This window comes from Moschus berezovskii, chromosome 7 (genome assembly GCF_049115385.1).
Source record: "Moschus berezovskii isolate FMDL1 chromosome 7, NW_MosBer_1.0, whole genome shotgun sequence".
Lineage (NCBI taxonomy): Eukaryota > Metazoa > Chordata > Mammalia > Artiodactyla > Moschidae > Moschus > Moschus berezovskii.
The window spans coordinates 60,307,283-60,883,998 of record NC_142466.1 but is presented as its reverse complement, the minus strand read 5'-3'; the positions used below and the strand labels follow the sequence as shown (position 1 = coordinate 60,883,998).

General features: G+C 38.8%; 2 protein-coding genes across 6 annotated transcripts in view; one reads left to right on the top strand and one right to left on the bottom strand.

Annotated features, from left to right (window-relative positions):
• The window catches only part of GNA14 (G protein subunit alpha 14), a 214,169-nt gene extending 6,318 nt beyond the window's left edge, over positions 1 to 207,851 (top strand). Inside the window, exons 2-7 of the mRNA XM_055426924.2 lie at positions 123,901 to 124,085; positions 195,215 to 195,369; positions 197,892 to 198,020; positions 199,293 to 199,422; positions 202,342 to 202,495; positions 203,630 to 207,851. Coding sequence (XP_055282899.1) covers positions 123,901 to 124,085; positions 195,215 to 195,369; positions 197,892 to 198,020; positions 199,293 to 199,422; positions 202,342 to 202,495; positions 203,630 to 203,820 — 944 coding nt within the window. The 3' untranslated portion in view covers positions 203,821 to 207,851. The remainder of the gene's footprint in view (positions 1 to 123,900; positions 124,086 to 195,214; positions 195,370 to 197,891; positions 198,021 to 199,292; positions 199,423 to 202,341; positions 202,496 to 203,629) is intronic.
• A 13,980-nt stretch (positions 207,852 to 221,831) lies between these two features.
• On the bottom strand, positions 221,832 to 469,463 carry VPS13A (vacuolar protein sorting 13 homolog A). Of its 5 annotated transcripts, XM_055426921.2 has the most exons (72): positions 469,117 to 469,462; positions 446,340 to 446,383; positions 443,657 to 443,699; positions 439,781 to 439,876; positions 439,407 to 439,508; positions 430,782 to 430,891; positions 430,006 to 430,065; positions 427,874 to 427,933; positions 427,588 to 427,668; positions 424,255 to 424,312; positions 420,573 to 420,700; positions 420,287 to 420,393; positions 418,377 to 418,548; positions 417,818 to 417,880; positions 416,230 to 416,359; positions 415,334 to 415,428; positions 414,835 to 414,977; positions 403,596 to 403,785; positions 403,395 to 403,509; positions 400,996 to 401,132; positions 394,419 to 394,551; positions 393,645 to 393,762; positions 380,607 to 380,745; positions 368,420 to 368,501; positions 366,844 to 366,998; positions 366,200 to 366,356; positions 362,041 to 362,120; positions 359,912 to 359,977; positions 359,569 to 359,722; positions 358,432 to 358,548; positions 358,249 to 358,352; positions 348,949 to 349,116; positions 347,197 to 347,501; positions 338,003 to 338,150; positions 335,582 to 335,732; positions 331,311 to 331,438; positions 330,859 to 331,028; positions 330,105 to 330,322; positions 329,067 to 329,299; positions 319,396 to 319,488; positions 318,563 to 318,919; positions 315,734 to 315,835; positions 314,290 to 314,448; positions 313,869 to 314,124; positions 311,420 to 311,580; positions 306,252 to 306,355; positions 303,395 to 303,677; positions 301,074 to 301,469; positions 300,560 to 300,664; positions 300,296 to 300,442; positions 289,997 to 290,125; positions 289,470 to 289,603; positions 282,825 to 282,954; positions 275,856 to 276,088; positions 271,584 to 271,737; positions 270,882 to 271,028; positions 270,606 to 270,687; positions 269,671 to 269,740; positions 268,715 to 268,820; positions 266,235 to 266,348; positions 264,780 to 264,925; positions 263,353 to 263,434; positions 261,705 to 261,818; positions 260,273 to 260,348; positions 260,022 to 260,185; positions 259,671 to 259,716; positions 259,446 to 259,569; positions 253,506 to 253,620; positions 235,300 to 235,385; positions 231,097 to 231,220; positions 225,113 to 225,187; positions 221,832 to 223,230 (listed from the first exon to the last, which is right to left on the bottom strand). In XM_055426921.2, exons 1-72 carry the CDS (start codon positions 469,214 to 469,216, stop codon positions 223,180 to 223,182), a joined length of 9,525 nt encoding a protein of 3,174 aa, XP_055282896.2. In that variant the 5' UTR covers positions 469,217 to 469,462; the 3' UTR covers positions 221,832 to 223,179. The 5 variants fall into 5 exon arrangements, 2 of the variants coding, with proteins under 2 accessions (XP_055282896.2, XP_088694072.1); XR_016037846.1 differs by lacking the exons at positions 221,832 to 223,230; positions 225,113 to 225,187 and adding an exon at positions 245,875 to 253,312 and having other exon boundaries at positions 231,194 to 231,220; XM_088837946.1 differs by lacking the exons at positions 263,353 to 263,434; positions 264,780 to 264,925.
• Positions 469,464 to 576,716: the final 107,253 nt, after the last annotated feature.

Genomic DNA, 576,716 nt, shown 5'->3' with positions numbered 1-576,716 from the left:
CATCTGATTTTGCCCATGGATTCAATCCCTGGGTCGGGAAGATCCCCTGGAGGAGAGCATGGCAACCCTCTCCAGTATTTTTTCCTGAAGAATCCCATGGACAGAGGAGCCAGGTGGAGTACAATCCATGGGGTCATACAGGGTCAGAGACGACTGAAGAAGCAACTTAGCGTGCACACATATGCACAGGGAGCTTGGGGAGAGGTAGGATGGTGTAGTGGAACAGAACATGCTCTCTGGAGCCAGCCTTTGTGAGTTTGAAATCTAGGTGATCTAGTGGTTAAGACCATGCTTCTAATACAGGGGTTGCAGGTTCAATCCTTCTTCAGGGAACTAAGCTCTCACATGCTGTGCAATGAAGTAAAAAAGTACAAAATAATAATAATAAAAAACAGTAAAATCTAGGCAATAAATAGCCCCCATTGTGCTGCCAACCCTCTCTCTGAGCTCAGTTACAACTGTGTAACTGGGCTCAGTTACAAGGTCACTGATAGAAGCAGCATGTTTTTTCCAGAAGGGCATGCAGATAGGACAGTCTGCCATGGAATCTCCACTGGTGTCCCTTCTCAGAGAACATGGACCTGACATGCTGTCATAATGTAGCATCGTGAAGTGAGTAGCATGTTAAGGCTCTGGAAACCTGAGGGGTTGTTTTGTTTCATTGTTGTTTTGATGGAGGTAGCCTTTGAGTAGTAAACATATGACTGTGAGCAAGACATTCCCTTTTGAACCCCAGGATCCTCACCTGTAAAACGAAAGTTTCGGATCTGCTGCTGCTGCTAAGTTGCTTTGGTCGTGTCCGACACAGTGCAACCCCATAAATGGCAGCCCACCAGGCTCCCCTGTCCCTGGGATTCTACAGGCAAGAACACTGGAGTGGGTTGCCACGTCCTTCTCCAGTGCATAAAATTGAAAGTGAAGTTGCTCAGTCGTGTCCGACTCTTCATGACCCCATGGACTGCAGCACACCAGGGTTCCCTGTCATTCACCATCTCTTGGAATTTGCTCAAATTCATGTCCATTGAATCAGTGATGCCATCCAACCATCTCATCCTCTGTCATCGCCTTCTCCTGCCTTCAATCTTTCCCAGCTCATTAGAAATTTCTAATGAGTCGGCTGTTCGCATCAGATCGCCAAAGTACTTTAGCTTCAGCATCAGTCCCTCCAATGAACATTCATGGTAGATTTCCTTTAGAATTGACTGGTTTGATCTCCTTGCTGTCCAAGGGACTCTCTGAGGTCTTTCCAATTCTGGCATCAGATGGTTTATACCAATGGTTTTCAAAGTGTGCTCCCAGGACCAGCAGTATCAGCACCTCTGGGAACTTGTAGGAAATGTAAACTCGCAGTCCTCTGCATGGCCTTCTGAATCAAATTCTAGAGTAAGACCAGCAAGCTGTATGTTAATAGGATCTCCTGGTGATCCTGATACACATGAGGTTGGAGAACGTGTCTTATAACCTTGGCCTTGACCTCAGGATGTACCAGCCTCTGATTGCCACCCTGGGCTCTAAAGCAGGTACCTTCTCTTTCAGTGGATATCTGGGAGGCCCCTGGGATCAGCCTGCCTAGGGGATGCTCTATTTTTTTGATGTTGAAGTAGTCTCTCTCACCAGCTTGATGAAGGGTCTTCAGAATGTGAACTGGGTGATCTGTGGAACTCTTTAGGCTTTGTCCCCAGGAGTCAGGTTGCTGGGCAAAGAGGAGAAGCAGGCATGCATGTACCTACATCTTACCTTGGCAAGAGTCCTTACAGAAGCAACAATGTGTGCATTTGCATGAGCCCTTGAACTTTGATGTAGACCTCCTACAGTTGTGCTCCTATAAATTATAATGGTTAAATGGCCAATTATCATTAAGTAATTATCTTTCTATTATGGACTAAGTGGTGCAGGGAAAGCGTATTTTAGTACAAGCCACCAAATATCAGTCTGCTCTTTGAAAACCTCTATGGAACATTGGGGGCTTCTCTGGTGGTTCAGATGGTAAAGTGCCTGGAATGTGGGAGACCTGGGTTTGATCCCTGGGCTGGGAAGATCCCATGGAGAAGGGAATGGCAACCCACTCCAGTACCTTTGCCTGGAAAATCCCACGGACAGAGGAGCCTGGTAGGCTACAGTCCACGGGGTCGCAAAGAGTTGGACACAACTGATATGGATAAAGGAAAATGGAACATTGGCTGTATATTCCTGGTTGTCAAGTTTTTTTGTTTTTTTTTCCTCCCCAAGTAACTGATACATTCTGGTATTTTGTACTTGGTCGTAAATGAGAGAAAAAGAGAACATTTATGTTCTATTATTTTGTCTGAAAGGTATCTTTTGTTAGTTGTCCATGACCCAAAGAGGAACTATGCCACTACTTTCTCGAACCTGCCATGAATGACACCTTCATTTTGACATTTTGTGTAGCTCATCTCCAGAATGTTTTTCTGTTGCTCAGCTACTATGTAACTGGGAAATATGAGCTAATTGTATTCCTAAACAAAATCAGATAAATGAAGGTGATAAATCATTTATAGAATCATCATCTAATGTACCTCGTAGTCTAAATCCTGGTTGTCTAAGTCAGTGCCACTCAAAAAGCAGTCATGGGTCCTAGGCCAGTGTGCGTGTAAGACAAATACAGAAATCAGGAATAAGCATCTAGAAACTCTTGTAGCAATTTAACATTGATGTAGTGTCTGGGGATATTTTTATTGTATTTCATTGATGTAATAGTCTGCAGCTGAATGGGAAAAATTTTAAAACTGGTCCCTTATCACAGAGTTTGAGAAACAAGAGTGCAGACTCTTAAGGATGGGATAGAAAAGGACCAGAGGAGTGACTAGATTCAGCAGATGTCACAGGATTTGGTGATCAGTAGCTATCTGACAGTAAGCCACAGTGAGGAGGCCAGTCTCTTAGTTGCCAGCCAATTCTTATATTTAGTCACTCCTGAGTCTTCATGTTGAACTTCATTTCTAAGGTAACATCAGTTCTAAGAGGTTCTATTGATTTGAAAGCAGATTTGCATTTACTGCATTGTAAACATCAATGCAAAGGCCTCTTGACCTTAAAAATGTTAATTTGTGTGGCAGCATGCTGGAGAAGACTCTTGAGAGTCCCTTGTACTGCAGGGAGATCCAACCAGTCCATTCTAAAGGAGATCAATCCTGGGTGTTCATTGGAAGGACTGATGCTAAAGCTGTAACTCCAATACTTTGGCCACCTCATGCGACGAGTTGACTCACTGGAAAAGACTCTGATGCTGGGAAGGATTGGGGGCAGGAGAAGACGGGGACGACAGAGAATGAGATGGCTGGATGGCATCACCGACTCGATGGACATGAGTCTGAGTGAACTCCGGGAGTTGGTGATGGACAGGGAGGCCTGGCGTGCTGTGATTCATGGGGTCGTGGAGAGTCGGACACGACTGAGCGACTGAACTGAACTGAACTGAACTGAAATCTCAGAATCAAGAATATAAGACTGTTTCTTTTTTCCTCTAGTAGTACAAATTTAAAATAAAGCAAAACTGTTCCAATTATTGGCAAATAATTCAATTTCATAAAACTAGTTTAAGTGCTGAAATTAGATTGGAAAAGATGCCTCTGTTTTATTTCCATCAGCCCACTGAGTTCAAGTAATCTTATTCTGTGAAACTCTGAAAAGGGTTGCTTCCTGGGTTAGTGGGACTGTTATGTATATAAAGGGCAAGAAACAAATAAGAGCAACCACCTGTGAGAGCACTAATGTATGCTACTGTTTGCTCCAGTGTGGATGGGCCACATCCAGGTGGTTGGTGGCGTCTAGGAAGAGCTTTACATGAGGCTGTGAAATCCATGATGGCTTTGTTCACCACTGAACCCACAAAGCTGAGCACAGAGCCTAGCTAAAACAGAGGTTGAATAAATATATCTCTCTCTCTCTCTGTAGTGGATTCCATGAAATACCAGATGAGTAGTGTGAATTCTTACAGGAGCTGGAGGTCTCTGTTGTTTGGGGTGTCACAGAAACATTCATGGAAGAAAGACTGGCCTGGTTTGGGCCTTGAAGGGTGAAAGTCATTCAGTCGTGTCTGACTCTTTCCAACCCCTTGGACTATACAGTCCCTGGAATTCTCCAGGCCAGAATACTGGAGTGGGTAGCTGTTCCCTTCTCCAGGGGCTCTTCCCAACCCAGTAATCGAACTGGAGTGTTTAAAGAATTTATCAAGTGAAAATGTTATTTAAACGTTTAAACAATTTACCAAGTGAGAATGTTAAAAATATTCTAGTATCTTCATCTAAAAAGCAACTTAAAAGGTGATATGAGACATATTTCCCAACTCCTTTCTTAACATATCCAAAATAGAACACATTGAACCAAATTGAAGGGTGTTCTCTTTTTCTCTCCCTGATTGATGCATTTCTACTAACAGATGGTACCCCTGACCACCCGGTGCTCAAACCAGAATCCAGGGAGTCTTTGTTGGTCTTTCTCTTTTTTTTCCTTTTGTTATTGAAGTATAATTGCTTTACAATGTTTTTAGTTTCTGCTGTACAATGGAGTGAATTACCTATATGTATACATATATCCTCTCCCTCTTGAAACCTCCCTTACAACCCCACCCTACCCCTCTAAGTCATCACAGAGCACTAAGCTGAACTTCCTGTGCTGTATAGCAGGTTCTCAGTAACTGTCTGTTTTATACATGGTAGGGTATATATGTCAATTCTACTCTCAGAGTTGGTGATGGACAGGGAGGCCTGGTGTGCTGCGGTTCATGGGGTCGCAAAGAGTTGGACACGACTGAGCAACTGAACTGAACCATGTCTATACGTCAGTTCTGTGTTTGTCTCCTGATCTTCTACTACACGTAACACTAGAAATAAAAGAATGATAATAAAACATTTATACATCCAGTCACCATTCTAGGCACTTGAACAATCTCATTTCTTTCTTGCTGTGCTTGGAGGTACAGTTAACTATTGTCCACCCATTTGTACAGATGAGAAAACTGAGGCTCCAAAACCAGGTTCACCAGCTAGCTTAGAGCCAGGGTTTGAAGCCAGATAGTCTGACTCCAGAGTTCTGGTTCTTAATCACATTTCTGTTTCTGTTTCCCGGAGCCAACATCTCACCAAAATCTTCTTCAGGAGGCCAAATCTCTCTGTTTGCACTTTTTGCCATCCTATTTGCCCTAACTCTTGTCTGGATTACTTCATCCTCTACTGCTCTTTGGCCCTGAGTTCACTCACCACATTGCAGCCAGAGTGGCTTTTTAAATGTGAATTGGAAGAATTGATGCTTTTGAACTGTGGTGTTGGAGAAGACTCTTGAGAGTGCCTTGGACTACAAGGAGATCCAGCCAGTCCATCCTAAAGGAGAACAGTCCTGGGTGTTTATTGGAAGGACTAATGTTGAAGCTGAAACTCCAATACTTTGGCCACCTAATGCGAAGAGCTGACTCATTTGAAAAGACCCTGATGCCGGGAAAGATTGAGGGCAGGAGGAGAAGGGGATGACAGAGGATGAGATGGTTGGATGGCATCACCGACTCAATGGACATGAGTTTGGGTAGACTCCGGGAGTTGGTGATGGACAGGGAGGCCTGGTGTGCCACAGTCCATGGGGTCGCAAAGAGTCGGACACAACTGAGCGACTGGACTGAACTGAACTTTCCTGCTCAAAACCTCTCTCTGTTTTCCCTTTGCCTTCGGATGCAAATATAAAATCTGTGCATGGCCCGTGAGACCCTCTATCCAGTCCCTGCCACCTCTCTGCCATTATTCCCTTCGATCACTCGCTTCTGTCCATATACATGCTTCCTTTTTGTATGTCTGCACACAGCAATTGTCTGCTTCCAACATGTGTCCTTACTAGTCTTTTAGCTACTCATTTCAGAATGCATCTTAAACATCCCTTCCTCCTGGAAACCTTCACTGACTCCCTGATCCAAAATAAGTACCCCAAGAATATTCTCCCATAGCCCATTCTACATTTTTTTCTTAATTTATTTTTTTAATTGAAGGTAACTGCTCCACAATATTGTCAACACAATATTGTGCCATACATCAACAGGAATCAGCCATAGGTATAGTCTACATTTCTTTTTAAAAATAGTTGTCATAGTGGCTTGAAACTCTCTTTCTGATGTTTTATTTACTCTCCATCTCCCCCTCTAGACTCTATATTTGTTGAGCAAAGGTACTATTAGAACCAGTGAATCCTGAAAATCTTGTATAGTGCTTGGATGTTCCAGAAACATTTGCTGAATGAACAAATGTACTGCCATTTAGCATCAATATTATTACTTAAAAGAAAGAATATTTTACCTACAAATAGTGGGAAGGGATTATTCTTAATAGAGAATACTTTAAATTGGATAAATATGCATTTATAACAAATTCATATTTGTTCATATTAAACTTTCCCATTTGGACTAAAGAAAACTTTATTACATACTGACATTGGAATATGGGCTGATGTTCTGGAATCAGTGATGTATTGCATGTGTCCTATTTGTTTTCTAAGTTTTCACATTTTCTTATGCACAAAAGTGAATATTCTTGAGTGTTTAAAAAATTTTTTTTAGCTTAGAAAGTGGCATATTTGTAGCAAAGACTGCTATCAGTCTTTTAAATATCTTTCCTCCTTCTGTAATAAGGTAATCTCTTGACACATGACATGGAGATAAAGACTATATTTCTCAGTTTACCTGCTGCTAGGTGTGGTCATTTGATTAAGTTTATAGCCCATGGGATGGAAACTGTAGTTATATAGGTGATTTCTGAGTTGTGACCTTGAAAAGAAAGGAGGCTTTCCTTCCTTCTAGAGAAGAATGCTGATTTGGTGGTAGCAGTTAGAGCAACCATCTTTTACCATGAGATGGAAGTTGGGTGTTGAGGATGAAAAGGCAACAAGGTAGAAGAGGCCTGTATTCCTGATACTGTGAAGGTGCCATACTAGCTCTGAGCTAGGAATGATGGCACCCTTTTTCAGCTAAACTGGTATCCTGGCTAATAAAATATTATGCAATCTGTTTTGCACTCAGCTTTTAAATTCCTAATATCTTGGAGTTCTTTCCCAATCACATGCAATTCTAAGGTAAAAAAACCAGAATGTAATATGTTTGGGGCAACCGTACTCCTGTGTGTATGCTGTCGTGTCTGACTCTTTGAGACCCCATGGACTATAGCCTGACAGGCTCTTCTGTCCATGGGATTTTTCTGGCAAGAATACTGGAACGGGTCACCATTTCCTCCCCAGGGGATCTTCCCAACCCAGGAATCAAACCTGAGTTTCTGGTGTCTTCTGCATTGCAGGCAGATTCTTTACCACTGCCCTGCCTGGGAAACCCTATGTTTGTGGAGGAGGTATCTATTATCCCACATGATGGGATCTTGGCTGGCTAGAGGTCAATACCATATCTGGGTCTCTCATTCTCCCGACATTCTGGTGACTATGTGACATTCTTGTACCCTGCAGTTTTCTTTTCAGGTATTTGAAAGGGTCTTTTATGCAAGCAAATAAACATTTGAAGCTACTTGTTTTACTTGATATTGAATTTGTTGAAGTTGAGAAATGTAAAACCCTAGTTGTCCTAAACCTTTAACATTCATTTCAACTTTTAAATATGTATGCCATGACTTTCACTTAGTTCTTAATGATTAGCTTTTAATTTACTACTAAGTTAACTCTACTTATTAATTCAGTGAAATTTCCCTTAGACAGTTAAAAACCTATTTACACATTTAAAAAGCCTGAATATCCTCAAATATATCAACCCCCTGACAAAGCTGGAAAGAAAAAGCTAAGCATTTAAGTGTCTCCAGTGATCTCATAAACGTAAAGTTATATATTATGTTAATCTTGTTCTTTTAAACAGTCAAAGCTGTCTCTAAAGGTAATAAAAAATCCTGTTCCTAAGTGTAATCAAATCAAATAATCATTTATACTATTAGCTCCTATAAATTAATCACAGTTCTAATACTCAGATTACTTTACACCAGATTAAATACTTTAAACAATAACAGCATCAAAAAAACCCTTAGGGCTGCTCATGATTACTATACCTATTCTTAAATTTAACTTGAGTTTTATTACTATATATTTGATTCATTTCTTATTCCTTCACCTTTTGTGGGTTCCAAAGTTCGATGCAATCAAGAGGAGAAGATTTACAATCTCAGTATGAATGTTAGGATAATTTTTCAAGCCCGAAAATTTTGTTGAAAGCCTCACTTATTTCTTCCAATTTTTATCATTCAAAAAAAACTCCGTTTAATCAGCTCATTTTAACTGCATTTTGTATCCACTCCCACCTGCATGGACAACTAGTTTCTTCACTACCTAATTTGTGAAGAAATTGTACAGTTTATAAACTCTTCTAGCTGTCTTGTGACCATTATTTCTGATTCTTTTACTGTCACTGAACCTTAAGAAAAACTTAGGTCTCAGATTCAAGAGATGAGCTATGAGGTTGTTCCTTTTTTAATTTATTTTTAATTGAAGAGTAATTGCTTTACAATATTGTGGTATTTTCTGCCATATATCAACATGAATTAGCCATAGGTATACATAGGTCTCCACCCTCTTAAACCTACCTTCCACCTCCCACCACATCCCACCCCTTTAGGCTTTTACAGAGCTATGGTTTGAGTTCCCTGAGTCATACTGCAAATTTCCGTTGGGTATCTATTTAATAAGCCACTCCAGTACTCTTGCCTAGAAAATCCCATGGACGGAGGAGCCTGGTAGGCTGCAGTCCATGGGGTCGCTATGAGACGGACATGACTGAGCGACTTCACTTTGCCTTTTCTCTTTCACACATTGGAGAAGGAAATGGCAACCCACTCCAGTGTTCTTGCCTGGAGAATCTCAGGTACGGGGGAGCCTGATGGGCTGCCATCTATGGGGTCACACAGAGTCGGACACAACTGAAGTGACTTAGCAGCAGCAGCAGTGTGTATATTCGGAGAAGGCAATGGCACCCCACTCCAGTACTCTTGCCTGGAAAATCCCACGGATGGAGGAGCCTGGTAGGCTGCAATCCATGGGGTTGCTAAGAGTCGGACACGACTGAGTGACTTCACTTTCACTTTTCACTTTCATGCATTGGAGAAGGAAATGGCAACCCACTCCAGTGTTCTTGCCTGGAGAATCCCAGGGACGGTGGAGCCTGGTGGGCTTCCTTCCGTCTATGGGGTCGCAGAGAGTCGGACACGACTGAAGCGACTTAACAGCAGCAGCAGCAGTGTGTATATGTCCATGTTACTTTCTCCATTTGCCCCAGTCTCTCCTTCCTACCCAACCCCCATGTCTATAATTCTGTTCTTTGTGTCTCCGTTGCTGCCCTACAAATAGGTTCATCAGTACCATCTATCTAGATTCCATATATATGTGTTAGTATACAGTATTGTTTTTCTCTTTCTGACTTCATGTTTTAACAGGCTCTGCTGCTGCTGCTGCTGCTAAGTTGCTTCAGTCGTGTCCGACTCTGTGCGACCCTAGATGGCAGCCCACCAGGCTCCCCTGTCCCTGGGATTCTCCAGGCAAGAACACTGGAGTGGGTTGCCATTGCCTTCTCCAGTGCATGAAAGGAAAAGTGAAAGTGAAGTCGCTCAGTCGTGTCCGATTCTTAGCGACACCATGGACTGCAGCCCACCAGGCTCCTCCGCCCATGGGATTCTCCAGGCAAGAGTACTGAAGTGGGGTGCCATTGCCTTCTCCGTTAACAGGCTCTAGGTTCATTCATATGAGGTTGTTTCTTAAAGCTTGTCTGGTATGGTAGAAACAAGTACAATATTGTAAAGCAATTATCCTCCAATTAAAAATAAATACATTTTTCAAAAAAGCTTGTCTACATTCTGCTTTTGTTATTCTGTGTTTGAACATATCAGTTTAATATTTATATGTTTCTTCCCTTTCAACAGAAACATTGTTATTTAAGAATGAAAGAACAAGATGAAATGGAATAAATTAAATATAAAGCCCTTGTCACAAACCATCAGTCAATTCAGTCAAGTCGCTCAGTCGTGATCGACTCTTGGCGACTCCATGAATCACAGCACGCCAGGTCTCCCTGTCCATCACCAACCCCGGAGTTCACTCAAACTCATGTCCATCGAGCTGGTGATGCCATCCAGCCATCTCATTCTCCTCCTTCTCTCATTCTCATCTCACCCTTCTCCTCCTGCCCCCAATCCTTCCCAGCATCAGAGTCTTTTCCAGTGAGTCAACTCTTCGCATGAGGTGGCCAAAGTATTGGAGTTTCAGCTTTAGCATCAGTCCTTCCAATGAACACCCAGGATTGATCTCCTTTAGAATGGACTGGTTGGATCTCCTTGCATTCCAAGGGACCATAAGCCTATCCAAATTCCACCAGCTGTAAGCCTTCAAAGCAAGTGTTTTGAGTCTAAATGCTGCTTCTGTATTCTAAAATGTCTAGAAGTTGACCGAATCACCCCTTTCAGGTCTTCTCTCTGCCTTTGTTTTTGTTATTGTGGAACTGCAGACTGTCTACAAGGAAACTGGTGGAACTTTGCATGAGGAAACTGGTGGAACTTTCCCTGACCATTTTCAAATTACTGTTCATTTAGGGTAATGAAGTCTTTCTGCCTTCCCTAATAAGTTAATTTGTGTCTCTATTCAAGGATAGACAGGTGGAAGAAAAGAGGAGATGGCTTTGGTTTATTTGACATAAATTCATCAGGATAAGACTGGACACTAAAGGAAGTGTCTATCAATTAGGTACGGCCTTGATGAAGCCAATTTATGTGTACACATATACACACTACCACAACTGCCACCAGATAATTTGCACTTGCAAGGCATTTTGAATTTGCCTTTAGAAGAATTAATTCTGTCTGCAATGTAGCTGTTCAGTTCAGTTCAGTCGCTCAGTCATGACCGACTCTCCGGGACCCCATGAAGCACAGCACACCAGGCCTCCCTGTCCATCACCAACTCCTGGAGTTCACTCAAACTCAAGTCCATCGAGTCAGTGATGCCATCCAGCTATCTCATTCTCTGCCGTCCCCTTCTCCTCCCGCCTCCAATCCTTCCCAGCATCAGAGTCTTTTCCAGTGAGTTAACTCATCGCATGCAAACCAGGAAATGGCCAGAAAATTTATTATCCAACAAAATATGTTTATTTGTTTAAAGTGTTTATTTTGAGCATCTAAAATTTCTGTTTAAAGTCATCTTCTTTTTAAGGAGAATCATGTTGGCCAAAGCAGAAAGTTTTTTTTGTTTTTATGATTCAAAAAACTCAAAGAATACCTTAATTTATATTATGCTATCTGATAAAGCAGTGATCAGTAATATTATTTCTGATTTGTATGTTTTCCAGAATTCTAAACATTCCCTACTTCATTTGATACATTGCCTGTTTAATGAATTGCTATTGCTAAGTCACTTCAGTCGTGTCCAACTCTGTGTGACCCCATAGACGGCAGCCCACCAGGCTCCGCCGTCCCTGGGATTCTCCAGGCAAGAACACTGGAGTGGGTTGCCATGTCCTTCTCCAATGTGTGAAAGTGAAAAGGGAAAGTGAGGTCGCTCAGTCATGTCTGATTTGTAGCGACCCCATGGACTGCAGCCTACCAGGCTCCTCCGTCCGTGGGTGTTTCCAGGCAAGAGGACTGGAGTGGGCTGCCATTGCCTTCTCTGGTTTAATGAATTACTTTTCCCTTTAATACTTTTAAACTTTCAACTACTGAAAAAGCTGGATGTTGTCTATATGCTTGTGATGAATTGCCAGGAATCTTTGGTGTAGGTCCAAGAATGGTTTCTATTTTGCAGTGTGACCTTGGGAAAGTCAGAAAGGCATAGAAGCTCCTTGGTGGTAAAAGGAAGAGGCTGGATTCATCAGTCCCTAAAAATCCTTCCAGCTCTGAGTTTCCGTGGTAACTCTTCAGCCGCAGTGGAAGTGTTACCGTGACCACTCGGGGCAGAAACTGACCCTGAGTGTGTATGTGTGTGTGTATTTAGTGCCTGCCCCCAGCATAACTGAGGAAATAGTACCTGGTTGCTGTTTTTCTGGGTAACGTGGCAGAAATAGAATTCTTCATATTCCTTTGTTCTCTGTGTTTGAATTTTCAAGTAACATGAGACTTTACATGTGCGATAATCTCAGGATATCAGAACAGGTTTTTCAGGGACAGAAATGTTTTGAATTGGTAATTTAAGTGGAACTTCTGTTTGTAGAAATAGCTATTGACATAAAAATGATTCCTGAGGGCAGGGTAGGTACAATGGGTGAAAGGAGTCCAAAGGTATAAACTTCTAGACATTAAATAAGTCATGGGTGTGTAATGTACAAAAATAAATGGTAAGTAAATAAAATGACTTCTGGGACTTTCCTGGTGGTCCATAGGTTAAGAATCTACCTTCCAATGCAGGGGATGCAGGTTCAATCCCTGGTTGGGAAACTAAGAACACACTAAGCTCAGGCTGAAACTGGAGGGCCCATGCTGCAACTACTGAGCTACAACAAAGGCACAACATAGCCAAAATTAAAAAAAATAAAATGACTCCTGCACTAGCCCTATTTGTCATTAGTCAAAGACTTTCTAGCTTTTAATTTACTATAAAGTATATGAACATAAAAAGCAGAGACATTACTTTGTCAAAAAGGTCTGTCTAGTCAAAGCTGTGTTTTTTCCAGTAGTCATGTATGGATGTGAGAGCTGGACTATAAAGAAAGCTGAGCACCGAGGAACTGATGCTTTTGAACTGTTGTGTTGGAGAACATCCTTGAGAGTCCCTTGGACTGCAGGGAGATCCAACCAGTCTATCCTAAAGGAAATCAGTCCTAAATATTCATTGGAAGGACTGATGCTAAAGCTGAAACTCCAATACTTTGGCCACCTGATGTGAAAAACTGACTCATTGGGAAAGACCCTGATGCTGGGAAAGATTGAAGGCAGGAGGAGAAGGGGATGACAGAGGATGTCATCACTGACTCAATGGACATGAGTTTGAGTAAACTCTGGGAGTTGGCGATGGACAGGGAGGCCTGTCATGCTGCGGTCCATGGGGTCACAAAGAGTTGGACACGACTGAGCAACTGAACTGAACTGACTGATAAGTACATTTAGGGCTTCCCAGGTGGCACTAGTGGTAAAGAACCCACCTGCTAATGCAGGAGACATAAGAGATGTGGGTTTGATCCCTGGGTTGGGAAGATCCCCTGGAGGAGGAAATAGTAACCCACTCCAGTATTCTTGCCTGGAGTCCATAGGGTTGAAAAGAGTCAGACATGACTGAAGTGACTTAGCATGCACACATATGAACATTTTATAATAATAATGGGAGTAAACTCATATAACACTGCTTATATATCAGAAATGATTCTAAGGGTTTTATATCTATGAGTTCATTTGATCCTTCCAAGTTATTGAAGTAAGCAATATACTTTTTTTCCATTTTACTGATGAGGAAACTGAGGGTAAAAATGATTAAATGAGTTTCCCAAAGTTACTTATTACTAGATGTGAAACTGGGATTTGATTGAGCAGGTAGTTTGATTCAGGGATTCCTTACTTTTCTTATGAGCTCTTCTCTCCTGCCCCTGGTAAAGAATCACTGTAGGGCATCATGACTGGGCAGTGGAAAGTAGTTGGAGTGGAGGCAGCAGTCTGGCACATGCTTCTGGGTCTTCCATTACAGTGCAGAGGCAACTTTGGGCAGGTCATCTAATCTCATCAGTGGTCTCTAATGGAATACAATGTGAATTGCATATGTGAGCCACACACCTAATTTACAGTTTTCAAGTAGTCACATTTTTTTAAAACGTAAAACAAGTGAAGTTAATTTTAATAATATATTTTGTTAAATCCAATATGCCAAAATATAATCATTTAACATGTAATCAATAAAATGTATCAATAAGATATATTCTTTTCTTCATATTAAATCTTTGAAACCCGGTGTATATTTTACACTTACAGCACATCTCAATTCAGAGCATCCATATTTTAAGTGTTCAGTACCCCTCTGTGGCTGGTGATTGCCACGCTGGACAGAATAGCTCTGAATCCTTGGAAACTCCTGTAAAGTGAGACCATGGTGATGGATACTCACTAAAACCACTGCTCTGAAATTGTATGAATCTATGATGAGAAACACCTGTACTGCTTAAGTGACTTACTGTGAGATGACCTATCTTCCCTGCTTAAGTAGCATGGAGAATACCTTCTAAGATAAGGAATTTTTTTCACTGTTGAATTCTGAAGACTCACAAAGGCAACGTAATGTCAAGGTACCGTGTACATACCAAAGAAGGATTTTCAGAAAGTAATTGTACTTTAGTAGGTAAAATAATAATAATAAAACTCAATTGTTTCCCCACAAAAATTTGGAAGTTTGCTGTTGACCAGCTCTTGTTCCAGGTCTCTGGGATTGAGAAGAGAACCTGACTCAAAGCCTCTGCCCTCTTGGTGCTTACACTTTAGTGTGACAATAAATAGATGTGTACGAGATTAGGCAAGAACCATGAAGAAGCAGACTAAGGGATTAGAGAACGGAGTCCTGGGGGATCAGTGAGTCTAGTGTTGATAGAAAGACTTGTGTGAGGAGATGACTTTTGAGGGGAGATCACGTGGAGAGATGGGACAGTCTGCATGAAAACCTAGAGAACAGGGACCAGGGAATGACAGAGTTGTCTAGACTGGGGAGAGCCTAAGGTGGAAATGGGCTCAGTTAGTTTGAGGAAGAGCTGAAGGTGTTGAACTGAGCAGCAGAAAGGTGACAGGAACCATGACCGGGAAGGAAAAGTTTCAATTTAAATGTTCCAGGAGGCCAAGGGAGAGCAGTGACTAGCAGAGAGAGGTGATTTGATTGTTTTTTATAAAAGAAAACTCAGATAATAGGACAGATAATGACTGTATTTGGTAAGAGTGGAAGCAGGACCAATCAGGGTGGTATGGAATTATTGAGGTGATCTGTCATGGTGACTTGATTGACATTGGGATGATGGGGGTTCCTGGGTCTTTTGGCTTGAGCCACCATGCCAGTGGCAATGCCATTTACTGAGATAACTGAGGGTAAGGTGAAGACAGATTGGGCAGCAGGGAGAAGGGAGCAGGGAATCAATAGTTTTGGTTTTAGACATTTTCAGATTGATGTCTAAATGAATGTAGAAGTTAAGATTAAAATTGAAGCTAGAGAGATTTATCCAGTTTGGATGAATTGGATAAATCTTAGATGTTTGGAGAGAGCACTTTTCTATGACGCAAACAGCTGGCAGTACATTGCTTCATCTGGGAACTGGGTAATTTTTTCCCTAGGATATGGATGAAGCCTTTATGATGCATAGCTCTGGATAATGATACACGTGACAAAGCCGAGGATCATGACTTAGCTGGAGGAGTAGTTCCCTTTATTGGTACAGAGTTTTGGTTCTGTGCTTGGGAAAGAGCTGTAACCAGCACTAGTAATCAGATGGTAAGCAGGCACACTGGTACACGGTGTTTGATATTGAAATATTCCTATACCAACTGGTAAATAACCATTATCCTGAGTGCCCCTCCTCTTGATGTTGTTAACCTAGCCATCAGGGCCTCACCTCTGGAATATTCCACATCTCTCTCTACTTGGCAACTAGTAAGTAATGCCTCACACAGTGATAAGCTTCCTTGGCCCCATTCCAGCCACTAGAATGGACCAGAATCTGTTCTGATTCGTCAGCACCCATGCCACACCATTAGCATTGTTAAATATTTTGAGGTTAACTGGTTATACCCCTGGGTAGGCCATGACCAAGTCACGTGAAGTAAGGAAGAGTCACCTTCATGGATCAATCACTTGCAAATAATCCAGAATGGTGATGTCCTTGTTCTCTTGCATGAATTATGTTTCCATTCTACATTAGCATTCTGAGAGTATGGCACAACACATTTTATGGTAGCTAGTGTCTGGGTTGACAAGGACTTGACACACATCCCAGCACAAATACTACAGATGGCTTTCCCTGTCTTACAGTGTGAGCAAGCACTGTGAGATTCCAGACAGACCCTTCATTCCTTTACTTCACATTTATACCATAAATCAAACTTAATCTTGGCTCCAAGACTAAGACAAGAAATATCTGAGTTACTACAATGAATCCAGTCCCATCAGTTCATGGCTAATAGTTGGGGAAAAAGTGGAAACAGTGACAGATTTTGTTTTCTTGGGCTCCAAAATCACTGCAGACGATGACTGGAGCCATGAAATGAAAAGTCGCTTGCTCCTTGGAAGGAAAGCTATGACAAACGTAGACAGCATGTTAAAAGGCAGAGTCACTTTGCTGACAAAGGTTCATTTAGTCAAAGCTATGGTTTTCCCAGTAGTCATGTTTGGATGTGAGAGTTGGACCATAAAGAAGACTGAGCGCCCAAGAATTAATGCTTTCAAACTGTGGTGCTGAGAAGACTCTTGAGAGTTGCTTGGACAGCTAGGAGATCCAACCAGTCAATCCTAAAGGAAATCAACCCTGAACTTTCATTGGAAGGGTTGATGCTAAAGCTGAAACTCCAATACTTTGGCCACCTAATGCAAGGAGCCAATTCATTGGAAAAGACCCTGGTGCTGGGAAAGATTGAGGGCAGGAGGAGAAAGTGGTGACAGAGGATGAGATGGTTGGATGGAATCATTGACACAATGGACATGGGTTTGAGCAAACTCCAGGAGATGGTGAAGGTCAGGGAAGCCTGGTATGATGCAGTCCATGGGGTCTCAAAGAGTCAGACACAACTTAGCAACTGAACAACAAGAAATACAATGAAAAAAGAAAAGATCATGTTGTCTCCTTTTGACTCCACCTTATCTTTTATACTTTAAGCTCTCTCTGTTAAAAATGAAAACAAGAGCAAAAGAACTAGTGATTCTGTTGCATTTTGAGGGCTTGCATGCAAAATGAAGCCTTAGACTTGATAAAATTCTTTACTCATAATTTAAATATATATACACAGATATAATGGTATATGTATATATATAATATGCAGTAATATAATTTTACATACTTTCCAACCACCAACACTGAGTTTGGGGATGTTTTGAGTACAGACTGTGTATGATGATAAACTGGTTGGTGAAGGGAGTTGGGTACAGGGAGAGTGTGGACACAGATCCTCCTTGATCATCCTGCTCGGCCGGAGGATCTTGTCTCCTTAAAGAGGGGACACAGATATGGAGTGATAGAGCTGGATGAAGCACATCCTGGGGACTTGGTGATGGAAGAGCTGGAAGTTGCTTGCTGAGGCCTGGGCTTGGGAAAGTTTGCCTGGGGGTAGGAGAACTGATCAGCACCTTGCCATGCTGATGGTCCTTAACTAAGGAGACAAAGAGAGAAGGCATTTACTGTATTCTAGAGGCTTTGACTGTGTGGATCACAATAAACTGTGGAAAATTCTGAAAGAGATGGAGATACCAGACCACCTGACCTGCCTCTTGAGAAACCTGTATGCAGGTCAGGAAGCAACAGTCAGAACTGTACATGGAACAACAGACTGGTTTCAAATAGGAAAAGGAGTACATCAAGGCTATATATTGTCACCTTGCTTATTTAACTTATATGCAGAGTATATCATGAGGAACGCTGGGCTGGAAGAAGCACAAGCTGGAATCAAGATTGCCGGGAGAAATATCAATAACCTCAGATATGCAGATGACACCACCCTTATGGCAGAAAGTGAAGAGGAACTCAAAAGCCTCTTGATGAAAGTGAAAGAGGAGAGTGAAAAGGTTGGCTTGAAGCTCAACATTCAGAAAACAAAGATCATGGCATCTGGTCCCATCACTTCATGGGAAATAGATGGGAAAACAGTGGAAACAGTGTCAGACTTTATTTTTTTGGGCTCCAAAATCACTGCAGATGCTGATTGCAGCCATGAAATTAAAAGACGCTTACTCCTTGGAAGGAAAGTTATGACCAACCTTGATAGTATATTAAAAAGCAGAGACATTACTTTGCCAACCAAGGTCCGTCTAGTCAAGGCAATGGTTTTTCCCGTGGTCATGTATGGATGTGAGAGTTGGACTGTGAAGAAAGCTGATCACCGAAGAATTGATGCTTTCGAACTGTGGTGTTGGAGAAGACTCTTGAGAGTCCCTTGTACTGCAAGGAGATCCAACCAGTCCATTCTAAAGGAGATCGATCCTGGGTGTTCATTGGAAGGACTGATGCTAAAGCTGAAACTGCAATACTTTGGCCACCTCATGCGATGAGTTGACTCACTGGAAAAGACTCTGATGCTGGGAAAGGTTGGGGGTGGGAGGAGAAGGGGACAACAGAGAATGAGATGGCTGGATGGCATCACCGACCCTGTGGACATGAGTTTGAGTGAACTCTGGGAGTTGGTGATGGACAGGGAGGCCTGGCAGGCTGTGATTCATGGGGTCGGGGAAAGTCGGACACGACTGAGCGACTGAACTGAACTGAACTGAGACCATAAATAAATAGTCGTTAAGACTGATTTCCCTTTAATGGCTTAAAAACCTTTCTCTCCAGACATACCAGTTAACTTGGGATAATTTCTGAGTAGCCCTGGGAGAATTTGTTCTCTAAAATTTGATGGTTAGTTTGGAGCCTCATGGACTCAAGTGGTCGTCATGTTTCTTACTGGGTCAAGGTTTGATGATGGTGCTTCTGTCACATTTGTTTCAGCCACAGATCCATTTGCCTTTATTGTACAGGCATTAGGGAATTTTCTCTGTGCTAAAAGCTGTGGGTAGAGAGAAAAGTAAGATTGACAAATATAAGTGGATTTTCAGTTAAATTAGACTTTTAACCCCCCTGGTCTTCCCAAGTTTATAACCATTTAGGAGGCAAGCTGGCTTCCACTGCTTTAAATGCTTTTGGCATTTACAGTAAATTATAATTATGGGAGTATTTGCAATCTACCACCGCCAGCTCTTTCTTTGAGGACAAAACTCTTTTTCACTAGGTCAACCAGTAACTCTCCCTGGCATACCGAGAGAATGCTAAAGAAGCGAGGCAGGAGAGGTTGAAGGATAACATAACCGAAGCGGGGAAGACGATAGAGAGAGGCCATGGACTGTAAGGCAGGGGATTTTTGAGGGGGGTAGGTTTCAGATTAGGAGAATTTCAGAGAATGTTTTCTGCGTGGAAGATGTTCAGAGGAACAATGATGAGAGAACGTTTTGAGGATACATTTTGAAAAATAATAGTATACCTCCCCTTTGGCATTTTATAAAGATTGAAAAAGAATTGGAAAATAAAATGGGTGTTTGTTGCCTCATGGTATTTATTTGAATGTGACACAATGTCAAAACCGAGCTGCATGGGGCCCCAGGATTTATTGAGGAAATACAGTGCAAACACAAGTACGTGGACCTCTGACCCAGATGTGCCAAGAACTGAAGGAAGCAGAGTTGTTTGGCTGACCCCTGGTGACAGAGACAATGAGATGGATGGAACATCTGTCCAGTTTTGATCATTGGAATGTGAGTGGATGTGATGTACACCATTTCCATGTATTAATTGGGACATTAGGAGATAATTTCTTTAAGTCATTAAAGGGAAATCCATCTTAAGGGAGATTTATGTACAGTCTTCTCTCTTTTTCCCCTTAGGTGATTATAACCTATTTGGCACCTTTAAATCTGGCCCATAATAAACCTCCCATTTCCCAATCCTCTTTATTTCCTATAGTCATCTTTGAAGCCATTAGTTGGAGAGCATATGGTTACACGACCTGAGTTACCACTTAGAAGAAAGCTGCCTAACCGTGAATACATACATTAGATTTTATGAGTAAAAAATTTCATTGTGTCAAGTCATTGAGATTATGGGACTTCTTTTTGTTACTACAGCAGAGCCTAGCCTACTCTGACTAATACACTCTTATTTCCAAGCAAGAAGTCCAGCAGTAACCCCTCTGCTCCTCTCACTGATTAACCACACTGCTAGCTGCTGTTTCTTTCCTCACACTGTGAGAGAAACAGCTGCTAATCCTAGTGAATATATTCCTCTCATATTCAATATGTTTTACAACAGGATTATAATAACGATGTTGCTTTGGCAACAAGAAAGGAGATAAAGTATGGGGGACAGTTTACTGGCAAATCATCAGCACCTACCAAATTCTGGTAGAATTTTCCTGAAGCCAGTTCTGGTTCTATAGGTTTCACTAATGAATGAGTGAGTCTTTGTCTTGTTTTGCCCTGTGACTTCATATTTGTTTGCATTTTAGATCTTGATATTTGCTTTTTAGTTTTATTATTACCCATTTTGCCTGGTTTCAGCTTCAAAAAGCATGAGTGTTCTCAAGAAGGTGTTTGCCAGATACAGAGAGTGTTTGGAACTACCTGCCCTCCCAGGTTAGTTGGAATGATGTCTGAAACAGGATCTTGGAGAATCTTTCCCATGGTTGTCTCACTTTGACTACGTGCCAGCCTTTGGCTTTTTGAATAAGCATGATCTTATTTTTTCTTTCTTGTCAGAGGCAAAATGGTAGGCTGTGGAAGCATTTAGTTTTTGATGTCTATATTTCAAGTGTCACTTACTGTCTAATGAATGCTTTAGTGACTCAAAGAGTAAGAATCTGCCCCAATACAGGAGACTCAGGTTTGATCCCTGGCTCAGGAATATCCCCTGGAGAAGGAAATGGCACCCCGCTCCAGTATTCTTGCCTGGATCCATAATTAGTAACTTAAATTTTTAAACTCTATTTACTTTCTTATTTGTAATATATATATATATATATATTATATGTATAGCATAGCAGAAAACTAAGATCATGGCATCCGGTCCCATCATTTCATGGCAAATAGATGGGGAAAGAAACAGTGGCTGATTTTATTTTTGGGGGCTCCAAAATCACTGCAGATGGTGACTGCAGCCATGAAATTAAAAGGCGCTTACTTCTTGGAAGGAAAGTTACAACCAACCTAGACAGCATATTAAAAAGCAGAGACATTACTTTGTCAACCAAGGTCCGTCTAGACAAGTCTATGGTTTTCCCAGTAGTCATGTATGGATGTGAGAGTTGGACTATAAAGAAAGCTGAGCACAGAAGAATTAATGCTTTTGAACTGTGTGTTGGTGAAGACTCTTGAGAGTCCCTTGGACTGCAAGGAGATCCAACCAGTCCATCCTAAAGGAGATCAGTCCTGGGCATTCATTGGAGGGACTGATGTTGAAGCTGAAACTCCAGTACTTTGGACACCTTATGCGAAGAGCTGACTCATTTGAAAAGATCCTGATGCTGGGAAAGATTGAGGGCAGGAGGAAAAGGGGACGACAGAGGATGAGATGGTTGGATGACATCAGCAACTTGATCGACATGGGTTTGGGTAAACTCCGGGAGTTGGTGATGGACAGGGAGGCCTGGCGTGCTGCGGTTCATGGGGTCACAAAGAGTCGGACACAACTGAGCGACTGAACTGAACTGAATAGCATAGCTTCTGGTTTATTATGTCCATTAAATAAAACTCTTGTTGATATTATTATCAGCGAGAATATTATCTGTTGTTTCCTCTCTAGTGTTTTTTTCTTTCCTTTTTTTTTTTTTAATAGATATGAGGTGATACCTCATTGTGGTTTGTTTATTTATTTACTTGGCTAAGTTGGGTCTTAGTTGAGGTACGTGGGATGTTTGTTGCATCATGTGGATCTTTTGTTGCAGCTCGTGGGCTCTCTAGTTATGGTGTATGTGCTTAGTTGTTCCTTGGCATGTGGGATCTTGGTTCCCATACCAGGGATCGAACCCAGGTCCCCTACATTGCAAGGCAGAGTCTTAGCCACTGGACCACCAGGGACGTCCCTCTAGTTTTTTCTTATGTTGATGTTTTCTAAGTTGTAGCATTCCTTCCTGGAGAAGGAAATGGCAACCCACTCCAGTGTTCTTGCCTGGAGAATCCCAGGGAAGGGGGAGCCTGGTGGGCTTCCGTCTATGGGGTCACACAGAGTCGGACACGACTGAAGTGACTTAGCAGCAACTTAGCAGCATTGATCATAGATCTTTGTACTTTTCATTTTGAGGGCAGCTGAAGTTTAGAAACTTCCAGATTATGGGAGTATTCCAAGTAGATCTGTGTCCATAATGGCAGCTCAGTGTAGAAATCTAAAGGATAAATGCTGTTTGGATTACCCCAAATAGTCTTTTCCATTTTTAACTTCAGCAGCAGGCTGTGGTGGGTACAAGTTACTCAGATCCACCAGTAGCAGAAAAATGACTTATAATTTTCATTGCCTTGGCTTTGCATCCTTCTTCGTTTTCTCTGAATATCACATGTATAAGAAAAGGACTGATTAAAAAATTAAAAAAAAAAAAAGGACTGGAAAGGGGGCAGTACAAAGGATGACCATTGAAACTGAGGAAAATTCGTTGTCTGAAATCTGTTTTCCACCTCTGTGGTCACTGTTGGGAGGTAATTCCTCAGGGATGTCTCCTGTGTCTGCATGTCTTGAAAGAAAGGCACCACTGTCCTTTCCTTGGATTTTCTTTTCAAGGGTGTTGGTATAACAGTCTTGGAAGACGGTATCATTCTCCCAAGGGAGAATGCCTGTTCACTGCTTACTCTAAACAACTCACGATTCCTAAACTCAGAGTTCCTCTCCTGCAGTAAAACCACAGAGCTTTCTGATATCCATCTGGAGCCATCCTTGACATTGGACAGGAGAACTGATACAAATATGCTGGTTTGAGTTTCCCTGGTGATTTGGACAGTAAAGAATCTGCCTGTAAGGCAAGAGACCCAGGTTTGATGCCTGGGTTGGGAAGATCCCCTGGAAAGGGAATGGCTACCCTCTCCAGGATTCTTGACTGGAGCATCCCATGGGCAGGGGAGCCTGGTGGGCTACAGTCCACAGGGTCACAAAGAGACAACACTGAGCGACTAAGCATGTCTTGCTTCTCTCAATGCTCGTTGTGATAAAGGCCTTTGTCTCTGAAACTGGAGTTCTGTGCCTCCTGACAGCATCTGTGAAAACTGCGGAAGGCTAACTTGTTAGCCTGCAAGTCGGGTAAAATCCTAGACTCTTCTTAGTTCTTGACAGTCACTACTGTAGTCCCAGTCTTCTAGGGGCCTTAAAACCACTTTAGAATAAGACAGAGTAAGACAAATGTAACTGGATCTAATCCCTGAGTCATGCTATTCATTCTGAGTGTGTCTTTAATTCACTTACTTCTTCTTCTTCTACTACTCTTTTTTTCCTCCTAGTTGTGCATTATAATTTAACATGGGCAAAATCATCCTTAAAGGATGAAGAAGGAGAAAAAGCTTAAGGAGTGAAACCAGAATCCTTTTTTACACAAGTGAGAAGGGGAAGATGGGTAGCATCAGATGTGAATACCCTCTGTCCCTTTCAAGCAAGAGTCTAATCTTAACGTCTCACAAATACTTTCAATAGATGATTATTGCTTTTGTTTGGTCTGTAATATATAACAGAATTATGTATAAGTAGTTTATTTGATTGCCTGCACTTAATCAAACTTATGCAAGTATTGGCACTAATGAATAAATGATTTTTTAAAATTTAAGTTTGTGAATGTAGAGAAGCATATTATAGACTTAATGGTTGTGTTTTTCCCCACCCTGTTCATATGTTGAACCCATAATCCCCAATGAGATGGCATTTGGAGATGGGCCTTTGGGAGGTTAAATAGGGATGAGGTCATGAGAATGGGCCCCTGGTCCAATGAGATTAGTACCCTTATAGAGCTTTTGAACTGTGGTGCTGGAGAAGACTCTTGAGAGTCCCTTGGACTGCAAGGAGATCCAACCAGTCCATCCTAAAGGAGATCAGTCCTGGGTGTTCACTGGAAGGACTGATGCTAAAGCTGAAGCTCCAATACTTTGGCCACCTCATATGACGAGTTGACTCACTGGAAAAGACTTTGATGCTGGGAGGGATTGGGGGCAGGAGGAGAAGGGGATGACAGAGAATGAGATGGCTGGATGGCATCACCGACTCGATGGACATGAGATTGAGTGAACTCCGGGAGTTGGTGATGGGCAGGGAGGCCTGGCGTGCTGTGATTCATGGGGTCGCAGAGAGTCAGACACGACTGAGTGACTGAACTGAACTGAGAAGTGAACTGAACTGAAATGAGAGACACTGGAGAGCTTGGTCTCTGTCTGTTGGTCTTTTTCTCTCCCCCTTGGGAGCACACCATGAGAAGACAGCCATCTACAAAGTAGAAAGAGGGCTCTTGCCAGCCATATGGACCAGCACCTTGATCTTGGACTTGCTAGCCTTCGGAATCATGAGAAGTAAATTTAACCCAGTTGTTTAAGCCACCAAACCTGTAGTAATTTGTTATGGCAGCTCTGAGAACTGAGTATAGATCAGGAAGCAGGCATTGAAGAGACATTACCCAGTCAGAAAAGTTTGTGAGGGTCTGTGGAGTTGATCTCCCTGGGAAACCTTCTGGTTTTCACAGCCATTCTTTATACTCTGTTCAAGTGTGTGAGGCTCAGGTGATGTTGATCTGCATAAGATATGTCTGAACAAGTTTGGCCTACTGTGCCCCCCTCAAGAACATTCACTAAGACATTTCAATTCCCATGCCTCAGATAGTGGCTCTATCAAGTCAGTTTCCCAGCTCATTGATTTATAGTGGTTTCTGTTTTCAGGCTTCATCAGCGATCACTTATTATTCTGATTTCTTACTATGCCTTCCCAGCATGTCACTTGATATCTCTGTCTTTATGAGCCAGTGATTAATTTGAAATTCTCTTATTATACTGCCCTGGTAACCTTTCCTTTTTTTTATTATCATAGACAGTTGCAGCTTGAAAGAATTTCAGATCATCCCATGAAAATCCATTATTTTCTAGATAAGGAAAGTAAATTGTTTTAGCTTGAGCTGCTATAACAAAACACCATAGGCTGGGTGGCTTAAATAACAACATTTATTTCTTTACTTCTGGAGGCTGGGAAGTCCAAGATCATGGTTGAATTCTGGTTAGAACCCTGTTCCTGGATGGTAGAAGGCTGTCTTCTTGCTATATCCTCACATAGGAGAGAGAGGACATTCTCGTATCTCTTCTAAGAAGGGCACTAATCCTATCATGAAGGCTTCCCTAAAGGCTCAAGTGGTAAAGAATCCCCCAAGAGATGTGGATTTGATCCTTGGGTCAGGAATATCCCCTGGAGAAGGAAATGGCAACCCACTCCAGTATTCTTGCCTGGCAAAACCCATGGACAGAGGAGCCTGGGGGCTATAGTCCATAAGGTCACAAAGAGCACACAAGCATGCAGTCTCATCATGGGGGCTTCACAATTATGGCCTCATCTAAACCTAATTACTTATCAAATATTTCCACCTCCTGTAACTGTCACATTGGGGATTAGAGATTCAACATATGACACATAGGGAGACACAGACATTCAATCTAAAACAGAAGGCTTAGGGAAGTTGAAGATTTTGAACCATACAGCATTTTTCCTTTTGTAGCATCTACTCAGAAAATGACTCCCCCATGAACTCTAACTAATTAAGCCCTTTATAGCCCATCTGATGGCGGCATTCATGCAGAAATTCTCTTTTGAGCTTTGCTAAGACACAGTGGGTATGCTAATATGTAGGAGACATGGTATCCGAAGCCAGAGATCTCAGCTTTGATATTCATTATACTTGTTTTAATGATAATGGCCATCCACCTCCTGAAAAGAGGGGAGCTATGCATATTAATGAAGAAGGAATTCAAGAGGTTGAGATTCTGATTTTGTATCATCACAGGATAATATTCATTAACTAGTTGTTCCAAAAATAACAACCAACGTAATGGGTTCATAGGGAGAAATGTTGCTTGACTCCAAAGAAATTTGTACACACTTGGACTAGAAAGATTTAGTAAGAATGATGTGGGTTTTTTGTTTTTTAACCCTGATAACAGGAAAATTACTTTCTTATAATAAATATTTTGGTTTGAGATAGCCTTTTTTTCCTTTTTAGGAAACAGTAGCTTTTAATTGCTGGTAATTTATCCAGATCAATTATAATGCCTTCTCCTGGGTCAAGGCCTTAAAAAAAAGAGAAAGATTTTCTTCCTTTCTGGAATATAATGAAGCATCTACAAAGTTTCTGTTTCATTTCACAGGCTGCCCACCTAAGAATCTAGTTCATCTTGCTCTGGCAAACATTTCCTGAATCACTTCATTGTTAGAATGGCTCCTGCTACCCTGTCCCCCACCCCCTACTGCAACCCCATTAACAGGAAAGGGAGATATCGCTCAACAGAGTGTATTAAACTTATCAAGACGTGCTCTTTGCTAATTGACAGTCTTCTATCTAGTTTTGTTTTGGAATGGAAAAATAATGCTGCTTATAATAGGATTTTAGGACTTGGAAGGAATTTAGAAATCTTAGTCGTTCAACTTTGATTTCAAGCTGAGGTTACTGGGACCAAGAGGAGAATTTTGCTAATTAGTAAAGAATCAGAACTAGAACCAAGGGTCCTTGGCTCCCATCTCAATGTGGTTTCTGACTCAAGATACTGGCCTGCTTTCTCTTTGGCTGGGTCTTTGTCAGCTGTATTTCATCCTCATCTGTGAGAAGTGACAAACGAAAGAGCAACTCTCCGTGGCAGACTTCATGCAAGGATTCTTTTTTTGAGCCTTCCAAGCAATGAAAGAATGTATGAGACTTGTCACCAGAAAACAGGAATCTTGGCCTCTTGAAAAATTTCCACATTTATTGAGCATTTATTTCTTTGTGCCAAACACAGGTCCCATGGTCAAAATGGCATTCACTTAACAGCCAGTGACTATCATGGGCATTAAGCATTCTTGCTTAGTTCTTCTTAGGAAAAAAAAACTGAAGCAAAGAAAATGATGATAGTGACTCTTGTCAGTGGGGAAAATGATAGAGACTTTATGTGCCTTCAAATGCAGAGATCTGGTGCATGAAAGGAGAGAGAAACAGGAGGGAGTCTGAAGGTACTTTCTGGATTCATCTTGCGCTCTGAGTTAGCCCAAGTAAGTGAAAGTTCTCTGAGGTTTCTTATCTCTTTTTCCATCACCTTTTCACCTTACCCATGTATTTTTGCTTCATGTCATTCTACTTCCTTGGTAAGAACTGTAGGACTTCCAAGTGGTTAAGGATGAGTGAGAACCAGAAGGGCTTTATCTTGTCATGTTTTCAGACAGTATCTGGAAATGCAGACTTGTCAGGTTGATCAGCTGGTTCTGTTGCCCACATGACCAGATTCACTTTAGTGGCAGTCTGTAAGGAATAGCATTCACCCTGACTTCTACCTGTCTCTGTGACTTTGGACCTCTACTTAGGACTTTACCAAAGTGAGAACAGCTCAAACTCTGCCATTTTTATAGGATTTCAGGAACATCTGTTTCCACCAGATATTTGCTTTCTTTTAAATACAGACCACAGGACTGTCTTTCTTTGGGACCTTGTCATATTTCAGTTTTGGACATAAGCAGAACAGAGCATCTCAAATTTTTTACCCAAGTGTCCTTAGCTGCAGAGGAGAATGAAGGGCAATTGGGCACTTGGGCACTTGGGCCTAAGCTCAGGGTATCTCAGAAGGAAATACTTCTAAAGTTTTATATTCACAAAAATGAATAGAGATTTTACATTAAGCTCTCAAACATTTATTCCCTGATTAAAAAATAGCATTTCAGAGAATTCCCTGGTAGTCCAGTGGTTAGGACTTGGCACTTTCACTGCCATGGCCTGGGTTTAATCCCTGGTCAGGTAACTAACAAACCAGAAAACAAAAAAACAAAAAATTTTTTTTCAGATTAATTGCATTGAGTGTTAGCGACTTTCTAGACATTTCATCTGTGACTTTGTGAACCCAGCACACTGCTGACTGCCCTTGGGTTTCTCGTCCCCAATTTAAGAAGCACAGACCCAGGCTGGTACTCGAGTTCTTCTGTTTTCCCAGGACAGTGGGAAGCTGGGGTCATTCCCGATAACACAGGTGGGTGTGGTTTGAGGGGCTGCATCAGTGGCTCATCAGACCAAACCATGTCACACCCACCCACTCTCCATTTTCTATACTCCTAAGCTGTCGCAGCCATTTGTCCAGGAGGAGGGGCATTGCTTCTGTAACAGTAAGAAGTGATGCCTAATTTTAAATGTCACCATTCATGGAAGAATATAAGTGGGCCCTCAAAGCAGATAAGTGTGAGCCTGCCAACTGTGAGAAGAACTTCATGAGGCAGTCTTTGACAGCCACAGGTTTGTCAGGAGCCTAGCGTGACCAGATGTTTGCCCTGCTTTAATGAAGGTAATATAATCCAGGTCAGCTAACTAACAAATATAATATAATCCAGGACAAGCAAATATAATCCAGGACACATAGGGCATTTATGAGTTGGGTGGCAGGTGAAATGATGTTCAAGACTTGTTACATAATTTGAAGGTGCAAAGTGAAAACGTCGAGTTACTTGTGCAAAAACGATGAATAATGTAAAGATGGCAACAGCAGAGCTTTAAACTAAGCCCAGGGCTCCTCCAAGTGGGAAGCACTGGGCAAATCACACAGTTCACATGTCATGTAACTGGCCCTGATAAAGTTTCTTCAGTTGGAAAAGTTCTGAATATGGCTAGAAAGTAAAGGAAGAGATCATAAATACGAAAGTTACAAGAGAATAAAAGGGAATAAGAATGACACAGGAGCAGTTTTCTTGTAGGTGGAGTGCCAAAAGGAGGTGGTCCTGACTCAGAGGAGAATGATGCAGGCTGAGAATGGAAACAGAGATCCAGCATCAGGGTTATAACCTGGTCTCTCCCAGGGATTAGCGGTAAGCACTGATGGGTAACATCCTAGTGGACAGAGTAGCACCTCCACAAAGCACAGAATTGGCTGGTTAATTAATTATAAGGTTCCTTTTCACACCTTTCGTTGAAACTCAGTGGAAGTTGTGTTTGCTTTGAGGTCAGAGAACTGTGAGTGAGCTTTGACTTTGTTCTGTCCACCTTGGGGGAAAAAACTCAGTCTATAATATGGAGAGATTGAGGGAATTGTCATGGATGGTGATTTCCATGTCTTAAACGATAGAAACTTAAGCATCAGTGAACTCTAAAGGCTGTGAGCACAATTCAGGCCCTAGGACAGAGAATAAGTAAGTGCAGTGCTCATTTAATCAGGCATTAAAGGAATGAGAGGCCAAGTTCAGTTCAGTTCAGTCGCTCAGTCGTGTCCGACTCTTTGCGACTCCATGAATCACAGCACGCCAGGCCTCCCTGTCCATCACCAACTCCCGGAGTTCACCCATACTCATGTCCATTGAGTAGGTGATGCCATCCAGCCATCTCATTCTCTGTCGTTCCCGTCTACTCCCGCCCCCAATCCCTCCCAGCATCAGTCTTTTCCAGTGAGTCAACTCGATGCATGAGGTGGCCAAAGTATTGGAGCTTCAGTTTTAGCATCAGTCCTTCCAATGAACACCCAGGATGATCTCCTCTAGAATGGACTTGTTGGATCTCCTTGCAGTCCAAGGGACTCTCAAGAGTCTTCTCCAGCACCACAGTTCAAAAGCATCAATTCTTCGGCGATCAGCTTTCTTCACAGTCCAACTCTCACATCCATATATGACCACGGGAAAAACCATAGCCTTGACTAGACGGACCTTTGTTGGCAAAGTAATGTCTCTGCTTTTTAATATACTATCTAGGTTGGTCATAACTTTCCTTCCAAGGAGTAAGCGTCTTTTAATTTCATGGCTACAATCAGCATCTGCAGTGATTTTGGAGTCCCAAAAAATAAAGTCTGACACTGCTTCCACTGTTTCCACATCTATCTGCATGAAGTGATGGGACCAGATGCCATGATCTTAGTTTTCTGAATGTTGAGCTTCAAGCCAACCTTTTCACTGTCCTCTTTCACTTTCATCAAAAGGCTTTTGAGTTCCTCTTCACTTTCTGCCATAAGGGTGGTATCATCTGCATATCTCAGGTTATTGATATTTCTCCCGGCAATCTTGATTCCAGCTTGTGCTTCTTCCAGCCCAGCGTTCCTCATGATGTACTCTGCATAGAAGTTAAATAAGCAGGGTGACAATATACAACCTTGAGGCACTCCTTTTCCTATTTGGAAACAGTCTGTTGTTCCATGTCCAGTTCTGACTGTTGCTTCCTGACCTGCATACAGGTTTCTCAAGAGGCAGGTCAGGTGGTCTGGTATTCCCATCTCTTTCAGAATGTTCCACAGTTTATTGTGATCCACACAGTCAAAGGCTTTGACATAGTCGATGAAGCAGAAATAGATGTTTTTCTGAAACTCTCTTGCTTTCTGCATGATCCAGCAGATGTTGGCAATTTGATCTCTGGTGCCTCTGCCTTTTCTAAAACCTGCTTGAACATCTGGAAGTTCACGGTTCACATATTACTGAAGCCTATCTTGGAGAATTTTGAGCATGACTTTAGTAGCTAAATATGAGCAGGCAGAAAAGTATATTTGTGAGGACAATGAGGAGCAATGGTGACTACGGCAAACCAGAGAGTGTGGGGACCATTGAAAGATGCTGAGAATCAAATACTTCTAAAACCCAGTGGGGACTGAGCAGAATCCTCCCAGAGGTTAGGTTTAATTGCTTGGCCATCAGTTTACAAGCCCTGATGAATGAGTCGTTGAGAAAAAGAAGACCCTACAGTAGTTCAGAAAAGCACTGAATCAGTATCTTTTAAGCAGGAGGTAGGCACAGGGCTTCTATTGGGTGTATATAGAGCTGCTTTTTAGCGTTGACTTTGTTCAGTGTCCCTAAGAACGCTGTAGGCTATTTTCATGGTCTGCTAGGGTTTAATACTAGTCAGGAAGTTCTTTTATTGCTTTAGACAAACTCACTTCATTTTCATCCTGTTTCCTCTTTGTGTAGAGCTACCTTCTTCTAAGGTTGACATATCTTTCTACATAGAAAGACATATTTTTCTACTTTTGTTACAAGAATATGTGGTGTTTTCCCCATTTGAAAATATTGGAAATGCTAATTTTTAAAATATAGTGTGTGGGGCCAGAGAGTTTCATTCCATCAGAATAAATGACGGTTCTGTCTGTCAACAGAGATGTTGCTGATTGATTAATTTTGAGTAAAAATGATTCTTCCTTTGAGTTCTCTTTTTGCCAAAGATCTCTAGATCTTTGCATCATTCATACTCTGCTTTTCACACTCTGGTTCCTCATCTTGCTCTCTGGACTCCTTTTGCCTCTCACGAGGAATTGCCTGAATATGTTTTACCAGCTCTCAGTGTTAGGTGACAGGTATTACAGAGTTTTTACTTGGCAGACTGGGAAGGAGATACTAGAGGCCATGAGTTTCTAGTTGTGTCAAGGAGAACCCTTATACATTCCTATGTACTCCAGGCATTAGTAAAAGGAGAAATCAATTGCTCTCAAACTTTTCTAAGAATCAGTTCAGTTCTGTTGCTCAGTCGTATCTGACTCGTTGCGACCCCATGGACTGCAGCATGCCAGGCTTCCCTGTCCATCAGCAACTCTTCTTGGAGCTTGCTCAAACTCATCTCCATTGAGTCAGTGATGCCATCCAACCATCTTATCCTCTGTTGTCTCCTTCTCCTCCTGCCTTCAGTCTTTCCCCCAGCATCAGGGTCTTTTCCAATGAGTCAGTTTTTTGCATCAGGTGGCCAAAGTATTGGAGCTTTAGCTTCAGCATCACTCCTTCCGACTGATTTCCTTTAGGATGGACTGGTTGGATCTCCTTGCAGTCCAAGGGACTCTCAAGAATGTTCTCCAACACCACAGTTCAAAAGCAACAATTCTTTGGCACTCAGCTTTCTTTATAGTCCAACTCTCACATCCATACATGACTACTGGAAAAGCCATAGCTTTGACTAGATGGACCTTTGTTGGCTAAGTAATGTCTCCGCTTTTTAATATGCTGTCTAGGTTGATCATAACTTTTCTTCTAAGAAGCAAGCATCTTTTAATTTCATGGCTGCAGTCATCATCTGCAGTGATTTTGGAGCCCCCCAAAATAATCTCTGTCACTGTTTCCATTGTTTCCCCATCTATTTGCTATGAAGTGATGGTACCAGATGCCATGATCTTAGTTTTCTGAATCTTGAGTTTTAAGCCAGCTTTTTCTCTCTCCTCTTTTACTTTCATCAAGAGGCTCTTGAGTTCCTCTTCACTTTTTGCCATAAGGGTGGTGTTATCTGCAAATCTCAGGTTATTGATATTTTTCCCGACAATCATGATTTCTACGAATAAAAAGGTTTAAATAGTCAATTTTATTGACAAAAACTCTTGGTAAGAATGCTTGAGCTCTTGGTGTCAGGACAGAGAGCTGACCATTGTTAATTTTTACTGGTTTAAATTTTGAAGATGAAAGGGGACATGCTCTCACTTTCCTCTCTTCTTTCTCTCTATTAGGGAAATACAGAGTTTCGACCTCATAGTCAAATCTGGGCCTCCAATACTATTTTTTAACTAAGGAATTGAAAAACTCTCCATACAAGGGCATTCAGACCATTTATAGCTGGATCTTAAATAAAACAGGAAGAGGTGTTGTTATATTTCTTTTAAAATTGAGATACTTCATGATGTAAATGCATACTGAGATATTTCGATGTAAATGCAGACTGTACTCATCACTCTGTTTTGCTAAATTTTTTCATTTGCTTTATTTCTGTCATCAGCCCCCATGTCCCGGTAAAGGGACACCCATAACTTTAAACTTTCATGTTACTCAATGTGACAGAAGATGATGGTAAGAAAGGAATGTTTCACAGGAGAAATGCCTCAGATTGAAGGAACCTTAGTGACTGCCAGCAGCCAGTAGTCCACACACAAACACATCCTACCTGACTGTTATAGGAAATAGATCACAATAGACCAGGGCAACTGCCTTGGGGTTGGCAGAGCCTCTGTTCTCAGGGCTGGGCTTATCTCAGTGATAAAACTGTTGGTGTTTGTCCCCACTCTCCTCTGTTTTCTTCATGGCAATCAAATTGTGTTAATTGACAGAGCTGCAGTTGGCTCTGTAGTGCCTTTGTGGGCATTAGGAACGTTACCTCTCAGAGCAAAACCGTCCAGATTCAGCCTGCTCATCACCCTTTGTGTGGAGTGTGAGCTGCCCACAGTCCCTTCCAAGGATGCTCAGTATCACAGCATCCTTGGGGCATCTAGCCTCTTCCCCACTTAAGATTTCTCTGTTGTATGGCTTTCTCTTCCAGGCCTTCATTTTCCTGAGTGACCCAATTACACAATGAATAAATTCACCCTAAGATGTTAACTCCTCCTACTCCCAATCCCTCCCAGCATCAGAATCTTTTCCATTGAGTCAACTCTTCACATCAGGTGGCCAAAGTATGAGAGTTTCAGCTTCAGCATCAGTCCTTCCAATGAACACCTAGGACTGATCTCCTTTAGAATGGACTGGTTGGATCTCCTTGCAGTCCAAGGGACTCTCAAGAGTCTTCTCCAGCATCACAGTTCAAAAGCATCAATTCTTCAGTGCTCAGCTTTCTTTATAGTCCAACTCTCACATCCATACATGACCACTGGAAAAACCATAGCCTTGACTAGACGGACCTTTGTTAGCAAAATAATGTCTCTGCTTTTTAATATGCTATCTAGGTTGGTCATAACTTTCCTTCCAAGGAGTAAGCATCTTTTAATTTCATGGCTGCAATCAGTCGCAAAGAGTCGGACACGACTGAGCGACTGAACTGAACTGAATTGAAGATGTTAACGGCAGTGGTTGTTCCAGGTGTGCAGTTATATTGCCAAGGCTGTTTTTCATTGTCCAGAATATTGTTTCCTGGCTTGACATCTGCTAAAATTCCTATTCATTTTGCAAGACTTAACTCTAATATTAATTACTCTGTAAAAAATATCGTGAGACTCAGCCGAGTTAGGTATTTCCTTTTCTGAATGCTTGTAGTACTTGCTGTGCTCATCTGTTTTCATATTTCTTATATTGCTTAATAAGTATTTTTCCTGTCAGTCTCTCCTAATGGGAGAATTCCATTGAGATCAGAGGCAGTGTTACTTATTTTTATATCCCTGGCTCATGGTTCATTACATAGAGGTAAATAGGTGCTCAACAAATAAACACGAGTCATGGTGTTGAATGAACTGATCAGTCAGACTTAGTGCCCACCACAGCGCTTTTGGCTTCCATAGGGGCCTTCTGGAGACTACTTGTTAAAGCAGTCTACTTGATCAAAGCATGGGCAGCCCCGAGGACAGAACCCTCTTGGCTGTTTGCCTGGATCACAGTTGGTGTTTTGCATTCCATTTGTGGTTGGATCAGGAATTAGTAAGAACTCTATAAAGAGGAATTTTATCCCTGTTCCTTGCTTTTTAGATTCCTTGAGCCTCAGAAGCAATGGGAACCTCCAAATACATGTCAGGAAATTTTTTGGTTTTCTGGATTTGAGACACATTTACCACTTACATTTGCTTAGTGTCTTTTTGAGGAGGAAGCACGTCTGTAAGGTAACATACATTGACATTGGGAAGCTAAATCGATGAAGTGATGAACACTTCTCTCTTCAGAAATCACCTCAGTCTTTGGTGACCAAAAAAGTCTTAATGGAAGTAGATTTTTGAGCCAGATCTTGAATGATAAGTATGGTTTCTGTTTGTTCATTCAACTGAGAAATACTTATCTGATGTGCTCCATTCTGTCCTAGGGTGTGAAGGCACAAAAATGACTCAGTCAGGAGTATGCTTGTATTAGGTCCAAACTTTTGAAGTGGTTCAGCCCCTATAAGTCATATAGTTCTTTGCCCAGCCTTATGAAATATTGCCAAATTAATAAAAGATAGTTGACTAAATGGGCTCAGTAATGTATCAGGCAGGTATTTCACTACAAACAAAAGGAAAGAGGTTCCACATGTTCAAAGTTTTTTTTTTTTTTAAATAGCATTGAAACGTGTATATTACCATATGTGAAATAGATCGCCAGTCCAGGTTCAATGCATGAGACAGGGGACTCAGGGCCGGTGCACTGGGATGACCCTGCAGGATGGGATGGGGAGGGAGGTGAGAGGGGAGCTCAATATGGGGGACACATATACACCCATGGCTGATTCATGTCAATGTATGGCAAAAACCACCACAATATTGTAAAATAATTAGCCTTCAATTAAAATCAATTAATTTAAAAAGAAATTTGTTGGAGGAAGTTATATCTCATCTTTCTGTATATGTGGAAAAGGTTCTACCAAGAAGGGCACTGAGGCAGGAACACCAGGCGAGACCAATATTTTAAAAACTTACTGAAAAAGATGTCACAGAAACAATCTTAAATTGAGGCAGAGGCTGTTCATCCATGACTGGATATGATGTTGTGGGTTTTGTTTTCAAAGTCAGTTTTGCCTTTGAAGTTATTCTGTGCCCACTTCAATGCCACTTAGAGCCGGTTCTGCTAAATGTGTCCATCAGTTTTCCAGAGAAGGTCAGGCTGTTGGTACAAATGCAACATCTTAGAAGGCACCTAAATGTGGGCAAAATGTCAGCTTTGATGGTGCTGTTCTCGTGGGTTGAATTAGGCTGTCAGGAATGCTGTTTGAAGTGCTGCCAGTAGCTATTAAATCAGCCTTCAGCAAATTCAACCAGGATTGAAATTCAAGACTTGCTTCAATATAATAAAATGGCTGGACTTCCTTTTTCTCCCTTTTGGAGTATTTTGGAATTATCTTAATCTCATTCCTATTTCTTCCCCTGATACTACCACCTGAAATGTGTCCTAAGGAGCCTTTGATCTCCTGTAGTCACCGTGTGTCACACGGCAGTATCAGAACCACTCATTGTAGGATGCTGGGGGTGTGGTGTGGGGAGGAGGCATAGAAAAAAGCAAGAACATTGGTTAAAAGGGAACCTTTTTGATACCTCGGTCAGGGCTTTATTACTAATCCTCAGTAAAATCAGTCAACAAATATCAGTTCTGCAGTACCATGGGATTTGCACCAAGTCCCTTTCTTTATTTCCAGAGAAATAAAAAAATTAATGTAAAACAGTCATCCTCCCAAGGTTGTTAACTTCAACTTGCTGAACCATAGCTTAATTTCTTAAGAAAATGATATCTTTGTATTGATCCCACCATTTACATTTATTCTTGGTGCAGTGAATAACATGTTTGGTAACATGGTTTATAGAGGATGAGCTAAGGCACACTGGCTTTCATGTCATCGCACAGAGGCACATGAAGTGGCTCTGAATTATTCTGTTCAGAAGCATCTGTGGTGCTAGACTTTTTCATGCAGTGCACAGAGTGATGTGCTCATAGCCCCTGGCCCACAACAGAGATAACAGCTCCCTCTCTGAAGGTCTGCCCGAGCCCCGATCTGCTGTTTCCATTCTCCCTGTCCTGGGAAGCAAAGCCCTGTGCTTGAACCATCTTCCAAAGGACTCATATCTTGTCTTTGTTTAAAAAAAAAAAAATCACTCAGGCCGTGAAGAGGTGCTTGTCTTTTGAAAACACCCCTAAAAGCCTTGAGTGCGTCTTTCCTATCTGTCTCTTGTCAAAATGGTTGCAATTTGAATTTCACCACAGTGAAATTCATTTCCTGTCCATGGTGCTGTCCAGATTGACTTTATCACACTCACATGCTTGTCAAGTGATAGTGCGGGTTAGTTGAGAGCAGCAGGAAGTGGAAAGGAAATGAGAGGCGTGGTGTTTTCCAATCTCACAATCAGCATTTGCTTTGGGAACAACAGTTGGCAAGGGAGTCTCATAGGATGGCTCGATAAGAGCAGGGACCTTGATGACCAATCACACTGCTGTGTCTTCCTAACTGTGAAGTCTCAGGCTCAGAGAAGTGAAATAGCCACTGGTTTCATCTTCTGCAAGGAGTGTGTATGTGTGTGTGTGTTGCACTCAGCACAGAGCATATGGAATGCCCTTGATAAATGGTAGTTATGTTAACATGAGCTAAGAGCTAAGAAGAGTTGCTGAAGGCATTTGTCACTCTGTGCTCATGAGCAATGATGACCCATTTTGGGTAGGGAAGGCACAGTCCCATCTGTAAGTCATTCATTTCACTCCTTAAATCCTTGGTGAGCTAAGCCAAAGCATAAATCTAGAGGTTAATTTAACAAATGTTCATCAGGCTTCAGCTGTATACATGCCAAGTGGTGTGGGGAATGCAAATATAGAAGATGTGACAACAGTAGCCACCAGTCTAATGGGGGCATGACACATGGCAAGCAGCTAAATCACAGGGCATTTCTGGTGCCAGGTGATGGAGGTAAAGTGTTGTGGTTTGGAAGTAGTCAGAGATTTCTTGCAAAAGGTGACATTTGAGCTGGGCATTGAAGAGTGGGAGAAATCCTGGGGACAGGTATTTCAGACAGAGGCTTTGTTTATCCCCCAAACTTACACATAAATTGCTGGTCACTTATTTCTGTTCCCAAGGGCCAGCAGTAATCTTTCTTTTTTATTTTTTAAAATATAAAACATTAGTATCTTCTTGCTTTAAAAAAAAAAAAAACAAAGCAGAGCTGTTTGCAATGGGCATGGACTTTGCAGGCTGCTGTTCTCCCCCACATGTAGAGAAGATAATTGTGGTTGAATAAACTTGGCCAGGCCAAGGTCAAGCCCAGTGTCCTCCATTCTAAGAAAGGACTGTTAGTTACGAATTCATTTGTAACTCAGTAGAGGGTTTCTCATGGTAGTTGATAAGTCCTTCAGTTGCTTTCGCTTATTGCAGAAACCAGCCAAGGTCTTGTGGTTTTAAAGTGAGTGCAGGACGCTTTTCAAGGTGGAAAGGCTAGGGAAGAAGTGTTTTTACCAAGATCGACTGTAGCTTTAGAGCTTGATGTCATCTCAGCTTGGGTTCTTCAGAATCCAGGGGTTCTACCGGTAGACACTTGAAACTTTGGGTGTAGGATGTGATTTGATTTGTTCTTAGTTGTTAACCTGTTTAGTGCCAGTTGGAGACCAGAGCCATAGGATGGTCTATGGAAACATACCTTTTCCTTCCTTCCAGCCAAGGTAGAAAGGGCTGGAAACGGTGGTGATCTTCTGAAACTCGGACCCTGCAGGGTGGACAGGATGTCCTCCTGGAACTAGAAAAACTGAGTATCTGGAAGAACATTAGCCTAGATTCAAGGAATAGGCCTACCCAGTCTCTAAACTCAGAGTTCTTATCTTCTAACCCATTTGAGGATCCAACATGATGCTGCTGGATTATTTCCTTATTCCTATAACTGTTTACAATTTAGTCTGTACAGTGATGAAGTCTCACCCCCATCCACTCACCCCCTTATTAGAAGACTCTAGCAAATGAGGCCTTGCTTGTGAGTGGACTTTTCAGATTCTGATGTTTTTAGGCAAAAAGCACGCAGTTCTTGGAAGTACTTTGTAAATGGTGAACAGCTGTAGAATAAAAGCATTATCAGACCATTTCATTTGCTCACTAGGAGAGAAGAGTTTTCAAAAAAGACTTTTAAGCAAGCTTTAAAAAACTATGTACACATTTGACCTGAATTTGATTTTTCTTTTGTCTTTTCTCTGCATTGCCAGTGTGTAGTTGAAATGCACAGTTGAAAAGGAGAATCTGTAGAAAAGAGTGATTGCGATTCTTTGCAGGATGTGTTGTGACAACCCTGATGAGAGCTTTAGATGGTGAAGACTAACATGATGCCTTCAGCTCAAACACACACACACAAAATAATATTAGGGGATGGATTCAAGCACTCATTGCTCTACCCCTGCAGGTCTTCAAATCATTTCAACCTTCAGCAGTTAGGAGCTGCTAAGGGAGGATATTGGCTCATGCCAAGTGTGGTTTCAGCTTCCACCTCTGTAACTGGAGTCAATAGTCCTGCCTTGACCTCATGGATTTGTGTGATTCTACACAAATAATATCTCTGAGAATACACAGAATAAAGTGCTAGCTGGATACAGAATTAAAACACATCTGCTATTGAAGAGTTTAAGGAATATCTTCCTGCAAATGAATCTAGGACAAAATTTGAAACTGGAAGTGTGAATCTCTGTCCTTTCCCGGTGGACCCACCCTCCCCCACCACTTTTGCCATCTTCCCTACTCCAGCTCTCTGATAATTTTTCCTAGCAGGAATAATTGATAACTGAAACTTAGCCCATCCCAGGAAGAAAAGTGTGCTTGACTTGTTTGATGTGGACTTTCCCAGGATTAACTACTTGATTTTAAAAATTTTATTGAAGTATAGTTGATTTACAATGTTGTATTAATTTTTGCAGTATAGTAAAGTGATTCAGTTATATATATATATTCTTTCCCATTATAGTTTTTCATAGGATATTGAATAGAGTTCCCTGTGCTATACAGTAGGACCTTGTTGTTTGATTTTTGTTAAAGTTATTAATCAAATATCTGCTTATAATTTCTGATGCTAAGCCAGGCACAGTCCAGGCATGAGTTCTGTCATGGTGGGGCTTGTACTTCAGGAAGGGCAATGAAGTAAACATATAAAGCGTTATACTACAATATTCTGTGGTGTTACTGTTATGGCAGTGACATGCCTTAACAAACACAGCTTATGGGAGTTGAAAAAAATAAAAGTATTTATGATACAGTAGAATCAAGGAAGAATTTATGAAGGGCTTAGGATGGGTAAAACTTAGATCAGGAATTGCAAACTCAAATGCTTTTGGAATTCCAAGCTGATAAGATAATTAGTAAATCAGGCTGCTGTAATACCATAGGGAGTTGGGGTATAACACTATAGGGAGTGGTGGTGACTGGGCTAAATTGGAAAAAGTTTGTGTCTCTCCTAAAATGTTGGTACTACTCAAGCCAACTCAGTGCTTTCCACCTGATAATCCTGGCCCCAAGTAGTCAGATCTTACATTTTATGAGAATGTAGAAATCTACTCAGGTAAAATCTTCTAATTTTTGACAACTGATAAAAACAAGCTAAGATTCCATGCCAGTAAATTTGTGCATGCACACAGACAGATACATTTAAATTTGGGGGGGATGAATTGAAGCACTCCAGGCAGAGAGAGTGAAGTGTTGTAGCTGAACAAGAAACTCAGGTGGTTCATATGAAACTCGAATATTGAATGGAAGGAGTTCAGTTCAGTTCAGTCGCTCAGTCATGTCCGACTCTCCGCGACCCCATGAATCACAGCACGCCAGGCCTCCCTGTCCATCACCAACTCCCGGAGTTCAGTCAAACTCATGTCCATAGAGTCGGTGATGCCATCCAGCCATCTCATTTTCTGTTGTCCCCTTCTCCTCCCGCCCCCAACCTTTCCCAGCATCAGAGTCTTTTCCAGTGAGTCAACTCGTCGCATGAGGTGGCCAAAGTATTGCAGTTTCAGTTTTAGCATCAGTCCGTCCAATGAACACCCAGGATTGATCTCCTCTAGAATGGACTGGTTGGATCTCCTTGCAGTCCAAGGGACTCTCAAGAGTCTTCTCCAGCACCACAGTTCAAAAGCATCAATTCTTCGGCGATCAGCCTTCTTCATAGTCCAACTCTCACATCCATACATGACCACGGGAAAAACAGTAGCCTTGACTAGACGGACCTTGGTTGGCAAAGTAATGTCTCTGCTTTTTAATATGCTATCTAGGTTGGTCATAACTTTCCTTCCAAGGAGTAAGCATCTTTTAATTTCCTGGCTGCAATCAGCATCTGCAGTGATTTTGGAGCCCCAAAAAATAAAGTCTGACAGTGTTTCCACTGTTTTTCCATCTATTTCCCATGAAGTGATGGGACCAGATGCTATGATCTTTGTTTTCTGAATGTTGAGCTTCAAGCCAACCTTTTCACTCTCCTCTTTCACTTTCATCAAGAGGCTTTTGAGTTCCTCTTCCCTTTCTGCCATAAGGGTGGTGTCATCTGCATATCTCAGGTTATTGATATTTCTCCCAGCAATCTTGATTCCAGCTTGTGCTTCTTCCAGCCCAGCGTTCCTCATGATGTACTCTGCATAGAAGTTAAATAAGCAGGGTGACAATATACAACCTTGATGTACTCCTTTTCCTATTTGGAACCAGTCTGTTGTTCCATGTACAGTTCTGACTGTTGCTTCCTGACCTGCATACAGGTTTCTCAAGAGGCAGGTCAGGTGCTCTGGGATTCCCATCTCTTTCAGAATGTTCCACAGTTTATTGTGATCCACACAGTCAAAGGCTTTGGCATAGTCAATGAAGCAGAAATAGATGTTTTTCTGGAACTCTCTTGCTTTCTGCATGATCCAGCAGATGTTGGCAATTTGATCTCTGGTGCCTCTGCCTTTTCTAAAACCTGCTTGAACATCTGGGAGTTCACAGTTCACATATTACTGAAGCCTGGCTTGGAGAATTTTGAGCATGTCTTTACTAGCGTATGAGATGAGTGCAATTGTGCAGTAGTTTGAGCATTCTTTGGCATTGCCTTTCTTTGGGATTGGAATGAAGACTGATCTTTTCCAGTCCTGAGACCACTGCTGAGTTTTCCAAATTTGCTGGCATATTGAGTGCAGCACTTTCACAGCATACTCTTTCAAGATTTGAAATAGCTCAACTGGAATTCCATCACCTCCACTAGCTTTATTCGTAGTGATACTTCTAAGGCCCACTTGACTTCACATTCCAAGATGTCTGGCTCTAGGTCAGTGATCACATTATCATGACTATCTTGGTCGTGAAGATCTTTTTTGTACAGTTCTTCTGTATATTCTTGCCACCTCTTCTTAATATCTTCTGCTTCTGTTAGGTCCATACCATTTCTGTCCTTTATTGAGCCCATCTTTGCATGAAATGTTCCCTTGGAATCTCTAATTTTCTTGAAGAGATCTCTTGGTTTTCTTATTCTGTTGTTTTCCTCTATTTCTTTGCATTGATCACTGAGAAAGCCTTTCTTATCTCTCCTTGCTATTCTTTGGAACTCTGCATTCAGATGCTTATATCTTTCCTTTTCTCCTTTGCTTTTCATTTCTCTTCTTTTCACAGCTATTTGTAAGGCCTCCTCAGACAGCCATTTGGCTTTTTTGCATTTCTTTTCCATGGGGATGGTCTTGGTCCCTGTCTCCTGTACAATGTCACGAACCTCCGTCCATGGTTCATCAGGCACTCTCTCTATCAGATCTAGTCCCTTAAATCTATTTCTCACTTCCACTGTATAATCATGAGGGATTTGATTTAGGTCATATCTGAATGGTCTAGTGGTTTTCCCTACTTTCTTCAATTTCAGTCTGAATTTGGCAATAAGGAGTTCATGATCTGAGCCACAGTCAGCTCCTGGTCTTGTTTTTGCTAACTGTATAGAGCTTCTCCATCTTTGGCTGCAAAGAATATAATCAATCTGATTTCGGTGTTGACCATCTGGTGATGTCCATGTGTAGAGTCTTCTCTTGTGTTGTTGGAAGAGGGTGTTTGCTATGACCAGTGCGTTCTCTTGACAAAACTCTATTGGCCTTTGCCCTGCTTCATTCCGTGCTCTAAGGCCAAATTTGCCTGTTACTCCAGGTGTTTCTTGACTTCCTACTTTTGCATTCCAGTCCCCTATAATGAAAAGGACATCTTCTTTGGGTGTTAGTTCTAAAAGGTCTTGTAGGTCTTCATAGAACCGTTCAACTTCAGCTTCTTCAGCGTTACTGGTTGGGGCATAGGCCTGGATTACTGTAATATTGAATGGTTTGCCTTGGAAATGAACAGAAATCATTCTGTCGTTTTTAAGACTGCATCCAAGTACTGCATTTTGGACTCTTTTGTTGACCATGATGGCTACTCCATTTCTTCTAAGGGATTCCTGCCCACAGTAGTAAATATAATGGTCATCTGAGTTAAATTCACCTATTCCAGTCCATTTTAGTTCACTGATTCCTAGAATGTCTATGTTCACTCTTGCCATCTCCTGTTTGACCACTTCCAATTTGCCTTGATTCATGGACCTAACATTCCAGGTTCCTATGCAATATTGCTCTTTACAGCACTGGACCTTGCTTCTATCACTGGTCACATCCACAACTGGGTATTGGTTTTGCTTTTTCTACATCCCTTCATTCCTTCTGGAGTTACTTCTCCACTGATCTCCAGTAGCATACTGGGCACCTACCGACCTGGGGAATTCCTCTTTCAGTATCCTATCATTTTGCCCTTTGATCCTGTTCATGGGGTTCTCAAGGCAAGTATACTGAAGTGGTTTGCCATTCCCTTCTCCAGTGGACCACATTCGGCTGTGGTCCATGTGATCAGATCAGCTAGTTTCCTGTGATTATGATTTCTGTTTGTCTGCCCTCTGATGCCCCCTCGCAATACCTACTGTCTTATTTGGGTTTCTCTTACCTTGGGCATGGGACATGTCTTCACAGCTGCTCCAAGAAAGCACAGCCGCTCCACCTTACCTTGGACAAGGGGTATCTCCTCAAGGCCGCGCCCCTGACCTTGAACGTGAAGTAGCTCCTCTTGGCCCTCCTGCACCTGTGCAGCCACCGCCTATTGGACATGGGGTAGCTCCTCTCGTCCGCTGGCCCTGGCCTCAGGCATGGGGTAGCTCCTTGAGTGGAAGGAGTACTTTGTGGCAAATCTGCTTGAAAAGTATGTCAGAAACCTTACATGTCACATAGGAAATTTGAACCTTATCCTCTCAGAATGGGGAGCCAATGAAGTTCCTTGAGCAAGGGAAAAGAATGACCAGATACTAGAATAATCTGATCCACTACAGAGAAGCTAGGCACTGTCCTACTGTATTATATACCACTGGCCACATGTTTTCTACAAATTATGCCATCTCACCCTAAGAAGCTAAGATAGAGGTAGATACTGTTAGTTATGTCCACTTAACTAATGAGCAAATGGAGGCCTACAGGAATCCCCCAAGGTCATATAGCTAGGGAAGAGGAGGGGATCAGGATTTGAATCCAAGGATGTTTGATTGTTAAGCCTAGATAACTAGACTCTATGGTGTACCCAGACTTAGAGAGAGGGAAGGAGAGGTCTAATGTTTCCTTTAGTCGGGTAACTTTGTCTTCCTGTCGCTTCACCAGATAATCAAAGATCTGAGCAGAAGGATGGAGCAGCCAGTAATCAGTTCACCCAGAAAGGTTGAAAGTGTTAGGAAGCAGTTTGCCATAGGAGGGAGAGCTCTGGCTACAGTAAGAGCATAGTCAGTACAGTTCTCCTTAGAAACAGTAGGTGATCATCGTCCTGAAAGAGCATTATGTTTCTGTAGCATCTGCCTTCCTGGAGGGTGAGGCCTGTCTTCGAGGGCATGTTGACATTGTCATTCATTGTCCATCACTATATATGAGATGACTGACTTTACTGATTCCTGCTGGGCTGTGACCCACATTTCCTGTTTCATGAGAAATGTGGAATCTCTCACCCCAGAGCTGGGTTTGGCATGTCGTCTACTTTCCTAACCTGTGACAGCAGTGATTTCAAAAATCACTCCAAAGAATCTGTCCGCATTGCGGAAGACCCGGGTTCCATCCCTGGGTTGGGAAGAACCCCTGGAGAAGGGAATGGCAACCCACTCCAGTATTCTGGAGAACTCCGTGGACAGAGGAGCCTGGTGGGCTGCAGTCCACAGCGCTACAAAGAGTCAGACACAACTGAAGTGACTAACACTTTCACTTTCACCACGTTCCTGACCTGTCACAAGAGTGATTTCAAAAATGACTATATTCAAAAATATACTTAAGGTGTACAATATATCATTCTTACTTATTCGGATACTTGGCTTTGTAGTTTTCTAATCGGGAAAGTAAGTAAGATGAAGTTTAAGATCCACTAAGTTCTGTAATTTCTTAGTTCTTTGAAAATGAGCTGATTTGGAGAGTGTCTATACTGATAAGTAAAATTCTTCATAAGTTTATGCATAATTTCAATTTTTAAAATGTGCGTGACCCAGGAGTTCCATTTGCTTGACCCCATAAGTTCTTTTAAAAGGTGACGTCTCTCACCTCATGCTATGCTACATCTGCCCATCATTCTGACAGAAAACCAATGCACGCATTTGGAATAAGTCTCAGGAGACCTGTGGGATAGCTGGAAAGAACACATGAAATCAAGCTGTCATGAAACACGTGGGACATCTGGTCGACACGCCATTTCTCCAGCAGAGAAGCAGAGAGGAGGGACAGTTTCAGGCTCATAGAAAACATGAAATTGCTCTCACCATTTGTGTCTTTAGATCATTTGGATTTTTGTTGAAGGTTTTTCCTCAACAGTATGCACACAGCGTTTTCTTCAGTGCAAAGCCTAAACTCAGACACTTTCTTTTACAGGGAGAAATCACTTAGTAATTAGCTGCAAGGGTAAGAAAATAATGGGGAATTTGAGTTTAAACTTGACATCGTACTACTTTCCTTATTCTTTAGCATTCATTTTCTAATCATTTTGGAGGAGAATGGCATGATAATACTCTTACTCAGTGTTTTATTGACCATAAAAGACATAAGTTGCAAAACATTATCATTTCAGGATATTAAGTTCTTGGTATTGATGGTAGTAACTCTGATGGCTACAGTAGAAATCATAGAGATTCTGCCTTTGTGGGCAACTCCAACCATTAATGTTGCTTTGGGTAAGCTAGTTCTGTTTAAGTGTGTACTGCCTAAAGGCTATAACTCAAGCAGAGAGGGAAAAGGCAATAGCCAGCCACCCTCAGTGCTTTCTCCACCCTGGTCAAATGAACATCCCCCTCCCATTTCAACAAACACATACCCATGAAGGTAGAGCTGACTCATGCTATAGCTTTTGAGAATGATACACAAAGAATGTCTGAACCCCAAGATGATAGATATACAGAACAAAGAGTGTTCTTTTCTCTTCCAGGAACCTTGGCTTCCTAATAAAGACCCAGCTCACTTGGCTTTGCGTGCATAAAATTTCTAGGTCAAAGTTGAATGAATTGACAGTACTAAGAGTTTGTTTAAGGCAGAGGCTGTCAAATAGCTTTGCTCTCAAAAGACTCAGGGAAATAAAGTGGCCTGGCCTGTCAGAAAGTTAGATTGTCCCCACAGTGGATTATTTGCACACCAAGCCAGCAGGGCATGCAGGAAATGTAGCTGTGAAAACTAACACCAGGTTTCATTAAACTCACCCTAAAGGTTACTGAACATAGAGTCCCAGGGCATCCAAAGGTTCTGTGATTCCAAACTTGATACTTTCAATTATATTGCAGTCTGTATGAAAGTAGGGGGAAAAAAAATGAAGATGCCTTTGAAGGCAGCCTCCAATAACTCTTTTTTGGCTCTGCTGCCATTTTACTTTTCTTGGCATGCAAACCCCCACTGTATTCCTGGGCACTTTGAGGCAGTGGCTGAGGGGAGACTGAAGCCAATTTGAAGAGCTGACCATGACTCTGACAATTCAGAGCAGCACAGTAAGCACTCATTACACACGTGTGGAATGGAGGAAGCTGTTCATTCTGTCTGGGGACAGCAGGGGACTTCCTGGCGCTGAGGAGATCTCTGATACAGATTCAGGCTTGACAATAGGAGGGTGTTACCCCGCAAGGAAGGGTTGTGGCTAACTTTCATGCTGGAGGTGCGAAACAGTGCTCTCAATTTGATTTTTATATTTTAATACATTTTCCCGACTCTGTGCAGTCTTACCCTTCTTTCTGTGGCCTCTGATTCAATGCTTTAGTTAAACTTTCTGTATTTTACTCTCATCCTTTTATTAATTCAGCCATCAGACATTCATTAAGTGTCTATTTGTCTGACCTCTTTGTTCCCAGGGAAAGAACTGTACCAGATATGCAATTCTTACATATTTCCTTAGTTATTCACCCCTCATGGCCAAGACATCCAACTCCTGCAGGCTACTGATACTTTTATGTTCCCTATTCATTCAAAATGCAATGCTGAAACATAGAGAGCAGTTCACTGCTTGAGGTTCTGTGGTTACAAGCAACAGACCTCCACGAACTTAAGTAAGAAAAGGAATTCATTGAAGGGGCAGTGGGATGCGATAGATAGAATAATGGCCTCCCAAAGTTGTTCATATCCTACTTCCTAAAGCCTGTCAGTGTATTACCTAATATGGCAGAAGGGATTTTGCAGGTGGATTAAGGATCCTGAAATGAAGAGAATAGCCTGGATTATTCAGATGGGTCCAGTGTAATTGTGGGGACCTTACAGAGGGAGGCAGCAAGGTCAGAGTCAGAGAAGGAGATGTGATGACAGAAGCCGAGGTCAGAGGGATGTCATTGCCAGAAAGAGGCCATAAGTCAAGAATGCAGTAACTCTAGAAGCTGGCAAAAGCAGGTATGAGTTGTTCTCTAGAGCCTCCAGAAGAAAGGCAGACTTGGCAACCTTTTGATTATAGAACTTCTGACCTCTAGAATTGTGAGAATATACATTTGTGTGTGCATGTGTGTTTATTGAGGTGAACTTTACATATATAAAATTAACCACTTAAAAATGATCAGTAACATGTAGTACATTTTCCAAGTTGTACAACCCCTAATTTATCTAGTTCCAAAACCTTTTCATTACCCCTAAAGGAAACCTTGTACCTATTCAGGAGATGCTTCTCATACTCCTGTTCTCCCTTTTCCCCTGGTAACCACCAATCTGTGTTCTGCTGTATGGATTAATCTATTCTGGGTATTCCACATGAATGGGATTATATATATGGATTAATCTATTCTGGGTATTCCACATAAATGGGATTATATAATATGTGGCCTTTTGTATCTTGCTTCTTTCACTTACCAGAATGCTTTTGAGGTTCATCCATGTTACAGCGCATCTCACCTTCATCTTTTGTGCCTGAATAAGATTCCATTGGGTGAATGTACCACAGTTTGTTTATCCATTCGTCTACTGATGAAGATTTGGGCTGTCTTGCCCTTTGGGCTATCCTGACTAGTGCTGCTATACACATGCATGCACACATCTATACTTGAGTATCTGTTTTCAAGTCTTTTGGATGTAATCTAGGATTGAAATTGCTGGATTGTGTGATAACTCTGTTTCACTTTTAACAGCCAAACTGTTTAGCAAGTGAATCACTCTATAGTGCCATCAGCAGTCTCCAAAGGTTCCAGTTTCTCTACATCCTTCTCAATACTTACTCTTTCATTTGTCCTCTTTAAAAATTTAGCTATCTTAATGGGAATGAATGGTATCTTACTGTGGTTTTTGGAATTGCATTTACCAGTGACTAATGCTATTGAGCATGTTGACCATTTGTGGTCATGTGCTTGTTGACCATTTGTATATCTTATTTGGAGAAATGTCTTGAAGTCCTTTGCCCATTTTTTGTTTGTTTTTATTCTCAACCTTTTATTTTTAAACTTTTTATTTTGTATTGGAGCATAGCCGATTAACAATGTTGTGGTGATTTCAGGTCAACAGAGAAGGAACTCAGCCATATATATACATGTATCCATTTACCCCCAATTCCCCCCTCCCATCCACTTTTGCCTAATTTTTAACTGGACTTTTAGTTTCCCCAAGTTGTGGGAAATCTGGGTCATAGGAATTAATGGACAGTCCATTTGAGACATTTCTTTTACAATGTATGTATTCACATTTCCTTCAGTTCTTATGTCCCTGATTTAAGAGGGAAGAGTGGCTGGTATAGCCTGAGGAATGTTCAGTGCCTAGGTCAGAAGAGAGCAGACTTCCTTGATGTCTAGTACCACTAAGACTGCATGTAAAAAAATAGAAGTGCTATTACCAGAAGAAAGGCAGATAGGCACTGGAAAGGCAAAAGCAAAAGGGACCCACATGGGCAGGCAAGTAGGTAATAGTTCAGGAAAGGAAGCAAACAAAACATAATGTGATAGAGACTTAAAAGCTCTGATAGCTCAAGAGATAAATCTGTAATTATAAGATAAGGAAGACATAGCAGAAGACAAGCACCACTTTTTTAAAAAAGGGGGCTTAGTGGATAGGCATCACAGGCTCCATCGTTATTGCCCTGGAGGAAAAGGTGATGATAGTATTTGTTCTGCACTGGTCATGCCCCACTTCAGATGAGGAACTCCATCTTCTGCTCACCACCTTGAGGGTCATACAGGCAAAATAGAACGTGTTCAAAGGTGAGAGGCCAGGAGGCTGGATTCATGCCATTAGAGTAATGGTTAGAGGGACTGGCATGTTTACCTGAGTAAGTAAAGATTCTAGGCAAGAAGATGTAAATTGGGATAAATGAATTCAAAATGGGGAGGATCAAGACCAAGATACAAGTAGTTGAAGGAAATAGAAATCTATTTCTCACTTACATCACAATTCTGTTAGGTCTGTGATAGAAGAGCTGAGTTTCGCTTCTTGGGTCATATGTCTCCAAATTCCTTCAGACCTTTGCCTCCACATGGAGTTAGGGAAGGGGAGAAAAGAACGTCTGTGTGTGTGTATGTGTTCTTGGACCACGGCAGGCAGTTGTGGGCTAAAACTCGTTCATGTGGATACACCTGCTTCAAGGAATGCTGGGAAATGTAGTCTTAGTCAGAAAGAAATGGTGACACAGACATTAGTGGGCATGATCACTTTCTCAGGGCTGCACAGAGTGGGCCCACTACTCTGGGAAAGCCAGATACGTTAGTTATTGACCCCCTAGTAGGAAAAAGTAGGAAGCAAGTAAGAATGCCTGCCTTTGCTCTTTTGTTCTCATTAGCTTGGCCTCTTCATCACCTTCTCTTGTCATTTCTTTCTCTTTTCCTTCACCTTCACTGGTTTTAATTTTGTGTTGACTCTGACTTTATGACTTATGAAACTTGCTCTCTTTTTCCTGCCTCTCTGTGATTTTTATTAATTATGAATAATTTTATTAATGAATTATGACTATTTATAACATACACAGTGGGTAGAGAAAATTAGTATCTCATGGTCCAAACGTGCCTTGAAATCTTGGCAAGTTCAGGTGTGTGTGTCTGTACGTGTGTCTGTGTGCATGTGTGTATGCATGCACATCTGTTTAAACGTTGTATAGTATCCAGTAAAATTTGAGATATATTTTTTCCTTGAAATATCATAAAATCTGACCACTCCAGGTCTGCATGCCCATAAGAATAGCAAGAATAGGAGGTATGCATTCTCCATGCTGCCGATCTCTATTAATCCCTTTTGCTTCTTAATGCTGAGACCTAAAGTCAGTTTTCACTTAACACATTTGTACTGTGTGTGTGTGCTTTTTTAAAAACACTCTTCTCTTTTTATGATCTTGTGATCCCTTCCTGGCTGTTGTGGGCACTTGAGTTTGGGATCACTGTCTTTTCCTATAGCTACTTCATCTGAAACATCAGTTAGAGTGGAGGGTGGGGGGATTGCAGCACTAGAGACAAGATAGGATGAGGGTGGGATTGGCCAAAGGTTGCCAGGATGTTTATTCCATGTGCAGTGGAGCCCAGCTGATAGTATATAGAGCAGTGGTCTCCAAACATTGATTGTGTACCTCATCAGAAAAATAATATTTGCATATGTACGCTTCAAATTAGGAGTTATTACTTAAAAATTATATACTCCTGTTATTTCCAGATGCAGTATACTCTCAAGGTCATAATTAAGACTATAAGTCCATATTCCAAATAATTTTCATTATAATTTTCAATTTCTGGGCCAACTTTTTGGTTGGCAGATGTACATTCTTAATGGCATCTCTAATTAGCAGTTTCTTGGCATTATTTAAGCCTCGTACATTTTGTGACGGTTAGTTCAATTGAACTAGATAATGCATTCCATAAACTCTGTGACATACACATCTCAGCATATGGCAGTGAGCTGAATGGGAATGAAAAAGTTGGTTCACCTCTGTCAACCCTTCCTGATTTGCACAATTTTATTTCCACTCTTTTCTTAGGAATTCCTTCATTCATCCTGATGGGAAGCCATCTGAGAGATGTAGATACTTGTATGTGTTTAGATTTTGAAATTTTAGATAAAATTAACATAAATAGAGTTTTTAGAAACATTAATTAATGGAACAAACAAGGATCTGTGTGTGTGGTGGGCAGGGGTATCTCAGAGGGCAGGAGACATGTAGAGCATAATAGGATCTCATTGTACCCTTATAAACACTTGACACAGTAGTTAGTATATTCAGCCTTTGCCCATACCCACACTCAGATGTGGGTCAGTTGACTATACTTCCCCAGACAGTCTGTAGACTCAGTGCAATCCCTATCAAATTACCAATGGTATTTTTTCACAAAACTAGAACAAATTATTTTAAAATGGTATGGAAACACAGATGTCCCTGAATAGCCGAAACAATTTTGAGAAAGAAGAATGGAGCTGGAGGTATCCCACTCTCTGACTTCAGACTGTACTACAAAGCTGCAGCCATAGTGTGGTACTGGTACAAAACAGAGACAAAGATCAACGGAATGGGATAGAAAGACCAGAAATAAACCCGTACACCTATAATCAATTAACCGATGACAAAGGAGGCAAGTATTTACAATGGAGAAAAGACAGTCTCTTCAATAAGTGGTGCTGGGAAAACTGGACAACTGCATCTGAAAGAAAGAAGTTAGAACATTTTTAAATATCATGTACAAAAATAAACTCAAAACTGTAAATGTTAAACTGGGTACTATAAAATATTTAGAAGAAAGCATAAGCAGAACACTTTTTTTTTTGGAACACTCTGACGTAAATCACAGCAATATCTTTTTGAATCCATCTCCTAGTGTAATGGGTGTAAAAACAGAAATAAACAAATAGGACCTAATCAAACTTAAGTTTTTGCATAGCAAAAGCATAACAAAACAAAAAGCCTACAGAATAGGAGAAAATTTTTGTTAATGGTGCTACTGAGAAGGGATTAATCTCCTAAAATACAAACAACTAATGCAGCTCAATATTAAAATTAAAAAAACCCAAATCACAAAATAGGCAAAGACCTAAATAGCCATTTCTGCAAAGAATATGTACAGATAATCAAAAGGCACATAGAAAGATGCGTAACATCACTAGAAATGTAATCAAGACTATAATGAGGTATCACCACCCACTGGTTAGAATGACCATTATCAAAATGTGTACAGACAGTAAATACTGGAAAGGATGTGGAGAAATGGAAACCATCTTACACTGTTGATAGGAATGTAAATTGGTACAGCCACAATGGAGAACAGTATGGAGGTTCCATCAAAAACTAAAAATAGAGCTAGCATATGATCCTACATTCTCTCTCCTGGACATGTATCTGGAGAAAACCATACTTCAGAAAGATACATGTGAGAACAAGATGGAGGAGGAGTAGATGGATGTGTAGTACTTCTCTCTCCATGGATACATCAGGATACACCTTCAGACACAGAAGAGCGTGCAGAACACTAGCTGAGAGCAGACAGGAGTATCTGATCAGTGGAAAAGAATATATAGAACCACGCAGAACTCGGTAGGACGAAGGCACTAGGTCAGAAAAAATAGGAGTGTTAGCAGGACTGGACCTGTCCTCGGAGGGTGGGAGAACTGAAGCAGGGGTCCAATCCCCATATTGGGGCAATTGTCTGAGTCAGAGGAGAAATGTTTAAGGCTGAGAGTTAAACAGCTGATCTGTGGCAGCCTAAATGGAATGAGGTCCCCTGGAAGGTGCAGCGGCTGGGTGCTGGAGTTTAGGGGTTGTGGTGCAATCCCAAGGCAAGGGCTGCTGTTGACTGCAGAGAGGTGGATCTGGGAGATGTGAGAGAGGAGATTGTGGTGGGAAATGCCTATGGAGGAAAGCCAGGCAGCCATGGAAGCAAGGCGATACTGTTGAGTCACACGTAGTGGGTGGAGCCATCACCATAGCCTCTCTCTCCCCACACACCAGCATCAGCAGCTGAACAACAGAGAGGCTGGCCCATCAAATGCCCGATGCACTGAACTACAGAGCGGGACTCCACCCAGAGTACTCCTTTAAGTGACTGATGCAGGGAACTACAGAGTAGGACCCCACCCAGGGTGCACCTTTAAATGCCTGATGTGCCAATCTACAGAGTAGGACCCCAGCCAGGGGGGCCCCTTTAAGTGCCTGACACACCAAACAACAGACAAGGACCCCAGGCAAGGGAGCCCTCTAAGTGACTGAATGGGCCAAGCTACAGAGAAAGACTGGCCAAAGAGGCCTTCTGATTGCCAGCTAGAAGAGGCTCAAAAAAAGACTCTGATCGGGCCATAAATCCTGTGGGGGAGGCAGTCTTTGTTCCTGCACACTTGGCGCCTCCAGAGTCCCTGCAAGCCAAGCAGCTGCACCACCTTCATGCTCAACTCTCACTAGGGCAGAGCTACAACAGGCAAAATGAGTCTTGCGTCTATGCACACAGGGTTGCTTCGGTCGGGTCCAATTCTTTGTGACCCTGTAGACTGTGCCCTGCTAGGCTTTTCTGTCAGGGGGATTCTCCAGGCAAGAATACTGGAGTGTATTGGCCAATACTGGTTGCCATACCCTGCTAGAGCACTAAATTTCCTGCTGCCCTAGCTGCCAACTCCCCTGAGTACCTGGTGCTGCCAGAACCCCTGTGACCCAAGCAGCTGCACCACCTCCACACTTGGCCTTCACAGGGGCAAACCAAGTTCTCCAGGGCAGCCCAAGGAGCAAACCCCAGTGAATGACCCACATGTAGAGGTGGAAATAAAACCACAGTTGAAACCCAGGGGCAGTGTGGCTAAGGAAGAAGACCCAAAGCCTTCCTGCCAGCTGTACAAGCTGCAGATTAAATCCACATGATCAACTAGGCAGACTCTGTGTCTATGGAATATATAAAAGGTCATTGAGAGCTCCCACAAAAGAAAATACACTAGTTCTGATAGCTGTGGACATTGGAGGCAAGAACACACAGGAGTAGGACCAGAGTAGAATCTGAGCTGCCCCTACAACAGGTCCAGGGATCAGCATGGTGTTGGAGGGCATCCTAGGGAGATGAGGTGGACTGTGACTTGCAGCAAGGGAAAGGACTCTGACAGCAGTGACTCAAGAAAAATATTAGTTATTCTTATGTTTTGACTTGTTCTATAGATTCTTTTGGAGTTTTTTCTTTGTTTTTCCCCTGTGTTGTAGTTGATTTTATTGGCACTATGAAATCTAATTAAGCTTTTGAGATTTTTTTTTCTCAGTCACATTTTTTATTGTTGTTATAAACCTCTGCCTGTACATTGGGCTTTTGCAGTTCTGTGGAGTTTCCCTTTTTCTTTTCTTTTCTCTTTTTTAAATTTTATTTTTTTAAACCTATTATTACTTTTCTACATTTATTCCTTTGTTTGCTTTTGCTACTGTTCTTTTCCCCTTGCATTTAATCTTTAATGTATATAAATCTTCTTTATCTACCTCTATTTAACTTTGCATATGTATTTTTTCTTTTCTTTCTTTCCTTTCCTCTCAACATTTTGTTCATTTTATTTTCATTGGTTTATTCCCCAATTGACACCGTGCTTTAGTTTTGTTTTCCAGTTTGTGCTTTAGTTAGTTTTCTTCTGTTAGATATAATTTTGGTTTCCTTTGTTCACCAGGTCAGTTTATTGTACTTTATTTTTGTTGGACTGATTTGATTTTGCTTATGCGTGTGTATGTAAATATTTAGTCACACTTTTTATTGTTGTTGTAAACCTCTGCCTCTACACTGTGCTTTTGCAATTCTGTAGAGTTTTCCTTTTTTTCCCTTTTTTCTTCCATTTTTTTTCTCATTTTTATAATTTTAATTTTTTTAAACCTATTATATGTTTTCTTCATTTATTCCTTTGTTTGCCTTTCCTACTGTTCTTTTCCCCTTGCAGTTAAATCTTCAGTGTTATGAATCATCTTCATCTATCTCTGTTTAACTTTACATTTTCTATTTATTTTCTTTCTTTACTTTCCTCTCAACATATTTGTTAGTTTTGTTTTCATTGCTTTATTCTCCATTTGGCACCTTGCTCTAGTTTTGTTTACAAGTTTGTGCTGTAGTTAGTTTTGTTTTATCTGGTAAATATAATTTTTGATTTCCTTTGATCACCAGGTCAATCTACTATATTTTTGTTGCACTGTTTGGACTTTGCTCAAGGGTATATATGTGTGTATTCCATTATTTTAATTATTATTTGCCTGATTTTATAACTGCCATTTGTCTGGGGTTCATCTTTGGCTTCTCATTTTTGGATGTGTGACTTAATCTCAGTTAATGCCATAACAGACCATTTGTGGAATCTTCATTCCTAACTGGAGTTCAAGCCCTGAGCCTTTGGTGTGTGAGCACTGACTCCAAGACCCCAGACTATCAGAGAACTAACCCTGCTGCTGCTGCTGCTAAGTCACTTCAGTCATGTCCTACTCTGTGTGACCCCATAGACAGCAGCCCACCAGGCTCCCCTCTCCCTGGAGAGTATCAAATAGTGAAAACTCACAGAAAGGAAACTACTTGACTATACGACCCAGCATTACCCAACCACCAGTAGCACCCTGTTCAGGATGCCTCATCTGAACAATAAACAAAACAAAAATACAAACACAATCATCAGCAGACAGGAATACCTCCTCACTCAGCCTTGCCCATCAGAGGAAAAACAAGTAACTCGGCACAACTCTCACCCTATGTGACCCTTACACAAACCACTGGACAAACCTTAGGAGAGCAGAAACCAAAAGGAAGAAAGAATTCAACTGTGAACTCTGGGAAAAGGAGACCTCAAACATAATAAGTTAAAAAAAAAAAAGAAAAGAAAAGGCAGATAAGTACTACACAAATGAAGGATCAAACTAGAAACACAGAAGTCCAAATAAATGAAGAGGAAATAGGCAAACTACCTGAAAAAGAATTCAGAATAATGATAGTGAAGATGATCAAAAGCCTTGAAAACAAAATTGAGAAAATGCAAGAATCAATTAATAAAGACGTAGAAGAATTAAAGAATAAACATGTACAGACAAACAACACAATTACTGAAATTAAAAGTACACCAGAAGGAATTAATAGCAGAATATCTGGAGCAGAAGAACAAATCAGTGAGCTGGAAGATAAAATGGTGGAAGTATCTTCTGAAGGGCAGAATAAAGTAAAAAGAATGAAAAGAACTGAGGATAGTCTCAGAGACCTCTGGGACCATGTCAAACACACCAACATTTGAATTATAGGGGTCCCAGAAGAAGAAGAGGAAAAAAAAGGGTATGAGAAAATTTTTGAAGAGAATATAGTTGAAAATTCCCCCAACATGGAAAAGAAAATAGACAATCAAGTCCAAGAGGTGCAAAGAGTCCCATACAGGATAAACCCAAGGAGAAACACTCCAAGACACATACTAATCAAACTAACAAAGACTAAACACAAAGAAAGAATATTAAAAGCAGCAAGGGAGAAGCAATAAGTAACATACAAGGGAAACCCCATATGCTTAACAGCTGATCTTTCAGCAGAAACTCTGCAGGCCAGAAGGGAATGGCAGGATATATTTAAAGTACTGAAAGGGAAAAATCTACAACCAAGATTACCCAGCAAGGATCTCATTCAAAATTGATGGAGAAATAAAAAGCTTTTCAGATAAGCAAAAGTTAACAGAATTCAGTACCACCAAACCAGCTTTACAACAAATATTAAAGGGACTTAAATAGTCAAGAAATAGAAGAGAAAAAAAAAAAAAAAGATCTACAAAATCAACCCCAAACAATTAAGAGAATGGCAATAGGAACATATATGTCAATAATTACTCTAAATGTAAATGGATTAAATGCTCCAATGAAAAGACACAGACTGGCAGAATGGATACAAAAGAAGACCATATATATTCTATCTACAGGAAACCCACTTCAGACCTACAGACACATTTAGATTTCAAGTGAGAGGATGGAAAAATGTATTCCATGCAAATGGGAAGCAAAAGAAAGCTGGAGTAGCAATCCTCATATCAGGCAAAATAGACCTTAAAATAAAGAAGATTATAAGACTTAAGGAAGGACACTACATAATCATCAAGGGACCAATCCAAGAGGAAGACATAACAATTGTAAATATCTATTCACCCAACATGGAGAAGGCAATGACAACCCACCCCAGTACTCTTGCCTGGAAAATTCCATGGATGGAGGAGCCTGGTAGGCTGCAGTCCATGGGGTCACTAAGAGTTGGACACGGCTGAACCACTTCACTTTCACTTTTTACTTTCATGCATTGGAGAAGGAAATGGCAACCCACTCCAGTGTTCTTGCCTGGAGAATCCCAGGGGCGGGGGAGCCTGGTGGGCTGCCGTCTATGGGGTCGCACAGAGTCGGACACAACTGAAGCGAGTTGGCAGCAGAAGCATTCACCCAACATAGGAGCACCTCAATACATAAGACAAATACGACATAAAAAGAGAAATTGACAGTAACAGAATAATAGTAGGGGACTTGAACACCCCATTCACACCAATGGACAGATCATCAAAACAGAAAATCAATAAGGAAACACAAGTCTTAAATGATACATAGGGTGAGATGGATCTCATTGATATCTTCGGGACATTCCATCCAAATATAGAAGAATACACCTTCTTCTCAAGTGCACATGGAACATTCTTCAGGATAGACCACATCTTGGGTCACAAATCCAACCTCAGTAAATTTAAGAAAATTGAAATCATATCAAGCATCTTCTCTGACCACAATGCTATGAGACTGATATCAATTACAAGAAAAAAACTGTAAGGAACGCAAACACATGGAGATGAAACAACATGTTTCTAAATAACCAACAGGTTACTGAAGAAATCAGAAGGGAAATGAAAAAATTTCTAGAAACAAATGACAATGAAAACACGATAACTCAACACCTATGGGATGCAGCAAAAGCAGTTCCAAGAGGGAAGTTTAAAGCAATACAATCCAACCTCAAGAAACAAGAAAAACATTGAATAGATAACCTAACTTTACACCTAAAACAACTGGAAAATGAAGAACAAGAAAACCCCGAAATTAGTAGAAGGAAAAAAATCATAAAGATATGAGCAGAAATAAATGAAAAATAAATGAAACAATAGTAAAGATTAATAAAACTAAAAGCTGGTTCTTTGAGAAGATAAACAAAATTGACAAACCCTTAGCCAGACTCATCAAGAAAAAAAGAAGAATCAAATCAACATAATTAGAAATGAAAAAGGAGAGGTTACAACAGACAATGCAGAAATACAAAGGATTACAAGAGAGTATTATGAATTATATAGCAATAAAATGGATAACCTGGAAGAAATGGACAGATTCTTAGAAAAGTTCAATCTTCCAAGACTGAACCAAGAAGAAATAGAAAATTATGAATAACCCTATTACAAGCACTGAAATTGAAGCTGTGATCAAAAATCTCCAAAAAACAAAAGGCCAGGACTAGATGGCTTCACAGGAGAATTCTATCAAACACTGAGAGAAGAGCTAATGCCTGTCCTTCTAAAATTCTCAAAAAATTGCAGAGGAAGGAACACTTCCAAACTCATTCTATGAAGCTACCATTATCCTGATAACAAGACCAGACAAAGACAACACGAAAAAGAAAACTACAGGCCAATATCACTGATGAACATAGATGCAAAAATCCTCAACAAAATTCTAGTGAACAGAATTCAGCAACACATCAAAAAGCTCATACACCATGATCAAGTTGGGTTTATTCCAGGAATGCAAGGATTCTCCCATTTACGTAAATCAATCAATATGCTATACCATATTAACAAATTGAAACATAAAATCTATATGATCATCTCAATAAATGCAGAAAAAGTCTTTGACAAAATTCAGCACCCATTTATGATTAAAACTATTCAAAAAATGGGCATAGAAGGAACCTACCTCAACATAGTAAAGGCCATATATGATAAGCCTACATAAACATTATTCTCAGTGGTGAAAAACTGAAAACATTCCCCCTAAGATCAGCAACAAGACAAGGGTATCCACTTTCACCACAATTATTCAACATAGTTCTGGAAGTCCTAGCTAAAACAATCAGAGAAGAAAAAGAAATAAAATGTATCCAGATCAGAAAAAAAAGAAGTAAAGCTCTCACTGTTTGCAGGTGACACGAGACTGTACATAGCAAACCCTAGAGATAGTATCAAAAAATTACTAGAGCTAATCAGTGAATTTAGCAAAATTGTAGGATACAAAATCAATACACAGAAATCACTTGCATTTCTATATACTAATGATGAAAAATCAGAAAGATATTAAGGAATCAATCCCATTCACCACTGCAACACAAAGAATTAAATATCTAGGAATAAACTTACCTAAGGAGACAAAAGAACTGTACACAGAAAATTGTGAGACACTAATGAAAGAAATCAAAGATGACATCAACAGATGGAGAGCTATACTATACTACCAAATTCAATCTACAGATTCAATGCAATCCCTATCAAATTACCAATGGCATTTTTTTCACAGAACTAGAACAAAAGATTTCACAATTCATATGGAAACACAAAAGACCCTGAATAGCCAAAGAAGTCTTGAGAAAGAAAAATGGAGCTGGAGGAATCAACCATTCTGACTTCAGATTATACTACAAAGCTACAGCCATTGAGACAGTATTGTCCTGGCACAAAGACAGAAATGTAGACCAACGGAACAAGATAGAAAGCCCAGAAATAAACCTATGCACCTATGGGTACCTTATTTTTGACAAAGGAGGCAAGAATATACAATGGGGCAAAGATAGCCTCTTCAATCAATGGTTCTGGGAAAACTGGACAGCTACATGTAAAAGAATGAAATTAGAACACTTCCTAACACCATACACAAAGATAAACTCAAAATCTATTAAAGATCTAAATGTAAGACTATAAACCTATATAGCTATAAAACTCTTTTTTTTTTAGCTATAAAACTCTTAAGAGGAAAACATAGGCAGAGCACTCAATGACATAAATGAAAGCAAGATCCTCTATGACCCTCCTCCTAGAATAATGAAAATAAAAACAAAAGTAAACAAATGGGACCTGATTAAACTTAAAAGCTTTGCATAGCAAAGGAAACTATAAGCACGGTGAAAAGACAACCCTCAGAATGGGAGAAAATAATAGCAAATGAAACAACTGACAAAGGATTAATTTCCAAAATATACAAACAGCTCATACAACTCAATTCCAGAAAAACAAACAACCCAATCAAAAAGTGGGAAAAAGACCTAAACAGACATTTCTCCAAAGAAGACATACAGATGGCTAATGAACACATGAAAAGATGCTCAACATCACTCATTATTAGAGAAATGCAAATCAAAATCACAATGAGATATCACCTCACACCGTTCAGAATGGTCATCATCAAAAAGTCCAAAAACAATAATTTCTGGAGAGGGTGTGGAGAAAAAGGAATGCTCTTGCACTGTTGGTGGGAATGTAAATGGATGCAGACACTATGGAAGATGGTATGGAGATTCCTTAAAAAACTAGGAATAAAACTACCATATGACCCAACAACCCCATTCCTAGGCATATACTCAGAGGAAACCAAAATTGAAAAAGACGCATGTATCCCATTGTTCCTTGCAGCAACATTTACAATAGCTAGAACATGGAAGCAACCTAGATACTCATTGACATATGAATGGATAAAGAATTTGTGGTACATATACACAATGGAATATTACTCAGCCATAAAGAGGAACACATTTGAGTCAGTTCTGATGAAGTGGATGAACCTAGAACCTATTATACAGAGTGAAGTGAGTCAGAAAGAAAAAGATAAATATCATATTCTAACACATATGTATGGAATCCAGAAAATGGTACTGAAAAATTTATTTACAGGGCAACAATGGAGAAACAGGCATAGTGAACAGACTTATGGACATGGGGAGAGGGAAGGAGAGGGTAAGATGAATGGAAGAGTAACATGGAAACTTACTTTCAGTTCAGTTCAGTTCAGTCGCTCAGTCGTGTCCGACTCTCCGCGACCCCATGAATCACAGCACGCCAGGCCTCCCTGTCCATCACCAACTCCCGGAGTTCACTCAAACTCATGTCCACAGAGTCGGTGATGCCATCCAGCCATCTCATTCTCGGTCGTCCCCTTCTCCTCCCGCCCCCAACCTTTCCCAGCATCAGAGTCTTTTCCAGTGAGTCAACTTGTCACATGAGGTGGCCAAAGTATTGCAGTTTCAGCTTTAGCATCAGTCCTTCCAATGAACACCCAGGATTGATCTCCTTTAGAATGGACTGGTTGGATCTCCTTGCAGTTCAAGGGACCCTCAAGAGTCTTCTCCAACACCACAGTTCAAAAGCATCAATTCTTCGGCAATCAGCTTTCTTCACAGTCCATCTGTCACATCCATACCTGACCACGGGAAAAACCATAGCCTTGACTAGACGGACCTTGGTTGGCAAAGTAATGTCTCTGCTTTTTAGTATACTATCAAGGTTGGTCATAACTTTCCTTCCAAGGAGTAAGTGTCTTTTAATTTCATGGCTGCAATCAGCATCTGCAGTGATTTTGGAGCCCCCAAAAATAAAGTCTGACACTGTTTCCACTGTTTTTCCATCTATTTCCCATGAAGTGATGGGACCAGATGCCATGATCTTTGTTTTCTGAATGTTGAGCTTCAAGCCAACCATTCACTCTCCTCTTTCACTTTCATCAAGAGGCTTTTGAGTTCCTCTTCACTTTCTGCCATAAGGGTAGTATCATCTGCATATCTGAGGTTATTGATATTTCTCCCAGCAATCTTGATTCCAGCTTGTGCTACCATATGTAAAATAGACAGCCAACAGGAATTTGCTATATGTCTCAGGAAACTCAAACAGGGCCTCTGTATCGATCTAGATGGGTGGGATTGGGTGGTAGATGGGAGGGAGGTTCAAATGGGAGGGGATATTTGTCCCTGTGACTGATTCATGTTGAGGTTTGACAGAAAACAACAAAATTCTATAAAGCAATTAACCTTCAATAAAAAAATAATAAAAAAAGAAAGATACATGCACCCTAATTTTCATTGCAGCACTGTTTACAATAGCCAAGATGTGGAAACAACCTAGATGTCCATCAACAGATGAATGGATAAAGATGTGGTATATATATATATATATATATTGGGATATTACTCAGCCATAAAAAAGAATTAAATAATGCCATTTGCAGCAAAGTGGATGGACCTATAAATTGTTGTACTAAGTCATAAAGACAAATCCCATATGCTATCACTTATATGTGGAATCTAAAAAATGATACAAATGAACTTATTTGCAAAAAAAATAGACTCACAGTTATAGAAAAAAAACTTAGGTTTATCCAAGGGGAGAGGTAGGGGTAGAAAAGGATAAATTAGCAATCTGAGAGTACCATATACCCATGCCTATGTATAATGTAGATAAACAACAAGAATCTACTGTACAGTGCAGGGGCCTATACTCAATATTTTGTAATAACCTATATGGGGAAAGAATCTGAAAAGAATGGATATATGTATGACTGAATCACTGTGCTGTACGCCTGAAATCCATACAACATTGTAAATCAACTATATTCCAATTAAAATTTTTTTAAACTGAAAAAGTGGGTTGGTTGGAGCCACATAGAACGAATTTGAAAAGATTTTTAAAAATCTTCACCTCCTCAGCCAAAATGAAGATAAAACAAAAATAATTAAAATCCCAAACAGAAGTTTACTGGAATTTCATGAACTTACAGAGAAAGCATTTGTTTTGGAATCTGAAGTCAGAGGAGTCCAAATCCCTCAAATGGGCTGTTGTTTTTGTTGTTGCCAAAGCTTCCACATTTCCCAGCTGCCTGCGATTTATCTGCCTTCTTCACTGAAAGACTAATGACCTCAGGATTACATTTAATGCTTTCTTGTCTCCCTTGATTGTTTTCTTTCTTCCCATCCTCCAAACTTGAACTCTTTAAGGCCTTGCCTCCTTTTCCTGAGCAGATTAAAAAAAAAAGGCTTTGCTGTCTCTTACAATGTTTGGGAATTAGGCCTATTGGAGATGTGGTAAAGCTCTTGCTTATCCCAGGACACCTAGCCCAGTGGGGAAGTCTCTGCATCCATCTATGTGCATTGTGACCAGAACACATTTCAGATGCCAGCACTGCAGAAAGCAGTGAAGAGCCTTTGACATAATTGAGTGGAGGTGTGAAAACCCAGCCCTACCAGCCAGACCAGGTTTCTATCCATACAATCTGTAGTTTTGAGCACCTCTGAAAATTCTCAATATCCTGAGAATGCAATCATAATCAAGACCAGGCCTCTGACCTTATGGAGGTCAGCTTCTATAGCAAATAAGATATTCAGACAGATACTTAAGCCACCACATATATCTTATTTTGTTGTTCTTGTTTAGTTGCTAAGTCACATCCCAACTCTTGTGACCTCATGGACTGTAGCCTGCCAAGCTTCTCTGTCTGTGGGATTTCTCAGGCAAAAGTACCGGAGTGGGTTGCCATTTTCTTCTCCAGGCGATCTTCCTGACCCAGGGATTGAACCCACGTCTCCTGCGTTGGCAGGTGGATTCTTTACCACTGAGCCACCAGGGGAGCCCATAGATACCTTATACAACCACTGAAATACATAGGAGGTGTCACATGATAAGAGGGAAGTGAAGGATTAGATTTTATGGTGAAGAGGATTGTGTTTGAGAAGTTGAATATTTGTCAGGTGGACAAGGGAAAAGAAAAAGACATTTGGATAGATACAACAGCTTACACAGCGTAGATGTGCAAATTGGCTTGGAATGTTGGCTGACTACAAGGCCAAGGGGATAGATAGGATTGCAGGAGAATCAGGTGGACAGAAACTGAGGACCCTGGATTTTATCCTGATGGACAGTGTTTCCTAAACCAGAGTCTATATGCCTGGAATGCAAAGTGGTGGAGGAGAGAGAAATCCATGAGCTGAGGGGGAAAGATTGGTTCAGTTGTAGAACGCAGTGATGAAGGTGAGAATATTAGTGGATGAGTGACTGACCACAGTGCAACACAGAGGGCCTGCTGAGATTGTGAACTGTAATTTTAATAGTAGCACACATCTCAGATATACTGTAGCTGCTTTGGGGCTTTCATGTGCAAAGTAGGATTAATTCACGGTTGGGGACTTCCCTGGCAGTCCAGTGGTCAGGACTCCAGTGCTTCCACTGCAGGGGGCACGGTTTTGATCACTATGAATGATGATCTCACATGCTGCATGACCCTCCGACCCCCCAAAAAAACAACAGGTTGGAGGAACACTGAAAGGTAAAAGTAAAATGCTTGTGAAAAGGCGTTAAAATGGTAGGACATGTGATCCAGACTGTGTAGGAAAGAAAATGAAGCCAGGAGGGAAAATAATTTGAGGAACACTGAGGGTCTCAAGGAACCCATGGTAGAGATGGGCTGCAAAGAGCCAAGTTGATCTGAAACTGTGGTCAGAGAGTACGGTGAAGAATTTCTGATTTCACAAGTGTAAGGTTCCAGTTGGGGTCCTAGATTTTTCCTGCACCTCTAATCTTGGCCTGTCCCCCCTGCTGAATTTATTTAAGATGGCAGAAGAGACCCATCAACAGATGAAATTGGGTTCTAGGAGAGTATAACAAGTGTCCACAGGAGTGTGGAGTCAAGGGGTTCAGGAACCCTGGGGCCTTAGGATTGGGTCAAACTGTGGGAAGAGAGCCTCCTGTTACTTGAGATTAGACTTCGGTGACCTGCCTTATCCATCAGGCATTTGTATCCTAAAAGGGAGAATCTCATTGGGTTGATTTTGTCACCGAAACCAAAATCTTTTGCACCAGTTCTCTGAAAGTGGACCTTCTTTGTGTTTTGCCAATGTGTCATTGACTATGACTAGGATCTAGGTGCAGGGCAATTCTTTGTGGCAGAAAACGCTTTACAGCAGTTAGTATGCATCGGCCCATTGTGTCATGTTATTCACAACCACCTCATGAAGTAGGTACTATTATTAACTTTGTTGTTTTTTCTCTTTGAGATACTGATTTTATTTTCTTTGAAAATATATCCAGAAATGGAATTGCTGTATCATATGGTAGTTCTGAACCCACTCCAGTACTCTTCAAAGAATCCCATGGACAGAGGAGCCTAGTGGGCTACAGTCCATAGGGTCACGAAGAGTCGAACACGGCTGAAGCGACTTAGCATGCACACATGCATGGTAGGTCTATTTTCAGTTTTTTGAGGAACTTCTGATATATTTTCCATAAAAATTATACCAGTTTACATTCCACCAACAGTGCACAAGGGCTCTCTAGTACCTTCATTTCAAACAGGAGGAAACGGAGGTACAGAGAGGTTAAATAACTTGCCTGTGTGCAGATAGCCTGGAAATGGCAGTGCCGGCTTATCTGGCCATGGAGTCCGGGTGCTCATCTTCTCTACGTGACTGCATCTGAAAAGAAATGATTCCAAGCTTGTTTCTTCAAAGGTGACAGCAGGCTTCATGGTTTCCTCCTACAGCCTGTCACAGCCTAGCACATAACCAAGGTTTCTTGTGATCCCTGTAATATGGGTCCTTCTCCTCCCTCTTCACTCCAGCCAAGTCTATGAAAACTGCAGGTGGATCTCCAGTACTTGTCTGGGGGTGATGTAATTTATCATTCAAACTGAGATAGTCTGAGAGTGAATGTGGATGCTGTTCATAGCTTTGCTAACCCCACAGGCACAAATGAAGACTGTCTGGGGCAAAGCACCTTGTATGGTCACTCTAGTGATATATTATAAATTACATGAGAATTGGAAGGAGCTGTAAGTGGACCCATGATATTTCAGATCTGCCAGAGGGAGACAGAAACTTTCCAAACCCAAATTCTGAAAGATCTGGTTCATAATAGGTGCTTAATAGATGGGGTTTCATTATATCCCAAAGAGATGTATGGAGGACAGAAGTATTGGGTTGGCCAAAAAGTTCATTCAGGTTGGTACTTTTTGGCCAACCCAGTACATAGCCAGGTGTAAGGAAGGGGCAGAGCTGGGAAGTGCCAAGAAGCCACTCCTAGCAGTAACTTCTGTCCAAGCTTTTTGCAGTTGAATAAACTAATGCTTGCTGTTAAACTGAAATTACTCAGCAGACCCAAAGGAAACTTATTAAACCTCGTTTTTGCCTCTGTCTGAGACTGTCATTAAAATATCTGTACCTGGGGAAGAACTTGGGGTCCATTCAGCATGTCCTACTGTAGAAAGGCTAAAGGAGGAGTAATAGGTCTTTGAAAAGCCCAAGACTAGGGACTGCAGTCATCAAGATTGCCTTTGAATTTGCAAAGCTAACTGCTTTACAAAACTGGGGAAACTTGATTATTGGGAAATTGAAAGAACATGGCCCAAGGGTTTCCCAGGTGGCACAGTGGTAAAGAACCCATCTACCAATGCAGGAGACACAAGAGATGCAGGTTTGATCTCTGGATTGAGAGGATCCCCTGGAGGAGGAAATGGCAACTCACTCCAGTATTCTTGGCTGGAAAATCCATGGACAGAGGAGCCTGTCAGGCTATAGTCCATGGGGTCGCATAGAATCAGACGCCTTTGAGCATACATACATACATGCCCCAAGGTCACTGAGCAGACAGAAAACAAGCAGCTTGTCTCTGACTCTAAGCCTTTCTTCTTCTCTGTTATTGGAGGAGGGCAGGGCTTGGGACACCCCTTTTCCTAGAGCGTCTAGTCCCAGTGGTACTGGGGTTTGGGGGAACAGTTGCAATACGTGAGAGAGGGCAAGTTGTTGTAGGCGCAAGGTATTCTCACCTGAAGACAGTAGCTTCACCTGCTCTGCTCCTTTGCACTCAGCTATACCCAGCCTTCGGAGAAGGCAATGGCACCCCACTCCAGTACTCTTGCCTGGAAAATCCCATGGACGGAGGAGCCTGGAAGGCTGCAGTCAATGGGGTCGCTGAGGGTCGGACACAACTGAACGACTTCACTTTCACTTTCATGCATTGGAGAAGGAAATGGCAACCCACTCCAGTGTTCTTGCCTGAAGAATCCCAGGGACGGGGGAGCCCTGGCGGGCTGCCATCTGTGGGGTCGCACAGAGTTGGACACGACTGAAGTGACTAAGCAGCAGCAGCAGTACCCAGCCTTAGAGGAAAGATCCCTCATTTTTGCAGGGTGCCAGAGGGCCAGCCACATAGTTTGGTATTCCAACTTTACAGGAGCAGCAGAGGATGAGAATAATGACAAGATTTTAGTGATCCTAAAATCTGTTAGACAGCCTGTCCCATCTCCCAGCCTCCCAGGGCTGGATGCCCCAAGAACAGGACAGAAGAGTGACCTGGCAGTTATCTTAGGCATCATAACCAGTGCCACCTTATAGTCTGAGATAAGGGCCACAGTGTTCTCTAGGCCCAAGAGGCTTTTCTTGAGATGAGAATTAATTTGGAAAGATTTATTATTATGAAAGCAATGAATTTCAGGTTTTACTAGAGTATTTTAGGTGAGTCCATAGTCTCTGCCCCTCTCAACTAACTGGTTCATTCCCTTTTCTGGTAATGAATCCTCTTTGTGTTTAAAGCCTATTTCTTTTTAAAAAATCTTTTTATTTTGTATTGGGGTATAGCCAATTAACAATGTTGTAATAGTTTCAGGTGAACAGCCAGGAGACTGAGCCATACATATACATGTATCCATTCTCCTCCAACTCCACTCCCATCCAAGCTGCCACATAACATTGAGCAGAGTTCCATGTGTTATATACAGTAGGAAGCTTACTTCTTTATAAGGACAAAATATGTGCAGAAATAAGGCACTTAAGTATTTCAACTAAACTACGATATGGGAAACATTAAATGAGGGCAAGGTTTTAAGTGAGATAAGTGTTGGAAAACAGTCATTACTGTTCAGACTGAGAATCCAGATGTAATTGCCTAGAAATATTTTTTTCACTCCTGTTCAATTTAAGAAAGTTTGTCTTTTAAGGTAGCTAATCTATAATTTAAGATTGTAGCAACTTGTGACCAGACTTGTTCTTTTCATGTTATAGATTAATGTTTTTTCACCATTATACTTATTCCAACAGCTGAGTCATATAGGAAACACAATGTAGAACAAGTTCTAAACAAGTTTTTCAAATGATATAAAACTGTCATTGGCCCTAGACGTAATACAGTTTACTGGAATTATGTGAGAGACCAGAGGCACTGAGTCACTGATGCAGAACAGCCCCAAAGGTCCTCATATAAAAGTGAGGCAAGACTTCTTCTTGTTGCCATCATCATTCATCGTTTCACTCCATCACCCTTATTCTTCTGTTTGTGAGTTCTGATGATGAGTGTCTTCACATTAAAGTGATGGGAACGCTTAATGGTGAGAAAGAAGTATTTATGATTTCTTTGTTTACTTCCATAAAAAGTATGACTCCTTGGAGAAAAGAGTTTGAGATCATTTTATGGGAAAAACAAATTTACTACAGAGCTGTGTAAGCAGCTGAGCCAGACACTGGGGTACTGGGATTTATTGGAACATGAGGAAGTTATGAGTTTACCATTAAAATCAGCCCCCTGGAGCTCTGATTTCTGGTGTGACCAGAAATTTCAAAGAACCTCCTTCAAAATCTTTTTCTGTCTTCCTGCTTCTGGATTCTACAGAGCCCTTTTTGAAGGTGGTCAGTAAATAAGTTCCCAGAGTGTTCAGTCTATATATAGGAAATATCAGTAGTTTAAAGAGACTATGCTCAAATGACTAATTGTGTTGATGGTAACTAACTCTCTCCTGAGAGCCCTTTTGGCAAAGAAAAGTCTTATCTGACTTATGACAGCCTTGGAGTGGGGAAGGGCACTATTGGAATACAGTTGGACTTGACTTTCTTTAAAAACACTTTGATTTGAATCCACTAAAGCCTTGTGGCTACCAGACCCATTCATTAAATGTCTGAATAGATGGAGGATAAGCTGTGTTCAAGGTCTGAGAACTGTACTCTGTTTTAATGCTATGCTAACCAAATGGGCAAAGCTCTGAACGTTCATTTAGGGAGAATGGGATGTATCTGATATTCTTTCTTTGAAGTGCAGAGTGTTTAAGATGAAGAGTATTTGCTACATACTTTTTTCCCCAAAGAGGTAAATTCAGGTGTTCAAATTATGAGTTCTTGAGTGATTTAAACTTAAGGGATATTTCCCCCTCATTAACTCTTCAAACAGCCCATGGATCATATTAGCAAGTGCCTTGGTGTCTAGCTTAAAGCTCTTAGTTTCCAATTGTTTAGAGGGCTGGGAATGTAATTGCTTCAAAGGAAACTCCTGTGTGATTTATTAGGTTTCATGCATGCACACACTACTGCCTTATGGGAAACATTAGCATTTAGCAAAGAAGAGGAATATGTTTCTGAGCTGTTTGCTGATAAAGTGGCATTCAGATGTTTGGCATTTTCAGATCAGGCTCATATTTTCATAATGTCATTCACTCTGGAAAACGTTTTCTCTGTTTGAGAGAACAGTCATATATTAGGGAAGGTTTAAAGGTTTCATCCAATCCTTTTCTTACTGAGTTGTTATTGGATAGAATCATGGATCATATGGCATCTCCATAGAAGTTTAAAGGGATAAGTGTAGGTTTTTAGATCATGGAGATTATAAGAAATTGCTGACTGGGCAATTCAGCTGTGGCCATTATATAAGGAATGTGGATGGAATGGTGGGAAACATTAACCTCTAGGCTATGTCTAATTATTGGAGTTATAACACCACATTAACTCCTTTTTAAAATAAAGCTCACAAATGCATCAGTTAGAAATCTTCAGTGGTAGTATCATTAAATAGTATTAATAGAATAAGGTAAATGTTATCCTGTGAAAATAAACTGTTTCTCCAGTTATTTCACTTTGATCTTCTTAAGCAGAAAAATAAAAATGATAAATATTTATGCTTTTGAATTTTAGATGGAAAGTAAAGTATCTTATATTTTTTAAATTCTGGTAATTTGAACATTAAAACATATTCAGGACACTATTATAGCTAACAAATAAAAATATGTTGGTTTTCCAAGAGCACCAGTCATAATTATTTTGGTCTTCACTCTATCTGATCGCTGAGAAAATAGCAAAGCATCTTCTTTCTTTCAAGATCTCTCTCCCTTAATAAGTCATAATGTAGAACTGAAAATACACAGCAGTAGTTCTGTGCTTAGAAGAACTTTTATGTTTCTCAATTTAAAAATATGCAAGGAGGTTCAAGAGGGAGGGGACATATGTATACCTATGGCTGATTCATGTGGATGTATGGTAGGAACCAACAAAATATTATAAAGTAATTATTCTCCAATTAAAAATAAATAAATTAAAAAAGAGAAATATGCAGTAATAGATTTTGTTTCATCATGTTTAAAATAAATGCTCGTTATTAGCAATTAAAAATTCCTTGCAGTGGCATTTCAGCACCACGGATAGCACCACCTGGTGCTGTCCCCCGCCTCCCCCAATTTTAGTCAGTCCACCTCTGACAATGGTCTTTAGGTATAACCGTGTTGCTATAAGGGCTTCCCTGGTGGCTCAGTGGCAAAGAATCTGCCTGCCAAAGCAGGAGACGCAAGAGACATGGGTTTGATCCCTGGTTCAGGAAGATCCCCAGGAGGAGGAAGTGGCAACCCACTGTAGTATTCTTGCCCAGAGAATTCCATGGACAGAGGAGGCTGGCAGGCTACAGTCTCTGGGATTGCAAAGCATCAGACACAACTAAGTGACTAAACAAGTGTTGCCAATAATAGTACTTATACTATTGGTGTTACATTAAAATTACCTGAAGAATATCCCAGTTTCCAGCCCCTACCACTCTGACCAATTAAACCAGATTATCTAGGGTGGGTTCTGAGCTTTAATTTAACTTCTTAAAACTTTCTAGCATTAAAACCAATCAGTTCAAACAAAAGCCCAGGTCCAGACGGCTTCACAGCTGAATTCTACCAAAAATTTAGAGAAGAGCTAACACCTATTCTACTCAAACTCTTCCAGAAAATAGCTGAGGAAGGGAAACTTCCAAACTCATTCTATGAGGCCACCATCACCCTAATCCCAAAACCTGGTAAAGACCCCACAAAAAAAGAAAACTATAGGCCAATATCACTGATGAACATAGATGCAAAAATCCTTAACAAAATTCTAGCAATCAGAATCCAACAACACATTAAGAAGATCATACATCATGACCAAGTGGGCTTTATCCCAGGAATGCAAGGATTCTTCAATATCCGCAAATCAATCAACGTAATACACCACATTAACAAACTGAAAAATAAAAATCATATGATTATCTCAATAGATGCAGAGAAAGCCTTCGACAAAATTCAACATCCATTTTTGATAAAAACCCTCCAGAAGGATATAAAATCAACACACAGAAATCCCTTGCATTCCTATACACTAATAATGAGAAAATAGAAAGAGAAATTAAGGAAACTATTCCATTCACTGTTGCAACGAAAACAATTAAATACTTAGGAATATATCTACCTAAGGAAACAAAAGACTTGTACATAGAAAACTATAAAACACTAGTGAAAGTAATCAAAGAGGACACGAATAGATGGAGAAATATACCGTGTTCGTGGATTGGAAGAATAAATATTGTAAAAATGAGTATACTACCCAAAGTAATTTATACATTCAATGCAATCCCTATCAAGCTACCAACAATATTTTTCACAGAACTAGAACAAATAATCTCACAATTTGTATGGAAATACAAAAAACCTCGAATAGCCAAAGCAATTTTGAGGAAGAAGAATGGAACTGGGGGAATTAACCTGCCGGACTTCAGGCTCTATTACAAAGCCACAGTCATCAAGACAGTATGGTACTGGCATAAAGACAGAAATATAGATCAATGGAACAAAATAGAAAGCCCAGAGATAAACCCACGCTCCTATGGACACCTTATCTTCGACAAAGGAGGCAAAAATATAAAATGGAGAAAAGACAGTCTCTTTAACAAGTGGTGCTGGGAAAACTGGTCAGCCACTTGTAAAAGAATGAAACTAGAACACTTCCTAACACCATACACCAAAATAAACTCAAAATGGATTAAAGATCTAAATGTAAGACCAGAAACTATAAAACTCCTAGAGGAGAACGTAGGCAAAACACTCTCCGACATAAATCACAGCAGGATCCTCCAAGACCCACCTCCCAGAATATTGGAAATAAAAGCAAAAATAAACAAATGGGACCTAATTAAAATCAAAAGCTTCTGCACAGCAAAGGAAACTCTAAGCAAGGTGAAAAGACAGCCTTCAGAATGGGAGAAAATAATAGCAAATGAAGCAACTGATAAAGGATTAATCTCCAAATTATACAAGCAGCTCCTGCAGCTTAATTCCAGAAAACTAAGTGACCCAATCCAAAAATGGGCCAAAGAACTAAACAGACATTTCTCCAAAGAAGACATAAAGATGGCTAACAAACACATGAAAAAATGCTCAACATCCCTCATCATCAGAGAAATGCAAATCAAAACCACAATGAGATACCATTTCACACCAGTCAGAATGGCTGCTATCCAAAAGTCTACATGCAGTAAATGCTGAAGAGGGTGTGGAGAGAAGGGAACCCTCTTACACTGTTGGTGGGAATGCAAATTAGTACAGCCACTATGGAGAACAGTGTGGAGATTCCTCAGAAAACTGGAAATAGAACTGCCATATGATCCAGCGATCGCACTCCTGGGCATACACACCAAGGAAACCAGAATTGAAAGAGACACATGTACTCCAATGTTCATTGCAGCACTGTTTATAATAGCCAGGACATGGAAGCAACCTAGATGTCCATCTGCAGATGAATGGATAAGAAAGCTTTGGTACATATACACAATGGAGTATTTCTCAGCCATCAAAAAGAATGCATTTGAATCAGTTTTAATGAGGTGGATGAAATTGGAGCCAATTATACAGAGTGAAGTAAGCCAGAAAGAAGAACATCAATACTGTATATTAACGCATATATATGGAATTTAGAAAAATGGTAACCTGAACCCTGTATAAGAGACTGCAAAAGAGACATAGGCATTTAGAACAGTCTTTGGGACTCTGTGGGAGAGGGTGAAGGTGGAATGATTGGGGAGAATGGAATTGTAGCATGTATATTATCATAAGTGACCAGTCCAGGTTCGACGCATAAATTTTCCTCTGTTCATTTCTTTGCATTTGTGCTTTTTTAATAAAAATACTTATAACTGTAAAAAAAAATAAAATAAAAAATTTATAGTCATTTCAAAAAAAAAAAAAAAACCAATCAGTTCAGTTCAGTTCAATTCAGTCGCTCAGTCGTGTCCGACTCTTTGTGACCCTGCCAGGCCTCCCTGTCCATCACCAACTCCCGGAGTTCACCCAAACTCATGTCCATCGAGTTGGTGATGCCATCCAGCCATCTCATTCTCTGTCGTTCCCGTCTACTCCCGCCCCCAATCCCTCCTAGCATCAGACTCTTTTCCAGTGAGTCAACTCGTCACATGAGGTGGCCAAAGTATTGCAGTTTCAGCTTTAGCATCACTCCTTCCAATGAACACCCAGGATTGATCTCCTCTAAAATGGACTTGTTGGATCTCCTTGCAGTCCAAGGGACTCTCAAGAGTCTTCTCCAGCACCACAGTTCAAAAGCATCAATTCTTCAGCGATCAGCTTTCTTCACAGTCCAATTTTCACATCCATACATGACCACTGGAAAAACCATAGCCTTGACTAGACGGACTTTGGTTGGCAAAGTAATGTCTCTGCTTTTTAATATACTATCTAGGTTGGTCATAACCTTCCTTCCAAGGAGTAAGCGTCTTTTAATTTCATGGCTGCAATCAGCATCCACAGTGATTTTGGAGCCCAAAAAAATAAAGTCTGACACTATTTCCACTGTTTCCCCGTCTATTTCCCATGAAGTGATGGGACCAGATGCCATCTTCGTTTTCTGAATGTTGAGCTTCAAGCCAACCTTTTCACTGTCCTCTTTCACTTTCATCAAGAGGTCTTTGAGTTCCTCTTCACTTTCTGCTGTAAGGGTGGTATCATCTGAATATCTGAGGTTATTGATATTTCTCCCGGCAATCTTGATTCCAGCTTGTGCTTCTTCCAGCCCAGCGTTCCTCATGATGTACTCTGCATAGAAGTTAAATAAGCAGGGTGACAATATACAGCCTTGACGTACTCCTTTTCCTATTTGGAACCAGTCTGTTGTTCCATGTCCAGTTCTGACTGTTGCTTCCTGACCTGCATACAGGTTTCTCAAGAGGCAGGTCAGGTGGTCTGGTATTCCCATCTCTTTCAGAATGTTCCACAGTTTATTGTGATCCACACAGTCAAAGGCTTTGGCATAGTCAATGAAGCAGAAATAGATGTTTTTCTGGAACTCTCTTGGTTTCTCCGTGATCCAGCAGATGTTGGCTATTTGATCTCTGGTGCCTCTGCCTTTTCTAAAACCTGCTCGAACATCTGGAAGTTCACGGTTCACATATTGCTGAAGCCTGGCTTGGAGAATTTTGAGCATGACTTTACTAGCATGTGAGATGAGTGCAATTGTGCGGTAGTTTGAGCATTCTTTGGCAATGCCTTTCTTTGGGATTGGCATTGAATGAAGACTGACCTTTTCCAGTCCTGTGGCCACTGCTGAGTTTTCCAAATTTGCTGGCATATTGAGTGCAGCACTTTCACAGCATCATCTTTCAGGATTTGAAATAGCTCAATTGGAATTCCATCACCTCCACTAGCTTTATTCGTAGTGATGCTCTCTAAGGCCCATTTGACTTCACATTCCAAGATGTCTGGTTCCAGGTGAGTGATCACGCCATTGTGATTATCTTCATCGTGACGATCTTTTTTGTATAGTTCTTCTGTGTATTCTTGCCATCTCTTCTTAATATCTTCTGCTTCTGTTAGGTCCATACCATTTCTGTCCTTTATCGAGCCCATCTTTGCATGAAATGTTCCCTTGATATCTCTAATTTTCTTGAAAAGATCTCTTGTTTTTTCCTATTCTGTTGTTTTCCTCTATTTCTTTGCATTGATTGCTAAGGAAGGCTTTCTTATCTCTCCTTGCTATTCTTTGGAACTCTGCATTCAGATGCTTATATCTTTCCTCTTCTCCTTTGCTTTTTGCTTCTCTTCTTTTCACAGCTATTTGTAAGGCCTCCTCAGACAGCCATTTTGCTAGAGTGCCTGATGAACTGTGGACGGAGGTTCGTGACATTGTACAGGAGACAGGGACCAAGACCATCCCCATGGAAAAGAAATGCAAAAAAGCAAAATGGCTGTCTGAGGAGGCCTTAAAACCAATAGCGAGTGATAATTTCTAGGAGATGGGGTGGCTTTCTTCTAAAATGGATTTTTAAACTTAATGGTCTCTTAGAATTACACAGGTAACTAAAAAAGTATTACCTGGGCTTGTCTCTAAACATTGTAATTCAAGTAGCCTGAGTTGGGGCACAGACATCATTAGTTTTAAAAAAAATCATCTAGGTGATCCTAAGTAGAAAGGGTTGATCAACAGTACTCTTTTTTTTAATTTATTTATTTTTAATTGAAGGATAGTTGCTTTACAGTATTGTATTTGTTTCTATCAAATAACAGTACTCTTAAGTATGACCTAGATTCAGTTTTTTTCATATGGAAAGTTTAGGCAAATTTGATATTTCAATAGGAGCCATACATTCTAGAAGGAAGCAATGTCTAGTTTTCATGATATTGGACTTAAAGTTGAGAAACTTGGATTTTAGCCAGATTTGAAATCAAATGTGACTCCAGCAGCTACTTTCTGTACCTTGCCTGGACCAAAACTCCAAGCCTAAATGTTGAGTAACAGCATGAAGTGTGAAATCCTTATGTTCCCATCTATTCAAATTAAAAGAAAAAAAAACACTATATACAATATATGGATTCCAGATTGTGTAAATGTTGTTTCTTCCATTATTCTTAGCAGTACTGCTCCTGTGTACTTTAACTGTCTGTGTGCATGGGTGCATGCTCAGTTGTATCTGATTCTTTGCGACCCTATAGACTGTAACCTGCCAGGCTCCTTTGTCTATGGGATTATCCAGGCAAGAATACTGGAGTGGGTTGTCATTTCCAACTCCAGGGGATCTTCCTAACAGGGATCAAACCCATGTCTCCTGCATTTCAGATGGGTTCTTTACTGCTTGAGCAGGGCCTCTTCATTTTGCTTGAAATTACCAAGCAGGTTCTTTAGTTCAGGAATATGGCATGTAAAGTCGTGATTTCTCTCAATCTTGCTTTGCCTTTATCCTTACACTGTAAATACCCATAAAGTCAAGCATATTCTTTTGTTGCGGAGAATAGTTTTACACCAAACCTGTGTTTATATTCATGGCCACCTTGCTCCCCTGTGTTTCCTGCAGGTCCACTGTTTTGCTAGGCAGATTGTGTGTTGCATTGCCTTCCTCCCTGAGCTGAAACCAGTAGTATGTCAACACCCAATGTTCCCCCACCTCTGATCTAGTGACCATAGAGAAGCAGGCAGAGGTTTAAATATACGGTGACGCCTAGAGGATACAACGGAGAAGGCAGTGGCAAGCCACTCCAGTCCTCTTGCCTAGAAAATCCCATGGATGGAGGAGCCTCGTAGTCTGCAGTCCGTGGGGTCGCTGAGGGTTGGACACGACTGAGCGACTTCACTTTCACACATTGGAGAAGGAAATGGCAACCCACTCCAGTGTTCTTGCCTGGAGAATCCCAGGGACAGGGGAGCCTGGTGGGCTTCCGTCTATGGGGTCACACAGAGTCGGACACGACTGAAGTGACTTAGCAGCAGCAGCAGCAGCAGAGGATACAAGGAGTCCAGTTGTTTTTGGCCACTGACTGTCTTTGAACTTTGCTGGTTCTCCACCTGACATCAAGCATATGAGTCTCTTAGAGGTTTTGATGAAAGATCTTTCTCATTCTACTGCTTATCCCTTTACCTTCCCTCCTCCCCATTTCGCTCCCTCACAGAGCCTACAGGTGCCCTGGGAAGTGGAGCCAGCTTACTTACATTCAACCCCTTGAATGTAAGTTGATTCAATCTCAGTGGAAGCTGAAACCTAGATCTTCACTATCAATTCTACATCTCCAACATTCTTTATACAGAAAGGTTTAACCTAGATTATTCTCTCGAAGTTTTCAAGGTTTGAGGAAAGTAATTTTCAAGCAGGGTATTAAAGTAACCTATAAACTAATTTTAGCTGAAATAACTCACTAAGTATTCATTTAACACTAACAGTGTGTTAATAGTAGGCTTATTATTCATGGCTTCTACCTGCAGTTCCTAATCACTTATAGACCTGTGCTTGTCTCCCTGCAATATTATCTCCACAAAACTACCAATGGAACATTTAGTAAATTATTGCTATAGCTCATTAAATTATGACCCCAAAACATTCAGAAGCATCCTGTGTTCACCCTTCTATTCGGATCTGGCTTGACCTCATTTTTAAAATGTGCAGAGTCCCCAGGAGACACACAGGCAGCAGGTTTTTACAAGGTTTGCGAGGCATAGAATGCCTTTTAGGCTAATTGACTGCTTTAAAATATTTAATGTCTTTGATAGACTTCATTACCTTGGCTAATTCAAACCAATTTGATTTTTTTATTTGTAGCTAGTTAATTTCAGTTTTTAATTACAGATTGTGACTCTAATGTAAATATTTTTTAAAACCTTGGGTCCCAGGCCACAGATCAGTTTATTGAATATTGAAGCAAAGCTGCTGCTTGTAAGGTATCTTTTGGAATGTACTTGAAATGACTATCTCATTACATAGTCTATAGAATTAAGAATATATGTTTGTTTTCATTTCATGAAAGAAAGAGAGGAGGAGGAAAGCGAGAAATGTCTGAAAGTTAAGACTGATCCAAGATAGGAGGAAGATGAAAGATTTATCTGAATTTTTAAAATATATTTCCCAGTCTAAGTACTTTTACAGACACATTTTATAATCCCTTCTCTCTCCAAGTTAAGTCTCTTCTGCTTTTGTGTGTGTGTGTGTGTGTCTGTGTGTGAAACACTTGTTGTCACTATCACTATTATTTTTTCAATCACTTGCTGGCCAAAAAATCACTCACTGCCATTGAAAACCAACTGTAGTTTTCCAAATGGCTTGATTTTGCTTCTTAACCTGAGGAGTTTTCACAAACTTTCCAGTTTGTACTGCTTAGGGCTTTCACCAAGTCCTCTGATCTCAGCCACCTCTTTGAATTGCTCCTCAGTGTTCTGCTAGGATACCAACATTCCCACAGTGTAAATACACCCCAAGTGAAGACAGATTCTCCTTAATATGACACCCTAGCATCAAAGTCAAGGGTTTCTGACTTTCTTCAGCCCATCTGTGACCTTCTTCCAGCTCCTGAAAAAAAGGACCAATGACTATTTTCTTGGTTTGTCTATTAACAGAGGCCTCAAACTCATTGAATTCAAATTCTCTGGACAAAGGTTTAGTTTCAGGTTGAGTAAACTGCATTCTACTCTTTTCATATTCTCATCCTCCAGAAACTAGCATGTTGGAGGAATACCAGAATGACTGAATGAATGATGGAATTGAAAAGTGAAAGGATTGAAGGAAATCAGTTGCTATATTTTAATATTTCTATGTCTTTTCCCACTTGTGTGTTGACATAATGCTTACCATTTACCCAAATGACTGCACTGTTGGGGTTACATATAAATGGCAAAATGAGCATTTTTTCTCATTTGACTATTAACTGCTTGTAACATGTAAGCAGCACAGACTGACCTTTGCCCTATGCTGTATTTTGGGGCCTGTGTGTGCCTAGTCTCCCAGTCTTTCCCTCTAGTTTTGTTTTGCTTTTCTGCATATCCAATCTGAATTCTTAGCAAGACTTCACTTCTTCAACATTCTGTGGGTACTTTTTTGCACTCAGTTTGGGAAACCCTGGGTCACCTCGGTGTTTGGGCCACTCCTGAGATGGTGTTTATGGGAGAGTCCAGTGGCAGCCACTCACCACTATTTCTGGTCTCAATCCAACAGCATCAAACCTTCTTGCATGCCCTTAGCCGCTGTGCCCACCGCTCCAGAATGACTCCGTGGCCTGAATGAGCACCGCTTGGAGCCTCGGGTGGACATGAGCACCCTTTACCTTTTCCAAGACCCCATCCGTGCTCTCGGCCCTCCTCTCACCCTGCTCCTTCAGTGATGCTGCTTCTTGCCTTGGTCTTCAGACTCACTCCCCTGTCTGACTGATTTTCTCTAAATGGTTCTCGTTGCCGAAAAGAAATTCCTTTGATCTGTTTATGTCTTCAAGTGACCAACAGCCTGTTCTCCAGTTCACGTCTAAGGATTCAGAGAACTTCATGTTTGCTAAACACCACTTTTTTTCTGTTCAGCCACCATGCTGATCCTGCTCTCTTTGAGGCCTGTATGACAAAGACAAAGTTTATGCGTGCTCAGTCATGTCTGACTCTTTCCGACCCCATGGACTGTAGCCCGCCAGGCTCCTCTGTCCATGAAGTTTTCCAGGCAAGAATACTGGAGTGGGTTGCCGTTTCCTCCTCCAGGGGATCTTCCCAACCCAGGGATCGAACCCGTATCTCCTGCGTCTCTTGCACTGGCAAACCGATTCTTTACCACTGCTCCACCTGGGCCAAATCCCCATCTCCTCTTGGTCTGTTTTCACTCCTGCTCAGCATTTGACATCACTGTCTCCTGTCCTTCTTGACACTCTTGACTTAAACTATCTCCCAGTTTTCCTGTACTCTTTCTTTACAAGATCCTACATTGGCTCCTTATCTTTTAAAAAAATATTTATTTATTTGACTGTGCTGGGTTTTAGTTGTGGCATGCAAATTCTTAGTTACAGCATGTGGGATCTAGTTCCCTGACTAGGAATTGAACCTGGGCCCCCTGCCTTGGGGGCACATGTTACATGATCCTACTCTGAAGTGTTCAGGATAGGCAAATCTCTAAAAATAGAGGTGGGTTAGTGGTTGCCTGAGCTGGCATGATGTGGGCCTGCGGAATCTCTGCTAATGGGTACAAGATTTCCTTTTGGGAGGGTGGAAATGTTCTAAGATGATATTATGTGAAATCAAGTATTATTGCACAGCTTGACACATACACAAAACCACTGAATTGTACACAATGAATGGATAAACTTTATGGTATGTAGAATATGTCTCAAAGTGACTAAAAATTGAGGGAGGCATTATTTTAGAATTAAGAGCATGCATATTTACTTGTCTACATTAAAGGCATAACTTCTGTTATCTATCCCTTACCATTCTCTATGCTCCCTGGGAGCAGGGACCATGTCCATCTTATTCATAGCCATTTCACAGGACCTGACATAGTAGCTGCTCAGGAAACCTGTTGGGTGGGACAATTCTGGCCCTTCCAGCCCAGGAGAGAAGCAGCTAAAACCCAGCCACATCTGGCAATGTATCTATTTGCCAGTTGTGCCGTCTTAGATACCAAAGTACCAGTGACCTCAATGCCACTGTGCCAACCTCTTAGCCCCTCATGTTAGTTACTACCTCACTGCCAAGATCAAGATAAGAGCACACCTGAGATGTTGTTAATATTATAGCACAAGTACATTCAAGCCACCTTCTATGGGGAAGAAACATTTCTTCTATCCCATTTAAAAAACAAAAACAATAAACAGGCAAAAGAGATACTAGAGCCTGGATATTCAGCCTACAATGCATCTGGAGGACTTCCCTTTTGGTCCAGCGGTTAAGACTACGAGCTCCCAGTGCTGAGGGCAAAAGTATGATCCCTGGTAGGGGAACTAAGATTCCATATGCTTGAGGTGTGGCAAAAAAAACAACAAAGCAAATAAAAAAAGAATGCATCTGGAGCAGTAGCTCTTTATGAAATCAGAGTGGGCATGTGGGACTTAGGTTTCTCATCAAGACTTGGCTGAATAGGAGGCCCTTGCTGCCTGGTCATTGATGAATTTGTTTGATGTGACATTCAACCAGAAACTATCAAGTAGGAGAGGGTTCTGCTGATCTCAGAAGTGATGGGACATTCTGTTTACAAATAGAATCCCATGAAGGTTTTCTGAAGAGTCATTCTGATTTCTAAATTGTATCTTTGCTGTCTCCACTGGGCCAGCCAAAGAGGGTCTGCTGGGCACAGCCCTATTTGCTCTGAGCAGGCTGCAAAGAAAGAGCAGCAAGAGAACAAGGGAGGGCCCCCTGACAGATCCCCGGAGACTTTACAGTGTCTACTCACCTCCTGTACCCCCAGTGCTGCCTGAGGCTCTACTTACCTCCCACCAGCCTATCCAGTACTCCCAGTTTGGCCAGGTGCTCATTTGTGTTTCTCAATCAGTATTTTACTCTAATCAGTGTGCTTTTTTTTTTTAATAAAATTTTTACAAAGTCTTAAAACCTACGGGATATGGAAAACATTATCCACTGAGGCTTTAAATGTAGTAGACGTTACATAAAAAGGAAAAGCAATGAGTATACAAGTATACAGCCAGTTGAAGAAGTTAGCAAGATAAACAGAATAATCACAAAGAAAAGAAAGCACTTAATACATACCAGGTATTAATGCAATAAAAATAAATAAAATTGAGAGGCTCAACAGAGTCAAAGCTGCCTTACAAAGCTTCTCTAAAAAGGGAAACGTCAAGTAATAATCAACAAGGAAAATCTTGCAAATAAACAATATTCAAAATGGGAATTATTCATAGAAGCATTAAGAATATAAATAATAGAAACAACTTTATGCCTATACAGTCGAAGATTAGTTGTCTCATATACAGGGTTATCGCTACCATCTTTCTGAATTCCACATATATGCATTAGTATACTGTATTCGTGTTTTTCTTTCTGGCTTACTTCACTCTGTATAATGGGCTCCAGTTTCATCCACCTCATTAGAACTGACTCAAATGTATTCTTTTTAATTGGAGTAATGTTTTTTTTAATCCAGATAATTATTTTTCTCCATCTTGAATTTTTTAAAATTGACACATAGAGGATTTACTGTATCTGTTAGTTTCAGATACACAGCACAATGATTCAGTTATACATATGTATGTGTTTATACGTATATATTCTTTTTCAGATTCTTTTCTCTGATAGGTTATTACAAAATCTTGATTATAATTCCCTGTGCTATACAGTAGGTCTTTGTCGGGTATCTATTTTATATGTGATAGTATGTATTCCATCTTGCATTCTTTAATCACATGTTTGAGTTAGGTTAGCTATGCTGAGACCTGGGCTAGAAGCTGTGAACGGGGTGATAAACAATAAAGATGAGTCTCTTTCCTCTAGGAGTTTCCAGTGCAGTCTTTATTCTTTCTCCTCTTCCTCCCCTTCATTTTTTTCTCTTATTATCTGTTATCTTTCAGGCCCCAAATAGGAAAGTCAATAAATATCAATTTATACCAAGACATGGTAAAGTCTTGCTGGCCCCAGTTTGAATACTTTACCCAGAAAACTACCCCCCACCAAAAAACATACCTTTTAAAACCTGTGGAGAGAAATGGTGGCAAGTCAGAACAAATTATAATTGTTTCTAGTACTCGTCTCATTTTGCATGCTCTCATCCTGAGAATGAATTCATGATTCAAATTCACTCCAGGAAGAAAGTTAAAATTAGTTCTTTACGAGGAGTTCATAACAGAGGAAGCTTAAAAGAGTCACAATTCTCCTAAAAAACTTTATGTGGAGTACATTTGTCATGCAGAGAACTTGGAACAGGAACCATGTTTGCTACAGAGTGCATTTTTTAAATACCGAAATTGAAAATAGGAGAAGGTTAATAATCCTGCTTTCTAAAAAAGATTAGTAAAACGTAAGTATGGGGACAATGCATTTCCTCTGGATTTGCAGAAGAGATTGAGATCTGTAACATATTTCTACATGCTGCTTTGTCAAAATCATCTCTAGCTAATAAATATATGGTACATTTGAGAACAAATGCCTGGTCATGGAGCATGACTTGTATTATCAGTTACCATACATGGAGGTCATCCTATGGGTGACATTTGCTGGAGAAAGAAATGGCAACCCTCTCCAGTATTCTTGCCTGGAGAATTCCGTGGTCAGAGGAGCCTGGTGGGCTACAGTCCATGGGGTTGCCAAGAGTCAGATACAACTGAGTGACTAACACTGCTTGGAAAACAGTGCCCTGGGGTTCTGGGGATGGGTGTAAGATAAATACAAATAATTCTTAAAACACTGGCCAAGTATTTTAGACTTGCAGTTCACTCTCCCAAGATTCAAATTTTAGCCGTAGTTGAATGTGGAGAGATACTAGTTAGTTGTTTGATTTAGTTACAAATTAACTGTGCCAGGACCCCAAATGAATTGTGTTCTGAGAGCAAAGAACACAGTTTTTAAAAGGATGGGAATAGGATAAACCTCCAAATATTACTTATAACTCTGGGACTTAGAATTGTATTGTCATTCCTGTTGATGATAGTAAGAACTCAGAATATTGAGTGGACACTTTGAAGCCTTTTGAGCTTTTCTTGGCTAGGTTTATTTGTCCATTAATGATTAATTTGAGTATTTTCATGCACTTCTGTTGAGGTATGCTGACTGGCATCACCACTCTGGAGGGCAGTTTTGTCCTGTTCATAAATGTTTTAAAAGCACAGGCAATTTTTTTACTTCAGGTCTACCTTTGAGAAACACTCCCACATGTGGACAATGATTTGTGCATAACTTGGTTTTTCAGCCTTAGCACTATTGATATTTTGGCCAGATGATTCTTTATTGTGGGGGCTGTGTGCATCATAGAATGTTTAGGGGCATCCCTCTACCCATTAGATCCCAGTGCTACGCCCAGTTGTGACAACCAAAACTGTGTCTAGACATTTCCTGATGTCACCTGGGGGGCAAAATTACTCCTTATTGAGAACCATGGATGGGACACTTCCTTTGTAATTTCAAATGAACTGCAAATATCCTAAATACCCATATTTTAAAACAGAGCCATTCAATAGAAATATGATAGGAACCATATAAGTAGTGTGATGTTTTTTAATCACTGCATTGACAGAAATAAAAGTCAACAGGTGAAATTGATTTTAATGCCATATTTTATTTGATCCAATACATCCACCATGTTATCCTTTCAATGTAATTAAGATAAAAAAATTATTAATGATATATGTATATTTTTTCTTAGTATTAATAGTAAGTATTCAAAATCTGGCATGTATTTTATGACACATCTCAGCTCATGCCAGCCTGATTCAAGTATTTGAGCTAGTGGCTACCATATTGGATGGCACAGATTTAGAGGAATGGCTTCTAAAAGTAACTGTGGCATATTCCTACTGTGTACCAGTTACAAATAATGAGACAGAGAAGTACTCAATGGAAAAAGCTCAAAGGCATGTTGTTAAGTGAAAACAGAGCAGCAGAATAATACATGTGCTATGACATATGTTAAAAAATTATTTTGAAAAATGAAATGTACATGTATTTTCATATATATGTATATTCACCAATATATCTGTGAAAATACATATATATGCAAATAAATAGAAAATTTCTAGAAGCGCTCCCATCATTGAGAGAGGACTGGAGGTGAGGGGAGAAGTGGAGATGGCCAAGGCAGAATTAAATGTCACATGTTAACTTGTTAAGAAAGGAGAAATGTATTTATGTACGCGTGCGTGTGCATGCTAAGTTGCTTCAGTCGTGTCCAACTCTTTGTGACCCTACGGACAGTAGCCCGCCAGGCTCCTCTGTCCATGGGATTGTCTAGGCAAGAATAGTGAAGTGGCTTGTCATGCCCTCCTCCAAGGGATCTTCCCCACACAGGAGTCGAACTGAAGTCTCTGTCATCTCCTGTATTGGCAGGCTGGTTCTTTAGCACTAGTGCCACCTGGGAAGCCCATATTTATGTATAACTTGTGTAACTTGTACGTGCTTTAAAAAGTGAGCTCATTAGATTCTGATAGCCTCTGGATATTGCTAGTCTTCAACCTGGGCTGTACCTTAGACTCATGGGAGCGGGACTTTCCAAAAATATCCTGCCTGGACCCCACTTTGGACCAATTAAATCAAAATCCCTCAAGGTGCTTTCTGTCTTAAACACTTCAGATGATTCTAAAGTGTGGTCAGGATTGAGAACCACTTCTTCAGAGGAAGAGGTGGAAGGTGTGTTCTTCAAATGACTATCTGTGGATATTTCTTAAGAAAAGAATTTGATAAGAATCTGATGGAAGTTACCTTGAGACACATTCTCTGATGAGAATTTTTTGTTGTTGAATAAGGGCACATTCATATTTTAAAGATAAACACGTCAAATGAGCTGAGGAATGGGTTTGATATTGTTTTGTGAAAATCGAAGTTTTTGACAAGATTCTTCCCAATCCATGGCCATCCAACTTCAAGTAAAGTCTGCCTGCTGCTGCTGCTGCTAAGTCACTTCAGTCGTGTCCGACTCTGTGCAACCCCATAGACAGCAGCCCACCAGGCTCCCCTGTCCCTGGGATTCTCCAGGCAAGAACACTGGAGTGGGTTGCCATTTCCTTCTCCAATGTGTGAAAGTGAAAAGTGAAAGTGAAGTCACTCAGTCATGTCTGACTCGTAGCAACCCCATGGACTGCAGCCTACCAGGCTCCTCCGTCTATGGGATTTTCTAGGCAAGAGTACTGGAGTGGTTTGCCATTGCCTTCTCCGAAAAGCAATGCTAGTCTTTCTTTAAAGCAAGTCTATATGAACTCTATCAAACTAACATACATAGAGACATGACTCAAAGTTGCACTCCATAGAAAATTGTCCAATAGGTGGTTCACAAAAGAAAGGATCATGTAGACTTAAAAAATTATTTACTTAGATTCTGAGCTCATCGTCACCATTTGAAAACATGAGATTAACCATCCTTGGCATTTAGAAAGCACCGCTTCAGTTAGACTGATAGGAAAAATCTCGTTAACATTTTTTTCCCTATTGCTTGTTCTGCTTGAATGCATGACAATTACAATGTCAGTGCCATCCAAGGTGAAGCCTGTGTAATTTCATTTGACAACATAAGCGCTTCTGAGAGTCAGGCATATTTTACAATTGATCCAGGGTCAATATTGGTTTGGGATGCAGTTCTCATATATTTATCCATCTTTGGCTTCCTCTGCATTTTTAGAAATGAAACAAATCAGTGTTTGGTAAGACTTACAGCCAATATCTATCTGTTCCAGGGCTTTGAAAATACCCAGAAATCACTTGATTTACTGAATGCTCCATTCATTTGTCCTGTGGTTTAAAGGAGTACACTCTTGTCACCATGGAAACAGACTCACATCCTAAGGAAACTGATTCAGTACCTCCCTCCTAATGATAGTATTGAATACAGCATGAGCTTTCAGGAGAACAAGGGTCTACATCAGATTCTATAGTTGAGATGATGACATCCCCTTGATCCACGAATCTCTTCCTTCCTTGGGTTTAGTCCCTAGGTTTACATTTGCGGAACAGTGGTATATGGTGAGAATCGATACTTTAATCCATTGCCACTGAGCTATTGCATTTGTGTGAACAATACAAATGCCCAGTTGGTTGACTGAATTTGTTCATCATTTGAGAACAGGTACCCGTGTCTCTTCCCAGATACCTAGAAATCTGGTATAGGGCTCTAACTCTGGGGTTGGAATCTACTAGTTAAAACCTTTAGGAGGTTCCATGATCTGAAAATGGTTGATTCAGGGAAAAGATTACTTAAAGTGAGCCTAGTTAGAATGAGTCCCAGTATTTCATATTAAATGCTGGGAGTGAGGTGGCTTAACTGGAGTTTCATTTTAAAAAATAAAACAAAAATTATAAAGTTATTTGAAATTATAGTTTTAAAAATTAGGTTTTAGTATCAAGAATGGTTGTAAATATAGTTTGAATCAAGCATGAAACAAGTATGGCATTTTAAAAAATATTTGTATGTACAATACACTGTGATAAGCATGTGTAGATTTTGATGCCACCTCCCAACTCACCACCTACCCAATAGACACAAGTATGTTATTTTTTGTAAAATTTCCAGCAGAATTTGGTAGCTAATAGGTGTGTTCTGGCATGTGGGACTTTTGCCACATGCTAAAAGACTCTGATGCCAGGAAAGGTTGGGGGCAGGAGGAGAAGGGGACGACCAAGAATGAGATGGCTGGATGGCATCACCGACTCTGTGGACATGAGTGAACTCCAGGAGTTGGTGATGGACAGAGAGGCCTGGCGTGCTGTGATTCATGGGGTCGTGGAGAGTCAGACACGACTGAGCGACTGAAGTGAACTGAACTGAATATATGTCAACTGCAAATTGGCACTTACCAAGAGCATTGTCAAAGACTGAACAACAAAGCGTTTGCCATCTGACTCTAAGGAGATTGAACCCCATGTTGCTATAGCTGTTGACCATCAGCAGCCCCTGAGGGAGTTCAGGGTGGAGTGAAGTACTCTGTGCTCCACGAAGTCTGGTGGGACAGGTCTTTAGATATTTGGATGTTTTTAGGAACAGATGACCATTATATCTACTACTGTGGGCAAGAATCCCTTAGAAGAAATGGAGTAGCCATCTTAGTAAACAAGAGTCTGAAATGCAGTACTTGGATGCAATCTCAAAAATGACAGAATGATCTCTGTTCGTTTCCAAGGCAAACCATTCACTATCACAGTAATCCAAGTCTATGCCCCGACCAGTAATGCTGAAGAAGCCAAAATTGAACAGTTCTATGAAGACTTACAAGATCGTCTAGAACTAACTCTCAAAAAAGATGTCCTTTTCATTATGGGAGACTGGAATGCAAAAGTAGGAAGTCAAGAGATGCCTGGAGCAACAGGCAAATTTGGCCTTGGAGTATGGAATGGAGCAGGGCAAAGGCTAATAGAGTTTTGCCAGAGAACACACTGGTCACAGCAAACACCCTCTTCCAACAACACGAGAGAAGACTCTACAAATGGACATCACCAGATAGTCAATACCAAAATCAGATTGACTATATTCCTTGCAGCCAAAGATGGAGAAGCTCTATACAGTCAGCAAAAACAAGACCAGGAGCTGACTGTGGTGCAGATCATGAACTCCCTATTGCAAAATTCAGACCGAAATTGAATAAAGTAGCGAAAACTACTAGACCATTCAGGTACGACCTAAATCAAATTTGTCACAATGGAAGTGACAAATAGATTCAAGGTATTAGATCTGATAGAATGCCTGAAGAACTATAGACAGAGATTCATGACATTGTACAAGAGGCAATGATCAAGACCATCCCCAAGAAAAAGAAACGGAAAAAGGCAAAATGGTTGTCTGACGAGGCCTTACAAATAGCTGAGAAAAGAAGAGAAGCTAAAGGCGAAGGAGAAAAGGAAGATTATACCCATTTGAATGCAGAGTTCCAAAGATAAGCAAGGAGAGAAAAGAAAGCCTTCCTCAGTGATCAGTGCAAAGAAACAGAGGAAAACGATAGAATGGGAAAGACTAGAGATCTCTTCAAGAAAATTAGAGCTACCAAGGGAACATTTCGTGCAAAGATGGGCTCAATAAAGGACAGAAATGGTATGGACCTAACAGAAGCAGAAGATATTAAGAAGAGGCAGCAAGAATATACAGAAGAACTATACAAAAAAGATCTTCATGATCCAGATAACCATAATGGTGTGATCACTCACCTAGAGCCAGACATCCTGGAATGTGAAGTCAAGTGGGCCTTAGGAAGCATCACTATGAACAAAGCTAGTGGAGGTGATGGAATTCCAGTTGAGCTATTTCAAATCCTAAAAGATGATGCTGTGAAAGTGCTGCACTCAATATGCCAGCAAATTTGGAAAACTCAGCAGTGGCCACAGGACTGGAAAATGTCAGTTTTCATTCCAATCCCAAAGAAACGCAATCCCAAAGAATGTTCAAACTACCACACAATTGCACTCATCTCACATGCTAGTAAAGTCATGCTCAAAATTCTCCAAGCCAGGCTTCAACAGTACATGAACTGTGAACTTCCAGATGTTCAAGCTGGATTTAGAAAAGGCAGAAGAACCAGAGATCAAGTTGCCAACATCCATTGGATCATCAAAAAAGCATAAGAGTTCCAGAAAAACATCTACTTCTGTTTTATTGACTATCCAAAGCCTTTGACTGTGTGGATCACAGAAAAATGGAAAATTCTTAAAGAGATGGGAATACCAGACCATCTGACCTGCCTCCTGAGAAATCTGTCAAGAAGCAACAGTTAGAACTGGACATGGAACAACAGACTGGTTCCAAATAGGGAAAGGAGTCCGTCAAGGCTGAATATTGTTACCCTGCTTATTTAACTTGTATGCAGAGTACATTGTGCAAAATGCCAGGCTGGAATCAAGATTACTGGGAGAAATATCAATAACCTCAGATGTGCACGTGAAATCACCCTTACGGCCGAAAGTGAGGAAGAATTAAAGACCCTCTTGATGAAAGTGAAAGAGGAGAGTGAAAAAGCTGGCTTAAAGCTCGACATTCAGAAAACTAAGATCATGGCACCCGGTCCCATCACTTCATGGCAAATAGGTGGGAAAACAATGGAAACAGTGAGAGAGTTTATTTCCTTGGTCTCCAAAATCACTGCAGATGGTGACTGCAGCCACGAAATTAAAAAACACTTGCTCCTTGGAAGAAAAGCTATGACCAACCTAGACAACATATTAAAAAGCAGAGACATTACTTTTCCAACAAAGGTACATCTAGTCAAAGCTATGGTTTTTCCAGTAGTCATGTATGGATGTGAGAATTGTACTATAAAGAAAGCTGAGCACTGAAGAATTGATGCTTTTGAATTGTGGTGTTGGAGAAAACTCTAGGGAGTCCCTTGGACTGCAAGGAGATCCAGCCAGTCCATCCTAAAGGAAATCAGTCCTGAATATTTGGACTGATGCTGAAGCTCTAATACCTTGGCTACCTGATGTGAAGAACTGACTCACTTGAAAAGACCCAGATGCTGGGAAAGATTGAAGGCAGGAGGAGAAGGGGATGACAGAGGATGCGATGGTTGGATGGCTTCACTGACTCGATGGACATGAGTTTGAGTAAGCTCCGGGAGCTGTTGATGGATGGGGAAGCCTGGTGTGCTTCTGTCCATAGGGTCACAATGAGTCGGACATGCCTGAGCGACTGAACTGAACTGAGGAACAGATTTTATGACCTCAATCCTTGCATCTCCTCATATCTAGAGAAGCACTAAATCCCTTCATGGTGATATCAGATCCTCACGACTAACAAAAAAGTCTTTTTTAACATCAGTGCTTCATGGTATTGCACTCTACCTTCCCCATAACCTTATATATTTGAATTCATAGTGTTAGCCTATAATTTTACTCTTTTTACAACTGCTTAAGTTTTCTAACAAAGTCTTATAGGCAGCCATTCCAGATACAGACTCATAGGACATTGGAGGGAATCATTTCTAAATATATGTATATATAGAGAAGTCAGGTGGTTGAAAATTTGATTGTGGCTTAAAAACTTCCTAGTTCATCAGGCTTTGAAATCCTCCTAAGAAAGTCAGTAATACACCGTTGAGTTTATTCTAAAGTGAAAGATGAAACAATGTCGAAGGGGAGAGATTTCCTAAGAAAGAAAAGCTGTTTGTAAGGCTCTATTTGACTGGTAGAAACTAGGCAATAGGAAAATAAGATACAGATTTGATGTTTGAGCCTGGTAGGCTGCAGTCCATGGGGTCACGAAGTCGGACACGACTGAGCAACTTCAATTTCACTTTTCACTTTCATGCATTGGAGAAGGAAATGGCAACCCACTCCAGTGTTCTTGCCTGGAGAATCCCAGGGACGGTGGAGACTGGTGGGCTGCCGTCTATGGGTTCGCACAGAGTTGGACATGACTGAAGCGACTTAGCAGCAACAGTATAATAATAAGCTAGCTAGCTGGAGGACAGTGGAATCACTTCTTAGCTTCCTGGGTTTTGTGCTAAGCATTGACTTAAGGGATAGAAAATATTATTAAACACTTTTAAAAAATTGAAGTACAGTTGATTTGCATTATATTTGTTGATTTGATTTGATTTGCATTACATTTGTTGATTTGATTACATTAGTTTTAGGTGTATAGCATAATGACTCACTTTTATAAAGATATGGAACGCTTCATTAATTTCATGTTATCCTGCTAATCTCTGTGTGAACCAATTTTAGTATTTATATGTGTGCTGCCAAAGTGAGCACCGCAGTTTTTTTACTGTGAAATGTACTTAATGACTGAGTTGTACATCTTAAAATGGCTAAGATATATACAAGATGTATATGTATATATCTTAGCCATTTTAAGATGTACAACTCAGTCATTAAGTACATTTACAAAATGGGTGACCGTCACCACTATCATTTACAGAACTTTTCCATCATCTCAAAGAGAAAATCTGTACCCATTAAACAATAACTCTCCATTCCTCTTGCCCCAGCCCCTGGAAACCTTTATTCTATGGATATATTCTTTTTCTATGAATTTACTCTTCTAGCAAGGTACTTCATGTAAGTGGAATCACGTATTTTCCCTTTTTGTGGCTGATCTATTTCACTTGGCATAATGTTTTTAAAGTTCATCTGTGTTGTAGCATGTGTTGGAGTAGCCTTCCTTTTTACAGCTCAATAATATTCCACTGTATGTATATACCATATTTTGTTTATCCTTTTTTCTGTTGATGGATAAACAGTTGTTAAGCTGTGAAATATTGGCATCACTTGCTTGCCTTGTAATAGTGGTTTTTCTAATTCACCCTCACCCTTCTTCCTCTTTAAAAGATTGCTTATCCTCTGTTTGACCTCTGCAGAGGGATTTCTACAGCCCAGTGAACAAGTTTGCTCAACTAGTCTGGGACGGCATTATGATCCCACAGATTGGGACGGCTGAGACCAGGTGCGATCAGCTTAACCAAGCCCCATCCTTATTGTCTGGCGCTGCATGGAGGTGCCTTTGGAGGCCTACAGGGAATGATACCATATATTTTAAAGAGTGCAAGGTGACACTTGTGAACCTTGTTTAAATCTCCATGTAAAAACTCTGAAAAAGAACTCTGATCTAAGTTTGTATTTGTGAAAGCTCTGGGAGGGAAGACTAAACATTTGAGAATTATTATTCTGGCTGAGGGAGCTCTCTGGAGTAATATGGATTGAGACTCAGAGGAATTTGTGGAGAAGAGCCAAGAATCCCGAGAGACGATATTTCCTCTGGTTCATGTGAAAGTGGTAAGAGCCGCAGACTTTAAATCAGGCTCAGAGAGAAGAGAAAGAACAAAGGCAGGCAGCACTGGAGGAGACGCAGGTACTCAGCCCCATCTGCTCAGCTCACCAATGGTGCTTCCTAGGGGAGATACAGCATGGGCTTAGATGCTGGGAAGTTGCTGCTTTAGAATGCAGAGGAAAACGAAGGTAGTGAGTGTCTGAATTCTGTTTCTTATAGACTTCTTCTGCCTTTCAGTAGAAGGCAGGCCTCAGACTCCATCCCCACAGCAGCCTTTTATGGGAGGAGTGGCAAGCAGTGCATCTGGGTGTAAGGTCTCCCCATCTGCGCCGAGAGGACAACACTTCTGGTTTCTACCCCTCCCTGTACACACTTTCTAGACATGATTTTGATGTCATTAGGTTTAGACATCCTGTCTCAGTTCAGTTCAGTTCAGTCGCTCAGTCATGTCCGACTCTTTGCAACCCCATGAATCACAGCACACCAGGCCTCCCTGTCCATCACCAACTCCCTGTCTGGGAACCCGAAAAACCCCTTCCCTGGAAGACCTGCTTAGCTGTGTCACATGAAATGTCTGAGCAGCTGGGCACGGAGTTGAAGTCTGTTACTCAAAATTGGAAATGCTTTAAAATAATGATTTTTGAAAATATATCTACATTTCCTTATTTTTATTTTGCAACAGTTATAAAAATAATAATCAAAGCTGTGGTATAATAAAGACCCCCTCTCTTCCATCTAAATTCAATAATTGTAAACATTTTGTGATAAATTTCTACCCATCTATATTTATATCTATCTTTTCTGTTTTGCTGAGCCATTTGAAATTTAATTGCAGACATCATAGCATGACAACTCTAATGCCTTTTAGTTAAGAACATTTTTATATAGAAACAAAACACCATTATCACACCTGAGTATTAATCACACTTCCTGTTATGGACTATCCAGTTTAGATTGATATTCTTAACTTTCTTAATAAAAAAAAATTAGCTTTGTAACAGAAACCTCAGAGACTGGAATACTGAGACAGATTTCAGAGGTTGGAGAATTATAAAAGGAGGAATGAAATGGTGCCATGTGGAAAATATGAGACTTGGAGGGGGAGTCCTGGGTTGCGATTCTAGATTATTATATGGCCCCAGGAAAGTCATTTAGCTTTTTGAGTTCATTGGCAAGTTGGGGGGGAGTGTTGGTAAAATAATCCCTAAAGTCCCTTCTGATTCTCTCCTCAAAAATGTGATTATAAACTGCTAATGTAAAGATATGCAAATGATATCCTGGGTTTTTTTAGAAAGTGTTTTTTTCCTCTCTTATTCTTCATCAGGGATTGTCTAGTGTTGAAAATGAAAGGTAACTTACCCTTTTCTCTCATGAAATAGTGATCTATTAGCCACTGTACCCCTTGTTCTACTGGAGGAAGAACAGTTTTAAACTTAGCTGACTTCTTTGTACCATTTATCCAGCCCTGTTCTTGTTTTTCTATTGTATTTTTGTTACTCGTTGAAAAGACAGTTTTATCCCCTGCCAAAAAGGCTCCCTATTGTGGGCCATTCATATTCCCTGCTAGCCAATATTTTGTTCTTAATGAAACATTGTTTGAGTAATTATGGAGTGAGAGTGCTCAGCAAAATGTCTGTACTTGGCCCTGGTACATGAAATACTGGGAAGGCCACAATGGTCTTCTCAAACTTGACTGATTTTATTGATACACATCGTGTTCTGGTTATTTTCCTAGTGGGCCAGAATGATTATACTCTTGGGTATAATAAGTCTGGGAGTTGTGGCTGACTGTGGTAACTCACATAGTCCCACTGAATCAGTTGCTTCTTTTTCTATGTATCTGTCATCCTTTTTTCTCTCTCCCTTCTCCATTCTTTCTTATTCACTTGGTTTGTTCATCTATACTTTTATCATGTGCCTCCTTGGCCTCAGGCACAGGGCAGTTTATTTCTACATTGACTGTGACGCATGTCAAAATGAAGGGCTGTGAAAGGGTCATGACCTTGAAAACCCTACTTGTGTCCCATAATGAGAAAGGAAAGGGACCCATGGACTGTGTGTGTGTAGTGTATTAGTTAAATGGCAATTTCTAAGTAAGCTTCTGATTTGAGAAACCTGGGACTGGTTAGGAGAGAGAAGTGGGGGAGCTTAGAGCATACGGTGGTGACCAGCCTCAGCTGTGAGGAGGAGGAAGGCTGGTTCTCTCAGATTTGCCAACGCAAATGGAGATGTGTTGTCATGCTTTGGTCATGGCCTGGAACAATCCAGTTTTATGATGAGTCCAGTTTCTTCCTTTCTAAAACCTTGGTCCATTAGGTTAAGAAACTAATAATAAAAATAAAACCTTCCCCAAATGTGGTGCTTGGAATTGGATTGCTTTTATCAATGTCATCTGTAAGCTCTGTCATGGCCTCTCCTTTTCCTTCATGATTCTGTCCCCTTCCGCACCATAGCATCTATCTGGATGGATCCACCAAGGTTCTTTGAATCCATTCTCCATATATGCCATAGCTATGCAACCATGAAGTACATTTTGTGTTTACTGAAAAATGAATGTTGAAATAAATGGTATGCAAGACTCATTTGGCAACCCGCTTTATTGATGTATTTATCTTTTACTAGGCACTGCTTTATTAAATCCATCTATGTGGTTATGCTCTAGATTCCACTAGAGTGGAAGGAGAAGCACTCCTTTTCATTGCTATGAAACATTTCATCCAACAGAAACACATTTCTTTGGACATGTGGGCAGTTTTCAGTTCTTTACGTTAAGAAACAATCCTGTAGTGGTACTTGTGGTCATGTGCATGTGAAACTTTGCTACTTTTTATCCCCAACTCTTGTTTTGAAAATTTTCAAACCTGTAGGAAAGCTGAAAGAGCATTCAATACTCACCAGCCTTTTTGAAAACCAAGTATTTAATTTTGTTAACATGTTTTCAGCCTTCTTCCTTTCACCCCTATACCAGTCCTTTTGGGCTGCTAGAACAGCATACCACAGACTGGGTGACTTATGAACAACAAAAATTTACTTCTCAAAGTTCTGGAGGCTGGGAGGTCCAAGATCAAGGTGCCAGCAGATTCTGTATCTGGTGAAGACCCGCTTCCTGGTTCATGTGTGTGTGTGTGTTAGTTGCTTAGTCGTGTCCAATTCTTTGCAACACCATGGACTGTAGCCCACCAGGCCTCTCTGTCCATGGGATTCTCCAGGCAAGAACACTGGAGTGGGTTGCCATTTCCTTCTCTAAAAAGAACTATAGAAAGAAAGAAAGTGAAGTCGCTCAGTTGTGTCCGAATCTTTGCGACCCCATGGACTGCAGCCCACCACGCTCCTCATAGGTTACCATTTTTTCACCGTATCCTCGCTTGGCAGAAGTGGAAAGTGTTGGTCTCTGCAGTCTCTTTTATAAGGGCACCAATCCCGTGTGATATTGGTGGGAACTCTCATGACCTAAGCACTTCCTAAAACCTTACCTCATACCATCACCCTGGGGATTAAGTTTTAAGAATTTTGGGGGGACACAAACATTCCGTCCGTTCTTGCTACCTTTCTCTCTAGATAGATACAAACATATATATATATCCACACACACACATATATATGTGTGTTTATTTTTTTAACTGATTCTTTTAGTTTTAGACCTCACTCCTAAATATTCCTGTCACTGATCTCCTAGTAACAAGGTCATTCTCTTATACAACCATAATACAGTGATCATGCCTAAGAAAATTAAACCATTGCATAGTATCATAGGGTACCAATTGAGAATATACATGTTTTTATTTTAAAAAAATACTGCCAAAATCTCTCCAAAGCATCTGTACCGATTTATTGTTCCCAGCAGCAATGCGTGAAAACTTCCCCACAGGTTCACTGACACTTTATTATCTCACTTTAAGTTTTGCTAGTTAGATGGATAGAAAAGTATCATCTTTTACATTTGCATTTTAGAAAAAAATCATCTATAAAACATGTAAATCAAGTATAAGATTTTATTTTTAATTGTCAAAATAGAAATGAGATCCCAGTTTGGCTTCTAGCACAGGGTAATAAGCTCCATGTCTGTGAGCAATTTAGATCAGGATTCTTATATTTTTTCTGAAAATTTAGGGGAAAAATATATAATGTAGCTCAATTCTTCATTTATAAACATAGACCTTTCAGCCAAAAATTTTGTCAGAGAACATTTTGACACAATTATCTTGGGGATCTGAAGTTTTTTCAGTGATGTATTAATAGTATCACTGTAAAATTCATATAAATCGTTAACTTTAATATTAGAATAGCCTACAGGATATGAAGCCCTCATACTGAGAATAGTGAGGAAGCAGAACAGATTGTGTTCCTGCTCTCTGTGACAGTATAACGGATGCTAAAACTTTAAAAAAAAATTTTTTTTTATTTGAACTTTGTTAAACATGGACCAGATGTGGATAGAATTTTGTTTATTTTTTTAATAAATAAATAATAATAAAACCAAACACTGTATCTCTGCTACCCAGTGATTGGCAGCTGATGATGATAATTCCAACTTAGAAGTATGTGTGTGTGTGTGTATGAACCATAAGAAGAATCTGGATCACTTTCACCTCAAAGTAACACTGACACTCATTGAATGTTTGCTAAGGATTCAGCTCTGGCCTCAGTGCTTGTAATATGTCATCTCCATTTTCCAGAGTCAGTCACTGAGGTTCAAGGTTAGGCAGCAGGTGAATGGCAGACCTTGAATTTGAGTACCGGGAGTCCTCTTCACCTTTAATGTACTCTCTGCCAGTTTTATGTGTTATTTTTTCTCATTTACTATACTAGAAACATCACTTCATGTCAGTAAGTATCCATCTACATTGATTTTCTTAGCTATATAATATTTCTATTGTATAGATTCACCATGGCTAATTGATTGCATCACCTACCGCTTTGAATTTTTCTTTCCTGTTGTGTTTAATGCTGTGATCACTGTCCCATTGTAGTTATATTTGGCTACCTGTCCCACAATTTCTTCTGAAATCCTAGAATTGGAGTTTCTGGATGACATGATGTCACATTTTGAATGACGTTGATCCACATTACTGTGTTGCTTCATGTTGCTGCGCAGGTACTGCAGGAATAGATTGAAGGAGGTGTCTTTTTTCTTATATTCCCATTAACACTGGAGTTTTTTCAAATTTGCCCCTCTAATATACAGAATACAGTGTCTCATGGTTTTCATTTGTACTCTCTCATTACAGGGAGGCCAAACATTTTTCATGTGCCTGCTTGTATTTTCTCTTCTTGAATTGCCTTTTTTGTTTTTTCCTTGTTTTCTCTTCTATTGATGTTGTCTTTTAAAAATTAATTTGCATAAATGAAGAATGAAGAATGTAAACTTCAATTTCAGTGAAGAATATAAATTCTTTGTTATGTTAGAACAGTTTTTGCCTAGCAAAGCCTTTGATTTTTCATGTTTTTTAATGGTGTATTTTATATTTTGTTTATATTTTAAAAATCTGAATTTTGCTAATGCAATATTGGACAAATGTCCAGCTTTAGTTTCTTGACATACTGATTATTTAAATATTTGCATATAAATCTTTAGCTCATCTGAGATTACTTTTGATATGCCACACAGACATGATTTTCCCCCCTAATGCCACTTGTGAAAACGGTAGTAGTGCCTAGCACACAGTGTCTCCATAAACAGTGCTAGCCTCCCCCTCTCCCAGTCTCTTGCATAGTCTTAGAGCTTCAGAGGAAGGAGTTTGCCATATCCAAGAGCTGAGTTGGGGCAGGGGAAATAAGAGGAAGACTGATAATTGGGATTTTACCATTTCGTCAACAATAACTATTTATGATGCTCTTCTGAGTGATGTCTGAGAATTGTTACTTTCCACTAAGCTAGTTTGGGATCTTGATAGGCATTTTTTCTTGGGATATGTTTTTCAAGAAGGTGACATCATCACTAGGTAAATGGGAGTTGGTCCTTACCTGGATTTTCAGAGTGATATAGCAACCTTTAGAAAACCCTGATAGAGTTACTACCTATGCTTTTCCCCTGTTAGCCTGCATTACGGTGATTCATTTTCATTGTCTGGCAGTGTTCCCATTGCTTGATGCTAGATGGAAACTAAATTAGATTCTCATTTTTATAGGCATGGTGGTGCTTAACCAGACTAATTTAATTTGGTTACAAGCACCTGAAATGTCTGAAGTATTGATGCTAGATGGAAACTAAATTAGATTCTCATTTTTATAGGCATGGTGGTGCTTAACCAGACTAATTTAATTTGGTTACAAGCACCTGAAATGTCTGAAGTATTAAAAGAAAATCTAAGGTAAAATAATCATGATTTTAAAATTAGCTCTTGTTTCTCTAATGTATCAAGGCTAAATAGAACTATAGTGGTAGATCATCTGGAGATGATCCAGAGATGACTCCTGCCCTCTTACTGGGTGAATTGGATTTTTGGTAGCATTTCTTTTATTGTATCAGAGAGTCATCATTCTTTGTCAGATCATCTTGGAATTCGTAAAGGAGCAGCAAGTAATTATTATAACTAGTGTTGTTGTTGTTGAGTTGCTAAGTTGTATCTGACTCTCTGTGACCCCACGGAATGCAGCATGCCGGGTTCCTCTGTCCTCTACTGTTTCCCAGAGTTTGCTGAATTTCATGTCCTTTGAGTCGGTGATGCTATCTATCTCATCCTCTGCCAGCCCCTTCACCTTTTGCCTTCAATCTTTCCCAGCATCAGGGTCTTTTCCAATGAGTCTGCTTTTCACATCACATGGCCAAAGTACTGTAGCTTCAGCTTCAGCAAGTCTTTCCAATGAATACTCAGGGTTGTATCCTTTAGAATTGACTCATTTGATCTCCTTGCAGTCCAAGGGACTCTCAGAAGTCTTCTCCAACACTACAATTTGAAGGCATCATTCTTTGCACTCAGCCTTCTTTATGGTCCAGTTCTTACATTTGTACAGAGTTCAGTTCAGTTCAGTCACTCAGTCGTGTCTGACTCTTTGCGACCCCATGAATCACAGCACGCCAGGCCTCCCTGTCCATCACCAACTCCCAGAGTTCACTCAAACTCATGTCCGTCGAGATGGTGATGCCATTCAGCCATCTCATTCTCTGTTGTCCCCATCTCCTCCCGCCCCCAATCCCTCCCAGCATCAGAGTCTTTTCCAGTGAGTCAACTCGTCGCATGAGGTGGTCAAAGTATTGGAGTTTTAGTTTTAGCATCAGACCTTCCAGTGAATACCCAGGATTGATCTCCTCTAGAATGGACTGGTTGGATCTCCTTGCAGTCCAAGGGACTCTCAAGAGTCTTCTCCAGCACCACAGTTCAAAAGCATCAATTCTTCGGCCATCAGCTTTCTTCACAGTCCAACTCTTACATCCATACATGACCATGGGAAAAACCATAGCCTTGACTAGACGGACCTTGGTTGGCAAAGTAATGTCTCTGCTTTTTAATATACTATCTAGGTTGGTCATAACTTTCCTTCCAAGGAGTAAGCGTCTTTTAATTTCATGGCTGCAATCAGCATCCACAGTGATTTTGGAGCCCCCAAAAATAAAGTCTGACACTGCTTCCACTGTTTACCCATCTATTTGCCATGAAGTGATGGGACCAGATGCCATGATCTTTGTTCTCTGAATGTTGAGCTTCAAGCCAACCTTTTCACTCTCCTCTTTCACTTTCCTCAATAGGCTTTTGAGTTCCTCTTCCCTTTCTGCCATAAGGGTGGTATCATCTGAATATCTGAGGTTATTGATATTTCTCCCAGCAATCTTGATTCCAGCTTGTGCTTCTTCCAGCCCAGCGTTCCTCATGATGTACTCTGAATATAAATTAAATAAGCAGGGTGACAATGTACAACCTTGATGTACTCCTTTTCCTATTTGGAACCAGTCTGTTGTTCCATGTCCAGTTCTAACTGTTGCTTCCTGACCTGCATACAGGTTTCTCAAGAGGCAGGTCAGGTGCTCTGGGATTCCCATCTCTTTCAGAATGTTCCACAGTTTATTGTGATCCACACAGTCAAAGGCTTTGGCATAGTCAATGAAGCAGAAATAGATGTTTTTCTGGAACTCTCTTGCTTTCTCCATGATCCAGCGGATGTTGGCAATTTGATCTCTGGTTCCTCTGCCTTTTCTAAAACCTGTTTGAACATCTGGAAGTTCACGGTTCACATATTGCTGAAGTCAGCCTTGGAGAATTTTGAGCATGATTTTACTAGTGTGTGAGATGAGTGCAATTGTGCGGTAGTTTGAGCATTCTTTGGCATTGCCTTTCTTTGGGATTGGAATGAAGACTGACCTTTTCCAGGCCTGTGGCCACTGCTGTTTTCCAAAATGCTGGCATATTGAGTGCAACACTTTCATAACATCATCTTTCAGGATTTGAAATAGCTCAACTGGAATTCCATCACCTCCACTAGCTTTGTTCGTAGCGATGCTCTCTAAGGCCCACTTGACTTCACATTCCAAGATGTCTGGCTCCAGGTGAGTGATCATGCCATTGTGATTATCTTGGTCATGAAGATCTTTTTTGTACAGTTTTTCTGTGTATTCTTGCCACCTCTTCTTAATATATTCTTATTCTGTTAGGTCCATACCATTTCTGGCCTTTATCGAGCCTATCTTTGCATGAAAAGTTCCCTTGATATCTCTAAATTTCTTGAAGAGATCTCTTCTTTTTCCTATTCTGTTGTTTTCCTCTGTTTCTTTGCATTGATCACTGAGGAAAGCTTTCTTATCTCTCCTAGCTATTCTTTGGAACTCTGCATTCAGATGCTTATATCTTTCCTTTTCTCCTTTGCTTTTCGCTTCTCTTCTTTTCACAGCTATTTGTAAGTCCTCCTCAGACAGCCATTTTCCTTTTTTGCATTTCTTTTCCATGGGGATGGAATCATTCTAGGAATCAGCAAACTAAAATGAACTGGAATGGGTGAATTTAACTCAGATGACCATTATATCTACTACTCTGGGCAGGAATCCCTTAGAAGAAATGGAGTAGCCATCATGATCAACAAAAGAGTCCAAAATTCAGTACTTGGATGCAATCTCAAAAATGACAGAATGATCTCTGTTTGTTTCCAAGGCAAACCATTCAATATTACAGTAATCCAAGCCTATGCCCCAACCAGTAATGCTGAAGAAGCCAAAGTTGAACGGTTCTATGAAGACCTACAAGACCTTTTAGAACTAACACCCAAAAAAGATGTCCTTTTCATTATAGGGGACTGGAATGCAAAAGTAGGGTGTCAAGAAAGACCTGGAGTAACAGGCAAAGTTGGCCTTGGAGCACAAAATGAAGCAGGGCAAAGGCTAATAGAGTTTTGCCAAGAGAATGTACTGGTCATAGCAAACACCCTCTTCCAACAACACAAGAGAAGACTCTACACATGGACATCACCAGATGGTCAACACCGAAATCAGATTGATTATATTCTTTGCAGTCAGTGATGGAGAAGCTCTATACAGTTAGCAAAAACAAGACCAGGAGCTGACTGTGGCTCAGATCATGAACTCTTTATTGCCAAATTCAGACTGAAATTGAAGAAAGTAGGGAAAACCACTAGACCATTCAGATATGACCTAAATGAAATCCCTTGTACAGAATAGGCCATAACAAAAAAGATAACCTAATTCACCAGTTAATGTAACTTGTATCATAACTCCGAGTACAAGACTGTTAGATTTCAACTCTAGTTAGGAAGATTCATCAACAAATTCTGCTGTATGCCAAAACCCAACATTTGATGATTCTAAAATTGCTCAGAGCATCTTTTCTCACATTATTTTCATTTCTGAATCTTTTTCTCAGATTTGCTCATTTCCCAATCTCTCAAAAGCCTCCACAGTTCCTTCACTTTTCATCACTAAACACCCCCCCCATAAAAATAAACTAAAAAAGGCAAACACATAAATAACCTCCTAGAATTTGGATATTATAGATTCTTTCTATTTTATATAAGAGCTTTTTGGGAATAGTTGACTGCCTGAATATCTTTGTATTAAGGCTATGTTGTAAATATCGTCATTCTAAAATTGCTGTACATATTTTGTATCAAATATGCCAAGAAAATGAAAATAATTGTCTTTTAACAAAAATAAAGAACATGTCACCAAACCCTTTTTCTTATTATTTTTTTGTTCACTAAAGATGCTTCTCAGATCTGGTATGAGAATAATCCTTTAATGCCTTTTAAAAAAAAACTATATTTCCTCCTGAGGGGCTGGAATTGACCAGACTTTAGGAGCAGGGTAGGTCCCATGAAGGAAGGCTGCAGCTTCAGTTTGGGGACAGCACTTCAGAATCTGATAGTCTAGTGATTTGGGGTCACTTGGAAAGGTGAATGGGTAAACCATGTGTATACGACTATGCTGCTGCTGCTGCTAAGTCACTGATTATGAGGAGATCCTAATTGATCTGATCTTTTGACTAATCCTAAGCCTGCCACAGATGTACTTAATGAGGGAAGAGGGCAGGCTGGGGTGGGGAAAAAGTGAGCTTATGCCAATTGATGGTTAACTGGATGTCCCAACCAGGATAAAGAAATTTAAAGATCCTGCGTATCTGCAGGACAGAATTTGGATTGTAAAAACTTAGTAGATTAATAGAAATTGTATCCTCCAGAAACCCAAGAAGATTCAGAATTTGAAAAAGAATGAGGAAGGGAGAGGAAGAAATGAACAGCTAGAAGGATGCACATCAAACTATGCAAAAACATGAGACAAGGATTCCTGATTTGGTTGGTTGTTTGTGCAGGCACAAAATTCCTGCAAAAAGTATAATGAAAATTCTTAGCTAATCTGCCAGAGGTTGAAATTTTTGCTCTTCATTCTTTCATGGAAAAACATTCATATGTATATGTTCAAAAGAGGGCAGGAGCAGGGGAGACAAAACAGACTATTTGGAAATATACACTATTTTCATCAAGAAAATCAGAATTGAATTTTAATTTTTATAGAGGATTCAGAGCAGGAATTAGACCCACAATATTCTAAATAGAGAAAATTTCACATCTGATCTTGTGATCTAATGTAACTAAAATTTCAGTGTATAAGCATGAGTGTGAAAGTGACCCTTTCAATATGCACACTGTAGCTTATAACTCATCTTGTTTCTCCTGTGGACAGCCTGACCCTGGCAAAAGTCCTGCCAAGGCCACCTCATTTCCATCTCCCATTAGATTGTTTGGATTTCAAAGTGTAGATAATGGTTACATTATAGGAGAAGATACAAAGTGTGATGTGATGGCTACTTTGAAGATACTTTAAGTGCACTTTTAATTAGTTTTGTCAAATTGACTTCATGCTGCACTGCCTAACTTGAATGCATTTTATGATAATGCCCACGTTTGGATGATGATTATTTAAGGGTAGATATTGATTTAAATGTGATCACATGACATCATTCCCAATTGTCCTGGGAAATATGACTGGTCCAGAAACACTGGTTGACTCAGAAAAATCTTAGCATACTGAGCAAATAACAACCATTCTTATATGCTTTTGAAGTTTTCTTCAGTTTTTAAAAGCTCTAGGTGAAAACAAATACTCTTTCTTCTAGTCTGCCATCCTTTCAGCAAACAACAGGAAGTCAGATGTTTCTGTACTGGGTAGATACATACCAAAATATATCCAGGCTGGGAGAGTATATACTGGTAAAATGGAGAAATAAGAGTATTTTGCCATTGATATTTAATCTTTCAATGCTATGTGTGTGTCGAGCCAGGGAGGCACTTAACATTTTTAGGGCCCTGTTGTTTAGTTGCTCAGTTGTATCTGACTCTTTGCAAACCCATGGATGGTAGCCTGTCAGGCACCTCTATCCATGGAATTCTCCAGGCAAGAATCCTGGAGTGGACTGCCTTTCGCTTTCTCCAGGGGATCTTCCTGACCCAGGGATAGAACCTGAGTATTGACAGGCAGATTCTTTACCACTGAGCCACTGGGAGGCGCTTTAGGGCCCTGGCAGGAGTATAAATGGAAGACCCTGGCTGGTGTCCCTTGTTACCACCACCTCCCAAGCACAGTGCAAAGGCCTCTGCATGCACTCAGGCCAGCACATCCAGGCTTTGTCCACACCCCCTCTCAGACACCTGTCTCTTGGCAGGCCCAGGGATGTGCAAACCCATGTCATATTCACCCTCAAGAGGATGGATTGGAAAAGGGCCTATGTTGTGAAATTTCAGGATAGTAATTGCCTTGAGCGTGGCTTTGAAGCTGGAGAGAGGACACGGACTAGAAGTGGATATGTGTCCTTGACCCTGGGGCCTCATGGCGCTGTTGGATGAGGAGAGATGGAAGAGAGCCAGAACTAGGCTTTCTGCCGGGGGAAGCTCTTTCATCCCACTCTAAAGGTGGCAGTGTGTCGAGCTCTGGAACATGAGAATAATTGCAGGAGGCTGTTTTGCTGGCCCCTTTCGTTTCTAGCCAGCATGCATCTGAATGTCTGTTCTGTGCAGATTGTGAGGCCGGGTTTTGTGGGAGGATACGAAATACAAAGCTATTTTTAATTGAGTTGTGGGGGAGATAAAAGCCAAACTGAGAATAATTACAAAACAACTGGTTAATGAGGGAGAAGGGTTAGCCCCTAACTGTTGAGGAAGGGAATTTGGGGTGAAATAGAGTAAAGTGATGTGACTGATTTTTATTACCAACCTGCTTTCTTGAACTCTTTAATCAATAGAAATTGATAGGAGGAATTCAGGCAGAATTCAGGCAATGCTTTATTGGGAGGGGGAGCAAAAACAAACAACAGATTTCCTCGCGGCTGGAGGGTGTGCAAGCTGATGCTTTAAATGGGGTGAGGGTTGGGGTGGATCCATGGATCAGGTGGAGGGTGACTTTGGTGGTCTGCTCACCCCTGGCAGGGTTCATGTGCAGTACCCTGCTTTTGCTCCCAGCACCTCAGAAATGGCAGTTGGGTTTTTTCTGTATCTTATTGTTTATAATTTGCCCCAACTGCCCTCGCATGATTATTTTAGTTCCTTATAGCTTCTTGGTATCCTGTTGCTGAAAGAGACTTTATCTAGGAGACTTTGTCTGGTACAGCATTCCAGGTCCCAGGTCCTGGCCTGTCTGTTTCAGGAACATAGGGTTTAAGGGTCATGGAGATCAGAGCTGGCAACTTGTGTTTCCAGAGCTCCCACAGGTATCATAAATGTGGGACTGGACCAGACTCTAGGCAGTGAGGACTAGGGAGAAACCATGGGTGTGTCTGCATTTAACTAGTGAATGTGTGCCCCAGCAAAAGACGTTCAGATTGAAAAAAAAACAATGTGCTGACCAAACAAAATAGGTATGAGATCCCTAAGCTTTTGGGGTTGTTGCTGATGATGTTAAAGTGATGTTGCCAAATTGAGGCAAAAGCTTACTTGCTCACCCACATTTAGGCTTAATAAAGTAACTTGAATTATGGAAGATGCTTCACGTAGAAAATAAGTGTGAGGGGAAAAGCTATAAAGTGAAAATTCTTTCAGTTCAGTTCAGTTGCTCAGTCATGTCCGACTCTTTGCGACCCCATGAGCTGCAGCACGCCAGGCCTCCCTGTCCATCACCAACTCACAGAGTTTACCCAAACTCATGTCCATTGAGTCGGTGATGCCATTCAACCATCTCATCCTCTGTCGTCCCCTTCTCCTCCTGCCCTCAATCTTTCCCGGCATCAGGGTCTTTTCAAATGAGTCAGCTCTTCTCATTAGGTGGCCCAAGTATTGGAGTTTCAGCTTCAGCATCAGTCTCTCCAATGAACACCCAGGACTGATCTCCTTTAGGATGAACTGGTTGGATCTCCTTGCAGTCCAAGGGACTCTCAAGAGTCTTCTCCAACACCACAGTTCAAAAGCATCAATTTTTCTGCACTTAGCTTTCTTTATAGTCCACCTCTCACATCCATACATGACCACTGGAAAAACCATAGCCTTGACTAGACGGACCTTTGTTGACAAAGTAATGTCTCTGCTTTTTAATATGCTGTCTGGGTTGGTCATAACTTTCCTTCCAAGGAGTAAGCATCTTTTTATTTCATGGCTGCAATCACCATCTGCAGTGATTTTGGAACCCAAAAAAATAGTCTCTCACTGTTGCCATTGTTTTCCCATCTATTTGCCAATAAGTGGTGGGACCAGATGCCATGATCTTAGTTTTCTGAATGTTGAGCTTTAAACCAACCTTTTCACTCTCCTCTTTCACTTTCATCAAGAGGCTCTTTAGTTGGTCTCCACTTTCTGCCATAAGGGTGGTGTCATCTGCATATCTGAGGTTATTGATATTTCTCCCGGCAATCTTGATTCCAGCTTGTGCTTCATCCAGCCTAGCGTTTCTCATGATGTACTCTGCATGGAAGGTAAATAAGCAGGGTGACAATTTACAGCCTTGACGGACTCCTTTCCCTATTTGGAACCAGTCTGTTGTTCCATGTCCAGTTCTAACTGTTGCTTTCTGACCTGCATACAGGTTTCTCAAGAAGCAGGTCAGATGGTCTGGTATTCCCATCTCATTCTTTAGTGTCCTGCAAACAGTTCAAATGATGGTTAAGACAAGTAGAATGAAGGGCCCTTTCCTCTTTCATACTGGAAGTATTAAAAATTTGCTGTTTGGAAAACATAGAGGAATCCCCAACTGTCTTTTCATTTCTGTAAAATCCTATGAATAATTATTATATCAAGTTTTTATGAGTGTGAGCCTGTGATCACCTTTCCCAAACAGGCACTGCACAGGGTTAATTGGAGTGCCCATTAGAGTGCCCCTAGTTCGTGATGAATTTGGAACCTATGAATGTGAGCTTATTTGGAAGTAGGGTCTTTGCAGATGTAATCAAGTCAAGATATGGTCATCCTGGATTAGGGTGGGCCCCGAATCCATTCTGACTGGTGTGCTTATAAGGAGAGTTAAATTTGGACACATATGCACACGAATGATGGCCATGTGAGGACAAAGGCAGATTGGAGTTATGGTGCTCCAAACCAAGTAGCATCGAGGATTGTCAGCCACCACCAGAAGCTAGGAGAGAAGCTAGGAACAGGTTCTCTTTCAGAGCATCTCTGAGAGAATAAAGGTCTCTTGTTTTAAGTTTGTGGCATTTTGTTCTAGCAGCCTAGAAAATGAATATAGGCACCACTTCTAACTTCCTAGTTGTTATTAGAAACTCTACCGAGTTCCTGGTCTCAATGTTGATAATTCCTGCTTCTGACCTTGTCTTACAAATGCATTCAGTCTTCCAAACTATTACATTTCCTTCTTCCTCTCCTTCCACAGTTAGCATGCTTATTACTTATCATCACAATTAATATTTGAATTCCGCTTTCTGGAATTAAAGCAGTTTTAATTTTGACAACAAATGATGACGGGGATGGTATTGTTACTGAACACAGGTTCTTGTGCCCAATGCACACTGAGGCCAAACAAACCAAAATGTCACAGTTCAGAGTAGAGAAGGGTTTATTGCAGGGCCATATAAGGAGACAGGTGGCTCATGCCCCAAAAGCCTTGAACTCCTCAAAGTGATTTTAAAGACAAGGTGAGGGAAGGATGTGGTTTGTTGTTGCAAACTTCTTAGTGTTGGAATCCTTTGTTTTTGCATCTGTCCACGAAAGTCAGGTCACCATGTTCCTGCAAACTTCCAATAAGACAAATGCAATTTTCTGGTCAGCAGGTTTTATGTATTTATTTTTGGCTGTTGTTGCACATGGCTTTCTCTAGTTGCAGTGAGTTGGGGCTACACTCTAGTTTTGGTGCTCAGGCTTCTCATTGCAGTGGCTTCTTTTGTTGCAGAGCATGGGCTCTAGGGTTTGTGGGCTTCAGTAGTTGTGGCACCCAGGCTTAGTTGCTCCAAGGCGTGTGGGATCTTCCCAGACCAGGGATCACACCTGTGTCCCCTGCAGTGACAGGCAGATTCTTAACTACTGGACCATCTTTATCTCTATGTGTGTGTTTACATGGGTGCTCAGTTATGACTGACTCTTTATGACCCCATGGACTGTCACCTCTGTCCTGCCAGGTTCCTCTGTCCATGGAATTTTCCAGCAAGAATATTGGAGTGGGTTGCCATTTCCTTCTCTGGGGGATCTTTCCAACCCAGGGATTGAACACATGTCTCTTGTATCTCCTGCACTGGCATGTGGGTTCTTTACCATCTGAGCCACCACAGAAGTCCCATCTCTGTATGAATGAACTCTTAAAGGTCAGAGCCCTGAGACTAGGCTATCTTGTATTCAGGCTACGGGCAACACTCTTTCACAAAAGGTGCAGAGCCAGCATGACTAAGCACAGGAAAAGCAATAGATCTAATGCGGTGTCAGATTTGTTCATCCCTATTACAGTATTATTCTACCCACTTAATTGATGAGGAAACTGAGGTTCAGAGAGTTTAAGTAATTCATCCAAAGTCAAACAGCTTTCTAGCATATGAAAAATTTCAGAATTCAGCAAAAATGGGCCCTTTACTCCAAGAAAAAATACTGAATCCCAAATGGAGTGCTTGTCTTTAATTATTTTTCCATACTGCCTTCTCCATCATTCCAAAGAAAAGACAAAAAAGAAACAAAAGAAAAAACAATAAAGAATTTATCTGTATCATTGGGGTAAAATGAAAATAATCAAGTCATTCTCCTTTGCTTCCCCACACCTTGGAAGATTAACCCTTAATTATCCCAGCAAAGGCATCTCAGTGTTGATGGAACAAAAAAGAGAGAGCTTATTTGCCTCTTTTTTTTTTTTCTTGTAACAACAGAATTTCTTTTATATATTTAATTACAGCCTTAGATGAAACATCAAATTGGCTTTTGGTGGGAAGGTTTTTTTTACCCCATAAGTAGGTCACTAGAGATATAATTTGGAGAAGAAAATGGCAACCCACTCCAGTGTTCTTGCCTGGAGAATCCCAAGGATGGGGGAGCCTGATGGGCTGCCGTCTATGGGTCGCACAGAGTCAGACACAACTGATGCGACTTAGCAGCAGCAGCAGTAGCAGAGATATAATTAACACAAATAATAGCTATTATATACAGATTTCTTTTAGTTGAAGTGACCTCTTTTGCATATACTTTCCCACTGTCTATAAGAAAGCAGCTACTTGGATTGTGTCGTTCAGATGGTTTTATAGCAAAGTGAAAAAGTGCATCCTTCCCATAGGAGAAACATGTTACTAACTCCCACAATTGTCTTACTGAAAAACTGTTTTTTTTTTGTTAAGGTGGAAGTTTATGAAAAGAAAAAACTGGTGCATTATTGATTTTCTTCTTTTAGGCTATATGTTTAAGCAGGAAATTAGTGCTGTAATGCCAGATGAGGCTGTAAAGTCTCTCCCAACCCCAATATGCAAAGTTATACTGAGGTGACTGTATACTTCATTATCCAAATGAAGTGACTGTATACTTCATTATACTTCAAACTAGGGCACTTTTGAGAATGAGAAAGGATATTATTAATAAGTACCTCAGGACAACTGGTATAAACTAGAGCTGGTCTTAAACAATCAGAGGATGTGGTCATCCTCAAGTTATTATATATACAGAATGGAAAAACAATGAGGCCCTACTGCAGAGCACAGGGAACTATGTTCGATATTCTGATGGAAAAGAATGTTAAAGAAGAGAGTATACATATATATATATATGTATGTATGTATGTATTTGTATACCTGAATCACTTTGCTGTACAGAAGAAATTAATATGTTATAAACCAACTATATTTCATGAAAAAAAAATAGTCATCTTGGTTGTTTTAACCCACACTGGAGAAAGGAGTTCAGCCTGTTTTTGCAAACATCTCCCCTGAAATAGATCTCAATGAGTCAGGCTAGAGATTATTATCATTCAGGAATCATTAGGTTGTCCCTTGGAAATTATATATGCATATATATATATATGTAACTTTTTTGGATATTAGTAAGACATTGAAAAATTCTTGACCAAATGTTTTGGTTTCGGTCATCCTGGAGCTCATGGTTCTGGGTGGACTGAGGCTCAAATGGCTCTTGGGTGGGAGGGAAAGAAATGAGGGAGTTGGACTTCTCCACTGGGTTGAAACTCACACCCTAGAGTCAGTGCCCAGCCCAAGCACTCAGTATATGCTGAATAAATAATGATTGGAATGACTCTAAGCACTTCCTGAATTGGACTGTGATCACAAACTGGTTTGTTGTTTTGGAAATTGAGAGGAGAATTAAAGCAGGAGTAATATTTCATTTACATTTGAGGAAGGCCCTTAGGAAAGAGTCCAGGGTTTTGTGGTGATTAGATGAGGAATGCTAAGGAAAGTGGTATTAGGGAGTTCTTCAAATATTCAGACGTATAGTGAGCACTACTCTAAGGCTTCCCTGGTGGCTCAGATGGTAAGCTGTCTGCCTGCAATGTGGGAATCTGGGTTCAATCCCTGGATCGGGAAGATCCCCTGGAGAAGGAAATGGCAACCCACTCCAGTATTCTTGCCTGTAAAATCCCATGGACAGAGGAGCCTTGTAGGTTATAGTCCGTGGGGTCGCAAAGAGTCAGACACTACTGAGCGACCTCATATGGTTTCATGGTTCATGGTTCCATACTCTAGGGCAGGGATTGTCCAAACTGCTAGGGTTCAAAGGTAGAGAAGAGAGTTAGTTCCTAATCTAAGGAAAATCACAGACTAATAATAGGAAGACAAATAAATGTCATTACAAGACAATAATAATGATATGTAAAGATCTGGTAGGAATAGGAAGAAGAAAATGAGTCTTCCTACTTGGAATGCAGGGGGATTCACGGTAAAAGTGATAGTGGTACAGTGTGATGAGCTGGACAAGTTGGCCCAGGAGCCAGCAGGCCTCCTGGGTTAAAGAAAGGAAGGGGGAAAAGGACATAGGCTGAGTTTTATGTGGTTGATACAACATTTCCAATGTCCTCCTACTACCTAACCCATGTGTTCTTGAACTGGATCTTTCAAAGGTCAGTTCACATATTTTGATCACAGTGGTGTTGAAAGACACCATGTACCTATTTGGATATCTATAGTAGTCTCTCTCTGAAAATACTGTAAAAATTTAACCCCTTTCCCATATTAGCTAAAGAATCACACACTGTGGCCATAACTTTATCCATAGAGGATGTATTCTAAGACCCCCCAGTAGAGACCTGAACCCACACAATATTAACAGTACTGAATTCTACAAATACTGTATTTTTTCATACATATATGTATCTATGATCAAGTTTATAAGTTAGACCCAATAAGAGATTAACAATGAAACTAATAATAAAATAGAACAATTCTAACAATATGCTATAATGCAAGTTATGCGAATATGGTCTTCCTTTGAAAATATTGTATAAATTAATGCCTTTTCTATCTTAGCTAAGGATTTACACATTGTGGCCATAACTTTTGCAGTTTGAAGTATAGCAGCAAAACTAGCATGGATTTCTTTTTCCTTCTTCACAACTTCACGGATAGAGGATTAATTCTTAACATAGATCTTAGCCACCTCAGCATACAATTTTTTTCCTTTCCTGATTAAGTCAAGAATTTTTACCTTTTCTTTTAAAGAAAGCACATTATGGCTTCTCTTTGGCATATTTAAGTTGCCAGCATTGTTACTCTTGCGTATTGGGTCTATTATTAAGTAAAATGAAGGTGACTTGATCACGAGCACTGTGATAACTGGACATTCAATCTGATAAACACATAGCTGCTGAGTGACTAATGGATGGGATATGTTGGATAAAGGAATGACTCACATCCCAGGCAGGACAGAGCAAGACAGTGCAAGTTTTCATCACACTGCTCAGAAGGGTGTGCATTTTAAAACTGAAGAATTATTTATGTCTGGAATTTTCTATTTGGTATTTTCAGACCATGGTTGACCACAGGTAGCTGAAACTGCACAAATTCACATCGTGAATGAGTGGAGCGGACTATTGTACTTAAATCTGAATAAAACTCATTTCATGTTCTGCCAGAATGGTGAGCAGGACTTCAAGAGAGCGATTGTTTAAACATCCAAAGTGGACGATAATGCATTGTACTTTGAAAGACCTGCAGTTGGGGATTCTCTATGCTTTTATTCTTAACCTGAACCTGCACTTAATTACACTAGTATCTACTTTTGTTTCAGTAGAGTTTAATTTATTTTCATCTAAATTTATCTTTGGGGTGGAGGAGGGTGGATAGAAGAGTCGGTCAGGTACTCTAGTTACTGCTGTTTCAGCAAAATGCTTTGGTGTTTGGAAATGGACACCTTGTCTCCTTGCCTGCTCTTATTGAGGCCTGAGGATTTTAAGTCCATCCTTTCTTCTTGTCAGTTCTCTTTTTAGAGCTTCTTTCTTTTCCTTTAAGTAATGTTTGTCTTTGCTATATTCTTTCTCCAATTATTTTTCAACATGATCAAACATCAAGCTTTTCTTAATAGATAATCCATAACTTATGTAGGAACAGGTTTCTGACTTTAGATTCATCTCTGTTGACTATTCTGGGTTTATATGACTCCTCATATCCTTTCAGAGATTGAGAATCTGAAGTCTTATCAGTGCCCTGGTGGTGTTATTTCTTAGTAAACATTTCTGTAAGAATAGAGGAAATGGCAATTTTCAGGAAGAGCCATGAACTGGAAGAATCTAAAATCATTTATGAAAATGCTCACAATTTGTCTTTTTAAAAAGAAACAATTTTGAGTCATAATCATAGGCTAGAAAGTGATCTCCTAACTGTCCTTATGAGTGAAATGAGTTGTACTTCTAATAAGATCGCAAATATTTTAGCTTTAAGCCACAAAGATTATCTGAATAGTTTTCTCCGTGTCCTTTGTGTAGTTTATTCATTTTTAGGGAAAAGTAATTTATGTCCTGGGCATTTTCCAAAATAGAGTTTTGCCATTAACAAGCATTTGATTCTTAGGATTCTGTATATTTTATTACTTTTCCAAAATCTTATACAGATGAACTATTAATACAGAATGAGCAAAATTGTGTAACTCTTTGTGGAAGTGACAAAGATCTCTGAATCATGTTGACTGCACACAAGAGACGCGTGTCAATTAAAGACAGCTGTTTCCTGATGTAAAGCAGTTAATGCTAAACTGAATATTTCTACTGATTTTTTTATGAGTACCACATTTAGAACAAATTATAGAAATTTGGCTGTATAGGTAAATAGCTCAAATTAATTTAGAGCAAAAAGTAGCCTTCTTGCATTTGAACTTTTAAATGCACTTGTGGCAAATATGAGAAGTATATTATTTTTGATACTTCAAATTGGCAAAACATCTATTCAAAAATTCTTTGTGATTGAAAATTGTTAGCATGAACTTTTGGCTTTGCTTCGTGTAAGAACTACTCAGAAATCAAGTTTGGACTTGAAAATACCATCTTGATCAAAATGAGGCCCAAAAAGAGAAAGTGGTAGGAAATAAATACTTAGCATTGCTGTTTTTCTTGGTTAGGCAATAAAAATGATTTTGTAGATTAATGAAACAAAAGAACTATGAAATATGAGACAGCATCTTGAAATCTGCTCCATTGTTTTAATTGGTTTTTAAAAGAGTCTCAAACTGTGTATGGAGCCTCATCACTTAAGTTCTTTCAGCTTTTCTGTTTCAAAAGCCTTGTACTTACCTCGTATGCTGAGAGAACAGCCATGAACCCTGTCTCCAGTTGTTTCCAATTCTGTGTTGCCTAGGACACTGCCACTTCTTCTTTCATGGTGAAAATAGCACCATTTTCTTTAGAAGAGCATAGCTGGGGAAGGTGACATGATTGTGACAATGATAAGGGGTTGGGGAGAAGCAGGCAGGACTGATTTAAATAAGTGAATCTTTATGGCACCTTAAAAATGTTTCCTCTCTGGAAACTGAAAAACAGAGCTCCTGCGGAGATGTTTTATTCATGTAGAAATGAGATTGGAACTTGATATGGAAACCCATCAGCTAAACTGAATATGATGTAAAATCTCAAGTATTCCAGCCCCAGGCAGATTACATTAAAAGAGGTTCCCCTTAGAGACCTGGAGAAGGGCTTCCCAATCACTCCATGAACTGGGAACATCAGAACCCCTGGAGCTCTGTTTAAAATGCATATTGCCAGGCTCCTGAAAGGGCCAGTCAGAGTTGAACTGAGGAGGAGCCCAAGAATTTGCATTTTTGTTATGTATCTCTCCTTCCATTGGATTGCACTTGGTTAAATGTCTTAGGTTGTTTGAGCTGCTATAAAATACTTGAGACTGGGTAGTTATTGTCCGATAAAATGTGTTTCTCACAGCATGAATCTAGAAGTTAGAGATGAGGGTGCCATCAAGGCTGGGTTGCAGACATCTCCTGGTGGCCTCACGTGGTGGAAGGAGCAAAGGAGTTCTCTGGGCTCTTTTATAATATAAGGGCATGAATGTTGCTCATGAGGGCTCCATTCGTGACTTAATCACCTTCAAAGGCCCTCCCAAAGAGGTGGTAAACTATTTGGGCATAAGGTTTTCAACATACGAATTTTGGGGGGAGGTGGGGCACAAACATTTTGACCATAGCAGTGGGAGAATCATTTGGAATTTTCCCCAGCATTAGCCAGATTCTCTCATATATCAGTATCTTTAGAATAACAAGTACCACAACTGTAGCACTCACAGGGGCAGAAATGCCCAGCACATGGCATAGCTGCTGCCCAAGGTCAGTGTAATAGGGTCCAAGAAGAGTGCCCCCAATTCCAGATGTTCTCCTCTGGACCACCTTCCTTGCTACGGAGAATCACTCCTGCTTAAAGATTCCAAAAGGAATTTTCTTAAACTGTGTGCCCTATTACCAGGAAACCCAGTATACAACTTGAGTTGCCCTGTGTGGCTGGCCCCGGGTCCCGAGAGTCCTCATCAGAAAGGGCAAATGGCAGCTTGCCTGCCCCCATGTGAAGATGCTTTGTTACTCAGCAGACTTGTCCAATTAGTCCTGAGTCTTCTCTTGGCAAGACAAACCCTCTTCCTATTGTTTTCCCAAACCATGATCATCCTGGTTGTCTTAGTCAATAAATACCCACGCGCGAGTATTTATTAGGCTCCTATATGTGCTCTATTTTAGGATCCAAAGACGCCAGAGAACAAGAGAAATAAGGCCCTGTTCACACAGAGCCAAGCTGCCAGTCACATCAGAATGTCCGTATCTCTTTTGCTTGCTGGTCTCATAGATCATTTACGCCAGTGTCTAGAATTGTGCCCCATTTCTGTTCTGTTTATGCATCAGTACATCATCTTCTGTAAAACTGAGCTAAAACTCAGCGACTTCTCCCAGATGGTTTCAGAAGACATCACAGACTATGGGAGATAGCTGTGTCTATCTGGGAAGCTTTATCAGCTCCTCGATTTGACTCTCCAGTAGGTGGTCTGGACTAAAGATTGTAGTTAAACTTGAGAACAATTGGCTTTCTGTTTAGGTGTCCTTGGTCTATCACTTGGAAAAGGGTTTATTTTGCTTTGGCCACTGTTCTCTCCTGGGTCCTAAAAAGAAACTTTTTTTTTCTCCATGAGCCTTTCTGAGTGTTATGCTGAAACTTGAACCTCATATTGCTTTCTCAAATCGCAGAAAGAATTTAAAATTTTAGCACTAAGACATTTTTCTGGCTCCCTTTTAGTTACATGAGTTTCAACCCTCAGTTTTTTTGTATGTGGGTGAGGTTCCTGGGTAGAATATCAGAAGCCCCTTGAGAGAAAGAGGGGGAAAGCTCCTTTCAAGATAAACAGTAAAGGGGTACATTTCACATAAAGAGGACAATAATTCATGGGTATCATTTTCCAAAATGAAGTACCCAGATCACTGGGGGTAGACCAGATGTTTGTAGCTAGAATCTCACTAAAGTCTTACTATAGTGTATTTAATTTGATTACTCCTGGATAATGATACTGATTTTTCACTCATAACAATCATGTTTCCTTACATAATAAATTTATTTAAATAAAAATTTTTAATATTATATAATCATACAAATGGTCCATGGATATGATAAAAATAGCAAGGTAGGTACATAAATAATGGAGTTTGGGGAAACACTGGGTAAATGAATGCCAGGAACAAGCATCCTGGAGGAAAGCTCCCAGTCATACAGAAGGCAAGCCCCTCAACCAAGGATGCAGGAAGCCTGTGGAGGTGGGCTTTCGCTTAAATAGAATAGTTATCCATGTGTGCCAACCATGCTGGCATATTTGTGTGGATTAACAACTTACTGAGCATCTACTCTGAAAAAGGAAATAACTCACATTTAAGGCTAGGGCATGGCTTCCCTGGTGACTCAGTGGTAGAGGATCTGTCTGCCAAGGCAGGAGACATGGGCTTGGTCCCTGGTTCAGGAAGACCCTACCTGCCACAGAGCAGCTCAGCCTGTGCACCACAGCTGTTGAGCCAGTGCTCTGGAGTCTGGGCACTGCAACTACCGAAGACCCTGTGCACAGAATGTGGGGTCTTCCCGGATGCAACAAGAGGAGCCACCACAATAGGAAGCCTACACACTGCAACTATTGAGGAGCCCCACTCACTGCAATTAGAGAAAAGCCCACGCAGCAACAAAGGCTCAGCACAGCCAAAAATAAATAAATAAAATTCTTTTTTAAAAAGGTACTGGGGGTGGCCGAGGATCTCGGCAGAGCGTTACAGTGAGAGACTCAGGAGAGGATGAGAAACCTTAAGTGAGGAGCAGGCTGGTCTCCTGCCCTGAGGTTACCAGGCACAAAAGCAGGGAACCCTCTGAGGAGTCTCTGTTACCAGCCAGACCACCTTACCCAAAAGTTACCTGCTGATTTAATTGCAGATCACATTTGCAGTAGGATGATAATAAGTAAGAACCTCAAACTAGCAGGCTGTCAATGATAATAAAAGTTTTGAAGTACTTATAACACATAGCTGGTTTTTTCCTCCCAAGTATGAAAACAGTGAAGGAAAAGCTTAAGTGGAAGAGAAGAGATGTTTCCCTTATTGGTATTTGGAAGAGAATCTAGAGATAGAATTGTAATTTTATTCCCTTCCCTGCTCTGTGTTTTCTCAGCATTGGGTCTTGGAATGAAAGTCCTTCTGGACTGTGCTCTCCTCCCCCTCACCCCCTTGTCAATCTAGTTATATCTCTTGGTCACCTGATACCAGAGTTTGCCTTAAAACCAAAGGCTTCAGCTTCCCTGTGAATCAAAATGTTGTTCCCTGCTTGAGGTCTCTGGTTCTCCTGCTATCTGCAGAGGCTGTGGAGAAGTGCCCACCAGCACGTCAATTTTGTGCAGGAGTCAGCGAGAACATTCTTACAAAGAGATGAGAAACAAGCAGAGTGGACTTGGGCTACTGGCCCCAACCACACATTCCAGTACACAGTTAGGTGTGATGTCAAAGCTAAGGCCCTATTCTTCCAATCACCAATAATTTTCATTCTAAAAATCACATCCTTTAGATTTTTCTTTTATGCAAAGTAAATGAACAGTTGTGCTCAATGTCTCAGTGTTGAGTTTCTGTTTGGAAGTGATGATATAAAACGAAGACCTATATATATGCTGCCTGCAAGAGACTCACTTCAGATAGAGCCACATACACAATGGGAGTGAGGGGATCGAAAAAGGCATTCCATGCAAATGGAAATCAAAAGAAAGTCAGTGTGACAATACTTATATCAGACAAAATAGGCTTTAAAATAAAGACTGTTACATAATGATCAAGGGATCAATCCAAAAAGAAGATACAGTGGTTGTAAATGTGTAATACCCAACATAGGAGAACCTCAATATGTAAGGCAAATATTAACAGACATAAAAGGAGAAATTGACAATAACACAATAATAATAGGGGTCTTTTAACACTCCACGTACATCGATGGAGAGGTCATCCAGACAAAAACTCAGTTCAGATCCTTAGCTTGAGTTAACTGGTGCCTGTGGTCCTGGTCATGGCTATCATTGCAGAGGATGACTTACCTCTCACGTGTCCATGCCCACCTCAGCCCCAAGCTGCTGTTGGGGCCATCTCATTTAGAGCAGAACTCTGAAGAATTAAAGATAAAGTCCCAAGTGTTGGAATATCTGAACCAGGTGAAGACAGTACTCAAGCTGATAGGAGGGTGTAACTTGGCCATTTATTTTGGGAAACATGCAGGGTAAAACTAGCACATGATGTTATTATGGGAAGTGCATGTATCAACAGAGACCTAGAAGTAGACCCAAGACTCAGCAATCACTTCCAACCTGAGTCACCTTGAACAGACTTTTACCTTGGACAAAGATTAAATAAACTAATCTTTTTGATGTTCAGTTTCCCTTCTGGAAAAAGAAGATACTAACTGGGTCATGGAACAACTGACTGGTTGCAAATAGGAAAAGAAGTATGTCAAGGCTGTATATTGTCACCCTACTTATTTAACTTATATGCAGAGTCAGTTCAGTTCAGTCGCTCAGTCGTGTCCGACTCTCCACGACCCCATGAATCAGCACGCCAGGCTTCCCTGTCCATCACCAACTCCCGGAGTTCACTCAAACTCATGTCCACAGAGTCGGTGATGCCATCCAGTCATCTCATTCTCGGTCGTCCCCTTCTCCTCCCGCCCCCAACCTTTCCCAGCATCAGAGTCTTTTCCGGTGAGTCAACTCGTCGCATGAGGTGGCCAAAATATTGCAGTTTCAGCTTTAGCATCAGTCCTTCCAATGAACACCCAGGATTGATCTCCTTTAGAATGGACTGGTTGGGTCTCCTTGCAGTCCAGGGGACTCTCAAGAGTCTTCTCCAGCACCACAGTTCAAAAGCATCGATTCTTCGGTGATCAGCTTTCTTCACAGTCCAACTCTCACATCCATACATGACCACTGGAAAAACCATAGCCTTGACTAGACGGACCTTGGTTGGCAAAGTAATGTCTCTGCTTTTTAATATACTATCTAGGTTGGTCATAACTTTCCTTCCAAGGAGTAAGCGTCTTTTAATTTCATGGCTGCAATCAGCATCTGCAGTGATTTTGGAGCCCCCAAAAATAAAGTCTGACACAGTTTCCACTGTTTTTCCATCTATTTGCCATGAAGTGATGGGACCAGATGCCATGATCTTTGTTCTCTGAATGTTGAGCTTCAAGCCAACCTTTTCACTCTCCTCTTTCACTTTCCTCAAGAGGCTTTTGAGTTCCTCTTCACTTTCTGCCATAAGGGTAGTATCATCTGCATATCTGAGGTTATTGATATTTCTCCCGGCAGTCTTGATTCCAGCTTGTGCTTCTTCCAGCCCAGCGTTCCTCATGATGTACTCTGCATATAAGTTAAATAAGCAAGGTGACAATATACAACCTTGACGTACTCCTTTTCCTATTTGGAACCAGTCTGTTGTTCCATGTACAGTTCTGACTGTTGCTTCCTGACCTGCATACAGGTTTCTTTGCCTTTAACCTATCCCTTTTTGCCCCATGTTTGTTTTTTAATTCTTCAAGTAATCTCAATGTAGAATTGAAGACTAATTTAAAATATTGGTATTGATCAAATAAAGTATACCATCTTTTTATTAATCTTTAAAATAATTTTTAACCTTTTCTTTTCAAAATGTCCTGTGTCCAGAAGCAAGATCAATGACTTTTTAAAAAATGTTTCTGTTTCTGGGGCTGGTGACAGGTTTGGCTTTAACCTCTTATAACTGAATGGCCTTTATAACTTAAATTTCTCTACCTTGGTGTAGGACTTTGGGGTAAGTCGAGTGATTTTTCTGACCTAAGAGTGCCCAAATCACAGCTTGCTATGTGAGAGTTTACATAATTTCTCTGTTCATGTCAGCTTTGTGGTGTGTAGAACATGGAAGTATTAATCTTTGCTTGGGGTAAAGTAGCACTGGACCTGGGGTCAACCTTGCCAGGGTGGAGTAGAAGCAAGCATGGCAGCATCATAGATGGGCGAGATGCAGGGACTCCTAGATTCTGCAAGAGTGGAATCCTAATCTGATCCAGGACTTTCAACCAAGCTCTGACAGTGCAGGGTCTTCCCTCAGGTCCTCAGTTATCATATGGGGCCTTGACAGCCAAGACGTGTCATGAAGCTGGTCTCATTACAATTGTACTTAGTTCATATCTCAACTTTCTGCAGTTGTCCATAATATAAGAACTGTGGAGGACTTCTCATGTTTGTTCTATCTATTTAACCATATTTTAAGAGCTGACTATATAGCGGGCACAATGATCGCTGTACCCAAATGAGTGACTCCCAAGCCCTACCCTTGGGAGTAGGGTAGGTCTCTTATTACAGATAAGAGACCTATCTGCAAACAAGCAGTTAAAGGATGTGCCCCACTGGGGTGTCCACAGACACTTTGAGAGTTTATACAGGGCAGGAGTAACTCTTGAGGGGATGAAGTGGAAGACAGTTCCTTCAGAGGGGTGGGAAGATCCCCTGAAGAAGGAAACAGCTACCCACTCCAGTGTTCTGGCCTGGAGAATTCCATGGACTTGTATAGTCCATGGGGTCACAAAGAGTCAAACACAACTGAGCGACTTTCACCTTCCGAGGCTGAGGCATTGACAATCTGGTTTCTAGGTACAGTTCTGAATTTGCATCAGCTTTGCCCTGTTGGGTGACTCACAGCCAGTTTCCTCATCTCTGATGTGAGAAGACAGTACCCACCTTTGCCACCTCTGGCAGTGGAAGTGAAGCAATAAGCATTTTACTTCACTGTTTGTTAAGACTGCTCTAGAGGACACACACCTGTCAGGAGTCTCTTCCTTGGGCCCCAGCAGCAGCGTGTGCCTGCAGGACAGTGGATCTGCCTGGGCTTAGGGTTCAGTGTGTGGCTTTGAACTTCACATTTATCCTCATTAGACCTAAGTCTGTGACCCTGACGTTCTTTTCTGACAGTAAGCTTTGTCCTTAGAATCTGATTGGGTAAATCCCGTCTCTCTCTCTTGCTGATCCTGTGCACTTGCAAGAGTTATTAAACAGAATGAACCCCAGGTTTCTCATCTGTATAGTAGAGATGATGATGATAATTCATACATTGTAGGATGGTTGTGAAGATCAAAGGACAGAGTGTGTGCAAAGTACCGGGCACATCGAGACTCTAATAGTCACCATTGTGGGGACTAGGGGAGTGACCAGAGAGGGTCATAGAGGATCAGGATAAAGCTCCTGCTTGGCCACTTTCATAGTTGTTCCTGCCATGGTTGACGTCACTGCTACCCACATAGCACCCTGGGTGGTTGAGAAAGGATGAGCCATCTATTTTCCTATTTGTAGATAGTGCAGGTGGCCAAGACTGTGTGAATTCCTTATCACTATCATGTATTCAAAAATATTAGAATATAATTCAGGCTTTCAAAAGGAAGGAAATGCTATCTCAAGAATGAACTTTGAGGGTGTTATGTTGTACATGTGTGCATGTTCAGTTGTGTCCAACTCTTTGCGACCCCATGGACTGTAGACTGCCTGGCTCCTCTGTCCATGGGATTTTCCAGGCAAGAATATTGTAGTGGGTTGCCATTTCCTCCTCCAGGGGAGCTTCCTGACCCAGGGGTCAAACCTGCATCTCCTGCATTGGAGGCAGATTTTTAACTGCTGAGCCATCAGGGAAGTTCCACTGAGGGTATTCTAAGTGAAATAAGCCAGTCACCAAGAGACAAATGCTGTGTGATCCATCCCACTTATATGAGGTACCCAGAGTAGTTAAACTCCTAGACACAGAAAGTAATGAAGTGGCTGCCATGGGCTAAGGGAAGACGGGGAAGAGGCGGGGGAATTGTTTAATGGGTATGAGTTTCAGTTCTGCAGGATGAAATGAGTTCTGGAGATTGGTTGCATAATAGTGTGAATATGCTTAACACTTCCAAATTGCATACCTACAAATAGCGAAGATAGTAAATTTTGCTATGTGTATTTTCAGTTCAGTTCAGTTCAGTCGCTCAGTTGTGACCGACTCTTTGCAAAGCTTATAAAGCATGTGCCAAGTGTACAGCATTATTCCTGGCCCAAGGGGAAAGTGAAAGTGAAAGTTGCTCAGTCGTTTCCTGGCCCAAGGGGAAACAAAGTGATAAAAACAAACATGGCCCCTGTCTCCCCTTATGAAACTTACAGGCTAGTAGGGGAGACATGTCAAAGGAAGAATGACATTAATGGGCAAAAGTGCAGCTGGAACAGGTGCTCCAATGAGAAGTTCATGGTCCCTTGAGAACCTAGCGTACAGGGACTTGACTGCAACAGGGAAGTCTGGCCAAGAGCAAAGATGAGCAAGATGAAGGAAGACCATCCTAGGAATGTGCAAAGCATGAACCAAAGCTACCTCAAGGAGGCCAGTGTGGCTGGAGCACAGAGGGTGGAGAAAATGTGTTGGGAACGGAGGCTGGTGAACACGGAGGGGCCAGACCCACAGCCTCGCTGGCTACAGTAAGGAGTTTGGTCTTTCTTCCTGAGCCACAGGGACCCCATTGAGGGTCTTGAGCTGAGGATGGGGAGACAGAAAAGCAGGTTTGTGCTTTGAAAAGATCAATCCGAAAGAACATTTTTTTTTCCTTACAAGGAAAGATCTTATCAAATACTCAGTTGTGTCAGTCATCCACATGGAAATATTGAACGAGTCCCCTAGATATTTCTCCGGGGCCTGATATTTAGAAGACCCTGACAAGAATACAGATGAAGACCCACATCCCATAAGTCTAAATAGTTATAGGCTGTGATCAAGCTAAGAAACCATTATTAATATGTTGAATCCTCTTACCATGACAAACATACCTTTATAACTCAAATGTCAAAAGAAATACAAACAAGTATGGTTTTTAATATGACTAATAAGTTAACAAAGTATCAAAGATGATTGAATTTAACTGTAACTACACTGTCTGGATATTCTGTTGGATTAATGAAATGTGAATGAGTAATAAAATATTTTAAAATTAATCAGTCATTTTCTATTTTATAATTTTTGGCTTTTATTGTAAAATCATTAATTATATTATTTTAATTAAGATTTTCATATAACTCATGTTATTTTACTAGAAATGCTGAATTAAATGACTTTGTAACAGGTATATTGAATATATATTGTATATATTGCAATTCATCCATGTGAAATATCCAACTTTTCTTGAGTCATTTTAGTTCTCAGATCATTTTTCATTAATTCCAGTTTGAAGAGACTATGCCCTATTAAGGTCATAGAGATGGCTGGATGGCATCACCGACTCGATGGACATGAGTTTGAGTGAACTCTGGGAGTTGGTGGTGGACAGGGAGGCCTGGAGTGCTGTGATTCATGGGGTTGCAAAGAGGTGGACACGACTGAGTGACTGAACTGAATTGTTAAAAAGAAACTCCTTCTTTAAAGCAATACTTGAATTTGAAAATGAACCATAAATACATTATGTTCCAAACATGGTGATAAGATCTCATAGATAAATTATCACAAAAACTATTAGAAAGTATTTTAATTCCATCACTCAAGTCTACCACTTATATTACAACTTTGTCTGTCTGTCCAAGCAATATCTCAGTCTAATATTAATGTAAAACCCCAGCATCATGTTTCATACAGGCTGTCTGGGCATCTATACATATTTAATGGCAATAGGAATGGTTTGATGTTGTAAAATGCTCCTTGGTTGCCATGTACAAGTGTCATGAGTTTGGAGGGCCTCCTGAACAGCAAATGGAAAATGAGGAGGGGGAGGAATATAGACATTTGGTACAACTGGGGAAGGTGCTTTATTGTACAAGGATCCATTGTACTCATGTGTCTGAAAGAAAGGAATTGGCAAGTCAGCCTTTTCTCCTGTCCAGGTGTTTCTGCTCCTCAGACCCTCCCTCCCCTCTGAAGCAGCACCCCAGCCCTGCCATGGCTGGCATTAGCAGTAGGAAAACCCTTAAATGTTTAGGGCTTTCAGGTGCAGTGGCTAATTGTTTCAAGGTCTTAGGGCAAGGGATGTGGGGGAGCAATTCCCTGGGGCCTAAAGAGTGTTAGTCGCAAGAGCTGATGCTTAAGATTACTCCAAGTGACATGGACACTTATGTGTCCTTAAAAAATTGTGTGTGTGTGTGTGTGTGTGTGTGTGATATTTGTGGCCCTCTAAAGCACAGGCCCTGGGGTTTAGGATGGCACTACCCTGCAGCGTAAACTGCAAAAGTACTCAGCAGTCCCTTTCCAAGTCCCCATGTTAATTTACTAATCCTGATATTGACCAACACTGCCACACAGTCCTTTTTTCTCTCTCCATTCCTTTTAAAGACTGCTGACTGCATTTTTCACTTGATTTGTCTTATTAGGAACTGGTGAAAGTGGCAAAAGCACCTTTATCAAGCAGATGAGAATCATCCATGGGTCTGGTTACAGCGACGAAGACAGAAAGGGGTTCACGAAGCTGGTTTACCAAAATATATTCACTGCCATGCAAGCCATGATCAGAGCCATGGACACCCTGAGGATACAGTATGTGTGTGAGCAGAATAAGGTAACGTGCTTAAGAGGGTTGGAGCCATTTGTGAATGCCATGCTCTCCTCCTCTGGTTAAACTCTGTCTCTGAACTGAAAGATTTACTGAGTGCTTACATCAGAAGCCAGAAGAAGCTCTTGAGTTCAGACTCTGGGGTAGAGCTCCTCCACAGGAGTGTGATGAATTTAGGCACAGTGTTACGGTCTTATTTCTGTAGAAGCTCTGGCACAGTGGTGGTGTGGTGCTGCCTGGTGTGCAGTCATTTCAGTGCCATTTTTGGGGGGTGCTGAGAAAAGGAGATCCAACCAGTCCATTCTAAAGGAGATCAATCCTGGGTGTTCATTGGAAGGACTGATGCTAAAGCTGAAACTGCAATATTTTGGCCACCTCATGCGACGAGTTGACTCACTGGAAAAGACTCTGATGCTGGGAAAGGTTGGGGGCAGGAGGAGAAGGGGACGACAGAGAATGAGATGGCTGGATGGCATCACCGACTCTTGGGACATGAGTTTGAGTGAACTCCGGGAGTTGGTGATGGACAGGGAGGCCTGGCGTGCTGTGATTCATGGGGTCGCAGAGAGTCGGACACGACTGAGCGACTGAACTGAACTGAACTGAGAAAAGGAAAACATATATTTACATTTCCTCTTTCGGCTAAGATACCTGGCTACTTTCTTGCTTTGAGCAATGGTGGTCTTGGGTTTACAATGGACAACTTTTTAAGAATTCCTAGTCTTAGGAAATATCTTCACAAATGTCCTGCTGAGTACTCAGAGAATTCAGTGGGTTTTGTTTGTTTCTTTTGGAAGCTAGTCCTTCTTAGGAGCTAACTGATAATTTAGGAAGAGTAATGCTTGTGTCTCAACTAGCAAGGGGCTCTCCCAAAGTAATGGTGTCAAGTTGCCATTTGCTTTCCTCTCCCTGTGGGTTATTTAAAATCCGTATTTGTTTGAGACAATGGGAGAATAATGAGACAGGAAGGTGGGAGAAGGAGACAATATTTTCTCGGGTGTATAGGAATGTAAATCCATGGGAAAATACTATGAGCTCATTAAGAATCTAGATGAAAGAATTTCTTTAAAATAATTCATAGCAAGTTATAACATGACATGACGATAAAGAGAAAAATTCCAAGGTGAGTCCCTTGTGAATTGATTAGAAAGAATTTAGCTGCTCAAAAGCTGGAATAGTGGCTTAAATATGGACCTCAGGAACTGCTTGATCATGAGCCTGTGGCATTTGTTTTGATGTGTCTTATACAGAGTTTCAAAGCAGTAAGTCTAATTTTTTTTATCGCTCAGTGACTGCATTACACAGGAAAACTCATCATGCACCAAATTTCAGACATACCTTTATAGTGTGACTACAGCTTTGTGTCTTTACTACCATTTCCTTGCAGTCTTGAGGAAATGAAGGAATGTATAATATCTCACCCACAGCCTAAGCCTTCAACAACGTTATGTTGAAAAGTGTGTGTGTGTGCATGTGCGACAGGTGGGGGTGGTGGTAGTGGTGGAAATTAACCGGTAGAATATCTGGTGCCAGGTAATATGAGAGGTGTGTCATGAACCATTGGGAAATTCTACAAGTAACTGTGATTCCTTCACAAGTTGACTTTGAGTATGTGCATTATATCTTTTTGGGTTCTTTTTATAAGCATATTTTAATTTTTTTGAATTTTCATTATATCTATTTGAATGTGTGCAATTTTTTAAAAAAATCACCCTGTACAAGCTATTTTAAAAATTAGGTCATCTGTGGAAATTTAAGATTATTTCAGAGAAGAGAGAGGTCAGGAACATCCTCGTGGTGATGTTAGTTAATCTACTTTCCTCTTTGGTAAAAAGGCATTTTGTTTCCCAGTCATAGTGGGGTGACTGGGGAAAGCTTGGAATTTAGGAATGGGTTTGTAAACAGGCCTGTTGGGAAGAGAAGACTCAAGTATGAGTCAGTTCTGCTTACATTGGCAATGTGTGTTTGTAAAAACCCAATCATATTTAGGAATCAAGGTCTCTGGATTTTTGTTTTGTTTTCCCTCAAGGTCTTCTAGAGATACTCTGAGTTTGTGTCTCAAATAGAAAGGTTTTACAGGGCTTGACACTCCACCACTTTCTTCTGTTCTCTTGATCTGAATTCTTTTTCACAAGGCCGTGTCCTCTTGCCCAATCATCTGCATTAGTTTCCTCCAGCTGCCGTAACAAAGCACCTCAAACTGGGTGGCTTGAGACAGAGTTCTTCCTTCCCAGTTCTGGAGGCTTGAAGTCTGAAACCGAGGACCTGGCTCCGGCTGGAGTCTCCGTTCCATGCGTCTCGCCTGGCTTGTGGGGGTTGCTGGCACTCCATGGTGTCCTTTGGCTTGTAGGTGCCTCCATTGAGTCCCTGCCTCTGTCTTCACGTAGAGTTCTCCCCCTGTGTCTCTGTGCTCACAGGGCGTTCCCCACTGTGTGTCCATTTCTCCCTCTTCCCATAAGGATGGCAGTCATTGGATTAGAGCTCATCCTAATTCAATGTGACCTCATCATAGCTTGATATATCTTCATATACTCTATTTCTCAATAAAGTTACTTTCTGAGATTTGGGGTTTGCATGGATTTCAAAGCAACAGTATTCAACCCAGTATAGTCCGACCTCTGCCTGCTCCCATGAATGTCATGTCCATTAGCAAAATACTTTCACTCCATTCTAATATCCCCCAAAAATTTAACCCTAAAAACAGCATCAACTCTAAGCCTCAAATCTGATCTAATATCAATTCAGAAGGCCTCCAGTCTCATCATTTAAATCCTCTATATCAGGTATGGTGAGACTCTGGATGTGGTTCATCCTAGAGCAGAATTCTTCAAACACACCTGTGAAACTAGGAAGTGAATTAATTATACCTTTGTCCTCTCCTCACTTGCTATCTCTGGCTCCATTCTCAATGCCTTCTCTCTACTTCAAGTACCTGCATTCATGTTTCATCAACTTCCCCTCATCTCTCAAACATATGCCAGGGGTGAACCACATGTTGAAATGGCTTTAAGAGATGCTTCCCCCGTGGGCTCAGATGGTAAAGAATCCACCTTCAATGCAGGAGACCTGTGTTTGATTCCTGGGTCGGGAAGATTCCCTGGAGAAGGGGATGGCTATCCACTCCAGACTGTTGCCTGGAGAATCCCATGGACAAAGGAACCTGAAAGGCTACACAGTCCATGAGGTCTCAAAGAGTTAGACATGGCTGAGCAACCAACAAGGAGAGGCAAAATGTTGAGTAGAAAAAAAAATCACTGGATTGGTCCTACAAATCTGGGCTCTGTTCATAGCTCCCTTGTAGGTCTCAGATGGGAGTCTATAAACTTTTTCCATAAAGGGCCAGAGAGGAAATACTTTCAGCTTTGAAGGCTATACAGTCTCTGCTGCAACTGTTCAACTCTGCTGTTGTACAAAACCAGGCATGAGTGATGCATAAAAATGAGTGAGGCTTACTTATAAACTCTGTTTGCAAAATGTGAAAACTATTCTTAACTCAGGGGCCAAACAAAAACAGGCCAGGAGTGGACGGAGTCCATGGACTAGAGTTGCTGACTCAGTCTTAGGGGAAGCTGTGGAACCTCTTCCACATGGAAATTTTGATCAATTTCTTCTGTGTTATTTTCTGAATGATTTCCTCCTGATCACAAATGTGAAACTATAACCAAGTACCCTTCTTAGGTCATAAAATGATCAAATGATTAATGCTCCAGGGGTTTAAGTAATTAATTAAGAAACATGATCTATTTTCTTTACAAAGTATTGCTTCATTTAAAACAATTGACTAGTTAAGATGAGTATGAACAAAACTAATTAACTTTTCTTTTCAGTCCTTCTCTCACTTCTTGTTGCTGAATATTTATTTCTATTTGATTTTTTCACAGCTAGAAACACTTTCTTAAAATATGTAGAGGAGGATTAAGAGCACTTTTAGAGGGTTTTATTTTAAATGTTAGCAGGATTATGGCTCAGCCAGTTTGTTGAAAATCTTTGCTTGTTACTTGACAGGCTGCTTTTGAGAGGAAATTTATCAGAAATTCAGTGTAGCATTTGGTTTTTAACCAAAATGTTTACTCAATTAAGATTTAGCCTTGAAGATTATTTTCTTATACATTGCCTGCCTTTTTTTTCTAAAGAAATGATTCATATGTATTTGCTCACTCTGTTGATAAGCCTCAATTTTTATGAATGTCTCTTAAGAGTGTCATGAGCACATATTAGAATTTATGACTTCTTGAATAAATATTACAGAGGCGTTTACTCAGTGTCAGAACTCCTAACATTGAATTAGCTTATATTTTATGTTGCCTGGTGATGATTTCATAGAAAAGCTTCTTCTTTTTTTTTTTTTTAACTCTTTGTAGTGTCTCCAATTTGAGAAATTCTTATTCTAGGCCTGTAGTATGGTGAAAGAAATCTTATCTCCTTTTAAGGTTCTGCAGAATCTGCTTGGATGATTTAGATAAGAATTTTCCAAGGGCAAAGGACAGCCCTGCCTGACTTTTCAAAAATGCTTGGTTTTAAGAACAAGGGCTACAGATTCTTTTGGTAGCTGACCCCAACTTATTCCCTGCCCTCCCACTTACAGGAGCTCTTCACCACACTGGGGTCACATCATCTGTGCATGTAACTTGTTTTTATTCATTTGATAAGTTATGTCTGACTCTTTGCAACCCCATGGGCAGCACACCAGCCTTTGCTGTCCTTCACCATCTCCTGGAGTTTGCTCAAACTCATGTCCATTGACTCAGTGATATCATCCAACCATCTCAACCTCTGTTGCCCCCTGCTTCTGCCTTCAATCTTTCCCGGCATCAGGGTCTTTACATACATTTACCTGCAAGGGCTCATCATAAAAACAAAAACAGAGTCTTTAAAAAGGAGAGTTAATAATTGAACAGTGAGAGGAGTATTTTGCCTGCCATTTGCCTCAAGTACTTAATTTGGAATTTAGTGTTTCTAGAAGCGTGAAGTCTGAAATTCCCTTCATAAAGCATCTTTGTCTTCTACCAGAAGCTTGTGCTGAATTCCAGCTCACACTTGAGGCAGGGGACTTGGGCCCTCCAGCCAACCACAGCTCTTGAAAGGTTGAATTTGGGGGTTAAATTGACTCACAGTTCAGTTCAGTTCAGTCGCTCAGTCGTGTCCGACTCTTTGCGACCCCATGAATCACAGCACGCCAGGCCTCCCTCTGCTAATTTTGTTTCAGGTTTTTCAAGTTCTGCATTTAGGTAAGCAGACCTCTTTGTTGTCAGTTTCCTGTAGTGTCTTGAGTTTCAGGCCTTTGGAACAGGATGCCCCCTCTCCTGACTGCTAAGTATATCAGGAACAAGCGAAACAATGGCCCTCAGCCCTGGCTGCACATTGGCATCTCCTGGAAGGCTTTTCTGTTGCTGCCCAAGGTACCACCCACCAGAGAGCTGGAGCTAAGTAGTCTCGGCATGCAGCCAGAGCTTTTGGATTGATTTTTAGAAACCTCCCAGGTGATTCTTGTTAGGCAGTCAAGTTTGAGAACCACTGATACTCTATATGTATCTTATCACTATCCGGAGGCATTCAATTTGGATTCTACTTTCTTATCTGTCTTTCTGTAGAGGAAAGGGAGACTTCTGGTAATCTCTTCCATGGGCTGACCTAATTAATCTCCATCCAAAGGTAAATTGTGTAGCCAGCATTGAGGATGTTTGTTTAGTTCAGCAGTACGAGGGGGCTTCGGTGAGATGAGGTAATGGTAAACTTGACAGCATCTGCAGGTCACATTTTTGAATTCAGGGCAGACTCTGTGTTTGTTTCCTTTGAGTCTTGCATGAGCCTAGCCCAGCATCGTGCTGAGAGCTTCCAGGGGTGGGTGGGAGTCAGGGGAGAAGGAGGAGCTGCATCTTGTTCTCTGGAAGTCACGTTACGGGGCCTTCTCACCCTCCTTTTCCTATTGTTGCTACATGGAAGTTATTTCTTTTTATTCAGAAAAGACTCAGAGATGCAGGTTAAGTTGATAACATATGCAATATACAGATATTTTTTAAAATAAATATACCTTGCAATTTTGTTTTGTAAATAGAGACATTTTATGAGGAAGTTAATATATATTATATATAATATATAGGTTATATATAAGTGTATACTATATATACATATTATATAATACAAGTTATATATTTTCACTCCTCATTAATAGATATTTTTATTTATTGAGATGGCAGTTCACTTGGTATATAAAACTTAAACACCAAATATCCAACTTCACGTTTAAGCAATGACGTCTGATATTTATGGGGTAGGATTGCAGGAGATGTTTTCTAACGCCAAAAGGAGCTCCGATCATGTCTCATATCTGTGTATGTCTGACTCTTCCAGCTTAACTTTTCTCAGAAACCAAGGCTGAATTTCCAGAAGGGTCTATTATAGACACATGTGAGGAAATCGAGCACAGGTTAAAATGGTCAACTTACATGGCTCTTTATAGAAAAGTTTCTCAGAGCTTGATGTGTATTGCTGCTGCTGCTAAGTCACTTCAGTCGTGTCCGACTCTGTGTGACCCCATAGACGGAAGCCCACCAGGCTCCCCCGTCCCTGGGATTCTCCAGGCAAGAACACTGGAGTGGGTTGCCATTTCCTTCTCCAATGTGTGAAAGTGAAAAGTGAAAGTGAAGTCACTCAGTAGTGTCCGACCCTCAGTGACCCCACGGACTGCAGCCTACCAGGCTCCTCCATCCATGGGATTTTCTAGGCAATACTACTGGAGTGACTTGCCATTGCCTTCCCCTGATGTGTATTAAGACCCCTCATTTTCTAATTTTTATAACGTCTGTTTAAATATACTTTTCAGTCCCACTTCCTTATCCAGTTTGAAAAGTCAGAGTCTGCATGAGTCTCTTGGGAATAGGGAGGCCAATATTCAGACTTCGGCTGTAGCTCAGGGTCACTGGTTCTCTGGCACATGTTAAACCCAGGCTCTTTCTTCCCATGTCTTATTGGATATTAAAAATGGCGTGGTGCATTTTTCTCCTTACTAAGAACTTGGAATTCTAGCCAGTGTCACAACAAGAACAAATCCTCCACCAAAATCCTGTGCTGGAGTTTTTCCATTTATCCCAATAGTTCTCTGATTAATCAATGTTGACATTAGTGTGAAAATTGCTTAATCTGCTTGAAATATAATAAGTTGGAAAATGAGAAAGAACAGGAAAAAAATGAGAAAACTGATTTTCTCCTTAATCATTATCACAAGTAAATCTGACCACCCACTGTCCATTGGGAGATGAAGAAGTTTTGAGGTCAGTGATGAGTAATGAGATAGACTGGACCATTGAAATGTTAATTTCTTCCCTGACCTCAAGGCTAGGTATGAACCTACCACATGCAAATAAATGCTTTTAAAAATCTAGTGAAAAGGGAAAATCTCACAAAGTTACAGTCCAGGAACTAGTGTGACCATCAGGCTATTTGAACACCTATCCATCCATCTAATATATGTGAAACATTTTCTTTGCATCTTTTAAATTGCACCCAACTTTGTTGCTATCTTAATATACAAAGGGGAACATGTGAAACTCACAATTCAAAACTCCTTGACAAAAGTTAGAATCATCATTGGTGATGCTAGTAAAATTCTTTTTTTAAAAAAATCTTATTGCAGTATAGTTGATTTACTGTGATGTGTTTTGCTGCTATACAGCAAAGTAACTCAGTTACACAAATACGTACTTTTTCATATTCTTTTCCATTATGATTTATCACAGGATATTGAATGTAGTTCCCTGTGCTATACAGTAGGACCTCGTTGTTTGTCCATGAAAATTATTATATCCAAAGTCCTTCACAATTTGCTTTCTCTTCACGGCAGAGCCACGCTCATTTTCTGATGGTAGAGAGGTAACAGATGTGTTGAACTGCTATCTTCTCAGCCCTGCCTTTTCTCATCACCCAGTTTCTTCACTGTGAATGAATGCCATAAACACGTGCCAAAGGGTAAATTAACCCTCAGGTTTGTTTTGGAGTCCTGCCGAGAGAATCATCTGTTCACCTGGTTTTATTGAATTCAGAGGTAGATTTTTATTAACTGGTTAATAAACTCTGCAATATTATCCTAGGCAAACCATTCTAGAAAGCATCCTCTATAAAAAGCTTTTTTTTTTTTTTTTAGGGACTTCCCTGGTGCTCCAGTGGCTGGGACTCTGTGCTCCCAACGCAGGGGGCCCAGGTTTGGTCCTTGGTTGGGGAACTGATTCCCAGGTTCTTCAAGTAAAGATCCTGCATGCCACAACCAAGACTTCTGTGTAGCCAAATAATTTTTTCTTTTTTTAAAAAGCTTTAAAAAAAATTAAGACAGGGACTCAAATGGGACACAGTAACTAATCAATAGAAACAAATTGTTAAAAGGTTTGTGTATATGTATCTGTGTGCATGAATGTGTGTGTAGGTGTGAGTGAGTGGGCATATTTACCAATAAACTTACCTTCTGAACTGAACAGAGTTAAAAGCATATTCATTGGAAGCCAAAACAGTTGGCTTTTTTTTCTTCCTACTGACACATCCTTTTGGAAACTCAAATGTTTCCAGGGAGCTTTGAGACATTGCACCTTATGTCATTCACCTTGATTTCCTTTTTCTTTAGGGGCGGGAAGAGAAGGGGACAACAGAGAATGAGATGGCTGGATGGCATCACCAACTCTGTGGACATGAGTTTGAGTGAACTCCAGGAGTTGGTGATGGACAGGAAGGCCTGGCGTGCTGTGATTCATGGGGTCGCAAAGAGTCGGACACGACTGAGCGACTGAACTGAACTGATAGTTGATTCACAGTGTTGTGTTTCAGGTGTACAGCAAGGTGATTCAGTTATACATATGCACATATCCGTTCTTTTTCAGATTCTTTTCCCATGTAGATTATTATAGAGCACTGAGTGGTGTTCCCTAGTTCCTTGTTGACTATTTTGTATGTAGTAGTGTGTATATGTTTCCCAAACCCTTAATTTATCCCTCCCTACCCCTTTGATAATCGTAAGTTTGTTTTCTTAGTCTCAGTCTGTTTCTGATTTGTAAATATGTTCATTTGTATTTTTTTTTTTTTAGATTCCACATATAAGTGATACTGTGTGACCCTTGTCTTTCTCTATCTTCACTGACAATCTCTAGGTCCAGCCATGTTGCTGCAAATGACATTATTTTGTTCTTTTTTTATAGTTGAGTAATATTCCATAGTATATATGTACCACATCTTTATCCATTCCTGCATTGATGCATATTTAGGTTGCTTCCATGTCCTGGCTGTTGTAAATCATGCTGCAGTGAACACTGGGGTCCATGTAACTTTTCATAGTACGGTTTTCTATGGGTATATGCCTAGGAGTCGGATTGCTGGGTCATATAGCAGTTCTATTTTTAGTTCTTTAAGGAGCCTCCATACTATTCTCCATAATGGCTGTACCAATTTATATTCCTACCAACAGGGTAGGTGGGTTCCCTTTTCTCATACCCTCTCTAGCATTTACTGTTTGTAGACTTTTTTGATGATGGCCATTCTAACTTGTGTGAGATGATACCTCATTATAGTTTTGATCTGCATTTCTCTAATAAATAGTAATGTTGAGCATTTTTTCATGTGCTTTTTGACCATCTGTATATCTTCTTTGGAGAAATGTCTATTAAGAACTTCTGCCCAATTTTGATTTTTTTATTTTTTTGCTTTTGATTAACATGAGCCATTTGTGTATTTTGGAGATTAATCCCTTGTTGCAAATATTTTCTCCCATTCTGTGCATAGTCTTTTCATTTTGTTTATGGTTTCCTTTGCTGTACAACAACTTTTAAGTTTAACTAAGTCCCATTTGTTTATTTTTGTTTTTATTTTCATTATTCCAGGAGGTGGATCCAAAAAGATATTGCTGGTGACTTATGTCAGAGTGTTCTGCTTGAGAGTTTTATAGTATCTAGCCTTACATTTAGATCTTTAATCAATTTTTAATTTATTTTTGTATATGGCGTTGGAGCATGTTCTAATTTCATCTTTTTTACATGTAGCTGTTGAATTTTCTCAGCACCACTTATTAAAGAAACTGTCTTTTCTCCATTGTATGTTCTTGCCTCCTTTGTTGTAGATTAATTGACCATAGGGGTGTGGGTTTATTTCTGGACTTTCTACTGACCTTGATTTCTGACACCTAAAACTTTGCCAGGTTTAATTAAATATGATCTAAAGTAATGTAAAATAGGTTTCACATTGTTACCATTGCTTTGTATCTTCCCTAAATTTTAAAACATTCTGGCATTTTATACATATCTGTAATTAGCTGTAAAGATATAGGCATATTTGTTTCAGTTGGCCATTTATGGATTTGGTTAGAAAATTATTTGTTTTTGTGTGTGTGTGTGTATAAAGAATAGAAAGCTGATTAGTTTTTCTAGATTCTCTTTATTTAAAAAACGCATCTAATCTAGTCTTTTATTCATTTAAATAGTTACAGTGGAGCTAGTTGCAAAGAGTTTGAAATCAGTAGGAATAACTTGGTATTTTAGGTGCCTCGAAACTCTGCCTTCCATTTATTCTGAGAGCTCAAGTGGTTGAATGCTGCCATTTGTGGGAGACCATCATGATTGACCAATGGTCACCAGTTCTCCCCAAGACTCCAAACTCTCCAGCTGCTATTGTCTCTCTGCTTTGTGTTGACATGGAATATCTTTCCTGGTGAGCTGTGTGGAGGCTTCACTTTGGGGGTTAATCATCATTTATCATTATTATCATGATGCATGATCACTCTTCTGTGGATTAGTCCATTTGTAGAGCCCGAGAGTGTCAGGAATTTCCCCAAACAAGAAAGTCTTTCTCTGCAAGTTCAAGTTAGTTCTTGGCACACTAGAATGAGCCCATGACTGACCGAAAGTTGAATTTGCCCCTGCCTCTCACTTCCATCCTCAGTGGCCTTGGACAGGCCACCAAGTCTGTGTGCTTCCTTCCTTAACTGAACACTCTGTTGGTTCCCTGTGATATTCCAAAACTTAGACATGTCAGTAACCTACCTTCAGAAGCAAAAAGTTGCATTCTGCTGTGTCCTAAAAACATTACTTTTCTCACCAAGATTTTATTTTTTGTTATTTTATCTTCAGTTCAGTTCAGTTGCTCAGTTGTGTCTGACTCTTTGCGACCCCATGAATCACAGCACGCCAGGCCTCCCTGTCCATCACCAACTCCCGGAGTTCACTCAAACTCATGTCCATCGAGTCGGTGACGCCATCCAGCCATCTCATTCTCTGTGGTCCCCTTCTCCTCCCGCCCCCAATCTCTCCCAGCATCAGAGTCTTTTCCAGTGAGTCAACTCTTCGCATGAGGTGACCAAAGTATTGGAGTTTCAGCTTTAGCATCAGTCCCTCCACTGAACACCCAGGACTGATCTCCTCTAGAATGGACTGGTTGGATCTCCTTGAAGTCCAAGGGACTCTCAAGAGTCTTCTCCAACACCACAGTTCAAAAGCATCAATTCTTCGGCGATCAGCTTTCTTCTCAGTCCAACTCTCACATCCATACATTACCACTGGAAAAACCATAGCCTTGACTAGACCGACCTTGGTTGGCAAAGTAATGTCTCTGCTTTTTAATATGCTGTCTAGGTTGGTCATAACTTTCCTTCCAAGGAGTAAGCGTCTTTTAATTTCATGGCTGCAGTCAGCATCCGCAGTGATTTTGGAGCCCCCCAAAATAAAGTCTGACACTGTTTCCTCTGTTTCCCCATCTATTTCCCATGAAGTGATGGGACCAGATGCCATGATCTTAGTTTTCTGAATGTTGAGCCTCAAGCCAACTTTTTCACTCTCCTCTTTCACTTTCATCAAGAGACTTTTTATTTCCTCTTCACTTTCTGCCATAAGGGTGGTGTCATCTGCATATCTGAGGTTGTTGATATTTCTCCCAGCAATCTTGATTCCAGTTTGTGCTTCTTCCAGCCCAGTGTTCTAATTAATAAGACATTATACCAGGTATTAATATAATGTTCTATATAGCGTGTCAGCATAAGTTATTTTATTTCAGGAGTTCTAGGAGTTCTTTTCAGATATAGTATCTGCATCGCCTGCATCTACTCTCACATTTCACCATGAGAACAAGCATCTGTGGATGAGAATGTCCCTTACAGAAGTCTTGGGTCACAATGATAGAAAGATGAGGCAGGATTCTTGCAGTGTCTTTCAAGTTGCTTGATTTCCTTAAAAATTTTAAATGACAAGGTTAAAGGATTGGAGAAGAATCTTGGTTAGCATATTGTCTACTGAAAAAAATAACCACAACATGAGAGTTATGAGTTAAATTTTATTTGGGGCAAAATGAAGACTATAGTCCTGGAGACAGCATTTCAGATAGCTCTGAGGAACTGCTCCAAAGAGGCAGGGTGGAAGGTCAGCATATATGTGATTTTGATGAAGGGGAAGTACATGCAATCAGGCACATACCTTTTTTCAGAAGGTTGCTGCTAGTCACGAGGAGCCGATGTCACCATGAAGGATGTTAGTGCTTTTCTAGATATGAAGAGATGCAAGAATTGGGCTCAACATCTTCTTCTGAAAGTATCTAACTATCTAAAGACCTGTTCTGACAGTTTTTCCCAGAGCACAGAGTGCCTCATTCCTCTTCTCTGCCCTGAACCCGGTTCAGGGGATGTTGAAGATCAGCTACATGAGCTCATGATTTAATTCTTGTGGAGGGAGATAGTAAGTGCCAATTTGTAGTTGGCAAAATGATGCGATTTCTGTTGATTTCTTCACTCCCTCCCTCAAAGAGAAGTGTCCGGGTTGGACCAGAAAGTTGGTGGCTCTGGCTGTCCACATCTGATTCTAAACCAGGTGGTGGGCTTTGTTTCAAGAGAAACCAGGAACTTGTCCTTTTGATTACACTCTCCATTGTCTTATCCACTAGGGACAAGTCATCACCACTGTAGTTAGAGTTGTTCATTTTTATTTTTCCCATTTGGCCAGAGATGACCCTTCTCACTATCAGTAAAGGTGATCAACCACTCCTAACCCCATTGCAAAGTCCATTCGATTTGGGTATGAAAGTCTGCTTATGCTAGTTTTGCATCCCTGCTTCCAGATGGGTAGTATTTCTGCCACTAGAGGTTAACGTGAATGGCCGATGATGCCTAATACTCATTGCCGAGGAAACTTAGAGATTGAGACCCAACCCATATCAATAGTAGGCACTTGCTGTGTCTTTGTTCTATGCATTAAGTGAATGTACAAGCTAAAAGTGCTTGATGAAAAGCTGGGCCCAGAGGGCGATAAAACGGACAGCTAGCCTAGAATCCTAGGGCTTCCGGAGTCTAACGTTGGCTGGGAAGATCTCCCAGTGGCCCCCATCTCCTCAGTGACTGTCCGTGGCTCTTGCAGGAACACCTGCCCCATGCCTCTGTCAGTGGTTCTCTTTCCAGTAATGAGAGCATTACAGCGCTCTCTCTCCTGGCTGCTGTATCATCTCTGTTTCCTTCAGCTCTCAAACAAAGGTGGTGCCCCCCAAAAATATGCCTTTTAAATTCCAGGTGGACAGCATTAGAAATCTCCAGTTGTTACATCATAGTTTTGGCATTAAAAACAAAATATAATCATCCAAATAGGCCTATTTTTTTTTTTTTTACAAGCATCCTAGCTTTAGCATCAACATCTCGACTGCTACCCTCTCTCTCCTTCAGCTCTGGACACAGTGACCTCCTGTCTCTTGACCCCAGGAGTCCTGATGCTCCTTCAAGTCCAAAACTTTGCACATGCTCTTCTTCACTCTTCCCTCCTCTCTTTGCCTAGCCAAGTCTTTCTTGGTCTCCACTAGACATGAAGGCCAAGAACATGTGTGCATCCACATACCTTTGCAACTCCAGCACTGACATACATGCAGGCCAGTTTGCTAAAAAGCTATTCACTAAAGAACCAATTTCTGGGGCAAAGAAATCTGATTTTTAGGATCCCACAGAGTAGTTTTGTTTTGTTTTTTTTAACAAGCATCCTGGCTTTGGCATCACCATCTCAACTGCTACCCTCTCTTTTCTTCAGCTCTGAACAAAGTGACCTCCTATCTTTTGGACCAGGTGATCTTAGGGTGACATTCTGGCCTCTCCTGAGCTTGTCTCTGCAAGCCTTCCAGCCTCATCTGCTCTCCCTGGTGGATCATGTCTTCCAGCACATCCCACGCCTCTCTGTTTGCTCATCTTCTCCATCCATTGGAGCATCCTGACACCCGTTCACTCTGCACTCATAAATAGCTAACTTCATTTATTTGTCTTGAGTAAGGTATCCGATATAGTAGCAAACTTTCTTTGATACCTTCCTCTCCCATCTTCCCTGGGATGAGGTATTCTTTCTAATACACCCATAGCAGGTTGTATTAACAAAGTACATTGTAATTATTTATGCATCTCTCCCACTTCAATCTAGGAGATCTTTGAGAGTGGAAATCATATTCTGTTTATCTCTACATCCCTTTGGGCTCAATAATTATTAGCAAAGTGACATTAAGACCTTGTGTGAAGTTGTCATGAACCCCACATTTCCTGAGAGCTTTGTCCATGGGGTGAAATCCACAATCTCAGAGGATGACTGAGCTGTTCTTTAAATGATGTTTTTTTTTTATTCCCTTTGGAATTGTGATAATGGGCAAAAAGGAACAGTCTATAAGACCATATTTTTCTTTTTCTAAGAAATATTAAACAATTGGAAATATTGCTTCTGAGTTTCAGGATAGTTCAAAAAGCCTTGCAGAGTCATGGGGCTCCAAATCCCTTGCAGAAAGCTTGGGATAGAGCATATTCAGCCCTTGGGATGTGTTTAGTGAACTACAAAAGTACTCTAACTGCGAGAGTTGGGTCAGTGGTGATGATTCTTCAAGCTGAATTACCAGGCAATGGTTCTGGAATCACGTGGGGCTAAAAAAAAAAAAATGGTGCCATAGGAAGAATGGCTTTCTGATGACCTTGAGAGAGATTCAATAAATGACCCTCTTCAACAACCAAATTCTAAAGTAATCAAGAAATAAGACAAAGAATTAAGGTGATCAGTTCATTATTGCTAAAGCTAAGAGTAGAGAAGGTGGCTCATAACTAAGGCATCTGACCTTTCTAATACCGAATCCAGAATGTGATAGACTGACCCATAGGGTCATCATTAGCTCTGGGAAACCCAGGCTTTACCCACAGGGGCAGGCCTCCAATAGCACAGAAGAGAGGAAGGAGCAGAGGGCAGGACCGCCCTTCAGCTGACATGCCCCACCTAGGGAGAGTGGTTGTCACCTGTGTCATAGCATGTGTCAGAGGCCCTCTCTTCCTGTACTTAGCTGCCTCAGGGAGAGAACTGTATATACTTCTGGGCATTAAAATGAGTGTGAATCTGTGCTGTGCTTTATTGAAGATCTTCCGTGGTGACTCTGTGGTAAAGAATCTGTCTGCAATCCAGGAGTCACAGGTTCTATCCCTGGGTTGGGAAGATCCTGGAGGAGGGCATGACATCCCACTCCAGTATTCTTGCCTAGAGAATCCCATGGATAGAAGAGCCTGGCAGACTATAGTTCATGGGGTCGCTAAGAGTCGGACTGACTAAGCAACTAAGCACGCATCATTTTATCTTAAGCAATTCTTCAGTGCGGGTGCTTGCAGTTGCCCACACTTTAGAGATATACAAACTGAGGTTTATGGAGGTTGAATGACATCCCCAAGATCACACAGGTTTTGAGTGTCAGAACTGAAGCTTAACCCAAGCAACTTCCCAGGCAGAACTGTTAACCCCTACGCTTTGAACTTCTCTATGGTCATATAAGGCCATGTGCAGTGGAGGTCCTGGGTCGTCATTTACAGTTAATTATGAAAGCAGTAAACGATGTGAAAGGAGGAGTCTCTGTTTTGAAATCTCTGTTCCTGGCTGCTCTCATTAGTTCCTTTTCCCCTGACAGGAGTCCAACCAGCTCACACAACTGTCAATGCTGTCTCAATCAGTATTTACACAAAAGGGTCATGCAATTAAAAAAAAAAAAGCCAGAAATATCAGAATGTTAGTACATCTGTTGGATGAAGTTTAAGGATTGTGAGCTCTCTGTTAAGTGGATTTGAGATGGCTGCCTGGAGAATACATTTTTTTCTTTCCCTAGATGAGACAAGTAAACAAGCCAGAAATGATTTCAAATTTGTTTTGCAAATTGGAACAATCAAAACATAACAGTGACCTTCGAACCAATGCCAGAGAGTTAGGAAAGATCAAATAAAATCTGAAGAATATATTCTGATAGTGGCATAAGTGGGGTTCCTTTTGGCTTTGACATTCTGCCTGGATTGCATCTCAAGTGCAGAGTTATGTGTAAACCCATTTCACCCCGATCTATTCAGACCTCTAGACCTGCTCATGAGCACAGTTTAATTCAACTGGAAGAATCACAGGAGGAGTAAGAAGAGGGCTGTGAACATGATCTCTTTCTGCGTGCTAAGCTGCTTCAGTCATGTCTGACTCTTTGCATTCCTACGGACTGTAGCCCACCGGGCTCCTCTGTCCATGGAATTCTCCAGGCAAGAATATTGAAGTGGGCTGCCATGCCCTCCTCCAGGGGATTTTCTCGACTGAGAGATCAAACCCACATCTCCTGTGGCTTCTGCATTGCAGGTAGATTCTTTACCACTGAGCTACCAGGGAAACCCATGATCTCGCTCATCTCCCCCAAAACACACATACTTGCTGCACCTCCAAGCTCTCTGTCTCAGTGAAGAGCAGTCCCTGCCTCCCAGTACCTTAGTGAGCTGGCATAGGGCACCGTACAGAGAACATGGATCTTCTGTTTTTTGTCCAACTTTATGGACCCTTTGACACGGTTGGGGTCTAAAAGTAAGGGAGCAAAGCAGGAATTGAAATTGTGTCCAGCTAATTAGCTGGATAATTTGGACAAGTTAGTGGTCCACTCTAAGCTTGCTTCCTTAAAGGAGGGACTGGACTGATGGATCTTTAAATTTTTGAACTGTAGAGGCATGAAGGATCCATTTTAGAACTAAAGAATAGCACAGTGAGGACATTCTAGGATTTCATAAGGTTATGATCAGCTTGGGAAAATTCTTTTAACTTCTAATTCTTTTCTGCTTTAAAAAAATGAACTTTTTTTTTTCTTTTTGAAACAAGAAAATGTCTGGTGCCCTGCAGTCTTAGAGCTTGAGTTTCAACTCCCATAATATGGAGATAGTTTGGTGCCTTCCTGACTTTGGCTGGTTCTGAGACCTTCTTCCCTGGCCCCCAAAGGTTGGGCTGCTTCATCACTTATCACATAATATTTGAATCCAAGGGCTGGACTCCGTCGTCACTTATCACATAATCTTTGAATCTTAGAGCATCTCCAGACAAGATGTCTGCTCATTCTCTCCCTTTTCTCTCTGTGGACACTTTTCAACTTTTGTACTTAACTTCTGTCTGCTCTGGGAGCTACCTCCTAATTATATCCTAGGAGCCTGATATAGAGAAGGCCAAAGAAAACATTGCTTCTCTGTCTCCCTGGCTGTCCCAGGGGCATCTTGGAGGCTGCTCCTTAGTGAGATGCCCAGAGGCCATTGACTGGAAATCAAACTTAAATGTGTGACAAGGACTCATCTGAGAGCAGTGTGTTTTGGCATAAGGACTGAAGGATATTCTTACTGTGCTCAGGCTCATCTGTTTAAAGGTGATTAAACATTCTTGACTAATATTGAAATAAAATACTTATTTCATCAGTTCTGGTGAAGCAAAAGCCCTAAAGTGTCAACCCAATGAGAATATATTCAAAGGGAGATTCATCCTGAATCCCACTCAGAAGTATGATTATAGAGTCAGATTTTCAGAGCAGGAAAGAACCCTCAAGTATCCTCTAGGTCAACTCAAGATCTTTCTATTTGGTTTAGGTAATTGAAGTCTAAAGAGATTAAAAGCTGTGCCTAAGGCAAGTGAGGACTGGGAAGAATCCCATAGGGTTCTGTTTCGTGTCAATCTAGTAGGGATCTAAACATGAGGCTTCGAGTGAGATTCTGAGGTTTGAAACATCACCTTGTCCGTTGTGAAGGTCATAAATTGAAGAGGCATCTATAAAGTACTGTCTCTTTATTTTTCAATTCATGCTTTATATAGATTGGGGCATTATTTTTTTTGTGTGCTTTTCAAGTAACTGTTCCTCTCAATTTTTTTAAAGAAAAATTTGACAACTGGAAAAAATGTTGAAAGAATAGCACAATGAACACTTATGTGCCCACTGTTAGTTGTTGGTATCTTGTGATTCTCTCCCTTCCTTCCTGTCCCTCTCTGTACTTTTTGCTCATGTGTGTGTACACACACACACACACACACTCTATGTAAGGAAAAGTCAGCTGTAGGCATTGTGATGTCACCCTTAAGTACTCCAACCAGTGTCTGCTCAGAGCCAGAGCATTCTCCCACAGAACCTCAATCATTTTAGCATACCCAGGGAAGTTCACTTTGTAGCTTTAATATTATACAGTAAGAAATTCATATCCAGATGTCTGCATATGCCCCCAATATGCCCTTTATAGCCTCTATTTTTTAATTGAGGAAAGAATCAGGAATTGCATTTAGCAGTCATCCTTTTTCTCCTTTAAATTACAATATCTCCCATCTTCTAATTTATGTCTCAAGTGATATTGACAGTTTACAGAGTTTTGGCCAATTACCTTATTGAATGTCCTGCAATCGGGATTTATATTTTTGTTTTCTCATTAGATTTAAATATTTGGGCAGGAAAAAAATGTAGAGGAAACCCCATATACCACAGGTAGGAGTGTAAAAGATGCAGTCACTTTGAAAGAGAGTCAGGCAGCTCCTCAAAAAGTTAAAAGAGAGTTCCATATGACCCAGCAACTCCTCTCTTAGGTATATACCCAACAGAATTGAAAACATAGCTTCACACGAAAACCTGTAAATATGTGTTCATGGCAGCACTATTTGTAATAGAAAAAAAGGGGAGACAACACAAATGGATAATAAAAGGCGGCATATCCACACAATGGAATATCGTTTGGTAATAAGAAGGAATGAGGGACTGATGCATGCTACAACAAGCATGAAAACATTATGCTATATGAGAGAAGCCAGTCACAAGATGTCGTATTTTGTAGAATTCAATTCATATGAAATTTCCAGAATAGGCAATTCCAAAGAGAGAGAGAGGAGATTTGTGGTTATCCAGGGCTGGGGGAATTGGAGGGAAATGGAAAGTGACTGCTAAGGAGTATATGGTTTCTTTTGGAGGTAGTTAAAATATTCTAAAAATTGTAGTGATGGATGCACAATTCTGCAAATGTAACTAAAAGTTGCTATTGAATTGTGCACTTTAAGTTGTATGTGATATGTGTATGGTATGTGAATTGTATCTAAACAAAATTGCTACTAGAAAATAAAGAATACTATGTGGTGATGTGTCCTCCCCATTAGGCACTTTCAGTTCAGTTCAGTTCAGTTCAGTTGCTCAGTCGTGTCCGACTCTCCGCAACCCCATGAATCACAGCACACCAGGCCTCCCTATCCATCACCAACTCCCGGAATACACTCAAACTCATGTTCACAGAGTCGGTGATGCCATCCAGCCATCTCATTCTCTGTCGTCCCCTTCTCCTCCCGCCCCCAACCTTTGCCAGCATCAGAGTCTTTTCCAGTGAGTCAACTTGTCACATGAGGTGGCCAAAGTATTGCAATTTCAGCTTTAGCATCAGTCCTTCCAATGAACACCCAGGATTGATCTCCTTTAGAATGGACTGGTTGGATCTCCTTGCAGTATAAGGGACTCTCAACAGTCTTCTCCAACACCACAGTTCAAAAGCATCGATTCTTCGGCGATCAGCTTTCTTCCAGTCCAACTCTCACATCCATACATGACCACGGGAAAAACCATTGCCTTGACTAGACAGACCTTGGTTGGCAAAGTAATGTCTCTGCTTTTTAATATACTATCAAGGTTTGTCATAACTTTCCTTCCAAGGAGTAAGCGTCTTTTAATTTCATGGCTGCAATCAGCATCTGCATTGATTTTGGAGCCCAAAAAAATAAAGTCTGACACTGTCTCCACTGTTTTTCCATCTATCTCCCATGAAGTGATGGGACCAGATGCCATGATCTTTGTTTTCTGAATGTTGAGCTTCAAGCCAACCTTTTCACTCTCCTCTTTCACTTTCATCAAGAGGTTTTTGAGTTCCTCTTCACTTTCTGCCATAAGGGTAGTGTCATCTGCATATCTGAGGTTATTGATATTTCTCCCGGCAATCTTGATTCCAGCTTGTGCTTCTTCCAGCCCAGCGTTCCTCATGATGTACTCTGCATATAAGTTAAATAAGCAAGGTGACAATATACAACCTTGACGTACTCCTTTTCCTATTTGGAACCAGTCTGTTGTTCCATGTACAGTTCTGACTGTTGCTTCCTGACCTGCATACAGGTTTCTCAAGAGGCAGGTCAGGTGGTCTGGGATTCCCATCTCTTTCAGAATGCTCCACAGTTTATTAGGCACTTTAAGAGCTGCTTAATCCCAATTTGTCCTGCTATTGTTGATGCTAAGCTTTGATCTCTTGGGTAGCATGGTTCTTGTCAGATCTCACCATTGTGAAGGTGTCTCTCACCTTGAGATTAATAAGTAATCTGAAGGGTGACACTTAACCACTGTGTGGACATCCTGTTCTCCACCTATTAGTATCCACTGGTGATCCTTGCAAGTAAGATCAATTTCACAGATGAATACAAAATGATGATTTTTAGTGGTCATATTTCTTCCATTTATTAACTGGTAGCTTTCAGTAGAGAAAATATGCTTCTCCCTCTTCAGTTTAGTTCAGTCACTCAGTTACGTCCGACACTTTGCGATCCCATGGACTGTGGCATGCCAGACTTCCCTGTCCATCACCAGCTCCTGGAGCTTGCTTATGTCCATTGAGTCAGTGATGCCATCCACTGTTAAGCAGAATTATCATATGACCCAGCAGTTCCACATCTGAGTGTATCCCCAGAAGAACTGGAAGCAGAGACATATTACTTGTGTGTTCATGCCAGGATCATTCACTGCAGCCAAAAGGTGGGAATAACACAAATGTCCATCTACAGATGAGTGGATCAAAAAAAGGTGATATATATGTTCAGTGGATATCATGCCATCTTAAAAAGGAACAGAATTCTGATACTTGCTACAGCATAGGTGAATGTGGAACATGTTACACTGAGTAAAATAAACTGACACGAAAATAGTGTTTGATTCCCCTTATATAAGGTACATGGGGTGATCAAATGCATAGACACAGAAAGTAGAATGGTATTTGCCAGGGCTGGGGGGAGGTAGGAATGAGGAGTTATTGTTTAATAGATACAGAGTTTTGGTTTTAAAAGGTGAGAAAATTCTGGTGGTGGATGATGGCTGCACAACAAGGTGAATGTATTTGATTCTGCTGAACTGTACACTTAAAAAGTGAAGATGGCAAATTTACTGTTTATGCATATTTTATCACAAAATCCCCTCATTAGATTCTGGTTACTCTTTTTTGTTTCGATATATTATCATTATTACTCTTTCTGATACTGGAAATTGGCCACCAGGAAGCTCTTCAAGCTACTCCTATTCCCTCTTGGACACAGCCATCTTTCCCTGATTCCAGTCACAGGGGGATTGTAGTCAGAAACCAAGATTGGGATGCTAGTGAGCTCATCATTTAGTCATCATCTGCTTCTCACACTTTGAGTAGATAGAGCTAGGAAAACAAACACACACTCACGTATATGCACACATACCTAGTATGCACACACATGCAAATATATTTAGACGTATTCTTCATTAGTCTCCGATTTAAATATAATACCACATTTCCCCCACCTCACCTCAGTTCATATTTATCCCCCTTCTTCCATAGTAACAACTCTGATTCCCAAGAATACCTACATATTTACTAATTTGCTCTATCCTTCAGTGAGCAAAAGAGTTTCAGATTTATCATACTAACACCACAAATCATTTTAAACACTAAAGAATAAAATTCACATGTTCAGATTACTAGCAGTGCTAAAAGTATTTTCTGGACCTGTTTTCCTTTCTTCTTTACTGAGCGGAGAGGGTGAGATTAAGGTCATGGTAGTATTTGTGTTATTCAGTCACTAAATTGTGTCCAACTCTTTGCGACCCCATGGACTGCTCCTCTGTCCTCCACTATTTCCCAGAGTTCGCTCGAATTCATGTCCATGGAGTTGGTGATGATAGAGATTAAAAAGAGAAAGGAAGGGGAGAGTGGGAGGGATGAGGAGAGAGAAAGAGAATGAGAGAGCGCTTCAGCATTTAAAATTTTCACATGAAAAACCCCACTAAATAAAAGTGAGGTATAGCAGAAGTAAGAATTGGGAGGAGAGGAGCCAATTGATTTTTTTTTAATTTTTTTTAAAGAATCTGGTTTGCTGACTTTTGGAGTAAATGCTTTGTATGTTTACTTAGACAAGAAATAGTACAGAAGGTTAGACTCAGTGAACATAGAAAGACAGATGTTTTTTATGAATTCCGATAAGATTTTTATCCTGTGTGGGGAGTTCAGTTGCTGCATTTGGCTTTGATGGTGACATTTTCTCAGATGTGGCATTTGATCCGGCAGACATGCTCTACATGGTTGTTCTTGAAACGAGGAATTGATTTATTTTTCAAAGGTTCTCCTGCCTTTGGAAGAGAACCAAATCTCTCTTTCAAGTTGGGGAAAGAACTTCCTTTGGAGATCTAACCTCTTTCTCACCCCAGCAAGCCATTGGCCTTTTGTGTACAAGTTGGGTAAGCATACTTAAACATGAGATTTTTTTTCTTCCTTACTGAATGCTCAAACGAGCAGTTTTTCCTGCTATTGGAGTATTCTGAGTTCTAAGAGAGATGGTGAGATGGTAGTGGAGAAACTCTGAAACAGGCATCCTAAGACCTATCTTGGTCACAGGTAATCAGTCTTCTCAGGAGCTTTTTCCTCTGTAAATATTCCTGGCACTTGGCCTTCACAAGAGAGTTCTGTGTGGTCCTGACAAGGTTGCCTTGCAGGCTGAAGGCCTACAGGAAGCAGGTTCCCTGTGAAAGCAGGCCTCATGAAATAACGCTCTGGTTTGTATAGTCTCAAGTGTGTGATCAAATATTTAAAGCCTTTAAAAAATGACAGTGTTTATAAGGGCCCTTGCAAAGAATTTCTGATGGAAGACAGTGAAAAGATTTGTTTCCATTACTCATAGCTTCAGTCTGCTGTGATGGGAGTTGTTTAAATTTTCAGTTCTTAGATGGAAACTTAACAAAAGTGGGTGATGAAAGTTGTCAGAATGGGTAATTTGGGGCCAGGATGAGTAGAGAGGTGACAGCGTTCTCCCTGTAGGCAACTTTGTGTGCAAGCCATCCATTGCTTCTCCCCTGGAATCCGTGTGTTCTGGCCTGTGTAAGGATGTAAATGTCTTTGTGTGCTCAGTCAAGTTAGATATTTGTTATATTCCACAAAACATTTTTAGAAATCAGTGCAAGCACATATTAATAGTTCATGTCCGGAGGAGTGGGGAAATGAGGAGGGATATTAGCATTATGTATTTCCTGAAGTCAATTTTCACTTAGCAATTTCCTCTGTATTTCTATGGGAAGTTCAGGTGAAGCTTTTGAAATCATTGCACAGAAATGGTTTACTCAGCATGAAAGCGTTTACTGGGTGCCTCTTATCCAGCTTCCTTACCTTTTACAGCTTTATCTCTCCCTAAAACTCCTTGAGGGTCAACCCATGAGGACTGGTATTCATCACACCCCACTGGAAACAGTTGGTTAACTCATGAAGACTGGCATTCAAAACAGGTCCTCCCATGTTTGTGCATTAAATGCACTACGATGTGTAAAATGAATGGCTCTTGGGAACCTGCAGTACAGCACAGGGAGCTCAGCTCAGTGCTCTGTGGCGACCTAGAGGGATGCGATAGGGGCGGTGAGAAGGAGGTGTAAGGGGGAGGGGATATATGTATACTTACAGCTGATTCACTCCATTGTACAGCAGAAACTAACATAATATTGTCAAGCAATTGTAATCCAATTTTTTTAAAAAGAAAGAAATGGAGTCTTCTGCTTCCAGAAAATTGGAGTAGACATACTTTTCCCTGTTCGTCCTGTTAAGTACAAATGAAAGGCCTGAATGTTATATATAAAACAAACATAAGAAGACTCTGAAAGGTAGAGCAAAGAAGGAAGACTGGCAGAGACCTCAGGACCCCGGGAGGAACACAGTGCAGAGTTCCCTGAGTTTCTGTATTATATCATATATTCCAGACTTGGCTCTGAAGATGCCAATAACTTTGCAATACAACAAGCACAGATGAAAAGTCATCCAGCAAGGCTACTCTTTCTAGCTGCGAGACCAGGAAAAGGCAGCCTAGCAAGACAGAAAACTTCTAAGCAATAACCACTCTACTCCAGCCAAATACCACAAAAAAACTGGTTCATCCCACTCATGCCAGCAAAATGTCAGAAGGGAACCGAGACATCTACTGTCACCAGGCTCTAACAACATGCCCCAACCCCTCTGCTGGAACAGTGTCAGATAGAGCTAGAACTTACTCCCCCTAGGGAGGTAATGAGGGGCCCTGCCTCTCTCACTGGGCTGATGTCATATCAGGCCAAGTGAAGGTTCAGGACTTTTATCATGGCCCACCAGTGTTTTCAGGGTAGCTAAGATTTATTTTAACCAGATGCGGCAAGACACGAAGATTCAGAAATGACTCGTGAAGGGAGAAGTTGATCATGACAGTTCTCTCGAAACAGGAGGCACAACACACCACTCAGGGCCACATAGGGAATCACCGGGGTGTGTCAGATGCAGAAGGAGCAGGAGAAAATTTGACAAGACTCTTTATTGTGGTTTCCATGCCAAAGAATGGATGAGATGGGGTACATAGACCTAAGATTGGCCCGTTTGAATAATTGCAGCAAGCTCTGTACTGTCGGGCTTTCCTGGTGGCTCAAACAGTAAAGAATCTGCCTGCAATGCAGAAGACCCAAGTTCGATCCCTGGATCAAGAAAATCCCCTGGAGAAGGGAATGGCAACCCACTCCAGTATTCTTACTTGGAGAATTCCATGGACAGAGGAGCCTGATGGACTATAGTCCATGAGATTGCAAAGTCAGACATGACTGAGTGATTAACACTTTCACTGGACTTAAGGGGTTGTCCTGAGTTACCTAATACCTGGTTCTGTGGTATTTAGGTCAGAGGAACAGAGTCCCAACATACTAGAGCCTGATATAGGAGGTAGTTGTAGGTTTGGACTCTGAATTGGTTGGTTTGTATATGAAAGGTGCTCTCACAGAGAAGTCATTTATTTTCTCTAGGGATTGCCTAGCTGTGGATGGGCCATTCCTCCTGGGTCAGCAAGGCTCCTGATGTGAAAGCTTCATAAAATGAAAGGCATGGTTAATACAAAGAGTAACAAGTTCACCCATCCCAGTGGTGGTGTTGGTGGTGATCACACGGGGATCAGCGATGAGGCTCTCCTACCTCTCCCAGCAGAGAAATGTCCATAGAGGTCGGGAAGGAGCCAGGATTCCCATCCTTACCATGCATTGTCAAGCAGTCCTGGCCTCCTCCACTACTGGAGCAGGGTAAACCAGTTAAAACAGAATTCAGAGTCTCAAAATATAATAGCCAAAATGTTCAGATTAATTGAAAATCATTCATCGTGCCAAGTACTTGGAAGATCTCAGATTGAATGAAGAAGATAATACATGTCAACACCAAGGTGGCTGAGATGTTAGTATTATAATGATAAGATTTAAAGCAGCCAAGGTCAAAATACGTGAGCAATTATGAACATGCTAGAAAGACTCAACAACAAAAATAAAGATATGAAGAAGAAGCAAATGGAAATTAAAACTACAGAATACGATAACCAAAACAAAATACTCAGTGATGAGCTTAATAGCAACATGGATGAGATAGAGGAAGAAGCCATGAACTGGAAGATAGTCTAATGGAAATTACATATAATCTGAATAGCAGAAAGAAAGTAGACTTTAACATCATGTTAAAAGAATGAAAACATAACCTAAAAACAGAGAGAAAATATTTTCAAACCCTATATCCAATAAAAGACTGAAACTCGACTATATATATTAAAAAAACTCTCAAAACTCAGCACTAAAAAAAAGCAATCCAATAGAAAATAGACAAAAGACATAAGGAGACATTTCACTGAATAAGATATGTAGGTGACAAACCCATGAGATGATGTTCAACATCATTAGCCATCAGGGAAAAGCAAATTAAAATCACAATGAGCTGTCTCATCAGAATGGTTAAAATAAAAAGTAGTGAAAACACCAAATGCTGGGGGAAGGGTGGAGAAACTGGGTCATTCATACACTGCTGATGGGAAGGTAAAATGGTACAGCCACCCCAGCGAAGAGTTTGGCAGTTAGCTTAAACAAATTAGTATGACCATATGACCTGGGAATTGCACTCCTGGACATTTATCCCAGAGAAATGAAAACTGTGTTCACACAGAAGCCTACACACAAATGTTCATAGCCACTGTATTTGTAGTAGCTCCAAACTGGAAACAACCCAGATGCTTTTCTCAAAGGTGGATGGTTAAACTCTGGTGCCTCTATACCATGGAATGCTACTCTGGGATAAATAAGAAGGAACTGTTGCTAGGCCGGGTGAATAAAGCCAATCCTAAAAGGTTACATGCTATATGATTCTGCTTGTGTAATATTCTTGAAATAATATACTTACAGAAAAAGAAAAAAGATTAGTAGTCATCAGAATAGAATGGAGCCAGATGAAAGCTGTGGCTATGAAAGAACAACATGTGGGATCTTTATGATAATTGGAGATGTTCTATATCTTGACTGTTTAGTGTTGAGACCTCCCTGTATTGTTTTATTTATAACCACATGTGAATCTACAATTATATCAACATAAAAAGTTTGAATATATGAATAGTAATACTCTGATGCTAGGAAAGTTTGGGGGCGGGAGGAGAAGGGGACGACCAAGAATGAGATGGCTGGATGGCATCACCGACTCTGTGGACATGAGTTTGAGTGAACTCCAGGAGTTGGTGATGGACAGGGAGGCCTGGCGTGCTGTGATTCATGGGGTCGCGGAGAGTCGGACACGACTGAGCGACTGAACTGAACTGAACTGAATATACTCTTCCTCTCAGTGTAGGTTTACTCCCCAAAATTCATCCTAAAGGAATAATCAGAGATTGGCACAAAGAGCCTATATCCTAAATATTTAATAAGAGAAAGACTAAATTATGACACATCCATGGGTTAGATACTTTGTAGTTGGCAAGAATCATATTCCAGAATGTTCATTTTATTTTCCTTATTCTTATTTTTTTAACGCACATAAATGTTATCTAGCTCTTTTTGTACACATGTCTTGCTTTCTGTCTCTGTCACTCAGTTGTGTCCAATGCTTTTGCAACGCCATGGACTATAGCCCGCTAGGCTCCTCTGTCCTTGGGGTTTCCCAGGCAAGAATACTGGTATGGGTTGCCATTTCCTCCTCCAAGGGATCTTTCTGACCCAGGTTTCAAATGCATGTCTCCCACACGCAGGCAAATTCTTTATTGCTGAGCCATCAGGGAAGCCTGTTTCTTGCTTTATGGTAAAAACATTCAAAATTTTTCAGTCTACTTAATAACATAAGATTTACACAGTCTAAATGGAAAAAAAAAACACAATATTCAGTTCTCTGCAGTGCAGTCATGAATTTGTTTGAAAAAGTTATGCATAAATTATAAAATACTAAAGGAGATTTACCAAGATGTTGACAGTGGACATCTCTGGTGGTAGTGATGTTTTTATATTTCTTTAATTATTCTTCTGGAATTAATAATTCAAGAATTTACAGTGAACTTTTTATAATAATGATAAATAGAATGAGCTTTTGAAATCAGGGAACAATACAAATGTTATTTAACAGAGCAGTGGTCTGCTGATGGTGCTTGAAAGTGTCAAGGCTAATAACTTGGAGGTAAGCACATGGCTAAGTTACTTAACCTTTCCTTAATACCATCTTATATTTCCCATATGTTTGTGGAATTCCCCACATAGTAGCATTTTTCTTATTACTCTTTCAAATCTAGAATATTCATGGCAAATAGATGGGGAAACAGTGGAAACAGTGGCTGATTTTATTTTTCTGGGCTCCAAAATCACTGCAGATGGTGATTGCAATCATGAAATAAAAAGATGCTTACTCCTTAGAAGGAAAGTTATGTCAACCTAGACAGCATATTAAAAAGCAGAGATATTACTTTGCCAACAAAGGTCTGTCTAGTCAAGGCTATGGTTTTTCCAGTGGCCATGTATGGATGTGAGAGTTGGACTATAAAGAAAGCTGAGAAAACAGAAAGAGAAATTAAGGAAACAATTCCATTCACCATTGCAATGAAAAAATAAAATACTTAGGAATATATCTACCTAGAGAAATGAAAGACCTATATATAGAAAACTATAAAACACTGGTGAAAGAAATCAAAGAGGACACAAATAGATGGAGAAATATACTGTGTTCATGGATCAGAAGAATCAATATAGTGGAAATGAGTATACTATCCAAAGCAATCTATAGATTCAATGCAACCTCTATCAAGCTACCAACGGTATTTTTCACAGAACTAGAACAAATAATTTCACAATTTGTATGGATTTTTGTACAATTTCACAATTGTACAAAAAACCTCAAATAGCCAAAGCAATCTTGAGAAAGAAGAATGGAACTGGAGGAAGCAACCTGCCTGACTTCAGGCTCTACTACAAAGCCACAGTCATCAAGACAGTATGGTACTGGCACAAAGATAGAAAGCCCAGAGATAAATCCACACACCTATGGACACCTTATCTTCGACAAAGGAGGCAAGAATATTCAATGGAGAAAAGATAATCTCTTTAACAAGTGATGCTGGGAAAACTGGTCAACCACTTGTAAAAGAATGAAACTAGAACACTTTCTAACACCATACACAAGAATAAACTGAAAATGGATTAAAGCTCTAAATGTAAGACCAGAAACTATGAAACTCCTAGAGGAAAACATAGGCAAAACATTCTCTGACATAAATCACAGCAGGATCCTCTATGACCCACTTCCCAGAATATTGGAAATAAAAACAAAAATAAACAAATGGGACCTAATTAAAATCAAAAGCTTTTGCACAAGGGAAACTATAAGCAAGGTGAAAAGACAGCCTTCAGAATGGGAGAAAATAATAGCAAACGAAGCAACTGACAAAGAATTAATCTCAAAAATATGCAAGCAACTCCTGCAGCTCAATTCCAGAAAAATAAGCAACCCAATAAAAAAATGGGCCAAAGAACCAAACAGACATTTCTCCAAAGAAGACATACAGATGGCTAACAAACACATGAAAAGATGCTCAACATCACTCATTATTCAGTTCAGTTCAGTTCAGTTCAGTTCAGTCGCTCAGTCGTGTCCGACTCTCCGCGACCCCATGAATCACAGCACGCCATGCCTCCCTGTCCATCACCAACTCCCGGAGTACACTCAAACTCATGTCCACAGAGTCGGTGATGCCATCCAGCCATCTCATTCTCCGTCAAATGCAAATCAAAACCACAATGAGGTACCATTTCACACCAGTCAGAATGGCTGCTATCCAAAAGTCTACAGGCAATAAATGCTGGAGAGGGTGTGGAGAAAAGGGAACCCTCTTACACTGTTGGTGGGAATGCAAACTAGTCCAGCCACTATGGAGAACAGTGTGGAGATTCCTCAAAAAACTGGAAATAGAACTGCCATACGACCCAGCAATCCCACTTCTGGGCATACACACCAAGGAAACCAGAATTGAAAGAGACACGTGTACCCCAAGGTTCATCACAGCACTGTTTACAATAGCCAGGACATGGAAGCAACCTAGATGTCCATCGGTAGATGAATGGATAAGAGAGTTTTGGTACATATACACAATGGAGTATTACTCAGCCATTAAAAGGAATACATTTGAATCAGTTCTAATGAGGTGGATGAAACTGGAGCCTATTATACAGGGTGAAGTAAGCCAGAAAGAAAAATACCAACACAGTATACTAACACATATATATGGAATTTAGAAAGATGGTAACGATAACCCTGTATGCGAGACAGCAGATGAGACACAGGTGTATAGAACAGTCTTTTGGACTCTGTGGGAGAGGGTGAGGGTGGGATGGTTTTGGAGAATGGCATTGAAACATGTATATTATCATATGTGAAATGAATCGCCAGTCCAGGTTCGATGTATAATGCAGGGGTGCTCGGGGCTGGTGCACTGGGATGACCCAGAAGGATGGGATGGGGAGGGAGGTGGGAGGGGTTCAGGATGGGGAACACATGTATACCCATGGCGGATTCATGTGAATGTATGGCAAAACCGATACAATAATGTAATTAGCCTCCAATTAAAATAAATAAAATTTTAAAATAAATAAATAAAAGATGAAAGAAAAAAAAAAGCTGAGTGCCAAAGAATTGATGCTTTTGAACTGTGGTGTTGGAGAGGACTCTTGAGAGTCCCTTGGACTGCAAGGAGATCCAACCAGTCCATCCTAAAGGAGATCAGTCCTGGGTGTTCATTGGAAGGACTGATGTTGAAGCTGAAACTCCAATACTTTGTCCACCTGATGCTAAGAGCTGACTCATTTGAAAAGACCCTGATGCTGGGAAAGATTGAGGGAAGGAGTGGAAGGGGATGACAGAGGATAAGATGGTTGGATGGCATCACCAACTCAAAGGACATGGGTTTGGGTGGACTCTGGGAGTTGGTGATGGACAGGGAGGCCTGGCGTGCTGTGGTTCATGGAGTTGCAAAGAGTCAGACACGACTGAGTGACTGAACTGAAATGAATCTAGAATATGCTTGACATTTGCCCTCTCACTTCAGGCCAAGGTGCCAGAACATCCTGCTCATGTAATCCCTCCCAGCTGTAAACATTTCTCTACCAGTTTCTGGGTTCTTGTATGTCTTATCCAGTGTCCTGGACACTTGTATTCCAGGAAGTTTGAGAGAATGGGGATGAGGGTGGAGGTGAAGGAGTCAAAGGACTGATCCACTCATGGCCGGTGGTCTGTCCTTCAACATGTGATCCTAGGAGGTAAACCATTGAAAGCCAGGAGGACTAGACAAGCCCATCAGTGCCTCTGGCATTGGTCACTACGCTGGGGCAAAGCCAAGCTTGTGCCACCTCAGTCTGGGGAGATCCAGGGCTTTGAGACCAATATCAAGACTCACTGACACTATGGCATTCCCTCAGAGCCACGAACTAGTAATCTCAACCATTGTATTATAGACATAGAAAACAAACATGTTTATAAAAGGGAAAGGGGAGAGGGATAAATTAGGAGTATAAAATTAACAGATATATATTACTGTGTGTAAAACAGATAACCAAAAAGAATTTACTGTATCGTACCAGGAACTATATTCAATATCTTATAATAATCTATAATGAAAAAGAATCTGAAAATATAGAATCTGCATATATATACACATACATATACACACACACACATATATACATCTGAATGGGCTTCCCAGGTGACGCTAGTGGTCACCTGCCAGTGCAGGAAACATATGAGATGCAGGTTCGATCCCTGGGTTGGGAAGATCTCCTGGAGAAGGACATGGCAACCCATTTCAGTATTCTTGCCTGGAGAATCACATGGTCAGAGGACCCTGGTGGGCTACAGTGGTCCATGGGATCTCAAAGGGTCAGATGTGACAAGCAACTTTGCATGCACACATATTCTGAATCATTTTGTTGTATACCTAAAACTAACACAATATTGCTAATCAATTATAGTTCAGTTTTTAAAAATACAGAGACACCATTTCATACCCAAAAAAAAAAACCCAAAATGAAAAAGCACAATACATAGTTGTGAAATATACAGCAGGGATTCTACTGTACAAGGTGTCAAGTGTGTCACGCAGTCATGTCCGACTCTGTACAAGGTGCCAAGGAAGCACACCAAAGGTACACAGACTCAGCCCCTGGAGGCGTGCAGCTTGGGCATATGGTGTATTTGTTTTAAAGGTAAATAAATGGGCTCAGAAAGGCTGTGTCCTGCTCATGGTCACATTGCTAGGGGCAGGATTTCTGACTGTTGGTCTAGTGTGGTCTTTCTCTCCTTAGAGGTGTGATTTCTGAGTGTCTATGTCAGGCCCCAGTTAGCTTCTGGACGAGCAAGGAGCCAAAGGGCACATCAGATCCAGGTCTTTTTCCCCTCAACCTCTTAGGTTTTAAGCCTCGCATGATCTTCTGGAAAGAGTTGGAGTTTGAGACAAAGGCAGGGTGCTTGAGCCTTCAAGCCAGCCTCATTCAGTGGGATCCTGGGTGGAGAACTCTTCTAACGTTCATGTGAAAGAATAAAGAGTCCATGAAAGGCATCTGTCTTGGAGGGGAAATAAGAAGCAGAGGATACAAAATCCAAATTAGAGAAATGAGTGTTCTATCTCTGGAGAGAAAGAGAAGAATACAAAGCAGAGGGCTACCTAGGAAACTTCTATGTGCTATTAAGACCAAGCAAATACCAAAAAATGTTATGATTTGACAAAGCAGGAAAGCAGATACAATAACATTTGTTATATACTCTTTGTACCTTTCTGTTTGCTTGAAATATTCCATTAAAAACACAAAGCATACCATGATTGGGGCATAAAATGGGGATAAATCCCAACCCACAGTAAGCACTTTACTGATTTTCAATAACCTTGACCTTTCCTGAACAGATTGATTGTCTCTCTAAGGTCTGGTTCAAATGTCACTTCCTCCATGAAAACAGCTCTGATTCCGCTCCGTGGCTGAAAGAATGTGCCCAGGAACCTGCCATACAAATTAGTGCGTCTTTTTTGGGCAGATCCAGGTCACACCTCTGCTACTGCGCTGTCTGCTCTGTGCTCCCGCAGCATTGCTTAGAGGGTTCTCCGTCCGTTTGCTAAATGGAAAAACAAGCCTCCGATGCCAGAGGTGGAAGCCAGTTGTTCGGTAGTTTTAGCTTCGGTAGTTTTATTTCCTTGAATGGATCACTGCAGCTGAATGTTTGTCACTATCAAAAGTGAAATCATGGAAGGAAAATGGACCCAGGCACACCCTCCCAGCACCAGCAGTGAGGTCACAGGAACTCATGTGGTTTTTAGTGTTGTTGATCCCTCTCCCAGGTGAGACCCCTTACCCTTGTCTCAGCCACTCCTATTCTGGGGCTGCTTGGGAACATCTCAGGAGTTTGTAGATCTTAAATAATTGTGGATCTGAGCTCTAAATAAGCAGGGCATTCTGGGACAAAGCTCTTCTTGAAGGGACATACTAAAAAGTAGTTAAAGAACCTGTGAGGACTTGACTCATACCTGTGGCTTTAGATAAAGCAATCAAGGGGAAAGTATCCCAGCCATTGTTCTTACTTTGACCATGCAGGCAGATGACATAAGTTTCCAAAAGTCAACTGTTTCAAAAAGAGTATTTTTCCACTATCATGATGTGAAATGTCATTGTTTGCCAAAGGAAGGAAAAACAGTAAATTCCTTCCTTATTTATTCATCTTCAGAGGGTACAATCAAAGATTCCAACAGCAGTGTAGATATGCCACAACCCCGTCCCCAGCATTTGCCAATGCAGAAGGTGTCATGGACATCACTCCTGATTGCCTTGGGTCCAGTTGTGTAGAGCAAGTCCAAGGTCATTTGGTATCATAAACTTTCTCCATCCCTTCCATGAAACATTATCCTCCCTGGGGAGAAAGCTGACTAATTAAGAAATATGATTTATCATTGTTTAGTGGAACAAGCAGCCTTTCTTTTGTATTCAGCTAAGTTATCTCAGAACAACTTGTTTTTAAAGAAATAGAGCATTAAATATAGTTGAAATCCCTTGTGTATACTTTCTCCTTCCCGTTTGCTTCTTTTTCCCAAACTGTGACCTGTAGTGGATTTCTCATAGCTTCTAAAGATATGGAGCATCCTGGTTTCTTATTTGCTATGAAATATCCTAAGTTGGTAGCAAATTGTAGAGAATAAAGCAGATACCTTTGTGCCCACTTTGTCAAAACCTGTTGGCCATATTTGCTACATCATCAAGGAAAGTAGTATTAGCTGCTTTAACAAAAGAGTCCCAACTCTTAGTGACTGAACACCACAGAAGTTTATGTCTTATTTATACAATATTCATGTACTCTGTCAGGCAACTTTCCAGCAAGAGGTGACTTAGGATCCAGACTACATTCTTACGTGCTTCTGCCATCTTTAACATGCTATCTCCAATCGCTGTGGCACAGGGGCTAACTAATTAAGAAGTTTCCTCCTGACAACTCTGTACTATGTCAGGTGACAAGAATTTGCTCTTGAATAATTAGTTGTTACTGCCACATTTCAGTGTTTTGGAGGGGGGAAGGAGTTGTTTTTTTTTAACTTCTCTAAGGCAGCCTCAGAGAAGACAATGGCAAGCCACTCCAGTACTCTTGCCTAGAAAATCCCATGGATGGAGGAGCCTGGTAGGCTGCAGTCTGTGGGGTCGCTAAGGGTTGGACACGACTGAGCGAATTCACTTTGACTTTTCACTTTCATGCCTTGGAGAAGGAAATGGCAGCCCACTCTAGTGTTGTTGCCTGGAGAATCCGAGGGACGGGGGAGCCTGGTGGGCTTCCGTTTATGGGGTCACACAGAGTCGGACACGACTGAAGTGACTTAGCAGCAGCAGCAGCAGCAAGGCAGCCTATTCACTGTGTAGCAACCCAAGGACCTTAGAAAGTTCTTCTTTGATCTCAGTTGAGTCTCTGTTGAGTCCAAGCCCCATTTCTTTGTGTGTGAACTTCCCTATTCTGTGTGTGAACTGTTCTTCTGATGTTGTTCATGTGAAAGGCAAGGATGAGCCAGCTGCTGTGCTGAGCTCTGTGGCCACCAGAGGTGAAGAGTAGGTTTCCTACTCTCCAAGAGACTCCCTCCTTTTACTAGAGATGGCAATGCTGGTTTTCAATATTCTTGTTTTCTTTTGCGATTTGAAAGTACTGAAACAGATATTTTGGTTGGTATAATTTAGCCATTTCAGTATGTTAGAAAATCTAAAATCGAAATCATTTCCCCAGTAAGTTGGATGCTACATGTAGGATCAGATTATTTCATTTCTAAAGCATTTTGACCACATCTCTCCCCTGCTTAAACCCTTCCAAGCTATACTACTGTTTGAATTCCTATTTCCCAAATTACTTCTAGGGTGTGAAGCACCTGTTTCTTTGCCATGTGTGTTTCTACCAAACCAGTGTAATTCTCAAAGACTCAAGCTAGAGGGCTCCACTTGGGCCTGCTCCTGCAAGGATTTAAAGAGGCAGAAGGATCATGCCCACCTAGAGCCTGTACCCTGCTTCTAGATCATCTCTGGGTACCCAGTTCCCTAGAGTCTCCTATCCAGCATGCTGAGTGGCTTCCAGGGCCCCATGTGGGTCTCTTCTCCAGGTGCCTCTAGGGGACAGGGAAGCCATGTGATCCTAGGCCATGGAAGTTGTGTAGGGACCTGAGAGAGCATGTTATGTCCCCTTTAACTTTATACCCCAAATTCTCTTATATCAGCCTGATCCTGCCCTGGGGAGGGTGCTAGGGGAAAAATGAGGAAGAGGGCTGGGAGTCAGAGAAAGAGGTGGGAAGAGAGGAAAATGAGTTCCCATATTCAATTCTCAGCCCTGTCATTGGACTCAGACTATTCACTACCCCCAAGGCCAGGATCCTCCACTCTGTCCCCTCTTTTACTGAAGATTCAGAGCTACTGCTCGGATCTGAGATTCAGCCCCAGAACATGTTTGAGATTATGCAAATAAATACTTAAGTATGGCTATTTTCATTTGCTTTAGTGTTGCAAGAACTGTCATCAACGTAATAAGCCTTTTCAAATTCTGAGTATAGTGACCAAAATTTTCTTAATAAGAGCATTATGTTTCTGCTTCTCTTTATAAAAACCAAGCTGACTATAGGTACGGGTGATTATCAGGTGAGCGAATTCCCTTGTAAAGCTTCACTGAAGAGGAGGCTTTATAGCAGTGCTTCATCATCCAGGTCAAACCCTTTTCTCATTTTGTTTTTTCATGATTATAATTTGACTTTCCATCACTACAGTGATGGCAAGCAAAGCAGATAAATTGTCTCACTCTTGCTTCTGGGCTGTCATCAACACAGACAACTCTCAGGCAAATGGCACTCCTCCCTTTTTGAAGAACTGAAACACTTCTCAAACGTGGGTGTGCTTCAGAATCACCTGGAACACTTATTATATAGATGGCTGGATCCTACCTTCAGAGGTTTGGATTCCAGAGATTGGGGTTGGGCAGAAGGATTTGGTTTTCTGACAAGTTCTCAGATGACGCAGATGCTGCTAGTACAGAGCATACCTTGAAAACTACAGGTATCCCTCAGAGACACTGCTGGTTTGGTTCTAGACCATTGCAGTACAGTGGATATCACAATAAAGTGAGTCATATAAATTTTGGGGTTTCCCAGTGCATATAAAAGTTATTTTTGCACTGTACTCTTAAGTGTGCAATAGTATCATGTCTAAAAGACATACCTTAATATAAGAATCGGAGAAGGCAACGGCAAGCCACTCCTAGAAAATCCCATGGATGGAGGAGCCTGGTAGGCTGCAGTCCGTGGGGTCGCTAAGGGTCGGACACGACTGAGCGAATTCACTTTCACACATTGGAGAAGGAAATGGCAACCCACTCCAGTGTTCTTGCCTGGAGAATCCCAGAGACGGGGGAGCCTGGTGGGCTTCCATCTATGGAGTCACACAGAGTCGGACACGACTGAAGTGACTTAGCAGCAGCAATATAAGAATATTTTCTTTCCAAAAAATGCTAACCATCATCTGATCCTTTAGTCATCTTTTTTTGCTGGTGGAGGGTGTTGCCTGATGTTGATAGCTGCTGACTAATCAGGGTGGTGTTTGCTGAAGGTTGGGGTGGCTGTGACCATTTTTTTTTATTTATTTGGCTGCTGTGAGTCTTAGTTGCAGTATCCAACTTATCTTTCCTTCAAGTACTTTTTCTTTCCTTCACAACGTGGCCAAGTGTTTGGTGTAAAAGGTCCTGCACTTGGCCTGTCTCAGCTTTTGACCTGCCTTCCTCACTGAGCTTCATCATTTCTAGCTTTTAATTTGAAGTGAGAGATGTGTAACTCTTTCACTTGCACACTTGATGGCCATTGTAGTGTTATTAATTGGCCTAATTTTTATATCGTTGTGTCTCAGGGAATAGAAGGGCCTGAGGAAAGGAAAAGAGATGGTGGAACGGCTGATCCATGGAGCAGTGAGAACACACACAGCCCCTGTCAGTTAAGTTTGCTGTTCAATGTGGGTGCAGTTTGTGGCACCCCAAAGAGTTACAATAGTAACATCAAGTTGGATCACTGATCACAGATCAATATAACAAATATAATGATAGTGAAAAGTTTGAAATATTGCAAGAATTACCAGAATGTTCCACCGAGACACAACGTAAGCAAATAGTCGGAAAAATGGCAGCAATGGGCTTGGTTGTTACAGAATTGCCATAAACCATCAATTTATTTAAAATGCATTGTCTGTGAGACACAGTAAGGCAGAACTGATAAAGGAGGTGTGCCTATAGTGGGACGAGGAACTGTTGACTCTCGCCTTATTTAATTAACTAAAAGTGAATTGGTCCATTTTATTAAAAAAGTTTCTTTTATTGAAGTATAGTTGCTGTATGATATTATAGTAGTCTTGCCTGGAGAATTCCATGGGCAGAGGAGCCTGGCAGGCTATAGTCCACGGGGTTGCAAAGAATTGGACATAACTGAGCAACTAACACACACACACACATTATAGAAGTTACAGGTGTACAATATAGTGATTCACAGTTTTTAAAGGTTATATTCCATTTATAGTTATTATAAAATACTGGCCATATTCCCTGTGTTATGCAGTTTATCTTTGTAGCTTATTTTATAGCTAATAGTTTGTACCTTTTAAGTCCCTAACCCTATATTACCCTTTCCCTCTCCCCACTGGTAACCACTAGTTTGTTCTATATATCTGTAAGTCTGCTTCTTTTTGTTATATTCACTAGTGTGTTATACTTTTTAAGATTCCACATATAAGTGATATCATACAGTATTTGTCTCTCTTCATCTGACTTGTTTCACTTAGTATGATAATCTCTAGGTCCATCCATCTTCTACAAATAGCATTATTTCATTCTCTTTTATAGCTGAGTAATATTCCATTGGATATATAGGCACTACATCCTCTCTTTTTTGAGATTATTTTTTTAATTAATTAATTTATTTTAATTGGAGGCTAATTACAATATTGTGACACCACATCCTCTTTATGCATTCATCTGTTGATGGAAATTAGGTTGCTTCCGTATCTGGTTTTTATAAATAGTGCTGCTATGAACATTGGGGTGCCAATGCCTTGAATTTAGATCTGAACAGCTGAAAGGAGGAGGAACATGCGTAAGCAGCTAAGGTATCTTCACCATTAAGCAGCCTTAGTTATTACTTCAAATATCTTTCCTATGGTCCTGAATTCCAGATGTCTGTATTTTCTCTCTTCTAGCTCTTCTTTCTAAATTACTGTTTAAAAATTTTACACCTTTATTGAGATATATTATACATACTAAAAAAGTCACCATCTAAATTGTACATTTTAGTGTATGATTAAATGTTTTTTAGAAATTTTTTGTCTCCCATAAAAGAAGCCATATGCCCATCAAACTTCCCTTGTGGCTCATCTGGTAAAGAATCCACCTGCAATGAGGGAGACCTTGGTTCGATCCCTGAGTTGGGAAGATCTTCTGGAGAAGGGAAAGGCTCCCACTCCAATATTCCGGCCTGGAGAATTCCATGGACTGTATCGTCCGTGGGGTCACAAAGAATCAGACATGACTGAGTGACTTTCACTTCACTCCCTGCTCTGCCCCTTGCCTTTCCTCTCATCACTGCCCAGTCCTAGACAACAGCTAACCTACTTTTTCTTTTCATAGATTTGCCTATTGGGACATTTCACATAGATAGAATCATACAGTATGTGACCTTTGATGACTAGCTTCATTCACTTAGCATAATGCTTTCAAGATTCATTCATGTTTCTGTTGTATGGATGTATAACATTTTGTTTATGAATTTTTCAACTGAAGGATATTTGAGTTGTTTCTACTTTTTGGCTGTTATGGAAAATGCTGCAGTGAACATTCATCAGCAGGTTTTTTGTGGACATATCTTATATGGTGTATATACCTGGAGCCCCCTGAACATAGCTTTGGGGTTTTTTACGCAATACTGTGTGTACATGTCTGTCTCCCTCTAAAGGCTGGGAACTCTCTGCAGAGCAAAGAGTTTCTTTTTATCTTTATAACATCAGCATCTAGTCATCTGGTTGGTATTCAATAAATGTTTGAAAACATGAAAACAAAATATAGGAATGCCTTATAATTCTAAAAAGGAAACTGATGAGTGAAACAACTAATCAAGCCAGGATTGCCTCTGAGCAATATTGCCTCTTGCCTATAAGACTCCTGAGAAAGAAAAATTGTCCAAAACAGGTCTGCACTAGAACTTTCTGCATGATGTAATTCTCAGCCTCCTTCTGGGAAGTAATTTGCATTCCTGATTAAATGCTTGAACAATTCTCTGATACTCTTAAATGATTAAGAATTGGGAAGTTAGCGTTTGTCCACCCAACTGACTGACTAATAATCTTTGATGATACTATTTTTTTTCTTACTGTCAATCTTTTCAGAGTGTTTGAAATAAAACTTTAAGACATGCTTGTAAATAATTTGGGAAGTTCTTTCTAAAAACACAGTTTGTCTTAAGACTGTCTCTGAGCCCTCTCACTTTTATAACAACTTACATGTGAATGCAGTATCTTATTTATTGTCTCTCTTCACTCCATCTTTCCTTCCCAGCCATCCCAAGCCTAGAAAAAGGCTGAGTCTAGGACGGTGGATGGTGGTACCATGTGACTAAAGTGGGACATGGACAGATGGCTAGTATGAGGGTGGGAGTCTCATGCAATTATACACAGCAAGAGAGGAAAGGGGAGCTAATGCATCCTCAAAGGAGTGAAGACCAGTAGATGACCAGGGCACAGACCTTGTGAACTTGCTAAGAGGCTTGGATTCCATACATGTACCAATGGATTAAATTAACACTAACCAGGATCTTCTGAAACTCAGAAAAAAATATACTGCATGTGATTGAAGTTTTAAAAAGAAGAGTATTCCTATCAATCAGGATAGGCTAGGATGTGGTGAGCAGCAAACAGTTCCTAAATCTCAGTGGCTTAGAATATCCACAATTTATTTATTTATTTATTTTTGCTTATATCACGCGTCCAAGCAGCGGGGTGAAGGCTTTGCTTCACATGGTCCTCATGCAGGACCAGGATAACAGAAGCTTCCCCATCTTATGATGCCATTGCTCCAAGCTGTGTTACAGCAGAAGAGAGAAAATAAAGAAACAGAGCAGCAATTAATCAATTAACTCCAAGCAAATGATTCTTTTTGGAAGTGACAAAAGTCTCACATGTCATTGGCCAAAGATTGCAAGGTCACACCCAACTTCAAGGAGGGCAGGAAAAGATAATCATTCCATATTCCTGGAAAGAGAAAAGTACTTGAAATATTTCTGAAGACTGGGACTGTCTACCCTAATAGCTAACATGGAACAAAGACAGAATAGCCACTTCGGACCGTGGAGGATGTGCTAGATGGTGGTGAAAAAGAGAACTCAGTTAATGTCTGTATGTCTGAATACAAGAGATGATATCAGACCTTGAGGATGGTGGTGTGAGGACCTTGGTAGACCTTTCCTCCAACAAAACCATTGAATTGGTGAAAATTGTAACAGCTATTTAAAGTCTATGGAAATTGTCCCCAAAGCATCCAGCAAATACAGAAACTTTTTTTTTTTTTTTTTTCAAGAAAATAGCAACTATTGAGAGTTGGTAGCACTGGAACCATGGCCTGTTCTCACACCTCTTCTTGCTCCATGTGATGAAACTCCGTCCCAAGAGAGTGTGGCTGAGAAGATGCAAGACGCAGCCCCTGGTCTCCCTGCTGCCCATCCTGCATCCCCAGCTCCTAGCCCAGGTTGGTGGTTTTGCTCTAGGAAGGTCAGACTGACTGTATCCTCTCCAGTCCTGTATGTGGAGGTGCTATCTCTGGCAAGCATGAATGAGAGGTCTGGGCTCCCTTTCCCCACTCAGCTCTTACTCATGTGGCAGGGGCTCTGTCCCAGGAATAAAAGGCTGAAGACACTGGTCCCTCAACCATCCCCTCCCAGGCCTGCTTGTAGGGTGGACTTTCCATGTCAGATGGGCCAAGAAAAGAAGACCAAAGATTATCAGTTCCCAAGTAGAGCAGAGGTTTTGCTCCAGGAGAAGCCAATCATTGTCCCTGCCCCTTAACTCTGGTACAGGGTTCTATCCCAAAGGAGAGGCAGGATGTGAAAATAACATTTCCTCCAAAGAGGACAGTCGTCACTTGGAATAGAGCACAGAGAAATTCATGCCAAAGGTCATTGCCAGAAACGATGGAAGTCTTGGTGGTAAGCAGTTACAGAGATGCTGATAGCTCAGTGATATTAGAACAGTAAGCAAAGTGGCAGGTTGAAAAGAGACAGCCATCTAAGAAAAACCCTCCTGAGATTATACCACCCCAAGGGGTCTAGAGGGCTTCTGTGATAACTCAGTTAGTAAAGAATCCACCTGCAATTAGGAGACCATAGTTCAATGCCTAGATTAAGAAGATCCACTGGAGAAGGCAAAGGCTACCCACTTCAGTATTCTTGGGCTTCCCTGGTGGCTCAGCTGGTAAAGAATCTGCCTGCAATGCAGGAGACCAGGGTTCAATCCCTGGGTTGGGAAGATTCCCTGGAGCAGGGAAAGCCTACCCACTCCAGTATTCTGGCCTGGAGAAGTCCGTGGACTGTATAGTCCATGGGGTCGCAAAGAGCTGGACATGATTGAGCGATTTTCACTGCAGTTTCAAGGGGTCTGGAAGGCTATTGTGCATGCATTGTACTCAAAGGAAAAAAACTGTCAACCTAAAAACTACCATCCAGAAATGATGGCAATCCTCAACATTGTTGGTGGGAATTAAAAAACTGGAGCAGTTGCTTTGGAAAACAGTTTGACAATTCCTCAAAAAGTTAAACTCCAAGGTCTTTACACAAGAGTAATGAAGGCACAGGCCACACAGAACATTGTACATGAATGCTAATAGCAACATTATCCATAAATAGCCAGAAAGTGTACAAAATCCAAATGTCCATCAAATGTTAAGAGGATCTATGTGATATATTCATACAATGGAGTAGTGTGGGGCAATAAAAAGAGATGACATCCTGAAGCATGCTACAACGTGGATGAATCTTGAAAACACCACGCTAAGTGAAAGAAGTCAGTCACAAAGACCACGTATTGTATGATTCCACTTATATAAAATTTCCAGAATAGACAAATCCATGGAGACAGAGAGTATATTGTTGGTCACCTAGCTTGGGAAATTCTGGAGGGAATGGAGAATGAGTGTGTATTAGTTTCCTATGGCTAGTGTAACAAAAAAATTCTGATGAACTGGATGGTTTAAAAGAAGAGAAATTTATTCTCTCACAGTTCTGGAGGCTAGAAGTCCAACGTCAGGGTGTTGGTAGGGCCGTGTTTTTCTCCACAGACTCTAGAAGAAGATCCTTCTTTGTCTTTTCTGTCTCTGGTGGCCCCAGGCACTCCTTCACTGTGGCTGCGAAGCGCCAGTTTCTGTCCCCATCGTATGTGTCTGGGTCTGACATCCCATGTGTATCTCAGTCTCCAAATTCCCCTCTTTTTTTTTTTTATTTTACAATATTATATTGGTTGGTTTTGCCATACATTGACATGAATCCGCCCCAGGTGTACATGAGTTCCCCTTCCTGAACCCCGCTCCCACCTCCCTCCTCCCTTTATCCTCCCTCTGGGTCATCCCCACACACCAGCCCCAAGCATCCTGTAACATGCATCGACCCTGAACTGGTGATTCGTTTCACATATGACAACATACATGTTTCAATGCCATTCTCCAAAATCATCCCACCCTCACCATCTCCCACAGAGTCCCAAAGACTGATCTATACATCTGTGTCTCTTTTGCTGTCTCGTATACAGGGTTATCATTTGCATCTTTCTAAATTCCATATATATGCGTTAGTAGACTGTATTGGTGTTTTTCTTTCTGGCTTACTTCACTCTGTATAATAGGCTCCAGTTTCACCCACCTCATTAGAACTGATTCAAATGCATTCTTTTTAATGGCTGAGTAATACTCCATTGTGTATATGTACCAAAGCTTTCTTATCCATTCGTCTGCAGATGGACATCTAGGTTGCTTCCATGTCCTGGCTATTATAAACAGTGCTGCAATGAATATTGGAGTACATATGTCTCTTTCAATTCTGGTTTCCTCGGTGTGTATGCCCAGGAGTGCGATTGCTGGATCATATGGAAGTTCTATTTTCAGTTTTCTGAGGAATCTCCACACTGTTCTCCATAGTGGCTGTACTAGTTTGCATTCCCATCAACAGTGTAAGAGGGTTCCCTTCTCTCCACACCCTCTCCAGCATTTATTGCATGTAGACTTTTGGATAGCAGCCATTCTGACTGATGTGAAATGGTACCTCATTGTGGTTTTGATTTGCATTTCTCTGATTATGAGGGATGTTGAGTATTTTTTCATGTGTTTGTTAGCCATCTTTATGTCTTCTTTGGAGAAATGTCTGTTTAGTTCTTTGGCCCATTTTTTGATTGGGTCATTTATTTTTCTGGAATTGAGCTGCAGGGGCTGCTTGTAAATTTTGGAGATTAATCCTTTATCAGTTGCTTCATTTGCTATTATTTTCTCCCATTATGAAGGCTGTCTTTTCACCTTACTTATAGTTTCCTTTGCTGTGCAGAAGCTTTTGATTTTAATTAGGTCCCATTTGTTTATTTTTGCTTTTATTTCCAATATTCTGGGAGGTGGGTCTTGGAGGATCCTGCTGTGATTTATGTTGGAGAGTGTTTTGCCTACGTTCTCCTCTAGGAGTTTTATAGTTTCTGGGTTTACATTTAGCTCTCTAATCCATTTTGAGTTTATTTTGGTGTATGGTGTTAGGAAGTGTTCTAATTTCATTCTTTTACAAATGGCTGACCAGTTTTCCCAGCACCACTTGTTAAAGAGACTGTCTTTTCTCCATTTTATATTCTTACCTCCTATGTCAAAGATAGGGTGTCCATAGGTGCATGGATTTATCTCTGGGCTATTTTGTTCCATTGATCTATATTTCTGTCTTTATGCCAGTACCATACCGTCTTGATGACTGTGGCTTTGTAGTAGAGCCTGAAGTCCGGCAGGTTAATTCCCCCAGTTCCATTCTTCTTCCTCAAGATTGCTTTGGCTATTCGAGTTTTTTTGTATTTCCATACAAATTGTGAGATTATTTTGTTCTAGTTCTGTGAAAAATATCGTTGGTAGCTTGATAGGGATTGCATTGAATGTATAAATTACTTTGGGTAGTATACTCATTTTTACAATATTTATTCTTCCAATCCATGAACACGGTATATTTCTCCATCTATTAGTGTCCTCTTTGATTACTTTCAGTAGTGTTTTATAGTTTTCTATGTACAAGTCTTTTGTTTCCTTAGGTAGATATATTCCTAAGTATTTAATTCTTTTTGTTGCAACAGTGAATGGAATAGTTTCCTTAATTTCTCTTTGTATTTTCTCATTATTAGTGTATAGGAATGCAAGGGATTTCTGTGTGTTGATTTTATATCCTGCAACTTTACTGTAATCATTGATTAGTTTCTGGAGAAGGCAATGGCAAGCCACTCCAGTACTCTTGCCTAGAAAATCCCATGGATGGAGCAGCCTAGTAGGCTGCAGTCCGTGGGGTCGCTAGGGGTCGGACACGACTGAGCAACTTCACTTTCCCTTTTCACTTTCACACATTGGAGAAGGAAATGGCAACCCACTCCAGTGTTCTTGCTTGGAGAATCCCAGGGATGGGGGAGCCTGGTGGGCTTCCACCTATGGGGTCTCACAGAGTCCGACACGACTGAAGTGACTTAGCAGCAGCAGTAGCAGCAGCAGTAGTTTTCTGGTAGAGTCTTTAGGGTTTTCTGTGTAGAGGATCATGTCATCAGTGAACAGTGAAAGTTTTACTTCTTCTTTTCCAATTTGTATTCCTTTTATGTCTTTTTCTGCTCTGATTGCTGTAGCCAAAACTTCTAGAACTATGTTGAATAGTAGTGGTGAGAGTGGGCACCCTTGTCTTGTTCCTGACTTTAGGGGAAATGCTTTCAGTTTTTCACCATTGAGGATAATGTTTGCTGTGGGTTTGTCATATATAGCTTTTATTATGTTGAGGTATGTCCCTTCTATTCCCACTTTCTGGAGGGTTTTTATCATAAATGGATGTTGAATTTTGTCAAAGGCTTTCTCTGCATCTATTGAGATAATCATATGATTTTTATTTTTCAGTTTGTTAATGTGGTGTATTACACTGATTTGCGGATATTGAAGAATCCTTGCATTCCTGGGATAAAGCCCACTTGGTCATGATGTATGATCTTCTTAATGTGTTGTTGGATTCTGATTGCTAGAATTTTGTTAAGGATTTTTGCATCTATGTTCATCAGTGATATTGGCCTATAGTTTTCTTTTTTTGTGGGGTCTTTACCAGGTTTGGGGATTAGGGTGATGGTGGCCTCATAGAATGAGTTTGGAAGTTTCCCTTCCTCAGCAATTTTCTGGAAGAGTTTGAGTAGAGTAGGTGTTAGCTCTTCTCTAAATTTTTGGTAGAATTCAGCTGTGAAGCTGTCTGTACCTGGGCTTTTGTTTGCTGGAAGATTTCTGATTATAGCCTCTAGTTCCGTGCTTGTGATGGGTCTGTTCAGATTTTCTATTTCTTCCTGGTTCAGTTTTGGAAAGTTGTACTTTTCTAGGAATTTGTCCATTTCTTCCAGGTTATTCATTTTATTGCCTTATAATTCCTGATAGTATTCTCTAATAATCCTTTGTATTTCTGTGTTGTCAGTTGTGATCTCTCCATTTTCATTTCTAATTTTATTGATTTGGTTCTTCTCCCTTTGTTTCTTGATGAGTCTGGCTAGTGGTTTGTCAATTTTATTTACCTTCTCAAAGAACCAGCTTTTGGCTTTGTTGATTTTTGCTATGGTCTCTTTTGTTTCTTTTGCATTTATCTCTGCCCTAATTTTTATGATTTCTTTCCTTCTACTGACCTTGGGGTTCTTCATTTCTTCCTTTTCTAGTTGCTTTAGATGTAGAGTTAGGTTATTTAGTTGACTTTTCTCTTTTTTCTTGAGGTGTGCCTGTATTGCTATGAACTTCCCCCTTAGCACTGCTTTTACAGTGTCCCAGAGGTTTGGGGTTGTTGTGTTTTCATTTTCATTCATTTCTATGCATATTTTGATTTCTCTTTTGATTTCTTCTATAATTTGTTCATTATTCAGCAGCGTGTTGTTCAACCTCCATATGTTGGCATTTTTAATAGTTTTTCTCCGGTAATTGAGATGTAATCTTACTGCATTGTGGTCAGAAAAGATGCTTGGAATGATTTCAACTTTTTTGAATTTACCAAGGATAGATTTATGGCCCAGGATGTGATCTATCCTGGAAAAAGTTCCGTATGCACTTGAGAAAAAGGTGAAATTCATTGTTTTGGGGTGAAATGTCCTATAGAGATCTATTAGGTCTAACTGGTCTATTGTATCATTTAAAGTTTGTGTTTCCTTGTTAATTTTCTGTTTAGTTGATCTATCCATAGATGTAAGTGGGGTATTAAAATCTACTATTATTGCATTGTTGTTAATTTCCCCTATCATACTTGTTAGTAATTGTCTTACATATTTTGGTGCTCCTATGTTGGGTGCATAAATATTTATAATTGTTATATCTTCTTCTTGGATCGATCCTTTGATCATTATGTAGTTTCCTTCTTTGTCTCTTTTCACAGCCTTTGTTTTAAAGTCTATTTTATCTGATATGAGTATTGCTACTCCTGCTTTCTTTTGGTCTCTATTTGCATGGAATATCTTTTTCCAGCCCTTCACTTTCAGTCTGTATGTGTCCATCGTTTTGAGGTGGGTCTCTTGTAGACAACATATATGGGAGTCTTGTTTTTGTATCCATTCAGCCAGCCTTTGTCTTTTGGTTGGGGCATTCAACCCATTTACGTTTAAGATAATTATTGATAAGTATGATCCTGTAGCCATTTTCTTTATTGCTTTGGGTTCGAGTTTATACACCCTTTCTGTGTTTCCTGTCTAGAGAAGATCCTTTAGCATTTGTTGGAGAGCTGGTTTGGTGATGCTGAATTCTCTCAGCTTTTGCTTGTCTGTAAAGCTTTTGATTTCTCCTTCATATTTGAATGAGATCCTTGCTGGGTACAGTAATCTGGGCTGTAGGTTGTTTTCTTTCATCACTTTAAGTATGTCTTGCCATTCCCTCCTGGCCTGAAGAGTTTCTGTTGAAAGATCAGCTGTTATCCTTATGGGAATCCCCTTGTGTGTTATTTGCTGCTTTTCCCTTGCTGCTTTTCCCTTGCTGCTTTTAATATTTGTTCTTTGTGTTTGATCTTTGTTAATTTGATTAATATGTGTCTTGGAGTATTTTGCATTGGGTTTATCCTGTTGGGGACTCTCTGGGTTTCTTGGACTTGGGTGATTATTTCTTTCCCCATTTTAGGGAAGTTTTCAACTATTATCTCCTCAAGTATTCTCTCATGGTTTTTCTTTTTGTCTTCTTCTTCTGGGACTCCTATGATTCGAGTGTTGTAGCATTTAACATTGTCCCAGAGGTCTCTAATATTGTCCTCATTTCTTTTAATTCATTTTTCTTTTTTCCTCTCTATTTCATTTATTTCTACAATTCTATCTTCTTGCTCGCTTATCCTGTCTTCTGCCTCTGTTATTCTACTGTTTGTTCCCTCCAGCGTGTTTCTGATCTCCTATATTGCATTATTCATTGTATATTGACTCTTTTTTATTTCCTCTAAGTCCTTATTAAACCTTTCTTCCATCTTCTCAATCCTTTTCTCCAGGTTATTTATCTGTAACTCCATTTTGTTTTCAAGATTTTGAATCATTTTCACCATCAAAATTCGAAATTCTTTATCAGGTTCAGTTCAGTTCAGTCGCTCAGTCGTGTCTGACTCTCTGCGACCCCATGAATCCCAGCATGCCAGGCCTCCCTGTCCATCACCAACTCCCAGAGTTCACTCAAACTCATGTGCACAGAGTCGGTGATGCCATCCATCCATCTCATTCTCGGTCGTCCCCTTCTCCTCCCGCCCCCAACCTTTCCCAGCATCAGAGTCTTTTCCAGTGAGTCAGCTCGTCGCATGAGGTGGCCAAAGTATTGCAGTTTCAGCTCTAGCATCAGTCCTTCCAATGAATACCCAGGATTGATCTCCTTTAGAATGGACTGGTTGGATCTCCTTATGATTATACAGTGGAAGTGAGAAATAGATTTAAGGGACTAGATCTGATAGAGAGAGTGCCTGATGAACCATGGACGGAGGTTCGTGACATAGTACAGGAGACAGGGACCAAGACCATCCCCATGGAAAAGAAATGCAAAAAAGCAAAATGGCTGTCTGAGGAGACCTTACAAATAGCTGTGAAAAGAAGAGAAGTGAAAAGCAAAGGAGAAAAGGAAAGATATAAGCATCTGAATGCAGAGTTCCAAAGAATAGCAAGGAGAGATAAGAAAGCCTTCCTCAGGGATCAATGCAAAGAAATAGAGGAAAATAACAGAATAGGAAAAACAAAGGATCTTTGTCAGGTAGATTCCCTATATCTTCCTCTTTTGTTTGTGTTGGTGGGCATTTATCTTGTTCCTTTACTTGCTGGGTATTTCTCTGCCTCTTCATCTTGCTTATATTGCTTTGCTTGGGGTGGCCTTTCCCTCTTCTGGCAGTTTGTGGAGTTCTCTTTATTATGTAGTTTCCTCGCTGTGTGTGGGGTTGGATGGGTGACTTGTCAAGGTTCCCTGGTTAGGGAAGCTTGTGTCCGTGTTCTGGTGGGTGGAGCTGGATTTCTTCTCTCTGGAGTGCAATGAAGTGTCCAGTAATGAGTTATGAGATGTCAGTGGGTTTGGAGTGACTTTGGGCAGCCTGTATATTGAAGCTCAGGGCTGTTTTCCTGTGTTGCTGGAGAATTTGCGTGGTATATCTTGTTCTGGAACTTGTTGACCCTTGGGTGGTGCTTGGTTTCAGTGTAGGTATGGAGACGTTTGATGAGCTCCTATCGATTAATGTTCCCTGCAGTCAGGAGTTCTCTGGTATTCTCAGGATTTGGGCTTAAGCCTCTTGCCTCTGGTCTTTGGTCTTATTCTTGGAGTAGTCTCTAGACGTCTCTATCTGTCATTTCCAAGGTGGTTCCCTCTGTTTTAGCTTCTGTTTGCTGGTCTCTTCAGTGTCTAATTTCCGCCCTGACACTAGGGTGCGGGTGGACACTTTTTAAAGGCTCAGTTGTTCAGTCCTGTTCTGGGAAGGGAGGAACGCTGCAGACAAATATCTCTGGTGACTGTGGGGAGTGCTCACAGCGTCTCGGCCACACTGGGTTTGCCCCCGCTCACAGCACGTGTGCTGTCCCAGTCTACACTGCACAGGCTCTAGGTTGCTCTGCCAGGAACTGTCCAAGGCCAGCGCTGGGTTGTATGCACTTCCCAGGTCTGAGCGGCTCAAGTTCAGGTTCTCGGGTACTCCACAAAGGTGCAGACTTGGTTGGGCCTGCGTTTTGTGCCTTCCCCGAAGGCAAGAAGTCTTGATTAGCAAAAAAGCCTGCCTGCAGTTTGTATCGGATGCCTTTCTGGGGCCGCAGTTGCCCCCTCCAGTTCTGGCTGACCTCCCTGCCTGTCTTGGCAGGGGATGGGGGATGAGCCGACCACAGCCTGCTCGCTCTGCTCAGCCCTTTGTTCTGTGAGCGGGGCTGGCGGAGTCTTAGGTTAGGGCTTTCCGCCTTTTCGTGGGGAAGTTATCCCAGTCCGCTTTGCTATCCCCTGTTAGATCTCTCAGATTGTTCTCGCGGCATTCAAGCCCAGTCCTCTCTCTAAGCAGTTCAGCCGGCTCCTCCCTTCCCAGCCCCCGTTTGCTAATGGCGTATGCAGGCGTCTGCTCTGCTTCTCCACTGGGAGTTACCGTTTGGTGGGTAATCTGTGGGTTTTAATTATTTCTTTCTTTTTCCTCCCAGTTATGTGGCCCTCTGAGGTTCCAAGGCTCACCACAGATTCGCCAGTGAGAGTGTTTCCTGGTGTTTGAAAACTTCTCTCTTTTTAAAGCCTCCTTTCCCGGGACGGAGCTCCGCCCTTACTTCTTTTGTCTCTCTTTTTATCTTTTATGTTTTTTCCTACCTCCTTTTGAAGACAATGGGCTGCTTTTCTGGGTGCCTGATGTCCTCTGCCAACATTCAGAAGTTGTTTTGTGGACTTTACTCCGCGTTCAAATGTTCTTTTGATGAATTTGTGAGGGAGAGAGTGGTCTCGCCGTCCTATTCCTCTGCCATCTTGTTCCTTCCCCTCCTCCTAATCATATTTATTAGGGCCCACCCTAATGGTCCCATCTTAACTTGATTATATCTATAGACATAACCAAATAAGGTCACATTCACATGTTACTAGGGGTTAATACTTCAACATATCTTTTGGGGAATGTCGGGTTTCTTTTTAAAGGTGATAAAAATGTTCTAAAATTGGTTATGACAATGGTTGCACAGCTCCTTGACTATTCAAAAAACCCTCAATTGCACATTTTCAGTGGATGAATTGTATGGCATGTGAATTATATCTGGTTAAAATTTTTTTTTAAATGAAAGAGATGGACTTTCCTGACTGTCCAGTGGTTAAGACTGTACACTTCCAATGCAGGGGGGCACAGGTTCAATCCCTAGTCAGGGAACTAAGATCCCACATGGTGCAATGCAGCGGGAGACATTCCCAGATTTCAAAAGGAAAAACAAAGCGAAACAGAGAATTCATGATTAGCAGGCCTTCTTTAATAGAAATACTAAAGGAGGTTCTTTCAGCTGGAAAGGTAGGGGCACCAGTAATTCAAATCCACAGGGAAAAGAAGAGTTTCAGTAAAGGTAATTGTGTAGGTAATGAGAAAAGACAATATAATTACACATTTCTTTTTCTTTCTTCTTTTTGCTGATATAAAGAGAGGAACCTGCATATGTGCTTTCACTCATATGAAGCCAGAACGACTCCAGCGTTTGTCCTGAATTTTAGCTGTTTACTTAGACTGGTTCTGTCCAGCTTCCAAGATGCTCCCAGCTCCTGAGACGTCCTGGCGTTGCTCAGGGCTCATGGGATTTCGGCCTGTTGAATCGGACATTATTCTGCCAGCACCCCTCCTGAAATGGAAACCAAATAATCATTTCTGAGACATTTCTAGTTGCTTTTGGTATCTGTGGGGCTTCCCTGATGACCTGGGGTCGCAAAGAGTCAGACACAACTGAGCCCGGCACACCCACATCCATCCTTGATGTTGGTGGGAAAACTACAAATGTTCTTTGCTGAAGGAAAAAAATTAAGCTTATCTAAAAGCTAATCACACTTTCTAAATGACAGAAATATTTGACTGGAGTTAAAAACTAAAGGTTAAGGATAAAGGTCCGTTTTCGGAGATTTAATCCCTTGGCCGTGGCCCTGCCCTCTGTTGCATGGAGAGATTCTCTAAAGCAAAGGTCAGCCTCTGTCTGGAAAGTGACCAGTCTGCACATAATTCAGCCTCTTCTTTTCTTTTTTAAATGGCATCAATGGATTCTACACTGTTTTCATTAGCCTGGCTCTTGGGTATCTGGAGAGGAGAGTTATTGGCATCATCCAAATTGGCAGCAGTTGTTCTGGATATTCTGTTGGGGTGTCTGATTATGATGAGGATCCAGGGTATTTTTTCATCCAGAGAACAAGTGAGGCTATGCATTGGCCTGGGAGTTTTTTGAGTCTCATGTTCTACCACCATTTGCTCTAAAATCTAAAAGAAGGCAAATACAATTCTATCCTGAAATGGTTTGTATTAGCAGCAGAGGATCAAGGACTTGGCTTTCCAAACCATGCTCTCTTACCTGTGCTTCCATCTCCAAGCTGTTTAATGTGCCTGAGTTGCTGCTACTGGAGGGCCTTGGGGTGGAGGTGAGGCTGAAGTCACGATTAACTTACCTCACGAGGGAACTCCATTCAGTTCAGTTCAGTCACTCAGTCATATCAGACTCATTGTGACCCCATGGACTGCAGCACTCCAGGCTTCCCTGTCCATTACCAACTCCCAGAGCTTGCTCAAACTCATTTCCATCAAGTCGGTAATGCCATCCAACCATCTCATCCTCTGTTGTCCCCTCCATTGACCCTCCCCAACAGGAGAAGCCGTCTCCTGAGAGGCCATCAGAGTCCAGTGCGGATGCCCAAGGACAGCAGGGCTGGAGGAAGAATTTGGTGTCTGGGGATCTGTGGATCCTGGTGGAAGTTTGAAGCTACTCATGCTCTCTGAGCCCTAAAAGGCTAACAGGGGCTGCAGAAAGGGTGAACTGAGTCTTTCCTGGCCAAATGTAGAGACCTCTAGAGAGATTCCATTTCATTATTCCAAGAGGGAGCTGATGATAAGAACCATACTACCGGGGAACACCACCATCACTGGCAGTCTAGTCACTAGACTTGGGCACAGGGGCTTGCAGAGAAGAACTATTGAGCTGGCTGAGCCCCGGGCCAGGGGAAGAGCCAGCAGTCAGGAATCAAGGACTTGGCAGGGTTGCTCCTTCTGGCCTCTCTGAGGGAGAACCCGTCCCCATGTCTCCTCCCAGCTTCCTGCTGGTCCTTGGCTGGTAGATTTACCAGGCAATCCAGCTCCTTCATCCCTGCATCTTGGTGTGTCCTTCTCTGTCTCTTACAAGGGCCTCTAACTGGATTTAGGGCCTCCACTAATCCAGTGTGATCTTATCTTGATTCTTAATTACATCTCCAGAGGCACTACTTCCAAATAAAGTCAAATTCTGAGGTAGACATAAATTTGGTGGGGATACTATTCAACTCACTAGGTGGGGAAGAGCTTTCTGGTGGGTTTGTAGGGAGGGAAACCAAAGCAGAGAGGAAAATGAACTTGTTCAGGAGGAGTGCCAGGAGCACTCCTGACACAGAGACGTGGGTGCTACAGAGGACTCCCCACATGGCTCCAGTGGCCTCCCAGGATCACAGGTGGCCCATGGGCAGGTCACCTCGGCTCTGGCCACTGTGTGGAGGGGGAACAGGGCACAGGATGGAAAGGCCTGGCAGAGGGCATTGTGAGATGCCAGGAGGATAAAGAGGCACTTTGTGGGCCCTATGGGTTGCGAGAAATCTTCGTACCTGTAAGTCGAGGGAGTTTGGGGTTGAATAAGGATACATTTTTATACTTGGCAACTGAGAAGCTGATTTGACATTTGGAAGAAAAGCAAATGAAAATTGCTGAGGGATCAGGCATTGCTAGTATTTCATTAAGAGCAGGAAAAATCACGGCCCAGCCTCTCCTGCAAGGTGGAATGATAGGGGTGGGGAGCGCTCAGGAAAGGGTTTGCGGATGGAACCTTGGAGATGGGGGCTGAGAGAAGTGAGAGTTCCTCAGGCCAGAGATGGTGCACAGGGAGGGAGCGCCTGGGGACACATCCAGGAGGCAGAAAAGGCCGGGGTTTGTGCGCGGGTGCAGGAAAGAGCATATGGAGGCAAATAGGTGGTGAGGCGAGGCAGGCAGAATTCAGGCCATCCTGAAGTAAGGGCTCTTAGTCCTTGCTTTCTCTTTTCTAAAATTGTGGTGAAATATACTAGCATGAAATGTACCTCTGTAACCTCCTCCAAGTGCACAGTTCAGGGCATTATGTCCATTGTTGGGCATGTTCCTTCCTATCACTTGTGAGGGGTGGAGGGCAGTGGTGGGGACATAAGTACTGACTGTTGGCAGCAGAAGGATCCTGTGAGGAGCCTGCCTGGGGTCTTGGGTGAGGGGATGAAAAAGTTGATCCTCCCCAGCTTGTTCTACGATAAGTGGACTTTCCAGAACACGGGAAAGCAGGGCAGAGACACCATTCAGAAGCAAATGGGTACTGAGTTCTACTTTTTCCCCTAAAGGAAGTAGCCTTGCTAATGCCACATTTGCTTCAAAAACCAGGGAGAAGCCCTGAAATTGATAAACAGTCTACATACAGAAGCATCCGAATTTCTTTAGTGTCTTTACTACAGTAAAATACTACAGTAAATTGAAAAGGTACTCGAGCACAAGTTCTTCCCAAATACATGAGCATGCTTAGATGAAAAGAGTATTTTTGTGTGTCTGAAAAGCAACTTCACTAGCTGTCCCGTTTTCATTTGATAATCATATTCTGATGAAACTTTGATATCTGGGCTAATTAAATCCAGATGTAGGACAACCATCTGCAGTTGTGGAGGGTTTCCACCAGTCCATGACCCATCAGAAGCACTGCAGACTGGTACACACTGGTCAGCCCATCTCTAGCCCCTGACTCTGCAATGTCACAAATGCCACCAAGATGAAGCACTTATGGCTTCCAAATACCCCTCAGGCCACATGGAGTTCCTGGGAGACCCCTCTTCTCCCTTCAGAGCTGTCCATGTGGATCTGATTTCACCTACAGAAATGGGTAGTAGCCGAGGGAGGACAGTATGTGCCAGCCTGGTGCCCCCAGAGGCAGTCACCCTATCCCCACAGCCCTGTCTAGAGAGAGCTGAGGACATACTCTCTGAGGATTGCAGGGTCAGGGTGCTAGAAGAGGCTCCTCAGAGTCATGGATAAGGGATTCCTCAGGAAATCTGGGGTGGCCGGCTCTTCTTAATGCTGCTCCCAGGCAGAAATGCTTGTGGGTTTTCACTGCAAAAGGAAAACAACCGAATATGCATCCAGGATTAAAACCACCATTTCAAAAGCGCATCATTAAAATAAGCTGTGACCCAAATATTTGCTGTGGTGTGTTTAAGAGTTTTTCAAAAGAATGGAAAAAGTGAAACAACGAAAAAGTAAAAAAGGAAAGAAAGAAAGGAAAAAACACCCCAGAGCAAGGAATGTTTTTGGATGACTCTCTGGGAGTTGTGTGGCAGGGTTTTTGTTTTTTGTGTGTGTTTTTTCAGAAATGTAAGTTCAGTGTGGAGGGAGGACCATTGCAGAACTAGATGCAGGGCATCACTGGAGCATGGTTTTGACAGTTCACAGGGTGGAGTGTCTATGGCCCAGATAGATGTGCGTGTGAAATGAAAGGTGCACCCGTGGGAAACATGGTGTTAAATTCAGTGCAGGGACTGGGACAACCTCACACAGCTCCTTGGATGCCATGGGAACTGGCTGTGCTCTTGGGCGCTTTTTCACACACTGGTAGGGCCTTGCCTGTCAGCTGCCCAGAGCTGGCTATTAGAGCATCGAGGAAGTCACATGGACAGCTTGGAACATGGACAGTTGGCCTCAGTCCTATTGCCACTCGTTTGCTTACAGCTAATGAAGACAACTTAACCTCTCTTGTCAATTTTTGTACACTTCAAAGGACATACCAATAAAATTTGAATTTATAGAGCCCTGTCCTCCAAGTGGTTAATATTCTACTGACCTGGAAAGTATCAACAAGGATGTGCCTTCTATTAAACTCTAACTCTCAAACCCTCTCTCTCCTATTCACTAAACTGTCCTATCAGAGTGAGAGTGTCTGGGTCTATTCCATATATCGTAACTATACAATATAGAGAGAGACTATAGACTATCTATAGATAGACTCCAAGGTAAAAATCCGACCGCATGATTTACTGAAACTTGATGATTATAAAAAGCAGAGATATTACTTCGCCAACAAAGGTCCGTCTAGTCAAGGCTATGGTTTTTCCAGTGGTCATGTATGGATGTGAGAGTTGGACTGTGAAGAAAGCTGATCGCCGAAGAATTGATGCTTTTGAACTGTGGTGCTGGAGAAGACTCTTGATAGTCCCTTGGACTGCAAGGAGATCCAACCAGTCCATTCTAAAGGAGATCAATCCTGGGTGTTCATTGGAAGGACTGATGCTAAAGCTGAAACTGCAATACTTTGGCCACCTCATGAGATGAGTTGACTCACTGGAAAAGACTCTGATGCTGGGAAGGATTGGGGGCGGGAGGAGAAGGGGACGACCGAGAATGAGATGGCTGTATGGCATCACCGACTCGATGGAGATGAGTTTGAGTGAACTCCGGGAGTTGGTGATGGACAGGGAGGCCTGGCGTGCTGTGATTCATGGGGTCGCAAAGAGTCGGACACCACTGAGCGACTGAACTGAACTGAACTGATGATTATAAAGCAAGCACCGAGTCTACTGTCAGCAGATGCAATCAGAGAAGCTGTCACTAGGTGGCGCCTTGGGTCATAGTGGAGTGAACCATGTCGCCAGATTCCCTACTCATTGCTGTCTTTGAGTTTTGATAAGCATGGAGACTAATCAGTGAAGCTTATTTTTTTCTAAAACATCACATTGATACTGATTTTTATATAAGCCACCAACGACAGTCTATCTGATTGCATTTCATTTTTCTTGTAAAAATGATATACTTTAGAGGAAAGGTTATGTGGACTGGAGCCACATAACCTTATGTTGTGGTCTTCAGAATGCACATTTCTAATTCTGGTTTCCCATATTCTGTATTAAGAAGAACACATTTATTCTCAGTTGCATGGTAAATACCTGAAAGTCTTATGTGTGGAAACAGTCACGTCATGCTGGAGGCTTGGTGTTATATAGTGTTACAGTTGTTTGCAGCTCACTGTGGAAGAAGCTTACTTATTTACAAGTTCCTCTTTTATCTCTGAAGGCCCTTTTCTTCCTTTTTTTTGAGAAGGGCTTGCCTATTGAATGCTGTATATTCCAAAACACTTCATTTTACCTTGGAGAAGAGCAGTTGACAGGCAGGGGGTGAGGGAAATAATTCTGGCTCTCCTAGTACCTAGGGTAATCCTGTCTAGTCTGGAGGGTTTCAGGCAACCACTACCCCGACTCCTTCCTCCCTTTAAAATGTAAATGTTGTGCATCAGTTGAGCATGGTGGTTGACTGTATAGACTTTGGGGCCAGGCACCCTGCACACAGGTATCTTGGACTTGAATGGCTATTCTACCATCTCTTCTAAGCTTTGGTGTTTATTTATTAAATCAGGATATTCTAAGTATCAAATTTCATGTTTATTGTAATGATCAAATGAGATAATATTGATATAAGGTGGTCACATAATGGCTCAGTTTATACTAGTCTTGATGTTATTTTGTAAGTTCATTTGTATTTATGCCCTATTTCCTTATGTAACACAGGGGAAACTCCTGATAAGAATATATATCTTAAAAAAAAAACTTGACACCAGAAAAAGTTTAAGATCAAAGAGTGAGACTGGGGGAAAATCAGAACACAGGTGTTTCAGGACATGAGTCCTCATCAACTTCTACTGAGTTACTTAGACTTTGCCACATATTTATCTCTGAGCTTCCTGTTAGCTGAAGTGAAAAATGAATCAAGTTCACATATATGATTCCCATGGACCACAAGGCAAAACCTACCATTCCCTCAAGGAATCTTGATTGTTCTTGGCTCTTTTTAAAATTATTGATATAGTTGATTTTCAGTGTTGTTAGTTTCTGATATAGAGTAAGGTGAGATACATAGACATACATGTTCTTTTTCAGGTTCTTTTCCCTGATTGGTTATTATAAAATATCTGAATAGAGTTCCGTATGCTATACAGTAGGACTTTATTGTTTATCTATGTTCTTGGTTCTTAATTCAAGATATCTGAATATAGTTCCTTATGCTATACAGTAGGACTTTGTTGTTTATGTTCTTGGTTCTTAATTCAAAAAATATGTCTTAATACCTATATATCATAGGTACTCCTTTATTATAAGCTAAGGGAAAAGTAAACAGCAGTTGTGCTCCCCAGAACTGTGAATAAGCCCATGTGGTAGGCAGAATTCTAAGATGGGCCCCAAGATTCACACCCCTGGTGTGCTCACCTTCATAATCCCCTCCCCTTGAGTGTGGGCAGGACCATGATAGATGTCGCCCCCGTGATTATGTCCTATGGCCGGTGAAGTCCTTAATGAGCTGACTTTTTAAAGGTTTTATTTGTGGCTGTGCTGGGTCATTGTTGCTGGGAGGACTTTTCTGTAGCTGCAGCAAGAAGTGGCTACTCTCTGGTTGTGGTGCATAGGCTCCTCACTGTGGTGGCTTCTCATTGCAGAGCACAGGCTCGAGGTGCGTGAGCCTCAGTAGTTGCGGCCCGTGGGCTCCGCAGTTGGGGCTTACAAGCTCTAGCGCACAGGATCAGTGGTTGTGGCACACAAGCTTAGTTGCTCCCGAGCATGTGGGATCTTCCCGACTCAGGGATAAAACCCATGTCTCCTGCATTGGCAGGCAAATTCTTTACCACTGTAAAGAATTCCTTCCTTCCCCCTAATGAGTTTAAGTTAATCAAAGGGAAGATTGCCCTCAAATCAGCCTATTGGAAGTCCTAGAAGCAGGGAGATTGTCCTGCTGGCCTTGAAGAAGTGGCTGCCATGCCATGAGAGGGCCACATCGCTGGGACCTGAGGCAGCCCCTAAGGAGTTGAGAGTGACTTTCAGGGGGCAGCCATCAAGAAAACTAGGACCTCACTTCTGTCATCACAATGAACTGAATTTTGCCAACAACTTAACTTGGATGGGCATCCTGAGCTCCAGATGACCACACAGTCCAGCAAATACGTTATTTCAGTCTTATGAGACCCTAAGCAGAAAACTCAGTCACCCTATGCCTGGGTCCTGGTCCATAGAAACTGCGAGATAGTAATAAGAGATTGTTTTCAGCTGCTAAGTGTGTGGCAGTTTTTCATGCAGCAGTGGGAAACTAATTCAGATAATATGGTTGAAGTCTACATAGCCTTTAGATAGATTCAGAAATAAAGCCTAGAACATCTAGGGTTACTTCTAAGCTGAATTTAATATAATATTAATAGAGGGAGATGTTACAAGATGTGCCATGAAAAAAAGTCTTCTTCTGAAGACCCTAACTGTTCACATCAGAGAGAAGGCTGGTGGGACAGGGTCAGGTTCTTGGGTTGTGAGCAACAGGACTGAGCTGGCCTGTGTGTGCCCAAGAGAGTTATGGAAAGCTATAGTAGAGGTCATGGAATCAAAGAGAAAGCTGAAAAAACAGTCTCAGAATGAGCAGAAACCCAGAAACTCCTGGGCTCTCACTACCAAGAAAATCCTTGATGAGCCTCTTGCTCCCCAGATAAAAGAATTTAATCTGTTCCTTTCCTCTGTGTCCACTGTGATCATATAACTTCTGCTCAAGGTTGACAGTCTGTGCCAAATGTGAGTGGCCTGACACTGAGCCACCTCTCTAGGACCCCTGAATTAGCAGACCTGCCGGGACCCGCAGGATAGCTCTCCCTGACCCAGGACCATTGTAGCCAGGAGGAAGACTGGAAGACAGACCATCTGAAAGCTAAGGGGACTCACAAAGTAGGCTTGAACTTGTAGATAGGGGGTAGAACCTGAGCTCTTCTCCCTTTCAACTAAGTATTAGAGGAAAGAGGAAGTCACTCTTACAAGAAATGGTAAGGAATTCGGAGCCTCTAAACTGCAGAGCTGCGGAAGAGTGGGCTGAGCAGGTGGAGCAGGAATTGGGTGGCATCTCTGAGCTGGTAGGGAGCTGCGCGGGGCAACCTGTCTTGTGCAAACCAAGGTTGTGAACAGTTGGATGCTCTGGGTGAGGGATGGAGAAGCTGAGCTTTGTGCCTGAGCAACTGAGTATGGATGTTGAACCATGAAGACATAACCCTTGGAGATGAGCAGAAATTGTGGAAGAGCTTCTGACTTTCACAGGCAATGGAATCTGCCGGGGGCTGAGCTAGTAAGACCCTATGAGAAAATGGCTGCTGCTTCAGCTGTGTTAGTTTGGCATGTTGTATATCCTAAATTTCTTTGGAATTCGTAATAGGCAGACCCCTTAAAGAGCCTGTGCTTTGTTTAGGCATCTTTCAGTTCAGTTCAGTTCAGTTCAGTCGCTCAGTTGTGTCCGACTCTCCGCGACCCCATGAATCACAGCACGCCAGGCCTCCCTATCCATCACCAACTCCCGGAGTTCACTCAAACTCATGTCCACAGAGTCGGTGATGCCATCCAGCCATCTCATTCTCCGTCGTCCCCTTCTCCTCCCATCCCCAACCTTTCCCAGCATCAGAGTCTTTTCCAGTGAGTCAACTCGTCGCATGAGGTGGCCAAAGTATTGCAGTTTCAGCTTTAGCATCATTACTTAATGTTATTAAATTTGTTGTGGTTCTGTTTGTTGCTGCAGGCTTTTCACTGCTGATGTTCAGTAAGTTGTCACTAAATGCTGCATTTGTGGAGTCGTGCTGTGGTTTCAGGGATTTTTCCCCTAGCATGCATATATCCATTCTCATGTTAAATGTTCTCGTGAAACATTCCAGTGATCAAATGTTTACGAATTGAGTGTGCACAGTTACACAATTTCAGGCACTGTTGTATCCTGTTAATGCACACTGTTCCTTGATTTAATATATTCTGCCAATATTGACTAACGGTAATGATTTTCATGCAGCATTCATTTATTCATTCCAGCAATATAGGTGTGCCAGCCAGTGCTTTGAGCACTTGGGGTACATTGATGAGAAAAAAAGACCAAGATCCCTGCCCCCTTGGGATTCATGTGATACCCACACGTGTGCAAATGTGCATTCGCGCGCGCACATACACACGCACATACTCTTAACTTCTCAGAAGTCCTGCAGTTTAAAAAAAAAAAAAGTGGGTGACTGTTTCAGACCTTGTCCTAAACTTAATTGGACAAACTTTTTTGTGTGTATTCATTTTGTAGAGTCATGGTCTGTATAATATAGCCCTCTGAAAAATCCTTTACAATGGTATAGCCAGACAGTGTGTACTTCAGAAAAAAATATCCATAAATATCATTTGTTTCAACATTTAGTGAGAGTCAGACAGCAGGGAGATTACCGATAAATCCTCCACCAGGTTCTGGAGTGCAGATCTTCTTTGCTGCTGCTTAAAGTCGTATCTGTATGCCTCCATGTCCAGTGAGCAGGTGACTATGGCCAATACTGAGGTCCCATCTAGAAGCTTCCCTGGTGGCTCAGATGGTAAAGAATTTGCCTGTAGTGTGGGGGATCCAGATTTAATCCCTGGGTCAGGAAGATCCCCTTGAGGAGGAATTGACAACCCACCCCAGTAATCTTGCCTGGAGAACCCCAGGGACAGAGGAGTCCGGTGGGTTCCAGTCCATGGGGTTGCAAAGAGTCAGACACGACTGAGCGACTAGGTGATGAGGCCCTGTCTGAGACTTGCTTGACTAGCTGTCAATCCCTCACCCACTGGTAGGACAGGGATATTTTCAAGGAATTCTTGATCAAACGGTGTTGTGCTGGTCTCTCAGGTCAGGAACTATTGATTTATATCCACCTTCTGAGGGACCCAGTGTGACATCTAGCATGTAGTAAGGACACAATCCACTCAGTTGACCTTAAGGGACCACATCCAGTCCTTTAACAAGTATCTACCACCTCGATGTGCTCAGCTGATTTCTCGGTTGGGAGTTTTGGGCAAGAAATACGGAACTTGGTTAAGTGTCTGTATTACTGTGTGATGCTTGAGGATAAGGTACTTTGCATTAACCCCAATAATGTTCCTTATTCCCCCAGTTAATGCAGAGAATCTCATGCCATTGCTTGGAAGGGTAGCTGAGTAGCTTTGGACCATGTTGGCACAATTGACCCGAGATGGAATAACCTGAGGTCTGGAGCTAACAGGATTACTGATGAATGTGTGATCAGGGAGGGAAAATAGTCTGGGCTGATACCATCTTTTGGAGGTACCTGTTTGTGATCTTGTGTTTGGGGGTGGGGTCTGAATCACTCTGAGGGACACAGAAGGGATTTCGAGAATTATGCCTGGGCCTAAGATGGCTTGGAAAGAGAGCGACGCCCAGATACAGCTCTGGCTCCACGTCAGGGGAGAGTTTCATTCCTTAATGCTTGTTCTTCAGCTTAGTCTTGGACGTACCTGCCTGGCTGGTGTTACTGAACTAACTGTTGAATCTAGCATTTCCTTCCCTTTGCCTTTGAATAGAAAACCTGTTTTACATGAGTAGGAGGGAGGATCTATTTTGGAGCTGCCTTAAAGAGATCTCCCCCTCCTCCGATGGCGTCTCTTGAATGTCAGCAGTGCCCCAGGAAGAATATGGGGACCTGTACCTACTCCAGGGCCAGCCTGCTTGTCTTGAATTTCTGGGTCTCTGGAAACGTCTGGTCCAGGTCCTAGGCTGGTGGACACAGCATAGACTTAAAAAAACAACAACAAAGAATGTAATATGGCACCTTGGGAAACAGGGACAGAATAAAATCTATTTTATTGTCTGCTTAAGGAAGTAAAGAAGGAAAAAAAGAAATGGGAACATTCTCTAAATATTGTGAAAAGGAGTCTGTATCAGAAGCAATTCCAGCTTTTCCCACTGGGTGGTGTTTCTGTTTAATTTTATTGATGCTTCCAGTCTCAGGGCAGGTTCGCAATCCAAATTAGTTCTGGGCATTGCCCTTGGAAAATTTTGAAGTCTTGGGGGAATTTACTTAGGTGGAATTATCTTGCTTTTTTATACTAATTTACAAACCCATCAGAAAGCTCTTCCCCACCTAGTGAGTTGAATAGTATCCCCACCAAAGTTATGTCTACCTCAGAATTTGACTTTATTTGGAAGTAGTGCCTCTGTAGATATAATTAAGAATCAAGATAAGATCACACTGGATTAGTGAAGGCTCTAAATCCAGTTAGAGGACCTTGTAAGAGACAGAGGACGACACACCAAGATGCAGGGACGAAGGGGCCGGATTGCCTGATAAATCTACCAGCCAAGGACCAGCTGGAAGGAGTGCTGGGAAGTGTCATGATAGCTTCACCAGGTTGACAGTATAGGGCCAAAGCTTCGATGTCTTAGCTGCATTATTTAGCACTCATCGTAGCTTTGGATGTTTGTGCCAGAGTAATTTATGGCAGGACTCTTTGAAAAGAACCTTTTAAGTTAAACCCACTGAAGTTTAGACTGACATGAAGAGATAAAGGAACTTGCTTGGCCTTTCATGCAAACAGTTTGTGGCTAGTGAATTCTGTTATTTTTGTTGGAGAGAAGATAAGGAGAAAGAGGGCAAAGGTTGGAGAAGAAATAAAGGTTTCTTTTAATCTTGAATTGGGTTAAAAAAACTTACTTTCCATTCTGAGTGTGATGGAAGACTGCCTTTCTACAGGAGAATCTAGGCAGCGTTAGCCCTGTGGTTAAATATTCAGATGCCTGCACCTTGAGTGGGGGTGGACAGCAATGGCTAATGCAAAAGTGCATTCTTGTTGAAGCTGAGTTGCTAAAGAAACTGGAATTGGAAATTGATCAAAAGAAGCTAGAAAACCAATTTTTAAAATATGTAATCTCAAATAAATGGCCATTTTGGTAAATATTCTAGGTGTGCTTAAGAAAAATCTATCTTCTATAGTTGTTTTAAATATAGAGCTCTACATACATCCATGGGGCTTCCCAGGTGGCTCAATGGTAAAGAACCCATCTGCCAGTGCTGGAGATGCAGGAAATGCAGGTTTGATCCCTGGGTGGGGAAGAGCCCCTGTAGGAGGACATAGCAAATCACTTCAGTATTCTTGCCTGGAGAATTACATGGACAGAGGAGCCTGGCAGGTAGCAGAGTCAGACACAACTTAGTGACTAAGCAACATGTGTCCATAAAGTCAAATTGCTGATCATGACATTTGAACTGTATATATCTTTACTGAATTTTTGTTTATTCTATCAATTACTGAGAGATGTGTTTCAATTTCCTGTAAGATGAAAATTTGTCTGTTTCACCATTTAGATCTAAGAGATTCTGTTCCTATACATTTTAAGCCTATACCATTAGTTGCCTAGAACTTTAGTACCATTCTATCTTTCTGAATCTTTTCGTCATTTGAAATATCTCTATCTCCAGTTATAATGTAAAAGTCTTCCCCCAGCTTTATTGAGGTCTAATTGACAAGTAGACCTTAAAGTCCATTTTCACGATAATAGATTCCTCCTTCTTGTGGGTTGGAGGAATGTATCTTTGCATCTTTTTACTTGTCGCCTCTTTTTGAAGTTATCTTCTTATGCTTGATTATTTTTATGAGTGTGCTCGACACTCATGAAAAAATAAACTGAGGGTGAGGAAGATGTTCTCTTCAAAAGGAAATCTCCTTTTCTTCTGTCAGGTGTCTGGAGACACTCAGTTTCTGAGATCGTGGTGATTCCAAGCTGAGTTGAAACTCCCTAAGAGCTACCCCTTGGATCCCAACCCAGAGCCAGAGGGCTTCTAAGGGCCTTTTGCTCTTGCTAAACCCTTCGATCCCAGCCACCCTAGTCCTGTAATGTTGAAAAGGGAGCTGCTCAACCTCACAACTGCTCCTTCAAGAGCAAGCTGAGCCCCAGGGAGGAAGGTTTCCTAAATGCTGTTTCAACTCCTTGGATGCCATTCTTCCCTACATTCTGGCCCAGCAGCGACTTATTCATTAGCTTCCTGGTATTTTCAAGCATACTTTTGAAAATATTTTGTCCACCATTTCTAGCTGTCCTTAGTGGAAGAGTTGATCCGTATTTCCCAGTCTTCGTTTATCAGAGCAGAAGTTGTTTTTTATAGAAAAAAAAATTCCTTTCTCTAGCATAATTCACCAGCATTTTCTTTAGTATGAACTTTCTGAAATGCTTTCAAAGCTGATCATTATGGAACACTGAAATTTTTATTTCATAATTTTTGTTTAATAGAACATATAGTTCTGGATCTTGATGTGAGATGTTAAAACAGGAGGGGTGATTTTGTCAGTCAGAAATACTGTTACAGGGAACTTTGATTTTTAATTTTAAATGAGATTAAAATATCTCATTTGGTTTTAGAAAGCTTTTGAGGTTCATAGGCACTACAAATGACAGTAGGCTCTTGAAATATCATGCAATTAGGCTTTTATTATCTAAACTTGTGTTAATGAATACAGATTTCAGTGAAAACACATAAGTATCTGATGAAAGAACAGGAACTCTGGTGTCCTGACGAAGGAGGGGACAATCTTCCCTAGTGAGTGAGCAGGCTCGGGGTCCTGCAGTGCCGGGTGATTAATGGTACAGGGGCTCCCCCTGCGAGGACCTGGTGGAGAATGGGGCTGCCCACTGGGCCCTGGATTCCAGCCGGAGGGGCTTGCTGGACTCGACAGGGGCTGTCACCTGGGCAGCCAGCCATCCTTGTGTGAAGTCAGCAAGGCACCACTTCATAACCAGCTCCTTCCACTGGGAATATGTGAGTGAAATACACATGTAGGACAGCTTTTTTCAGTGTTCTTCTTTCTTCAGAGCTGTGAAAATGGTGGTTTTATTTGAGAAAGGAAAAGAGGAAAAGTCAGATATGAACTCAGTGTTTGAGAAACTGGTCATGTTTCTGTATCTGCTGAATTTGCTCCAATAATATTTATTCTTTTGTGATTTTTCTTTTCAAAGAAATGTATGAGTTAGGCAATTTCAAATCAATGTCTTCCCCTAGCTTAGGGCTTTTGCATGAACTACAGACCCACGTTATTTTTTGGGGCTCCAAAATCACTGCGGATGCTGATTGCAGCCATGAAATTAAAAGACGCTTACTCCTTGGAAGGAATGTTATGACCAACCTGGATAGTGTATTAAAAAGCAGAGACATTACTCTGCCAACAAAGGTCTGTCTAGTCAAGGCTATGGTTTTTCCAGTGGTCATGTATGGATGTGAGAGTTGGACTGTGAAGAAAGCTGAGCACCAAAGAATTGATGCTTTTGAACTGTGGTGCTGGAGAAGACTCTTGAGAGTTCCTTGGACTGCAAGGAGATCCAACCAGTCCATTCTAAAGGAGATCAATCCTGGGTGCTCATTGGAAGGACTGATGCTAAAGCTGAAACTCCAATACTTTGGCCACCTCATGCGACGAGTTGACTCACTGGAAAAGACTCTGATGCTGGGAAGGATTGGGGGCGGGAGGAGAAGAGGATGACAGAGAATGAGATGGCTGGATGGCATCACCGACTCGATGGACATGAGTTTGAGTGAACTGGTGTTGGTGATGGATAGGGAGGCCTAGCGTGCTGTGATTCATGGGGTCGCAAAGAGTCGGACACGACTGAGCAACTGGACTGAACTGAACTGACAGACCCACTTTATTTATCTGCTTCCTAGTTTCTTCACTTAGATACCAGCCAGCTCAGACTCAGCCTGTCTCCCACCCAAATCCTAACATTTCCCTAAATCTGACTCTCTGAGAACATTTCTTCCCTCTTTCCAGAAAGTCCAAACACATGGCACAAAACCTTCCCAATTATATAGGGGCTCCCTGATCTAGATGTTGTGCACTGCAGAGGTGGTTTTAACAGGAATGTAAAAATGCTCACACTCTGTATATAACACTATTTAGCCAAGTCAGAGGGAAATCTGCTCCAAACTTCAGTTAAAAAAAATTTAATTATTTTAATTGGAGGCGAATTACTTCACAATATCGTAGTAGTTTTTGCCATACCTTGACATGAATCAGCCATGGGTGTACATGTGTCCCTCATCCTGAACCCCCCTCCCTCCCCATCCCATCCCTCAGGGTCATCCTAGTGCACCAGCCCTGAGCGCCCTCTCTCATGCACTGAACCTGGAATGGCGATCTATTTCACATATGGTAATACACGTTTCAATGTTATTCTCTCAAATCATCCCACCCTCGCCTTCTCCCACAGAGTCCTGAAGTCTGTTCTTCACATCTGTGTCTCTTTTGCTGTCTTGCATATAGAGTCATCATTACCATCTTTCTAAATTCCATATATATGCATTAATATACTGTATTGGTGTTTTTCTTTCAGGCTTACTTCACTCTGCATAATAGGCTCCAGTTTCATCCACCTCGTTAGAACTGATTCGAATGCATTCTTTTTTATGGCTGAGTAATATTCCATTGTGTATATGTACCAAAACTCTCTTATCCACTCATCTACCGATGGACATCTAGGTTGCTTCCATGTCCTGGCTATTGTAAACAGTGCTGTGATGAACACTGGGGTACATGTGTCTCTTTCAATTCTGGTTTCCTCGGTGTGTATGCCCAGCAGTGGGATTGCTGGGTCATATGGCAGTTCCAGTTCCAGATTTTTAAGGAATCTCCACACTGTTCTCCATAGTGGCTGTACTAGTTTGCATTCCCACCAACAGTGTAAAAGTGTTCCTTTTTCTCCACACTCTCTCCAGCATTTATTGTTTATAGACTTGGATAGCAGCCATTCTGACTGGCGTGAAATGGTACCTCATTGTGGTTTTGATTTGCATTTCTCTAATAATGAGTGATGTTGAGCATCTTTTCATGTGTTTGTTAGCCATCTGTATGTCTTTTTTGGAGAAATGTCTGTTTAGTTCTTTGGCCCATTTTTTTACTGGGTTGCTTATTTTTCTGGAATTGAGCTGCAGGAGTTGCTTGCATATTTTTGAGATTAATTCTTTGTCAGTTGCTTCATTTGCTATTATTTTCTCCCATTCTGAAGGCTTTCTTTTCACCTTGCTTATAGTTTCCCTTGTTGTGCAAAAGCTTTTAATTTTAATTAGGTCCCATTTGTTTATTTTTGTTTTTATTTCCAATATTCTGGGAAGTGGGTCATAGAGGATCCTGCTGTGATTTATGTCAGAGAGTGTTTTGCCTATGTTTTCCTCTAGGAGTTTTATAGTTTCTGGTCTTACGTTCAGAGCTTTAATCCATTTTGAGTTTATTTTTGTGTATGGTGTTAGAAAGTGTTCTAGTTTCATTCTTTTACAAGTGGTTGACCAGTTTTCCCAGCACCACTTGTTAAAGAGACTGTCTTTTCTTCATTTTATATTCTTGCCTCTTTTGTCAAAGATAAGGTGTCCAAAGGTGCGTGGAATTATCTCTGGGCTTTCTCTTTTGTTCCATTGATCTATGTTTCTGTCTTTGTGCCACCAAAACTTCACTTTTTTAAAAAAACAAACATTGTTAATGTGCATAAGTCATTCATCTGATATCTTGATAGAATTTATTTAAAGACCAGGGCACCCTTTTTCTCATTCCTCTCTGCCCTTTATATTTTCCCCTGGAACATTCTCTGGAGCTTGGCTGTGCCACTCCACCAGTCATCTTCATGATGATTTGTGACTAAAGAACACATCCTTGTCAGAGCATTCTTTTTTTTGGCTGCACCATGCAGCTTGCAGGATCTTAGTGCCCCAACCCTGCCCCTCAACCAAGGATTGAACCTGGGCCCTGGCAGTGGAAGTGCAGAGTCCTAACCACTAGGGAAATCTCCCCTTGTCAGGTCATTCTTGATCAGAGGGACAACTTCTTTGACTACAGTCTTTCCAGGTAAATGGAGACTAAAGAGATAGCTGACTAAATGCAATACATGAGTCTAGATTGGGCCAATGAAGGACATTTATGGGACAGCTGCCAAACTTTGGTTAAGGTCTGAGGATTAGACTACAATATTGTTTCACTGTTAATTTCCTGATGTTGATCATTATATATGATTATACAGTGTGATTATGTATGTTTGGTTTTAGGAAACTACACTGAAGTCTTTAGAGATAAACAGGCACTGAGGCTGCAGTTTTCTTTCAGATATTTCCAGGAAAAAGCATATGTGTGAGTTACGTGTGCAAGTGTGGGTATATGTATGGACACATGTGGAAGGAGTGACAATAAATGATAAGGTTAAGTAGGAGACTATGAATGTTTGGGCAGTCTTGAAAGGCAGAGAAGACCTTGTTCTACCGTGTTTCCCACCTTTTTCCAAGTCTTAAATAGGAAGTTTAAAAAAAATGATCCAGACAGGTAGAGCTAACCAGGAGGAGACAAAGATGGACAGGAAAACCTCTGAACATAGAGTCCATAGAGTCCTGGGTGGCTAAGTCTAGTTAGTTTTAAAGTCCCAATTGTTGGGTTTCTAAGGAGCCTCTATTATCTTCTTTTAAGCAAGATGTCCCCCAAATCTCCTCCCTTGGCTAAAAAAACAATATGTCTTTCTCACCAGGCTGAATTCCCTTGGTTACCTGAAATCCCAGGTTAATATCTTTCCCTAAATTCCTCCTGTCCCAGAGCTTATATAGAAGGCTGCATTCCTCTGTGATAATTTACTGGGAGCCACTTTTTATCTACTGGAAGAGCCAAACACTGGCGTAGGCAAATGGGGGATCCTGGGAAGCTCCACCATCTGCATCTTCCAGTGGAGACCATCTGCTCCTCCGTGGGAGGTGGGTGAGTGGCGAGTGGAGGGAAGAAGTGGGAGAAGGCCGTCTGCTTCATACGGACACTGTCTGTGGCCTCCATTCATCGTTCTCTCTGGTTGAGAACAGGGCATGTGACACAAAATGTGCCAGCAGGCAGAACTAGAACTCTTGGTTTAGGGGCTGTCACTGTGTTCTGTTTTGGCAGACAAGAAATATTTATTAGGCATGTATTGCAATAATAAGGCTAGTTCTGCTTACTTTTGGGTGATACTTTATAAATCCGGTTCCCATGAAAATCACTGGCTCCTCTTACAAATGATGATGCTGAGGCAGGAAACCTATTGGATTCCTTAAATCCCACTGAACTACTTAGAGGTCAGGGTCTTGATTTTCAGCCCAGGTTCTTTCTGCTCACCCATCCTGCATAGACCTTGTTTGAGACTCTACAGAGGGGATCCTCTACCTGCCTGAGGATACCACAGTCTGGGAGAAGATTATATTCACTCCTGATGGATGGAGGGCAAAGCCATGTTGATTTAATCATGGTTCTGGGTTTTTCCAAGTCAAGTGAATCTATAAGTTCTTCTTTTCCTCTAGCCTTCTGTTGGGCTTCCTGATAAAAAAAATGCAAGAAAAGAGTGACTTTTCAAGGGATGTAGTATATACTTAAAGAGACCACAGCTGCCAAAGGATGTTCTGCTGACTCCCAGCTGCCAGTGAATTGCCCGCTCTGCATGATTTAATTGCCCTGAAATCCAGTGAAGAGGGCGGGCTCATATCTCCCAAAACAGGACTCTCATTTGCTGCAACTTGAAGCCAAGGATGGGATGCTGAGTCTCTCAGGCCAAAGCAGGGATGTACTGTGGATGCAGGTCAATCTTACCACTTTAATTTGCTAAGGTTTGGAAAAATTTCTGGCCTCTTGCTTGCCTTCTGTTGATCAGATGAGATGATACATGCAGAGCCCTGGGTACACAGTGAGTGTAATAAGTGATAACTGCTGTAGTAACAGTAATTACAGCAATAATGATATTAACACTTACTGTAATAATAAAGTAATAGTATTCGAGCAGTCAGTGGCATGGGGTCAGGGGTACAGGAGGTGTGGTCCACCCAGTAGCAAAGAGTTTTATTAGTGATGCATGATAATAAAAAGCATGAGAACTCTCTGTACTTTCCTCTCAGTTTTGCTGTGAACTTAAAACTACTCTAAAAAATAAGGTCAATTAAAACATCTTTAAAAAATAAAGGAAAGAGAAAGCAGACTCATGATTAATGGCTGGGACGTGATTTTTCAGTTCTCTGAAGATGACGACACACTCCCTTCTTTCCTGCACTGGTGTGTACCCTCTCACCCTACCCTTGGTATGCCACTAACAATACTGTTGTTTTTAAATTGTTCTATGGGCTGTGCAAATATTCAAACGAGTTGCATGCTAATGAGGAAGTAATGTTGGTTAGTACAGTGATGATCAATCATTCCAGTGTTTCTCCATGCAGTTGGGTGTTGAATGCTGGTGACACTGACCCCCAGGTACTGCTGGGACCAAAGGCCACAGGTCTGGGGCTCTTTGTGGCTCTCTCCACTGAGCTAAGCAGCTACATCATCTCCACCCAGTGGGGCTGCAACTGAGTGACTTGGCTGTGAGGAGCTCTTCTGGAGGGCACCCACCATACCCCGGCACCTAGGGGACATCTTCCCTGATCCACAGACAAGGGCAAGTCTTGTCCCTACGTCACCAACATGATGGTTTCCTTTCCTTTGCCTAATGAAAGGCTCTTTTCCCTCTGAGCAGGAAAATGCCCAGCTAATCAGAGAAGTGGAGGTAGACAAGGTGTCCACGCTCTCCAGGGACCAGGTGGAGGCCATCAAGCAGCTGTGGCAGGATCCTGGAATCCAGGAGTGCTACGATCGGAGGCGGGAGTACCAGCTGTCAGACTCTGCCAAATAGTGAGTACAGAGCCCCGGGCTGTGGCCACACTTCAAAGGAGCTTCTTACCAGGCAGAAATGCAGGCACTCAGCAGCAACAGCCTCCCTCTGCTTTTTGATGCCTCACTCCCCACCTCCTAAATTCGGTCCCCCTAAGGAGTCCCCCAGATGGCTCTCCTTGCCCATTCCTACCTTTCCTCATCTAGTTATAAGCCTCTGTCCTTTTCACTGAGAGGCTAAGTCAATTGTGGGCTTTCCTTGGTGGGACTGATCTCATTTGGGATGCTGAAGTTGGATGATTTAAACCAGGACTACACCTGCTTCTGGTTTCTCCTTTCCCCTCTCCATATCCCTCTGCCTTCTGGTTTCCTGACCGGCAAACAGCAGGTCCAATTGCCCAAAAATCAAGAGTTTAGACCCAGCAGCGCAGTATACCCGTCAGTGGCTGATCTGGTGCTGCCCTCAAGTGGACAAGATAGTCACGGACGCGAGCTCAGTTTGGGAGTTCTTTGTTCATTAACTCCTTGTGAAGGAGCAATCAGTAATCTATTAGGGTAAAAAGAAATAGATCGTTCTGCATGCAAACTATCCCACAGAGATCACAGAATTTAAGAATTCCCCAAGACAGTGCCTCTGCCCAGATCACTGGGCAAATAGCTGAATCATGGTCCTTCTTTGAAGGGTGAGGATTCCTGATTCTGCAGCTCAGCTCCTTCCCTTGCTCTGGGTCACTTCCACCCTCTGAGGGCCCTGGAGTTCTTTCCCTAGACCCATCCCCTTCCCTTTAGGTGCTGCCATCACCCTCCAAAGTGGTGTGGGTGATTCACCCTTCTTGACAAGCCAGGGGGCAGGAAAGGAAACCAGAATCTTACCTCCTTAATTTCACTGGCCTTCCTCTGGTGTTTGTCCCAGGCTGAGTGCTGAATGACATGAATCCAGGTTAGCACCACCCATCTGATTACTGGAACATGTAGGTACAACACAGCAGCAAAGCAGGAAAAGGAACTAAAAGCAACCCCAGTAAGCTGTTAGATCAGCACATAAGACAGCAGGGTAGAGAGAAGCGCAGAGTCCCCAGCAGGAGGGCAGACAGCCTTTGACAGCTGGGAGCCAGGGCATCCCTGAGTCCTCTGGTCTAGCCTGTGTCACTGGCTTCTGGGAAGGCCCTGGGGAATGGCTGGGGCTCTTGATATAGACCAGCTTGGAAAAGACCCACTGGGCCTGCTGTAGAATTCAGTCTGGCCCTGACACCTGGGGCAAGTGCACTGAGAAGAGTTGAAGAGAGTGACTAGGGTGGTGGGCAGGGCTGTACAGAGAAAAGGGAGCTCATAAAGGGAACTGGTGAGACACCAGACGCTTCCGTGGTCCAGATCAGTGGTAATCATCTGCTCTGCTGCCACTGTCTGCTTCTTTGGAGAGGTTTTCACTTCACAAAAATTTGATGTGTCTGCTCTGTGCCAGGCACTGAGGAAAGGGCTATAGGTACAATTGGTGCTTTCTGCCCTGAAGGAACACACACTCTGGTGGGATGACACACAGATTCACTCAGTCATGTCCGACTCTCTGCGACCTCACAGACTGTAGCCCAGTAGGCTCCTCTGTCACGGATTTTCCAGGCAAGAATACTGGAGTAGGCTGCCATTCCCTTCTTCAGGGGATCTTCCCGACCTAGGGATTGAACCTGGGTCTCCTGCATTGCAGGCAGTCTGTTTACCATCTGAGCCACCAAGGAAGCCTGACAGGCATAAATTAAAGCACCAGAAGTCCATGGTGATAAGCCCTGGGGCTGTATGGGGGTGTGGCCACAGAAGGCTGTTCAGCCCTGGCACACCTACGTGAGCTCTGCCTGTGTGCGGGGTGCGGGAGAAGGTGGGGCCACCTCCATGTGCAGGGGGCTCCAAGTCATCAGCACTGTCACTGGCCAGGCCTCAGTTATTTACTCAAAAGTGCCTTTTTCAAAGGCCTTAACATTAAAATCTTGTTTTACCACAGAAAAAGAGACTTGGTTTAAGCCTGGGCTGTAATATATGGCCCAAAATAATCCAAGCCAAGTTTTGGGTTATTTTAGGAGATGTGAAATTTCCCAATGTAACAAGGAACTTTTTGAGAGGACTTCCCATTGGCCTGATTTATGCTTTTATATTTTCCTTAACTCATTCTTTGAGCAAAGTAAAGTGTCCAAGCACAGCATCTACATTCTACAATGTTCTTGGAGGAGGGCCTGTGAGAGGAGAAGAGAACAGATGAAATGTCAGAGAGCCAGGTGCTGTCTCTTGCCCCTGTGGCCTGGCTGGCTCCCTCCCCAGCAGAGTGATGGAGCTGGGAACCAGGAGGAAAGACCAGAGCTGCAGACTTGAGTCTCAGCAGGATCACCAAAGCCTCTGATCCATACTCTCTCCACACAGTTTTAGGAGGGCTGGAGGGTTGCTTCTCAGGAAAGTCACTGATGAATCCATGAATCTGAGTGGGGGTGGCTAGGAGTTGGGGTGACTTTCTGGCTGGGGCACTTTCCCCTTCTCAGCATCTTGCTCTCTAATATCAGTTACCTGACGGACATTGACCGGATTGCCATGCCATCGTTCGTGCCAACACAGCAGGATGTGCTTCGTGTCCGAGTGCCCACCACTGGCATCATTGAGTATCCGTTTGACCTGGAAAACATCATCTTTCGGTAAGTCTGTCTCCTTGACATGGTCCATTAAGAATCTGTCTCTCCAGGCTTGGAAGTCCCCAAATGAATTCTTCAATGTGTTATTGCTAAAAGGGCTTATTATGTCTTAGGGCAATAATAGCTTTTGCGATCACAGGGTATTAGAATTGTGGTTGGTCTCAAGTTGTACAGTGAATACAAACACACCTTTCTATCCCCCTTAGAGAAGAGATTCCCTACTGATGTCTGGAATGCTTCTCGTGTGTAACACACACAGATGTATATTTCTGTAAACCACAGACTGGTGATACTGGGGTCTTTTCCCTGAAGTTGAATATTTCTCTTCCCTTCTATTCTTAGCTCCAAGATTTATCATTGCAAATTTCAAAGCACTTTTATATCCATTCGTTCCCTTGTTCCTCCTAATACTTGTTACACATGGTTGTCTGGAGAGAGCACAAGTACAGTCTTGCCCTGTCCACCCCTGCATCTCGGTGCTGCTGGACTGCTGTCAAGTCAGGGGAGCCCTCTGGTCTAGCCCCCTGTTACTTGGCATCTCTGTGAGCACATGCCCTGTGCCTGTGTGCCCATGAATTTATCTAAACCTTTTCAGAATCAATCTCTGTTTAACCCTTCCAAAACCTCTAGATGGGCCCAGCACATCACACTTGAAGTGTATCCTTTGCTACCTGAGAGAGGTCCCCATACTCATTTCTCTAAACTGCCCAAGCCCTGGAACATTTCAGCTTGTGACTGATCCTTGGGCTATGACACCCTGAACTTGTCCCAAAGACACAGGTTAAGGCTTTGGGTCTCCACATCAGACAGAGGGCACTTGCAGGTCTTTCTAGGGAAGGGGTAGCATTCAGCTAATGCACAAAGAATCTCTGGATTAATGGGGGGGGGCAGGAAACAAGAGGTGGAGAGTAGTCCAGAAGCCTGCCTGCCTTTCTGCCCTTTTGTGTCTGGTACCCTGGCACCCTGGGTTGGTTTGGGCACCACCCAAGTGATGCCTGAACTTCTGCCTGGACTACTGCAGCAGCTCCCTAACCAGGACCCTCAAGCAGGCTCCATCTGAGTGACCTCTGCATGCGTCTTCAGTAACTTCACTTACATTCTGTTGCCTCCTCTGCTAGGAAACATCCAGTGGTTCCTCATTGCCTAAAGCAGCGGTGCTCAAGCATTTTAATCTGAGGATCCCTTTTTTTTCTTAACGATTATTGAGGACCCTAAACAGTGCTGATTTCCATGTGCTTTCCCCCAAGACAGTCCTATGTTTATTCTATTGAACAGGATGGTGGATGTTGGTGGCCAGCGATCTGAAAGACGGAAATGGATTCACTGCTTTGAGAGTGTCACCTCCATTATTTTTTTGGTTGCTCTGAGTGAATATGACCAGGTCCTGGCTGAGTGTGACAATGAGGTATGCTGGGTGGGGAGTCTTGTTAGCTGTGGAAAACAGAAACCTATTTCTGCAGTTTGTAAGAAGCCAGCCCACTCTGGCGTTAGACCCTATCCCTTAGGTTAAGTCGCCTCACTCCTGGAAGTGTAGCCTGTGGGCCGGCAGTCCTAGCATCACCTGGGTGCTTGTTAGGAATACACACCTTCGAATCACCCCTGGCTAAATAAAGCAGGATCCTCAAGAAGATCCCAGGTAATCTGAGAATCACTGGCATAGAATCCTGACTCTCACACTTGGATGGACACTGAAATTCCCAGGGGACCTTAAAGAACAACTATGTGTGGCCTGACCTTGGATATCTAGTCTTCATGAAGAGTGGAGCCACTCAAAAACATGGGTCTCGGCCTTGGCTGCATAGTGAGAGGTGTTTTTTTTTTTTCTTTTCTTTAAAAACATCTTTAGGACCCTATTGTTGAGATTCTTATTTCCTGGTTTAGAGTTGGGGGTTACCTTCACTAAGCCCCCCGGGGATGTGCATATACAACCAAAGTTGAACAACACTATTTCTAATAGACTTACCTGAGGACAGGCTTCCCAACCTCCATTGTGCTCTCAAATTAGGTCCTGAGCTAAGCTGGCTGTGGGTAGTGGTACCAGATGCTTGGAGCTGTCTGGGGGCAGCATCTGACCTTCACTTCCCCTGGAAGGGACTTGCTCAGGGCAGCTGCCTCTGATCCACCCAGTCAGGCAGAGCTGCCATGGCACTGGCTGGTTAAATTCCATTAACTGGATCTGCCAGGAAAATGAAGAGAACCACCCCGGCCCCTTCTTTGTGAGGTTAGGGCTATTTTCTGTGTGATAATCACCATCTTTTCCCCTACCTTTTGCACCAGACCTCTTGACCTTTTAGAAATACCTCTTGCCTGTAGGGAATGAAAGGAAATCAATAAAGAATTCTGTCCAGGATTAGGCAATAATTATGAACAAATTCTATCTTGTATTTCTTGAAAGCAGACTTTTCTCTGAGGAGCACAGTTACATTAGCTAATTAGTGGTGGATTAGCCCATTTACTAGTGTCATTGTGCAAAGAAGAATAGAAATCTTGGCTGCCACCCAGCTCTCCCAGTGGAGAGATTTTTTTTTTTAAAGCAAAGGCATTGAGTTATCAATATGAAAAATTAGCTCCAAATCTGTCTCAGGAATTACTTAGAACATTTCTCAGGGAAGATTAGTCAGGTGCACCAGGGACGAGTACCTTAGCCTGATGTGCTTAAATATTACTTTTTCCTCTCTGAAAAATCCTAGGTATCTGGGGGGAAATGAAGTGGTTGCCACTCCAGACTTTTCTATCCTGGTTGAAGATATGTCTTGCATCCACTCACTATGGTATATAGGAATTTTTTCTTTCATATGTTGTAGTTCCTTGGAGCTCATTATTGATAAGATCATAATTAATGCTAAAGAAGCTTTAAAAACAAGTGAGAGTTCAGAACTGATCCCCAAAAATGTACTGAGGAGAATGGGCCCAGGCATTGGGAGTCATAGGAACAGAAATTTAGGGAGTATCCTCTGTTGCCGGAGGGCTGTGTCTAAAGGTAGGAAGGAAGGAAAGGGTTTCTTTCTTCTTAGAAATAACTGGGAGAGGGCAGAATGCTAGATTATTGTCACCAGAGAAGATTTACACATGCCCTATTTACTTTCATTTAATATTTTCTTGCCAGTGTCTAATGTTCAGAAATTATTGCTGACTGTCTACATAGCTTCCACTGGATTGTGCTATTGTACAGTCCTGGGAAAGCACTTACATCTTTTTAAACAGTATGCTCACCCATAAAATGGAGACCCGTTCCCTTGGAGAGCATCGGCTGTGCTACATGCCTGTCAAACATGGTGCAGGGCAGCTACTCAGTAATAGTTCTCGTCTCCTCCAGCATCTCGTCTCCTCCAGCGTCCCTGAGGGCGGTGGCCCTGCCAGAAAAGCCTTCCTTCCTCTCACTGTCACTGGACTCCTGATGCCCAGTCTGGAAGCCCACACCCAGTGAAAGGGCATCTCAGGTCTGCAGTTATGAAGGATCCCTCGACTTGGTAATCCCAGTAGTTATACACAGAAAACTTGTGTCAACTCTGGGTTTCAACCTTCCTTTTCCAAGTTACACAAAAGCCCTTCTTATATCCTTATGTGTTTGGGTGCCAGAGAAGAATTTGCGTGAGAGGAGTTCCAGAAAAGGGTGATTAATGGGAGGGTGAGGATGAGGGAAATAGAAGCAGGGACCACCTGCCACTCCCTCCCCAGCCTGAGCAAGGCCAGAGACCTGAAGACAACAGCTGGGTAAGAGGACAGATGGATGGAAGCAGTGATTCGGCATGCTGTTCCCAAAGCATTGTTTTTCTTCCTTCAGTTCAGTCGCTCAGTCGTGTCCGACTCTTTGCGACCCCATGAATCACAGCACGCCAGGCCTCCCTGTCCATCACCAACTCCCGGAGTTCACTCAAACTCATGTCCATTGAGTCGGTGATGCCATCCAGCCATCTCATCCTCTGTCGACCCCATCTCCTCCTACCCCCAATCCCTCCTAGCATCAGAGTCTTTTCCAGGGAGTCAATTCGTCACATGAGGTGGCCAAAATATTGGAGTTTCAGCTTTAGCATAAGTCCTTCCAATGAACACCCAGGATTAATCTCCTTTAGAATGGACTGGTTGGATCTCCTTGCAGTCCAAGGGACTCTCAAGAGTCTTCTCCAGCCCACAGTTCAAAAGCATCAATTCTTTGGCGATCAGCTTTCTTCACAGTCCAACTGTCACATCCATACATGACCACGGGAAAAACCATAGCCTTGACTAGACGGACCTTGGTTGGCAAAGTAATGTCTCTGCTTTTTAATATGCTATCTAGGCTGGTCATAACTAGTTAATCCTAAATCTCTTGTTTTTCATTTAGAACCGCATGGAAGAGAGTAAAGCCTTATTTAAAACTATCATCACCTACCCCTGGTTTCTGAACTCATCAGTGATTCTGTTCTTAAACAAGAAGGATCTTTTGGAAGAGAAAATCATGTACTCTCATCTAATTAGCTATTTTCCAGAATACACTGGTAAGTAAGTGTCCATCCTGTGGCCCTGACCTCCCTGGTACCAGTTCAGAGTTCTCAGCATAGCTTATCTGGGCCTCCTTGATCTGCCTCTAATGGACTTTCCTACCCTCCCTTCACTTCTGAATGGAAGCTCCAGTCAAATCAGCGTGTTTTCACCTCAGTCCCTCTGCACACGTCTCTCCTACTGCCTCGGATGTACTGCCAACTCCCTTGCTAATTCTGCTTTGTTCTCTGAGACCCAAATCAGGCACCTCCTCCTTTGGGACAGCCTTCTGATCCTCACCCCACCTCCTTCCACAGTAGGTGCACCCCCTCAGGCTCCCTTGGGGGCCTGGGCTTGCCTTGCTCTCTCTGCCTTCAGCTGTCTTATCCCAGCAGACCCTGATGGCAGAGACTGTGCCTGACTCATCTCTGCACTTCTAGTGCTGAAATGTGGCAGCCCCTTCACCAGACAGGGTGCACACAGAAGTTATCTTTATGACCTCTTAAGCGACTGAACTGAACTGAAGGTAGAGAGAGGGTTTAGACCCTGTCGCTAATTAATTCTGGTGCAGAAACATTACCAAATTTGATACTGATATTTAGACAAGTGGTGTTTAAACATTCTCCTTTTTCTTTTTATTAACCACGTTGACAATGTAGCATACAGCTCTCAAGCTTCACAATCAGACTTGGGAGCTTAGCCCCATATTGTCTCTTTTCCCTCCTCTACCTCTACTTCACTTACGAACTACCTCTTCAGGGACTTCCCTGGTCTCCATTGTCTAAGACTGTGCTCACAGTGGAGGGGGAGCTAGATCCCGCATGCTGCAGCTAAGACCTGGGTGCAGCCAAATAAATCAGTATATTTTTAAAGACTAATTACCTCTTCAAAAATGGTCCAAATCAGAAAATTAAATTAGGTCACTATTTTTCAGTAAATCTCCTTCAAGTATGATTTTTAGATACCAATGGACATTTAAAATACCCTTCTGCAAATTCATAATAAAACAATGCCCCAAGTAAAAAAGTCTCTAGGAATAAGATGGCTCAAAGGATTCCCAATAAGAACAAGAGTACACTGAATATGACTTTTGAGAGGACCTGGTGGTGAGTTGGTATCTTTCTTTTTGATTCTTACTGCCCTCATGACAGGACCAAAGCAAGATGTCAAAGCTGCCAGAGACTTTATCCTGAAGCTTTATCAAGATCAGAATCCTGACAAAGAGAAAGTCATCTATTCCCACTTCACATGTGCTACAGACACAGAGAATATACGCTTTGTGTTTGCTGCTGTGAAAGACACAATTCTACAACTAAACCTGAGGGAATTCAACCTGGTTTAAAAGCTGCTATGCACCCCTCACCCGGGCCAGAAAACCAGATTTATTTGCAAGTGCTCTGACATCACCCAGCTCAGCCCACTTGGTGGCGCCAAGTCCATCATGCAGCCACGGGGACAAGGATGGGTGATGGAGCTTGTAAGATGTTTGAATTCAGCAAAACTTTTTCAAAGTCTTGCTTTTACATTTCTTTTCTTAACTTTAAGCTGTAAGATTTTTGTATAATTTTTGAATTTGCTATTCTACAGAAGTCTAAAAAGCCACTGTGATTTACGGTTTTTTTTTTTTAATTGGAAGTGTGTGTGCTAATAGCCATTAGAAAAATCACATAACAGAGGAACCTGTCAATTTATAGATTCTGCTTTGAGACCTCTAGTATTATTAGATGGGTAACCTTTATTTTAAATTAAATATTGTAATTGTTTTTTTCTCTTCATGCTGAAGTATTCAACATGCAACCAAAGATTTTCTTTTAAAGTTTGTTCTTCGTGTTAACTTTCTAAGTCAAATTAATGATTGTATCAGTACCTCTAATTTAGTTTTGCCACAATTTGATTACTATGGGCTCTAGATAGTATTATGTTGTATTGGTGAAGTGTGTGGTGAAAACTTACACACATAGATATATATTCCAATGTAGATGACCAGGCCTTATAAACTTATGAAACGGCTAAAAGTCCAAATTGTTTAACGAATGTACTGTAACCTCTGCCAGAGTTCTGATGGCTACCACAGATTTGCTGTTTGAACCATGTATGTTGTGCCGTTCTGAGGAAGCTAAGAATATACCATTTTGCCATTAGCACTGGATTATGTTTCTTTGAGCTCATGGTTGACTGACAGTTCTGCTCCTAAAAAGAAAAATGCTGTGACTTTAATATCTCAGAAACTTCCTAAATGTCCCTACAGGGGAGGAAAAATAATTTTCCTTCCACCCTTCTAGGTTCTTGGCTGAGACCTCACCCCTCTAATAATAAAATAATGTAAGTCTAACACCATGTATCCTCCTGCACACATGGGAGCTATCCTGGAAAACTGAGTTTAACTCTCCTAAAATGACTCAAGCCATCACCTTAAATACTTTCTTCAGCTGAAGATGCAAAAAAGATGGAGGAGAAGGAAAGGTCACTTATAGGAGGTTCATAGGTAAAGCACAATAAAAAAGGGTAAGGTTGTTTAGCTGAATTAAGATGGGCACCTTCTACGTTGATAGTTTGTCATTTAGAATCACCCTTCTAGGAACAGAGAAGGAGACACATTTAAAATGGATAGTTCCTTAAAATAAATGTATATTTCCCTTACAAAAGGGTAACTTCTACTAGATTTTCAGAGCTTTTCCAGTGTCTCTTGTTTCTTAAAAACAATCACCAAAAGCACATGAAAAGATGCTCAACATCACTAATTAGTAGAGAAATGCAAATCAGAACTACAATGAGGTACTTCTTCACACGGGTCAGAAGGGCTATCATCAAAAAATCTACAAACAATAAATGCTGGAGAGGGTGTAGAGAAAAGGGAGCCCTCAAACACTGTTGGTGGGAATGTAAATTAGTGCAGCTACTATGGAGAACAGAACAGAGGTTCCTCAGAAAACTAAAAACAGAACTACCATAAGATCCAGCAACCCTACTCCTGAGCATATATCCAGAGAAAACCATAATTTGAAGATAATATGCACCCCAATGTTCACAGCAGCACCATTTACAATAGCCAAGACACAGAAGCAACCTAAATGTCCATCAACAGATGAATGGATGAAGAAGATGTGGCACACATATACAACGGAATAACACTGCTACAGAAATGAACAAAACAGTGCCACTTGCAGCAGCATAGATCGACCTAGAGATTATCACACTGAGTGAAGTCAGAGAAGGACAAATGTATGTTATCACTTATATGTGGAATTTAAAAATTGGTATCAGTTCAGTTCATGTATGTTATCACTTATATGTGGAATTTAAAAATGTATCAGTTCAGTCGCTCAGTTGTGTCCGACTCTTTGCGACCCCATGAATCACAGCATGCCAGGCCTCCCTGTCCATCACCAACTCCCGGAGTTAACTCAAACTCATGTCCATCAAGTTGGTGATGCCATCCAGCCATCTCATTCTCTGTTGTCCCCGTCTCCTCCCGCCCCCAATCCTTCCTAGCATCAGAGTCTTTTCCAGTGAGTCAACTCATCGCATGAGGTGGCCAAAGTATTGCAGTTTCAGCTTTAGCATAAGTCCTTCCAATGAACACCCAGGATTGATCTCCTTTGGAATGGACTGGTTGGATCTCCTTGCAGTCCAAGGGACTCTCAAGAGTCTTCTCCAGCACCACACAGTTCAAAAGCATCAATTCTTCAGCGATCAGCTTTCTTCACAGTCCAACTCTCACATCCATACATGACCATGGGAAAAACCATAGCCTTGACTAGACAGAACAGAAATAGAATCATAGATTTCTAGATGTTAGAGCTAAAGCATCTTCCAAGTTTGAATGCCTCTGATGTCCTCAAATGTTCACGTAAACTTCCTGAGTTGCCCACAGAGCACCAGGCACAGATGATCTAAACATGAGCCATTTGGGCTGTTTCTCTGAAGTTTATAGCAATCCACTTAACATTCAGTTTGCAGGACTTTGGGAAATAGTTTTGTATTTGTAGAAAACAAACTTATGGTTACCAAGGAGCAGGGGATGAATTGAGAGATTGGGATTGACACATACACTATATATAAAATAGATAGCTAATAAGAACCTACCATATAGCACAGGGAACTCTACTCAATACTCTGTAATGACCTATATGGGAAAAGAACTTTAAATAACTTTTAAAAATCAGCTCTAAGTAATTCTTATACTAAAGAGGTATATATTTGGGTCACATATTCTGTTCCCCTTCAGTCCTGTCTTTAAAAGTTCAGTGAAGTTTTATAGTCCAGAAACTAAGTTGACAGACTATTAAATTTCATTGAACCAACCTCTTAGTCTTGAGAGTAGGTCAGTTCAGTTGAATAGCTGTCTCATTTCAGGAGCTAATGTTGCAGGTGCGGTCCCGAAGTTAGCCTTACATGGTGTGAACAACTAGGTACTTATTAACAAGCATGTCTATGGAAACAAAAGAAAAACAAGTTAGTGGTTGGGGCAAATTATAAACTCAGCCTGAGTCCTGAAGGCCGCCGATCAGATTTCTAGATGTTGGAGCTGAAGCATCTTCCAAGTTTGAATGCCTCTGATGTCATCAGATGTTCAGGTAAACTTCCTGAGTGGCCCACAGAGCACCAGGCACAAAGATGATCTAAACATGAACCATTTGGGATGTTTCTCTGAAGTTTATATCAATCCACTTAACATTCAGTTTGTAGGACTTTGGGAAATACTTTTGTAAAAGCAAACAATAACTTTCATAAATGATGAGCCTTTGTCAGTTGGCAAAGAAACATGGTTATTTCTATGACATACATTTTAAGAAAACTAGAATTACAAATGATGATGATATTAATATATAAGGCCATAACAGATTTCTTACCAGGCTTCCCAGGTGGTGCTAGTGGTAAAGAATCTACCTGCCAATGCAGGAGATAAGAGACTTAGGTTTGATCCTTGGGTTGCGAAGAGCCTCTGGAGGAGGAAATGGCACCCCACTCTAGTATCTTGCAGGGGGAATCCCATGGACAGAGGAGCCTGGCAGGCTACAGTCCATTCGGTTGCAAAGTCTTGGACACAACTGAGCATCTAAGCACATTAGATTTCTAGGAATGTCGTAACAATTTGATTCCAAGTCAGAAGAGTGGAAGAAAATTGGAAACAGTTTGAAGAGATGTAGCCAGATTATTTGAGGAAAGTAGAATAATTCAGGATCCCATCTAATTTATAGGTAAAAAAGGAAACAGAAAATTAATAGGACTACAACCTTATGCCCATAAGAGTATGTTATTTACTGAAGTATCATTTTTCTGTCTACAATTACTCCCTTTTTGCCAAGGAGAAGATTTCCATTCCAACTAAGAAGGAAATAAAAAGATTCCTATGTCCTGGAGATTTAGGGTTTGGTGCAATTTGTCTTTGTAAAGTCTGTATAAAGCATTCAATACAGAGGCCTATGAATGCACTCCTTGAGTGTACAATCCAACTTTGAACAACTTTTGCTTCTCTCAACCCCTGAACACTGACCTCCAGCTGATCCATTTCTTGATCATCTCCAGGACAGCTTGGGAGAAATTCTGGTCGTTTCCTTGGGGTGCAGCTAGGAGGTCTATCTACTAGGGGGCTGTCTGGCTTGTCTGATAACTGCAGTATAGTTATAGATGAGAATACCTTTGAACATCCGATCAAGGTCCTGTGGGACCTCCTTGGTAGTCTAGCAGTTAAGACTCTGCTCACAATGTAGAGGGTCTGGGTTTGACCACTGGTCAGGGAACTAGACCCCACACATCACCACAAAGATCCCACATGCAGCAACTAAGACCTGGCAAAGCCAAATAAGAAAATTTAAAAAAAATTTTTTTTTAATTTTTTTATTTTTAAAAAGGTCCTTGTGAGTGAGGTTGTGAATGGCCACTGATCCTAACTCTTTTCTAAATCTGGTAGGAACTTCTGAAAGTATAGGCAAAAGGGGCTTTGTAACTTTATCTTGTTAAAGAGTTAAAGGTCAGTGTTCAGGGGTTGATAGAAGCAAAAGTTGTTCAAAGTTGGACTGTACACTCAAGGAGTGCATTCAGAGGCCTCTGTACTGAATGCTTTATACAGACTTTACAGACAAATTGCACTAAACCCTAGACTGATGGCTCAGATGGTAAAGAATCTGTCTGCAATGTGAGTAAACCTGGGTTTGATCCCTGGGTTGGGAAGATCCCCTGGAGGAAGGCATGGCAACCCACTCCAGTGTTCCTGCCCAGAGAATCCCTATAGACAGAGGTGACTGGCAGGCTACAGTCCATGGGGTCGCAAAGAATTGGACACAACTGAGCATCGAAGCACAAAGGCTAGACATGCTATTCCTTTGTGTCCTCTTTTCAACTTGATATTCCCATAGGTACCAATAAGACAATTCTTTAGAGTAAGAGCTCTCTAAAATTTTTTTCAAATACAAAAGTTTTTCCAGTTTGAAAGATCCATCATCTGGCCATTGATGAGTAGGATCTTCAATGGTATTATATTAATCTCAATAGCAAATCAATAAACCTTTTTATGGCTTAACTGTGGGTGCAAGAGATGTGCCCTCAGGGGATGCAAAAGATCATAAGATCTAGAAAGTTCACTCCCAGAGTTAGCCCTAAGAAATTAAAGACCCTCTTTGTCACAGGGAAGAATGATGTACTGAAAACCACTCTCAGGTTTTTTCTATGAGGACATGAAATATCTCTAGTCACAAATCTGCTAATCTGTAATACCAGGCAGACACTAGTGGAATGGGACTTTTCCACTACTAACAAGACAACAAAGGTTGACATGCAAACAAAGGTTGGCCCCTTATGGACTGGGGCCTCTTCAGACAAATTCTCCTGAGGGCTGGCACAGTGGGAATGCTACCTGTCACTATGTGTTTCAAATCTCCATCCTACTGTGTGGCTGCCAGGTACAAGTTGATACTAACATCTTCCAGCTGGTGATGACTAAAGATAGTTTTCCTACCAGTCAAAAAGCCAAGCTCTCAAGATAAAGAACAAGATGAAAGAAAAACCTTGACTACGGCTCTCCTCCTTATGAAAAATTACACAAAAGACAGACAATGTAAGTCAGTGACCATCTCTGGAAGGGAAATGGGTCAACAGAAAACAACAGTACTTATAACAAAATCTCTACCAGAGTTTTTATACTCAAAGAACTAATGCACATGAATATTTTCTTCTGTAAATCTAAATTTGGAAAGGAAAGAAGAAGGTGCAAGTTCCTCTTCCTCTCTCAACTGAGCCTTATAGACAGAGATCTGAGAGAGCTTACTTCCGTAAGAATTCTTACTCTGCTGGCTTCTGCCAGTTTTCCAGGTTCCCATCTTCAGGCTCTGAAGGAAGTACAGTGTTTCAGCAGGTCCCATCATGGATCACCAAACTGTCAAGTGAGGAAGAAAGATTACCCCCTTACCATTCTAGGTTCTTAGTTGAGACCCCATCCCTATAATAAAAGAGGTTAACAGGAGAAAAACAAATAGAAAACAAATAACATATATACCTGATATTTACACGTGAGACACCCTGGAAAAATGAGTAACTCCCTCAATGGCCCAAGCCATCACCTTAAATACCTTTTTCAGCTAAAGACACCAGAAGAATGTTGGGAGAAGGCTAGTTAAAGTTAGTTACCAGGAAAAACACAGTAAACGGGGTAAGGTTGTTATGCAGATTTTAACTGGGTATCTTCTTCATTGATGAGTTTCTTGTGATTTAGAGTCATCTTTCTCTTTCTGGTACAGATTAGGAGACACACCCTTACAAATAAAATTTATCTCATAAATGTAAATGTCTCCTGCAAATGAGTAATTTCTACTAGATTTTTAGAGCTTTTCTTGAAAATAACCTGCTCAGAATAATCCCTCTGCTAAAGAGGCATATTTGGGGATGGCGTATTCTGCTCCCCTTCATCCTCCTTTTTGAGGCATTAAGCTTTAAAAGCTAACCTTCATTCAAGAAATGAAGGCAAACGCAACAGTTTTTGTGAAGCCTGACAATGACACCAAAATTTAATCTGGAACAGTAACATTCCAGGAATAGCCAAGGCCATTTTGCATAAGAGAACAAAGACTGGGAGACACGGGAGCAGGGGCCGATTGCTGCCCATGCTGCCCAGCAAGTGTGCATGCTGCCACCACCATGAAGAAACCCAGGAGCAGGTGGAGGCGCTGCCCTGCTGGTGCAGGGGCCACTGGGGGACACGGGAGCAGGGGCCGATTGCTGCCCATTCTGCCCTGCAAGTGTGCATGCTGCCACCACCACTAAGAAGCCCAGGAGCAGGTGGAGGCACTGCCCCGCTGCCCCAGGGGTGCAGGGGCTGACTGCTGCCCCTACCCTGCCAGGAGTGTGCCTAGGCCACTGCACACCCCATAGCCCCATACCCCATATCCACTGGGAAGGTGACCCACAAACTGGAAAATAATTATACAGCAGAGCTTCTCCCACAGGAGTGAGAGCTCGAGCCCCACATCAACTTTTCCAGTCTGAGGATCTGACTTCAGGAGTAGGAGCCCCCAGAGCACTGAGTTTTGTTTTGCAGGTCAGTAATGCCAAAGAATGCTCAAACTACCGCACAATTGCACTCATCTCACACGCTAGTAAAGTCATGCTCAAAATTCTCCAAGCCAGGCTTCAGCAGTATGTAAACCGTGAACTCCCAGATATTCAAGCAGGTTTTAGAAAAGGCAGAGGCACCAGAGATCAAATTGCCAACATCCACTGGATCATGGAGAAAGCAAGAGAGTTCCAGAAAAACATCTATTTCTGCTTCATTGACTATGCCAAAGCCTTTGACTGTGTGGATCATAATAAACTGTGGAACATTCTGAAAGAGATGGGAATCCCAGACCACCTGACCTGCCTCTTGAGAAACCTGTATGCAGGTCAGGAAGCAACAGTCAGAACTGTACATGGAACAACAGACTGGTTCCAAATAGGAAAAGGTGTACGTCAAGGTTGTATATTGTCACCTTGCTTATTTAACTTATATGCAGAGTACATCATGAGGAATGCTGGGCTGGAAGAAGCACAAGCTGGAATCAAGATTGCCGGGAGAAATATCAATAACCTCAGATATGCAGATGACACTACCCTTATGGCAGAAAGTGAAGAGGAACTCAAAAGCCTCTTGATGAAAGTGAAAGAGGAGAGTGAAAAGGTTGGCTTGAAGCTCAACATTCAGAAAACGAAGATCATGGCATCTGGTCCCATCACTTCATGGGAAATAGATGGAAAAACAGTGGAAACAGTGTCAGACTTTATTTTTGGGGCTCCAAAATCACTGCAGATGCCGATTGCAGCCATGAAATTAAAAGATGCTTACTCCTTGGAAGGAAAGTTATGACCAACCTTGATAGTATATTAAAAAGCAGAGACATGACTTTGCCAACCAAGGTCCGTCTAGTCAAGGCAATGGTTTTTCCCGTGGTCATGTATGGATGTGAGAGTTGGACTGTGAAGAAAGCTGATCGCCGAAGAATCGATGCTTTTGAACTGTGGTGTTGGAGAAGACTCTTGAGAGTCCCTTATACTGCAAGGAGATCCAACCAGTCCGTTCTAAAGGAGATCAATCCTGGATTTCATTGGAGGGACTGATGCTAAAGCTGAAACTGCAATACTTTGGCCACCTCATGCGACGAGTTGACTCACTGGAAAAGACTCTGATGCTGGGAAAGGCTGGGGGCAGGAGGAGAAGGGGACGACGGAGAATGAGATGGCTGGATGGCATCACCGACTCTGTGGACATGAGTTTGAGTGTACTCCGGGAGTTGGTGATGGACAGGGAGGCCTGGCGTGCTGTGATTCATGGGGTCGCGGAGAGTCGGACACGACTGAGCGACTGAACTGAAGACCTCCTAGTGTGCAGGAACTCCACAGGACTGGGGGCAACAGAGACTCCACTCTTAAAGGGTGCACACAAGATTTCACATGCACTGGGACCCAGCACAAAGCAGTGACTCCACAGAAGCCTGGGCTAGAATTACTTGTGGGTACTGAAGGGTCTCCTGGGGTTTTGGGGGTCAACTGTGGCTCACTATGTGGGCAAGGACACTGGGGGTGAAGGCCCAGGGAATATACTGATCAATGTGAGCTCTCCCAGAGGTAGTCATTTTGGCACCAAGACCTGGCGCCACCCAAGAGCCTGAAAGCTCCAGTGCCGGGATGCCTCAAGCCAGACTACCTGCAATGGGGGAGAACACAGCTCCAGTCATCAGCAGACAGGCTGTTACAGTTGTACAGAGCTCACAGCCACCTCTAAACACACCCCTTGACATGGTTCTGCCCCCTAAACGGACAGGACATAGCTCTATCCACCAGGGGGCAGGCACCAGTCCCTCCCACCAGGAAGCCTGCACTAGCCCCTGGACCAACCTCACCCACAAGGAGATAGAAGACACCTGAAGCAAGAGGAACCGTGATCCTGCTGCTTGAGGAAAGGAAACCACAAACACAGAAAGTTACACAAAATGAAAGGGCAGAGAAGTATGTTCTAGATGAAGGAACGAGATAAAGAACCAGAAGATCAAGGCCATCTAAATGAATAACAACTTAGAGTAACGATAGGACAGATGACACGAGATCACAGAAAAAGAGTGGAGGCACAGACCAAGATGACATGAGAAATGTTTGACAAAGAGCTAGGAGACTCATAGAACAAATAAACAGAGCTGAACAGTAACTGAAATATGAAAATATACCAGCAGGAACCAAGAGCAGAATAACTTAAGCAGAAGAAAGGATAAGTCAGTTGGCACATGAAATGGTGGCAATAGCTGAGGAGAATAAAGAGAACAGAATGAGAAGAAGTGAGGACAGGCGGAGAGACATCTGGGACAAAATTAACCACATCAACGGTAGGATTATAGGGGTTCCAGAAGAAGAAGAGAAAGAGAAAGTGTCTATGACATAAATCACAGCAAGATATTTTTTGATCCACTTCCTAGAGTAATGAAAATAAAAACAAAAATAAATAAATGGGACCTAATTAAACTGAAAAGCTTTTTGCATAGCAAAGGAAACCATAAAATGAAAAGACAATCCACAGAATGGCAGAAAATATTTGTAAATGAAGTGACCGACAAGGGATTAATCTCCAAAATTATAAAGAGCTCATGCAGTTCAACAACAAAAAAATGAACAACCCTATCAAAAAATGGGCAGAAGACCTAAGTAGATATTTCTCGAAGGAAGACATACAGATGGCCAGAAAGCACATGAAAAGATGTTCAACATCACTAATTACTAGAGAAATGCAAATCAAAGCTACAGTGAGGTACTACCTCATATCAGTCAGCCTGGCCATCATCAAAAATGTATAAATGATAAACGCTGGAGAGGGTGTGGAGAAAAGGGAAGTCTCCTACACTTTTGGCGGGAATGTAAATTGGTACAATCATTATGGAGAATGTTATGGAGGTTCCTTAAAAAACTAAAAATAGGACTATCATATGACCCAGCAATCATACTCCTAGGCATATACCCATAGAAAACCATACTTTGAAAAGATACATGCATCCCAATGTTAACTGAAGCATTCTTTACAGTAGCTAGGACATAGAAGCAAACTAAATGTCCATGAAAAGATGAATGAATAAAGATGCAGTACCTACAAACAATGGAACTACCATAGGATCCACCAATGTAATTCCTGGGCATATATCCAGGGAAAACCATAATTGAAAAGATACATGCACCCCAATGTTCACAGCAGCATAGTTTACAATAGCCAAGACATCTAAGCAATCTAAATGTCCATCACAAAGGAATGGGTAAAGAAGATGTGGTACTTACAGACAATGGAATATTACTAAGCCAAAAAAAGAATGAAACAATGCAATTTGCATGAACAGAGACGAACCTAAAGATTATAATACTAAGTGAAGTCAGACAGAGAAAGACAAATATCCTACCGTATCACTTACATGTGGAATCTAAAAAAAAAAAAAAAAAGAAAAGATACAAATGAACTTCTTTACAAAACAGAAATCGACTCCCAGTCTTCGAAAACAAACTTCTGGCTACGAAAGGGTAAATGTGGAGGGTAGAAATAAATTAGGAGTTTAGGAAGAACATATACACACTATTATATATAAAACAGATAATCAACAAAGACCAACTATATAGCACAGGGAATGCTACTCGATATTCTATAATAACCTATACTGAAAAAGAATCTAAAATAGAATGGACATATGTATAACTGACTTCTTTAGCTGTATACCTGAAACATAGCACTGTAAATCAACTATACTTCAATATAAAATAAAAATTATTTCTATGCCACCTTTATAGTTCTGGTTTCTCATTTCTTAATTAGTAAATTAAGAAACCATTCTTAATTAATCTTTAAAACTTTGAACAGAGTTACAGATTTTACCATTTGTTATAAACTGGTATATATAATTTAACCAGAACCAAAAGAAAATTAGTATTGTGTGAATTCTGAAGCACTTTCAACATGTAGACTTTCTTGAATTTTACACATTCATAAGTAAACGGTCTGTATCTCGTGCCTTTGTTGGTTTTCTGTGAACTGTAGTTTCTGGGAAGTGTGCAGCTCTCATTCCTGTAATTCTTGTAATCCAGTCATTCATGTGCCTCCTTCATGACGATTCAGTACGGCTGTGGTGCTGTTATCCCTCTGATAGGAACTCTAACTCGGTGTAAAGCCCCTAAGGTCTGTTACTTATTTTTATTTTATATTGTACTATATTTTATTTACAGTGTTGTGTTTGTTTCAGGTGTACAGCAAAGTGATACAGTCATATATATATATATATATGAATTAACAAAAGCAGTTCCCGTCTTTTGATGGGGTGCTCATGGTTTATAACATAAATGGCATTATTTTGAGAGAGGGATAACTTAGGTATGGCATTGGGTTTTTTTTCTTTCTGCAGCTTGAGGCAGTTGTAAAATAACTTAATGAAGCTTTTTACAACTGTGTATTCTATAGTATTTTTTCATTTGGTGAAATTTTAACTGTTAATGTTTTTGGTATTGTGCTTTGTACCATTTATTAAATTAAAAAAATAAAATAAAAATTAAAAAACATTGCATTACTACGTTGCATACATGAAACTCATAATATGTAAGTCAAGTATTAATCAAGTATATTTGAATACAAAATAAAAATTAATCAATAAACAATAAAATACCTAAAGAAAAAACATACCCCCAAAGAATGGAGAAGTCGCTCTCAAGGATATCTAGAAATGAAACAAACAAAAAGCAAAACAACCTGAGGTGGGAGTTGGGCACCATGCTCTAAAGGTCAGGAACCGCTTCTGATCATCCAATTAACATGTGAAATAGGCTCAAGAGAATCAGTTACCAGGGCAATTTAAACAATGAGGAATTTTGTTTTTAAGCACTTTCTAGCAATGGCACCCCACTCCAGTACTCTTGCCTGGAAAATCCCATGGATGGAGGAGCCTGGTAGGCTGCAGTCCATGGGGTCGCGAAGAGTCGGACACGACTGAGTGACTTCACTTTCACTTTTCCCTTTCATGCACTGGAGAAGGAAATGGCAACCCACTCCAGTATTCTTGCCTGGAGAATCCCAGGGACACGGGAGCCTGGTGGGCTGCCGTCCGTGGGGTCGCACAGAGTCGGACACGACTGAAGTGACTTAACTTAGCAGCAGCAGCAGCACTCGGTTATTCTTTGGCTGAGAAAGCACATAAGAAAATGGCTTGGAGTCACTTTGAGTATCAGTTGCTGCTGCTGCTGCTGCTAAGTCACTTCAGTCGTGTCCGACTCTGTGTGACCCCACAGACGGAAGCGCACCAGGCTCCCCCGTCCCTGGGATTCTCCAGGCAAGAACACTGGAGTGGGTTGCCATTTCCTTCTCCATGAGTATCAGTAACAAATCATAAAAAGGCTGCCACTTCATATTAGAAGCGAATTACTTATTTCTGTCAATATTAATTCTGCAAGTAGGAAATTCTCTCTCTTAGCCCTCCTTTCAAAATATAATCATTACTTACCTTGGAAATGAGCCGTCTGAAGTTTTCTGAGGCTGGGAGGCACAGTCTTGGTGCTTACGAAATCAGGTAGGTATTACCACTCAAGCTCTTAGTCAGCAGTGATCATGCTGGGCTGGAAAGCTGTCAGTTTTGACTGCAAAACCAGGACCTTGGGCAATCTGTTAGTTTTCCAGATTTATTTAGGACCCAGAGAGGGCAGAGTTTGGATAGGTGAGAGAGGACTTAATGATAATGTTTCTAGTTCTATCCAGTAACTAAAAAACCGAGGCAGACTGAAGATCAGAAATCTTTATTTTACTCAATTTATTTGAAAGAGGTACACAGAGTTAAACCAGGCAGTCATGTGACCAAGCAATTCAATTCTACCAATAGCAAGAAATCATTATTTAGAAAAAAGTCACTGGTGAGCATGGCAAACCAATTTTCAGGAGGAAAAAGACTAAGTTCAATTTCAAGAACCTCACTGTAATTTTTGTGTTTATAAATTAATTATCTCATCAGAACACACAAAAGCAAGGCAGGGACTGTAAAACAGGCAATTGGGTCAGACATAAGTACAAGGAAATATTGCACTGAATCAGAAATAGACATTTAAAATACTATCAGCATCAAGAACCAAAATTTTAGTCATATTTTCACTAAAGAATAAGCATTCCAAAGAAGTAAAGACTATTTGGTCAATACAAACATTAGTAAGGAAATATTTTTCAAGTGCACATTCCCTGAAAAATTCAATTTTATATGTAAAATACATATTCACATACAGAGGACTATTTTAAAAAGTCTTAACAATCTGACCTTGCAACAAGTCCCAGCTACAATTTCTAAGTCTGTGAGTGCAGTTATACCTACAATGAGAACATTTCAATGTAGTCTACATTTTTACTTGAATGTTCTTCAGCTTGCAATTTGGAAACTTTTGGGTAGCCAATGGAATGCTAGTGGTATGACTGCATAAGAAGAAATGTTGGATTTTTCCGACATGATCTCTTAAGTATACTTCTGACGACTGGATTTTTTATTATAGCACTCTCACAGGGTTTCCTGTCACAAGGACTTAAAGAGAAGGAACCCATTATTAAAGGTATCAAAGCAACGGTAACTGAATGTGAATAGTGCTCAGTGACAGGGATTTTCAGGGTGACAGACATCACAGCAGGTGCTACACTGTAATACAAATGACTTTGTGTAAAGTGATAAAAACTTAAAAAATATATGAGTATCAACCTGTAAAATCTGAAGTTTCATATCTTACATGGCTCACTGGGTAACCAAAATTATCAATTTTTTTGAAAATGCCATAATAGTTTTAAAAAACAACTAATCTGTAATTCTAAAGTGAAAGATTTTTTTTAAAAAAGTGACATGGAACAATTTATTTTACAAAACAAGAAATAAAGTACAAAACGGTTTCAATTAAAGAAACATGACGGTTTGCAAAAGAGTAGGATCCAGTGTCTTCTCAGTCCTTGTGCTGGCCTTTTAGGATAGCCCTGGAACAAATACTACTTTACACCAACTAGGGTGGACAGAAACAAAGCAGGAGAAAAGGTCTGCACTGATAGCTGTTTGGGGCAATGATCAAAGATAGCGATTATAAGAATCCTAAAAATTTTAACCAAGTGCTAGCTTGATTAGGTATAGTACTATCAGTAAAGTATAATTTCAAAAGCATATTTCAAAGGATTGGGCAGGAGGGCTGATGGTTCTCATTTAGAGTATGCAAAAGAGCAATCAGTGATACTGGGTAGCACCAAAGAAAACCAGATTCAACAAATTTTGCATTGAATCTTGCAAAAAGAATTAAGTTATCTGTATTTTCTACTTGAATCCTACATAAATTAGGAAATTCAATTATTTTCAGCTAAAAAGTGTTGGCATTTGTCTGGCACTCTCCAGAGAATAAGTATTTTGGCCCTAAAAGACTGTGACCTATGAATCAGCTCCCCATTTGCCTTTGTCCGTTTGGTGACTCAGCAGGTAGATGGAGCAAAGTCAATATCCTTAAAAGGAGAACATCTGTGCCCAACCCTAGTAAAATGCTTAGTGGGAGAGAGGAGGAAATACATTAAATTAAAGGATATTCGGTGATCTTTTTGGGGAGCTGTTTGTGGATCTAAATTTTCTATGCTTTTTCTAGACCACTGATACTTGGTGGGACACATTACACAGGTATCTGATATATACCAGAAAAGGGAAACATTTCCAAAATAAGAGCTGTCCTATCTTCTCACTCAAAAGACAGTGCTCACAACCTAAAGACTCCCTGAGTTGTGGGTCTGCTGCGCCCTCCCCAAGGTAAAGGAAGGCTTGGCACAATCCAGACTGTTTCAACAATCACTGAATGCTACGTGCCTCCTACAGCAGTGGCTTTCAGGTTCCTCCTCCCCAAACTGTAATTCACAACAAGAAATTACATTTTGTGACCCAGCATACACAGTATATAGATTATTTAACTAAAACAATATTTAACCTTGTTACCTGCAAAGCTCTTTTCTTTTCTATTCCATTAAGAAAATATGCTGGTCTTGAAATGATTGTATGGCTCACTAATGGGTTAAGACCTACAGTTTGAAAAACACAGTCCTTGAGGATTTTAGCTGACCTTGAGAGAAGGTAAAAGCAATGGCCCTGGAATCCCAACAGCTTTCTCTGACCTATGGTGGCTGGGGCATGAATATGTCCATTTCCAAACAGCTACTTCTACCTTTAGTGTATTCGGCAAACACTTTCAGTTCCTACAGGCAAACTAACCCAGTACCTTGTGGCAATCTTTTTAATACTGGGGCCTGAAAAGTACCAATGAAAACTGGTCAGTGATGATTGAATAAATAAGGTTCATAAAATTCAGCACTAAGTAGCATCTTTACTTTTTACCAGACAATAACAGGATACTACTTCACAGGATATTTCTAAGAGATGAGTTAGGTACGTGTATATTCACTGGGACGGTATTATTACCACTGCTTTTGGAAAAAATGATGAAGATAATTATGACAGAATTGACAAATAAGTTTCAGAAAATCTTCTTTGGAGGCCACAGGATAGTTTTGGGACTGATTAGAATTATGGAGGAGAGAGGGACAGGGAAGGACTGCCACAGTTAATCATGATTATTTCAGTTCAGTTCAGTCACACAGTCGTGTCTGATTCTTTGTGACACCATGACTCACAGCACGCCAGGCCTCCCTGTCCATCACCAACTCCCGGAGTTCACTCAAACTCACCTCCATCGAGTCGTGATGCCATCCAGCCACCTCATTCTCTGTCATCCCCTTCTCCTCCCACCCCCAATCCTTCCCAGCATGAGTCTTTTCCAGTGAGTCAACTCGTCGCATGAGGTGGCCAAAGTATTGGAGTTTCACCTTTAGCATCAGTCCTTCCAGTGAACACCCAGGATTGATCTCCTTTAGAATGGACTGGTTGGATCTCCTTGCAGTCCAAGGGACTCTCAAGAGTCTTCTCCAGCACCACAGTTCAAAGCATCAATTCTTCGGCGATCAGCTTTCTTCACAGTCCAACTCTCACATCCATACATGACCACTGGAAAAATCATAGCCTTGACTAGACGGACCTTTGTTGGCAAAGTAATGTCTCTGCTTTTTAATATACTATCTAGGTTGGTCATAACTTTCCTTCCAAGGAGTAAGCGTCTTTTGATTTCATGGCTGCAATCAGCATCCTCAGTGATTTTGGAGCCCCCCCAAATAAAGTCTGACACTGTTTCCACTGTTTCCCCATCTATTTCCCAGGAAGTAATGGGACCAGATGCCATGATTATTTAGGGACCAGAAAATAATGCAGTTGTACTGAAGTGAGCCTGGGAAAAATTCCAAGGTCTTGCTATCACCAGGGAAGGAGCAGCCAATATACATACTGTGGTTGGGAAGCCACTGCAGAAGCACAGATGCTCTTTGGTTCACAGTTCAGTTCAGTTCAGTTCAGTTGCTCAGTCGTGTCCGACTCTCCGCGACCCCATGAATCACAGCACGCCAGGCCTCCCTGTCCATCACCAACTCCCGAAGTTCACTCAAACTCATGTCCACACAGTCAGTGATGCCATCCAGCCATCTCATTCTCAGTCATCCCCTTTTCCTCCCGCCCCCAACCTTTCCCAGCATCAGAGTCTTTTCCAGTGAGTCAACTCGTCGCATGAGGTGGCCAAAGTATTGGAGTTTCAGCTTTAGCATCAGTCCTTCCAATGAACACCCAGGATTGATCTGGATTTTGTAAATGTGAAGAAATTTCAAGCTTCTTTTTGTATCATAAATCAAAGTTGCTATGTTTAGTGATTATAGTTTTCTGGAGAAGAGTTGGCTAGGACCAGACACTCTGCCTTCAGCTTCACACATAATCACAGATCAGGATACATGAAGGGTATAGGGAAACAGCTAACACATAATAGAAAGTGATAAAGGACAGAATACTCAGGACCCCTTTCCACAGCAACTACCATACAACGAAGACAAGTTTAAAGTTCTCAAGCTGAGAACCACTAAACATAGTTAAATATAATTCAAGGTAGGTTACTTTTTAAATACCCTAAGATTATGGACTCTGTAATATTCAAGAAAAAAGACTACAGAATCAAACATATAACTGTAAATTGTAAAATGTTACGCTAAAAAGATGGACTCTTTATCTAGTGATTTACTTATTTTCTTTGTTTTAGATGAAAAAAAGCTTCTAAGACAACTGATAAAACTATTGCTCTTGAAACTGTGGGTCTTTCTATTCCAGAGACAGGAACAGATCGGAGGTGTTGATGGACAGATGACTGATGGGAGGAGAAAGCATAAGAAAAGATATTTCTAGGTTCTCATTGGCATGGGAACAGGAAAAACGGGCACACTGGCTTTGCATGTGTACTAGTGACAAGAGCCACTCTGGCTGGCCTCCAGAGGATACCAGAAGGATTTCTCTCCTTACGCTATTAAGACTTTTCCCCTTTACCATGGGATACCCAAAGAGTGATGGATCTCTATTCTTTCTGAGAATAAAACCATGAAACTGTAGTAGGTAATGAGGCACTTGGCTAATGACACTGACTAGAACTCCAATAAAGCAACATTTCAGATGAGGACAATCTGATAAAAGATTTCTGACTACCTCTATTCTTAGGTTTAATTCTAATGTATGCAAAATTGGCAGAGTTCAGCAAAAGACAAAAAGTATATGTTACTTTGAACAAAGGCCATCAAGGGAACATGCACTATCATGAGATTCGAAACTTGTCATCTTGTGATTAAATTTATGTTCAGCAAAGAAAAAAAAAATCCTGAAGGAACTATTATTAATAAACAATGTGCTTTTATAATCATAGGAAAATCAGTAGTATTTGGTAGCAAGATTTGGTCAGGAAGAAATACAATTATAGTCTGGCATGCTGTTTATTTTAGCTTTTACAACAAATCAAGGGTTCAAGGAATATGAGAATTTCACAACCATTAACTTCTTATACAGTCTCCAGTTCTAAAAAACAGTTTATAGTAATTTGGTGGCATGTACAACATGCATCAAATACTCTGTTATTCAATAAATAAGACACTGCATTGTTCTCTTCATGGTTTACAATCATGTATTTATCTTCTTTCACTTGAAAACTCTCATTAATATAAAGGTACAAGGATCTTGGGTGAAAACCAAGGGAAAAAACCCCCATGATATTTTTACTAATTTGCTGCCCATGGTTTTTGTTTGGATGAGCTATACACTTAGAAAGAGTGATTCTTATTTGAATAAGACAAAGCAAACAAGAAATTCTCAATTTATTGCCAACAGGTTACTAGGTTAGATTTTAGGGTACATATTTATCCTACATTTGTACAGAGAGGGGCTATCTGTTCTGAAGCATAACTTGTATTAAGACAGCAAAATTTTATTTCATACTACCAGTGAATAGGAAGCTGGCATTGTTAAGGCCTCAGGAATTCTCCTTTAAGGTCAGCAATCTATTAAATCTATTAAAAATATAACCTTGGTAAACCAAGTAGATCTCAAGATGCTGGCTTTAGGAAGTATTTCTAAGGCTTTAAAGTTTTGAGAGGACTTTCCCTGTTCAGGTATGACACTCATTTCTTCAAGCCTTTCTTAAGATGAGGCTTGAAGGGGTATTTGTCAATTTGTATCATATAAAATAAAAAAGATTATTTTTCATAGTCATGCTATGTACTTCAAATAGTATTTTAAATCTACTCTTTATTTAAAAAAATAAGGAAAATCATACTAAAATATTTATCTGTAAAATGAACTTCATGTTTCTGAAGAAACTACCACCAAAGTTATCTTGATAGCACTAAGGCAATGTCTGATTTCATCATCTACTTATCATTCATTCAGGGAGTTTGACGTAAGCATGATAGAACTTTAAAATGTGAACTAGGAATATTCAATTTAGCTCCATTAAATTTAGGCTAAATATGGGCAATTTCTCCACCATACAGAGAATCACCTGGAGCAAATACTTAACATTCATAAAAGAAATACTTCTTTTATAAAGTAATCAGAATTTAACCGGATGCATGATTCAAGTTAGAAAACCAAATGGATCCCCAGAGAGTTGAAATAGTTGAATCATGAAGCTGTTTTACTTGATTCTGAATTTTTTTAAAAAGTACTTGAAATTACTTCTGTACTACACTTCCCAAACAGGTTTTGGAAGGTACAAGGTAGAAACTGCAATGACTTATTGTTGTACATTCTTCAGGCAGTGGTCTCTGTCAGAGGTTCGGGGAAGGTTCTCTCGCTTCTTCTAGCTTTCTGAGGATCCACTGTTGTGGGGAAATGAAGCAACATTTACTTAACTTCAGTGAACTTGCAATGACAAAATGTAATGAGTGAAAATCTAAAAGTTATCTTCCAGTTTAGTCAGGAGTATACTGATATAGCCAAGAACTAAATTCACTATGTAGGAGAGATCATTCATTCACTTAAATAGTCCAGGTGACTCAGAACAATGGTACTGGGTTTGATTTAACAGCAGTAGTAATACTATTCTCTAAGGTCTTTGGACTTAGATGTTCATCTTCAGAACAAGAAAAGTAAAATTAACCATTCTGAGAGAGAAGGGTAATTTGACAGCTGGATTGAATAACTTTGGAATAGTGTAAAACTCATCCATGCAGAATTCCTTCCAACCTATGCCAATTCTGTATCACAAACCTTCATCTTTCTATATATTGGGTTATGACTGAGTAGGAATAATACATATAATTCTACCATAAGTAGTAGCATAGCAACATTCTTGAGCATATTAATAGGTGCTTTCATGATGTATTTTTCTATTTTCAAAGGATCTGAAGTTTCAAAATGCAAATGAAATGAAATGGGAAACTTTCTGCTGATAAAGTCTATTATCATTTGGCCTATATAACAAATAAAAGCCGTGGAGTCAGTGATAACTAGGGTTATCCCATTATGAAAATCTTAAGCAGATACATTTGTGCTTTTTTATTTAATAAGAACCTAGTGGCAACAGCTCTAAGATAAATAGAGAAAGAGAACTAGGCTCAGTAGCTTTTTCTGGATGTTTATGGCTAAGCAGGGAGATTAAAAAGAACTTTCTGAGATAAATAATATGGTGATAGAGATTAAATGGAAAACTTATGAGAAACTGAAGGTAATGTCCCCTTCAGCAACATGAAGAAGATGGCCTGCAAGTCATATTATCATCATGCTTTAAACTGTCTCCCTGTTCCAGGCAACATGCATTCTGAGGCTCTAGTCACTTTATCATTCTTTCTTCATAACTTGTCCCCTTTTCAGTTTTCTATTGTTAGTATGTCAATGTTACCTTATATCACAATGTCTACATAGAAAATGGTACAGCACTTGCTAAATGATACAAGGCACACATGTATGGGTGAGAGAGGTTCCTGCTTTGACCTCCAGGTGTGAGAAGTAAACTGGTAAATAGTCATAACCAGCCAGGACCAACACAGAGGCGTGAGGCTCAGGGATTCAGCAAAGAAGCCATGTGTTCTTATTTGTAAGTTTCACAACACAGTGAGTACAATTCAGTGTCAGGAATAGCATCTAAGTTGTGACCAATGAGGTAGATAATCAATTCAGTCTTCTTTTTCTTGACAGTGCATATATTTTTAATTGCCATAATCCCTAAAGTATGTAGAGTGCTTTTCAATTCACATAATTCACATTTTGAGAAAACTGAGGTTAACTGTCTTCCCCAAGGTCCTACAGTCAAGAAGGAACTGAACCAGTATTTAAAACTCAGATTTTCTGACTACAGGCATGGCTCTTCTTCCCTTGTGCCAGGCTACAGTAATTAAAGAAAAAAAAATCATTACAGCTACACAGTAGAGAAATAAAGTGTGATGCTATACTTTCACTGCTAGAGCTGGCAGATGAGCATTAGAATTAATTTCGTTTGTTGGCTTTGTTTTTTTGGCAAAGTATTACAGTTTAGATTTAAAATAAGAGAGTAATTTGATTTCAAAAACAAGTAGGTGTGTGAATTCAATCTAATGAAAAAAAAATTGGGGGGAAATATTACATATATTAAAATCATCAAAACACAACATAAAATTGAAAAACTAACAACTTATCTGCCTTAAAGACTAATATCAATACAATTTACACGGCTTTGAAATGAGAAGCTGCTATGTGTTTAAGTAAAAGATTGACTATATTTACCCTTGCATCCTCTGGGGTTCTGAAGTTAACTATTTTTCCAAACTCTTTGGCATGGAATACAGACTTCACCCGTTCCTATAAACAGAGTAAGTACTTCATTAAAATGGAAATCTAGTTGCAGAAATACAAATAAAGAAATGTCATTAAAAAAAAAGCCAAGAATGAGAAATGAAGAAGAATCAAATACAAACAAACAAAAAGAGACTAAATTCTAACCCATCCATTATCACTAAACTTAAGACAAAAAATTTTAGGTGAGATTTCAATTGCTTTATAAAGCCATAAAAGGTTGGCGCAGAGGATAGGAAGGAGATAAATCTAGAAGTAGTGCCACTGTTTTCCCTCCCTCAGATAGTTCTTGATTTCTGGCCATGGACTCCTGATAATCAGCTGAAAAATAATGTACACATGTGTGTGAATACATATACACGTGGTGTATAAGTATGTGCATGTATGTTTGTGTTTCTGTAACTTCTGACATTTTAAAACCAATGCAATTCTTTTTATTTAAAGAATGCAATAAAAATGTATGTTCAGAATCAAAGAAATCACGGTGGGTGTTATATGACTGTCCTCCAATTTTTTTTTCACTCTTTTAGTATTCTGTTCAGTACTTGTGGGAGAAGAACTGTTGGATGGTGGTGGATGTTAAGTATTAGAGGGACAAATAGAAAGAATGGGATTATTAAGAAGAGAGAGGGGTGGTGATTATGTCTGTTAACCATGGCTAAGGACATAGAAGAAGCAGTATATTACAGGTCTAACAATTTCTATAAGTAATTAGACTAAACAGGCATATACAGACTACAGAAGAAATCAGACTCTTCTATTAAAAAAAAAAGAATGATTGCTTATATGAGGTCTCAGGGAAAGGTGGAAGAGGAAGAAATCAAGGAGATAAGAAGTTTATCCTTGTAGATAAAAAAAAAAAAAGCCGAAAAACGTAATACGGGCTAAAGCAGAGCCTAGTAGCTACTCAGGTCAGTTGCTCAATCGTGTCCGACTCTTTGCAACCCCATGAACTTCAGCATGCTAGGCCTCCCTGTCCATTACCAACTCTGGAGTTTACCCAAACTCATGTCCATTGAGTCAGTGATGCCTCCCAACCATCATCCTGTCAGATCTCCTTCTCCTTCTGCCTTCAATCTTTCCCAACATCAGGGTCTTTTCAAATTAGTCAGTTCTTCGCATCAGGTGACCAAAGTATTGGAGTTTCAGCTTCAACATCAGTCCTTCCAATGAATGTTCAGGACTGATTTCCTTTAGGATAGACTGGATGGATCTCCTTGCAGTCCAAGGCACTCTGAAAAGTCTTCTCCAACACCACAGTTCAAAAACCATCAATTCTTCGGTGCTCAGCTTTCTTTACAGTCCAACTCTCACATCCATACATGACTACTGGGAAAACCAGACTTGACTAGACGGATCTTTGTTGGCAAAGTAATGTCTCTGCTTTTTAATAAGCTGTCTAGGTTGGTCATAACTTTTCATCCAAGGAGTAAGCGTCTTTTAATTTCATGGCTGCAGTCACCATCTGCAGTGATTTTGGAGCCCAAAAAGTAAATTCCGTCACTGTTTCCACTGTTTCCCCATCTATTTGCCATGAAGTGATGGGACCAGACACCATGATCTTAGTTTTCTGAATGGTGAGTTTTAACCAACTTTTTCACTCTTTTTCACTTTCATCAAGTCTCTTTAGTTCTTCTTCGCTTTCTGCCATAAGGGTGGTTATCTGCATATCTGAGGTTATTGATATTTCTCCCCGCAATCTTGATTCCAGCTTGTGCTTCCTCCAGCCCAGCGTTTCTCATGATGTACTCTGCATATAAGTTAAATAAGCAGGGTGACAAATTCCAGCATTGATTACTCCTTTCTCAATTTGGAACCAGTTTGTTTTCCATGTTCAGTTCTACCTGTTGCTTCTTGACCTGCATATAGATTTCTCAGGAAGCAGGTCAGGTGGTCTGGTATTCCCATCTCTTTCAGAATTTTTCACACTTTGTTCTGATCCACACAGTCAAAGGCTTTGGCATAGTCAATAAAGCAGAAACAGATATTTTTCTGGAACTCTCTTGCCTTTTCCATGATCCAGCGGATGTTGGCAATTTGATCTCTGGTTCCTCTGCCTTTTCTATAACCAGCTTGAACGTCTGGAAGTTCACGGTTCACGTACTGTTGAAGCCTAGGTTGGAGAATTTTGAGCATTACTTTGCTAGTGTGTGAGATAAGTGCAACTGTGTGGCAGTTTGCACATTCTTTGGCATTGCCTCTCTTTGGGATTAGAATGAAAACTGACCTTTTCCAGTCCTGTGGCCACTGCTGAGTTTTCCAAATGAGTGCAGCACTTTCACAGCATCATCCTTTAGGATTTGAAACAGCTCAAGTGGAATGCCATCATCTCCACTAGCGTTGTTCGTAGTGATGCTTCCTAAGGCCCACTTGACTTCACATTCCAGGATGTCTGGCTCTAGGTGAGCGATCACACCACCGTGATTATCTGAGTCGTAAAGATCTTTTTTGTACAGTTCCTCTGCGCATTCTCACCACCTCTTCTTAATATCTTCTGCTTCTGTAAGGTCCATACCATTTCTGTCCTTTATCGAGCCCATCTTTGCATGAAAAGTTCCCTTGGTATCTCTAATTTTCTTATCTGTAGTCTTTCCCATTCTACTGTTTTCCTCTATTTCTTTGCACTGATCACTGAGGAAGACTTTCTTATCTCTCCTTGCTATTCTTTGGAACTCTGCATTCAAATGGGTATATCTTTTTCTCCTTTACCTTTAGTTTCTCTTCTTTTTGTAGCTGTATGTAAGGCCTCCTCAGACAACCATTTTGCCTTTTTGCATTTCTTTTTCTTGGGGATGGTCTTGATCCCTGCCTCCTGTACAATGTCAGAAACCTCTGTCCATAGTTCTTCAGGCACTCTGTCCATCAGGTCTAATCCCTTGAATCTATCTGTCACTTCCACTGTATAGTCATAAGGGATTTGATTTAGTTCATACCTGAATGGTCTAGTGATTTTCCCTACTTTCTTCAATTTAAGTCTGAATTTCGCAGTAAGGAGTTCATAATCTGAGCCACAGTCAGCTCCTGGTCTTGTTTTTGCTAACTGTATAGAGCTTCTCCATCTTTGGCTGCAAAGAATATAATCAATCTGATTTCATTATTGACCAGCTGGTGATGTCCATGTGTAGAGTGTTCTCTTGTGTTGTTGGAAGAGGATGTTTGCTATGACCAGTGTGTTTTCTTGGCAAAACTCTTTTAGCCCTGCTTCATTCTGTACTCCAAGGCCAAATTTGCCCATTACTGCAGGTATTTCTTGACTTCCTACTTTTGCATTCCAGTCCCCTATAATGAAAAGGACATCTTTTTTTGGTGTCAGTTCTAGATGATCTTGTAGGTCTTCATAGAACTGTTCAACTTCAGCTTCTTCAGCATGACTGGTCTGGGCATACACTTGGATTACTATGATATTGATTGGTTTGTCTTGGAGACAAACAGAGATCATTCTGTCATTTTTGAGATTGCATCCAAGTACTGCATTTCAAACTCTTCTGTTGACTCTGAGGACTACTCCATTTCTTCTAAGGGATTCTTGCTCACAGTAGTAGATATGATGGTCATCTAAGTTAAATTCACCCATTCTAGTCCATCTCAGTTCCCTGATTCCTAAAATGTCGATGTTCACCCTTGCCATCTCATGTTTGACCACTTCCAATTTGCCTTGATTCGTGGACCTAACTTTCCAGGTTCCTATGCAATATTGCTCTTTACAGCATCAGACTTTACTTCCATCACCAGTCACATCCATAACTGGGTGTTGTTTTTGCTTCAGCTTCATCTCTTCATTCTTTCTGGAATTAGTTCTCCACTGATCTCCAGTAGCATACTGGGCTCCTACTGACCTGGGGCTACTCAATATTTCATAAGTGGCCACAGGGTCTTTCATTTTCTGAGTGAATCAGAGAAATTCTCAGTGGGTACACCATGTATGGATGTGAGAGTTGGACTGTGAAGAAAGTTGATCGCTGAAGAATTGATGCTTTTGAACTATGGTGCTGGAGAAGACTCTTGAGAGTCCCTTGGAATGCAGGGAGATCCAACCAGTCCATTCTAAAGGAGATCAATCCTGGGTGTTCATTGGAAGGACTTATGCTAAAGCTGAAACTCCAATACTTTGGCCACCTCACGTGAAGAGTGGACTCACCGGAAAAGACTCTGATGCTGGGAAGGATTGGGGGCAGGAGGAGACGGGGACGACAGAGAATCAGATGGCTGGATGGCATCACCGACTCGATGGACATGAGTTTGAGTGAACTCCGGGAGTTGGTGATGGACAGGGAGGCCTGGCGTGCTGTGATTCATGGGGTCGCAAAGTCGGTCACGACTGAGTGATTGAACTGAACTGAAACTGGACGAAGATGCTCAGAAACTAACATCCAGTCTACTTAAGAGCTGCCCCATGTCTCTGAAATGAATGGTAAGATTGAACTAATGGTCTTCACTAGTTACGCATAGGACCTAGGCACAGTTCTGTTCTGTAGGCTAGCCTAGAAGAAATCTGTTGTTTCTGCTTGTGTCAAATGCCTCTTCTTCCAGTAACAATTTCTTGAATCACCCCTGGGTAACTACTTCTCACCATCTCTTACTGCCAAAACTTCATATAGAGCTGACCTTTCCTTCTTGGTAGCACCATACTGATCCCGTGACGCTCCCCTGGCTAACAGGCTAACATGATTGGTTTAGGAATAAGCAAGTGATCAGAGGTGGCCCAGTGAGACCACTGAGAAGCTTTCATTGTGCTGAGCTAGTAGGATATGAGCCTGGAACTTCTCCTGGTCACAGTGTCACCAAAGGATAGACTGCTTGAGAATGAAGCCCACAATGAAGAAAGTAGAACCTAGAGATGGGGGCAGGAACAATGGACAGAATGAAGGAGGAGAGGAAGGGGAGAGAATAAATACTAATGATGTCATTAGAGCATAATCAAGCCACAAGATATAGACTTGAACTTCTAAGTTATATGAACTAATTAAAACCCTCAAAACCAAACCAAACAAAAATAACAATGAACAAAACTAACTTGGCCTGAATCACATATTTCTGGATTAACATAGCCACTGCCAAAGTGGCCCTCCACATGGGTATCTAGTAAATACCTTGGAGTCAAATATATTATCTTATATTTCTCTGTATCACCTATAGTACTGAGAGTAGTCAATACAACTTACAATGGATATTGAGACTCTTGATGATTTACCAAATGACTAGCAATTTTCTGTATTTTACATCAACATCCAAATACCAGGTACTGCACTAGCTGCTACAAATCAAGAGAAATGGTCTCTGCATTCAAGAAGATTACAATTGAATTAGGAAGATAGTATCTATAAAAAGATAGAAGAACTATTGATAACAGGCTGTTAAGAGTGATAACTTCTCAAGTGTCCTTTAGTGAGCATTTCAGGGAAAAATACTCTCTAGGCAACTGCCAGGGATTCTGAGGTATACAAATATCTCACTTTAGTGCCTTGGATAGCAACAAGGCATGTTCAGTTCTGTTGCTGCTGCTGCTGCTAAGTCACTTCAGTCGTGTCCGACTCTGTGCAACCCCACAGACGGCAGCCCACCAGGCTCCCCCGTCCCTGGGATTCTCCAGGCAAGAACACTGGAGTGGGTTGCCATTTCTTCCTCCAATGTGTGAAAGTGAAAAGTGAAAGTGAGGTCGCTCAGTCGTTTCCGACTGAGTGACCCCATGAACTGCAGCCTACCTTACTGAGTATGAAATGAGGGCCCACAAATGTTGTCAATGTGAGAGAACAAAAGTGCATTTCTTCTTGGCCTAAGTAAGACAGCAGGTGCAAAGAAAAACCATACGAAGATAAAGCAACATCTATAAAAGAGGTAGAAACATTACAGAGGTCAAGTCTGTTTTAATGTGCTATTTTCAGCACCAAATGTTAAAAAACTTCTATTCAACATACCTTTGCTTCAATGCGCAGTCTTCTCTCATGAACAATGAATGGCTCTTTGGTAAACTCATCAAAACTATACTGCCACTCACAAGTAAGCTGTCCAAATGTTCCTTTTGTTACAAACAATACACCACTCAAAAAGAGAAAAAAGAATCCACTTTAAAAACTGAAGGATTTACATCCAATAATATAATAAAGCAGTATACACGTTTTTTGCAAGGGCATGTAGAACATTCACTAAGAGATACCACATTCGAGGTCATAAAAGACTATAATGAATTTATAAGGGAATTTATAAGGGAACTGAAATAAAACAAAATATGTTCTCAGTATGTTTAATGAAATTAAACTAGAAAACAAGTAACAGAAATAAGGATCCTACCAAATGTTTACTTAACAGAATACTTCTAAAAAAAAAATGGGTCAAAGAATCTCAAAGGAAATTAGAAAATAACTGAACTAAATGAGAATGAAAGCATGAAATCTGTAGCAATGTTTAGCAGGAAATGAATAGCATGACATACTTATATTAGAGAAAATAAAGTACTTATAAAGTGAAATATATTAGAACTTTTTTAAGAAATAGGAAAAAGTTAAGAGAAACAGTTATCAAGCAACATTTTGGAGAACTTCCATGGAATTAGTGCTTCAGAAAAAAAATGCTTTTGTTGCTAAGGCTCCATAAAACATATTTACCAAACTTTATCAGAAGAAGATTTTTAAAAGTAATTCTTGTTCTCCCCCAATTATTTTGAGGAAAGAAATCAAGAGATGCAAATAATTCTGTTTATAATAATTCTATTTAATTCTTCCTTCAAAGGCCTTTCTTCCCCAAGTCGTCTTTCTGGCTGAAACATCAATTGTAGGTACAATCAGAGGTTTCTTTAAGTGGCATATACTTTTAAGTTAAGGGACTGAATTAAAGAAACAGCTGATACATGGCTAGAATGGAAAAAAAAAAAGACAGCTAATCAAGATTTCTTTCTTTCATCTCCGTCTCTGTTTCTGACCCCTTCTTTCACCAATTGGATTATAGAGACTGTTGGAATAGACCCACTGGTCCTCCAGAATATCTACAACCATGTGAAAAACCAAAACTAAGCTAATTTTATTGCAGATACTTAGTATTTCCTCTCCCAATTCAAAGATCCTTTATGTTCAAGTGCAAAACTTGGAAAGAAATACACCCTAAGTATAAATATCATTTTTCAATCAACTAACTCATTACACTTACTGTCAAGGTTTATATGACCACATTTAAAGAGGTCCTTGGAAGGAAAGTTATGACCAACCTAGATAGCATATTAAAAAGCAGAGACATTACTTTGCCAACAAAGGTCCGTCTAGTCAAGGCTATGGTTTTTCCCGTGGTCATGTGTGGTTGTGACAGGTGGACTGTGAAGAAAGCTGATCACCGAAGAATTGATGCTTTTGAACTGTGGTGCTGGAGAAGACTCTTGAGAGTCCCTTGGACTGCAAGGAGATCCAACCAGTCCATTCTAAAGGAGATCAATCCTGGGTGTTCATTGGAAGGACTGATGCTAAAGCTGAAACTCCAATACTTTGGCCACCTCATGCGAAGAGTTGACTCATTGGGAAAGACTGATGCTAGGAGGGATTGGGGGTTGGGGAGACGGGGAAGACAGAGAATGAGATGGCTGGATGGCATCACCGACTCGATGGACATGAGTTTGAGTGAACTTCGGGAGTTGGTGATGGACAGGGAGGCCTGGTGTCCTGTGATTCATGGGGTCACAAAGAGTCACACACGACTGAGCGACTGAACTGAAACTGAACTGAAAGAGGTCCACTATGTTGAGAAGAAATTTATTTCTAAAATGTTGCAAGATGTGGAAATAATAAACTTAGCAAATGACTCCTGTTTAACTCTGATGAGTCACCCTTCCCTTAGTCAATGGGGAGAAGGGTTAATAAAACATGATTGAATGCTGCTATGAACAAAAATGACTGAAGCACTGGTCTTCAAAAGTTCAGCAACAATTTAGGTGTACATTATAGTACATATTTCTAAATGAATACTAGGCAGTCATTTACAAACTAAGAAAGATCCCCATATGCTGACATGGAATTCTCTTTAAGATATAGGCCTTAAGTAAAGAATTAAAGTACAGAATGGTGTTAAAATAGATTCCCATTTACATTAAAATATGTATGTGTCAGTTCAGTTCAGTCGCTCAGTCGTGTCCGACTCTTTGTGACCCCATGAATCACAGCACACCAGGCCTCCCTGTCCATCACCAACTCCCGGAGTTCACTCAAACTCGTGTCCATCGAGTCGGTGATGCCATCCAGCCATCTCATTCTCTGTCGTCCCCATCTCCTCCCACCCACACAAAAAACTACAATAAGGGTATATGGTCCCATCATTTCATGGCAAATAGAAGGGGAAATAGTGGAAGCAGTGGCAGATTTTATTTTGGGGAGCTCCAGAATTACTGCACATGGTGACAGCAGAAATTAAAAGATGCTTGCTCCTTGGAATGAAAGCTATGACAAACCTAGACAGCATATTAAAAAGCAGAGACATCACTGTGCCAACAAAAGTCAATATAGTCAAAGCTGTGGTCATGGACGGATTTGAGAGTTGGACCATAAGAAAGGCTGAGCACCGAAAACTTGATGCTTTCAGATTGTGGTGCTGGAGAAGACTTTTGAGAGTCCCTTGGACAGCAAGGAGATCAAACCAGTCAATCTTAAAGGAAATCAATCCTAAACATTCACTAGAAGAATTGATGCTGAAACTAAAGCTCCAAACTTTTGGCTAATGCAAAGAGCTGACTCACTGGAAAAGATTCTGATGCTGGGAAAGATGGAAGGCAAAAGGAAAAGGAGGTGGCAGGGGATGAGATGGTTAGATAGCATCACCAACTCAATGGACATGAATTTGGGCAAACTCTGGGAGATAGTGAAGGACAGAGGAGCCTGGGGTGCTGCAGTCCATGGGGTCACAAAGAATCAAACATGGCTTAGCAACTGAACAACAGCCACAACATGCCTATACAGGCAGACATATGTTTTTAGAGGCAGATTTTTGCTTGCACAGGCATAGAATATTTCAAGGACACAAAACAAACAAAAGTTGCCTCTAGGAAAAGAGGGACTAGTATATCTGAGATGGAAAGAATACTGGCTCTCATATCTATACCTTCTAAATACTGTGAGTTTTCTACTTTATGTTACTCTTTAAACAAGAAAATTAAGATAGTGCTATAAATATGGGGCTCAGAAATTATTAGGATTAAAAACGTTAAAAATGATTGCTAAGTTCAATAATCAAGTTGAACCAACAAGATGCTTATATAAATTCACCCTTTTGGCAGTGAACAAACCCACATCAGTCAGTAGGCCACTCCTTTCTATTTAGTTGTATTTCTCCTCCTCAGCTACATTTTCACTCCCTACAACCTAGAAATCCACCTTAAAACTGCTCTTGCATATTCTTTCCCCAGGTTTCATAATATCAACAACAACTCCTGTGAACACTTGCTGTTCCGAAGCTATGCCACTGTATACTTTTATGTTTCCCTCTACTATCTACAGGCCAATGCGAAGATCTGGCTGTAGAAACTAATCTGTCTCCAATGGTACACCTATCTATGTGAGTGAGTCTCTATATATTTTAATGATCAGATACCACCAGATTACTGACTTCTGGGGTAACTGAAATTGTACACTTTTTCAGAGAGGTGACAGGAATGGTATTGCCCACCCTTTAGAGCATAGTTTTAATGGGAATTTCTGTATCCACTTAATTGGTTGAAACAAATACTAAAGTACTTAAAGTTATGCTTGTGCATGGTTATGCATTTATTTGTATACATGTACAGTTTTAGGCACAAAGGCTTGCAGAGCAAGAGAATCACAGTTAAAGTGAGGTGTTAGTCGCGTCTGACTCTTTGCGACTCTATGGACAGTAGCTCACCAGGCTCTTCTGTCCATGAGGTTCTCCAGGCAAGGGTAATGGAGTGGTTTGCCATTCCCTTCTCCAGGTGATTTTCCTTATCCAGGGATCGAAACCAGGTCTCTTACATTACAGGCGGATTTTTTAACTGTATGAGCCACCAGGGAAGCCCCATAGTTACTATGAATCAGTGTTAAATATGTGGAATAAGATGTGAATAACAACTGCTTCACTTCATGAGTGATTGTCAGTTAACCTGTTATCAAATTATACTAGAGAAAGGAGGTTACCTTTTGGTAATCATTAACATGTCTGTCTTATTGATCATGACATGGGTAAAATATTTGTATTTTGCAAATCTTCCATTTTCCATGACCTAAAAAAGAAATGTGAGAGAATGAGGAAATTGAAAATATCCTATTCTAATGCAAATAATGCTTTACTGATCCTCTAAAAAAAACCCTTCTCAAGGGGCCAAATTCATTAACACACTTACACAGTAAACATACTGTCAGAAGTTGAATATTCACAAAATTATTGCTGCTCCTTCTTAAAAAGCGCCTTTTTGTACTACTTTATTCAAGATTACTCAACATCAGCTATACTAGTGTTTAATGCTAGTTTTAGAAGATATTGTTATTTTACAAAGTTTAAGTGAAAAGACCCTGATGCTGGGAAAGATTGAGAGCAGGAGGAGAAGGGGACGACAGAGGATGAGATGGTTGGATGGCATCACCGACTCAATGGACACGAGTTTGGGTAAACTCCGGGAGTTGGTGATGGACAGGGAGGCCTGGCGTGCTGTGGTTCATGGGGTTGCAAAGAGTCGGACACAACTGAGGGACTGAACTGAAGTGAAACCTATTGAAGTTAGTATTAAGCAATCACATTCATTCTGTCTTGGAAAACAGATTAGTATTTGATCATATCTGTACAAAACCACATGTAAACACTAATATATATTTAAACATATGTATCATATAAACTACTACTAGCTCCCACTTTGCCTCTTCCCTATAATTGTCGTATCTGCCTTACAAACATGCTTTTTTTGTGCCAATCTCACAATCCATTCAAAATGAGGAATCAAATTATTTCTGGAAAGACAGGAAACCCCAGAACAAGCCCACAGAATAGACTTTCTCTTTTAAGACTGCTGAAACACTGTCTGTATATGACGTGATCAACAGTTCTTTGTCTCACAAAATATAAAGTTAACTACATAAACAAAGTAGACTTAATATTCTCAATATAATGTGCTCAGAAAATGGAATTACTCTGGCTATTTAAAATGTATATCAGGCTAGACTATTATTTATTAAAGGCAAGCAATGTAACTTTGACTAAGATTCCTTAAAAATTTAGACAAAAATGTTAGATCTCTTGAAGAAATTCCAAAAGAGGATATAAAGATTCTAGAAAACTGTATTCCATAAGGCTATATCAAAAAGCTAAAATTATTTAATTTAGAAGAAAGATAACAAGTGACTTCATAGTAAGGTTGCTTTAGAAGGCTGATACAATAGACTTATTAAAGAAGTTTAAAAAAAAGCAGCATAAAACATACAAATTAACTGCATGGAAGCATTTTCTAACTTCAAAGATCATAATATTGAGGAAAAGAGTAACTTTACTATTTACTGTAGTGGGTAGGGCCATTTAAACTTCAATTCCTCGAGTTACAAATGAAAAAGAGACATAACCGCAGATTCAGAAAAATTAATAAAAATTATTAAGATATAAATTATGCAAATAAATTTGCAAAACTAGTGGTAAAGTGGGTCATGTTTTAAGAAATTATAAATTATTTAAAAAAAAAGAAGCATCAAATATTGGAGAGGAAGAGTAGAAATTACTTGCAGTATCTGGAAAATCCGAATACAAAATCCAGTTAACTTTACTTTAAAACACAGTAATCAATTTGAAAAATGGAAGGAAAACAAACCTGCTTACAAAGGTAATAAAAAGATAAATGTTTATACATTAAGTTTAATAAATAACACGCAGAATTTGTATGATAAAACCTGTAACACTCTATTGAGGGGAATAATAGAAAATTTGAAAGTGGAAATCCACGTCTTATTCTTAGATATAAAAATTCATTATAATAAAGATTTTACTCTTTTATCCTATTTTTATACATGAACTCTTAATGTGATTCCAGGATGGTATTTGTTCATTTGTTTTGAGGAGGGGAAAAGGTGATTTGACAAAATTATAATAAGATTTATCTGAAAATAAGTGATAATATAAACTATGAAAGGAGAGTAAGAACTACTCTAGCTGACATTAACACAATTTATAAAGTTGCAGGCGTGAAACAGTCTGGTGCTAGTGGAAGTTCTATAGAGACATATCAACAGAAAGCATACAGATTCCAGAAACTGACCAAAATGAACAGGATTTTATAAAATCCTATGTATTCAAACATAGCTATTTATAAAATCAAGATATTTCAAATAACTGGGCAAAAACATGCATTTCCAAATAAATGATTTTTCAAGCAACTTGCTGGCTAAAGCTAGATCTCAGTTTCTCTCTTTCCTCCAAATTAATTCCACATGTATCACTAACTACACAAAATGAAATTACAAAAGTACTAGAATAAAATAACACTTTTATGATTTTACAGTAAAGGTCTAAGTGTAAAACACAAAGTCCATAAGAACTGTTAAGTATGTGGAAATTAAACACCAATGAATAGTAAAACAGTAAGCAAATAGAAATAAAATAAAAATCAAAGGATAAATTAGGAAAATATCTGTTAATACAGTGATAAAGAACTATTATCATAACACACAGAATTTGAGTAATGTGAATAAACCAATGGAAGAAAAAGGAGTCAGTCTATAGGAAAATGTGTAAGGATATGACCAGGTAGTTCAACAAAACACAAAATCTGACAATAAACATGAGAAAATGTTTAACCTAACTCAAAATCAAGAAAATTCAAGTCAAATAAACGTATCCTTTGAGTCAGAAATTCCACTGCTATGATTTATCTTATGCAAAACCATGCCAAGAAATATATATAGGAATCTTCATGGTAATGTTGTGTTAAATGCAAAAAACCTAAATGTTCAAAAACAGGAGACTGTTTAAATAAATTATAGTATAACATACAACAGGACACTATACAATCATGAAAAAGAAATAATCCTGCTTACAAGGGTAATAAAAAGTAGATGAGTGTGTACTGATACTGAAAATTGGGCAAGATATACTATCTTCAGAAATTAAACACCAATGAATAGTAAAACAGTAAGCAAAATAAAAATCAAAGGATAAAGAAATTAAGAAGGATAAGAAATTAAGTTACTGAGAATGAATGAGGGGAGTAGCAACACATACATTTGTATAAGTGCTAGTCGCTCAGTCATGCCCGACTCTTTGCGACGCCATGGACTGCAGCCCACCAGGCTCCTCTGTCCATGAGATTTTCCAGGCAAGGATACTGGAGTGGGTTGCCATTTCAAATAATTTCCGGAAGGGTTGGTGGTAACACATCAAATCTGTTCACAGCATTTTTCTCTGGGCTTAGGAAGGATAATGATGGGGATGGAGGTACAAGGGAAGCTTTTATTTATAACTTTACAAGCTTTGTTTCAGTTTTATGGTATTGGAAGAAAAATAAGCTTGCAAGTATTTATTTTCTTTTGTTCTATATGGCTAAGTTTTAAAATACAGACTACAAATGTTTATTTCCTCAAGAACAGCACTACTAAAAGAAGCTAAGAGTCTATAAATCCCATTAATAGATTACAATTTTCAAATAACTTAAAATCTAATGGTTCAATTCTAAGTAGCTTTTATTTCAATATTAGGTTTGGGTATTTCAACTTAATTTCTTTTCATCACCTTTCACTTTTCAGTCCCAATCTGGTCTGTACATTTAAGTAATTAAACCACTTTCAACAGTCACAATAAAATCTGATAAAAAGAAACCTAATAAAAAGTAATTCATGCAATGCTTTCTGGAGTTCATAAAAAATCTCAAATGCAAAATCTGAAACATGAGTGGTCAAACAAACTGCTTTGAAACATATAATGAATGTATTTGAATAAACATCAAAGATAACTCAATATGCACCAAAATTTTAGTGGTCAGTCTCCATTAAAACATGTAACTATGGAAGAACAACAGGATTAGTAAGCAGAAGTGACAACTTTGGAACTAAATCCCATAGATGGATAGGAGAGAATGTGATAGCTAATCATCTTTCATCATGCTGTAAAGAATCTACAAATGTCATGCTTTTGGTCACAACTTCCTGATAAAATTATTTGACTCTGTAAACTCATTACATATGAACCTTCATACTTTTCTAAACATCATTTGTATTATTTTGAAAATCTGGAATTTCAGACCTGAAGGAATATTATTGTTCATCCAAACTAATCTCTTCCTCTTACACATGAAGAAACCAAAGGTCATTTAAGTGTCCTTCCTATCCAATCCTCATGACAACTCTGTGTTATTAGGTTAAGATTACAGTTAACTGACTTGCTTGGGGTCACTTGGTCAGTACTTCAGACATGTAAGTTATGAAAGTGGGCTCAGAAAAAGCTGTTTCTTTATTCCTAATTTCAATGCTTTTCACTACACCATGTGACATGTTTCCGTGACCTCAAAAATGTCTTCAATATCCCTGGATACTGGCTGTTGCCATGGATGGCTGCTAAAGCAGCTCAGACTGGCTTAACTTTTTTTAGGTTAACAGGGTTCCAACAGTATAATATTAATACCCTATCTTCTTCTACTCTAAATAGATGTTAGGTATGAATGTTTTTCCTAAAATAATTTGTGATATCCTTTAAAATAAGTGAATAATTAGTAATACCAGGACTAGGAATCACACGTAGTCTTCGCATCAAGACCAAAGCTTGGCAGAAATATCAATGAGTTTGTCTGAGGTTTCAGGTACAACTGCCAGTACTTTAGAAATGTTCGTTTCATCTATATGCTATAGTGTTAAAAGAAAAGCATTTTTTGCCTTACTCATTAATAGAATGTATAAATTATCCATCATTTAAGAATTTTCTTAACGCAATAAACAGAAATACTAAGGAAACTGCATTTGTTGTATATAATTGTCAGAACCTACAGGTAACAATTAAAATGTACGGTTATTGGTAAGGGTTCCTTTTATAATAGAAAAGATGAGTATGTAAACCTTAGTTTGCCAGATATAAAAAAATCCAAACCAAATTGATTATACATTCAGTTCAGTTCAGTAGCTCAGACATGTCCGACTCTCCGCGACCCCATGAATCACAGCACGCCAGGCCTCCCTGTCCATCACCAACTCCCAGAGCTCACGCAAACTCATGTCCACAGAGTCGGTGATGCCATCCAGCCATCTCATTCTCTGTCGTCCCCTTCTCCTCCCGCCCCCAACCTTTCCCAGCATCAGAGTCTTTTCCAGTGAGTCAACTCATCGCATGAGGTAGCCAAAGTATTGCAGTTTCAGCTTTAGCATCAGTCCTTCCAATGAACACCCAGGATTGATCTCCTTTAGAATGGACTGGTTGGATCTCCTGGCAGTACAAGGGACTCTCAAGAGTCTTCTCCAGCACCACAGTTCAAAAGCATCAATATATTAGAAACACACAAAAAGTAGGAACTGGATAGACAGTTATATCAGTTCCTCTCTACTAATATCCATATTTCCTGCCAGACAAGTTCCAGTACTTTAGAAAAAGAACATACCTAGTAATACAGAAAACACAGCTAACACTTTCAAACCATCCAAATGCTATGAAGTAACAGAGTTCTACAACAAAAACATTTCTGAAAGAACAAACCAAAATATAAAAAGGCAGATAGGAACAACTCATTAACATGGAAGGCTTTAAATCCCAAATACAAAGTGATAATATTCAGTATAAATATATTTAAGAAAATTAGGTAAAGATAGGAATACAGTTAAGCAAAAAGCAAAACCAAAATCTGATTACTATCTGACTTTAAGAAGAGGAGTTTCATAGAGGTATATATTAAGATACACATAATACATATATTAAGGTAGCTCATATATTATATAGCTCATATATTATATAATATATACATATATTACATATATTAAGATAGCTCAGCTGGTAAAGAATCTGCCTGCAACGCAGGAGACCCCGGTTGGATTCCTGGGTTGGGAAGATCCGCTGGAGAAGGGACAGGCTACCCATTTCAGTATTCTTGAGATTCCCTCGTGGCTCCGCTGGTAGAGAATTCGCCTGCAATGTGGGAGACCTGGGTTCGGTCCCTGGGTTGGGAAGATCCTCTGGAGAAGGGAAAGGGAAAATACCCACTCCAGTATTCTGGCCTAGAGAATTCCATGGACTCTACAGTCCGTGGGGTCACAAAGAGTCAGACACGACTGAGCAACTTTCACTTCACATAACTGATAAAAGGAAAATGAAATTTATCAAGATGAAAAAAAGATAAAATGCTACTGAGCAAGAAAATCTACTGGATAACCAATAAATGGTTTTACAGATTGCCTAATTTGGTTAGGAGATAATAGGGGGGAAAGTGAAAGATTTATGAACAGATTGTATTAAAAAAATTAAGTTTACTTTAAAAATGACAAAATTCAGGGAAGCAAACATAAAATTAAAATGTTAAATGCTACCATTTCTCAATTATTTAAGAAGTAAATTAAGTATATGCTCAAGTAGATCTTGAACAAGTAGATGATTTGTTCATCTACTTCATCATCTACTGAGAAAGTCAGCAAGTATAACTTCCTTAGAGTAATATGATAAAACATTGGGATAAAAAGGATTTATCAATTCACTTCAAGTGTAAGAGACATGAGGGCTACGCCCAGGAAGAACAAAGTATTCAACTAAGCTTCAAGGGCAAATATAGTAGACACTCATTACCTGAAAGCTCAGTGATGTCTTACATACATACATATATATATACAGAATAGAATAAACACAAGTGAAGAGATATTTAGCTTATTGTGTGAGGCAAATTTTTTTTAACTAAATCTCACTGACTGTGTCATAAATCTGAAGAGGATTAGGGTTTGTTTAATCCCCACCCCCAATATCTTTCTCTCCTACCATGCAAACAAGGTATTTTGACTGTCAGCCAAAGTATCAGTTCAGTTCAGTTCAGTCGCTCAGTCGTATCCGACTCTTTGCAATCCCGTGAATCGCAGCACACCAGGCCTCCATGTCCATCACTGACTCCCCGAGTTCACTCAAATTCATGTCCATCAAGTCGGTGATGCCATCCAGCCATCTCATCCTCTGTTGTCCCTGTCTCCTCCTGCCCTCAATCCCTCCCAGCATCAGAGTCTTTTCCAATGAGTCAACTCATCTCATGAGGTGGCCAAAGTATTGGAGTTTCACCTTTAGCATCAGTCCTTCCAATGAACACCCAGGACTGATCTCCTTTAGAATGGACTGGTTGGATCTCCTTGCAGTCCAAGGGACTCTCAAGAGTCTTCTCCAGCACCACAGTTCAAACACATCAATTCTTCGGCGATCAGCTTTCTTCACAGTCCAACTCTCACATCCATACATGACCACTGGAAAAACCATAGCCTTGACTAGACAGACTTTTGTTGGTAATGTCTCTGCTGTTTAATAAGCTATCTAGGTTGGTCATAACTTTCCTTCCAAGGAGTAAGCGTCTTTTAATTTCATGGCTGCAATCAGCATCCACAATGTTTTGGAGCCCCCCAAAATAAAGTCTGACACTGTTTCCACTGTTTCCCCACCTATTTCGCATGAAGTGATGGGACCAGATGCCATGATCTTAGTTTTCTGAATGTTGAGCTTTAAGCCAACTTTTTCCCTCTCCTCTTTCACTTTCATCAAGAGGCTTTTTACTTCCTTTTCACTTTCTGCCATAAGGGTGATGTCATCTGCATATCTGAGGTTATTGATATTTCTCCCAGCAATCTTGATTCCAGCCTGTGCTTCTTCCAGCCCAGCATTTCTCATGATGTACTCTGCATGGGAGTTAAATAAGCAGGGTGACAATATACAGCCTTGACGTACTCCTTTTCCTATTTGGAACCAGTCTGTTGTTCCATGTCCAGTTCTAACTGTTGCTTCCTGACCTGCATATAGGTTTCTCAAAAGGCAGGTCAGGTGGTCTGGTATTCCCATCTCTTTCAGAATGTTCCACAGTTTATTGTGACCCACACAGTCAAAGGCTTTGGCATAGTCAGTAAAGCAGAAATAGATGTTTTCCTGGAACTCTCTTGCTTTTTCCATGATCCAGCAGATGTTGGAAATTTGATCTCTGGTTTCTCTGCCTTTTCTAAAACCAGCTTGAACATCTGGAAGTTCACGATTCACATATTGCTGGAGCCTGGCTTGGAGAATTTTGAGCATTACTTTATTAGCATGTGAGGTGAGTGCAATTGTGCGGCAGTCTGAGCAATCTTTGGCATTGCCTTTAAACCACGCTAACACCTTAACACAGCTGAGCATAACACTTGACATAAAATCAAATAGAAGAAAGTATTATCTTAAGAAATGTGAACTGCTACCTACTGGTTCAACTAAAACAGTCTGGAGAAAGGACAGAAATAGCTCATGATTATGTGCACTGACAACAGAAGACTATTAATCAATAGACCTAATGCAATCTAGAATTAGAGCCAGACAAAGTGGCTTAGTGTAAGTACATAGATACAAAAGTTTTTCTAATGTATTTCCAGCAGAACCTCTACTGAACAACATTTATTGACTCATGACACTATATAAACATTTACTGACCCATGACACTATATGAACTTGAAAACAGTATCATTTCTTTCAAAATATTAAAATAATCAGGTCAGTCCAAATTACTGAGGTTTTGTTTCTATACAGTTAATGTGTGGAAATTGTCCCAACATTCTAACTATTCTATTAACCTTAAAAGAAAAAAAGGGCAAAATTCAATGATAATTTTGACCAAGAGGAGACAAATGAGGAATAATGATGACCAAGAACTAGCATAAAATTATTATTCTTCTGGAATAATGAAAATATAACAATGAGGTCCCATTAGACACTGTACTAATAATCATATATAAGACCTAACTTTTAATCCTAGCAATACCATCATGGTATTATGTACCAAGGTACTGTTAGTACAATGATCTCCTTTTTATAGTCTAGAATATAAGATCAGACTAGAATAAAAGAATATAAAGCTAGTAAAAACAAAAAGCTGGTATTGAACTCAGGTTTACATGGCTCCAGAATCCAGGCATTGAGCCATACTGTATTACTGTACCTCCAAGTATTTTTACTGTGAAAATGAGTTCACACAGAAGAACTACATGTATTCCAGTAGATGCAGTGGGATCCCATTTTAACAGTTCATTGAAATATGGACTCAGATAGTCCACAAGCTGTGTCATGCCTCTTGTAATGCTTCAATTTCAAATAATACCCAGGGATAATTATCTATTTGGAAGATAATAAGACTAAGAAACAACTAACTCAGATTCAAAGTGCACAAAATGTCTAAATACATATTTTCTACATTGCATCCTGTAGGATTTTTTCCAGTGGTAAATTTTCACTGGGTTACAGTTCACCAGAATCATCCTCAGAAGTAACTAGGATATCAATTTCATTTGAATTTACAACTAAAGACTCAGCTGACAAAAAACCATGTGTGGTGCTTCCTTTCATGGATGACATTAAATTTTGTCTTTAGATGAATGAAAGCAGCCTCCAATCTAATTTCCCATGAAGATGAATTATTTTATTTGGCAGGGGAACAGCTTTTCTTTCATAGGATATTTGGCTAATAAAAAAGACTTTTCATAATTTATGCTAAAGTCTTTTAACAATATTACTGTTAAGAGCACACACTAAAAACAAATACAGATGAACTTTTACTAAGCTTAATATATGATGAGAATTATATGCTGTTGAAAGTAACCAGGGGACATTGTAAGGTAGAACTCTTATAATCAGTAGAGAAATCATGGGTTGAGTCTCAGGTTACAATTTAGCATCTTTAACTAAACAAAGAGTAACCACTAGGGCTTAATGTAGAAATTTAACTCTATTTGCATATCCTTGGTAAGCAAAAATAAGACTCAAGTTGAACCTATTTAATCATAACACTTCTATTTCTTTTAAAGTTAAGTGTGCTACATTTCCTATTTTAATAACATCTATCCTTCCTTAATATATTTATAAATTTATGGGATGAGTGCTTTAGTACAGGTCACTTCAGCAAGCTGAGCTTTTTTCCTAATTTGTGAAGACTGGATGATCATGTGCGTTAAACAGCTTTGCAAACTGTCAAGCCCGCACAAATACAAATTGCTACTGATTAGTTATTTTTTTTAATTTATGGGATGAAATGATGACAAACTTTTAAAAATGATTTAGTAATCAAATTAGCCTCATTTCAATTGCTGGATTAAAAAATAATTTAAAAATTCATTGTACACTGGAATGAGGAAACTGGAACCTCCCCTCAGTGAAACCATCACCTCCAGAAAAAGATGTAATTTCAAAGTCCTATTCACACAATATTTTTATGTAACTCTGGAATATTCAAAGTGGGGTGAGTGACTCCACTAGCCCAAAATAAGTTAGTGGGGTTCACTACTAAATGTTCAAAAGTATAAGCTTTCAAAAATGATGTGTCAAAAGACTCTCCAAGAGAGTTCTGATCAACTAATAAATGAACTATGAGGACTGTATCCAAATGGACAGGTTATCGTCTTTTCAGGGGATCTGCCTTATCTGAGATGCTAACTTTAATTTGCCTTGAGGACAGAATTTGGCTCTCTTCAGTTTTCTCATCCCACTCAGAAGACTCTGGAGAGGAAGAGTTAAAAATGAAGAGTAAGATCCAATGGTCCTTTATCTCCTAGTTCTTGTCCACTTACTCAAAATTTCAGATGAAGTCAGGAAGAGTGTTCAGCACTACTCTGGTGATCTGACTGCCTATGATAAGCCCTTTTTTCCAAATCAGTTGTAATTCTCCTCCCGAAGTATAGGGAAAGACCACATCAGCTGAAGGCAGTTATCTTCCAATTGCTATTAAGGCAGTGTTTGAAGCTAGTTCTAAACATCTGTAATTTCTGAAAGAAAAGAAATATACAACAAACAAAAACAGCCTCCCTTCTACAACAACTTGTATAATGGCAACTATGATATCTTTGTAAGAGATAAAAGAGATTCAAAGACAACATAGAACAAATTTTTAAATGTCTGAAATGGTTGAAAATTAGTTAACTCCATGGGACAACACAGCTGTCAATATTCATACACGATGAAAATCATAAGGATCATACATACATGTAAACACATAATTGAATTTTCAGAGAAGAAGATTTATTTAAGGGATAAATTTTTTTTTAAAGGCAGAGTCAAAAGGTAAAAATATGTTCAATCAAAAAGAAAAAGCTTCCAAAAAAACAACAAAAAATACAAAATAATCTATGAGATTATCAATAAACAAAAAGAAAAATCTTCTACATCAGCTATAAAAATATAGAAAAGTTCTGCTGGCTATAATGTATTGTAGAAATAAAGACCAGGTTTCCTACATTGGGGACTGAATGAATCACTTTTTTAATCTTTAGAAATTAAAAATAATTATTAAAAAAGTGATTCAATTTATAAAAATTTACAATAAAATAAAATATATAACAGAAATTTATATACTTGAATCAAAATTAATAAAATTTAAAAGTGAAATACACTATAATACTGGGGAGATAGGGTAATTTTTTCTTTTCTATTTCTATTTTTCTTTACTGAGCATATATACTTTAACAATGAAGAAAATAATCCAGGTTTTGAAAAATTTCACATCTTCTAAAAAATACTGAAATTGTAGATTGAGAACCACTGTAAATCAAGTGATTCACAAAAGGGATTCACCTTTTTCCAAGGAGTGTGAGTCTCTATAAATTCTTTTAATTCAAAGAAACTCCAAGTTCTACTGAATACATTAGAAAAATCTTCGGAGACATAATATAAATAACAAGTTATTCATAAATGATAACTTATAGTAGAAAACCATAAGATTCTCAATTAAGAATTATATATACTATCCTGATTATCTGCTGATAAAAACACAATGACTATATTATAAATGCTCAAATAATTAAGGCTCTCTAAGATCCAGAGAAATAGTATAATGCACATTTAGTAGGTATCTGTTACCATTTCACTGTACAGAGTATGTATATGCAATGAAGAGGGCTACAATAAAAACCAGTTTTACAAAATTATTAAACATTTAAAGCTGATATTTGGAGGTACACTATTCCTATATATTGGTTGATATGAAATAAACTGTTAAATTTATCATACTGATTGAGAGATAAGTATAGACATGAAAATAGTTTATCACATTAAGACAGACCAAGCCATAAATGCCTACATATGACCATTATAAATTATTCTAATTAGCTACCCCATCATGGTCTCTGTTACTTGAAATAATGTATTTCATTCTTCTTTGACTCAGGACTTTCTGTAATGTTTCATATAGCATGCTTTGTACTCATTGCACTTCATACATCTGAATATTCATCCACTGAAATGAAAGATTAAATTAATCACCTATACATTTTAATTGATCTCCATTTATTTCAAAGGTGTAGGGATAGAATAACAGATAAAACTTTTCACATTCCATTCTTTTTACATATCCATCATAATTATTATTTGACCTAAATGAACAATCTGTGTATCTTGTTTAGACCCTACATGATCTTTAATATTTTGGACTTTTATAATAAACTATTAATATGCAATGAAACCTGTAAAACAAAAAGCTGAGGCTTGAAGGTAAAGTAGAAAAGTAATCAACAACAGTTGGGATGGTTGTTTCTGGTCCTCCTCCCATCACTACAGGAGAGTATAATACAAAATTTCACCATAGGATTTAAATCAAACTACTAGAGCAGCTATTACAGCAGTCATCATTTGATAGTGTACATGACTTTGGGACATAAAATACAGCAACTCATATTTCATGTTGAACTTTGATGTCCTAGTCACAGATCTAACATGGCTCCATCTATAAATTTTCATAATGTGACCTTAAAGTCAACACTCAACACTGCACAATGATATATGTGTTTTGAACAATTTCAGAAGGTAAATTTATAAAATTCTGATCATTTTAAAAACAGGAGCAAACTGAAAATTTCAACTTCCTTTTTAATAAGGAATATTCAAAGTCAGTAACATTATTCTGGACCTCATTTGTTATATCTATACCAATGTGAAAACTAAATAATTTCATTTACAGGTTCTTATAATCAGATTATTTGTCCACGGTAATAGGCATTCACAAATTCAGGATTTTTATAAATTTTTCTTCATGTCAGTTTTCACTATGCTATTCAAATGTCAAGTAGACACAAAGGAAATAGAGAATGAATGATTATTCCCTTCAGGAAGAAGACAGAAGAACCCTCCATCTCCTTTTCTATACATAAGCAATGACTGCACAGAAATTTAGAATATAAATAAAGTTAAAGGATATGGAAAGTTATGGTATTACATAGCCAATCTTTCAAACTCAGCTTTCTCACTAGACTTTATTAGATGGAAACTCTCAGTTTTAAAGTTCTAATTAATTATAAAGCCACTAATAAACAAAATAACTGTTCATTTTATTTAAAATCCCAAAACTGAACTCATTTTTCTATATATTTGATGAGGAATAAGAAGATGTTTTTGTCAAAGTCCTATATCTACATCAAGAAACCATACAGCAATCCTGAGTCTTGAGTATTTCCTCAAATAAAAGTAACAACAAATATATTTTTAAAACTAGAAAAATAATTAATACCTGTCAGCAGAGAAGTTTGAAAAGATTATCTCACTGGGGCAAAAAAACAGAAAGAACAAGGGCAATTATACTCTTAAAAGAATATATGTCACTTCCAAGGGCTAAAACCTTAAGGATGAATCCCTAAGGCCACATGAACAAAGTTTACAAGTTATTTTAAAATATTATTTTAAATCTCTTTCCTATTCAGGAAATCGTAAATAAATGTAATTCTACCTCCAGTTTTCATTAATATGGTAAAGGCACTGCTGAAATATCCAGAACTTTTTCCAGATAAATTCTTATGGACCTTAATGAAATCTGTACCACAGAATTAAGTGTCACAGACCAATCAAAGGAAATTCAGTTGTAAATGTTTTGCAAATAAGCAGTTTAGCATTTTCCCCCTTAGAAAGGCTTCATGTTTAGCAAAGCTGCGATATAAGAAGTCAACGAAGAAATTACCAGACCCTTCCTTCCTCAAGCACACACTATACATAACACAGACTCTGTTTCAGCTTCCAGGAGAAGTAGCGGGCTTTGATTTTGACCAAGGGTAAGAGAGCAGTGGATGCTGACAAATACAAACTGTCTGTGATTCCAGTAGTGACCACTTTAATGGTCAGTGTTCTAATTTATTTACTTATTCTAAAAGATAAGAATATAATATTTTGAGGAAAACAGTAAGTAAATTCTTTGACAGTCACATATTTCTTAGTCCTAACAAACATAACCTTGATTTCTACTTAATTTGAATCAATGCCAGGCAGGTAGAATTTCAAGAGCTAAATTTTTAGCTTCTTTTTTGGGTAACCTCAATATTAAAAATCTGAAATAGTCATTTTCTAAGAAATAAGAAATAGGGAATAATAATTTATAGAGATAAAATCTTGATAAACCTAAGAATCAGAAGAGACTCAATTAATTATTGGCTGAATAAACCAAAAGCTGAACAATTATGGCAATTATCTACTACAATCTGATATAAGTTTATTATAAGCAAAATGCTTAACATAAGTTAAGGTAAATGTTCCTCTGTTGATCCAAATGTAGAGCGGTCATAAGGGATTATACATCATACTATTAACAGTCATTAACTGAGGTACATTAAGTACTCAGCTATTTAATGAGTATTAAAAACTAGGAAGCATTATAATAATGTGCTACTTTCTAGACAGAAAGATATACAATGAGAGTACATAAAAAGATGTGCTTTTTAAGTACATCTGGTATAACAGAAAAATAGAACAAAAATTTTCATCTAGATTGATATTAAAAAGAAAGCCTTCGGCACACAAAACATAAAACAGATTTCCTTATAGATCTTTCAGGAACATAGATTATGACATTTTCCCAATATTACCCAAAAGAAATACATATATCTATACTTACTATAAAAATTCTTCTAATGTCCTGAATTAATTCATAACATTTTACAATAAGGATATAGCACATGGATATGTAAGTTAAAATATACTGACTGTAAAACCAACTTTTTTCACTGTTTCACAAAAACTATACATAATAAAATGAAATTATAAGGAGAACCAAAGAATATATTTTTCACTCTCAGACTATAAATTATTTCACTGTATAACCTTTTAAACAAATCATGAATGTTTCTTATAATAGTAGTTAAACCTATTAGATTATGGAATAGAACAACAAATTTGTATTGCTTCAAGTTACAGAAGTTTATTATTATTAAAAGAAATTTGACAAAATACTTCTGAAATGCTGAATAAGTATAAATTATTGGCCAGCTACTATTCTTTTCTTTTTTTCAAAACTCAATGACATTATAATACAGCCCAGAAAATCTACAGAGAACATAAAAAAACAGCATTTCGCTAACAAATAAGCAGATAATTTAAAATGAAACTAATGAATATTTTAAAAAATTGTCTAACTTTAAATCTTAAAGACAAACTGTTACTGCAAAGCTATAAAATACATAAAAGCAAATGCTGTATATATGGCATGCCCTACTTTGGCCGTAAAATACATTTTTTTGTGCTTAATGCAGTAATTTTTGTTTTTTAAAACAGAAAAACATTTTAAAAGGAAAAAGTACTTTTATCTCCCTAAAAATGGACATATAGGCATTATGGTAGTAATCATACAAAACATGTTAATGAAACATTCCAAATAAAATGACAACATATAGATTTTAACATTTCAGAGTCTAATCATCATCATCATCATCACTACTTCTACTGTGAGTCACAATCCACTCCCTGTAGACCTGAATTTTCTGTAAGCATGGCAAAGAAAAGAAGAAGCACAAAGGTTAGTTAAGTATGGAAAACTCCTTGGAAAACATGTACAATTATGAAATGTTCAAGAAGTCAATAATTTTGAAGACTTCAGCTCTAAGTGGGGTAGTAATTATGGATATTATATTTCATAATCTAATAGAATTAACTAAACTCCACTGGCTGGCACATTTAATGTATAAAATAACCTGATGATATCAGTAAATTGTTCCATGACTGTGTTAGAATTATTTTCTTTCTCTAGTAGGCAACCTTTAATAGACTACGAGGAAGCACTATAATAATGTGTCCCTTTCTAGACAGAAAGGTTATATAGAGTGTATCTCATATTTTGTTATCAAACATAGGCACATATAATTTAGTAAACACAGAGCACCCTTTTAGAAAGTTAGAAAATAAAAGGACAAACATCTGAAAGTACTAAATATTTTCTAAGGGCATTATTATTGAATCACTTAGGTTAAATTGAGGTAGATGAGATTTGAAATACTGATTATGTGTCACCTACTTCTTTGCAACAGTACTGGTATTTATATATTTTAGTGTTTGCTAACTGAACTGAACTGAATAGTAAAGTTTTAGTTCAAAAAATTACCGTTACCACTAAAGCAACAACCCACTTCTTACACCTGTGAGGGAATAATGCCAAACACAAACATCCTAAGACATCTGGTGAATTTCTATAGGTATTCAGACTAATATAGTGCTTATTGCACTTGCTGAAAAATAAGTAATGGCTGATAAGGATTGCAAATTTTTAGCATTTAAACATCATTTAAACAGCTCTTTCAGCAATTAATTCTAAGACTGCACCTCTGAAAATAATACGCATGTTTAAAAATACAGTCAACAGTCATAGCCTTAAATCTCAAACTTTAAAGTTTTCAAAAACAACCAATGGAAAAAGTGTAGGACAAATTTACTTGTTACTGAAATCAAGAAATCAACCATGAGAAACTTTTGGTATCTCATGGCTTCCTTGTCATCTGTTCTCTAATAATGAGGGTGTATGTCTAAACTCTCTTCACCACTCTAAATTCTCTTCACTGAATATTAACTATTCAGTATAATAAAATGAATTAATAATATGTTAATTATGTTCTAATAAAGGAAGGCAAGTACTGAGTAGGTATGTATGTTTCAATTGTATAACTATGGGGGATTTCTACAACATTTCCAAGGAATGATATACTGTCCTTATAGAGTCTGTCAACATGCTATTTAGAACACGATCTCTCAGTAGATTGCCAATTTTATCCCAACATGCAAGTATTTTGATGCTTTAAAAACATTTTAACACAATGTAAAACCACATAACTAAATGTCATATATTAACACAATGCTTATAGTTTATGGAAGTACATTTAATGCATAATTATATACTGGGCATGTAGTGGGTAAAATATTAAAATCTGAAATCTTTACCCTGATCACTTTAAATGTAACAATATTTAAAATATCAAGGCTATAGAGGAAAGACCATATCTCCCCACAATTTATTACTGTGAATATTTTCAAGTCTGTACAACAGAATGACTCCTTGTTTTAAAATAAATCATTTAATTTAGCATTCTACATCTAAACCACAGAAATGACTTTAAATTGGTATATCCTCTTATGAATGTTACCTACAGCATAATCCAGATTTTTAAAAGTCCAATTTACAAAGTAAAAGCGATATAAACAGACAAAATATTCCACCTTCAAACTTACTATTGCTCTAAAAGCTAACTTTCCTTACTAAAAGATGCTGGTTTTCATGTGAATTGTTTATTAATTTCACAGGGTTTTAAACAGACCATACAAACACAGAGCAGGAAGAAGAGTCATGGCCATTTAAGCAACTTCAAAAGAAAAGAAGAACCCAAGAATTCACGATAGCAGTAGTCATGATTTTTTTCCTTATATTGTCTAACTGGACAGGAGGATTGTATCTGGAATATTAGTGGTTTGAAGGAAGTACCCTAAACAGAAATGGTCTAACTGGGTAAATAAGCACCATCAACTATGAAGGAACATAAGGCACAATGGCTTTCAACAAATCTAGCAAATCCAGTACAGAACTAAGAATATCCTATAAAAAGATCAGATCTGCTAAAAATTCTATACAAAATGTTACCAATATAAAAGCTTTTCTTTGCATTCAAAATACTGAAACAGCTGTATGTAGTTTGTAAATTTTAAGACTAAAATCTATTGTTGGCTTTCACTTGCAAAGTCATGCATTAACTGTTTTCATATCAAACTTTTTGATGCCTGTAAAAAAGAAAAAAAAATCTTATAGTAAACAAATGCACATTTAAAACCTAAGTAAATGTAAGAAACTTTAAATGAAATTAAGCAGAACATATAAAAGCCCAAATACCCTAATACACATTTAAAGCAATATATAGCTACCTAAAAAAAACCTGATGACTAAATTAATTTTAATTAATAGACTTTCACCCACCTGTAACATTTGATTTCCAGTACCATCCCTCAACCTGTAAGGTCTGATAACCCCATCTTCATTAAAAAACCTAGGGGGTCGCAGACTCTCCACTTCATCAGAAGTCTCTGTAGCTCTAGAGGGAAAATGTATAACTTGACTTTAAAAATTACTCAAAAACTCCTACTAAACTTTAAAATGTAACTATTAATACTAAAAAAGATCTTTTTGACAAAATAAGACCTTACTTCTCCGTTTTAAAACCTATCTGACACAAATAGTGTACATTTTCTAGAAAAATGTAGAACTGTAAAGAAGTTTTTTTATAGATTCTCTTGGATTTTCTTTGTAGACAAGAATCAGAGAATCAGTGTATTTTTACTGCTTTTTCTCTTCCGATTTAAGACTTTTAATTTCTTTTGCTTTTCCTATTTCCTACTATACTGCATTATTAGCTCCTCCAACACAATGCTAAAGATGGCATTAAAGCACCCTTCTCTTGTTCCTAACCTTTAAAAAGAAAGCTTCTAAGAATTCTTCATGAAGTATAGATATCAGCAACTTTTTTTTTTTTTTAAGGCACTTCCTGTGAAGCCAAGTAAGTTAATTTCTACTTTTAGTTTGCTAACAGTTTGTTTTTGGTCATTGTTACTGAAATCTTGAATGAGCAATGGATTTTAAATAGGGCATTTCCCCCTGGTCATTGCTGTAATTCTATGGTTTATCTCCTTCAATCTATTCATGTTTTAAGTCACATTACATGATTTTCTAATGTTCAAATACCTTCACATTCCTTTCTGAGGCTTGATATGTACTGTTTGAAACATATATACACATTGCTGAATTTGCTAATATGTTAACATTTTTGACTGTATGGACCTACATGAGACTGACTCACTTATTTTATCATTCATGCATTCAACAAATATTCACCCATTCAATAAATATCAAAAGCATGTAATGTATCCATAGTATAAACATATACATATGGATCAATTCTCCAGGTAAAAGCAAAAATCGGCAGAATGGATAAAAAATGTGATCCAATTATATGCTGCCCATAAGAGGCTCATTTTAGAGTCAAAGATACAGATAAATTGAAAGTAAAAGGATGGAAGAACATATGCAATGTAAATAATAACCACAAAAGAGCTGAAATGGCTCTACTAAATCAGAAACAATTAGACTTAAAAAAATTCCTGTTAGATACAAAGAAGGACATTTTATTTAGAACTAATTTTTATTAGAATATAGTTGATTTACACTGTTGTGTTAGTTTCAGGTGTACAGCAAAGTGAATCAGTTACACATACATGTATATCATTCTTTTTTAGATTCTGTTCCCATATAGGCCATTACAGAGTACTGAGTAGAGTTCTCTGCGCTATAAGGTAGGTCCTTACTATTATCTATTTTATATATAATAGTGTGTATATGTCAAACCCTATCTCCCAATTTATCCCTCCCTTCCCTACTCCTTGGCTTTCTCGGTATCTCAGATGGTAAAGAGTCCACCTGTAAAGCAGGAGACCCGGGCTTGATTTCTGGGTTGGGAAGATCCTCTGGAGAAGGGATAGGCTACCCATTCCAGCATTCATGGGCTTCCCTGGTGGCTCAGATGGTGAAGAATCTGCCTGCATTGCAGGAGACCTGGTTTCAACCGGTGGATTGGGAAGATCCCCTGGAGAAGGGAACGGCTACCCACTCCAGTATTCTGGCCTGGAGAATTCCATGGACTGTATACAGTACATGGGGTCGCAAAGAGTTGGACACAACTGAGTGACTTTCATTTTCACGTTCCCTTACCCCTGGTAACCAGTTTGTTTTCTACATTTGTAACTATTTATGCTTTGTAGATAAGTTCATTCGTACCATTTTTGTAGATTCCACACGTAAGCAATATCATATATTTGTCTTTGACTTACTTCACTGACTCTGACAATCTCTAGATTCATCCATATCACCGCAAATGGCATTATTTTATTCTTTTTTATGGCTAGTAATATTCTATTGTATATCTGTACCACATCTTCTTTATTCATTCATCTGTTGATGGACATTTAGATTGCTTCCATATCCTGGCTATTGTAAACAGTGCTGCAGTGAACACTTGGGGGGCATGTATCTTTTGGAATTATGGTTTTCTCCAGATATAAATGCCCTTGAGTGGGACTGCTATATCATATGCTAGCTCTATTTTTAGAACTCCCATATTGTTCTCCATAGTGGTTGTACTAATTTACATTGTCACCAACTTGTAGGAAGGTTCACTTTTCTCCACACCCTCTCCAGCATTTATTGTCTGTAGATTTTATTGATGATGGCCATTCTGACTGGTTGTAGTTCTGATCTGCATTTCTCTAGCATTAATAATCAGTGATACTGGGCATCTTTTCATGTGCCTTTTTAGCCATCTGTATGTCTTCTTTAGAGAAATGTCTGTTTAGGTCTTTCACACTTTTTTTGATTGGGTTATTTGTTTCTTTGCTATTGATCTGCATGAGTTGCCTGTATATTTTGGAGATTAATCCACTGTCAGTTCTCATTCCAATCCCAAAGAAAGGCAATGCCAAAGAATGTTCAAACTATTGCACAACTGCATTCATTTCACACGCTAGCAAAGCAGTGTTCAAAATTCTCCAAGCTAGGCTTCAAATAAGCAGGATGACAATATACAACCTCGACATACTCCTTTCCCAATCTGGAATCAGTATGTTGTTCCATGTCCATCCAGTTCTAAGTATTGCTTCTTGACCTGCATACAGATTTCTCAGGAGACAGGTCAGGTGGTCTGGTATTCCCATCTCTTCTAGAATTTTCCACAGTTTGTTGTGATCCACACAGTCAAAGCAGAAGTAGAGTACATCATGAGAAATCCTGGACTGGATGAAGCACAAACTGGAATCAAGATTGCTGGGAGAAATATCAATAACCTCAGATATGGAGATGACACCACCCTTATGGCAGAAAGCGAAGAGGAACTTCACTCAACTGTTGTCAGCTGCTTTGTTTGCAAATATTTTTGCCCACTCTCAGGGTGGTCTTTTTGTTTTGTTTATGGTTTCCATTGCTGTGCAAACACTTTTAAGTTTAATTAGGTCCCATTTGTTTACTTTTGTTTTTATTTTTATCTTCATTACTCTAGGAGGTGGATCAAAAAAGATCTTGCTGCGAATTATGTCAGTATTCTGCCTATGTTTTCCTCTAAGAGTTTTACAGTATCTGGACTCCAGTTTAGTTCAGTTGCTCAGTCGTGTCCGACTCTTTGCGACCCCATGGACTGCACCACACCAGTCCTCTCTGTCCATCACCAACTCCCAGAGTTTACTCAAACTCATGTCCGTTGAATCGGGGATGCCATCCAACCATCTCCCCTATTGTGTCTCCTTCTCCTCCGCGTTCAAATCCTTCCCAGCATCAGGGTCTTTTCAAACAAGTCAGTTCTTTGCATTAGGTAGACAAAGTATTGGATTTTCAGCTTCATCAGTCCTTCCAATGAATATTCAGGACTGATTCCTTTAGGATGGACTGATTGGATCTTCTTGCAGTCCAAGGGACTCTCAAGAGTCTTCTCCAACACCAAGCTCAAAAGCATCAATTCTTCAGCGCTCAGCTTTATGGTCCAACTCTCACATTCATACATGACTACTGGAAAAACCATAGCCTTGACTAGATGGACCTTTGTTGACAAAGTAATATCTCTGCTTTTCAATATGCTGTCTAGGTTGGTCATAACTTTCCTTCCAAGGAGTAAGCGTCTTTTAATTTCATGGCTGCAGTTACCATCTGCAGTGATTTTGGAGCCCAGAAAAATAAAGTCAGCCACTGTGAAGTGATGGGACCAGATGCTATGGTCTTAGTTTTCTGAATGTTGAGCTTTAAGCCAACTTTTTCACCCTCCTCTTCCACTTTCATCAAGAGGCTCTTTAGTTCTTCACTTTCTGTCATACGGGTGGTGTCATCTACATTATCTGAGGTTATTGAGATTTCTCCCGGCAATCTTGATTCCAGCTTGTGCTTCATTCAGCCCAGTGTTTCTCATGATGTTAAGTTAAATAAGTTAAATTTGTAAGTTTATAAACTGCATATGTTAAATAAGCAGGGTGACAATATACAGCCTTGACGTACTCCTCTTCCTATAGTATAGTATCTGGTCTTACATTTAGGTATTTAACACATTCTGAGTTTATTTTTATGTATGATGTTAGGAAGTGTCCTAATTGTATTCATTTACATGCAGCTGTTCAGTTTTTCTGGCACCACTCATGGAGAAGACTGTCTTTTCTCCATTGTATATTCTTGATTTCTTTATCAGAGATAGGGTGACCATAGGTGCATGGGTTTATCTAGGGATTTTTTATCCTGTTCCTTTGATCTGTATCTCTGTTTTTGTTCTAGTACTATCCTGTTTTGATTACTGTAGCTTTGTAGTATAGTCTGAAGTCAGGGATCCCAATTCCACCTGTTCTGTTTTTCTTGCTCAGGATTGCCTTGGCTATTCATGGTCTTCTGCACTTCCACACAAATTGTAAATTTTTTCTGGTCTAATTCTGTGAAAAATGCCATTAGTTTCATAGGGATTTCACTGACTCTGAAGATTGCCTTGAGCAGTACAAGTTATTTTGACAACACTGATTTTTCCAATCCAAGAACTTGGTATATCTTTCCATCTCTTTGTGTGGTCTTTGATTTCTTTCATCAGTGTCTTATAGTTTTCAAAGTACAGGTCTTTTGCTTCCTTCAGTTCAGTTCAGTCGCTCAAGTCGTGTCCGACTCTTTGAGACCCCATGAATCACAGCACGCCAGGCCTCCTGTCCATCATCCTAGATATTTTATTCTTTTTGATGTAATGGTAAATGGGACTATTCTCTTCATTTCTCTTTCTGATCTTTTGTTGTTAGTGTATATGAAAGCAAGAGATGTCTGTGTACTAATTTTATAGCCTGCAATATTACCAAATTCACTGATGAGCTCCAGCAGTTTTCTGATAGCATCTTTAGGATTTTCCATGTATAGTACCATGTCATCTGCAAACAGTGACAGTCTACTTCTTTTCCAATTTGGATTCCTTTTATTTCTTTTTCTTCTCCAGCTGCCATGGAGAATTCCTTAATTTTATTAACTTTTGAGTTTAACTGATGACTATGATTCAGTAATTATGTTTGTGAAACCAAAGTTACAGGCAGAAGAAACTGAGGCTTTTTTCTAATCTTAACTTTAAACTAAAACAGTAAACACTGCATCATGGGAATAGTATGAAATAGCGACTTAAAAGGAGCAGCTCATTTAATGACAAGGATTATTCCTATAGAACAGGAAGTGAGAGATAATACAAAAGAAAAAAGATCAGGGAGATAGTCACCCACCAACTTTGTAAGTTAGGTTTCTAAGTTAAATTCACTAGCATGAATTTAATCAACTGTTTCATATGTTACAAACTTCTAGAATAGAGGCAGCAATAATGTAACTACTAAATTTTAGCCTTATAATAAATTTAATTTGGAGGAAAAAAGAACATGTTTTAAAAATATTTGTACAAGTGAAAAGAAACAGAAAAGATGTAATAGTTCACAGCAAATGAAATCATAAAGGAAGGTATGACCACAAGCTGAGTTTGAATGAGGAATATAAAAAGTCATTCTTTATTTCTCAGAAAAGGAATTAGAGTATTACATTTGCTAATTTTATAACTAATGTATAGAATTACATTATTGTAAACTATTTCAATCAAAGTAAGGAAAAAGCTCAATTTGCCAAACCTTTCCTCCCAAGGCTGTTGGGAATGAATGATGAATAAAGCAGAACTGAAGCTGAAATGATGCAATGCAAAAAAGTATCAAAAGTAGTTGGGAAGATCATATGCAACTTGCTGTTATTATTGGGTTCATAGTTAAGTGCCTTGGGTCAAACAGATTTACCTCATTTCTCTTGGTTGAAGCATTTTACATCAGGAGAATTTACCTTCTTATTCCCTGAAATGTACTGCTAGCCATGTCTATGATGCCTCCAGTTGGCCTTGTCACTGCTCCAACTAAACCTTTCCCAACACCTTTAAAGAAACCAGTTGCTCCTTCTTTCTGAGCTCCTGGAAAGAAAAAAGACAGAGTTTTTGACAACTGGATTAAGAATGAAAATGGAATCAATTCATGAAATATATATATCACCCAAAAGAATTATTATACTTACCTTTGATTGGTTTTGTAACAATTCCTGTTATGCCACTTACAAAACCCTAGAGGAAAAGCACAAATGAAAATTTACAATAATTTGACATGATACTTTGAAGAACCAAGTCCGGCTTACAAAAGAAATATAGAATTCTGCTTTCTAGATACCACAAGAATTAATGTTTTTCCTACATATTTTATTTAAACAGAGAATTTTGAAGGCTACTGACATATTTTATATATTACAACCCACTGTTCCTCTAACATTCAAATAATATTTGAGTGAATGCAAGTTTTCTACTTCCTTTCTCATGGAATGTGGCTTTAAAAGATATTCCTCAAATGTTCACAACTATGGGAAATTTCTTACAGAAACTAAGCCTTTTCCTCCACGAGTGATGCCTTCTCTAAGACCAGCTGGTTGCTTATTCATGGCTTCTCTCCTCTTCTGTTGGTAGTCTTCATCCATAGTCATAGCTGCCACCCCTTTAGCCATAGCACTGGTTATTTTGGAGGCAGCACCAGCTAGCCCACCTGGAAAAATTATAACACCTTTAGTAAAAACCAAACATATCCTTACTTTATAGCGTAATGGTCCTTGGTGGGCATTCTGTTTCTTACCAACAGCTCCACCAACTAGTGCTTTCAGTCCTAGTGCCATTCCTTCCACAAACTCTTCAGGACCCTGGATGGCTCCCTAAAGTGTCAAAAAATAACAACAGTAAATAAAGTTATTGTTACTTTTAAAGGTAAAATTTTTTTAAATATACAAGGAAGGTAGCAGTGACAAAAAGAATAAAGATGTCCCAGAGAAAGTGATATCAGAAGAAAACTTCACATTAACAGAATTCTCAGATACTTCATGACTTTCGAAGTATAAAGGATAAAGTGCTGGAAGTTGATCCAAACTTAGAAAGGAATATGACTATTCACCAAAGTGTACCAAAGGTGCTTACACGGATTATAAGCTATATATGAGAAGGTAACCACAAACTGCTTTTGAAAAATTTTTAGAAAAAGAAATAAAAACACTTTAATTCTTATTATTTCTAATGTTTTAGATTACAGTGTACAAAATAAATATCAAATGTATTTTATTTTTAATTATCCTCTATGTTTAAAAGTCAAAGTGGGAGAGTTTTGAATGTTTTGACAGGAATTTTTAAGGGACATAGACCAAACATAATTTCTGCCACTGAATATCAAGATTGCTTCACACACTGTCAGCTTACATGGTTATTTTTACTGTCCCACACCACTGTGGAAAGCAAGATTGCATGTCCATGGGAATCTTGATTCTACTATAGTATAAACTTTATCCACTTTTAATATTCCAACATATCACTTAAAATTTGGTATTTCTTAGTAAAGTCTTAAGTTTTGAAGGAAAAGGTAAACATTTCTTCCAAGATTTTGCAAAACCTCTTACCATTGCTTCAAAATAATGTCCTTTTGTTGTTTCCAAAAATCTATTTACACCTACAACTCAAGTTAACAACTGGGGTGCATTAATCTCACTATTTTTAATTGAAGTATAGTTCATTTACAATGTTGCGTTGGTTACAGTATACACTAAAGTGATTCAGTTATACATACTTGTGTGTGTGTGTATATACTTCTTCATACTCTTCCCATTATGGTTTTTTACAGGATATTGAATATAGTTCCCTGTGATATATACAGGAGGACCTTGTTGATCATCTCTTTTATATACAGCAACTTGTATCTGCTAATGGAATGAACTATTTATTCAAAAGGATTAGTGTGATATATTGGTTTCCTTGATAGCTCAGTTGGTAAGGAATCTGCCTGCAATGCAGGAGATCCCGGTTCAATTCCTGGGTTGGGAAGATCCACTGGAGAAGGGATAGGCTACCCACTCCAGTATTCTTGGGATTCCCTTGTGTCTCAACTGGTAAAGAATCCACCTGCAATGTGGGAGACCTGGGTTCAATTCCTGGGTTGGGAAGATCCCCTGGAGAAGGGAAAGGTTACCCACTCCAGTATTCTGGCCTGGAGAATCCCATATATTGTACAAGATTAACTATGTTACCTGGTAAGGTTCATAAAAAAATGCTTCTACACCTTCAGAAAATTCTCTTATCAAGCCAAAGGGATTTCCCAAAACATCAAGTCCAAGAATGAGTACATACATCTGTTTAATGGCCTAAAAATGAAATACAAACATTAGTCAAATCAGATAATCAGAGTTAATATTTTTTTCCTTACATTTAGTACACATATCTATTTTTTTTTCAGGCTAACATTCTCATCAGCAATTTCAAACTATACATATCACCTTATTCATCACCAGTCTTAGTTTAAAAAAGCAATTTTGTATTAGAATATGAGAAATAATATGACCTATTTACATAGTTTTAGAATATTCAAAATACTTTCACTTTTACAACTATGTGTGACAGTTGCTATAGACTACAGAAGCACACAGGTCAAATGATGCTGAGTCATATAAACAGTAAAACTGAGATCCAAACTCAGATTTATTTATTTTTTAATTTATTTAATTGGAGGCTAATTACTTTACAGTATTGTAGCGGTTTCTGCCATACACTGACATGAATCAGCCACAGGTGTACATCTGTCCCCCTGTCCCAAACCCCCCTCCCTCCTCATCCCATCCCCCGGGTTGTCCCAGTTTACTGGCTTTGAATGCCCTGTTTCATGCATCAAACCTGAACTGGCAATGTATTTCCCGTATGATAATATACATGTTTCAATACTGTTCTCTCAAATCATCCCACCCTCACCTTCTCCCATAGAGTCCAAAAGTCTGTTCTTTACATCTGTGTCTCTTTTGCTGTCTTGCATAAGGGTCATGGTTACCATCTTTCTAAATTTCATATATATGCATTAATATACTGTATTGGTGTTTTTCTTTCTGACTTACTTCACTCTGTATAATAGATGCCAGTTTCATCCACCTCATTAGAACTGACTCAAATGTGTTCCTTTTTATAGCTGAGTAATAGTCCATTGTGTATATGTACCACAACTTTCTTATCCATTCATCTGCCAATGGACATCTAAGTTGCTTCCATATCCAAGCTACTGTAAACAGTGCTGCAATGAACACTGGGGTTCAGTTCTGGTTTTCTTGGTGTGTATGCCCAGCAGTGGGATTACTGAATCATATGGCAGTTCTATTTCCAGTTTTTTAAGGAATCTCCACACTGTTCTCCATAGTGTAAACCCAGATTTCTTAAATCATGCTCAGTGATCTGTCCACCATACAACAGTTATCCTAATGCTCTGTAAGTTATACCATAAAATATAGGACTCCTTAGAGATGGATAAAAATCCAATAAATAATATATCTAGCTTGACTAAACAACTTAATCACATTAAAAATATCCTGTGTTCAGTTACTTACTGATAAATAGTTCCTTTTGACCTATTTTTTTTTAAGTAAGTGAGGTGAGTTACTCAGTTAATTATTATTTAAAGATTTATATCTAGTTCACACTGATCCAGGAAGATTTCTGTCGAAGACTAAAAGTAAAGGTAACAATCTGAAATGGTAGTTGGGCTTAATTTCTTTCCACAACCCTGAGGAGAAAAACCAAGTTCTAAAATTTTGAAAATGGCTATTCACTTACTTGCCAAATCTAAATTATATATTACATATGTGGTTTCACTATTTTATATCAGTCTGTCCCTTTGTAAAATAATCTCAGACAAACCTGCTTTGAATAGTGTCTTATTACTTCAGACTGTAATTCAGCTGTTGTATGGAACTGATAGTTGAGTTCAAAAAATGCTAGCCTAAAAAAAACAACAAAAAACACATAAAAATGCATGTGGGTCTCACTCATGAACATGAACTGCATTTCTCAATCTGTCCTACTAAGGCCTACACAGAAAATGCTTGATTCACTGAGATTAATAGAATTTGCTCAAGAATGGCCAGGATTCAATTGCTGCAGGTTTTCCCTGATTAGCTGACAGCTGAAGAATCACCCTAAGTTTGTGTGTGTGTGCTCCGTCATGTCTGACTCTTTGCAACTCCATGGACTATGGCCTGCCAGACCCCTCTGTCCACGGGATTTTTCTGGCAAGAATACTAACAGGTTGCCATTTCCTCCTCCAGAGGATCTTCCCAACCCAGGGATCAAACCCACGTCTCCTCCCTGGGCAGAGGGATCTTTATCACTGAGTCACATAGGAGCCCTCACCATCATTTTATTTAACCTGTTCACAGCATATATCTGGATCCACTAGTTGGGAAATTTTATGCTAAGGCTACAGTCCATGGGGTCACAAAGAGTCAGATATAACTGACTGACTGACACTTCCTTTCTTTCATGCTAAGGATAGGACAGCAGCAAGATTAGAAATCTCATCCAATTTTTCATGTCTGCAAACCGATGTTTTCTAATTTGACTATTTCCTAACTTTTATCTAGATTTACAGTTACCTCTTTGGACTCACTGATTCTTACTACTATTCTTAATAACAGTTCTAGGTGCTATCTGCAAAAGTCATTCTCATCTATAGACTCCACTCAGACTCTGAGTCTCGGTCAGATACTCCCAATAGCTTACATTATGATTCATATTAAAGTACAAATTCTTGACTGTACCATTTAAACAGATTCCTTCATTTCTGCTATTATGGTATTCATTTTTTCCTAGTCACATATGCTTTAAAGAGTCTTGATACCATAGGCCTTAAAATAACATCTTTAAAAGCACAACACATCACACATTTGAGTATACACATCTTCTTAGGGATCCTTGCCTAAGTAAAAAAGACATTATATAACACACAGACTTACACGGCCTCTTTCCTTTTTTCTTTTTTTGACCCTGCCATGTGGTGTATGGAATCTCTGGACCAGGATTCAAACCCTCTCCCCCTACAGTAGGAGCTTGGAGTTTTAACCACTGGACCACCAGGGAAGTCTCTGTCTCTCTGTATTAAGGAAATTATTTAATAATTACTCTGCTATTTAATAGTTAAGGGTTATCAGGCAATATGTTAAATTATATTTAGCCTATGATCTGCAATGTAATTTACACTTACACTTACACTTTTTCACTTACAAAATTTTATTGTAAATATAAAAACGGACTTTTTGTCAATTTATAGATTTGAATTATAAACATACTTAAAAACTACATCTTGTACATCTGTGAGAGTGGCACCAATACTCTTCAGCAAAAGATTTAAAGAATGAACTGCCATCAGTCCTCCATGCTGTTCTGAATCTTTCGCTTCTTCACCACCTGAACTCAGTGAAACACTTAAATGCAACTAAAGAGATAAAGAGATAAATATTTAAAGCACTTTCTTCATAATAACTTAAAACTCAATCTCATTGTAAAATTACTGTACCATACATAAGATTTCAAATAACCTAGATATTAATTTTGATATAATTAATAAGTGGAATGCTAAAGGAATTTAAAATCTAAACAGCCCTTTAAAAGTTTTAAATCCAACAATGTATGTTATTTATAGCTCAAACCAATTCTTTTGGTAAACCTAGGAAAATATTAATCTTTATAAATTTTTAATAACAATCTAGAAGTTGAAGTTGTTGAAAATAAATATCTCCAAAATTTCTCCAAGTTGAATGTTTCAACTATTAGAATTAAGTTATCGTGGTGAAAGAAAGTGAAGTAGCTCAGTCGTGTCCAACTCTTTGTGACCCCATGGGCTGTAGCCTACCAGGCTCCTCTGTCCATGGAATTTTCCAGGCAAGAGTACTGGAGTGGGTTACCATTTCCTTCCCCAGGGGGTCTTCCCAAACCCGGGTCTTCTGGCCTAGGGATTGAACCCCAGTTTCCTGCATTGCAGGCGGATTCTTTACTCTTTCAGCTACAGGGAAGATCACCATGGTGTACGCAGTTATACAGCAATTTTCTTCAGATATTATGCAACTCATAGAAATTTTACGTTAAGAACTTACTTTCAGTTCCATTCAATCTTCAGTTTTTAAATCAAGGTTATTTTGTAAAATTATTTGAAACTTTAATATCATATATAAAAGTTTGAAAAGTATCAGTCAACACTTTAATAGTAAATGAACATGTTAGGTCAAATGTAAACATATACACACATACTATAGGCGGCTTCCACATGATAAAAGAGTATAAAAATAAAAATTAAAAGTGTCATTCCTTTCTAACTTATATTTGAATGGTGAAGTTGCAGAATTTATATACTACTAAAGAACAAAATTGAAATGCTATATTCCCCTAAACTGATCAAATCAATTTGCTATTAACTAGATTACCAAGGTGGAGAAGGCAATGGCAAGCCACTCCAGTACTCTTGCCTAGAAAATCCCATGGATGGAGGAGCTTGGTAGGCTGCAGTCTGTGGGGTCGCTAAGGGTCAGACACGACTGAGCGACTTCACTTTCACTTTTCACTTTCACACATTGGAGAAGGAAATGGCAACCCACTCCAGTGTTCTTGCCTGGAGAATCCCAGGGACGGGGGAGCCTGGTGGGCTTCTGTCTATGGGGTCACACAGAGTCGGACACGACTGAAGTGACGCAGCAGCAGCAGCAGCAGATTACCAAGGATAATAAAAATGACTTTTATTTTCCCCCTACCTTGATAGGAGATATATGAAAGTATTCATAGAGGCTGACTTGTGATGAGTCTACTAACGAGACTATTTTATACTCTTCTTGGAAAGCTTCTATGTCTTTATGAAAAAGCTCAACCTATAAAGGAACATACAATATTAAAAAATTAAGGAATATATCTGTATAAGTATTAAGCCAATATATTTACAATGGAAATACCAAAAATGAGATTATGTTCACAATACTATAAAAGAATAAAATACTCAAATTTAGCAAAAAGAAGTATAAAACATACTCAAATGATAAAAACTCTCTTGAAAGAAAATGAAGATCTACATAAATGGAAAACATTCCATGTTCAAGGTTTGGAAGACTTAATACTGTTAAGATGGTACCTCTTCCAAGTTGATCTGTACATCCAATGTAATCACTATCAGAACCCTACATGACTTCTCTGAAGAAGGCAAGCTGATTCTAAAATTCATATGGAACTGCAAAAGGATTCAAAATAGCCAAAACAATCTTGAAAAAGAACTAAATACCAATTATCATACTTCTCAATTTGAAAATTTACTGATGTTAGACTCTTAATTATACCATATACAAAAATTAATATGAATGAAACGCCTAATTTTAAGAACTTAAGAGTTTAAAACACTTAGAACACAGGGCTAAATCTTTTAACTTTGGATTTGGCAAAGGAGTCTTAGAAATGATACCAAATACATGAGCAACAAAAGAAAAAATATTTTGGACTTCAGCAACATCAAAAGCCTCTGTGCTTCAAAAGACAAATAGAAAGTAAAACACAACATAAAGAATTAGAGAAAATATTTGCAAATTATATATCAGACATGGATGGGGCTTGCACTCAAAATACATAAAGAACTTTTACAATTCAATTAAAAAACCAACTCATTAAATAACAGGCAAAAAATTTGAACAGACATTTCTCCATAGCAGATATGTAAGTAGTCAATTAACAAATCAAAAGATATTCAACATCATTACTCATTAGATAAATGCAAATCAAAACCATAGTGATATAAACTACTTTACAACTACTAGGATAGCTTGAATTAAAAGGACAGACAATAACAAGTAAGTATTAGGGAGATCTGTTGAAATCAGAATCTTCATATATTCTGCTGAAGAGTATAAAATGATGCAGTAACTATGGACAACTGTTTAGAAGTCTTGAAATTATTAAACAGAGCTACCAACTTCCTAGCAATTTCACTCCTAGATAAATACCCAGGAGAACTGAAAACATATGTCCACATAAAAACTTGTACAAAAATACTTATAGAAGCATTATTCATAATAGCCAAATTGTACAAACAACCCTAATGTCTACTAACTGATGAATGGATAAACAAAATATGGCGTATCTATACAGCAGAATATTACTTGGCCATAAAAAGGAATCTGATACATGCTACAACATGGATGAACCTCGAAACATTATGCTAAATCAAAGGAAACACATCAAATACACTATACAGAGTACAATTCCATTTATACTAAATATCTATAATAAGAAAATCCATAGACAGAAAGTACATTAGTGTTTGCATAAGGCTAAGGCAGTTTTCTTTTGGAGGTGAAGAATCATTGGTGATGATTGCATAATTCTGAATATACTAAAAAATACTAAACTACACAATTTAATTGGGTAAAATGTATAGTATGTGAACTATAGCTCGATGAACTGTTATTACAAGGAAAAAAGGTATAATTTCCTTGTCTTTATCTGCGTACAATTGATCCTTGAACAACAGAGATTTGAAGTGCAAGGATCTACTTATACATGTTCCCTCCCCCAACCCCATACTAAATACTACAGTACTATACAATCCTCAGCTGTGTGACTCCTTGGATGCAGACCCTTGGATATGGAGGAACTATGTATGCAGAGGGCCAAATATACGTTATACACAGATTTTCAACTGAGAACAGGGTTGGTGCCCATCACCCCCACATTGTTCAAAGGTAAACTGTAGTTTGTTTTATCTTCAAAATTCTTTATAAAAGAATAGCTGAAAAAGAAAACATCTCTTATCCACCTAACAATTGTAATTTTATCATCTTTCTGTCAGTTACAAAGAACATATTATATTTATTTTCCTTATCCCTTTTCTCATCAAGTATCTTGGTCATATCCAAATTTCTAAACTATCAATCAACACAAAAGTAACACAGGAAAATAAAATAGGAAGAAATAAGTGACGTAAACATGACTGATTATCCTCTTCCTCTTTTACTGGCTTAAAACTTTTCCTCCTACTTGCTACCTCATCTTCAAAAGGTTAGCTGTCTTGCTTCCAACTTCTATAATTTGAGTATGTGATTTCCACCAACGTAGAGCCGTGGTAGCAGAATAAATTTTTTTTAATTTTTAAAAACATGTTAATACATTTAAGAATGTATAATGCTATCATTGTTTTCTAAAGTCCCCCCCTTTCCCTAATTCTTCCAATCAGTGCTACTCTTTTAAGTCTCACCTCTGTTTTTTCAGTTACTTCAGCTGGTGTCATAAGTTCTGATACAGCATAGACAAATCCAAGATCTAACCTGAGATCCATTTCTTGGATCAACACTTTGAAATACCTATAATAGGAAGGTAAAACATTTTAAGGTAAAACACAAAAATTTTCGATTAACTGAATTAACAAAATTATAAAAGAAAAAATATAAGACAACTATTAAAACATTGACACTTAGGACTTTCTATGTGAATGAATTAAAAACATAATGGCAACACTGTTTATAATAGAAACAAACTCAAAATGTGAAAATGCCTACAAAGAGAAAGTTGATAAGTAAACTGGCACAAAGGAACACAAGGAAACATTACATACAAGTGATAATAAATAAACTCTAGCTATATACAACAAAATAAATTAATTTTAGTAAAAATTTGAATAAAAAAAAGCAAGCCCAAGGAATACATTTACAGTTTGAAAAAAATTTAATTAGCAAAACTGTTGGCAAAGTAAGAAGCATAATGTTTAGCTACAAATAATAAACCAGTATTTTTAAAAGGGAATAAAAACAGTATTTATCTTGGTGATAGGGTGGAGGAAACAAGAAATATGGGAGCGATACATAGATGGATGCTTCTGTCAATGTTCTGTTTTGAAATGGGTGGTGACTGAATTTGAATATACTATTTTCTTTCTTGTTTATAAAACAGTATGCAGTAATGATAGACAACAGAGAAAACAAATAAAAAAGAAAGTAATAAAACACATAATTTAGAAATGACTATTATTAATATCTATGTGCCTTCTGACTTCTCAAGATTATGAAATAATTGTTTTCTATGACCTTTCTAATTTAACGTTTTACACTTAAATTTTTGACTCATACAATTTATTTAAGAGTACAATTAACTCACATATTTAAACAAAACACTGTGTTTTAAATGCACACAAAATAAACATATTAAGACACTTACTTAATACGTGATATCTGTGAATGTCCTGCAGATCTCATGACAATACTGACATCTGTAAAGGGCTTTGGTGCTGTAAAGGTTAACAAATATGATTAATCTAATGATGCTTTAAAGAAAAGATAAGCATTTTCTTGTAATTTAATACACATCACAATGGACACTGAAATTATGTATTAAATCATGAGTATGAATTAAAATTACTGATATTTGTAAGATCTACCACAATCTTAATTTCAGACTGCAGGATTTTTTTTTTTAGTTATTTGTATTTAATTTTAGGTTAACTGAAACTTTAAATTAGTGATTTTAAACCAGAAGTATACATTAGAATCATCAGGACAACTTTGTGAAAACAGACTTCATGGTCTTATCCCTTTATTCAAAGGTTCTGCTGCTGCTGCTAAGTCACTTCAGTCGTGTCCGACTCTGTGTGACCCCACAGACAGCAGCCCATCAGGCTCCCCCGTCCCTGAGATTCTCCAGGCAAGAACACTGGAGTGGGTTGCCATTTCCTTCTCCAATGTGTGAAAGTGAAAAGGGAAAGTGAAGTTGCTCAGTCATGTCTGACTCATAGCGACCCCATGGACTGCAGTCTACCAGGCTCCTCCATCCATGGGATTTTCTAGGCAAGAGTACTGGAGTGGCTTGCCATTGCCTTATTCAAAGGTTCTAGTGGCTTTTAAATTAGGAATTTACAAATTTTTAATCTTTTAAAGAAATTAATATCTCTAAAAATTATATATACATTTCTAGTCAATCTTTTATTCAGTATTTACTCAGTTTTATTGAAGTTAGTTGAGTACTTCCTGGTCTTTTTTCAAGCCATTGAATTTTCCAATGATCCTATAGAAACTAAACTTGAGAATGGTTTCACTTCATACTTTTATAGTAAAATAAATCAAATAGCTAATACCAATCTAAAAATAGAAACAAACCTGAATCCAAGGTGACCGACTTGGGTGGTTTAATGGGATAAAACACAAATGGAAATACAGCACCTTGTATTTGATTTTGGATCTAAAAAACAAAAACAAACAGGTCAGTATATTAATATGCTAATTATAGAATCTGACTAGAATAACAAAATTTAAGAAGTAGAAGGCATCAAACATTCTAATCCAACAAACTACAGACAAAAGAGACTATAGGAATACATTTATTGTATTTCCATATTTCTTTAGAATATGCTCTGAATATCTTTTTAAACTTACCTGTATTCTGTAAATTTGAATTCTAAACGATGACTGATGTGCAGATGTGCTATATTCTACTTTTAATGCTGGCAGATAATTTCTTCTTATAGCTATTACATGTGGCTGCAGAATTTTCATGTTAGTACCAGCAGGTGTGAAGCGAACCTGAAAAATATGCCCACCCCCACAACAAAAAAAACCCCATAGAATTTCTCTTTATTAATTGACTAAAGTCAGAAATTTGTACCAAAAAACTTTTATGGTAATATTAATTTAAATAGTAGGCTAAATATTTGATAAGATTTTGATTGAGATCTTTATATCCCATATACATGCAACTCACAAATATTCATATAATAGTCATAAAATATTCATATACCCCTGGGAACTTGATTTTATCACTTTTTATATAACTTCTATATAACTAAATTTTTTTACTTTATTTCTTTAACTTTTACTTGACTAAAACTTATCAAAAAATAAAGCAATATAAGAAAAATAACTTTATAAATAAAGCAAAACAACTTAGATCATCAGCACTTAAAAAAGTCTGAATCTTAATACAGAGAACTATTCCTTTAAAATATTCTATATAAAGTACATAGAATAAGATTCATTGTTTTGTAAGCAAACCTGTCTTTCCTTAAAAACGAACTTGTGTTTCATTTAACTACAACATGATAGAAATTAAAACTTTATATCAGTACTTAAAAATATTACCAGAATGTTAGTGTCCAACTCAATAACCTTATCTTCTGACAGTGAAGATTCAGTATAGTCCTTAAATTCCTTCTCTAACTTCTCAGTGTGCTTCACACTCATTGGCTTCCATCTTGCCTTCTTTCTGGGCTTTGTCTCCCAAACCACGTCAGAACTTACATGTGAAAGCAAAAATCATGGTACTAATTTATAAACAGTTTCATTTTAACTGGTTTATTACATGAATTACAAAACCATCAGTGAATTTTTGCAATATCTCTAGTTGTAAGCAAGCACATTATAAGTTTATTAACATGAATTCATTCAACCACTACTTATTAAACTCTTATTCAGGCACTATTTTAGGTGGCAGCAATATTATTAGGGAACGTTTCTGCCATTTTGTAACCTTCTTTTACCTGAGGACAGACAGACACTAAACAGTAAATTAGCATATTTTAATATATTAGGAGATAAAAATGGCTTTTGAAAGAAGAAAAAGCAGATAGGTTAAGGAGGATCTGGAGTATTAGGATATGCAAAGTAGTGGGGGGTGCAGTATCAAAACAGAATGGTCAATGGAGGTGTCATTAAGAAGGTGAGATTTCAACAGCCTTAAAGAGATGGGGGAGTTATAACATTTCAGGTAGAGAGACAAGCTAGAGCAGAGACTACAAAGCAGAGCATGCCATAGCACAGGAAGAGCAAGGGGGCTTGGCATGCTTGGAATACATTAAGAGCAGAAGATGAAGTAAGACAGATAATGAGAGGCAAAACAATATAAAGCCTTGAGGATATGGTAAAGACCGAGTTTTATTCTGGGATGAGAACCCATTGAATGACTATGAGAAGATAATCAGCAATATGATCTGACTTAAGGTTTAAGAATAAACTGTGTGATGGGATGGGAAGCAAGGAAATAAAAATAAAGGATGAGGACTAGAACAGGAAGACTAGTTAGGAATGTAATGCAGTAAGCCAGAAGAAAAATGGTGACGGTTCTGCCTAAGATGGCAAGACTGAAGCATTCCAAAGTGGTCAGATTTTATGTGTGTTTTGAAGCAAGATCCAAAACAATATTTTCAGATGGATTAGATAAGGGTAAGATAAATCAAAGATGATTCCAAAGATTTTGACCTGGGCAACTAGAAGAATGTAGTTGTCATTAACTCCAGTGGGAGAGCAGGTTTTGATAGAAAGAGGAAGGAGTTTGGTTTTATATACTATAAAGCTTAAGAAGTCTCTCAGATACCTAAGCAGAGATTTTATGTAAGTAGCTGGACAGACAAGTCTGGAGCTCAGACGAAAAATCTAGCTGAAGATACACTTCAAGAAGTTTTCTGCATATATATGGTATTTGAAATCATAAAACTGAAATAGAGAAGAGAAGCAGACTCAGTTCTGAGAGCCTCAAGATACCCAATATCAAGCAGCTGAGAAAATGACAAGGCACCAAGAAGTGAGACTAAGAATGCAGGAACAGAAAGAAAAACCAAGGCGGTGAGTTATCCTGGAAGTAAAGTCAAAGAAACCGGGTCAAGGAAGGATCTGTGTAGAATGTTCCGTTCAGTTCCGTCGCTCAGTCGTGTCCAACTCTATGCGACCCTGTGGACTGTAGCCTACCAGGCTTCTCCATCCATGGGATTCTCCAGGCAAGAATACTGGAGTGGGTTACCGTTTACTTCTCCAGGGGATCTTCCCGACCCAGGGATCGAACCCGGGTCTCCCGCATTGGAGACAGACGCTTTAACCTCTGAGCCACCAGGGAAGCCCTATGTTAGAATGTTATAAACTTAAGCAACATGAAGAATGGTAATTGTACAATGCCCCTGGCAAAACAGGTCTCTGGTGATCTTATCAAGACCAGCTTTATGGTACACTGAAAGCAAAAGCCTGTTCGGAACAGTTAAAGAAAAAATGGGTAAAAAAAAGAACTGGAGAGAGTGAAAATATTTTTTGAAATAGATAACACTTCTAATGAGTTCAGCTATAAAGTAAAGCAAAGAAATGTGCAGTAGGTAGCAGGGAAAGTAGGTTCAAGAGAATTTTTTTTAGTTGAAAGATATTAAACTTATTGGGACAATTCAATAGGGAGCCAAAAATTATTGAAGTAGGACAGAGAAAGAAGAGGATTGCTGGGTCAGTGTCTCAAGAGGCAAGAGTGAATGAAATATAGTGCAAAAGAAGAAAAATATGTTTAAATAGGAGCACATACAATATTTCTATGATAAGTGGGAAGTGTGTTGCTGTAATATATACATAAAAAATACTGGTGCATAGGAAGCTGAGAGGTTGGGAGTGGGTCTTTGGAAGTTCCTTTTTGACTGCGTCAGTTTACTTGGTGAAATAAGACTCAAGGCACTGAGCTGAGAGAGAATGGGGATTTAAAAAGAGCCAAAATATGAAATGGGCTTCCCTTGTGGCTCACCTGGTAAAGAATCCCCCTGCAATGCGGGAGACCTGGGTTAGATCCCTGAGTTGGAAAGATCCCCTGAAGAAGGGAAAGGCTACCAACTCCATTATTCTGGCCTGGAGAATTCCATGAACTGTATAGTCCATGGGGTCGCAAAGAGTCTGGCTCAGTGAGAAAGAATCTCCTTGCCAATGCTGGAGACTTTAAGACGTGGGTACAATCCCTGGGTTGGGAAGATCCCTGGGGAGGAAATGGCAACCCACTGCAGTATTCTTGCCTGGAAAATTCCATGGATAGAGGAACCTGGCAAGCTACAGTCCATTGGGTCTCAAGGAGTCTGACAGGACACAAGCATGCAAAGTGTGAAATAGTAATCTAGGAGAGAGAGTGCATGGAACAAATCTAATTTACTGAAAAACCACTGAAAGACTTAAACAAAGAATTTAAAAATCTATCCACATTATAGGGACTTCCCTGGTGGTCCAGTAGTTAAGACTCCATGCTTTCACTGCAGGGGATGCAGGTTTGATCTTTGGTCAGGTAATTAAGATCCTGCATGCCATGCCACATAACAGAAAAAACAGACACAAAGGTGGAAGAGGCTCCTGAACAGCTTCCAGTTTCCATACCTCAAAAAAAAAATCTATCCACATTCTAAAATCACTTCACTCATTCTGTTTAAGTATGTAAATTATTTAATCTTACTCATTCTAAAATTTATGTTCTCTTAATAAACAGAAACCATGTATCAATTCCACTTGTATTTACATCATTTAGCATAGGAGACAGCACATTAGGTTTCACAGGCTTAAAATCTGTTGTCTATTTGACCTTTCTATTTCAGTAATATTTTTTTAAGAACAATAAAAATTTCTAAGAAAATAGTTTTAACATGCTTATTTATTGATTTGGCTGCACTGCTTGGCACACAGGTTCTTAGTTCTCTGACCAGGGATTGAATCTGTGCCCCTGCAATGGAAGAGCTGAATACTAACCACTAGACTGCCCAGGAATTTCCTTTAATATGCCTTTTTAAATGGCATAGCTACTATTCAAGAAGTCAGGGACATTTCTAAACAAATTTACATAGAAAAATGAATTCAAATCTGTATCATAAACCTTTAATTTATATATCTGAGAGCTTAATTCAAGGGATTAAAACTACATTATCCCTGTTATACAAACTGGAATCTAGCAACACTGTCAAATTAGGCAGTAATATAAAAATACTAAGTTCAAATAGTTACGAACAGAAACATTAAGTGCATAAAGGAAAGAAAAGAGTTTTACTGGTGATGATTTATGTGGGAAATGGTAAGTACAATATTACCTTACTAGATCTTAAAGTACCAAGATCAAAGTAGAAAGTGGTTAGAAAGTAAGATGTATAGTGTGGGGAATACAGTCAATAATAACGAATAATTTCTGTATGGTCACAGATGGTAATTAGACTTATTGTGATCACTGTAATAAACAGAAATACTGAGTCACTATGTTATGTACCAGGAACTAACACAGTGTAGCAGATCAAATGCACTTCAAAATAAACAAAATCATAGAAAAAGGTGGTAAAAAACAATTAAATATTTCCTTGTGACATGTTAAAGAAAGAAAATATACTTTTAATAAGTTGAATAATTATAATTTTCAGACAGTTGGGAAAATAACATGATGAGAGATTTATAAATCTGATTTTTGGTATATCTTTATCTTGAAAGGCAATAAAAGTATCAAAGCACTTTTAAATTAGCATTACCTTAGATTAGTATCATTGAATAATCAAAACAAAATTTAAACTAATTCATTTTAGACTTTACAATCACCATTCTTAATGATTAAGAACTTACACTTAAATGTATCTAAATTCTAATACATCTAACCTTGTAATGCCAATATAGGCTACTTCTTGCTTTGTATAATTATTGACAAGAGAAATTCCAACATCTTGTAACGCCAACACAATTTCTTGCTCTGCTAACTCTGCTTTCTCACTTTCATATGTCACTTGAAATACTCTTGGATCTTCAGTAAATAAAATAATGCGTTGCAAGCCTTCAAAAAATGAAACTAAATAAATGGTCTTTTTTCCCAAATTTATAGGTGTCATCATATCCTGAAAAAAAATCATCAAAAAAATTAGAGTTTGGTCCCAACCAACATGAAATCTACATTCCACAGTTGAAAAATGAGAATAGTAATGGTACTTACTTCATAAGAATAAAATAAATTAACAATTGTGTAACATTTGGAAATTTACATAATTCAAATTAGTTAATGAAAGTTTCTGCCATAATCATTATGAAGTCAGGAAGACAGGCAAACTTTTAATATCATAGTAAAATCTAATTAGTCTTCCTTTGTAGGCTAATTAGGAACACAGAATTATCTTCTCTGCTTTATTATAAGACTAATCAATGTGTTATGCATTAAAAGTTGTTTAGTCAGAAACTTCTATTCCTTTTCAGAGCTGAACTAAATAAGATAAAAGAATATTTGACACCCCAGTTGCATGCTCCACAAAGCACAAATACTACAGGGTTAATACTACAGAAAGACTTTATATATAAGCATTGTGCTGATATCAGGATCTTCAGTTTAAAAAAATTAACTTCTAATAGTTAACCGTCAGCCATTAATTCCTAGTTAAGTGAACATTCTGATTAAACAAGGTATTAAAATATACAGTACACATTCATGTTATAATCCACTAAAATTAAAAATAAGTTACTATATCATGTTACTTATAACACTCTCTAAAATATAATACATAATACTAAAACTACATTAAGATGTAAATAAGCTAATTTCCAAGTAATTCTGAAATATTTCTAATATGTTATAGTGGATTACAGGTTTATCTTTGCAAACTTCAACTATCATTGTGATATAAATATGTAAAAGTACTTATTGAAGCTGAGGCTCCAATACTTTGGCCACCTGAAGCAAAGAGCTGACTCATTTGAAAAGACCCAGATGCTGGGAAAGACTGAAGGCAGGAGGAGAAGGGGATGACAGACGATGAGATGGTTGGATGGCATCACCAACTCAATGGACATGAGTTTGAGTAAACTCCAGGAGTTGGTGATGGACAGGGAGGCCTGGTGTGCTGCAATCCATGGGGTCGCAAAGAGTCGGACACTACTGAGCTACTGAACTGCACTGAACTGATGCAAAATTACTAATTGACAGGTTAAATAGTTTATTAATTTTATTTTTTATATTAAAATGAATTAAAAAAATAAATCTAATAATCATGAATTAAAAAAAATAAAGTTAGGTTAATCATGGGCAACCCTCTCAAATACATTTAAACAACACTGGAATTCACAAGAGCAACACTGGAAAGACAATGGAAAAATACAATCAATATTCTAAAAGAAAACAACTCAGAACCCAGAATTCCTTACTCAGCAGAAGTATTCCTCAGTGAAGAAAAGTACAAGAAATAAAAATGCATGAAGACAAATGAAAACTACTAAATATCACCATCAACAGAAATTCACTCAAGCAAATTCTACAGGAGGAATTAAATACCAGCAAGAGTAAAGTGATCCAAGATGAACGTACGAAGTAAGAAAGGAATGTTATGCAAATAAAATGTGAGAGAAAATATTTTACAAAATTCAATATTCAGGAATAATAAAAAATTTTGGCAAAGACTACATAAGAAGTTCTTTAGCCTCTTATCAAACTTCCCAAACACACACCAAACTTCAGCAAAGATCACACTTAAAGGTAAATGCTGATGTCATATAACTTGAGACCAAAAATAAGGCAAAAATATATGTAAACATCAGTTTTATTAAACAGGACATAGAGATGCAAGCCAGTCCAGTAAGGCAAAAAGAAATAAAAAATGAAAGGACTGAAAAGGAGAAAACAAAACTCTCATTATATTTAAGTGTCATGATCGTACATGTTGAAAAATAAAAAACAAATAATATTAATAAGAGAATTCAGTCAATTTTCTGGATTAAAAAAATCAATACACAAAATGCCATTACATTCCCATATGCTAACAAGCTTGATTTTAAAAAGATATCATGGGTTTCTGTTCTGGCAACTGATGACTAGGTGGTCTGAGACAAACCTTGCTAACAGCAAAAAGTTGGACAACATCTAAAAAGGAAAAATATGTGTCTGAAAAGACAGAAAAGCTTCCAAGATAGCATGAATTAATGGCTCCAAGATCTGAGAGAGAAAGCAAGGCAATAAAAGTGAACTTTGTGGGACTTCCCTGGTGGTCCAATGGCTAAGACTGTTCCCAATGCAGGGGGCTCAAGCTGGATCCAGGGTCTGGGAACTAGATCCCACATGCCGGAACTAAGAGTTCACAGGCCATAACTAAAGATCCCTCATGCCACAACTAAGATTCAGTGTATAGTCAAATAAATAAATAAAACCAAGAAACAAAACAAAAAAAAGTAACAGAAAAGACAAAGTGGTCTTTGTATTCAGAGTTCACAACTGTCAATTCAAAAAGTAGAAGCAAATACTGAGAAGTTAGGGAACATCATACGGAGTCTCAAATTATCTTTAAAATTTTTCATATACTATGTTCAGCACAGAGTCAAAAATAACATGCAAAAAGAATGGATTTCAGTGAAAACCAAGAAAAGAGAAAATTTTTAAATATCCGGAAGAAATCTAGGTATTGGAATTGTCAGACAGTCTTTAAAGGAGTTATGATCAGAACATTCAAGAAATTATGTGATAGAGAATTCTGGAACAAAAACTTTTATAATAGAAACCTTAGAACTGATATTTCAATAACTAAAATTAAGAACTCAACAGATGATTTTAAGAGGAGATTAGACACAGTAAAAGAAGTACTGTGAAAAGTCAGAAGGAAATATTCATACTGAAGGAAGGAGAGAAAAGGATTAAACAACACATAAAAGTCATAAGAGACATCATAGAACACGTCTCTTAGAACAACACATAAAAGTCGTAAGAGACATGATGAAAAGTCTAACATTTATGCAAAGGTGAATTCCTAAGAGGAAGAGGAAAGAGGTGCCGAACCTGAAATTTGATATCCTGCAGAAATACTTCACTAAAAACAGAGCAAAATAAAGACATTTTCGGACAAATGAAACTAATCAGCTATAGACTCTGATAAGCAGAATGCTGTCTGCCATATCAGTAAACAAAGGATGTCACAGTCAACAACAAGTACAGTCGCAATCTGGGATGAGCTGGTGAGCCCCACGGAACTCAGAATATAAAAACACAGGATACTAGTCCCAAATAGCTGAGGTGAATATCAAAAGAATGAGTTCAGTGAGCCCAGACTCTTGTACCTTCCCATACACAGAAAAGTGCAAAATGCCTTAACTTGACTTATCTGCTTTTATTAAATTAACAATAATCTTTTGATGTTCAGACTACCTGTCCTTTGTTACAATACTCCTATATATCTTGGCTCCCTCAACTCCGCCTTGCCTCTTTAGAGTAATTATCTCAGGGATACTTTAGATGCTGCCTCCTGGGGTTGAAGTCGTAAAAATTCCTGCCGAATAAAACATAACTCTCAACACTTTTAGGTTGTGAATAATATTTTAGTCAACAACTCTTGCCTGGAAAATCCCATGGACAGAGGAGAGCCTGGCGGGCTACAGTCCACGAGGTCTCAGAAGAGTCAGACACAACTTAGCGACTAAACAACAATAATCTTCCAGTTCAGTTCAGTTCAGTTCAGTCGCTCAGTCATGTCCGACTCTCCGCGACCCCATGAATCACAGCATGCCAGGCCTCTCCGTCCATCACCAACTCCCGGAGTTCACTCAAACTCATGTCCACAGAGTCGGTGATGCCATCCAGCCATCTCATTCTCAGTCGTCCCCTTCTCCTCCCGCCCCCAACCTTTCCCAGCATCAGAGTCTTTTCCAGTGAGTCAACTCCAGTTAGGCAGTTGCAAACTGTGGCCTTTGATAGTTTTGTAAGTCTCAATATTTAAGCCTAAAAAGATACTGGTGGGCACTGCAACATTATATATTAATAAGAATCAACTTAACAAAAAGACAACAATTTCCCTGGTGGCTTGGCTCAGAAGTTAAAGCGTCTGCCTCCAATGCGGGAGACCCGGGTTCGATCCCTGGGTCGGGAAGATCCCCTGGAGAAGGAAACGGTAACCCACTCCAGTATTCTTGCCTGGAGAATCCCATGGACGGAGAAGCCTGGTAGGCTACAGTCCACAGGTCACAAAGAGTCGGACACGACTGAGCGACTGAACGGAACAGAACGGAATGGAATCACATAGTTGCAAGGAGATCCAACTAGTCCATCCTAAAGGAAATCAGTCCTAAATGTTCATTGGAAGGACTGATGTTGAAGCTGAAACTCCAATACTTTGGCCACCTGATGCAAAGAGCTGACTCATTTGAAAAGACCCTGATGCTGGGAAAGATTGAAGGCAGGAGGAGAAGGGGACGACACAGGATGAGATGGCTGGATGGCATCACCGACTCCATGGACATGAGTTTGGGTAAACTCCGTAAGTTGGTGATGGACAGGGAGGACTGGTGTGTTGCAATCCATGGGGTTGCAAAGAGGCGGACACGACTGAGCGACTAAACTGAACTGAATCACACAGTTTCAAAATATAAGAGCCCAAATTAAGAAAACCAAAAAGATATGCATAGATCCATGATTTCAAATACCATTCTCACAGCAACAAAACAAGCACAAACAAAAAACTTAATAAGATAGAAGATCTACACAACTCAACAAAACTTGAACAAACTGACATATATAGAACATTGTAACCAACTGCAGAATATGTATTTTTTCAAATACAAATAAAATATTTACAAAAATTGATTACAAGCCCACAAAGTCGATTTCAATAAATTTCCATGAACTGAATCAGAGTATGTTCTCTGGTCACAGTGGAATTAACTTAGAAATAAATAAACACAACAAGAAAATACTTTTGAAAAGTGATAACCTAAGTAACCATAAAGTCAAACATAAAAATAAATCACAATGAAATTCAGAAAATATTTTGAACTAAAAAATAATATAAGCCACATTTGTGAGACAGAATTACTACTGTTTTTGTAAGATGTTTGTGACTTCAAATAAAAAGCGAAGAAAATCTAAAAAGCAATGACCTAGATATCTGCTGTGAACTCATTTGTGCTGCTCCCCTCCCCCCATTCATATGTTACAGTCTCAGCCTCCAATATGACTATATGGTAATGACATCATGGTTAAATGACATCATGGGGGAGGGGAAGGGTGTAAATAGGGCTCTGATTCACTACTATTCCTTTCCTTATAAGAAATACCAGAGAGCTCACTCCCTCTCTCTTCACCCTGTGAAGACATAGCAAGAAGGCTGTCATCTGCAAGCCAGGAAGCATCCTCATAAAATTCACCAGAATTTGACTATGCTGGTATTCTGATCTCAGGCTTCCCACCTCCAGTACCACTAGAAATGAATCTCCACTGTTTAAGGCATCCAGGCTAAGGTATTTTGTTATAGCATCCTGAGCAGATTAATATAATTATCTATCTCAAGAGTTTAAAAGAAAATTACCAAATTCAAACAGAAGGGGAAAGAAGATAATATAGATTAGCCAAAAATATGTGAAAATGAAAACAAATGTATAAAAGAGATCATCAAAAGGGCAAACTGATGGTTTTCTAACAGACAAAACTAAACTGAAACTAAATAAACGAATAAAAACTCAGCAAAACTTAGGGAAAAAAGGAATGAAGGCACAAATATTCTACACTAGAAAGGAACAAAAAGAAGAATCATCACTATAAATCTTAAAAAGATAAAAATATGGATATTATAAAAACATTTATATCAATATATTAGAAAACTGAGATGAAACAAATGCATTCTTAGAAAAACTCTTATCAAAGCCACACAAATAAAAGTAGAAAACTGAACTGCCCTATCAATAAAAAGTAGCATTCATAATTTAAAAACCTTACAAAGACTACTGCAGGTAAGATGACTAGGCTTCACTTGTGAACTCTATAGCAAACATTCCAAACATTCTACAAATCATACCAGTCTAACATGAACTCTTTCAGAAAACAGAAAAACTGTAGATAATTCCCAACATGTATTAGAAGTCAGGATGACCTTAATATTGAAATCTGGAAGATTATTACAAGATAAGACAGTGACAGGCCAACTTCTTTCATTAATACAAGCAAAAGTCTTGAACAAAACATTAGGAAGTCAATTCCAAAAATACAAGAAGGGCCTAATATTTGAAAAAACAACCAAATAAGACAAAGCCCCAAAAGCATATAATCATCTCAAAAAACATAAAAATTAATAAACATTCAGTACTCATTCATTTACTCATTTGATAAGAAATAATAACTAGTGGCAAGAAAAAAGACACTGGAATAGGGAACAAATTAAGATAAATTTTGAAGGATCAATAAAACTTTAATAAAACAATTTCTGAAAGTCATTTAATATGTTACTGGAGAATATTTATACCTAACTTTATTATTATAATAAACAACAGTCTGCCATTCAGAGATAAATCCGTATGTTAACAGATTCTTAAATGTCCTTCACAGAAGCAACACTGACTTAGATGACCTTTAATGCAATAATATATGTGTATCTGTTTATAAATTGAATGCTGAAAGTATCTAAGTTTACCCTTTATAACATAATAGAAGCAAATAAGAAGTTAGAAAAAATAAGACTGCTTCCAGTTTTAAACATTTTTGGTTAAGTTAAAGCTTGAATATTGCTTTAAAAATCTTCAGCAGTGTTTAAGAAGTGTAAACACAAAAAGGTCTCAAAACTAGTAAGGCTGAAAAAAAATAAAATCCTGCTAAGAACACCATAATAACCCAGTACATACATCCTTTTGTGTTACTTCACCGTGGCTTTTTCCACATTTCCACTTCAGCTTTCTAGAGCCCACTGGATCAGCCCATGTATAAAATACTGCTTTTCCAGGAGGGAGGGAATCTTCTATTTCACTGAGGGAACTGACATAAATAGGAAAAAGACACAGTAAATTAAGTGCAAGTATACAAATATACCAAGAATCTAAAATAATACTTCATTAAGTCCATTAATGAAGTTTATTAATTATCATAAACTTAATTTATGATAGTTCTGAGTAAAGTAGACCGAAATTTTTCCTTATACAATAAAAAGTGGTTTTCTGAGAAAATAAGCAGAATATTTCAAGGGAAATGTGTGCCCCAGTTAGGAAATAAATATCTTAGGTTGGGTTTCCCTGGTGGCTCAGAGGTAAAGAATCCACCTGCCAATGCAGGAGACATGGATCCCTGTTCGGCATCTTCCGACCCCAGATGCCACAGAGCTATGACTACTGAGCCTGTGCTCCGGAGCCAGGAAACCACAACCACTGAGTCCTTGCACCCAGGGACTGCGAACCCTGGAGTCTACGCTCCACGAGAAGAGAAGCCACCGCAATGAGACGCGCAGCACTTCAGGGAGGAGCAGTTCAAGCTCGCTGCAACTAGTGGAAGACTGCACAAAGCAACAGAGACCTGCTGCTGCTGCTAAGTCGCTTCAGTCGTGTCCGACTCTGTGCGAACCCACAGACGGCAGCCCACCAGGCTCCCCCTTCCCTGGGATTCTCCAGGTAAGAACACTGGAGTGGGTTGCCATTTCCTTCTCCAATGTGTGAAAGTGAAAAGTGAAAGTGAAGTCGATCAGTCGTGTCCGACCCTTAGCGGCCCCATGGACCTAGCACTGTCAAAAATTAATTTAAAAAATATTTCCAGGTTTCTGAAACTACTCTGTCAACTTTAAATACTAATTAATTATGAAAGAAAATTATTTCAATTACTTTACCTTATCTATACCAAATCTAAGAGAATTTAACTAGTAATACTTTCCTAAGAATCGATTTTACTGTGTCAAAATTCAGTTCAATTATTTTTAAAAACCATAAGACACAGGATATAAATCTAAGAAACTCAAATCAACTCACAAAACAATTTGCCAAAAGAAAATGGAGAAGTTACAAACCAAAAAAATAATACAATATAACTTTTCTGAGCTGGAAAAGCTGACTCTGCAGATTAGGCTTCATTGGGTAACAGACTAAATGAATGGAAACAATATCATCCAACACAGAATGTAGGACTTTGGAAAATATCAAATTTTAAGAAAATAGAGGGAAACCTGCCTATCCCTAAACTTGACCTAGGGAAATCACAGTTACCCTTAGAAATAAAAATAAAGACTTTTCACTCTGTTCTGTAATACTGAATGCCAGAAAACAAAGCAGCAATGCCTACACAAATTTGAGGCAAGAGTTATGACTTAAAATTTTATGGCAAATTGTTAATTTCCAAAAGTAAGATGTTTTGAAATAAGTAATAGCATAACATATTACCACAAACCCTTACTTTTTCCAACCAAGCCAGAGAGGAGTCAAAATACAATTTTAAGAACTGTGGTACAAAAACATTAAACAAAACCAGTCAAAAAATTAACTCGTTAATACTGTGAAAGTTGCTCAGTCATGTCCGATTCTTCGCGACACCACGGACTATAGAGTCCATTGAGGACTTCTCCATGGAGAATACTGGAGTGGGTAGCCTTTCCTGTCTCCAGGGGATCATCCCAATCCAGGGATTGAACACAGGTCTTCTGCAGGCAGAATCTTAACCAGCTGAGCCACCAGGGAAATCCAAGAATACTGGAGTGGGTAGCCTATCCCTTCTCCAGCAGATCTTCCCAACCCAGGACTCGAACTAGGGTCTCCTAATTGCAGGTGGATTCCTTACCAGCTGAGCTACCAGGGAAATCCAATTATAAATCAATCCAAATATCTTCAATAACATAGATTTGAAAAATTAATCATATATTACTCTGGCTATAAAATCCCAAATTATATTCATAAGAAACTGAATTTGGACATCTAGTGATATTATATGTAGGACAGAGTATTAAACAGCAGAGATATCACTTTGCTGACAGAGGTTCATATAATCAAAAATATGGTTTTTCTGGTAGTCATGTATGGATGTGAGAGCTGGACCGTAAAGAAGGCTGAGCCCTAAAGAACTGATGCTTTTGAACTGTAGTGCCAGAGAAGACTCTTGAGAGTCCCTTGGACAGCAAGGAGAGCAAACCAGTCAATCCTAAAAGAAATCAACTCTGAATATTCATTGGAAGGACTGATGCTGAAACTGAAGCTCCAATACTTTGGCCACCTGCTGCAAAGAGTCGACCCATTGGAAAAGACCTTAATGCTGGGAAAGATTGAGGGAAGGAGGAAAAGGGGGTGACAGAGGATGAGATGGCTGGATGCCATCATCGACTCAATGGACATAACTCTGAGTAAACTCTGGGAGATAGTGAAGGACAGGAAAGCCTGGTGTACCACAGTCAGTCCATAGAGTCGCAAAGAGTTGGACGTGACTGAGAGACTCAACAACAGCAACAAAAACCACACTAGCAACAACAAAAAAGCCAAGGGAAGGGAAGGCAGAGGAAACAAAAGTTCTATATCCCTTACTTTTCTATCAAAGAACAGCAAATGTAACAGTGTTGTTCAGATAAATTAGGTTGAATATATTTACAAATGCTTTAAGTCTATTTCATTCACTGCAGAACATTCTTTAGGAAAAAATTAATCTCAAATTGACCTCAGGAAATTCAAAGAAAATTAAAAGCAACCAGAATCCTCAGAATATTAACTATGTACAAGTAGTAACTTCACATGAAAATGACAATACAATGTGACAAACACTTTTGTGTGCAAAGATGCAATGGAAAACTGGGTATACAGACTAAGGAGGTGACGGAAGGGACTGCATGAAAATGAAGCTTTTCCAGCAGAAAGGAGCAACTGGAATGGTAATAACACATGAAAGAGCCCAGAGCATTCAGGAAACAAACACTTCACTTGGACTGAAGTACAGGATAAGAGACAACAGAAAGAGAAGTGTTTAAAAAAGTAGTATACAAACATTTTAAAAGAATGGAAAATCACTAAAGAACTTTAAACAAGAAAGACACGATTACATTAGTATTTTTTTAAAAATTTCATTCTTTTGGCTATTTTATGTGTGTGCGCGCGCATGCGCACGTGTTCATTCATGCAGTCATGTCTGACTCTTTGCAACCCTATGGACCGCAGCCCCCAAGTCTATCCACGGAATTTTCTAAGCAAGAATACTGGACAGGGTTGTCATTTCCTACTCCAGGGGATATTCTGGACCCAGGGATTGAACCCATATCTCTTGCACTGGCAGGCAGATTCTTTACCACTGAGCCACCTGGGACGCCTCTATTTAGTATTTTTAGAAACCTACCTCTGGAGGATTTACTAGAGATAAGACTAGAGAATCAGACTTAAAATCCACTCAAGAAATAAATGTTGGAGAGAGCAGCTATCTGAAAAGATAGCAGAGAGTAGACAAGAAGGAAAATTTTTTAAAAAAAATCAGAGTTTAACTGGATGGCATGGTGAGGCAGGAGAAATCCAGAATCACAAGGGTGGATGACAGTGTCATTCACTGAGATAAGGATATAGAGGAGAAAGAGATTTTGCAGTATAAATGATGAGGTCAGCTTTGAATCACGGTAGCTTCTTATGTCGGAGAAGGCAATGGCAAGCCACTCCAGTACTCTTGCCTAGAAAATCCCGTGGATGGAGCAGCCTGGTAGGCTGCAGTCCGTGGGGTCGCTAAGGGTCGGACACGACTGAGCGACTTTACTTTCACTTTTCACTTTCACACATTGGAGAAGGAAATGGCAACCCACTCCAGTGTTCTTGCCTGGAGAATCCCAGGGACGGGGGAGCCTGGTGGGCTTCCGTCTATGGGGTCACACAGAGTCGGACACGACTGAAGTGACTTAGCAGCAGCAGCAGCAGCAGCAGCTTCTTATGTAATACACTATTTAGGAAAAGGTGGTAGCATGAAACTCAACAGAAGGCTACACTGGAGTAAAGATTTGGGGATCTGGATTCAATCCTCTTTTAAACCAAAATTCCATGTTCTCAGTTTAAGAAGTTCTTCAAATACCTGGGCTTCTCGTGGCTCAGCTAGTAAAGAATCCACCTGGGTTTAATCCCTGGGTTGGGAAGATCCCCTGGAGAAGGGAAGAGCTTCCCACTCCGGTATTCTGGCCTGGAGAATTCCATGGACTGTATAGTCCATGGGGTTGCAAAGAGTCAGACACGACTGAGCGACTTTAACCTCACTTCACTTCTTCAAATAATTATAAATCTAAATCCCATGTTCATTCTTTCACATTGTTAATTTTATAAACTCCCTTTACGACTAATTGTGCAGTTTCAGAATTTCTACACAGGATCACATTTTAGTTTCTCTTACATCCCTTACTTTGATAATTATAACAATGCAGGAGATAAAATTTTAAAACATTTCATATCTGAACTGGACTATAAATAAGAGTACAAAGTCAAGTCCAAAGAAAGGACTGATAAAGTCTCTTGTTCAGCATTAGCCAGGCTCAACCAGATGTCAGAGAATTAAGCTATGATATCCTACATTATCCACAGTATATGAAGAATCAACTTAGCTCCTATGTATCTTAGAATGTTACCAGTTATGTAATATATTTGAGAGAACTGAGAAAACAGTCACTCAAATCATTTTCTGGAGGTCTTAATTTTGTGAAAATTTCTTTGAGAAAGGCTAGCTGAGGTAAATGAACTGAAGGGTAAATAAATGAAAGCCATTTCTACTTTCTTTTGCCAGTTTTAATCAACCAATTTACTATTTTTATAATATGGATAATCATAAAAAACAGGCTCTCCTCTCTCTCAACATATTCCACAAATGAGAGAACTGATGGGCAAGGAGGAGTTCTAGGTATATGCTAGATCAACCTGGGATTCTCATTCATCAACACCTATTTTATTTTAGTCAATGATTAGAATTGTACAGTGAGCAGTGGGAAAAAAAAAGCAGAAATGCACTGATAAACATGGGTCCACTGGTAAGTGACATAAAAGCAAACTAAAAAAGTAGACAAAATAAATTCAAGACAACCTGGGACCCATAAACAGAGGTAAAGGTTACGTAAACTGTAGTGGAACTAGGAGGATATGATATCACATTATATTGAAACAAATGATGTTATGAGTAATCCTGAAATACATATATAAATATGGTCTTTAGCAAAGCTTAAAAACGTAGTGGTCCTTTCCCATATGCCTCAGCAAGAAAAATGTTATCTATTGTTTGAAAACAAATCTGAAGAATCAATATTTACATTATGTTCAATAAATATAAAAAATTTCAAAACTAGATAAAATGCTAATGATAAACTCTGATAATTTCCTCACCAGATTCTGCACTGATCAAGCTTTTGCCATAGTTGCTTCAGTTCTTCTTTTTTTTGAAGTTTTTAAAAGTAAATTATATCACTAATCATCAAGGAAATGTAAACCAAAACTACAACGAGATATCATCCCACACTATCAGAACGGTTATCATCAAAAAGATAAGAAAAAAAAGAAACGTTGGTGAGGATCTGGGGAAAAAGGTATTGTGTATTGTTGACGGTAATGTAAACTGGTGCAGCCACTATAGAAAACAGTATGGAGGCTTGTCAAAAAACTAAAAACAGAACATGTGATCCAGCAACTGGATATCTATTCAAAGGAAATGAAAACACTAATCCAAAACAAATACACGTACTTATCGCAGTATTACATATAATCACCAAGACATGGAAACAACCTAAGTGTCCACTGATGAATGAATGAATAAAAATGAGGTATGTATATAAATATATATATATACACACACATATAATATTTCATACTATATATATAGAATTAAATAGTATTCAGCCATAGAAAAGAAGGAAATCTTGCCATTTGAAACAACATGGATGGACTTTAATGGCATTATGCTAAGTGAAATAAGCCAGTGAGAGAAAGACAAATACCATATTATCTCAGTTAAATGTGGAATCTAAAAAAGCAAGAAAAAAAGAAAACCACCAAAAGAACCAAACACATAGAGAATAGATTGGTAGAAGCTACAGGCAGGGACAGATGAAATGAGTAACGGGGGTCAAAAGGTACTGATTTACATTTCTAAAATTAGTCATGGGGATGTGAGGTACAACATGACTACAGTTAATAATACTCTAATATGCAAAAGTTGCTAAGAGAGTAAATCTTAAAGTTCTCATCACAAGAAAAAAAAACTCGATATACAGTGACGAATGTTAACTAGACTTATTGTTGTGATGATTTTACAATATATATACAAACATTTAATCATTTAGGTTGGACAACTGAAATTCATGTTTTATGTCAATTATGTTAAAACTTTTAAAAAAGTAAATTACAGATATCAAGTCAGTTTTAAACCTATATATTTCAGTATACATTTTTTTAACGAGGACATTGTTTTACATGGCCATAATGCCATTATTGGTTTTTATACTCCTAAGAAATTAACAAAAAGTCAAAGTTTTATCACCGAGACTCTGCGAAAATCAGAGGATACTGTATCTGTAATAATCCTCTTACCTTTGCTTATACTGAACAATGTCATTCTTGGTGTGATTTATTAACAGAAATGTAGCGGCTCCATCACGATAATCTGAAAATGTAATAACTGTAGAATGCTCAGCCAAATTAACTTCTGCTATAATACCTCCAAGCTAGAAAAAAGGAAAAGAAAATATTCTCTAACGTGATCATTTCCAAAGAACATTAACCAGTAACATTTAATAATAAAACTATTATTAAAACTATAGCTAATATTTTTTTTTATGATTTAGAAAGTAATTCAGGATTTTATACTGCATGTCTGAAAAACCATGACTCTCAGTTATCATAGATAGATGGGTCAAATTCAAGATGTGGTTTATTCCAGGCACTGTAACTTTCTATGCAACAATTAAATTTGTATGTCTCCTGTGTTCTTTTAGAACATTTTCCCTTTGCAAAGAGAAATGTTTGTTCATATTTGGTAAAACAAAGAAAAGTCACTATTAAAAAATTAGTAAGTATATATTAGCTTCTCTAATCACACACACAAAAAAATCACTTACCTCATTGTCTAGACGCAGTAAAATACAACTTTCTTGCTTATTAAAATGTATCTTTTGGGGAGGGCTTTCACTTCTTTCAACTTGAATAAGAAGTTTATTAGAAGCATCCTCAGGCCAAAAGGGGACACACTAAAACACATATTACACATACTTATTTTTAAAAAAACGATTTCACCATGAAGACCTTTATCATTTTAATAAACCCATCAGAGTAGATTTAAAATAGTTTTAAATAAACCTCTGTCAACACTACTCTGGTTACTGTATTGCTTAGCTATAAACTGTTGATTTTGAAATGGGGCGCCACTTGTGGGCACTTTGAACACAAACAGTAATGGGTAGTAAGTTGAAGAGCTAAAATAATTAAGAGTGCTGTGAAGAGATGTTAATGTGGTCCAGAGCTAGAGTTGGACTGAAAAGTAAGTAACTGAGCCAAAGTGATCAGTTTAAAATAGGGGAATGTTCTATTATGAAAAAATCACAATTGGGTTGTGGGTACCAGTAATTTAAGCAGTAGTCAAAGTACACACAAATGTTGAGTCAGGACAAATACTAAATCCAGTCTTGGAAGTCAAATAAGGATAAAACAAAAACAAAAATCAAGAGAAGTATCTAAAATCTTAAAGTTCAGAGTAGAAAACAGGCTCAGAATCCTAAGAAACAACCTGGATATCAGTGATCTGGAAGCCAAACTAACAGAATAGGAGGAGTTAATGCACCTACAGGGCTTCCCTGGTGGCTCAGAGGTTAAAGCGTCTGCCTCCAATGCGGGAGACCTGGGTTCGATCCCTGGGTTGGGAAGATCCCCTGGAGAAGGAAACGGTAACCCACTCCAGTATTCTTGCCTGGAGAATCCCATGGACGGAGAAGCCTGGTAGGCTACAGTCCATGGGGTCGCAAAGAGTCGGACACGACTGAGCGACGGAATGGATGGATGGATGGAATGCACCTACAAAGAAGACAACAGGAGCTGGAAACAAAAGAGCTAAAAGAACAGGAAATGGAGAACCAGCCTTGTCTGTAAACTATTTATGTAAATCAAGTCTTAGTGTGATAGGCTCTGACCATAATTCAATGAGACCTATGAGATCCTCACCTTACGACCTAAGGGCAATGTAGCAGAATCTTGATGTTAGTGCCAAGTGCCTTAGCTTGTTAAAGTCAGTTTTATTCAGTCATAAAAAGTAATTAATGGAACTAGACATGGGACACGGTTAAGGCTGTAAGAGGCTGAGAAAGTTCCCATTCAGGACTTTTTGCAACACTTATCTGGGAAAGTCATCTGGGAAACTTACCTGGGAAACTCAAAACAGTAACAATACTAAGCCAAGAATATTTCCCAGGAGGAACTAACAAGACTAAAAATTATGTGCTCTTTGAAAACCCCCAAGCCTTGCTATTTCCTGGTAGTTCAGTTCAGTCGCTCGGTTGTGTCCGACTCTTTGCGACCCCATGAATCACAGCACACCAGGCCTCCCTGTCCATCACCAACTCCCGTAGTTCACTCAAACTCATGTCCATCAAGTCAGTGATGCCATACAGCCATCTCATTCTCTGTCGTCCCCTGCTCCTCCTGCCCCCAATCCCTCCCAGCATCAGAGTCTTTTCCAGTGAGTCCACTCTTCGCATGAGGTGGCCAAAGTATTGGAGTTTCAGCTTTAGCATTGGTCCTTCCAATGAACACCCAGGACTCATCTCCTTTAGAATGGACTGGTTGGATCTCCCTGCAGTCCAAGGGAGTTTCAAGAGTCTTCTCCAACACCACAGTTCTAAAGCATCAATTCTTCAGCGCTCGGCTTTCTTCACAGTCCAACTCTCACATCCATACATGACCACGGGAAAAACCATAGCCTTGACTGGACGGACCTTGGTTGGCAAAGTAATGTCTCTGCTTTTTAATGTGTCATATAGGTTGGTCATAACTTTACTTCCAAGGAGTAAGCGTCTTTTAATTTCATGGCTGTAATAAGCATCTGCAGTGATTTCGGAGCCCCCAAAAACACAGTCTGACACTGTCTCCACTGTTTTTCCATCTATTTCCCATGAAGTGATGGGACCAGATGCCATGATCTTAGACTTGGCTTTAAAATGTATGTTTTATGTTTAGTAATATATGCTATACCTTTTGAAAGAGTTTTGTGCTCAACCTCCTGAGACTAGAGAAAGTACCAAAGTACTTGTCTTTTGCAGTGGAAAAAATATATAAGATTAACAAATCAGCATAGCTAATAACCATAATCTGCACGTTAAGGTTGACTACTGTAAGTCAAAGTTAAAATGCGAAGATTTTAAACTAGCAACAGAAATTTATCTTAAGAAAAGTTGAAATTGACAAAACAGAAAGTAAAGTAAAAAATAATAAGCTGCTATGTGTTTGTAGCTGCAATTACTGTAAACAGAAACTATCAGAAGATAGATGCTATAGATTAGGTTTTTAAAAAAAGAAGAGCTAATAACCTTATCTGCAACTAATGTATAAATCAAGACATAAAACTACTGTAAATGAAAGTATGGAAAAGATATACCTAAAAAATACATAAAGTAAAACAGCTGGAATTATAATCTTAGCATCTGGATATATGGAGAGTTCTATGTGGTGCTAGTGGTAAAGAACTTGCCTGCCAAGGCAGGAGATGTAAGAGACACACAGGTTTGATCCCTGGGTCAGGAAGATCCCCTGGAGGAGGGCATGGCAACCCACTCCAGTATTCTTGCCTGGAGAATCCCATACACAAAGGAGCCTCGCAGGCTACAGTCCATAGGTTTGCAAAGAATTGGACATGACTGATTCAAATACCTTAGCATGTACAACATCCAACAAACTAAGAATCCATGGACTCAAATGAGCACACATGGAACATTTGCCAAAAAATTCACATATTCATTCAACAAATATTTGCTTAGAGCCCACTGTGTTTAATCACTGTTTAAACCCTCCAACAGCTCTCTCCATTTTATTCAGATCAAAAGTTAAAATCCTTGTAATGGACAGAGAAGGAGATGGCTGGATGGCATCACTGACTCTATGGACATGAGTTTGAGTGAATTCTGGGAGCTGGTGATGGACAGGGAGGCCTGGCGTGCTGTGATTCATGGGGTCGCAGAGAGTCGAACACGACTGAGTGACTGAACTGAACTGAACTGATGGGTCTCAAAGTTCTACAGAATTACTTTTTATCATTGGTAAGTCTTGTTTTCTTCTACTTTTCCCCCTCCAATAATACTGGCCTCTTTTGCTATCCGCATGCCAAATATTCTTACTTTAGATCATCGACCCTGGGCAATCCTTTGTCTTTCATGCTATTTCCCCAGATATCCACATTGTTGAGGGGTCCAGCAATTTATTTTCTTTATTTTCATGGGCTCCAAAATCACTGCAGATGCTGACTGCAGCCATGAAATTAAAAAACACTTGCTCCTTGGAAGAAAAGTTAAGACAAACCTAGATAGCATATTAAAAGGAAGAGACATTACTTTGCCAACAAAGGTCCACAGTCAAGTCTATGGTTTTTCCAGTAGTCATGTACGGATGTGAGAGTTGGACTATAAAGAAAGCCGAGCACCAAAGAATTGATGCTTTTGAATTGTGGTGCTGGAGAAGACCCTTGAGAGTCCCCTGGACTGCCAAGGAAATCAAACTAGTCTATCCTAAAGGCAATCAGTAGTGAATATTCATTGGAAGGACTGATGCTGAAGCTGAAGCTCGAATACTCTGGCCACCTGATCTGAAAACCTGACTCATTGGAAAAGATGCTGATGCTGGAAAAGACTGAAGGCAGGAAGACAGAGGGACGACAGAGGATGAGATGGCTGAATGGCATCACCAACTTGATGGACATGAGTTTGACCAAGCTCCGGGAGCTGGTGATAGACAGGGAAGCTGGCGTGCTGCAGTCCATGGGGTCACAGAATTGGACATGACGAAGCATATTATCAGATCTGATCTGATCACACAGACCACAGTCTTGTCTAACTCAATGAAATTAAGCCATGCCGTGTGGGGCCACCCAAGACGGGTGGGTCATGGTGGAGAGGTTTGACAGAATGTGGTCCACTGAAGGGAATGGCAAACCACTTCAGTATACTTGTCTTGAGAACACCATGAACAGTATGAAAAGGCAAAATGATAGGATACTGAATGAGGAATTCCCCAGGTCGGTAGGTGCCCAGTATGCTTTCTGGAGAAATAACTCCAGAAAGAATGAAGAGATGGAGCCAAAGCAAAAACAATACCCAGTTGTGGATGTGACTGGTGATAGAAGCAAGGTCCGGCGCTATAAAGAGCAATATTGCATAGGAACCTGGAATGTTAGGTCCATGAATCAAGGCAAATTGGAAGTGGTCAAACAGGAGATGACAAGAGTGAATGTAGACATTCTAGGAATCAGTGAACTAAAATGGACTGGAATGGGTGAATTTAACTCAGGTGACCATTATATCTACTACTGTGGGCAGGAATCCCTTAGAAGAAATGGAGTAGCCATCATGGTCAACAAAAGAGTCCAAAATGCAGTACTTAGATGCAATGTCAAAAATGACAGAATGATCTCCGTTCATTTCCAAGGCAAACCATTCAATATTACAGTAATCCAAGCCTATGCCCCAACCAGTAACGCTGAAGAAGCCGAAGTTGAACAGTTCTATGAAGACCTAGAAGACGTTTTAGAACTAACACCCAAAAAAGATGTCCTTTTCATTGTAGGGGACTGGAATGCAAAAGTAGGAAGTCAAGGAACACTGGAGTAACAGGCAAATTTGGCCTTGGAGCACGGAATGAAGCAGGGCAAAGGCTAACAGAGTTTTGCCAAGAGAATGCACTGGTCATAGCAAACACCCTCTTCCAATAACACAAGAGAAGACTCTACACATGGACATCACCAGATGGTCAACACCGAAATCAGACTGATTATATTCTTTGCAGTCAGTGATGGAGAAGCTCTATACACTCAGCAAAAACAAGAACAGGAGCTGACTGTGGCTCAGATCACAAACTCCTTGTTGCCGTATTCAGACTGAAATTGAAGAAAGTAGGGAAAACCACTAGACCATTCAGATATGACCTAAATCAAATCCCTTATGATTATACAGTGGAAGTGAGAAATAGATTTAAGGGACTAGATCTGATAGATAGAGTGCCTGATGAACTATGGACGGATTTCGTGACATTGTACAGGAGACAGGGACCAAGACCATCCCCATGGAAAAGAAATGCAAAAAAGCAAAATGGTTGTCAGAGGAGGCCTTACAAATAGCAGTGAAAAGAAGAGAAGTGAAAAGCAAAGGAGAAAAGGAAAGATATAAGCATCTGAATGCTGAGTTCCAAAGAATAGCAAGGAGAGATAAGAAAGCCTTCCTCAGTGATCAATGCAAAGAAATAGAGGAAAACAATAGAGTAGGAAAGACAAGAGATCTCTTCAAGAAAATTAGAGTTTCCAAGGGAACAATTTCATGCAAAGATGGGCTCGATAAAGGACAGAAATGGTAGGGACCTAACAGAAGCAGAAGAAATTAAGAAGAGGTGGCAAGAATACACAGAAGAACTGTACAAAAAAGATCTTCACGACCAAGATAATCATGATGGTGTGATCACTCACCTAGAGCCAGACATCTTGGAATGTGAAGTCAAGTGGGCCTTAGAAAGCATCACTACGAAGAAAGCTAGTGGAGGTGATGGAATTCCAGTTGAGCTTTTTCAAATCCTGAAAGATGATGCTGTAAAAGTGCTGCACTCAATATGCCAGCAAATTTGGAAACCTCAGCAGTGGCCACAGGACTGGGAAAGGTCAGTCTTCATTCCAATCCCAAAGTAGGCAATGGCAACGAATGCTCAAACTACCACACAATTGCACTCATCTCACACACTAGTAAAGTCATGCTCAAAATTCTCCAAGCCAGGCTTCAGCAATACATGAACCATTAACTTCCAGATGTTCAAGCTGGTTATAGAAAAGGCAGAGGAACCAGAGTTGAAATTGCCAACATCCGCTGGATCATGGAGAAAGCAAGAGAGTTCCAGAAAAACATCTATTTCTGCTTCACTGACTATGCCAAACCCTTTGACTGTGTGGATCACAACAAACTGTGGAAAATTCTGAAAGAGATGGGAATACCAGACCACCTGACCTGTCTCTTGAGAAACCTGTATGCAGGTCAGGAAGCAAAAGTTAGAACTGGACATGGAACAACAGACTGGTTCCAAACAGGAAAAAGAGTACGTCAAGGTTGTATATTGTCACCCTGCCTATTTAACTTATATGCAGAGTACATCATGAGGAACGCTGGGCTGGAATCAAGATTGCTGGGAGATATATGAGTAACCTCAGATATGCAGCTGACACCACCCTTATCACAGAAAGTGAAGAGGAACTAAAGAGCCTCTTGATGAAAGTGAAAGAGGAAAGTGAAAAAGTTGGCTTGAAGCTCAACATTCAGAAAACTAAGATCATGGCAACTAGTCCCATCACTTCACGGGAAATAGATGGAGAAACTGTAGAAACAGTGTCAGACTGTATTTTTTTGGGCTCCAAAATCACTGTGGATGCTGACTGCAGCCATGAAATTAAAAGACGCTTACTCCGAGAAAGGAAAGTTATGAGCAACCTAGATGGCATATTAAAAAGCAGAGACATTACTTTGCCAACAAAGGTCCGTCTAGTCAAGGCTATGGTTTTTCCCATGGTCATGTATGGATGTGAGAGTTGAACTGTGAAGAAAGTTGACTGCCGAAGAATTGATGCTTTAGAACTGTGGTGCTGGAGAAGACTCTTGAGAGTCCTTTGGACTGCAAGGAGATTCAACTAGTCCATTCTAAAGGAGATCAGTCCTGGGTGTTCACTGGAAGGACTGATGCCAAAGCTGAAACTCCAATACTTTGGCCACCTCATGGGAAGAGTTGACTCACTGGAAAAGACTCTGATGCTAGGAGGGATTGGGGGCGGGAGGAGAAGGGGACGATAGAGAATGAGATGGCTGGATAGCATCACCGACTCGATGGACATGAGTTTGAATGACCTCTGAGAGTTGATGATGGACAGGGAGGCCTGGCGTGCTGCGATTCATGGGTCACAAAGAGTCGGACACAACTCAGCGACTGAACTGAACTGAACTGACTGAAATGAACTGAGGGGTCCAGCTCCTGGTTAAAAATCTATATGCAACTTGTCAGGTCATACTAGTGGCATTATAAAGGCTTTATCTTTATTTGACAGGTTTCACAGGGCAAAGCAGCCCTCCCCACACCAGACTAGGTGCATGGCCAGAATGCAGTGCATTTCATTCTCAAGAATTCAACCCCATTTCTATTCATGCCCTTACAAGTACCTGCATTCCTACTATGGGCACCTGTATTCACAGGCCTCTTTATCAGGGCTTTTGGCAGAGGCCTTCGTCAGGAAATTCTGCAAGATCTCTATTAAGGAAAGAGGGGAATACGATGATATTTTCTTCTCTATTCTGACTTGGTACTCAGTACTATTCCACTCCTAGCCCCATTCCTTTGTTTTCTCCCATCTCCTAGTTCCATAAAACAGTACAGCTTTTTGTTCAGGGCTCCCCTGACAATGACACTACCCTCATTGATCCACCTCACCCCTAACCAACTGTTGTTTGTTTCATAGGAAAAAGAGTACAAAAGGAGTTGGTGCGTTTTTCACTGTAGCCTCTTAAAGTCCTGACTATCACTTTTACTTTGACTTGTTGTCTTAATCAGCTTAAAGCTCAACATTCAGAAAACTAAGATCATGGCATCCAGTCCCATCACTTCGTGGCAAATAGATGGGGAAACAGTGGAAAAAGTGGCTGACTTTATTTTTTTGTGCTCCAAAATCACTGCAGATGGTGACTGCAGCCATGAAATTAAGACACTTACTCCTTGGAAGGAAAGTTATGACCAACCTAGATGGCATATTAAAAAGCAGAGACATTACTTTGTCAACCAAGGTCTGTCTAGTCAAGGCTATGGTTTTTCCAGTAGTCATGTATGGATGTGAGAGTTGGACTATAAAGAAAGCCGAGCGCTGAAGAATTGATGCTTTTGAAATGTGGTGTTGGAGAAGACTCTTGAGAGTCCCCTGGATTGCAAGGAGATCCAACCAGTTTATACTAAAGGAGATCAGTCCTGGGTATTCATTGGAAGGACTAATGTTGAAAGTGAAACTCCAATACTTTGGCCCCCTGATGGGGAAAGCTGACTCATTTGAAAAGACCCTGATGCTGGGAAAGATTGAGGGCAGGAGGAGAAGGGGACAACAGAGGATGAAGATGGTTGGATGGCATCACCGACTCAATGGACATGGGTTTGGGTAGACTCTGGCAGTTGGTGATGGACAGGGGGGCCTGGCAAGCTGCGGTTCATGGGGTCACAAAGAGTCGGGACAAACTGAGCGACTGAACTGAACTGAATCACTTATTTCTGTATCTGGCAGCTGAGCTTCCAGCTCAGCTGCATGCTTGACAAGCGTACCTCTCACATTTTCTTCAGTATGTGTGTGCTCAGTCATGGCTGACTCTTTGAGACGCCATGGACTATAGCCTGCCAGACTCCTCTGTCCACGGAATTTTCCTCTCAAGAATACTGGAGTGGGTTGTCATTTCCTACTCCAAGGGATCTTTCCAACCCAAGGATCGAATCTGCATCTTTTACGTCTCCTTCATTGGCAGACAGATTCTTTACCACTGTGCCACCTGGGAAGCCCTGGACATTGTTTCCACATCTGTTCAAATGTGACTTCAACAAGTCTTTTCTTTGACCACATAATGTAAAATTACAGCCCACTCCTTGCACATTAGAACTCAAAATACCTCTTAGCCTGCCTTGTTTCCTTTTTCTCTATTAGACTTGTTACCTTTAAATATACGATGTATTTTACTAATTGACTATGGCATTATCAATTTAATGGTTCCTGCAAGTTCCCATTGAAATGTAAACTATACAGGACAGGGACTTGTGGTTTTGTTAAAATATGGCACGTAAAGAGTACACAATAAATATGTGCTATAAAAATGAATGAACAGGTAAACATGAAAAAATATACAACTTCTAAAAATGAGAAATATAATTATTCAAATAAAAAACTCAGTTGAAGGTACAAATAGCCTACATACACAAACACTGTATGATATATACAGTAAAAGTGTAAATTATGAGAACTATATATGCAGAATTTATCCAAAATAAGGGAAAAAGTTATACAGATAGAAAATGTAAAAAAAATAATAATAAGATATATGGAAGAGAGAATATAAAGGTCTAGAATAAATTTGATTAAAGATCCAGAAGGAAGAAAATAGGAGTATTTAAGAATGGCAGTATGTAAAAACATAATCACTGCAAATTTTACAGAAGGTATGAAATAATCTATAGATCTAGAAATAACGTATCTCAAGCACGATATATAAAAAGAACCCACATGCAGACAAATAGCTTTAAGACTGCAGAACAAAGACAAAGAGAACTCCACAAAAGCAGGAGAGAAAAAGATAACTTCCAAAGAAATGACAGAATCACAGCAGAATTTTCAACAAAAATGGAACCCAGAATATAGTAAATGGTACAACATGGTGAAAAAAACAGGAATTATCAATAAAAATTATCATAAAGGAAAGATGATGATTAAAACTTTTATGGATAAACAAAAACTGATGGTATTTACTACCAACCAACTCAAAAGGAAATGCTAAAGGATATAACTCAAGAATAATGAATGATTATATAGAGGATAGCTTCAAAACAAAACAGCATAATAAATAAAAATAGCAAATACTTCTCTTATAATCATAACATACTTAGAACAAAATATCTTCAGAAGTAAAATATTCTATTAACTTCAGGCAGTCTTTCAGAAAGCTCTTATCCACACACCTAACAACTACAGATAGAGCAGAATCAAAACTTCATTTCTAAGACACTACTGTCTTTTTTAAGTAATTAGTTTAATCTACTCGATAAAGGCATTTCTAAAATATTCCTGAAGAGAATAAATTTACCAATTTATCTTCATCAATTTGCTGCATTGATACTTTATCTTGTCTTCTACTGCTACATTTAACCCTATGTAGTTAGTGTCAACTTCTTTTACAAAGCAATGCATTCCTAGATGACAATATTCAGGCTTAAATAATTAAATAAAACATTTATTTGGTTTATTCTGGTACAAATAAATACTCAAAATGTTCCTGAAAGTGAAACAAAATTGGGAGGTGGGGGTGGACAGATAAAACACTACACAGTGATTTCAGGTATCCAACTTCAAGAAAAAACAAAAATCAAAAGAGGTATATTTTTGAAATTCATTTACCCACCTGCTCCAAATCAAGAGTGAGCCATTTATCATTTCCTTCTTCAGCCACTGATATATGATATTTGCTTTTGTTTTTAATCAAAAAAAAGGGGGTAAATGTGACAATTCTGGTAATGTTAAAACTGCTAAGGTCTATAGTGACACCAACCTATGGGGGAAAAAGTAACATTTCAAAAATTATTCCATTATCATAACATTCTTATAAAAATTAAGTACTTAACAGAGCTTAAATAAAAGTTTCCAGATAAGTATAGAATGAACTCACTTGATATTCCATTTTTGGGCCTTTACATTTAACAGCTCCATGACTACCAACTGTATCAATTGAAAATTGATCTGACAATTCACTATCAGTTACCATAAGCTGAACCTAGAAAAAAATACTTCAAATATATTAGTATTTAGGTACCTTTAAAAATCCCTATCTCAGTTGATATATTTTTTTTCTTTTTAGCCAAACTAATGCTATATTCTGGAGAAGGGAATGGCAATCCACTCCAGTATTCTTGCTGGAGAATCCCATGGAGAGAGGAACCTGGCGTGCCACAGTCCATGGGGTCGCAAAGAGTAGGAAACAACTGAGCAACTAACACTCCTACTACTACTGTTATATTATTAATACACTAAAGCTTTTCTAATACTAAATTCCAATATTTCTAACCTCAAATATTTCACAAATGTTATTTCTACCTGTTTCATAATATTTTATTTTTCAAAACAAACTAAAAAGGAGTGATAAGTAGCTAAAGAATGAAAGTTTAAAAAAAAACTTCACATACCTTATTGTTATTGAAAAAGTGCTTTGGCTGAAATGAAAAGAGAACTGGCTTTTTATAATTAGGTGGATGCTTTCGATGAATTCCATCTGCTTTATACTGTAACATTCGACCAGTTTTATTAACCATCCAATAAGGACTATGAAATGCCATAACAGTCTGGCCAGTATTATAAGTCACATGGACAGCAATATCTAAATCAGTCTTTTCTATTTCTGTAACACAAGTAAAACTGATGAAACTAATATCTTGTTGATTAGGTTTTATATGATATTCACTTTTCCAATCATGATTAAGATAGTCAAGTAATTTTAAATGTAGCCTGGCTTTATCCAACTGTACAGTACAAAGCTGGGCTGAACAGCCTTCATGGAGAGTAAAAACTCTATGTTCAATCCCCTATAATAAAAAAAAAAAATACAGTCAATTTTTAATGCTTCAGAATAACATGCTAAAATATTCTACTTAATGATTTTGAATGCTATACAAAATGCTTTCGAAATACCTGTCAGAAAAAGTCAAAAGACTTATGTTCAAGTTCTAACTCTGTAAATGTGTAAACTTCTATAAATCATTTGAGTTACTGTATTTGTAAAAAGGTCTAAATGAGCTACTTCAAAGGACTATTGTGAAAATAAAATTAAATAATATAATGAGAAATTCTGCTGGCAATAATGAAGACTATAAAACACTATAATCAGTAAAAATAAATCTATTAATACTAGTGATTTTAGTTGTGAAAAGTATAAAATAATGAAAACTGTATGTAATCCAAAATAAGCAATCCCTACCAACTCCCATTCTTGATTTTTAACAAACTCTCATAACCCATTTCCAATAAGTGTTTATATTGCATCTGACATAACTCTCAAAACTGTTCATTTCTCTCCATCCACACCTGCATCACCTTAGTTCATGTCACTGTAACTCCTCCTTTTAAAAGTCTCCTAACTGCTCTTAACTCCTATAAGCCCTTCTCCATACCACAGGTAAACTCTCTTTCTAAAAATTGATCATCTCTTTTGAAAACTCACAACAGAATGTTATCCCTAAAAGCTAAAAGTTCTATTAAAAAGTTAAACGTTTCACCTGTTTTTCTAGCATCTCTAATCTGGCCTGCTGTTATAACACAGGAACCTCTTCATCTTAAGACTTTAAATTACTTAAAGCAAAATCAATGTAAGCTTATCAATACCTGATATGTTCCACAAAACAGAATAGTGGTGCTGGTGGTGCTAGAGAGGTTAACCAGTAGAAACCACATGCCTGTCAGGCACTGTGTTAAGTCCTTTACTACATTATTTAATTTGATTTCCCCCATATCCCAGTCATGAAAGTTTTATTACCATCACTCTTTTATAAGATAGGACAAATGATTTAGAAAGATAATATAACTCATCTAAAGACCCAGGGCTAGTAAGCAATAGAGCTAAGATTCAATCTCAAATCTATATGATAGTAAAGAGTTAATTCTTAGCCACTATCTTAATTGCCAACTATATAGAAAATAGATATTCTTAATCCACAGATTTGCTAACTCCCTCACTTCGAAAAAAAAATTTGACAGAAAAGTATAAACACATAGTAAATTCCTATCATTAATAACAGATTCCAACAAAACAAATAATAGATTACAATGAAGAACTACTTTCTTACATATGACAAGCAATGGTAAATGGAATATTTACTTAAAATCCTAAGATGGAGAGATTCCTATTATAGCAACAGGAAGGAATCAGATGTAATCTCTTAAAACAAAGAGTATTTAAAAGGAAAAGCATTTTTATAGACATAAATTCCTTTTAGAAACCTAAAGGTATGAGAATAATATAATGTAGTAGGTTTTAAGTCTAGTACTATTATTTTCATACTAATTCTCATACTTGTTTGAAAAGTTAGTATCCATCTTTCAAAAATATGTAAAATATACATGCATGGAAAAGACTGAAAAATATGTTTTAGAACTGAAATGATATTTTCATCAGAAGTGCTACCTTCAGATAATGTGATTACAGACAATCTAACTATCTCTATTTTCCGAAATTTTCTACAGGAGTATCTAGTACTTTCATACATGATTTTTTAAATGGCATATCATAGTTGTACATATAAATTATATCTAATTTAGTAACCATATTTCTAAGGTAAATCAATGGAAAAAATTTTTTAATCTTCTTTTATATAACATCATTGAAACATTTTCATTTGAATAAAATCTGTCTGTTCACCAGTTCTAAAAAAAACACTGCTTTATTACTCATAATTTTAAATAACTAAAGCTACAAAATCAAAGACAAAACGGCATTAAAAAAAAACCAGGATACCTCTATATAATAAGCAATTTTGTAAGGAAGAAGATTTCGGAGTAGAATAGGTGGCCACAAATGTATTATGTATGGTAAGTCCCAACGATCTTCTGAATACACCGACATATATGTCAAATTATCTTTTTCTGGGACTATATTAATGATGAATGGCTTCTTGGAAGGGTTTATAGGTCTACATTGCTTCTTGAAAGAAGTACCATCTTGTTTTATCATTTCTTCAAAGTCAATTCCTTCACACATTTGATAGTCTGCATCTTCTGGCTTCAGAGAAAGTAGTGATCTACATAAAAGATTAAACAATATGCTAGAAAATGCTTTAAAAGAAAACATAAATTATTTGATTGCAGCTTTAGAACAGTGAAGTTATCTTTCTCCATACTACTGTAATAAATTTTTATATTTTCACATTCTTAACTTTCTGTAAAGTAAAGAAGTTATTTGGTTTTCAAAAGGAGAGTATTTTTCTTACAAACCTGGTGTCTTAAAAGTATGTTTACAAGCTCATAACTGGTTTCCTGCAGAAAATACATTATCATACAGGTCATATATGCAACACACACACCTACAGATGTGACTTACACACTTAAAGAAGTTGGCTTTCCTGGATATGTGGTCCCAAGTACATACCATGACTGAGTTCATGAACCAAAAATATATTTCTATCGAAAAATTAATCACCAGCTTTTCAAGCTTAATCAAATGAAGGCTTTCAATAGATGCTTAACTTAACTGAGCAGGAGTAAGAAATGGCAACCCACTCCAATATACTTGCCTGGAGAATCCCATAGACAGAGGAGCCTGGCGGGCTACAAACCATGGAGTTGCAAAGAGTTGGACACGACTAAGCAACTAACACTTTAACTTTATAGAAATGTTGGACAGCATTGCAGAAGTTATTGCAGTGACTGCAAGAAGACAGTGATAATAAGTACTGGATGTCATATATGATCGATGGCTTCCTTGGTGGCTCAGAGAGTAAACTGTCTGCCTGCAGTGTGGGAGACCTTGGTTCAATCCCTGGGTTGGAAATATCCACTGGAGAAGGAAATGGCAACCCATTCCAGTACTCTTGCCTGGAGAATCCCATGAACGGAGAAGCCTGGTACGCTACAGTCAATGGGGTCGCAAAGAGTTGGACACAACTGAGCGACTTCACTTCACTTATGATTAAATCTTATACTTAAATATCACATTCTTGGTTTACATTGCAACTGTACTTGGGTTTAATAATTTTTTTAAGTCTAAAGTGTGTCTAAGTATAAACACTTAAATGTTTTTATACTTGTAAAACTATAATTAGTGTGACTGTGACACTACCCCTTACTGTGTGACAACTGTCAATACTATCTCTAGCTATCATTATTTTCTTAAGCTCCATCCCCCAAATTTTACATATCTAATACATATTCTGTAATGATGTCTGATGGTGCCTTAAATTTGCTAGACTGAATTAAGAACCCTCCACATTCACCTCTCTTTTTTTTTTCAAGAACTTTCAGCTACTGGCACCCTGGACTGTAGAACAATATTAAACTGTTTTACCACCACCTCCTCCTTAGACCCATAGAGTTACCTGTCAAATCAGCTACAGATTTAGCCTTTTTTACTTCTACATTCTCTGTATTTTTTTTCACTCTTACTTCTAACACTTAAAAATAAAAGCTTAATTGTCTGTACATTAAACTAATGCCCATATACTCACATCCAGTTTATCAAGACATTTATTGGACCCATTATCTACCAATGAGAAGGCAAAACTGAAAATGCACAAGTTAGTCAGCCTTTCATCTTAAAGCGATAACAGTCACATGGGAAATGTAATGTTAAAAGATAACTACTGGTTATAACTATAGGTACCAAAAAACAAAAAAATTGTACACTGCAGACTGAGCATATGAAACTACAGTTAACTCTTCCTAGACTGGCCGCGGAGTATTTTGCAGAGGTGACATTGTTCCTCAAAAACTTTCTTTCTGAAGGACAGAGCTGAATTAGAGAAACATGCAAAGTTAAAGGAAAAGTTTAAGAACTAAAGAGAAAACATGAGAGACAGATAATCAACAAGAGGTTTTGAGTGAGAAGAACTGAATACTGAGGGACAATTGAATGTGGATATTTGACTGCATGAGGGTCATATATAGTGTTCAAGAATGAACTGTCTAGCTCTATTTACATTACAATTCTATCAATGAGCAATTAATAGATAAATAGGCAGATAAAAGCTTCGCAGGTGGCTCAGCAATAAAGAATCCGCCTGCCAAGCAGGAGATGTGGGTTTGATCCCCAGGTCAGGAAAATCTCCTGGAGAAGGAAATGGCAACCCATTCCAGCATTTTTGTCTGGAAAATTCCATGGACAGAGAAGCCCGGAGGGTTGCAGTCTATGGGGCTGCAAAGAGTTGGACATGATTTAGCAACTGAGCATGAGCATGTAGATAAAAAGACAAAATATTTCACATTTTCTAAAGAAATTTCTAAAAAATTATAAAACACCTGAAAAGCAAACATCACTTTATAATAGTATAATAAAATCTGAAGGCACCAATCATGTTCAGTTATAAATTTGTTAAAAATCGTTAAGTATACGTGACTATGACTCTGATAGATATATTGCAAGCATGTAATTTGTATTTACTAGGAAAAGTAAAGATAATTTATACGTTATGCACATTAAGTTAAATATTATTACTTTAAAAATTTTAAGAGTGCCAAAATTTAAATAAATTAAGAGATATTAACAAGATACATTTGATCACAGTTTGATAACTTAAGGATAGGTATCACTACCAAATCATAAACTAAAATGTGTATAAGAGACCAGAGGGCAAACAAAAAGATAAAGAAAACAAAATCACCGGTAAGATGCTAATGGTATGTTAAATTCACTTCCAGGTGAAGCTGTTCCCAATAATATGTCTCCTCCATAAACAGAAAGTGGTATTGAAAAGTGATTTCTAATCTGGGAAAGAAAAAATAACATTTAGTATCATTAATCTAAGACTCTAAAGACATATACAAAGTATTCTATCTAAATATCCCAAAAAAGGAATTATCAGGCAATATTTATTCTCCTCATATAAATTAGAAAAACAATTCAAACATGAAAATATCCATGCTAAAAAATAAAAAGGAAAGTTTCTATAGTTTTAGAGAAAAGGAATTTCAAAAACAAAACTTTAAAAAATCCTAGAAAAAAATAAGATGACATCTTAACCATGATTCAGGAATAACTTTTCCTTTAGACAAACACAGTAGAAAAAATTAATAAGAAAAATATGACATCAAAGTTTTAGATGCCTATATGAGAAAAGTGCAACAAAGCCACTGTCTGACAAATGTCTACCTTTTTACATCACTGTTGTATGCTACTCATTGAATGAAAAAGTATGTAAAGAGTATCTCATCCAATGAGTTGGATACAACAGTGATGTAAATGATTAACATTATTTTGATTAATACACATTATCAGATAAAATTCTACTTGTATTTGTCTTTGGGACAGATAAAAACACAATGGTTAGTAACACTATTTTCTTATATTATTTCTATATCGTACTAAAATCTATTTTAAAAATCATATCAAAATATAAAATATGCTGAGTGCAAATTAAGAATTGATAAAAAAAAATTAACTACATTATATTTTATTTCTAGATAAGCTGCTTACTTATTTGAAAGAAGCGAAATATATTTTCATTTCTATCAAAGTACCTATAATAAATTAAACATTAATATTTTACTATTTAATAAAATTAAAAAGTAATCAACTATAGTGATAGCAGTCTAACAGTCATCTTTTAATACAGTTCATAGTAAGTGAAAGGCTTCCCTGATGAATCAGATGGTAAAGAGTCTGCTTGCAATGCAGGAAACACCGATTCAATCCCTGGGTCAGGAAGATTCCCTGGAGGAGGAAATGGCAACCCACTGCAGTATTCTTGCCTGGGATATCCCATGAACAGAGGAGCCTCGTGGGCTACAGTCCATGAGGTTGCAGAGTCAGACAGGAGTGAGCAACTTAACATCAAACTGGCAAATGTTACCAGAGATTGAAACGTGATGTATGAGTAAGTTTCATGCCTAACATCTTCAAACTGTACATATATATATCAAAATTAAAATGTTCATATATCGGGGCTTCACTGGTGGCTAAGACAGTAGAGAATCCGCTTGCAGTGCAGGAGACCCAGGTTCGATCCCCAGGTCAGGAAGATCCCCTGGAGGAGGAAATGGCAACCCACTCCAGTATCCTTGCCTGGAGAATCCCATGGACACAGCAGCCCACTGGGTCACAGCTCATGGGGTCACAAAGAGTCAGACATGATTGAGCGACATACTAACATTATGTATTATTGTAAATCAAATATAAGAGAAAGAATCTCTGTTTTCAGCCCCGATGGAACAATATAGGCCAGATATAACCTCCCAATATACTAGTAAACAAACAAAACACAGGGGGTTAAAAAATACACATGAAGTAATCGTTTTTAAACAGTGGACAAAGAGTACAGGAAAGAAAGACCGGGGCTGGGGGAAGGGAGGAAGGAAGAAAAAGAAGGAAAGGAAGAGAAAAATCCTACTAAGATAAGCCCTAAGACTGTCTCCCCATCCTGTCACCCCATCTTACTGTCTTTACTAGGTGGAAAGAGTTCTAGATTATTGTGCAGAGAAGAAATCAAACAGAGCCCAGTCTGAGTTGAAGAGAGAGATATAAGAATGTGGGAAAGCCAATAAGGCTTAATCTAACAGCACATTATATGAGAGAGGAGACAGCTGCATGGAGATGTGAGAGCTGTAGAGAAGGAACTCCTGAGACTTTAAGAGTTCAGAGATATCTGGCATATGCCCATGAGTCGGACACGACTGAGCGACTGAACTGAACTGACACTAAGTAAGGCTCAGTAAAGATCCATTTGAAAGGGGGAGGCAGAACAATCTCTGCTGTTCATGCACAATACCTTTTCTCACCAACCAAAGTGGTTAAATCTTGTTTAGTACAAAGGGTATTCGTTCTATCCTTCAGCATGGCAAAATTAGCCCTAGACTACAGACTGCTTGAGCCTCACCTAAAAAGTTTTTAAACAAGCATTGGGAGGATCACTTTCCAACTCACATAACTGTATTGAAGAATTAAGTTCAAGAATACATAAAGGAATACAAAGACAGCTAAAGAACCTGACAAAGTAGAATTCACAATTTTAAGCATCCAGTAAAAAAATTATTAGATGCACAAAAATTAAAAAATAACCCATAAAAATAGAAATTAATAAAATGAAAAATAAAAAATGATACTCATGATCAAATTAGTAGACAGGAATATTAAAACACTTATATAACTATACTTGATATATTCAAAAGTTAGGGGAAAGATTGAAGATATATAAAAAGACATGGAAATTGTAAATAAAAATGCAAATTAAACTTCTAGACATAAAAATACATTGGATGAGATTAAGACAAATGAGACATTGAAAAGAAATGTAAACTTAAAAGACTTAACATTAAAACAGAAACATGGGGGTGGGGGAAAGCTGAAAGAAAAAATGAACAGAGCATTAGAGTATAAGTTTAAACACTCTAGTATCAGTATAAACCTACTATGGACCATGAAGAAGAGAAGGGGAAGACAGAAATAAAACTTTTGAATAAACAATGGCAAAATTTTTTTCTCAAGTTGATGAAGACCATAAATCCATAAATTCAAGTACAAAAAAATATGAAACAAACTCGACTAAGATTCATCACATCCAAATTGCTTCAAACCAGTAATAAAGGGAAAAAAATCTTACAATTATATAAAAATAAAATCACACATTTCATAAAAGAGCAGAGAGCACACTCTGGTCAGAAATAATGTAATATAGTTGACAGTGGAATGACATTCTATGGAAAAAATAACTTTCCATCTACATTACTACAACTAGTGAAAATAAATTTAAAACACAAAAGTGAAGTCAAAGCAAAAGTAATTCATTGTCAAATTTCATGAAACAACACATAATCACTAGAAGAGCTCACTCAAAGAGTGACAGATAATATGAATAGCCCTTAAAGTGAAATTGTGGTTTAAGAAAAACACTACCAGAAAACTCTAAACCAATACACCTCAAGAATATAAAAATTCTAAACATGAATTTAGCAAATCAATCAAATAGTACTTCATGAAGGTTAATACTTCATGAGCAAATGAGATTTATCCTGGGAATGCAGGGTTGATTTAACATTAACGGTCAATCACTATCTAATACAGTAATTAAAAAACAATCAATGGTAATTAATTGTATTAACAATTTTTTAAAAAGATCCTTTCAATAGTAACATGGAAATTTACAATACCATATGTAAAATAGAAAGCCAATGGGAATTTGCTGTATGACTCAGGGAACTCAAACAGGGGCTCTGTGACACTCTAGAAGGGTGGGGTGGGATGGGAGATGGGAGGGAGGTTTGAGAGGGAGGGGACATGGGTATACCTATGGCTGATTCTGTTGATGTATGACAGAAAACCACAAAATTCTGTAAAGCAATTATCCTTCAATTAAGAAAATAAATAATGTGCCAATTTTTTTTAAATCCTCTCAGTAAAGACAGAAAATCATCTGACAAAATCCAACATTTATTTTTGATAAAAACCCTCAGTAAATGAGGATCATGAACAAAAAAAAGCTACAACTCAAAACACACTCAACGGTGAAAGATCAAATACTTTCCCCCTAAGACTGGGAATAAGACAAAAACATTCACTTTCACAATTTCTATTCAAATTGTATTGGAGAGTCTATCTAGTACAATAAACTAAACAAAATAAAATAAGACAATAAACACCCAGATTGGAAAGGAAGAAGGAAAAATGTTTTTATCTGCAGGCATCGCAACTATCTATACATCTAGAAAAATCTACTAGAAAAAAATTATCCAGTAAGGCTGCATAATACTAGTTAATACAAAAACCAAATGTACTTATACTAGCAAGAAAAAAAGTCAAAAATTAATACTCAAAATGCTAGTTTCATAAACGTTTCTAAATAAAAACTGAAAACTCAAGTCTAAAATTTAAATGGAAATGACTTAGGTTAGCCAAAACAACTTTGAACAAGAACAAAGTGGGATAACTTGTACTACCTGATTTCAAGACTGAGGATAAAGTAGTTATCAAGACAGAATGGTACTGACATAAATAGATCAAAGAAGCAGATTAGAGACCTTACACAAAAAGATATGGTCAATTTATTTCTGACAAAAGTATCAAGGTAACTTAATGGAAAAAGGATAACCTTGGTCAGAAGGAATAGCCCAGTGAAAAAAATGAACCTCAACACTTACCTCGTATCATATACAAAAATTCATTAAAAACGGTATGTGGTATATACATAGAACAGATTACTACTCAACAACATGTAACTGTGTGCAACATTAAAACTTGAAAACTGATACATACAAAATTTTCCTCAGTGACAGAGGTCAGACTCCATTCTGTATTTCATTCATTTATATAAAATTCTATATTGCATAACTAATGTACCACAAGTACACGTTAAGTAGATGCATGGGAATGGGGAAAAAGAGGATGAGGAAACTTTTCGGGTGATAAGCATGTTTATTACTTGCATTGTGATGACGGTTTCATAACTGTATTTTTTGTCAAAATTCATCAGCTTTAAATATATGCAGTTTATTGTACATCAATTTTACCTCAATAAAGGTATACAAAATTTCTGAAATTAAAAGAATACATACCACAAAGACCTAAAACAAAATACTGATGCATTTGTTTTTACAAAATAATATTCAAAAAACACTTACAAAATATTCTTATAAAAATTATGAGATGTATATTCAACAAAATTCTTCAAATATAACAAATGCTCATATCAGACTAGTATAATTACTGATAATGATTATTTTTTAGCTGTATTTCTATTACAATTTGCATACTTTTGGTGGTAATTTACTTTAGTTTTTTTCTTAAATAGCACAAAAATATGCAAAATATGACCTCACAAATAAGTGAATCATTCCGTACCTGCACTGGAGAGCGAATTGTTACCTTCTTACTTCCTTCCACTCCATCAATTTGACAAACAATTGATCTTTCAACTCCAGACTCTCTGTGTCTTACAGTGTACAGTCGTCGTCCCACTTTTGTTAAAGGGATTTTATCAGCAGTAGAGTGGTTAGCAGGTGCTAAATTAAGTGTACATGTTTAAAATTGATCATAAATCATCATATATTAATTTTAGGTAGACATTTTAAGCCAGAAACATCAGATGATTCCTTAAATTTTTAAACATTATCACTGAAAATTATACAAAGGGATGTTTTAAGATTCCACCAGACATTTCTACATTCACTGAAACCCTTCAAAGCGTTTTAACAAAAAAAGTTTTTAATTGCAAAAAACTCATCCAAAAGTTAAACCTAAGGCAACAATATAATCTTTTAAAAATAACTGACTGATGAGAGAAATTGCTAGAAAATACAAGAACACTGATCTTTGGTTTGTTATCACAATAAAACAGGCAGTCACCGGCAATTACCAAATAGCTGCAGCTTTTCAGTTTTTAATTTTTCCAACAGGTTGTGACACTTTGTCATATATAAGATTTCATTACAATTTTATGTAGCCTTACCTAACAGAGGAGAAGGCAATGGCAAGCCACTCCAGTACTCTTGCCTAGAAAATCCCATGGATGGAGGAGCCTGGTAGGCTGCAGTCCATGGGGTCGCTACGAGTCAGACATGACTGAGCGACTTCACTTTCCCTTTTCACTTTCACACACTGGAGAAGGAAATGGCAACCCACTCCAGTGTTCTTGCCTGGAGAATCCCAGGGACGGGGGAGCCTGATGGGCTGCCGTCTATGGGGTCACACAGAGTCGGACACGACTGAAGTGACTTAGCAGTAGCACCTAATATATACATATATTGTATTGGGGGTAAATTATCTATTTTGTAAGTTAATATTTATGTATAGATTCATCTCCCCTAGAAAAGAAAGTGGCAACCCATTCCAGTATTCTTGCCTGGAAAATCCCATGGACAGAGGAGACTGGCAGGCTACAGTCAGCCATGAGGTTACAAAGACTAAGCAACTAACGTGTCTGCCTCCCCTACTATCCCATAAAAATGTTAGTTTAAAAGCAAACAGAGGTACAATTGATGAGAACAATTCACAGACAACGTTGGGAAAACATGTGAAACCTAGCCACTGTTAAGAATCGGTTACTGACTAGGAAAAAGCACTAGTTATCTATTTTAGCACTCCTCCTTCATGCCTAAGTAACTTTTCTAATGTCCCTCCTTCCAGAACTGCTTAATTGTCAAAATGTCATAAAGTGCTGTGAGTGAAAAGTTGGGACTAGACTCTTGAGAGTCCCTTGGACTGCAAGGAGATCCAACCAGTCCATTCTAAAGGAGATCAATCCTGGGTATTCATTGGAAGGACTGATGCTAAAGCTGAAATTCCAATACTTTGGCCACCTCATGCAACGAGTTGACTCACTGGAAAAGACTCTGATGCTGGGAAGGATTGGGGGTGGGAGGAGAAGGGGACGACAGAGAATGAGATGGCTGGATGGCATCACCGACTCAATGGACATGAGTTTGAGTGAACTCCGGGTGTTGGTGATGGACAGGGAGGCCTGGCGTGCTGTGATTCATGGGGTCGCAGAGAGTCGGACACGGCTGAGCGACTGAACTGAACTGAACTGAATATTTAACTTCACAACGAGTTTTGTTGTTCACTCGCTTAGTCATGTCCGACTCTGTGACTCCATGGACATGGAGCATGCAGCTTCTCTGTCCTTTACTATCTCCCGGAGTTTGCTTAAATTCATGTCCATTGAGTCGATAATGCCATACAACCATCTCATCCTCTATCGCTCCCTTCTCCTCCCAAGAGAAGAATCAGTACATACTATAATGTAAATACATTGAAGAACACAATGAGTACATACTACGATAATTTTAAAATGTATTTACTTTTACTTTTTACCTCTCTTCTGAGAAACATAAAGAATAAAGAAAAAAAAAAACCCTCTACCTCAATAGGCAGAAGATAAAAACCATTCACAAACCCCAAAACCATTATCTCGTGCCGTTGGCTGAATTTAAACCTTATTCTGAATTCATTCAGTTGCAAAACTGTTGGAATTTTACTGAGTTATACCAAAAGTGGTTAAAACAACCACTGATAGTTATTGTCTATAAATGCTGACTGAAGATGAGATCTAATCATTTACTTCTCCAAAGGAGTAAATTATTATGCTCTAAATAAAGCAGTGGATAAAGCCAGAATTTGAAATACAGCAATACAGTGACAATAGCAACCAATGCCCTGCAAAGGAAATAATAAAATTTGCAACATATTAGGAAGGAAATAAAAAACCTGTGAGATACCAGGAGTAAGTTAAGTGGGATATAAAATATAATTTAAAAGAAAATAAAGCCCCAGGATGGTAATTATCACTTACTAAGAAGAATGAAGAAGTGCTTGCTGCTTAGGCTGGTCATTGCATTGAAATGATCATTGTCTTTAGTTCGCATATAATCCATACTTAAACTCTCCTCATTTTTCAATACATATGATTTTGCCATAGGTATGTTGAGTACACTAAAAGATTCACTTGGTGAAACAGAAATACTAAGTCCAAGAGAATTTAAAATCATAAAAGGTGCCAGATCCCTTATGAAGGCAGCTGAAGATCCAGTGGCAGCTTCTGTAAATGCCTAACAAGGAAGAGTCATCATAAATACAAGAAAATGTAGAAAACTAAATGACAAGCAGAACACTAACAGACATATGACAAACAACTAAGTTAACAAAACTTTTTTAACCAAAGGGTTAACTCAGACTAGTACTCCAAAATTAAAGTTTCAAGTAACTTTTCTTACCTCAGCTAAATTATTTAACATTATAAGGCCACATTTAGATAATGTAATGTTTAGCTGGTCTTTCGAATAGAAAGTGATAGCAGTTTTATATTCTGGTACTCTGTAATTTTCTTCTTCAGTACCTGACTCAACAATGGCCTTTTTGGCTTTCTTTTTCATCTAAAATAACATATAAATTATAGAAATATGAGAAAAATTTGTTTCAAGGAGCATGGCATAACTCATTTTACAAAGGAAAAACAAACATCAGACAAATTTCAACCACAGCATTAGAGAAAGCAATACATTTTATTAGTTCCACTGCCTTACTGGAATTACTGGGACATCACCCAACTAATGCCGCCTGGACAGAAGCAATACTGGAAGAAAAGTTCTTCTCCTCCTCAGTTACACTAAAATGGCAGACGTAATTTAGAAAGGGAAAATAAAACCCTAATAAGTAAACGCATGTAGCATCTGAATGAAAATCAGAAGCACATACATCATAGCATGTGGAAATTTAGGGCAAGAAAAGTTAGCCTACTGGTGTTATAAATGCTAAATATAAAGAACAGAAACCCAGGGACTTAAAAAGTCCAACAATAGTTGCAGAACAGTGCCACTAGGACCTAGGCTCCTGTGAATCAAACTACCTACCTCTTTTTAGATTCACAAGTCTACTACCTGTGAGTATTCTGACCTAACAACCACCATAGAAATTCCTTTATCCAAATCCTTTATCTGAAACGAGCACAATCAAATGTACTGGTCTAATACAAAAAGCTGGAAATGCCAAGCTAGTCACCTTTACTGTTCCTTTAACTGGCTTTAAGCCACTGAAAATTTGTCCATTATTTGACAGTATCATTATTAGGGAGGAGATATGCTAATAAATCCTACAATCTCTTGCTTCAGAAGCACAATTTCATCCATCTAAAGGTACTGATTTATATGATTACATACATTCACACTATATTTGAAGTAAATAATAATGTGTTTTGTTTTATATACACACCCTTTAGATATCAAGGAAAACTTGGGATAGACAACAACCTACAAGAAAATGCTAGAAATGTTTTAAGATGATAGTTTAAGTGGGGACTATGGAGCCACTATTGCATTCCACCTCTTCAAATTTAAAGGTATTATTATTTTATGGAAGTCCTTTAACTTCCACAGCTTTAGTTCTATCACATACTAAAATGAAGTTTAAAACGACCTTCTTCAGAAGTTTAAGGTTTAAAGCAAAAGTAGATTATTTAAGACAGTGTCTAGTACAAAATAAATGTTACACAATACTTATATTAGAAGCCCATGAGGCAACAGTCTTGGGTTTGAAAATTACATTCAGAGGTCAAACAAAGGTTCATAATGAAATATCTAAACTCTGTTGTGATTAAAATTAAAGTGTGTGTGATGTGGACATCCTCAATATTTGAAAAAAATTTCCAGATATCAAAAATACCTTGATTCCAAGATTCCATGGTCTAAAATCCTCAGTCTGATCAATTTCTAATGGTTCAAGCAAAGGCTCCCACACACCAAACATTTCATTGTAATAATGCACCTAGAAAGAAATTTTAATTTTTTAAATAAAACATTCTGGTATTTTCTAAAATCATCTTCCATGTTGTTCCCCACACCATTCCTTTTGGCTGAGCTATTTCTTCTGTATGAAAACCATTGACATGCCATTAGTTTCCTATACATTCTTTCTCAATGATTTCCTCATCTGGCTAACTTCATGATCTACTCTTCACAATTTATTCCAGAAAAAATTCTCTTTTAGGTATCTTTCCTTGATTTCCAGGCTGGGTTTAACAGTGAAAACTGTGTTCATCTATCAAACATTACTGGAATTTTAAAAACGTGTTCTGTCTACCTCTACTAACTTTTAAAAAGCCTTTGAAGTGAAGGCAAGTAACATATAATTCAATAAGTATGTAAGTATTTGAATTCTCTGAACTTCTTGGACATCTTAGATCAAATTTTCTGCAAAATATAGATAATTCTAGCTAAAACTTGGAAACTTGAAACCTAGTCTGTCAGTTCCACCTCTATTAGTTTATAACTCTATCATCACAAATATTATAGTGGATTATAAATTTTCATACTTATTGACTAAAGTAAAATACTTTAAAGCAAAGTATCCCTGGGAAGATCCTATGTAGAAAAATTCTGATGCATAATATAGGTTGGCTCGAAGTAAGTATCTTCCATATAACTAAAGGACTCTCACAAAAATGTGAAACACCTTGGTGGAGTCTAACCAGAGTATGAAGATCTGCATTATATAAATGTATAAAGCATATTCTTTTAATTTTTTTCTGTCACTATTTCCAAAGAGAAAATAAATACTCTATTATCACTTTAAGGAAAAAATGATACTCAATTTTTAAAATTAAGAATTCTACATCTACTCAACAGTCTATGGTATATACCTAAAAGAAGCAATAGATATTAAGAGGAGGTGGCAAGAATACACAGAAGAACTGTACAAAATACATCTTCACAACCCACGTAATCACGATGGTGTGATCAGTCACCTACAGCCAGACATCCTAGAATGTGAAGTCAAGTGGGCCTTAGGAAGTATCACTATGAACAAAGCTAGTGAAGATGATGGAAGTCCAGTTGAGCTATTTCAAATCCTAAAAGATGATGCTGTGAAAGTGCTGCACTCAATATGGCAGCAAATTTGGAAAACTCAGCAGTAGCCACAGGACTGGAAAAGGTCAGTCTTCATTCCAATCCCAAAGAAAGGAAATGTTAAAGAATTCTCAAACTACCGCACAATTATACTCATCTCACACGCTGGTAAAATGCTCAGAATTCTCCAAATCAGGCTTCAGTAATATGTAAACCATGAACTTCCAGATGTTCAAGTTGGTTTTAGAAAAGACAGAGGAACCAGAGATCAAATTGCCAACATCTGCTGGATCATCGAAAAAGCAAGAGAGTTCCAGAAAAACATCTACTTCTGCTTTATTGACTATGCCAAAGCCTTTGACTGTGTGGATCACAATGAACTGTGTAAAATTCTGAATGAGATGGGACTACCAGACTACCTGACCTGCCTCTTGAGAAACCTGTATGCAGGTCAGGAAGCAACAGTTAGAACTGGACATGGAACAACAGACTGGCTCCATATAGGAAAAGGAGTACGTCAAGGCTGTATATTGTCACCCTGCTTACTTAATTTATATGCAGAGTACATCATGAGAAATGCCAGGCAGGATGAAGCACAAGTTGGAATAGAGATTGCCAGGAGAATCATAACCTCAGATATTCAGATGACACCACCCTTATGGCAGAAAGTGAAGAACTACTAAAGAGCCTCTTGATGAAAGCGAAAGAGAAGAGTGAAAAAGTCAGCCTGAAGCTCAACATTCAGAAAACTAAGATCATGGCATCTGGTCCCATCACTTCATGGGAAATAGATGAGTGGCTGACTATTTTCTTGGGCTCCAAAGTCACTGCAGATGATGAGTACAGCCATGAAATTAAAAGATGCTTGTTCCTTGGAAGGAAAGTTATGACCAACCTAGACAGCATATTAAAAAGCAGAGACATTGCTTTGCCAACAAAGGTTCATCTAGTCAAAGCTATGGCTTTTCCAGTAGTCATGTATGGATGTGAGAGCTGGACTATAAAGAAGGCTGAGCACCGAAGAATTGATGCTAGAATTGAAGAACTGAAGACTCTTGAGAGTCCCTTCAACTGCACGGAGATCTAACCAGTCCATCCTAAAGGAGATCAGTCCTGAGTGTTCATTGTAAAGACTGATGCTGAAGCTGATAAACTCCAATACTTTGGCCACCTGATGTGGAGAGCTGAATCACTTGAAAAGACCCTGATGGTGGGAAAGATCGAGGGCAGGAGGAGAAGGGGATGACAGAGGATGAGATGGCTGTATGGCATCAGTGACTCAATGGAGATGAGTTTGAGTAGACTCTGGGAGTTGGTAATGGACAGGGAGGTCTGGCGTGCTGTGGTCCATGGGGTCATGAAGAGTCAGACATGACTGAGTAAACTGAACAACAGTCTATTAATCAACTTAAGATGAATGAAATCAGTCGAAATACAAACTTAATATGGATATGTACTCTAAAAGTAACGTACACATAAAAACAACTATATCAAGGGCATAAATATGTACATTTTTTTCCAAAAGTTTGGGAATCAACATCGTATTTATGATAAACTTAATTTAAATGTTTAAATGAGATTTCCAAAATAGTTCATATGTAGCAGTATTTCTTACATAATCTGGAAAAATACTATATATGCTTACTTCTAGCTCAAGCTGACAGTGAAGATTTATTAAGGAACTCCAGTTTTTGCCTTCCCCTGAGAAACGTGATTTTGCCAAAAGCATAGGTACTGTTCGATGACCAATTCCAGCCTCAAGAACTAGAAAAACAGAATCAATGTTCACTTTTATTATCTCTCCTTTGGGTACCAATTCAGGTGTGGGAGCTGTTTTTACAGCTTCATTTGGTTCTTCAAGAAACCACATATTTAAATCTTTTGTATCCTTCTTTTCCCATAAATGTGCTGTAGAAGAAGCAGTTTCTTTTGGGATGGTTTCCTTGGCAGTATAAAGTGCTGAAGTTATGGTAATCACAGTATTAATGATAACTGGTGAAACCTAAGGAGAAAAATTCAAAATAATAAAAAAACTATAAAAATCACTTTCCAAACTACACACTTCAAAGAACATGAAGTTTATTTGCTGAAGGATCAAGAGGAATTAATACTGAAGTAACATTACTACCAAGAAACAGATACAATTTGCTGCCTACAAAATTTTTCTTTATTATCATAGCTAATTTCAATAGTTAAAATATTTACAAGTTGATATTAAACTGACCAATTTCAATTATACATACTATAAGGAAGCTACCTACAGAAGCAGTCAACTGCCAATAATAAAATACATGAAAACATTCATTATAAAATGTAAATTAAGTATCATTTTTAAATTATGTGTCAAAAATATTTTTAATCAGCTTCCTTTTGCTTATTTAATAATTAAAATTGTTGCTATAACTGCTTATTTCTAAGTTTTATTGTTTTTTTCAAAAAGGCACTAAAGATCTGAATGACTGAACCATTATAACTTACCTTCAGTGTCAGGGATTTTACTGATAATTCAAGTACCTGTGGATTTGTACTTATCTGAGTAGCTTGATAGAACAAGTCACAGGGTTGCAAAACCTATAAGAGAAAAATCAATACTATTAAATTAACACATTCTTTAAAATACTTTTACTTAAAGACTTGTCCAACAGTAGATAACTATGCTAAATAAACAAGTTAGTAAAAATAATCTACTTCAAAAACAAGAGAATCAATAAAACATTCCTTATCCTCTAGTTCATTATTTACAATAAACAGAAAGTACTTATCTTAGCAACACTACTGATAAAGTAAAAGAATTTCTTAAATATATGAAAATTTCACAAAACTTGTATTCTGTTTTTTATTTTATAGCAGTCCCTTGGTATCCCTTTGGGACTGGTTCCAGGACACACACATGTCCCCTACCTGCTTCCTCCCCCCTCCATGGCAGATACTAAAATCCAAGAATGCTCAAGTCCTTTGTAAATTGATAAAATGGCACATTATTCAACAACAATGAAACAGAAAGCACAATTTAAAAAATGGCAAGAGAAGTTGAATAGATTTTTTTTCCAAAGAAGACAGAAGGCCTACAAGCACATGAAAAGATGTTCAAAGATTTATCAGGGAAATGCAAATCAAAACCAAAATAAAATAGCACGTCATATCTGTTGTAATGGCTATTATCAAAAAGGCAAGAACTAAGAATTGGAAAGAATGTGAAGGAAAGGGAATCCTCATTCACTAGATGTGGGATTTGTGTAGTTACTGTGGAAAAATAGTATGGAGAGTCCTGAAAAAATTAAGAATAGCTATCATATGATTCACTTATTTCACTTCTGGGTATTTATCCAAATAATACAAAAGCACTAATTCAAAATGATAAATGTCACCCACTATGTTCATTGCAGCACTAACTACAATAGCCAAGATATGAAAACAACCCAGAGTGCCTATCAACAGATGAAAAGATAATGAAAATGTGAAGTGTTTCTATATGTTTGTATGATAAGGGCATACTGCTGCTGCTGCTGCTAAGTCGCTTCAGTCGTGTCCGACTCTGTGCGACCCCATAGACGGCAGCCCACCAGGCTCCCCCGTCCCTGGGATTCTCCAGGCAAGAACACTGGAGTGGGTTGCCATTTCTTTCTCCAATGCATGAAAGTGAAAAGTGAAAGTGAAGTCGCTCAGTCATGTCCAACTCTTCGCGACCCCATGGACTGCAGCCCACCAGGCTCTTCCATCCATGGGATTTTCCAGGCAAGAGTAATGGAGTGGGGTGCCACTGCCTTCTCCGAAGGGCATACTACTCGGGCATAAAAAGGTGAAACCTTGCTATCCGCAACAATATGGATGGACCTTGAGGGTATGATGGCCCTAAGAGAAATGAGTCAGATGGAGAAAGACAAATACTGCATGATTTCACTTACACATGTAATATAAAAAAAAAAAAAAGAAATGAACACGTCAAACAACCATGTAGATACAGGTAACAGATTGGAAGTTATACAGGGTAAGGAGTGGGGAACAAAATGGGGTCAAGGGGGTCAACTGTATGGTTACTGGTAAAAACTAAATTTTTGGTGGTATACATACTGTTGTGTATGTAGAAGTAGAAAAATAATACTGTACCCATGAAACTTATATAATGTTATAAGTCAACATTATCTCAAGGAAAAAAAGACCAAGTACAGTCAGTCCTCTGTATCCACAGGTTCTGTATTTGTGGATTCAACCAGATTGAGTTACTAAAATAAAAGTTTTATCATGGTATTTTTTTCCATTATAAAAGTATATAAAAAAAGTTAATCTATATAGGACAAATTACAAAAGAAGAAAAACTTATAAATACATTAGACTTGCTAAATAATTCTTAATATAAGTGCAAATCAATTGAGTCTTCCCTAACTATAGTAAGCAAAACTCTGTCCTGCAGCCCCCAGTGACTCACACTCCTCCTAAATGCAACATATGTTCACCTCCTAAGGATATTGATAGTACCTCCCATTATTATAGCATGAAGTCCAAAATCATGAGAGAGTTAATTCTTATGTAGATTGATAAGGAGAAAGGGGTCCAGGGCTCTCAAGGAAGAGAAAGGGGCACATGTTTTTGGTTTTTTTTTTTAACATTGCTTTGTCTTAGTCACATAAGACATTTTTTCTTAAACTCTTGAGTTGTTAGGACATTTAAGACTAACTTTCTTTAAGCCCAGAGCTAATAATTACACAACAAAACAACTCATCTTGCTCAAGGGTATGTTTTTCCTTAAGTTCTGTACTAATGACTATATAACAACAATGTATCTTGCCTGAGGACAGGTTTCTCCTTCTTAACAAGAAACTTCTGACTAATCTTGTTATCTAAAGATGTTGTAGAAGTGGATTTGGTAAAATCTTTCTATTGTTACTTCTAATCTTGTTAATTTAAAATATATGTTGTGTCTCTGGGTCTGATAAGTATACAGGCATTAACAAGACTTGCATAAGAAATCTGTATACAGGTCAAGAAGCAACAGTTAGAATTGGACATGGAATAACAGAAGGGTTCCAAATCAGGAAAGGAGTATGTGAAGGCTGCATACTGTCACCCTGCTTATTTAACTTATATGCAGAGTACATCCTGTGAAATGCTAGGCTGGATTGCCAGGAGAAATATCAATAACATCAGATATGCAGATGACACCACCCTTATGGCAGAAAGTGAAGAGGAACTAAAGAGCCTCTTGATGAAAGTGAAAGAGGAGGGTGAAAAAGTTGGCTTAAAACTCAACATTCAGAAAACTAAGATCATGGCATCTGCTCCCATCACTTCATGGCAAATAGATGGGGAAACAGTGACAGACTTTATTTTGGAGGGGCTCCAAAGTCACTGCAGATGGTGACTGCAGCCATGAAATTAAAAGACACTTCCTCCTTGGAAGAAAAGCGATGACCAACCTAGACAGCATGTTAAAGAGCAGAGACATTACTTTGCCAACAAAGGTCTGTCTAGTCAAGGCTATGGTTTTTCCAGTGGTCATGTATGGATGTTAAGAGTTGGACCATAAAGAAAGCTGAGTTCTGAAGAATTGATGCTTTCGAACTGTGGTATTGCAGAACACTCTGAAGAAACCCTTGGACTGCAAGGAGATCCAACCAGTCTATCCTAAAGGAAATCAGTCCTGAATATTCATTGGAAGGAACTGATGCTGAAGCTAAAACTTCAATACTTTGACTGCCTGATGTGAGGAATGGACTCATTGGAAAAGATCCTGATGCTGGGCAAGATAGAAGGCCAGAGGAGAAGGGAATGACAGATGATGAGATGATTGGATGGCATCACTGACTTGATGGACATGAGTTTAAGCAACTCCCAGAGATCAAATTGCCAACATCCGCTGGATCATGGAGAAAGCAAGAGAGTTCCAGAAAAACGTCTACTTCTGCTGTATTGACTATGCCAAAGCCTTTGACTGTGTGGATCACAATAAACTGTGGAAAATTCTGAAAGAGATGGGAATACCGACCACCTGACCTGCCTCTTGAGAAACCTGTATGCAGGTCAGGAAGCAACAGTTAGAACTGGACATGGAACAACAGACTGGTTCCAAATAGGAAAAGGAGTACGTCAAGGCTGTATATTGTCACCCTGCTTGTTTAACTTATACGCAGAGTACATCATGAGAAACACTGGGTGGGAAGCACAAACTGGAATCAAGATTGCCAGGAGATATATCAATAACCTCAGATATGCAGATGACACCACCCTTATGGCAGAAAGTGAAGAAGAACTAAAAAGCCTCTTGATGAAAGTGAAAGAGGAGAGTGAAAATGTTGGTTTAAAGCTCAACATTCAAAAAACTAAGATCATGGCGTCTGGTCCCTTTACTTCATGGCAAATAGGTGGGGAAACAGTGGAAACAGTGGCTTTCTTTACTTTTCCGGGCTCCAAAATCACTGCAGATGAGTACAGTCATGAAATTAAAAGATGTTTGCTCCTTGGAAGGAAAGCTATGACCAACGTAGACAGCATATTAAAAAGCAGAGACATTACTTTGCCAACAAAGGTCCATCTAGTCAAGGCTATGGTTTTTCCAGTGGTCATGTATGGATGTTAAGAGTTGGACTATAAAGAAAGCTGAGTTCTGAAGAATTGATGATTTTGAACTGTGGTGTTGGAGAAGACTCTTGAGAGTCCCTTGGACTGCAAGGAGATCCAACCAGTCCATCCTAAAGGAAATCAGTCCTGGGGGGACTGGAGGGGCTGATGCTGAAGTTGAAACTCCAATACACTGGCCACCTGATGCGGAGAGCTGACTCATTTGAAAAGACCTTGATGCTGGGAAAGATTGAGGGCAGGAAGAGAAGGGGACAGCAGAGGATGAGATGGCTGGATGGCATCACCGACTCGATGGACATGAGTTTGAGTGAACTCCAGGAGTTGGTGACGGACAGGGAGGCCTGGCGTGCTGCGGTTCATGGGGTCGCAAAGAGTCATACACAACTGAGTGAGTGAACTGAACATACAATTCAACATCATATTTGTTTTTTTACCAAACGCTTCAATTATAAATGGGCAGCAGAACTGAACAGACATTTTTCCATAGAGGACATGCAGATGACCAACAGGCACATGAAATGATGTTCAACATTGCTAATCATTAGAGAGATGCAAATCATAACCACAATTAGCTATCACCTCATACCTGTCAGAATGGCTATCATCAAAAAAACAAATGCTGGCAAGTGTGTAGAGAAAAGGGAACCCACTGTTAAAGTAGTCTTTACTGTCAGGATGAAGATAGGATAGACAAATGACAGATTAGTAAATAAAACATGAGTTCTGCAGCAAAAAAAAAAAAACAAAAAAAAACCTTCCATGAATAATAATAGCTTTGGTTGTTAAAGCTACTTACATATGGAACCACCAAATGGTTAACACACTAAGGATTGCCAAGAAGACCAATACCTGGTATACAGAAGTTTTTTAGTATTAAAACTACTAAAATAACTTCCAAGTAGTAAGCTCAAAAGAAAGTAAGCTGTGACAATAGTGTTTATCCTGAGAAAGACAACAGTCACTTTACGTATGTCTACAGTGGATAATGGTTAAAAAAAGAGAGAGCCAGAACCACGTGAGAAAATGTGAGCAATGTTCTTTCAAGAGAGCAAAAATCAAAGACTCCAACATGGGCTATCCAAGAAATTTACTCCATTGCTGGAGCTTCAAGTTTTCACAATTCAATTCAGTAGGATATGTCAACTGTTATGAAGCAGTGACTACAAAGTGTTTCCTATTCTTTTTCTCAATGGGTTTTTAAACTTTGAGTTTTCAGTCCTTGCACCACTGTTAAACTAGTGATTGTGTATAGTGGTGAAGTGTGCATCTGTTGAAAATTGGTAACTTGTCTATTAGTTAATATTGCCAAACCGAAAGAAGTCATATGCAGACACAATAAAGCAAATTATCATCTAGGAGGAGGAACAAAATGGTGGAGGAGTAGATGGACATGGAGTATATCTCTCTCCATGGATACATCAGGAATACACCTTCAGACACCGAAGTGCATGCAGAACACCAGCTAAGAGTGAATAGGAGTACCCGATCAGTGGAAAAGAATATAGAACTACCCAAAACTCAGTAGGACAAAGGAACTAGGGGGAAAAACAGGAGTGTTCATAGGACTGGACCTGCCCTTGGCAGGTAGGTGAACTGAAGCAAGGGTCCGATCCCCACATTGGGGCAACTGTCTGAGTCAGAGGAGAAACATGTAAGGCTGAGAGTGAAACAGCTGATCCGTGACAGCTTAAATGGAATGAGAATCAGACAGTCCTTGCTGCAGTCAAACAGACTCTGGACAGGGACACAGGTCCCATGGAAGGCGTAGCAGCTGGGAGCTGGAGTTTAGAGACTGTGGAGCAATTCCAGTGTGAGGGCTGCTGCTGTCGACTGTGGAGAGATGGATCTAGGAGATGCGAGGGAGGAAACTGTGATGGGAAATGCCTGTAGAGGAAAGCCAGGCAGCCATGGAAGCAAGGTGATACTACTGAGTCACACATGGGGGGTAGCCATCACCATAGTCTCTATCTCCCCACACGCCAGCATCAGCACCTGAACAGTAGAAAGGCTGGCCCATCAAACACCTGACACGCTGCACTATAGAGTAGGACCCCACCCAGGGTGCCCCTTTAAGTGCCTGAAATGCCAATCTATGGGTAAGACCCCAGCCAAGAGGGCCCCTCTATGTGCCTGAAGCGCTTATCAACAGAGAAGGATCCCAGGCAAGGGAGCCCTGTAAGTGCCTGAACAAGCGGAGCTATGGGGAAAAACTGGCCAAAGAGGCCTTTTGATTGCCAGCTACAAGAGGCTCGAAAAAAGACTGATAGGGCCTTAACTCCTGTGGCGGAGGCAGTCCATGTCCCTGCACACTTGGCGCTGCCCAGGATCCCCACAAGCCAAGTAGCTGTGCCACCTTCTTGCTCAACTCTGGGGCAGAGCTGCCACAGGCAAAAAAATCTTGCATCTATGCACGCAGGGTTGCTTCAGTTGTGTCCAGCTCTTTGCAAACCTGTAGACTGTGGCCTGCCAGGCATCTGTCAAGGGGGTTCTCTAGGCAAGAATACTGGAGCATATTGGCCGATACTGGTTGCCATATCCTTCTAGAGCACTATATTTCCTGCTGCCCTAGCCGCCAACTCCCCTGAGTACCTGGGGCTGCCAGAACCCTTGAGACCTAAACAGCTGCACCCCCACATCTGGCCCTCACAGAGGCAAATCCAAGTCCTCCGGGGCAGCCCCAGGAGCAAACCCCAGTGGACAACCCATATGCAGAGATGGAAATAAAACCATAATCGAAATCCAGGGGCAGTGTGGCTAAGGAAGAAGACTGCAAAACCTTCCCACTAGTTATACAAGATGCAGATTAAATCCACACGATCAACTAGGCAGACTCTGTGTCTATGGAATACATAAAAGGACAGAGCTCCCACAAAAGGAAACACACTGGTTCGGACAGCTGTGGACATTGGAGGGAAGAAAACACAGGAGTAGGACCAGATTAGAATCTGAGTTGCCCCCACAGCAGGTCCGGAGATCAGCACAGTGTTGGCAGGCATAAAAGGGAGGTGAGGTGGACTGAGACCTCCAGCAAGGGAAAGGACTCTGACAGCAGTGGCTCAAGAAAAATATTTATTATTCTTATGGTTTGACTTGTCCTGTAGATTCCTTTGGATTTTTTTTTTTTTTTTGCCCTTCTGCTATAGTTGTCAATTTTTTGGCTCTATGAAATTTAATTAAGTTTTTGAATTTTTTTTTCTCCTCAGTCACATTTTTTATTGTTGTTATAAACCTCTGCCTCTACATTGAGCTTTTGCAGTTCTGGGGAATTTTCCTTTTTCTAATTTTAACTTTTTAAACCTATTATTATTTTTTTATACATTTATTCCTTTGTTTGCTTTTCATACTGTTCCTTTCCCCTTCCAGATAATCTTCAATGTATATAAGTCTTCTTCATCTACCTGTATTTAACTTTGCATATCTATTCTTTCTTTTCTTTCCTCTCAAACATTTGTTGTTTATTTTCATAGCTTTATTCCCCAACTTGCATCTTCCTTTAGTTTCGTTTTCCAGTTTCTGCTTTAGTTAGTTTTGTTCTTAACTGGTAGATATAACTCTTGATTTCCTTTGTTCACTGGGTCAAACTATTGTACTTTATTTTTGTTGGACTATTTTGATTTTGCTTATGGGTGTATATGCATATGTGTATATTCAGTCACATTTCTTATTGTTGTTTTAAACCTCTGACCATGTTGGGATTTTGCAGTTCTGTTTTCCTTTTTTCTTTCTTCTTCCTTTATGTCTTTCTTTTTTTTCTTTGCTCTTTTTTATAATTTTAATTTTTTAACCTATCATTTTTTTCTCTACATTTGTTTGCCTTTCCTACTGTTCTTTTCCCCTTGCAGTTAATCTTTAATGTATATAAATCTTCTTCATCTGCCTGTATTTAACTTTGCATATCTATTCTTTTGTTCCTTTCCTCTCAATATATGTGTTAGTTTTCTTTTCATTGCTTTATTGCATACTTGGCACGTTGCTTTAGTTTTTTAGTTTTGTTCTTAACAGGTAAATATAATTTTTGATTGATTTCCTTTGTTTGCCGGGTCAATCACTGTATTTTATTTTTGCTGGACTGTTTTGACTTTGCTTATGGGTGTATATGTATATTGCATCACTTATTATTAGAAAAATGAAAATCAAAACTACAATGAGGGATCACCTCACATGGGTCAGAACGGCCATCATCAAAAAGTCTACAAACAATAAATGCTGGAGAGGGAGTGGAGAAAACAGAATGCTCTTGCACTGTTGGTGGGAATGTAAAGGGATACAGTCACTATGGAAGACGGTATGGAGATTCCTTAAAAAACTAGGAATAAAATCACTGTGTGACCCAGCAATCCCACTCCTAGGCACATACCTGAGGAAACCAAAACTGAAAAAGGCACATGTATCCCACTGCTCATTGCAGCACTATTTACAATAGCTAGAACATGGAAGCAACCTAGATGTCTATCGACAGATGAAAGGATAAAGAAGGTGTGGTACATTTTCATAAGTGTTTATAAGAGTACTAGGAGTCAGATAGTTAACTGGAAAAGATGTCTTTGAAGAAAAAATTTTGGATCAGTTATGAAAAGGAAGAAGGCCAAGAGGATGCTAGAAAACAAAATACAAAGGTGAAGTATGTCAAAGCATTTGACTGGTGGTTCAAATAAGCCGTATGGAGAAAAGCAAGTAACATCTCAGAAAAACAGGTCTAGATGGGAGAAAAAATTAAAAATAATAAAAATGAAACAACACAACAAACAATTGGTAGAAAGTCTTAGCCGCCTAAAAGCAGTGTGGAATTGACATGGAAAGAAAATCAGAGTAAAGTCTTCACTGACAAGTATTTAGATAAAACAAAATTCTCAGTGTGACTGTTTCCATAAATACACAAAACAATGAGGAACAAATGGAAAAAATGAAAAGAGAGTTTAAAAGCTGATGCTAAGTCACTTCAGTCGTGTCCAACTCTGTGCGACCCCATAGACAGCAGCCCACCAGGCTCCCCCATCCTTGGGATTCTCCAGGCAAGAATACTGGAGTGGGTTGCTATTTCCTTCTCCAATGCATGAAAGTGAAAAGTGAAAGTGAAGTCGCTTAGTTGTGCCCGACTCTTAGCGACCCCATGGACTGCACCCTACCAGGCTCCTCCCATGGGATTTTCCAGGCAAGAGTACTGGAGTGGGTTGCCATTGCCTTCTCCATGAAAGTGAAGTTGCTTAGTCATGTCCGACTCTTTGCAACCCCATGGACTGTAGCCTACCAGGCTCCTCCATGCATGGAATTTTCCAGGCAAGAGTACTGGAGTGGGGTGCCATTGCCTTCTCCAGGCTATCTTCCCAACCCGGGGATTGAACTCGGGTCTCGTCTGCCGCATTGCAGGCAGACACTTTACTGTCTGAGCCACCAGGAAATTCTCTATTTAAAAGCTGGTGCTGGTGCAATAATAATCTAAATTAGACTCTCCAAGACGAAAGAAAAGTACTGTATAGAATAAGGTTGGAGAATAAGTAGCCACTATCCTAAAGTGATACATGCTAAACATAAAACAATTTACAATTAAGCTGACAAGTAAATAGAAAACTCACAGTAGTGATTTTTCCTTTTCTCTTGACTGGAAGAAATGGGCATGCTCTCACTTGGAGATCTTTAATGGCAGCAGTCATTGTATCATTTTCAAAGTCACCTAGCCAATATATTTCACACTGTGTTGTAATGACTAAGGCAGGAGCATCATTTCTTGTCATATCAGCAACAAACACAATTTCAGGGTTTTTAATAGTGATATTCATTTCCCACTTTTCTGATTGCTGTTTAGGTACTAAAATAAAAACACAGATAATGTCTTAAAATAGCTATAAATATTTGTTATATTATGAAAAATTATTTATAGGAAAATGATACTTCCATTTGAAGTAAAAAACAAAATAAAAATACTCAGATCCCAAAAGAATTTACTGCAACTCTCCTAGTGTAAGATTTAAAGAACTCATAACCATTAGAATATTTTAAAATGTGAGGGGAAATCTCTACTATTTAATGGCAGAGCTAAAAATAAACCTAGTTTCTAACTCTTAGCTTGACACTCTTTCTACTATACTACAAGGAATGAAATATATAAAAGATAACAGAAAACTGTAAATGTAACAGGAATAAAAGAACTTTAGGGACTTCTCTGCGGTGTCCAGCAGGTAAGACTCCGCACTTTCACTGCAGGGAGCATGAGTTCAATCCCTGATTGAGTGGCCTGGCCAGAAAGCAAAAACAAACATATAAATAAAAGACAAGTTTAAGTTAAAATACTATCTTTAATTATGAAAAGGAGTCACTGTTTCATTATTGTTTCCTTCCAAGAAAATCTTTCAAATTATTGTCTTCAAAGAAGTACAATTACTTATTTTAACATGGGTCTCATAATTTTTGAACCCAGTATCTACTTATGCCTTAAAAAACACAGCAACTGTCTATCTTATCTGAAAACACATTTAAATTTTCCTCTTACCTCTGAAAAATAAAGATTTCTAACTTATTGATCCACTTAACCTCATCATCTAGAAGGATAATCAAGCTAAGTGTTATTATAGCACTTCAGTAACAGATATGAAATATTTTAGCCAATAACTAACCTTCTTCTTTAGCAGACCATGTTTGAACACTGGTTTCTACAGCAGTGCCTGTAGCGTAGGCCTCAAGAAAGACATTTGCAACTGTCAGCAGAAACTCCACACTTGCACAAATATACATTTCTTGAAGGACTATATCAGCCACCCAACCATCTCGGATTCTCCTATACCTTACATCCATCATGTCCTTTTTGTCAAACCCAACTGTAAGTCCTATCATTCTGAAAAACACAATCACAGTTTCTATGAGTATCTTGCACATAATCAAACAAACATACCAATAAAACTCAAAGGTCTCTCATTGCTTTCACTGACAGCAAGCCAATGTTCTGAAGTCATTTCTCTTAGTAAGATAAGAGAAATAATAAACTTACAGACTTCAGGAGCACAACTGTTTCATAATAGAGGAAGTATATCCTTAATAAATTATCAAAATTTTGAATCTCAGCATATTTTTCCACAAATTTTCATATATTACCCATTATAATTGTATGGATTCATAATTCAGATAATAGAGATTAATTTTAAATGAATTTAATTAGTGATTATTTCTATTTAACCATTTTTTTCTATTCAACCATTCAGCAAGAACAGCACATAAACAGGGCATTTAAAATGTTGACTGAGAACTATGGAATCAACTGCATTAAAGCTTTGAAGATTTCAGGATATACCCGGAAAATGCACATGCAACTGTGAGAGTAATTTCTGTAAAATATATCAACCACTGCTCAATAAAAATTTAAAACACTATTACCTAGGAGTTGCCTTCTTGATATGGGGCCTTTTGTCATCTAAAATACAGTTTTTTAGTGAGAAGGAAGAAAATGTTGAATCATCTGTATACATTTTTAAAGTGCTTATAATATTCTCCAACTTAAATTCAGCAAGTTTTAGAGAAGGATCACGAATATCTGTAAAGGAAGTCTGAGGGAAAAGAAATCAATACAAATTTTACACAAAAATACAAATTTAAAACATATTTTAAGATATGAAATACCACATTCTCTATCTCCAAGAGCTCATAATGAAAGGCATATATTAACTTTAAAATATCATTTTTCATATCAAAGGCTATATGTAAGAAAACTCATTTTAAAAGGCAAACAGATAAATATTAACGTGAAAAGTGTAACAATTTTTCTTAAAGGAACAGATACAACAAAACACAGGCAACAACAAAAATATAGTTTTTATTCTTCAACTTACCTGTTTAGGACCTGGGCTATACAGTACCATGGTGAGATAATCGGTTCTGAAACTCATATTTAGTGTTGTCTTAACTTGAGAAGCATGTGATTGTACTTCTACCACAGCAGCTGTCACTACAGTTGTTCCTTGGAAAAATTAGTTAGTGGATAACAGAAAAAGGTCAGGAATGGTAGAACTCATTAAAATAGAACTGAAGTAGATTTAACATAATTATTAAATAAATGGGTATAGTATAATATTTTTCAAAAAATTCAGATGTTGAACTCACTTAACTCCAGGGTTAGCATTCTTTACATAATAATCTGGGAGTATAAATTAAACTCCTGGTTTACTTTTAATAAACTCTTGGTTTAATTTTTGTAAAATGAGAATAAAAGAACTAACCTCTAGGTCTGTTTTGGCGATTCAAGAAAATAGCAATTGTAAAATGCATACCAGAGTACCTGGCATAAGTGTTTTGTATTTAAATTTTACTTCAAAAAAAAAAACTAAAACCAAACAAGATGCTTTAGATAACATTTTTAAAATGTTCCACTAACCAAAAGGATCCAAAATTCAATCTTTTCTATGTTTTATATTTTGGGGCAAGCTCTTATATACACATGGTACATATTAAATGGATTCTGTAGACCTATTAATCCTTTTCTTGGCTGTATTGCTCTGTCAATGATTACTAGTTGAATAGGAATGTGATTGTGGACATTCTTGCTTTGTTCCTATTTTAGGTGGAAAACTTTCCACTTTACCATTAAATATGCCTTTTAGATATTTCTAGTTTTTAATCACAAATAGGTGACTTTTATCAAATGCTTTTTCTGCATCTATTCAGGTGATATAATTTTTTCTCCTTTTTCTATTAATTTGATGTTACCTTAATTGAGGTTTAAACTAACTCTGCATTTCAGGATAAGTCTAAGTCAAGATGACATATCCTATATGCTTACTGCTGGATTTACTAAGCTATGCTGTTAAGAATTTTTATTCCTGTGTACATTAGGGATATTAGGTGCAATATTCTTTCCTCAAAGTTGTTTTTTGTTTTTTATTTGGGGTTTTGGTATCAGGCTAATGCTTGCTTTATAAAATGACTAAGGAAGTGTTCCCTCCTCCTCTATTTTCCAAAAGGTTTGCTTAACACTAGTATCTTATTTAAATGTTTAACAAAATTCACCACTGAAATTCAATTCTTTTAATAGATGCAGAACTACTTATCTTATTTCTATTTCATCCTATGTCAGTTTTGGTAACGTTTTCAAAAAATTTGTGCAGTTCATGTAAGTTGTAGAGTTTATTATCACAAAATTATTTATACATAATAATTTCTACACAGTAGAAAGTAAAAATGCCTTTCTCAGCATGATTGACTACATAGAAAACCCTAAGAAGTCTCCAACAAATTACCAGAATTAAGAAATCAATTCAGCATTTTTAACAAGATACAGGGTTACTATGCAAATATCAACTATATCAGTAACAACTGAGAAATATACTTTTAAAAATATTTGCTGCTGCTGCTGGTGCTGCTAAGTCGCTTCAGTCGTGTCTGACTCTGTGCGACCCCATAGACGGCAGCCCACCAGGCTCCCTTGTCCCTGGGATTCTCCAGGCAAGAACACTGGAGTGGGTTGCCATTTCCTTCTCCAATGCATGAAAGTGAAAAGTGAAAGTGAAGTCACTCAGTTGTGTCCAACTCTTCGTGACCCCATGGACTGCAGCCCACCAGGCTCCTCCGTCCATGGGATTTTCCAGGCAAGAGTACTGGAGTGGGGTGCCATTGCCTTCTCCAGTAGCATCAAAAAACATACTTAGGAAGAAGTTCAACAAAATTATGCAAGACTGCTACACTGAAAAATCTCAGTATTAAGACTGAAAAATCTCAGTATTTTAAATGAAGAGACTAATGTGTGCTCAATCACTCAGTAATATCCGACTCTTTTTGACTCTCTGGATTGTAGCCTGCCAGGCTTTTCTCTGTCTATGGAATTTCCCAGGCAAGAGTAACTGGAATGGGTTGCCATTTCCTTCTCTAGGGGATCTTCCAGACACAGGGATCAAATCCACATCTCCTGCACTGCAGGTGGATTCTTTACCTGGTAGGCATCATGGAAGCCCCAATAGCTTATTATTTTACTTCCTCTGTTGCTGCAACACAACACATGCATCTTTCAAGAAAAAAAAAAAAAAAAACCAGTATTTCTTCACACATTCTAAAAATGGCTCAAAATCATGCAAAACTTAGTTCACCTCACTTCTGCACCAAAATATACTGTATATATTTCTCCCTTCTTTGGCACAGAAAACATGTCTTCCTCTCCCATATTAATGTGGCACAGTTAACGCCTCATTCTACATGTTACATAGAATTTATGTCATTTTTCTTAAGACATTTGTCCTTTTTTTCTTAAAGCATTCTAAATTACTTTTTAATGAAAACCAAGTACTTTCTAGCCCAGGAACAGATAATTTGGGGATTCCTTTTTAATGCTCTCTGTATCTGAATCCCATGTTTTCCCCTTTCCTGGATTCCTTATTTGCTTTGCTAGAATATATTTTCAGACTACCAGTATACCTCAAGTTTGGTTCCAGACTACTGCAATAAAATGAATACTACAACAAAGCAAGTAATACAAACTGGTTTTCCAGTGAATATAAAATGTTATGCTTATACTATATTATAGTCATAATAATGCAATACCATTATGTTTTTAAAATATATATATCTTAACTGAAAACTAATTTTGTTAGAAAAATGGCACCCAGATAGACTTTCTTGACTTAGGGTTGAGACAAACCTTAAATTTGTAAAAAATGCAATGTCTGAGAAAAACAATAAAAATGAGGTGCAATAACATGAGCTGTACCTGAATGGGTATAAAGAAAGTAAACTCTGAGTTACTGGAAATACAAAAATTGTTTTCACATTTGGATGATGGTTTGACCATATATGGAATCCTAACTTTAAAATTATTTTCTTCAGAAATATATTTTCCAATATTACCCCACTGTCTTTTATCCTCCATTAATCCCATCCCATCCAGTTTCATTCATGATGAATCTAATTCCAGTCACTTTTTTTCTAAGCCCTAACAGGCAGCCTGGTATTCTTCAATATTACTTCTGTTGTTCTGACATTTCATGAAAATACGTTTGCATGGAGAGTATTCAATCAGCTTGAAACTGGGTAGATTCTTTATATCCAATAATTTGTTTCAATATTTACTTAGTTCTATAGAGTTTTCATCTAGGAACTCTTTCTTATCTTAGGAAGACAGAAGGTAGTGATGGAAGGATTCAATTCTTATACTCCTAGAAATCTGTTTTTATGAATTAGTTAATTTTCTGTTCACATTCTCTTTTGTTTCTTCAATTATTTTTGTTTCATTCAAGAAACACTATTCTGTTTATCTTGCTTGTTCCTATACTTGGGTTCTTCATGATTTTCTTTATATCTGACCATTAATGTTTAACTATAAAGTACTGGATTGGTTATTCTAGCCAGTAAGAATCATGATTCCTAAAATCTTATAAATAAATGTAAGGTTGTTTCTTTGCTGGGATTCTGACTGGAAAAGCTGTGCAATATGTCAGGCCTTGGCAAGTGGGGATCTTGTAAAATAGTGGATTTCAGTTTGAGGTAGGGAGACTTGGGGTTCCCCCAAAATGCCAGAATGAGGAGAATTTATTCCAGTGAAGCAAAATCATCTAGTAGTTCTAATTAACCCAATCTCTTTATGTGCTGGTATTGAACTTAGACCCTAGTTAGGTTTCTAGTAATAAATTAAATCCAACATTGGATGCAGCCTTCAACTAAGTTACAATTCCCTCTGCTCTATTTTATCAATGTATCTTCTGAATATTTGCTGGAGTCCATCACTAATGATCATCCTCTTTTGAGACTGCTAATATTTTGATACTTCTAATATTAATATGAAATATTCCATCGGAACATATGTTTCACTAGGAACAAGGGAGAAGAGAAAGGATGAGGAGAAAAACTGAAAACTGAAAAAAAGGAACTTACAGGGCAGTTAGGATAACAAGAAAAAAATACATACTAAGGAATTTTGTCACAAGAATTAGAAATTTGATTCAAAGAAAAAAAATCAACAGAATGACTAATAACAGATAAATCAGAACTACTTGAGTAAGATTAGCTAAAGAGAAAAGGTTTATAAATCTTATTTTACCCAAACGTAAAATTAGGGAGAATGAAAGGAAGGACAGATGGAAAGGAGGAGGAGGAGGACGAATTTAAGGTTAAGACATACCTGCTGAATGGTGTGAAGCAGTGGCAGCACCACTAGTAGTAACACTGGACTGATCTTTCGTTACTTCATGTGAAGCACTATCACCTTCATACCATATGTTGCCATATAATGTTTTAAAAATGGTTGTTATATCTTCTTGACTAAGAATGAACTGTTAAAAAAATAAGATTTGACCATTTCAACATTACTACCTCATGTAGTGAAAAACTTTTATACAAGAAAAACTGTTTCATTTCAAACCCCTGCAAAACCAACTTTTAACACATTAGATAATTCTATTAACTGAATGTTTCATTTTCTAAATGACCATGTATTCTTTAGTACCCTGTGAAATTAAATGCCAGTATCAATACCAGAAGCTATGAATGATAAACTTTGTTACGAATGCAGCAATTAGCCTAAGAGTTTTAAGCCTTCAAAATGAACTTTCATTTTTAAGTATCCATGTAGCTACTCTGTATTTTTTTTGGTTAGTAAGCCCCTCAATTGACAAATATGGAATAATGAAAAATAATAAATTCAGAACACTTCCTAACACCATACACAAAAATAAATTCAATATGGATTAAAGACTTAAATATAAGACCAGAAACTATAAAGCTTTTAGAGGAAAACACAGGCAGTACACACTTCAGCATACATAACAGCAAGATTCTCTTTGTCCCACCTCCTACAGTAATGGAAATAAAACAAAAATAAACAAATGGGACTTAAATAAGCTTAAAGGCTTTTGCACAGCAAAGGAAATAATAATCAAGATTAAAAGATAACCCTCAAAATGGGAGAAAATAATTGCAAACAAAACTGACAAAAGATTAATCTCCAGAATATACAAGCAGTTCACACAGGTCAACATCCGGAAAACAAACAACCCAATCAAAAAATGGGTAGATGAACTAAACAGACATTTCTCCATAGAAGACATTCAAATGGCTAATAATCATATGGAAAGATGCTCAACATCACTCATTATTAGAGATATGCAAGTCAAAACTACAATGAGATATCACCTCACACCAGTCAGAATGGCCATCATCGAAAAAATCTACAAACAATAAATGTTTGACAGGGTGTGGAGAAAAGGGAACCCTCTTGCACTGCTGGTGGGAATGTAAATTGATACAGCCACTATGGAGAACAGTATGGAGATTCCTTAAAAAACCAGGAATAGAACTATCTCATAAGCCAACAATCCCACTACTGGGGATACACCCTGAGAAAACCATAATTGAAAGAGACACATACACCCCAATGCTTGCTGCAGCACTGTTTACCATAGCTAAGACATGGAAGCAACCTAGACGTCCATCAACAGATAAATGGATAAAGAAGTTGTGGTACATATACACATAGGAATATTACTCAGCCATAAAAAGAACACATTTGAGTTAGTCCTAATTAGGTAGATGAACCTAGAGCCTGTTATTCAGAGTGAAGTAAGTCAGAAAGAGAAAAACAAATATCACATATTAATGCATATATATGGAATCTATAAAGATGGTGCTAATGATCCTATGTGCAGGGCAGCAGTTGAGATGCAGAGATAGAGAACAAACTTGTGGACACATTAGGGGAAGAAGAGAGTGTGATGAACTGAGAGAGTAGCATGGAAACATATAAATTACCATATGTAAAACAGACAGCCGGTGGAAATTTGCTGTATGATTCAGGGAGCTCAAATCAGATGCTCTGTAACTAGAGGGGTGAGATGGGGTGAGAGGGAAGTCCAAGAGGAGGGGACATATGTATGCCTATGGCTGATTCATGCTGATGTATGGCAGAGACTAATACAATTCTGTAAAGCAATTATCCTGCAATTAAATTTTTTAAAAATAATACATTTTTAAAATTGAAAATATTTTATAATATGTTATACATGAATTATTTTACCTGAACCTCACAAAAGTTCTAGGTACAAAGAGTATAATCTTGATATTATAAGAAGCTGAGACTTAAATGATTAAGTATCATGCTTAAGTACACTTAAAGCAACACACTAACTCAAAACTATGCTTTGCGAATTCAACATTAAACCACTAGCGTAAGACCTGTCTTGAAAGCTGTGACAGTTAATTTTATGTCAACTTGACTGGGTTATAGTATGTACAGATTGAGTGAAATATTATTCTAGGTGTTATATATACATATGGTATTGCAGACCATCTACAAATGCTCAGCTCCCTTCTGGGGTGGCAGATCCACTAGAACAAAATTGACTCGTCTCCATTTAAAAATGAAAAAAAATATTTTTCTGAAAAAAGAAAAGATCAACATTCAATGCATTCTAGGTTATACACATGAGCTACTATCTCTTTTCTGACCAAGGTACTTTTACATAACTTGTACATACAAAACAACTTATGTCCCCAAACAATAACTTTTAACCAACAAAAGATACATCAATAAGGATTCAAACGTTACCTCCATGGGCTTTAGCTGAGCATTTACATTGAAACAAGGAACTTCCTGGAACCACTCCCACGATAAATTTCGCTCAACCATCACCTCAAGATTTAATGGCAATAATAGATCCAGTACTTCCTGGTATGCATCATTAATATATTGAGTCCTATGAGTAGAAATAAAATTGTTTTGAATAAATTTCATACAGTATCAGAAAAAATCAATCATTTTACATATAATAGAAATCAATAATTTTGTGTGTGTGCAGAGGAAAATAGAATCAAATAGTCTTTCCATGTAAAATGAGAGATGTTCCACGTCCCCAGAAACCTAGGTAACTTTTCTCTGAGCTGAACTTCTCTGTGTTGAAGAAAAATAAAACTTTTAAACAGGATTTTTGTAGTATATTAAAAAGTGCCTCTTGAGAAACCTGGATACAGGTCAGGAAGCAACAGTTATAACTGGACATGGAACAACAGACTGGTTCCAAATAGGAAAAGGAGTATGTCAAGGCTGTATATTGTCACCCTGCTTGTTTAACTTATATGCAGAGTACATTGTGAGAAATGCTCGGCTGGAGGAAGCACAAGTTGGAATCAAGACTGCCGGAAGAAATATCAATAACCTCAGATATGCAGATGACACCACCCTTATGGCAGAAAGTGAAGAAGAAGTAAAGAGCCTCTTGATGAAAGTGAAAGAGGAGAGTGAAAGAGTTCGCTTAAAGCTCAACATTCAGAAAACTAAGATCATGGCATCCAGTCCCATCACTTAATGGTAAATAGATGAGGAAACAGTGGAAACAGTGGCTGACTTTATTTTTCTGGGCTCCAAAATCACTGCAGATGCTGACTGCAGCCATGAAATTAAAAGACGCTTACTCCTTGGAAGGAATGTTATGACCAACATAGACATCATATTAAAAAGCAACAAAGGTCCATCTAGTCAAGGCAATGGTTTTTCCAGTGGTCATGTATGAATGGAGAGTTGGACTATAAAGGAAGCTGGGTGCCAAAAAATTGATGCTTTTGAACTATGGTGTTGGAGAAGACTCTTGAGAGTCCCTTGGACTGCAAGGAGATCCAACCAGTCCATCCTAAAGGAGATCAGTCCTGGGTGTTCATTGGAGGGACTGATGTTGAAGCTGAAACCCCAATACTTTGGACACCTGATGTGGAGAGCTGACTCATTTGAAAAGACCTTGATGCTGGGAAAGATTGAGGGCAGGAGGAGACGGGGACGACAGAGGATGAGATGGTTGGGTGGCATCACCGACACAATGGACATGGGTTTGGGTGGACTCCGGGAGTTGGTGATGGACAGGTAGGGCTGGCGTGCTGCGGTTCATAGCAACGCAGAGTCGCTGAGCAACTGAACCTTTCCTGTGTAATACCACAAGTATCCTGAGTTTTACTACCACTTTATATATTTATTATTTTAAACTTTTTATTTTGTATTGGTGTACAGCTGATTAACAAACAATGTTGTGACAGTTTCAGGTGAACAGAGAAGGAACCCAGCCATACATACACACGCATCCATTCTCCCATCCAGGCTGCCAACCAACACTGAGTGGAGTTCCATGTGCAGTATAGTAGATCTTTGCTGGTTATCCACTTCAAACATAGTGTATACGTGTCAATCCCAAACTCCCCAGGTATCCCTTTCCCCATCCCTCTCCCCTGCAACCATAAACTCATTCTCTAAGTCTATGAGTTTCTTGCTATTTTGTAAGTAAGTCCATTTGTATTTTTTATTTTTAGGTTCCACATTTAAGGGATGTCATGCGATATTTCTCCTTATTTGTCTTTCTTCCCTCAGTATGACAATCTCTAGGTCTATCCATGTTGCTGCAAATGGCATTATTACTTTTTAATGACTGTTCTACCACTCTTTAACATACATTTAATAGGTCACTGTCTGTCTGTAGTTTCAAATAGAATGATTCATGAGGGTAGGGACTATATCTTATTCTTTGATGTACTGTCAGTACCTGGCTCAGATGATAACAATATGACATGTACTCTTTAATTATTTGCTAAATTCAAGAAAGTGAATCAATATATAAATTTATAAACAACATATGAGAGTATCTATCTCCCTGCACCCAGATTGAGAATTACTGATTATTAAGATCTGTCAAATTTAATAGGCAAACAATACTATTTCACTGTATTAATTTTCATTCCCTTGATTACTAATGAAGTTGAACATTTCTATTAGCTAGGTACCAGCTATTATTGTTCCTAAAAAGAATCACTTAGTCTTGTTCTTTACTAATCTTTCAAATTATATTTTTCTTCCTGTCTTAAAATATCTAATGATTTTCATTGTTTATTAAAGATGTTGCTAATTATCCTATATGCTAGCATTTGGTTTTTGTAATTAATATTCAGAAACTTATATTGTGAACAGTCAAAGCCAACTGATATTCTTCCCTTATCATTTTCCTTCTGTTTATAGTGCTTGAAAAATTTATCAAGTTTTTCTCTACCATATAACTGGTACTTATGTGTTATTTGTGTTTAGTTTTTTAAGATCATTATTGAGATAATTCATACATTATGAACATGTGATTCACTCAATTTCAGTTTTTATGCTCTGGGGACATTTTAAACAGCAAAATTACCAAGGAAAATACCCTAGATGTAAAAAAAAAAGGGGGGGGACACACAAAAAGAACATGTGTCTACAGCAGAAGAGCTTACATAAGAAGGCAGGGTATTCTTCTTTAACACCTCAGCTGGGAACACAGGCCTTGGGAGACTCAAACGTCTTACAGCTAGCTCTGTGCAATCCCAAAAATGACTGTGAAAGTGACATGAATGTTGATTTTGGGGTTACATCTAAGTTTCAGCAAGCAGAAACACTCACAAATATGGAATGTGTGAATAACAAGCTTCACTGTTATATATGAATAATGGCGATATACACACATGCACCCACACAGTCAGCTGGTGAGTTTTATACTATTTCATTATCTTAATTATTGTAGTGTTATAATATATTTTAGTAGTATTTAATGAAATTTAATATTTCAGTAGTGGAAACAGTGTCAGACTTTATTTTTTGGGCTCCAAAATCACTGCGGATGCTGACTGCAGCCATGAAATTAAAAGACACTTACTCCTCGGAAGGAAAGTTATGACCAACCTAGATAGTATATTAAAAGCAGAGACGTTACTTTGCCAACAAAGGTCCATCTAGTCAAGGCTATGGTTTTTTCAGTGGTCAAGTATGGATGTGAGAGTTGGACTATGAAGAAAGCTGATCGCCAAAGAATTGATGCTTTTGAACTGTGGTACTGGAGAAGGCTCTTGAGAGTCCCTTGGACTGCAAGGAGATCCAACCAGTCCATTCTTAAGGAGATCAATCCTAGGTGTTCATTTGAAGGTCTGATGCTAAAGCTGAAACTGCAATACTTTGGCCACCTCATGCGACAAGTTGACTCACTGGAAAAGAGTCTGATGCTGGGAAGGATTGCGGGCGGGAGGAAAAGGGGACGACAGAGAATGAGATGGCTGGATGGCATCACCGACTCGATGGACATGAGTTTGAGTGAACTCCAGGAGTTGGTGATGGACAGGGAGGCCTGGCGTGCTGTGATTCATGGGGTCGCAGAGAGTCGGTCACGACTGAGCGACTGAAATGAACTGAACTAAGGTTGTTATGCCCTATCTCAATTCTTTCTTTTGAAAAATCTTTGCTACATCCTGCCCCTTATTTATATTTCCAGAAAAACTTTACAATAATTCTGAAAGACTTTAAAAGAACTGCTGTTGTGATTTATTGAGTGCATTAAATATACAAAATTAATTATAAGAAACTGACACCTTTATAATACTAGATATAGGAAAATAGTCTCTCTACAATTACTTATGATTTCTTACTGGCCCTCAGTTAAATTTTACAATTTTCCTTATAGAAGTATTATATACATATATCTTTTAAAAATTTTATATTACAATTAACATCTTTGCAATAAAGTTATTTCAGGGAAAATGGTTTACTCTATAAACAAGTAATTCTATTTTGAGGAATTCATCTGAAGGAAACGTATTACCCTAAAGAAATGATCTGAAAATCATGTAAGTATTGATAAAGAAATCAATCAGCATTATAATGCTATTTAAAACAATAAAAATGAATCAACTTAAGTTTTTAACAACAGGAAAATAGATTTTTTAAAAAATTATAGATTAAAATATTTAGAAAAATAATGCACTCAAAATGGGGCTTCCCATGCAGCTCAGTGGTAAAGAATCTACCTGCCAATGTAGCAGATTCAGGAGATGTGGGTTCAATCCCTGGGTTGGGAAGATCCCCTGAAGAAGGAAACGGTAACCTAAGCCAGTTTTCTTGCCTGAATAATTTCATGGACAGAGGAGCTTGGCGGGCTACAGCCCAGAGGGTCGCGAAGAGTCAGATACAACTGAAGTAACTTAGTATGCACACACAATTTATTCACCCCTTGTAAAAACTGCTCACTATGATACTTCATGTTTCTAGCACAGTGCCTGGGATATACTACATGCTTAATAAATACCCAAATATTCAACTGATGGAAATTTATCCTTCCATTTAAGATAAAATAATATGAACTAGATTTACCCTCCTGCCTGAAAGAATTCCTCCCTGTCCCCCTGCAACAAAGACACACATACAAAATACATTAACAATTGATTTTCAAGACATCAGGCAATGGGCAGTGATTACTGAGAAACAAGAAAAAAACAAGATGAATCCCATGACTACCCCAACTTCAACTGTTTTGAGATAATTTAAAGGTCATTAAAAAGCAAGGGAGTGGATAATCCAAGAAATAACCAATAAAAGTCCATGAGTTAAGAAAAGAGCTGAGAATCCAGGAAATCAAGGCAGGTAGAGATCATATGGCAAAATGCCATAGAGGTCAGGGCTACAGAGAAGAACCCCAAAATTTCAGCACTAAATGCATATACAAGAAAAGAAATGTTCAAATCAGTCATCTGAATCACCATCTACAGAAAATTAGAACATGAGAAAAATTAAAATCAAAGGAAGCAGAAAGAATAATAAATATCAAAGCAGGTATAAATGAAAGAGAAAACAGAAGAGAGATATCCAAAAGCTGGTGCTTTAAAAGCAATAAAACTGATTGTTCAAGAATGGATAACCAGGGAATGGCCAAGATGGAGAACAGAAGGATTGGAAGATCACCTCCTCTTAGTGGCACACCAAACTTACAACTATTTACAGAGCAGCTCTCAATGAGAATGACCTGAAGACTAGCAGAAAATCTCTTCAAAACTAAAGATATAAAAAGGATCAAGACAGGTAGAAGGAAGGTAGACACAGTGCAGTAAAGAACCATACCCCCAGGCAGGCCACAAATGGAAGAAGGATCATTATAATTGGGAAGTTCTCCCCAAGGAACTAGGGGTACCACCCTCCTCATCAGGCTGCCCAATCTAGAGTCCCCAGAATGAGTGGCTTTGAAGACCAGTGGGGCATACTTTTGGGAGAGTCAGACAGCAGTTGCAAACAGACTCGACTCTTAAAGGGCACTGACTCTCACATGATCTAAGATCTAGGGAAGAAGCAGTAACTTAAAAAGAGCCTGGGTGAGATCAACTTGCTATCAGAGAGGCTTCCAGAGAAGCAGGAATCTTCTGGGACTCACACTGGGGACAGAGACACTGACAGAAGCCATTTTTGGACCCTTATTCAAACACAAGGACAATGCTCTAGGAAGCACCATTTTGGAATCCTCTCTCTAGCTCATAACACTGGGACCTGGCCTAACTCACCAGTTAGTAGGTACCAGTCCTGGGACATCCCACATCAAGCAGCTAGCTGAATGTGGGCACAGCTCCATCTACCCACAGCAGGCCAACTCCTATAGGATCCCCTGAGCTCCTAGCTGGCCCAGGAATCAGCTCTGCCACCAGTGGCCCAACACTAACTCTGGAACCCTTGAGCTCTTCAACCATCCAAATAACTGACCTTGACCCTCCCAACTCTGGAACACCCCAAACACGCAGCCAGCTTTATCAGGAACTAGCCCTGCTCAGCAATTCCACTCCTGAGTATTTATCCAAACAAACAGTAATCTGAAAGATATACATACCCCAAATATCAATAACCTCAGATATGCAGATGACACCACCCTTATGGCAGAAAGTGAAGAGGAACTAAAAAGCATCTTGATGAAAGTGAAAGAGGAGAGTGATAAAGGTTGGCTTGAAGCTCAACATTCAGAAAACAAAGATCATGGCATCTGGTCCCATCACTTCATGGGGAATAGATGGGGAAACAGTGGAAACAGTGTCAGCCTTTATTTTTCTAGGCTCCAAAATCACTGTGGATGCTGACTGCAGCCATGAAATTAAAAGACACTTACTCCTTGGAAGGAAAGTTATGACCAACCTAGATAGTATATTAAAAAGCACAGACATTACTCTGCCAACAAAGGTCTGTCTAGTCAAGGCTATGGTTTTTCCAGTGGTCATGTATGGATGTGAGAGTTGGACTGTGAAGAAAGCTGATCGCCGAAGAACTGATGCTTTTGAACTGTGGTGCTGGAGAAGACTCTTGAGTGTCCCTTGGACTGCAAGGAGATCCAACCAGTCCTTCCTCAAGGAGATCAGTCCTGGGTGTTCATTTGAAGGTCTGATGCTAAAGCTGAAACTCCAATACTTTGGCCACCTCATGCAAAGAGCTGACTCACTGGAAAAGACTCTGATGCTGGGAGGGATTGGGGGTGGGAGGAGAAGGGGACGACAGAGAATGAGATGGCTGGATGGCATCACCGACTCGACGGACATGAATTTGAGTGAACTCTGGGAGTTGGTGATGGACAGGGAGGCCTGGCGTGCTGTGATTCATGGGGTTGCAAAGAGTCGGACACGAGCGACTGAACTGAACTGAATTGAAGTTCAGTGCATTATTTTACAACAGTTAAGAAATGGGAACAATCTAAATGTTCATCAGTAGGTAAATGGATAGAGAAGATGTGGGGGGTGTGTGTGTATATACACACACATGCACACAACGAAATATTACTCAACTATTATAAAAGGAATGAAATCTTGTCATTTGTGACAACATGGTGTCCAAGAGGATAGTAAATCAGACAGAGAAACAAATACCACATGATTTCACTTACATATAGAATTTAAAGAACAAAAGAAATGAACAAACATAACAAAAAAGCGTCACTGATATAGAGAACAAATGTGCTTGCTAGAGAGGAGAGATGGGGGAGGAGAGAAATAAGTGGAGGAGACTAAGAGGTACAAACTTTCAGTTACAAAATAAATGCATCATGGGTATAGTGTGGAGAATATAGTTAATAATTATGTAATATTTTTGTATGGTCACAGATGTTAACTAGAGATGTAACATGGTTATCTTTCTGAAATATACAGAAATACTGAATCACTATGTTGTGTAACAGAGACTAACAGTTCTGTAGGTCAGTTATACTTCAAAACAAACTCATAAAAAAAGGAGTTAAGATATGTGGTTACCAGAAGCAAGGGATAGGAGGAGGGCAATCTGCATGAAGGTAGTCAGAAGGCACCAACTACCAGTTGTAAGATACATAAGTACTACAGATATAATGTACAATATGATAAATTAACACTGTTGTATGTTACATAGGGAAACTGTTAACAGCATAAATCCTAAGCACTCTCATCACAAGAAAAAATATTTTCTATTCCTTTAATTTTGTCTCTATATAAGATATTTACTAAACCTATGTTGTAATCATTTCATAATGTATGTAAGTCAAATCATTATGCTGCATACCTTAAACTTATACACTGCTATATATCAATAAAACTAGAAGAGAAAGAATAATGGATACATTTATCCCACAGGGAAAAAAAAAAGAGCAATAAAACTGATAAACCTCTAGCCAGAATGATTAATAAAAAGTATAAATTATAAATATCAAGAATAAGGGAGATAATATCAATATAGGTATTAATCAATACGAATATTATCAGCTTTATGTCATAAAACTCTAAAATGTAGATGAAAGACATGTTTCTTGAAAATATTAACAATCACTCATAAAATAATCAATTCATATAGCACCAAGCTTACTAAAGAAATGGAAACTGTAGTTACATATCTTCCACAAGCAAATCCCAGCCCCAGTGGCTTCACTGGTGAATTTCACTAAATATTTCAGGAAGAATATAACTGTACTATATAACTATCACAAGTGTATATACATCAAACTTGTCAAACTGTATACTTTTAAAAATACTCAATTTATTATATACTAATTATATCTCAAGTAAGGCTATTTTTAAAATGTTCAGTTGATGGAAAGTGGCAGGAGGGACACAGACATGCCAGGAGCCAAAGAGAAGCAGCAAAAATAAAAGGAAAACAATAAATAGAATGAGATTAAAGGAAAAGAGCAAGTGAGAGGTTTAAACAGAAATGAATCCCAGTTGTAAAAGGAACAGGGTATTAAATCTAGACTGTGTGATTAGAAATAGCACAGTAGAAGTTTTGGAAATATCTGGATATTCACTTAATTCCCCTAATTACTAATCCTATGCAGAGTGAATATATAAGACTGTACTCTACCCAGTGTGGGTATGTGTGTGTGTGTGTGTGTTTAATTAGCATATCAGAACCACAGCACAAAGCTGATAGAGTACTTTGGGCATGCTGTATTTCCAGAAAGAATGAATATATTAGAAATTCTCCTATTTCTTCCATAACCTTCTAATTTATGAAGAACTGCCAATAAGTACAAATATACTTCCTCAGGTAACAAATTTTACAGCATGTCTAATTATCTAATATTTTCTAGGTATTTATTTATTTAATCACTAAATTTTTATTTTTTATTGAAATATAATTGATTTACAACGCTTACTTTCTGGTGTACAACAATGTGAATCAGCCATAAGTAGACATCTACCCCCATCTTCCTTGAGTCTCCCTCTTCCCCCCATTTCACCCCTCTAGGTCATTACAGAGCGCCGAGCTGAGCTTCCTGTGTTTTCTAGGTTTTTAAAAACTAGAAGACAATAATTGATTTTACCAAAAAATATTTGAGGAAGGGAAAAAACCCCACAAAATTAAGTATAGTTATAATAAAATTAAATTCCATTCTAAAAATAAAACTCAAGATACTAAAGCCTTCAATAGAAAAAATTAGAAAAAGACTGCATTCTACATAAATATACTTGTGAAAAGCTTACCTGTATAGTCGCATTTCACTCAGCTTTATCGTTATCAAATCAATAATGGGTGGGGGGTTGGTCTGACTCTTTGTTATTACATGGAATGTATTTTTCATTGTAATTAGTCCAAAATCAGCGACAAAAACATTTTCAGAAACTGGAGACTGTGGGATAACCACAACAGGGGCTTTGATGTTAACATCCAATGCCATTCTAGAACTCCTTTGTGCCAGTTCTTTTACACCAGTAGCAGCCATTCCTGCTGCCTGAACAGTTGCCTCAGCTAAGGCTTGTTTACCTGCTTGAAAATTATCTATAAAAGCCTATAAAGAAAACAGAATTATATTCTTAAGGCTACCATTAATGAAAGAAATGATTAAATGTATCACTATTTATGATTTTACCTCCATAAGAAAAACTTTCTCTTGGTATAACTAAGCAACATTTATTCAAAGTCTGTCTACATTAAACCTTAATCTTCTTCAATAGAAGCTGGGAAACAAAAAGATACAGATACAGAAACACAGTAAAACAATAAAAACCTAGTCCCTGGACCAAAGCAGCGTGGGGGTCTTGCAATGTTTCACTGGTATCTATTTCTCTTTTTATCTCACTTTCCTACCGGCTAAACAATAGTGTTGTATATTTCCCTATAAAACCTCAATGCACAGAGAGCTTATTTATATTTGCAAGGTAAAACAGTGATAAAAATATTTGTCAAGAAAACTGCATGATAACCTCAGTTTAAAAGATCACAAGACAACAACATTATTTATTTTCAGAATCAAGAGCTGACTCTGAAAAGACCTTGATGCTGGGACAGATTGAGGGCAGGAGGAGAAGGGGACGACAGAGGATGAGATGGTTGGATGGTATCACCTACACAACTGACATGGGTTTGGGTGGACTCCAGGAGTTGGTGATGGACAGGGAGGCCTGGCGTGCTGCGGTTCATGGGATTGCAAAGAGTCGGACACGACTGAGATACTGAACTGACTGACTGAACTAACTGATTATCTAGTTTACACCACAATTTAGTTAAAGGAATGAAAAGTGAAGTCAGAGACAGGCATGACACTCACAGGAAAAAATATCTGCTGTCAGCAAAAGAAAAACTATGAAAGGCAGAAATAGAGTTTATATACTTTAGGGAAATGTCACAGGGATTAAATCTAAATCCCACAAAGTGAAAGTCACTCAGTTGTGTCTGACTCTTTGTGACCCCATGGACTACACAGCCCATGGAATTCTCCAGGCCAGAATACTGGAGTGGGTGTAGCCTTTCCCTTCTCTAGAGGATCTTCCCAACCCAGGGATCGAACCCAGGTCTCCTGCATTGCAGGCAGATTCTTTACCAGCTAAGCCACAAGGGAATATTCATAGAATGCAATAGAAAATGTAATTTTCTTAATGATTATCTGAAACCAAACCGGACTTAAATTGTATATTTAGCATTTTTAGTAAGAGCTGAAAGGTAAAACACGAATTATGTATAAAGAATTAAATTAATATACATAACATATATAAAATGTACATATACTTAACGTCTATAAAATATATATTTCATTAACTAGAACATTCCCATGTGAAAAATGACACTATATAAATGATACTATATACATTTCAGTCACGATAAACAGTACCCGGAATATTTTCTAAAAACCAGGGGGAAATAATCAAGCAAGGAATTCCTTATCTATGCTTGAGAAACAGCAAACACTTTCCAACTAGTAGGCAAAAATAAATTAAAAAATCAATTAACATACTTACCAATATAGTATACAGAAATTTTTTGACGAGAACTACTTCAATGCAACCAACAGTTAAATTAACTTGCATATCAACTACATTCATATCTGTGTATGCAGAACCAGCAGTTGCACCCATATAAGAAACCATTTTGAAGCTGAAAACTTCTTTTCCGGTAATATAAACAGCCTTAAAGAGAGAAAATTTCAATCATCAAAATCCACTTTGGATAGAATGTCTTCAGTGCAAAAATAAAAACAAAACATACACACATATTTGGAAAATCTTCAAACAGTCAAGCCAAGTATAAATAAGACAACAATTCTAACATCCTTACTAGAATCTACACAAGATTATTCAAAACAGAAGTGGCAGTTCCCTTTTGGGATGAAATCACTTTGGTAGGTTTGGCACAAGATTTTTTTAGTGGGAAAAACAGAAAAAAAAATTATCAGAATACACCTTTTCATTTAGTGAGTATACTTTTGTACTGAGAACTGCCATATAAATGTATTTTTCATTCACTGTCAAAACTTATAATCTATTTTCTTGATCTGAGGTATGTGAATAGATTTTCCAGATCCTTCAAAGGAGTCTTCTCCTATCACAAAACTCTGTTCCTTATTAGTTTGTTGAGTCATCTCAACTGCCAAATAAGAATTACCTACAGCAGTATGACGTCTCAAGCTCCACAATACACTAAAAATGGTTGGAGATGTTAGCAGATGTGGAACGACAGATATATTTTGAAAGACTAACAGAGTGCTCACTAACTTAATTGTTAACTACTTTATAGTTTTCTTGACCCTCCTAAGTGCTAGAAATAGGGCAGAGGGCTGAAGAACCATAAGTAAACAAATTCCAACCATGAAACAAAAAAACCTCAGGAATCAGAGATAGTTGACTGAAGGTTGAGCAGTAAGATGAGACTCTCCTGAAGTCTATAGGTATTCTGCTTCTGCCTAGGAGACAGAATGCTGAAGAGAGGTCACTGCAAACCTTAAGAATGAGAAAAACAAGAACAGACAAACTATAAAATTTTTAACTTTTCTTAAAGAAAGAAAGAGAAGTCACTCAGTTGTGTCCAACTCTTTGCGACCCCAGGGACTGTAGCCCACCAGGCTCCTCCGTCCGTGGAATCTCCCAGGCAAGAATCCTGGAGTGGGTTGCCATTTCCTTCTCCAGGAGATCTTCCCAACCTAGGGACTGAACCTGGGTCTCCTGCATTGTAGGCTGACGCTTTACCATCTGAGCCACCAGGGAAGCCTCTTAACTTTTCTTAAAACCATTAGAAATCTGAGGCTACAAGCCAACAAAGCAGCCTGAAATCTAAAGAAAAAATAAGGTACCTTCAAGAAAGACAAAATCTTAAGCACCAGCTTACCTAGGACAAGGGCCAGGAGAAAAGAGATGCCATATACCATATACATTAGGTAAGAAGAAATGAGATAAAATGGTAAAGGTTGACTATGAACGAATAATGGGAGACACAGAATCCCTGGGAGCCACAGACACAGAGGAGCTCACACTCAGTTGTAAGCATTTCATTGTGCACTTTATGTTGGGAGTTCCTGAGTGACAGGGTCACAGTGGAATACTAGAGGAAGATTTCATTGCTACAATCCTCAAAGAAAAGAGAAGCCTCCACCCTAGAAAAGGCCCAAAGTACCATCAGGATTATTGCCTCAAACAGAAGCCTTAAGAAATAATGGGAAAGGCAGTAACCTTGTTCCCCTCAGCTCTCCATTAACATGATTTAACTCCCCATGCTAACACATTAGCAGAAAAAGAAGGCACACACACTTTCAGACATAAATACTGTTCACTTCCATCTCTATTACCCTATACGTGAAGTCCAACAGTCAATCATTAGCTACAAAACACCCCAAAAAGAAAGAAAAAAAAAAGAATGACAAAGCAATCAACAGAATCATACTTGCCTATAACATAGATGTTGAAACATTCAGCCAATGGATTTTTAATTATTATCATTAATAAGGCAAGTGCTTTGAGAGGAAAATATGAATAAACAGACTAAAGAATTGTGAGCCGAGAAATGGAAAACAGAAAAAAAGGTAAATATTAAAGATTAAAAAACAGGGTAGCAGATGAAGAATACTTTCAGTGGGTTTATCACTATATTCAATGGAGCCAAGGACACAATGAGTGAACTTAAAAACAGGTCAACAGAAATTATACAAATGAAACATAATGAGAAAAGAATGGGAAAGAACTGAGGATCTAAAGGTCATGGGATGATCTCTAACAAGAATCTAAAAGTAATTTTTGGAACCCAAGAGGATGGATAAGGACGAGATGGAGAAGGAAAGGGAGGTGAGGGAGGAGGGAGATGGAGGTAGGAAGAACTACCTGAAAAGACATAAAAAATATTGAGAGAGAGATCCAAAAAGCTCAGAAAACTTCAAACAGGACAAATATGAAAATATACTCACATATATATATATAGACACACTATACACAAATCTAGAAAGGCAGTCAGATAAAGACAAGAAATGTACACCTAGCAAAAGTATCACTCAGATAATGAAGGTGAAATAAAAGTGCTTTTTTCCCCAGTTCTGAGCCCTCCTTCCTGTCAGAAGATGAGATAAATCATAACTAGCAGAGGTGCATTGTAAGAAATCATTAACTTCTTCAGGTAGAAATAACAGAATTTTGAAGCTACATGAAAAAATTAATTCCAGAATGGTTAGAATAAAGATAAGGTGTATGTCTTGTAAAAAATTAATTTCTCTAAAAGAAAACTAAACCTAAATCAGTACACATACATTGCAAACTTTCAGCATATACAAAAGTAAAACATATTACAATAACACTGTGAAAGGCAACAAAAGTAGGAACTGACAGTCGAGTGTTGCTAGGATACACTACATAAGCAGTAAAATACTATCAGAACGTAGACTATAATATCCCTAATACTATTAAATTAATCAATGAAAAGCAGAATAACTTCCATAAGTCACATGAGTGACTTGTGACTACCCCGCTTGAGTCCAACAGAAGAGAAGAAATTTTCGTAAAACAGTGTTTAGTGCAGAGATTGTGGCCTAGGAGACAACAGGCATAGATAAGGGGTAAATAAAAAGATCATACTAAAAGATGGGTATTTTAAGTAAAAACCTGTATTTTGTAACATAAGGTCCCCTCATTCTTCATCCAACTGGTTCCTTGAACTTACACTATCAGGCCTATACTTACAGTACTTTTCTAAAAGGAAAATGACAGGCCCGAGAGAAAAAGAAAACAAACAAACAAAAAACTCTACAGATACTCAAGTTTTGAGGCTATAAAATCACTGCATTACTGCCTACAATCTGTCATGATGTTCACCTGTCCAAAGTCCTGCCTACACAAAGCTTCCAAACAGCTCTGAATATTTAGGCAAAATTACCAAGTCCTTCTAAGAGAAAGAAAGTGAAACTGTCATCAGGATCAGCAATTTGACTGAACATTCACACTAGGCCAGAAGATACAGAATAACATGCTTAAAATCATCTAGAAAAGAAAATGCAAGCTAAAGAATCAAAATCCAGTCACAGTACTCTGCAAATATAAATATAATGCAACATATAAATGTTCATGGAGTATCATTCTTACAACTATGAGCCCTGTCTAAGAAATCTACTGGGGAATAAACTTATGAGTAGCCAAAATTTTGGAGATGTCAGCAGAAAGACTGGCGAAGACTCCCATTTAATAAAGAAATTTTTTTGAATATTCTGAATCAGAGTATTACCATTTTGCAAGCCCTTAAGAAATGATGGTTTTTAACATTACAAAGACAGCCAGAAACTATGTGACATCATTTGAAGATACTCAACACAATCTATGAAGTATTCTTGTCTTCTCCACCCCCCACAAAACAAACAAAACAAACTCCCTGAATCTCACTGAATGAAATTTAACTTATCAATTTTATTTTCTTGGGCTCCAAAATTAATGCAGATGGTGATTGCATGAAAATACGCTTGCTCCTTGGAAGACAAGCAATGACCAACCTAGACAGAGTATTAAAAAGCAGAGACATCACACTGCTGACAAAAGTCCATACAGTCAAGGCCATGGTTTTTCCAGTGGTCACGTATGGATGTGAGAGTTGGACCATAACGAAGGCTGAGCACCGAAGAATTAATGCTCTAGAACTGCGGTGCTGGAGAAGACTACTGAGAGTCCCTTGGACAGCAAGGAGATCAAACCAGTCAATCCTAAAGGAAATCAAGCCTGAATATTTATTGGAAGGACTGATGCTCCAATACTCTGGCCACCTGAAGCAAAGAGCCAACTCATTGGAAAAGATGCCAATGCTGGGATTGAAGGTGGAGGGGAAGGGGATGACAGAGGATGAGATGCTTGAATAGTATCATCAACTAAATGGACACAAGTATGAGAAAACTCCAGGCAGGGAAGCCTGGCATGCTGCAGTCCATGGAATCACACAGGATTGAACATGACTTAGCAAATGAACAATAACTGTACACAGTAAGAAAAGGATATTTATTTAAATAAATGATGCTAGGAAAAAAGAAGCCAATGTTAAAAAAAGTGAAACTGGATTCCAGCCTCAATCATACTTAAAAAAAAGTCAATTTCAAGTAGGATGAAAGATGTAAGTGAAAGGCAAAATCATATAACTTTTAGAAGGTAACGTAGGGGAATATCTTTATGAATTCAGAGAACCAACTGATTTAGAAAACGTAAAACTCTCAAACCAAAAAGAAGAATAAAATTCAACTTCATTAAAATTAACAACTTTTGTTTCTCAAAAGACATCATAACCAAACTGGGAATAACTATTTGAAACAAAAATAAACTAAGCAAGGAATAATACAGAACATGTTAAATGATTTCCTACAAATCAATGAGGAAAAAAATTAACATTCCTTCCCCCAAAATTGGTAAATCAAATCAGGGATCAGCAAACTACCAACAGCAGGATTAGGTAAGAATGATTTTCGTATCTTTAAGTAGTTAAAAATAATCTAAATAATAGTAATATTTTGTGAAACATGCAAGTTATATGAAATTTTCATTTTATTATCCCTAAAATAAAATTTTATTGGAACACAGTCAAATCATTCATTTACACATTACCTATGGCTACTCTCACATTACAATGGCAGAGCTAAATAGTTTTAACAAAAATTGCATGGCCCACAAAACCTAAAAGACTTACAATCTGGCTATTTACAAAAAAAGTTTGCTGACATTTAACAGACATTTCATAGAAAAGCAAGCATAAATAGTCTATAAATATATGAAAAATATGCAACTTCACAACTCGTAAGAAAAATACAAACTGAAAACACCATATTATATACTCCAGATCTTCAAAAAACTTAACACAACAATCTCGAGCACTGGCATTGAAATAAAATACCAGATCTCTATTCCACTGCTCCTGGCAGTACATGACTCTCTGGAAATGCTAACGTGAGATATGTCCAAGAATATACCAGAAAACATGTACAAGACTAGTTACAGAAACAATGCTCATAAAACAAAAGAAGAGAAACAAAATATCAATAGAACAATGAATAGATAATGATACAGACACAAATCAAAGTTAACAAAAAAGGAAAGGAAAATGGGGGTAGGACAAGAAGATACAAGTTAGAAACTTCATTTCATAGCTTTTTTTAAGTTGGATTTTTAACCTTAAATATGCATTAAAAATAAAATTATAGGGGGAAAAAGGTACAAGTCTTGGGTTAGAGTATCAGTTCCATTTCTAACTACCTGTATGTCTTTTAGTACACTCATCAATTTACATTAGCTTTACTTGCTAAATAGGATAAATAAAATGGACAATATGCTTTTCCTCAGTGCTCTAATAACATAATTTTTCTTTCAAATAAAAGCAATGGAAGCAAATCAAACCATGGCTTCTAAAAAGTTTCTTGTTCTTTATACCTATGAGCCATGCACCTGTGATGTTTGGGGGATGCTTGCTATTCCATACTAACAAATAACAATAAGAAATGTAAGGAATAAGAATTTTTATTTAACATATAAATCAGGTCATCTCATCCGTATTATTTGCTAATAAGCTGATATATCTATTTTCTTTTCTCCTGTCATATTCCAAACTTTGACTTAATGACTCAACAAGTACCTCAGCCTTTTCTAATCCTACTGTTTGATATTCTCTTCACTCTTTTATATATACCACCTTATCGAGATGCTTTTGATCAAAAGTAACCAGTACAACTCCACAACAGTGTCTAATCTGAGAGCCTTACTCTCTTGCACTCAGTAACAAAGGACCTGTCTTTCAATCACTAGACACACAGTTCAAAGGACTCCTAACATTAAAATGCTATCTTAGTAAGCATCCATGAAAATGAACTTTGAAAATCTCATTATTCAATCTGATTTCATAACCTCTGGTCTGAAATCTAAAATGCATAACAAAGTTCACAGTATTTCAAACTAAGATCATGGCATCTGGTCCCATCACTTCATAGGAAATAGATGGAGAAACAGTGGAAAGTGTGTCAGTCTTTATTTTTTTGGGCTCCAAAATCACTGTGGATGCTGACTGCAGCCATGAAATTAAAAGACGCTTACTCCCTGGAAGGAAAGTTATGACCAACGTAGACAGCATATTAAAAAACAGAGACATTACTTTGCCAACCAAGGTCCGTCTAGTCAAGGCTATGGTTTTTCCAGTGGTCATGTTTGGACATGAGAGTTGGACTGTGAAGAAAGCTGAGCGCCGAAGAATTGATGCTCTCGAACTGTGGTGTTGGAGAAGACTCTTGAGAGTCCCTTGGACTGCAAGGAGATCCAACTAGTCCATTCTAAAGGAGATCAGTCCTGGGTGTTCATTGGAAGGACTGATGCTAAAGCTGAAACTCCAATACTTTGGCCACCTCATGTGACGAGTTGAATCATTGGAAAAGACTCTGATGCTGGGAGGGATTGGGGGCAGGAGGAGAAGGGGATGACAGAGAATGAGATGGTTGGATGGCACCACCAACTCGATGGAAGTGAGTTTGAGTGAACTCTGGGAGTTGGTGGTGGACAGGGAGGCCTGGCGTGCTGTGATTCACGGGGTTGCAAAGAGTCGGACACGACTGCGCAACTGAACTAAACTGAAATGAATAAGTAAAAAGGGCACTTGCTACTCTCCAACCTACCCCCAACAATCCCCAACACTCCAGGAGTATTACTAGTACTAATTTCATTTATGAGATACTTAATCCTCATTTTACAAATAAAGAGTCTGAGATTAGGCCACACAACTACTGAAGAGCAAGGCTAAAATAAGAACCCAATTATGCCTAATTTCAAAACCTATGGACCCAATAAGACACACCATTAAAATCCAACAGCTCTTTAATTTACACCTATGACTAATCTTACAAATAGCTGTGAAAAGAAGGGAAGCGAAAAGCAAAGGGGAAAAGGAAAGATATATCCATGCAGAGTTCCAAAGAATAGCAAGGAGAGATAAGAAAGCCTTCCTCAGCGATCAATGAAGAGAAATAGAGGAAAACAATAGAATGGAAAAGACTAGAGATCTCTTCAAGAAAATTAAGAGATACCAAAGGAACATTTCATGCAAAGATGGGCTCAATAAAGGACAGAAATGGTATGGACCTAACAGAAGCAGAAGATATTAAGAAGAGGAGGCAAGAATACACAGAAAAACTGTACAAAAAAGATTTTCACAACCCAGATAATCACGATGGTGTGATCACTCACCTAGAGCCAGACATCCTAGAATGTGAAGTCAAGTGGGCCTTAGGAAGCATCACTGCGAACAAACCTAGTGGAGGTGATGGAATTCCAGTTGAACTATTTCAAATCCTGAAAGATGATGCTGTGAAACTGCTGCACTAAATATGCCAGCAAATTTGGTAGCCTCAGCAGTGGCCACAGGACTGGAAAAGGTCAGTTTTCATTCCAATCCCAAAGAAGGCAATTCCAAAGAATGCTCAAACTACCATACATTTGCACTCATCTCACACGCTAGTAAAGTGATGCTTAAAATTCTCCAAGCCAGGCTTCAGCAATATGTGAACTGTGAACTTCCAGATGTTCAAGCTGGTTTCAGAAAAGGCAGAGGAACCAGAGATCAAATTGCCAACATTCACTGGATCATCAAAAAAGCAACAGAGTTCCAGAAAAACATCTATTTCTGCTTGATTGACTATGACAAAGCCTTTTACTATGTGGATCACAATAAACTGTAGAGAATTCTTAAAGAGACGGGAATACCAGACCACCTGACCTACCTCTTGGGAAATCTGTATGCAGGTCAGGAAGCAACAGTTAGAATTGGACATGGAAAAACAGACTGCTTCCATATAGGAAAAGGAGTATATCAAGGCTGTATATTGTCACCCTGCTTATTTAACTTATGTGCAGAATACATCATGAGAAACGCTGGGCTGGATGAAGCACAAGCTGGAATCAAGATTGCTGGGAGAAATAACCTCAGATATGCAGATGACACCACCCTTATGGCAGAAAGTGAAGAAGAATTAAAGAGCCTCTTGATGAAAGTGAAAGAGGAGAGTTAAAAAGTTGGCTTAAAGCTCAAAATTCAGAAAACTAAGATCATGGCATCCGGTTCCATCACTTCATGGTAAATAGATGGGGAAACAGTAGAAAGAGTGTCTGACTCTTATTTTTCTGGGCTCTCAAATCACTGCAGATGGTGACTACAGCCATGAAATTAAAAGATGCTTACTCCTTGGAAGGAAAGTTATGACCAACCTAGGCAACATATTAAAAAGCAAAGACATTACTTAGTCAATAAGGGTCCGTCTAGTCAAGGCTGTGGTTTTTTCCATGGTCATGTATGGATGTGAGAGTTGGACTATAAAGAAAGCTGAGAGCCGAAGAATTGATGCTTTTGAACTATAGTGTTGGAGAAGACTCTTGAGAGTCTCTTGGACTGCAAGGAGATCCAACCAGTCCATCCTAAAGGAGATTAGTCCTGAGTGTTCATTGGAAGGACCGATGTTGAACCTGAAACTCCAATACTTTGGCCACCTGATGCGGAGAGCTGACTCATTTGAAAAGACCCTGATGCTGGGAAAGATTGAGGGCAGGAGGAGAAGGGGACGACAGAGGATGAGACGGTTGGATGGCAACACTGACACAATGGACATGGGTTTGGGTGGACTCCGAGAGTTGGTGATGGACAGGGAGGCCTTGTGTGTGTGCTGCAGTTCATGGAGTCACAAAAAGTCAGACATGACTGAGCGACTGAACTGAACTGAACTGATGACTAATCTTAAAAAAGAGAACTATGTTTAATAATGTTAATTAACAGAAACAATTTCATACCTTTTTGTATACAGCTGTTATGTCAGAATCCAGGACAATTATATTCCTTAGCTTTGCATTTGTTTCAGTCACTGATGGCCTCATAATGATTTCACAATCAAGCCCTAAGGGGAAAAAAGAATCATTCAATTCCTTTTCCTTCATTTAGTAATTCTGAACTCACTTTTTATCAAATCTTGTTACCTTCTATTTTAATTTCTGAAATGTTACGTTTCTGATCTTGAATAAAGATCTGTAAACACGATAATTCTGCTAAAATCTGCAAGGTAATAGTATCTTCATTCTTGGATGATTTTAAAGCTGCAAAAAGAAACTCATATTGTAAAACATAAGATAAAAATTTTAGTAGTTATCTTACTACACTCATAAAGTAACTGAAAGCACAACAATAATGTGAATACTAGAGGAACATCTGATTTGCAAACTGAAAGCAAGCAATAATATGTTACCTACTAAGTTATGAATTCTAGAAAAATAATCAAATCCAATGAAACCAAAGCCAAACAAATGCAGACAAAAAGACAAAACAAAATAGTTCTAGATAAGAATAACATTTGAAACTAAGTCGTACCTGTAAAATCAATCTTTGGCAATTTACTGATAACAAGGTGATACTTGTTATTATCCAAATTATAACTTTTGACTGCTTAAAAATAGCACTTGGTTTAAAAATATACACTCATATTATTGAAATTTTGTTAGTCCTATGTTTCTAATCTAAAATAATATTTTGTTGTTCAGTCATTTCCGACTCTGAGACCCCATCAACTGTAGCACGCCAGGTTTCCCTTTCCTTCACCATCTCCTGGAATTTGTGCAAACTAATGTCCTTTCAGTTGGTGATGCCATCCAATCATCTCATCCTCTGTCAACCCCTTCTCCTCCTTGCTTCAATCTTTCCCAGAATCAGGGTTTTAAATTCATGAACTCTAACTACATTAAATTTATAATTTTCAGATGGCGCTAGTGGTCAAGAAGCCACCTGCCAATGCAGGAGATGGAAGAGATGCAGATTTGATCCCTGGGTCAGGAAGATTCCCTGGAGAAGGGCATGGCAACCCACTCCAGTATTCTTGCCTGGAGAATCCCATGGACAGAGTCAACTAAAATGAATGACAAGATAAATAAAAGCTACTTTCTTCAGCAATAATCACTTTACTAATATTTTTTTAAATTAACTTGGTACATAATGAATCTTTCCAGATAATAATCTAGGCAACAGAATTCTGAAGTCAATATCAAAAGTTAATAATAAGCCAAGAACCAAAATTTATTGATCTATTTGGTAAAAATTTGAAGTTGAATTTTAAAGAAACATACGTATTTTTTTAATAACCTCCCCTTTGTCTTCAGTCTCCAGAACATGCACCGGGGCTGGTTTCTCCTCCAAATATGGAAGGATATTATTAAAATAATTTATTGTATTCAGAAGTGCTTCAGTATGTAAATGAATATCCAAAGAGGAAAAATTCACCTAAAGAACAAAACTGATTTTAGTAACACAACAAATATTTGTTTGCCTGTTCTTCATGGTATAAAGGATGCAATTTATAATAGTCAATTTTTATCCTCAAGGATCTTACAGTTCCATTTAAAATTTTTATAATACATTTGCTTAGAAATACAGAATCTAACTAAAAAATAAATTATTATTCACTTATACCTTTATCAGTTGCACAACACTGTTATAAGCATTCTTCAATATTGTTGCAGGTAAATTATTTTCAACCTACCCAAAGTGAGAAATACAAATCTGTTAGATTATCACAGGAACACAATTGCACATACAATTACACAATGGTTCTAATACACATTTTTATAATTTTTTGAGCTACATATGTACATATAATTACTTAAACAACTGCTTCACCAGAATAAAAGAAACTTGGTAAGTATAGAGCAAGTATTCTATAAATGCTACATACTATCTTGCTACCAAGAGTAGAAATTTAGATAAAAAAGATACGGTACATACATATAATGAAATATTCATCATAAAAAAAGAACAAATTTGAGTCAGCTCTAGTGAGGTGGATGAACCTAGAGCCTGTTATACAGAGTGAAGTCAGAAAGAAAAAAACAAATATCATATATTAATGCATATATATGGAATCTAGAAAAATGAAATTGATGAATCTATCTGCAGGGAAGGAATGGACATGCAGATATAGAGAATGGACTTGCAGACACAGTCGAGGAAGGAAAGAGTGGGACAAATAGAGAAAGGAGAATCCCAGGGACGGGGGAGCCTGGTGGGCTTCCGTCTATGGGGTCACACAGAGTCAGACACGACTGAAGTGACTTAGCAGCAGCAGCAGCAGCAGCATAGACATATATACACTACCATGTACAAAACAGACAGCTGGTGCAAAGCTGCTGTAGAACACAGGGAGCCCAGCCAGGCATTCTGTGAAGACTGAAAGAGGTGGGGTGGGGAGGCGAGGGAGGCTCAAGAGGGAGGTGATAAATGTACAATTATGGCTGGTTTGTGGTGTTGTATGACAGAAACCATCACAACATTGTAAAGCAATTTTCTTCCAACTAAAAAGTAAATTTAAAAAAAGAAAAAAAAAATCCCACCAAAAAAAAAGAGTGGAAATTTAGATATTATCACACGTAGAGGACAATCATTTAATCATCCACAACTTTGTAAGGTCCTTCCCAAATCTTCCTGAATGCTAAAATTTTGACAGAATAGTCCACCAGGTATCAAATATTCTGTGTTATATTTAGATCTGAAACATTTTTATATTGATAATATAAAAGTTGTTTAATTCATAAACAACATAAACACTAAAAACTGCAACAATAATAGTAAAAAATGGTCTTAAAAGTTATATAATGCTTATTGAACATTATTCTTACTATAAAGTACTATAATTATTAAAATAATGTGGCACTTATGTAAAAACAGGTCAACAAAAACAAAGGCAAAATCATATGTAGATATCAGTACACATAAATATTTAATAAATGATGAATTGGTTATCACAAGTCAACAGAAAAGGAATGGAGCCACTGACAGCAGGAAAATTAGGTAACTTCAGACTATTGTGGGAAATCAAGTGAAAGCTCCATCTTTTATAGTATACCACAATAAATTTCATCAAGATTAAAAATTCTGTAGATTCCCTGATGGGGGGAAACAGTCAAACTGCAGGTCATTTCTACTTAGAAAGTGGGATGCTTATTGTCCTGCTACATTAGTGAAGTGAAAGTGAAGTGAAAGTCACACAGTTGTGTCCGACTCTTTGTGACCCCATGGACTGTCCATGGAATTCTCCAGGCCAGAATACTGGAGTGGGTAGCCTTTCCCTTCTCCAGGGGATCTTCCCAACCTGGTAAGATCGAACCCAGGTCTCCTGCATTGCAGGCAGATTCTTTACCAGCTAAGCCACAAGGTTATCTAATAGAGGATGACAAAATAAAACATCTTAAAGTTTTAGGAGTTATAGTGATCACATAAGGATGGAGATTAAACTGAATATTTCTGAACTTATAAAACTTGATTGAAATATCTCAGCAGTACGCTTACCATGGTTGCATGCGAGGTAAGTTCCTTCAGTCATGTCCGACTCTTTGCAACCCTATGTACTGTAGCCCACCAGGCTCCTCTGTCCTCAGGATTCTCCAGGCAAGAATACTGGAGTGGGTTGCCATGCCCTCCTCCAGGGGATCTTCCTTACTCACGGATCAAACCCACATCTCTTAAGTCTCCGGCACTGGCAGGCAGGTTCTTTACCACTAGCACCACTTGCTTACCATAGCAAGTATATAAATCAAACTACTTACCTTCACATATTCCAGTATTAAGAGATCTTCCATTGTGTTATCCAGTGTTGTAATCAAATAAACTGGTTTCTTGTTTTCATCTAAAAGTAATTTCTCAAATTATTCTTTCATAGAAAAACTAATAGGAAATAAATGTGGGAAATATTAACAATTATAGAATTGGAAAAGAAGTATTGCCTGTATCAGTTCTGAACTCTGATCTCTGTATTACTCAAATCAGGTGGTCTTTCTTCCTTCATTTTAAACTCTACAAATGTAATTTCATCTCATGATTCCCTTTTCTTATGCCACACTGCAAAACATTTTATCTTACCTTTCTAAACTTAGATAGGAAGTTAAGTAAGAAAAAGTAGCAATCAGATAGAGAAAACAATGTTTATGAGGAACAGTGAAAGGACATGAAGCAATTCTGGTCCTGAATCACAGAAATAGTCAGAATCTCTAAAAACAACTGTATACAAAAAACATCAGATAGTCGATGAAAAATAAGCTGTTCTGTGTATTAGTTTAGATTAAAATAAGCTTGAGTACCATATTATCAGTCTTTACAATAAAATTATACTGTTGCTTCTGCTTAAAATCTAAGAAAATAATCAAGGAAACTGCTGAAGAAGAGTATTTTGTGTCAAGTCTTTATAACTATCATTAGCAAATTTACTTATACCTTTGAAATCAGTAACGAGATACTGGAAGATAGAAGTACAAACCAGTCATACTACTCTTGAGGGAAAAAATACAGTGTATTTCCACAGAACCCTCCAGATTTGTTTATTAGTACTTAAACTGGCCTTCTACTGTAGCTGCTAATCATATTTCAATCTTTAAAAAAGTCCCCACTTTTTCACACATTCATTCATTCATTGAACAACTATTTACTGATCATTTGTGTAAGAAATATCATATTAGCTTCTTCCTACTCTTTCTAAGAAAACATAAGCAAATGTGTTACACAAATAGGTGAACTGTTAGTTGTATATCCTGTATTATGTATGCAAGGGTTTTCTTACCCTTTGCTCTTAGGGAAACAAAAAATTATAAAAAGCAAATATTAACAACTTCTGTAATACTTCTGGACTACTGCAAAGCACTATCAAGTTGGCTCACTTTTCTTTCCAACTGTCAGAGCAAACTTTCTTGATGTAAAAAGCATAATAAGGCAGAATTCTGTTTCTTGCATGTATGATAATTTCTTCAGGAAGAGATAATCATAACACAATTCACCACATACAAGTTCTGAAGGGCCACAGAACAAGTGTAGAGTATGGAACTAAAAATGACCAAGTTTTCAGGTCACAATACTGAATCTGCTTCCCAACATACAGAGATCACCTTTAAGCCAGGGCTCACAGAAACGAAGTTTCTTTTGTCTGAGAATGAGTTCCCAGAGACGATGACATTCTCAAATCCTTGACATGTATATAAGCATATTCCTCACTTTTCTTATTCCCACAGAGAGTTCAGCTTAAGTTTTTAACTCCCTTATTTTAGTATCTCAATTCACCGCGGGGCCGGAGGCAGTGGGGGGGGGACTCCTAAATGAGTTCAAAGGATTTCACAGGATAGCTTCCATTTAAAACTAAAATAACTTATAAAAACATAAAAAAAAAAAACAATCAAAAGGGAATTTCCTGGCAGTCCAGCGGTTAGGACTCAACATTTTCACTACAAGGGCCCAGGTTTGATCCCTGGTCAGGGAACTAACATCCTAAAAGCCACAAAGCCAAGCCAACCTCCCCCCAACAAAAAAATTTTTTAACTTTAAAAATTAAAAAACACACCAATTTCCAACATGAATCAAAAAAAAAAAAATAAGACCCAAGTATATATTGTCTGCTAAAAACCCACTTTAAATACAAAGGTACATATAGTTTGAAAGTAAACAGATGTTGAAAAACACATGCTAACACTAAGAAGAAAGCAAGGATAGCTGTGTTAATTTTCAGACAGAGCAGAGTTCAAGCAAGCAAAAGTTGTAAGGGATAAAGAAAGGCATTAAATAATGATAAAGCAGTCAATTTTCCATGAGAACATAACAATCCTTAAGGTGTACTTATTTTACAATAGAAAGGAAAAAATGATCATAATGCCAAGAAAAACAGATGAACCCACTACCTTATTAGAACACTTCATACTCTTATATCAGAAATGAAAAAAAATATATATATATATATCAGTAAGGACACAATTGAGCTCAGTAACACCATCAAATAACTGGGGGTAACAGATGTCTAGAGCCTACTTCATCCAACAAGACCATAATATTCACTCTTCTTAAGCTCACATGGAATATTCACCAAGATCAACCACATTCTGAGCCACAGAACACACCTTAGCAACTTTTAAAAACAGAAATCATACAATGTCTGCCTTCAGACCACAGAAGAATAAAAACAGAAATCAGTAACGGAAAACTAGTTGGAAAATTCCAAAATATTTGGAAAATAAACAACACATTTCTAAGTAACACATGACTCAAAAAATAAATCTTGAAGGAAGAGTTAAAAACACTTGGAATTAAATGAAATGTCCATGTTCTAATTCCCCCAAAACTGAGAATATGTTATCTCATATGGTAAATGTAACATTACAGAGGTGATTAAGGGGAAATGATCTTTGATTGTCCAGATGCACCCGAGTGGAGAGAGTGGAAGAGTGGAAGAAAAGGTTAGCAAGATTACAACATAAGAAGGATCTAACACCTTATAATGGTTCTGGAATACAAAAAATTATTTGCAAGCATTCAGAGGCCTGTAGGAGGAGCTAAGCCCAATCTACACCTTATAAGCAGTAAGAAAATACACTCAAATTGGATAAAACTGATGTCCTGCCAACACCTGAATGAAGAAGAAAACAGATCTTCCCCTACAGTCTCCAAAACAGAAGTCCTGTTAACAGCTTGACTTTTGCCTGTTGAGACTTCTTGTCAGACATCTCAGTTACACAAATTTAATAAATTTTTGGTAAACTGTTGTAATATCAATAGAAAACTATTTCAGTATTTTAGTATTTATTAACTAGATTTAAAATTAAACCATTTTTCTTAATGAGAGTAGTTATCTTCATATCCCTCTAGCCTACCCCTTAGATCAAAGTATAATATGAAAGTTGAAGACTAACTCATAATATTTCTTTGATAATATCGAATATAAGGACTAAATATCTAGAGAATTTATATCTAGAAGCTAATCAAATAGTAAAATTAATTTTTTAAATTAAACTCAGATACGCAGATGACACCACCCTTATGGTAGAAAGCGAAGAAGAACTAAAGAGCCTCTTAATGAAAGTGAAAGAGGAGAGTGAAAAAGTTGGCTTGAAGCTCAACATTCAGAAAACTAAGATCATGGCATCCGGTCCTATCACTTCATGGCAAACAGATGGGAAACAGAGACAGACTTTGTTTTGGGGGGCTCCAAAATCACTGCAGATGGTGACTGCAGCCATGAAATTAAAAGACACTTACTCCTTGGAAGGAAAGTTATGACCAACCTAGACAGCATATTAAAAGCAGAGACATTACTTTGCCAACAAAGGTCTCTCTAGTCAAAGCTATGGTTTTTCCAGTAGTCATGTATGAATGTGAGAGTTGGACTATAAAGAAAGCTGAGCGCTGAAGAATTGATGGTTTTGAACTGTGGTGTTGGAGAAGACTCTTGACAGTCCCTTCGATTGCAATGAGATCCAACCAGTCCATCCTATAGAAAATCAGTCCTGAATACTCATTGGAAGGACTGATGTTGAAGCTGAAACTCCAATACTTTGGCCACCTGATGCAAAAAACTGACTCATTTGAAGAAACCCTGATACTGGGAAAGACTGAAGGCGGGAGGAGAAGGGGACGACAAACGATAAGATGGTTGGATGGCATCACCGACTCAATAGACATGCTGCTGCTGCTGCTAAGTCACTTCAGTCGTGTCCGACTCTGTGTGACCCCATAGATGGAAGCCCACCAGGCTCCCCTGTCCCTGGGATTCTCCAGGCAAGAACACTGGAGTGGGTTGCCATTTCCTTCTCCAACAATAGACATGAGACTGAGTAAATTCCAAGAGTTGGCGATGGACAGGGAGGCCTGGTGTGCTGCAGTCCATGGGGCTGCAAGGAGTTGGATGCGACTGAGCAACTGAACTGAATTATTTTTAAAAACAGAAATACTTACCAAAATAATCTGGACATTTTAAGCAGACCTCTTTCAAAAAGGCATTTGCTTTCAAATCAAATGTTCTAAGCTCAATATCTGTGCCCAATCCTAAGACATTGATTTCTACCACAGGTAGTTCACAATCTCCAACAAGGTGACAGAACTGAATCAAAACCTAGAAAAGAAAGAAAAAAGAAACAACTATCTAACACATACACACAAAAATTTATGCAGATGGTGGCCATATATGGATATGTGAGGTATACATATGGTATTAATGATATATATTTAAATTTAGGAGAGATCTTATAAAATACATGCACTAGGCAAATTATTTTCAATAAATATATGCTGAATAGCAATAATACACGTAAACTCTTAATTCTTTTTTTTTTAAAGTGAAAGAGGACTTATTTAAACTTTCCACAGGCAGAATTTGGTCCCTCTCAGAAGGTGACAGGAAATTAATCTTCAAAGGGGAAGGAGAATCACAAAGTAACATCTGGATTGAGCTTAAATAGGATTAAAACAACATTTGCAACAACAACAACAACAACTAATGTCTATTAGTAATAAGACTATATAAATAATCTGTGAATAGCAGAAATGACCAAAATTTAAATAAGCGGTATTAATTTTACCGTGGTACATATAATGCATACCTCTGGCACTTCAAATCTTATTTTATACTCAATCATATTTTTAAAACAATCTGGTTTCTGAAGCTTTTTCTGTTGAGGACTTTTAATTCTAGATGGAAATTGAAGAGGCTCTTCCAATGGACTACATGGTGCATCAAAAAACTCCTCATCTGAATCTAAATACCACAGAACATTTTTCAAGTCAATAAACTATAGGACTGATTTAATAATAAAATTTTAATAATTTATCTGAAATAATTATGAACACTACAACACTACTTCAAAAAACTGAGGGCAACATCAAAATAAAAAGAAAAGAATATATAAAATAAATAAATTCTTAATGACAAAATGTATGGAAAATTACAAAATGCAATCTTTAGCTTAATGAACGGCATCTTTAAAATCAACAGTCTAAAACCTGCCAAAGAAAATTTTATAGCAAATGCCAAAGCCAATTACTACCTACATGATGAATACTCAAAGAAACATACTAATATGCTCACTCTATCTGGAGAGCAAAACCAAAATTAATTACAAACTTTGAAACATTAAAAGCAGGGGGCAGGCCCTGGAGTTTAAACAGAGAAACTAAGATTAAGCACTATTTCACATATGTACAACTATATAACCATATATATATGATAAAAAAAATTTAAAACATACTTTAAAGGGACCAAAATCCAGTCAAACTATTAAAAGAAGGTGTAAGAGAAACTAAAACCATCTAATTATATCCCTAAAAATATAAAATTGAATTTTAGGATAGATGATCTCACAAACATTTCCTTCCCCTTCCCACCAAGCCTGGTCACTACAGAGAAAGGTAAACATTCTCTAGAAAACTGAGGACCAACATGGCAATTTCTGTTATTTAACATTAAGCAATTTTTAAACTCTTAAAAATAGTAAAATACACTTATTTTTCTTTCCAATGTGGCCAAAAAAACCCTGTATTTCATAATAAAATATTTACAAGTCTTCATAGGTGAATGTAGATATTAAGGCTTGATTATTTTACTTTAATAACAAAAAAGAAAATGTAAAAAGTTTTTTAAAAATTACTATAATGAAGATCTCCAAAAGCTAAGTAACAGATTATAAATTAGACACAAACTTTCATGGGTTCTCTTAGATCACAACAGGACAGAGAAGATTAAAACTTACTAGTGGTCCTTGTTACTATGGGATTCAATTGTTTTTCGAAGCTTATTTTTAATTAAAGGAAAATTTCTTTACAATATTATGTTGGCCTCTGCCACACATCAACATGAGTCAGCCATAGGTATACATGTGTCCCCTTCCTCTTTAACCTCCCTCCCACCCTTTCCACCCATCTACATTGTTACACAGCCCCAGTTTGAGTTCCCTGAGTCATATGGCAAATTCCTTTTGATTACCTATTTCACACATGGTAGTGCATATACTTCCATGTTACTCTCTCCAGAAAATCCCACTGCAAAAGGAATTTAAGTAAAATTTTCTCGATAACATGCATATCTACTACTGCCTGAAATTTTTTATGCGGTCTCCAAATGAAAATTATTTTTAAATCAATTTATAACAAGGAAAATTTCCTAAAGTAGTTTCATTTTACCATCTTCTACACATGGAATTTCCAAAAGAGGAAATTTCTTCTGTGACATCTGTGATGTTCCCAGAGAAGTGGATCTTTGAACCTGGAAGAAAAGTTAATTCAATCTCAACTGGCACACAGACTTTTATTGTAAGTTCTATGACAACTGTGACAACACACACACACACACCTAAATCTGAATTAACTGGAAAAATTCCAGTATGAACTAGAAAATTTGTAAATGTAAATTTAAAGAAGTGTTTTTACAATTTAAGGCTAAATATAAATTTCACAACTGTTATAATCATTTCCTTGTTGACAGACTGTGTGTAGGAAGAAATCTTAGATATATCTTAACATCTTACTAAGTAAAGGAAGCACCTCTATGGCATCCACAGGAAACAACCAAAGTCTCAAAATTTAAAGCCTCTGTAGTTAGAGAGCTTGTACTTTTATTTTTAATTTTTTAAAGATATTTTAGTAAATTACTTTTCTACTGTCCTGAGCCAAGTAGAGCATACAAAAAAAAAGTAATTCATTTGAAAATGATAATAATAAAAGATACCCCTGAATCTTCCATCCAGGCCAAAAACCAAAATAGTACTAGATTTACCCAGAAGCATCTTATGTGCTACATTCTTGATTACCTTCCCAAAAATTGATCTATTTTACTTGTTTTTAACCTTCTATGACTGACTTTATAAGTAAAATATTATTTAACCTGTTTCTTTCTAAACTCAGAAAGAGGCAATAATATTGCACACATTTTCCTGTGATACTGTTTCAATAAAATATTCTTTAAATTTTATCCATACTGATACTTTACTCATTCTTACTGCTTATACATTGATGAACATAAACCACTAGTTATTTGTCCATTACAATGTTGGTAAATATTTGTACTGTTCAGAGATTTTTGCTTTTACTCACATTACCAGTATAAGCATCCTTTAACACACAGACTCAAATGCAAGATTTTCTATCATGTATGTATCAGAGTGGAATTTTATATATTCACTTTAGTAAGTACTATCAATATGTTTTCACAAGTGTTTATAAGACATTATATGATGTCATCAGTAGATCTGTATGGCTCCACTTCTTCATTACCATTTAGCATTCTTAGACATAATCTTACTGGCATTTTCACTCTAGTTTTAATTAGAATTTCACAAATATAGTTACACAGATCATAGGTTCATGGATTGTGTTTCTGATTCTCGGAATCCTATTCATTTGGCGGAAACATTTTTACTGAAATATAATCTACTGCATATGCATATGTAATTTAAGTATAAAAACTAAATTTCAAAAAGAAAACACACCCATGCACCCAAAATTCCAATCCAGGAACAGAATATTACCAGCAACTCAGAAGTTGCCCTCAGGGTCCTCAATTATCAGGCATACCTCCAAAAAGTAACAACTATGCTGCCCCCAATTTCAATATTTAATGTTTTGAAGATTTTTACACTACATTCATTAAAGAAGATTTTGTTTTATGAGGTGAATAATAAAACTGAACACCTTTCTTGTCTGTTTGCTCATTTCTTATTGGATTCCTGGTCTCCTTACAAATTTTGGATAGTCTTGCCCTTGTGGCTCAGATGGTAAAGAGTCTGCCTGCAATGTAGGAGACCCAGGTTCAATCCCTGGGTTGGGAAGATCCCCTGCAGAAGGGAACGGCAACCCACTCCAGTATGCTTGCCTGGAGAATCCCATGGACAGAGGAACCTACGGGGCTACAGTCCATAGCATTGCAAAGAGTTGGATTCGACTTAGTGACTAACAGCTTTTCTAAGTTGTATGGGTTGCCAATATTTTTCCCAGTTGGATGGACCGCCTTTTTTCATTATTAACAGTATCATTCAAAAGGCAGAAAATTTTAATATCTATGAAGTATAATTTACTTTTTTTCTCCTGTATTTGTACCTATTTATCCTGCTGCTAAGTCACTTCAGTCGTGTCTGACTCTGTGTGACCCCATAGACGGAAGCCCACCAGGCTCCCCCAGCCCTGGGATTCTCCAGGCAAGAACACTGGAGTGGGTTGCCATTTCCTTCTCCAATGTGTGAGAGTGAAAAGGGAAAGTGAAGTCGCTCAGTCGTGTCCGACCCTTAGCGACCCCACGGACTGCAGCCTACCAGGCTCCTCCATCCATGGGATTTTCTAGGCAATAGTACTGGAGTGTCTTGCCATTGCCTTCTCCGCTATTTATCCTAAGACGCTATTATCCACCACAAGAACTCAAAGATTTTCTCTGTTTTTGAAGGTTTTCAAACTTTACACCTTTGGGCATTTACAGTTAAGTCTCTGTTCCATTGCAGGTTAAATTCCATGTATGGTATATGTTACAGGCTGATGTTCACTTTTTCCCCACATTGAAATCTAATTATTTTAGAACAATTGTTGAAAAGACTAGCTTACATAGTTGCACTGGAAACTTTGTAAGAAATAAAATATATAAATTAACCATATTGTGAATTTATTTCTGAATTCTATTCTACTTTAGTTATCTTTATGTCCATTCTTACGCTGAAACAACACTTTCCTGAATAAAGAAGCTATAAAATAAGCCTTGAAATCAAATATTAGAAACCCACCAACATTATTCTTATCCAAATTTTTTGGCCAACATATGTTCATGTATTTCCATACATGTATTATAATAAACTTGCTAACTTACAAAAGAAAAATCTGGTATTTAGATTGGGACTGCGAGAAATCTATAGGGTTTTGAGAGAACTGTCATTTTAAGAGGGTCAGTCCTCCAACTCTTAACTATATCATTCCACTTACTCAGGCCATGATCAGTTTTTTACAGAAATGCCCTGTAGTTTTAGATTCACAGGTTTTATATTCCTTTGCTACACTTTTCCTATTTAATTTTTTAATGCTATTACAAAAGGAATATTTTTCTTAATTTTATTTTTAGAAACAACTTACTATTTACATTGATGACATAGATTGCAACCATGACAAATTTGCTATTGCTAGTTGTATTTTTCTACAGTCCTTAGAACTTTTTGCATAAATGATCATATCATCAGGAAACAATTTTACTTTTCCCTTTCCATTCTGTCATTACTTCTCTTAAGTTACTGCAGAAGCTAGAATCTTCAGTATGAATTTGAATAGAAGTAGTAAGAAAAGCCATCATTCCTGCCCTATTCTGGATATTATAGGGAAGCATTCAGTCTTTTTCAAATTAAACATTATATTAGTTTCCTAAATTGATGGGGTGCCCTTATATTCTCAGTTTGATATCATGAATGGCTGTTGGATCTTATCAATGCTTTTTCCTTGTCTACTGAAATAATCATACTCTTTTTATCCTTTATTCAATAAAGTATACTTAACACTGATCAGCGAACTATTTTTGCTTTCATGGGATAAATGCTTTCCTGGGTGTTTTAGAGTATCATAGTGTCTAATCTTTTTAAAATATCATACTATTTGACTGTAATATTTGCTAAGTATTAATATTTTAAAATCTATGTTAATGAATATATAGATCTGTTCAGTTCAGTTCAGTCGCTCAGTCGTGTCCGACTCTCCATGACCACATGAATCACAGCACGCCAGGCCTCCCTGTCCATCACCAACTCCCGGAGCACACTCAAACTCTTGTCCACAGAGTCAGTGATGCCATCCAGCCATCTCATTCTCGGTCGTCCCCTTCTCCTCCCACCCCCAACCTTTCCCAGCATCAGAGTCTTTTCCAGTGAAAAGACTCATTGCATGAGGTGGCCAAATTATTGCAGTTTCAGCTTCAGCATCAGTCCCTCCAATGAACACCCAGGATCGATCTCCCTTAGAATGGACTGGTTGGATCTCCTTGAGGTACAAGGGACTCTCAAGAGTCTTCTCCAACACCACAGTTCAAAAGCATCAATTCTTCGGCGATCAGCTTTCTTCACAGTCCAACTCTCACATCCATACATGACCACGGGAAAAACCATAGCCTTGACTAGACGGACTTTTCCTCTATCTAGTTACAACAGCAGGAGAATAGATGCAAAGAAACAAAGTGTGGCCTATGCACAGAGGAAAATAGCAGACATAGTTCAAGCAAAGGCATCGGATTTACTGGGGGGGGGGGGCGGCGGGGACTTTAAATTGTCTAAAATGTTTTCAGAGAGCTAAAAAGAGCCATTGAGAAAGAGATAAAGGAAACCAGATAAATGTTACAACAAATGGAGAGTATCACTGAAGAGATAGAAATTATAAAAAGAAACCGAACAAGTTCCAGACCTGAAAAGTACAATAACTGAAAGAAAAAATGCATTAGAGAATTTCAAAAGCAGAGTTGAGCTGGCAGTAAACATGTACACGTCAGTCAAAATTTTTATAAAAAAGAAAAGAAACAAAGGATAAAGAAAAATGAACACAACCTAAGGGGCCTGTGAGATACCATAATGTAAGGTGATGTACGCATTATGGGAACACCAGCAAGAAACAAGACGAAGAGAGGGCAAGAAAGCATATCTGAAAAAATAATTACCAAAAATGTGCCCAAATATGACGAAAAACTGGGACAGAGGAGCCTGGCAGGGTACAGTTCATGGAGCCGTGAAGAATTGGACACAACTGGGCAACTGAGAAAAGCACATACATGAACCTAAAAAATCTAAGTTTAATAACTAAAAGTAACATATATTCAAATACATCCACTCCAAAACATTATCATCGAACAGTTGAAAGACAAAGTAAGAAACTTGCAAGCAATAAGAGAAGTGAGCTGCCCGTGTTAAGACTCTCAATAAATTACTAACAGCTAATTTCTTACCAGAAACCATGAAGGTCAAAAGGTAATGGAAAATCATATTTGACACCAAGGATTATGTGTCTGGCAAAACTATCCTTCAAAATGAGAGAGAAATTAAGATATTTCCACACAAACAACATAAGGAGTGTATCATCACTATACTTGCCCAATAAATCCTTGCCAGAGCCCTTTAGGTAAGAAAAAGAATACTACATAGTAACTCAACGCTATATAAAGAAGAAGAAATCTCCAGTACATATAATTACATGGGTAAATAAATAAGGAGATGTTGTATTCTTAGTTCAGAGTCACTTTTTTTATGTACTATACACTTAAAAGAAAACCATAAGAATAATTATAACGACACTACTGAATACACAATGTATAATATGGAACTTGTGATACCACCACAGGGAGTACACAGCTGTACAAGAGTTTCTGGCTGCTTTGCAGTTAAATTGGTATTAATTCAAAACACAGTTTTATAAATTCAGAATGTTAAATGTAATTGACATAGTAGAAGAAAACAGCACCTACTCCAGTATTCTTGCCTGGGAAATACCATGGGCAGAGGAATTATACAATCCACAGAGTCAAAAAGAGTCAGAGACGTGACTAAACAACAATACACAAAATATAAAACAAAAAATAGATAAAAACAAGAAACAAATAGAAATTGGAAGAAAAAGTTTCCTAACCAGTAATGACTTTAATGCTTAATATTTTACTTATGTATTTGGTATCTGTACAGATGTCTCTGTCCTCATCTTTATCTCTGTATTCTTACTGAACTGCAAAATTCCTAAAGGATAAGACTTGTATCTGTTTAACTCAATTTGTACACTACAGGCAGAGCACAAGCATTAAATGAACATCTGACATAGTTCAATAATGACAAACACAAGAGAAAATCAAATATAAGTCAACAAGAGACATCAGAAAAAGGCAGATGAAAATACAAAATTCCTTATTTTAGGATCGTGCTATATATAACTTATAAAATCTTCCTGAAGTTTATATATGAGATTATATTTGTTTCATTACTTAAAACTGGAGAATTTCAATTAGTCACAGGAATAAAATACAAAGTAAAAGTAACAAATATTTTGGACTCTTGCACTAAAAAAATAATGATCAGTGAGGACAAACAAGAAGTGAAGAGGAATGAAACAGATTTACATTTCACTACACTGATTTTCTCTTCATGTTAAAAAAAAAAGGCAAATACATTACCTTTTAGTCTTATTTGGATCAACTGGAAATGGGCAGTGAACTAAAAAACCATTAAAAAAGCTCATTAAAACAAAAGGCGCAGAAGAACAATAACCAAACCACACTTGCACAGTTACTTCTAACATGGAAGCATCAGGGGGTAAAAAAAGCACAAACACCACATCCTAATCCTCCTCAGTTCAGGGAGACAAGAAATGGCAGGGAAAAACATCTTACCCAATTAATCCAGAAACCTGTAAATCTCCATAACACTTTTGGAAAGATTAACAGGGACATGAGTTTGAGCAAGCTCCGGAAGTTGGTGATGGACACGGAAGCCTGGCGTTCTGCAGTCCATGGGGTTGCAAAAAGTGAGACACAACTGAGTGACTGAACGGAACTGAACAAATTTGGTCCAGGTGGTGGTGGTGGTTCAGTTGCTAAGTTATGTCCAACTCTTTTGACCCTATGGACTACAGTCCACTGAGCTCCCCTCTGTCCACAGAATTTCCCAAGCAAGAATACTGGAGCAGGTTGCCATTTCTTTCTTCAAGCAATGGCTTTAAATATCAATGGATGGAACCATCGAATCAAAAGGAACAAATTGACAAAACAGATGAAAGAAAATTGGATCCAAACTATATGCTGTCTGCTGCTGCTGCTGCTAAGTCACTTCAGTCGTGTCCGACTCTGTGTGACCCCACAGACGGAAGCCCACCAGGCTCCCCCGTCCCTGGGATTCTCCAGGCAAGAACACATATGCTGTCTACTTTGTGGTTATTCAGTCACTCATTGTGCCTGACTTTGTCATCCCATGGACATGGACTGCAGTATGCCAGGATTCCATGTCCCTCACCATCTCCTGTCACCATGCTGTCTACTAGAGATTCCTTTTAGATCCAAATACACAGACAGACAGAAAAGTGAAAGGACTGAAAAAAAGAGACTCTATGAAAACAGTAATCACAACAGAGGTGGTAATTTCTATCAAAAGACTTTAAAAACTGTAACAAAAGACATAAAGGCCATCATATATAATCAAAGGAATAATTCATTAGGAATATATAATAATTAGAAACATAAAGACACCAAAAAAGTCACCAAATATGCAAACAAAACAATGACAAAACAGGAGAAACAGGAAGTTCCACAGTAATAGTTGGAGACTTCAATAAGCTCACTTTCAGTAAAGAATAGAAAAACTAGTCAGAGGATCAATAAGTAAATAAAGAACTTGAACAATGCTATACACCAACTAGACATAACAGACATACACAGAACAAACCAGCCAACAGCAGAATATACATTCTTCCCAAGTACATGCAAAACATTTTCCAGGGTTGATCATGTGGCAGACCACAAAACAAGCGTCAAAAGAATTTTTTAAGAGTGAAATCATATAAAGTATCTTCTCCAACCACAATGAAATCAAGCTAGAAATCACTAACACAAGGGAAAGTGGAAATATACAAATACACATAAATTGAAGAAAACTTAAAAAAAACCAATGGATCAAAGAACAAATTGCAAGAAAATTTACAAATATTTTGAGATGAAGGACAATGAAACTACATCGTATGAGATACCTTGACATCAGTACTTGGAAGGAAATTTACTGCTATAAAAGCATACATTAAAATAAAAGATTTCAAAATCAATAACCTCACTTTATACTTCAAACAAGTAAAAAATGGACCAACCTAAACAAAAAGCTGGCAAAGGTAGAAACATATATATAGTAGAAATATTAGAGCAGAGATAAAATAAACAGTGAATAGAAAAACAAAAGAATTAACAAAACCAAAAGCTGGTTCTTGACAAAGCCAACAAAAATGACAAACCTTCAGCTAGACTGAGACAAAAAGAAAAGACATAACTAAAATCAGAAATCTAATTGAAGTCACTGCAGCGAATCTTCCAGAAATAAAAAAAAAGATTAAAAAGCTGAAGGCCCACAGATCGGATAACCTAGATTCAATAGACAAATTCCTACAAAAACACAAATTACTTTAACTGACTCAAGAACAAACAGAAAAACTCTGAACAGGCTTGTAAGAAGAAAAGATATTGAATCAGTACCCAAAATTCTACCAAGAAAGAAAAGTAAGAAGGCTTCAATAAAGAAGTTTACCACCATTTAATGAATTAAAACCTTCCTTTTCAAATTCTTATTAAATAAATGGAAGAAAACATTCCCAACCTAATCTCTTAGGCCTAATAACAGACTCAAGCAAATATACCACACACAAAAAATTATAGACTAATGTAACTTACTGTACGATAATTTGAACATTCTTTCGCATTGCTTTTCTTTGGAACTGGAATGAAAACACCTTTTCCAGTCCTGTGGCCACTGTTGAGTTGTCCAAATTTGCTGGCATACTGAGTGCAGCACTTTAACAGCATCATCTTGTAGGCTCTGAAATAGTTCAGCTGGAATTCCATCACCTTCACTAGCAGTTCACAGTAATGCTTCCTAAGGCCCACTAGACTCCACACTCCAGGATGCTTGGCTCTAAATGGGTGACTATACCATCATGGTTATCCAGGTCATTAAGACCTTTTTTGTACAGTTCTTATGTGTATTCTTGCCACCTCTTAATATCTTCTGCTTCTGTTTATGTTTCTGTCCTTTATTGTGCCTATCTATGCATGAAATGTTTCCTTGGTTATCCCCAATTTTCTTGAAGAGATCTCTAGTGTTTTCCACTCTATTATTTTCCTCTATTTCTTTGCATTGTTTACTTAAGAAGGTTTTTTTTATCTCTGTTATTCTCTGGAATTCTGCATTCAGTTGGGTGTATCTTTCCTTTTCTCCTTTGCCTTTTGCTTCTCTTCTTTTCTCAGCTATTTTTAAGGCCCCTTCAGACAACCACTTTGCCTTCTTGCATTTGTTTTTCTTGGGGATAGCGTTGGTCAACACCTCCTGTACAATATTATGAATCTCTGACTATAGTTCTTCAGGCACTGTGTCTACCAGATCTAGTCACTTGAATCTATTCATCACCTCCACTGTATAATCACAAGGGATTTGATTGAGGTCATACCTGAATGTCTGAGTGGTTTTCCCTACTTTCTTCAATTTTAGTCTGAATTTTCAACAAGAGCTCAAGATCTGAGCCACAGTCAGCTCCAGGCTTTGTTTTTGCTGTCTAGAGCTTCTCCATCTTCAGCTGCAAAGAATATAATCAATCTAATTTCAGTATTGACCATCTGATGATGTCCAAATGTGGAGTTATCTTTTGTATCGCTGGAAGAGAGTGTTTGCTATGACCAGTGTGTTCTCTTAGCAAAAGTGTTAGTCTTTGCCCTGATTCATTTGGTATTCCAAGACCAAACTTACCAGTTACTCCAGGTATCTCTTGACTTTCTACTTTTGCATTCCAGTCCCTTATGATGAAAAGAACACCTGTTTTTAGTCTTAGTTCTAGGAGGTCTTATAGTTTTGGTAGAATCAATCAACTTCAGCTTCTTTGGCATTACTGGTTAGGGTATAGACTTAGATTACTGTGATGTTGAATGGTTTGCCTTGGAAACGAACCGAGATCATTCTGTCATTTTTGAGACTGCACCCAAGTACTACATTTCAGATTCTTTTGCTGATTATGAGCGCTACTCCATTCCTTCTAAGGAATTCTTGCTCACAGTAGCAGATATAATGGTCATCTGAATTAAATTCACCCATTACAGTTCACTGAATCCTAAAATGTCAACATTCACTCTTGGCATCTTCTATTTGATCAAATCCATATTACCTTGATTTATGGACCTAACATTCCAGGTTTCTATGCAATACTTTTCTTTATAGCATTGGACTTTACTTTCACCACTAGACACATCCACAACTGGGCACTGTTTAAACTTTGGTTCAGCCTCTTCATTCTTTCTGGAGCTATTTCTCTGCTCTTTCTCAGTAGCATATTGGACAACTACCAGCGTGGGGGGGTCTCATCTTTCAGTATCATACCTTTTTGCCTTTTCAAACTGTTCATGGGGTTCCCAAGGCAAGAATACTTTAGTGGCTTGCCATTCTCTTCTCCAGGAGACCACATTTAATCAGGCCATGACTAGGAGGGACATGCTCTTCAGCCGCTCCAGGTCAGTTTTCATTCCAATCCCAAATAAAGGCAATGACAAAGAATATTCAAACTACCACACAACCACACTCATTTCACATGCTAGCAAGGTAATGCTCAAAATACTTCAAGCTAGGCAACAGCAGTATGTGAACCAAGAACTTTCAGAGGTAAACCTGGATCCAGAAAAGGCAGAGGACCCAGAGATAAAATGGCCAACATCCAGTGAATCACCGAAACAGCAAGAGAATTAAAATAAAAGTCTATTTCTGCTGCATTGATTATGCTAAAGCCTTTGACTGTGTGGATCACAACAAACTGTGGAAAATTCTTCAAGAGATGGGAATACCAGACCACCTTACCTGCCTCCTGAGAAACCTGTATGCAGGACAAGAAGCAACAGTGAGAACCAGACATGAAACAACAGACTCTTTCAAAACTGGGAAAGGAGTACGTCAAGGCTGTATATTGTCACCCTGCTTATTTAACTTACATGTAAGTACATCATCCAAAATGCTGGGCTGGATGATTCACAAGGTTAAATCAAGATTTCCAGGAGAACTATCAACAACCTCAAATATGCATGATACCACTTCAATGGCAGAAAGCAAAGAGGAACTAAAGAGCCTTCTGATGAATGAAAGAGAGTGAAACAGTTGGCTTAAAACTCAACATTTAAAAAACAAAGATCATGACATCACTCCCATTACTTCAGGGCAAACAAATGGGAAAAAAGTAGAAACAGTGAGATTTCTCCTTTGGCTCCAAAATATCTGCAGAAGGTGACTGCAGTCACGAAATTAAAAGAAGCTTGCTCTTTGGAAGAAACGCTATGACAAACCTAGACAGCATATTAAAAAGCAGAGGCATCACTTTACTGACAAAGGTCCATATAGTCAAAGCTATGATTTTTCCAGCAGTCATGTACAGATATGAAAGTTGGACCATAAAGAAGGCTGAGTGCCAAAGAGTTGATGCTTTTGAACTGTGGTACTGGAGAAGCCTCTTCAGAGTCTCATGGACTGCAAGGAGATCAAACCAGTCAATTTTAAAGGAAATCAACCTTGAACATCACTGGAAGGACCGATGCTGAAACTGAAGTTTCAATACTTTGGCCACCTGATGTAAAGTGCCGATTCACTGGAAAAGACCCTGATGCTGGGAAAGACTGAGGGCAAAAGAAGATGGGGCAACAGAGGATGAGATGGTTGGATGACATCACTGACTCAATGGATGTGAGTTTGAGCTAAGGTACAGGAACCAGAGATCAAATTGCCAACATACGCTGGATCATAGAAGAGGCAAGGGAATTCCAAAACAAACAGCTACTTCTGCTTCACTGACTACACTAAAACTGTCACATTTGTTTATACTCAAGACTAATGAGAACAGAGAAACAACATTTAACGCTGGTGGGACTAAACATTGGTAATCAAAAAGCAAATTTGGCAAAATTCATTAAAATATAAAATTCACATATTTTACTCAACAATATCACTTCCAGAAATGTATCCAATGGATAAAAAATAATACTCAAATATGTATAAGAAAGTTCAAAGCAGTGATATTTTTTATAACTAAAAATATAACAATATAAAAGCCCACCAAAAGAGAATTACATTAGGCAAAGGATGGTACACTCACAAAATTTAACACTGTACCACCATTACAAAAAAAGGCATATCTGTATATGCTGAATAGGTAAATATCTCTAAGGTACGTAACATATGCTAATAATGGTAAAAAAAAAAAAAAAGACAGATTTAAAACAGGAAGTATAATGATCCCATTTAAGTAAATTTTAAGAACATTATAATATAAACACATACATATGTATACATACAGAGAGACATGCATATTTGTACATGTGTGTATTAGCAAAAGCTATAAACATTTTCAAAACACTAGAGAAGCAGTAGTTAACCACTAAGGAAAGGGAATAGCGACTGGAAAAGTGAAGAAAGGAAGACATCATTTCATACTTTTGTTTACTACTTGCATCTTTAACTATTTTATCATTTTCTCTTTCAAAATGTAATTTTAAAAAGTCTATTACAGATGAATTGCTTCACTCCAAATTTCTGTGGTTACACATACTCTTTGGGAAATCTGTTTTTAAATTCTGCTTTCATTAATTTTGAAAATACATTACCTGATATGATTTGACAGGCACATTTACTTCAGTTGCAGGTGGGGGTTTTGGAATGCTTTCAATCAGTTCCAAAATCCCTTGCAGTTTTTTATCTGAGATTCGTAAAGAAACTAATGGTAAGTTTCCATAAATCTTGAATCTGTTTCAAAAAGACAGAAATCACTATTTAAAAAAATGACTATTCATCTTACATTATCTAAGAATAATCAAAAGTGATATTAAGTACTAAAATTTATCTACACAGTCCTTGGGACAAATTATTTCACAATCTAAGAATTCCCATCATTTTTCCTTACTGACCAATCTCATCAGCTGAATTAACAACATTATATTTAAAAGGCTTATTTTCTATTGTTATTATGTTTACTATCCTTCTATTATTTTGTCAATGCCAGTTGACAATTACTACTTATGAAGTGTTTATTACCAACAAGCATTAAGGAACGCAGTTGATATGTAATACAATAAATAATTCTCACAATCTATGAGGCAGAAATGTATTTCTGCTCCCTGTTTCTTATAAGTTCCCATATGTACATGGTTCCTAGCAGGAATTTAGGTTTGGCAAGTACAAATAACTTGTCCAAGAGATTATATATTTAAAACCAGGTTTAAAAGTCAGATCTGAATGAAAAATCATAATCATATAGAGAAATATGTAACAAAATCCAACACCCATTCATGATAAGAACTCTCAGTAAATTAGAATTAAGAAATATCTTGGAAAAACCTACAACCAACATCATCCTTAACAGTGAGAAACTCAACATTTTCCCAACAAGAGTGGGTACAAAACAAAGATGTCCCTCTCACCATTCCTTTTCAACATCACACTAGAAGTCATGCCAATGCAGTAAGCCAAGAAAAGAAAATTTAAAAGTATACAGATCGGTACAAAGCACAATGCCATAAACATTAACAGTTAAAATAGCAACAAATGAAAAAAATACTATAGAATACACAGTTGCAAAAAGCTACATTAAGTCATTTTACAACTGCCTCAAGCTGCAAAAAGAAAAAAAAACCCAATGCCTTACCTAAGTTATCCCTCTCTCAAAATAATGCCATTTATATTATAAACCACGAACTCCCCATCAAAAGACGGGAACTGCTTTTGTTAATTCATATATACATATATATATATATGACTGTATCACTTTGCTACACACTTGAAACAAACACAACACTATAAATAAAATATAGTACAATATAAAATAAAAATAAGTAACAGACCTTTGGGGCTTTACACTGAGTTAGAGTTCCTATCAGAGGGATAACAGCACCACAGCCACGCTGAATCCTCATAAAGGAGGCACACGAATGACTGGGTTACAAGAGTTACAGATATGAGAGCTGCTCACTTCCCAGAAACTACAGCTCACAGAAAACCAACAAAGGCACGAGATACAGACCATTCACTTATGAATGTGTAAAACTCAAAAAAGTCCACATCACTCCTACAACATGTCAAAAGTGCCTCAGAATTCACACAATACCAACTTTCTCATGGTTCTGGTTAAATTACATATACCAGTTTATAAGAAATTTTAAAATTAAAAAAAAATTCTTTTTAATTAAAAAAATAATAATATACATATAAGGAATGTTTGTTTTGGTTTTGCATTGCTCTGGTAGGTACTGGCAAAATACTGAGAGAATGGAAATATCAACTCTTGATTCCTGATGGTGAAAGAATGGTGGGCAATGGAATCTATTTCACTGAAGAATAATAGATAATGAAGATAAAGGTTACATTACAATTTGGCAGAAACTTTATTTTAAAAATTTTAATAAAGTACCTTATTTTTATTCAATATATAAAAAAAAGCCTCCCTCATTATCCTTAGATGAGACTTTCCACATTCATAAATATTCAGTGAGCACCTCCTCTGAGCAAAGACATCATTCAAACTTCTCACCAGCTGTGTCAGAGGTTCTCTAAGCTCTCCCAAAAAAAATAAAATAAAATAAAAGTATACAGATCGGTAAAGACATAAAACTGTCTTTGTCAACAGACAACATGATCATCTATGTAAATTATCTATAAAAAATTTCCTGAAACTAATAAGCTAATACAGCATAGTTGTACGATATAAGATTAATATAGAATAGTGAACTGCTTCCCTGTATACCAAAGGACAAGTATAATATGAAATTAAAAATATAAGAACATTTATATTAGCATCCAAAGAAAGTAATACTTGGGCATAAATCTAACAAAATAAATGCAAAATTCATAGGAGGAAAACTGTAAAATTCTGATAATAAACAACTAAATAAATGAAGAGATATTCCACATTCAAGGGTAGGAAAATTCAGTACTATCAGTTCAGTTCAGTTCAGTTCAGTCGCTCAGTCGTGTCCGACTCTCCACGACCCCATGAATCAGAGCACGCCAGGCCTCCCTGTCCATCACCAACTCCCGGAGTTCACTCAGACTCATGTCCATCAAGTCGGTGATGCCATCCAGCCATCTCATTCTCCGTCGTCCCCTTCTCCTCCCGCCCCCAACCTTTCCCAGCATCAGAGTCTTTTCCAGTGAGTCAACTCGTCACATGAGGTGGCCAAAGTATTGGAGTTTCAACTTCAGCATCAGTCCTTCCAATGAACACCCAGGACTGATCTCCTTTAGAATGGACTGGTTGGATCTCCTTGCAGTACAAGGGACTCTCAACAGTCTTCTCCAGCACCACAATTCAAAAGCATCAATTCTTCGGTGCTCAGCTTTCTTCACAGTCCAACTCTCACATCCATACATGACCATGGGAAAAACCATAGCCTTGACTAGACGGACCTTGGTTGGCAATACTATCAAGATGTCAGTTAATCCCCAACTGATCTATAGATTCAATGCAATCACAATCAATATTCTATGAAGTTATTTAATGGATATGGACAAATTGATTTTAAAATTTATATGGAGGGGCAAAAGACCCAGAACATATTAATCAACATAATACTGAAGAAGAGCAATGTTGGAGGATTGACATTCCCTGATTCAAGACTTACTCTAAAGCTACAGTAACCAAGACACTGCTACTGTCAAAAGAATAGATAAACAGATCGATGGAACAGAATGCAGAGTGCAAAACAGACCTCCACAAAGACAGTCTGAATCTCTGACAAATGAGCAAAGACAAATAATGGAGCAAAGACATTCTCTTCAACAAATGGTGCTGAATAAATGAATATTGACATGCAAAAACATTAATTTAGACATGGGATTTATACCTTTCACAAAAGCCAACTGAAAGTGGACCACAGACCTAAATTTAAAACCCAATACTATAAAGCTCCACAAAGATAAATCAAAGCAAATTTAGATGACCTTTTCAGATACTTTTTAGATGATCACTTGATAGATACAATGCAAAGGCACAATGGATGAAAGAACTAATTGATAAACTGGATTTGATTAAAATTTAAAAACTTCTGGAACTTCCCTGACAATCCAGTGGTTCTACTGCAGGGAGCAAAGGTTTGATCCCTGTTTGGGGAACTAAGATCCCGTATGCCACAGCCAAAACAAAGAGTAATGAATTAAAAAAAATTTTAAAGCTTCTGCTCTACAAAAGACAATTCCAAGAGAATTATAAGACAAGCTACCAAGTGGGAGAAAATATTTGCAAAAGAGAGATCTCATAAAGGATTACTATCCAAAAAGTTCAAGAATTTTATAATACTCAATAAGAAGGCAATCTAGTTGAAAAATGGGCCAAAGATCTTAACAGACATCTCATCAAAGAAGACATACGACAGCAAATAAGCAAAGATGTTTCACATTATATACTATCAGAGAAATAGAAATCAAAATAAGAATACTGAGATACTACTACACACCTACTATAACAACCAAAATCAGGAATACTGACAACACTAAATAATGGCAAGGACGTGGAGCAGCAGGAACTCACAATCACTGCTGACAGCAATGCAAAAGGGTATAGCCACTTAGAAGACAGTCTGAAAGGTTTTTATAGAACTAAAGATAGTCTTACCATATGACCCAGCAATTTTGCTCCTTGATATTTACCCCAAAGGAATTTAAAGTTATGTCCCCATAAATCCTATGGGGATTTATCCATAAATCCATGGATGTCTATAACAGCTTTGCCCATAGATTTATATGAATCAAGTTTATCCACAAAAAATTTGTATTTCAATTTTACAGCTAAACTTGGAAGCAACCAAGATGTCCTGCAGAAGGTAATGGATAAACCATCTGTGATACATCAGATAATGGAATATTATTCAGCATTAAAAAACTGAGCTATCAAGTCATGAAATGATAGGGAGGAACCTCAAATGCATATTACTAAGTGAAAGATGCCAACCTGAAAAGTCTTTCTCCTCTATAATTCCATCTATATGACATTCTGGAAAAGACAAAACTATGGATACAGTAAAAAGATCAGTGCTTGCGAGGGCTTGTGTGATAGCGGAGGGATAAAACAGAATATTTTAAAAGCAGTGAAAATACTTTATAAGATAAAGTCTATATGATACCATAATGATGGATATATGTCACAGATTTGTCCAAACCCATTCAATGTACAAAATCAAGAGTGAAATATAATGTAAACTACAGACTTCGGGTAATTATCATGTGTCAATGTAAGTCTGATCTGTTAATGTAAATCTAACAAGTGTGCCACTTGGTGAGGGATGTTGTTAATGGGGAAGGCTATGCATGGATGGCTCAGTTGGTAAAGAATCTGCCTGCAATGCAGGAGAACCTGGTTTGATTCCTAGATAGGGAAGATCCACTGGAGAAGGGATAGGCTTCCCACTCCAATAGTCTTAGGCTTCCCCGGTGGTTGAGCTGGTGAAGAATCCACCTGCAATGCAGGAGATGCTGGTTTGATTCCTGAGTTGGGATGATACCCTGGAGAAGGGAACAGCTGCCCACTCCAGTATTCTGGCCAAGAGAATTCCATGGACTAGTCTATGGGGTCGCAAAGAATCGGACACGACTGAGCACTTTCCATTTTCATGCGTGGGTGGATGCAAGGGGTATAAGGACAATCTCTGGAGCTTCCTATCAATTTTTCTGTGACTCTGAAACTGCTGCAATATGAAGAAAGTCTTTAAAAAGAATATATTAAAAACAGACTGATGTCAAAGAATAAATTTTCATTCACAATTTTTATCCCTGCATATTTTAAAACTTACTTTTCAGTCATACACAATGACTGATAAAAATATATCTGAATTCCTTGAGAAAATTATAGCTTTCATTTATCTCTAATAGCCTAAGTATTTTTAACTAATCCCATACATCCTAATTTAACAGGTACACATTATGGATACATCTCATTAATGTACCTAAATTTATTTTCAATTTCTTTTAGTAAGGCAGCTGAACAACGTGAAGATGACAGGTGCAAAAATACTGCCCACCAAATAATAAGAGGATTTCCTTTCATTTTCCTTAAACTTTTTAAGTTCAAACTTCAAAGAAAGTTCCCTGATACTTGTAGAGTTCTAGGATTTTATGTAATGTCATATCTACTTTATACTGCCCACATTACAAAACTAAAATCAAATGCTTCTTAGATTTCATTTTTCTAAATCATTATAGTTTCTGCCTGTGATTATTTTAGGCACATATCTCTGGTCCTAACTTATAGCCATTTTAGTATCATAAAGATACGAGTACAAAGGGCTTTCCTGGAGGATTTTCCCTTTTGTTGGTTATGTAATGCACTGAACCAGAGTTTGGCAAAATATGGCCATGGATTAATCCAGCATGCTGCTTATTTTTGTAAATATTCTGGAATACAACTATACATATTCATTCTGTGCTATTTACAGCTGCTTTCATGCTAAAACACCAGAGCTGAGTACTTGCGACATACGATACAACTTCAAGCTTAAAATATTTAACTATCTGGCTCTTAAAAGAAACAGTCTACTTACTGTCACACTGAATTAATCTTTCACATACTCTTGATTCCATTATCTATATAAAGACATTTTAATCAGCTGCTTTAATTCCTGCTATGCTATACATATCCCCTACATTACCGGACATAAATTCTCCCTAATCATATATTTATAGAGAAATCTAAAGCAACAAACATTAGCCATTTCTTCTGTCAGTAATATCATCTTTTTTGGTACCCTGTAACTTTCAAGATTCTAGCACACTTAAGTAAAATGCTGGAAAAAAACTTTATTCATAATCATGTTTACAACAGGAAATCACATACATCTTTGACTTTTCTCATGTACTGACAAACTTTAAAAGAAATATCAGACAATAGTAAATAGGCAGGAGAACATCTGGAAAGGAACCCAAAGAATGTAAGCCTCGCATCTAAAATTAACCTAAACCTAATGCTTGATTATACAAAACAGCAAAATGTATAGAATGGTCTTCTTTCCTTCTTTCTCAAACCAAATCCTGGTATTCCTCTACTTCAAGACTCTCAGAGTCCCAGTTTGAAATTTTCACTTAAGGAAGTATAAGAGAACGAAGGTTAGTAAACTGTACAATGTTTAATAGAGAATTGAATCATTATAATTTGAAAGGAAAAAAAAAAGTACACAGGTTTCTTTTAAGTCTCTTCCCTTCACATGGCCACAATAGTAAAACAGTATGAAAAAGGTCCATAACATAGCATATACAAAAGAGACCAAGCTATCACTACTTCCTACTATCCCTTCCACCCATACTTCAGGCACAAAACCTTGACCACTACTACATGAGCATTCTCTTATTGCCTCTCTAGTAACAATTCCCCTTAGACTGTCTACTGTCTGGTAGTTGTTAGATGTGTCTTTATTTAAATTTTTAAGTAGATCTGTAGCTGAGGTTTGAATGTTTGCAAGGGAGAAAAATTACTGGTGGAAAGAAAAGGTGAAAGGGTTAGCTAGTTATAGTCTAAAACTATTTAGAACTAATCAGCTAAATAGTCCAGTCTAACTCAACAGATAAAATCAACTATTACTATGATTTTTCATTTTAACTCCACCTTTTATTTCCTACAGGATTTAAAAGACAAATGCATGAAAATAATCATAAATCTATGATAATGGGTACAAAATACACAATAAGAATATAATTTCTGACATCAGTGACAAAATGGAGGGGGTTGAGCAGTAAATAGTAGTTTTTGTATGTAATTAAATTAAGCTGATGTCATTTTTTAAAAGACTGTCAGCTTTACAATGTTACAGGTAGTCTCTATGAAAATAATTAATAAGAAATTATCTATAGAAGATGCATATCTGGAAAACAGAAGGGCATCAAAACATGTCAAAACAAGAAAATCAACTAAACACAAACAAAGGCCAAAAGGGAGGGAAAAAAGGGACAAAAAAGCTGTAAGACACACAGAAAGTAACAAAATGACAAAATTAAACTATTTATCAGTATTTATTTTAAACACAATGGTTTAAACTTCACAAAGATATAAACTGACAGAATGGATTTTTAAAAAAAAAACAGATCAAACTATATGCTTTCTGCAACAGACTTACTTTAGATCTAAGGACACAAACAGTTTGAAAGTGAAAGATATTCCATGCCAATAATACCCAGAAGAAAGCAGAAATGGCTATAATAATATCACTCAAACCAGACTGGTAGGTCAAAACCTGTAATTACACAAAAGACACCATACAATAAAAGCTAACTTCATCAAGAATATATAATAACTAGAAATGTATACATACCAAATATCAGAACTCAAAAATACATGAAATATTGATAGAACTGAGGAAAAAATTCACTCTACAGTAACATAAGACTTCAAAACCTACCCCACTTTCAATAACTGACAGAAGAGCCAGAGGAAAAATCAATAAAGAAATAGAGGATGAAAACAATACTATCAACAAACAAAAACAGAATACTCCTCCATTAACAGCAGAATTCACATTGTTCATACATGTACACAGAACATTTTCCAGGACAGACCAAATTTTAGGTCATAAAACAGGAGTCAAAATTTTTTTAAAGACTGAAATCATAGAAATGTGATTTGAAAAGATGCTTTCTATGATTTCAGTCTTTAAAAAAATTTTGACTCCTGTTTTATGACCTAAAATTTGGTCTGTCCTGGAAAATGTTCTGTGTACATGTATGAACAATCTGAATTCTGCTGTTAATGGAGGAGTATTCTGTTTTTGTTTGTTGATAGTATTGTTTTCATCCTCTATTTCTTTATTGATTTTTCCTCTGGCTCTTCTGTCAGTTATTGAAAGTGGGGTAGGTTTTGAAGTCTTATGTTAACCGTGAACTCCCAGATGTTCAAGCAGGTTTTAGAAAAGGCAGAGGCACCAGAGATCAAATTGCCAACATCCGCTGGATAATGGAGAAATCAAGAGAGTTTCAGAAAAACATCTATTTCTGCTTTATTGACTATGCCAAAGCCTTTGACTGTGTCGATCACAATAAACTGTGGAACATTCTGAAAGAGATGGGAATCCCAGACCACCTGACCTGCCTCTTGAGAAACCTGTATGCAGGTCAGGAAGCAACTGTTAGAACTGGACATGGAACAACAGACTGGTTCCAAATAGGAAAAGGTGTACGTCAAGGTTGTATATTGTCACCTTGCTTATTTAACTTATATGCAGAGTACATCATGAGGAATGCTGGGCTGGAAGAAGCACAAGCTGGAATCAAGATTGCCGGGAGAAATATCAATAACCTCAGATATGCAGATGACACTACCCTTATGGCAGAAAGTGAAGAGGAACTCAAAAGCCTCTTGATGAAAGTGAAAGAGGAGAGTGAAAAGGTTGGCTTGAAGTTCAACATTCAGAAAACAAAGATCATGGCATCTGGTCCCATCACTTCATGGGAAATAGATGGAAAAACAGTGGAAACAGTGTCAGACTTTGTTTTTTTGGGCTCCAAAATCACTGCAGATGCTGATTGCAGCCATGAAATTAAAAGACGCTTGCTCCTTGGAAGGAAAGTTATGACCAACCTTGATAATATATTAAAAAGCAGAGACATTACTTTGCCAACCAAGGTCCGTCTAGTCAAGGCAATGGTTTTTCCCGTGGTCATGTATGGATGTAAGAGTTGGACTGTGAAGAAGGCTGATCGCCGAAGAATCGATGCTTTTGAACTGTGGTGTTGGAGAAGACTCTTGAGAGTCCCTTATACTGCAAGGAGATCCAACCAGTCCATTCTAGAGGAGATCAATCCTGGATGTTCATTGGAGGGACTGATGCTAAAGCTGAAACTCCAATACTTTGGCCACCTCATGCGACGAGTTGACTCACTGGAAAAGACTCTGATGCTGGGAAAGGTTGGGGGCGGGAGGAGAAGGGGACGACGGAGAATGAGATGGCTGGATGGCATCACCGACTCTGTGGACATGAGTTTGAGTGAACTCCGGGAGTTGGTGATGGACAGGGAGGCCTGGCGTGCTGTGATTCATGGGGTCGCGGAGAGTCGGACACGACTGAGCGACTGAACTGAACTGAACTGAACACATCTACTGTTAAACAATGAGTCGAAGAAGTCACAAGGAAAACAAATATATTGAGACAACTGAAAATCAAGATACAACACACCAAAATTTGTAGCATAAAGCAATAACTATACTGAGGGAAATTTATAGCTGTAAACATTTATACTGAAAAAGAAAGATCTCAAATCAACAACCCAACTTTATATCTTAAAGAACTAAAAAAGGAGTGAACTAACCCGAAAGTTAGCTGAAGTAAAGAAATACAGATCAGAGAGAAATAGAGAATTGAAAAATAATTGAGAAAATCAACAAGAGTTGGTTCTTCAAAAAGATGAAAAGATGATCAAAACTAAAGAATCTTTAGTAAGATTAAAGAGAGAAGATTCAACTAAAATCAGAAATGAAAGTGGGGACATCACTACCAATTCTACCAAAATAAGAGGGATTTTATGCCAACAAACTGGATATCCTATTGTGAACAAATTCCTAGAAACACAGACCGATCAACACTGGGGTTTTGAAGAAATAGAAAATCTAGATAAGACCAACATCGGATGACTCACGCTTCCTAATTTCATTATTACAAAGCTGCAGTAATCAAAACAGTGTGTTACTGGCATAAAGAGAGACACAGAGACCAAAGGAACAGAACAGAAAGCCCAGAAATAAACCCTCACATATATGGGCAAATGATTTTCAACAGGGGTTATCAAGACTATTCAACAGGGAAAGAACAGTCTTTTCAACAAATGGTGCTGAAAAACTACATACCCACATGCAAAAGAATAAAACTGATTCATTACCTTATACCATATCCAAAAATTAACTCAAAAAGATTTCCTAAGAGTTAAAGTACAAAATTCTTTGAAAAAAATATATTGGAAAAACTTCAGGACACTGGATTTGCTAATTTCTCATTTGACACAAAAAGAACAAGCAACAAATATAAATTAAACTTAATCATACTTGAAAGCTTTACTGCATCAAAGGACATATCAAAAGATTATAAGAGAACACAGAAACAAAAGAAAATATTTGCAAATCATTTATCTAACAGGGAGTTAATACCCCAGAAAGTATTAAGTACAAAACAAAACAAATTTGCTGAAACTTGACAACAAAAAACACAAATAACGTAATTAAAAGGTGTGAGGTAGTGTGGTGGTAAAGAATCCACCTGCTAATGCAGGAAATGCAGGTTTGATCCCTGGGTCGGGAAGATCCCCTGGAGAAAATGGTAACCCACTCTAGTATTTTTGCCTGGAAAATTCCACGGAGAGGGGAGTCTGGTGGGCTATAATCCACTGGGTTTCAAAGAGATGGACACAACTTACGTGACAGAGCACACACAAAGGACTTGAATTGAATGTAATGCTCAAAGTCCTTCAAGCTAGGCTTCAACTGCATGTGGACTGAGAACTTCCAGAGGTACAAACTGGATTTAGAAAAGGCAGAGAAAGCAGAGATCAAATTTCCAACAACCACTGGATCATAGAAAAAGCAAGAGAATCCCAGAAAAACATCTGCTTCATTGACGATGCCAAAGCCTTTGACTGCGTGTATCACGATAAACTGTGAAAAATTCTGAAAGAGATGGGAATACCAGATCACCTTACCTGCTTCCAAAGAAACCTGTATGCAAGGCAAGAAGCAATAGTTACAACTAGACATAGAACAACAGATGGTCTCAAAATTGGGAAAGGAGTATGTCAAGGCTGTATATTGTCACCCTGCTTAATTAACTTATATGCAGAGTATATCATGGGAAATGCCAGGCTAGATGAATCACAAGCTGGAATCAAGATTTCTAGGAGAAATATCAATAACTTCAGATATGCAGATGACACCATCTTAAACTAAAAGAGCCTCTTTGCAGAAAGCAAAGAGAAACTAAAGAGCCTCTTGATGAAACTGAAAGAGGAGAGTGAAAAAGCTGGCTTAACACTCAACATTCAAAAAACTAAGATTATGGCATCCAGTCCCATAGCTTCATGGCAAATAGATAGTGAAAAAATGGAAACAGTGGAGGATTTTACTTTCTTCGTCTCCAAAATCACTGTGGACAGTTGATTGCAGCCATGGAATTAAACGATGCTTGCTCCTTGAAGAAAAGCAGTGACAATCTAGACAGCATATTAAAAGGTAGAGGCATCACTTTGCTGACAAACGTCCATATAATCAAAGTTATGGTTTTCCATTAGTCATGTACAGATGTGAAAGTTGGACCATAAAGAAGACTGAGTGCCAAAGAACTGATGCTTTCGAACTGTGGTGTTGGAGAATATTTAGAGTCCCTTGGACAGAAAGGAGACCAAATCAGTCAATCCTAAAGGAAATTAACCCTGATATTTACTGGATGGACGCATGCTGAAGCTCCAATATTTTGGCCAACTGATACAAAGAGTTGACTCATTGGAAAAGACCCTAATGCTGGGAAATATCAAAGGCAAAAGAAGAAAGAGGTGACAAAGATGAGAAGTTTGGATGGCAACATCAACTGAATGGACATGAGTTTGAGCGAACTACCAGAGATAGTAAAGGACAGGGAAGCCTGGTATGCTACAGTCCACAGGGTCACAAAGAGCTCGGTATGAGTTAGCAAATGAACAACAAAAAGACTTGAATAGACATTTTTCTAAAGAAACAAGTAAACTACCAGAAGAACGTGAAAATAAGTTCAACATCACTTATCATTAGGAAAATGCAATTCAAAACTATAATTAAATACTACTCACGCCTGTTAGAATCGTTATTATTTTTTAAAAAAATAAGAAAATAACAAGTGTTGGTGAAGGGGTAGAAAAGTTGGAAACTCTGCACATTGCTGATGGGATTATAAAATAGTGCAGTAGCTACAGCAAACAGTAGGGGAGCTTTCTTCAAAAAATTAAAAATAGAATAATCCAAGATTCTACTTCTGGATACCTACCCCAGAAATTTAAAGCAGGGACGCCAATAGATATCTGTACACCAATGTCCACAGCAACATTATTATAATAATCAAACGTCCATCAACATATAAATGGATAAACAATACACAACATATATGTGCAATGAAATTAAGCTTCAAGAACAAATGAAATTCTCATGTATATGTATGGCTGAGTCCCTTTGCTAGTCACCTGAAACTATCAAACACTATTAACTGGGTATACTCCAATACAAAATAAAAAGTTAAAAAAGAAAATGAAATTCTGATGTATACTACAACATGGGTCAACAAGGAGACATTATGCTATGTGAAATAAACCAAGCACAAAAGGAGAAATATTGTATGATTCCACTTACACAAAATACCTAGAGTAGTCAAATTCATAGAGAAATAACACGAAATGATGACTGCCATGGACTTCCGGGAGGAAAAAATGGAGCATTATTATTTAACGGGTACAATTCCAGTTTGTGAAACTGATAAACTTCTAGAGATGGATGGTGGTGTGGTCAGGAAAAAGTGTGTATGGACTTATTAAAAGCACAGATTTATACACTTAAAATGGTAAATTTTATGTTATATATATTGTACTACAAAAAAAAAATCAACCAAACATGGTATTTCTTAGCTACATAAGAAAATTTACAAACACATGAAACAGATAATACATACTTGGGCATACTTATATCCATGAAAACCATGGCCTTAGAGAGCTCCACATTGAAGTGCATAGGTACCAAGATATGCTGTGCAGACACATTGAGTTTTCGTGCTTCTTTCCAATTATCACCTAATTACAGAAAACAGTACATGCTTAAAGAAAGCAAACTCAAAAACGCGCTGAACCTAAAATTACCATTACTACTTTATTCAATGCATGATATGAGGAAATCTTCCTACATCTAGGTAATCTCAATGCCGTATTCTCAAGTATACATAATCAGCAGGTAAATTCTTTTCCCTCTTCATTTTTCTTCTTCTGCTTCAGACTATATTTTAAGACGAAAGTTAAAGTGTTAGTCACTCAGTCGTGTCCGACTCTTTGTGACCCCACGGACTGTAGCCTGCCAGGCTCCTCTGTCCATGAAATTCTCCAGGCAAAAATACTGGAGTGGGTTGCCATTGCCTTCTGCAGGGGATCTTCCTGACCCAGAGATTGAACCCGATTCCTTAACTGTCTGAGCCACCAGGGAAGGACCAGATAGTAGTAGTGCCCAAATTCCCTACTTCTCACAACAAAAAATGTCTCCAGACATTGACAATGTCTCTTGAATAGTAAAATTTCTCCTACTTGAGATACCACTCCGGGGAAAAATCTATCACTTCTAAATAAAAAAATATAAAACGTCTAACACATTTTGTACCAAAGTCTTCAGAGAAACTGTCTAAAATCCTAATTAATCACTTCAGCAAAACAAATCAACAAATAATGCCTTGTGTACTTACCAACTCTGCTGAAAAGCAGCTGTATGCTTGTAAGCTGAATATCAAAGGAATCATAAGCTCTATGCATTATCTCTTCACGATTGGCTCCACCTTGTTTTAAATCTGGTAATTCTGAACGAATTTTACTTGTCACCTTGAAGTTAAGTTTAACAGTTTAAACTATGCAAATTACTTCAAATGAAAATATAAAGTTTTTATTTTTTAGACTATACTATAAAAACTTAACAGGAAAAGATAAAACTCACAAGTTGACATATATTGTAAGAAATTTAAAAACACCTTTATCCATGACATATATAATGAGAAGGCAAGGCATAAAGTAAGTTTTTACATAAGAAGTTGTATTTTCTAATCATTTATATTAAAAAGGGAGAACAAAGCCAGTCTGGTAAATAATAAACCTAAATTTTTTTAATCTGCTAAAAAGATTTTCTTTAAAAAAAATATTAAGACACAAATACATCTTATAAAATATTTCCTTGGCATAATAACATATTTAGATAACTTTATAATGTTAAGTGAGAGTCCAGGATTAAATATTAGTATACCTGATACCTGCATCAAAAAAGCAAGAAAGTTCCAGAAAAACAGCTACTTCTGCTTTATTGACTATGGCAAAGCATTTGACTAGGTGGATCACAACAAACTGTGGAAAATTCTGAAAGAGATGGGTACACCAGACCACCTAACCTGTTCCCTGAGAAATCTGTATGCAGGTCAGGAAGCAACAGTTAGAACTGGACATGGAACAACAGACTGGTTCCAAATAGGGAAAGGAGCGGGACAAGGCTGTATACTGTCGCCCAGCTTATTTAAATTATATGCAGAGTATATCATTGAGAAACGCTGCTGGATGAAGCACAAGCTGGAATCAAGATTGCCAGGAGAATATCAATAACCTCATATATGCAGATAACACGACCTTTATGGCACAAAGCAAAGAAAAATTAAAGAGCCTTTTGATGAAAGTGAAAGAGGAGTGTGAAAAAGTTGGCTTAAAGCTCAACATGCAGAAAACTAAGATCATGGCATCCGGTCCCGTCACTTCATGGGAAATAGATGGGGTAACAGTGGAAACAGTGGCTGACTTTATCTTTTTGGGCTCCAAAATCACTGTGGATGATGACTGCAGCCATGAAACTAAAAGATGCTTGCTCCCCGAAAGAAAAGTTATGGCCAACCTAGTTCACTTCAGTTCAATTGCTCACTCATGTACAACTCTTTGCGACCCCATGAACCACATACGCCAGACCTCCCTGTCCATCACCAACTCACAGGGTCCACCCAAACCCATGGCCATTGAGTCGGTGATGCCATCCAACCATCTCATCCTCTGTCATCCCCTTCTAGCCTTCCCTCAATCTCTCCCAGCATCAGGGTCTTTTCCAGTAAGTCAGCACTTCGCATCAGGTGGCCAAAGTATTGGAGTTTCAGCTTCATCATCAGTCCCTCCAATGAACACCCAGGACTGATCTCCTTTAGGATGGACTGTTTGGATCTCCTTGCAGTCCAAGGGACTCTCAAGAGTCTTCTCCAGTACCACAGTTCAAAAGCATCAATTCTTCAGTACTCAGCTTTCTTTATAGACCAACTCTCACATTCATACATGATTACTGGAAAAACCATAGCCTTGACTAGACGGACCTTTGTTGGCAAATTACTATCTGCTTTTTAATACGCTATCTAGGTTGGTCATAACTTTCCTTCCAAGGAGTAAGCATCTTTTAATTACATGGCTGCAATCACCACCTGCAGTGATTTTGGAGTCCAGAAAAATAAAGTCTGACACTGTTTCCCCATCTACTTGACATGAGGTGATGGGACTGGATGCCATGAAGTTAGTTTCCTGAATGTTGAGATTTAAGCCAACTTTTTCACTCTCCTCTTTCATCAAGAGGGTCTTAGTTCTTCTTCACTTTCTGCCATAAGGGTGGTGTCATCTGCATATCTGAGGTTATTAATATTTCTCCCGGCAATCTTGATTCCAGTTTCTGCTTCATCCAGCGCAGCATTTCTCATGATGTACTCTGCATATAAGTTAAACAAGCAGGATGACAATATACAGCCTTGATGTACTCCTTTTCCAATTTGGAACCAGTCCATTGTTCCATGTCCAGTTCTAAAGGTTGCTTCCTGACCTGCATATAGATTTCTCAAAAGGCAGGTCAGGTGGTCTGGTATTCCCATCTCTTTCAGAATTTTCCAGTTTATTGTGATCCACACAAAGCCTTTGGCAATCGTCAATCAAGCAGAAATAGATGTTTTTCTGGAAATCTCTTGCTTTTTCGAGGATCCAGTGAATGCTGGCAATTTGATCTCTGGTTCCTCTGCCTTTTCTAAAACCTGCTTGAACATCTGGAAGTTCATGGTTCACATATTGTTGAAGCCTGCCTTGGAGAATTTTAAGCATCACTTTACTAGCGTGGGAGATGAGTGCAACTGTGCAGTAGCTTGAGCATTCTCTGGCATTGCCTTTCTTTGGGATTGGAATGAAAACTGACCTTTCTCAGTCCTGTAGCCACTGCTGAGGTTTCCAAATTTGCTGGCATATTGAGTGCAGCACTTTCACAGCATCATCTTTCAGGATTTGAGATAGTTCAACTGGAATTCCATCACCTCCACTAGCTTTGTTCGTAATCATGCTTCGAAGGCCCACTTGACCTCACATTCCAAGATGCCTGGCTCTAGGTGAGTGATCACACCATCATGATTATCTTGGTCGTGAAGATCTTTTTTGTGTAGTTCTTCTGTGTATTTTTGCCACCTCTTCTTAATATCTTCTGCTTCTGTTAGGTCCATACCATTTCTGTCCTTTATCGAGCCCATCTTTGCATGAAATGTTCCTTTGGTATCTCTAGTTTTCTTGAAGAGATCTCTAGTCTTTCCCATTCTATTGTTTTCCTCTATTTCTTTGCATTGATCGCTGAGGAAGGCTTTCTTATCTCTCCTTGCTATTCTTTGGAACTCTGCATTCAAATGGGTATATCTTTCCTTTTCCCCTTTGCTTTTTGCTTCCCTTCCTTTCACAGCTATTTGTAAGGCCTCCTCAGACAGCCATTTTGCCTTTTTGAATTTCTTTTTCTTGGGGATGGTCTTGATCCCTGTCTCCTGTACAAAGTCACGAACCTCCATCCATAGTTCATCAGGCACTCTATCCAGCAGATCTAGTCCCTTAAATCTATTTCTCAGTTCCACTGTATAGTCATAGGGATTTGATTTAGGTCATACCAGAATGGTCTAATGGTTTCCTCCACTTTCTTCAATTTCAGTCTGAATTTGGCAGTAAGGAGTTTATGATCTGCATCACATTCAGCTCCTGGTCTTGTTTTTGCTGACTGTATTGAGTTTCTTAATCTTTGGCTGCAAAGAATATAATCAATCTGATTTCGATGTTGACCATCTAGTGATGTCCATGTGTAGAGTCTTCTGTTGTTGGAAGAGGGTGTTTGCTATGACCAGTGCGTTCTTTTGGTAGAACTCTATTAGCCTTAGCCGTGCTTCATTCTGCACTCCAAGGCCCAATTTGCCTATTACTCCCGGTGTTTCTTGACTTCCTTCATTTGCATTCCAGTCCCCTATAATGAAAAGGACATCTTTTTTGGGTGTTAGTTCTAGAAGGTCTTGTAGGTCTTCATAGAACTTTTCAACTTCAGCTTCTTCAGCATTACTGGTCGGGGCATAGACTTGGACTACCATGATATTGAATGGTTTGCCTTGGAAACGGACAGAGATCATTCTGTCGTTTTTGAGATTGCATCCTTGTACTGCATTTCAGACTCTTTTGCAGCAGTGAAGAGATACCCCACATCCAAGGTAAGAGAAAAAGAAGAGGTAGGCACTGAGAGAGGGCATCAAAGGGCAGACACACTGAAACCACAATCACAGACAACTAGCCGATCTGATCACACGGACCACAGCCTTGTCTAAGTCAAAATTGACTGTTTGAAAGTAACAAATCTTAGGCAAAAGGTTATGCAAATTGCCCAAGGTCATAAAACTAAAGATATACCATTACTTTTGACCACTATACCTTTCCACTCACAATGGCATAATCACTCACCTGGAGCCAGACATCTTGGAATGTGAAGTCAAGTGGGCCTTAGAAAGCATCACTACGAGCAAAGCTAGTGGAGGTGATGGAATTCCAATTGAGCTATTTCAAATCCTGAAAGATGATGCTGTGAAAGTGCTGCACTCAATATGCCAGCAAATTTGGAAAACTCAGCAGTGGCCACAGGACTGGAAAAGGTCAGTCTTCATTACAATCTCAAAGAAAGGCAATGCCAAAGAATGCTCAAACTACCACACAATTGCACTCATCTCACACACGAGTAAAGTCATGCTCAAAATTCTCCAAGCCAGGTTTCAGCAATATGTGAACCATGAAATTGCAGATGTTCAAGCAGGTTTTAGAATAGGCAGAGGCACCAGAGATCAAATTGCCAACATCTGCTGGATCATGGAGAAAGCAAAAGAGTTCCAGAAAAACATCTATTTCTGCTTCATTGACTATGCCAAAGCCTTTGACTGTGTGGATCACAATAAACTGTGGAACATTCTGAAAGAGATGGGAATACCAGACCACCTGACCTGCCTCTTGAGAAACCTGTATGCAGGTCAGGAAGCAACTGTTAGAACTGGACATGGAACAACAGACTGTTTCCAAATAGGAAAAGGAGTACGTCAAGGTTATATTTTGTCACCCTGTTTATTTAACTTATAAGCAGAGTACATCATGAGAAATGCTGGGCTGGAAGAAGCACAAGCTGGAATCAGGATTGCCGGGAGAAATATCAATAACCTCAGATGTGCAGATGACACCACCCTTATGGCAGAAAGTGAAGAGGAACTCAAAGGCCTCTTGATGAAAGTGAAAGAGGAGAGTGAAAAGGTTGGCTTGAAGCTCAACATTCAGAAAACAAAGATCATGGCATCTGGTCCCATCACTTCATGGGAAATAGATGGGGAAACAGTGGAAACAGTGTCAGACTTTATTTTTTTTGGCTCCAAAATCACTGCAGATGCTGACTGCAGCCATGAAATTAAAAGACGCTTACTCCTTGGAAGGAAAATTATGACCAACCTAGATAGCATATTAATAAGCAGAGACATTACTTTGACAACAAAGGTTCGTCTAGTCAAAGCTATGGTTTTTCCCGTGGTCGTGTATGGATGTGGGAGTTGCACTGTGAAGAAAGCTGATCGCCGAAGAATTGATGCTTTTGAACTGTGGTGTTGGAGAAGACTCTTGAGAGTCCCTTGGACTGCAAGGAGATTCAACTAGTCCATTCTAAAGGAGATCAATCCTGGGTGTTCATTGGAAGGACTGATGCTAAAGCTGAAACTCCAATACTTTGGCCACCTCATGCAATGAGTTGACTCACCGGAAAAGACTCTGATGCTGGGAGGGATTGTGGGTGGGAGGAGACAGGGACGACAGAGAATGAGATGGCTGGATGGTATCACCGACTCGATGGACGTGAGTTTGAGTGATCTCTGGGAGTTGGTGATAGACAGGGAGGCCTGGCGTGCTGTGATTCATGGGGTCACAAAGAGTCGGACACGACTGAGCGACTGAACTGAACTGAACTGATACCTTTCCACTGGCCATTTCCACTATACCACATTGCCCATGAACCAAACCCATAAACAAGTTCAAATATGATTTATTAGCTGTATAAAATTTTATTAAAAATGTAAATCCAGCAGTGTCTACATAATTACTAACCAAGGAGTAAAAAAATACATAAAGGAGAATGTCAATATCAAGGAAAGACACATATTTATTAGGTAGCCAGAAAAAGCATTCCATATCTATCCCTCTTGGGTCTTAAACTTTTAGCTAGTCCTCTATATTTAATGATATGGAGTACTCCTTTCCAACTGAGCTTCCTATGATGATAAAAATGCTCTCCACCTGTTTTAATACAGTAGCCACAAGCCATTTGTGACTATTAAATGCTGGAATGTGGCTAAAGTATAACTAAGGAATTGAATTTTAAAAAACTTTAATCAATTTAAATAAATACAAGTGAGTACCATATTGAACAGCATAGAACCAGAAACACAGAAAAAAGTATTTTCTATTCAAAACTGATGGAAAAAACATACATAACTGAACAAGAAGGGAAATGAAAGACCATTTCTCAATTATAGGATTATTTAATAGAAATACTAAAAAGTCAATATTTAAAAGTATATACAAAAAATTTCAGAAGGATGAAAATACATTTGATGACTTCTAGAACTTCCTCCTACTCTATACATTTTAATTGATCAAGTAATAAATTTAAATTGAAAAGTAAATAAATTCCTCAAGCATTACTCAAATTTTACAAATATAATTCTCAGCTTCACCTCTGACCTTCAGCATTCAATCGGTCATTTTCGTATAAGAAATGTAGAAAACTACCTAATTAAATGAAACCACTTTATTTGTTACAAAGGGAGGCCTTCTCAAATCTTAGTTTCTGCTACTAGCTAAAAATTAATTTACCAAATCAAACATCTATAAACCAAAACACATCTTAAACAAATATCATAAATGACATATAAAATACTTAATAGTAGTATATACCTTTAGATGTCCAAGATCTAAAAGAAGGAGATTTGACGTAGGGCTAAAGATACCATCTTGTGGGATAATGATATATGAAGCATTCAAGTTAATTTTGAGATCAAGAACTTTCTGTGTTTCAATAATATATACCAGACCTGCAGAAAATTTAAATCTTTACAATGAATAATGTTCACAAATTACTCAAGAAACAAAGAATCACTAAACACATGAATTAGTAACACAATTTTAAAATAATGTGAAGTTAGTATTAATTTTAAAATAAACTTGAGCAAGATGTTTTCAATATAAAGTCAATGTGTATGCTCCTCATTAAATAATACCCAAGTATAAAACTGTAATACTTCAAAAAGGAATTTTTGATCCATAAACTCAATTGGGTAAAACTTGGAAGGCATGCATCTAAAAAAATTAAGTTCTATGAAATAGTTATTCATATCTGTGATATTAGAATCTCCATAATTCTCCCCAATTTGTGAAATTAACACAGCTATGTCTGCCATACCGAACAATGAACTCAACCTTTACATTACTTGAGACAATGAAAAATTTTCGATTACTAAATCATCTTCAATAAAACCATATGTAAACCAAAATAAGCAACCAGAGCTTTCTATGAAAACAGATGAATCTATCCCAATGATTTTAACTAAAATAACATTTTCAACTTATATTAAGACATTTAACTGGAGTTTAATTCCTGGTAACATCAATAAGTAGGTAGCCAAACTTTTTCTTCCACTTAAAGCAATAAAAATTGTGGGAGCAAAACAAACAGCAATGAAAATGAAACTTACTAAAAACATTAAGAGGCAAGACAGTAAGCATCTATCAAGTGGAAAATCAAACTGAAAGAGTTAGCCAACAGATTTCAAAGGGAACCAAAAAAATTTCATCCTGAGACAATATTCTGTACTTGGTATACTTTGGAACTCCTTTCCATAGTCTCACAGAGCATTGGGAACAGATGACAAAAAAAAAACAGAATCCAGCAGGAGTTCTCATAAATCTAGGATCTAAAAGATACATACTAAAATTAAGAGTAACACAGAAGTTAAATCTCCCTCTCCCTAAAACCTACCCAAAAGAGAATCCAAAGAATGTGTCTGAGAAAAACTTGGTGCTGCAGAAGACTTCAGAGAGTCCCATGGACAGCAAGGAGATCAAACTAGTCAATCCTAAAGGAAATCAACCCTGAATATTCATTGGAAGGACTGATGCTAAAGTTGAACCTCCAATACTTTGGCCACCTGACAGAAAGAGCCAGATGATTGGAAAGGACCATGATGGTGGAAAATATTGAGGGCAGAAGGAGAAGAGGGTGAAGAGAGAATGTTTAAGTTTCAAATGGTACAAGGGTGAGAGTTGAGGAAACAATGCTGTAATTTATCCAAAGGCAGGCAAAAAACAGTCAAGAAACAGAAAAGACTGAATATCACAGTTTGAAAAACACCTCATATATGTTGTTGAAATGACACATCTAGAACTAGAGGGGCAAAGAAGGTAGAAGAATAAAAAAGCATGTAGCAGACAAATTACAACCGAAAGAAACCTAGAATATCTATACTAAAATCAGAACAAAAAGAATATTGAAAAATTAAAGCATTACTAAAAATATTGAAAATTTCATACAGATAAAAGATTTGGTTCACAGGAAAAAATTATCTCTATATGTACCTAATTAGCAACAAAATCTATGAAGCAGAAAATTACAGATCCACATGAAATATACAAATCTACATTGACAGTGAGGTGCTTTTCATGTACTTCTCTAAATAACTGTTAGAATATGGTAAAAAGGGGGAAAAATCTACTAAGGATACAGAAGACACGAAGTACATACTTTTTAAACATATATGGAACATTTTAAAAATTGCCATATGTTGAGCCAGAAAGCAAGTCTCAACAAATTACAAACCATTAAAAACCAGAGATCATCTCTATAGTCATCTATATTTTCTTAAAAATGAATCTCTACTTTAAAATTGTTCCCAAAGAAATCTCCTAGCCCAAAGACTGAAAAAAGAAATGAGACCCAATCTTATACAAACTCTCCAAGATAATAAAAAAGGGTGGAACTTCTAGGTTCTGAGACCAATAGACTAAAATCTGCAAGTCATTACAAGAAAGGAAAAAAAAAGGCTAGTTTCTGTCATAAACAGAATTTCAAAAATCCTAACAAAATTTTGCAATTAACATGAATGTGGTTCAAAGGTCAGACCTTTCTAAGTGTAAGACATAATTATCATTATATTTGAATTAAATATATAAAAGTACCAGACTAAGACTCAATTTAAACTGTATCTAGTCTAGAAATATAAACTCAAAGAATACTAAAATCAGTATAACATGACTCAAACTTTAGTAAATGATAAACCAACAATAATACTGGCATTTACCTGTTGCTGTCTTATCACGAAATTCTTCAAGTTTTGTCAAAGTTACTGAAGTCAGCTGTGCTAGATTTACCTCTTTTGGAGGTCTGAAGAATTCTACTATACTATTCACTGTTCTCTGTTAAAATAAGTATCAATAACATGAGGACAAACTCAAGGCAAACAGAAATATATTAAAACTTAGGAATTGCAAAAAATGCTTACTGCATCATATAACATTTCTAAAGGTTCAGCTTCTATGATACACCTCTGAGCAACAGTTTCATCTAAAGGATTTATCTCAAACATAATTTTCAAGAGTGATGCACCATCATCTAATGAAGACAGGAGGCGGGGTTTTGTTGAGTTATCTGGTAAGCCAGTAACATGAAATGAATCTATTTTGGTTTCAAATCTGCATGAAAAAAAGGCAGGAAAAAAATTAGCAATCAATATAATCTTAAAGTATTTTTCAAGTTAAAAATAGTAAAATAAAAAAATTTCACTCTGCATTTCTTGCTACTCTGTTCCATGCACAACAAAGAAAATACACAGGTATTTGATCTAAACTGACAGAGATTATTTCACAAAGAATTCTATTAACATTTTGATTTCTAGATTAAGAAGTTTTGAAGGGTTTGGGGTTTCCGGTTCCCTATGAAAGCAGTTTTAAGCTACCACTCCATACTAACAAGTAAAAAGCTAAAGAACTGAAATACCAAAAACTCTTCTTGGATATGTAAGAGGGGAGGACACAGGGTAAACTGCTGCCCCTAAGACTGGAGAGACAGACAGTCACGACTTACCAGAGCAGAGACCTGCAAAAGGAAGACACTATGGACACCAGAACCAAGGCTGGAAAACCTAAACTGTAATTGATGAATTGCTGCAAGGAGATCCAACCAGTCCATTCTAAAGGAGATCAACCCTGGATGTTCATTGGAGGGACTGATGCTAAAGCTGAAACTGCAATACTTTGGCCACCTCATGCGACGAGTTGACTCACTGGAAAAGACTCTGATGCTGGGAAAGGTTGGGGGCGGGAGGAGAAGGGGACGACGGAGAATGAGATGGCTGGATGGCATCACCGACTCTGTGGACATGAGTTTGAGTGTACTCCGGGAGTTGGTGATGGACAGGGAGGCCTGGCGTGCTGTGATTCATGGGGTCGCGGAGAGTCAGACACGACTGAGCAACTGAACTGAACTGAGAGATGTTAGTGTAGGTAACTGAGAGTTAAAAACTCTAGAGAGAATCAGCCATGGGGAGGCCCCAAATAATTTGATATATACCTCCAGGAATTTGACCAAGTTCTAACAGTAAAAGCCAGAGAAATATCTCCTCCTCAGGCGAGGAGTGGTCAAACAGGAGATGACTGAACACTGACATTTTAGGAACCAGTCAACTAAAATAGACCAAAATGACAGAATTTAATTCAGATGACCATTATATCAACTACTGTGGGCAAGAATCCCTTAGAAGGAATGCAGTAGCCCTCAAAGTCAACCAGAGTCTGAAAGGCAGTACTTGGATACTATCTCAAAAACAAAAGAATGATCTTGGTTTGTTTCCAAAACAAACCATTCAATATCACAGTAATCCAAGTCTATGCCCCAACCACTAATACTGAAGAAAGTGAATTTGAATGGTTCTATCAAGACCTGCAAGATCTTCTAGAACTAACAGGGCAAAAAGATGTCCCTTTCATCACAGACGAATGGAATGCAAAAGGAGGAAGTCAAGAGATACCTGAAGTAACAAGCAAGTTCGACCATGGAGTACAAAATGAAGCAGGGCAAAGGCTAATAGACTTTTGCAAAGAGAACGCACTGGTCAAAGAAAACATTCTTTACCAACAAAGCAAGAGATGACTCTACACATGGACATTACCAGATGGTCAATTTCAAACTCAGGTTGATTAGACTGTTTGCAGCTGAAGATGCAGAAGCTCTTTCAGTTCAGTTGTTGCTCAGTAGTGTCCGACTCTGCAACCCCATGAATCACAGCACGCCACGCCTCCCTGTCCATCACCAACTCCCGGAGTTCACTCAAACTCACGTCCATCGAGTCGGTGATACCATCCAGCCATCTCATTCTCTGTCGTCCCCTTCTCCTCCCGCTCCCAACCTTTCCCAGCATCAGAGTCTTTTCCAGTGAGTCAACTCATCGCATGAGGTGGCCAAAGTATTGCAGTTTCAGCTTTAGCATCAGTCCTTCCAATGAACACCCAGGATTGATCTCCTTTAGAATGGACTGGTGGGATCTCCTTGCAGTCCAAGGGACTCTCAAGAGTCTTCTCCAACACCACAGTTCAAAAGCATCCATTCTTCAGCGATCAGCTTTCTTCACAATGCAACTCTCACATCCATACATGACCAATGGAAAAACCATAGCCTTGACTAGATGGACCTTTGTTGCAAGGAGAGATGACAAACCTAGACAGTGTATTAAAAAGCAGGGACATCACTTTTTCAACAAAGGTCCATATAGACAAAGTTATGGTTTTGTCAGTAGTCATGCAGAGATGTGAGTGTTCAACCATAATGAAGGCTGGGTGCCAAAGAACAGATGTTTTGGAATTGTGGTGCTGGATTCTTGAGAGTCCCATGGACAGCAAGGAGATCAAACCAGTCAATCCTAAAGAAAATCAACCCTTAATATTCTTTGGAAGGACTGATGCTGAAGTTGCAGCTCCAATATTTTGACCACCTGATGTGAGGAGCCGACTCACTATAAAGACCCTGATACTGGAAAGACTGAGGGCAGGAGAGGAGGCGACAGAGGATGAGGTAGTTAGATGGCATCACCGACTAAATGACATGAGTGTGAGCAAACTCTGAAATAGAGTAGGATAGGCATGCTGCAGTTCATGGGATCACAAAGAGTTGGACACAACTTAGTGACTGAACAACAAACAGCAATGTTAAGAGGAAGAAAAAACAGCAATGTACACAGGAAGAAAAATTATTTGAAAACAACACATCTGATAAGGACCTATTGTCTGAAACACACAAAGAACATATAAAACTCCGTAAGAACAAAATGTACACAATTTAAAAAATGGACTAAAAGAACTTAACAGACACTCACCACATAAGATTGACAAAAAAAAAAAGTTTATGAAAAGATGTTCTACATCATGTCATTTGCAGAAACACACATTCATATAATACTGACATACCACTACATACTTATTACAACAGTCAAAACCTGGCATATGACAACACCAAGTAAGAACAAAGATACAGGTGGAGCAATAGGAACAATCATATGATGCTCTTAGGAATTCAAAATGGTATAGTAACTGTGGAAAAAGTTTGGTGGTTCCTTACACAACTAAGCATATTGTTACCACGTAGGTGTGTGTGTTAAGTTGCTTTAGTCGTGTCCGATGCCTTGCAATGCTAGGACTGTAGCCCGTGAGGGTCCTCTGTCCATGGGATTCTCCAGGCAAGAATACTGGAATAAATTGCCAGGCCCTCCTCCAGGGACTCTCCCTAACTCAGGGATTGAACCAGGGTCTCCTGCACTGGCAGGCAGGTTCTTTACCACTAGTAGCACCTGGGGAGCACATTGTTACCAAGTAAACCAGTAATCAGCTCCTTCTTGTTTACCCAAAGGAGATGAAAATTTATGTTCATATAAAACCGTTTACTCCTTGGAAGGAAAGTTATGACCAACCTAGACAGCATATTAAAAAGCAGAGACATTTGCCTACAAAGGTCCGTCTAGTCAAGGCTATGGTTTTTCCAGTGGTCATGTATGGATGTGAGAGTTGGACTGTGAAGAAAGCTGATTGCTGAAGAATTGATGCTTTTGAACTGTGGTGCTGGAGAAGACTCTTGAGAGTCCCTTGGACTGCAAGGAGATCCAACCAGTCCATTCTAAAGGAGATCAATCCTGGGTGTTCATTGGAAGGACAGATGCTAAAGCTGAAACTCCAATACTTTGGCCACCTCATGCAATGAGTTGACTCACCGGAAAAGACTGATACTGGGAGGGATTGGGGGCAGGAGGAGAAGAGGACGACAGAGAATGAGGTGGCTGGATGGCATCACCGACTCGATGGACATGAGTTTGAGTGAACTCCGGGAGTTGGTGATGGACAGGGAGGCCTGGCGTGCTGTGATTCATGGGGTCACAAAGAGTCGGACACGACTGAGCGACTGAACTGAACTGAAAACCTGTACACAGCTGTTTCAGTTCAGTTCAGTTCAGTCACTCAGTTGTGTCCAACTCTTTGCGGCCCCATGAATCACAGCTGTTTATAGCACTTTTATTCATACTGTCAAAATGTAGATGCAACCAAGATGTCCTTCACTAGGTGAATGGATGAACTGGGGTACATCCAAACAATAAAAACAATGGGTTATCAACTCATGAAGACATACAGGAAGCGTAAATGCATATCACTAAGTGAAAGAAACCAATACGAAGAGACTACACACGGTATTTCAGCTATTGGACATTCTACAAAGGGCAAAACTATAAACAGTAAAACTGTGGTTGCGGGGGTGGTAAGGAATAAATACATAAAACAGGATTTTGAAAACAGTGAAAATACTGTGTGTGATACTATAATAATGGACAATTGTCATTCCGTATTTGTTCGTACCACATAATATAAAACAAGAGTGAATCATGATGTAAATTATAGACTTTGGGTAACTATGTCAGCGTATGTTCAGTTTTAGTAAAAATGTACCATTCTGCTAAGTGGAGTTGATATGAGGGTATTTATGAGTAGGAACAAGATTTATTTGAGAAATGTCTACACCTCCCTCTCAATTTTCTTGTAAACCTCAAACTGCTCTAAAATAATAAAGACTTCAAAAAAAAATTAATGTACGAGTATTGTCACTGAAAGTGGCAGGAAACGGTGCTCAAATAATCAAGTTTCCCCACTGAAATAAGCATTAACCTAGCAAAAACTCCTAAAATCAACTTTTTTGCAAGTCTGGAATTTAATTTAAAAAAAACAACTTAGAGCAACCAGGGAAAAGTTAAGCAAAAGACAGCTGAATTTCAGAAAGGCAGCCCTTTGGCATTTCCACTTAACTGTCCATCATCCCCATTCCCTAGCAAAGCAGTAACTATAGGGACAGTGGGCCATATTCCTGGTGTTTCCCGCTGGAGCCAGGGGACTAACAAAAGCTGCTATGTTATGAATGTCTGGGGCCTCAAAATTCATTTGCTGAAATTCTAATGCCTAATGTGATGCTATTTAGACGTAGGGCCTTTGGGTGGTGATTAGGTCATTAGGGCAGAGCCCTCATGAACGGGATTACTGGTCTTCAAAAGAGGCACTGAAGGCTCCAGGAGAGATGATAAGCCGCTGCTGCTGCTGCCCTCATGGACTCCAGGAGCAATCTTGAGCTGCCACTGCCACCCTTGCAGGTTCCAGGAGTGGTCACGAGCGACCTCCAGTGCCATTGCGGGCTCTGGAGGCATGCACGAGCTGCCACTGACACCAAGAGCCCCAGGAAGGGGCACCAGCCACTGCATCTACACATCACCTATCAAGATAACAGCCAGCACACGCTGAGAATAGAGGCAGCAGACATCCATGTTAAAAACAGCCCTTGCACCAAATATATTATTAATCCCACACAAGCAACACAAGAATGCCCCCACATATAAAAAGCCCTCACAGAACAGAGTAGACAGTTGTTTTTCCTAACTTTACATAGTAAGAGAAATATAAGTAAAATGAAGAAGCAGAAGAATGACTCCCAGTAAAAAGATCAAGAGAATTCCCCTGAAAGAACAATGACACAGATCTCTTCAGTCTAATAGACACCAAGTTTGAAAGATAAAATTAAATATAAAATAAGATAAAAATACTTAAGTAATTAAGAGAGGCTATTAATAGAAATGCAGAGTGCTATAAAAACAAAATAAAAACTATAAAGGGGGAGGCAAGAAAAAGTAGAAAACTCATTTACTGAGATGGAAAGCGAGCTAAAGGCAATGTACAGCAAAATGAATAATTCATAAGAATAAGCAATCTGGCAGATAGAATAACGTAAATCACCCAATCAGAACACCAGGTGAAAGCCAAATAAAAAAATTTAAAACAATATAAGAGACCTATGGGATAATATACAATCTACACATAATAGGGTTTTCAGAAGGGGAAGAAAGAGACAAAGGGATTGAACAAGTATTTGAAGAAATTATTGAGCTGAAAACTCTCCAAACATAAAGAAGAAAACAGAAATCCAGGTACAGGAAGCACAGAGTCCCAAACAAGATACACCCAAACAGAAGTATACCAAAACATATTATAATAAAAATGGCAAAAGTTAAAGACAGGATTGTAAAAGTAGCAAGAGAAAAACAAAAAGTTAACTGCAAGGGAATCCCCATAAAACTATCAGCTGATTTTTCTACAGAAATGTTGCTGGACAGAAGGGAATGGCAAGATATATCCAAAATCCCAAAAGGGAAAAATATGCAACCTAGAATACTCTGACCAGCAAGGTTAGAATAGGAGAGAAAAAAAAATTTCTCAGATAAGCAAAAAACAAACAGATACAGAGATACTAAACCCACCTTGAAAGAAACATGGAAAATCTTTTCTAAATAAGAATGTAGGGGAAAGAAAAAATCACAACTATAAAGCAAATCACTTAAATAAGCTAGTACAAAAAAAAAATAAGCTAGTACATTTTTTATGTAAAAAAAAAAAACAATTTCATGAAAACAATGATAACCCCAATGGAACAGTAAAAGGATAAAGATTTAAAAAAAAAAAAGGACATCAAAAACAGAAAATGTGGGGAAGAGCAAGAAAAGGTAGATTCTTTTTTTTTCTTTAGAATGTGTTTTAACCAAGCAGTTAACATACTTGAAAAACAAGGCAATCTCAAATCAAATGTACACAACAGACTGACTAAAACCAAAAATAAGAAAATATAAACATAAAAGGAAATCATCAAACCACAAAAGAGAAAAATGGGAGGATTCCCTGGTGGTCAAATGGTTAGAACTGTGCGCTCTCCAGTACTGCCAAGGACTGGGGTTTGATCTGTGGTGAGGGAACTAAGATCCCATAAGTCACGTGGTGTGACCAAAAGAAGAAGAAATATAGCATCAACCAGAAACAAGGTTTCAGTTCAGTTCAGTTGCTCAATCCTGTCCGATTCTTTATGACCCCATGAACTGCAGTGTGCCAGGCCTCCCTGTCCATCACCAACTACCAGAGTCCACCCAAACCCATGTCCATTGAGTCAGTGATGCCATCCAACCGTCTCATCCTCTGTTGTCCCATTCTCCTTCTGCCCTCAATCTTTCCCAGCATCAGGGTCTTTTCTAATGAGTCAGCTCTTTGCATCAGGTGGCCAAAGCATTGGAGTTTCAGCTTCAACATCAGTCCTTCCAATGAACACCCAGGACTGATCTCCATTAGGATGGACTGGTTGGATCTCCTTGCTGTCCAAGGAACTCTCAAGAGTCTCCTCCAATACCACAGTTCAAAAGCATCAATTTTTCGGCTCTCAGCTTTCTTTATAGTCCAACTTTCAAATTCATACATGATTACTGGAAAAACCATAGCCTTGACTAGATGGACCTTTGTTGACAAAGTAATGTCTCTGCTTTTTAATATGCTGTCTAGGTTGGTCATAACATTCCTTCCAAGGAGTAAGTATCTTTTAATTTCATGGCTGCAGTCACCATCTGCAGTGATTGTGGAGCCCAGAAAAATAGTCAGCCACTGTTTCCCATGTATTTGCCATGAAGTGATGGGACCGGATGCCATGATCTTAGTTTTCTGAATGTTGAGCTTTAAGCCAACTTTTTCACTCTCCTCTTTCACTTTCATCAAGAGGTTCTTTAGTTCTTCTTCACTTTCTGCTATAAGGGTGGTGTCATCTGCATATCTGAGGTTATTGATCTTTCTCCCGGCAATCTTCCGGCTTCTGCTTCCTCCAGCCCAGCATTTCTCATGATGTACTCTGCATATAAGTTAATTAAGCAGGGTGACAATATACAGCCTTGACATACTCCTTTTCCTATTTGGAACCAGTCTGTTGTTCCATGTCCAGTTCTAACTGTTTCCTGACCTGCATACAGGTTTCTCAAGAGGCTGGTCAGATGGTATGGTATTCCCATCTCTTTCAGAATTTTCCACAGTTTATTGTGATCCACACAGTATGACATAAATACATGTCTATCAATAATTACTTTAAACGTCAATGGCCTAAGTGCTCCAACAAAAGAGTGACAGAGTGAATAAAACAGCCTACTATATGCTACCTACAAGAGACCCACCTTAGGGCAAAAGACCCACACAGATCAAAAGTGAAAGGACGGAAAAGATATTCCATGCAAATGAAAATGACAAGAAAGTGGGGGGGTTACAAGTATTTTGTCTAATACTTCTATTAGACAAAATAAACTTTAAAACAAATGCTGTGGCATTTATGTAAATTATAAAAGGATCAATATAAGATGATTTTACACTCATGAACATACATGCACCTAATACAGAAGCACCCAAACACATAAATACTAACAGACATAAAGGGAGAAACTGATGGGAATACAGTAATAGTAGGAGATTTTAACACCCCACTCACATTAATGAAAAGATCTTTGAGACAGGAAATCAATAAGGCAACAGAGATCCTAAATGACAAAATAGAACAGTTAGATTTTTAACTGATATTTTCAGGACTTTACATCCAAAGACACACTTTTTTCAAGTGCATGTGGAAGACTCTCTAGGACTGACCACACACTAGGGTACAAAATAAGACTCAACAAATGTAAGAGTAAAGAAATTATCTCAAGTAATTATTCTGACCACAAGGAAAAAAAGGAGCATCTTTGGCAAGTGGTATTGGGAAAGTTGGACAGTGGCATGTACATCAATGAAGTCAGAACATACTCTCACACCAAGCACAAAAATAAACTTAAAGTGACTTAAAGACTTAAACATAAGATATGACTCCATAAAAGTCCCAGAAGATATATAGGCAAAGCATTCTGTTATATAAAACATACCAATGTTTCCTTAAGTCAGTCTCCCAAGGCAATACAAATGAAAGTAAAATACACAAATGGGACCTCATCGAGCTTAGAAGCTTTTGTACAGCAAAGGAACCCAGAAAGAACAAGAAGATAATGAGGACTGGGAGAAAACATTTGCAAAGATGTGAATGACAAGGGCTTAATTTCCAAACTATACAACAGCTCATATAACTCAATAATAATAAGAGCATAAAAATCCAATAAAAAAATGGGCAGAAGATCTAAATAGACATTTCTCTAAAAACAGACATACAGATGAGCAACAGCACGTGAACCAATGCCTAAAAACACTAACTATTAGAGAAACACAAATCAAAACTACAATAAGGTACCACCTCACACTGGTCAGAGTGGCCATCACTGAAAATCTACAAATAACAAATGCTGAAAAGTATGTGGAGAAAACAGAGTCCTCCTACAGTGTTGGTTGGAATGCCTATTGGTACAGTCACTATGGAAAACAATATGGAGATTCCTCAAAAAACTAAAAGTGGAGTTGCCATATAATTCTGCAATCCCACTCCTGGCATCATCCAGAAAAAGCAAGATACACATACCTCAATGTTCAATACAACACTACTTAAATAGCCAAGACATGGAAACTACCTATAAAACAGATGACTGGATAAAGAAGATGTGGTACATATATATAATGGAATACGATGGAATACTATTTAGACATAAAAAACAGACAATGTCATATGCCATATGTCAACATGGATGGACCTAAACACTATCATGTTAAATGAGGTAATTCAGGAAAAGACAAGTACCATATGATATCACGTATGTGGAATCTAAAATATGACACAAATGAACTTGTCTACGAAACAGAAATAGAGTCAAACTTGTGGTTGTTGAGGGGGTGGGGTGGATTGGGAGTTTAGGATTAGTAGATGCAAAGGATTACATAGAGAATGGATAAAAAAAGAGGGCCCTACTGTATGGCACAGGTAACTATATATAGTGTACTATGATAAACCACAGTAGAAAAGAATATGAAAAAGAATATATATATATATGTATAGCTGAGTCACTTTGCTGTACAACAGAAATGAACACAACATTGTAAATCAACTATACTTCAATGCAAGTTTTTTAAAAAATAAAAGAGAAAAAATGGGCAAAGGAATTTAATAGTTCTAAAAATAACTATACAGAAACAGCCAATAAATACATGAAAAGATGCTCAACATCATTAGCCATCAGGGAAGTGCAAATCAAAACTACAGTGAGATACCACTTTACACTTATTAGGATGGCTAAAATCAACAATCAAAAAGAAGAGTAGGGAAGGACGTAGATAAGTGGAAACCTCACACAATGCTGGTAGGAATATAAAATGATGCAGTTGCTTTGGAAAACAGTCTGGCAGTTCCTCAAAATGTTAAGTACAGTTACCATTTGAGGCAACAATTCCACTTCTGGGTAAATACCCAAGAAAATCTGAAAATTGTCCTTATAAAATATTGCTCACAGCAGCATTATTCATAACAGCCAAAAGTGGATACAAACCAAACCATCATCTGATGAATAGGCAAACAAAATGTGGTATATTCATATAATGAAATATTAGGCAATAAAAGAGTGAGGTACTAATTCATGGTATACCATGGATGAACCTTGAAAATATCATGCTAAGTAAAAGAAGCTTGACAGAAAAGACCATGTATTATATGATTCAATTAATATGAAATACCCTGCTGCTGCTGCTGCTGCTGCTGCTAAGTCACTTCAGTCGTGTCCGACTCTGTGTGACCCCATAGACGGAAGCCCACCAGGCTTCCCCATCCCTGGGATTCTCCAGGCAAGAACACTGGAGTGGGTTGCCAGAAATACCCTAAACAAACAAATTCTTAGAAAGTAAATTAGCTTTTACCAATTTTACACTGGAAAGAAGGAGCAATGGGGAATGACTGCTAATGGGTATTAGCATTTCCTTTTTGGGGTGTTAAAATGTTCTGAAATTAGGTAATGATAATTACTGTACAATGTTGAATAAACCAATGTGAATTCTGTATACATTACAGTGTGACAAAAGTAACTCATACAATTTAATGGATAAATTGTATGGTACATGAATTATAACTCAATAAAGCAATTTTAAAACAGAAGGTAAAATAAAGACATTCCCAGGGAAAAACAAAATTGGTAATGCTATTTCTTCTTGAATAGTGTGACTGCTGACATTTTTGTATTATTCTTTAATGTCCTTCATGTTTCCTCTGCATAAAGTTTTCTATTCAACATGTGCTATTTTAATAATCACAAAATATATATATTAATGAAAAACACCAAGTTCCTAAAAATACAAAAGAATAAATTAAACCAAAGTATTCTTTACAAAATACCGTATGACTCTAATCTACATTTCAACCTTACAATGAACTTTTTTCTTATAGATAAGAGAAAATAAATGAATACTTACTTAACTGCTTGTGCTCCTGGTCTTTGCACAATCAAAGTGCTAAATTCTTCCACTACAATATCTAGCAGTTCAGGTTTTTGTTGTTGTTCTCTTAGAATAATAGACATACTTTTCAGGTGAACAAAAAACTTCATTGCTTCAAACTAGAATATAAAGAGGAAGAAAATGAAAAAAAATTATATATCTATAATACTCCTATTTATACAATTTATTCTTTCCAAAAACCAGAAAAATACATCAAAAACAACCTTTATATATTAAAGGATCACCAATAATACTAAAACTAAACATAAACTAAAATTAAACATAACATAAAAATTTTTAAAAAGCCACATAACACTAAAAATTTTATTCCTACTGTGGAAACTCTAATAAAAGCAATATTTACAGACTCAAAGTAAGATCACAGAACAAGTCAGTAACATGTATTTCTGAAAGGATTAAAACTAGGTGAATCTACCAATAAATACTCAGATATAAGGCAACAAAATATTTTTACTGTTTTTGGCAAGGTTGGATCAACTGCTGTTTCACTATAGCCAATTGCTTCATACAGCAAATTTTTTTCTTTAGGTGTCAATATTTCTTCAAGACCTACAAATCATAAAGAATGTTTTATGTTATTAACTGGTAACAAGATAAAACCAAATTTAGCTGCTTTTAATAATGTAAATTTTACTCTTTTTTATAATACCTTTAAGAAATTATATTCACGAATGCTACGATGGCATTGCCAATTTTAGGTTTTTTTAAAAAATATATAAATGACTAAATACATAAATTTAGCAATATAAATTTCTAAATGTCTGTATTAAACACACAAAATAGCTACCCGTATTAGGTACTTAACAGCACTATGCTAGTCAACATAAGTAGCATACAAAATACGAAATATTAATATCATGTCTACCTATTTTAAAGTCGATAAAATTGAGTTTTAGAGAGCTTAAATTTGCCAGAGTCATATTGCTAATAAATTATATATCCAGGATATAAACCTAAGCCCCTAAGTCTCCAAAGTTATGATGTTAAGCATTTGGTTGGGAAGTAAAAATCTTTTCAAGAAATAATTTCAATGAAAATTTAAAGTGGTTTATACTCTTTTGAAACTTTTATTTATCACTGTGCTATACACACTTACTAAATCTTCTAGACATAATGCTCTTCTGAAAGCATTAGTAAGATTTTAAAAATTTTATTTGATTTTTGACATACATTTAAAATTGTATTAGTAATTTTACTTATAGTAAGAATTACTTATCATATGTATATATACTTTCAATGTCTATTTAATGAAAGAAAACCTCCTGCAAAACTTAACTTCACACTTGATGGTTAGCTACACTACCACAGCTTGATGATTAAGTGCACTACTGTAAAATGAAATGAACGTACTTCCAGGTTTAATATCTAGTTGTTGTTTACTATGCGATTCTGACCAATTCCACATCCAGCTAAACCATCCTTTATTACCCTCTTCCTCTTCTGCTCCTTCTCTGAAAATCCTGTATCCAGCTTTCTTTACCTAAAATAAATAAATTTTCAAATAAATAACAAATTATCCTTTATTTAGCAATTGAAAGAAACAGGGTATTTCCAAAACTTATCTACTTTAGTGGATAAGTATAAACAACAATCATACCGACAATAAAATATAGTAACTGTAACACTGGCCAAATATCAGAATTTAGAATTATCTGGTATTTAGCACACTGTCTTACATTCCCTGGTGGCTCAGACAGTAAAGCGTCTGCCTGTAATGAGGGAGACCCGGGTTCGATGCCTGGGTTGGGAAGATCACCTGGAGAAGGAAATAGGAACCCACTCCAGTACTCTTCCTGGAAAATCCCATGGATGGAGGAGCCTAGTAGGCTACAGTCCATGGGGTCACAAAAAGTCGGACACGACTGAGCGACTTCACTTAGCACACTGTCTTATAAGCAATAATAATTGGGAGGGGGGGTGGGAATTGGCTTTTCACCTTTAAGCCCAATCACTGAGAAAGAATTTTTCCCCCACTGAAACTGTCTTGAACAGATGTGGCAAATAGATGGTTTAAACAGATGTGGCAAAAGAATACATCAAATTTTCTTGTAATATGGTGTTTTCATTCAGACACTTAAGTCATGTCCGACTCTGTGACCCCAAGGACTGCAGTGTGCCAGCCTTCCCTGTCTGTCCTTCACTATATCCTGGAGTTTGCTCAAATTCTTGTTCACTGAGTCAGTGATGCCATCCAAACATCTCACCCTTTGTCACTCCCTTTCTCCTCCTGCTCTCAGTCTTTCCCAGCATCAATCAGGGTGTTTTCCAGTGAGTTGGGTCTCTGCATCAGGTGGCCAAAGTATTGGAGTTTTAGCATCAATCCTTCCAATGAATATTCAGGGTTGATTTCCTTTAGGATTGACTGGTTTGAGATCCTTACTCTCCAAGGGACTCTCAAGAGTCTTCTCCAGCACCACAATTCGAAAGCATCAATTATCTGGTGCTCAGTCTTCTTTACAGTCCAACTCTCACATCCATACATGACTACTGGGCAAACCATAGCTCTGACTATATGAACCTTTGTCAGCAGAGCTTGATGTCTCTGGTTTTCAATACACTGTCTAGGTCTGCCATAGCTTTTCTTCCAAAGTGCAAGTGTCTTTTAATTTTGTAGCTGCAGTCAGCATCACCGGTGATTTTGGAGCCAAAGAAAATAAAATCTGCCACTGTTTCCACTTTTTCCCTGTCTATTTGCCATGAAGTGATGGGACTGGATGCCATGGTTTTAGTCTTTTGAATGCTGAATTTCAAGCCAGCTTTTTCACTCTCTTTCACCCTCAACAAGAAGTTCTTTAGTTCCTCTTCACTTTCTGCCATTATTCTCATAATGCAAATAAGCAAATTTGAACCCCTTTTAGGAAATAGTATAATACAGCACAATACCAATAAATTCTATATATAGATTTATTTTACTAATTGAAAGATAATTTGGAATTACCTCAACTTCTGCCTGTTGTCTTGCTATAGTTATATTAAATACATCCAAAGTCTTTTCCAACTCCTAAAAATATAAATAAAATGTTTACATAACTTTATATAAATAATTTTCATATATGCTCTATAAAACTGCTGCACTAAAGAAAATATAGGAAATTGAAAACAAGTCATCCTTCAATATGATATTTCTCTTAAATTCTGAGAAGCAATGCTTGTATATATGTCAGCTTGGAAATTTGGCTTTGAAACCAACACGGAGAAGACTGGAATCAATGTAACAAATACTTTCTAGGATTCTGAAGTTTATAAATGTCATAATAATGTGAGGTTTCAAGTTACTATTTTCATAAACCCAAATCTCTCCAGATTGAGAAGAATCTCAAATTCATGATCACCAGAGTTTCTATCATCCAACTGAAGTTAAGGAGTATGAAAAAGTCTAAGTAAAAGAGACAGAGAATGACCAGTCAAAATTAGAACAAATAAGTATGAAGTGTTAATCCCTAAAGACTGAGGACTTAAGTATTACAAAATATTCAACAAATTTTTATAATGCTAACCTCCAAAGAGTTCAGAAGTTCACCAGATGGCTTCTTACTTGTTAGTTTTTTTTTATACAGTTCTTTATATTGCTTCATTTTTTGCCTATGTTCTCTAATATGCTTCCAGGCCCACATCCGTAAGCGGGGGCGAATGTTCACTTCAAGAATACCACGTATAGCATAAGCCCACCTAGTTAAAACATAAAAACAAAAACTCTCCCTTTAAAAATACCCTCAAACCAACAGTATGAAATATAACTGACATCACTTCTGTTCTAACATACATAATACAGAGACTGTGAAAATATTATCTAGCACTTGCTCCTTACCAACCCTATTTATTAGTAATTAATTAAGAACACAATATTTAGTCTTATCTTTTTCCTAAATGAAAATAAGCAAAATTACAGAATTTTGTTATAACACAGTTCTACCAATAAACTATTAAAGTATTAATTGTCAACTAGCCCTTTAGCCACCTGAATAGGAGTTAAAATAGTCAACTGAAAAAGTAACTGCAACTTTGAAAAACTAGGTAAGACCTTAGTAACTAAAAAAATAAGACTACTTCTTAATTTTTAAAAGGGGTTGCACTTTACAGACTCCCATAACTTTTTCAGATTTATAACAGATAGAGTGTTCGGATACCAAAGTTTGAAAACTAAAAAAAGACATGGTTGAAAAAGAAACTGGGATATGTTTTTTTAGTAATTTCAAAAATACAGTAAATGAATAGAATGCTAGTATTTCCAGTTGTAAATTCATTATCAGTTCAGTTCAGTTCAGTTGCTCAGTCGTGTCCGACTCTTTACAACCCCATAAATCACAGCATGCCAGGCCTCCCTGTCCATCACCAACTCCCAGAGTTCACTCAAACTCATGTCCACAGAGTCGGTGATGCCATCCAGCCATCTCATTCTCGGTCGTCCCCTTCTCCCGCCCCCAACCTTTCCCAGCATCAGAGTCTTTTCCAGTGAGTCAACTCGTCGCATGAGGTGGCCAAAGTGGCCAAAATTCATTATAAAGAATCCTTAAGTCAATTTTAGTAGTGTAATAAGCAAAAGCCACTACAAGTGTTTCAGGCCAAATATAATATAGCTTATATCAGCCTTTAAAGAGAGTATCTTAAAATTCTTAAAAAGTCAAGAAATTCACTTTTATGCTGTCATTTTTTAATACAACTGGAGACATATTAATGCCACAGTCATTAGTATCTGTAAAAGTTCCCTGGGCAATAAATAATGTGCTAAAAAAAACTTCACTGAGCAATTCCACTTCTGGGTATTTATGTGAAGAAAATGAAAACACTAACTCAAAAGATATATGCACCCACATGTTCACTGCAGCATTGTTTACAAGAGCCAAGATATGGGAACAACCAACTGTCCATAGATGGATGAAAGGATAAAGTATACACATACAAACACACACACACACACAAATGCTATTTAGCCATAAAAATGGAATAAAAAATTGGCATTTGTTACAACATGAATGAACAATGATGGGGATTATGCTAAGCGAAATAAGTGAGAGAGAGACAAATACTGTAGGATTCACTTATATAAGGTTTGTTTGTTTTTAAATGAGCTCATAGATACAGAGAATAGACTGGTGAAAGATAAAAGGAGTGGGTTGGGGATGGGCAAAATGGGTGAAGCAGGTCCAAAAAACTTCCAGTTATAATATAAATAAGTTATGGGCATATAATGTACAGCATGTTAACTACAGCTAATAATATTGTATGGCATAATCTGATAGTTGCTAAGAGCAGACATTAAAAGTTCTTGTAAAAAGAAAAATAGTTTTGCTAACTATGTGTGGTATTGGACATTAATGACTTATTGTGGTGATCCTTTCTCAGTATGTACAAATATCCAATCATTATGGCGATTATACTTCAATTTTAAAAATTTAAAGCATATTACCATTCTTTGGCATGGTAACGAAGAGGTACATCAGGTTTGAATTTCCTGTATGGTAGATTTTGCGTCATCATATCAACCGATTCAAGAAGTTCCATAAAACTGAAATACTGAAGAATGAAAAAATTAAATCTTTAAGATGTTTTTAATTGTCAAAGATAAAAATTAAATTACTAACTTATTTAAGGTAATGTTTATTATATACCATTATGAATCTTAACATTTAAAATCTTAGCTCTGCTTTTATCAAACTATAACCTACAATTTAAAATTTCATTTTAAAAATCACCTGTGGTTTATTAAGTTCAATTGTTATGTCATGTAACTCAACATCCAGGTCTATTTTGGGGGCAGAAAAGTCAAAATCCGATCTGCGATTCATCTGAAGTTTGGCATTAGCAGATATGGGGCGAAATACTGAAAAATAACACAAATTTTAAAAAATTATATTGAGTTCTTTTTCCAAGTTGCAAAGTGCTAGAGAAATCAAGCTAAAAATACTCATTTTCATTTCTTCTATACCGTTTCCAGTTCCCAGATTTCCATACTGCTATAACTTGATCAGATGAATTATCCCTTAGTCTTGAGGAGTCTTTTACCTTTATCTATAACCCATACTGCTTTTTGCAAGTACAATAAAAGCTAACTGAACTCCCCCTCAAAAAAAATAAATAACCCTAAGAAGCAGGAACACGCTCTAAAAGGCAAAACAGTCCAACAAGACAGTTCTAATGAAAGTATAGTTTCAAGGAATGAATGCATATCAGAAATGCTAAGGGGAAAAATATTTTATTTAATCACTGACTTTCATTATGTAACTGTAATTCCTGGATATAAGGTCAGTGTCTCTGTATCCATCTGTTCCCCCCTTTTAACTTGAAAAATGAGGAGAGAGAAGATGAGAGTTTGTCCAGGATAACCTTCTTGGCTCAATCCATAATTTAAAATTTCTCTTAACCCTTTACATTTAGCACCAAAAAGTATAAGAATAATGCAGAGGGACACTAGTAATAGCAGAATCTAGAAAAAGATCAAATTAAAAGTTAATGGGTATATAAAAATAATATATTCCTCTTGTTTTACCCATCCCTAAAGTACAGCACTGAATTCAAAAATACTTTTAATTTGAATTGAACAAAAAGATATTTATCAATAGGAGACCAGTTAAATTTGCTATGGTACATCTACACAACAGAATACTATACAGTTACAAATGAGAAAAATTTACATGAGGAGATCAATCCTGGGTGTTCATTAGAAGGACTGACGCTAAAGCTGAAACTCCAATACTTTGGCCACCTTACGCGACAAGTTGACTCACTGGAAAAGAGTCTGACGCTAGGAGGGATTGGGGGTGGGAGGAGACGGGGACGACAGAGAATGAGATGGCTGGATGGCATCACCAACTCCATGGACATGAGTTGGAGTGAACTCTGGGATTTGGTGATGGACAGGGAGGCCTGGCGTGCTGTGGTTCATGCGGTCGCAAAGAGTCGGACACGACTGAGCGACTGAACTGAACTGAAGTAGAAGGATACTAAAAGAGAAAGCTTCAAAAGTATATGTATAAAGCAATAGTATCAGTATTTGAAAAGTAAAATTATTCTTCTCCCCCAGCTTCAATTTTTGTTACATAGAAAACTATACCACCCACTATACCCTCTCTGGTTGCGGGTATATATTATTATATATATAATCCATCCCTAGGCTACACTCTCTCCCATCTTTCTCAGACTGGCTCCTGACAACTGGAATTTCTGAGTGATTTCAGTATACAAGTGATTGTTGCAGTATCATAGTCTCTCAGTTCCTTAAATTCTTTTGAGCTCACCTCACCCACTAGACTTAAGCATTCCAGTATCCTCAACCTCTCAATAAACTCAGTTTCAAACATCCAATTCTACTAACACCACCTCTAGTAATCCAATACCAAATCTTCAAGTCTTAAGGGCACTACCATTCATTGTGTGACTGGGAAAAAAACAAAATCAAAGTGATTGGTCTCACATTAATGTCATAAATCACAAGTAGGCACTTAATGTGGCTGACTGATCACACACCATTCTTTCAGTCCAAAGATATGCCAAATCCATACCACAGCCTGTTTTGTATAGCAAGTGAGCTAAAAATAATTTTTACACTTTTAAAGTATTGTTTAAAAGAAACAGAAAAACATGTGACAGACTATATATTCATGACCTGTAAAATGTATGTCTACTACATGGCCCTTTGCAAAAAGAAAGTTAGCCAACCCCTACTCTGGCCCAGTGGTTCTCAAATTGTAGCATTCCTCAGAATCACCAGGACAGCTTGTTAAAGACAGATTGCCGAGCCTCACTCTCAGAGGCTCTGATTAAGCATGCCTGGGATGGGCCCAAGAATTTATATTTCTAACGTGGTTCCAAGTGATACTAACACTGCTAATCTGAACCGCACTTTGTTAACACTGCTTTCGCCAGCATTCTCTCACTCTCCTACATGGAGATCTCATAGTTCCTCCTCCCTCCAAAAACCTCTAATGCCTTAATTTTTTAAAAAAAGAAAGAGTTCAGAAGAAAAAATAAATCCAATTAACTCCAATCACCATATTTATTTCTTCACCCGACATCAAGACTTCTCTCTTATAATTGAAATCTATCGTATAAACAAACTGACCATGCTCCTCTCTGTGGCAAAGCACAATTCTACCTTCTTTCACCCGCATCAATACATAAATAATCACACTTCACTTACTTTCCACGTTCTAAGGATCATCCCAATCTTAGCCAATTAACAAGCTACTATCTTTCTTTCCCATTATATAAAAAACAAAACAAAAAAACAAAAAGAAATCCTTCATTCATCCTTTCCCCTCCAGTGTGTCAGTTATCCATTTATTGCTATAACCTCCAGATTACCCTTCCCTACCTGCTCTGAACCCTAGACTTGCAGGCTCATTCTTTAGAGTTCTCTTTGTTAGCCAATCCTTTAAATATTTTTTTCTTTACCAGTTAACATAACATTAATGCTGGTCAGTAGAGGACATGGGAGAGATACTGCAGAGGGGAAGGAGTTATGCTTTGTGGTACTACTGTGCTCTCTCAACAGACTCCTGCTGTGCCATGGTGCTCCAATACACAGCTCCTAAAGAAAATGGCTTCTCCAGTGTCCAGGTCCTGCAGCACAACAGATTTCTTCAGCACTAAACTCCTGAAGCACAGAGCACCACCCAAGAGCCAGCAAATTCTCTCAACACACTGCTCAGGAGGTTTTAGAGTGGAGTGCCTTTTAGAGACAACTCTCCACAAGACTTCCTAATGGGTCAATTTCCCAAGAGGTCCTTCAGGCTAATTTACAAGTTTTACCAATAGGGCATCAGAGACTTTCCTGCCAGTCAGTGACCCACAGCGATCTCCTCTCCAACAAGTTCTGCAATCCCCTCTCCAAGTTCTAGATCTCAGTGTTGAAGAAGACAGATGCACTTCTTTGGGCACTCCACCTAAGTCCTAGGGTAAAGGCTATTTCTTCTAGCTATTGGGATGGCCAAAAAGTTCACTCAGATCTTTCTGTAAGATGCTATGGAAAAATTCAAACGAATTTTTTGGCCAACGCTATCCTACTCTTGTATTCTTTAGCGTTCTCTTTACTCTTTGTTAGCCAATCCTTTGTTACTCTAATCCCCTGTTACATTTAGTAATTCTTCATATTTTCCCTTCTCAAATTACTATGTGGTTCCTGTCTCTTCATCAGACTCTGAATGAAACAGCCAGAAATGACAGTAGGGTAAAGGAGAAATAAGTCAAAATTAAACTGATAGATTTGAGAATCAACACACATGATACAGCAAAGTATTTTGCTTTTGTGTGTATATTAGAAATACATTTAATTTTATGAGAAAATTAACATGAAATACCACAGTGACATCAACAATATTCATTTCAAATTTATACTGATTACTCTAATTGTACATTTATCTTATGAAATTTACTTACCAAAATCATAATCTTCTGGAACAATATTTTCATCAACAATGCCATTCCTCAGGCTGCTCTATTAAAAGTCAAATTGATATGACTTATATTCATGCTAATACTAGTATATGCAAAAATGTTTAAAAGCAATTTTAAAGAATAACTCAAACTTAGGAGAGCATAGCTAAGAAAATATTAAAGTGACTAAACACTATTTCATCAAACTACTATTATGCAAGAAGGCTCTAGAAATTATTAAGATAGGAATGTATTTATATATATTTGTATACAAGCACATACCCAAAATTTCATAAAATTCACCATCTCTTTAAGACAAACAAAGTGGGTACAAAAGTAACATATCTCAATATAATGAAGGTCACAGATGACAAGCCCACAACTATCATCATACTCAAGGGTGAAAAGCTGAAACCTTCTCTTCGACGATCAGGAACAAGACAAAGATGCTCACTTTCACCACTTTTATTCAACACAGTATTAGAAGTCCTAGCCAGAGAAATTAGGTAAGAAAAAGAAAGGCATACAAGTTGGAAAGGAAGAAGTAAAACTTTCACTATTTGCAGATGACATAATAATATATAGAAAACCCTGAAGACGCCACCAAAAACCTGCTAAAACTAATAATAAATGAGTTAAAGTTGCAGCATACAAAAACCAATATACAGAAATCTGTGGTATTTCTGTATACTAATAACAAACTATCAGAAAGAAAAAATAACAATTCCATTTACAATTGCATTAAAATGTAAGAATAAACTTCACCACAGAGGTAAAAGGCTTGTACCCTGAAAACGATAAGGCACTAAGGAACAAAAATAAAAAGGACACTAACTAATGGAAAGATATTCCATGCTCATGAATTATAATAAGTAATATTGTTAAAAGATTCATATTACCCAAAGCAATCTGCAGATATGTTGCAATCTCCATCAAAATACCAACAGCATTTCTCACAGGAATAGAAAAAACACTATTAAAATTTGTATGGAACCACAAAAGAACCCAAAGAGCCAAAGTAATCCTGAGAAAGAACAAAGCTGGAGTTGTCATCTTCCCTGATATCTAACTATATTACAAAGCTAACAGTAATTAGTATCTGTCACACAACAGACAACCAGATCAACAGACTAGAACAGACAACTCAGAAATAAACCCATGCATATACGGTCCAAAAATCACTGCAGAGGGTGACTTCAGCCATTTAATTAAAAGACGCTTGCTCCTTGGAAGAAAAGTCATGACAAACCTAGATAGCGTATTAAAAGCAGAGACCTCACTTTGCCAACAAAGGTCCATACAGTCAAAGCTATGGTTTTCCCAGTTGTACACAAGGTACAGTTTTGAGAGGCAGACCATAAGGAAGGCTGAGAGCTAAAGAATTGATGGTTTCTAACTCTGGTGTTGGAAAAGACTCCTGAGTGTCCCTTGGACTGCAAGGAGATCAAACCAGTCAATCCTAAAGGAAATCAACCCTGAATATTCATTGGAAGGACTGATGCTGAAGTTGAAGCTCCAATACTTTGGTCACCTGATGTGATGAGCTGACTCATTAGAAAAGATCCTGATGCTGGAAAAGATTGAGGGCAGGAGGAGGAGTGAGTGAGAGAGGATAAGACGGTTGGATGGCATCACCAATTCAACGGACATGAGTTTAAGCAAAGTCTGGGATATAGTGAAGGGCAGGAAAGCCTGGCATGCTGCAGTACCTAGGGTTGCAAAGAGTCAGACACAACTTAGCAACTGAACAACAACATACATGGTCAGTTATAACTTATGACCAAGGAGTCAAGAACATACAATGGGAAAAGGACAGTCTCTTCAATAAATGGTTTTGAGAAAACTTGACAGCTATTTGAGAAACAATGAAATCTGACTACCTTACATGGTAAATGAAAATAACTCAAAATGGATTAAAGACTTGAACATAAGGCCTGAAACCATAAAACCTCCAGAAGAAAATAGGTAGTAAACTCCCTGACATCAGTTTTAGCAATGAGTTTTTAGATTTGACAGTAAAAGCAACAAAAGCAAAAATAAAACAAACTGACTACATCAAAGTAACAGCTTCTGCATAGCAAAGAAAATTATCAAATACATGAAAAGGGAACCTATGAATGAAAGAAAATATATGAAAATATTATATCTGATAAGAAGCTAATATCTGAAATATATAATGAACCCATATAACTCAAAAGCAAAAAAACTCAAACAACCCAATTAAAAATTTCAAAGTAGAAATACAGATGGCTAACAGATACATGGAAAGATGCTCATCATCCCTAATTATTAGAGAAACGTAAACCAAAACCACAATGAAATACCACCTTACACTTGTTAGACCAAAAAATTTATAAATGGTGAAAATGTGGAGAAAAGAAAACTCTACTGCTCTGTTGGTGGGACGCAAATTGGTGCAGACCCTATGGACAATATGGAAGGACCTCAAACAATCAAAAACAAAACTATCATATAACCCAACAGCTCCACTTCAGAGAATAAAATAAACATACTAACTTGAAAGCATATCTGCACTCCATGTTCACTGCAGCATTATTTATAATAGCCAAGATATGAAAACAACATAAACATCCATCAAGAGTGAATGAAGAAAATGTTTTATACACACACACACACTATGGAATATCACTCAGCCATAAAAAAAGAGTGAAATCTTGACATTGGGACAATACAAATGGACCTTGAGGGCATTACACTAAGTGAAATAGCTCAAAGAGAGAAAAACAAACACTGTACTATCTCACTTTTATGTGGAATTTAGAAGAAAAAAAACATAGAGAACAGATCAGTTGTTGCAGGAAGTGGGGGAGGGAAGTACTGATAAGATGGGAAAAAAATTGACAAAGGAAGTCAAAAGTCCAAACTTTCAGTTATAAAATAAGTATTTATTAACTCATGGAGATGTAATATACAGCATGGTGACTATCATTAATAACACTGTGTTGCATATTCGAAAGTTGTTATGAGTAAATCTTGCAAGCTCTCATCACAACAATTGTATAAATTACATATGGTGATGGATATTAACTAGACTTATTGTGTTGATTATTTTGCAATATATACAAATATCAAAACATTATGTTGCACACATAACAAATGTTTCATATCAGTTATATCCAAAAGGTATGTTTTTATGTCTATGTACAAACATACATATTCACCTACTGCTAGAAATTTTAATGGATTTTTGCCTAGGAAAAAAAGGACCACTGACTAACATATTATCTACAGTATGTTAGATACATGACAAAGAATAAAACTATGCAAAATATGATACCAAAGATATATATGCACATATCAAAAAAATTTACTTACCAATGATTCATCATAATTACTAAGATAAAACAGCTGAGACTTCACATTCCAATAGGCAAAAAGGTTATCCAATCGGATTAACTGAAAATAAATCAAATTTATTATAAGCCTCATTTTCAATGAAGATTCTTTAGCATATGCTTTTTCAGAAGTCTCAAATAATTGGTCATATAACACTTAAGTCAACACAATTCACAAAAATCCTTATCTTTGTATTATCACTTGTCTTAAAAGTATCTTTTGTCAAGCCCATGGACTGACAAAACATAGTATTTGTTTATTCTACCTTACGAAATAGTTTCTCAGTTTCATCATGTAAACATGGAATCCAGTATTGATCAGTTGTCTGAAAAGGAAAAAAAGAAGCAGTAAAAACCGTCACTTGCATGTGAAATGGCAGAGTGATAAACAGAATCTATCCTGCCCTAGACCAATCTTCCATTAAAATGTCCTTGAAAACATAACATTTAGTCAAAGAATATTAACTGAATATTCTGTATTCAAGAATCTCATTGCCTGGTGAAAAACAAACTAGAAAGCAAATTACAAACCGGTTAAGTGCCATTATGGAGATTAAATATGCAATACTCTTGGAGAATAAAGTCCAAAACTAAAGACTCCACAGTAGGGGCCTCAATTTCAGATATGTAATGGAGAAAGTGATACCTAACCTACTAAGTGACACATTAATAGAAATTATCGATTGTAAATTTAGTAGGGAATATGATTCATGGTAGGGAGATATCTGAATGTATGGTATGTTCAAAGAACTGAAGTAGCCCAATACGGCCCAAGAACATATTTAAAACAGAGGAGAGGTAAATTCAAGTGTCCTACCTAGGGTCAGATTACACAGGGATTATAAACTATTTTGACAAAATTATGGACTTTAAAAGCAATGAAAAGTCACTGAGGGAAATAAATTGATATCAAATGCTTATATTTACGGAGAAGGCAATGGTAACCCACTCCAGTACTCTTGCCTGGAAAATCCCATGGACGGACGATCCTGGTAGGCTGTAGTCCATGGGGTAGCTAAGAGTCAGACACGACTGAGCAACTTCACTTTCATTTTTCATTTTCATGCATTGGAGAAGGAAATGGCAACCCACTCCAGTGTTCTTGCCTGGAGAATCCCAGGGGCGGGGGAGCCTGGTGGGCTGCCGTCTATGGGGTCGCACAGAGTTGGACACCACTGAAGTGACTTACCAGCAGCAGCTTATATTTAAAAGACGGTTTTCATTTTTTCTAGAGAACTAAATGGACTGAAACAATGATGCTCAAATTTTATCATGCAATTAGGATGACCTGGAGGGTCTTTTAAACAAAATAGCTGGGTCTCAGACTGAGTTTGCAATTGAGTATGGCTCCGTTGGGGGACAAGTTTCCAAATACCTCCAAAACCAGTGGTGAAAACCACTGCTGACACTGTTACCAATCACCTTCACAATGCCAAATCCAATGGCTGATTTTCCAACCTTTTTTTTTCAGTGTTACAATAGCATTTGACAGTTTACCTCACCCAACTTAATTGAATAACTTTTCACTTGACTTTTCTCTTTTCCTGTTTGAGGTAGATCCAAATTTTAAAAACCATACACAAAAACTGAATGAACATAAAAAACAAAAGCATATAATGAAATACTATACAGCAGCTGAACTGAATCAATTAAACTACATGTGGCAATAAACATGTCACAAACAATGTGATGCAAAAAAGAAAACTGAGAGAAGAATCATGTAACATTTATATGAACTTTAAAAAATCTACCAAATACTACACATTTTTAATGGATATACAGTGTAAAGTTTAAAAATGTAAGATGTTTACCTCTTGGGTGGGAGAGAAGAGTGGAGCAGAATACAAAAGGAATTTAAACTTTATTCATAACAGCTTATTCTTTAAAAGTATTTAAAATTTAAACTAAATGACAAACTTAACTATCATCCATTCTGGATACAAGCAAGTGTCTCATAATTCTTGTGTTCTCCTATAGTTTTAAAGTTTCTTAATTAAAAAACTAAACAGGAAGAAAGTATGCCACGATAACTAGTAATAATGACAATGAAATGATTTGATTCTGTATACTTTCCACAACTAATCAAAGATTCTGAAATGAACATTACTTTTATTTTGTACTTATGCACTTAAAATTCAGAATGGATTTTTAAAGTAAAATAAGTATGAAATATCATAACTGGCAAATAGTGTCTCACATATGAAACTAAATTTGATTATCAACCATTTTTAAAATATGAAACTACCTACCCCCAGTTTCAATCCAGTCTATGCACTTCCTGTATGAATTCTATATAGATACCTACTACTGATGCTGGCATACATTAACTAGCTATTAGTAATTTAATTAACTATACTGCAAAATTAAATACGATTAAATTTCTTTTTAAACAACATACCTGCATGCTGAGATTCTGAAGGGAAATACCAAATGACAGAGGAGTTTCTCGATTTGTGAGCTAAAGAGGAAGGAGAGTAAAGTTTACTCAGATTTTTAGCAGATGGACAAAATTTATATTGTAGAAAAAGTTCACTTTCTGGTAAGAAAGCTATTTCAAACATTTTCCTAGTTTCTGGAATAATTTTTATTTCTACATTTTTCCTAACTACATATAAAGTAACAATGTATTAGTGTGGTACAATAATAATATATCAATATAATGTTGCTGCAGTCCATGGGCTCACAAAGAGACACGATTTAGCAACTGAACAACAAAATACTCTTTTTCAATCTACAAAAAAGAAGTTTATTAAAAATGAGATTGACCCTCACAACAGAGCTGTGAGAAGCCAACAATGATGTGTTTGAGAGACAATATATGATCTATTTGTAATCAAACAGTTAGTTTAGTCTAACTAATGATTCCTAAACCATTGCTTTTTCCAGGAAGTAAACACAGTATAAAGTATTTTAAAAACATGTAACTGCTAAATCTATCAAAGGTGATTATAAGAAAGAAATTTTCCTTCATTATCTGATGCTTGAACAGTTTAGAAGTGTAATCAAGGCACTAAGGACTGCAAATTACAACTAATTATAAAAAATAAAGATCATGTCATGTTCAGCTCTACATCCCTCCACTTGCCAGCATCTCATACGTTGACCACTACAGAGCAGGTGTCAATAAATAGAAAAATTAATATAAAAACAGTTATCACCTATTGAAATACTTACATCATCCTCATAGCGAATATGGATATTGGAAATTTTCACTTGAAGATTTTTTATGATCTGGGTAATTAATTTTTCTGTGAAAGTGTCCTGTTTCTCCACATGCTGTTTTTCTATAATTGCAAATATTCATTTTTAATATGAATGAAAAATACATTCTATGAGTATCTGTGTTGAAATAACAGAAATGCTACTTTCTTAAAGAAAGAAATCTGTAATCAGAATACTAAGTCTCCTTTCCAAATATCTTACATAACAGAAGACTTTCCTAGGTGACTAAATGCACACCGTTTTCAAAACCCACTTTCTTGTCCAAACTAAAGCTTAACACATAGAATTTACTGGCATCAAATTTTATAATTTCTGGAGGTATATCTGAGTACATAAGGACATGAAAAACAGTAAGATTATTAGGTAAGAATTATAATAGGATCATATTAGAAGAGTCAGAAATAGTAGCAATGAAAGAATCTCCCTTAAAATTTGTACTATCATCATAAGGTGTCTGTGGATAGAAGTGTAAAACAGCTGAATATGCTCCTTCTCTAATACTAATAAACACAAAATAGGAAGATAAAAGATTCTCTCCCTCTTTCCTTTTAAGCAAAAATGAAAGATGTTCATTTGTTTCATTTTTCAAAATGTGATTAAACAATCTTCTTCAATACTTTTCAGAAAAATATAAGGAATAAAAAATCGAGGTTCCTAATTTTTTTAATATGCTGATGATAACCACTAATTACTAACACTTTTGCCCCTACTTAAAAATGCCAATGAAAGCGATCTTTTTCTAGTCCTATTCCACCTGTATACACTTATTATTTATCTTCTCCTCTAATGACCTACTACTTCCTAATTCAGCTGACCCAGAAAGTCTCAGATAAAGCTGATGAAGATATTCTCATATTTGCATCAAAGGGAAGCATGAGTGAACGAACATACAGAACACGACTTTAGAATTAATAAACAGAAGTAGAATAAAAACTCTTTGAAGACGAGAATTTTTTAAGTGTTGAATCCCACCACTACCTAATAAAATCCTCTGCTCTGTAAATTTACTCATTCAGTTAAATGCTAAATTGTTCTTTCCCTATCAACTAGTTTCTTTCTGACTTCCTTACCCAGCTCAGATTCCTTAATACATTATTTCACCAACACTTTAAACTCTTCTGCTTTCTTTATTCTCCTTTTTCTTCTGTCAATAAAGTTCCAAGCCGACACAAATCCAAAGACTACTTTTTATATAAACATGCATATGCCTTGCCACGTGAGTAGCGGTGAAGAAAAATTACCACAAAACAGACTGCAATTACAAACTTCAACTAACCAACAACCTTACTACATTTCTCCAATCAACTTGTTCTCCAATCAACTTGTTCACACTCCAGAATAACCATCTTAAAATTCCAATCAACTTGTTCACACTCCAGAGTAACCATCTTAAAATTCCTCTTGGTACTCTTCAAAGGTCCAACAATTCTTCCACTGCTCTTTTTACTCTTAGCAAACCACTTTACAACTATGAAGAAATAGAAGCTTTTTCTCTGCAATCATCACTAAATCAAAATAGCAATTTCTAAGGTGACCAAGGACCTCCATGTCATAAATAAAATGATTATTTGTTAATCCTCAATTTACCTGATAAATCAGCAGGATCTGACATATTCTTCACTTTCCAAACCACTCTTTCCCATCGAAATGTAATCTCCAGATTTCCTACTATAATACTTACGAATCACTTTTTCTTGGTCTTTTTTTTTTTTTTCTGTTTTCCTCCTCTACACAATCCTTAAATGTTAGCTTTCTTTAGGTCTTAGTTCTAGAAATGTTTCTATTCTCACTCTATACTGTTGCTGCAGAGAATGTCATCCATACCTTACAGCCTGAACTGTCTTCCTAATGGTGACAACTCTCAAAAGTATATTGAATAATGCAGGAAGTAAGATATGATCACAGAGTAGTTGGTACATTCAATAAATACAAATAGGCCAGTATGGCTGGAACAAAGAACAGAGAAGATATGAAAGGGATGGGGTCAGTAAAAGGCTGGAATGTTAGACAAGATTCAAGTCATAAGAGCGACAAAAGTATTTTGTTGAAGAGTTCAAAATTCTATCTGATAACAGGTATAATTGATGAATCTTAAGCATGACTATTTATATTTTAGATTTAAGTATAACTAGGAGGCATGGCAAGCCACTCCAGTACTCTTGCCTAGAAAATCCCATGGATGGAGGAGCCTGGTAGGCTGCAGTCTGTGGGGTCGCTAAGGGTGGGACACAACTGAGCGACTTCACTTTCACTTTTCACTTTCACACATTGGAGAAGGAAATGGCAACCCACTCCAGTGTTCTTGCCTGGAGAATCCCAGGGATGGGGGAGCCTGGTGGGCTTCCGTCTATGGGGTCACACAGAATCAGACACGACTGAAGTGACTTAGCAGCAGCAGCAGCAGGAGACACTTCTGATTAAACATGAGTTTGCATCTATTTTTCTCTTCCTCAGTAAAACCCCATAAAGGCAAAAGTAAAGGGGAAAAACAGATAAATCTCCAAGACCAAAAGAAAAGAGTGTAGAAGAATAAGAGAGACCTTAAAAAATTCAGAAGCTAGAAAGCAGATGACCTTAGACAACATGACAGAAGAAGAAATTTGATCTCAAATGCCCATAAATTGAGATGCCAATAAAATACAAGATGAGTTTTTTTTTTTAAAAAAAAAAAAACCCTGGCAAGATTCAGGAACTGGAATCCTCTGAAAATATAAATGGCAAAGAGGTGGAGGAAGAAGCCAATCATATAAGGATTGGCTTAAAGTCTGTATATTCAGTAGTTAGATTTCTAGGTATCCTTCCTCTTCCAATCCACAGGATCAAGCAATTGTCCTTTTCCCCACTCTCATGAGAAGCAAATATTTATTCTGGAGACAATAAGACTGACAGGCTCCAGACTCTGAGACCATATATGTGAAGGTACAAAGAAATCCATCATACCAAAATGGACATAATAAGTAAAAGGTCTATGTAATAAATGTTAAGACACACATCCAACTGCTATTGCCAATCAAAACTAGGGATCTGACTTCCCATGACATGCAAATGGTCAATAAGCAGACAAAAAGATGCTAAAATACTAATTTTTACACACACAGACACACAATGGAATATTATTCAGCCTTAGAAAGGAAACTGTGACAAATGCTACAACACGGATAAACCTTGAAGACATAAAGTGAAAGTAAAGTCACTCAGCTGTGTCCAACATTATGAAGACATAATACTTCACAAAGGGAAATAAATCACTAAAGAAAATACAAATACTATATGAGTCCACCTGCATGATTACTCAGAACAGTCAAAATCAAACAGACAAAAAGCAAAATTGCAGTTTTGCCTGGGTCTGGGGGTAAAGGGGAGAAGAATGGATGAGTTATTGTCTATCAAGTGTAACGTTTCAATTTTACAAGATGAAAAGAGATATGGGGAGAGATGATGATAGTGGATGCAATACAATAAATGTATTTAATACCACTGAACTACTTAAAAGTAGGAAGGCAAAGTTTATATGAACACGGCGCAGACGCGACGCGAGAGACGCCGGCCCCGGCGGCGCAGACGCGACGCGAGAGACGCCGGCCCCGGCGGCGCAGACGCGACGCGAGAGACGCCGGCCCCGGCGGCGCAGACGCGACGCGAGAGACGCCGGCCCCGGCGGCGCAGACGCGACGCGAGAGACGCCGGCCCCGGCGGCGCAGACGCGACGCGAGAGACGCCGGCCCCGGCGGCGCAGACGCGACGCGAGAGACGCCGGCCCCGGCGGCGCAGACGCGACGCGAGAGACGCCGGCCCCGGCGGCGCAGACGCGACGCGAGAGACGCCGGCCCCGGCGGCGCAGACGCGACGCGAGAGACGCCGGCCCCGGCGGCGCAGACGCGACGCGAGAGACGCCGGCCCCGGCGGCGCAGACGCGACGCGAGAGACGCCGGCCCCGGCGGCGCAGACGCGACGCGAGAGACGCCGGCCCCGGCGGCGCAGACGCGACGCGAGAGACGCCGGCCCCGGCGGCGCAGACGCGACGCGAGAGACGCCGGCCCCGGCGGCGCAGACGCGACGCGAGAGACGCCGGCCCCGGCGGCGCAGACGCGACGCGAGAGACGCCGGCCCCGGCGGCGCAGACGCGACGCGAGAGACGCCGGCCCCGGCGGCGCAGACGCGACGCGAGAGACGCCGGCCCCGGCGGCGCAGACGCGACGCGAGAGACGCCGGCCCCGGCGGCGCAGACGCGACGCGAGAGACGCCGGCCCCGGCGCAACGAACCACGCAAAGAGGTGCGGCCGTGAGGAGCTACCCCACGCCTGAGGCCAGGGCCGGCGGCCGAGAGGAGCTACCCCACGTCCAAGAGGCGGTGGCTGCACGGGCGCAGGAGGGCCGAGAGGAGCTACTCCGCGTTCAAGGTCAGGAGGGGCGGCCTTGAGGAGATACCCCTCGTCCAAGGTAAGGTACAGCGGCTGCACTTTGCTGGAGTGGCTGTGAAGAGATTTTCCACGACCAAGGTAAGAGAAACCCAAATAAGGCGGTAGGTATTGCTAGGGGGCACCAGAGAGCAGACAAACTGAAATCATAATCACAGGAAACTAGCCGATCTGATCACATGGACCACAACCAAATGTGGTCCACTGGAGAAGGGAATGGCAAACCACTTCAGTATACTTGCCTTGAGAACCCCATGAACAGTAACAAAAGGCAAAATGATAGGAATGAGGAATTCCCCAGGTCAGTAGGTGCCCAGAATGCTACTGGAGCTCAGTGGAGAAATAACTATAGCAGGAATAAAGGGATGGAGCAAAAGCAAAACCAATACCCAGTTGTGGATGTGACCAGTGATAGAAGCAAGGTCCAGTGCTGTAAAGAGCAATATTGCATAGGAACCTGGAATGTTAGGTCCATGAATCAAGGCAAACTGGAAGTGGTCAAACAGGAGATGGCAAGAGTGAGCGTCGATATTCTAGGAATCAGTGAATTAAAATGGACTGGAATGGGTGAATTTAACTCGGATGACCATTATATCTACTACTGTGGGCAGGAATCCCTTAGAAGAAATGGAGTAGCCATCATGGTCAACAAAAGAGTCCGAAATGCAGTACTTGGATGCAATCTTAAAAATGACAGGATGATTTCTGTTCGTTTCCAAGACAAACCATTCAATATTACAGTAATCAGGCCTATGCCCCAACCAGTAATGCTGAAGAAGCCGAAGTTAATCGGTTCTATGATGACCTACAAGACCTTTTAGAACTAACACCCAAAAAAGATGTCCTTTTCATTATAGGGGACTGGAATGCAAAAGTAGGAAGTCAAGAAACACCTGGAGTAACTGGCAAATTTGGCCTTGGAGCACGGAATGAAGCAGGGCAAAGGCTAATAGAGTTTTGTCAAGAGAATGCACTGGTCATAGCAAACACCCTCTTCCAACAACACAAGAGAAGACTCTACACATGGACATCACCAGATGGTCAACACCGAAATCAGATGGATTATATTCTTTGCAACCAAAGATGGAGAAACTCTATACAGTTAGCGAAAACAAGACCAGGAGCTGACTGTGGCTCAGATCATGAACTCCTTATTGCGAAGTTCAGACTTAAATTGAAGAAAGTAGGGAAAACCACTAGACCATTCAGATATGACCTCAATCAAATCCCTTATGATTATACAGTGGAAGTGAGAAATAGATTTAAGGGACTAGATCTGATTGATAGAGTGCCTGATGAACTCTGGACGGAGGTTCGTGACATTGTACAGGAGACAGGGACCAAGACCATCCCCATGGAAAAGAAATGCAAAAGAGCGAAATGGCTGTCTGAGGAGGCCTTACAAATAGCTGTGAAAAGAAGAGAGGAGAAAAGCAAAGGAGAAAAGGAAAGATATAAGCATCTGAATGCAGAGTTCCAAAGAATAGCAAGGAGAGATAAGAAAGTCTTCCTCAGTGATCAAGGCAAAGAAATAGAGGAAAACAACAGAATAGGAAAAACAAGAGATCTCTTCAAGAAAATTAGAGTTTCCAAGGGAACATTTCATGCAAAGATGGGCTCGATAAAGGACAGAAATGGTATGGACCTAACAGAAGCAGAAGATATTAAGAAGAGGTGGCAGGAATACACAGAAGAACTGTACAAAAAAGATCTTCACGACCAAGATAGTCACGATAATGTGATCACTGACCTAGAGCCAGACATCTTGGAATGTGAAGTCAAGTGGGCCTTAGAAAGCATCACTACGAACAAAGCTAGTGGAGGTGATGGAATTCCAGTTGAGCTATTTCAAGTCTTGAAAGATGATGCTGTGAAAGTGCTGCACTCAGTATGCCAGCAGATTTGGAAAACTCAGCAGTGGCCACAGGACTGGAAGAGGTCAGTCTTCATTCCAATCCCAAAGAAAGGCAATGCCAAAGAATGCTCAAACTACCGCACAATTGCACTCATCTCACACGCTAGTAAAGTCATGCTCAAAATTCTCCAAGCCAGGCTTCAGCAGTATGTAAACCGTGAACTCCCAGATGTTCAAGCAGGTTTTAGAAAAGGTAGAGGCACCAAAGATCAAATTGCCAACATCCGCTGGATCATGGAGAAAGCAAAAGAGTTTCAGAAAAACATCTATTTCTGCTTCATTGACTATGCCAAAGCCTTTGACTGTGTGGATCACAATAAACTGTGGAACATTCTGAAAGAGATGGGGATCCCAGACCACTTGACCTGCCTCTTGAGAAACCTGTATGCAGGTCAGGAAGCAACTGTTAGAACTGCACATGGAACAACAGACTGGTTCCAAATAGGAAAAAGAGTACGTTAAGTTTGTATATTGTCACCCTGCCTATTTAACTTATATGCAGAGTACATCATGAGGAACACTGGGCTGGAAGAAGCACAAGCTGGAATCAAGATTGCTGGGAGAAATATCAATAACCTCAGATATGCAGATGACACCACCCTTATGGCAGAAAGTGAAGAGGAACTCAAAAGCCTCTTGATGAAAGTTAAAGAGGAGAGCGAAAAGGTTGGCTTGAAGCTCAACATTCAGAAAACAAAGATCATGGCATCTGGTCCCATCACTTCATGGGAAATAGATGGAAAAACAGTGGAAGCAGTGTCAGACTTTGTTTTTTTGGGCTCCAAAATCACTGCAGATGCTGATTGCAGCCATGAAATTAAAAGACGCTTGCTCCTTGGAAGGAAAGTTATGACCAACCTTGATAGTATATTAAAAAGCAGAGACATTACTTTGCCAACCAAGGTCTGTCTAGTCAAGGCAATGGTTTTTCCCGTGGTCATGTATGGATGTGAGAGTTGGACTGTGAAGAAGGCTGATCGCCGAAGAATCGATGCTTTTGAACTGTGGTGTTGGAGAAGACTCTTGAGAGACCCTTATACTGCAAGGAGATCCAACCAGTCCATTCTAAAGGAGATCAATCCTGGATGTTCATTGGAAGGACTGATGCTGAAGCTGAAACTGCAATACTTTGGCCACCTCATGCGACGAGTTGACTCATTGGAAAAGACTCTGATGCTGGGAAAGGTTGGGGGCGGGAGGAGAAGGGGACGACGGAGAATGAGATGTCTGGATGGCATCACCGACTCTGTGGACATGAGTTTGAGTGAACTCCGGGAGTTGGTGATGGACAGGGAGGCCTGGCGTGCTGTGATTCATGGGGTCGCGGAGAGTCGGACACGACTGAGCGACTGAATTGAACTGAACAATAAAAAGATTTTTTTAAAAAAGAGGATGAGGGTATGGATGAAAGACAATAGAGATTAAAACATAAAAAGTATTGCCAGGAATTGTGGTAAATCTCCTTTAACGCCTTTTTTTACCTGTTTGTCAACCGGTAAACCGTTTATTATTGCATTTTTTAATTTAAAAAGTAAGTTAATGGCAAGAACATTTTGAGCAGTACACATACAACTCTTCTAAGATGCTTAGCTATCAAAGGATGGAGGAGCATAAGCTAACCAAAGGACAAGGATAGGAACATGACTTGACACTTTAAGATAAGAGAGGCTATGGCATATTTACATGTCAAAGAGAAAGCTTCACTAGATGGAAAAGTTAAGAGTCAGAAGAGGAGTGTAGATGTTGATGGTTATATAAAGAACTCCTACCATTACTCCATTACCATCAACAGCAATAAGTGGAAAGGGGTTAGATTTCTGCAGGACATCTCTAATACTGACAAAAGAAGGGGACTAAAGTAATGGACCATTTTGGTCTAAGTTGAACAGGAATGTATGTGACCCCAGAGGGTAAACAGATTTGGAAAAATATATCGAGAAATTAAGTATCTCCAAAAGATGAAGAACTAATAAATGTGGAATAAGGAAGAGAAGACTAGAAACATCAAAAAAAAAATTACTTCATGAAAAACCAACCTCACCCTTATAAGTTTGGAATATTATTTGCACTAAGGTAAATTTCTAAAAACATGATAAAACATAGAAACCACATTAAAATTCTTGTAATAAGACTATCATATTTTTAAAGTAATCTCAGTGCTTCCAGGAGAAAATAATATAGTAATGTAATAAATATGTAACTCTTTTCTGCTTTTCTTATTACCATTCTTATTGTTTTCTTTACCTTGATCAGCTACTTTTCGTTTTGCTTCTTCTATTCTTTTCAATTCCTGTTGCTTTGCTTCAAAGAGTTGTTTTTCTTCTTTTATAGGATCATATTTTATTCCTGCAGAAAGTATAAAAAAGGAAGACTCTTAATTACCTTAAATTTAAATATACTCATTCCAAAAAATATCCTGGAAAATAATCACTAATTCAAAGTTCACAAAAACTGAGGGTAAAAACCAATTTATTTTATATTATCAAATAACAAATTTAAATATTAAAAAAGCTCAAAAAAATTCACCAAAATTATTTGAATATAATTATCAAATATAAAGATTTTTATACATTAAAAAAAGGAGTAATTGAAATAATAATATTTAAATTTTGACTTACTAGAAGAAGGCACTATGAGTAAATAAACGTCTTCCAACACAGCTTCAACTGGTTGGGTATAAAGGTTTTTCCATGGAATTATAAGATTAAGAGTACCTATATGAAAAAAAAGAAAAAATATTATTCTTTCAATCTAGATTTACTATCAGCCTATTTTCTATCAAGCACTAAAGGAGATAACAAAGTAGTCTTTGACCTTATGAGTTCATTAATTTTATAGAAAGCTATTTTACAACAATAAACTAAAAGTCTTTTTAGTGATGATTTGAAATTGGTTGTATTAGTATTGTTGGAAAATCTACTAAAAAATGTTCTAAATATTTACAAGTTTCTCTTGTGGTGATATGTACTACAAACATATCAGTATTATCCTTCCATTAATCAATAATCCTTGATAAAGATTGATTTGTACCAATTCTTACTCAAAATCTCTAAGAAATATTTTTCTTATACTATAAAAAGGTAGATCACATACTTTATATAAGTATATTTTATATAGAGAGATTTTACACATATGTACATATCTGTATATATACAATATTTACATAAGTATGATTATCATAGGTGTACATACTCATAAATTCCTATGGTAATAATCAAGGATCCTGGCCAATATTAGAAAATCATTTCAACTAATAAAAATATTTTGCTACAACCCAACAGCAAAGTATTTTAAAAGCATTAGATTTCTTAAACTAAAGAATATGATATCAAGGACTCATTATACTATTAATTCTAGTTTTATGTATTTTATGTATTTAGTATATGTAGAAAATTTCTACAATAGTTTTTAATATTTAAAAACTTTTTTAGAAAGTATGAATCTCTAGATTTAAAATTAGTTGTCATGATCAGGGAAGGGAGACTTACTATCATTGCTGCATTAACTCCTTAGACAGAAGCTATGACAAATCTAGACAGTTTATTAAAAACCAAAGACATCACTTTACCAACAAAGGTCCGTATAATCTAAGCTATGGTTTTTCGAGTAGTCATTTATAGATGTGAAAGTTGGACCATAAAGAAGGCTGAGTACCCAGAAATCGATGTTTTTGAATTATGGTGCTGGAGAAGACTTGAGAGTCCCTTGGACTGCCTGGACCAGTCAATCCTAAAGGAATCAGTCCTGAATGTTCACTGGAAGGACTGATGCTGAAGCTAAAGCTCCACTACTCTGGCTACCTGATGTGAAGAGTCAACTCATTGGAAAAGACCCTAAGGCTGGGAAAGATTGAAGGCAAAAGGAGAAGAGGGGAGTAGAGGATGAAATGGTTAGATGGTGTCAATGACTCAGTGGACATGAATTTGAGCAAACTCCAGGAGACAGTAAAGAACAGGGAAGCCTGGCATGCTGCAGTCCATGGAGTCTCAAAGAGTCAGACACAAACAACTTAGCGACTGAAAAACAATAATATATATTTAGATATACTGTATTATATAACTCCAAAAACCCATGTTTTAAAAAATGCCAAATCAAGAAAAAGATTTCTCCATACTAATTTAGAGAAAAATAAACTACCTGACTTCTAAAAGAGGAATAGCTTTCTAAGTTTTAAAATCAGAGAAGATAGTGACCACTTAAAATTTCTATACTAACAATATACCATTTGTACCACTAAGAATTTGTTTTAAAACAAATCATTTTTTCCTTCTTTATGAAGGGCAGGCTTCTTACAGAAAAATCAGAAAAAATACATAAGGAGGTACTTTAAAAATCTTCCACATGAAAACAATTACTTTAAAAGTATGTATGTAAGTATATTTGATATGTATGTAATTCTGCATCTTAAATGAGGAAAACTTTGAAAGATCAGTAAGATTAACAACCCCCATTAATGGCAAGGGGACAATATGTTCTTATAAAACTGGTTGTACCACTACATCACTCATTTGGAAATGTGTACTTCATTTAGCAAACTGTGTTCCTACTATAAGACAAGTATTGTGCTAAGTGAAGATATGATAAAATTAAAATTTTTAAATTAAATCCACTTCTCAAAAAACTTATTGTCTAGAAGAAAAAAATAATAATGATATTAAAGAATGGCAGTTTCTATGATAGAGATACGCAAATGACACCTTAGATGATTCTCAAGATTATCTTATATATAAGGTATCAGTTCAGTGTACTTTCTACCACCTTATAGTAACACTGAAAATTTACCCTGTCATCATTTTCAAACATGGTCAGAAAAGAAAAGAGAGAACAGAAATAATGAAGGCACTAAATGAAAGTAAGTCTACCTACTGTCCTTATATAGTTTTCTAGAGTAGATGTTAAATTTATATACCCTGATTTACAATAATCATAGTTATAAAATTCAATGACTTTCAGAATACTTTCAAAAAGTATATGAAAATGTTTACTGTAAATTTTTGAACCAATAGAAATATAAGATCACATTGTTCAAATTTTGTAATATGCAATATTGAGAAATAAGGGAGGTCAAATCAATATGGATTATGAGGAATCTTTATTAAATGATAATTTAAAAATATATAAAATCCTACATACACCATGATAACAAGTCAATATGTTCACATGTAAAAAAACCATATAAAAATTTGCAAAAATAAATATATTAGGTGGAAAAGTGATGGGTGACATTTTCCCCATTTTATTTACACTAAGTAGTGTTTAAATTATGGGGGCAAAAGGAAGAAGAGAAACAGAATTAGAGTCCTAGCAATGTAAATGAAAAACGTTTCTTTGGCATATGGTCTAATACCAACTGTAAGAGCACAAAATTGTGGAGATTTTCATCAGGCAATTTATATAAGCTTTCAAAACACCTTGTTCTCCAAGTGACACCAATATATTGCAATAACATTACATAAATTCTTCACACAAATTATCTGCATACTACTACTTTTAAGTCACAAATAATAATACTATCATCTTGCACAAAATGTAAACCAATAAAGTTAAAACAATAAACCAAAATAATTTAAGAAATGAAACATGTATGTCTTTATTAAACACATTTGAATCAATTTCTGCTCAACTAGTATATTGAGCCAGTATATTCTGCTCAACCAGTATATGTAAACTACAAAAATTGGAAATGTAATACAAGAAAATTAGTATAGTGTTTCCTAGAAAACTAGCAGAATGGAAAACAGGTTTTTGATTGGTTCCTGACAAAACTGCCTGGAGGATCCAGATGAAATTTCCTTATACCACTTATTCATGGCCAATCAGAATACAGCAATCATAACTAGTCAGAAACTTAAGAAACTGAGACAGTCATGCTCTCCATTAGTTTTAATGCTTTGGATCTCAACTCATTCAACATTTAACAAGATGCATAATTTCACGAGTATTGGGGCTTCCCTGGTGGCAGGGGTTAAGAATCCACCTTGCAATGCAAGGACACTGGTCCAGGAAGACACTACATGCCACCAGGCAACTGGGCATGTGTGCCAAAACTACTGAGCCCACACTGCACTCTGGAACCCACACTGTACTCTGGAGCCCACAGGTTCTAACTACTAAGCCCATGTTACAACTACTGAAGCCCACATGTCCTAGAGCCTGTGCTCCACAACAAAAGAAACTGCTGCGATGAGAAGCCCTTACAGCACAACTAGAGAGTAGCTCCCATTCACCACAACTAGGGAAAGCTCACCTGCAACAATGAAGCCCCAGTACAACTAAAAACAAAATATTTTTTAAAAGTATTTCACAGGTATTCAACGAGGGATATATGGACCAAAACACATATTAAGTCACACAACTAAGTTTTATATATATGAGAACACATGATTCTTTTAATTTATGCTCAGAAACATTATAAAGACATTATAGAGATATTAGACATATTATTCTGGTTACATGTCTAAGAAGAGGATATACAAATAATAAAGACAGCTTACCTATATGGCCAACTTTAATTTTAAATGGTACATCCAGTTGACTCTACAAAAAAATATATATGTAAAATCTTAGTACATACACAGGTTGCAAAACACGTAACTAATTTTTTCTTCCCAAAATTACTTAAGGGATTTAAGTTAACTTACACCTTCTCATTACCTTCAATACTTATTTAAGTTTCTAAATACATAACTACAATATCTTCAAATCCATAAAATTCAGAGCCTGGTCACCTTAAATAGCGAAAGATTCTATAGCAATACTGACCACCGAAGTTACTCATACCAGAATCACTACAGCTTTTACACTACTTGAAAAAGAAAAGAAAGTGGGAAATTTCACTGTCAGTTTGTATTTGAAGGGAAACTAAACCACTAGTGCAAAAAATATCCTCAAATAAATTTCTCCTCATTCAATGGGAGAAAAGACAACCTTTTCAATAAATGGTACTAGGATAACTGGATATCCACTTGCAAAAAGAATGTAGTTGACCCTTATCTTATACCATATATGAAAATTAATTTGGAATGAACCAAAGGTCTAAGGTAAGAACTAAAACTGTAAAATGTTCAGAAGAAAATAAAATCATATAATTTCTTGGATAGCACATGAAAAGCATAGGCAACAACAATTTAAAAAAAAAGATGAATTCAATTTCATCAAAATTTAATTTTTTACATAAAAAAATGTTTGTATATAACACCATTAACAGAAGCAAAAGACAACCCACAAAATGGGAGGAAGTATTTGCAAATCATATTTTCTGACAAGGGGAAATATTCAAAATATGTAAAGAACCAAAGTGCACCCCCCCAAAAAAAAAGAACCATGATCTTAAAAAATCAGCAATGCTTTTCAATAGACATTTTTCCAAAGAACATATAAAAATGGTCAACAAGCACATGTAAAGATGCTCAACCTCACTAATCATTAGAGAAGTACTGAGGAAAACCAGTAAGATTTACCACTTCATACTCATTAGGACAGTCAGTATCAAAAAAACAGAAAGTAAATGTTGTCAAGGATATGGAAAATTGGAATTCATGTACTGCTGATGGGAATTCAGGTATACTCCATTTTATTGTGCTTTACTTTGTTGCACTTCCCAGATACTGATTTTTTTGTTTTGTTTTGTCTTTTATTTTTTAATCAAATTGAAGATTTGTGGCAATCCTTCACCAAGGAAATCTATCAGTGCCACTTTCCCAACAGCATTAGTTTTTAACTGATGTATGTACACTGGTTTTTTAGACTAGGTGGCACAGTGGTAAAGAACCTGCCTGCCAATGCAGGAGATGCAAGAGACGCAGGTTTGATCTTCGGGTTGGGAAGACCCCCTGGAGTAGGACATGGCAGCCCATTCCAGTGTTCTTGCCTAGAAAATTCCATGGACAAAGAGCCTGGTGGGCTACAGTCCATTAGGTTGCAAAGAGACACACATGACTGAGCAACACAGCACATATACACATAGTGTACACATAATTTTTAAATACACTGGGAAACCAAAAAATTCTGTGACTTGTTTTATTGTGACAGTATTCACTTCACCGTAGTGGAATGCAAACAAACCTACAAAATCTCCAAGGTATGCCTGCATAATGTGGTTCAACTGCTATGGAAAACAGTGTGGTGGCGGTTTAATGGCTCAGCCGTGTCCATCTCTTGTGACCCCACAGACTGGAACCCACCAGGCTCCTCCATCCATGAGTTTCCCAAGCAATAATACTGGAGTGTACTGCCATTTCCTTCTCCAGGGGAATCTTCCCAACCCAGGAATCAAACCCGCGTCTCCTGCGTTGCAGGTGGATTCTTTACGGACTGAGTTAGTGTTCAATTCAGTTCAGTTGCTCAGCCGTGTCCAACTCTTTGCGACAAAGGCTTAACATAAAATTACAATCCATCAATTTCACCCCTAAGTATTTACCCACAGGAAACGAAAGCTAGGATTTGAACAGACGTGAATACTAATATTCATAGCAGCATTATCCACAAGAGACAGAGGCAAAAACAACCCAAGTATACATCAACAGATAAATGAACAAAATACAGTATATACATACAATACTATTCAGCCTTCATAAAAAGGAATGATTTCCTGGTAACTGCTACAACATGGGTGAACCTTAAAGGAATTACACTAAGTAAACTAGATAAAAAATGACAAACATAGCATGACTGCATTTATATGAGGTACTTGGAATAGGTAAATTAATAGAAGCAAAAGTCAGCAAGGTGAATGGGGAAAGGGAATGAGGAGTTATGTTATTTCTTACTGGTGACAAAGTTTCCTTAGTGTAATAAAAATGTTTCAGAAATACATACTGATGATGGCTGCACAACACTGTTAATGCCACTGTATTCTATGGCAAAAAAAATATGATTAAAATGGTACCAAGAAAAACAAAAACTGAAGATGATAGGAGAGGTAAGTTAAAACTCTTAAAATGAAAGCATACAGGAAGAGACAAATTTTAGAAATATTTTTAAAGGGGGAAATTACCATCAGGTTGTATTTCTATGGAGACTGAAAGTCCATTTTGCAAAATACACAGTTTATAAAAATTATTTTTTAAAAGTTTTCTTAAGTAATTTAAGATGACAAATCAGGAATATGTTCATGTAACCTAAATGTAACCTGTTCATGTAACCTAACATAAGAAAGTGTTTATAGTCAAAACATACCAGGGCATTTTCTTTAATTTCAAGATTCTTCAGGGCCACAGCTCCTAAAAGAAAGAAAAAATCAATAAAAAACTAAAATTGAAATATTCAAATAACCTTTATTTTAACAAGGTAGGTATACTTCATTCCTAAATGTCCTATTAAGGAAAACAGTTATCAAAATGTAAATAGAAATAGAATCCAACTATAATTTTTGGCTCCCCTTCATTCTTCAACTTAGTCTAAGATTCCATGTTTGAGCAAACATCATTTATTATAAGTTCTGACCTATACAGCTGTAGCTCAAGGATAATGAATACATTTTCATCAAAATTATACAAATAATATGAATCTACCAACATAGCATGATGTAAGAAATTACTGGAAAAAATTACTGCACTTCAATATATTTGCAATGAGCAATTGGAAAGATTTTTAATTCATCCATGTGAGATTAATAAGGATTTCCTAGAGATACTGAGTGTTGTCGTCCATCTTGCTCTGTTTTAATTCTGCTACAGAAAATGAATGCCTTCACTTTCAAGCAGTAATTTGAGTATGAGTAACTACATTCAGAAAACTAAGATCATGGCATCTGGTCCCATCACTTCATGGGAAATAGATGGGAAAACAGTGCAAACAGTGTCAGACTTATTTTTGGGGGCTCCAAAATCATTGCAGATGCTGATTGCAGCCATGAAATTAAAAGACGCTTACTCCTTGGAAGGAAAGTTATGACCAACCTAGACAGTATATTATTTTTTTTTTTCCCTTTCGCTTTTTTTTTTTTGAACAGAGGAAAATTTATGCGTCGAACCTGGACTGGTCACTTATGATAATATACATGCTACAATTCCATTCTCCCCAATCATTCCACCTTCACCCTCTCCCACAGAGTCCCAAAGACTGTTCTAAATGCCTATGTCTCTTTTGCAGTCTCTTATACAGGGTTCAGGTTACCATTTTTCTAAATTCCATATATATGCGTTAATATACGGTATTGATGTTCTTCTTTCTGGCTTACTTCACTCTGTATAATTGGCTCCAATTTCATCCACCTCATTAAAACTGATTCAAATGCATTCTTTTTGATGGCTGAGAAATACTCCATTGTGTATATGTACCAAAGCTTTCTTATCCATTCATCTGCAGATGGACATCTAGGTTGCTTCCATGTCCTGGCTATTATAAACAGTGCTGCAATGAACATTGGAGTACATGTGTCTCTTTCAATTCTGGTTTCCTCGGTGTGTATGCCCAGGAGTGCGATCGCTGGATCATATGGCAGTTCTATTTCCAGTTTTCTGAGGAATCTCCACACTGTTCTCCATAGTGGCTGTACTAGTTTGCATTCCCACCAACAGTGTAAGAGGGTTCCCTTCTCTCCACACCCTCTCCAGCACTTATTGCATGTAGACTTTTGGATAGCAGCCATTCTGACTGGTGTGAAATGGTATCTCATTGTGGTTTTGATTTGCATTTCTCTGATGATGAGGGATGTTGAGCATTTTTTCATGTGTTTATTAGCCATCTTTATGTCTTCTTTGGAGAAATGTCTGTTTAGTTCTTTGGCCCATTTTTTGATTGGGTCACTTAGTTTTCTGGAATTAAGCTGCAGGAGCTGCTTGTATAATTTGGAGATTAATCCTTTATCAGTTGCTTCATTTGCTATTATTTTCTCCCATTCTGAAGGCTGTCTTCTCACCTTGCTTAGAGTTTCCTTTGCTGTGCAGAAGCTTTTGATTTTAATTAGGTCCCATTTGTTTATTTTTGCTTTTATTTCCAATATTCTGGGAGGTGGGTCTTGGAGGATCCTGCTGTGATTTATGTCGGAGAGTGTTTTGCCTACGTTCTCCTCTAGGAGTTTTATAGTTTCTGGTCTTACATTTAGATCTTTAATCCATTTTGAGTTTATTTTGGTGTATGGTGTTAGGAAGTGTTCTAGTTTCATTCTTTTACAAGTGGCTGACCAGTTTTCCCAGCACCACTTGTTAAAGAGACTGTCTTTTCTCCATTTTATATTCTTGCCTCCTTTGTCGAAGATAAGGTGTCCATAGGAGCGTGGGTTTATCTCTGGGCTTTCTATTTTGTTCCATTTATCTATATTTCTGTCTTTATGCCAGTACCATACTGTCTTGATGACTGTGGCTTTGTAATAGAGCCTGAAGTCCGGCAGGTTAATTCCCCCAGTTCCATTCTTCTTCCTCAAGATTGCTTTGGCTATTCGAGGTTTTTTGTATTTCCATACAAATTGTGAGATTATTTGTTCTAGTTCTGTGAAAAATATTGTTGGTAGCTTGATAGGGATTGCATTGAATGTATAAATTACTTTGGGTAGTATACTCATTTTTACAATATTTATTAAATTATATTATATTATTAAATTATATTAAAGAGCAGAGACATTACTTTGCCAACAAAGGTCCATCTAGTCAAGGCTATGGTTTTTCCAGTGGTCATGTATGGATGTGAGAGTTGGACTGTGAAGAAAGATGATCACCGAAGAATTTATCTTTTGAACTATGGTGCTGGAGAAGACTCTTGAGAGTCCCTTGGACTGCATGGAGATCCAACCAGTCCATTCTAAAGGAGATCAGTCCTGGATGTTCATTGGAAGGACTGATGCTAAAGCTGAAACTCTAATACTTTGGCCACCTCATGCGAAGAGTTGACTCACTGGGAAAGACTCTGATGCTGGGAGGGATTGGGGGTGGGAGGAGAAGGGGACAACAGAGAATGAGATGGCTGGATGGCATCACCGACTCGATGGACATGAGTTTGAGTGAACTCCGGGAGTTGGTGATAGACAGGGAGGCCTGGAGTGCTGTGATTCATGGGGTCGCAGAGAGTCGGACACGACTGAGCGACTGAACTGTTGTCTAGATGTTCACATGATATATGGGGAAAACACCAAGAAATAAACATCAGTGAACATCTAACACAAGTGACTTGTACAATTAGAAACAAACATTAATTTATTGGGGTTCTGACCAATATATATTGGGTGAATGACATAGGTATATGGAGTATCACTGTTTTTTCTACTGTAATGTTCAACACTATAGCTTAAACTTTCCATTTATGGCTAATTCTTTGAACTGGCAGCTTTGAATTTTTTTTAAATCAATATACTACACAGACATAAAATGAATTACTCAGTACAACTGAAAAAAGTATTATATTGTAAAATGTTATTTTACATTAAAATGTATCTCCTCTAAATAAATAGATTTAAGTCTATAATGTTATATATCTCTATATACTGGTTAAAAATTAAACTTGATAGACAAAATATTTCTATCAAATATATTTTAACAAATTTTAAAAGGGCTTCCAGTGTAACAAAATGAAAAATACATGACACTGAAGAAAAATTAAGAGAAAACAACATTTACTTTGTCCAAAGTTAATATTTACATATAAAACTAAATTTAGATATTAGTAGTACCATTTAAAGTACAAGTCATTTTAGATTTTGGGTTTTTCTGATTACGACGAGTTTTGCACAGCAATCTATACAACTGTTTTAAGTTGCTGATGTCAAATGTATTTTTTAAAAACATGCATTTGCACTCTCCTCCCTTCATGATGACTATTTTTGATACTAAATTTTGTATCTAATTATTTTTTGTATCCCTTCATGATGACTATTTTTCATACTATGTTTTGTATCTAATTATTTTGTATATCCTGTAACAGCTTATTGTGGGCTTTCCTGGTGGCTCAGTGGTAAAGACTGCCTGTCAATGCAGGAGACACGGGTTTGATTCCTGGGGAAGATCCCCTGGAGAAGGAAATGGCAATCTACTCAGTATTCTTGCCTGGGAAATCCCACGGACAGAGGAGCTTAGTGGGCTATAGTTGATATATATTTAGTTGATATATATTTATATCAACTATATATATCAACTAAACAACAACAACAGCTTATTGTGGGTATAGATAATTTTTCTACTTTTATCTTTAAACCTCCCTACTAGCTTTGTGTGTGTGGATGTCTTCCTACCTTTACTGTTTGCCTTTACCAGTGACCTTTTCATTTAAGAATATCCTTGTTTTCAACTACAGTCTTTTCTTTTTTCACCTAAAGAACGTTCCTTTAACAATTGTTGTAAAGCTGGTTTGGCACTGCTGAACTCTTTTAGCTTTTGCTTGATTGTAAACTTTTGATCTCTCCATTGAATCTCAAGGAGAGCCTTGCTGGGCACAGTATCTTGAAGGTAGATTTTATCATTTAATCACCTTGAATATATTGTGCCATTCTCTTCTAGCCTGCAGAGTTTCTCCTAAAAATCAGCGGATAACCATATAGAGCTTCCCTTGTATGTTATGTGCGGTTTTTTCCCTTGGTGCTTTTAGTATTTTCTCACTGTCTTTAATTTTTGTCAATTTGACTAATGTATGTCTCTGTGAGTTCCTCCTTGGGTTTATCATGCTTGGGACTCTCTGTACTTCCTGGACTTAAAAGTATTTCCTTTCTCATGTAGGGATGTTTGGGCTATTATGTTTTGCATAGACTGCTATACACAAAAATATCACTGTGACCACAAACCAAAAGTCTACAATAGATATACACACAAAAGAGAAAAGGAATCCCAAACATAACACAAAAGATATTCATCAAATCACAGGAGAACAAAGGGAGGCGAGGGGAGAAAGGGAGAAAATCTACAACAACAAATACAAAACTGCTAACAAAATGACAGTAAAAACATACATATCAATAATTAAGTTAAATATAAGTGGAGTAAACACTCCAACTGAAAGACACAGAGTGGCTGAATGGATACAAAAACAAGACCTACTACACAAGACTCACTTCAGATCTAGAGAACACACACACACAGAGGATGAAAAAAGGTATTCCATGTAAACAGAAATCAAAAGAAAGCCTAACTATGAATATTTATATCACATGAAATACTTTAAAGATTGCTACAAACTAGTACAGCCACTATGGAGAACAGTGTGGAGATTCCTCAAAAAACTGGAACTAGAACTGCCATATGACCCAGCAATCCCACTGCTGGGCATACACACTGAGGAAACCATAATTGAAAGAGACACGTGTACCCCATTGTTCATTGCAGCACTGTTTATAATAGCCAGGACATGGAAGCAACCTAGATGTCCATCAGCAGACAAATGGATGAGAAAGCGGTGATATATATATACAATGGAGAATTACTCAGCTATTAAAAAGAATGCATTTGAATCAGTTCTAATGAGGTGGATGAAATTGGAGCCTATTATACAGAGCGAAGTAAGTCAGAAAGAAAAACACCAATACAATATATTAATGCATATATATGGAATTTAGAAAGATGGTAACGATGACCCTATATGCGAGACAGCAAAAGAGACACAGATATAAAGAACAGTCTTTTGGACTCTGTGGGAGAAGGCGAGGGTGGGATGATATGAGAGAATAGCACTGAAACATGTATATTATTATCATATGTGAAACAGATCACCAGCACCCCAGACAGGGTGCTCAGGGCTGGTGCACTGGGATGACCCTGGGGGACAGGATGGGGAGGGAGGTGGGAGGGGGGTTCAGGAAGGGAAACACATGTACACCCATGGCTGATTCATGTGAATGTATGGCAAAAACCACCACAATAATATAATTAGCCTCCAATTAAAATAAATTTTTAAAAAAGATTGCTACAAAAAACAGAAAAGGACATTACATACTGATCAAAGGATCAAACCAAGAAGAAGATAAAACAACTGTATTTACAGTTATTTAACTGTATCCACATTTATTTAAATGTACACCCAAGAGAAAAGCAACTAACTATATAAGGCAAATCTTAAAAGATGAAAAAGGAGACACCAACAGTAACACAATAATAGTTTGGATTTTAACAACCCTATGTACATCAATGGACAGATCATCCAGACAGAAAACCAAAATGGAAACCCCGGACTTAAAGGACAGACTATACCACTTCTATTTAACTGATATATAGACAGAATTCAATCAAAAAGCAGCAGGATACACATTCTTTTCAAGTGCACATAGAACATTCTCCAGAACAGATCACATGTTGGACCACAAAGCAGGCCTCAGTAAATTTAAAACTGAAATTGTATCAAGCATCTCTTCCAACCGCAAAGCTAAAAGGTCAGAAACCCACTAAAACAACTGCAAAAAACAAAAATATATGGGTTAATCAATATGTTACTACACAATCAATGGATCACTGAAGAAATAAAAGAGGAAATTTTAAATATACCTAGAGACAAATGAAAAAACAACAATCCAAAACCTATGGGAAGCAGCAAAAGCAGTCATATGAGGGAAGTTTATAGCAATTCAATACAAGCTTACCTCAGGAAACAGGAAAAATCTCAATTAAAAAACCTAACTTTATACCTAAAGCAACTAGATAAAGAACAAACAAAACTCAAAGTTAGCAGAAGGAAAGAAATCATAAACATCAGAGCAGAATAAGTGAAATATAGACCAAGAAAATATAAAAGAACAAGGAAACGGAAAAGCTGCTATTTTGAAAACAGAAAGTCTCCAAGACTGAACCAAGAAGTAAAAGAAATAATGAGCAGACCAACGACAAGTACTAAAATTTGACCTGTGATTAAAAACTCCCGATAAACAAAAACTCCAGGACCAGATGGTTTCACAGGCAAATTCTACCAAACACTTAGAGTTAACACCTATTCCTCTAAAACTACTCCATAAATTTCAGAGGAAGAACACTTCCAAACTCATTCCATGAAGACACCATCGTCTTGATACCAAAACCAAAGATACCACAAAAAACCCAAAATAGCAGGTTGGTATCACTAATGACCACATATGCAACAACTCTCAATAAAATACTAGTAAACTGACTAAAACAATACATTATACACCATGATCAAATGGAATTTATCCCAGGGATGCTGGGAATTTTCAATCTCCACAGAACAATCAGTGTGATACAGCACACTAGTAAACTGAAGAATAAAAACCTTATGACTCTCTCAATAGATGCAGAAACAGCTTTTGATAAATTCAACATGTATGAGAAAAATACTCCAGAAAGCAAGCAGAGAGGGAACATAGCTCAATAAAACAAAGACCATACATGACAAACCCACAGCTACTATTATACTCAAGGCTCAAAAGGTGAAAGCATTTCCTCTAAGATCAAGAAGAAGACAAGTATGTCCACTCTTGCCACATTTACTCAATATAGATTTGGAAGTCCTAGCCATAGCAGAGAAGAAAAAGAAATGAAACCAAACTGGGAAGAAAAAAGTAAAATTGTCACTGCAGATGACATGGTACTCTACACAAAGAATCCTTAAGATGCCACCAGAAAACTACTGGAGTTCATTAATGAACTCTGTAAATTTGCAGGATACAAAATTAACATACAGAAATCTGTTGCATTTCTATACACTACAAAAAAAAATTAAAGAAACAAACCAATATATTACTGCATCAAAAAGAATAAAGTATCTAGGAGTAAATCTAACCAAAGAGGTACAAGACCTGCATTCAGGAAAAAAAACAAAAAATAATCATATTACCTAATGCAAAGTATAGACTCAATGTAACCCCTACCAAAATACCAATGGTGTTTTTCACAGAACAAGTAATTTTGCATGGAAACACAGAAGACCCTGAATAGCCCAAACAATCTTGAAAAAGAAGAACAGAGCTGGAGCAATCATCCTCTGACTTCAGACTATACTACAAAGCTATTGTTATCAAACTCCAGGAGATAGTTAGCAAACTCCAGGAGACAGTGAAGGACAGGGAAGCCTGGCGTGCTGCAGTCCACTGGGTTGCAAAGAGTTGGATACAACCAAAAAACTGAACAACAAAAAATCATCATCCAAACAGTATAGTACGGGCACAAAAACAGACACATTGAAGAGGAGAGTCCAGAAATAAATCCCCATATTTACAGTCAATTAGTCTACAAGAATATACAATGGAGAAAACAGTCTCTTCAATAAGTGGTGCTGAGAAAAGTGGACAGCCACATGTAAAATAATAAAATTAAAACATTTTATAACACCATATACAAAAATAAATTCAACCTGGATTAAAGATCTAATTGCAGCAGTATTTTTTGGATCCATCTTCTATGGCAAAAAAAAAGTGAATTTAATTAAGCTTTAAGCTTTTGTACAGCAAAAAAATTATCGACAAAACAAAAAGACAAACCTACTGAGTCGGAGAAAATATTTCCAAGTGATAAGACCAAAAAGGAGATAATATCCAACATACATAAACAGGTCATAGACCTAGCTATCTCAATACTGGGCATATACCACAAGGAAACCAGAACTGAAAGAGACGCATGTACAGCAATGTTCACTGCAGCACTATTTACAATAGCTAGGACATGGAGAAGGCAATGGGGACCCACTCCAGTATTCTTGCCTGGAAACTCCCATGGATGGAGGCGCCTGGTAGGCTGCAGTCCGTGGGGGGTCGCGAAGAGTCGGACACGACTGAGCAACTTCACTTTCACTTTTCACTTTCATGCATTGGAGAAGGAAATGGCAACCCACCCCAGAGTTGGACACGACTGAAGTGACTTAGCAGCAGCAGCAGGACATGGAAGCAACCTAGATGTCCATCAACAGATGAATGTATGAGGAAGTTGTGGCACATTAACACAACGGAATATCACTCAGCTAGTAAAAGGAACTCATTTGAGTCAGTTCTAATAAGATGGATGAACCTAGAACCTATTATACAGAGGTATAATATAAGTATTATATATTAGTCTTATATATAAGACAAATACTGTATACTAACGCACATATACAGAACTTAGAAAGATGGTACTGACAATAGTACATGCAGGTAAGCAAAGGAGACACAGACATAAAGAACATACTTTTGGATTCAGTGAGAGAAGGAGAGGGTTGGGTGATTTGAGAGAATAGCATTGAAACACGTGCATTACCATATGTAAAACAGATGACCAATGTGAGTTCAATGCATGAAGCAGCACCCAAAGTTTGTGCTCTGGGACAACATAAAGGGGTGGGGTGGGGAAGGAGCTGGGAGGGGGTTTCAGGATGGGGGGACACTTGTATACCCATGACTGATTCATGTTGATGTATGGCAAAACCCATTACAATATTGTAATTATCCTCCAACTAAAATAAATTAAAAAAAACCAGCTCATACAACTCAATATCAAACTCCCCCACTGAGAAATTAAATTCCCTGGGGGTCCAGTGGTTGAGACTCCATGTTTCCACTGTATGGAGGGGACCCAGGCTCGACCCCTAGTCAGGGGACTAAGACCCCACACGCCACAGAGAGTGGCAAAAAAACGACTGAAAAATGAGCAAAGGAACTGAATAGACATTTTCCCAAAGAAGACATGCAGATGGGCAACACGCATACGAAAACACACCCAATATCATCAATCATCAGGGAAATGCAAATCAAAACCACAGTAAGCTATCACCTCACACCTGTCAGAATGGTTGTAATCAAAAAGAAGACAAGTAACTAATGCTGCTAAGGATATGGAGAAGAGAAAATCCTGGTACACTGTTGATGAGAATGCAAACTGAAGCAGCCACTGTGGGAGACAGTGTGCAAGTTTCTCAAAATCTAAAAATATAACTACCAGATGACTCAGCAATTCCAATCCTGGGTATATATTAAAAAAAAAAAAAAAACACTAATTAGAAAATATACATGTACCCCAATGCTCATAGACACATTATTTACAAGTGCCAAGAAATGGAAGCAACAGAAGAATGGATAAAGAAAATGTAATACATACATAAAATGGAATAACAGCCATAAGAAAGAATAAAATATTGCCATTTGCAGCAACACAGACAGACTTGGAAGGCATTATCCTAAGTGAAATAAATCAGAGAAAGTATATTACTTACATGTGGAGTCTAAAAAAAATGTAACTAGTGAATAAAACAAATAAGAAGCAAACTCACAGACATACAAAACAAACTAGTGGTTACCATGGGGAGACAGAAGGAGGGAGCAACAATACACAGATGAAGGGGGAAAAGCTTATTATGCAATTATATGAAATCATATATGTGAAACTTTTGAAAATTGTAAAGCATTAACAGATTTAAAGACTCTTTCCTTCAATGAAAAAATAAATTAGAAATAAAAATAAAATGTGACTATGTGATAATTTCTATTTTGTCCTGTCCATAAATTTACAATACTGAACAAGTCTGAAAATGTACATTTTAAATAAAGTTTAAGTCATTTCACATACTTTTGAAAAAATCAGCAAGCTTAAAGATATGTAAATATTAATAGCATAAGCTTCCAAATAGATAAACTTTCATAATAAATTTCTGAACTGAAATGTAAAGAGAAAGGTAAAATTAAAATGATAAAACAATGTCCAAGAACCGTAGTACAAATCTAAAAGCTGTAACCTAAGCATAATAGGAATACCGAAGGCAAAAAAGGAGAGAGGAGAAAATGTATACATTTGGAGCAAAATGGCTAAGAAATTTCTGAAATTAATGATAAAGTCACCAAACCACACAGCCAGGAAGCTCCAAACATACCAAGCAAGGAAATAATAAAAAGTTTACCCCTAGGCATACCACAATCAAACTGCAGAAAATGGTGACTAAAAAATCTTGAATATGATTCAGAAAATCCATTTCATATATATCCAAAGGCAAAGAAAATGGGGTACCAGAAAGATTTCTGCATTCCCATGTTTACTGCACATTATTCACAATAGCCAAAATATGGAAACCAGTTAGGGTCATCAAGATGGATAAAGAAGATGTGGTTTATATATAAACGGAATATTAAGCCATGAAAAAGAAATCCTGCCATTTGGAACAACATGGATGGACTCCCTTTAAGGGGTTTATGGGGAGATAAGACAATGAAAGAAAACACTGTATGATACAATTTATTTAAAGATTCTAAAAATGTCAAAGAAACAGTAGAACAGTGGTGACCAGGGATTGGAATGTGGGAGAATTGGGGAAATGTTGTTTAAAAAAAACATAAACTTGTTGGTTTGGAAGAATGGCATTGAAACATGTATATTATCATATGTGAAACATATCGCCAGTTCAGGGTCGATGCATGTTACAGGATGCTCGGGGCTGGTATGCGGGGATGACTCAGAGGGAGGATAAGAGGAGGAGGGAGGTGGGAGGGGTGTTTGGGAGGGGGGAACTCATGTACACCCGGGGCGGATTCATGTCAATGTATGGCAAAACCAACCAATATAATATTGTAAAATAATTAGCCTCCAATAAAAATAAAAAAAAAATTAAAAATAAATAAATAAAAACATAAACTTGCAACTAGGAGATAATTACGCTCTGGAGATCCAATGCAGAGCAGAGTGACTACAGCGAAAATACTGTATTATATACTTCAAAACTGTTCAGAGACCAAACCTTAACCATTCCACCACACACACACAAAAAAATGATGTGTATGTGACATGATAGAGGTGTTAGCTAAAGCTATGGTGGTAATCATACTGCAATATACAAATGTATCAAACCAACATGTTGCACACCTGAAACTTATAAAATGTTGTATATAAATTCGACCAACTATACTCTTGAAACAAAGTAGAAAACACACACACACTCTAATAAGAGGTGTAAGGAATAACTGGATTAAAAACTCACTAGAGAACACCCAAAGCAGACTTCAACAAGCAAAAAAAAAGAATTAGAAAACCTGAAGACAGGTCATTTGAAAATACTAGGAACAAAAAAGAAAAAAATGAAGTGAACAGAGGCGAACTTATGGTACATCATTAAGTGGGTCAATACATACACAATGGGAGTCCAAGAGAAGAGATACAATACATTAATCATGGAGTCCACAAGGAAGAAAGATAAATATAGAGCTTATTTGAAGAAATAATAGCTAGAAATTTGTACACAAATATACAAATTTCAAGAATCTCAAGTGAGAAACAGAATATGAAAGAGAGATTATTAAAGGCAACAACAGAAAAGCAACTTCATAAGTACAAAGAATCCTCAATAAGATTATCAGTGGATTTCTCAGCAGAAATAGTGCAAGCAAAGTAACAAGGGAATGATATATTTAAAGTACTGAATTAAAATTTAAAAACTGTCAACCAAACAATATATCCAGCAAAAAAGAGGGTAACATTATGATACCAATGTCAGATAAACAAAAACTGAGGGAGTTCATTACCAAGACAGCTGCCTTACAAAAAATATTAAAGTCCTACAAGTAAAAAAGAAAGGATACCAGGTGCTAACTTGAACTTACACAGGAATATAAAGTTCTCCTCTAAAGGCAGATAAATAGGCAAATATAAAAACCAGTACTACAGTGGTCCTCTTCTCCTTTGCCTTTCTCTCTCTTCTTTTCACAGCTGTTTGTAAGGCCTCTTCAGACAACCATTTTGCCTTTTTCCAAAGGAGAAAAGGAAAGATATACCTATTTGAATGTAGAGTGCCAAAGAATAGCAAGGAGAGATAAGAAAGCCTTCCTCAGTGATCAGTGCAAAGAAATAGAGGAAAACAACAGAACAGGAAAGACTAGTGATCTCGTCAAGAAAATCAGAGATACCAAGGGAACATTTCATGCAAAGATGGGCTCAATAAAGGACAGAAACGGTATGGACCTAACAGAAGCATAAGATATTAAGAAGAGGTGGCAAGAATACACAGAAGAACTATACAAAAAAGATCTTCATGACCCAGATAATCACAATGGTGTGATCACTCACCTAGAGCCAGATATCCTGGAATGTGAAGTTAAGTGGGCCTTAGGAAGCATCACTATGAACAAAGCTAGTAGAGGTGATGGAATTCCAGTTGAGCTATTTCAAATCCTAAGCAATGATGCTGTCAAAGTGCTGCACTCAATATGCCAGCAAATTTGGAAAGCTCAGCCGTGGCCACAGGACTGGAAAAAAATCAGTTTTCATTCCAATCCCAAAGAAAGGCAATGCCAAAGAATGCTCAAACTACCTCACAATTGCACTTGTCTCACGCGCTAGCAAAGTAATGCTCAAAATTCTTCAAGCCAGGCTTCAACAGTATGTAAACCGTGATCTTCCACATGTTCAAGCTGGATTTAGAAAAGGCAGAGGAAGCAGCGTTCAAATTGTCAACACCGGCTGGATTATTGAAAAAGCAAGAGAATTCCAGAAAAACATCTACTTCTTCTTTAGTGACTATGCCAAAGCCTTTGACTGTGTGGATCACAACAAACCATGCAAAATTCTCAAAGAGGTGGGAAAACCAGAGCACCTGACCTGCCTCCTGAGAAATCTGTGTGCAGGTCAGAAAGCAACAGTTAGAACTGGACATGGAAAACAGACTAGTTCCAAATTGGGAAAGGAGTAGGTCAAAGCTGCATATTGTCACCCTGCTTATTTAACTTATATGCAGAATATATCATGAGAAATGCTGGACCGGATGAAGCACAAGCTGGAATCAAGATTGCTGGAAGAAATATCAATAACCTCAAATATGCAGATGACACCATCCTTATGGCAGAAAGTGAAGAAGAACTAAAGAGATTCTTGATGAAAGTGAAAGAGGAGAGTGAAAATGTTGGCTTAAAACTCAACATTCAGAAAACTTAAGATCATGGCATCTGGTCCCATCACTTCATAGCAAATAGATGGGGAAACAGTGGAAACAGTGACAGGATTTATCTTGGGGGGCTCCAAAATCACTGAAGATGTGGACTGCAGCCATGAAATTAAAAGAAGCTTGCTCCGTGGAAGAAGTTATGACCAACCTAGACAGCATATTAAAAAGCAGAGACATTACTTTGCCAACAAAGATATGCTTTTTTCAGTAGTCATGTATGGATGTAAGAGCTGGACTATAAAGAAAGCTGAGCGCCCAAGAACTGAATCCTTTGAACTGTGATGTTGGAGAAGACTCTTAAGAGTCCTTGGACACAAGGATATCCATCCTAAAGGAAATCAGTCCTGAATATTCATTGGAAGAACTGATGCTGAAGCTGAAACTCCAATACTTTGGCATCAACACCTGATGTGAAGAACTGACTCATTTTACCCTGATGCTGGGAAAGACTGAAGGCAGGAGGAGAAATGGACTGGAATGGGTGAATTTAACTCAGATGACTATTATATCTACTACTGTGGGCAAGAATCCCTTAGAAGAAATGGAGTAGCCATCAAAGTCAACAAAAGAGTCCAAAATGCACTACTTGAACACAATCTCAAAAACGACAGAATGATCTCTGTTCATTTCCAAGGCAAGTCATTCAATATCACAGTAATCCAAGTCTATACCCTGACCAGTAATGCTGAAGAAGCTTAAGTTGAATGCCTCAATAAAAACCTATAAGACTTTTTAGAACTAACACCCCAAAAAGAGGTCCTTTTCGTTATAGGGGACTGGAATGCAAAAGTAGGAAGTCAAGAGATTCCTGAAGTAAAAGGCAAATTTGGCCTTGTGCTAACAGAGTTTTGCTAAGAGAACGCATTGGTCATAGCAAATACCCTCTTCCAACAACACAAGAGAAGACTCTACACAAGGACATCACCAGATGGTCAATACCAAAATCAGACCGATTATATTCTTTGCAGCCAAAGATGGAGAAGCTCTATACAATCAGCAAAAACAAGACCGGGAGTTGACTGTGGCTCAGATTACCAACTCCTTATTGACAAATTCAGACTTAAATTGAAGAAAAAAAGAAAAACTACTAGACCATTCAGGTATGACCTAAATCACATCCCTTATGATTATACAGTGCAAGTGAGAAATAGATTCAAGAGATTACATCTGATAGATAGAGTGCCTGAAGAACTATGGACGCAGGTTCATCACACTGTACAGGAGGCTGGGATCAAGACCATCGCCAAGAAAAAGAAATGCAAAAAGGCAAAATGGTTGTCTGAGGAGGCCTTACAAAAGAGCTTTGAAAAGAAGAGATGCAAAAGGCAAACAAGAAAAGGAAAGATACATGAGGAGTGGAATACAACTGACTCTTGAACAACAGAGCTTTGCATTTTGTGGGTACACTAGTATGTGGACTTTTTCCAATAAATACATACTTCAGAATTACATCATAGGTGAATCTGAGGATGTGAACCACAAATATGGAAGGCCAACTGTAAAGTTATATGCAGGTTTTCAACTGTGTGGGGGTTTGAAGCCCTAGCCCCTATGGTGCTCAAGGGTCAATTGTAACTAAAATGAAAAATGAAGGAGGGAATAATATTGCCAATTCCACAGAAACAAAAAGAACTATAACAATACTATGAACAGCTATGTGTCTACAAATTTGATAGCCTAGATAAAATGGATAAATTCCTAGAAACATGCACACTACCACTAACGAATCATGAAGAAATGCATAATCTGCACAGATTTGTAAAGAGATTTCATCAGTAATCAAAAAACATCCTAACAATAATGACAACAATAAAAGCTCAGAACAGAAGAGTTTCACTGGCAAATTCTACCAAACATTTAAAAGAGAACACCAATCCTCCTCAAATTCTTCCAAAAAATGAGAAGGAAACACTTCCAAACTGCATATCAGTTCAGTTCAGTCGCTCAGTCGTGTCCGACTCTTTGCGACCCCATGAATCACAGCATGCCACGCCTCCCTGTCCGTCACCAACTCCCGGAGTTCACTCAAACTCATGTCCATCGAGTCGGTGATGCCATCCAGCCACCTCATTCTCTGTCATCCCCTTCTCCTCCCGCCCCCAATCCTTCCCAGCATCAGAGTCTTTTCCAGTGAGTCAACTCGTCGCATGAGGTAGCCAAAGTATTGCAGTTTCAGCTTTAGCATCAGTCCTTCCAATGAACACCCAGGATTGATCTCCTTTAGAATGGACTGGTTGGATCTCCTTGCAGTCCAAGGGACTCTCAAGAGTCTTCTCCAGCACCACAGTTCAAAAGCATCAATTCTTCGGCGATCAGCTTTCTTCACAGTCCAACTCTCACATCCATTCATGACAGCAACCAAAATTGAATGGTACAGTAAAAGAATTATCACTATTATTCAATGTAATATCCTAGGAATGGAAAGATGGTTCAACATATGAATTCAATCAGGGTAATACACCTCATTAACAGAATGACTTAACACAGGATCACTTCAACTGATGAAGAAAATGCATTCAAAAAACTTCAACATTCTTTCATGATAAAAACATTCCAAAAATTAGGAATAAAAGTAAACTATCTCAAGATATTAAAGCCATATATGAAAAGAACACAATTAACTTCATATGTAATGGTGCAAGATATGTCTTTTTCTCTAACATCAAAACAAGATAAAGATGTCCACTTCTGCCACTTTTACTCAACACCATGTCATAGCCAGAGCAACTGGGCAAGAAGAATAAATAAAAGGCATCCACATTGGAAAGGAAGAAGGAAAATTCTCTCTGTTCATAGACAACATGATCTTACATGAAGAAAAGTATTCCACAAAAAACTGCTAGAATAAATAAATTCAGTATGTTGCTGGAAACATAATCAAAATACAAAAATCAGTTGTTTCAATACACTTAACAATCCAAGATAGAAACTATGAAAATAATTACATTTACAATTGTGTTAGTTAGTTGCTAAATCGTGTCCGGCACTTTTGCAACCCCATGGACTGCAGCCCGCCAGGTTCTCTGTCCATGGGATTTCCCAGGCAAGAATACTGGAGTGGGTTGCCATTTCCTTCCCCAGGGGAACTTCCACACCCAGGGATCAAACCCACATCTTATTGCAGGCAGAATCTTTACCACTGAGCCATCAATGAAGCCATATACAACAGTATCAAAAATAGCAAAATAGATGGGAAAAAACAATGGGAAGAGAGAAGAGGAGAATGATTTATACCCCAAAACCGATAAGACATTGTTGAAATAAAACACTCATATAAATAGAAAAACATTCCATTTTCACAGTATTGTTAAGATTATCAATATTACCCAAAGCAGCCTACAGAGCCAATGTAATCCATATTAAATCCCAATTCTTTTCAGAAATAGATTCATTTTTAAATTCATATGACATATCAAGGACCCACAGTCAAAACAACCTTCAAAGGAATGTTGGCAATCTCACATTTCCTAATTTTGAAAATGATGCAACTGACAAGGGGTTAATGTCCAAAATTTGCAAACAGTGCATATCAAAAAAACAAACAATCTAATCAAAAAATGGGTGGAAGACCTGAATAGACATTTTTCCAAGGACAACATACAGAAGGCTAAATAGGCACGTGAAAAGATTCTCAGTATTGCTAATTATTAGAGAAATGGAAATCAAAACCACAATGAGATATCACTTCACACCTGTCGGAATACCTATCATCACAAAGTCTACAAATAACTGATGTTAGAGAGCATTCAGAGAAATGGCAACCCTTGTACACTGTTGGTGGGAATGTAAATTGGTACAGCCACAGTGGAAAGCAGTAAGGAGGTCCCTTTAGAAAGTAAAAATAAAACTAGTATATGATCCAGCAATTCCACTCCTGGGTACACATCCAGAAAAAAAGAAAACGAATTGAAAAAGATAGCGACACTCCAGTGTTTATAGCAGTACTGCTTACAATAGCCAAGACATGGAAACAACTCAACTGTCCAGCAATAGATGACTGGGTTAAAAAGATGTCTCACATACATACACACACAAAATAAAATAGTACTCAGTCATAAAAATGAAATATAGCCATATACAGCAACGAAGATGAACCTAGAGAATATCATGCTTGGTGAAAAAAGTCAGAGAAGGCAAATATTATATGATGTCAACTATATATGGAATCTATATAAGTATAAACAAAACAGAAACAGACTCACAGAAATAGAAAATAAACTTGTCGTTACAACAGGAGAAAAGAAAAGAAGGAAGAACAAATTAGGGGTATGTGATGAAGATATACAAACTGCTGCCGGATTGGTAGAGGCACAAGTTGGAATCAAGATGGCTGGAAGAAATGTCAATAACATCAGATATGCAGATAACGCACCTTTATGACAGAAAGCAAAGAGGAACTAAAGAGCCTCTTGTTGAAGGTGAAAGAAGAGAGTGAAAAAGCTGGCTTAAAACTCAACATTCAAAAAATGAAGATCATGGCATCTGGCCCCATCACTTCATGGCAAATAAATGGGGAAACGATGGAAACAGTGACAGATTTTATTTTCTTGGGCTCCAAAATCACTGCAGATGGTGACTGCAGCCATGAAATTAAAAGACGCTTGCTCTGTGGAAGAAAAGCTATGACCACCCTAGACAGTATATTAAAAAACAGAGACATTACTTTGCCAACAAAGGTCCGTCTAGTCAAAGCTATGGTTTTTCCAGTAGTCATGTATGGCTGTGAGAGTTGGACTGCAAAGAAAGCTGAGTGCTGAAGAACTGATGCTTTTGAACTGTGGTGTTGGAGGAGGCTCTTGAGAGTCCCTTGGACAGCAAGGAGATCCAACCAGTCCACCCTAAAGAAAATCAGTTCTGAATATTCACTGGAAGGACTGATGGTGAAGCTCCAATACTTTGGTCATCTGATGCAGACTGACTCATTTGAAAAGACCCTGATGCTGGGAACGATTGAAGGCGGGAGGACAAGTTAACGACAGAGGATGAGATGGTTGGATGGCATCACCAACTCAATGGACATGAGTTTGGGTAAACTCTGGAAGTTGGTGATGGACAGGGAGGCCTGACGTGCTGCATGCAGTCCATGGGGTTGCAAAGAGTGGGACACAACTGAGCAGCTGAACCGAACATAAGACTATACATAAAGAGAAACATTTTAACAGATTAACATTTCAAAAACAGAATATGCAATTTATTTTTTTTTTTTAAAAGAAGTCTGAGGTTCTAATGTTACACAAAAATGTCAGGCATAACAATTTTTTAAAATTTGACCAAGTATTGTAATTTTGGAGCAAACAAAGAAAATGAGTGAGAAGAAAGAAAAGTATAAGATTAAAAGATACACTCTATGCTACAAATGATAATTCTATTACATAAGGCATCCTTACTACTACTTCTGCCCCTGAATTTCTAATATTTTTGCCCTGAAAGTGCCCTTAAAATGCACCTATTTGGAAATCACAATCCCCTGTGTCATTTGGTTAAAAAACATTGGTGGGGGGTGTCCTACTTTCAATAAATGAATTATAGTATCTGGGACGTAGTTCCAAAAAAATCTGTATTTCTAACAATCACGTACGACTGATTTTGATGCAGTGTAGCTCTTGAATGAAATATTAAACACTAGATGGTTTAGCAAAGTTGGGAGGTGAATCACAGATGTGTCTGCGAAGTACTACCAACTCCCTAAATAGATGATACACTGGAAGGGTGGAAATAACACTGTTTAAAATATATACTTTATCAACATCAGAAACTGCCAACAGTTTGAGAAAAAACTCAATTCCTCTTTCTCCTTCTACAAAATGGCTGCTTCCAGGACTCAGTCTACTTAGGGCACAGCACAGAATAGTGGCACTGTTCTACTGTACCGTAATTAGCTTTGTAAACTTCATATGTAACAATGTTTCTAAGGAAAAAAGAATTCTAATTTTCAAAGGAACATCTCTGAAACAAATTTTCCATTATTAGATATGAAACCATCAATTTAATTCTGTATACTAATTATACCATTCATATGCCAATAGTGATATTAACTGGATTCCTATACGGAAGCCTAGCAAAAGCACACATTTACTGATAGGTCCTTCTGACACTAGACCATAAAATATTAAGTCTATAATCTTAACATTTTTCCTATGTAGCACCTAGTTTCTATTATTGAGATCTTCAAATAACTTTTTAGTCCTCTAAGTTTATCAAGAATTATTATTGCTTTATAAATTCTCCAAGAATATTTTAAATTCTACCTATTACTCAAAAAATGTAAAATATAAAATTATAAAGCTTCTGGAATAAAACACAGGAGAAAATCTTTGTGACTTTAGGTTAGGGAAAGATTTCACAGATACAACACCAAAAGCATGACTCATAAATTCTGATAAACTGGACTTGATTAAAATTTTAAACTTTTGTTTGGCAAGACAGCCTTGGAAACAACTCCGAGAAAGTATTTTTCAAATCACCTATCTTACAAAGGACTTGCATCCATAATACTTAAAGAATTTTCAAGGGTTTGGAATGTCTAAACAAAGTTATCATATCACTTTGATATGATATGAAATTCCACCTCTATACACAAGAGAACTTAAAGTATATGTCCATGAAAAACCTGTACATGAATGTTAACAGCAGCATTAGTCATAAAAGGAAAAAGTAATAATAATGTAAATGTCCATCAACTGATGAACAGATAAACAAAATGAGTTATACCCATACAATGGAATGTTATTAACAGCCACAAAAAGTAATTAAATACTGATATATGCTACAATATAAATTAACCTTGAAAACATAATACTAAGTCAAAGAAGCCAGAAACAAGAGGCCATGTATATTATGATTCCATTTACATGAAATGTCCAGAATTGGCAATCAACAGAAGACAAAAAGTATATTAGTGATTGCCAGAGGAAGGTGGGGATAAATTTGTACTACCAGGCTCCTCCGTCCATGGGATTCTCCAGGCAAGTATACTGGAGTGGGTTGCCATTTGTGGGAGACTACAAAGGGGCAGCAGAGGGAATTTTGAGGTGTGCAAAGACTGGCTGACTTTATTTTGGGGGGCTCCAAAATCACTGCAGATGGTGACTGCAGTCATGAAATTAAAAGACACATACTCCTTGGAAGGAAAGTTATGACCAACCTAGACAGCATATTAAAAAACAGAGACATTACTTTGCCAACAAAGGTCTGTCTAGTCAAGGGTATGGTTTTTCCAGTAGTTGTGTACGGATGTGAGAGTTGGACTATAAAGAAAGCTGAGCACCAAAGAATTGATGCTTTTGAACTGTGGTTTAGAGAAGACTCTTGAGAGTCACTTGGACTGCAAGGAGATCCAACCAGTCCATCCTAAAGGAGATCAGTCCTGAGTGTTCATTGGAAAGACTGATGTTGAAGCTGAAACTCCAATACTTTGGCCACCTGATGCGAAGAGCTGACTCATTAGAAAAGACCCTGATGCTGGGAAAGATTGAAGGCAGGAGGAGAAGGGGACAACAGAGGATGAGATGGTTAGATGGCATCACCAACTCAACGGACATGAGTTTGGGTAAACCCCGGGAGTTGGTGATGGACAGCTGGTGAGCTGCGGTCCACTGAATTGCAAAGAGACGGACGCAACTGAGCGACTGAACTGATGTTTTTTCTGTATCAAGATAGTGATGTTGGATACGTGCTTCCTTGTATTTGTCAAACTGATAGAATTGTGCATCACAAGAGTGAATTTAGTGTATGAGTATTTTAAATTAACAAATACACTGATAAATCAAACTCTACACCAACCTCCACCTTGAAGTAGAAACAATTTTCCACTACAGGTTAAAAGCAAAGCACACCACAAAATATTCTCAAGGCTTCCTACTGAGGTGGGTGGAGACAAGTTTTATCATTATTATTTTACAAATGAAAAGCAGCACAGATTAAACTATCTGTAAATTTCTGGTACTAGTCAGAGATGCTGAGCTAGCATTTATGTTCTTCATTCCTGCAGTCCCACTCTCTACCAAGATGCAAGATATCAACATTAGTTAACAACAGGTTTTCTTTATCAAACTAAATTACCTATTTACACTATTAAATAAAGGAGAAATATCACGTAAATAAGTACTTTAGAAGAAGGCTGTCAAGTGTGTGCATATTCAAAAAGACTAAAATTATATATATATATATATACACACACACACACATATATATAAAGGAAATTAACCCTAGCTTTGGTCTGGGAAACACATTTCATAAGAAAAAGAATCTAATTTCTAATGGGTGTTTAAAATAGATAAGGGTGTAATAAAAAACAGGTGGAAGCACAGCACTAAAAATGGAACTCCGTATAAGGAAATACACCAGAATAAACGGATACAAAGTAAAGCATTAGTCCTTCACCATCCAACTTTACATCTCACTTAGCATAAGGACAGGTCTCTTTTAGGTCTGGGATGTTTACACAGCGCACCTAGCTTCTTTAAAAGTTCAGTAACTCAATACGACTCCAAAACCCCAAACCCTTAACAAGCTTGGCAGATTGCTGGGTCAGGTTGTAAACTGACAACACACCACCAGTCTTTCGAGCGATCCTGCACAGTTTTCGCTCTGTTATCAGCCGAACCCAGGCGAGCCTCCCGGACTCGAGGCGGTGAGGCCGGAAGGGGGAGCCGAGCAGCCAGCAGGGTTTGGCCGTACCCGGAGGCTGGGCGCGGAAGGAGGACGGCATCTCCCGTCACAGCTCCTTGCTTTCACGTGCGAGGCGGCGTGCGGCTCCCCGTGGTCTGCCCGGGCCTCCATCACAACCCAAGCGGCGAAAATGACAGGGACCCGGCCAAGCCCAGGTGTGTCTCGAGGCCGCCCCTCGCCCAACACGGCTGAAACCGGACCTCGAGGGTCCGGTTCGGTGGAAAAGGACGGGTCGGTGGAATTTGAACTCCAGACCCTTGGAGTCCACTGTGGGTCCCTTCGGCGGAAGTTGGGGGTGGGGGGGGACGGCCTTTTCATCCAGCATCAGAGACTCCGATCCCCTCCGACCAAAAACGCACTCGCCGGCGGAGGCCCAGCAACTGCCGCCCGGCTCCACGTAACATGACCCCAAACGAGGGCGGCGGCAGGTGGCAGAGTGGGGCCCGAGGCCGCAAGCAGGCAGGGCCGGCTCTGTCAACGGAAGCACGGGAGGGAGGCGACATGGAGGGGCTGCGGCGGCCGGTCTCCTTACCTGCCCAGATGCCCAGACTGAGCTGGGACGTGTCCAGGTTCACCACATAGTCCCCCAAAAACCGGTTCAACACGTCCACGACCACCGACTCGAACACCATCTTCCTCAGCCGCGGTGGACGCGGCGCTCCTTCTTCCTGTGCCTGCCCCTCCCCCCGAGCCCCTCTCACAAGACTGCCCGGTTCACCGGCTCCCGGGCCACCCGCGCCACACGCGCAGCCCCGCCACGAGCCCTATGAGGGGCGGAGGCGGTCGCTCGCGCCACGCATGTGCGGCTCGGGATCCAGGGTTGGGCGGAGCGCGAGGCCAGGGAGAGAGCTAAGGCGGCTGCGCGGCCGCCTCTTCAGCTCTTGCCCTAGTCCGGCGGAGCGCGGCTCCTTTTTCTCCTCGGCCCCGCCTCCTCCCCCGTCGCCAGGCAACCGGACGGGAACCCGGAGTTGCCAGACATTTCTGACCCCGCCCCCACCGGCAGTCTGGCCACCCCAGTGGCGGCGGGGGCGGGGGGCGGGGCGCCAGGGGGCGCGGCGGCTACTCCCGGCCTGGAACGCCCCGCCCCTAACTGAGGAGACACGCCCCCACGTGGGCCGGGAGGGCCTCTCTCAGAGTGAAGCGGCGGCTGATTAAAAGTGCCTTCCACATTAGTTAGGCTGGAGGCTCTCAAGTGGAGTCCCCGGGAGCTTCGCACTTATTATTACAAGTTGGGAGGTACAGGTGGAACCCGGGTGGTGCTGGCTTCCTAGGTCAGTCCAGCCTAAGTGTCTGGATGCCTGTAAGTGCCCCATTCAGTCTTCCGAGCGCCTGGAGAGGTTACGCAGTTGGTGACTTAACTTCCCTGGCTGCAAATCGAGAGAGGAAAGTAAAGTAAATTGTGGGTTGTAATTCCATGCTCCCTTCCCTGCATCTGAGATCGCACTCTTTCTTGGTCTGGTTATTTAGACGGAGCCGACTTTCATCCCTTAGAGTCAACCAGTTTTGACTGACACTGCGGAGCGCCCTCCTACGAACACCTGAAGACCTAAGACTCACAGCCCCTGAGCCTTCACAGAATGACCTTAAATAAATCCATAAAAATTAGAGCTCTTTCAGAACTACTCCCAACCACTCCCACTCCCACAGTCGTGTTTGGTTTTATACAGAAAGAGGGCCAAAGGCCTGAGGTTGTGAAGGCCAAAGACGCCGGATGTGAAGTTTGGAGAACTATAATTAATAACCCTCTAAGGATTTAAGGAGAAGGAAATGGCAACCCACTCCAGTGTTCTTGCCTGGAGAATCCCAGGAACGGTGGAGCCTGGTCGGCTGCCGTCTATGGGGTCGCACGGAGTCGGACACGACTGAAGCGACTTAGCAGCAGCAGCAGCAAGGATTTAAGATGTAGGAGTGTAGTTTAAATTTCTTTCTGCATAACAAATGATGACTTTCCTGTTAATTCTTGCATCATTTTGTGCATAGTCACCCCAATTTTTTAAGGTTTGAAGGTTTACCTTTCCAAGTAGAATGTCTGGAAAGTACAGTGTAAAATCTTATTTTACATGAGTTGATGTATTGCTTTCCTATAATTTCATATTTGAAGGGACTTGGGCTCTTGGGCTTTAGGATAATAAAGCTGCAATGTTAGGGGATTTGTCCAAGGTGACACGACTCATTTTCTGCAGAAACAGATGGAACCTGTTACTTCTGGCTGACTCCACTCCATCATCTCACCTGCTCCCCTTGCATTTGGCTAATGACATTGGAAATCTACCTCAGATACCTGAACAGAGAAATTAATGGAAGCTAAAATGCCGAAGTTCATTGGAAGGACTGATACTAAAGCTGAAACTGCAATACTTTGGCCACCTCATGCGACGAGTTGACTCACTGGAAAAGAGTCTGATTCTAGGAGGGATTGGGGGTGGGAGGAGACGGGGACGACAGAGAATGAGATGGCTAGATGGCATCACCGACTCGATGGACATGAGTTTGAGTGAACTCCGGGAGTTGGTGATGGACAGGGAGGCCTGGTGTGCTGTGATTCATGGGGTTGCAAAGAGTCGGACACGACTGAGCGACTGAACTGAACTGAAACTGCCTAGAAAGGGAAAACTTTCTGTCATCAGGGATTTTGCTACTGTAAAACCACATATACAGTAGCTACAAAATTCCACTGTTATACCTTGCACAAGTTTAAAGTACAAGAAATTCCAGAACTCAATCCAAAAATATGCTTTAATAGCTTGCAAACACCTCACACTGGTTTTATACAGTCTATGAAAATCCTGTAGAATTGGGTGAGGGAAGTGTCCTGCTAAAATTTTAGAAGTATTAGCTTTTATTTGCTAAAGAGACCAATGAAAAAATTTCTGAGAAACTTTTAGAAGTAAAAAACAAGATGCATGTTGTAACAATTCTTGTCTACTGTTAGGTGCTACGTCATGAACATTTTTCCTAAGTATTAAAAGGTACAATTTTCATGTTGCTTAATCCATCTTAGGAATTTTGTAAACAAAAATAATGTCATCATATAAAAGATAGGTGTATGTATTAAACCATTAAATCAAATCTCTGTTGAACCTTGAAAAATAAGCCCAGGGATTACCAAAAAGATGCTGAAGTTTCAAATTTGAAAATGTACCAGTGTAAGGTGTTTTTCCCTCCATATCCTAATTCATTGTTTGATCAAATAAAAAAGAGAAACTTTTTGAGTGACCCCAAACTACAATATCATTCAACTGTGCAGTAGATTAATAACTTTGTAATTTGCTATGATTTGCTATGATCTTGTGTTTAGTTTACATACTACAGCTTTCTATCTCTGAAGTTTGGGTATGCCGGGAGTAATGCTGGACATTTTTTCCTCCTAATTGTAATTCCTCTGTCCACAAGTGCATGTCATTGCTGTGCTAGTTGTGTTTATCATCCCCCTCTTGAGGTCAGTATTGAGGAACTAAGCTAGATGTTCAGATAACAAAGCCAATGAAGCACACTACCTTTCTGAAAACTGTCTTGGAGGAACAAATCTAGAAGATGGCAATTTTATAGGACTTTTACTGACCTGGCCTCATAAAGCTCTACACTCCTATCTCAGTTAACAGTTTAAAAATTATAAACAATCAGAAGTTATTTGGATGTGTGTGTTCCAATCCCCCCCCAAAAAAAAGAGAGAGAGAAATTTGTTAGAAGGGAGACCTAAGGAAAAGGTTAAGAAACTTAAAAGAACCTTATTCAGGCAGTGCATTGAAAATTTAAATCAACAGTGTTTCTAAAGGGCAGTTTAAATAATGTACAGACTGACATATACATGTCTATATACATACATGTGCATATGATTTAGCTCCGCAATCCCACTTCTAGAGATTTACTCTAAGAAAATAATTATAAAAATTCAAAATGCTATCCCACAAGCACATTCATTAAAGCATTATTTATAATAGCAAAAAATTAGAAACAATCTAAATGTCCATTAATAGGGGAAATGGTTAAGTAAACACATACACGTTACTATAAAAGCTTTAAAAATGATGAAGATCTATACTAATATGGAAATAAGTCAATACTATACACTTGTGAGAAACAAGGTACAGAATAGTATAGGAAGTATATAAATTATGGATGTGTTTTAAGTTTTCAGAGAATACATATATATAAAGAATATATAAAGAAATCTAGATGTATTCTCACCAAATGTTAACAGTGGTTATCTAGATAATGAGACTTTGGGTAATATGTATTTTCTCTGTTCTTTCGAGCTTAAAAAAACATGTTTCACAGTGAGTATGTATCTTTTCCCCAAAACAAAAAATCTAAGTAAAGTAAAAAGATAACTACAAATCAAGTATAATAACATTTCTCTTACTCATACTAATTGAAATTCTTTTAGTCTAAAGCAAATCATCTTTGGAGATTTTGAACCAAAGAAACTGAGTTTTATTACATTCAGCTATATGCTGTACACTTGGAACATTTAAAAAAAGATGAAAAATTAATTTATTCTTCTAAACTGGTGAAGAGGAATGTATCAGCAATGTTATTTTAGTGTATATTCTTTTGTAATGCTTCAGGAAACTGCATGTGCGCATGGATAAACTACTCTTCCTAAAATCAGAGCCAACTGAAGTTCGTTAGCAAGGCCCCAATCCTGGTGGAGAATTGATATAGAAACATATGTGAATTCTCAAATCTTAGCCAAAAGACATGAACAGACATTTCCTGAAAAGGATATACAGGTGGCAAATAATCACATGAAAATATTTTCAACATCATTAACCATTGGGGAAATGGCTAAAACCACAAATGAGCAATCACTACAATACCACCAGAATGTCTATAAAAAGAAAAAGTGATAATTCAAAATGCTAGTGAAGGACTTCCCTGGTGGTACAGTGGATAAGAATCAGCCTTCTGATGCAGGAGACATGGGTTTGATCCCTGGTCCGGGACTCCACATGTCACAAGGCAGCTAAGCCGGGATGCCACAACTACTGAATCTGCATGCCTAGAGCCTGTGGTCCACAACAGAAGAAGCCCCCACATGGCAGCAAAGCGTAGTACCCCCTCTTTGGAACTAGAGAAAGCCTGCACACAGCAACACAGACCCAGCACAGCCAAAAAAATACTTATTTTAAAACATTCCGGTAAGGTTGTGGAGAAATTGAATCATTTATGCCTCAGTGAGTGGCTTCCCTGGTCCATGGGATCACAAAGAGTTGGACACAACTGAGCAACTTTCACACACACACACACACACACACACACACGCACACACACGCATCAGTGGAGTGCTTCCCAGGTGGCACTAATAGTAAAGAATCCATCTGCCGATGCTGGAGATGCAAGAGAAGTGGATCCTATCCCTGGGTTGGGAGGAACCCTTGAACAAGGAAATGGCAGTCCACTCCAGTATTCATGCCTGCATAATCCCTGAGACAAAGGAGCCTGGAGGGCTACAGTCCACAGGGTCGCAAAAGATTTGGACACGACTGAGTGACTAAGCACGCAAGTACGCATGCGTCAGTGGTGAGACAGTGAGATGGTATAACTATTCTGGAAAACAGTTTAGCAGTTTCTAAAAAATAATAATAAAACACACACCATCTGAACCAGCATTTATAGTCCTGAACATTTATCCCAGAGAAAGGAAAATATGTGTTCACACAAAAACTCATACATGAATGTTCGTAGCAGCTTTATTCATAATAGGCAAAACCTGGAAATCACCCAAATGTTTTCCAACAGATGAATGGTTAAATAAACTATGTTATATACCCATACCATGGAATACTACACAGCAATGAACGTAACAAACTCTTGATATATGCAACAATTTGGATGGATTTCTGGGGAATTAAGCTGAATGAAAAATATGATACAAATTATAAAAATAGAGAACAGATTAGAAGTTGCCAAAGGTTAGATACGGAGAAGGCAATGGCAAGCCACTCCAGTACTCTTGCCTAGAAAATCCCATGGATGGAGGAGCCTGGTAGGCTGCAGTCCGTGGGGTAGCTAAGGGTCCGACACGACTGAGCGACTTCACTTTCACTTTTCCCTTTCACACATTGGAGAAGAAAATGGCAACCCACTCCAGTGTTCTTGCCTGGAGAATCCCAGGGCTGGGGGAGCCTGGTGGGCTTCCATCTATGGGGTCACACAGAGTCGGACACGACTGAAGTGACTTAGCAGCAGCAGCAGATATGGGATGGAGAGACGGGTGTGGCTACAAATGAATAGCGGCAAGGGACCTTGTATTTTTGGAATAATTCTGCATCTTGATTGTGGTGGTGATTACATATAACTGCATAAAATCATATATACACAAATGAGTACATATAAAACTGATGAAATCTGAATAAGCATTGGTACCATAAGTGGTACCAATATATTTATTTCTTGGTTTTGTCATTGCACTATAGCTATGCAAGATGTTACCATTGAGGGGCATGATGAAAGGTACATGGGACCTCCTTATAAATTTCTTTTGCAACTTTCTATGAATGTATAATTAACTTGAAGCAATATTTTTAAAGTTTTTGTTAATTTGGGGTCCACTAAGGGATACATCTAAGGATCAAATGAGCCTGAATTAGGAGATTCCATACAGTGCTATAATATTGTTATGCAAGATACTTGGCAAAATATTTGTCAACTGAAAATAAAATGCACAAGCTAAATAAAAGTTGAGAATTTGGTGAATATTCTGACACAGCATCTCAGGTAATGCTGAGAAACTGTTCTGAAGAGGCAAGGTGGGGAGCCAGGGTATATAGGAGTTTTTGCAACAGAAGTCCAGGTATTGGGAATGTCAAAATGTTACTGTTAATAAAAGAAAATCAGATATCTCAAGTTAAGGAATTCAGTATTTTTCTATGTATGGGAAGATGCTGGGCTCACTTAAATCATTTTTTCGATATGCGCCTTAGCTATCTGGGGTCAGTATCCTATGTCTCCTCATTCTGAGCTTCCTCAGGGTACACCATCAGGGGTGGCTGCAGTGGCTGACTGCTAGATGGCCTTGGCCAAGAGCAGCCTGTTTGTCTCCATTCTGAGTTCCTTCACGGTTCACCATCTAAGTGGTTGTAATGTGATGGTTTGATGGCTATAACATCCTTTGTTTACTGAAATGGCGAGCAGTATTTTAGTTCACATATTTAAGAAGGAAAAGTATCTGAATGTGATGCCTTATCAGGAAGCATTAAAATATCAATTACTCTGCAGTCCCAGTAAAATACTAGAGAGAGATACTATAATGGATTTTTCAAGCATCTTCCTCTGGCTCTAAATATCTAAAATAACTGACCCCTTCCCAGATTAAAAGGAGTCCCAAATGCTGATGTCCATCAGTGCTTGCTGACCCCAGATTTTCACATGGCTGATTGTTTATCATTCAGGTCTCTGCTCAAATGTTGTTGTTCAGTTGCTAAGTTGTGTCCAACTCTTTGGGACCGCATGAACTGCAGCACTCCAGGATTTCCTGTCCCTCACCATATTCCAGAGTTTGCCAAAGTTCATGTCCATTGAACTGGTGATGACATCCAACCATCTCATCCTCTGCTCAAATATCTAAGGCCTAATCAGGGGACTTCCCTGCCCTTTCATTCTCAGGTAGCCATCTATCATACTCTGTCATAGCCACCTTTTTATCTTCATGTCATTTATCACTCTCTGAAATTAACTTCTTTACAGGTTTTAAAATTTTCTGTCTCCCCCATCACCGCTACTTCTAGACAGGGTGCTAATGTGTTTAGTCTCCTGTTTTTTTCCTCAGTACATGGGTGTTTGGCACACAGTAGGTTTTCAATACATTTTTGCTGAAAGAATGAACAAATGTTGGATAAGAAGTCACCCCCGACTCTCACAAGACTGAACATACCACCAGAGGAGTAGGTTAATAAGCTGAGGCCAACTTAAGGAGAGGGTATTCGTAGTATACAAAAAACAGAAACTGTTTGTGGAGTGAAGTTGCAGCCCAGGAGAAGAGGCATCTGAACCTCGGCTGGGTGCCTGCTGCAGTGCTATAAGAGGCATGTGTATGCATGTTTAGTAGGGTCTCTTTGTGACCCTGTGGACTGTAGCCCACCAGGCTCCTCTGTCCATGGACTTTTCCAGGCAAGAATATTGGAGTGAGCTGCTATTTCCATCTCCAGGGGATCTTCCCGACCTAGGGATGGAACTCGAGTGTCTTGTGTCTCCTGAGTTGGCAGGCACTGCCACTGCACCACCTGGGAAGCCCATTACAGGCAGGTACAGAGAGTTACAGTGAGACAAAAAGGATGTATGTGGAAGACCAGACTCTGGACCCAGAATTAGGTTCCTGATGGTTGAGCCAAGGTGAGTCCAGAGGGGACAGTCTAATTTAAAAGAACATCCAGAAGAATCCTTCAAAAGAAAGTGAGCTTCTGTCACGTTTGTGCTCCAAAGCTGCTAACGTGTGGCCCATTTCACCATGGTAATGGCCACAGCCCTTCTGATTGCAGATAAGGCCTTCCCTTCCACCCTGCCCTTATCTAGATGCTCTTTCCTCAGACACTTGCGTGACTCACTCCCTCCATCTTTGTTTGCTCTGTGTCATTTTCTCAGCCCTTCCTTGAACAGCCCAGTTAACCTTCATTCCTACTCCTCCTACTCCTCAGCTCTCCTATCCCCTTACCTGCTTTACCTTCCCTCAGAGCACTTACCACCTGACATGCTGTTTTTTACTTATTTTATTTTCTGTCCGCCTATCTGTCTGCATTATCATGTAGTAATATAATATATTGTAAGCTACTCAAGGAAGAAATATTATTATTATTGTTTTGCTCATTGTTCTATCCTCTGTGCGTAGAGCAAGGTAGACATTCACATATTTGTGGAAGGAAGGAAAGGCATACCTGCCCAGTATTGAATCATTGCCAATCAGCTCCAAACTTACCCTTGGATTTGTAGCTCTAGGATGCTGAAGCACTCTGCAAACGACATTAGCAGCTGATTATTTAGGTTTCGTTCAGAACAGGCACTAGACGGGCCAGAGGAGAAAGAAGAGACTTGCTTCTTTACATTTGTTCCCCATAAGGCTTCCTGTCTACTTCCTTTGGTTTTGATTGATTCACCAGCAACCCTTCTTCACCTGACAGCAGCCGCTGAATCTGCCTTGCATTTTCCCCAACTTGCAGAATCAGTATCATCTCACCATTTCAGAGACCTCAGAACCAACCTCATTGCTTCTGCTCCTAAGGATGCTACTCCTAACTTGGAGACACAGCCTCCTCAGAGGTCCATGGTTCATCTTGAGGGCTCCTCTCCTTAGTTTCCATGTCTGTCCATTTGCTTACTCAGTGTGTGTGTGTGTATGTGTGTGTGTGTGTGTGTGAAGTCGCTTCAGTCTTGTCTGACTCTTTGCAACCCCGTGGCCTGTAGCCCGCCAGGCTCCTCTATCTATGGGATTCTCCAGGCAAGAATACTGGAGTGGGTTGCCGTGCCCTCCTCCAGGGGATCTTCCCGACCGAGGGACCAAACCCACGTCTCTTATGTCTCCTACACTGGCAGGCATGTTCTTTACCATTAGCTCCACCTGGGAAGCCCTTATTTACTCAGTCTTTGGAGTTATATCCACTTCCTGCAATAACTACCTCCAAAATCCTTTAGAACTCTCTTTTCACTATTTCATTACTTAATGATCTTATGTCTAATTAACAGTTCTGTATATATCTTTTTTGTGGAGAGCTGAGTCAATACCTGCAGTTGAGTCTGTGCCCAGGGAGATGTTTGGCTGAGACACAGAAGCATTGTCATCAAAGGGAGTACAGACAAATCATAGGTAAGGAAAGAAGCCAGACTCAGGGCCAGAGACCAGATTAAGTATCAGGACTGGCAGCAAACTGCCCGTCTATAAATAAGTAATGAGTCCAAGGATCAAGAACAGGTCAGGCAGTAAAATGTGAGATGGGCCAAGATGGAGATTGCAGAAGATAGCCTTCCCAGATGAAGTGCCGGGGTCTGCTCTAAATAGTCCTGTGAAGAGGGACCGCCTGAGAGCACACAACACCACTCCCCTCCTTCTTCATTCAGGGCAGCCTCTCTGTTCTAGAACCTTAGACAGGAATGGAAAGACCCCTCAGATATGAAATCTCTGCCTCTGTAGAATTTTGAGTATTGACCACTATCTCAATTTCCTGCTTTTATTCTTTATCCTCCCTCTGGGAACCACTAACCGCACTGGAGGCTCTGTGACCCTGTGTGTGCTTCTGTGAAACCCTTTCCCAGAGCCTAAAGCACCTCAGTGTGCAGTTCTAAAGCCGGTCCCTAGCCTCCTCTACCTAACCTATGTGTTAGTGCAAGTCATCTGAAACATACAGACAGGAAGCACTGACCAGGATGCAGTGGGGTGGAACTGTCCAAAGTCAGAGAGCACCCAGGTGGCCATATTGAGACAGAGGCAGGTGGCAACGATGGATCTCAACTAGGTCACGGCAGTTTACACAAACAGAAAAGCATAGAGGAAATGGAGAATTTATGAGCCTTGGAAACATTAATGATAATGGGTAATTAAAATAATAACAAGATTTTATCATTCATAATAGCTGAAATATAAAAACAAGGCCTTGGTTTTACAGGAGATGATAAGGAGTTCAGTTTTGCTTCATTCCATGAGATTTGAAATCTAGGGGAAAATATTCAGGACATGGTGCAATTTGTCTGAGAACATTAGAAATTAGGAAATAAAGTCCCATTGTGAGGCCACCTGACCTGCCTCTTGAGAAATCTGTATGCAGGTTAGGAAACAACAGTTAGAACAGGACATGGAAAAACAGACTGGTTCCAAATAGGAAAAGGAGTACGTATATATTAAATATAGTAAAGGCTATATATTTTCACCTTGCTTATTTAACTTATATGCAGAGTACATCATGAGGAACGCTGGGCTGGAAGAAGCACAAGCTGGAATCAAGATTGCCAGGAGAAAGATCAATAACCTCAGATATGCAGATGACACCACCCTTATGGAAGAAAGTGAAGAATTAAAGAGCCTCTTGATGAAAGTGAAAGGGGAGAGTGAAAAACTTGGCTGAAAACTCAATATTCGGAAAATTAAAATCATGGCATCTGGTCCCATCACTTCATGGGAAATAGATGGGGAAACAGTGGAAACTGTGACAGACTTTACTTTCTTGAACCCCATAAATCACAGCAGATGGTGACTGCAGCCACGAAATTAAAAGATGCTTGCTGCTTGGAAGAAAAGTTATGACCAACCTAGATGGCATATTAAAAAGCAGAGACATTACTTTGCCAAAAGAGGTCCGTCTAATCAAAGCTATGGTTTTTCCAGTAGTCATGTACGGATGTGAGAGTTAGACTGTGAAGAAAGCTGAGCACCAAAGAATTGATGCTTTTGAACTGTGGTGTTGGAGAAGACTCTTGAGAGTCCCTTGGACTGCAAGGAGTTCCAACTGGTCCATCCTAAAGGAGATCAGTCCTGGGTGTTCATTGGAAGGACTGATGTTGAAGCTGAAACTCCAATATTTTGGCCACCTGAGGTGAAGAGCTGACTCATTTGAAAAGACCCTGATGCTGGGAAAGATTGAGGCAGGAGGAGAAGGGAACAACAGAGGAGGACATGGCTGGATGACATCACCGACTCGATGGACATGAGTTGGTGATGGACAGGTATGGCATCACCGACTCGATGAACTCCGGGAGTTGGTGATGGACATGGAGACCTGGCATGCTGAGGTTCATGGGGTCGCAATGAGTCGGAAACGACTGAGTGACTGAAATGAACTGAGAGTCCAAGACAAGAGATGAGCTCCCTCAGTTCAGTTCAGTTCAGAAGCTCAGTCGTGTCCGACTCTTTGCGACCCCATGAATCACAGCATGCCAGGCTTCCCTGTCCATCACCGACTCCCGGAGTTCACTCAAACTCATGTCCATCGAGTCAGTGATGCCATCCAGCCATCTGATCCTGTCGACCCCTTCTCCTCCTGCCTCCAATCCCTCCCAGCATCAGAGTATTTTCCAATGAGTCAACTCTTCACATGAGGTGGCCAAAGTATTGGAGTTTCAACTTCAGCATCAGTCCTTCCAATGAACACCCAGGATTGATCTCCTTTAGGATGGACCAGTTGGAACTCCTTGCAGTCCAAGGGACTCTCAAGAGTCTTCTCCAACACTACAGTTCAAAAGCATCAATTCTTTGGTGATCAGCTTTCTTCACAGTCCAACTCTCACATCCATACATGACCACGGGAAAAACCATTGCCTTGACTAGACAGACCTTGGTTGGCAAAGGAATGTCTCTGCTTTTTAATATGCTATTTAGGTTGGTCATAACTTTCCTTCCAAGGAGCAAGCGTCTTTTAATTTCCTGGCTGCAATCAGCATCCGCAGTGATTTTGGAATCCCCCAAAATAAAGTCTGACACTGTTTCCACTGTTTCCCCATCTATTTCCCATGAAGTGATGGGACCAGATGCCATAATCTTCGTTTTCTGAATGTTGAGCTTTAAAGCCAAGTTTTTCACTCTCCTCTTCCACTTTCATCAAGAGGCTTTTGAATTCCTCTTCACTTTCTGCCATAAGGGTGGTGTCATCTGCATATCTGAGGTTATTGATATTTCTCCTGGCAATCTTGATTCCAGCTTGTGCTTCTTCCAGCCCAGCGTTCCTTATGATGTACTTTGCATAGAAGGTAAATAAGCAGGGTGACAATATACAGCCTTGATGTACTCCTTTTCCTATTTGGAACCAGTCTGCTGTTCCATATCCAGTTCTAACTGTTGATTCCTGACCTGCATATGGGTTTCTCATTAGGCAGGTCAGGTGGTCTGGTATTCCCATCTCTTTCAGAATGTTCCACAGTTTATTGTGATCCACACAGTCAAAGGCTTTGGCATAGACAATGAAGCAGAAATAGATGTTTTTCTGAAACTCTCTTGCTTTCTCCATGATCCAGCGGATGTTGGCAATTTGATCTCTGGTTCCTCTGCCTTTTCTAAAACCAGCTCCCTACACCTAAGCAATTATGTACACTCAATGTATAAATGACACTTAGGAGTAAAGAAATATAAAGAAAGAAAAGCAGACCAAGGGTAGAACAGTGAGGAAACATTCTCATTTAGGGACAAGCCAAATGGACATGAGAGAGGACGGCTAGGATAGGAACCAGAGAGCCTGGAGTAGGATGACACAGAAATTCAAGAAGGATTTATACCAAGAGGAAGTGGTCAACAATATAAAATTTGTAGAGCTGTCAAGAAAGATTACAAACTGAGAAACCTCAACAAATTTTATTATTGGTGAGTACTTGCAAGGTCTTTTGATTTACCTACTATTAGAGTAGATTTTAAAAACAAGAGATATTTCCAAATCCAGACCTTATATTTGCCAGTAGTATGCTTTTATTTAGAAAATAAAGTTCACGTCAACACCTAACAACTACTTAAAAATACACAGCTTCCATATCTAAAGATTCTTTATTAATGAGGGTTCATTAACTCAATGCTGCTGCTGCTGCTACTGCTAAGTCACTTCAGTCGTGTCCGATTCTGTGTGACCCCATAGACAGCAGCCCACCATGCTCCCCCGTCCCTGGGATTCTCTAGGTAAGAACAACAGAGCAGGTTACCATTTCCTTCTCCAATGCATGAATGTGAAAAGTGAAAGTGAAGTTGCTCAGTCGTGCCCGACCCTTAGCAACCCCATGGACTGCAGCCTACCAGGCTCCTTCATCCATGGGATTTTTCAGACAAGAGTACTGGAGTGGGGTGCCATTGCCTCTCCACATTAACTCAATGAGTATACACATTATTTTTGTATTTTTTCAGTATTTCAACGCTTCCCTTTCTAGTATACGCTTTTATCACCCCAGTATAACATAATTCCTGGTAAGAATCTTAACTGATCCATAAATAAACTGAACAGTCATCTCCACATATCTTATTTTTTGGCTGTTTTAATCACAGTTTGTCTCTGCATACTTTACTTAAAACTTCTTGCCTGGAAATATGCTAACCTATAAATAGACATTTAAGAAGCTATATATAAACCTGCTTTCTATGTTTTTGTACTTGTGAAAATCTTAATAAGATAGGCTATTATTAAAAGCAAAGGTATGTATGTGGGGTTATGGGAAAACTAACCCCCTGCCTCCTAGTCTGCACATACATGCACACACACATATGTGATATAGAAGTTGTAGTGTGCTTCAGTATTTTCATAAGTAATACTGTCTCTGTCATGTAGAGGTAGCGTCAGTTCAGTTCAGTTCAGTTCATTTCAGTCGCTCAGTCGTGTCCGACTCTCTGCGACCCCATGAATCACAGCACGCCAAGCCTCCCTGTCCATCACCAACTCCCGGAGTTCACTCAAACTCATGTCCACAGAGTCGGTGATGCCATCCAGCCATCTCATTCTCGGTCGTCCCCTTCTCGAGGTGGCCAAAGTATTGCAGTTTCAGCTTTAGCATCAGTCCTTCCAGTGAACACCCAGGATCGATCTCCCTTAGATAGCTTATGTACTTCATATGTATACAATTCAATTTTATATTATATTACATTATAATTATATTATATTATATATGAATTATATTATATTATAATTCACTCATAGTATCACAGATGGAGGATAGATATTTAATAACAAAAAAAGCCTATTGGCAAATTTGAGCCTCATGTATATCAGTAGTACGTTTTTATTAAATTTTATGAATTCAGCAATTGCTTATTAAGTAAAACCAGTGTCAGACTTAATTTTTTTGGGCTCCAAAATCACTGCAGATGCTAATTGCAGCCATGAAATTAAAAGACGCTTACTCCTTGGAAGGAAAGTTATGACCAACCTTGATAGTATATTAAAAAGCAGAGACATTACTTTGCCAACAAAGGTCCATCTAGTCAAGGCTATGGTTTTTCCCGTGGTCATGTATGAATGTGAGAGTTGGACTATGAAGAAGGCTGATCGCTGAAGAATCGATGCTTTTGAACTGTGGTGCTGGAGAAGACTCTTGAGAGTCCCTTGGACTGTAAGGAGATCCAACCAGTCCATTCTAGAGGAGATCAATCCTGGGTGTTCATTGGAAGGACTGATGCTAAAGCTGAAACTGCAATACTTTGGCCATCTCATGTGACGAGTTGACTCACTGGAAAAGACTCTGATGCTGGGAAAGGTTGAGGGCGGGAGGAGACGGGGACGACAGAGAATGAGATGGCTGGATGGCATCACCGACTCGATGGACATGAGTTTGAGTGAACTCCGGGAGTTGGTGATGGACAGGGTGGCCTGGCGTGCTGTGATTCATGGGGTCGCAGAGAGTTGGACATGACTGAGTGACTGAACTGAACTGAACTGAACTGATATTGCCTAAAATTTTCATGTTCACATTTTATTAAATCTTATTTTCTAAAGAGCACAACATAACATTCCCAGAATCCCTTCCTTGAAAATAATAATGGTATTTTTCTACTGCTAACAAAAGTAGTCTTCATAAGTTAGTTATCACAATTATACTGTTTATAGATTATATACTGTGCTTTTTGTATCCAAGAAAATTCTGAGTCAGATGCACTAATTTGGTTTTGTTAACATTAAGTTAGCTGAGTCAGCCATCAGCTACTAATTCAAACTTCATCAATTTTCCTTTAAGGAAGTCAAAAGATCACCATCTAGTGGAATTTTTGACATAAAAATTTTCCAAATTGAGCTTTAAATTGAAGTAATCAATATTTTAATCAAAAATTTTTAAATGATAGTGATTATAAATTAATTTTTATATATTTTCTAAAATAAATCCTAAACATATTATATATATTTTCTAAAATAAATCCTAAAAGTAAACTTCAGATTAGAAAATAAAAATCAGAATTCATTTATGATATTTTTAAAATAATTTTATTTCTGGTTGCACTGGATCTTTGTTGCTGTGCAAGGGCTTTCTCTAGTTGTGGTGAGCTGGCACTCCTCTCTAGCTGTGGTGCCCAGGCTTCTATTGTTGTGGCTTCTCTTGTTGCAGAGCTCAGGCTCTGAAGTGTGGGCTCAGTAGTTGTGGCACACAGTCTTAGCTGCTCTGAGGCATGTGGAATCTTTCCGGACCAGGAATCGAACCTGTGTCCCTTTCGTTGACAGGCAGGTTTTTTTCCAATATGCTAACAGGGAAGTCCCTCATTTATGATATGTGGTTAAAAATATTTAACAACTGAATTGGTTTTTCTTTCATTTGAATATTAACTATGACTTTCTAAAATTTTTCTTACTTTTTACGTAGACTCATATTTTTAAAGAGGAAACATAATTGCTTGCAATTTTATGTTATTGATTACAAATTTGTCTTTATTTTTTCCCCATTATTTTCTGTTAATGGAACAAGTCCTAAACCAGGAAGATTTAATTCTACTCACTGACTAGTATTTTAATTTCAAACATTTGAACTGGTCTTAAGGACGTTCAAAAAATTTAGGTATAGGATTCTAATTTATTTTTTAGTGGCTATGCCCACTACAAACTATTTGACTTTTTCCCTAGTTGCATAAAAACCATATATATGTTTGATATGAAAAGACAAACATGGTAGATGGCCAGCAGATACATGAAAACTTCTCAGCATCACTAATCATCAGGAAAATGCAAATCAAAACCCCAATGGGCTATCCCCTCACACTGTGAGAATGTTTATTAGCAAAAAGACAACAAATAAGAAAGTGTCAATAAGGACTGGAGAAAAGGGAATCCTTGAGTATTGTTTGTAAATTGGTGCTGATACTATGGAAAAGAGTATGGGAATTCTCAAAAAATTAAAAACAGAACTACCATGTGATCCAGCAATTCCAGTTCAGAGTATTTTTCCAAAGAAAACAAAAACACTAATTTGAAAAGATGCATATACATATATACATTGCAGAATTATTCGTGATAGCCAAGATATGAAAGCAGCCCAAGTGATTGATAGATGAATGGATAAAAAAGATATATATATATATTCCAAGGTGTGTATATATATATTTATATGGTATATATATGTATGTATGCATATATATGGTGTATATATATATGTATGTATGTGTGTATATATATATATATATATATAAAATCAGTGGAATACTACTAAGCCCTAAAAGAGAATGAAATCTTGTCATTTGCACAACAAAGATGGACATACAGGGTATTATGCTAACTGAAATAAATCATAAAGAGAAGGACAAGTCCTGTATAACCTCACTTACGTGTGGAATCCCAAAAATAAAACAAATGAACAAACACAATAAAACAGAAACAAAGTCATAGATACAGAGAACAGGTAGTTGCCAGAGAGGATAGTGGGTGGCGGGGGGAGAATAAGTAAAATAAGTGAGGGAAATTAAGAGGTAGAAAATTTCAGCTTTGAAATAAATTTTAACTCTTAAAAACTTTAATTGCTAGTGACAACCAAGAAGCAAGTAGTTATGAATTATTTGTCATATCAGCATTTCCTGATCAGGAAACTTAGGAATAGTCTATAGACACCAGAAAAATACACTTTCTCCTAGTAAAATTTCTTTCTTCAATATGGTATAAGACATGTGTCTAATAAACCCAGGGGCTTCCTTGGTGGCTGAAATGGTAAAGAATCTGTCAGCAATGTAGGAGACCTGGGTTTGATCCCCAGGTTAGGAAGATTCCCTGGAAAAGGGAATGGCTACCCACTCTAGTATTCTTGCCCAGAAAATTTCATGGATAGAGAAACCTGGCGGGCTACAGCCCTCAGGGTTGCAGAGTCGGACACAACTGTGCGACTAAGCACACAAGTTAGCTTTAAGATACCAAAAAAAAAAAAAAAAAACAACTATCTTAGATTGACCTACCCAAAACCTAACTACTCCTAAAGAGTTCATCTGAAAACCCTACCTCACTTACCTCTATTTTATAAATTATGAAAATATAATACCAGTTACTTTTTCTTTTTGAAAAGATTCTGAAACATACATAACATGAATTTATTGACCTTCAGTATCCAACCAGTCCATTCTAAAGGAGATCAGTCCTGGATGTTCATTGGAAGGACTGATGCTAAAGTTGAAACTCCAATACTTTGGCCACCTCATGCGAAGAGATGACACACTGGAAAAGACTCTGATACTGGGAGGGATTGGGGGCAGGAGGAGAAGGGGACGACAGAGGATGAGATGGCTGGATGGCATCACCAACTCGATGGATGTGAGTTTGAGTGAACTCCAGGAGTTGGTGATAGACAGGGAGGCCTGGTGTGCTGTGATTCATTGGGGTCGCAGAGTCGGACATGACTGAGCAACTGAACTGAACTGAAACCTAGGAACAATGAAAGTAAGACATGTCTGTAATGATTAAACCAACAAGCTTAAGCTACCATTGATAACAAATATTAATTTAATACTGAATATTTCCTAGACCACATGATCTGAAATTCATTCTGGCCAGTTTCCTTTATATTTAGAAACGTTTAATTTGTAAGAACTTTAAGTCAATTAAATAGAACTCTTATAATTTAATTTTGATAATACAGTCCTAAGGTACAGACATACCATATGCCTAATATACACACAGATATAAAAGCAGATATAATTAGAGATCTCATCAGTTCAGTTCAGTCGCTCAGTCATATCTGACTCTTTGCAACCCCATGAACCGCAGAATGCCAGGCCTCCCTGTCCATAACCAACTCCCGGAGTCCACTCAAACTCATGTCCATTGAGTCGGTGATGCTATCCAGCCATCTCATTCTCTGTCGTCCCCTTTTCCTCCTGTCCCCAATCCCTCCCAGCATCAGAGTCTTTTCCAGTGAGTCAACTCTTCGCATGAGGTGGCCAAAGTATTGGAGTTTCAGCCTCAGCATCAGTCCTTCCAACGCCCAGGACTGGTCTCCTTTAGGATGGACTGGTTGGACCTCCTTGCAGTCCAAGGGACTCTCAAGAGTCTTCTCCAACAGCACAGTTCAAAAGCATCAATTCTTCGGCACTCAGCTTTCTTCACAGTCCAACTCTCACATCCACAATGACCACTGGAAAAACCATAGCCTTGACTAGACAGACTTTTGTTGGCAAAGTAATATCTCTGCTTTTTAATATGCTACCTAGATTGATCATAACTTTCCTTCCAAGCTTCACTTTAAAACTTGATCATGAATCAGGTATTACAATATTATCTTTGTTGTTGTTCAGTTGCTCAGTCGTGTCCAACTCTTCACAAACCCATGGACTGCAGCACACCAGGCTTTCCTGTCCTTCACTATTACCAGAGTTTGTTCAAAATCATGTCCATTGAATCAGTGATGCCATCCAACCATCATGTCCTCTGTTGTCCCCTATCTCTTCCTGATTTCAGTATTTCCCAACATCAGGGTCATTTTCCCATGTGTCGCCTTTTCGCATCAAGTGGCTAAAATATTGGAGCTTTAGCCTCAACATCTGGAGAAGGAAATGGCAACCCATTCCAGTGTTCTTGCCTGGAGAATCCCAGGGACGGGGGAGCCTGGCGGGCTGGCGTCTATGGGGTCGCACAGAGTCGGAGATGACTGAAGTAACTTAGCAGCAGCAGCAGCAGCTTCAGCATCAGTCTTTCCAATGAATATTCAGGGTTGATTTCCTTTAGGATTGACTGGTTTGATCTCCTTGCTGTTCAAGGGACTCTCAAGACCTTCTCCAGCATCACAATTCAAAGGCATCAGTTCTTCAGCACTCAGCTTTTTTTACTGTCCAACTCTCACATCCATACATGACTACTGGAAAAAGCATAGCTTTGATTATATGGACCTTTGTCAGCAAAGTGATGTCTCTGCTTTTTAATACTTCGTCTAGGTTTGTCATAGCTTTCCTTCTAAGATGGCTTCCCTAGTGGCTCAGCTGATAAAGAATCCACCTGCAATGCAGGAGACGTGGGTTTGATCCCTAGGTCGGGAAGAGCTCCTGGAGAAGGGAATGGTTACCCACTCCAGTATTCTGGTTTGGAGAATTCCATGGACTGGTCTCCTTTAGGATGGACTGGTTCTGACACATGAAAAGTGTCAGACATGACTGAGCTACTTCCACTTCACTTTCTTCCAAGCAGCAAGCATTTTTTAACTCCATGGCTATAGTCACTGTCTGCAGTGATTTTGGAGCCTCAAAAAATAAAATCTGTCAGTGCTTTCACTTTTCCCCCTTCTATTTGTGATGGGACCAGGTGCCATGATTTTAGTTTCTTTTTTAATGAGCTTTAAGCTACTTTTTCACTCTCCTCCTTCACCTTCATCAAAAGTCTCTTTAGTTCCTCTTCACTTTCTGCCATTAGTGTGGTGTCATCTGCATATCTGAGGTTGTTGATATTTCTCCCATCAATCTTGATTCCAGCTTGTGATTCGTTCAGCCCGGCATTTCGTGTGATGTATTCTGTTAAGTAAGCAGGGTGATAATATATAGCTTTGATCTACTCCTTTCCCAATTTGGAACTAGTCAGTTGTTCCATGCCCAGCTCTCACTGTAGCTTCTTGACCTAGCATACAGGTTTCTCAGGAGATAAGTAAGGTGGTCTTCCCATCTCTTTAAGAATTTTCCACAGTTTGCTGTGATCCACAGAGTCAAAGCCTCTAGCATAGTTCATGAAGCAGAAGTAGATGTCATATTGTTCATGAGGTTCTCACAGCATGAATACTGGAGTGGGTTGCCATTCCCTCCTCCAGTGGACCATGTTGTGTCAGACCTCTTCACTATGACCCATCCATCTTGGGTGGTTCTGCATAGCATGGTTCATAGCTTCACTGAGTTCACAAGCCCCTTCACCATGACAATGCTGTGATTATTAAGAGGTTTAACTGTATATATATATATATATATATACACACACACACACATAAATAAAGCAGACTTGTTTGGGGCTTTTTATTGTTGGGGACCAATAGGGAATCCCTTTGGCTCATCCAACCTTAGCTAATGTATCAAATTTTAATTTTAATCATATTTATATCTACATTACTTATCCCATTTCTTAATGACCAGCTAAAGAGTTCTTATCCTTTTGGGATGAGTCTCTTTAAAATTTTCACCTTTCTGGGAAGAAGCTTCCAGACTTTCTCCTCATTTTTTTCTTATTTCCCTGTTAATCGACCTAATAAGCATTAATTAAGCTAATGTTTTTATTAGACCCCTTTAAGTGGAGCTGAGACAAATCAGGCTTCCTAAACTGGTTCATTTTGTTTGTTTTAGTTCTTAGATCTGCTGCTGCTGCTGCTGCTGCTAAGTCACATCAGTCGTGTCCAACTCTGTGCGACCCCATAGATGGCAGGCCACCAGGCTCCACCGTCCCTGGGATTCTCCAGGCAAGAACACTGAAGTAGGTTGTCATTTCCTTCTCCAATGCATGAAAGTAAAAAGTGAAAGTGAAGTCACCCAGTCATGCCCAACTGTTAGCGACCCCATGGACTGCAGCCCACTAGGCCCCTCCATCCATGGGATTTTCCAGGCAAGAGTACTGGAGTGGGTTGCCATTGCCTTGTCTGAGTTCTTAGATCAGTCATATGTATATATAAAATTTATCCACATTCTAATTTGCCTTTTCATAGGTACCAATAAAATAGCTGTTGATAATGAGAACTCTCTAAAAGCTTACCAATTTAGAATTCCTCCAATTTAAAGAATCCATCATCTGGCCATCAATGAGTATTATCTTAATAATGATTCAAATCAATAAACGCAAGAGGCACTCCACAAGAGACTGCAGAAGAGGTAGCCTTCATAAGATATAGAAAGTTTACTCTCAAAAATGTCTAAGAATGTAAAGGTCTTCTTTGTACAGGTGGGCACAATGAAAGTTAAGATGACAAAGTCCCTTTGGCCCAGCCAGACCAAAAGGCTGCTCAGATTTCCAGTCTATTTGATTGACTGCCAAATATATACTGTATGCACACATTCTGGATGGCAGAGACCAAGCCCTCAAAACACAGGAAAAATAGGCTAAGAGCAGGTAGAATATTTATATTTCAAAGACACAGGGAGAGAAATGCAGGTTCCCCCTAGAAGGGCTCTTGTTCCTTTAAGGTCAGAATTCTGAAGAGATATTTTCCAAGCTGGTCTTTTCAAGCTGTGCATGCAAAAATGATAACAATAATTTTGTAATGTTAAAAACTCTAATTTGGCCATTTTTAGAACAGCATTTTCTTTAGTTTCCAATTAAGTACTTTTGAGAATATATTCTCTACATATATAGTAAATCCTCCCAGAGTCTTTCAACTAAGGATAACTTAGGTGCTGCTTCTTGAAACTAAGTTTCAAGGAAAATGTACTCCTATAGCAAGGAGCTTCAGTTCAGATCAGTTCAGTCGCTCAGTCGTGTCCGACTATGCGACCCCATGAATCACAGCACGCCAGGCCTCCCTGTCCATCACCAACTCCCGGAGTTCACTCAAACTCATGTCCGTCGAGTCGGTGATGCCATCCAGCCATCTCATTCTCCGTCGTCCCCTTCTCCAGCAACCTGAATATTTTCTTCCTCAAAAATTTCATTCAACACCATGGAATCTGAGAAAGTAGCACCTGGTTGGTATAAAGCAACTCTATTTAACTAAGTTTATTTTCCAGTCTTACTAGAGCCCAAACACTGTAAAGGATTAAAATATATGTATACCATCTGTATATACATAGTTTAATATGTGAAATTTTACAATTTCTCTTCAGTACTATTTAAGAAATTGGGTACTTAATCACTATGAACTCAACTATAGTTTCCTCCTCAATCTTTAAATTTCTATTTTCCCAGATGAACTACTTTAAAGGTTTCTTTTCAGTATTACAGAAACCACTAAACAAATTTATGCAAGCAATTAAAGGGCATTGTGTGAGATCTGAGGAAAGCATTGATATATTCACTTGCCTTCATTTTAAATCAATGAACAAATATGGATCTATATACAATACCCCTTTGGTGGGCAAACTCACCTTGCTTAAAAAACAAGCTACTTCTGTTAGCTCTTATCTCAAAACTGGTGAAAGCTAGTGGTGATTTTTATCCTAAAACCAGATTCATTAGGGCAGTAGGATGGCAGAGCAGCTGAGAGCATTCCAAGGAAAGCCAGAGGGGTGCCATGCCAGTCACCATTGATGGGAGGTTAGGGACGTGTCAATGATTAGGAAGGTCTGATGGAACTGCAGGAGGCAACACGAGGGCACTTGCCTTGAGGAAAGACCTGTTAGTCCCTGGTTGCTTCATATCACTGGTATCTATGCGCCCTGAATAACTGCCCCTCCCAATACAGTACAAAGAATGATCTTTGTACTATAGCCATTATTCTCTTTGCCTCAAAGGACAGAACACATTGAGTTTATTACCCTGCTTGGCTGTGCACAGCCTCTAATCCTAGTCATGGTGGAAACCTGCCCAATCTTTTATCCAAGAGCACACAATGAAGGGCCAGAAATATTTTTAGTTCTGACTCATTGAGAAATGAAAATAAATATAATAGGAATAATACACGAAACTTAAAACACATGAATCACACCCTGATATGGATATAGCTTGGAAAAGGAAATGGCAACCCACTGCATTATTCTTGCTGGGAAAATCCCATGGACAGAGAAGCCAGGAGGGCTACAGTCAGCGGGGCAGCAAAGAGTGGGACACGACTGAGCACAGCACAGCAGCAGCATGCACATAACTAGGAGATATTGTAGGGCAAATGTCCCCAACCTCCAGGCTACAGACGCGTACTTCCTGTCCATCAGTGGCAGCTTTAGATTAGAAATAAAGTGCACGATAAACTCAGTGTGCTTGAATCATGCTGAAACCATCCTCCCTAACCCTGGTCCATGGAAAAATTATCTTTCACGAAATCGGTCCCAGAGGTCAAACAGTTGGGGACCGCTGTAAAAGGGCACCGTCCTGTTTCCTTTCAGAACCAAGATTCACTTCCTCAGCTTCTGAGAGTTGCAGATGACTCACAGCTGAGTCCCTTTCTGAGCATGTCCCTGGGCAGGAGAGAACTCCCTCCTGAAAGTTTGTGCTTCCTCTTCAGGAGCTGCCAGCATCCAGTGATTGGTTGATAAAGGGGAGCAATGATTGCAGCCATTAAATTAAAAGACACTAAGGAAAGTTATGACCAACCTAGATAGTATATTAAAAAGCAGAGACATTACTTTGCCAACAAAGGTCTGTCTAGTCAAGACAATGGTTTTTCCCGTGGTCATGTATGGATGTGAGAGTTGGACTGTGAAGAAAGCTGATCGCCGAAGAATTGATGCTTTTGAACTGTGGTGTTGGAGAAGACTCTTGAGAGTCCCTTTGACTGCAAGGAGATCCAACCAGTCCATTCTAAAGGAGATCAATACTGGATGTTCATTGGAAGGACTGATGCTGAAGCTGAAACTGCAATACTTTGGCCACCTCATGCGACGAGTTGACTCACTGGAAAAGACTCTGATGCTGGGAAAGGTTGGGGGCGGGAGGAGAAGGGGACGACGGAGAATGAGATGGCTGGATGGCATCACCGACTCTGTGGACATGAGTTTGAGTGTACTCCGGGAGTTGGTGATGGACAGGGAGGCCTGGCGTGCTGATTCATGGGGTCGCAGAGAGTCGGACACGACTGAGCGACTGAACTGAACTGAACTGAATGACTCACCCCCTGGTCTTGATCCAGGACAACCTCTGGAAGGCCAGCTCAGTTTCAGAAACTCTCTTAAAATCAGCTGAGCTCTCTCCTACAGCTGCTTTGCATCTCAGCTTCTGTCTCTGCCCAATCCTAGTTCCTTTGCTTCCTTGTGGGGAATTTTTCTCAAGAGCCTTCCTGTAAAAATTCTGAGTGCAAATCTCCACCTCAAAAATTGTTTTCCAAGAACTGACCTAAAACAGTACCTTTTCCAAAGCAAAGAAAGGCATTCACTGAAGAGAATTTTATTGAGCTAATTCTCATACTCCCAGTTTTATTAAAAGTATGGTATGTTTAGTAGAAATGGCTTGAACAAGGTAAAGTTTGATTTTTCTCTCATCAAAGAAGTCTACAGGAGACAGTCTAGAGCTGAAATGATAGTGCCATGAAATCTCTCATCAGAAATTTAAGTTTCTTCTGTCTTTTTTCTTCACCATGTTGAGCCTTTGACCTCCATCCTCATTTCAGCTCAGAATCCAAAACAGTTGCTGAAGCTCCTGCCATCATGTCTGCATGCAGATAAAGGAGAGATAGAGGACAAAAAAGTTATTTCTTTGTAGTTGTCAACCATCTTTAAAGAATATTCCCCAAATCCAGTCCATAAACTTCCACAAATTTCCCTCTGGTGACTGCTGTCTGCCAGGGAGGAGGGAAAATAATTTTTAGTTGGGTCCATGCCATCCATGATAATATTTATATCAGTTACTAACAAAAAAAAAGGAGAATTAGTAATGAAAAAGGAGGAGAATGCAACTAGCAGGCTCTGCCTTACATAGGTTAAAAGAAAAGTCTCTATTTAAAAAAAATAGCAAGAAAGCAAGAATGATAGGTAGTATCTGACCACAGGCCCCATGAGGGGAGGTAACAAGTGATCAGAACTACGTTGAGCCAGAGAACACATCTAGTCTAATGGGCACAGCAGAGCCTGCCTGGCCATGTGAGAATGAAGTACAGTTTGGTTTGACATTCCAATTGTCCAAGAGAAACTAGCAATCCAGATTTTTATGTGAATTTTCCTTACTTTAAAATCAACACCCACATTTTAATAAAATTCTGTGTCTAAATTTTGTAATCTGGATCTCACCTCCAGTTTGCAACCTCTGAAAGAAAAGTCAGTTTTCCTTGGGGCAACTTTTTAGTATATGTGCTGTGCAATAAGAAATGGACTGTGTATCAGATCATGTTGTATACCTGAAACTAATGTAATATGTGTCAATTATACCTCAGTTAGAAAAAAGAGAAGAAATGAACTCCACTCCTTTGCAAAGGTGTGGGAGGAGCAATGTGAAATGAAGGGCAGGAAACCAGTCCTTCAATCAGGGCAAACTCATACATCATCTGTGAGGAGCGAACCCACCAGCCACCTGGCCCTCATATCCCTTCTGCCATTCAGAAGGGGCCTGCTCTGAAGTCAGCAGGGGGTGGGGTGGGGGTGGGTAAGCAGTATTTTTACATGCACAGTTCTGGATAATTAACCCCCGCCTGCCCTCAAAGTGCTGAGGCACAAACCTGTTCAAATTTCAACTGCGTGTCCATTTCTTGTAGTTTTCTTTTGTAACCAGCAGATGGCAGCAAACATTAATCGGATTTGGGCACTAATTTACACGTTTATTGGAGAAGGAAATAGCACACCCCCGCCCCCACCCAGTATTCCTGTCTGGAGAATCCCATGAACTGAGAAGCCTGGCGGGTCACAGTCCATAGGGTCACAAAGAGTTGGATATGACTAAAGTGACTTAGCATGCATGCATAGCGTTACACGTTTATAGTTCTTGTTGATTCATATTCTTTGATTTGTGTCAGTAAAAACGAGTCATTAACATTTGCCTCACTCACTGCTTTTCACACTGACAAGCATTTTACACCTGATTTATACTTTTGAAATGATTATCGTGAAAGTCAACTATATGAAATAATGGAGCAAACATCTTAATTTATTCCTTGATAACACAAGGATTTGGAGAAGGCATTGGCACCCTACTCCAGTACTCTTGCCTAGAAAATCCCATGGATGGAGGAGCCTGGTAAGCTGCTGTCCATGGGGTCATGAAGAGTCGGACACAACTGAGCGACTTCACTTTCACTTTTCACTTTCATGCATTGGAGAAGGAAATGGCAACCCACTCCAGTGTTCTTGCCTGGAGAATCCCAGGGACGGGGGAGCCTGGTGGGCTGCCGTCTATGGGTTCGCACAGAGTCGGACACGACTGAAGCAACTTAGCAGCAGCAGCAGCAGCAGCAGCAACAACAACACAAGGATTATCGAGGCTTCAACAATAGTGAAAGGAGAACTTCCAGATGTTCAAGCTGGATTTAGAAAAGGCAGAGGAACCAGAGATCAAATTGCAAACATCCGTTGGATCGTTGAAAAAGCAAGAGAGTTCCAGAAAAACGTCTACTTCTGCTCTATAGACTATGCCAAAGCCTTTGCATGTATCACAGCAAACTGTGGAAAATTCTTAAAGAGATGGGAATACCTACCTCCTGAGAAATCTGTATGCAGGTCAAGAAGCAAGAGTTAGACCTGCATATGAAGCAACGGACTGGTTCCAAATCAGGAAAGGAGTACGTCAAGGCTGTTTATTGTCATCCTGCTTATTTAACTTATATGCAGAGTACATCATACGAAATGCCGGCCTGGATGAAGCACAAGCTGGAATCAAGATTGCTGGGAGAAATATCAATAACCTCAGATAGGAGGATGACACCACCGTTATGGCAGAAAGCAAAGAGGAACTGAAGAGCCTCTTGATGAAAGTGAAAAAAGAAAGTGAAAAAGCTGGCTTAACCCTCAACATTCAGTGATGGCATCTGGTTCCATCACTTCATGGCAAATAGATGGGGAAACAATGGAAACAGTGACAGACTTTATTTTCTTGGGCTCCAAAATCACAGAGGATGGTGACTGCAGCCATGAAATTAAAAGACACTTGCTCCTTGGAAGAAAAACTATGACCACCCTAGACAGCATATTAAAGATCAGAGACATTACTTTGTCGACAAAGGTCCATCTAATCAAAGCTATGGTTTTTCCAGTTGTCATGTAGGGATGTGAGAGTTGGACTATAAAGAAAGCTGAGCACCAAAGAATTGATGCTTTTGAATTGTGGTGTTGGAGAAGACTTTTGAGAGTCCCTTGGACTGCAAGGAGATCCAACCAGTACATTCTAAAGGAAATCAGTCCTGAATACTCACTGGAAGGACTGATGATGAAACTGAAGCTCCAATACTTTAGCCACCTGATGTGAAGACCGGACTCATTGGAAAAGAGGCTGATGCTGAGAAAGATTGAAGGTGGGAGGAGAAGAGGATGACAGAGGATGAGATGGTTGGATAGTATCACTGACTCGATGGACATGAATTTGAGCAAGCTCTGGGAGTTGGTGATGGACAGGGAGGTATGGTGTACTGCAGCCTGTGGGGTCACGAAGAGTCGGACATGACTAAGTGATTGGACTTAACTGACACGAGGATAAACTTTAATATATACCACCAAATAAGGATTACCTATTTAATCTTGACTCTGAGAGTTGCTCTTGATAAAAACTGTATATTTTTTAATGTTTCTAAATAGAATACAACCACTTTAGTACATGAATATTTGCTATTATTATTATATGAATAATACCCACATTTGCCCAAATCCATCCCTTTTAAAATGCACAGCATCTTTTTACTCAGCTGGAGATGCAAATAATCAGATATATATTGGGAATAATTAAGAAAATCTCCTGTGTGGCATTAAGTTAAACTCTTTTTTTATTATCTTTTGAAGAATAGTAGTTTTTTGAGTTTTTGTTATATCAGCAGTGATTATGGCATAAATAGATCTCTTTGAAGAGAAATAAAAGCTGTACTCAATAAAGTAATGTGGATCTTAGTGGAGATTACGTCTGCAGAACAATTATTTCCTTACTTCATGGTTCAGAATTTTATAAAACATAAACTAAAATCTCAATAACCTATGAAGAAGGAAATATGGAAAATGAGAAATCAAGCTACACAAGAAAGAAGGAGCTCTACCATGAGAAATAAGAATTACCAGTGCCTACAGATGCCAACCTTTTCACTCTCCTCTTTCACTTTCATCAAGAGGCTTTTGAGTTCCTCTTCACTTTCTGCCATAAGGGTGGTGTCATCTGCATATCTGAGGTTATTGATATTTCTCCCAGCAATCTTGATTCCAGCTTGTGCTTCTTCCAGCCCAGCGTTCCTCATGATGTACTCTGCATATAAGTTAAATAAGCAGGGTGACAATATACAGCCTTGACGTACTCCTTTTCCTATTTGGAACCAGTCTGTTGTTCCATGTACAGTTCTGACTGTTGCTTCCTGACCTGCATACAGGTTTCTCAAGAGGCAGGTCAGGTGATCTGGTATTCCCATCTCATTGAGACTTTTCCACAGTTTATTGTGATCCACACAGTCAAAGGCCTTGGCATAGTCAATGAAGCAGAAATAGATGTTTTTCTGGAACTCTCTTGCTTTCTCCATGATCCAGCGGATGTTGGCAATTTGATCTCTGGTTCCTCTGCCTTTTCTAAAACCAGCTTGAACATCTGGAAGTTCACGGTTCACATATTGCTGAAGCCTGGCTTGGAGAATTTTGAGCATGACTTTACTAGCGAGTGAGATGAGTGCAATTGTGCAGTAGTTTGAGCATTCTTTGGCATTGCCTTTTTTTAGGATTGGAATGAAGACTGACCTTTTCCAGTCCTGTGGCCACTGCTGAGTTTTCCAAATTTGCTGGCATATTGAGTGCAGCACTTTCACAGCATCATCTTTCAAGATTTGAAATAGCTTAACTGGAAGAAGCACAAGCTGGAATCAAGATTGCTGGGAGAAATATCAATAACCTCAGATAGGAGGATGACACCACCGTTATGGCAGAAAGCAAAGAGGAACTGAAGAGCCTCTTGAGGAAAGTGAAAGAGGAGAGTGAAAAGGTTGGCTTCAAGCTCAACATTCAGAAAACAAAGATCATGGCATCTGGTCCCATCATTTCATGGGAAATAGATGGGGAAACAGTGGAAACAGTGTCAGACTTTACTTTTTTGGGCTCCAAAATCACTGCAGATGCTGATTGCAGCCATGAAATTAAAAGACGCTTACTCCTTGGAAGGAAAGTTATGACCAACCTAGATAGCATATTAAAAAGTAGAGACATTACTTTGCCAACAAAGGTCTGTCTAGTCAAGGCTATGGTTTTACCTGTGGTCATGTATGGATGTGAGAGTTGGACTGTGAAGAAAGCTGATAGCCGAAGAATTGATGCTTTTGAACTGTGGTGCTGGAGAAGACTCTTGAGAGTCTCTCGGACTGCAAGGAGATCCAACCAGTCCATTCTAAAAGAGATCAATCCTGGGTGTTCATTGGAAGGACTGATGCTAAAGCTGAAACTCCAATACCTTGGCCATCTCATGCGACGAGTTGACTCACTGGAAAAGACTCTGATGCTGGGAAAGGTTGGGGGCGGGAGGAGAAGGGGACGGCGGAGAATGAGATGGCTGGATGGCATCACCGACTCTGTGGACATGAGTTTGAGTGAACTCTGGGAGTTGGTGATGGACAGGGAGGCCGGGCGTGCTGTGATTCATGGGGTCGCGGAGAGCTGGACACGACTGAGTGACTGAACTGAACAGATGCCAATAGCGTTTCCATCTAAGTTGTTTGGGTTTATTAAGAGATGCAATGAAAACTAAAAATGATTGTTTTAGTGTATGAAAAAGTAACAGACTGAGGAAGATCCCATGATAGTTCAAAATAATCAAAATTTTTGTGAAGTTTAAGAAAAAAACAACAAAGGAACACATTGGTTATGGATTGCATCTCTGAATTACAAAAACACAAAAGTTGAATGAGTGTGGAGATTTTCCTTGTTATAACTTTGAGCCTGACAGAATCCTATTAATTTCTTTTTCTTTGGCCATGTTTATCTGGCCTTTGCTTGATTGCGTCCACTGATCAGAGCTCTGGTCGTTTTACTGTAAGATTTTATTTTCAAACAGCTCTCCTTGTTATAAATTCTCTCTTTACAGAGATCTGAAACTGGTCCTCCTGTAATATCTGCTCATTGGTCTCTTCTGGAGGAATAGTTTTAAACATTTTTATTTTGGATCACAGACTGCTTTGTGAGATTTATGTAAGTTATGTACCCTCATCTTAGAAAAAATTCATTCCTACTACTGAAAGGATAAAATCTTTTCTACATGATAATTCTTCAAAATGTTACAACAACATCACATTCTTCTTAAAAACAGCCTTACTAATTTCTTCAATTCCTGCTTTCCTTCCTTTCTTCCTCTCTCTGCCCCTTCGTTCACTTTTTCGGAACAAGGATCATCCTCAAACCTATTCTGTGTCAGTTACCATGTTAGACACCGGGGACATCAAGAGGACTCAGATACTTCTCTGTCCCTAAGGAGTTCACAGCTTGATTGGGGAGACAGATCTGTAAACAGATGAGTGGTACTTAATTGCTCAGTTGTGTCTGACTCTTTGCAACCCCATGGACTGTAGCCTGCCAGGCTCCTCTGTCCGTGGAGACTCTCCAGGCAAGAATACTGGAGTGGGTTGCCAAGCCCTCCTCTAGGGGATCTTCCCAACACAGGAATCGAACCAGGGTCTCCTGCATTGCAGGTGGATTCTTTACCAACCAAGCTATTAGGGAAGCCCATACAGTTCCTTTAGGCATTGGAAATATGGGTCTGAAATTTGGGACAGAAGCCTCCACTGGAAATGAAAGATTTGGAATTTTTGTCCTTGGCGGCCAGGCCTGAGAATGGATGAGTTCACATGGCGGAGGCAGGTAGTGGGTGAAGAACATGGAAGGCCACCAAAGGAGAGAACTCAGGGGAATACTGGCATTTAAAGGGCACTGGAAGAGGAGGAGGAAGCGTTAATGAAGGGAATTGCCAGTAGAAAGTTGGAAAACTAAAACTCAAGGGTATTAACAGCTACAGAAAAAGCTATCACTCTTGAAAAAAAAAAAAAAAACAACACTGGAATGCCCAGTAAGCCCCAGGCATTCTGCTAATTGCTAATCTTATTTCTGCCCCCTCCCCCCACTATGAATAGCCCATTGCCCAGTGCTGTCATTTTCTGTTGATCTATGGCCACCCCTACAACAAGTCAAGGCCCCTCCCATCCTTGAATGTTTCTTGCTCTTTATTAGTTTCCACTGGGCTAGGTGTTTATTTTTGCACTAGTGCCACGCCATTTATATTGCTCAATTATAAATCCTTTCAAACATTCTCTCGCTTAATTCAACGATAAATATGTTACTGTCATATTTCAAATGCACAACGTTGTTAGCACATTTTCAGTCCTATAGGTATGTGCTGCATAGATGTATTGATTTAGAAATTCTTTCTCTGTGATGCCACCTCTAAAATGAAATTAGAGAAAGGGTTAACATACTATATGATGCACTTTATCTCATTCCTCTTTGGATCTACATAAATCATATTCTCTTAGACAGTGATTCCCAAACCTGGCTGGGTATCAGAATCACCTGGGGAGCTTTTTAAAAAATGTAAATTCCAGAGCCCCATCCCAGATGTACTGAACTGGGTAGCATGGGACATTTGGGGCCAAGAAATAGGTATGTGCAATATTAATAAAATATTCCTTAGGTGATTGTGATGTGTTCATGGGCTGCCATTTGGGAATCCTTGATTAGGGTTAGAAACTTCTGAGAACATTGATTAAAGATTGTCAGTGATTTTAGAGCGCTATTTTACGATTCTCTCTCAGAAAGCAAGCAATTTTTTAAAAATCTTGCTGTTTTTCCTTCTTGTTATAAACAATAATGTTATAAAAATATAAACATTGTACAAATAAAAAGGAAGGTAATGTAGCTTCATAATTTCCTCTTGATGTGAACAATTCAGTGAACACTTAGTATTTTTTTTTTCCAATGCATTTGCTAGGTTATTTTTTCTGAAAATAAATTAGGTCATATTATAATTTGGGAGGGGCTTCCCTGATGCATCAGACAGTTGAGCATCTGCCTGCAGTGTAGGAGACTGGGGTTCAATCCCTGGGTTGGGAAGATCCCCTGGAGAAGGGAATGGCAACCCACTCCAGTATTCCTGCCTGGAGAATCCCATGGACAGAGGAGCCTGGTGGGCTACAGTCGATGGGGTCACAAAGAGTCAGACATGACTGAATGACTAACACTAACTGTACTCTGGGAAGCCAGACTAAGAGCCTGCATTTGGGAGCCAAGCTTATCTGGGTTCAGATCTCACATCCGGTCCTTACTGGCATCCTTGGGCAAATTATTGAAGCCTCTGAATCTCAAATGGAAATAAAAACACTACCTACATCATAAAGTGTGAACCGTGAACTTCCAGATGTTCAAACAGGTTTTAGAAAAGGCAGAGGCAGTTCAGTTCAGTTCAGTTCAGTCACTCAGTCGTGTCCGACTCTCTGCGACCCCATGAATCACAGCACGCCAGGCCTCCCTGTCCATTACCAACTCCCGGAGTTCACTCAAACTCATGTCCACAGAGTCGGTGATGCCATCCAGCCATCTCATTCTCTGTCGTCCCCTTCTCCTCCCGCCCCCAACCTTTCCCAGCATCAGAGTCTTTTCCAGTGAGTCAACTCGTCGCATGAGGTAGCCAAAGTATTGGAGTTTCAGCTTTAGCATCAGTCCTTCCAATGAACACCCAGGATTGATCTCCTTTAGAATGGACTGGTTGGATCTCCTGGCAGTCCAAGGGACTCTCAAGAATCTTCTCCAACACCACAGTTCAAAGCATCAATTCTTCGGCGATCAGCTTTCTTCACAGTCCAACTCTCACATCCATACATGACCACTGGAAAAACCATAGCCTTGACTAGATGGACCTTGGTTGGCAAAGTAATGTCTCTGCTTTTTAATATACTATCTAGGTTGGTCATAACTTTCCTTCCAAGGAGTAAGCGTCTTTTAATTTCATGGCTGCAATCAGCATCCGCAGTGATTTTGGAGCCCCAAAAAATAAAGTCTGACACTGTTTCCACTGTTTTCCCATCTATTTCCCATGAAGTGATGGGACCAGATGCCATGATTTGTTTTCTGAATGTTGAGCTTGAAGCCAACCTTTTCACTCTCCTCTATCACTTTCCTCAAGAGGCTTTTGAGTTCCTCTTCACTTTCTGCCATAAGGGTAGTGTCATCTGCAAAGGCAGAGGCACCAAAGATCAAATTGCCAACATCCACTGGATCATGGAGAAAGCAAGAGTGTTCCAGAAAAACATCTATTTCTGCTTCATTGACTATGCCAAAGCCTTTGACTGTGTGGATCATAATAAACTGTGGAACATTCTGAAAGAGATGGGAATACCAGACCACCTGACCTGCCTCTTGAGAGACCTGTATGCAGGTCAGGAAGCAACAGTTAGAACTGGACATGGAACAACAGACTGGTTCCAAATAGGAAAAGGAGTACGTCAAGGCTGTATATTGTCACCCTGCTTATTTAACTTCTATGCAGAGTACATCATGAGGAATGCTGGGCTGGAAGAAGCACAAGCTGGGATCAAGATTGCTGGGAGAAATATCAATAACCTCAGATATTAGATGACACCACCCTTATGGCAGAAAGTGAAGAGGAACTCAAAAGCCTCTTGAGGAAAGTGAAAGAGGAGAGTGAAAAGGCTGGCTTAAAGCTCAACATTCAGAAAACAAAGATCATGGCATCTGGTCCCATCACTTCATGGGAAATAGATGGGGAAACAGTGGAAACAGTGTCAGACTTTATTTTTTGGGGCTCCAAAATCACTGCGGATGCTGATTGCAGCCATGAAATTAAAAGACGCTTACTCCTTGGAAGGAAAGTTATGACCAACCTAGATAGTATATTAAAAAGCAGAGACATTACTTTGCCAACAAAGGTCCGTCTAGTCAAGGCTATGGTTTTTCCCGTGGTCATGTATGGATGTGAGAGTTGGACTGTGAAGAAAGCTGATTGCCAAAGAATTGATGGTCTTGAACTGTGGTGCTTGAGAAGACTCTTAAGAGTCCCCTGGACTGCCAGGAGATCCAACCAGTCCATTCTAAAGGAGATCAATCCTGGGTGTTCATTGGAAGGACTGATGCTAAAGCTGAAACTCCAATATTTTGGCCACCTCATGCGAAGAGTTGACTCACTGGAAAAGAGTCTGATGCTGGGAGGGATTGGGGGCAGGAGGAGAAGGGGACGACAGAGAATGAGATAGATGGCTGGATGGCATCACCGACTCTGTGGACATGAGTTTGAGTGAACTCCGGGAGTTGGTGATGGACAGCGAGGCCTGGCGTGCTGTGATTCATGGGGTCGCAAAGAGTCGGACACGACTGAGCGTTTGAACTGAACTGAACTCAACTGAACATCATAAAGTAGATGGCTTAGTACAACATGCAAAACCACTTCTCAATAAATATTAACTTTTTATTATGGTTATTATAATGGCTTTCCAGGTGGCACTAGTGGTAAAGAACCCATATGCCAATGCAGGAGACATAAGAGATGTGGGTTGGATCCCTGGGTCGGGCAGATCCCCTGGAGATGGAAATGGCAACCCATTCCAGTATTCTTGCCTCGAAAATTTCATGGACAGAGGAGCCTGACAGGCTACAGTATGTGGGGTCGCAAAGAGTTGGACATGACTGAAGCCACTTAGTACACTTTGTTATAATTGCAATTGCTATCACCAAATCTGCTAATACTATAGGCATTTTTATGCAATTTATATTGAACATCCTATTACTTTCCTTAATTGTTTTATATTTATGTGCAATAATTTATTTAACAAATGCCTTACTCACACTTACTTAGTTTTCAACCCCAATTTTTCATGATTGTAAACAATCCTGCAGGGAATATCCTTGTACATATGTCTTTTCATATTTGTATAAGTGTCTCTCCAATACAGGGGATTTTTGAGTCAATGAGTATGAATATTTTAATAAACTTCTTACCATTAGCTCCACAGTTTATTTATAAATAAAACGATAAATCACCTAACAGTGTAGGAGACATTTTCTTCACATACTTGTCCAAACTGGATATTAATATTCTTCCCAAGTTTTGCTAATAAGCTAGGCAAAATTATATATCATTATTGTATTGCTTTGCATTTATTTAATTATTAGAGAAAGGAAACATTTAAAATAATCTATTTGTATCTCTTTTTTAAATTTAGCTTTGTATTTTCCTGTGTGCCCCCTGGTTTATCTTATTTTTAAAGAATAGTTTTCCTTTTATACATTACTCTTTTCATTTTTTTTCTTCCATTCACCTTCTAATTTTCTTTCTCCTTGATTTAGCATTTGAATGATATTTTATGTCAAGGTCATTTTCTATATTCCCTTAATATTAGGTGTTCTCTTAGCCCCTTCAATTTATTTCCTCTTTATTTACCTTTTTTAAGTAGAAATCTCCAAATGATCTCATTCCATGATTTATTCAAGTCAGTGTTTTCTTCCTCCCTGAGGTTTACATTTTGCAGAAGTGGGGAGGTGACCAGTATTACAACTTTCTCAATACCTGTTTGAAATGAAAAAGAGCTGGTTTGTTATATATTTCCTTCCTTCCCAAATCAAAGTATTTTCTGCAGCATGTCATTGTTTCCTTGACTTTCCAGACTTTACTCATTTGCTGATAGAAAATGTTACAGCTTGTGTGAGTGCCAGCAGCAGCCAATTATATCCTAAATGATGTGCGTTGGCATGAGCAGGGTTGGCAGAACACGTTCTGCTTTGGTGAGATGAAAATTTGCTTCAATATGTGTGCCTGTATGGGATTGACCACGAACAAAATCACATCACTGTAGGAACTGAAGCAGTTGCTGCCACACGGTGTTAAACAACCATGACATCATTAAAAACCAGATGGTATTTTAGATTACTGTTATAGCTTATTACAATAACAATATACCAAGAGGGCTTCATTCTTAATATTCCAAATTCACTGTATTCTAATTTTACCAAAGCTACTATCTTTTCCTTGTCTTGTGCAAAGATAATATATAGATAAATACCCTAAACAAATATGTAACATATTTAAATTTTATGTTACATAAATTAAAATCATTTGGTGTTTATTGTGAAGGTAATTTGTACCTTCAAGGTACCTTTTCACATTTTTCAAGTTGAATTAAGTTAGTTCACCCTTAGGATTCCAATGTTTTCAAGAGCCTAAATCATTAAAATAATAACTAACTGAAAAAATGTTTTTAGTGGCTTATATTGTCTAAGTTCAAATGTATGAGTTACACAAAAATATTATTGCCATTACATCTAATCTTAAAGTGATAATGTCATAGTTAAAATCAAAACCTTTTACGTTAAAATGGTACACAGCCACTGAAATATGATTAGAAAAACTACATGGAGATAAGGAAATATTTGTCACCATGTAAAGTGAATAAATGGAGAGGAAATGGCAACCCATTCCAATATTCTTGCCTGGAGAATCCCATGGACAGAGGAATCTCGTGGGCTGCAGTCCATGCGGTTGCAAAGAGTCGGACGTGACTGAAGTGACTGAACACACACACAAAGTGAACAAGGTATAATATTAATATGATCAGTGGCTTAACTATAAAGTCCAGTGAAAATAGTTACCTTCTGTTTGGGGGATTAAGTTCTCTTCACCTTGCTATTCGGAGAAGGCAATGGCAAGCCACTCCAGTACTCTTGCCTAGAAAATCCCATGGATGGAGGAGCCTGGTGGGCTGCGGTCCGTGGGGTCGTATGAGTCTGACATGACTGAGCGACTTCACTTTCACTTTTCACTTTCACATTGGAGAAGGAGGAGGCAACCCACTCCAGTGTTCTTGCCTGGAGAATCCCAGGGACAGGGGAGTCTGGTGGGCTGCCGTCTATGGGGTCACACAGAGTCAGACACGACTGAAGTGACTTAGCAGCAGCAGCATCTTGCTATTATATCGCCTCTCAATAAAAAAAATTGTGTGTAATAAATCTAAACAATGGCTCAATGCTTATTCAGTAATTGAACAGTTCTATCTTTCATTAAACAAAAATCAGTAACAGTCACCTGACTTATGTTGCTGTCACCTGACTCATTTTGCAGTTAATCTCCCGAATGCATTTATTCCCTGTCTTCTTAATAATCTTAGAAACTTGGCCCCAAATAGGTTTGGCTAGAAACAAGGTTCATATTTAAAATATTAAAAAATCAATGAGTCAGAAGAAACAATAAACAAGAACAGACACACCCATAACTGAGTGTAGAGGCTGAATATCCATGTTGGATGGAAGTGAAAATGTGCATCTAGAAACAGTCTGCGAGGAGCCCTGGTTTTTTGGACATCAACACAGTTTGACTAATAAAACAAACGTGTGATTTGCAAAGAGAAGGCACAGGTTCTGGTTACAACATTGCTGCATAACTCCACTGAGTTTTATTTTCTAGATTGATAAAAATAAACTATTGAAAGAATGAGGTAATACATTTGGGAAAATACTGGACATTTTAGAGTACAACAGAATCCATAAGATCTTAGTCATTAATGAAATGTTAACATGTTTATTTACCTGTATGCAGTAGACACAATAAATATTCTTGTTTTTCTCACATATGTCACTTAATAAGTCTAGTAATTGAATGCTGACTTTTAAAATAATGCAGATTTCAGATGCTATATTCTGAATTAGTCAGAAATCTGTCCTTGTGAATTATGAATGAATAAAACCAGTCCATCCTAAAGGAGATCAGTCATGAGCATTCATTGGAAGGACTGATGCTGAAGCTGAAACTCCAATATTTTGTCCACCTAATGTGAAGAACTGACCCATTTGAAAAGACCCTGATTCTGGGAAAGATTGAGGGCAGGAGGAGAAGGGGATGACAGAGGATGAGATGGTTGGATGGCATCACTGACTCAATGGACATGAGTCTGAACAAACTCCAGGAGTTGGTGATGGACAGGGAGGCCTCGTGTGCTGTAGTCCATGGGGTCACAAAGACTTGACTGAGCAGGCTGAACGGAACTGAACTGAAAACTGCCAAATGTATAGGAAGTTATCTTCTTTAATTATAAAACCATATTTGCATTAAGTGAAATAAGAAGCATATACCTAAGGTGAAAAGACAGCCTTCAGAATGGGAGAAAATAATAACAAATGAAGCAACGGATAAAGGATTAATCTCCAAAATATACAAGCAGCTCCTGCAGCTCAATTCCAGAAAAATAAATGACCCAATCAAAAAATGGGCCAAAGAACTAAACAGACATTTCTCCAAAGAAGACATAAAGATGGCTAACAAACACATGAAAAAATGCTCAACATCCCTCATAATCAGAGAGATGCAAATCAAAACCACAATGAGATACCATTTCACACCAGTCAGAATGGCTGCTATCCAAAAGTCTACATGCAATAAATGCTGGAGAGGGTGTGGAGAGAAAGGAACCCTCTTACACTGTTGGTGGGAATGCAAACTAGTACAGCCACTATGGAGAACAGTGTGGAGATTCCTCAAAAAACTGGAAATAGAACTGCCATATGATCCAGCAATTGCACTCCTGGGCATACACACAGAGGAAACCAGAATTGAAAGAGACACATGTACTCCAGTCTTCATTGCAGCACTGTTTATAATAGCCAGGACATGGAAGCAACCTAGATGTCCATCTGCAGACGAGTGGATAAGAAAGCTTTGGTACATATACACAATGGAGTATTATTCAGCCATTAAAAAGAATACATTTGAATCAGTTCTAATGAGGTGGATGAAACTGGAGCCTATTATACAGAGTGAAGTAAGCCAGAAAGAAAAACACCAATACAGTATACTAACGCATATATATGGAATTTAGAAAGATGCAAATGATAACCCTGTATATGAGACAGCAAAAGAGACACAGATGTATAGAACAGTCTTTGGGACTCTATGGGAGAGGGTGAGGGTGGGATGATTTGGGAGAATGGCATTGAAACACGTATGTTGTCATATGTGAAATGAATCAATAGTTCAGGGTCAATGAATGTTATAGGATGCTCGGGGCTGGCATGCGGGGATGACCCAGAGGGAGGATAAAGGGAGGAGGGAGGTGGGAGGGGGGTTCAGGAGGGGGAACTTATGTAAACCCGGGGCGAATTCATGTCAATGTATGGCAAAACCAACCAATATAATATTGTAAAATAATTTGCCTCCAATAAAAAATAAATTAATTTAAAAAAAAAAAAGAAGCATATACCACATATGGTCACGAGGCTCAGAGTTAAGACACATATTTCCTGTGTTAAACTCTTCCAGGACTGATTAAAATTTGCTAAACATTTATAGTGTTCATGTTTTATTAATTCTATGGAGTTCTGCTATATTTTCTCATTTCTCATTCATTGTTCTTTCTTCAGTGTTCTCTAAGCCACGATGTCAATATGGAGTTTTGGTTGGTCTCCTGGTCCATTTGATCTCGGGTGTGAGAGTTGGATTATAAAGAAAGCTGAGCGCTGAAGAATTGATGCTTTTGAACTGTGGTGTTGGAGAAGACTCTTGAGAGTCCCATGGACTGCAAGGAGATCCAACCAGTCCTTCCTAAAGGAGATCAGTCCTGGGTGTTCACTGGAAGGTCTGATGTTGAAGCTGAAACTCCAATACTTTGGTCAGCGAAGAGCTGATTCATTTGAAAAATCCCTGATACTGGGAAAGATTGAGGGCAAGAGAAGACGGGAATGACAGAGGATGAGACAGATGGTTGGATGGCATCACTGACTCAATGGACATGGGTTTGGGTGGACTCCGGAAGCTGGTGATGGACAGGGAGGCCTGGCGTGCTGTGGTTCATGGGGTCGCAAGAGTCGGACACGACTGAGTGACTGAACTGAACTGAACTGAACTGATGACATTTCACTGAGATGTTGGCTGTAGATTCTCTGGGTTTTTAGACATGTATTTAATATAAAACAGTTTCATATGCTTCTAAGACTTCTAAAGCCTTCAACTTTTGACTTACCTTGAAAATGCTTAGAAAGCACCACAAAGTTAAGTAAGTGGTGGGAAGTAAAGGAAAAGTCTTCATGAAAATATTTGGCACTCAAACTTGGCATACTACAAAAATTTTGAACTTAATTTTAGAAAATTTACTTAAGTAAATGCTAAAAAACTCGAACAATTCTTACCTCACTATATGGACCACCTATCAGTGTCAACTTTTAAAAAGTACTTGACAATCATCTGTGGATAACAATGTGTCTATATATTATATGTATAATTATATATATTGTATATCTATATATTTGGATATATTTCTAGGAATAGTACTAGGGACAGAATTAGTAATTGTAGTAGGAAAGAAAATTTTGAATACCTTATAGAGAGTGTAACCCAAAACAATGTTTATTTCTCCCAAATGGTTAAAACAAATCTTGCCTTATTCATTTTATCACCAAAAAGCAATACTGTCCTAAAACCCCTACAACTTAAGTATTTATGTCAATTACAAGTCTCGTTTATTATTTAAAGAAAACACATATATTATATCCTGAAGAGTCTCTTCTCATAAGAATTACTTACTTTTTCTAACATTGAAACAATATGGTATTATAGATAGACTCCTGTCACGTAATCTATCTTAGTACAAATACACATACAGCTCATGTTTTCATGTGTACTTTACAAAGTACCAACTCATTTTATACACAGTACACAAACAACAATAATAATACTGCTACAATCCCACAGTATAATCTTAATGATTCTTCTTTCCAAGGAAATGATTGAAATGCTTATATGAACTAAGGTGGAAGCTCTACCCTCCCCACACTTCCTCTTCAGGGGTTTGCTTTTAACAGAGAATATGTCACATTGCCACATCAAAAATAACTATATACATGTAAACATACAAGCACAACAAACATCAAATCTGCATCTTTCTCTCTGTTCTTTTCGATATTTTCGTCTTCTAGTTTTGAAGGAATTAATATTTTTGTATAATATCATATTTTAGCTCTCTGTTATCTTTCATGGTTCCCAAATCAGAAATAGTGAAATTACATCCTACTATTTCCTATACACATTTGTAGTTGTAGTCCAGCTAATTTTCATTATGTTCAAAACAAACAAACCAAAAAAAAAACAATGGTTCCATCTTCCTTTTTTTTTCTTTTTCAGCTGTCAACCTCTCATCTACAATTTATAATATGTTGGGCAAGCCAGCCTGTCTGGGCATCAGCTTCTCCTCTATAAAACAGTTGCTTAAAGACCTGATTATAAAATGCTGTGTTTTACCCCATAGAGTCCATTACTCTTAGAAACCTGTTCCTGAGGATGATACAAAAATGGAGTTACTATACCCTGAGATTTTCAGTTTCCTTTTGAACTGTTTATCTTAAACTGACTTGCATGCTGTTTCCCAAGCTCTTATGTTAATTTATTTGCCTTGTGCTTATTGAGTTTGTTTTACTTATGGCTTTGCCTCACCTCTTCAACCAGAAATGTTTGTATACTCCTCTAGCACCAACTCTGATTTCCCTCCAAGTGATCCCTCACTCCTTATTTCTTTGCTGTGGCCTCTGTAAGTAAAAACTTGATCTTGATCATGTATCTGGTCTTGGATCTTGCACCTTTGGCAGGAGCACTTGGGGTCCATGCCTTTGCCAGGTTTACTCTCCCAGGAATGGGAAGTTGCCATTATGATTCTCTGTTTCTCTTACCTATAAATTTCTCTATTTCTTACACAAATGCTGCCCATCCTTCAAAGCTCAGCTCAAGTTCTAAAAATTCTATGAAAATTTCCTACCTTTACTATATCAATTATCATTGATCTTTTCCATTTTAGACTCTTAACCTGCATCACATCTAGCATCAGACTACAGGATGAATTTTTCTTTTTAGTAAACTTAGAGGTCATTTTGTCAGATTACACCTTCGATCCTCTTTCTCATTCCTCACCAAATCTTAGTTGGGAAAATAGCCATCCTATTTGAATGAAACAAGTATCTCAAATATCATTTTCTTCTCTAGACATATTGGCTCTGGGATATTTCCAATGAATGTGTATCAACTCATTTTTAGAAAATGTAACATGAATTCCCAGGAGAGAGGAAACTTCTACTGTTTAGATCATACCTGCTTTCAGCTTGAGGTAAAGGTCAGGCATAGAGGATTCAGACTAAGGGAGGAGGTAGGATGTTTAATGGATGAATGATGGGAATCTTTTTTTGAGGTCTCCCAGTGGAGACAAAGAGAGGTGAAATTCCTAACAGTTTACTCTTTAGAGGATGAAACTTTTTCATGGACAGGTCACTTTTTTTCCTATTAAATACTTCATGATGATGATACATAAGTAGGTTAAAGATGACTCCTGTACTTGGTCCCTATACTGTCTACTTCTTTCCAGTGAGCTAGGACTATTAGTTCAAAGCCCACTGATGCCAAACTCAAATTTTTACATGTCTAAGTGCTTTGAATATAGCCCCAATAGACAGATTTTTAGCCATTAAGAACTAAGTGTTTTGCATACCCCACGAAAATGCACCTAACATCTGCTAGCCATAAATAAGGCAATCCTTGTAGCTATAAAAGACCCCAAACCACTGCTGCCCTTTGGAGTTCTCTGGCCCAAAGACTCCCCTGTTTGCTGCTGGGCAACATTGCTCAGACATGTGACTCCCCTCTCAAATTCCCTTCTCCTCTGAGAACTCTGCCTCTCTTTCTTTTCTGGGTAGTGAGCCACTGTCTCTGGAAGGTCTCCTGCTGTGTGAGACTTCCTGTCTTAAGCAAGCTTGTCCCAGTGCTGCCCAACAAAACTTGTGCAATACTACCATCTCCTGGTCCTGGCTTTTTCCAGCTCACATCTGAAATCCTCAAACTCACCACAGATGTACATGGTAAAAGTTAAAGCAGTACCAAATTTAGTCTCCTTTCCTCCTCACATCTCTAGTCACCCTAACTACATGATTTCATGAACTTAATGCATAATTACAAATTAAATCATTTGGCTCATAACACATTTTCCCCTAAAAATTGAAGTCTCAATTTCAATCAGTAAATCTGCCTGGGAAGTGGAAGAATCATTCATGTTGATAGGATCAAAATTTATGGAATGTATCTCTAAACCTTAAAGGATCTGTTTGAAAGGACCACATTCCTTTCTACCATTAGCCATTTGTCATGGAGCATTTTCCCTTCTGCATCTTCTCATCCTTCACATTCTAGTTTAAATGCCCTTTCTGGGACTTCCCTGGCAGTCTGGTGGTAAAGACTCCATGCTCCCAATGCAGGGCGCATGGGTTCCATCCTTGGTCAGAGAACTAAGATCCTGAGTGCTGCACAGCATGGCCAAAAAAAAAAAAAAAAGAAAAAACTGTTTCCTGGCACTTATCCATCTCCTGGGCTGGCATAGGCCATTCCCACTAGACTCAAAGTACTCTATTCTTCTCTTTTAGCATTGAACAAAATTGGGAGTCATACATGTATGTATTTAGCACGATGTCTGCTACATATTAGACACACTACAGAGTTGATTACATAAAATATAATTCCTTTGGGTTCTAACATTATACAATTTTATGAAATGTTAAATTCTAAAGAAGCCACAGATGTGTTTTTATCTTTATAATTCACAAGGTTACTGTAAATACTTTGCCACAAAAACATACGTGTCTGGACAAAACTTGACTTTCCCTATTCATTTTCATGCATATTCTTGGGAGACAAGTATCTGATACATCCCTGACTCTTGTCATGTTGACTCCATAGCAACCATTCTCTGTTTTGAACTCTTCACAAGTCTTACCTTATAACTTAGAAGTGAAAAAAGTGTGAGAGAAGGCAATTAATACGTCCAGATCTCTGGTCCAGTGTAGGTACTGGTTAAATGTCTTTTTATTTTTACTACAGCAGACTTTATGACTGCAATAAAGATGTGAGTGGTTTCCTCAAAGATAAACATCTGAAACAGAGAGGTGGGTTACATTCTAATAGCCTGTGGCTGCTGTCAGAAATAATTTAATGCTTAGTGCTTTGTTCGCTGGCCCAAGTCTTTTGAAGAAGCAAAGCATGCTACTTATACCATCATGGCTGCCCAGAATCCACTCATTTATGTGAGGTGTGCTGTAGTGCTGCTCAATGAAGGCAAGAAGCCTGAACTTGGTAATTGAGCATGAATGTCAAGTAGTGTCAAGGCGCCTCAATTCATAAGGTTGATAACCCCTTCTATGATTGCATTTCCATTTTTACAGCTGCTTCAGTGGCCACGTTTGTAGCCTTGTTTGGGAAAGTGTATACATTACAGGACTCTTGGCACTGCCTGAGAAGAAGCTAGTCGTTTTATTCATTTTTAAGGGTTGTGGAATTTTCCAGCTATTGTGAAGATCAGTTTTATAACACATATAAAGAGATAGAAAGAAGAGAGAAACTTTTTAAAGGACAAGAAATAAAAGAAAAAATCTTTGTGCTGCTCTTCCAGCACATTTAAAAACTTTTGACACTGGCAATAGATTTCTTTGAGAGAAACTTCCTTAAATGAAAATATACAAATGATTAAATGAAAGTGAAGAATAAATTCAACTATCGTCATGTAAATTGAATAATATACATGTTATCTCTAGCAGAGGGTCTAGCTTCTCTTTCTGTAAAGAGCTAGAAAGTAACTGTTTTAGGCTGCTGCTGCTGCTGCTAAGTCACTTCAGTCGTGTCCAACTCTGTGCGACCCCATAGACGGCAGCCTACCAGGCTCCCCTGTCCCTGGGATTCTCCAGGCAAGAACACTGGAGTGGGTTGCCATTTCCTTCTATGGAATCCAAATAGTGCCTGTAGCAGCTACTCTGCTCTGGCATTGCACAAAGGCAGCCATAGAAAATATGTGAATGAGTGAGCATGGCTGTGTCCCAATGAAACTTATTTGTGGGCATTGAGATTAGAATTTTAAAAATCTTCTTGTATGCCTGGGCTTCCCAGGCAGCACAGTGGTAAAGAATCTACCTACTGATGCAGGAGATACAGGAGATGCAGGAGACACGGGTTCAATCCCTAGGTTGGGAAGATCCTCTGGAAGAGGAAATGGCAATCCACTCCAGTATTCTTGCCTGGAGAATCCATGGACAGAGGAGCTTGGCCAGCTACAGTCCATAGCGTTGCAAAGAGTAGGACACGACTGAGCGACTGAGCACGTATGTTATGAATATTATTTTTCTTTTAATTCTTTTAACTATTTAAAAATGTGAAAACCATTCTTAACTCATGTGTTGTACAGTTAACAGGTGGTATGCTGGATTTGGCTCACAGGCCTGGTTTGCTGATTCCAGGTTTAAACATGGTAGATGCTCCATATATGTGTCTGAGCTCCTTCTAAAAAAGTTATGCCTCATGGACCAGCCACCTTGATGGGCAGGAGCTGAATCATACTTAGCAGGGTCTTTGGTCGGCACTTTATGCAAGAGTCTCTGAGCTTTGAGCTACACATAGTGGTATCTGTTTTCTATCAACTATTTGCTACACAGACAGAAAACTATGTGGGTAAAGTTAATAGATAGAGGGAGGCGTGAACTGTCTCAAAGACTCACCCCTCACCTTCTTGCCCTGATCTTTCAAAAACCGTTTTTCTTTTTGTTTCTTGGACTGATCTGGAAGTCAGATATTATATAAAGAATATTGTGACTGAATATTACTCTGAAGTCAAGGTACCTTCTTAAAGAGGGGTAATGGTGAAGATTAGAAAGCAATTTGTAAATCTGCAAAACTGAAAATTTAGTTTACTGTCATATGGTTGGTTTTTACTTACATGTTGAGTCTACCTACTGCCTTCTTTTCTCCCGAATTACATAAATCAATTAACAGAACTTCTCTTTCATTGGAAGTTTATAAAAAGAGATTTTGGTTTTAAAGGATCTTTCAGGGAGAGTCTATTTTTTCTTATTGTTTTATAAATTGTCTTCGTTGGCAGACAATATGGAAATCAGCCAAAAAGATGTATTGATTAATTATTTTTATCTTTTCCCTGAGAGTAGAAACCTGAGACTTAACTCTAATAGTTGTGAAATTAAAAACAAAACAAACAAAAAAGCCCAAAACATTGAAGTTGTTTTCACAAAATCAATCTGGGTGCCCCCTTAGTGAGACTGGGGCTGCTATAGAGATGTCCAGTTTTAAACCATTTTGTGCTGACTGTATACCAAAGGTGGTAATGATGAGAATCAAGTCCACTGAATTGCAAGGGTGACTGTCTAGTCTGTGTAAGAAAAGGAGTTAATATATAACACACATACTCAAAATCCAGTTTGAGATTTACATAACAAATTCTAGTAGTTTAAGGAAGCAGCTTCAACTATGGGATATTTGATAATTTTGAACATAACTTTGAGAGTCAGTATAAAAACTTTTATAGTTTTGTTGTGGCACTATTATTCTGTCTTAAAAAGCAAATGACAAAAGTCATGTTTGCTTTCATGTATTTCATGTGCTTTGGGAGGTCCAAATAAAACTACATCAAGGATCTGGATAAAAGTTTCAGGCATTTATTTACATGTTTCCCAATCACAAAGTCAGCTTACTATCTAGATGTTTCCCAGTAACAAATATGCTGATAATTGAGGAGGTCTTTGGTTTGGCCTCGGATGTCAGCCATTGTCCGTGTGTCTGAGGCTATTTAGCATTTCTATGCCACTTTAGAGATGCTTTCAGACTTTGGGTGGCTAACAAGCTGTTTTGTATGACACTAAGAATCTTAATCTGATCAAATGGTGGTGCTGAAAGGCTCCCTTGGTTTTTAATATGATGATCTAATGCTAGGAAATTGCAGTCCCTTGTTTCTATACATAGATCAAGACATTTTATTCTGGACATAGACTGTCACCTCTGCTCTTGAAGATTAGAGGATCTCAAGGCCACAGGAGAAGTGTAAATGTCTTTATTTTGTCTACAACCTTCCTTCCTCCTACTCCCATCCTGAACATATTTGACTCCAAACATAGCCTTAATAGAATAATGGATGGTTCGTGTAGTTTTAATTATAAATCGCATATTGTTGGATATTTAAATAATTTCTTATGACTGACACAAGCTAGATTTATTTTTAAATGTTGTTTTGTTTATAAGCTTTCCATTTGCCAGATGTTTATATGCTCTATTCTCAGTCTTTAGATGTTGTGAAAGTGACAGTGTTAGGCACTCAGCTGTGTCTGACTCTGCATCATGGACTGTAGCCCGCCAGGCTCCTCTGTCCATGGAATTCTCCAAGCAAGAATACTGGAGTGGGTACCCATTCCTTCTCCAGGGGATCTTCATGACCCAGGGATCGAACCCATATTTCCTGCATTGCAGGCGGATTCTTTACCATCTGAGCCATTCTTTACTATCTGAGCTGTAGTGAGTCTTCGTAGTCTTGATTAGAAAATAGTCATAAGTCTTAATGTCACATAACTTAGGTGAGTCAGTATTTGATAAGTCCCTGAAGTGCTTCCATTAACTTCTTGGAGAGTTTAATGCTTGCTCTGCCCATTCCCTACGACCATTTTGACCAGTTCTTGTCATCATGCATTTTTGTTTTCAAGTAGATTCCTTGGTTCTGGCCATTGAAAAAACTATTTTGCTTTATCCAGCATCTGGTTAATAAATACAATACTACATTCTATTTTACCACAATAGTTTTAGTTTAGTCAGATTCAAGAGAGTCCTATTAAGCTTGATCATGGTCATAAGTAATGTCCATCTTCCTGAAAATCAACTCACCTGAGAGCAGCTAAGTATGTCCTAAATGAAACAAATCAAGTGCAAAGGTTTTTCACTTGGGTAAGCTATAAACTTGCTCCTTTTCTTCAAAGCTTACTCTCTTTTTCAGTCATGTACTAGATCTTTTGGTGATTTTTTAAAACTTTCTTCATTTGTCATTTTCAAAAGGCAATTTTTCTTAAAATGGAACTTAAACTTAGAATTTAAAAGAAATTAAATATTTTTTTTCCTTTTCATTATATTATTTATATGACTTGCAATTTTTTTTAAACCTCAGAGTCTTAGTATTTAAATGTAAGATTTCTTATTTGGCCTCCCAAATATTACATTATAATACTGATACAGTTAATGTGAAATAAATAAACAAGCTTAGTTTTGACATGGGTTCTATTACACAGGTGGGTCTTGGGCATCAGAGACAGGTTTTCTTTCTTTTCCTTCTCTTTCTGTTGGTTTTTTTTTTTTTTTGCTATTACAAAGAGAAAGAGAACTTAAGTAAAAATTGGAGGTTGCTGCAGCTGCTAAAAGCTCTCTGAAGCCCATTGAGCAGGAACAGAGCTGTTGAATAATGCAGACAAGATAATGAACAGCAGACAAATGATCCCAGGAGGCTCCCCACTGGGTAAAGGGAGTATATACTTAGAGGCTAGATTTATTATCCTAACATCTTTTCTGGTGACCTCCAATTTATTGGAAATACCTGAGACATTTATAAATTCTGCATTCTTCCTCTTCAACCAAAGCCAAGTGTATTCATCATTTGTACCTCAGCTTCTTGAAGTCACATAGCAAAGTTGCAAAATCCAAAACTTCCCCTCTTTGAAAGAAAAAACTGAGATTTAGGCAAAGAGAAAAGAACCAAGAATGCAACCTTGTGGTGGATTTGTTAACCGAAGTACTGACATGTTTCTCGAGACTGATGGACACCACTACAGATAGAAGGCTTTCTTGCTTACTAGAAATTGCCAGTACAGTTTAAACCCTAAGTAACTGGATTTAATAATGCAGCACTTTACAGGTACACTCTATGCCCAGTCAAATTTGGGCTATTTTCTAACAAAGGCAGATTTGCGAGATATATAGTATTATGGGATGACAAATCACCTTTGTTTTAAAATGAGCATTCTTAAAGGCAGGTTTTGACGTGAAACTTATTCTTTGCATGCAATTTATCAAATTTGATTTACACAATCTCACGGTCAAATTTAGTGAGAACTTCAATTTGGGATTGAAGAAATTATTCCATAAAAGAAGAGAGTAGTTTACAAAGCCATGAGTTTAATTGTTTTGAGATTCTTTGAAATATCCTAATGAGCTTCTAAAATACTGGGTCCATTTTTTCCCCTTAATTCCATATTTCTGGTTTTCTTAGAAAAAACAAACAAAATCCTACCTAATTTTAAACCTTAATTGTCCTATCAGGCAAATGTTCCTTCTTAGGATTTTAGAGCTTAACAAGTGCTAATTATGTCAGTATATTAATTTAAGACAGTAAAATTCTGAACACCATTGTTGCTTGAAAAGTACTATTCTAAGTGTTTAATGATATTCGTATCCATCATTTCAGGCATATTAAGAAAAAAAGTTTGAGAATTTTAAAGTTAATGCTAAGTGACAATATTTAAATCATAAAAAAACCCTTTTTTGGTATTTGTGTATGTGAATAAATGCAATGGAAAAGTTTTAGTTTGTAGAAGGGTTTAAACTGAATGAGATTAAATGTGAACTTGGAATAGTTGCAAGATTTTCCCGTCCTCCTGAGAAATACTGGAAAGAAGAAAATTAGGGTGAAGATTTGCAGGTGGCTGGTGGAGGGGTTGGAATTCTTAACTACAATTAGATGAATTAAATTTAGTACAGCTGAAATAAAATAATATAGTATGTGCTGCTGCTGCTGCTAAGTCGCTTCAGTCGTGTCCGACTCTGTGTGACCCCATAGACAGCAGCCCACCAGGCTCCCCCGTCCCTGGGATTCTCCAGGCAAGAACACTGGAGTGTGTTGCCATTTCCTTCTCCAATGCATGAAAGTGAAAGTGAAGTCGCTCAGTTGTGTCCGACTCAGCGATCCCATGGACTGCAGCCTAGCAGGCTCCTCCATCCATGGGATTTCCTAGGCAAGAGTACTGGAGTGGGGTGCCATTTCCTTCTCCAAGTAGGTGCTACAAGCACCTAAATGGCTTAAGTAGGTGTATGACTTTAAATGTCCAACAATATCACAAAATAATTAAGGCCATGTCTATATAAGGAGTCCATTTGTCCTTTCTTCTTTTCCTTTGTTTTGACTTCTGTAATGACTGAATTCTGAGTTCTTGATCAGTTGATGTTTATTTGAATCACATTAATGAACTGATTGCATTGACTACTTGCTAGTGTCACTGAGGGCACCACTGTGATTTCTGAATAATCAAACAAAGGTACATAAAGCCAATCACAGACATTGAGCAGCAAACTGCTTAAATATAATTGAGCCTGTAGAAGTATATTATGTAAACTGTGCATATCCCTGTTAATTAAATACGATGGTAAAGTATAATAAAACAAATGAAACAGATGTGCTCAAGCTTATGAAATTAAAATTCATTCACTCACTCATCCCTCAACCATATTTTTAGCATCCACCATGAACAGGCGTGTTTATGATTTGTGTCCAACTATAGTGAACAGGATCTATAAGATCCTTGCTCTACTGCAACTTACATCTTACAAGTAGAAGAGAACAATAAATATGTGCATATTAAATGGACATATCACATATTAAAATGACAATACTTTTTGATGTGTTGGGTTTAAAAATACATTAATAGCATTAATTCACTTTATTTTAAAGCTTTAAAGAAGTGTAGCCAAAACACTAAAAAATTATATATGATGCTCACACTTGTGGTATAAATTACTTTCTATGGGACAAGACTGATTTAGACACCCTTCTTTCTACTTACCTCATTTTTTACCCTGTCCCAAGTAGGCAGATGTACTACCCCTCCAACATACTGACAAAAGACAGTGTGGTCTATAAAGAGCTTGAATTGGGAAAGCTCTGGACTTTGAAGCATTTTAAAGCCTCATTCTAGACAGTAAGATATCATCAGACCTTTGAGAAAAGCCTCAAATGTGAAATTCAGAGGCCAAAATAAAAAGAAAAGAAAATTTAAAAGATTTATAGGGCATAGAAAAAGTTTCCACAAGAAAAAGAAATCCATAATTATTTTCCTTAGAGAAATAAGAAAGTATATATCTTCTATAAAACAAGAACGCAAGTGATAAGAGGAAATCATTCTGTTAACAAGAATACTGAAATTTTTAATATTGAATTAAAATTCAAAGAAAGTTTTTAAACTAAAACCAAGGAAAATTCAAAGAAGGTTTTTAAAAATTCAAAGAAGTCTTGGAAAATAAAGCCAAGGAAATAGTCCAGATGATAGAACATGAAGACTAGAAAAAAAAAATAGATCATTTTTCCCATGTGGTCCAATATTTAAATAATGTTCAAGGACTTCTTAAAAAAAAACAGGGAAAGATATGGGATAAAAATCATCAGAGAAATTTTTTTTCAATTTCTAGAACTGAAAAATCCAAGTCCAGATTGAAAAGTCGAATGAAGCTCCAGCACAGGATATGATAAAAAGTGTTACCTATTATGCCTCAGGACACACAATTGTGAAATTTCAGTACACTGGAGAAGGAAAAGATCCTGAAAAGTTTTGACTATAAATGAACAAAAACACCTCCCAAAGGATCAATATTAGAATGGTATTATATTTTACAATTGCAAAGTTGAAAACCAGAAGACAATGGAGGAATTCTGAAGAAAAATTATTTCCAATTTAAAATTCTATACCCAGAAAAAATATCCGTCATTTGAGAAGGTTGCAGATGTTTAATGTCCCCCCAAATTTAGTCTCATTCATCCTTTCTCAGAAAACTCTTGAGGCTGTATTCTACTGAAACAAAAAGTCAAACCAAGAAAGAAAAAGTATGGGATTCAAAAAACAGGGGATATGAGACATAGAAAAGTCAAAGAAATCCCCAGAAGGATGGTGAGAGAAGATTCCAAGGATGACAGCTATGAAGCAGGCCTAGAAAGCAGCAATCCAGAGTAGAGCAAAGGCAAGTGAACTCCAGGAGGAACATATCCCAGAAGAAAAAAGAGATAAACTCTGTACCTATCTGATATATTTGAATATATCAAAAGATATACTGAAAGATTTTTTTTCTCATTTACAGAGTTGGGAATGAAATGGTAATTGATTCATGGAAATAAACAAAACAGAGACAAAAAGTGAGGGAAGTCTAGGGGGGAAAAGGCATGCAAGGTAGGAAAGGAAACATAGTACTTGATGTACCTCACCATGAATAATAGTTATCAAGTTATGATCAAATTGCCAGCTTCCGTTGGATCATCGAAAAGGAAGAGAGTTCCAGAAAAAACATCTTCTTCTGCTTTATTGACTATGCCAAAGCCTTTGACTGCATGGATCACAACAAACTGTGGAAAATTCTGAAAGAGATGGGAAACCAAACCATCTTATCTACCTCCTGAGAAATCTGTATGCAGGTCAAGAAGCAACAGTTAGAACTGGACTTGGAAAACAGACTGGTTCCAAATTGGGAAAGGAGTACGTCAAGGCTGTATATTGTCACCCTGCTTATTTAACTTATATGCAGAATACATCATGTGAAATGCTGGGTTGGATGAAGCACAAGCTGGAATCAAGATTGCCAGGAGAAATATCAATAACCTCAGATATGCAGATGACACCACCCTTATGGCAGAAAGCAAAGAAGAACTAAAGAGCCTCTTGATGAAAGTGAAAGAGGAGAGTGAAAAAGTTGGCTTAAAACTCAGTATTCAGGAAACTTGAGATCATGGCATCTGGTCCCATCACTTCATAGCAAATAGATGGGGAAACAATGGAAACAGTGACAGACTTTATTTTCTTGGGCTCCAAAATCACTGCAGATGGGGACTGCAGCCATGAAATTAAAAGACACTTGGTCCTTGGAAGAAAAGCTATGTCCAATCTAGACAGCATATTAAAAAGCAGAGACATTACTTTGCCAACAAAGGTCTGTCTAGTCAAGGCTATGGTTTTTCCAGTAGGCATGAATGAATGTGAGAGTTGGACTATAAAGAAGGCTGAGCACCAAAGAACTGATGCTTTTGAACTGTGGTGTTGGAGAAGACTCTTGAGAGTCCCTTGGACTGCAAGGAGATCCAACCTGTCCATCCTAAAGGAGATCAGTCCTGCGTGTTCATTGGAAGGACTGATGCTGAAGCTCCAATACTTTGACCACCTGATGCGAAGAACTGACTCATTGGAAATGAGGCTGATGCTGGGAAAGATTGAAGGTGGGAGGAGAAGGGGACGACAGAGGATGAGATGATTGGATGGCATCACCGACTCAATGAACATGAGTTTGAGTAATCTCCGGGAGTTGGTGTTGGACAGGGAAGTCTAGCATGCTGAGTTCCATGGGATTGCAAAGAATCGGACTGAGTGACTGAACTGAACTGAACTGAGCTGAGTTGTGATCATGTAAACACTGAATATTTACTAAAAACAGATTTATGTAGGACATATTTGGGTAGAGGGATAGTAATGTATGTGTGTGTGGCAGTGATATGTAAGAGAATAAAAATCTGTAGGATGTCAATAGATAAAACCAAAAGACTAAAATAGGCTTCCCAGGTGGCACTAGTGGTAAAGAACCTGCCTGCCAATGCCAGAGTCATAAGAGACACAGGTTCAATCCCTGGGTTGGGTAGGTCCCCTGGACCCGAGGGCATAGTAACCTGCTCCAGTATACTTGCCTGGAGAATTCCACAGACAGAAAAACCTGGAAGGCTACAGTCCACAGGGTCTCAAAGAGTCTGGCATGACAGAAGCAACTTAGCATGCACGCAAGCAAAGACTGAGATAATAGAAAAAAAGAATTAAAGAAATTGAAATTGCTATCACTGGGAAAGGCCCCCAGTACTACGGTCCATCCAAGTCAATTCTTGTGGTCCAGAGTAGTGAAATGGAGAGGGCTGAAGACAGCATCTGAAGGAGCAAAGAGAGGAAGATATACAACACGGGAAATTCCAGAGGAAAAAATGGGAAAGATCATAGAGAAGTAGATCATAAAGAAAATGAAATGAGATGTTAAAATAATCAGAATTCTTAATCTTAGAGAAGAAAATGATCAATAATTTCTAGAATATGAAGTTTCTAGACTAGAAAATAGCTATTTCATGTGGCCTTTAAAAATTCTGGAATATAATGAAATGATTTTTAATTCTGTAGATAAGATAGTATGACAATCTACATGTCAGCAAGACACATTAAATACTTAAATGATCCCTTGGGAAGGTATTGGACCTTTTCTCATGATACTTACAAATTTCTCTGAAGGCTATTTAAACCTTCCCCTTTAAAGAGCAAGAAGAAGAAAAAATAAATAAATAAAGAGCAAGAAGAATTTATCAGCTTTTTTGCAGTTCTAGTTTTTTTTCCCCAATATGCAGCCAATTTAAAAGCCATATTATTTTTTGAGGCATTTGCAATGTCATTAGAAGTTGTATTGGTTTTCTATTATTTTGTAATAAACTACCACAAACTTAGTGACTTAAAACAACACGTATTTATTATGTCACAGTTTCCACAGGTCAGGAGTCTGGGCATAGCTTACCTTGGTCCTCTGTCGAAGGTCTCACGAGACTGCAATCAAAGCCTCAGATAGGCTGTGCTCTCATTTGGAGGCTCAAGGGGAAAAACCTGCTTCAAAGCTTATTCTGGTGTTGCCAGAATTTATTTCCTTGGCTGGCTGACTGAGGGCGCCAGCATTTTGCTAGCTGTTAGCTGGAGGTTGCTCTCAGATCCAAGAGGCTGATTGAAGTCCCTTGCTGTCTCGACTTCTTCAGTATGACTGCCGACTTCATCCACCCAGGAAGAAGAGTCTCTCATCTCAGTTGGCTAAAATGGAGTCTTATGTAATATAACCTGATCATAGGAGCCATAGTCCACCACCATTGCCATATTCTATTTGTTAGAAGCCTGACACTGGACCTGATCACACCCAGAGGAGGGAATTACACAAAGACCTGGACAGTATAGAGTGGGATATCAGTGGGGGCCACCTTATATCTGTCTGCTTCAGAAGCATAAAAAAATATAGAGAAAGTTAACATTTGCAAAATTTTAATGTGCAATGTAGTATTTAACGTGATAATTTCTCTACACTTACATATATTTCAAATATTTTCAAGTTTAAGAGCAACTTATTGACAAAACACCTCATAACTCTGCTCTATTTTCATCATCTCTTTGACTTGCAGTGCAGTGGAACCCAGCTCAGTGATCGTGCATGGTGTACGTCTTACTTCCCATGCCTGGCACAGTGCCTGACTCATAGTAGCTGGTCAATAAATGACTGATAATCAAATGAATCCCCTAAAATGTTTCAAAAAATCAGTTGTATTAATATATCCACAAATTCTACTCCAGCTTCACATTGTCAGGACCTTCCATGTAGTTAATGACTGTTACTGTCACTCAGGTACAGAATAACAATAAAAACTCAAATTTATTGAGTGCTCACTCTGTCCTAGGCACTGGTCAAAGAGTATATATGTTTAACTATTTAACTCTGATAACAATTCTAAGGAGGCAATTATATATTTTAAAAATGGTTCATTCCTCTAAAAATCCCATATTTGTAAGTTTCATAGTCTGTAAAGCTGAGATTTAAGCATTTCACTCTTTCTTCTGCTTTTTAAGGTAATGGTTTCCTAAGCAAACAGTAACCATGACATTAAAACATCTTTTATTCCTTTGACCTCAGGTGTTCAACAGGTCTTTGCCCTTTGCACGAAAAGTAGCCTTTCATATGTAAACCAGGAATGATTATTTTATGCATATCCTAAAATGTACTTATAAATAATCATGCATTCAAACATATTAAGTCATTTAAGACTGTAATTAGTCATTGTCAAGTCCTGGCAAACAGCAGGATTCTAATTGGAGAACAGTGTTTGCCCTACTTGTGCCTCAATGAAACTTTCAGAGAAGGGCAGCGTGTGCTTCTTAATCTGTTTTTCTAACAGCTAGTAAATCAATGAAGATGAGGCTGGTGGGTATGATAAATTAATATGCACACTGACAACTTATAACCGTACAATCGCTTAGGGAATTACTATGCGACTATATCCAAGTAATTATATGTTTTAAATGATTTACCTCATTTTGTTAACAATAGCCCCCTAAAATGGAAATGAAAAGAGAGAAAATGCTAATAGCATGTTATACCAACTTTATGTTGAACTTATTAAGAGGTTGCCCTTTTAATGAAGAATTTAATGAATTAAGAGATTTGTTATGAATAAGCATTCTTACTACTTGTTAAGTATTTGTCACCACAGACCTGTCATAGTCATTCTAATTATGATTAATATCTTATCTTGAATTCCATCTTCATTCACATTTCAGTAACAAATGTAACTTCTATTATATGATCAAGGTTCATGAAAACAGGATGATTTGCCTATGACCTTATATTTTATTCATTTTTACATTCATATTTAACAGATTTCTCTGAAAGTTAACCTTATGCATCTTCTAATTTTTAAAGTGCATGTTAATCTTGACATGTTTTTCAACCCTCTATGCTGTTTCAAATCATGGTTATGTACTCAAGATAAATGAAATATCCTAACATTTTGATTAATCTTATATATATACCTAGGAGCTTCGACTTTCAGGCATTATTTAAGAATATTTTTTGTACCCTGTGGAAAAGTTTCGTGAATTATCTCAAGCATTGCTAACATTCTCAGTGTGGAAGACACAGTTTTATGAAGTTCAAAGAACCATGCGTTAAAATTTTCAGATTTTTCATTGTAGTCTATGTATAAACTGTGGCAAATACAGAGCTTTTTTGTAGGTGGGTTTTTTTTTAGTGGTACAATACAATCTACATCCACATGATATTATGTCATGTGTCACAGATATCTTCCTTTTCAGCTCTTTCTTTTTTTCCTTTAAATCTTTTCCACTTACTTTCTCCTTTTTTTTTTAAATTTTTGTCCTATTTCTGTCCCTGTTTCACTGCCTCTTCTTTGAATTTTTTCCTCCGTCTGAATTGTTCTTCCCTTCTCTGCAGTTCCCCTTTGTCCCTGTTTCTACAGATGTGTTCTCACCAATTGCATCCTCTTCTTTGTCCTGTTTCCCTCTCATCCTTTCATTTTGAGCCCAGTTCATCTGCCTCAGGGGAGTTCGTACTCTCTACCTTTGTAAATGGTGATAAGCCATCTTTGCATTTGATTTTTGTGGTTTTAAGAGTCCTCCTTTATTCACATTACTACCAGGTGTTAAAAGCTCTGAAAGGAAGCAAAAGTAATAATATGACTTATTTTGGTACACTTTTTATTAGATTAAGAGAATCTCTACGAGAGTATAAAGAGTTTCGTTAACTAATAAGCTCACTGGTATCATCAGGAAAATCAAGCCAATTAATTAGGGGCAATAATAATAACAATAATAGTAACAATGGGCTGAAAGAAAACTGAATCATTTATCAGACATGAAGTGTGCTCTCCTAAGGGCTTGGTATCACAGAGGGGCAGCTTCTTTAGCAGGAAGAAGCTCTCTGGTCTCCAGAGCAACTGGACCCTTCCCAGTCTCTGGTGTTGATGAGGAACACTCCACACACACATCATCAATGCATTTGTAGTAAGCCAGATAGTATGAGCGAAGTGTATGCAAATCAGAGAAATGAACCCTCTCCAGAGGTCTTCCAAATCACTCAATTCTTGAAGCAATTAGCAGATAGTCTATTTCCTCTTAAACTAGATGCATTTACATTTTCTTCATCATATGAAGCATGTCTTCACACATTTCAGGTTCTCCATTATAAGCAGAGATAAGTACTATGCACTTATTGTTGAATTCAGTGGAATAAAGTCAAACACTCGGTGGTAAGCAATATTCTAATGTTGTAAAGACCTGATGAGTTTTCCCTTAAAAAAAATACTGCAAAACAGACTGCATTTTAATTACATTTTCTCAGAGGTATCTGGGGGAAGGAGGGTCCTGTGTTTAAGAGTGTTTAATGTACTTAAAAATTGTATCTTTTAGCAGTCTCCAGTACTGATTTAACAGGTCTGATCTTTTGAAATGAATCCCATATCATATTTATAATGATGGCTTATTTGAGAATGAGGCTATATCTAATAGAGGCGATTCCTTTGATGAGAGTGACAATTACATCACTTGAACCAACACATCAATAGCTATCTCTTCTTATCAACAATAAACTCATTGCTTTGGAAATAAATTTAATGTTGTTATCTCAGGTGTTGGTCATCATTCACGAACAAGCTCACTCTAACTTAGGTGTGTCCCTAATCATGCAAAAACAAAGTAGTAAATTGAATGCCAGAGATAAACCAGAATTTCTCATTCACCATCATTCTCAGTTTCCATAAATCCCAAATCTTTGCTCTAAATTAAAGTAAGTAGAAAGAACTAGTAAATATAGAGTCTCTACACATGGCAGACTGTGCTATAATTGATTTTATTTTCATCAAATTCTTTTATTTCTTCTACAAATCCTTTGTAGTAAGAACTATTAAGTACTGAAATGGCAAAAGTGCCAAAGTTAATGAAGCATGGCAAATTTCTATATGCTTCATGATCTTTTGGTAAATTTTACAAAAATCTAATTTAATACTGTGTAGTCTAGATCTTTGAATGCTTAATAATTGAAATTTTTAAAAAGGTAACTTTTGTTGAGAGAGTAATGAGAAGTACAATTCACAGATGTAACTTCACTAAGTTGACAGAGTACAAAGCCAGCACACAGTAAAATATGTGTTAGTCAGTAAATAATGTTGAGACAACTGTTTAGGTAACTGTAAACAAAACCCCCCAAATCCTTGCCTGAGTTCTAATATCATTACAAATTCTAAATGGACATGTGGAATCACAATAACAAAAATAAACTTATAGGTATTTTGATTTGAGAAATGGAGTTTCAAATTGTTTTATTTCTATGAAGAATATTAACAAAACTGCAAAGTATATAAAATAAAAGATTGATTATATCATGTCTAAATACATGACTCACTGGAAAAGCGTCTGATGCTGGGAGGGATTCGGGGTGGGAGGAGACGGGGATGACAGGATGAGATGGCTGGATGGCATCACCAACTCGATGGACATGAGTTTGAGTGAACTCCGGGAGTTGGTGATGGATAGGGAGGCCTGGCGTGCTGCAGTTCATGGGGTCGCAAAGAGTTGGACACGACTGAGCGACTGAACTGAACTGAACTGAAATACATATTATTTGTATATTTTCTTCATCCATCTGTGTATTTGGCAGTCAGTGCAAATGTATAGCTTGGAAAATTACATTCGGTCTATAAACTTCTCATCAAAGAAAATGAAATTTTATCAGCTAGATGTCCTGACACCTTGACACAACATTGCTTAAAAGAGGGGTGATTTACTTACCTGTAATACTGAGGTATTACATAGTACTAGCTTTGGATCACTTTTCATCTTCTGCAAAACCTGCAGAGACATTTAATGAGATTTTTGACTTTATAGAAATGAAAGGAGTTAGCTTCCTGAAAAAGGTGCCTACAAGACGGCAATCACTGATGCTGAGAAAAGATGTTAAAATGTTGGCCTGGTGTAAAAATCATATTTTTGAGGTGTGAGACAAGCAGAAAGTCCTTATCTTGTTTGGAAATATATTGAGAATGAACACTGAGTAAGGAATTACAGTAAAATATAAATTTAATTGCCGTTTAGTGACTTCAGGTAATATTACACAGAGCAGCCAAGCCCTTACCAAAACTGGTTTAATTTTCTCTGAAGAGGTCATAAAGAGCCTTATAAAGATGGATTGATTGTTTTGTCACCTGATTTTTCATATTATGTGTCAGTTGCAAGAAAAAAAATGACTTTTTTTGGAGCCAAACTGCCTCAGAACTAGAAAAATCTGCCACCAGAAAAAGGTTGTCAAGAATGAGGACTTCTTGGTGGTCCAATGGTTAAGACTTCATGCTCCCAATGCAGGGGGTGTGGGTTCAGTCCCTGGTCGGGGAATTAAACTCCCACATGCTGTCAGGCACAGCTAGAAAAACCCAATAAGAATAATGAAATAATTTTTTAAAAAAGAAAAAGGCCACTAAGTTAAACAGGACCTTTTCAACTTTACTGAAAGTGTGACTTATTTGAGCACTTCCTTTGATTTCATACGTTCAAATTAGCTCTGTACTTTAAAACCATTTGTCCTGAGAAAGAGAGGCTTAATTAATGATGATATTTAATGTGCTTCAGAGTGTTTAAAAATGATGGGCAATGTAGATATGGATTGCCTGTAGTAATGAAATTATAGATGCAAACTACCAGAAAATGAGCTGATCCCCAGAATAAGCTGTTAGGTGCAGAGTTGTTGGGGATTACTAGAGGCTACAAGTTGCTCCAAAATCACTGCAGATGCTGATTGCAGCCATGAAATTAAAAGAAGCTTACTCCTTGGAAGGAAAGTTATGACCAACCTTGATAGTATATTAAAAAGTAGAGACATCACTTTGCCAACAAAGGTCCGTCTAGTCAAGGCTATGGTTTTTCCAGTGGTCATGTATGGATGTGAGAGTTGGACTGTGAAGAAAGCTGATCGTCGAAGAATTGATGCTTTTGAACTGTGGTGTTGGAGAAGACTCTTGAGAGTCCCTTGGACTGCAAGGAGATCCAACCAGTCCATTCTAAAGGAGATCAATCCTGGGTGTTCATTGGAAGGACTGATGTTAAAGCTGAAACTGAAATACTTGGGTCACCTCATGCGATGAGTTGACTCACTGGAAAAGACTCTGATGCTGGTAGGGATTGGGGGCAGGAGGAGCAGGGGACAACGGAGAATGAGATGGCTGGATGGCATCACCGACTCTGTGGACATGAGTTTGAGTGAACTCTGGGAGTTGGTGATGGACAGGGAGGCCTGGTGTGCTGTGATTCATGGGGTCGCGGAGAGTCGGACATGACTGAGCGACTGAACTGAACTGAACTGAACTGAACAAGTCTAAATGATGCTGTTCCGTTCCGTTCCGTTCCGTTCAGTCGCTCAGTCGTGTCCGACTTTTTGCGACCCCGTGGACTGTAGCCTACCAGGCTTCTCCGTCCATGGGATTCTCCAGGCAAGAATACTGGAGTGGGTTACCATTTCCTTCTCCAGGGGATCTTCCCGACCCAGGGATCGAACCCGGGTCTCCCGCATTGGAGGCAGACGCTTTAACCTCTGAGCCACCAGGTTAAAAGAAACATAAATCCAATAGGAATAACAAAGGATATTACCTTTATTCATTAAAAAAAAAGATAAAATGTTTCTTTCTGTCTCATGACACAGCAGAACTTCCCTGGTGGCTCAGATGGTAAAGAATCTGCTTACAATGTGGGAGACCTGGGTTTGATCCCTGACTTGGGAAGATCCCCTGGAGGAGGGCATGGCCCACTCCATTATTCTTGCCTGGAGAATCCTGATGGACAGAGGAGTCTGATGAGAGACAGTCCAAGGGATGGCAAAGAGTCAGACATGACTGAGCAACTAAGCACAACACAACAGCATGATACAGTAAGATATTTTACTCTTTCTGTTGTCTTTTCGTAACACTGCTTTGAACTACCTGCAGCCTGGAGGATGTCCTTTTTAAAGCAAACTTCTACTGGAATATAGTTGATTTACAACGATGTGTTAGTTTCTAGGTATTCCATGCACAAATGCCTTTGCTGGGAGGATATTCCACTTGACTGACATCACACTGTACTGATACCAGACAACTGCTTTTTTGACTAAAGCAGATCTGCAAGTCAAAGTGTATCTTACTTTTGACTGTATTCAGTTTTACCACCACCAAAACAAAAAAGGACATCCTATTGACATATATACACTACTATATATAATATAGATAACTAATAAAGACCTACTGTATAGCACAGGGAACTTTACTGAATACTCTGTAATGACCTATATGGGAAGAGAATCTAAGAAAGAATGGATATATGTATACATGTGACTGATTCATTTTGCTGTATGCCAGAAACTAACACATCATTGTAAATCAACTATACTCCAGTAAAAAAAATTTTTAAGAAGGACAGTCTCCAGGCTGCAGCAGTTCAGAGAAGTGTTATGGAAAAGGCAACAGAAAGAGTAAAACATCCTACTGTATCATGGGACAGAAAGAAACATCTCATCATTTTTTAAATTAAATAAAGGTAATATCTTTTAATATGTCCTTTTAAAAAGTCATTTATGTAGCTTACGAATGCACAATAAAAATCTAAAAAATGTGAAATCCAAAAAGGGCTTTTAAAAAGAGTCTCATTAAATTGCTGTATCAAAAAACAGAAGCAGACATGATAGCTCTAGGTATGCTGAGCCTTTGTAAGTCTCCACTCCCCAGTAGCTCCTCCTTCACAGACTCAGGTGGTAGGTGTGGCTAACAGCAGGTGCTCAGTAAATATTGGCAGTTGGGATTATGATCCTCAGGTAGAAGGCTTATTGTCCTATAATAGTTGTGCAGCTGCTCAACCCAGGACAAGTCTCCCTGTTCCATCACTAAGCTGAGTCCAGAGAAGGGACAGCCCTGCCTGCTCAGGAGTGTGACCTGGGCCAGGGATGAGGAGCTGAGTCTGTGCCAGGAAAGATCACCTAGAGCCCCAAGTGGGAGGTGGGGGGGCACCTGGATGGCAATGCCAGTTGTGGGTGGGACAAGGAGGGGTCAGTGCCAAGCAGGGCAGTTGCTGCTGCTGCTGCTGCTAAGTCACCCCAGTCATGTCCGACTCTGTGTGACCCCATAGACGGAAGCCCACCAGGCTCCCCCATCCCTGGGATTCTCCAGGCAAGAACACTGGAGTGGGTTGCCATTTCCTTCTCCGATGAGTGAAAGTGAAAAGTGAAAGTGAAGTCGCTCAGTCGTGTCCGACTCTTAGCGACCCCACAGACTGCAGCCTACCAGGCTCCTCCATCCATGGGATTTTCCAGGCAAGAGTACTGGAGTGGCTTGCCATTGCCTTCTCCGAGCAGGGCAGTTAGGGCTTTGCAAATCATCGTCTCTGGCAGGCTTTGGGACTCACCTATCCAAGAAAACCCTCAAGCAGGAGGAGGAGCAATCGGAGGACACTGGAGAGCTTCCTGAGGAGGGGGTCTGAGGCTGCAGGAGAGAGGGTGGGGGTGGGGAAGGCCCTGCTCAGGCAAGCATGACCAAGGCCATGAGAGTAAGGGTGGGGGGTCTGATCTTGGAGCAGGGGTGGGGGGAAAAGAAAGAGACATTCTAATATATTGTTACAAATTCTCATACATCGTATTTTATTTATTTAATTAATCCTATTATTCACTTCTAGTTATTGTTAGCTGGGCTTATTTTTGTTTGGTGTAAATAGCAGTTTTCATTTAACATAAAAGTAAAACAGAATATACAATTTCAAGTAGGCACCTGTTTTCATATTTTTATGTTTAAACATAAATGTAAAAACAAAAATATAGCAACATATTTAGGAATAGTTATTTATTATGTGCTATTATGGTGTTTGGGGTATTTTTAATCTGGTGTATCTGTGTCCTAGGTTGACTCTCTAAGAAGCTGCTCACCATCCTAGACAGGGTTCTTACATGTCAGTCCAAGGCTCCCAAAATGCATTTCCCAGGGGAGAGCCATCCAGGTGAAAACTGCATTTCCTTGTAGGACCTGGTATAAAAAAATCTCACACCTTCATTTGTGCTGTAATCTATTCTTTAGAAGCAAGTCATTAAATATGGCCCACATTCAATGAGAGAATTAGACTCCATCTTTTGATGAATGTCAAGTTGTAAATATTTTTTTATTGCATAACAAAATGGTTGTTATTATATATCCATCTTTTTCATATATTTTATTATGATTATCATAGGATACTTGAATATATAGTTCCCTGTACTATACAGTAGGGCCTTGTCCTTTAATCATTCTGTATATAATAGTTTGCATCTGATAACTCCAAACTCTGCCCATTCCTCACCCACATAAGAGCCCATCCTTTAGCTGAAAGCCACAGAGTGGCTTCAGTAATGCCACATGGAGCCAGAATAATCGTTCATCCCGGTCCTTCTTAAATTCCTGATCCAAGGAATGATGAAATAAAATGGAATGGCCACTATTAAGCTGCTAAGTTTTGGAGTTGTTTCATATGCAGCCATAGGTAATCAGGATGACCCCATACCCTTCATCGCACATTCATCAGCCGTTAACATTTTGCCACATTTTGCATGCGCTCGCTCTTTCCCTGAATCATTTAAAAATAACTTGCAAGTATCATGACACTTTATCAGTATTTAGCATGAATTTTTCCTTCAAAATTACTATACAATTATCACTCCCATGATATTTAAAATAGATATTATATAATATACAGTGTGAGTGTGTGTGCGTGCTCAGTCACTCAGTCGTGTCTCACTCTTTGCAACTCCATGGACTATATCCTATCAGGCTCCTCTGTTCATGGAATTTTTCAGGCAAGAGTACTGGAATGGCCTGTCATTTCCTTCTCCAGGGTATCTTCCTGTCCCAGGGATGGATCCTGAGTCTCTTGCCTCTCCTGTTTTGGCAGGCAGGTTCTGTACCACTGCACCACCTGGGAAACCATATAGTGTAAACTATATAGCTTTAAAAAAAATCCCAATATCTAATGAAGGATTACATGTAGCATTTAGTTGTCACCTTTCTTGAGTTTTGTTCTAACTTGTTACAATAAGCTGCTGCCTTTTTGTCTTTCATGCTATTGATAACTTTGAGGAGTCCAGAGCAGAATGTCCCACCATCTGGATTTATAAAATTATTTCCTCATGATTACCTTGGGGTTAAATATTTTTTATAAGAGTGCAACCCGAGGTGATATCACTTCCCATTATAACCTATGAGGAGGCGTGTAATGCCAGTTTGTACCATCATTGATAATGCTTGATCAGTTTGATAATTTGATTAATGTGATGTGCATGAGATTTCTCAGTTGTAATTAAGGTGATGTCCATGATATATATTATATATACATATATATCTTCCTTTATAATTAATAAGAACTCTGTAGGTTGATACTCTGAGATTGTGTGACTCTCCTGTTCCCCTACAATTGTTTCCAAATTGTTTGTAGCATTCTTTCATGATCCTTGCTTGACTCAGTTATTATGTAGGTGGTTGCATAATAGTGGTTTGCTAATTCTGTTTTTTTCTACATTTGTTACTTGGCATTCTCTTGAAAGGAGTTCTTCAGTTATTGTATTTTCATTTCTAAAATTTCCACTTAGTTCTTCTTTATATCTTCTATTCCTTTGCTGAGGCTCCCTATTTTTAACTTGTTTGGAACACATTTGTAACACTTGTTGAAATATTTTAATCGTGCTCAGTTGCTAAGTTGTGCCTGACTCTTTGAGACACCATGAAATGTGGCCTGCTAGGCTCTTCTATCCGAATTTTCCAGGCAAGAATATTGGAGTGGGTTCCTGCCTTAAAATATTTGTCAGCTAATTCTATTTCTGTTGGCATCTATTTGGTATCTTTTCATAGTTTGAGTTCTTTCTAGTTCTTAGTATGATGAGTGATTTTTTGTTGAAACATGGACATTTTCATATTATGTTGTACGACTCTAAATTTCATTCACAGTTTCTGTCTTAGTTTTCTTTGACGCTACTCCATCAGAGTGGATGGGTCACAGTCTCATTACTACCAGGCGGAGACAGAAGTCCAGTTCCAGTCAGCCTCAGTTGATACCTGATTTGGCAAGACTTCCTGTTACAGCTGAGATGGGGTTAGAGTTTTGGCTCCTCATGTGGTCTCCATAGGCTTCCCAGGTGGTGCTAGTGGTAAAGAACCCACCTGCCAAACCTAGAGACCCAAAAGACACAGGTTCGATCCCTGGGTTGGAAAGATCCCCTGGACCCGAGGGCATGACAACCCACTCCAGTATTCTTGCTGGGAGAATCCCATGGACAGAGGATCCTGGAGGGCTACGGTTCATGGAGTCGCAAAGAGTCAGACACAACTGAAGCGACTTAGCACACATGCACATGTTCTCCACCACTACTGCTTTGCAGGTGGGCTTTTTACCATTGGGCAGTGAGGACAGTCCTGACTCTTTACTAATGTCCCCTGAATCACCCACCCTGGGGGAGAGAAGGAGGTCTTCATGACGGCCACGTGGGGGTGGAAGCCCAGGCTCCCCACCATCTCCAAGGACACAGCAAAGGTGTGGAGAAGGCCTTGTTACCAGACAGTGGGGATCAAAGTTCTAGCACCCTATTTGGCCTTCTCTGATACTACAGGGCAGGTTGTGGAGGTGCCTTGTTACAGCTTTGCAAGAATGGAAACCTAGGCTTCCTGCTCAGTCTGTGCTGGTGAGGGTAGGAATGGGTCACAGTCTTTTTCAGTGGTCCTTGGTTGGAGTAGGGTGGTTATTAACTAAAAGCTTTCACCTGCTAGATTGTCCCTTTCCTGGTACTTTGGCTAAAAAGAGCAGGTTTGTTGGGATTTTCTTTGGTCTGTGCCCGCTCGTGTTTCAGGTTTATCATCTTCTCCAGCTCTAAATCTGAGTTGTACGAGGTAAAAAGAAAACCTAGGGAATTTATCACTATGTCATTTCTTGGGTCCCAGGATCCCGATCCAGTTTGACCTCTTCTCCCCATCTTTCAGAATCTTAAGTTTGTTTAAAATACAATGTTCAGGGTTTTCAGCTATACTTAGCAGAAAGAATAGAGAAAAGTATACTTACTCCATATTCCTGGGAGCAGAAGTTCCATAGTGTTGAATTTTATCAGAAGTTTTTAGAAAATATCTCTTGAGATAATCTTTCTTTTTTGACTTTTTGATGTTTTGATTTCAACTGTTGATATATTATTGGTCATAACAGATGTTCTGAAATAAATATATAGTCCTAGTTTAAAATATATATATATACTAGATTAAAGGAATATGTATATATAAATTAGATAAACTTTTAAAAAAGAAGTCTTGTATATTTAAAAGAATAATTATTGATTATGTACAAAATGACTTATATGAAATATTATTCTTCAGTTCTAAAAAAATCATCGGGATGTATTTTAAAAAGGATTGCTTATTATCTAATTTTCAAATACAACAATGCCCATTTTCTTTTTCTTCTCATTTCCCTATCAGTTTAAAAATTAAATTTAAAATTAACTTTAGAAGAATGGGGCCTACAATATTTTAAAACTTGGTAAATTTTTGCCCACAGAAGATCCTCATTAAAATGGCAACCTGATTCTTGCAATTGCTTGGGGCAAAAATCTTGGTCTTTTTGATTCCTCTCATTCTCTTTGTCTCTTCATCTCTTTAGCTATGGATCCAAGTATCTTGTTCTCACTTCGTTTAGGTCTCCTCTGCCCCGTCCTGGTCCTTCATATAAAATAATCCCCCACCTCATCCCCACCCCGCACATAAGCTTTCCCTTTCTTCCTTATTTTGCTTTAGTTTTTTTTTCTCCATACCATTTATCCCTACCTGGAGTGTTCAGCTTGTGTTTATACAAGCTGTAAGTTGTATCAGGGTCCAGTTCAGTTCAGTTCAGTCGCTCAGTCGGGTCCGATTCTTTGTGACCCCATGGACTGCAGCACCCCTGGCCTGCCTGTCCATCACCAACTCCTGTAGCTTGCTCAAACTCATTGTCCATCGAGTCGGTGATGCCATCTAAACATGTCATCCTCTGTCACCCCTTTCTCCTCCCACTTTCAATCTTTCCCAGCATCAGGGTCTTTTCCAATGAGTCAGTTCTTCGCATCAGGTGGACAAAGTATTGGAGTTTCAGCTTCAGCATCAGTCCTTCCAGAAAATATTCAGGACTGATTTCCTTTAGGATGGACTGGTTGGATCTTCTTGCAGTCCAAGGGACTCTCAAGAGTCTTCTCCAACACCATATTTCAGAAGCATCAGTTCTTTGGAGCTCAGCTTTCTTTATAATCCAACTCTCACATCCATTCATGACTACTGGAAAAATCATAGCTTTGACTATATGGACCTCTGTTGGCAAAGTAATGTCTCTGCTTTTTAATAAGCTGTCTAGGTGGGTCATAGCTTTTCTTCCAAGGACCAAGTTTCTTTTAATTTGATGGCTGCAGTCACCATCTGCAGTGATTTTGGAGCCCAATAAAATAAAGTCTGTCACTGTTTCCATTGTTTCCCCATCTATTTGCCATGAAGTGATGGGACCAGATGCCATGATCTTATTTTTCTGAATGCTGAGTTTTAAGCCAACTTTTTCACTCCCCTTTTTCACTTTCATCAAAGGCCTTTTAGTTCTTCTTCGCTTTCTGCCATAGGTGGTGTCATCTGCATATCTGAGGTTATTGATATTTCTCCCGGCAATCTTGATTCCAGCTTGGGCTTCTTCTAGCCCAGCATTTCTCATGATGTACTCTGCATGTAAGTTAAATAAGCAGGATGACAACATACAGCCTTGATGTACTCCTTTTCCTATTTGGAACCAGTCTGTTTTCTATGTCCAGTTCTAACTGTTGCTTCCTGACCTGCATACAGATTTCTCAGGAGGCAGGTAAGGTAGTCTAGTTTCCCATCTCTTTAAGAATTTTCCACAGTTTGATGTGATCTACACAGTCAAAGGCTTTGGCATAATCAATAAAGCAGAAGTAGATGTTTTTCTGGAACTTTTTCTTTTTCGATGATCCAATGGGTGTTGGCAATTTCATCTCTGGTTCCTCTGCCTTTTCTAAATCCAACTTGAAAATCTGGAAGTTCATGTTTCACATACTGTTGAAGCCTGGCTTGGAGGATTTGGGGCATTACTTTGCTAGTGTATGAGATGAGTACAATTGTGTGGTGGTCTGAACATTTTTTGGCAATGCATTTCTTTGGGATTGGAATGAAAACTGACCTTTTCAGTACTGTGGCCACTACTGAGTTTTCCAAATTTTCTGGCATATTGAGTGCAGCATTTTCACAGCATTATCGTTTAGGATTTGAAATAGCTCAACTGGAATGCCATCACCTCCACTAGCTTTGTTCATAGTGATGCTTTCTAAGGCCCACTTGACTTCACATTCCAGGATGTCTGGCTCTAGGTGAGTGATCACACCATCATGGTTATCTGGGTCATGAAGATCTTTGTGTAGTTCTGTGTATTCTTGACACCTCTTCTTAATATCTTCTGCTTCTGTCAGGTCCATACCATTTCTGTCCTTTATTGTGCCCATCTTTGTATTAAATGTTCCCTTGGTATCTCTAATTTTCTTGAAGAGATATCCAGTCTTTCCCATTCTGTTGTTTTCCTCTATTTCTTTGCATTGATCACTGAGGAAGGCTTTCTTATCTCTCCTTGCTATTCTTTGGAACTCTGAATTCAAATGGGTATATCTTTCCTTTTCTCCTTTGCTTTTGGCTTCTCTTCTTTTCACAGCTATTTGTAAGGCCTCCTCAGACAGCCATTTTACCTTTTTGCGTTTCTTTTTCTTGGGGATGGTCTTGATCACTGCCTCCTGTACAATGTCACAAACCTCCGTCCATAGTTCTTCGGGCACTCTGTCTATCAGATCTAATCCCTTGAATCTATTCTCACTTGCACTGTATAATCGTAAGGGATGTGATTTAGGTCATACCTGAGTGGTCTAGTGGTTTTTCTTATTTTCTTCAATTTAAGTCTGAATTTGTCAATAAGGAGTTCATGATCTGAGCCACAGTCAGCTCCTGGTCTTGTTTTTGCTGACTGTATAGAGCTTCTCCATCTTTGGCTGCAAAGAATATAGTCAATCTGATTTTGGTATTGACCATCTGATGATGTCCATGTGTAGAGTCTTCCCTTGTGTTGTTGGAAGAGGGTGTTTGCTATGACCAGTGCATTCTCTTAGCAAAATTCTGTTAGCACAAGGCCAGATTTTCCTGTTACTTCAGGTATCTCTTGTGCATTCCAGTCCCCTATAATGAAAAGGACATCTTTTCTGGGTGTTCTAGAAGGTCTTGTAGGTCTTTATTTAGCCATTCAACTTCAGCTTCTTCAGCGTTACTGGTCGGTATCAGGGTGGGGAGTTTACTTTGCTGCTTTATCTTAGAGTTCAGAGCAATATCTAGTATATTGTAGAGCCTCAGTAAATATTTGTTGGATGAATGGATTAGTAAGAGGATGGAGATTCTAATGCGTAAATGACTTTAGTGAAGATAGCTTGTCTTTGTATTTTTCATTCTGACTTGTTTTCTGTGTTTCTTATATTGCTTCATTTTAGTGTTATGAAGCCAAAACTTACACTTTAAGACATAAAATTAAATTCCCTAATAAGATAGATAGACCCTTACGTTTATCACAAACCACCAAAATAAAGTTTTGTCTCCATCTTGATATGATATGTATTATGGATTGTAATTATGGTACGCAGTATGGACAGTATGCTAATAATGGTTTTGGCAAAGAATAACGGGGAGTTTAATTGCAAGTCATCACTGCACTTGAGTCCAACCTTTCTGCATAGAGCCATTCATCATGAGTGACAGCCCAGAACAGGAGGGGAAGCAGTAGATTCTTCCACAGACCACTCTGCCCCTTATTTGCCTCACCCTGTCTTCAGTTTACAGTCCTCTTTGTTGGCTGCAGTCATTCCCAGAGGACGTACTTATCACCATGGAAAAAACCCGAATGACATCAGCAGCAGCACTTACAACTCTGTGCTCTGATCTAATAAATAATGTGTGCTCGTTGGGTGAAAGTGTTGGAGCAGCCCTTAATGTTATCAAAACCAAGTAGGGTGAGCACACACTGACCAGCCTTACTTGGGAGCTGGTGAGAAGACCCATTTCAGGCCCTGCCCCAGACCTGCCTTTTTGAAATCTCTGTTAATCTGTCTGGACACAGGAGCCTGAGAAATGCTGATCTATAGAAGGTCCAAATACTGCCTAAAGCACCAATTCTTTAGGATTAAGAAGCATCATACCATAAATAGAATTCAACTAAGGTGAGAAAACTAAGCTTCTCATGTCTTACCTGGGGGAGTGTAACAGAAATAGAAATTGAATTAACACTGAATTGACCTATGTGGGTTTGTGATTCCCAAAGCTATTATATGTAAATCTCAGTTCATTTCCTATAAAATGGGTATTATCATTCCTGTTTTCAGTGGACTAAACCGTTTTTTCAGAAAAGTGAGCTGACTCTCCTAAGGTGACACTGCTAGTAAAGGCATTAAAAATCAGCAGGACCAATTTTTGGACACCTCTCTCATTCCAATTCAGTTTTCCCTTACCTCATTATAAAATTTCACCTCTTTTTAAAGATTTGTCTCCTTCCTCTCTCTCCCTTTTCCCTTCCTTCCTCTTTTTTCTTTCTTTTTCTTTCATCCTCTTGGTAAAGAATGATACATAGCTAGTCAAAGCACATTTTTTTTCTTCTCATAACTGAATCCCACAATCATTTAATGTCACACAGCTCTGAACAGATCAATTTTGGATGCTTCTTTACAAATCACTTAATTGAATCCATCTGAAAGGCCTCTGCCTCTGGTGTATGCTCATCATATGGTTAATGTTATATAGATACAGACTAAGTGTACATTTGGGATCAGCTAAATGGCTACTCAGCACTATAGCAATTGGTAAAGAGAACCCTAAATTAATGGGACCACTTGTGAAAGTTGTTCAGTCATATTCGACTCTTTGTGACCCCATGGACAGTAGCCTGCCAGGCTCCTCTATCCATGGAATTCTCCAGGCAAGAATACTGGAGTGGGCAGCCATTCCCTTCTCCAGGGGATCTTCCCAACCCAGGGCTCGAACCCAGGTCTCCCACATTGCAGGTGGATTCTTTCTGAGCCACCAGGGAAGCCCTAAACGAGACCACTTCGTTTTGGTTTATTTCTTAAATATGTACATTCATATCATAAATGTTTTTGCTGCTACAAAGGAAAAATGTAACATTATTTTGGGAGGAGTAATAAATTGTGAGAATTTGAAAACAGTGAGGGACATGTGTAGTAGTTTCCTAAGAAGATTTTCAAAGCATATATGAAAAAGTAGAAAGTATCTCTGTTTGACTTAATGTGTGTTAGCAGGAGGGTAGGAGGGGACACAGCAGAAAGCTATGTCGTGTACACCTATGGGGTAGGTTTAATACCTACTTAAACATCTTTGCTGGAGAAGTAAATGGCAATCCACTCCAGTGTTCTTGCCTGGAGAATCCCAGGGATGGTGGAGCCTGGTGGGCTGCCATCTATGGGGTCACACAGAGTCGGACACGACTGAAGTGACTTAGCAGCAGCAGCAGCAGCAGCAAACATCTTTCCTGGCAGCATTTTAGGACATCCTGTATACTTTAGTTGGTATCTTTGCAGAATTTGGGGATGACGGATATTAACAGCACTAATTATACTTCAATTAACAAAATTATCAGTGATTAAGATAGAGTGTACTTAGATGAGCTGCAGTGAATCCTGATGACTAGCATGTTAACACTCTACCTGCTCTTTTCTGTAGATTTTTTGCTGAAAATAATAGAAAAACTGAAGGTTTTAAAAGCTTTTTATTCCTTCACAAACCTTACAATTAATGGCTGTTGGTAGAAGGGAGTACACAAAATATTAAATGTATCAGACTAATCGGGTTTGTTTAAGTCTCAAAACCAGTTATGTTTGGGAATCTAAAATCCAATTTTGAGGAAATACCACTTGGGTAGCCTCTGTGCTCCCATCAAGATACCAGAAAGCTTTAAGTTACAAAATTATGGCACAAGGAATAAGAGTTGACATTCCGTACCTGCACTAGTAGGTCTCAAGGGCCCAAGCAATGTGTATGGTCTCAATGTTGGGTACATCATGTGAATTCTCTATGCACTCTGTTTTTCCATCAGCCATATTTCATCAGCAATCATTTAATTAAAAATTCGAACACTATAGGAGGTTCATACCTTATTGCCATTATTTAATATTTGTTTTATGACCAACTAGGAAGGGGTTGTGGAAACCAGCAATTTTTCTCTTGGGGAATAGTTACAATCAGAACCATCAACCCCAAGTGTACGTAAAACAGGATCTAAGTCACATTTATCTCCCACCAGAGAACCAGAAACTCAGTGACTATGTCTCCAGAATTAAAAATTAATAGCCATAAAAGGGACTATAAAAGAGGTGAAAAGGATGTAGGTTTTGTAACAATACACAAGGAGCACCCAGAGAACAATTTATTTGCATTTTGGAGCTGGTGAGTTATAAAGATGGTCAATTCAGGTTAACAGTTTTAAAATGAAAAAGCCTTTTTAAAATCCTGTTTGGAAAAACCAACTTGAACTCAGTGAAACCATGTTTTGAAATGAAAGATTTTTATCCTGAATTTCTAGTTCAACTGACAATGAAATGCAACCCAATAATTATAAAATCTCTTTATTTTGTAATGCTTGAATACAATTTTATTGTAATAACATTACTTTTTGTTTGAATTTTATGAGTGTTTGTAAAATCAAATATTGACTCTCCCTAAGTGGGAAAAATCACTTTGATCTTTTTTTAAAATTAGTTTATTTTAATTGGAGGCTAATTACAATATTGTGGTGGTTTTTGCTATACATTGACATGAATCAGCCACAGGTGTACATGTGTCATAATCCAATCATAGTATTTTCTAATTAATTTCATAATAGTTACCACAAAGTCACTTATTTGTCCATCTGGAAATATTTTCAGTATACTACATTTCCTAAAAAAGAAGCCTAGAAATTAAAAACAAAAAGATTATTGGAATACAGTTGATTTACAATGTTGTTTTGTTTCAAGTATACAGCAAAGTGAATCAGTTTTTCATATATATATATTTATATATGAATATTAATTTCCCATACAGGTTATTACAGAATATTGAGTAAAGTTCTCTGCACTATAGAGTAGGTCCTACTGAGTTATCTATTCTATATATTAGTGTGAATATGTTAATCTCAATCTCCTAATTTATCTCTTCCCCCATGTTTCCCCTTTGGTAACTTGGTAATCAAGCCATAAATTTGATTTTCAAATCTGAGTCTGTTTCTGCATAGTTGGTAAACCCACAGTCAAATAACAAATTCCATGTTTGTATTTTGCTGTTTTTGACTTAGCATAATCTACGCACATTTTGTATAGTCCTATAGGCTTAATAATAATTTTGTTTAATGGGTCCATAGTATTTCATTCTTTCCACTTTTACAGATAATACTATAATAGATAGTTTTGTTGAAATCTTTTTGTAATATAAATCCTCAAGGTGAAATAACTAATAGTGATATAATAATAACAACCACTACGACCATCACCTATCCCTATATTTCTGATTTCTGAAATCTCTGACAAGGTCCGAGATTCTTGTCTTCTTTCCCTCTTTCTACCCACCACCACACATCCCGCACAGAACCAAAGATATTCATAATATGCTTGACAGGCAAGATGGTAAATTCAGGTTGAGAGCTGTGCTGATAAACTGGTTCTCTGCAAAACACAACTCTGATTTGTAGCATTTGCCAATTTCTGCAGTGTAAATATTCCCACTCTGTCTAGTTTCCACCTACCAATGGTGTTAACAGTTGGCTTACAAAATTCCTGAGAACTTAACTGGTTTGGGGGAGCTGGCTCCAACATAGCAATCAAAGTGAAGCTGAAGCCTTTTGGTATGCTGTGAAATGAGGATATTCAATAGGCCAGTCAGTTACAGATCCAGAACCCACTGGATCACTGAGTTAATTCTATTATCTGTGCCTTTGCTACTCAGTGCAGTGGGTTAAGGGACCAGCAGCTTTGGCACCATCAGGGAGCTGGTTAGAAAAGCAGAATTGTGGGCTCCACCCAACATGTAACTTTTGTTTATTTTACTTATTTTTGGCTGTACTGGGTCTTCGTTGCTGCACACAGACTTTCTTTAGTTGAGGTGAGCGGGGGCTACTCTCTAGTTGCAGTGCTTGGGCTTCTCATTGTGGTGGCTTCTCTTGTTGAGGAATACAGGCTCTAGGGTTCACGGGCTTCAGTAGTTGCGGCACACAGGTTTAGTTGCCCTGCAGCATGTGGGATCTTCCTGGATCAGGGATTGAACCCATGTCCCCTGTATTGGAAGGCAGATTTTTAACCACTGGACCACCAGGCAAGTTACCCGACGTGTAATTTGCTCAAAGTCACAAAGTAAGTATTTTCGGCAAGATTCAAACCTAGGCCTTCTAACATAGTCCAGCTTATAGCCATTACTTGTTCTGTTCTGCTAGTTTTTCCAATACTAGTTTTTTGTTTTTCCTGAAGTAAAAAAATGAGGATCTTAAAAGCTTTTGTCTCATAGAACCAAACCCAGATGGAATTGAGAATGGAAACTCTTTTGTCTCAGAGTAAATGGTTCTGTATGCTGGAACCAGAAGAATTCACTTTGTGATCTTTATTCATATTCGTGTGGGTTAAGCATTGGTTGATTAAAAAGCCTCATGTTTAGGGGCTTCCTCCAGGCAGCTGTATCCACATCAGTGGAATTTTCTTAATTTTCAACTCTCAGTTAAATCCCCTTCACCCAACTCCCTAGCATTTAAAATTTTCTTTGTTATTAAAGAAATACATTCTTATGAAAAAACACATCTTAAATATGCTAAGTGAAATAGACAAAGACAAATATAGTATGATTTTACTTATATGTGAAATCTAAAAAACAGAATAAATGAAAAAACATAACAAAACAGAAAAAGAGTCAGATACAGAGAAGAGACAGGTAGTTGCCAGAGGGCAATGTGGTGAGGGGAATAGGTGAGGAAAATTAAGAGGTACAGACTTCCAGTTGCAAAATAAATGAGTCACTGGAATGAAATGTACAGAGTGGGGAATATAGTTAAAAAACTTGTTATATCGACATGTTGTAACTAGACTTATCACAGTGATCATTTTGAAATGTATAGGAATATCGTCAAATCACTATGCTGTGTAATAGGAAATAACACAATGTTAAAAGTCAATTATACTTCAGAAAGAAACTCATAAAAAGAGTTTGGATTTGTAGTAATGGGAGGAAGTAGGTGAGGGGAGGTGGAATTAGATGAAGGCAATCAAAAGGTTGTTTCTTAGTAGCAAAGTGAAAGTGAAAGTCACTCAGTTGTGTCCCACTCTTTGTGACCCCAAGAACTACACAGTCCATGGAATTCTCCAGGCTAGAATATTGGAGAGGGTAGTCTTTCCCTTCTCCAGGGGCTCTTCCCAACCCAGGGATCGAACCCAGGTCTCCCACATTGCAGGCAGATTCTTTACCAACTGAGCCATAAGGGAAGCCCAAGAATACTAAAGTGGGTAGCCTATCCCTTCTCCCGTGGATATTCCTGAACCAGGAATTTAACCAGGGTCTCCTGCATTGCAGGTGGGTTCTTTACTAACTGAACTATCAGGGAAACCCAAAGTTGTGTCCAACTCTTTGGCGACCCCATAGTCCATCAGGCTCCTCTGTCTATGAGATTTCCCAGGCAAGGATATTGGAGTGGGCTGCCATTTCCTTCTCCAGGGGATCTTCCCAACCCAGGGATCAAACCCAAATTGAATCTATGTCTCCTGTTTGGCAGGTGGATTCTTTACCACTGACATACCAAAAAACCTCAATCAAAAGGTACAAACTCCCAGTTACAAGTACTATGGATATAACATGATAAATGTTGTAACATATATAAATGTATAACATGATAACTACAATGAAAATGGCTGTATGTTATGAAAAGCTGAAAAGTTAAGAGAGTTATCTTGAGTTCTCATTGTTGTTGCTCAGTTGCTAAATAGTGTCTGACTCTTTGCAACCCCATGGACTGCAGCACTCCAGGCTCCCTGTCCATCACTGTCTCCTGGAGTTTCACTCAGACTCATGTCGAGTCCGTGATGCCATCCAACCATCTCATCCTCTGTTGCCCCCTTCTTCTCCTGCCCTTAATCTTTCCCAGCATCAGGGTCTTTTCCAATGAGTCAGCTCTTTGCATCAGGTGGCCAAAGTATTGGAGCTTCAGCATCAGTCCTTCTAATGAATATTCAGGGTTGATTTCCTTTAGGATTGACTGGTTTGATCTCCTTGCTATACAAAGAAAAATATATCTTTTCTATTTGTTTAAATTTGTATTTTTATGAGATGATAGCTGTTCGCTAAACTTATTATGATGATAATTTCATGATGTATGTAAGTCAAACCCTTATGCTCTATATCTTACATGCTCAGTTGCTAATTGTGTCCAACTCTGTGACCCCATAGACTCTAGCCTGTTAGGCTCTTATGTCAATGGGATTTCCCAGGCAAGAATACTGGAATGGGTAGCCATTTCCTTCTCCAGGGGATCTTCCCAAACCAGGGATAGAACCCATGTCTCCTGCATTCACCAGCGGATTCTTTACCACTGAGCAACCTGGGAAGCCCTGTTGTACACCTTAAATTTATGCGATGCTATTCAACAAATTATATCTTGCTAAACTGTAAGAAAAAACACATTTAAAAATAATATGAAAAATGGGAATATTCCTTCCTTCTCCCCACCCTGTCCCATTTCTCTGAGTTAACCTCTGACGTTGCTTCTATTACCTCTATAAATGCTTCTAAGCATTTATAAATAATATTTTTGATAAATATTATCACACTCCACATGATATCCTACTTCTTTTTTTATAAGTTGACATATCTCATATATTATTTCTATAAATATTTATAAATGTATTAAATATTTCATTGCTTGAGAACACCTACTTGGGGCACTAGCAAAGCAAGGGAGGAAAGAAAGGAAAAGGTAGGAAGGGAGGGAGGAAGCAAGGAAGAGAGAGAAAGAGAAACAAGAAGGAAAAGGCCTATTTTGATTGATTTATATATAGTGTGTTGCAAAATATTTTCAGAATCTAAAAAAACAAAAAAGAAGCTACTTTGATTTCAGCTTGCAGGGAGTTCTGAGTTTTGTAGCTTAAATTTATTTTAAATTAGAATTAGATGCAATTTAACCAGTCCCTATTTACCTTATTTCCAACTTATGATTGCAAACAATGCTACAATGAATATCTATCTCTGCATCTGTTTTTGCATACTAAGCTTCTTCAGTTGTGTCCAACTCTTTGTGACCCTATGGACTGTAGCCTGCCAGGCTCCTCTGTCCATGGGATTCTCCAAGCAAGAATACTGGAGTGGGTTGTCATGTGCTCCTCCAGGGGATCTTCCCAACCCAGGGATCAAACATGCCTCTCTTACAGCTACTGCATTGCAGGCAAATTCTTTACTGCTGAGCCACCGTGGAAGCCCCACCTATTTGCATACACAACTGAACGACTGAACTGAACTACAAATATCCATAAATTACTACAAATACTGAATTTTCCTTGACAATTCAAGAACTTTTAGGAGAAAGAGGAAACAGAATCTTACATGAGAAGATCACATATTAAGGTTCTGGAGAGAGGGGACAGTCTCTTCTTTCATTGCTCTAATGTTTAAGAAATACTGTTGGGAGAACACCACAAATCTCATTCTATTTGGTAGAAAAAATTGGAGAGCTTTTAGCACACATATAGTTGATGGAGTTTGGAATACCCCAAGAAATTTGACTCATCATTTTCAGCAGCTGTTGTTATTATTCAGTCATTCAATCATGTCCGACTCTTTGCGACCCCACAGACTGCAGCACGCCAGGCTTCCCTGTCCTTCACCATCTCCTGGATCTTGCTCCAACTCAGATGCTTATTATTCTTTCCAGTGTGCATCTTTTTCCTTTTTACACCACACAATAGCCCATAGATACTAGGAAATAAGGAGGAAGGACAAGATTCTTGATCAACTTTTTAACCACAGTGTTCTGTTGAGATCCATTGACTTTTTCACTAGGATGTGGGAGGGGTCATTAAACAGGAGCACTGCGTAGAGGACAGGCTCAGAAATGAGTCCCTTACCTTATAACAGGTTCCTTTAAAAGTTTCCTCAACAGGTCCCATTCTAAAACTGTTGCTTGTGCTGCCTTATGCTGAATCCTACTTTAGAACAAATACATGTGATCAAGCAAGGTCCTGTTATGTTTTACAGGCCAGTATCGATCTTTTCCATGGAGAACATGCTGCTATATACTAAGCAATTTGGACATACACAGCAGAGGGCAGAATTTAGCTGGGAGTAATGAATTTGTATGTAGTCAGCTAAGGGTGTGTGCGGTAGTTTGAGCATTCTTTGGTATTGCCTTTCTTTGGGATTGGAACGAAGACTGACCTTTTCCAGTCCTGTGGCCACTGCTGAGTTTTCCAAATTTGCTGGCATATTGAGTGCAGCACTTTCACAGCATCATCTTTCAGGATTTGAAATAGCTCAACTGGAATTGGTGTGTGAGTTTGAAGGCACATGTTCTAATACATCAATACTAGTCGTTGAATATTTACCCTGAGCTTCCTTTGTAAACTATGCTAGCCTAGCTGTGTGGAAAAGAAAAACCCTTAGCATTGTAGAACTCTCAATATTTCCATAAGTCACCATTTTTCTCTTACCCTCAAAAGATTGGTTTTAGAGGAATTAAATCCATTTTATACTCACTTTTGTTTTTGAAACTGGATGGCCATATTGGGACCCCTTGTTTCCTGGAGAATTTGCGTTTTCACAGAGCAAAGGAGCCTCAGATCCCTGGTTACTTTGTAAAAAGTGACTTCCCAAAATGATTCAGTCTTTAGCACACGTAGCTTACCTGATTAGTTTGCCATTAAAGCTAATGTAAGACAAATACTCAGCCGGTGAGGAGAGTGCCTGTAACTTTAATAATGCCCAAGGGAATATGTATGACCTCACACCTCCAACACAGACATTGTTTAACCATACTCCACAACTTGTGAATTTCAATTATTTGTTCTGAGGGGCCATTCATAATTGCCTGGTGTAAGCCTGCCTTTAGGATGCAAAGCAGAAGACAATGAAAATGCTACCCGATTGAATTAAGGCAGCAGCACTTAAACATATAAATTAACTAGGCCTCTTTTCACATCTCCCTCTTTCTATTCTGAGAGGTTTCAGTCTGGTGACATCAAAGACAGGATTATGGGAGAAGATAAAAACTTGATCTAATGTCCATGTTTGAAGTCATGAAAGTCCTCCTCCCTCCATGGCAAAATAGCCCTCTTCATAACACACACAAAAAAACAGGGTCCAGGTGCAAAGGAGTTGGGGGAGGGGTGAGGATGAGGGAAGCCAGCAAGAAGGCCCCAGCTTCCTGAGGCTGTCGGAATAACTGGGTGTTAAAGCTCTGCATTGCCAAATGTGTTAATAGATTGTTTGTAGGCTTGGGCTGGCTTTATTCTGCAAATTAATATGGTAAATCTTTCTTTTAAGCCCCTATGCTGTTGAAATGGTTCTTAATGAGATTTTAACTAGGTTTTTCCTACTGTCAGCAAAGCCTAGAACAGAAATGTTTCTTAGGTGAGAGAATGATCTTTAACTTCAACATCATTAAAATATTCCCTTAAATGTCATTTTTCAATCAAATGTCTTGCCCCGTAACCAACTATGATATTTGTGTTCACTGCCCCAATGGGATATGAGGTATATGTATTCATGTTAAAATGGTGGGCTTAAAAAATGTACAAAAATAGTTTTTTTGGAAGGGTGAGAGTTTGAAGAAGGTAAATAAACTATAATTTGAAGATATTGAAGTCTCACTTTCTTTGGAATTCACAGAAATAATCTGAGATGAATACAAACTTTGGCTGTTTAAAAATAAATGCAGCTGCACTGCCTGGCATTACAGCCTAGAAGATTTATTTTCAAAACTCTGCAAGCTACAGCCCCATGACTTTTAAAGTCTTTAGTCCTTTAAGCGCTAAATCAGCATTCAAGTGGCTGGTTAATCTCCCAAGGGCCAAAATGAAGTGCTCTATCCTAGTTTATAACATAGACTGACTGTTAGAAAACTCTTTCTTAGCACCAAACCTAGGAAGTGTGGAGTTTAAACACAGCTTTTAGACAAAATTGGTGTATTGGTGTCCTTCCTTATTTCTCTTTTTTCAAGCTTTGTAGATTAATATACACTTGAACCCAAAAATAGGAAAAAATAGAATCTTTTATTGTGGAAGGAAGTAGCAGGTATTACAATTTAGTCTGACAAACTTGGGTGAAAAGTGAAAGTTGCTCAGTAGTATCTGACTCTTTGTGACCCCATGGACTATATAGTCCATGGAATTCTCCAGGCCAGAATACTGGAGTGAGTAGCCTTTCACTTCTCCAAGGCATCTTCCCAACCCAGGGATCGAACCCAGGTCTCCTGCATTGCAGGTGGATTCTTTACCAGCTGAGCCACAAAGGAAGCCCAAGAATACTGAGTGGGTAGCTTATCACTTCTCCAGGTTATCTTCCTGACCCAGGAATCAAACAGGGGTCTCCTGCATTGCAGGCAGATTCTTTACCAACTGAACTCTGAGGGAAGCCCATATACCATGAAAAGCTCTTCATTTTTGCCTGTGTTCCCAGCCTTCTTGGTTGGAGAGCTCATAGACTTCATTACCGATCTCTCTGTACTATGATTGGCACCTCTCCAAAGGGAAAAGGCAGCCCATGGAGGGCAGTCCAATCCAGCCAGTGATACATTCCATCCTGAACCCTGGCTCTTTGCCTCATAGTGGAGGAGGTCTTTAATCTCCTTTTGTTGCAGGAAAGGGGACCCCTTCCAGCGCCCGAAACTGGGCTCTTGTCTAACACTGGGAAAAGAATTGTCCGAGGAGACACGTGCTGACAAAGCAAGAGATATTATTGGGAAGGGCACCCAGGTGGAGAGCAATAGGGTAAGGGAACCCAGGAGAACAGCTCTGCCACGTGGCTCGCAGTCTCAGGTTTTATGGTGATGGGATTAGTTTCCAGGTGATCTTTGGCCAATCATTCTAATTCAGAGTCTTTCCTGGTGGCACACACATCCCTCAGCCAAGATGGATGCTAGCGAGAGGGATTCTGGGAAGTGGACAGACACTCAGTGTCTCCTTTCGACCTTTCCGAACTCTTCCAGTTGGTGGTGGCTTCAGTTCAATTCAGTTCAATCACTTAGTTGTGTCCTACTCCTTGTGACCCCATGAATCACAGCACACCAGGCCTCCCTGTCCATCACCAACTCCCAGAGTTCACTCAAACTCACGTCCATCGAGTCGGTGATGCCATCCAGCCATCTCATCCTCTGTCGTCCCCTTCTCCTCCCACCTCCAATCCCTCCCAGCATCAGAGTCTTTTCCAGTGAGTCAACTCATCGCATGAGGTGGCCAAAGTATTGGAGTTTCAGCTTTAGCATCAGTCCTTCCAATGAACACCCAGGACTGATCTCCAGAAGGGACTGGTTGGATCTCCTTGCAGTCCAAGGGACTCTCGAGAGTCTTTTCCAGCACCACAGTTCACAAGCATCAATTCTTTGGTGATCAGCTTTCTTCACAGTCCAACTCTCACATCCATACATGACTATATATGGTTTTTCCATATATGGAAAAACCATAGCCTTGACTAGATGGACCTTTGTTGGCAAAGTAATGTCTCTGCTTTTTAATATGCTGTCTAGGTTGGTCCTGGAGAAGGCAATGGCAAGCCACTCCAGTACTCTTACCTAGAAAATCCCATGGGTGGAGGAGCCTGGTAGGCTGCAGTCCGTGGGGTCGCTAGGGGTCGGACGCGGCTGAGCGACTTCACTTTCACTTTTCACTTTCCACTTTTACACATTGGAGAAGGAAATGGCAACCCACTCCAGTGTTCTTGCCTGGAGAATCCCAGGGACGGGGGAGCCTGGTGGGCTTCCGTCTATGGGGTCACACAGAGTCGGACACGACTGAAATGACTTAGCTTAGCAGCTAGGTTGGTCATAACTTTCCTTCCGAGGAGTAAGCATCTTTTAATTTCATGGCTGCAGTCAGCATCCGCAGTGATTTTGGAACCCAGAAAAATAAAGTCTGACACTGTTTCCACTGTTTGCCCATCTATTTCCCATGAAGTGATGGGACCAGATGCCATGATCTTTGTTTTCTGAATGTTGAGCTTCAAGCCAACTTTTTCACTCTCCTCTTTTGCTTTCATCAAGAGGCTTTTGAGTTCCTCTTCACTTTCTGCATATCTAAGGTTATTGATATTTCTCCCAGCAATCTTGATTCCAGCTTGTGCTTCTTCCAGCCCAGCGTTCCTCATGATGTATTCTGCATATAAGTTAAATAAGCAGGGTGACAATATACAACCTTGACGTACTCCTTTTCCTATTTGGAAACAGTCTGTTTTCCATGTCCAGTTCTAACTCTTGCTTCTTGACCTGCATACAGGTTTCTCAAGAGGCAGGTCAGGTGATCTGGTATTCCCATCTCTTTCAGAATTTTCCACAGTTTGTTGTGATCCACACAGTCAAAGGCTTTGGCATAGTCAATGAAGCAGAAACAGATGTTTTTCTGGAACTCTCTTGCTTTCTCCATGATCCAGCAGATGTTGGCAATTTGATCTCTGGTGCCTCTGCCTTTTCTAAAACCAGCTTGAACATCTGGAAGTTCACGGTTCACATATTGCTGAAGCCTGGCTTGGAGAATTTTGAGCATGACTTTACTAGCGAGTGAGATGAGTGCAATTGTGCAGTAGTTTGAGCATTCTTTGGCATTGCCTTTCTTTGGGATTGGAATGAAGACTGACCTTTTCCAGTCCTGTGGCCACTGCTGAGTTTTCCAAATTTGCTGACATATTGGTGGTGGCTTATTAGTTCCCTATTCCTTATCAGGATCTCCTGTCATAAAACAGCTCATGCAAATGGTTACTATGGTGCCTGGCCAGGGTGGGTGGTTTCAATCAGTGTGCTTCCCCTAACACTTTCATTTATCCAAGCTTAATAGAAAAATCAAACCTACTAGTTTACCAACAGGGTGGGTCTTTGCTACGTGGTAGAAGGTGTAAATCTCACCATTTTCTAGAAGAGTCAAGTTTTTTGAAGGAAACCTAAGAAACCCCATGGCTTAGAAGTCTGAGCATCCCCCAGTGACTTTCCCCAGCTTAGTTTCTCATCTTTACACACTCACTCAGTTTTATGTTTATATATTTACTTAAAACTTGTTTGATTAAATTTTATAAGGGTCAGTCATTTATGCTGCTTAAAAAAATTGTGTTAGTCTTCTGATTTCTGCTTCCAAAGACATTTAAGAAAATTAGCACATTCGAGGCTTGAAAACTGATGTGAACAAATTACAAATATGATCTAAAATGAGTTTTCAGAATATAAGCCATGTAACAGAAACCAGTGAATCACACTCGAATCAAAGAAATAGTCAAGGAACTTTTCCATTTACATCTTCAAGGTCCTCTCTGTTTTGGACTGAACTTCCAGGGTATAGCCATACCTGTGTAACTTCTTTCCCTTTTCCTCAAAAACCCTTCATGGCTGATAAAACATATGAATTACTCTGCTTTGAGTATTGACTAATCTCATGACCTCTGGTAAAGGCTCAGCCTTAGTAACAATTAGTAAACAATTTTGTTGAGAACACATGTCTGTGACATTTATCTGTGTGCTCCACTGCTGAATAGCTGCCATGGGTCAGGCATTCTTTGCTGTATGACTCATACATTTGCATACACACTCTTAAGGGTATGAGTGTTTCTTCTGGGCCTAGTACTTGATCTTTGCTAATCAGTGGAAAAAAGAGAAGATGTATCATGAGTTTTCTATATTTCCTAAAAATTTGGAACAGCTTTGCGATGTAAGACCTTGAGCCAGTGATTTAGAGGAGAGCTTTCATACTTCATGATCATCACAGTCAGATCTTCCATTAGGGCATGTCCTTCTAGTCCAGTTTCAGGCATCGTTGCTACTGTGTAAATTCCTATAAGAGTAAAGGCAAAGATTTTCATTTCTTGATGGAGTTCTGGAAATCTTGGTTTTCCATGATTTCTTGGATTTCCAGGACTTTGAGGGAGGGAGCGATTCTGGTTTTTCAAGAGGCCCTTGAAGGTCCTTGTAGCATAGTAGCCCTGGTGAGCCTCCCCTGGTGGTGATGGGGTTGCCTGAAATCTTCTTAAATCAGTGCAGTTCCTGGAAATTCTACAAGTTTCTGTGAGAGTGACTGTTCAATTGTTTAACATGATCTCAACACCCTCAATCTCCTGGAGTGCTAGTTATTCAGCTTTTACAGTCTCATTTTTCCAGGTTCTGAAGCTATCAGAAGTTGAAAGGTCACCTTAAGCATACACCTTACTTTTTATTCTCCCCTTCCCTCCGCCCCTGGCAACCACCATTCTACTTTCTCTCCCTATGAATTTTCTACTTTAGATACTTCATGTAGTTGGAATAATATAATATTTGTCTTTTTCTGACTGGCTTATTTCACTTCTCATATTGTCTTAAAATTCCATTTCTGTTGTAGCATTTATCAGAATTCCCTTCCTTTTTAAGGCTGGATGATATTCTATTGTATATATGTTCCAAACTTTTGTTTCTGCATTCATTTATCAGTGGATACTTGGGTTGCTTCTACCTTTCAACTATTGTGAATGATGCTGCTACAAACATGGATATGCAACTATCTATTCAAGTCTGCTTTCAATTCTTCGGAATATACACCTTTTCATATACTTTAAACTTTGAATTCTGTGTTTTTTTTAATATAAAAAAGTAAAATAATTTGAAAGAAAAACTCTAAAATTGAAATCAACCCCCCACCCCCCAATTGAAAACACATGAAGCTATCAAATTGGTATCATAGCCACAGAGGGAAAAATAGTTATTTCAAGCTTTTCATAGAAGAGTGAAAACCAGTCAATGAAGATGAAATGGTAAATGGAGGGATCATCAATTGATTATAAAGCCTTTAAATGAAAAGATGTAGCGGAAAAGTGTTTTAAAAGCGCCAAAGTATAACCCTACAGATTTTTTGTGAATATCTGTGCAATAGCTTTGTAAAAGAGAGATTTCATTGTCACCATCTGTCGTCATCATTGTAACCAGTGTCAAACTTAGATAAGAAAGAATGACAAAAAGAAAAAAAGAAAAAGAAAGAATGACATACATGATATTGTGTTTTCCAAGCATGAAAGCATCATCCATGAAGTATTCTTGCCAGAAATGTCTAATCAAAACTTACTTGAGCCCTTAACTTTCAGTTTACAGGAAATATAAAAGCTAAAGAACAACTTAAATGGCTCCTGCTAAGTCACTTCAGTTGTGTCCGACTCTGTGTGACCCCATAGACGGAAGCCCACCAGGCTCCCCCGTCCCTGGGATTCTCCAGGCAAGAACACTGGAGTGGGTTGCCATTTCCTTCTCCAATAAATGACTCCAGGGGTAAACATTCCAACACTCACAGAATGTGGAACTGTGTAAGAACTTGTTGGTATCTTCAAAATGTTGGTGTCCAAGAGGAATGAGACAAAACTACTCTAGAATAAAAAATTCTAAAGTGATTTAATAACCAAATGCGGTGCATACACATGATCTTAATTTGGTTTTAAAAATTAGCCATAAAAAACAGTTTGGGGGCAAATGGAAAAATTTAAATTTAGAGTGAGTACAATGTGATAGAGAAACACTTAATTTTCTTAGACGTGTTAATGGTGATTATGTAAGAGAATGTTCTTATTCTTAGATTATGTATATCACAGCATATAGTAGTGAAGGGTAATGATAAATAGACATAGTCAAATAAGCCAAGATATACTATCTGTGTAGTAGGTATATCAGTGCTGAATTTGGGTGATGGGTCTACGGCTGTTCATTGTATTATTTTAATACTTTGATTTTCTCTGCATGTTTAATGCTTTTCATAATATATAATTGAAAAGTAAAAAATCAAATTTTGAGAGTCAGCACAAAAGACTTGTACATACCACTTTCAGAGGCTTCACCCTCAAATTCTGTATCAGGGAATTGTCTCAGTTGAGCTGTGGAAAAAAGACTTGAGACCAAGAAAACTAGCATTTAGGTAGTGATGGATATTCTTCCCCTCAAAAAGAGATAGGATTCAGTGACTAAGTTTTAATTCTAGGCCCGCAAGCAAATGTTTCAGAAAGGTACCTTTTAGCCTTTGCTAATTGTGAATTTATCAGCTCTCCAGTGGTAAGAAGACCCCTTCTTTCTTCACCCCTTCTTACTCCCCAGTGTTTATGCCTAGGGCAAGAACAAGACATTCCATAGAATGCAAGGAAGCTCTTAGAGAATAAGATATGGTTCCTTAGTTGTTAGTGATGAATAGAGCACCAGCATAAATATGATGGGTAAAGTTTTTAAGGATGATGAATACCTTTTCCTTTATTAAACAAAGTGGATGGTGAAAGAGTGGTTAAAAGGGTGGCCTGTGGAGTTAGATGACCCAGATTCAACACCCAACTCTGCCACTTAATCACCGTGTGAAACAGGAGCTGTCCAAACCATTTTCTGTACATTTAAGTGGAGATAATGAAAGCATCCACCTCTGAATCCTATGAGAATGAAGAATGACAAATAATGCACTAGTAGCACAGAACCTAGCAAAGAGTTAAGTCCAAAAATGTTAATGATGGTTGTTATAATATTACTCACAGAAGGGACGTAAACATCCATGAACGAGTGGAAAGGGAGACTCCTACTGAGTCTTTAGAATATCCATAGGCAGGAAGTAAATTTCTGGCCACTTAATAACTTAAATTTATTATGAGTTTAACTGTTTCCCTGAATTTCCTGAGAATTCTTTCAACACAGACCTGGCACCACCTGTCCATCTCCAGCATCCTGAGTAAAGCTGAAGTCAGGACATCATGGAGAAAGCTGGGGCGGCGCTCGCTGCCACTATGAGACAGCGATGCTGTTTCTCTAGCTTGCTGTCTGCAAAGCAAGCTGTTAACCCCTCTCAGTGACAGTCACTTATCTTAGTGCTTTTCCCAGCAGGTGCCAAAATGTAAGCCATCGTTAAATTAGCTGATGGTTGTTAGAAAATAAAAACTTGTCTTAAATATATTTTCTTTTCTTGCCTAAGACCCTATTTCAAATACTCTGGGGCTGCTGGCAGTTGAGTTGGCATTTTGTGCCACGATTTTACTGACTATGCACCAAGCACTCAAAGAAACCACCTTATCGTCTAATTTTGTTTAACATATTTAAAAAAGTAAGTGGCCAGTGACAATCATGTATTTCTGACACTAGTGAAGTCTTTCAGGGTGGAAATCAATTAGTAAACCACTTAATTTTAAGGATTATCTTGAAAAATAAGACTTTTCACTTAACCATTAATCTTCAAACTTCTAAAAATGTCTTTGATTGGTAATAAAATCTGTAAAAATCACAAATGATGAAAGGATACTTCTCCAAGTTAATAGCATAAGAATTTAGCACTGCTTTAAAAATAACTTTCTAAGGAAAGTTTAGTACTAACAAGAATGGCAATTCCATGACCCTCAAACTGAAAAGGCTGTAATACAGATGCAAACTGAGTAGGACACCCTCATTATAACTGCCTCTCTTAAGAAAGAAGGGTCATGTATGATAGAAACAACAAAAAACCTGCTTTAAAAAAAAAATGATGCAGAACACAATATCAGTGGAATGAAACTGACATGAAACGAGCTGCTGGGTTTGTAAAAATATCTTCTATTTTCAAGTTATATGTTTAGAGTAAGGCTTATCTCAAGTGTACTGCATGAAACAAATGCTTCTATAAGGTCATTGATATCAATAGTATCAGTTATAGGTTAGCTGTATGTATATTGTACTTATATACAACTTTCTTTTTTATTTTAAATTGGAGGATAATTCCTCTACAATATTTTGCAGGCTTCTGCCATACAACATGCATCAGCCACAAACATACATGTGTCCCCTCCCTCCTGAGCCTTCCCCATCCCACCCCTCTAGGTTGTCACAGAGCACCGAGTTGAGCTCCCCGTGTCCACACAGCAGCTTCTTACTATTTTACACATGGTAGTATATACATGTCAATGCTACTCTCTCAATTCATCCCATGCTCTCCTTCCCCTGCTGTGTCCAAAGTCTGTTCTCTGTGTCTGTATCTCTACTCCTGCCCTGCACATATGTTCATCAGTACCACTTTTCTAGATTCCTTATATATGTGTTAATATACAAAATTTGTTTTTCTCTGTCTTTCTTCACTCTGTATAACAGATTCTAGGTTTATCCATTTCACTAGAACTGACTCAAATGCATTCCTTTTTATGGCTGAATAGTATTCCACTGGTGGGAATGTAAATTGATAAAGTCATTATGGAGATCACTTAAAAAAAACCAGGAATAAAAATTACCATATATCCCAGGAATCGCACTACTGGGCATATACCCTGAGAAAACCATGATTGAAAAAGACACATGTACTGCAATGTTCATTGTAGCATTATTTACAATAGCTAAGACATGGAAGCAACCTAGATGTTCATCAACAGATGACTAGACAACTTTCATTTGACTGACTTTCAGACCAAAATTAGAAGACTACTGGTAATTCTACTGCAAGGAGAGAAATCAGAATTATAAATGAGACTGCTATTTAAAAATTCTGGCCAGAGATTCATCAACACCTATTTCAAAGTAATTACATACAATGTCTGGGCTTCCCTGGTGGCTCAGACAGTGAAGAATTACCATCTCCTTCAATACAGGAGACCCGGTTCGATTTCTGGATTGGGAAGATCCTCTGGAGAAGGTAATGGTTATCTACTCCAGTATTCTTGCCACTCCTCCATGGACAGAGGAGCCTGACAGGTTATAGTCCATGGGGTTGTAAAGAGGTGGCCACGACTGAGCGACTAACACACACACAGACAATATCTATGATTATATCTTAAACATAATTTTGAAAATGTTCATGAGAAACTTTGACCATATTAGATTTGAAAGCCTTGTACTTTAAACCAGGATGGTGTAGGCCCATTTCCCTTTATCAAAGCAACTGAGTGGATAAGCCTTAAGACTGACAAAAGCTTTTGCCTTTTGTTTTTTAGTTATTATTAAACAAAAACAGGCAGTATAATAGAATACCTGTACATTAAATTTTGCTTTCTAGGATGGATGTGGCCAAGAAGGGGAGTAGGAAGAACTTAAGCTCACCTCCTCCCATGGGAACACGAAAATTACAACCATTTACAGAGCAACTTTCTATGAGAACAAACTGAAGAGTAGCAGAGAAGAGTTTCCACAACAATAGCTATAAGAAGGAACCACAGTGAGATGGGAGGAAGGGTGTGTATACTCAAGACCCACAACCCTAGAGAGATGATCCACAAGTGGGAGGAATCTCCCGAGGAGTGAGGGATCTGAGCCCCACATCAGGCTCCCCACCCTAGGGGTCCCGCACTGAAAAGATGAGCCCCCAGAATGGCTGGCTTTGAAGACCAGCACGGCTTCCATACTGGTAAGCTGGAGGCCTGTAAGAAACAAAAATGCTGCTCTTAAAAGGCACACATAAAATCTCACAGGCACCACCAAGTTCCAGTGCAAAGGCAGTAATATGGAAAGAGCCTGGGTCAGACCCACGTTCTGATCTTGAAGAGCATCCCAGAAAGGCAGGAGGCACCTGGGACTCACCCTTGAAACATAGGTGCCAACCACCATTACCATGAGGACACTGGTGGTGGCAATCACCATTCTGGAATCCTTCCTCTAGTCTTTTAGCATGATGGGGTTACCCACCCCTCAACAGGCCAGCACCAACCTCAGCTCCTCCAGGTCCCCAAAGCACGCTGCCCTGGGACCCAGTCTTGCCCAGCATTCAGGTTAGCATCAGCCCTAAGAACACCCCAGGCCATGCAGCCAGCTGTCCTGGCATCCAGCCTCACTCATAAGTGGGCTGAAACCACTGCACAAGGCTGGCCTTGCAGTCACCTAGGCAAGGGCCAGCCCCACTACCTATGCATACCCACAGTAGTCAACCCTGTCACAGCAGAATGGTGGGGAACTAACCAAAAAGGTCTATTAACTTGAAAAGTCATGTTCAAATCTTCACCAACAAATAGCTGTACAACATTAACAACTTCTCTCAGCCTCCATTTCTTAATCAGTAATATAGGGCAAAAGTATCCATCTCAAGGGATGGATGTTAAAGAAAAATAATTCATGGTAATTCCCTGGCAATCTGGTGGTTAGGACTCTGCAGGTTCATTGCCAAGGACAAAGGTTCAATTCCTGGTCAGAAGTAAGATCCCACAAGGTTCAAGTCATGGCCAAAAAAAAAAAGTATAATCCAGATAAAGTTCTCAACATAGAGCTTATCACACAGTAAGCATTTAAGACACACTGACAGCTATTATTATTATTTCCTTTATCTTACAGACATGGAGATCTCATTGTCTTTCAGAATACTGAGTTTGAGGTGACCCAGGAAGTATGTAATATTTATAATTTATACCCTTCCTGATACCCTTCCCCCAGACAGAACTCAGACTACCTATTGCTGGCAGTGAATGTGAGCTATTTCACTGGTTTCAAGAACTGATATGTACCATGAAAAATTTCTCCCACATGAAATATTTATGTGTTTTTTCTTCAGAAAGCTACTCTGCCTTAAGGCTTCAGGTGTTTCTTCCGTTCAAGTCAACAGGTATTTTCAAAACTTTAATGGTTTTAGGTAATTTTCTGAAAGCACATGGCTGCTTTTTAAAGCAGTTGGTGAGTGGGATTATTTATATTGCATTAAAACTAGTGGCTTTGCTCTCTGTGTTGTAAGCAATACTCCATCTGAAAAACAACACAAACTTGTATCACTTAAAAACTTCACAGTGACCAAGGCCACTTTGCATCTCAAATGATCCACATTGCCTTTTAACATCTAGTTAATTCCCTTAAGGTGTAAAAATTTAAATTAGAAAAAAGAACAAGAACAGGACATGAATACAAAATCATGAGAAGTGACAGGAACCCAGCTGAAGGCATTAGTTGCCCAGGTGCCTTTATTTGTCTGGTGCAATTTGTTCTGTGTGTCAGACAAAAATGTAGCTTTCATTTCCAGAAGACAAGTATAATGGAGTGCTTTGTGAAAAATCGCAGCATTATCGATGGTACTTTATGATAGCGTCTCACTGACAACTCACGGTTATCAAATTTAAGATACTTTATACTAGGTGGAAAATTAGCAAAGCCTTCAAAAACATACATTTGAGGGGAGGAGGCACTCGAAGTCTGAACTTGATGGAGTTTCTAACAGTATCCCCATTTTAACCCAATTCCAGTAGTTGAGTTGATTAGAACTTGGGAGGATTCATGTGGGAAATATTCAAATATACTCTTGTTCTGGGAGACGCTGCCAAGCTTCAGGTAGTCTAGAAATCCTCTATGGAGGGCGAGTGGAGCCTCAGGCAAAAGTTCTTCTGAAATATTTTGGGAGATTTTCTCATGCACAGTTCTTGGCATATAGTAGGGGCCCAACAAATATTAGCTGAATTGTGGTTGTTGTTCAGTCCCTAAATTATATCTTACTCTTTGTGACCCCATGGACTACAGCACCACAGGCTTCCCTGTCCTTCATTATCTCCTGGAGTTTGCTCGAACTCATGTCCATTGAGTCCGTGATGCCATCCAACCTTCTCATCCTCTCCCACCCACTTCTCCTGCTGCCATCAATCTTCCCCAGAATCAGGGTCTTTTTCAATGAGTTGGATCGTCGCATCAGATGGTCAAAGTATTGGAGCTTAAGCTTCAGCGTCAGTCCTTCCAATGAATACTCAGGCCTGATTTCCTTTAGAACTGACTTGTTTGATCTCCTTGCTGTCCGAGGGACTCTCAAGAGTCTTCTCCAACACCACAGTTTGAAAGCATCAATTCTTTGGCTGAATAGACATCTAAATTTGTAATGATCATCTTCCTAGTAGAAATCCAGCATCTAAAGCCATTTAATGGCTTAACCTGTAGTGGTCACAAGTATAGTATGAATATATTTCTACTGATTTTTACTGCCTCTAACTAAACAGAGTTCTGGGCTGTTTTCACTCCTCCTTTTCTTTTTATATTCTGTCCTTCCTTTTGAGTGGCCAGTGACACACATGGGAATTCCATTTTTTGTAGATAAATCTCATTAGACAAATTACTGACCCTATGGCTGGTCATCAGATAATGTAGTGAGGGGTGACGCCCATTTAGGGTGATTTTAGAAGTCAGGGAAGCCTCAAATTGTCATCTCATCCACTGATTATGTGGAATGCCACATACAATTAAAAGCTAATTTTTATGATTTAGGTACTACTAGAAAATGAGCTTCTTCCACTAAGGACAGCCTCAGAGCCACAGACACACATTCACAGAAACAAATGTGATCAGGTTAGCTCTATTGCCGTTTAAATCTGGATTGTGCATTGGAAGCAGTAGTGTTGCAGGGTCAACTGAATTGTTTCCTGTTTCCAGTTGCTTGTATTTGAGGCATTTGTCACAGTATGATCTAAGGATTGAATAAAGCCTATTTGTGGGGGGAAAAAAATAAAATGAGCATCATAATTTCTCAATCAATAATCGATATTATTGAATGTTTGCTATAAACAAGATCATGTACTAAGTCCTCTGAAGGTTCTAAAAATAAATAAGGCAATGAGACAATGTCCTGATCAGATGTGCAATGTAATAAAGAGCAACTTAGCTGGACTGTACAAAAAGAATTGTGGCTGGGAGAGAAGGGACTAGTAGAACTAGTCTACACAACTGAAGCAACTTAGGATGGAGGATGGACAGTGGCTAAGTTATATCTGACTCTTGAGACTCTATGGACTGCAGCCCGCCAGGCTCTGCCTGGGATTTCTCAGGCAAGAATACTGGAGTTGGTTGCCATTCCCTTCTCCAAAGGATCTTCTCCACCCAGAGATCGAACCTGCATCTCCTGCATTGGCAGGCAGATTCTTTATCACTGAGCCACCAGGGACAGAAGACAAACAACAGTGGCTTCCACAAGAAAGATTTACTTCTTTCTTACATAAAACTTTGAGGTGGCAAACAGTCCAGGAGAAAAGGTTCCCATTTTTCCTGTGGCTCCTTCATCCCCTATTGTGCTGTTTTTTCCCTGCAAGGTGTAACTTCAGTTCAGTTCAGTTCAGTTCAGTTCAGTCACTCAGTCGTGTCCGACTCTCCGTGACCCCATGAATCACAGCACGCCAGGCCTCCCTGTCCATCACCAACTCCCGGAGTACACTCAAACTCATGTCCACAGAGTCGGTGATGCCATCCAGCCATCTCATTCTCTGTCGTCCCCTTCTCCTCCCGCCCCCAACCTTTCCCAGCATCAGAGTCTTTTCCAGTGAGTCAACTCGTCGCATGAGGTGGCCAAAGTATTGCAGTTTCAGCTTTAGCATCAGTCCCTCCAATGAACATCCAGGATTGATCTCCTTTAGAATGGACTGGTTGGATCTCCTTGCAGTATAAGGGACTCTCAAGAGTCTTCTCCAACACCACAGTTCAAAAGCACCACCACCTTATTACAATCTAGTCTGCAGAGAGAGAAAACAGAGAGGACAGCAACTTTATATGAAGGATGTGGTTCAGAAGGTGCACACATAACTTTCATTCTCACACTAGTGACCGGAACTTACTTCATAGATGATTTTGTAGCTTGGCCATATGGAGACCCCAGACAGGCTGGGAGGTATGGTGCTCAATTTACTACCAAAAGGAAGAGAGAGTATGGATATTAGATATAATTAGTAGTCTGTTCTATAAGGAACAAGACTAGAGGCAAAGACATAAATTTACTGTTTATGTCTTAGACTATGTTATGTCAAGGACTACTATTTCACAGATATAGAAAACAAATTTATGGTTACCAAAGAGGAAATGGGGGGAGGAACAAATTAGGAATTTGGGATTAACAGATACACACTACTGTATATAAAATAGATAAACAAGGACCTACTATATAGCATACGAAGTTTCAAGATGATTTTTTGATGGGTGCCAGGAGACTGCAGATTATTGTCTCTTTTTCCTTCAAAGTTCTCAGTATTTTAATGAGTAAGTACTATATAAATACTATATCCTGCCATTTGGTAAAGGATCTGTTCGAGAAGTGGGTTTGAGATGAAAGTTGTATTGTATACTTCACTGAAAATTTTAAACCATGTTCTTAGGGGAAACTATACTTTTTAAACTTTTAGGTCTTAGACCAAAGCTTGAAGGAAGACATTTCTTAAAAACTACTTACAAAATTGATGTTTTGTGGATAAAAGAAGCTAAAACCAAACAATACGATAAGTATTAAGGGATCTTGGGGGTTTGGACAGATAGTTTGCAGCTACCTGTTGGACTTCAGGATTTATTTCTGGGTACATCTCTCCTTCTTGGACCTACAACAACTCTTTCTGGTGAATACCAGCTTGAGGTAGGTCTGCCAGGTCTCTTTCAATCGCTCCTCACCACTCACTCTCCATTCTTTTCCACCCTGTCTCCTTCTCTGGGAGGCTGATCTCTGATTTCCAGGCCTAATGGTTTCCTGTTGGGTTTGGCCATGGGGAGCCTTCCGGGGATATCACAGGGAGAAAAGTGAAGCCAGGTATCTCTTTGCAGGGGGGCCTCAGGTTGGTTGTGTCCCTCCACCCAAGGTTGCTGCTTAACAGAACTCTCTCCTATATGGTTCCAGTAACCACTTTCTTCCCTCAGGTCAAGGGGTGGTAACATTTCAGTTGCTACAAACCCCAGGTTGATGTGTTGTTCCTTGTGGTTTCTTTACAATCCCTTCATAAATAAATCCTCTTAATTAGTCTAATTTAAATGTGTATTCTGTTTCCTACTGGATTTCCATTTGGCGCTTGGACATTTCTAATGCATCCAAAGCGTAACAGTTGATTTTCTGCTTTTGTTTATTTTCAAATGATGAACAAGGCCTTCTCTCCTATCCTCTCTGAGCCACATGCAGAGACCCAGGATAAGGGTCAGAAAGGGTGTATACTAAGAAATGACATAAAGGATGGGGTACCAAGAGATAGAATTTGTTTTAGGAAGGGGATGAGCTCAGAGTGGAATTCGAAGCCATGGTCAATGTGTTCCTTGATAATGAAAAACAAAATGTTTACATTTTAGTGAGATCTAGAAATGGCAACCCACTCCACTGTTCTTGCCTGGAGAATCCCAGGGATGGGGGAGCCTGGTGGGCTTCCATCTGTGGGGTCGCACAGAGTCGGACACGACTGAAGCGACTTAGCAGCAGCAGCAGTTTAATGTAGTTCATAAAATTTCTCTTACTCTTTTCCATAGAATTTTAGAGAGGCAGTAGAGAATTGTGGTTAAAACATGAAGTTTGGAGTTAGTCTTTCCAGTTAAATCCTGATTCTGCCACTTACAAGTTGTATGTCTTTGGACTAGTTACTAAAGGTCTCTATCTCAGTTTCCTTGTTTGTTAAATGTGGGTAATACTTTTACTTATGGATCTGTGAAGGTTAAAGTAGTTGGTATATGGAAGGGCTTAGAATAAGGGCCCGATACATAGTAAGTACTCTTTAAATGTTGACATTAATATTTAGAACCAGAATAAATCTTAGAGTTTATTCAGACTAACTCATCAGACAAAGAAGTAAAGGAGTAGAGACCAAATCACTTGGCCAAGGTCCTATTGCAAAGGTTAATTTTGGGTTTATTCAATGATTAATTTGTGCAACAAATATTTATCTCACCAGGATACCTGAGATAACAAAAGCTCCATTAATTTGGCCAAGTCTATGTAAACAGGTAAGGCCAGAGTGAGAACTAAACAAACAACAGCAATAACCGACATAACCACAAAACAAAGCCCTGGATCTCACCTGTTCAGCTGTCTTTCCCCTCATCGTGCTACCCATGGTGTCACTTAGTTGTCAGAATGCCACCTTGGATTTTAATCAGTTCCTGTCTAGCATCCTTTGGAAAATCCGCCATCCTATACAGGAGGCTAATGATACTACAGTTAGTGCTGAGATCTTGGTTTTTGGCGGATATGCAAAAATGAAAAAGAGCAAGAAATTCCCCCAGAGACTCCACAGCTGTGCATGTGAAAGAACACAAATCTTTCCAACTAAGATCTAGCAACAATAAAACCTCCAAGTAATTTATGCTCTAAGATTTCCCCCTGGATCTACATTTTCTAAAAGTCTCAGATGGTATGTTTTGTATGTATGTGTGTGCTAATTTCATCCTCCTTGGTCAAACCGTCTACTTCTGGGAGTACTGAAGTCCTGCTGATTGTGGGGCTCTCTCTGCCACTGGGGAGGGCAACATTTCAGTAAATCTTCATTTAACTGTGAAGACAGCTGTAAGCCCTTTAAATCCATAAATGAAATTAAATCACAGAATTCTGTAGGATGGGATTGATGCTACCCAAACCTTCCCAAGTGTAAAGTTAATTCTTGAGTTAAAAAGTGGCAAATGTAAATGCTCCATCCAAGATGGATGATTCCCCTGACTGCCAGTAAGAAGAGTTACATGAGACTCAATCAAATAATAAAACAAAACAAAACCATTGATTAAAAAAAAAAAGTCTGTTGGCTGGGTCAACATAGTATAGGATAAAGTGTACAGTGGAAGTAATTTGCCAGGAAATTTGTCTTTGAAACACCTTCGAGAATAAAAAAAAAAGCTGCATATTATTATGTTTTAAACCTACAGTTGATAATTTTAATAAAAAGGGCTTAGCATTAGGGAGAGAGTTGACATATTTTTCACAATCCTGACTGAAATTCAGAAGTCTGGTGTCTGAATTGTGTGCAGGTGTTTTGGGGTCAATAACTTTTTCTTCTTGTGCCTCAGTTTTTCTCTTATTGGGAATAATGTATAATGTGTGTGTGCTCTGCTATTAATACACACATACATAGTGGGAAGTTCAGGATTACTAGCATTCAGTCTGATTTATAAAATATATTTTGTATTTTAGGAACACAACTATTAAAACAAATGATGGACACTATCACATGCTATTATTGGAAAGGATATTTACAGTTTTTTTAGGAGAAAGAACACTATTTAGGATTCAAAACACTTCCCCCATGCACTCAGTAATGACGAAAGTAGAGAATGGAGCATTACGTTAACTTTTAAATGAGCAGATCTGTCTTACTTGAGAAAATGTTATAAATCCTCTTGAAAATAAAATCACCTCCTACACAATTTTATGAAATGAAACTTGTCTTATTTCTGAGAGACATCTGCTCTATGTCATATGATTTGAAAGGAGTCACCAGGTATTGACACCTGAACTCTAGAAACTCTTGAATTACATTTAGTGTTAAAACACACACACACACACACACACACACACACCCTTTAAATGCAGGTCTGTGAAGATCCTTACCTATTACAAGTAGTAAAAACCTCTGTCTTTTCACTGAAGTACAGAGCAGCTGTCCTTAGCAGCTTTTTCCTTTCCTTATTGTTTTTTTGCATCTCAATACATAAAGGTGGATTTAAGGTTCTAAAACCTATAGTGATTGTTAAGGTCAGATATACACCCCTTTAAGGGATGAGATCCTAAATGTTGAAAAGATCAAACACTCCCTACCTTATAATTCTCACTTCAAAGTTCAAAAGAAGATTTCTATTATAATAGCTTTTCATTTTCCTAACAATGTTAAATATCTCTATTATTCACTCTAAATATGGTTAAGGATTCTGTCAGATACAGTTTGTGGTTGTTCTACAGACTGGCATGGCAACCAACTCCAGTATTCTGGCCTGGAGAATCCCCATGGACAGAGGAGCCTGGTGGGCTACAGTCCATGAGATCACAAAGAGTCAGACATGACTGAGCAACTAAGCACAGCACATAGCACAGACTAGTCAGATTGTACATATTTGATCTAAGTATTTGAGGGCCCATCTCAGATTCCAGGAATTAGCCATTCTTGGAAAATTGATCTTCTTTTTAGGTGGCTCTTCGGAATCAGATTTTTGATTTGCTTATTCATATTATGTTATTATCAAAAACTAAGAGAAAATTGTTCCAAGGAGAACCACTGAAACAAAGAACTAATACATATCCATTGAGAATCTTTTGTTCACTACTGAATATTTTCAACGTGGGTTGCGATCCTGGGTGTTCATTGGAAGGACTGATGTTAAAGCTGAAACTGCAATACTTTGGCCACCTCATGCGACGAGTTGACTCACTGGAAAAGACTCTGATGCTGGGAAAGGTTGGGGGCGGGAGGAGAAGGGGATGACCGAGAATGAGATGGCTGGATGGTATCACCGACTCTGTGGACATGAGTTTGAGTGAACTCCGGGAGTTGGTGATGGATAGGGAGGCCTGGCATGCTGTGATTCATGGGGTCGCGGAGAGTCGGACACGACTGAGCGACTGAACTGACTGACTGGCTTCCATTGGCTTTGAGTGTGTCTTTAAGGAGATGGAGATTGAGGGCAAGTGAAAGATCTCATTGGATTTAAAATCATCTTGTCCTCAGCTAATGTGAGTTATATGTAATGGGATTTTTTTTTTTTAGGTATTACTTTCTCTTTTATTTTATTCTTTCCTGCCTTGAGATCTTGAATGCCAGATGTTCTAGTTGGAGTTCTCCTTAGAACTCACTCTGAAGAATAAATCAAGACATGAAATTAAAAGTTGTTCTATCATTTCATGTAGTGGAAAACCTGAGTGAGGTCTATATAAGCCCTCAATTAATAAATGATTTACTTGTGTGGTAGACAGGATAATGGCTCCCCAAAGCATCCACATTCTAATTCTCAGAACCTGTGAATGCTTATTTATATAACAACAGGGATTTTCCAAATGTGAATAAATTAAGGATTTTGAGATGGGGAGATTAACCTGGATTATTTTAGGGGTCCTAAATGTTATCATTAAGTTTCCTTGTAAGATAGAGACAGAGGGAGATTTGACTACAAAAGAGGATAAGCTGATGTGATGATGGAAGCTGGCTATGAAGATGGAGGAAGGGGCCACAGGCCAAATACAGGTGACTACTAGCAGCTGAAAAAAGCAAAAAAACAGGTTCTTCTCCCAGAGCATTCAGAAGGAGTCAAACCTGCCTGCATCTTGACTTTAGCCCTGAAACTGATTCTGGACTTCAGACCTCCGAAACTCTAAGAACAAATCTGAATTGTTTTAAAACACGAAGTTTGTGGCAGTTTATTATAGCAGAAGTAAGAAGCAATATCTGGCATTCAGCATTTGGATTTGGATCTATACCAATAATTTTGAACTTTTATTTTGGATTCTTATCCACACCAATTGTATCCACAACATCACATCATTACAAAAAATAACATGGATATTTGGCTGTAGGGTTCTGAATCTTGGCTTTAGTACGAGTCATGATGTGATATACATTTAGTCATCTAATTTAGCAATTTAGGATCTCAATTATTTTTATTTCAAGAATTATAGTAATAAAGTATAATCACTTTGGGATTCTTTTTAGAAACTTTATTAATATCATATGTAAAAAATATGAAATAGAAAATTTTCTATTTCCTAGATTTTTATTTAACTCAAGGAGCAAGCTAGTTGTGGATGTCAAGTGTTTCATGTTTATCTTTTATAGCATAGAGTGCTCAGTGTACTAGAAATAATACTCGGTATGTGGAAAAGTAATAAGTAATAGCAAGTAATAAGTTCAAGGACTGTTTTTTTCCAGTGAGATGTTCTAAAAAACATTCAGCCTAAAAATTTCACTGAGCAGCTTAGAAAATTACAGTTCAGTAGGCCCTTAGATATCTGAGTTTCTGTCTAACTCTGTCTGGAATCTTGTCTGTAAAACGTGCTAAAAAGCTGCTTAGTGTTATATGTAATAGAGAGCTAAGCAATCTGATCTCTGAGAACTTGAAATCAGTGTTTACATATGTGCTATAGGCTCCATGGAGTCTACATGAGATCAAGGCCCAAACTTCTCCCATTTCCTATCCTATTTCCATGGCCATAAATGTTTTGTTTGTGTCTTTGAAATCTTCAGTGAGACTGGAAGAGCAGCACCAACCCTCACCTAAGCTCAGGATGGTAACTACTCACAGCATCCGTATGGCCATTACCATCCCCATGGTCATCACTGCCATCCCCAAGGCTAGTTGTAGCACACTTAGTTCATAAAGAGCTTTCATGTGCATGACCTTTTTATCGGCATTCAGAGCTGGGTGGAGCGTTTCATCTTGCAGAAACTTTGTGGAGAAATCAGGGCAGCATTACTGTTCTCCTTGCACACCTCCACACTATGAGGGTCTCTGGAACTAAATAAGGGATCTACATTTCTGAGAAGTTCCATAGTTTTTCTTCTGATAGGCAGAAAGGGAACTGCAGACACTAGAACTCAATGTCTTCATCTATTACATCAGAGACAAAAAAAAAAAACAAGTCGTATGTAAACCCATGGAACTGTCTCCATGATACCTTAGTTGAATCAAAGTTAAAGAAAAGATCAAAGGCAATGATTCATCAAAAAGTACATGTTCCTACCTTATCTCACTGTATGTGCAGAACAAAGAAAAAAGAAAATTGATGAGGCACCAGCTTAAAAAAAAATCAACATCATAATATTGTCACTGGATAGTGATGGAAGAAAAGGAAGGGATTTACCAATGTCACTATAGGTCATTTGTTCTTTTTTTGTCCATGATTTTTCTCAGTGGGAAGCAGGTAAGATTTCCTCCCCTTTATGAAACTGAAGACAATTTCCATTCTAGACTTTGGTTTTCCTCACCAGTGGCTAATACAGAGCTAACCCAACTTGCGTTGATACATATGTGAATTCATACAATTGTTTCTGTTTGTAAAAGGAAATGTGTTAGTTGCTCAGTCCTGTCCGACTGTTTGCAATCTCATGGACTGTAGCCTGCCAGGCTCCTCAGTCCTTTGTCCATGGGATTCTCCAGGCAAGAATACTGGAGTGGGTAGCCATTTTTTACTCCAGGAGACTTCCCAACCCAGGGACTGTACCTGGGTCTCCTGCATTGCAGGCAAATTCTTTACTATCTGAGCCACCACAGAAAAGGTATTGTCAGTAAAATGTGGCAAGTGCATTTTTAAAACATCCTTAATCACTCAGCAAATACATTTAAATTGCTAAGGACCAAGGAAGGCATTTCTGAATCTTGTGTTCTGCTGGAGACCCAATTCTGCAACCACAAAACACCCAGATCATTGGGATACCAACAAACAGTTGGAAAACGGGATGAAATTTAGGGTGTTATGCAGAATGTTCCTTTGTTTCCACCAAAGATCTTAATTCAGATTGCTTTAGCTTGATGAAGTTCCACAGTTACAGGTGAAAGAAAGTTCAGGTTCACTGGAATGCTGCAACAACCCAATGAGATAGAAATTATTTGTTTGATTTTTAAGATGAGAAAACTGAGAAATAGAGAGGCTAAGGAACTTGAGACAGCATAGCATTGAAGTTGAAAGTTGGGACTTGGGTTTGAGTTCTAATCCTGACTCAGTTATTAGCTGTGTGATCTTGGGAAGAAAGTTAACTCTGATCTTCAGTTTTTTTACAGATGAAATGAGGATAGGATTTAGGACTAGGACTTAATACATTCAAATGTTTTGAGGATCCAAGTTAGACTATAACAACCAATTGTTATCATTAGTGTTGAAGTAGTAAAGAGATGAGGTTCAAAGCTCAAGCCCTTTTCATTATACCATGTCACCCTTTGGGTAATATTCACAAAATCCAGAATTTCTCATAGTGAGACAAGATGAGAACATAATCTAGGATGAGAACTTTAAAATGATCTTTATGGTCAATTAATTAATTAAATTTTGCATACATGCATTTAGACAAAAATTTTGGAGTATAGTTGATTTACAATGCAGTGTTAGTTTCTGCTAAACAGCAAAGTGAATTAGCTCTATGTATATACATATATCCCCTCTTTTTTGGATTTTCTTCCCATTTAGGTCACCACAGAGCATTGAGTTGAGTTCCCTGTGCTATATAGTAGATTCTCATTAATTATTTGTTTCATACATAGTAGTATACATACATGTCAATCCCATTCTCCCAATTTATCTCTTCACACCCCTACTCCCCTTGGTGTCCATACATTTGTTCTCTATGGCTGTGTCTCTATTTCTGTTTTGCAAATAGGTTCATCTGTACCATTTTTCTAGATTCCACATACATGCATTAATATATGATATTTGCTTTTCTGTTTCTGACTTAACTTCACTCTATTTGACAGTCTATAGGTCCACCCATGTCTTTCCAAATGGCATAATTTTGTTTCTTTTTAAGGCTGAGCAATATTCCATTGTATATATGTACCACATCTGTTTTATCCATTCCTCTGCTGATGGACATTTAGGTTGCTTCCATGTCCTGGTTATTGGGCCAATTTAAATCTGCTCTGGAGCAAGTTGGCCACCTAGAGTTGGGGCACCTGTTATGTCTTGAGTGCTGTCAATGACTATAAGAATATGGGATTAAAAGCCACCAGTCTCACATAATTTCATGTCACAGGATATGGAATGGGTACCAGAAGATACAAATTGAGCTGGACAACAGAGAATCTACCTGTCTCTTTAGGAATCAGCTTTGAAGGAAACCAGCTAGGGTCAATTTTATTTGTATACACAAACACCTCTTGAGTTCATACTGTGTGAAAAACACCACACAGTGAGGAATATGAAGATTTCACCATAGGTAAAGTGCATACTATTCTATAGTTCATTTTGGCAGGAGACCCAGTGACACACTCAGTCCAAATCAAGGCCATGGATCTTACAATATGCTCTAAGAATAAGGAAAAGGGAGATTAGTAACTGAGTAGAGGGCATCTATTAAGACTTCTTGGAAAAAAAGATAGAAAACATTTGGTTCTTATCATCTATTAGGTACATTAATGGTTGGTTTTTACATTGGGTTTGAAGGAAAGATAAAATTCAATAGAGAGCGAGAGAGAGAGTATGCCTGGGCTGCAGAGAGCAGTTATGACTGATGTGGTGCAGAGAAGTACTCATCGTCTTGGTGGATCCACGTTTTCCAAAGAACTTTTAATTACAGTTATGTTCAAGTTTTGCCTTGTCACGATACATTCTAAAATTTTATTTTAAATACCGTTCAAATTGTTTTCCAATTTTTCACTTAGCAGTTTTAAACATTTTTGAAACCAGGAAATGTTACTTTTAAATAAATGCCATAAATATCAAAATTAATTTTGAAGTCAGGAAATTGTTCCTATAAATAGGGTTTTAAAACCATCACACAGCTTTGAAAAATTGTAAGAAATATTGCCTGGATCTAGTTGTTTTTTAATATTGTCCAAAACAATTTCCTCTTTTCAGCTGGTCTGCTATACTGAATCATATTAATTTTTAAGTTTCTCCAATCTGTCTCCAGTTACTAAGAAACATTTCTCAATTGGCTTTTGAAAATATGAATTTCAACTTTGATTGTCAGCATACTTGATGTTATTTATTGGTTAAATTAAAGCGAATTAGATAGGCATTATTTGTCCAGGTTTACAGATGTGAAAACTAAGAAACAGAGAAGAAACATTCAAAGCAGTTTAATACTGTGGCTAAGAACTGGGCTTGAGTCTACCCTGAGAATCAATCTTGGCTCCATCACAAGCTAGCTAATGACCTTGGCAAAGTAGCTGAATATCTGTCTCTCTTGAAGCCATTTAAGCTAAGTAGAATTTACTTATCTAAGTTTTTAGTTTTTTTAGCATTTAATTTCCGGGAGTTGGTGATGGACAGGGAGGCCTGGCGTGCTGTGATTCATGGGGTCGCGGAGAGTCGGACACGACTGAGCGACTGAACTGAACTGAACTGAACTGAACTGAATTTACATACCTGAATACTTGTTAAGTAATACTAGAGGTATGTATTAACCAAATTCTTCTTTCTCCTCAACAAACCTTTATTAAGAACTTAACCATGAGCAGATTATTATAGGCAATGGAGATACAAAGATGAAAAAGATACCTTTAGAAAACTTGAAAAACCTTCCACAAATATTAATATCAAATCAGCAAAATAATATACAAATGGTCAAAATAATTCTTGCACGGACCCCCATAGTACACAAATATGTCTTGAGCTTCTTCATTAACTAATTTGTTTGTTAGGTGTTTGAATACTGTCAAAACTACCACTTCTAAGTAAGCCTTTCTTGCCCTAGCAGGAAACCACAGAAGTCTCTGAGGTGAATTTATTCTAACTTGCTATCTTTTGTGTGTGTGTGTGTGTGTGCGAGTCTCTTAAGGAGCTGGAGATGAGACAGGATCCCTCCAGTGGGGAACTCGGACTGGTTCATTTGAGTCTGAGTTCTTATTCCCATCCTCCACTTTGCATAGTCTTGGGCAAGCTCCTTCAGCAACCTATGTCTCAGCTCTCTCATCTGTAACATGAGGAGACCATCTTCTGCTTCAGACCATCTGGTCCTTGAGGGCAGATGTATTAAAGCCTGGTGAGAAGACAGAAACCATGTGAGTTGTTTTCACAGACAAAATTTACTATAAATAATAGTTAGTGCTGGAGAAGACTCTTGAGAGTCCCTTGGACTGCAAGGAGATCCAACCAGTCCATTCTAAAGGAGATCAGTCCTGGGTGTTCATTGGAAGGACTGATGCTAAAGCTGAAACTCCACTACTTTGGCCACCTCATGCGATGAGTTGACTCACTGGAAAAGAGTCTGATGCTGGGAGGGATTGGAGGTGGGAGGAGATGGGGAAGACAGAGAATGAGATGGCTGGATGGCATCACCGACTTGACAGACATGAGTTTGAGTGAACTCTGGGAGTTGGTGATGGATAGGGAGGCCTGGCGTGCTGTGATTCATGGGGTCGTGGAGAGTCGGACATGACTGAGCAACTGAACTGAACTGAACTGATAGTTAACTAGGTATAAAAGAAAGTGAAAATGTTAACTGCTCTGTTCTGTCTGACTTTTTGTGACTCTAGGTACCCCACCAGGCTTCTCTGTCCATGGAATTCTTCAGGCAGAAATACTGGAGTGGGCAGCCATTCTCTTCTCTAGGGGATCTTCCTGACCCAGGGACAGAACCTGGGTCTTCTGAATTGAAGGTGGATTCTTTACCATCTGAGTCACTAGGGAAGTCCAACTAGATGTGAAGATGCTAATAACTTAAAGGGTAAAAAGACAGCTCTAAGATATGGCAGACTGTAGCCACTGCAGGAAGCAGCTACCACCCTTAGGGTGGTGAGTGCAAAGGGAAGAAGTTGGAATTATTAACACTTAGACCATTATAGGGGATCTCTACGAAGCTAAACCTCATAGGGAGCCTTGCTGATGCAACTGGCATCTCTGAAACAGTTTGTGATAAAGCTGGTTCTTCAAGTGTTTAAAAGACTTCCAACTGATTCAACTGCTGCCATAGGAAGGAACTGCAGGCTGCTGCAACTTTGTCTTTGTAATACTTCCAGGAATCCCAAGCAGAAAGGAAGCCCCAAAAAGAACAGACAGACAGAGCAAATCCCTTCTTCTTTGTCCACCTTTGCTAACTCTCTCTGAAAGTGAAAGTGTTATTCGCTCAGTCTTGTCCAACTCTTTGGGACCCCACAGACTGTAGCCCACTAGGCTCCTCTGTCCATGGAACTGCCCAGGCAAGAATACTGGAGTGGGTAGCCATTCTCTTCTCCAGGGGATCTTCTTGACCCAGGGACAGAACCTAGGTCTCCTGCATTGCAGGCAGATTCTTGACTGTCTGAGTGACCAGGGAAGTCCTAACTCCCTCTGCTGCTACTGCTGCTAAGTCGCTTCAGTCGTGTCCGACTCTGTGCGACCCCATATGGCAGCCCACCAGGCTCCCCCGTCCCTGGGATTCTCCAGGCAAGAACACTGGAGTGGGTTGCCATTTCCTTCTCCAATAACTCCCTCTAGAGCCACCATATTACCAGATCCAATATAGAACCAACTGGCAAAGCAGAACTGTGGTTTGCAAAGTCCCAGCCCCAGTATCTGAGAGGAGAGTAAGAAGGATGGGTTTGGAGATGAGAAACAATAGCTTAATAATTGGTGTAGGCAACAAGTAGACAACTTGCTTTATTGTCAGCAGCTGGTGTAGTTCCTGAATTGTACTATTGTATAAATGTACATGGAATGGATTTATGTATAGTTAGATTTTAAAATGTGATTTTAATAGCTAGCATCTTAGTTCAGCTTATAAAAATAGCTGTCTTCATGTAGGAAAATAACTTGATAGACCACTTTCATTATAGAGAGTGAGGTCCCAGACTCTAACAGTCTGAAGAGAGTTAGAGAAACAAAGAATTAAACTGTCCTTCATAAGGAGTTATCGGACAGTGGGGTGGAGCAGGGTGAGGGACAAAGCAAGCAGCTGGAGGGGAAAGGAGAGATCAAATAGTCAAAGAAGAGGGTGAGGTCAAGCAAACTATATGAAGGGTAGAGGTGATTGAGAAAGGGAACCAGTGAGAAACTCCTGATAGAGATGATAGAAGGACTTTAAGAAATGATAAATATTTGACTTCAATTTTTATGAGCATGAAATTAAACTCAAATCTTCACAATATTGACCTTTGCTATTCACACTAGTTTACATCTGGAGTATTTGCAAATAAAAAGGCAGTATATTCTGGACATTGAGATGATCCATAAATTTAAACAAGTCTCTGAAAGGTGGAGTTATAAGTCAGAGACAACTAGGAACAATGAAGCCTATATGCTTTGTTTGCCACTGACTAAAATTCCCCAGAGATACAGGGCTGTGAGTCTATCACATCAGTCTATCACAGTACATGGAATGAACTATGGAAAATTTCATAAACTCTAAAAAATCAGAGGGGCCCCTACCTCCTAATCTGGTAACATTCGCATTAGAATGTGCATTGTTCGATGCCTCAGCCCTGAAAAACAAAGTATTTGGCTAAATGGCTCCATTTTTTAAGTAAAGTGTGAGTCTACTGAGTTGATGCATCATTTGTACATCTGTGTGAACTCGAGCCTCCAAGTTGCAGATCTGAACCCGCATAGATTTAAACTCAGAATAAAACCATCTCTTCTATATAAAATAGTAGATATAAAAATCCCTCAA

What these genes read in the sequence shown, in the direction of transcription:
- VPS13A (XM_055426921.2), bottom strand. Translation starts at nt 469,216, where the DNA reads ATGGTGTTCGAGTCGGTGGTCGTGGACGTGTTGAACCGGTTTTTGGGG. An exon ending in TGCTTCACACCATTCAGCAG is followed by an intron (nt 331,439 to 335,581) that starts GTATGTCTTAAC and finishes AATTTTTCCAAG; the next exon opens with GAACAACTGTAGTGACAGCT. An exon ending in GCCTATATTGGCATTACAAG is followed by an intron (nt 271,738 to 275,855) that starts GTTAGATGTATT and finishes TTCACATGTAAG; the next exon opens with TTCTGACGTGGTTTGGGAGA.